Source organism: Arvicola amphibius, chromosome 1, assembly GCF_903992535.2.
Source record: "Arvicola amphibius chromosome 1, mArvAmp1.2, whole genome shotgun sequence".
In the NCBI taxonomy this organism is placed as follows: domain Eukaryota; kingdom Metazoa; phylum Chordata; class Mammalia; order Rodentia; family Cricetidae; genus Arvicola; species Arvicola amphibius.
In genome coordinates, this window is record NC_052047.1 from 180,717,509 (window position 1) to 181,294,224 (window position 576,716).

Here is a 576,716-nt window from a genome sequence, read left to right on the forward strand (position 1 = left end):
CTGTGGCCCCCTGCCCACCACAAAATGACAGTATTTAAAGCAGCAGCATAGAACAGATATCCGAAAATCATAGTTACAGGCTTTAAAAAAAATGTGACCAGCAGAGAGAGAAACGCAGATGCCGTTCATGAAAAACCCAAACAGCCACTTGCAACATGACACCTGTGCAAAATACAGACATCCGATGTAATGTCCAAGGGGAGAGAATGACAGTGGAGTGGAAGAGGGATCAATAAATAAAGCCCACAGTGGCCAGCAAGGTGATGCAGTGGTCAGCAAGCATCTTTACCAAGTTTGATCTCTGGACCTCCACGGTGGGAGAACATTGACTCTGACTTCCACACTCATGCCATGGCCTGCACACACATACCCCTTTGCCCCGTAAGCAAATTTAATGAAAAGAAGATTGCACGGCTTTAAAAAAATGCAATGTAAAGGGTTTGAACACACTTAGAACTAAGACATAGCACTCAGCCAGTGGCGGGTTCCCAGTTTCTTCCCCAGCTTATTCTGGGAGGCTGCCGACATCGAGCATGTGAAAACACAAGCCAGGTGAACTCTGTCATGAGCTCCACCTTGGGCAAAGGAACTGATCAGAGCTAGAAATTCCTTCGGCAGGAAGCTGTCACCGGGGTGGCACCCAGGAAGCTGCTCCTGGCTGCAGAGTCTGCGGCTGAGATGACATCAGAGCCCTGATGTAGGAGACACCACTTGACGGCACAGGCAGAGCCAGATCGTCTGCTGCCATGGATCCACTGCAAGCAGCCCACCTGGGTCCTCGGAAGAAGAGGCCCAGGCAGACGGGCACCTCGGTGGCCACCACATCGCACGACATCAGGTTTCAAGACTTGGTCCTCTTCATTTTGGAGAAGAGGATGGGAACGACTCGAAGAGCCTTCCTCATGGAGCTGGCCCGGAAGAAAGGGTTCAGGGTGGAGAGCGAGCTCAGGTAGGACAGCCCTGGTCACTTGACAAGCAGGTGGGGGCCTTAGGACATCTCCAAGGGACCCAAGGAGACAGCTGGCTAAGGGAGACAAGACGGGTGCAGGCTGAGTGAGATCAGATGGGAACTAATTGGCGCCAAATATAAGATTTTTAAAAATCATGACTGACTCTGAGATGAATTGCCCAAGAGTGATAAGAGGAAATTCATCAGAAAACTTCACATTGAAATTACTCAGGTCCATGTTCTACCAAACTGAGCCAGTACCACTGGGTTCAGCTGTTTAAACTGTTGCTTTGGGCTAGAGAGGATGGGCTGATGGTGTGTCTCTGACTTGACACACACCTGGCTGGGTGTGGGCCAGGCTGAGATGGCTCACCATGGACACCTAAGTAGCCTCGGTGATGGTTTTCCAAAGAGTGGTCCAGGCCAAGTAGGCTTCGGGATGGGATGTTGGTTAAGGGTGTTTGTCTAGGGGTAACAGACACCACCACAGAGTGCTGTAATAAGAGGGAAAGAGGGAGCTGAAGCCACCATCTGGACCCAGCTAGACAGAGTCACTGTCAGGAAGCAGCGGTTACCATGGTGTTTCTGAATATTCTATACATTCACCATCTTGAATCAATGAGGAGAATCAAAGTGATTCAGAAAGCCCCAGAAAAGGCCCTGGCACGCAAGGTGGCTGCAGACAGAACTGCTGGGGTTACGGTGGGGACTGTGGGTGACCCGACTGTTCAAAGGTGGGCTGAGCATAACATGTCAGGGATGCTATGACTTTTACGTGGTATTTTGAATTTTAAGTCTTTGAATTTGACAAGAAAATTGTCAAACATTTCTTGCTGGTGAAATGCGGGCTTTGAAGCAGTGCAGAAACACATTTCCAAGATCAACAACCAGGCATGCCAAATTCCACACACCAAACTGAGGGGACAATTTGTTCGTTTGCTAAAATGTCCCCAATCAAAATTTCCCGAGTTTCTGGGGTTCTCTTTTCTGAGTTCTTGCCACATGGTCTCCTGCTCTGTTTCAGGTCATTATGGTCACTCTCAATTTTGTTCCCGAACATTCTTTTCACACAAGACGAATTTCACCTAATTTTTTTTACTATAACTAATCTCTTAGACTTAAATACAGTGTTAGCATTCAAAGAGAGAGAAACTAGATAGATCAACGAGGGGAACAAAAACAAAAAAATAGAGAAATTTAAAAACAGAAATGAAAATTTTTAGCACATATGAAGCTGCTTTTCATGGTAAAGAAACTGAGCAAGGGCCAGCCAGGAAGGTGAGAGCCGTCTGCCTGGGGTGCCACTTACTTAAAAAGCGCTCTGGTAAACGGTCCAAGCTTCAGGTGGAGGCCCACTGTCTGAGTAATCAATGGAGCAGATTGGCGGGGTCAGGTGTTTAGGGTGGTCATCAGGAAGCAGGGAACTTTGCCGGCAAAGTGAATCGGAGAGGCAGAGCGGTGCCCCGGGTGCTGACTGCCAGGACTGTGCCCGCTGCTCAGGAGACAGAGGAAACGGGTGCCTGACGAGCAAGCCGCCGCTGTGCCCGTGATGGAGCAGAGTTCTCAGGCTGAGAGCACGGACACACTCAACACATGTGTGCGCGGTAGAGGAAAATAAACCACAGGAAGCAGAAGCCCCGGCGCTAACAGAATCTCTGTGCCCAGATACAATCATTAATTTCTGTAGGAAGAAACTTCTAGACCTCCTGACTCTGACCCTTCCCAGACCTGTGGTTCTGGACATTCTCCTCTTTGCTCCCTAACATTCAGATCAGTGTTCTATCTGGTGTGATGTTGAAGAAGAGAAAGGATGTCAGTATCCTTTGGCAAAGTTCACAGTGAAAAGTGCATTATTCTCTTGTTGATCAGTTAGGTCCATTAACCCGCACAGCCAAACTGAAAGAAGATTGTTTCTCCACAATATAAACTAGGTCAGATGACAGGAGCAAGCGGGAAGGCAGCCCATGAAAACACTATAAGCAGTTATCTGGTGTGGGAAGGTGTATGCTCATATTTCTGTGTCTTCTAATTTTTTTCAATAAATACATACTTGTTTATTTGTTGAGACAGGGTCTCTCTAGATATCCTGGCTGTCCTAGAACTCACTATGTAGGTCAGGCTGGCCTCAAACTCACAGAGTTCCTCCTACCTCTGTCTCTCAAGTGCTGGGATTAAAGGCATGTATCTCCACACCTGGCCTTAGACATACATTTTTTAAAACGATGATAAAACCTACAAAATTGCTTAGTGGGCGAGTGTGTTTGTTGCCCAGCCTGACAACCTGTATTTGATCCCTGGTAACCACATGGTAGAAGGAAAGAAGCAAGTCCTGTAAGTCAGCCCCTGCTTCTACACACACACACACACATACACACACACACACACACACACAAAATAAATAAATAAATGTTTAAAAAAAGTTTAATTTGTGGGTGGAGAGATAGCTCAGTGGTTAAGAGCACTGATTGCTCCTCCAAATGATCCAAGTTGGTTCCCATCACCCACAGGGCGATTCTCAACCATCTGCAGCTCCAATCCCAGGAGATCTGATGGCTCCATGTGCACCCGGCACCGCAGTGGTGCACAGACATACATGCAAGCAAAACTTCTATACATTAAAAAAAAATCAATCAGTTGATTAATTAAGCCGGGTGGTGGCAGTGCACAGCTTGAATCCCAGCACTCAGGAGGCAGAGGCAGGCGGATCTCTGTGAGTTGGAGGTCAGCCTGGTCTACAGAGCAAGTTTCAGGACAGGCTCCAAAGCTACACAAAGAAATCCTGTCTCAAAAAACCAAAAAAAAAAAAAAAGGAGAAGAAAAAACTCCATTTTTAAAAATGTAATAAAAAATTAACAATAAAAGTGAAGATAACAGAAATAGTTGCAGTTATCATCACCGTCATTATTATAAAGAAAGAATACTTGTAGCACATGCGAAGTGGCTCAGCAGATGAAGTCACCCGTGCAAACCTGACAACCTAAGTTCAACACCTGGATCCCAGGTAGAGGAGGAAGAAAACTAGCTCTACCGAGGTGGTTTCTGACCTCCATATGTGTACCATGTTATAGGTTAACACGCGGGCACATGTACAATAGTTTAATGATTAATAATAAAATTAATTAAAAGGTAAAAGGGCAAGGGTACTGATTAACGGTGATGGCTACACTTCTTTCTTGGTTTATAAAATTCAAAGCCCAAGGCGAGAAGCATCCTGCAGTGTCTGTAGTCCTTGTATACTTTTGGCCCAAGAGGGCCAGTCTCGGCCTTACCGTACCTGAGATTCTCAATGTATTGAACTCTCCGGAGTGATTCTGTTCTCTCCATCATGAATGTGTTGTTTTGAGTGGAATGCCCCACTCTTTCGATGTGCCAAAGGAAGCTGGTTCCTCAAACATGAGTGAGAAGAGGTACCAAGTCCCTTGATGTAGTTTTGAACGTCAAAAAAGAATAAAAAAGATATTGGATTTACTCTGTGACCAGCATCCTAGACTTTAGAGCACATTGCTAACTTCAGCTCACCTAATCCAGGCTCAAAAATTGGACTCAAATGTCCTGTTTTCTCTGCCCCAATTGCATCCTGAGTTCCTACAGGATGAGCTACTTGAAAGCTCCCACCTGGCATCTGCCCTTTTCTGTAAATACATTTTGCTACATTCCCCTATGTCTTGAAACAAGTCATTGCAATTGAGGCAGAGGAGCTGTGACCAAGACGGATGGAGTCCCATCTTTCTATTCATCTAGGACCTTCACACTTGCTAATGCTGCTCAAGCTGCTGCAAATGCACCAGAGAACAGCATCATTCAGCCAAGTTCTTTGCAGCTTGCCTGCAATGGAGTAATTTAATGACATTCGCGGAGGATGTTGTCTTCACTAAAAGCGAAAATCATTCTCACACCATCACAAAAGACTGCGTCTGCTCTGTGAAAACCGAACCTGGAACCTCTGCAAGAGCAGCAAGAGCTCTTAACCACTGAGCCAGCCCTCTAGCCCCTCGATTTCTTTTCTGTTGCCATGATAAAAAGCCCGGACAAAAGCAACTTGAGGAAGAAAGGGTTTAGAGCCCACACTTTACCATCCATCCAATACCGAGGAAGTCTCGGCAGCAGGCACCTGAGGGACTTGATCTCCTCACACACAGCCAGATGCAGAAAGCCATGAATGCACTATCATTGTTCTCTTCTTGAGGCTGTAGACATAATGTGACCCAAAACTAGCTTTAGCCTGCACAGCTCCATCCTTCCAGACAGGTTGTGTTGGGGGTTGGTTATTGTTAGAAATATTTCCTAACTGAGCCTCTCCGCCAGTGCAAAGAACTAATCTAACTAACCAGATTAGACCGAACAAAAATGCCCACGTTTAATGAATGCCACACTCTCGGGTGACCAGGAGCATGGTGGCGGGGGAGGGGGGAAGACGGAGGGAGAGTACATGAAAAAACCCCAAACCACATGTTCCTTCTCTGGGTGACCACCTGAATACCCTGTGGGAGTGGTCCTGTGGAAGTACTCCCCCTGTGAGGGGTCAGTGCTTGGCAGGCTGGGAGTTGGAGTCTGGACCAACACAACTCCCAGGCCAAGGGCTGGGGTGACAATCCCAATGTAATATTACATTCGAGACTCTTTGGATATAGGGGTGCTAGAGGGCTGGGGTCTCACTTTTAATCAAACAATTCTGTCTCATCTGTTCACTGTTTGGCCTTTTCAGTGTGATTCCTCTCACCCATTATTTCAGAGCTATCCATGGCAATAAAACCCCACATTTCCAGATGAAAAATTGGGGGAGTAACAATGTATAGTTAATGAGAGTATTGTGTGTATGTTTTTGTGTGTAGGATGTGTCTCTCCCAGAAGAGTTAGGAGCCACAGGAGCCGAGAAGGCAGTTCCGCTCAGCCAACACAAGTCAATAGCTGACGTTAGCTCAAACTTTGGGAGACTGACCATAAGTGGATTATACTAGGCATTTTTAAGAACAGTGTAATTTCGTGAAAACTATTCTACTGATAATTAATACAATCCCACATGCACAACAAAGTATAAAGGAGAAAAGTAAGCTAAATACAGGGCAGACATGACTTGACTCTTTGTCAAGTCCATAAAGATGGGTTCTATAGATTGCCTGGGAAAAAACAAACTTATATAGTAAGGGTCTCGGGGAGGGTCAGGTGCTGGAAAAGTCTCTGGCTGCAAAGATCAAAGTTCACCAGGCTAGGAAGCAAGTCTTCTGCAGCCTTCTGTGCAGAGAGCAAGCATTGCATTCCTTCCCCTGAAGGAACAACCCAGTGTGCTTAACTCTCCAGGTTTTCAAAGTGCTTTTCTGTGAACACAAAGACCTCCTACAGCACACTAGCACAGCTTTCCAGAGGTTAAACAATTCCTTCCCTTCCCAGGGAGGATCCCCTTTAGGATGCCTGTCCGAGAAAGTTCCTGACTGCAAGGAGGATTTACTGTTCTAGCCAAACCGGACAATGGGAAGATGTACTCCAGAGCACTCCCTTAGACATCGCTTTGAGCCGCTCCAATGACCAATCCTTTCTCTGTCACTTTGACACGCGAAACTTTTAACCACTCCGATGTTAATCTCAAACATCGAAGTCCTGACTGATAATAGCAATATTTTAACTCCTGTATGGAATGATATTTGACACATATATTTTAGTTACTGAAAAGAATTGCAAATATTTATGGGGCACAGAATAATGACTGATACACGCATGCAATGTGTAGCAATCAAATCATAGTGTTTCTGTAGCTTCTTTCTCTTCAGTGTGGAAAGATTCAAGGAGATAGCCCTCACTTCCAGTCTGTAGGAGGGGCTGTTTCACGCTGGGATACCCTGGTCTCACTGGTTCATGCTGGCCCCTCTTCCCTGTTTCCCTCATCATCACTGAACAAAGTTTGGCCTTGATGCTTAGACCAGTATCCAGCTCTGTATATCTTTAAGACTGTTCTATCACTTCAAAATTCTGCTGTAAATTCAAACTATTCAAGGCCGTTGTTGATAATCATCATCATCATCATCATCATTATCATCTGAGTGCCAGATGAAAGAGCTGGCTACACATTCTTGAAAGCCCAGTGTTGAAGGGCTGGATTGCAGGCCTCTAGCACACATCTGCTAGGTTTTCTTTGCTTTTCCTCTCACTTCTCTCCCTTGCAAGCTTTCTCCATATGCCTCTCTGCTTCTAACAACACCCACTGAGAGCCCTCTAGAGAAGAGGACTTACTCCCTAGGATGCCATGGGGTCAGTCACTATTGACTCCTTGATCTCTTCCTCGGCCAGCCACCCCATCCTGAGTGTAGGGACAGGAGTTCTCATCTGCAGAACCTAGACTGCTTTCTTTTCAAGTGATTTTTAGTTAATTTTTAATATATGTGTGTGGGCACCCACGTACCATGGCACGTGCATGAAAACCAGAGGACAGCTTTGTAGAGTCAGTTCTCTCACTGCGTGGATCCCAGGGTCTGAACACAGCTTGTCAGATTTGGTGGCAAGTGTCCTTATCTGCTAAGCATCTCAGCAACCTAGAACATAGATTTGTTTGTTTGTTTTTCTATGCAGTGCTCTTCGGGAGACATTTGCTCAGGGACTAGATGTGGGGAGCAGGGGAAAGCCTGAGCAGATGTGCATTGTCGACATGGGCACGAGCAGACCAAAGACCAATGCCACAGACCCATGGGAAACTGGCAAAGCCTTCCCGTTCTGGCAGTGTGTATAAAAACTAGCGACTCTTAGCTGGTGCCTTTCCATCAGATTGTACATAGCCCACCCGATTCCAGCTTTGCTGTTTCCATGTGTCTTTCCTTTCTTTAGTATCTGTCCCCTCTTCACTCCCTCACAACCCCAGTCAGGTCAAGGCCATAAGCCATACAGGTTGTGGTAGCTGGAGAGAGGACTCACAGTTAGGAGCATTGGCTGCTCTCCCAGAGGATCCAGGTTAGAGTCCTAGATGGTGGCTTACAACCAACTGTAACTCCAGTCCCAGGGGATCCAGTGCCCTCCTCTGGGTTTGTTGAACACTGGGAAGGCACCAATGCGGTTCTAAACTCATAAAATTTAAAAGATATTTGCTCAGACAATAATTTACCTGATGACTATAAAACCACCCAAGGACCCTGTTAGTAATTTTTTTGCAATTAAATACATTTTTCCTTCAGTCTATGGTTTCTACTTTTGTCATCAGCAACTTAATAAAAACTGTATTTTTTTATAAATTTAAGAGCAAAAATTAGAAAATTTATTCTTGTTCTGATCCAACTACTTTCTCTTTCAAATATTGTGAGCTTCAAGTTAATGAAAAATTTCATAATACCATTAAAGGTAGTTAAAGCATCAGGTGAGATCCTGGCCAGGGCTGGAGTAGAAAGCTCTCTCTATTGCTGCTGTTGTGTGTTGTTTGAAATCAACCTCAGTGGCTTTACTTTCAAGGATTCTGAAACACACTGGTTGCTAAGAGAACTGGCTGAGCTGGAGTGGGGGTGGGTTAAGCTGGCTTCTCTAAGCAGCTCAGTTTAACTATAAACACTGCTAAAGTCATTGTTTACAAAATACCCAACATGACTTCTCCCAGGCAACAGAGACAATCATGGAAGTGGTGAGGATCCAAGAGAGCTCAGAAAGTCACACTGGAAGGGGCAGGGGTAACAATGACTGTCTCCCTTCTTCATCTAAGGCTTCTCTAATAATATTGAACAAGGCAGTGCCAGCTAGGCAAGAGAAGAAAAGGATAGGCAGATCAACACATGGGAATACTCAGAGCCAAGATTTGTAAGATAATTCCATGACACAACTTTTGAACACCTGAGCCCCACCTGACAATTCTGGCAACATTTGGAATTTCTGCATAAAATTATATTTGTCACATATATTCTAGTTAACATATAATAACTGTACATATTTATACAGCTAAGAACAAGGATTCAAAATGTGTGTGCAATGAGTATGAGTAAGAATCAAATTGTAGTGCTTCATGCTTCTAGCTCTATTTCTGTGTGTCTGAAGCCACCAAGCGCCTCCTTCCTAGTTCTCCCTGACATAAAGGATGGGCTATTGTGAACCAAATGGTCCTCAGTTCATTGGCACTCGTCTGGCTCCCTTGGAGACCCAGAGCGGTTGTGGCCTCCCTGTACATCCTCCATCTTGGTGTGCAGCCATAGCAGCTATTTTCAGCTTTCCTGGGATAGCTCTAACCTCCTGTAGTCTTGTAGTTCCGACACTTGACATAAAATAGGAGAACATCAATTATACACAAGGGCTTCTGGGGGCAGATATGTGACAGAGTGTCTCCATTCATATCTGCCCCTCGGAGAAACCGTTTGCTTTCCAGCATGGCACCTATACAGATTCCTTCTCTTTCTTACTGGCGTGGCATTCATTCCGATAATCTTCTGTGAGGAGGGTGGAAGGGAACAGAGCATGGAATTCCTCTGCTTGGGAACCAAGCACCGAGTCACCCACGAGGACAAACAGACCAGGATTGAAATCCCACCCCTGCAGTTATTAGCAGGGTACGGTTTTTAATGTCTCCCAAAGTCTTTCCCCTTTGTTGTGTGGAGCTGATAATGCCTGCTTCACAGCATTATTAACAATTAAATGCATGGCGTGTGCATTTAATATATTTAACATTTAATACCAGCACCTGGCATACGGCAGCGCTTCAGTGCTCTTGGGTTTTCAATATTGAGGCACTCAGAGCAGAGACAAATCCGTATGTTCCCAAATAGATAATTGTCACAGTGCTTCAATAAGGAATTGTCAGTGGCACACATTGGAGGGGGCAAGTCACCCTGTGACACCGTCTGGTGAGGCTCAGGACTCAACATGAAGAAGTGTTCAGTCAGAGAGAATTGTCTGCAGGAGACCATGACAGCCACCAACCCAAAGAGACAATGCCAGCTTGGAGCCAGGGAGCACAAGAGGATGGGGAGCAGCACTGACTGGGCCAGGATGGACAGAGCCTCTAAAATTGAATTTCTGAAATTATTTGTGGTAAAGGACCAGTTTACAAAAAAAAAATACTCAGTGCTTTAATTTAAACATAAATAATAAAGCTCATTTGGCAATATCAAGTTAAAACCAGCTTTAAATGTTGACTTAAAATTTCTGCTTCTTACTTAGCTGACACCCAGCAGCCTGGTACTGAACTCTGCATGACTCCTCATGCATCCACACGATTGTGACCGTGACTTTCTTGCTTCTCTTGCTTGCTTTAGTGGAGGACTTCTTGCTAGCTGTTTGACACAGCTCTTATTTTAGAACACCTCATTTTGATACTTCCAATCTCAATTCTTCCTCGAAAAATGCATCAAGTTGGAAATCTGCAATATTCTTCTAGCTTGGGTTACCAATCAAGAATTTATCCCAGGGCTCTACCATCACTAGAAAGAGTTCATGTTTCCCACATCGCAGACTTTGGGCACTGCTATTGTTTCAATGTGAAATGTCCCCCATAAACTCATATATTTGAATGCTTGGTCCCCAGCTGGGGACACTGTCTGTGATGGCTGCGGAACCTCTCAGGGGTACAGTCTTACTGGTGGAAGTGGGTCACTAGAATAAGCCTTGAGGAGTTTTTTTAATAGTTTTATGTGTATATAATGAATGGCAGTGTTTTGATTCCCCACCCTCTCCCTATCCTGGTGAAAACCTTCTCTTCTCCAATGAGTCATTCTCTTACTTTCAAGTCTTTTCTTTCTGTGTAGCTGACTGCTGGGTTCTACCTCCTGTTCTCTCTCTGCTTCCAGAGTGTGACCATCTGGCCTCATGCTCTTGCCATCATTTGATGGAAGTCATCCTTTGGAACTGTAAGGCATAACAAACCTTTGCAGGGGGCTTGTTTATATATTTTGTTGTTGTTGTTGTTGTTTCTGAGCACACAATGTTGATTTTGCTTTGCTAGTTGTATGAACAGGAATTGGAAGTTTCCATCCCGGCTTTCCTTCACACAATGCAGAGCCATAGCCTACAAAGCTGCTTTGAAACCTAAGAGGGGTGTGTGGCTCCTATACACAGTGTGAACTGGGACCTGCCTAAGAGGTCCCAGGAAGTCTCAGGAAAAGAGTGGTTGGGGGCGGTAGGAAGGGAGGCAGAGGAGGAGCTTAGAGGTTGAGCATCAGGACCCCCTCAGCACATTCTTTTCTCTGAGTTCAGACAACATTCCATTACTATAAAATAAGTATTACCCCAGAGAACCTGGACAACAAAGATGATCCTAAGAGAGACATACATGGATCTAAATAGGGAGGAGAAAAAGAAAAGATCTCCTGAGTAAATTGGGAGCATGGGGGTCATGGGAGAGAATAAGTAGAAGGGACGAGGAGAGGAAGGGAGGGAAGCAGAGAAAATCATATAGGGCCATAAAAACAATAAAAGAAATGAAGGAAGAATAAGCATTAGTGTTTTTCAATATTATAACAAACAATGACATATAACAGCTATAATAATACATCTATAGATATTTATAATGAAAAACTGTTTCCCTCTGAAGAGCAGAGGTATGGATGAACTAACGCCTCCTCTATGAACTGACTAGTCCTTTTATTGTTGCCTTAAAGTTTTGATGTTAAGAACCCTTCAAGGAATTTACTACAAATAATTTTGGGGATTATAAGGACCTAATCTAGGAATATAGTTACCGGCCATGCCTTGGCCCCTACGAAATGTTGTCTGCCCTCACCTTACTTCTGCCACGCCAATGGCCTCAGTTCCAACCTCCAGCCTGTCTTGTGATACCAGCCTGAAGTATTGGTATCTTGCCTGCCAATCAGACACCTTCATTTTGATCTACTTCCTTAAGTGCAGCACACCAGAAGCAACTTCAATTCTAGTCTCCACTTCTCCACTAAAGAGATGCAGCTTCTTTCAACAGCAGGGATTTACATCACTGTGATTCCTGTGTGGATGATGTTGCCCCCCCTCTATCTTCCCCAAGGTGCTCTATGTGGGTGACATAGCTCCCCCTTCTCCAGGGTATTCTCGTTACGCACCCTTCTGCGTCTCCTCTACTTTCTCTTCAAGTGTACCAGGAATTCGTCTGTTATTCCCTACATATTCCCGCCCCAACTCTCTCCATTCCAAAGCATTGTGTGCTTTAAAAAATGACACACTAGCCGGGCGGTGGTGGCACACGCCTTTAATCCCAGCACTCGGGAGGCAGAGGCAGGTGGATCTCTGTGAGTTCGAGACCAGCCTGGTCTACAAGAGCTAGTTCCAGGACAGGCTCCAAAGCTACAGAGAAACCCTGTCTCGAAAAAACAAAACAAAAAAAAAAAACCAAACAAACAAAAATGACACACTAACACTGCTTGATTTCTGCTTGCACAAGTCTGCATTGGCTTGAACTCCCCAGATAAGAACCAAACTCCTGAACAAGGTATCTAAGACTGTTGTCACTGCTGGCTCAATCATTTCTACAACTAACATGCCCCTCCCAGTCTGTCTCGTCAATCCCATCAATCCTCGGCTGTCCCTTTCTTCCAGGACAATTCCCATGGGCCTCTCTCAGTTCACCCAAACTCTGTTCCTTCTCTAAAGCTCATCCGATCTCACCCTGACCTTTGGTTTGTTCAGAATGCACGTCATTAGCCATCTGTCTCATGTAGGCTGCGAAGATGCAGGTGCGCCATTTGTAGAGAGTGAGCCCTCCTCGACTTTGAACTTCTCAGCCCCCAGAGCATCATCTAAGGCATTTAGCTCTATGATCTCCAACTGATGCAGGCAGGCAGGCATATGCACATTTTCACCTATTTCTCCTTGAACTTTAGGTTCTCATATAAAAAATATAGTTCAGTTTGCATCAGACAAACTTGTAAACTACTGGGTCAGAGTCTTCCATGAACAGAAATGAAATAGTTACTGAAACCACCTGCACCCTGCCAGGTACTACTTTAGAGATAGCTTCATCTTCCATCTTCCCTAAATTTCTATTTTACATGATTCTTGCTAATTTTTTATATATGTATATATACACATATATATATGATCTAACACACATTATGTATGTATGCATGTATGTATGTATGTATGTATGTATGTATATGCATTCAACCTGGGATGCTGTCCACTGCTGCTTTCCTCGTGTGAAGGTCCAGGAGTCAGGTCCAGTGTCTACCTTGTCTTTAGTCAGCTGGGACACTCTGAAACCTTGAGGAGGAAGGAGAGCATCTCATTTTGGAAGCTTCCTATACTGGTAACTTTGCCTTTGTTTCTAGTGATTCTGTTACCCACATTGTGGCAGAGAACAACTCCGGGTCGGATGTCCTCGAGTGGCTCCAGCTACAGAACGTGCAAGCCAGCTCTGAGCTCGAACTCCTTGACGTCTCCTGGCTGATTGAGTGCATGGGAGCTGGGAAACCCGTGGAGATGACGGGAAAGCATCAACTTGTTGTAAGTCTCCCCTTTACTGGAGGTCCACTGACGGGGACTTCAGAGTTCACAGACTTGGGCTGATCCCAGAGTCCTTTCTTAGAGAGTCCACTTAGCTCTGTGGAGCTTCCAATTGCTCCTCTGTGTAACAATCCTGCCCACCTCTATAGATGGCGTGTGAATTGAAGTGATACATTCATAAATCATGCAGTGTTGATATGTTAAAAACACTGAATAGATGGGCACTATTTTTCTAAAAAATTATTTATTTTATTATGTAGACAGTGTTCTGCCAGCATGTATGCCAGAAGAGGGCACCAGATCTCATTACAGATGGTTGTGAGTCACCATGGGGTTACTAGAAATTGAACTCAGGACCTCTGGAAGAGCAGCCAGTGCACTTAATCACTAAGCCATCTCTCCAGCCCCATAAGAGAACTATTTTATTATTATTAATTTATTTGGGTTTTTTTTAGACAGGGTGTCTTTGTATAACAACCCTGTCTGTTCTGGAACTCTCTTTGTAGAGCAGTATGGCTTTGAACTCACAGAGATCTGCCTGCCTCTGCCTCCCAAGTATAGGGATTAAAGTTGTGCACCATTACCACCCACCTTAAAAGAACTATTATTATGAACACATTTATGCACAGATATTTCAAAATACTTCAACCCTGACATTCTGGAAGTCAGAAAAGTAAAAAGTTTCCAATTTTCTCACTCTGATAATTCATGAAAAAAAATTAAAGAATATGAGTCCTTAAATCCAAGTCCTTGACGAATAATGCTAGAACCTCTGAGAATTCACACAACAAAAGAAACGGTCATTAGTTGCTGGTTCTTTTTCTGTTTGTGATTGCAAAAATGCATATATTGATTATACATACATGAGATAAAATTCGCTATCCGGTGTAATTAATATGAATGAAAAATGAAATTTATGCCCTGGCAATGCTGAAGCATGCATGGGCAGCCCATATATGGCGGTTCTGTTGATCTTGTCCATATTGAGTCTCATGGTCTAAGTTGAAGAGGACAACTGACCAGGTCTCTTCCTCAAAAGGGCACCAGATCTCATTACAGATGGTTGTGAACCACCATGTGGTTGCTAGGAATTGAACTCAGGACCTCTGGAAGAGCAGGCACTGCCCTTAACTCTTGAGCCACCTCTCCAGCCATATATACTAATAAAAATAAAAAGAACAATCATAATGTCTATGATAGGACACTAGAGATGCATGTGACACATTTTGAGTCCTCTGTGATTTTACCTTCTTCCAGGAGCAATTGTCTTACAGTTAATGTTTTTGCATTTGAATAAATGTTTATAGTTATGTATACTTATAATTGGCATTGTTGTTCAAAACGGACACTTATGCTTTTGTGTAGGTGAGGAGAGATTCTTCCCTGAGTCATGCCCCAGACTCCCAGAACATTCCACCACCAACTGAACAAAAGATCTCCCAGTATGCCTGCCAGAGAAAGACCACATTAGACAACTGTAACCGAGTGTTCACGGTAATGAGGTCTTCTCAACACCCAGGGCAAAAGGGGGGGGGGGGGGGGGCTCGAGGCTTCTTTTCATGAGTCTAAAAGTGGAATTATGACTTTTCTGGAAATCTGAGAATGCTTCTCTGTGCCTGCCTGCCTAACATGACCTCTGGTCCTTTGTCAAGTGGGCCTCCTTTTATATGGACATGGAAAAACATATTCCGTTTATTCTATAGAGGCAGTAGACAGGCTCACAGCTGCTCTGGGGTCAGGGCTTGCCAGGCTAACTCACTCAGTACAGTATCGAGCACAGGGCTTCTCATCTCTAACCTGCAAGCACATCTGTGGGGAAGAACAGGAAACGGGTGGCAGCCCCCGAGTCACAGCTGCCTTCTCTACTAGTAAGGAAAACACGTCTCACCTTAAACAACCCTGGCTCTGGGTCGGTGTGATGAACACACCCCTCTTTCCACAAGTAGGTTTGATGTACGAACTAAGAGAACCAGATGTCTGGGGTTCATGACAGAACCCTGGCCACGGACTGGTTAGGAAGACAGCAGAGGGTTATATACACCCAGTCATGACTGCTGGGACACCAGAAGCACCAGGTCAAAGCCTGGTTGAGTTGTTTCTAAGTGTCTGATGTCACTGAGCTCAGTTTCCTCACTCTTCATTAGCCATCTGTCTTTCCAGTTCAGTGACAGTGTCCCACCGGGGAGGATGCAGAGGGACAGGAGGTTGATCTTGACGTCAAAGGTACCCCATTAGTGAAGGGGACAGGAGGAACTTGTGACTGACTCTGACAAACAGATCAGCTGATCTGGTTTTATTTTTCAGGATGCCTTTGATATCCTGGCTGAAAATTACGAGCTTAGAGAGAATGAAGGCTCTTGTGTGACATTCATGAGAGCGTCTGCTGTACTGAAATCGCTGCCATTCCCCATTATCAGCATGAAAGACACAGAGGGAATTCCCTGCCTAGGGGACAAGGTGAAGTGTATCATAGAGGTAAGGGAGAAGTGGAATGTGCTGCACCTCCAAATAGGCGAGGGGGAGACCGAAGAGGCCACATAGGTGTGGACTCGCTCCTCTTATTTGACTACAGACAGATAACATAGCACAGAAAGAGATGGGTAGAGATGTGTAGAATCCATAACCCAGCATGACCCCAATAGGACTCCATGGATCCAGGTAGCAGGGAAAAGACCCAAGCCTTAGATCTCAGAGCAGCAGAGTGCTCTGACTCCCAAGCCAGCCTAGGTGAGAGGCTCCGTCTCACTTAGGCTCTTCCTGTCCAGCACAGGATGATGCTCAGTGGGCTGATTCGGCATCTATGTGCTCTGGGGAGAGATTGGGTAGGAGATGCATGTTTAACAACATTTAAGGATTTTCCAGCAACACAAGTTTGCCATCCAGTAGCAAGTTTCTATCAAATGCAAAGTATGTTATTCTAGAAAAAAATGTCCCAGCTCAGACAACATAGGCCCTGGGCTAGACCTCGTTAGGGCTTGATAACAACTGGCTTTTTGGTGGGCCAACCACTGATCTGATGGATTGAAAAGCCCTTATCTCAGCAAGTTGAAACCATTGAGAAGAAAATTATCAGGACTATTTGGGCAATACTTGCCAGCGAATATTTCATCTTAGATTCTATGGATTCGGGTCCTCATCCTTCTGTAACCTTGTCCGAGATTATAAAGGGTCTTTAGAGTTATGGCCAGCTAAGAGTTTTCAGTGACACAGGGACATTCTTGCTTTCTTCAGATCAGCCAGGGAAGCTCCTCCAGTTTTATGGGGAACCAGCAGCTGGGGCTGTGGGTTTGCAAACAATGTGACAATTATGTAAGGACAGAATTCAAAATCTTTTGCTCATCTCTCCTTGCAGGGAATTATTGAAGATGGAGAAAGTTCTGAAGTTAACGCTGTGTTGAATGATGAACGATACAAATCCTTCAAAGTACGTGATTTTACATTTGTTTCCTGGGGAGTGGTTTTCTATTTACTTGCTGTGGATGGTTATATTAACTCAGACTGCCGTGCCGACATGCCACAGACTGAGCTGCTGAAATGGAAAGTTATTCTCTGCCTGTTCTGGAAGCAGAAAGTTTAGGTCAAGGTTCTAGGTCAAAATTCTATGGAGGGCTCTCTTTGTGGCTTGCAATGGCCTGCCACCTTCTTGCTGTGGCAGAGATAGAGGTAAGCAATTGCATGGGTCCTAGTCTGCTTGCTCTTGGCTAGCTTTCTTCACTTTGCACTATTATATTAAGCATGAACCAAGCTTAGGGAATGGCACCTCCCTCAGAGGGCTTCCTACATCAGTCAACAGCCAAGACATCCCCACAGACACGCCCACAGGTTAATGTAGTATAGGTAATTCCTCATTAAGACTCTCAGGTGATTCTAGGTTGTGTTGAGTTGATAGTTAAAATTAATTAACACACCTCCCAAAACCCCATTGCAAAGACCATCACACCAAGGATTAGGGCTTCAATGTGGGGTACACAACTCAGTCCATAACAGAGTCCTAAGAAGCAGATACATGAACAAGTAAGATGTCCCAACTTACTTTTATATAAGGAAATTAATTACCAAGAATCTTCAGTCACGGTTACAAATGTCAAAGGGACATAAGAATACAATTAGAACAAACCTGGTTCTGAATCCCAAACTCGTGTCCTTGCTGTTTCTTCATTTCTGGGACTCAGGGATGATCACTTCACAGTTTTTCTTAGCTTGGAGTTTCTGTTACTTCGGCCAGTTCCTTTAGCTCACAAGTGATACAAGGCCTAATGTATGGCCGAGCAGGAGCCCAGGCTCAAGAGCACAGTTTAAGCCTGTACTTTGTTGTTATCCACTTAAAGATGGAACATTCTGAGCCTACTTGAGCATCCTTCCATCAAAGGTGTGGTACACCCTTGTGTGTAAGAGAGGAGCATCCTGGAGGCAGCTGGAGAAACAGCTTCACACATTCACAGCACAGGAGTCTGACACCTAGGTTATGCCGAAGCCTTACACAGATGTGGGTCTGCCTCTCACCTGCTTCATTTTGTGGCACTGTGGGTGTGAAAGGATTCTCCAGAAACAAAAGCCTCTAGAAGTTACCATCTCCAGGCTCAAAAGAGAGCTCAGTGAAGGGCTGAAAACCTGAGCCTCAGAACCAATATAAAAAGTTAGGTGTGAGGCGTGCCGTTTAAATCTCAGCACTGAGGCAGAGATGGGCAGATCTCTGAGGCTCATTGGCCAACTGTCCTAGCCTGGGGTTGACTTCCATTTTCCACATGCACGGTTGCATATGCCCATGCATATGTGTTCAAGTACACACACACACGCACGCACGCACGCACGCACGCACGCACACACGCACCCTACTCTTGCTGACTTTAAGAGTAACTGAGCCAAAGTTTTGCTTGTATTTCTTGTCCATGGCCTGAAGCTTTGGAGAGCGCCACTCCGTTGTCATAGTGATGGTCTGGGGGAACTAACAGCCAGCCTTTCCGTCCCTTTCAGCTCTTCACGTCTGTGTTTGGAGTGGGGCTGAAGACAGCTGAGAAATGGTTCCAGATGGGGTTCAGAACTCTCAGTAAAATCAAGTCAGACAAAAGCCTGCGGTTTACACGAATGCAGAAAGCAGGTAAAGGGATCGGGAAAATCGCGGGTCGCTCTCGGCTTGTCAGGGGAGAGCGATATGGAGGTCACTTTTACTTGGGCTCCAGTCTGGGGAGTCAGGTGTATCTCAGCTCCAGCACTCATTCCTGTGTGATCTGGTTAAAACCTTGAGCCTTTGTTACCTCCATGATGCACTGAGATAACTGGTAAACACAGCAGCTCACACAAAGCCCTGAGCTTAGCCTAGATCAAGGCCTCTTCCTGGGCTGCTGATTGCAGATGTCAAAGCAGGGCAGGGCACCATCCTGCTTCCAACAGCCTCCTCGAGACAGTGGGGTCCTGCTGTCTCCCTGGTAAGAAACGTGCAGTGAAGAGCCGAGGGCAGGGGGATAAACTGACAAGGAGGAAGGAGAGAAAGGAGTGTTTGAACAAACCAGACTCACACTGGGTCAGTTCACACTGCGACAGTGTGCTAGGGGCTGGAAAACAGAAATGGGCGGCAATCTAGGCACAGCCTTGCTCTATCCAAACAGAGCCTGATAGCCTAGTTGTGGAGACAGAAGAATTGTTACTATCATCTGAAAGTCTCATAGGCCCCCTAGGTCCTCCATGGTGGTCAGGTCATTTCCTTCCAAGGACTGTGTTGGGACCTTATCCAGAAATAAGGAGATACAGTTAATAACCCCGTAAATGTGTAAGATTTGTTTGCTTTTAACCTGCAATAAAAATAGAGTAAAACTGTCCTTCAAGAGGGAGAGGGAGTTCCAGCCATAATTTCAAGTGCTTGGCTTCTGAAGTTGCAGAGAATTGTAAAGCTATCAAGAGGAGCTATGGAAGTAATGGAGCCTTCTAGCAGAGCATACTGGGTATGTGGGGTAGTCAAGCTTCTGCTTAAGTCATAACGACAGACAGACCAAAGACAAGGAAATCACAAGAAACAGTAGAGGAGGTGGATCCTATCTTGGGGGTCCCACCAGTGACACTACAGAAGACCCTCATTCATGCTGTGACCCTTTTAATTTTCATTTTAAAGGATTTTTGTTTTTAGTTTATGTACATGGATGTTTTGTATGCATGTTTGTGCACCACATGTGTGCAGTGTCCATGGAGGTCAGAAGAGGGCACCAGATCCCCTGGAAGTGAAGTTACAGCTGCGTGTGAGCCAACATGTGGATATCAGGAATCAAACCTAGGTCCTCTGGATGAGCAGCAAGTGCTTTTAGCCACTGAGTCATTGCTGAGATTTGTTGATTTCTGAGGAATTCCTATTAAACTTTATACAAGGCCACACAGGAAATTTAAAAAATAGTCTAAGAAAAAAGATCTAGTTTTTCTACTCTGGACCCCAGAAAGTACACATCTAAGGAGTGTGTTTTACACCAACTCTAGAAATACCTTTTAAAAGAAATGTTCGCAGTCATTAAACTTAAGTGCCAAGGAGGCGGGCTGGAATGAGAATGAGGACTGCTAACACGCACAGAGGGAGTGGGAAGCAACACTGTGCTTTACTCAGATAGCCTTGAGCTTCAGTGCTTTGCTTCCTGGGAATACAGGTGTGAGGTGCTAGCCGACAGCTGCACCTTCTTTAGGAAAATCATAACTGCATGTCCGTGGATATCGTGAGGGAACATGGGGAATTCCAGGTACCAGCTGAGCTTGAATGCCAGTGATGATGGCAGCTTCTCTATTAAAGCCTAGAGGAGTGTTGCTCTGTAGACCAAATCTCACACACACACACACACACACACACACACACACACACACACACACACACAGAGCTATGTCTTAACGTAAAGGTGACTGTTAACAATACAGCTAGATAAGGCATCAGTACTCATGTGAAGATGGTAGCTCCTCAAGCATCTGGCTTGGTCGGGATGGGTGATGGGAGTATTAGCATGAACATCTTTTCTTCATCCTGTCAACACGTTCCTGCAATTGTCCCATTTAGAGATCACAGATGGCTTTGAACCTGGGAGCTTTGTTGACAGCTTTCTCAAGCCAAATGGCCTCCTGGCCTCCTGTCGGCCTGGGGTGAGAGACAAGGAACAACAGGTTTTCTGTGTCCCATTGTGCCAATCACCAGCCTCTAGGGGACTATGTCCTGCATTTGGGTGGTCCCCTTTGGGGACCCTTAATGAAAGTTCAGTGTTTTGTATAGAAGCTTGAGTAACTGTCCCAGGCACACCCAGCTTCCCTCAGTACCTCACCCTAATCCTTGGCGTTAAGCGTCTTTCCCTGTCTGCCTCCCTCCAAATACTCTGTGGGACTAGCCAGATTCCCCCACTCCCTCACCCTCATGATGTCACTTTTGTTTTTTTGGTTTTGTTTTGTTTTTTGTTTTTCGAGACAGGGTTTCTCTGTGGCTTTGGAGCCTGTTCTGGAACTAGCTCTTGTAGACCAGGCTGGCCTCGAACTCACAGAGATCTGTCTGCCTCTGCCTCCCGAGTGCTGGGATTAAAGGTGTGCGCCACCACCGCCTGGCATGATGTCACTTTTGAACAGTCATTGGTTTCTAGTCCTCAGGCCCAGAAGAGGACATCAACCAACCTCTCCAAGGCACTTGGCTTTGCTTTGGACACAGATCATCTACTTCCTCTTGTTGCCTTTCATTTTTCTAAAGAAGCCATCAATTCTAGTCCTGAGATACCACTCCCCTCTTGGGTCAGGGGTTAAGACAAGGTTTCTCTGTGTAGCTCTGACTGTCCTGGAATTCACTATGTAGACCAGGCTCTCCTGGAACTCACAGAGATCTGCCTGCTTCTGACTCCTGAGTGCTGGGATTAACAGTGCAAGTCATCACTGCCAGCCCCCATCCCGCTTTTAAATAGTGTGATAGAGTTTGTTGGTCAAGAAGGCTGGACACGGTGCTGCACACATGTAATCTCAGCACTTGGGAGGCAAATGCAGAAGAATTGGGAGCTCAGAAACAACTGGACCTTTGCTCAAAATAGAGGAGAAAAAGGAGAAGAAAGAGGAGGAGGATGTGATTGTGCTGGTTCTTCGTTATGACATCAGATAGGAAGAGTTTACATCCCAGAAGGCTTTGAATACTTTTCCTTTAATTAGCACATTATAGACCTCTCCTTGAGAATTCAAAGCTCCATTGTAACCATGAGAAGCCCACAAAAGCAAGCAAACAAGGCAACACCATAGATTATTGTGCTGTGTGCAGAGTCTGATCCATGCCCTGTCTGAGACAGCATCCTCTCCCACTAACGCTGGGTCATCTATGTGTGGTTTCTCTCCACTGGCCGGCCAAATGGCCTCTCAGGATTCCTCTACTATGAAGACCTTGTTAGCTGTGTGAACAGGGCAGAAGCAGAGGCCACCAGCGTGCTAGTCAAGGAGGCGGTTGCAGCATTTCTCCCAGATGCCTTGGTCACCATGACTGGGGGGTTCCGCAGGTAAGCGATGTAATTGTTTCAGCACCTCTCTCCTTCCTGCCTCTGAAATGGTGCAAAAGGCTCATCCCGACCCAGTGCCAGCCTCTCTTTGTTGCTTTGACTCCTGTTCCCTGTGTTGCATTTCGGAAGCTCCAAATGGCTAGGCATCCCTTGCATACAGAGCTGTTTCTTGCTTCTGTAACTTTGGTCAGGTGAAAATTTCCCTGTACTTCTGTAAAATTGGCAACTGTCTGACTTCTTGTTCCTTAAGACTCAATTTAGATGCTGCTTCAGCAAGCCCTCCTCGACTCATTCTTGCTCTGTGCTGTATTAGGGACTTTCGTCCATGCTTCCCAGAAGCCTGCTGAACCATGTGTACGTTCCATGTGGAGCTAGGGGGGTCTAGTTCCCACTGAGACCAGACTGTGAGCCCAATCACAAAGCAGATGCTTAAGAAAGTTTGGTTGAGGGCCGGGCGGTGGTGGCGCACGCCTTTAATCCCAGCACTCGGGAAGCAGAGGCAGGCGGATCTCTGAGTTCGAGGCCAGCCTGGTCTACAAGAGCTAGTTCCAGGACAGGCTCTAGAAACTACAGGGAAACCCTGTCTCGAAAAAAAAAAAAAAAAAAAAAAAAAAAAAAAAAAAAAAAAAAAAAGTAAGTTGAGTCAGTGAACAACTAAGTGAACAAGTCTCCAGAAATGCATGCAGTCAGTTGGATACCAAATGCCTCCGTATCAGAAAGGGTCCCTCCTGCCCCTCACCCACCTCTCCTGATCACTTGGATTAAAGAGGACTACATCTAAGAGAATCCCTGGGCTGAGGTTGTCACTCGGTTGGTCAAATGCCTGCTTGTCATGAAGGAAACCCTGACTTTGATTCCCAGCATCGAATAAACCAAGTGTGGTGACACAAACCTCTAATCCCAGCACTTGTGGGGCAGGGGAGGTAGAGGCAGGAGGAAAAGAAGTCCAGGGTAATCCTCAGCTTCACAATGAGTTTAAAGTCAGTCTGGACTATAGGAGACCCTGCCTTTAAAAAAGGGGGAGAGGGGAGACAAAGAAAAAAATCCCTTAACCCACGCCATAATTCCAAGAAGGCTACCTTGTATGGTATGGCCATAGCTCTTGGTAGGCTACGCACTGTCATCCATGTGCTGGGTGTAGAAGTAATCTCTGTTACTTTCTTCCCATCTGTATGCAACACTCTACAGACCACATGTGAATTTCCTGCCTTGAATGGGTTTGTAAGAAGTAGAGTTGGACAACCAAGAACAGCTGACCTAAAATATTGCGAGCATTTTGCACCACAAACCTCACACTCGAGACACAGAAACAAAGACTTTTTTAATGAAGGGCTAAAATTATAACTGATTTCCATTCTGTGCTTTTTTGAATTAGGGGTAAGATGACTGGGCACGACGTAGACTTTCTAATTACCAGCCCAGGAGCCACAGAGGAAGAAGAGCAGCAACTCCTGCATAAAGTGACAGACTTATGGGGGCAGCAGGTGAGGAGACCAAGACAACCGCTTGCCACTCAAGGACCCCCTTAGTGGTGCTTTTCGCTTGCTTCTTTTCTATTCTCTGTGTGTATATGAGTGAGTATGTATGTATGTATGTGTATGCGTGTGTGTGTGAACGTGTAGAGTGTGTGTGTGTGTGTGTGTGTGTGTGTGTGTGGTATAAGTATGTATGTGTTTATCTGTAGTGTTGTATGTGTGGTGTGCATGTGTGGTGTGAAAGTGTATGTGAGGTATGTGTGTATGTCTAGTATTGTGGTACATGTGGTGTGTGTATGTCTAGCAATGTGTGTGAGAGTGTGAATGTATGTGTGCATGTTTTGGTGCATGTGTGAGTGCATGTTTTGCTCATGCATAAGCATACGTGTGGGGGTGCATGAAGAGCCAGAGGCTGACACTGGGGATCATCCTTTGTCACTCTTCACCTTATTCACTGAGACAGGGTCTTCCAATCAAACCCAGAGCTTGTCGATGTGGGTAGTCCTACTAGCCAGCCTGCTCTGGAGACCCCTTTCCTCTACCTTCTGAGGCTGGAATTACAGACAGTCTGTCATTGGCTACCAAGCACTCCTATGGGTTCTGGGGATTTGAAACTAGAGTCCTCAGGATTACATACCCGTGCTTTAACCACTGAACCATCTCCCCAGCCCCAAGCACTGTTAATTTTATGTTACATGATCATTGTACAGTAGATTGTCAATTGTGTGTGTAACACCTCATCATGGCACCCCACGCTGGCATGAGAATGACCAGCTTTGGGCCCCAGGCTGTAAATGGAGACTGCTCTTACATTTCCCAGCCGCCCAGACCCAAATAACCACACAGAAACTATATTAATTACAACACTGTTTGGTCAATAGCTTAGGTGCCTTTCTAGCTAGCTCTTATATCTTAAATTAATCCATTCTTTTTTATATATTTATTTATTTATTTATTATGCATACAATATTCTGTCTGTGTGTATGTCTGCAGGCCAGAAAAGGGCACCAGGCCTCATTACAGATGGTTGTGAGCCACAATGTGGTTGCCGGAACTCAGGACCTTTGGAAGAACAGGCAATGCTCTTAACCACTGAGCCATCTCTCTAGCCCAAATTAATCCATTCTTATTATTTTATATTTTACCTCAAGGCTTGTGGTTTGTTACCCCTTGCTTCTTGGGCAGCTACATGGTGTCTGCCTCCTTTAGCAGTTACATGGTGTCTCTTTGACTCTGCCTACTCTCTCTCTCTCTCTCTCTCTCCCTCCCTCCCTCCCTCCCTCTCTCTCTCTCTCTCTCTCTCTCTCTCTCTCTCTCTATATATATATATATATATATATATATATATATATATATATATATATATATATGCTCAGATTTCTTGCCTAGCTGTTCTGGCCAAAATAGCTTCTTTATTAACCAATAGTAATAAAGCAGCATATAGAGGGGAATTCCACATCACTAAGCTATACATTCCACGTATGTATCTTGTTAGAAAAAGAAAGCCAATGAGGGTAGCCTGGACCATTCAGAGGTCATAACCAATAGGTACCACCCATTGTTAATGGTTGAAGCTGAGTTAAGCTAATCCCAGAGTCAACGCCATCTGACTTCTGGCCCTCGCATCAAGCACCACTTTCTGGAGAGAAACGGAGCTCTTTCTCCCCCAGGACCCTGCAGGTCTGACTGAGTGTAGGAGGCCGGACCTGAGTTTCCTAGTGCAGCTTCCCCTTTCTGGTTAGACAGTATCTGCTGGGCATGGGCCAAGCTCACTGATGCACCAGAGAGAGGAGACCAGACAAAGTAGAAGCTAGAAATAACCAGCCCCAGAGCCATAAGCACCGGAAATGAAAACTAGATTTCAGAATCAGCTCCAAGTTCATCTGTGTGAACATGCCATGTCTCCTGTCCCCTTTCAGGAGAATGAGCACAGAATGAACACCGAGCCCCTGAGAGTAGAGAAGAGAAGACACTACTAGAAGAGTAGACACTTGCCCAGTACTCTGGGGGAGCAGCAGAGATGAAAGGTTCTCACTGGCAGGCCACAGGCTACCTCTCCGGCCAGGCGGTTGGAAATTCATTGATGTTTGTTGTTGTGCTGTTGTTCTCATGCTGAGACCATCTGTGACTGCTGGAGTAGAGAGGGGGCAGGGGAAGCCCTCTTTGCCTGGCCAGTTTGCAAGTATTCCTGCTGTGGTCCCTAGGGATCAGCATTATAGTCCCAGGCCCTGCAGTAAAACACTGAAGTCTGATCTGAGACTTCGGAAGTACAGGCAGTGGTAGTGCAACCTGGGATGGTCCCTAAAGGTTCATGGTCCATTTCCTGTCTGTGTTAGCAGGAGATTCAGTTGCGGTGGGGGGAGGAGAAGGGGATGGAGGGGGAATGGCTGTCTCTGGAGTGCCTGACAAACCAACAAATGGAGGCTGGGATGATCACTGGCAGGATTGCTTATTGATCTCTGTGTGAGAGCCAGGCACTGGGCTGCAGGGGACCCAGAAGTCAGCAGGTCAGCCCCCTTCCCCTTCCCTCATGGAGAAGGTGCCAGGTGATTTGGTGTCCCTTCCCTGGACACACGTCCAGGGCCTCAGCTGTGAAATCGACAGAGTTCGTAGAATTTGACTTCCACTTCCACGTCACCCTGCTCCTCTGCCATCCTTACACTGAACTTCACTTTACAGATAGACGCATGCACAAGGGTGTCCAGTGCACAGTGCCCACACATGTGCACTCTCTGAACATGCACAACATCCCCACAAGATGCTTAAATGTCTGAGAAGTATGTTAAACAGACCAGGGGCCTCAGTATTCTCTTCCATCAGGTGACCCTAAATGGCACCCTTGGGAGAACACCCCTTGTTCAGGGGTAGGAGAGAGGAGGCTGAAGAAGTTGGAACACTGATCTCGGGTAGGTCAGAGTTCCCCAGACATGCCTTCTGCCTGAATTCCAACTGTGGCTGCTAGCAGTTCACCACAAAGGAAGGAGAGGACATAAGTCAGGCTTGGGTTCATGAGCGGTCAGTAGGACCCAGGTACGAGGACCCTAAGTTCTTCATGATTGTCACCCCTGAAGTTCATGGAACTTCTGGGAGATTCAGAATGTTGAGAAGGGGGCATGGTGGCTCATGCTTGTCACCTCAGCAATTCAGAAGGCTAAGGCAGGAGGGTAACGTTGAGTTTCATCCCAGGCTACCGAGAACAAAAGGAGTTTAAAGTCAGCCCTCTATGACCATGACCTTGGTTCAACCAACTTTGGATAGAAAGAGATACTAGAAACAAACAAACAAAAGCAACAACAACAAAAATAAAATAAAATAAAAAAACCCACACCTATGCCGAGCATGTATAGACACCCCCCGCATCTTCAGTCTCTAACAATACAGTATGACAATAATATATTCATTTACATGGTATTAGGTATTAACCTAGAAGTGATTGAAAGTCTCCAGGGAGGTGTGTGGCTCATATGCAAACACTCTACCACTTTGTGTCTTAAGCATCTGAATTTTGCTACCAGGATGACTGCCCTCACTTTGGAAAACTGACTTCAGTTTGAATGGCAGACACTGGTTCCTCCAAGGAGATGGAAGGGACCAAAAATAAAGGGCAAGAAGGTCTGCTGGCTGCAGAACTCCTCACTGGGCCCCGTAACAGCCCTTTCTGCTTTTACACGGCTGGCTTGGTGTAGCCTGTGGCTAATTGGTCCACTAAGATGGAGAGGGTGGAGCCTCCTCTGTGTATGAAGCAAAGCTGAACTGCTCTGCTCCTCCAAGCTCCACACCCTGTGACTAGAGGGAAGACATGGTGGGAAATGCCTCCTTCCTAACTGGGACAGTCACTCCGTTTCTACTGGGAAGACAACCATGGGCACCGAAGGCCAAGCCAGAGCCCACCCTCAAAGCGGCTCCAGAGGAGAGAAATCACATTGGGAGAAGTAGGAATAGGGAAGGGAACTGCAAACGGTAGGGACACCCAGCAGAAAGCTGGCTGTGACAGCTAGGGCCACATCTGAGGTGGTGCCAGGCTCTACTATGGACAGCACTGGGCACCAGAAGGAACGTTCTAGTCAAAGCTTTGACAAGTTCAGGTTCAATTCACCCAAGAATGCTCCCATTTATTACCAGCCAAGGGCTACCGCTGTGTGGAGCAGAGGGACTCCCAGGGGCTGGTGCTTGCCTGGTACTCCTTTGAATCACATCTTCATTTTCTGAACAGAAACTTGAGATGGAACAGGCATCATGGGCCTTCTCCTACTGCCTCCAAGATAGGCAGATAGTTCTCTCAGGAGAAGCATCATTTCAGGGTCTGGGTTATATTCAGTGGTAGAATGCCTAGCCCTGGATTCAATCCCCAGCACTGCAAAAAATGACAGAAACCAACAGAAGCTGCAGGTCATTATATCCCACATCGGGCCTGGGCTTCCAGCCTCCCTTTGACCCAGTCAGGCGACCATCAGTGGGACACACAGGAAACAGTGTGGCTTTCTCTTCATTGTTGTTTGCTTTTAAAGGAGCAAGGTTGTCCCAGACAAGGAGAGGTGGGGTCTCTGAAGTTTGATCATTGAGTAGTTTGGGCTCAGTCTTTCTCATGGAAAAATTCCTTTTCTGCAGAGAGAGTCTGAGAACCGCTTCCTACTTCCTCTGCTAGCCGCTGAACGAGCAAAGATGAAAGTCCACCCACATCTGTTCAGCTCTGAAATGGCTTCCTTTAAGATGGTAAGGGTGCTCCGAGGGCCCTTTCTGAACTCGCTCCCTCTCTTTTCAGGGGTTGCTTTTGTACTGTGACCTCATAGAGTCGACATTCGAAAAGTTCAAGCTACCAAGCCGGAAGGTGGATGCCCTTGACCACTTCCAGAAATGCTTCCTGATTTTGAAGCTACACCACCAGAGAGTGGGCAGTGGCAAGAGCAGCCAGCAGGAAGGAAAGGACTGGAAGGCCATCCGTGTAGATTTGGTCATGTGCCCCTATGACCGCCGGGCCTTCGCGCTGCTCGGATGGACTGGCTCCAGGGTAAGGGCTGTCTGCTGTTAGCTGTCCTGGCCCCGGGGAGAGCGAGGAGCCCATGCTCCTAAGGCCCTAAACTGGGCTATGATATTGACATATGGTCACGTGAGTCAGATTCATTTAGACCAGTTATCCCCAAGGTGCTTCTCACCAAGCCAGCAGCAATGGCCTTCCCTGGGGACAGGTTAGATTTATAAATTCTCCACCACACTGTATGCCATTACACTGGAAACTCCAGGCAGCTAAGCCCAGACACCTATGCTTGAAAATCCCATAGGCAACTAACTAGGAGGTATCTTAGGTAAACCCAGGAAGCAGTATAGTGTGAGTGGTCCAGATGGATTCAGGCCTAGGGGTTCAGCCTGCTTCTGCCCAGCTGACCGATCTTGGACAAGCTTCCTAACCCTATAGGACTGATGTGAATGGCACCCCCCAGAGCCAACAGTGCACAGCTTGCAGCAGCCCAGGCCGCAGCCTCAAGTCTGCTGCAAACAGGGATGCAGCTGCACCATGGTTCTGTAGCTTCTACCCACTATCTATGTTTCTTGTCTGAAGCACAAGACCATGTGTGCACCTGCTGTCTCCCAGGGTTGCTCTAAGAGACTGGTGAGGTTTTTAAAAAGAAAATTTGAGATTCAGGAGGATGAACCCCGCTCTATCCCTGGCTTCACAGTTTTCAGATAAATGACACTCCCTGGGCCTTCTTCAGGCTGAGAGCACCACTAACCGCGCAGGGCTCCGCTGAGGACTCAGACAGGGACTCCTCTTAAAGCTGGAGTCCAGCTGGGCACCCCAGCTCCTCCCTTAGAGGTAACGCTAGACTCTTGGTAAACATCCGCAGTCAAGTAGCACAGCCGAGCATTCACAGAACGAGGCAGCTGGCACTGGGCCGGGCACAGGATCAGGGTTCCTTAAACGCCAGGAGGCCACTGCCTGCACCACAATAAGGCCCTCCTGAGTATCTTATTGGGCCCTAGCATGAAGCAACAGGATTCTGTTAGGACGTATGGCACTCCTTAGTTCTCCCTTTTAACTCAGGGTGGCATCCCTGGTCACTGGTAGACCGTAGACCAGGGGGGCCTGCAGGCTCTGCCACACCTGGTCTTCCTTATTGTCTGCTGCTGTAGCCACTCTGGATTCCCCCATCCCAGGCGCTGGCCAGCCCACCTGGGGCTTTTCTAGGAAGGAAGAGGGTGGGTGTGGCTTGGTTCTACCCAAGGGAGAGAAGCAGGAAAGAGCACCAGTGAGTGACAGCTGATGTGAATCTGAGGGGCTGCCTCTTGTCTGAGTCCCCAACGTCCAATCTCGTACTTCTCAAACATAATACATTGTTTCCCTGGTAGATTCAGCCCCCAGCATGCTGCCTGTGTGGCAGCGACCCACCTCCATCCCCAGCAAATCTCTGGGTCTCAGGAAAGGACTGGACTCCTCTCTTAGTTAGGATTACTATTCCTGTGATGACCAAAGAAACTTGGGGAGGAAAGGGTTTTTTTTTTTCCACATACATGTCTGTATCATAGTTCATCAACAAAGGAAGTCAGAACAGGAACTCAAACAGGGCAGGGACCCGGAGGCAGGAGCTGGTGCTGAGGCCATGGAGGGGTGCCGCTTACAGGCTTGCTCCCCATGGCTTGTTCAAACTGCTTTCTTATAGAGCCCAGGACCAGCAGCCCAGGGAATGGTACCACCCACAATGGGCTGGGCCCTCCCCCATCAATCTCTAATTAAGAAAATGCCCTACGGCTGGATCTTACAGAGGCGTTTTTTTCTCAGTTGAGGTTCCCTCCTTTCAGATGACTCTAGCTTGTATCGAGTTGACATCAAACTGTCCAGCACAACTCACTTGAGCCATTTGGTTTTTATCACTCTCTTCAAGCCCTGTTCAGTGATGCCCACCATGGCAGTCCTGCTCAGTAAGTCGGTGGCACCAGCTTCCTATCTGCCCACAGTCTGTCGCTCAGCTCCCTGAGGAACTGGCAGGAGCTGGCACTCTGCAGGCGTTTGTTTAGTGAACTGTATCTCTCTTTGCACGCACAGAAATGCTCTGAAGGCTTTGGCTGAGGAGTTCAGGAATACATTTGTCTCTCCCGAACCACACAGGGCTGGGGGCTGGGAGCTGGGAGCAACCCTTTATTGACCCCATTTAGCCTCTCCAGATGCTGGCGAACCAACGAGAGCTGTGGGCAACCGCTGCCCAGACAAAAGCTAGGATCGGGTGGCGGTGAGTTAAGTAGGACCTGGAACTTCCCTAATCTGTGCTAGCGAATCTATTCCTGGCCATTGATCCTGAAGGCTGGTTGCATCTGCACCAGCTACAAAGGGTTCCTGGTCTCACCCAGCCGCAGAAACTTTCCAGCGAAGAGGAAATCATTTCTGGCCACTAGAGGGCGCGCCTGTCCCAGGTGTTCTCGGCTAATGCCAAGGGAAAAGACAGTTTTCCAGACCTGGGTTTCTCTCTGGAAGCCAGCAGCAGTGTGTGCGATCCACTGTCCTCGTTTCTAAGGTTTGCTTGCCACCCTTCCTAGCCTTCAGATTTTCAGGGTGTGCTCATGATCGTGAGAGACGTCACCCTGGAGCACGTGGCTCTTCACAGGATCTCAGCATGGGTGGACATCAAAAAGGGAGGGGCCTTCAGGAGCACTCCCTCCACTGTGGGACAAAGCAAGGCCCACAAAGGCTGGGTAGTGTGCCAAAGGATGCAGGGATAGGCCCAAAATCTGGGCCGAGATCTTCCCATTCCTCACCTTCTTTTATAATGATAGTATTTAAAACTGAAAATGACTTAGGTGGCATTTACTCTGGACCGGGTATTTTTCCATAAACAAGGCTCACACTGTCCATTTTATCCAGGCAACAGATATCCACACGCCTCCTGCTGCCTGCTGGACACCGCCTGACAAGGCACCAAGCCAATAAGTTTCCGGTTCAAACCGAGTTTCTGTTCTAGAGCAGGGATCCAGAGCTCAGCCACCCAGGACCTCGGCCCTGGGGAAGAAAATCACACAAGAAAATAAGCCAGAAGGTGGCAGTTTCAAACACCCGAGGGTGCAGGATGGCTCTAAACACCACAGGTGGACGGTAATTTATATTAATTCACTTTGCAGCAGTTTGAGAGAGACTTGCGGCGTTACGCCAGCCATGAGCGGAAGATGATTCTGGACAACCACGCTCTGTATGACAAGACCAAGGTAGTGTTTCCTTCCTGAGGTGGGCTACTGACCCTTACCCCCAAACCCTTCCCTTGAACAGGTTTTTAAAACAATTATTTTTTACTGCATTTCTTTATTTATTTTATAGTGGGAGAAACGGGGACACATTTGCCTTGGTCTGCATGAGGAGGTGGGAGGAGCCGGTTCTATCCTACCGTGTAGGTTCTAGGTATTGAACTTGGGTTCTCAGGACTGGCAGGAAGCCCCTTTTCCTACTGGTCTCTCTTACCCTGTCCTCACTCCGACCCAAACTGATTTTAGTGTTCAGGTTTGCTTCTCTCCACTACACAAGTTCTGTTCTCTGCAGAACACAGTTGAAAGGAGTGGCACCAGATCTACTCAGAGGCAGTGCCCACCTGGCCCAGGATGCAACTCTGGGGCTTCTGTACCAACTAATGAGCTGGTGGGGCTCCAGGGCCAGCACAGAGGTGGCCAGAATTGTGTTGCCATATTCCTGATGTTTACAGCCATTTACTCCCAAGAAAATCAAGGCTCGCTACAAGTCCTAAGGGCCGCAGGAATACCAATGCAGTCACATTCTGAGTGGGTCATTAAGGAGCATCTCCTGCAGTAGAGTAACACAGGTGCCCAGAGACGGATGGGAAGCCGTCAGACCTCAGTCACTAATCATGGGGAACTCGCTTGATGGTGGTGCCTTATTCAACCATGCCTCAGAACAGTGACAAGTTACCATGCGGTTGATGAAGAATTAGCAAGTCTACTGTCAAATCCATAAGCCAAAAGGCCTACTGTTCTTATAGTAGTCAAGAGCACCAAATTAGGCTTGGAGGAAAAGAGGCTTGGGATCACTAAAAGAATCTGATCTCCGGCCAGGTACACACCTTTAATGCCAGCACTTGGGAAGCAGAGGCAAGAGGATCTCTGTGAGTTCGAGGCCAGTCTGGTCTACAGAGCAAGTTCCAAGACAGCCAGGGATACACAGAGAAACCCTGCCTTGAAAAAAAAAATCTCCTTGTCCCCTCAGTTTTATCATAGTTTAAAGGAAACTGACAATGAAAATACCTTAAGTAAAAGAAAAGGAGTTTGGGCAAATACTGCTGTCTCTGGGGCAACCCTGCCTTCAGGTACAGATGTATCCAGGTGCTCAGGTGGGCTTTCCAGAGTTGTTTTCATTGTCAGGCAAGGTTTTCCCATGAGTCCCATTTATCCAGCTATTCTATCAGAAAAGATCTTTATTTTCTAGTTTTTTGCATGGAATCTAACTGCTCATTGACCAGGCTAGGGTCATGTGCTCATCTATTAGTCCGTTGCCATGGTACCCATTGGCCAGACTTGGGTTGTGTGCTTCTCCCTAGAGATGGGAGCAGCCCCACATCTTCATGGATGAAGGGGCAAGTGAATCCTTATAGAAATTCAAGATGCTTCTCACAGAGGAGGAGGCAGTAGGTCCTGGCAGAATAGCCTCAAACACTGAGCACACAGGGGGAAACAGAGCCATAGAGTTCAGGTCAGGGAGGCTTGCAAGTGACTGTGTAATAAATAATTCAACAGTTCTGGGCCCAGGACTGTGCTGTGTATTAGAAGGGACTTGGAAGAAGAAGTGCTTGGCCTGAAAGAGACCAAGGGGAAGAAGCTGGAGGGTGGAGCCTGTGGTCCCGTGTGGGAGGCTGGAGAGGATGCAGCACGTACAGCATCCATCCTGACCAGCAGTTTGTCCCTCTGTTGCACATTAGGGTAGTCTAGAACTTCAAATAGATTGATGGCAAGACTTCTCTGGAGCTTTTGACTTCATTGGGCTTGAGTGTGACTCATGTTTCAGGCTATTTTGTTGGGGGGAAAAAGAAAAGAAAAGCTCCATCAAATGGTTCCAAAGAACTGTTATGGTTAAGAATAAGGGTCTAAAGCTACAGAAGAAACCCTATCTCGAAAAACAAAACAAAACAAAACAAAACAAACAAACAAACAAACAAACAAAAAAGAATAAGGGTCTAGGCCAGAACAATGGCTCAGTGATTAAGAGCACTGGCTGCTCTTACAGAGGATCTGGGTTTGTTTCACCTACATGGTGGTTCCAGTGCCCTTTTCTGGCCTCCTCAGGCACCAAGCATGAATGTGGTATACAGACATATGCGTGGGCAAAACACTCATATTCTCAACATTTTAAAACTAGAAGAGACCAGTAGGGCTGGAGGGATGGCCAGCACGAGGCCCTGAGTTCAGACCCTTAGCACCACGTAACAGCCAGGAGTGGTGGACATATCCGTAACTCTAGCCATTGGCAAGGCCAAGACAAGCAGATTCCTGGAGCTGGTCAGTCAATTGTAAGCTACTGGCTCAGTGAGAAACCGTGTCTTAAAAAAAAAAAAGGGAAATGTTAGAGGAAGACAATCATCTAGTGTTGACTTCTGCCCTCCACATGGAACACACGAACGCACATGCTTCTCCACACCGGCCACATATAAACATGCACTCACACACACAAAGAAGAATTAGAAAACTATCCCGGTGTCATTTGCTGACTGGCGAAGACTGTCACAATTTTGCCTTGATTCACACCTGTCATTTTCCTGGATGGGGAAGTGTTGAAAGTACAGGAAGCAGTAACTAGGGCTTTTGTTGTTTGTTTGTTTATTGTTTGTTTGGATTAAGGCCTCACTCTGCGGCCCAGGCTCCTGCCTTTGCATCCCAAGTGCTGGGGTTCCAGGTGTGGGTCACCACAGCCTGGCTTCCTCTGATCTTTCATATTCAGGAGCAGGTGGGATGCTTCAGCTGTCACTCATTCTAAGGAGGTGGTTCAGTGTGAGTGCGCTGAGATGCTGAGGGAAAGCTACTGAGTGTGTGTGTTTCTCCTTACACTTCCAGAGGGTGTTTCTTGAAGCAGACAGTGAAGAAGAGATCTTTGCCCACCTGGGATTGGATTACATTGAACCATGGGAAAGAAACGCCTAAGAATGAGCCGCCAACTTTCTTCTCTTCAGGTTAGACAAGCCGGGCTGTGTGTTAGCTTAGGAAAGTCTGAGATTCTTTAGGCCCCAGACAATGCAGACAGCAAATGGATCATATGGAAACTATGTGTAGAGAATATTCTAGAGCAGCTTTGTTGGCTTGGATAAGCTGGGATGTGGCCGTGGGTCACATTTTTAGGCCCTTTGTCCCCACTGCTATATAGAATTCGCGGTCCATTCTTTCAATAACAATGATATTGTCATTGGCGCTTCATCCAGAGAAGTGCATCAAAGCCCACCTAACCCCTGTGTGTCTGGATCTCTGTACATCGACAATAAAAACAGAAACAAAAGGCTAAAGTTTTCTTTTCTCAGTTATTATATTTGTAAACACAAATGGAACCATGGAAGTGAAAGCTTGTCGTTGATTTTGAAGGGACACACAGGGTAATAAGTGCATCTGAGGTTCCAAGGCGACTCTGGGCCCCTTCAGATGTGCCACGAGGCAGGGTGCTGACTCCTAGTTGTCTTGGCTCTGCTCTGAGCTGGATCCTTCCCTGTGCAGCACTGAACTGCACCAAGATGGGTTCTCACTGCTCTCTCTTGGTCACAAATGCATTTCCTAAACCACAGCAGAAAAGTCTTCCTTTTCCACCTGGATCTCTCAGAGACGCAGTGGGGTTTCTTCACCTCGGGGCACCCAAGGCAAGGAAGCAAGCTCTGGAACATTCCTCACCAGATCCATCCTTCCCTCCTGCTTCGTCCAGGAGGGACAGGCTAGACAGATCCTATACCCTGAAGAGCCCTAAAGGCCACCGATTGTAGCTATGTCATTGTCCTCAGCCTGCTGAGGAGCTGGAGACAAACGGATGAGCATCAGCCTGTTTCCAAGGGATGGGTGATGCCACATGAAGAAGAGAGGTCCCTGACACAGTCTCGGTGCCATGGGGGGATGGCGGGAATCTGGTGTCACAGCTTACTGTGCTTTTCCCACAGAGGGTTAATCAGTATTACCCAATGTCCATTCTCCATGGTCCTGGATGTTACCGAAGCTTTGGCCCCCACCTCCCACACCGCTGGTAATGCTAGAAAGACAAACATCAGCTTTGTCATTTCTTAAGGCCTGGTCAAAAGAACAGAACACCTTTTGGCCTTGGTTGGCAACATGGCAGTCTGATCTGTCTCAAAAGATTAGAATGTTTCATACTATTGCTCCTCCCTTAGGAGATAATCCATTTGAACCTGTCAATCATTTGGCCAAGAGACCACCCCTTGTAAGACAGTTTTAACTAAAGTCTTGCTAAGGAGACAGGAGGAATAATTGTCCCTGTGGGGAGACAGTGTATGTGTCCCTCCCAGAAACACCCCTTCTGTGGAGTTGCTTGAAGAGCCATCACCACAGGGCTTTGCTACACCTGCCTGCTCTGTGGAATTACTCAGAAAAGCCTGGCTTTTTCTTTGCAGCAGCCTAGCTAGTAAACCAGCACTAAGCCTGACTGCTACCCCTAATCTAGATCTTTTCAATGTGTCTGTTGGTGAAGGAAGAGAATGGAAAAAGAAACAAGAGCACGGTGCTGTTTAAGTTTCCAGCATGGAGGCCCCCTCACTCCCTGTTAGAGGCATCCTGTTTCAAAGCAGGGAGGGGCTACAGAGAAAGGTCGGGAGCCCCACCTACCAGAGGAAGCACACTTAGGTTCTGACCAGCCTCGGAAGGAAAGAGGCAGAAGAAAGAAACAGGGGACGTTGCACTCTTCAGGTAGGGGAAAAACAACCACGCATGCCTCATAGGTTCGTCAAATGACCGTTTATTTTTCACCAGATTACAAAATAAGTGTTTGTACCAAAAGAAATGCTGACTCTTGCAATTTTAGTGAAAACAATTTGAAATGAAGATTCTAAGCAATTGATTGTAAGTAGAATTAAAGTATCTGAAACACAGTCATACCTTACTTTATCAATTACAAAGCTCACTGATAAGTGTATTTCATTCAGGCTTCTTTGATGCTCTCTGGATCATTTTTATCAGCACAGAATTGAGGCTCTAGGTGGCCAACATTACGGGCTGGGGCTGACACCCATATATGTCAAAGCTCTAAGGCCTAGTCTGATCAGGTTCTCAGGGAGTCCAAGGTCCTTCTCCACCACGCAAGAAAAGAGAATGCTCGGCATCCTTGGGCATGGCTGCTTGAAGCTGTCCACATGAGCTTATCTAAGGAGCTGGGCCCATGAAAGATATATATTTTTTTTTATTTTAGAGGGGCTTTGAAAGGTGGTTTAAGTGGGTGGTGGTCATTGTGTTTATAGAACTATTCCCCATTCAAGAAATAGGATCATTTCTGAACATCCAGAGGCCCCATATGAGAAAAGATGGCTCCCTAAGATATCCGAGTGGCCCATGGGGATTGGCATTGCTCCCAGAGATATTCCGAGACCTCATCTCTCCCACTGTGAAGCATGGCCTGTCCAAGGCAGTGGCTATGCAACAGAAGGAGCTGTGACCAGACCACCTGGAAGCCATCTGGGGAAGTAAAGGCAAAGGTCTGGCCCAAGCTGGTAAAGTTGCCACTAGATTTCCCTTGAATGGCAGGGTGTAGATATACTAACCCATCCCTTTGTTCCTGTGTTCATCTTTGGTCCTCTTTATCTCTCTTCCTCACAAACATCTTTTCTTTATGATACTTCAAAACAAAATTCATCATTGCAAAGAAAGCCACTAAACCATGAATATCAATTTTACATTAGTTACTTCTCATTGTTAGGATTAGATGCCTGATAAAAAGTGATTTAAGGGTGGAAATATTTGTTTTGGCTCACAGTTTGAAGGTACACAGTCCGCCACAGCTGGGAAGTCAAGGTGGCAGGAGCGTGCCGCAGCTGATCACACATTTTATCTATACTCGGGAAGCAGAGGGGATGAACTTTGTGTGCTCAACTTGAAATCTCTTTTATTCAGTCCAGAAGCCCAAGCCCAGGGAATGGTGCTTCTCACATTCACACAGATCTTCTTGCTCTGTTAACTCTTTCTGGAGGTGTGTTTCCATGGCAACTCTAAGTGCCCCCAATGAAGAGTAACCATCAAAAACATCAGCATCCTGGAGATTAATGTGTAATGTGTAGCGTGGGTCTCTGTACTGGGAATTTGAGAGTTGGTTGACACACAAGGGCAAATGATGTTCAGAGTTCGGTATGCAGCCTGCTAGTGAAACTGGAGTACTTTTAGATGTACTTCCTTCTCGACTTTATGACTATGGGTGGCAAATTCTGCAGAGCGGTGGCTTGACTTGATCAGACAATGGGATGGGAAGAGGTGGGAAGAGCGGGGTGAGGAGGGGAAATGAATGTTTCTAGTGTCTACGCTTCCCTTCCTTTTGCAATTTTTCCAATGCCTAAGTAAAACACAGAATATTCTCCCCTCTTTTATAAGACTCAAAACAGGCTTGGGGAATGTAGGTGACTTCATCCAAATTCTCACAGCTGCTGGGGGGCAGGTCTGACTCAGAAGCCCATGTCCCCTTCTCTGCTGTGTGACATGATCTAGTCACATGCTTCCCTGTGTTGGGCATGTGCGGCTCCATGTGACTTTTGTCCTGAGATATTCAGAGAAAGAAATGGCTTCTTTCACATGTCTTCCATAAATTTCACGCATGTCCTAACTTGTGCCAAGCTGACCTTGGCCAATGCACCCAGAAAAATCCAACTCCCATAGCTTCATTTACTTTTTTTAAAGATAAGAGATGGAGCAGGCAGAGGTGAAGGCAGGACACTCAGAAGCAAGGTCCATTTCCCCAAAACAGACTTTTGTGGATTAAGAAACAGGATGGAGGGGACTCTTCTGATGCACAGAAAGTCACCTGGGTTGTACTGATGATTAAAACTGCAAGGCCCGAAGTTGACTGAATTTATTGCAGCATCCCCTAATGAGGAAAAGCAACCCTGGTATACCCCAGACCTATATTGAAATTTATGTGGAATGAGAGGCAGCTGGTCCTCACCTGCACAGTTCCTAAGCACAGATTCCTGAAGTTTTCAGCCCTGTTCCAGTCCCGGGTCAGCTCCCTGATGAAACTACATCATTCTAGGCTCAGTCTGGGCACAAGCCACCACAGTCCTCTCCTTCTCTCTATTTCTTCAGGACGACGGTAAGTGTCGGGCAAGGGCTCCTCACTTCCAGAGACTGTCTTCACATATATGTGGCCTTCCTGGGCACCTCGTGGGTCCATCTCATGTGTGGGTGACCGCCTAGGATTCTTGAGAACATAAACAGGTATTTTAAAGACTGTAGTAAAGACTTCAGCTTCTGGCCAAGATGGACTCAAACAACCATATTGACCCTTCCAATGGAAACATCCAAAATTCAGACCAAACATTTAAAACAATGGTTGTTAAGATATGGGAATCGGGAGAATAAAGGCATTGGCACTCGAGGGGCCCGAAATGAGTGGTGGCTACAGTCACCCGAGCTTACTGCCTTTAAGGGTTTTTGTTTTCTGCCACACAATTTTCCCTAAATATTTTTAACACAGGGTCTCAATCTTTTAACTTTTAATCAAGTCTTTATATTCATAAAGTGTGGTTCTGGAGATTTTTATAAATTGGGTATTGCTTTTCTAGTCAAACTGACTGTGCCTTGTAACTGAAGCTGTTTAGGTCATTTACATCTAATGTGATCATTGATATAGTTGGGTTCAAACCTACTATCCTGTTTTTCTTTTTCATTTTTTCTACATGCTCATTTTTTTAAAAACTATTTATTTCTTTACTATGTATAGTGTTCTGCCTGCATATATATCTGCATGCCAGAAGAGGGCACCAGATCTCATTATAGAGGCTGTGAGCTACCATGTGGTTGCTGGAAATTGAACTCAGGACCTCTGGAAGAGCAGCCAGGCTCTTAACCTCTGAGCCATCTCTCCAGTCCTACATGTTCACTTTTTAATTAGTTTTTGCATGTTTTATTCCCTATAAACTTTAGAATCTTAGTAAGTTTATTGAGAAATGTGTTTGGATTATGTGTCACAATTACGTTTATGATTTTCTGTGTGTATGAATGTTTTGCCTAAATGCACATGACGGGCATCTGAGGAAGTCAGAAGAGTGGGGATGTCCTAGAATTGGTACAGACCATTGCGAGCTTCTGTATGGGAGCTGAACCCAAGTCTTCTGAAAAAGCAGCAAGTCCTTCTAACTGCTCTCTAGCTCCATAATTGCATTGATTATACAGATACTAAACGTGCCAAGAATTTGACATCTTTATGTTGTTGAGTCTTCCTTTCCAGAACCAGAGTTTGTAGCCATCATAACTTAGCTGTTGTTGAATGTCTTTTATTGAAGTTTTTCCATAATAGGATTAGGCATTTTTATCAGATTTGATTTTAGCATTCTATGTATTTTATTGCCACTGTAAAATAGGGTTTATGAAATTCCTTTTCTAACTTGTAGCTATTGAAATTTTAAAAATGCACATTACTTTTGCGTGTGTGTGTGTGTGTGTGTGTGTGCTTTCAGTGCTCAGGGAGTGTTCTGCCTCCAACCTAAACCCTGTGTATTGTTTTACATGCAATAAACTCACTCAACTATTTTGCTAATTCCAATAACTTATCTGTAGATTACTGACTTTTTCCTATATTGACAGGCATATATAATCTGCAAAGTATGATAATTTTACTTCTTCCTTTTCAATGTTACGTTTGCTCTTCCTTATCCCATTGTATCAGTTAGGACGTGAAGTTCAGTGCTGAGTACAAGTGATGAACATTTTTGATGTATTTCTGATCTTAAAGACATATCCCCTTAGGTATCCTTGTTCAAGTTAGGTTCACATTCAATGTCACCTTTGAAAGTTCATATCAAGGGCTGGGAAGAAATGGTGCCTCCTGAGTAAGGGTAAGGATCTGGGTTTGAATCCCCAGAACCCATGTAAAACCCAGATATACATATATATGTTTGTAATCCCAGCACTCTTACAGGAAGATGTGGGGCAGAGACGAGAGAACCCCTGAAAGCTTGTGGGCTAGCATCCACAGAGAAAAATAGCAAAGTGGCCCTTCTTAACAAAAATGGTAGGTAAGGACTAACATCTGAAATGTTCTCTGACCTCCACACACATTCCATGGTACACATACAAACACACGCATGCACACACAAATACATTGTACACACACAAACACATACAAAGAGCTCTTATCACAAGTGAGTTACCTTTTTAAAAACCCTTTTCTCCTATTAACGTGCACATATATCTGTTTCTTTTGTCCATTAAATAATTATATTGAGTTGATTTTCCTTTTTGCTCTTCTTGTTTTAATTTTCAGTGCTGGGTCTAGAACCCAGTGACTTCAGGGGCTAGAGAGATGGCTCAGAGGTTAAGAGCACTGACTGCTCTTCCAGGGGTCCTAAGTTCAAATTCCCAACAACTACATGGTGGCTCACAGCCCATCTAAAATGAGATCTAGTGCCCTCTTCTGGCATGCAAACATACATGGAAGGAATGTTGTATACATAATAAATAAATAAATCTTTTTTAAAAAAAAGAACCCAGTGACTCCTACGTGCTAGGTCAGTATTTTACCACTGAGCTACAGTCCACCCCCTGATTTTCGAATGTTAAAGTCACCTTTAAATTCTCGTCTGGTCAGTCAGGACACAGTACTTACCTCCTGAAGGCGTAAGTCACAAACAATCCCACACCAGTTTGGAATTCTGATTAATAGAATGGTGATTTATTTGAAGAGGAAAAACTTAAAGATCACCATCCCAGACAACAGCTCTCTGTGCAATCAGGAAGGTAGCCTAGTCGCCTCCGGAAGAGCAGCTGGAAGCCAGAGAGCGAGTGGAGGGAAGTGGCCGGGTTTTTTTAAAGAGAGAGACCACGCCCCAATGGGCTGGTATCTCAGTGGCTATTGGCTGAAGGAGCAGAAGGAGCTCCCCCAACACCTCCCCCTTTTGTTTAAGTAAGAGAGTTCTAAACCTACTACGAAATTATATACAATAAGTACAAATATCCTATTCCAACTAGTTTAAGTCTTGTATAATAAATAACTTGGCCAAGTCATGAGAGGAAAGTAACTACATTTATATAGTCTTCAACCCTATAGAAGGTCTGAGAAGGGAAACAATGTTACCTGAGTAATTAGGAAGTGCATTCAAACAACTTCCAAAACATGCAACAAATCACAGAGACAACTAGCTACCTGGACAATCACCCAAAGTCACTTTTGCAGCGTTGAAGCAACCAACTTTGGCTAAGGCCTAATGTAACTGACAGACCATTTTCAAAGGCAAGAAACTTTTCAGAACTATCTTGCCCCGTCTTGGCAGGATATGGCAGTCCTGTTTTACCCATTTATGGATGCTCTGTATCTGTCAGTGGTTGTGCGTTCACTGCTTAGTCTCCTCCTTTCCAAGGGTCCCATCGGGCACCTTTGTGCAGTCTAAGCTTAAAATCCTTCGCTTGCTACAAGTCAGTCTGTCAGTCACACGGGGGGGGGGGGGGGATTAGAATAAAAGGTTCTTACCTCAGAGACTTTGGGATTGTCATAGAGTTCTGAAATTTCACATGGTCTCTCACTTTCCTAAAATGGTTAAAAAATAAATAAATAAATAAATAATGAAGGGCCATAGCGGTAACCATTCAGATCATTGTGTTTTAAACCACAGTGCGCATTAGAACTGCCAGGTTTTCAGACAAAGCAAACACGCAGAGAAGAGCCAGCATACCTCAATCTACATGAGCAGACTATTCAAACACAGCGCAGGGCCGGCGTTGTGAAGAACGGAGCAGGAGGAGAAACAGGAGGGCCGTGAGTGGATCACCGGGTTCTCCACAGGCTGCTTTCCACATTAACGTCTGTCTAAAGTTACAGTGACCCTCTATGCATGTGCAGTGGTTTCGGTTACTAGTAGCCAACTGGGATCTTAAGGTGTTAATGGAAATTCCAGAAGCCAAATGTTTTAAGCTTCCATTTTGAATAGGTTGACAAGACCTCAAGCCCCCCCTGCTTCGTCCCATCATCTTGCTCAGTGCATCCATGCTGTGTATGATGCCAGGCCTCTGATAGCTGACAGAGAGGTCAAGAGACTTCGTCCACAGTCATTGTTCTACTTTAAGTCATTCAATTTTGTTATTAACTGAGAATGTTAATCCTTCAGTGGGATTAACTTATTGTTAGCCTATGTTTGTACATAGTGTCTAATAGTACACATAGTGTTCAGCATACTTCATGGTATCAAGTGCCTACTACATGGTCTTTTGAAATGTATCCCTTGTGTATGATGTTCAAGGGGGACTATGTACATAATAAAAATATGGGTTGCGTTGGGAGTACAGCTCAGTGGTGGAGTCCCTGTCTAGCATATGGGAAAGGTACTGACTTGATCCCGACCATCATAAACAACCAAACAACCCCCAAATGCTTTTAGGGCAATTCAGCTGTTCTATCACCAGAAATTCTTTCATTTTTTTTGTTTGTTTTGTTTGGGTTTGGTTGTCTGCCTGCATGTATGTCTATGTACCACATACATTTTGGATCTCTTGAGACTGAAGCTGCAAGTGGTTGTACCACCATGTGGGTGCTGGAAACTGAATCCCGGTCCTCTGGAAAAGCCATCTCTTCAGTCCTAGAAATTCCTGATTTAATTAACCTAGTGATTGATATATTTTAGCCTTCTATATCATTTTTAAAGAGCACCAAAAGTTAAGAAACTATTGCCTAAGTAAATAATGCCACCATCACCCATAGTACTTCTTTCTTTTTTGAAGATTTATTTATTTATTACATATATAATATTCTGTCTGCGTATTTGCCTGCACACCAGAAGAGGGTACCAGATCTCATTACAGATGATTGTGAGCCATCATGTGGTTGCTAGGAATTGAACTCAGGACCTCTGGAAGAGCAGCCAGTGCTCTTAACCTCTGAGCCATCTATCCAGCCCCCCCCCCATAATACTTCTTGATGTATATCCAGTTAACAACTTGCCAGTCCGTCTCTACACATGTTACCGTGGTATGTACCACCTGTTATCTCATGCGTCCTTACAACTGTTCCCACCTTTTAAAATAGGCAGTGTTTACACTTATGTGCTAGGTTTTATTATTGTTATTTGTGGTGCTTGGATCTCATAACCTCGCACATACTGCACTGAATCATGAGATACACCCTAGCCTGAGAGGATAGTTTTCATGACACCTGTTACAGAGTTGAACTAAGAAAGGCATAGAGAATGTTGAGTCACCTGTCCAGGTTCACACAAATCGTACAGTTCAGAGGCAGGATTAGAACCCAGGCTTTCTATTGCTAGATTTTAATATCTACCAGTATGAAAACAACCATGATTGTTCATAAGTAGAGAGTGAAGTTAGAAACTGGAGGCTGCTTTCACGGGTATATCACGCTGTGAAACCTTGTTGGATATGGATCTAGGTGAGCATGCATGGTCCCCAGAGCAAATATGACACAGGTATGGCATGTCAGGGGTCCTTGCACATTCTCTTGTAAGTCGTGCCTGTTTAGACACAGGAACAGGCAAGTAATATGGTCTTAATGTACCCCTTCCATAGACACGCCAGCACTTTTTTGTCTCTTATTTTCCCTCACATTCTTACCATATCCGATGATGAAGCTAGTGCCCTCCCTTTCCTTCCTCGTTGTAGATAACACTCCACTGTACAGACCTATGTTTGCATGGCATCAGTCAGCTCCCTCCATTCCTATTTTCTGCCACCCCAAATGTCATCTTACCACCAGAGATTTGTTCAAGTGACCAGAGAGGTATGTGTAAATCAGCCCTGCCTGGATCTGCCTACAAAGGACATTTCAGTCCAAAAACATGTACTACCTTGTCCTCAGAAACAACATGGGTTCTGGGTTCTGACATGCTTAGCCCAGACAGAAGTTGGTTCATTGAGATACCGATTCAAGCTCCACAGTCACACCCGAAGAAGCAGTGATCACCTCAAAGGGCTCATCCACGCTTCTTCTCCGCTGAATCAAGGTAAACAGCAAAGCCACCAGCAGGACTGTGGCCAGCAGGGATGGGATTCCGGCTGCTAGTCCAATAGAGGGACCACAGTCCTGGCACAGAGACAAAAAGCAGAGTCAGGGAGGCCCAGATTCTTCGAGAGTAGAGGATGCATTTCTTGATTAAAAATAAACAAACAACAACAAAAACATGCATGGTCCCTGGATGCATTGGAGAAATGAAATATTTCAAAAGGTATTTGTAATGTATATGACTGGTGAATTGCTTTCCTAGGATCTAGTTTATATAGTTTGAATCTGTTTGGAATGGTAATCACTTACTAGAAAAATGGACAACTGATTTAAGCAGGAGTCCCAGGGAACAGATGACAAACATCCTTGCAGAAAGAAAAGCTAAGGAACAGGTCAGAGCCACAGTTAGATGCCACGTTCTCCTTCAGGCTGAGAAAGTCTCTTCTATTTTTTGTACTGTGCACAGCGGTTAATGTAGAGACTCCCAACTTGTGAAAGCACAGAGAACAAGCATCTGTGGAGTGCTCAGTTGTGAATAGAATGTCTCTAGTTGGCCTCCTTCCTTAAGGCTCAAGGACTGTTTCAGAAAATTAGGGAGGAAAGGAAACCAAGAAAGACTAGGGCAAAACTGTCCTCTGCTCATGACAGGAGCATCCCACTCGTGACTCATGGTAGCTGTGGATGTCTGCACACGACCAAGCCAGTCAACAGTCTAGCCTGGGTCAGGGAGGGGTGTGTGAGCTTCCACAACTAGCTGAGGAGATACCAACAGCTGACGGCTTTCAGCAGAGGGTGAGCCAGTTTCTTTAGAGGTTTGATCCCTGACATTGGCCATGCTCTGGTGGATGGCCCCAAAACAATATGTACAAGGGCAACACAAATTGGATTTAACAGATTATTTAAAATTAAAAAAGACTTTTCCCCCCACTTTCAAGGTAGATTTAAGGAAATATGAGGAGAGCTGGAGTTAAGATGTAAATACAATTGAAATGCATTGTGTGTGTGTGCATTCAATTCTAAAAAAAATGTATTAAAAAGAAGAACATATAAAGAAAGAAAACAAGAACTCGGTGCTGTTGGTATATCCCATGCCATCTGATATGGCTTGGAAAGCATATTTGTGTTGAATGCATTAAGCTGTTTTTTTAAATGTCCACTTTGATCTGAATGGTGACAGTTATGTTTGTAGCACCATAAGGCTTTGGGTTGCAGTTTTTTTCTGGAAATACTAAAGACAATACATAAATATGCAAAAAATATAACACGGGGTTCCATAGTAGAGGTGGTCTTATGAAAGAGTGGAAACCCATACTACAAATAGACTGAAAGCTGTTTGCAGAATGACATTTCACACGTCACTGATGTTCACATCAAGACCTAGAATGCTCCACAGCCCCCACACGTGACCATTATCCTGAAGTCTATCACTTAGATAGGTTTTATCTGGTTTTCAACATACAGATGCAAACACAGGTATGGACTCTTTTATGCCTGTCCACTCTTCTCCACGCTCTGTGAATTTGCCTGTGTATAAAATGTGTATTAATGTTTATTTATTTTATTTTATGTGTGTGTGCACCTCATGCATACAGGAGTCTGCAGAGGTCAGAAGAAGGTGTAAGATGCTCAAGAATTGGGTTACAGGCAGTTGTGGGCTGTTGTGTTGGCACTGGGAACCGAACAGAGGTCTTATGTAAGCACTCTTAACTGCTGAGCCTTCTCTCTGGCCGCAGGGCCTATGGTTTTACATTCTCTCTCTTGCTTTTGAGCAGGGGTGGTTATAGGAATAATTATGGAATCCAGTTCTGGGCTTGGTGACAGTTCACATGTCAAACTTTAATCCTCAAAAATAATGCAAGAGATGGGGAGAGCATTTGTACCCACACAGATGACAGAGCCAAGGCTTGGTCATTGAAGTGGACACTTACGTCGGCTTTGGCACTCGGGGCAACTGGAGAGGGAGTCTGTGTGAAAAGAGAGTATGTGACGTAAGAAAACCCAATCAGTAGAGCGAACGCCATGCAAAGCATCCCACCAACAGTGGAGTCACCGTTCCCTAAATGATTAACAACAGCAACTACAGAGCCTGTGTGAGTGCTTCCCGAGTAAGAAACAGAGCCAAGTTAGGCTATGAGGAATACAAACTCCAGAAGTCAAATGACATCTTCACTATCTATCTGGAGAATCTGCCATAACATAGTCTCTATCTCCTGTCCCTAGCCCCATGCTGGGGCCAGCACACTTCAGCCCTCTTTCCCCACTAGGAGAAATAACAAGCATTGCAGTAAGACTTAGCTAGGAAGCTTCCTAAGGAAGCCATGTCTGTTTTCAAACAGACAGCAGCATCTGTGGTTCATCCTCAGGTCTGGGATGACCACACTGAACCACACTTTCTGGTTCACATCTCCACTTGAGGAAGGAGGGGTGCTACACATCACCCCTGTCTGAGGTAGTTCAAGTGCATCTTGAGAACAAAGCTTTATGTAAGCAACTGTGTACACTGTGTCATGTGGTGTCATCCTGGGTCCTGGGGGCTCAGTGTGTATGGGATTCCTAGCACCACAAACAGGGATAAAATGATCGCAGGCTAGGGGCTTACACTGCCTGCAACGGGGTACCCCTTCTTCTACCCAGAAGCTGCAGGGCCTCATCTCATCTCATCATTTAAAATAAGGCAAGTAGTGGCTGGGGCAGGAGGTGGCTCAGTGGCTAAGTTTTAGGACCAGAGATCAAATCCCCAGAACCCATGTAAGTGCCTGGTGGGAGTCATGATCTTCCTGTTATTTCAGGTTTGGAAGGCAGGGATGGAATTCCTAAAGCCACAGCTGTGCCAGTGAGTTCTGGGTTTGGCTGAGAGATCCTACATCAATGGATAAGGTGGAAGAGTCACGGAGGGTGATTCCTAGCATCAACCGTGGGCCCTCATATGCACATACATGTGCATGTACACACAGACATGCAAAACATGCATGCACATGAATGCACACCACATATACATGCATGAAGGTGGAAAAAGAAAGATAAGTAAAATTGGGATGGTAGCAGCTAGTTCTGGGGGTGTTAGGGGTCACATGAGCACCACAGTCATGACCTTGTGTTCACAGCCCTGGTCAGGTCTGTTTTTATTTAACCCTCTCAGCAATCTTTTTTTTTAATAAATTTTTAAAGAAGTCTTTTTTATATTTATTTATTATGTATACAATATTCTATATATGTGTGTATGCCTGCAGGCCAGAAGAGGGTACCATACCCCATTACAGATGGTTGTGAGCCACCATGTGGTTGCTGGGAATTGAACTCAGGACCTTTGGAAGAGCAGGCAATGCTCTTAACCTCTGAGCCATCTCTCCAGCCCCCCTCTCAGCAATCTTGATGGCCACAATAGTGTCTCCAGGCTTTCTACAGTTAGCATCTCTGAGAAAGGTAAAACAGACCTCAGAGAACTTAGACAAATCAGAACCAAGTTTCCACGGATGAATCTACCCTGAGCTTGTGCATTGGAATTTCAGGACAGACCTCTTTCCTAGTGAGCTCCCATCAGGGACATTGACAGTGTTGACTGTTGTTCCTTAGAAGGCTGTTTTCACACAAACACAACCCCACACCCTTATATCACTGAGGTCCTGCAGCTGTGTAAAGTATTGTCTTTCTGAGGATGGTGGAAGAGTCGACCACTGGTTCAGCTAAGGTATTCTGTCTTCAAAGTATGTAAATTTACTCAGGCTGGTTAGGGCCAAAACTGAAAACATATCAGGTATAGTGGGTACGTGCCTTTAATCTCAGCTAGCACTTGGAAGACGGAGACAGAGGGAACTGGAGTCCAAGGCTATTCTGGACTACGGACAAGAGCTGGTTTCTAAATAATATGTTGTAAGGCAGTTAACAGCCAGGGTACAGAGGCACCTAGTGGAGCCTGGTGTGTGTGGTGTGTGTGTGTGTGTGTGTGTGAGAGAGAGAGAGAGAGAGAGAGAGAGAGAGAGAGAGAGAGAGAGAGAGAGAGAGAGAGAGAGAGAGAGAGAGAGAGAGAGAGAGAGACAGAGAGAGAGAGAGTTCTCTAGAGCCTAGAGGAAAAGGAGCTTGGGTAAGGCTTCCCTCTCCCCATTTCTCCTAGGCAGCATGGCTGTCTTCTTCCTGTTTCCCCTGATGGGATTTCTGCTCTCATGAGCTCCTGCTAATTGCACATCTAATGCTTGCAGAACATCCATTGTGTGCTAGGCTGTCCTAGCCCTTTTCCCACATTAACTGACTCATACCTCCAGCACCCAGTGAAGCAGGACCAACATGGCCTCTGTTTTACAGGTGAGAAGAACGAGGCACAGGGAAGAGAGTGACTTGTGTAAAGTAACACAGCCTTAGGTTATAGGTTGTAGCAAAGACCCCACCCACTGAGCATGCTCATTCTTGATTGCCCCAGTCACTCTCTTCCCAGACTCCACACATAGGAAGTCATCTCAAACACAGATGCAGCCAGACATAGTGGCACATGCACTAGGGAGGTGGAAGTAGGGGCATCGCAGGTTCAAGACCAATCAGAGCTACATTGGGAGCCCTTGTCTCAAAAAGGAAACATAGACAAGTCTTATCTATAATGATGTTCATCACAGAGTTGCTCCTGTCTGGAACTCATTACATAAAACAAGTCACATGAAGAAATGACGTGTGACTATTCTCAGTGGTGGTTATAAAGATTGATGGAAAATATTTAAGGTACTAAATTATATGTAGAGTAAGAACACACAGTGGGAAGAGCAATTCAGACAGCAGGGGGCGCTGCCCTGGTGTTTTCTGTTGATGGGAATTTAGGGATTTCATTTTCTTTCTCAAAATGTACATTTATAGTTTTTTTAAAAAAATATTTATTTATTTATTATGTATACAATATTCTGTCTGTGCGTGTGCCTGCAGGCCAGAAGAGGGCACCAGACCCCATTACAGATGGTTGTGAGCCACCATGTGGTTGCTGGGAATTGAACTCAGGACCTTTGGAAGAGCAGGCAGTGCTCTTAACCACTGAGCCATCTCTCCAGCCCCCTATACTTTTTTTTAAAGATAAAAACATTGTTCTCAGGGCTAGAGAGATTGCTTAGTGGGTAGAGAAATTTGCTGCAAAGTCTCATGGCCTGAGTTCAATCCCTGAGGCCACATGGTGGAAGGAGAGAACTGGCTCCCTTCAGCAAGTTGCTCCCTACACACGCTATAGGACATGTATGCCCATACTATACACGCGTGCACACGCTTGCATACACACACACACACACACACACACACACACACCCCACAGGGGGCGTTAATTTAAATTCGAACAAAAGTTGCTCTCAGGACCACTCGATACAGACTGTGCACATTACAACATTCAGGGCATGTGGGACAGAGTTCTGGAGCCCCTCCTCCCCCCCCCCCCCCCGCCCAGTCGTGAGTTCTACCTTGACCATCTCCAACTTGCCTGGAGTTAGGGATCTGATACTCTGCTTACCATATTCGCTGGCAGCGTGAAGTTCAGCGAAAAGCTCTACAAGAGAGAAAGAAACATTAAAACTCCCAGTAACAGTTAGCAACCTCCTGAACCTCTGCCTCAAAGCCTTAGCAACCCTGGCAAAGGTGAACTTAACCCAGAGATGGGCTCCTCTCAGTTCCCAGTGTCAGCCTAAGAACGTAGTCAATACAGGAGCCTGTAGTGGAGACCTGTGCCAATGGCAGTGGGCTTTTCCTTCTCCCTCTCCCGCTCCCCAGCCAGGGCTAGACTGGGAGTCTCATCAAAATGCTGGAAACTGTTTTTCCCAGAATGCCTTCCAAAGGGAGAACTGAGAATTTAGAAGTCTTAGTAATATTTTCAGCTTAAAGCCAATCTTTCCCTCAAAGGGTATGAGGCAACCCCTGACTGTTAACCACCTTCTCAGGAGAGTTAACCAGAGAGGGAGGGAGGGAGAGAGGAGGCTGCTGAGGGTTTTCACGAAGTCTGAGCTGAGGCCCTGACCATGGATTGAGCCAGTCGGGGTAGCAGGGAGCTGGACCAGGGATTCTCTCCCTGAAACTCCCTCTGCACCTGGCTTATCCCTCTGCATTGTGGGAATCAACATATAAACTTTTCACCTCATGCATACCAAATTTCCTGCACACACCTCTTATCAGGGTAAGGTCCTGCCAAGGCCTCTGGTGGCTCCTTTCTGCTCCCTCATCCCTGCCCATCATTCCCCAGTGTGGGCTGATTGGCACATCTTTCCAGGTTGCTCTACCAAGTCCTTTCCCTGTAGATGGGAGCAATCTGTGGAGCCTGCTATGGCTTAGCCAGGGGCCTTCCCTGGTCCTGTTTCTTCTCTCTACCTTCTGGACTTACATTCATCCTTATTCCTGGTTCCTGGCTGGGCCCTCCTCTAGTCCCATCTCCTGACATCCCGGTTTCTCCTGCCCCCAGCTCTTGATCTCGCCTACAGCTCTCCAAGACTAGGGTCTGTCACTCAATCAGCAACACATTTGCTAAATTTTAACATGAAATGTTTTCTGACAGTAGAAACCCTGGGGTGGGAGCAGAGGGATGGCTCAGCAGACAGAAGCACTTGCCACGCAGGCCTGATGACCTGGGTTCCATCCCTGGGGCCCACATAAACCTCCTCAAGGTTGTTCTCTGACCCATGCATACCTGCTGTGGCATGAGCACACCTTCTTCTCCAAAATAGAAATAATAATAAAAAATAAAGTTTTCCAAAGAATGGACCCTCCAGGGTCACTTTATACCCAGGACTTCATTGTCAGGGGTGGAACAGTGCATCCCAGGGACTCATGGGAAGTCATGGCATGCACCAGTCAGGACAGTTGGCGCTCCTGCCTGAAACAGGCGGCTTATCCTGGACCTGGGACCAAATTCAGGCCAAGGCTGGATCCAGACCAGAGAGTCCAAGGCGGGGTTCAGATCACACAACTCTACATGTGCAAACCCAAGAAAACCAGATCATCTGGGGGCTGGAAGTCACGTGGGCTAAATAATGGGGAGAGCCTTGGAGAAGATAAAGTGTTTTAAGAGCCTGTAACCGATACTACCCTGACTCCACCCTAAAGAGCACATCCTTTAGAGACAGCCCCTCACGCGTGACAACAGTGACATTACCCGCTGCTCTGCCACATCTCCCAAGCCTGTGAATAGGTCACCACACAGTTAAGCCAGCTATCACCAGAACCATGTCCTCTGGTGACATTTCCCTACCACCACCCCTCAGGGCTTCCCAGCAACCCCTCAGTTTCTGCAGCTGAGTCAGAACACCTCTTCTGAGCTACTAGAACCGGGGTGGCATCTGGGACTCTCAGATCAGGGTCTCCTTGCCTACGGGCTCCAAGCACTGCCTTTCGTGCTGACACTACCCGAGCCTACAGGTGCCCCAAGGGCACTCGCTGATTGCTATGGTGTGTGCAGCTGCACAGGCTTAGCTCATTGGTGATGATGTCAGGGGCCACAGACAAAGCTTCCTTTGGGAGAGATGGAAGAAGAGGGCTGCAAGCAACAAGTGGGCCTTTTGCATGCATTGTTTATCAACATTCAGATGACGAAGATTTTGGCCAATTTCAGAAAGACTTTCATATCTTGTGGAAACACAGTGCCATGCTGTCATGGAGAGGAAAGGAGGGCACGATGCCCTCTAGAGATGCAGCTGGGTGGGGCGAAGCAACCCTGGGCTCTGAGCCACATGATCTAGGTTTGGGTACAGCCTTTGCCACTTTGAAGTTGTATGGTCTTGGAGAAGACAAATTTTCTAGTCTCCATATTCACATGCCCCTTTATCCTGCCAGGCTTGGTTTTTCCATTCTGTAAATGGGATACTGTGGCTTGTCCTCCCCACTTCCCAGGAAAAGCCCAAGGGATGCATTGTCTGAGGTAGCTCCTTCCAACCTGCAGATGTTCCAGGCAGGATGGCATTGTCAGTGTTAAGCAGCCACAGCCAAAGGAACTGAACTGTGTCACAGCCATAGAATGTGTCTGAAAGCCCCTCCTGAGGCTGAGTATCCCTCATGGGTTTAATGCCATGGTGGAGGGGGAGAGAACAAGACAGTCACTGCCATTAACTCTGCTCTGATGACTTCCCATAACCCTGCAGCCCAGGTGTGGAAACCTAGACCAAGGTGGGCTTCCTTCCGGAGGTCAGTGGTGAATATTCACAGGGTTCCCTAACTCCCATGACTTCCCATCATTTCTCTTTAAATCCTAGTGAGATCTGCAATAGTTGTGCAAGACGTGCCTCCTTCAGCATAAAGTCCTCCAACCCCTCAAGGTTGAGGCAAACCTCAGGATCTCCTCCGTAAGGGCTGGACAGTAGTCATCCAGGAATATCACGTGCATACACATGTACATACACACACGTGTTGAATATCTATCATGTGCATACACGTGTACATACACACAAACACATTGAATTTCTATCATGTGCATACACAGGTACACACACACATTGAATATCTATCATGTGTGTACACAGGTACACACGCAGACACACACAGACACACACATACACACACACACATACACACACACACACACACACACACACTGAATATCTACCTAGCATAAGAGCGCCACTGTTCCCTTAGTCACTCGTCCATTGGCGGTCACCTGGGTATTTTCAGAAGAGTTCACAAGTTTTAGTGGCCCTGAACCAGAGAAGTTCCCATATACAAACCACTGCAGTACACCCTTCAACAGCTGATCTTGGTTCAGAACGACTGCAAAAGTATCGTATTAATGAAAGAGTTGATCCCTGATCTCAACTCAACCCATCTGAGACACCCTGCTGAAATTAATCTAATTTCCAGCAATGAGGTCCTAAAATAAGCACAGCTTGGCAAGAGTTTGGCTTCTATTTCTTTCTGTTTTTCCTCCTAAAACAAGTAAAATAAAATATCAATAACCAGGGATTATAAACTAATGTTTATATCCAAAGCCATCTTAACTTTTAAACTGTACATCATATTTATTATATGTTATATACTTTTACATACTTTTATGTTATATATTAAATTCAAGGCCATTTTCATATAAATATGTAATATACTTTAAGTATGCCCCTGCCACCCCACTGTCTTCCCCTTTCACTACCTCCAGACAGGTACACTTCTCCTTTCATGTCAATATGTGTGTGTGTGTCCATAACATTTATGACCATAGATTTGTTTGTATATACATGCATATATATGTGTGTGTGTATAACATTTATGATCATAAAATCACTCATATATTTGTGTGTATATACACTCATAAAAATGTGTGTGTCTATAACATTTATAATCATAAAATCACTCATACATCTGTGTGTATATACACTCATATATATATATATATATATATATTCATCTATAAAGTCTAGGACTTGCATACAGAAAAAAAAAAAAGAAACCCTAGAAGCCACCTGATTTCCTTCCTGGTTGAGCAAACTTCCCCTGGCCAAGTCACACCAAATATGTACCACACATCAGTAAGAAAGATGAGAGCTTCTCGTCCACGCTGCTGAGAAAGCAGCAGGCAGAAGACTGAACAAGTAAAGATTAGATTGATCTGAACCCAAGGCTTCCACCAGGAAACAGAGACCTCCCCTGCATCTTGGTTGTGTGGAAGGCTGAACAAGAAAACTTTCACATCAGGTAAAAGTTGAGATTAGCACCTATACGATGGCATTTTTTTCATTAGCATTTTGTACCTAGGGGAAAAAATTGAAAACCAAGCTCCTGGACTTTGTACAAAGGTACAGTTATATAGGTATTGAACCAAGAGATCAGCCTTAACGTCTTGGAATTGGCTTACAGTGAGAGAAAGAGAGGTCAAGTCGAGAAAGACGCTGGCTCCTACTCACCATCTCTACCAGGCTCCCTTGGCGAACTTCTCTGTCACTGGCACTGTGAACCAGTGTCTCCCATTTGTAGGACACCAGCTGGGAATGCTGCGGAGGCAGGGCTAGAGATAGTCCCAGGAAAGCCCTTGCCACGCCATGTATGGTCAGGGGAGTAGCCAAGCCCTCAGCTGTGGCGCTTCTGTCCCCTGCACACTGCACGTGGCTCGAGCCTCCCTTCTCTTTGTCTTTATTTTCTGTCTGTTTAACTATGCAGCAAAGAAGTCGCAAGCTGGTGTGAGAGTTCAGAGCTCTGGCAGCTGGCAGTTTATCAGAAACAGTGGGTGACAGGGCTGGAGAGACAGCGACAGGGCTGAGAGACGACTCAGTAGTTGAGATCACATACCACTCTTGCAGAGGTCTGGAGCTCAGTTCCTAGCATTCCCTTTAGACAGCTCCCAACTGCAGTACCTACGGCTCCAGGGAATCCTACATCTTCTTCTGACCTCTGTGGACACAGACACACCACACACATTTGCGCTCTCTCTCTCTCTCTCTCTCTCTCTCTCTCTCTCTCTCTCTCTCTCTCTCTCTCTCACACACACACACACACACACACACACACACACACACACAGAGTGGGGGGAGAAAGCACTGAAGGGACGGGGGAGGCAGGATGTCCCTACATCCCTGGAATGCACTGGCCAGTCAGCCTAGCTGAACTGATGAACCCCAGATTAAGTTAAGAGATTCCCCCTCAAAAACTAAGGTGCGGAGAAATAGGGGAGGCCAATACCACAGCAAGATTAACCTCTCACCTCCATACATGCACATACAAACAAGCACACACACACACACACACGAGAACATGCACTACATACATACAAGCACACAACACAGTGAGTTGCTAACAAAAAGAATTACAATAAATAATCTAATCACTTCATCAAAGCCACCAAGAGAGGACAATAGAGTCAGGTAAAGAGAAGAAAAAGCTGAAATGGTCAGGAAGGCTGGATCAGCCTTGGCAGGACCTATAGGTGTGGAACACGTGCAGACTTCAGCTTGGTGTGCACTTAGGATCTCAGGCTGGTGTGAACACAGGCACAAACTGCAGGCTTGGCATGCACACAGAGCAGTTTAATGTTACACTGGAAGGGACCTGGAATGTCTTCAATTTGGAGGGCTTTTCATCTTACCTGCATAACTCAATCCCATGCGTGCTTAGAAGGCCAAGACCCTACCAGTTGGGTCAGGGTGCATCCCAGATGCTAATGAGTAATCGGGTGGGAGGGGCCAACAGCCACTGTTGTCATGGGTCAACTGAAACATGCCAGCATTGGATCTTTCTACTGGACAAGACTTATGTGGCCTCTGTCTCTGGAGGCTTCCAGTTCCCAAGACCACAGTTGTAGTCAGACTTTCTTTGTGTTGCCAGTTCCCAAATAATGACACAGAGACTTGTTTTTAATTATGAAAGCTTGGCCTTATCTTAGGCTTGTTCCCAGTTAGCTCTTATAACTTAAGCAGTTTCTATTAATCTACATTCTGCCACGCAGCTGCTTGCCTCTTCTCCATTCTGTACGTCTGGTTCCTTCCACGTCTTGCTGGCTTAATCCTGCATACCTCAGATTCTTCCCGAGTTCCTCTCTCTCCCTGGAAGCCCCACCTCTTCTCTCCTGTCTAGCTATTGGCCATTCAGCTCTTTATTAAATGAGAAGGAGCCTTAAGCAGAGACGGATCTTCACAGTGTACAAAAAGATTATTCCACAACACACAGTGACTATCTAAACTAAATATAACGGTACTTAGAAGTCACCAAGTCAACACAGTGAGACCCGCACGTAAAGCCACCATGGCCTCTGTAAGAGCTGAGAGCGCTCACCCAGCCCCCACCTCTGTAGACTGGAAGGTTAATCAACACACCTGTCCAAGCCTCCAAGCCAGGCGCTAGATTTGCTTGTGAAACAGAATTATAGGAGGACACGCGAAGTTTACCAACAGCCTTGGTCCATACCTTGTGGCCTGGCTATGGATGCACAAGGCCACTAGGATCTTCCTGATTCTTTCCATTATATACTCACAGATCCCCAACTCTCTGTCTGATGGGCATGCCGTCTCTTTGGAGGAATGGTTGGCACCTTTGGTTAAGTGGTGCTTCCCTGTAAACACCGTGCACCGGTCATCATGGATCGAATGTAGTGGAGCATGCAGGGGAGAGAGAGCCATGGAATGGGCCCTGGGAGACAGAGGGGTTGCTCCTAAGGTTTCGAAGACAGCAATTTATGATGGTCCTCTGAGTATGTCCTTAGGAATGTGTGCTCCAAAATGTCTCTGCCCTTTTGCCAACTGATGGAGACGCTCGTTCCAGAATGGGGCTCTCTCCCAGTGCAGGTCCCTCCAATGCCCAGTGTATTGAATGTGTTTCAAGTGTACTAAATGTGTTCTACCAAGGAAAGTGGATGAGTGAGGTCAGCAGGCTCCCCTCCTCTGGGCCTACAGATGCCCCTTAATTTACAAGGGAGTTCTATGCCCAACAGTAAGCTGGAAACAGCTTAAGTCAAAAACGCATGGAACACATTCAAACTCACAGCTTAGTAACACCAGTGCAGCGCCATTTTGTTGCCACTTGCGACCTCATGGTGCCACAAAATTATCTCACCACGTATTGCTTGCTCAGTCAAAAATGAAAATTTGGAAGCATGGTTTCTACTAAATGCCTATCATTTTTATACTATTGTAAAGTCCCCCCACCCTCCGACTATTCAGTGCAACAGTTGTTAAGTTGTCCTTCGTGGGTGAGAGGTTGCGGACTCGAACTCTGACTCGGCAACCATTTATATTTTCCTTAAACTTAGACATGCCCAGTCACACTGATGATTTGCTAGGCGAGAGCTTGGTCGTCTTAAAAAGCTGTCTCTGTCAACATGCTAAGTGGCGGCCTAGGTTGAAAGAATCCCATATGCTGTGTGTCTTCTAAACAACAGGGTGCCTGTCCACGTTGCTGGTACCAGTTAAGTCCAAGATCCAGGTCCCAGCGATGTTGATGTGTGATGAGGGTTCATGTCTGGTTCACGGACAGCCTTGTTCTTGTTTGCTTTCACATGGTAACAGGGAAAGGGAGTTGTCTTTCCACAAAGGCTCACCCCCAAATATTATCACACTGGGGCCAGGTTTTGACTCACCCCCTAATACCATCACACGGGGCCCAGGGTTTGGCTCACTCATGATATAACCACACAGGGGTCAGGGTTTGGCTCACCCCCTGATATCACACTGGGGTCAGGGTTTGGCTCACCCCCTGATATCATCACACGGAGGGTCAGGTTTCACTGTATTCATGTGTAGTCCAAAAATCCTACCATAGTGGATTTGTTCTGATTTTTCCAAATGTTTTCTAAACTGTCAGTAACAGAGACTGGAGAGGTGGCTCAAGTGTTAAGAGCATTGGCTGCTCTAGACAAGGACCTGGGTTCAGTTCCCATTACCTACATGGTGGTTCATCTATCTCTGTAATTCCGGTTCCAGGGAATCATATGTCTTCTGACCTCTGAGGATATCAGGCACATACATACATAGTATACATAGATACATACATGTGGGCAAACACATAATAAAAATAAATATAATTTTTAAAAGGCCAATGTTGTCTGAACCAGTAACACAAACTCGGAACACAGAGGCAAATCCACATTTTTTAATGAAACCATCATTTTTAGACATGGATTACCATCTCCCCATGTTCTTGCCAACTGACATTTTACATGAAATGTAAAGTTACTCAAAATAAAAAATACCCTTATATGTATGGATAACACTTTTTTAAAAAAAACTTTGTAGATTTTTGGGGTTACTGATCAGAAGTTTGATGACAATCCTCAAAGCAAACTTCAAAAACATCCATGAATGCTAAAGGACCATCTCTTCCCAACTCCATGAACAATACCAAGAACTCCAAAGAGCTGCAAAGGGGCCAAACTGACGACTTGCTCTTATGTGAATTTGCTGGTTAACTGTGTTTAGAGAATTATCTAAACAGGTTGAGGAACTTATGAGTACCATGACTGTGTAGCGGGGACCTCTGAGAGAGAAACTTTAGAGAAAGTAATGACTCAATGCATAGCCTCATCTCAGCTGTTTGGAGTCTTCCACCCTAAGGTGCAGGTTCTAGCTTCTGCTAATTCAGGGTACACTGGAATTAGTGCCAGAGACCCAAGTTCCAAATACTCCCTTAGGTCATTCATTGCAGAGGCAGTTCTTGGGTCTTAGAGCTCCATGACACCCACAGGCTTGGTCCCAGATAAAAAGGGACGACAAACTAAGGGGTTATTCTCGACCCCTTTATCCATGCATACCCAGGGACGTTTTCAGCAAGGCTACTGAGCAATCAGAAGGGCCAAAGTGGAGGCACCTGGGTCCTTCTGCAGAGTGAACCATTCTTGGAAGCCGGCTTATGGTTCTTTGCAGGACCTGTGTCATGTGTAGATTCCTGTGGGTGTCAACTTCCAGAGAAGGGCCCCCAACAGCCCTTGTTGAATCAGAGACTGTCTTCTGGGACTCTGTCACTCACAGGCCTATATCAGGGCTTCCATGAGAGCCACATTGTTGTAAGTAGGCCTCTGCTGGAGCTGTGTGCTTATGAAATCACTCACACTAGAAGAATTATCAGCATGTCACCAAGGCGACAAACCCTATCTCTCCCCGACTCTCATTTTCCATGGAGTTTGTCCATCTCATTTAGACTTCTAAAGGTTAAAAATACAGAACTTTTATCTCTGTGGAATGAGGTTGGTGACAGATACCTTGTGCATCCTGATTTCTGTTCCACCCTTGATAGACAAAATGAGACAAAAATAAAACCTAAACACACACACACACACCAGAGAAGTGGGCTGATGGGTCCAGAACAATGGGATAAGCTGTCTCTTTTATAATGGGATAAAACTCTCCCTGGGTCGGTGTGCCAGCAATCAAGACATGAGGATGGAGGCCAAGTCTCAGTTCAGGGTCAAGAGGAGCTGGAAAAGCTCTCGGTTTTGAAGGGAGAGGGTAATGTGTGGGGTCAGCACCGGATTTGATGACAAGCCACAGCCAGTGCCTCGGCACCGTCATGCTGCCCTGATTAAGGCTTGGATAGCTGATCCTTACATACATAGATACATATATACAGACATATATTAATAATAATAATAATACTTTGATTTTTTTCTGGTTTAAGAACAAAACACTCCCAAGCGTTTCTTTCTCCTGCCTTTGTTTCATTCTAGTTTTTGCTCCCAGCAATCTTTCAATCGGGTATCAGATTGTAATATTGCGACCTCTTTAAAAAAAAGAGAAACCTTCAGCTTTCACAAACACCTTGTTTAAAATGGTGGCCCATCGTAAAGGGATTCGTGTGCTTGGGAGCTACACCGTCTCTAACGGAATCACTCTCCTGTGCCGCCCTGTGTACACCACCAACCCAACAGGCCTTGCGGTTATGTAAACAATAGTTTAAAAGTATTCCAACATAAATGCTCTTATAAAGCTAACATACCACAGCTCTTAGCTCATAATGCCCAGAGATGCCTTAATGAAATGCCATTCAAAACTATCTCACTATTTCAACTATACCTTGAGCTGCTAGAATTATGTAAACATCACCCTCTGTACTTCTATAGAACAAGTGCTGGAGAATCCTGTGTGCAGGTTGATGGCCGCATCCTGCTTAATTGCAGCAAGGTTGCCAGTGCACTCTTTAACCTGTCTGGTGACGTAAAGTGTGCCACAGACTTACTTGTTCCAAAACATGGCGACACTTACATAACTTGGAATTACTAGTTTTCACCTAACGAGACCTAGATTGTTCCTGAGATGACTTGGCAAGTCTTGCGGATGCTGTTTGAATTGGCTGTCCAAGGGTCGAGGCTCACTAGAACAGTACCTCCACAGTTGGGGGTGGGGGTGCTCGGGAGCCAGTGGGAACCCCAGCACAGGTGGCATCCTCTCAGCCTCTGAGCACCATCTCAGCAACCTGGGGTGCTCACCAGCGAGCGTTCTCCAGGGAGTGGCCACGGATTCTCTCTCGTGAATGGAGATTAATGATAGGAGCACCCTAGAGGAGGCAAGGACGGCCAGTGGCAGGGAAAGACTTGAGGTCTTCCAACTCCATGATGCTGGTTCCAAGGCTAAGCCTCCTCTCTCTGTACACTGGGATGCCTCTTTAACTCGTGTCCGTAGTCTCATGGTTCCTGATTGGCTTGACTCTGGAAGGGCTAAGTAAAATCTTTCAGCCACTCCTGGAACAATTCAGCCACTGCCACGCTTTTATCCTCGATGCCCAGTGCTGACAGGAGGCAGCCACGTCAGCAGAGTAGACTCATGTTGCCTGTCACCTAGGGAAGCCAGTCCAGAGTTGAGGAAGGGGTAGCCCAGGCTGGCCTTTTGCCCTAATGGGAGCAAGGGTTGGAGAACAAGTATGAAGAAGCACAGCTGGCTTGGTTGCTAACTTCAAATTTTAGCCTCCCTAGAAGCTGCAGTTCCTAACACTGCAGCCAGAACCAACAGGACACTGGTTCTCTTCCTGGAAGCCAAAGGCAGGTACTTTCACCCAGATATATAGTTTCAAGGATGTAGTTTGCGTTTTTGTTGTTGAGAAAAATACTGTACACTGGGGGCTACTCATTCACAGGTGTTTAAAGCATCCTTAGGTTCTGTCTTCCCAGGACCCGGACGCTATTTCCTCATGTGCAGGGCATCCTGGAACTTGGTGCTGGTGTACTGGGCGTGAAAGCCTTTCTTATTGATGGTGTCGTCTGTGTGGAACCGGATCATCAGAGAATCCCCTGCAGAGTAGATTTCCTCTAATGGCTGAGGACAAGGAAAAGAAAAGCTACATTTTAGGTCAGTCTGTTATCGTTGGGAAGTAGAGGAGGGTGTACTGAGATGGTGCCCAAGGGTGGCATGGCTGCCACAGAAACTCTGATGGGCATTTAAGCAGGCTCATTGTCTGTGGAGGCCCCAAAATGTGACCCTATTCCACCTTGCCTCAAGGCCAGAGAGTTTCAGCTTGCTCAAAGTTGTTGACAACAACTGTGGCTACTCACCCTGACCTAGGGTGTGGTTACTTGGTGTTTTGGACATTAAGATGGCCCATAGAGGTAGATCTTTTCCACCCAGGCCAGAGTCAGAGAATTCAAGCATATCTCTGCTTCTTCTTTTGTATTAGAAGGTTTGACCTAGGGAGTAGTTGCCTTCAGGATACTTGGTTTAGGGCAGGTTCACTGCCTAAACAAGAGAATGCTTTTCTCAAGAATTAATGGCTTGATGTCTCAAGTATTGAATCAAGCAACTGTTCTGTTGTCCTTTGTATCATGTTAAAGCAGTCTTTTGTCTTCTCCCCGGCTCCCTTCCCATTGTATTGGGGTATAAAAGTGTATAGAAAATTAAACATGGGCAGACTCAGAAGTCGGCGTGTAGCATGCACTGAGCTGTCCTCTGGAACTATCTTATGTCTCTATGTTTCTTTCTTATTTCTTATTCTTTCTGTTCCTACTACTTTTCTAACCCTCATGCCCATACCCTGGAACGTAGGGACCTGGCACAGCTAGGAGTGCAACTGTAGTTACCCCAAAAAGGTGGCTCCCAATCTAGGGCAGCCCGACAACACTTCCTTGAGCCCTGCTTTACAAAGCTGAGCCTAGACACGTAGCACATACAGCATCTGTGTGCCTTCAGGGCACAGGTGGGCCTGACACTGTGCTAACCACATCTGGATCTCGTCTAATGCCAACTTCACAAGTGTGTACTGAGGCAGGTACTGACTCCATTATACGTGTGAGGATGCTGCGTCACATAGGTCAGCAGGAGCCACACTCGGGTGTTTCTGACTGTGAAGCTTGCTCTGTGGCCTCCTGCTCTGTGATTTTTAACATTCTGTGATGTATCTGCCAGGAAACCTGGAACGGAGACCATTGCTCAGGTCTACACTCTGTCACGGCCAGCAAGTGGGTGGAGCTGCTATGCTTGTCAAGAGGCTTGTGGCAGGTCATCTGGAATGGCGTTAGAGCCAGATGCCAAGGCCACTGCCTGCCAGAACCTAGGAATGCCAAAGGGAACTTCCTGCTAATTAAGATCTCCAAGGGGCTCCTCTCCATGGACTCCTTAGTTCTAGAAATTTTATCAAAGGCAGTGCTTCAGGAGGCCTCATTCGGTTGGTCTTTCTTTTGGAGAGGACAAGGAAAGGGAGAAATATAACTGTTCAGAGACAGGAATACCAGGCTGAAGATCTGTTTTGCACCAGGAGCAGTGGTAATTCCAAGATGATTTGTGTAAGTGTTGGGAGCAGTGAGACTCCAGATCCTGAATTTCTTGTAATCTCCTGATCTGAGTGCCTACAGCTGCTCTGGGCACGAGACCTTCAGGAGTTCCCTATGGCAGTAGAGTGGTTTCTGGTGGGTTTGGCTGGGGCGTGGCTATCTCTATATAATCTGCCCCTGAACACAAAAAAGGGGGCATTCTTGGGGAATTCAAGGATGACCCATGTGGCTGTCTCTCTATCTGCGTGTGTCTGTGTATTTTAACCTCCAGCCCCTTGCCCAAAGCTCAGTAACTGGGTAAAAGCACATCGAACGCAGACACGGGGGCACGGTGCGCGGCACGTAAGCCCAGGCAAAGAAGCGTGGGCGATCGGCAGAGACAAGTGTTGAAGCCCAGGACAGACAGTGTGTCATGTGATGTCACTGGCGGATGGCTAGGACATTGTACTCACTTGTCCCTATACACCCAGTGAGCACAGACTACATGTGTACCCTACGTCGGGTGCCAGCAATATAGTGAGCCCAGTAAGTGGGTAATCAAGAGAAAAGTAATGACCTTGAATATAAACATTGCTTTTATATCAAGAATAATTTGTAATCTTCATAGACACTTGGTTTTGCTTATGATAAGGATTGCAAATATATATAAACACAATGAATTAATAAAGCCCAAGGGCCAAATAAAAATGAGGGAGAGGACTCAAAAACAGAGGCGATGTGAAAAAGGCTAGTCTTCTTTGTATGATGTCCCCTGGCTGCCTCCCCAACCGTCTCTGGGGATTCTCCTTTCCACTCTGCTACAGAAAAACGGACTTCTGGCTGTGGCTCACAGTGGCTGTGGCCCACAGTGGCTGTGGCCCACAGTGGCTGTGGCCCACAGTGGCTGTGACTCACAGTGGCTGTGACTCACAGTGGCTGTGGCCCACAGTGGCAGGATTCCAGCTAGGCATGCCATCAGAAGGTAGCCTGGGCATCCCTCACACTCACCCCTGAGCCGCAGAAGCGGCCAAGCCTGGGCGCTGAGCTGTCGTAGCCATCGTAGGCCTCCATGTAGTCATAACCACAGTCTGCCTCCTCCTCGACTTCAAAGGTCCGGAATACCAGCTCCACTCCATAGCCGTCCTCGGCCACTATTACCCAGTCACAGTGGGCCTGGCTGGGGTAGTTGTTGTCCCCAAACTGGGCATGAGAATAGAGCTCTTTGGTCTGCACCTCAGCCTTCAGCCTGCCCCCGCATTCTGCAGTAGAGACAACAAAGAGTCACTCTTTCCGTGGGCGCCCAGAGCGAGCCTGAGCGTCAGCCCACCATGTCCAATCAGCTCTCCTGAAGTCATTGCAGGACTCACAGGAGAGGATAGATCAGCAACCTCACCACCCTACTGCAGAGGCAGTGGTATAGAAGGCAAGACTTCCTGGGGCATCGAAAAGGGCCCAAGAATGCCCCTGAAAAAAAGGCTAGTTGCCCTCTCTCCACCAAGGGGGGAAAGGAGCCGAAGGGTGGCTTGCCTGACTGGTTGTAGGGTTGTGACTGATTTGACTACTCCAAGCCTTGGCGGTACTGGAAGCAGAAAGGGCTCCCACTGGCTGTAATTTGTAGTGTCTGCCAGTAGAGGGCGATAAAAGCACATCAAAACTGCAGCTGAGCCTAACAACACAAAAACCTGTTGAATGCAGGGTTGGGGACCGAGTGGCGGGGTGGGGGTGGGGGTGAAGAGGCATTTCTGGTGCAGATTGTGAACTTTTCGTTCTTAACATCCCAGCTGGAGTTGTTCACCTGGGTTGGCCCGGCCCTGTCCAACCCTGGCTATCATCTCTTCATGTCTGACCCGCCTTTCAACTCATGAGACACACAAGGAGCACAGAGAGGGCAGGGTGCCTCCTTCCCCACCTGCTGCACCACCCCCACACACCACCCCAGTGACCGGTCACTCACTCACGGGTCAGAGGGAGGTTAGGCACTTGTCTTGCAGTACCCTCCTGCCCATTTTCCCATTTGCTTTCTGGGCTGGGGTGACTCTATATCCTTGTGGTTCTCAAACCCTGCCCTGTCCCTCGAGGTGTCCCTATGTACCACAAGCCCCGCTATAAATAGTACCTTTTATTAAACTCTGCAAGTATTTCCCAAGTATGCTCCAACTTCTCACCGAGACCCTAACCCTCCCACCCCGGGCACCTATGTTCTATTTTGCTTTATTCTATGTGAAGGGATATTTTGTCTTTCTGTGTTTATCTGTACCATGTTCTTATAGTGTCTGTGAACACCAGAAGACATCAGATTCCTTGAAACCGGAGTTACAGACAGTTGTGAGCCACCATGTGGGTGCTGGGAATCGAATCCAAGTCCTCTGTAAGAGCAGCCGGTGCTCTGAACCACTGAGCCAGCTCTCTGTCCCACAAGGACAGAGGATGAAAGCACTCACCTGTGACTCTAAACCACTGTGGGGGAAGTATAGTCCCCCCGGTGTCTACAGAGGGTCTCATGAAGTGGGGGTCTCTGCCTAAGAAGGGACAGCTGGGCATAGAGCTGCCATTCTGTTTGCTCTGAGTCATGCGTTCTGGCCCTGACTTAAGGGGATGGAGGAAAAGGGGGGGACTGTTAAAAAGAATGGTAGTGTCCCTCAATCATGACCTCCTGCTCAGTACCACAGACAAAAGCCACAGGCAGGTTCTTGAGCAGCCTCTGGCTCTGCCACAATTAAATGCCAGGATCCAAGGGCCTGCGTTCCTCCACAGGGCTAAGACGGAAACGGCCAGGCAGATTCCACTTCCTTGTTGACTTTCTTAGATTTAACAGTGTAGATAAGTTGGAAGCAGACACATTTTCTTCCAAAGGACCCGGCAGAGCTACTGACATTTGGAGTGCCAGGGAGAAAAAAAGAAGGAAAAATGACAAGACAAGCAACATTTTCCAGAAGTGGCCCCTTGAGGGCGAAATGGCTGCTCTCCACCACTTAGTTCTTAGACCTTCACACTTCGCGGGCCAGCAAGATGACAAACACATTTTTAAAGGGAGAAACAGAGGGAAAGAGGAAGGGGGGACAGCACCAACAAAGTGCCACCCACATCCCATTTTGTCAACTAAAGACATCAAAAGAGAACAACCTTCAGCCAATGGCAGCTGCTGGTGTTTCTTCTAACAGGGACGTTTAAGGATGCCACCCTCCTCACCCCACCCTGGCAGACAGCCCGAGGGCGGTTCTTCACCAGTTCTGAGCCTGTGAGGTATCGGCAGCGGCCCCCACCTGTGCTGTGCACAGCCTGGAAGCCTTTTCTCTGCACTGAGGCGTCTGAGTAGAACCTGAGAAATAGGCTGCTGCCCGTAGCCACCACAGGATCTGGCTTCTTGCTGCCGCAGAAGCGGCCGAGGATGGGAGCCAGGCTGTCCGTCCCATCGTACAGTTCCAGGTGGTCATAGGAACATTCCTGGTGCTGCTCAATCTCAAACTCATTGAATGTCTGGAGATGGGAGAGCAGAAAGTGAGGTAAGAGATCTGGCATTGAGAAGGGGAGGGGAGAAGGGCACACAGGATCTGGAGCTGTCTGTCTACCAGCTTTGCAGGGGTGCCCACCATTGCCATGATGATGCAACATCCAGCCCCAGAGCCGGGCTACCAACCGCTCAGGACTTACTTCTTCCCACCTCCTCCTCTAAGACTAGAAGTCAGCTGGGACTGATCGCTCACCCATGCTGGCGGGTGTATTATGGGCTTTACAAACGTCTTTGCAACCCTGTCCCCTGCATGATCCCTGCTAGAAGATATCAGATGGCTTGTCCAGGGTCCTCACCAGTAGAGCTGGTATGTAACCTGGCATCTGTGGCTTCAGAGACACTGTTCTTAGCCTGTGCCCATGGCCATACACTTGAAATTCCAATGGCTTTGAGTAGGGCTATGCTGTTCTGCCATCAACCTCAAAGTGGCCGACATTCATTGGGTTTTTTTTTTCATGCCAATAAATTATGAGGTTTTTTTTCACTTAAATTCTAATGAAGTTACGAAGATCTAGTGTTATACCCAATGAGCAGGAAGGGAAACTGAGTCATAAGGAAACTAACTGGCTTGGTTAAACCTGTTCAGTTGGAGTGAAAGGACCCAGAGCCAGCCTTCTCCAGGTCATGCCATTAACCCCAACCAGATTCTGTGTTCTCTTTTCTTCCCGTCCCTCCACCAAAGACTCCAGTTGTTTTTCTATGGAGTTGCACAGTTTCAAGCCATATAGATGACTGGCTGGCTGGTGGCCTTCCTGTGGTGTCAAGGTGAAGCCTTGGACCAGAGGACGGAGTGGGCAGGGGGACACTAATTTTCTGTGTGTGTGTGTCACACTCCGTAGTAACAAAAGGCAGAGTTTCGGTCAACATGCCCACCAATCTTTTTCAGACTAATTCCTGTGTGCAGACACCTCAGATTAAGGCACCCCACTTTGCAGGTTTGAGGTCCCAGCCCAGGGTACACTGTTCTTCATGATCATCAGGAAAGGATGTTGTGCCTTTCTGGCAGATGACAGCCAGGGGCAAAGCTGGCCTCTCAAGATTCCACGCTGCTCTGGGGGACCCAGGCCAGAAGACAGCAGTTTCTACACAGGCAGCACACGTCACATACAGGAGGTGCCCAAGGAGCATGTCCTATGGTCTGGGGTCCCTTCTGTACCCATGATGCCTCAGGAGCCCATTAATCAATCCTTGTGCCACAGGAAACTCCCTGTCCCTGTCACCTGCTAATCACCATGTCTCTGTTCTCTTCTCCTCTCCCTGCATTAGCACTCTGTCATGCATCGGGTCCAATCTTATGAACTAAGGTTGTGCCTCTCAACAGTCTGAAGTGTGTGTGTGTGTGTGTGTGTGTGTGTGTGTGTGTGTGATTCCCTAGCTGCCAATTGCTTCACACGCCATATACTGCAGGTCAGGGGTTGGGGAGCTAAGATATGGGATTCAGAGAACAGACATTTTTTTTTGTAAATAATGAATTGTTCTGTGCAAGACTACATATCAGATATACACAGGCGAGACTCAAAATGCAAGATGATGTTGCTTTTTTAACTGAAGGAAGAATTAGCATAGTGGTCTCACCGTTAATTGAAAGAGAGGTAGATTGCAAAGGAGTATGAATAACTGTATTTATTCTATGTGAACGATTTGAGTAAGAAAAAAGGTACATGCTTTCCTACGTGTGGGAAACTTCTGGAGAGGTTCACATATTTCTAGAGAGGGGATGGGGGGACCTGAGAACTTGTGACCTTCCCCTGTCAGCCTGCTGTGCAAATTAAGTCTTTTGTTTTTGTTTTGGCTTCCAGAGTGCACTGTCCTGTAAGAGACCTGAGACAACTGAATTCCACACAGCACGGTGTTACCGGAAGCAGTGCTGTTTGTTACAGAGCTCTGAGCATGCTCCTTCATCTGCCCTGCAGCCTCTACTGCAAGAGTCCCATCTCCCCCATTTCCCAGCAGCAAAACTGAGACCTGGACATACTCCACGCTGGACATGGAGCAGGGACTTGAACCCATGTCCGCCTGAACCCAGCGTTTATGCCCTTAGCAAACTAATGAAGGCACTCACAATTTTCACCCTGTGGCCTGCAGTTGACGAAATGTTCCAGGTGCATTCCTTCCGGCTGGGGTATTTGTCAGGCCAGTTGGGGCTCATCAGGGTCCCCTCTGCACTGCTGATCTTGTATGCACAGCCAGCTGGAGGTCAGAAGGGGACACACAAAAGGGTCATTCAGCTCAACTCAGGCCAGTGTCACAGGGGAATCTCAAGGTCAATATCCAATGTACAGACAGCCAGCATGGATCTGGTGCGACCTGGCGCTGACTTTGAAGGGCTCAGGAGGAGAGGCATTTCTGTAACTACAGCCATCCACTAGGAGATTGGCACTGGGAACGTGGACAAGTTAACGCCTGGTTAGAGCACGGGTCCTGGTCAGGTGGCGTTCAATTAGAGTACCTATTTGATTAATTAGAGGGATTAAGCCCTCTCATGGCCTCAGGTGTAAACGGAAGTACCAGGCTCATATGTGTGAATTAATATCACATGTAAAAGACCTAGAGAGTGCCACCACAGTGAACGTCAACAGAGGTCCCTGGGCCACTATGCCTTTCCTCCATCAGTCTTGTCCGTGGCCTGCCTACTTTGCCCAAATCACCTATTATTAGCCAAGACTGGCACCATGGCTTGCTTGGTGACTAGTACTTTGAGTTTGTCTTCCTCTGCGGTAAGGGGTTTGCAAGCATCCTCTCACTTAATTTTCCCCCTCTCCTAATAAGAAAACAAAAAGAGGTATAGGGTCTTCACATCTTCCACCATCCTACAAATCCTTCACTGACCCAGGGCAGGGCAAGGCCTGAGCTACATTTATCACAGATATACAAACTCCATCAGCGGTAAAGCAAACGCTAAGGGGCAGGCTTCTTCCACAACGGCAGGACATGCAAAGCCATCTGGCTCTGAAGGCAGCCAGCACAATTCCTTACATTCTATTTCAATGTTAGTCCTACATGCAGCGTGCTATGGCCAAGACTTGGGGCTAGTATTTATCGACACCTATGATACACCGTGTGTGCCAGGCTGTCTCAAACACTTCCTAGGCAGGCTGTAATCCTTACAAACCCTCAGGAAGGATGCCTGTTTGCCATGTTTACCCTGCTTGCCACAGAAGAGGAACCAAAGCTCAGAGCGTTTAACTAGCTGAAGGTTCCATAGCTAGGGAAAGGTAGAGCCACAGTTTAGATCAGTTATATTGATTCTGGAGCCTATTGGCTTAACCAGGCTGCAATAGGCACTCATCTTGGGGCCTCCTGACTGGCTGTCCCTAGGACAGGTAATTGCTGCCCCATGGGAGGGTCACCAGAGTGAAGGTTTAGGTGGAGATTTCACGGCATTCTATAGATGGCAGCTCCCCATGCCAACTCCCACCCACACCCTCCCTCACCCACACACACAGCCAAAGAGGTGGGTGCAGCCCAGTGCCAATCCAGTGTCCCCAGCTCACCCTCTTTGCAGTCATGCCCGTTCTCATGTAGTCGGTACCCGTTCCCACACCTGCACAGGTAGCTCCCGAACGTGTTGACACACTCCTGCTGGCAGCCGCCATTGTCCTTGGCACACTCGTCCTTGTCTGCTGAGATCAATTGGCTCCCCTGAGAAGAGCTGACAGCTTGCCGCTGCCCCCTGTGGCTCAGAACCTGCTTCCTCCAAGGAGTCTCCACAATCATATTCCCTTACAGGGGCGACAGTCACAGAGTGGGCATCTTTGTTTGGGGTACTTGGGTATCCATTGGTCTCTTTGGGGTTCTCTGTGCTCCTAAAACACTTTCATGCATGGGACTTAGGTTCTCTGTCGGGCTTCCCACCCAAGCCAAGGAGCTCCCTGAAGGACAGGCTCACATGGACAGCAACAGCAGCAATAATAAAAATGACCAACATATACTGAACATTTACCACCGAATGGGTCCTTGGCACTTCCTATATGCTATTGTTATCTAAGTTAATTCCTACTCAAGCTTACACGGGCATATCTATACACTCCCTCCCCAGTTTACACACAAAGAAACAGTCCAAGGCCAATCATAGGCCCCATCATTCAGCAAGAAGCTTATTATGATCTGGAGGTCTGGACACATGCTGTTCCCTGTGTGGGGAGAGGTAAGTGTGTGGGCCAGGAGCCACATGGTGGGTGCTGCCCACTTCACTTCATCAGGACAGTGCTTGAGGCTGTGCCTCAGTTGTCCCTGGACTCCTCAGGTTGCTGGAGGGAAAAAACGAATGGGAATCAGGAAGCCTTCGGGAGAATGTCTTGCCCCTAGGAAGTGTTGGTTATTATAATTACGTGTGACCCTTACTGTTGGCTCTTATCCTGGGGTTCCCGAGGCTCTGGCTGGTGGGGACCTTTCCATGGCCACCTCTTCCTGTAGTAATTGGGGGTCTACCTCCACCCCACCCCACCCCCGCCTCTATCCCACTCTATACATGCCTCAGGGATTATTGGTGCCGGCCTTCCCTCTGTACTCTCTTGCTGTCATAGCTGTGGTGTTCTAGAACAGCTCACATTGTAACTTCACCCTTGGATTCATGGGGACAACCAAAACCCAATCCAGAGCTTATAGAGTGCAAGCCGCCGGCCACAGCCCAATACAGTACACTCCCCTCCCTCTCCCTTCCTCAGTACTCCTGCCAATACGCATGAGTCCTCACCCCCCCTAAGACCTAGCTCCTCTGTTTCTGGGTCCTGTGTGTAAGCATGGAACTGTACCCCTCATTCAGCCATGGCATACCCTCCCGTGAGGAGAATACTGGCCCTCTCAGCTCCGGCCTGCCTGGCCTGGTTTGATCACGTAGCGTTTGTAGGCCTCCCTGCTTAGAACCCACAGACTCTGCATCCTGTCTCACTGGATCCCACTCTTGATCCAGCACTCATGGCTCATTATGACCAAGCCTGCCTGACGTGGCCCACCTGTGGCTTCTCACATGCCCATGGCTCCTGCCAGTCCGGTCTTATCAGTCTTTGTGAACACTGAGACCCTCGAATCCAAGCCCCTGACACCCCCTCTTTTCTAGACCTTAGTCCCTTTCTTTCCAGTCACACCATCTCCCCTCAGCCCTTCAGATCTGGCCCAGATCCCAAACATCAGGCAGAGAGCCTGTGCTCACGGCCTCAGGCTCCCTGTCCTCCAAGGATCAGCCCTGGTCAGCCTGCCCTACGCTGGGACTAACTGGGTTGTTGTCTTTCTGGCCCCTCCAACCAGGGCAAGCTTATGCAATGCTGGATGCCATCCTGGCAACCTCTGAGCTCAGGTCTGTGCTGTTCCCATAACACAAAACAGAACTTTCTCAGTGAGAGACCATCTCCCCCAAAAGTCAAAGGCAGAACTCTGAGTACCTCTAAAGCCAGCAAATAACGGGCCTGCTTCAATGCTGAGCACTAAGAGAGAGATCCAAACAGTTTCACACTCCAGTGTGATGTGACCAGCAGGACCCACTACATGCTTTGTGGTGGCCTTGAATTCTGATTTGTGGCTCAAAGATCTTAAGGAGAATATTTTTTTTTTTTGTTTTAAGCCACACTTGGCATGTGGCAACTTGTTGGGGTGTCCCCAGGAGATGAACTGGGCCACCAGCATAAAAGCTACTATCACAATGGAGGATGAAGAAGTTAGAGAAGGCAGAAAGGAGGCTGCAAGAACTGAGGGTCCGGGAGCCTTCGGGCCTCTGCAGGCCCGCCCCACCTGCCTGAGAAGAAGTGGGCCCTGAAGCCTCGCTTGGAGACCGTGTTGTCGGACTTGAACTCCACACGCATGTTGTTGCTCTGAGAGGTGATGACCTCGGGTGTCTCGGAGCCACAGAACTTGCCGTGAAGATTGGCATCGGGGGACAGGCCACTGCGCACCTCTACGAAGTCATACTTACAGATCTGTGGGGAAACATGGGCCAGAGCAGCGTGCTGTCCCTCAGTTACTTCATAATTGTGCGTCTGGTACACTGATGTCATCCCTCCCTCTGTACCATTGCCACCAGAGTTGTGATGTCCCAGAAAGCTTTGGTTGCAGCCCCCCCCCCACCTTGTATTTCATGGGGACAACTATGACTCCGTCTGGAGGTATCAGAGAGCAACCTGACAGCCAGCCCAGTACAGTCCTCCCTCCCCCTCCTCCCTTCCTAAGCCCTCCTGCTGACGCTCATGGGTCCTCACCAGAGTCTCCACTCCAGAACTATGCCCTTCCCTGTGGGCACATGGGCTCCATCAGTCCTGGAGCTGAGTCTTGTGCATTGTCTCTGTGCTGGTGAGCGCCAGAGGGTGACAGGGACTCTGGCTTTCCAGCCGGGGCTCTGTGAGGCACAGCTGCCTGGCAGCAGAATATAAGATCCTTACTGGCTTATACTTATTTATATCTTGGGCTACCACAACGCATTGGCTTCAGCAATTAGGAGATGGCAAAGGAGGAGGGAGCAGTGGGGGGGAGGGTGTTTCAAACCATGGCCACAGTCCAAGTCTGTCATAGTTTCATGTGGACAAACTGATGCCCAGAAGGGGAAAGACACTTGTCAGATGTCACTCGGCTCAGCAATGGTGGAGCTGGGGCTAGAATCTACGTTACCTCATTTAGCACAGAATTTTTTTTTAAAATAGCTTAAATGTTGAATGTCTGGTCAGTTACTTTCAAATGATTGGTTTTTTTGTTTGTTTGTTTGGTTGGTTGGTTGGTTGGTTGGTTGGTTGGTTTTCTGCAAAATACCCATTTTAAGGAGGTTATCCCTGCTTGGCACCAGAGCCTTCCACACATTGGGGTTTCCTGTTTGGTTAGTTTTGTTTGATTTTTAAAGATGTGCTCTGTTTTTAGTTGTGTATGTGTGTGTGTTGATTTGTGCACGTGAGCGCGAGTGGCCATGGAGGTCAGGAGAGTTTCATGCAGTTGCGAGCCACCCAACAAAGGTGCTGGGAATGGCACTTGGGTCCTCTGTAAGCACAGGACTCACTCCTAACTGCCAAGCCATCTCTTGAGCTTCCCGCATTGTGATTTTGAACATGGAAGTCTCTCTTCGTTCCCTAAAGGATGATGGAGCCGGTAAGAGCTAGGCTGCTGCTGTTGTTAAAGCATAGCCCCAGCTGGGATGTGACAGGGGTACATGGAGAAGCACGGGTAGCCCCAGGGGCTCCTCCTATTCACAGGTACAGGCACAGGGTGTCTCTGTCACCACTCTGGCTGTGGGGTCCTGCTGAGGCCTCTTCTGACTTGATCATCCATAGCTACTTCTAAGAGATAGAGGGACAGACTGTTTATAGTATCCTTGTCTGCTGCTGGCCCTCAGGGTCTGTATTCCCCTCAGCTACACCTTAGAGTTTGGACCTGCCCCAATTCCTCTACCCCCAACTCCTGCCTCCTTCACTCTTGACCCCATTTCCCTAGACAGTGAAAAAAGACGTAGAACTAAAGAGATTCAGTGAAACACCAATCCTTCTCCACAGCCCCCGACTCTGCCTAGTCTACACCCCAGGTCTCCACCAGAAGCAGCAGTTTCGCCCAGGCCACTCTGATGCCCGAGGAGCCCGTCCTAGCTTTGAATCCCTTCTCAACACGGCCACCACCCCATGGGCAACAGGGCAGGAACCTACGTCATTGCCTTCCAGCTCAAAGGCATCAAACTGCAGGGAGATGCGGTACTGCGTGGGCGCCACCACCTGCCAGACACAGTTCTTGTTTGTGGGGTACTCCTTCGGCCACCCGGGGCTGGTGATGGTGCCGTTCAGCTTGGTGATAAATCCACCACAGGCCACTGCACGGAGGGAAACAGACTTCAGATCCATCTGTGTTGGGTTCCAAGTGACTGTGATTTCCCCCCAAGCATCAGGAAGACCTGCTGCCCCTTAATAATCAGGAAACAGATACTCTGAACTGACGCAGGTTCTTTTTCTCTAGATGAGTGGTTTCCACTGAGGCTCTGGAGGAGCAAGCTGGGCACATAGCTACTGCTTTTTTTTTTCTTCTTTTTTTCTTTTTTTGGTTTTTCAAGACAGGGTTTCTCTGCAGCTTTTTTAGAGCCTGTCCTGGAACTAGCTCTTGTAGACCAGGCTGGCCTCGAACTCCCAGAGATCCGCCTGCCTCTGCCTCCCGAGTGCTGGGATTAAAGGCGTGCGCCACCACCGCCCGGCTAGCTACTGCTTTTAAAGTAACAATGGAACACTTGACCTTTCGTACAGCAGCCCAGTCGGGGGTTCCACAGTCTCGGACCAAAGGAGAGCTAGAGATATCTGTATCCAGCTAGTCACTGTGGCTAGCTTGTGTGAGCAAGTGGATTCATGTAGGTGGGTAGGTGGGCTGAGCCCGGGCCACATGAGAAAGAGGCAGGTGAGGGGCTGTCAACTGAGTCCTGACAGAACACTCACAGCTTCTTGTGATTTTGCCATGACAACCATGCAAATTGTACGCACTCACAGTGGGCAACAGCCTCTGTCTCGTGGTTTCAAGGATGGCTGGAACCTGTAACATTCGTGACTGTCCCTGTTTGTTTCTGCCTCAGAAAAATAAGTGGCTCTCCTGAACACCACCTGCCCATTGCTGTCTCCACTTCTCCTAAAACCTGTCTCCCATCTTTGGAATTTCAGCTTGACAGGTCCAGCACCACCAACCTTCACATGCCTTCTTGTCAGCAGCCAGCTCGTAGCCAGGGTCACAGGCACATGTGTAACTGCCAAGTGTGTTCACACAGCGTTGCTCACACCCACCACGGTCTGGCCAGGAACACTCATCCACCTCTGCGGGGAGGGAAAGTGACAGGGACAGTTGACACCAGGACGCACGATACATATCCTCCCCTCCATATTCTAGGGTTCCAGGTTCATGACTATGACAAGAGCTTCTCCCAGTGGGCACCTCCTAAAATCTCCTGTGTCTACACTAGACAGTCATACGTAGCAGCTACAGTCAAAGATGGGATCCTGATCAAGGAAATGGGGGCATCTAGTTGTCAGGACCCCAGCGTTTCACTCAGTGGTGATTTTACAGAGTAACTCTGAGTATTAGGTGATTCAACAAAGACTGAAGTGAGTTGACCATTGGGCACCTAGAGATGATATAGGCAGGGAGTTGAAGTTGTCCGTGGCCATTAATAAATGTAATACTACGCATGCTGAAACAATGTTCAAGTAAGTATTTTCTCATGTGTTGAAATATACAAAGCACTTTCTTAAACATCTGCCAAAACTTTTGCAAAGATGAAAATATATAGGATAATACACAGCAATAGAAGAGCCTGGGCTTTCAGGTGAGCTGGGTTGGATTGGATCCAATCACATGGACTTGGACAATGCTTGTTCAGTTTCTCTGAACTTCCCTCTTGTTAGAAAATGACAAGAATGGCCTTGGCTTTTGTGGAGGTCAAAAATTATGCTCGTGAAGGACTTGCGCATAGTCAGTGTGCAGGTGTTCACTTCAAAGCTCTGAGGCAGTTTCTGCTAGTCCAGCAGATGGAAAGGTAACAATAGGAACAGTAGAAGGAGGAAGAGGCATGGGCCCCTCCATGCCAGGCAGAAGTAGAGCGGGCAGGAGGGGTGATGTGGGATTCCCCTCTGTATGCTGTGAATATCATTGGTCAATAAAGGAACAGAGCTAGGCAGGGAAAACTAAACAGAATGCTGTGAGAAAGGAGGTGGAGTGAGGGAGTAGCCATGTAGGCCTGACAGAGTCGGATACCGGAACTTTAGCCAGTAAGCCACAGCCATGTGGTGATACACAGATTAATAGAAATGGGTTAAATTAATATGTAAGAGTTAGCCAATAAGATGCTAGAGATAATGGGCCAAGTAGTGATTTAAATAATACACTTTCTGTGTCATTATTTCGAGGCTGAGCTAGCAGCCTTCTCCAACAGTGGAGAGGCAAAAGACAAGCGCAGGAGAAGGGAAATGTGAAATATTAGTTGAAGATGTATTATATTTGTTTGTGCTATGGAACATCTGTTTAATGATGAAGGATGTGTTGCATTCTTTTACGTTGCATTCATTTAACTATGTGAAGCTGTGTTATTTTGCCTATCTAAAGCACCTGATAGTTTAATAAAGAACTGAACAACCAATAGTCATGCAGGAGAGAGAAATAGGCGGGTCTGCCAGGCAGAGAGAATAAATAGAAGGTGAAAAAGAGAAGAGGGAGGAGCAAGAAAGGGAAGAGGAGGAGAGAGGACACCAGGGGCCAGTCACCCAGCTACACAGAAAGTCGTGGAGTAAGAAATAAGAATAGACTAGAGAAAGATAAAAGCCCAGAGGCAAAAGGTAGGCGAGATCATTTTAGTTAAGAAACACTGGCTAGAAACAAGTCAAGCTAATATGGCAGCCCTGCCTCCCAAAAGAGCAAAGAGTTTAATAAACTGGGGGAGGGGCTTGAAAGTCAAGAGATGAGCCAGTGAAGGAGGAACGTGTGGTCAGGATCAGGGCAGGAGGTTTAAGAAACTGACCAGAAGGCAGAGGAAACTTAGAAAAGATCCCATGAGAAAAGACAAAGATAAATAAAAACTCAAGGGGAGGGGAGGGGTTCTGACGCCAGGGGATGTGGTGGTTGTGGGCACAGAGGCAAGAAAGGGGATCACTATTCTTAGCATAGCTGTTGCTAGGTGGAGGGAGAGAAGCTAGTGAGATGGACTTAAAGCAACCACCTCATGCAGAGACAAAGGGGTAATATGTAAGCCAGGGAGACTGAGAAAAACTGCAAGAGCAGTGGGCTGTGTTGCGGTCAGCAGCACTGTGCCAGCATGGGTAACTGGCAAGCAAGTGGGCACAATTCTTGCCAGGGTCTGGCTGGCTACATGGCCTCCACAGTGCCGCCAGGTATCACCTGCGCCAAACCCGCTGGCTCATGCTCACTCCACACGGTGCACACCTTCAGAGGAGATCTGAGAGTGTGCGGGTAAACTGATTGGAACCAGAGCTCAGTCGATTATGCCTGGAGTTCTGGCTTCTTCCCGTCCCCTAGGTACATAAGAAAAGAAGGAGCCATTCTGTGGCTCAATAATGAGACCCAGACCAGATGTTCAAATCAATTCAGAGAGAGGTAAGGAAAGGGAAGTTCGAGCACACTCCAGGACTTTGAAGAAATACCTAGAAGAAAGCCTCCACCACAACCCTACATCCCGTATGGTCCCTCTGCACTGGAATGCCAGTGTGTAGGGATTCAAGTGGGATTTCACACTCCTTGTGTAGGGCTGTGGGACCAGCCAAGCCCTGAATGCCACCATCCTCTCTTAGGGTAAGCAGACGTGTAAGGCTCTGCCTGCTGCCTAGCCAATTGGCTCTGAGGAGCTGCCATCTGGCACCAGGAGATCAATGCTGAGGCCAGCTGGCACCCTGGCCAGTGTTATGGGCCAGCTGGGCCCCAGGCAAAGGCTGTTGCCAACTGGCATCAAGGCACGAGGTTCTCTGGCTCACCCCAGCTCTGCCACAGGCTGTGGTTATGCTTCCAGTGGCAAAGACACAAGAGTCAGACAGTGTGCTCTGGAGCATTCTACTGCGGCCTCACTGGTCAAAGGAAGCTGGGCACTAAGATTTTCACTCTGTCTCTTAATTTTCCCTGCATGTTCCGAAAGGGAAGAACAGTAACCCCGCATCTCACTGGGGACCCAACAGCTTGCGAAGCGTCTCTCCAAGGCATCATTTCGTTGGAACTTTACAACTCAACAGATTTTCTTCTCTCTGTACTATAAGGGGAAACTGAGGCCTCGGTAAGGAAATGAGGCTGCCTTATGTCTGGAAGTCAGCTCTTCTCACAGCCACCCCTTTACGGAGAACCTAGGAAATGTGTCTAAGAAGAGGCAGGGGCAGGTACAGTGGCTCACATCTGCCATCTGAGCACACGGAAGCTGAGGCAGAGGGATGACCATGAGCTACGGGCCAGCCTGGATTACAGTATAATACCCTCTCTCCAAAACTAAAATAGTAAAACAAAAATGGGGGCACAAGGAAGCAGGGGCTGAAGAGAAGGAATTGTGGTTTCTGCCTGCCACAGCCAGGAGACATAAAAGAGGGAGGAACGTGGGACACAGCCCCCCTGAAGGGGGTACGGGTGGCTGGACACCAAGTAGTACCATACAGAGGGAGCCATGAAGAAGGAGCTCCAGGGACCCTCTATCTTTCCCAAGGGCTGCTGGCATGCTCCTGGCACCCAGTCATAGTAGACCAGACCTAGAAAATACTCCTATGTCCTTCGTAAGGGTGGCATACATTCTGACTGTCCCCTCAGAGGAAACATCGAAGCTCTTTCGTGTGCTGGTCCTGCCTTTGTGGTCTGGGTCTGGGTCCATCAAGGAAATTTGTTCCCTTGCTCTCCTCCTACCCCCTCCCATGGGGACAAGCATGGAGGGTGGGATCCAATCCTTCAGGCGTGGAAGACCTGGGTTGTCTTTCTGGCCCACACCAAGGAGTGCCAGGCAAGGCTGTAGAAGGTCTAGGGTCTGAAGTCAGACAGGCTTCACGAAGTCTGTTTGACCTGGGGAAATCACTAGGTCTTGGAGGCTGTGTTCAGTAGGTAAAATGTTTGCTAGGTAAGTGTGAGGACCTGAGTTCAAATTCCCAATGCCCACATAAGCGTCAGGTGTGCATGGCAGCCTGCTTGTAATTCCACCACCAACGGCAGAAGGTCCGTGGAGCAAGCTGCCAAGTGAGGCTAGCCAACACGAGGGACCCTGCATCAAAGGAGAAGGTAGAAATTGATCTGAAGGACTCCCAATGTCAGCCTCAGGCCTCACATGCACCCCCACACACATACATGTATCTATAGGCACGTCACCATGCTATCACATACACAAACACACACATACCCTTCAAGCTCACTAGCTCTCATTTCCCCGAATAGATATCTCCTTGCAGGAGTCAAGTGAAGGCCTCTCCTCACAGGTGTGAACCCCACAAGGCCCTACTAGCAGTTCTGAGCGAGCAACCTCCTCCCTGCCAGAGCCTTAGCAAAGGCCTCATATCGATTTGGAAGTCTTACTCTCAGAGAACAGCATTTCTGCCTGTGAATGAATACAGAAGGCTAAGCCATACCCTTGAAGAAACTGGCTGCAAAGCCTGCTTTATTGATGGAACCGTCAGACACAAACTTCACCCACAGTCGGTTGGCACTGGATTTGACAGCCTCTGGCTTCTCATAGCCGCAGAAGTGGCCAATCAGGGCGCTCTCCTCTGTGGAACCATCGCGGATTTCCAGATAGTCATACGCACAGCTGTCGTGCCTTTCAATCTAAACAGAAAGACAGAGGCCACGTGGATGACACTGGCTGGCCCAGCATCAGTGCAGTTTTTGATGCAGAATCAAATCCTAACCATCTCTCTCAAGTCTAACGAAGCAGCTGGCCCTGTCGCCACCGTCAGGGTGGATCAAACTGGAGAGGGCTTGCAATGGGCTTTTAGCCTCCTATTCTTAACCAAAAGTGGAAATGTGTCTCTTTCTAGATGTGAGAGTGAGTATGTGTGTGTGTGTGAGTGTGTGTGTGTGTGTGACAGAGAGAATGTGTGAGTGAGTGTGTGTGCATGCGTGTGTGCGTGAGTGTGTGTGTGCGCGCGCGCGCGCGTGCGCGTGCATGCACGTGTGTATAGGCCACAGGTACCAGAAGCCTCCTGCTTTGTTTTTGAGACAGGGTTTCCCAGCAGCCTGTGGCACAGGAGCTAGGCAAGCCCCAGTGTTCTGCTGCATTCTGGGTAACAATGGAACATCATGCTTGGCTCTTTAAAATGGGCGTTTGGGATCCAACTCAGGGCCCCACGCCTGCAAGACAAGAAAATAGTTCACTGACTGAGCTATCTCCCCAGACCTGACCCCTAATCCTGTGTCTGTTTGTTTATTTGTTTTGGTTGAGACAAAGCCTCACTATGTAGTCCAGCCATCCCTAAAACCCACATTCCTCCTGCCTCAGCCTCCTGAGTGCCGCCATTTCAGCATCTCTGAGGAGCGATAAGAAGCCATCTTTATCGAGTAGAGCATGGAGCAGGTGTTAGCTCACGCTCTCTCAGGAAAACTTCCCAGCAGGGCTCACCTCAAAGGACTGGAAGGTAAGCCCCACATGGAAGCCGTCCGCCACTGTGATCCTCCACACACATTCCTTGGAAGGTCTGTAGTCGTCGGGGTAGTTGGGAGACTGGATTTGGCCGGCATCTTTGGTAATGTCTCCCCCACACATGGCTTTAGAAAGAACATATGAAAAAGAGAGTCAGTCACGGTCCTGTCTCATAAATACAGGTGAGTGGCTACCTGTTGCCACTAGGTGGCTCCAAGAGCCAGCGTTTTCATCTGGGTCTAACAAAGCCAGCCTTCGCAGCAGGCCGGAGAGTTGAAACTCTCGACAGCCATGCTGCACCCTCTGTGCACATCAGAGTCATGTCGCGGGGACCCATTTCAACCGTAGGAGCCTAACCACGTCCTTGCAGGCTCACGCAGGTGGGCCTGGAGAAGGAGGTGCTGCAGGGAACACATGGGCTTGCACTCACTTATGTGCACGCAGACACACATGGACACATGCAGATATGTGCACTATTCCTTTTATGAAATAAAATTTGGGTTTCTCCAAATTTTCAGTGATTCAAGGCAAAGGGGAATTTGCCACTTTTTACCTCCATTCCTTTGTGAGATGGGAAAGTTAAAACACACAGAAGCAGCCCTGGGGTGATCTTACAGCCTTTTTCTGCTTGGGCTTCCATGGGTGGTGAGAGGCTACTGCCGCCTCTACAGGACCCTGTTCCCTGCACCTTCCATACCCCATCCGGGCTGAGAAGAAAGCTCAGTGGGCTTGTGACAGAGTTAAGTGTGACAGAGGCAGTGTGCAGTCCTCAGCCCAGACCCTGTGATGAGAGCCTGACCCTCTGGCAAGTTGCCTGGCACACCTGGGAAGGAACCAGGTTGATAGAATGAAAGACTTGTCGGTGGCCATCGGCCCACCTGTTCCAGCAAGAACAAACCTTCATATACCGCAAAGAAGCCCTTGCCCAGGATGCTGCTGCTGCTACGGAATTCCACCCACAGCCGGCTGTCTGAGGAGACGAGGGGCTCGGGTACCTTATCGCCGCAAAACCTCCCTGGAAAGGGAAAGGACAGTCAGCACACCGTGGACATGGAGCTCACCTTACCACAGCCTGAAGGAAAGACAGGAAGTGAGCAACGGCCCTTGATGTGACAGCTGATTCTGCAGACGGGCCCCAAGGGGCACAGCTGTGCATCCAAGAAGGACAAGTCCGGATTCCAGGCAGTCAGAGTGCAGGGAAATGACAGGTATGTTTCCCTGCCTGAGGGCCCTGTGGTGAGTCCTGTGGTGGCTCTCAGGGGCAGGGGGTGGTGCTGAGCTATTGTTGCTGTATCTTTCTGATGATACCCACATCCTTCCCTTTAGGGCCCTGGACATTCTTCTGTCCTTGCCTTGGAAATGGGGCCAAAGACCAAGAAACAAAATACCAGAAGCCAAAGCCTCTTAGCATTGACTTGCTCAGGACCAGGTGTAACACCGAAGCTATGACCGAAGCTGTGGGGTCGAAGAAAAATGGATTACCCCAGTCTGCCGGCTTGGAGACACCCAGAGAGGGAGCCTGGGATGAAGAACTTCAGAGGGACACCATGGAGCCCCATGAGGACTGACTCCTTGTCCCCTCTCCCAAGCTAATTGATGGCTAGAATAGGATGATAAAGACCACAAGGAGATGTAAGGATCTGGGAGAACAGAAAATGGGATCCCCGGTCCCTTGACATAGCCCAGCAGGGCACTGTGACCCAAGAGCCCTTGTTCTTCCTAGGTCCAGTAAGAAATTGTATACACGCCTTGTCTAGACCTTTGCCCCAACACAGCCATGTGAAGTTCTCCATGTCAGTCCTAATGCAACACAGCATTGTGACTACAGGTTGCTGAGAGGGTGTGGCAGCCACTTTCCCACAGTTCACAGGCCTTGGGGAGCCATAGAGTGTCTCCCAGGCTTGGAGGAAGGCGTGGACTTCAGCATCACCCGAGCTGCCTCAACTTGGGGCAAAAGGGGAACTACATTTCAAGCCCACAGTTTCACTGTGCAGCCCAGGCTGGCACTGAAGTCACTAAGTAGCCCAGGCTAGCCTCAAACTTAATGGATCCTCCTGACTTGGCCTTTCAAGTGCTGGAATTGCACATGTCATCGTGACCAGTTCTCAATTTTTTTAAAAAGTAGGCACTTTAACACTTAGCATTGTGTAAAGCCCTGGACAAGGCCCTAGACACTGCAATTACGCTTTATTCGCCTGAGAAAAGTGGGAAAAGCACAAGGCTGGGGAAGAATTAGTACCACAAGTGAGCTTTTTCAGACGGTCAGCTCTGGTTTACACTCTTTGAGGAGAAACAGTGCAGAGGCTGCCAGTAGACTCTGCGCCCTCCTGGTTCTGGCTGCCACCAGCCATTAGGGTTCGGTGGTCTTCATATTCAATGCAATAAAAATTTTGCCAAGACTTTGGCAAGGAAAACACATTAGAAGGGCTGGGGAGAGGGCTCAGCTAGTGAAGCGCCTGCTGTGAGAGATGAGGATTTGAACTTGAGCCCCAGAAGCCCCATAAGGCCGTCAGGCATGGTGGTGCATGCTTGTAATTCTAACACTGGGGAGAAGGAGTCTCCTTGGCTAGCTAGGCTAAAGGTGGGTGGTATCTGAAGAATGGCACCCGGTGTAGTCTCACCTACATATGCATACATGCTCCTGAACACATGTTCACCCACGCACATACAAACATGCACATGCTCACACACACACACACACATACACACACACAAAGAAATAACATGCATAACAACACACAAAGAAATAACCGACTACAAAGGAGAGTCCTCTGCCACACCTGCTGCAGGATGTCCCGCCCCGCCTGGCCCAGGCAGGTATATTGCTCCGCCTCAGTGAATCTTCCAAACCTCTGCAATTCTTAGCTGATGCCATCCCAGGAGCTGTAATGGAAGCCCCCACCCCCTTGCCACTGACCATGCCTGTTCAGGACCCAGTCTGAAGCTCTTGACAGGAACTCTCATTTCATCCCCACTTGTGATGGTTTGAACCTTAAATGTGACCCAAAAGCTCTTGGGTTGAAGGTTTGGGCCCGAGTGATCAGATGTGAGGCTTTGGGAAGGTTAGGCATCATGCGGTCTCTGACCTTATCAATGGACTAATCACTGATAGATTCATAGATTAAGGGTTATTTAGAGGTGGGAGGAACTAGATTACTGCGGGTGTGCTCTCAATGAATATCCTCTCCTTGTCCCCACACCCCCACCCATCGCTGTGAAGTGAGCAGCGGTTTTTCCTGCCAGGTGTGTCTGGCCTTGTCACCAAATTAAAAGCACTCGGGTCACATGACTATGGACTGAACTGTGAGCTCGATAAACCTTTTCTCTTTCCAGTTGATTTCCCCCAGCAAGAGAAACCTGACACCCTGCTCTTCTCTGCATTAGGTATTGCCGTTGTCCCCATTTCACAGATGAGCAAGGTGAGGATGAGAGAGCATTTGCCTCAAAGATGGAGGCGAAAGCAAAATTTGAAGTTTGGCAGTTTGAGATCCAGTTTTCATTGTCACCACCTCCTTCATCACCCTCACCATCAAAAGGAACCTGGGTGTAATTCTGAACGTTGTTCAATGTTGGATAAGACACCAAACGTGTTTCCTGGGAATGGAAGGACCATGTTCATGTCCCGGCTCAGAACCGAAGAGGCACAAATGAAGATCAAGACCTCAGGGCACAGGGCACGTCTGTTCCAGTGCCAAGCTTGGCTGTTGGCCTCACACCCTCATTTCTGTTCATTTGGGAAACTGCCCTTGCCCAGGAGGCCTCAGTAGCGGGGCCACGCGACTTCGACGGATCAGCCTGGCCTTTCCAAACTCCCTTCCCAGTTTCCAGAAAATGGGATAAGGGGCTTTTGTGTGTGTTATGGTGACACCGAATGCGGGCAGAAGTATAATGCTTGAAGAGATTGCTCTAATGGCAACGGGCGGGGGGGGGGGGCATCCACACTGCGGGACAGTGTTTAAGATTACCAACTAGCTCCTCTGTAGGCATCACCGCTGAACCCCCACTCCCACCTCCTGTTAAAGATAAGTGACCCCTGTAATGGAAAACCCATCTGTAATCTTTAACCAGCTGTGAAAAATTCTCATCTACTTAATTTCCTTTTGATACCAGTAAGAGAGAAACTGGGTCGCACACAGCCTCCCTCCGAAGAGGCTGGGTAGGTTGTCGAGATACTGGCATGGAGAAGTGTCAGTTCCTAGCCTGAAATCTGGTTCCTGGGTTTAGAGGCATTTAATAAGGATATCAAGAAGAGGAAATGCAGATGAGGACGCTCCAAGTGGGCTCTGTGGGGAGTCATAAAGGGTCCATTCATAAAAAGTTATACACGCATTATGCCTGGATTTTCACACACTGCCCTGGGAAAAAATGTGATGCAGAGCAAGATGCCTACTTTACAATCCGCCCTAATCCGCTCTCCCTCCTGCCAAAGGGGCATTGACCTGCCTCCTCCCAGCAGATTTCATGGCAATGACCCCTCCCAGGGACCAGCTTAGCCAGCACAATGCACTTGTTCCAAACACAAAAATTCACTAACAACTGCATTTGGAAACATCAGAGCAGACCAAATAGTTGGCAAAGAAGGGAGCCTGCAGATGAAGAAAGATGGTTCTAGGCACCCGGCCATGCCTGAGCTGCAATGCTGTGTGTGAGCGAGCACGCGTGCGCGCACACACACACGCACACACACACACACGGGGGGGGGTAGGGGGGAGAGAGAGAGAGAGAGGAGCAAGTCAGGTAAAATATGAGCCTCCCAAGGAAAATCAACCTAAGCCATCACCACTAAACTGACAAACCGCACAAGTACTAAAAGTGCAGCAGAGACACCAGGATCACCACTGGGGAAATTCCCGCTTGTCCTTCAACCAAAGGGGATACCTGGAAACCAGCCTGTGTCCACTCTCTGGAACGTGCCTTGGCCCTTCCTGGGGAACTTTGGCTCTTTCCGCCCATGGCTTTAGTCTAACCCATTCCTGGGGATGTAGAGCTGCCAACCTCGGCAAGCAAAACTCCAGGAAGCCTGGTTAACTTTGACTCCCAGACAATCAACACATGGTGCATTTCCTCTGACAACTTGGGAGGGAAGAACTGCAAACATTTAGCAGTCACCTGTCCCCAGACCAGGATATTGGACTTGTGGCCTTATTCCAGTCACTAGCTGGCCCTGAGGCCTTAGGCACCCAGTGCGTGTCAGGATCTGGGCTTGGCCACGCAGTGTGGGACTCAATGACTTGAAGGTATCTTTCAGGCTGAGGGGTCTCTGGTCCTTGTACTCACAGAGCTTTTTGTAAAGCGTTATTGTAAACAATCCAAACAGTAAAGACTCAACATAAAGCTGCCCACCATGTGCTTCCTTTCTTGGCGGTAACCTCTCCATCCCTTGGTGAGCATCCTTTCTGTGTGTTTGGTAGTAGAGAGGAGTGCATGAGAGGCCAATAGGATCATTCTCTGACCCATGTGTGTGGGTTCTAGTTAAGCCATTTTCCAGGAGTCTTATCTCTGGAGTTTCCAGGAAGTGGTGGCAATGAGCAGACAGGTTAGAAAACGTTGCTCCCAGGAATCCAGTGGGAGGTAGGGGGAGCCTCAGGAGATGTATAGGCATGCGCAGAAGTGCTTGCATGCATTTGTGGATGTGAACACAATTGCATATGTGCCCGGGTACATGTGGGGCCAGAGGTCAATGTCAGGTATCCTCCTCACTCTCTCTCCACCTTGTTTGTTGAGACAGGGTCTCTTGCTGAATTCGGACCTCACTGAGTCCACTAAACTGGCTGGGGAGTGAGTCCCCTATTTCCCTTACTGCCCCTGAGTCCTGGAGTCACAGATGCACGCTACAGTGCCTGGCTGTTCATGTGAGTGCTAGGGATCCAAACTCAGGTCCTTATGCTTGTGCGAAAAGCATTTGCTCACTGAGTCATCTCCCTGCCCTGCACCATGTCATTTGGGCACACCTGACCAACACTGCTTGCAACCTATTTCTCTGACTGCTACTTCCACGCTGTTTATTTTAGGCAGGAAACAGAACCCAGTACAGGCAGGTTCTGCCCTGTCTTGGGCAGTATACTCACTTGTCCATGCCTACATTCCTATACATACTTTTGGGGTCACTTGGTTTGTTTGTCTGGACTATTAGCTACATGATGTGAGGTGGGACTCCCCTCCATATGCTGTACCATTGGTTAATAAAGAAACTGGCATGGCCTGATAGGGTAGAACAGAGCTAGGTGGGGAAAACTAAAGTGAATGCTGGGGGAAGGAAGGCAGAGTCAGAAGAGAAGCCATAGAGACACTGCCGGAGACAGACATGTGAGAATCTTGCTGGTAGGCCACGAGCCTCATGGTATAATATAAAATATAAAAATGGGTTAAGTTAAGATGTAAAAGCTAGCCAATAAGAAGTTAGAGCTAATAGGCCAAGCAGTGATTTCATTAACACAGTTTCTGTGTGGTTATTTCAGGAGTCTGGGCAGCAGGGAAACAACGAACAAGTGAACAAGTGGCCTCCTTACAACAATGATGGATTTCTCCTAATGATGACCCTGCCATGGCTCCTCTGTGGAGGACACAAATCCCCACCTGTTTGTACTCTGGGGAATTTAAACTCACCCTTCCACTAGCTACAGGTGTTTGTGTGCTAGTCCCATTGACAGTCAACGCTGACGTTTCTCATGCAGAAGGCTACAGGTTTCCTAGAGACTTCCCTGCCTGGTGTGACTGTCTCATCCTGGTCCTCCAGGATATAACACAACATCAGGGCTTTCTTTCTCATCACCATCTGCAGCCAGCCACCCTGGTGACGACTTCTCCCAGGTGCATCACTTGCAGTAAGTGTGGCTTTTCCACACAGATGAAGGACTGCCGGGACCAAGTCATCATGAAAACCTTAGACTTGACCAGGCTAGGAGGTCATCATGCAGACCATTCTAGCAACCAGGATACCCTACTCTTGTCTGCAACTCTTTCATCTGACTCTTGGTTGGTCTGTTTCTCTCCACAGCTCCCTTATAGCTGGCTTCCTCAGGCCAGGGAGTCCCAGCGTGGGATCCCAAGACCCAAGACCACTGGTCCTCCAGGAAGCAGTAATCCTCCCTGATCATCAAGAGAGAAGCTATCTTGGGAAAACTTTCTCTTTATAGTGTTTTCCCGTGACCCTTTGCTGAAAGGTCCGCGCTGCCTTTGGTGGATGGATCCATTACTCTTGTCTATGCCACAGAAGAATACCTGCCCATCAAGAAAAACCTGGGAGAGATAAGTAAGCCAAGAACAGAATAGAAACATTAAAAAAATCTCTACCGTCCTGAAATAACTACTAGGAGTCATTTACATCTCTAACTTTGCTGAGATTTATATTGTAAATCATGAAATGATTTCTTGCAGCTGGATTCAGATCCCACAATGGTTTAAATAGCTTAGTTTTGAACAATTGGGGGCAACACAGTTGGACTCCTTGTTTTATCGTATCGATCCCATTCTGTTCATCTCTGCCTGTTACATCAGCTTACTTTGCAATCCCTGCCTTATACACATCTGCATGTACGCATTTATGTTTGAAATAATTCTATTTACTCCATTCTGTAACATGCTCCCTGCAGGGTACAGGGTGCCAGAAAATCTCTCTGTATCAGTACACGCTCGCCTCCAACTTTATTGTTAATGGATGGGAATTTTCTGTTGAAAAGATGGGTCACAATTTAGTCCGCTAACCCCTACTGTTGAACATTTAAATTGCCTTTGATTCTGCCCGCTTCAGTGAACCTCCCTGCAGCTAGAGCTTTGCACACTTCCTTAATTAGTTCCCTAGGAGAAATTCCAAGAAGTGGAATTGCTGGGTCACAGGGTGCTGACAGTTTTTAAAAGCCTTTAACATGTGTGGCCAAATGGAGCGCTTGGAGTTTTACAACGACAAGAGCACTTGAGAGCTTCCTGTGCCGGCTGTCACAATGGAACCTTCCAGATAGTAAGAGCATCCCGGAGAACAGCCCATCTCTCCTCTCTTAAGGCTGTCTGAAGTCCACTCACCCAACAGGGGGGGCCTTTCTCCAGTAACCATCCCGGACCTCCACGTAATCGTACCAACACAGACGGCTCTTAAACAGATCCATGGATGTGAAATTTAGGATGATCTGCAAAGAATTACCATAAAGTAGGTTTGAACAACAAAGCCAGAAGAGTTCTGAAGGATGCATCTTACACACCCGTGTTCTCATGTTACCCCTTAGCATACGGGGCCCTCAGACCGCAGTAGGAGCGTCTTCTCAAAACACACACACAGGAAACCTCCTGACATCAAATAATAAACCTTGGGCAGGATGAGGAGTAAACAGAAGGAGATGGGTCCTTTATTCTGTCTGGGGAGTCACTTGAGCTTTTGAAGTTGCTAGGTGGTTTACAGAAAGCAAGATGCATTAAAAGATGGGCCAGGGCGAGTTGAGACTAGGGATTTTGAAGGAGGTAAGGGGTCAATGAGGTTCAGAGATACGGAAAGATCTTGTAACATCATCAATCATTTGGAGGGTCTGGGGTTAGCTCAAGTGCATGTGAGCACGGCTATGATCAACATCCCCTCAGCCATGACCTCTTCTGAAGTGTTGTGTTTTCCAAAAGCCTTCCTGAAATTAGTTCATTCATCTATCCATCCACCCACCCATCCATGTATCCACCCATCTATCCATCCATTCATCCATCCATCCATTCATCCATCCATCCATCCATCCATCCCTAGCGATTAACCACATATTGTGTGTTTCTGTGCTGTTCTTCTTCCATGTCCCTTCCTAATGGATACTGTTGCGCCGAGTCCCAGACTACCCACAACTTCAGCGTCTAGGTCAGTCTTCCATGCCTATGTCTCAGGTTTATCAAACCGCTCCCGGTTTCCACCAAGTCAGACTTCCCCAGAACCCAGTGGTTCCCTAGGAAGTGAAGAGTGGGTATCAGAGAATAAAAGACGGGGTGCATGAGTGTCATGGGCATGTCTATCAAACTCCTAGGGATTGAGGAACCCAGGCTGAGTCATATCTTAAGATCGGGGTGTTGCTGGGTTTTTCTCAAGTCTGCATCAGACTGGTGATCAGCTGATGGGGGTTCAGGAATGCTTATAAGCTGGTCCCAGAGAATTCTTTAGTCTTTGCTCCTTTACGATTACAGTGAGGAATGTTAGTGAAACTTCCTTGGAAACAAATTCATGGTTTAACTCAGAGGGATAATTATTCAGGCTAATTATTTTAAGGATGTTAGTGAACCATACAGACCGTCGGGGAAGAGGTGATGAGAGAAAGGTGTTATGGGAGCCCATTACCAATTATCAGCAGCTCTGACTGAAGCAGCAATGGGAATAAGTGCAGGAATTCCAACGATGTATATTCTGTGTCCTCGGTGAGCAGTAATCATTGAGACTTAGTGAAGGACACATGCTTCAAACATATTACATAGGCCTGCTGTGCAGCAAGTCAACCACGCGGGGATTATCAGGCCTTTCTCCTCCTCTTCCAGCCTGTTAGCACCTCTAGCAGGCAGGGTCATATCCACGCAGAAGGTCTACGTCTTGGGTTCGAGATGACAACCACACTGTGTTTGTGTGTGTAAGTGTGTGAGGGCAGACATCTGTGCATACGTACGCAGAGGGTGGAGGAAGGCGTCGTTTGTCTTCCTCTGTCATCCTTATTCCCTTGAGACAGGGCCTCTCGCGGAGCCAGAAGCTCGCCATTTTGGCTATGCTGGTTTGCTAGCCCGCTCTCAGGATCTGACTGTCTCTGTCCCCCAGTTCTGGGGTTACAGCAAGCATAGCATGCTTCTCTTTTTTGGGGGGGGTGCTAGAGATTTGTACTCAGGTCCTTAAGTTTGCACAGCGAGCTATCTTACCACTGTGCACTCTGCCAAGCCTGGGCATTGCCTTAATACTTTAATTGTGAGAATGCATGTGTAATTGTACATGTGTGTGCACTCTGTCTTCTTTGTGTGACATGGTGATAGTCCAGGCTCTTAGTCTCTCAAGGGTGTGGGTTCACTGCCCAACCCTCCATCAAATTTCAGCAAGTTCGATTTTCTGTTGTATGATAAATGGGGTATCAGTATCTAGCTCATTGGGTTGATGCGAAGATGTGATTAAATGTCCTACATGGCTTACTGAAGAAAGAATCCGGACTGTAAAAATGCTTTCAGTGGACTCTAGCCATTGTTCTCTGGCTGCCACATCATACTTAAAGTTATAAATTAGGAATGTCTGTAGACTGGCGTGGACACCTGAAAAATATCCACCCTATCCCACTCCACCCGCATACGTCCACATATCCATTCCGCAAACACTCACTGTGCTGTGGCTGGGCCATACACAGTGAGATGCTGGGAATGGTGTGGACCACCTCTGTCCTCCGTGTGCTTAAGGGCTACAGATAGGACAACACCTCTTTAGTCATGATACAGAAACATGCTGTGACGTGTGTGCTTCTAGGGGGAATCGGGAACACAGCGCCATCCCCTCACTTAGACCCAAGGGAAGGGGACTTATCTGGTCTGGGACAACTTGAAGAATATGTGGATTTGTAGAACACACAGGAAAAATGATAAAGACTGGAGAAATCGCTTAGTGGTTAGGAGTGTACTGCTCTAGCAGAGAACCCTAGTCCAGTTCCCACCACACATGCCGGGTGCCTGATAACTGCCTGTAACTCCAGTTCCAGGGCACAGGATCAAGGAGTTCTGGATCAGCTCCAGCTCTCTCTGGACTCCATGGACACCTGTACACACACACACACACACACACACACACACACGTATACACACACACCCTTTAATGCACCTATACACATAATTAAAAATAAATCTTTTGAGAAAAGATAAACTTTAGAGTCCAAAACCTAGTTCTGCATTTTACTGTGTGATTGGGCAATTTCCCTCCAGATTCCTTGTCCACCTAATGGACATAATGGTACCGGTGGTGGAGGAGAACATAGCCACCTTGGATCAAGGAGAAGATGCCCTGGCCCTGAACTCAGCGTCAGAGGACCATGGAATCTTCAGGGTCAATGGAACTTGTGAATACAGGATTTGCTAAGCCCACAACATCTTCTTCTGGGGAACTAGGGCCTTGGTATTACTTGAGCCCACTTAGAGGCTATGCCATGGCTTCCTTTTTGGAACTGAGACCAGACACATATCTAGACAGTCCAGCCTACCAGAGGCCAGCCACAGAGCAACTGCTTGCCAGGCTGAGTGAATGGTACTCAGGATGGTGGCTTGAGGCATCAACACAGGCAGAGGTAGAGGGCTGCAGAAGCGAAGCCAGCTGTGCTGGCCGCATTGCCACCTACCAAAGCACAGCTCCAAGGTTTCAAGAAGTTTTGTATTGGAAACTTGCCCTCTAGAGTACTGTAACAGTGTGCTAGTCCAGAACAAGGACAGATGTGCTTTGTCTGACTGGTAGCTTGATCCACGCCCTATGTGGACATTTAGTGCATGCCAGGTGTCCATTTGGGTAAGGCTGACTGAGAGGTCAGCAAACAATGAGTGGGGCGCGAAGTCCTGGCAGTCGGCGGGCACTCAGAGCAGTTGCTTGACTATGAATACAAAGGCTGAGTCTTCCTGCCCCACACTATTCCTGATGGGGGTCCAGCCTACGTTTTAAAAACGGTGTTCACTCTTCACGTGTGTGGGGTGCCGTGTTATAGCCCGGTGTGTGCTCAGCATGCAATGACCCAATGGTGGGAGTTAATGTCCTCACCTACCTTTTCCCCTGGGGTGACAGAGATCCTCCAGACACAGTGGGAATAGGAGGGGTAGCCATTTGGGAAACCAGGCGCCGAAAAGTTTCCTGTTGTGTCCTGTAGTGTCTCCCCACATGCTGCAGAAGCAAAACAACAATTCTGATACTGGCACACACAAGCCCCTCCCCGCCACGGGCTATCCTTGCCCAGGCCTGTGAGGTAACAGCCTTTCCCAAGCCAAGGCCCTGTGACTGACAGATAGAGAGTGGGCCAAGCAGATGACCTGGGCAAGCAAGAGTAGAGCTTGGTGCCAAGAAGTAGCACCAAGGGCTTCTACCAAAGGCTCTCAGCATGGCTTGATCTGGGTTCAGAGCTCAGTTCTCCAGCCAAGAGCTGAACCAACTCAGAAGGCCAGTGAAATTGCCTATATATCACATGGACCGGGTCCACTCAGGGTTTGGTACCCAGAGTGTTCCTGAGATTGTAGAATTGATTGACTGATTGATCGATGAGAGAGGTTGGGCCCAGAACCTTAAGCATGCTAGACAAGTGAGCTACATATTTCCCAGCCACGCTGGAGCCTTCATAATCACATCTGTAGCGGGGAGAATACAGAAGTCAGGAAAGCCAAAAGAAAACTTGATCTAGAGCCCCTTTTAAATTCTTTTCTTTTTGCTGTTCACCTCTGAGAGAGCTACCAAACAGCAAAAAGGCGGAGAAAAGGGGAAGGGTTCGGGCTGCTCTATGAGGGTGGCCTACAGTGTGCTCTTGGACCTGTTCACCTTTGAAGATTGCCCAGTAGTGAACGTGTCTAGAATATAGAACATGCATGAGAAAAAAAAATACTTCCTCTAATTGTCCTTAAAAGAAATGAAAAAAGAGGGATATCTGTAGCTTGGGAGCAAAAGACATTTGTATTTCCTAAACCCTGGGGATTGACACCCCTAAAATGCAAAGGTAGTTGCTAGCTGAGTGACCCCCACCATGGGTCTACCCACAAAGTGCAGGGAATGAGCATCCTCAAGCATTTTCTCCTATTCTTGAGTCCCTCTCTGCTTGGCTACTGCCCTAGCCCCAGTCTGCAGCGACCCCTCAGAGCATCCGCTGCTGCTCTTGCTCTCGGAGCTCCAGGAAAGGGCATGTGGAGAGCTGCCCGTCATTTGCCTCAGGAAGTCCCAGCTATGAGGGCCTCGGTGTCACATTACAGAACAACTGCCAAGCATAGTGAGGCTCACTCCCAGCAGCCAGCACCCCCGAGGGTTCCATGGAAATTATTTTAGAATAATCATCAGCATTCTGCAAGAATAGATACATTACTGTGTGCTCCGGGATATTTACCAGCTGCCGGGAAGCCTTTAGGGAAATAAACAGCATATACAGTGTAACTGAATAAATACTATGGCATTTCCCAGGGAATGATATAGGGTTTCCCTTTACATTCAGAATGTTATATGATATGTGTGTCCTGTATTTCAGCCCTAGCATGCCCTCTAGGTGGCTGAGGGCTGGATGAAAATGTTCCTCGTTCCATAAGGATGCAGCCTACCCAGCCTTTTCCAGTCCCTATGGTCCTGCACTGCAGGGCAATGTCACAGCCCAGATTTTCTCCAACAGCCCCAGTTTCAAATATTCCATCACAGATCAAAACACCTCTGGTTTGAAGGATGTGGAAAAGGCTACCAGAGCCATTGGCGATGGAACTTCCTTCTGTCCTCCACAAACCCCATCAGTGGCACAAACGTGGCCACTACCATCAATGCTTTGCACAGATCTAGAAGCGCCTTAGGGCACTGATCCTAGGATGACACGGGATGAAAAGATGCCAAAGTTGGTTAGTTTAAACAGAACACCTGCCTAGAGCGTCCTGATGAGGAATTATCTAGATCAGCTTGCCCTGTGGGCTTGTTTGTAAGAGGCTGCCTTGATTGTTATTTGATGCAGGAAGACCCCGCCCAATGAAGGTGTCACCATTGCTGAGGCAGGGGGTCAGTCCCAAGCTATACAAGACAGAAGAAAGCTACATGAGACAGCATGTAGGATCCATACATTTATTATTCTCTCTCTCTCTCTCTCTCTCTCTCTCTCTCTCTCTCTCTCTCTCTCTCTCTTCTCTCTCTCTCTCCCTCTCTCTTTGTCTCTCTCTGTTCTTGACTGTGGCCATTTGAGCTCTGGCCTTGGCCTCTCTGTAAAAACGGATTGTAACTTGAAACTATAAGCCAAATAAACTCTTCTCCCACATGGCTTTTTGTCAGTGTATTTTATCACAGTGACAGAAATGAAACCAGGATAGAGATGAAGGCAAGAGGGCCAGTCTAAGGAGAAGGGACTGCAGTCCTAGCTCAGGAGAAGCCATTGCTCCGTCCCCAAGATACTCTCTGCTCTTTAACAGCCTATGGCGGGTAACCAGCCCTGAGGCCACAGCCCAGAAACTTGCTCTGACTGTAGCTTTTGAGAACCAGACCCCTATCATTCCCCAAAGCTTTTCTCTCACTCTCTGTCTTCCTGCCAGAAACTCTTGTTTCTTCCTTTTTCATATTCACATTCTCCAGTTCCCTAGAAAGAAGAGTGGCTCTCGGAGCAACGGGTCACACTGTACTGCATTCCACTTCCCCTCTTCCATGTGCACTCGGGGCTTTGCCAGGGAACTTCAAAAGCCTCCCGTAGTCAGGCTATGGGCTCTGAGCCTGCAATGTGCCTCTCCAATTCAGCATTCTGCACTGTACTGCGCACTCCCTAACAAAGACACCAGAAACCACAGCTGCCAAGGAGTGGTCCCTTCAGTTCCCCCACGGCGCTTCCCATCAAGAGATGGGGTTGCTTGCACACAGCATGCATTGTGTAGCATGGGAGGCTAGGTGTTGCTCAGAACCCCTGTGGCTCACAGTTACCTGGGCACTTGTACAGCTTCCTGGCTTGAGCTATATCTCCCTGACTGAGCCGCACGCGTTGGCCAATGGTTGGCCTGACGCCATTGTCGTCTCGACGGGGTAGGATGGTGTCTAAGAAAACTCCTCTACAGGAAGAAAAAAAAAAAGATAGACAGAAAGAAAAGTCAAGGCTGCCAGGCTGTGTGTGAGGAGATTCCCAGTCTTCACTTAGTCCTTGGTTGCCCATCAACATTCCTGTCCCCGTCACTTGCCACCCCCCTCCCCGTGCTGGCATGACTGAGTGGTTTCTTCACTCAGGCCTTGCCGCATCCCATCAGCTGCCTACTCATTTCCCAATGGGAAGGCAACTGCCAAGTTAAAAAATATACCCTAGTCCAGTAGTCTGAAACCTGCCTGACTTATGTGTACTGAGTGCTTCCGTGAAGCCCCTGACAGGCCCTCACCCTGGGGCCATCATGCTGTACAAACCGGAGACCACCATTCAGAGATCACGGTGTGAGTGGTGCCCCCCAGAGTTGTGCACTGGGCAGTACTTTGTGTAGATAAGTCTTGGAACTGCTTCAGAAAGAGCCTGGGAACTGGTCCAGCGGCTGAATCAAGAGCAATAGAGGTCATCAAAAGATGTCAGGCTGATATTCCTACGCCGGTCCTGCCTCTGCCATGTAGGTTGACTCAAGAATCCCCTTCCTTTCTCTGAACCTTTCTGAACCTCAGTTTACTCCACTGTACAACAGAAGATTGACTGGTTGGTTGTGATGGCCCCTCCTAGCGCTAGCACCTTGTTCTGTACAGTGTGACTAAGATCTAAAATGTCAGGGGCATCTCCCAAACGCAAGAGGACACCCAGATGTCTAACTGAGCCCTGGCCTAGTCACACCTTGCTGCGTAAACCTCCTCTGGCTCTCGACCCTCTGTCTGGGCCTGTCCTACATGCTGTCCCTTCTCCAGATATCACCTGTTCCTTTCTTAAGCAACTTCCTGGAAAGCCTTTTCTCCCTTCTCACTTGATGTTTGGCTTTCATTCACTCTGTCCTCCGATCGGGACCTAACTGGACCAGCGATGATCATGCGTACCTCCAGTGGGGTCTTCTCAGGCTTCATCTGTCTCTCTGTATCTCTGAAAGCTGTCAGCACCTCTTTCCCCATCTTTCCCCACTGTCCTCTTCCAGGCCCCAGGCATTGCTGTGTGAACTGGGAGAAAGCAACCCCTTCTGCTTCCTGCATGGATGATGCCCCTGCCTCTGTTCTCTGTCCATACAACACCACCAGAGAGCTTTAATGACCCACGGAGAATGGTTTCCAGTTCAGAATCATCTAGTAGAACCCAATATCTGGTACCACTCCCTGAACTGTACCGTGGACCAAGATACTACCCTAAATTTGGCTCCCCATTGAGTTTTCCCATCCTTTGCTTGTCTCTGGAGACTAGTTAAAGGGGCTCTCAGTTCCTCCCTGTCCCTCACTCTTTTCTTACTGAAACCAGTGACCAAGTTCTGTCCAGGGTACTTTGTAGGCATCCCTTGAGCTCAGACCCTCCTCCTGGCTCCCAGTACATGTCTGAGCTCATGTGATTGGTACTTCCTGAATTTTCTTTAGAAACTTCCTAACTGGGTTCCTCTTAGTCTCCTTTGCTCTAGTCCTGTAATGCTGCAATATGGCCACTCCTTCAAGCTAGATAGGTGTGTGCTTGGTAACTTCCTGCCACTTGGGCCCTTTGCTCATGACTTCTGACTTCCTCTCCTGCCATGCCTTCTATACCCCAAACAACCCCTGTGTACCCTGTCCTCTCCCCAGGCTACCCCCGCCCGATTGTTTTGCCTACTTATAGACTCCGATCTATTCTCCAGATCCCCATCAGCAATCCTTCCCCCTTAAAAGCCTTCCAGGACCCGTTCTACCCCTCCCATCTGGTGTTGCCATATTCTCTTGACTAGTTTTCTGTCATCATTTTTTTAATGTGTTGGTGATATTTTCTCCTCTGCCAAAAGTAAGTTTCTCAAGACTAGATTTCTCCTTTCTGTCCTTACGGACTGAGGGAGGGGGAAAAGCCACAAGCCCCACCCACTCTAATTAAATTATGCAGCTGCAATCAGGAATTATTAAAAAAAACTTCACAGAAGAGTTATTTACATTCAAAAGAACCAGTTAAAATATACACAGCCTAGTTATTAGGAGTTCTCTCTCTCTCTCTCTCTCTCTCTCTCTCACTCACTCACTCTCCCCCTCTTTCTCCCTCTCTCCTTCTCTTTCCCTCCCCAGCTCTGTGTTCTCCCAAATTCTCTGCCACACTGGATAACACACATCTCCATTCCTTTCTGCCGACATCACCTTGTTATCTTTTTGGCCGTGAGATGCTTGTTTTTCTCAGTCCGACTTCTAGCGCGTGTCCTCTCCAGTGAGCACAAGAGACACCAGATCCTCCGCAGAGGTCCTCTGCGGCCTCCTTTGCCTGCGGTTAACCCTCCGCCCTGACCGTCTCTGAGTCTCATGTCCTCCTCTTCCAGAATCCCCTAAAACACTTCAGGGGCACTCTTCTCCCTTCTTCATACCGGCCTTGAAGTCCTAAATCATAACTCCTAAGACAAATAAAATTCTGAATTCTGCTACCTGCTACTTGACAGAGAGACACTTCTGCCCTAACAAAGGACATGGCACCTTGTGACAGCTTCCCTGAAGGAGAAATTTTGCAGCAAAAAAACACATATAAGCATCTTGTATATGGAGTAGCCTGGGCTTAGCTGATGACTGGCCAAGTTACCAGTAGGCCTGGCATGTTTACACAATGTTTCCTCCTCTACTATGCTTAGGGACTTTCTATATGTCAGACAGACCCTTCCTGTCATTTCATCTTCATAAGACCCTGGGAGCCAGTCCTATTGTCACCAGACTCCCTGAATGACTTGGTGTGCGGACAGAGCTACAGTGGAGAGCTAGGCAGGTCTGAAGCCTTCTGTCACACCTTCATCTTTCTGTCTAGTGTGTCCCACTGCTCGGGGAACAATAGGCTTCCATGCACAGTTAGGGGTGGACTAGTACAACAGAGGTTTGAGACAAAGGCAGTGCTGACTCACACCCAGTCTTTGGAGCAAGACATCAATGGAATCCCCGAGTTACTGACAGGCCACCAAGTTCTGGTGAATGTCCACTCTCAGAGCCACCCTGTATGTATGTATGCAGCTCCTTTACCCTTTCCGGATGGACAGTGTCCAGTACCAACTTCATGATAAACTGGGAAAGTTTGACAGATGCCTTCGGGGAGAAAATTGTCAGCTCTGGGTTTTCCAAACAAAGACGGCCCTGTAACGGAGAACTGTCTCCTCGCCTCCTGGACCCGTGCCCAGCAAAACTTCTAAGGACACCACTCCCCACCGTCTGGGTCCAACCAAGGGGAAAGGAGAAGAAAGGCAATAAAACCAGAGGGGACAGAACTGGAAGGAGACAGCTCAGGTCGTAAAGAGACTCAGAGATTGCGTTTCCCATCAGCGGGAAGGGCTTTATCCCACAGGCTTGTGTTCCGCTGCTCTTTCACAAGCTGAAAAGCGAGGTACAGTGGAGCCCCAGGGGAGAAACGACCAAGAGACATGAGCTACAGTTAGGAGGTAGAGAAGCCTCTGGGGGGAAAATGCCCAAAAAAAGCCTGCCAGTAAGAGCCCATGGTCCAAAACGGCTTTCTAAAATGTCATACAGAAAACCATCTCAAATGCCATGCAGGGATCCACCTGCAGCAAAATGTATTGAGGGGGGATATTCCAAGTTCTGGGCCAAGAGTTGATAAGAGGGCTGGGGTAGATGGTTAAATAATGTACCTCACCTCTTAATAGTGACATCCCTTTGAAAGGCAAAGTTGCTGTTTCTTCCAGTAAGAGGCAGAGTGTATTTCTTCACTTCACCTGATTCTGGCCTTCTGGGTGGCTCTGACGGATAGGATGTGAGAGAAGCGAGGTCACACAGTTCTAGAGCCTGACCCTTTCGGGGCTTGCAGCTACCCAGGCTGCCCTCCAATGGGCTGTGGCCCGCTGGCACTGAGTGGGAGATGTGTGACTGGCCATCTTAGACTCCCCAGACTCATCAAGAGGCCAAGTGACTGGTGAGGGCGAGAGCTCTGGGCACGGCCAGAGAAGAATGAGCTGGGCTGACTCAGAATGAAAACCAAAAACAAAACAAAACCCCAGTAAGGTTGCGGTTTTGAGACCCTATGTTTGGCAAGGAAATTGTGCAGCAGTAGGTATGGCAGCAGTAACAGAAGGCGGCCTTGGGGGAGTCGCTCTGCGTAGGTTGCCCATCACACCCCAGAGCTGTTGCTCCTTGCCAATCTCCCTCCTAGGCACTTTGAATGAGCTGGGATTATTTTATGGGTTTGGCTTGAAGATTTCCTCTGGTCTGTGCTGATAAGATAGCTCATGCTGACTTTGGACTTAAAAAAGGTTCCCCCCAGAGGGGCAGAAGCAATAGGATTATGAGCTAGAGATCATAGGAGGGGGAAAAGATATTTAGGAGGAAAAAGCAAGAAAGTTAGGAAAAACAGAACGAGCCTCTGCTTGGCCTCTGGTTCCAGAACGTAGTGCAGTGGGTGACACAGAGACAATGAGAGGAAGATGGCCTTGTTCCTACGGCTCTACGTGTCCTACGTAGGCGAGACCTACGGCTCTACATGTCCTACGTAGGCGAGACCTACGGCTCTACATGTCCTACGTAGGCGAGACTTACAGCTCTACATGTCTTACATAGGCGAGACTTACAGCTCTGCATGTCCATGTCCTACGTAGGCGAGACCTACGGCTCTACATGTCCTACGTAGGCGAGACCTACGGCTCTGCATGTCCATGTCCTACATAGGTAAGACCTACGGCTCTACATGTCCTACGTAGGTGAGACCTACAGCTCTGCATGCCCATGTCCTACGTAGGTGAGACCTACAGCTCTACATGTCCTACGTGAGACCTATGGCTCTACATGTCCTACATAGATGAGACCTATGGCTCTACATGCCCTACGTAGGCGAGACTTACGGTCTCCCTTCTGGAGTGGAGCAGCTGCCACATTTGTGAGTTTGTGCAAAGACTTAGACAGAATAACAGACAGGATTTTCCTCACCCCTTCCTCTGTGATGCAGCTCTCTAGGCCTTTTTCACCTCACACATTGACTTATAAACTTTACAAGAGTCTATTAGATACCTAGTATGTGTCGGGCACCCACTGGATGCTACACACCAGACGAGAATAAGACAGTGCTGTATCCAAGGATCTCAGTCTCCTGGGGGAGGGAGGAATGTGGCATATAAACAGAGATGGCTCAACTGTTAAAGGCCAGGGTGGTGATTTGAAAGAAAATGGCCTCCTAAGAGAGTGGCACTATTAGGAGGCATGGCCTTATTGGGGTAGATGTAGTCTTGTTGGAGGAAGTGTGTCACTCTGGAGGTGGGCTTTGAGGTCTCATATATGCTCAAGCCATGCCCTGTAATACAGACCACTTCCTGCTGCCTGCAAGTCAAGATGTAGGACTCTCAGCTACTTCTCCAGTACCATGTTGCCTGCATGCCACCATGTCCCACCATGATGATAATGGGCTAAACCTCTGAAAATGTAAGCCACCCCAATTAAACATTTTCTTTCAAAAGAGTTGCCATGGTCATGGTGTCTCTTAGCAAGACTCACAACCAAAAATTAGAAAGTGAAGAATTATGGAAGAGTTATGGCAGCTACCAAAATAAGACCCAAGGCACAAGCTTCTCAGTTGGGCCCCTGTGTTGCTGTGTCCTTGACAATGTGATACTATCTCTACACACCAGCCCAGAAGCCCCTGGTTGATGGGTGGCACTAGGTTGTTCCCTGCATGTTTTCTAAGCTAAGTCTCAGTCCAGTCCCAGCACCTGCATTCCCACCCTCTTATCCATGGTTAGGCTTTCCTCCTGCCCACTCCATAGGCTTCCTGGGCCTCACTCCCTCTTCCAGCTAGCTTCAATTATCAACTTGACATAGACGGAGTCATCTGAGAGAATTACCTAGATAAAATTGGTTGCTGGGCATGCCTGTAGGGACTGTGCTGGTTGTTAACTGATGCATGTAGGCACAATCTACTGTGGGTGACACTATACCCTGGGAAGGCATCATGATCCTGGGATAGTATAAGAAAACTAGCTAGGAGGCTGGGGAGATGGCTCAGTAGTTAAGAGAATTTGCTAGTATTTCAGAACACCCAGATTCAGTTCCAAGTATGTACCTGGTAGCTCACATCAGTCTATAACTCTAGTTTTAGGGAATCGAATGCCCTCTCTGGCCTCTGAGGACATCAAATATGGGTGTGATACACTTAAATACATGCATAAAAAACATGAATACATATGAAGTAAAAGTACGTAAGAGGAGAGAGAGAGAGAGAGAGAGAGAGAGAGAGAGAGAGAGAGGGAGGGAGGGAGGGAGGGGGGGAGGGAGGGAGGGAGGGAGGGAGAGCATGGGCCTATGGAATGAGCCAGAAAACAGAATTCCTCTATGGTCATTTCATCAAGCTCCTGCGCTGACTTCCCTCAATGGCGCACTATGACCTGGAAGTATAAGATGAAATATATCCATTCTTCCTAAGTTGCATTTGGTCAGAGTATTTTATCACAGCAACATAAAGGAAACTAGACCACCCCACAACCCCAGAATGGACACCTCAAGTCTAGTTGACCAGTCTAGAAGAGGTCACCCCTCACTTCAGCTTTTCTATGTGGCAATGCACAGGGTCACCTGTCAACTCCTTACCGACTCTAGACTAAGAGATTGCTCAATGCACAAAAGATGGAGCTGGAAGGGACTCGGGGGGCAGCTGTGCCTCCAGTCCCATAAGGAGAGGTCTGAACTGAGCAACACTCTCTGGTTAGGGCTTTGGGAACCCTGCTTGGGTGTAGCAGGCAGGTCAGGACTGAAGCGGATGTGTGGCCAGGTGAACAGCGTCGCTAAGGAACTTGGGATTTACCAGTCTGGTAACCTCACGGAGAGGATTCCTTGCCCAAGAACCAAAAAACTCTCAGTGATCAGTTTCTTATCCAGAGCGAACACTGCCAAGACAACAACTCGCTTTATCCCTGACACCCAGGGAGACTTTCTTCTTTGCCTGGCTACTAGGAAGCATGAACAGGATTTGCTGCCCTCACTGACAAAAGCATCAACATCCTACTGGCCTATATTCTGAGCTGAGCACTGAATTTATTTCAGGCTTCATCAGAGCTCTCTGTTTTCCTCCCAACCCTTGCTGTCGTGCGTGTGTATGTGTGTGTGTGTGTGTGTGTGTGTGGTGTGTTGAAAACCACCTTGGACGTTTCTGGAAGGAAGGATTAGAAATGAACAGAGAGTTGTAAGAAGATGAAAACATTTGCAGTGTCTCCTTTTGCTTTCAGGTGTTTCTTTTAAGGGCTGCGAAGACCTTCCAGCTGGGACTAGTGGGGTGCCCTTCTGTGCACACAACACTTACACCACCTAGAGGCAGGAGCAATATAGAAAATATTTAACGTCTCCATGCACAGCCCCATACATGGGACAGACCCCAAGTGTGACTGAGGTAAATGGCAGGTCCCTCCTTGTCTGGTGAGTAGCACCCATTTCCTGAGACCCAAAAACAGGGAATGTTCGCCCTTGTTTTCATGCTGATCTGGGCACCTGTGCTCTCTCAAGATGGCTGGAGCTTAGTTTTTTTTGTCTCTAAAATGAACCCATGATTTACAGCCGTTACATCTCTGACACAGCCTAGTTTCCAATAATCAGAGCCTCTTCTGGGACAATGGCAAGCACTTTCCAATTTATTTAAGATGTGTGTTAGAGATGCCCCTACCCAATGGGAATTTTACAAAAGGCCTCTGGGTTTTTCTCCCAGACAAGCTCTCTGTAATTTCTCTTTTCCGGTTTGCTCCTTGTGACATGAGGGCATATGACAGAACAGCAGCGTCACGACGGGACTCAATCTTATTAGCGAGAACATGATTAGATTGTATTTCACTGCGGCCCAGAGGCCACTGTATTTCAAGGATGGACAGGCCGGCCATGGAAGAAGCATGCTGAGACCTGCTCATTCTCCACAGACCCTTCAGGGCTCCTCAGACCCAAGCTTGAGGCAGCTGCAATAAAGTGGGGAGGGGGCAGCAAAGGTTCCGACCTTGAGAAGGTGTTCCGGGCATAGTGCATGATGCTGTCGAAGTCGTAGGTCTCTCCCAAGGAGCTCACCTCGCCGGCTTCCATCTTTAGGAAATTATACTCCTGACCTGTGACACAATGTCTGTTAAGGACTGTGGAAATAAGGTGGTACCCAAATGGTAGCTGTGGGGAGGCAGAGCGCCCGGGCAACTTCCTTCTTTTGTCTGAGTGGCCAGGTGAAGGACTTACAGGCTTATGGTGATTGTGTGTAATAGACTATAGGTTTGAAACGCTGGGCAAGCCCTGGGTTCTCTCTGCCCCACTGTCCAACACCTCTCCCAAAATGTCACTTGAAACGTTCAGTTCTGCTTACAGATAGGTTAGCACTCCATCTCTTATCCAAATTGTTTCATTTAAAAGAAAAATATTCTGATCTTGCAATTTGAAGAAGCAAGAAAATCAGAAGGTTAAATCCAAATGTTTGTGGTTCGGGTTCTCTGAAATAGGTTTAAAACAGTCTGGGGAGCTTAATTGATGACTTGAGCTTGATTCCCAGAACCAGTATAAAAAAGCTGGCTTGGTGGCACCTAAGTGTAACTCTAACCTTGGGGACAGAGATGGGTAGATCCCTAGGGTTTACTGGCCACCATTCTAGCCCCCTTGGCAAACTCAGGTTAATGAGAAATCTCTCAAAAAATAGTGTAGAAAGGCCCTGAGAAAAAGCAACCAAGATTGTTCTCTGGCCTCCACATGCCACAAATATGTAAACATACATGTACACATACATACCACAAAGCAGATTTAATGCAGTCATATAACTCAGCTAACTACTTTCATGTTCATCGTCAACTTTTGGGTTGTAGCTTTTTGTTTGTGTTCCCTTGTTTTGAGACTAGATCTCATCAGTTGACTGAGAAGGATTTGAACTCACTCATAAACCAGGCTGGCCTCCAACTTGTGTTCCTCCTGCCTCAATTTCCCTAGTGCATGGCTTATTAGCAAGTACTACCTCACCAGGCTCCACTACAAACACTTACATATTCAACATGAGAAGATGCATACATGTTTGATCTGCGTGTGCTGTCTGACTTGGGGCAGCATGCGTCTAGCAGGGCACTGTCTTGTACATGCGTATCTTAGCTGCATTACAGTTTCAAAGGGCTGCATTCTGTGACAAAAGTGTCTCAGGAGAACTCCTCTTTTGGTTAATCAGTCCTGACATTGCTTCGGAACTTGAGTTGGATTTCATTTTCCTTCACTACATGAAGAATCATGGCTTCTATTCCACTGTAAGCCGCACGCTGCAGCAGATAAGCTCTCGGGAAGGCCTCAGGCAGAAGGCCGCAGGCTCAAAACAAGTGCCTACAAAGTTGGGTCACTGTCCCTCCCCTCCCCTTAGCTATGAGCCTTGAACAACTCCCAGCAGGGCCTCTTCTCACTGTCCCCAAGCCTGTGACTGTCCCCTTGCTGGCTTCTAAGCTCCACTCAAGATCCCTTACCTGGCTGGATGTTTTCTCTGATGATGGTGACATGCTGGTCTCGGTCTGGCCGAGTGTGTTCATGCCAGAACCCAACCACATGGCCCAGCTCGTGAGCCACAATTCCAAACTTGTCACAGTTTTTCCCAATGGATATGGCCTGGGGGCCTCCTCCTCGGCGTCCCACATAGGAGCAACAGCTGAGAGATGGAAATATGGAGATTAGCAGGCCTGAGGACATCAAAGGAGGGGGGCAAGCTCTGTCCCACTTCATCTTACAACCCATGGTGTAAATTAAAAAAAGAAAGAAAGGAGGATGGAGGGAGAAGGAAGGAAGGAAGGAAGGAAGAAGGGGAGGGAGGGAGGGAGGGAGGGAGGGAGGGAGGGAGGGAGGGAGGGAGGGAAGGAGGGAGGGAGGGAGAAGGCATTTCAGAGGTAGAAGTGTTTTCATTGTCCAACTTCCCCCAACAAGGCCACCATTCCCCCAGAATGCACCTGGGCCTTTTCGTGATCACAGACGTCATTTAAAGCCTGAAGAAAGAAATGACCTTCCTACCCAGAATGACATGTGCCCACACCCGTCTCTCTTCTAGGTTGTGAGTTCATGGGGCTTCTTCGAGGACAAAAAGAGACAAGAAGCAGGTGGCTGAGTTCTGGAAAGGGTGCCCCTAGGTGTCACTGTTAGTGACTTTAGAGGAAGTCTATACCAGGCACAGTTTTTTTTTTCCAAAAAAATATCCATTTATTATTCCTAATACACTGGTAAGCAATGGTTTTACGAGACTTTATTATTGTTTTGTTGTTGAATGATGTGGGGGAGGGATGATGATGATGCGTATGTGTATGTGCGCATGTGCGTGTGTGTGAGATGATAGCACATTAGTGTGAGGGTATGTGAACCCTTGCATGTACATAGGTTTGTCAGAGAATCAAGTGCTGGGAATTTGAACACAGATTCTCAAGCTTCCAGGGCAAGAACTCTTACACACTGAGGTATCTCTCCAGCCCTTGAGGATTATTGTTCAACTGTATAGCCTAGGGTAGCCTAAAACTCGTTATGTAGCCCAGGCTGACCTTAAATTCTTAATATCTCAATCTCATCTTCTGAAGTGCTGGGATCCCAGGTGTATGCCTCTGCACCAAGCTTATGATGCTACTTCAATAAAGGTATAAAAATAAATCAAAGTCAGGAGATGATTCAGTGGTCAAGAGCACTTGCTGCTCTTGCAGAGGACCTGGCTTTAGTTCCCAGCACCCAGGTGGCATCTCACAACTGCCTGTGAGGTCAGCTTCCAGGAATCTGATGCCCACTTCTGGCCTCTGCAGGCCCCGGGCCTTCATGAGGGGCACATTGTACACGAAGGCAAAATACTCACACACCTAAGATAAATCTTTTTTTAAAAAAGAATTAAAACATTCAATTTCTCCATCATCCACATATTATCTATTGAGTATGTAAACATACATGTAATCATATATGTGTATGTTGCAAAAGACTGAATTCTCTCACTCCTACATCCAATTCTTATCCAAAACAACAAGTTATATTTTCCCATTATAAAAATCTATCAGATGAAGCATGCATAGAGAACATGCTCAACTTTTCAGTCACTTTGTGCTCGATCCCCTTAGTCGAGTCTCTTAGGCTTTAAATTTCTAGGTTGACTTTGTGGGTTTCCAAGCACATGGTCACGCTAACTCTCAACAACGCAACCTTGGCTTTGTTGCCGCCAGTCTCCACAGTGTTGATCTCACTCTCGGGTCTAGGCACATTTGCAATTCCAGAGCAGTGTTACATAATTGTGGAGCCCAGAAATCTCTTTAAATTGCCTCTGAGTCTATCAGAAATACTTCTAGGATCAATACATTCTTAAGCATACATAAAACGTACACATAGGAATATAAAGCTGTCTGCAGACATGAAAACATGCACCTTTAGAACTGGCAGCTGCCCCGTGAGGCCTTGGTTACTTTTTGGAAACGGAACGTGCACAGCGGTCACCCATATGACCTCAGCCTCTGCCGAGATGCGCACGGATGTGAGATAAGGGACATTTCCAAGCTTTTTAGAGAACTATCACGGAATTGCTTGCTGTCCTGAAAGCCCCCAGAATGGATGAAGAAATTAACAAGGTACAGGTGTACCTCACACCTCTAGAGAAAGATGCTCTTTCTCACTGGGATGTTTCAGTATCAAAATGGCATAGAAAGAGTTAAAAGAATTCCTCTTGAGATTCTGGGTTTGGGACTTGGAGGGCAAGCACTTCCTCCTCTGTTTATCAGTTTCTTTAAAAAGTTATTGCTCTGTCCAGCTGGGCCGCTCCTGGACAAGCAGCCCAAGGGCCCTGTACCCTACCACAGAGGCATTGCAGCCTTTGTTTATTGCTGTTGTCTGTATCCATGGCAGCGAGGAAACAGAACCAGCCTAGGGCCCAGCAACAGATCAGGGGATGATGAGAAGGTGGTATGTATACACAATGGGATGCTATTCAGATACAAAGGAAACTAAAATCAGGGTAGATCTAGAAAATATAATATTAAGTTAGGCGACCCCAACTCAGAAAGACAAAACCTGTGTGTTTTCCTTCACAGACAGATCCTAGTCTGTAATTATATAGTCTGTAATGTGGAAGTGTAAACAAGGTAAATGTGAATAAACTATAAAATCTAGCATGGTGACAGAGAGGGTATCAGGTGATGAGAAAGGATGGGGCATGGAAGGGCACATGGGACATGAAAGAGGGAAAGGCTCTCTAAAATGGCAGACGTTCAGACACTCGAACACAGTGAGCAGTGGCACTGCCACCTCATCAGCTGTGCCCACTGAGTCTCTGGCCTTGGTCTTTCTCCACGTGAGCCATCAGCCACGCTGTCCTGGTGACAGGACCATCAGCAGAGAGTCTTCCTGGAGCCACACCCCAACTCACCCGCTTCCACCGAGGACAAAGCCCTTCCAGCAAACCCTGTGCTCCCACAAATCACAGCTCAGAGGAAACGCACGGTGTGACCGGAAGTTCCAGCCCCACATATCCTCTGCCTTCCTGCTTACCCGCAGGTCCGGTAGCTGAACACAATGAAGCTCTCCTCGTCTGTCCTCTCAACGAAGGTTACGCAAGTGTGCTTCTCCCAGTGTCTCATGGCCTGTTTAAAAATGGCCCTCTGGGTGCCTGAAACAACAAGACACCGGGGGTCACGCCACTCCTGGGCTCACCACGCCCTCTTTCCACAGAAAGGCACAGTCTTAAGACAAAGTTTGCTCTTGATTTTCAAAAATCTTGCTGATATTGGTATTATCTCATTTAATTCTCTATCACCTTCCACATTTATAGACCAGGGAACTGCAGACAGAGATGTTGAGCAATTTGTGAGGTGGAGCCAGGATACAGACCAGGAAGTCATGCTACACTGTGTGACACCGTGATACCTTTGTGTCCTCTGGTTACTGTGCAGACCATGACACCCATGTGTCCTCTGGTTACCATGTGGAGCATTGCTCCTATTGCCTAGGGACTACCAGGTCTATGCTGCTAATCCAAGCTGAGGCGGGGAGCCACCATGGACAGCTCCATGCCTGTCCAGGCCCTGCTGCCTTTAAGGCTAAGCCATAAGAAACCCCCTCTCCTCCAAGTCTTCAGAACAGGGAGACCTCTGGAGACACAGCCCCAGCAGAGACCGGGTGGGCCAGGCTACACGGCTACCAAGGAACCTTAGCTGGTGGGAATGCTGTGATCCCAGCAACCGCTCATCCCCACTGAGTCCTCCTAGGAGGATTCTCTCACTGGATCCAATTAGGTCACATCTAGGGCTACTGACCAGTAAAATTCCCTCCGATAACATAAGGAATGACCCCTCCAGGCCATATCCGCTCTGTCCTTGAGGTTGTGGCTCTCCGGACCCTGGCAGAGAAGGTCTTAGCTGTGGTGTCTGAGGTCCCAAGGCCAGGCAGAAATGTGGTGTTATCCTTGCCATCTGCAAGACAGTCAACAAATCAGTTACTTTGCCCACAAAGTCTTCGAGTTATGCTTAAATTTTATTGACGGCGGATTAACACACAAGAGGTGGGAAACCCATGTTCTAAGGAAACATTTCATCCTCAAACATTTAGGAACTTGGGAGGTAATGTTCCAGACCCAGGGAAAAACATGTGTAGAGGACCCTGGGCTTCTGACCACAGAAAGTCTGATTTGTTTGGGGTCCTGAAAAAGCCGGGATGCATAGAATTGAGAGGGCCCAGATAACTCTGAACTCTCTGGGAGGTCAAAATTGTACAACAGGGGTAGCAAGCAGATTCAATCCTTTGTCTTGACCTAAGAATGTCAGTGCTGTTACACACTTTGAAATAATTTGGGGAAGTTAACCTGTTTGTTCTAGTGGCAAGGGTTGGGAAGAGAGTCTTTGCAAAACCATTACTGGTAAAACAGAGCCTTCTAAAATCTTCCCAGTCTTCGTGATGCCTGGGCCCTTAAGAGAAACATGAAGGAAACAAAGGGAGCTTGCTTCTGGGTCCAGGGCCTTTGCAAGGTGGCTCAGAGGTTATGAGCTGCTCTCCAAGGACCCAAGTCAAGTGGTGCCAAGGGAGTCAGCATCCTCTTCTGTTCTCCATGGGAACTACCTCACCCTCCCCCCCCACCCCACCTCACCCTCCCTACCCACCCTACCTCACCCTCCCCACCCACCCCATACATACACACATAATTAATTGTAATATTTAAAAAGGCTCTGAGTCCAAAAGGGGACCCCACAATAGTGGGGATTTGGGGAAGAATGGGGTTCCCTGACTGGATCCGCACCATGCTGGACCTCCATAGCAACATCCAGTGTGCTCACTTAGACCTCCTCCTTCCTCTACTCGGAGACCGTCCCCAGTTCTTACACTTCCCCCTAAGAACAGCTATTAAAACTCACTTTTTAAAAAACCTTCCTTTATCTCATTTACCTAGTTACCTCCTTCTCTTTTCATTTTATGTTTCTTTTCCTGCTTTTCGTTCCTTAAAAACAAGGAATTCAAGCATAGCGCTTGTTTTCATAGTGCACAGTTCCCTGGATGTTGGCATATTTACCACGCGTGCTGCCAAACCATTGTCCAATCGCACGGGTCTGTCATCACCGCAAAAGGAAGCCCTGTCCCCGTTAGCTTTGCCACCCCACGATATGCTGGTTTCTGTGGCTGTGGCTGTCCTGCTCACTCCATACGAGCCAGATGAGGCCACAGCCGCAGCTCTCTGACTCTGCCTTGTTAGGTTGGCGTATTTTCAAGGTTCGTCCACAGTCACAGCTTGAATGAGTTCTCCATCCTATCTTGTGGCTCAGTCACATTCCACTGCAGGGCTAGACCACGCTTAGCTTATCTGGTTTGTAATGAGGCATCTGAGTCATCTCTACTCTAGGTTACTGTGAATTATATGGCTAGGGACGCTCATGTGCACATCTGCTTTGGTGGGCACAGATTTCCACTCTGCTGAGCATGTGCTGGGTGTGCAATGCCAGGCTGCAAGGCGCTGTTTAGCCTCTTGGGGAACTACCGGGCTGAGTCCCACAGCAGCTGCGTCACATCCTGCCCTCACCGGCAGAAAAAGAGAACCATACACACAATCAGGTGAGATTTGTTTGGAGCTGCAAGGTTAACTCCACATGCTTAACCTTTGAATATATATATATATATATATATATATATATATATATGTATATATATATATATATATATATATATATATATATCAGCGTATCAGCAAGTTAAAACAGAAAAATCTTCCATGTCATTAAATTTTCTTCTATTACATTTTGTTTATTCTGTGGGTGTGCACGTGTGTAGGTGTGTAGGGACGCATACCATGACCTGTGGGTGAAGGCCAGAGGACAACTCACTGGAACTCATGGTCTCTTCCTCCCACATGGATCCTAGGAATGAAATTCTGATTTTCAGATCAACAGGCAGATCCTTCACCCACTGAGTTTTGAGGTCTATTTTTATTTGTGTATATATGTTCCTGGGAGTGCGTGCCACATGCACATGTGGGTACCAACAGAATCTAGAGAGGCCACTGGCTCTCCTGAAGCTGGATTTATGAGCAATTATGAGCCAACCTACATGGGCTCTTGGAGATGGAACTGGAAAGCCCCTGGGAGAGCAGGAAGCACTGTTGACTAGAGAGACATCTCCCCAGCCCAGAGCTATTTCCTGCTTCAGTGATGACCGCTGCACATAGGTTCAGCCGGGATTTGGTGGATCTCTTCTCAACAGCAAGCACCTAGCTCTGTGCCCAGGCTGATCCCCTCCTCTCACTGGCTTTCTCTTCCAGCTGTCTTTCAGCCTTCTCCTTGCTTTCATTTAGATTAAGAAAACACTCTATGCATACTTTTTTATTTCCCTTAACTCTTTTTTCTGTTCATTAACTTTGGTTTTTGGTTTTAATAATCATACACAACTGAACAAAGAATGAGAAATGAGTGGACCAGAAGATCCATCTGAAGAATCCAGAGTTCCAAGTTTCATTCTGAGAAATGAGGCTCTTTGTTTTTTGTTTTGTTTTTCTTTTTTCAAGACACGGTTTCTCTGCAGCTTTGGAGCCTGTCCTAGAGCTAGCTCTTGTAGACCAGGCTGGCCTTGAACTCACAGAGATCTGCCTGCCTCTGAGAAATGAGACTCTTAAAGCTACTCCAGCCGCCATGTTCTCTGGCTGCTGTTGCCATGCTTTAAAATTCCCAATTAGTCTCTATTAGCTGTGCTTTGTGTGTTTAGGAGACAGACACCTTCCAATTTACCCATTTCCTGCTCATGGGTCCCTACACCTTCTCCTGTCTGGAATCACTCCCTCTAATGAGCTTAATTGTTGTCATGAGGATACTAACAATTCTCAGTCTTCATCTATAAATACTTTATCCCTCTCTTTTTTTTTTAAAGAAATCTAAGTTGACAGCATTTTTTGCCCCATTCTAACTCATGGTGTGGGTGTTCACTGACTTTCTAGAAATCCTACTGGTTACCCATTAGACTCGATCACTCAAACCCCCATTTCTCTACACCTTTGTTGTTGGTGGTGGTGTTTTTCTGGTTTTGTTGATTGATTTTGCTTTTTTGGTGATGGTGGTGGTGGTGGTGGTGGTAGTTGTGATGGTGGTGGTGGTGGTGGTGATGGTGGTGGTGGTGGTGGTGGTGGTGGTGGTGGAGGTGGTGGTGGTGGTGGTGGTGATGGTGGTGGTGGTGATGGTGGTGGTGGTGGTTGTGATGGTGGTGGTGGTTGTGATGGTGGTGGTGGTGGTGGTGGTGGTCTTCACATTTTGTGTCTTCCTCTGAGCGCTGTGCTGCAAGGTTTTCTGGGATTGATTTCCCACTGCGCTAACCTTTGCTCAGTTGTGCTTATCACAGCGTTCATCCCGTGCCTGTTGGGATGGATGCAGCTGTCATCTACAAAGCCCTAGTCAGTGCATCTTCAAACACACCTCCTTTTCTACCCTCTGTTTTAAATTCTTCCTCTGGTTTCTTCCACACTTTGGTCATACTTATTAAAATTCCTTCTGACTGTCATGTTCTTGGAGTCAGTTCCCCAATTTGTTGTCTTCTGACTTACCCTTCTTTGATTAACTTCCTGTGTTTCTAAAGTCTTAGGATTGTTTCTAGGCTAGTCATTGTTTTTAAATTTAAAAACCTCTGAGAATTTAAGACATGAGTACTATATTTACATGGTCTCTCCACTTCCTTCTTTCCCTCCAACTCCTCCCACGTGTTCCAGACCCCTCCCAAATTCACGACTGCGTTTCCTAGAATTATTATTATTGTTTTACACACATGCGCTTTAAAAACCCTACTGAGTCCCATTTAGCATTGGCCATAAGTACACAGGTTTGGGGCCTCCTTCCAAGGGTGCTTTATGTTGTGGATGCTGGCTGTGGACTTGCTATATATTTGTTCAGCACTCTTGAGATGCTATAGATCTAGGGTGAATTTTTTACATCAATTTCTCCATTACAGGGTTCATACACAGGGATACTGAAAACGACACCTGCTTGAGGGCCAAGCTTTGTGTCTGAGACTCTCCCAGAAGATATTTCTGCTTCCGTTCGAGCCTGGGACACATGGCAAGGTTTCGTCCCTGTCCTCTGAGCCCTTTGAGGACCTCTGTTTTCTATGGGAGAGCACTCACCACTGCCTGCTACACATAACACGAGGGGCACAGCTCCTGAGCCTAGAATGGCATCGCACTGTCTTAGTTCAGCTTCTCTGGCCTGAACAGTCCCATCAGCATCCGGACCTCCTGGGGATTTACATTCCTCGTGTCTCCTCATCAGCCCACCCTCCTTCCCTTTGAACTTGGCACTGCACTTCTGGATAGAATGGTGTGCACAGACTGCACGACTGCACACGGCTTTCTAGAAATTCCCTGACCCTTTTCCCACACCTAGAAATCACTATAGAATACAGTTTAAACCTGAACCTGTTTTACTGCTCAAGTTTCTAGAACAGAAGTCACACACTTGCAATCTTGGGATCAGTCCAACCCACAGATGTGTTTTGTTTGGCCTGGACACTTTTGGCATACACCGTGTTTAAAAAAAAAAAAATCTCACTTTGGAAGCCAACTCTTGGAAACTACAAAGATTTCACATAACAATTTTTTGGGTTTTTTTTAACCTTTAAAATTTTATTTATTAATTATTTATATTTATATATTTACTTACTATTTTTTGTTTTTTCAAGACAGGATTTTTCCGTGTAGCTCTGATTGTCCTAGAACTCACTCTGTAGACCAGGCTGGCCTTGAACTAAGAGATCCATCTCCCTCTGCCTCCCTGAATGCTGTATTAAAGGTATGCACCACCACCACAAGGCAACAAGACTGCTTTCTCTATAGCCCAAGCTGGCCTTAGACGTATAGCAATCCTCCTGCCTCTGTGTCCTGAGTGGTGGGATTATAGGCATGTGTCACTGCACCTGGAATCTAATTTGTTTGTTTTAAAATGGAAAGACCTGGAGGTGGCAACAGAGAGTGGGACTGTCTACTACCTGGCTACAACCTGCTGGAGTGGGGAGTCAGACTGCTGGTTCTCCTTCTCCCACTTCATACTGTCCACCCAGACTGTTTACACAGCCCCTATGCATATTCTATTTTGCTATCCAGTCTTATAATTAATTGTTTCAAGATTTCAAGTGGCCTAGCCGACTGGAAGCCCCATGAGGGCAAGAACTGCGGCTGGCTTTTTCTTTTTTTGTGGCTCTGTTTTAAATGCCTACACAGTACCTAGAGGGTGGCAGCATTCACTATTTTTGTATTTTGCATGAATGAATTAACAAATAGACAAGCTATTCTAAAAATAAACAGCCCAAGAGTCCAAACAGCTCTGTGGCGGAAGCCTCTCCAAAGGGTTGGCAACAGTGAAGCCCTTCATGTTCACATCCTGAGACTCATCCTGTCTTAAGTAATCACAGGCAGAGATGGAGCAAGTGGAAGTTTGTTATTCGGATCCCATATGGTTTTCAACAAGTCCCTTAATTTTCCTCTGCTGCCAATTCTCCTTTGGAGAATGGGCAGAAATACTTCCCCATTCTAGGGACGAACACTGAGACATCCTGGACAAGCTGTGCTATATGGACACGTGACCTAGCATTGGAAGGGCTGATTTTATGTGGCCAAGTCAGCATGGGAAAATCTTAAGTGCACCTGGAAACAGACTAGGGTGTAATTTCCAGAGATGGCTTATTGAATGACAGCTTCCCCTTCGGTCCAGTGAGAAATTTAATTTGCCGAGGACTCAACACAGGAAGCATTTGCCGATTAAAAATATGTCTAAACAGATGTTCTGCTTAGCCTGGAAGAGGGATCTTAATGCAACTGTCATTATTGGATTTTCTTGGATTACTACTATCTGGAACCAGAGTCCAAATAGAAGGATGTAATTATCTATTATGGCCAAGAGTTCGGTATTTCAAGAGGAGCTCAGGGGCATCTGAAAGGATTTAACACACTGGGGGTGGAGTGGGGGGTGGAGTGGGGGTGGAGTAGAGGGATACAGGCCATTTAATTCCCTGGCTCTGGGAGTGACATGTCCTCTCTGAAAGAATGAAGCGGCCATTGCTACTCAATATTTCATTTCCAGCTGAAGGCACAGCCATGCCATAAACAAAGCCACGACTGACCAAACTTCTCAAGCAAAGGGCTGTCGTTTTTACATTAGACAAGGGGTAACTCACACACTAGAAGCAAACACCCTGAGTGCACAGATATGTGCAAAACTCTCGCCCTGCAGGTAACGGCCAGAGTCCCATCTTGCTGACCATTTGAAGACTCAGGAGCAGTTCCTGCTGAAAATTATCTTATGCAGTGGCTCTCAAACCTGGGTGCGCGAGAAAAGGTGTTTTAAAAATACAGTTATCTGTCCTTGTCCTGAAACTGTGACCCAACAGGCCTGGAGGCCTGGCACCTGCCGTTTTGAAACCTATTGAGGACAAAGCTCCGTGGAGTTTGGGAACCACTGATAAAGCTCAAAGGCCGAGATTAAGAGTTTTAGGGACCGTGAACGTAAGATAAACACTGCTGGTTACCTCCTGTGTGGCTCTGCACAGACATCCCCTGAGCCTGATTACTTCCTGGAGCACGGCTGTGAGATAAGCATGGGACCAGATGGAGACTGTCAATCACTGAGGTGAGGGGAACTACACAGAACTTCAGGGACTGCCTGAAGCTGACGCAAGCTCAAATGGGGGCCTGGTGTTAGTCAGCTCTGTGGTTATCTCTGGACACACGAGGCATGACACTCAGAGATTCGGGTATGGAACGGCATTTTGGGATGCTGATGTCTGTGGGATCCTTGTTTTGGGGTGTAAACAGCTCCCATTTTTCTTCACATTGGAACAAAAGTGTTACAGTCTGATCCCGAATGGGAAAGAACCATGTTCTCTTATGAATAAGGTTCTAGATACCAGACTCTACTCAGCCAACGAAAGGGGCATCCTTACAACAGTTACACACGCCCTCACTAACAGCCTCACAGACTCGAGTATGTGCTAAACTCTCAGCTTCCGAGAAGGGGCTGCTCTGATCGAAGCTTTATGGAAATGCTGAGTGAGTGGCCTAGACAGAAATCAGCCTAAAGCTGCAGGCACAAATTCCCACCTTCAGGACTGAAGGGAACCACGTAGTGCCAGGAAACCAACTTCTGCTAGAACTAAGCCAGAACTCCCCTCAGACTCTCTTTTCTGCTCAGGTAGTCTCCTCTGGATTCATGGGAAACAGGTGGGCTGCAATTAAAGAGAAATCTAGGGTTGGCATTTCGTATCTGCAATTCAAATAAAAACAAGATGTGTCCCTGGCAGGCATCCATTGGTGTCCTAGAGGGATGGGGTGGGAAGGAGAGAGGGACAGGCTTAAACAACTTCCTTTACTTCAACTTCGGGGTCTCGCTACTCCCCTGGATTAAAGACCTTGTCTGCGACTGTGGTGTAATGCAGAGAGACTGACCTAGCCTAGACATTCACTGACTTCTTCAGATAAGGTGGGGCCATTCCAGGGGCAGCCCTGTAGACCTAGCAGGCTTCAGAGGTGTACGGGAGAGAAAGCATTATCTTCATCCTGCCTAAAAACCCTCCGGCATCTGCCGCAGTGCTGGCCATGTATGCAGCCCAAGTAGACGCAGAATTTTAATGGACTGCAGGAGGCTTGTTCCTTCCTGTGCTCTGTGCAGCTGTGGAACAGCTGTGGGATCTCAGTCCAGGGTTGATGATGCACTCAGTGCTGGTATTACCATTCCTAGAGGGGAAGGTGGGAAGGAAGAAGTGGATGGAGGCTGAAGCAGCGGTATATACTGTGATCCCAGCATTTGGGGAGTCCGAGGCAGGAGCATCTTGAGGTCAAGACCAATCTAGACTACACGTTGAGACCATCTTCAAGACAAAACAAAAATGGAAATCTGAGCTTCACTTATCCTTTGGGAGTCTTGGTTATGCGCTTTATATGAATGAATATCTCTAATTCTCTCCAAGCTTCAAATGAGGAGTTAAAGCATCCAATGTCATAGCTAGGGTCAAATCCAAGTGTTTCTGACTCACCTTGCTTTTTTGATTGGGTGATTTTCATGCCCCCCAAACCAGTAAATACAAACACCCTGATGCTATCATTCACTGATAAAAACATGAGATGTAATAACAGTGTCCTACACAGACCAGCAAGCAGCCTGCCTGGTCTTTGGGAGCTCAAACCAATGTTCACATTCAGTGGAATCCACTCCTCTCTCTTTAAACTTGGACATTTGGCTTGAGTTAAATGTGAAGAAATAGTATCACTAGGGTTCTGATCCAGGCCCAAACGGATGCTTCTCTTGTGCTTTCCCCATTTTGATGAGTAGCCACCTTGGGGAGAGGGGCAACTAAGGGATCTACACCATCCATCCCAACCTTGCAGCCAGAATGCAGTCAAGAGAGTAATCCCAGTGTGAAAGAGCCACCCCACTGAGCCCAGTCTTGCCACAGAATCATGAAATGTCATTGTCTGAAGCCAAGGCCAAGGACGGTTTTTATGCAACAGTAAATCACATAAATAGGAAACGGAGAATTCAACATGGCACCTGTGCTGTTTCGGTGCTATGACAACTCCCTCCAGCTGCTTCCCCACGCTCTGTGCTCCATCTTCACCATGAGCACTGCTTGTCTATGGCCAAATGAAGGGTCCCTGAGTTTGTCTGAAACCTGAGAAGCTGGAGACACCATAAAACATGGATAAACCAAGCAGGTGCCAACCTGGAAGCTTCATCCTTAGAGGCTAGCTTTCATGGTACTGTAAGGTGCTACCAGGGGAGAAGAATAAGCTACAGTCTTTCTTAGCCAGATAAGAACTTTGTCAGCTACAATAACTGTTGTCCTGTCAAGATATGCCTACTGGTGTAACAGTGGCATGAATATTACAGGAGTAACCAACCATTTTCTGGTTGGATTTAAGGCCAGCTCTGTGAGTTGGAACCCATACTTGGCACTGCTATTGGCAACAAGTACCTGCTGTTAGATAGAAAATATTTCCTAGGGAAGAATCTACTAATGCTACTCTGCTTAAAGGCCATAGAATTAAAATAACTCCTAATGAGTCATTGCTGTACCCGTAGATTAGGGCAGCTCTGCTTCTTCTTGCAGTTAACACAAAGAGAAGAAAGACTTCTGAGTGCTCAGCCCTAAATTGACATCTATATCCCACTCCTCCCCACCCCCACCCCAAGATTCAGGGATTGCCATGAAAGAGAAAGTCTAAGAATTTTAAGGACCCAAGTAGATGTATGACTATCAGGAAACCATGTTTTCTGGATACAACAGGGCAGGGGCTTATATGAACTCACAGTGATAGTGACAGCATGCATAAGACCTGCATGATCTCAGGCCAGACAAAATCCCAGTGTGTGGGGTGGGGTCCAAAGTCCCACTCCTAGCCGAGAAGCTATTGGCATTTGATAGCTGTTGGGACGAAGTTAGTTTTCTTTAAGGGTGTGACCACGATTCAGGGCAAGCTCCACACCCAAGAATAATTGGGCAACATACTAAACTCAATAGGTTAGAGAGGGAGGGGGGAAGAGAGAGAACATGAAGTGAGTTGAGTGGAGTAGGGAGAGGTGTATCTGGGAGGAGTTAGTGGAGAGGGAAAAAGATAAAAAACTACATTGTATGAAGTTTTCAAAAAATTAATAAAGACATTGTTTTTAAATAGCAAATAAGAAAAGCAGAAAAGTACATAGTTTATTTGTTTTGATTCTTTTGAGACAAGATTTAGTTGAAGATGACCTTGAACTTCTGATCCTCCTGCCTCTACCTCCCATGTGCTGGGATTATGAGCCTGCACCAAGACAACTAGTTTATGTGGTGCTGGGAACCAAGCCTGGGGTTCATGTATGCTGTGCAAATACTCTACTAACTAACTATAGCCCCAGACCAAAAAACAAAAAACAAAAAAAGAAAGAACGAGGTCTGTCTGTTTACGGTCAGTGCCTGTACAGCTGAAAACAAATGCAGGCCCTCCAAGAAGCATGGTGGGGTAAAGCAAAGAATCTGCTTCTCTGTAAAAGAAGGTGATTTGAAGAAGAGGATCAGCAACCCAATAGGAAAATAAGCAAAGGACTCAAAGAAGTGAACTACCAATATGAACACCCAGATCACTAGACAACACAGGAAATGATGCTCTCAAAACCTTTAGCAATCAGAGAGAAACATAAATTAAGTAATCATAAGCTATTGCTTATTGAGTTAGAATGGCTGGTACTAGTGAGGCTCTGGGGAAAGGGACAACACTTGTAAGTTATTATGGAAACATGGATTGTTATTCCTGGAGACACTCAGTATTGCAACATCTATGAAAAAACATGCTAAGTGGGGCTGGAGAGATGGTCCAGTGATTAAGAATGCTGCTCTTGCAATGGACACAGGTTTGGTCCCTAGCGTCCAGGACAGGTGAGGTACTCACAACTATATTCTACATGGCCTCCCACCCACCCCAGATCTGCTGTCTGTCCTTGCCTCATGGATCATCTCCATCTCTGAGACACAGTTCCCCAAATCTTGTCATCTTTCTTCCCAGTTCCAGAGGACCCAACACTCTCTTTTGGTCTCCATGAGCACCTACCCATAGATTTATACCCCCCAGAGACATACATGAATACACATAGTTAAAAATAAAAAAAATTAAATCATGCTAAGTAGTGTGTTTGTTGCAGACACAATTCACAACAAGGGCTGGAAGGGGAGTGTATGGCAACAAAAACGGAATAACTGGATAAACTATTATCCATACTAGGAATATTTGGCAACCGTTCAAAGGAATAAATTAATCATTAATCACAAGTACTTTGGGATTTTTCATGAGATATCAATGACAAAGCATGATGAATTAAAATGTATATGAAATAGACTCTCTGCTCCTCCCTGTTGTGGGGACAGGTGCATCTTTTCGTGCAGTGCCAGTCTCGTTCCTGAGACACGATGGTGAAGGTCAGAGTGCGCGGATTTGGCCGTATTGGATGCCAGGTTGCCAGGGCTGCCTTCAATTCTGGCAAAGTGGACGTTGTTGCCATCATTGACCCTTCATTGACCTCAGCTGCATGATCTACATGTTCCAGTATGACTCTGCCCTTGGCAAGTTCAATGGCACAGTCAAGGCTGAGAATGGGAAGCTTGTCATCACCGGGAAGGCCATCACTGTCTTCCAGGAGGGAAATCCCGCCAACATCAAATGGGGTGATGCCAGTGCCGAGTATGTTGTGGGGTCAACCGGTGTCTTCACCACCATGGAGAAGGCTGGGGCCCACTTAAGAGTGGGACCAAAAGGGTCATCATCTCTGCCCCTTCTGCAGATGCCACCTTGTTTGTGATGGGTGTGGATCATGAGAAGTATGACAATTCCCTCAAGATTGTCAGCAATGTTTCCTGCACCACCAACTGCTTAGCCCCCTTGGCCAAGGTCATCTATGACAAGGTCATCTATGACAGCTTTGGCATTGTGGAAGGACTCATGACCACAGTGCATAACATCACTACCACCCAGAAGACTGTAGATGCCCCCCTGGGAAGCTGTGGTGTGATGGCCGTGGGGCTTCCCAGAACATCATCCCTGCATCCACTGGTGCTGCCAAGGCTGTGGACAAAGTCATCCCAGAGCTGAATGGGAAACTCACAGCATGACCTTCCATATTCCTACCTCCAATGTGTCTGCTGTGGATCTGACATGCTGCCTGGAAAAGGCTGCCAAGTGTGGAGACATCAAGAAGGTGGTGAAGCAGGCATCTGAGGGCGCACTAAAGGGCATCCTGGGCTACAATGAGGACCAGGCTGTCTCCTGTGACTTTAACAGTGACTCCCACTCTTCCACCTTTGATGCTGAGGCTGGTGTTGCTCTCAGTGACAACTTTGTAAAGCTCATTTCCTAGTACGACAACAGAGTGAGGGACCTCATGGCCTACATGGCCTCCAAGGAGTAAGAAGCCCGCCCTGGACCACCCATCCCAGCAAGGACACAGCTGAGCAGTCCCTTGTCCCAACTCAGCCCCTGACACTGAGCATCTCCCTCACAGTTTCCATTCCAGGCCCCCAGAGTCTAACAGGGGGGCTTAGGGAGCCATACTCTCTTGAATACCATCAATAAAGTTGACTGTACCCATAAAAATGTGTATAAAATGGAATTCTTTTAAAAAATATCAAAAACTATACATGTATATATGTTGATTGCATGCATATATATACATATATGTGTTCATCAACACAAATGTGTTGTGGAACATTTAGCTATATAAAGATGTTACATTTGTTTATACTACAGAATATTACTTTAACTGAGTAAAGATTGCTACATGCATTTATGCTGCCTTTGTTAAGCATGTAAAGATGTATTACAATTGTTTATGCTGCATTTGTTTGATGTAAAGATGTGTTGGCTGTTTCACCTTGCCTACCTAAGGCACCTGATTGGTCTAATAAAAAGCTGAACAGCCAATGGCTAAGAGGGACAGGAGGAACTGGTGGGCAGACAGAATAAGTAGGAAGAGAAATCTAGGCAAACAAGAGAAAAGAACTGAGAGAGAATGAGGAGCATGCCTGGGTCCAGAAGTCAGCCAGCTACACTGGAGAAGTAATGAAAGTAGGACAGAAAGAAAGAAGGAAAGGAAGGAAGGAAAGAAAGGAAGGAAGGAAGGAAGGAAGGAAGGAAGGAAGGAAGGAAGGAAGGAAGGTAAAAGTCCCCAAGACAAAGTATGAAAAAAGAGAAACAGATTAAAGACAGAGTTAAGCTAAGGCTGAGCATTCAAAACTATTAAGTCTCTGTGTCTTGGTTTAAGAGCTGGTTGGTGGCTCAAAAGAAAACCCAAGTGCATTCAGGAAAACATGTAGGGAGGTGAAGACAGCATCATTATCTGGGAAGAACAGAGGTTAACAGTGAGGGAAGTAGACAAAATAAGGGCAAAGGACCAAGACGTGATGATAGCAATCCATTTATGCATTTGTAGGAATGTATATGAAGTTTTAAATATTTACATATATATGAGGAAATAATATTGAGGCAAAATCATAAACTATAACAAATAATGATTTCTATTTCATCCCTACAGAGACATTTTTAAAACATAGGATTCCAGCGTTTGAAAATGATTCCTTTATGCTGCAGTTGATTCCAGCCCTGCTCTGAGCAGAAAACACTTCTCCAAAGCTGAGATAAATCCAGGCACCTTCAGAAGCTCTTAGGGCTGCCAAGATTCAGAGGCCCAAGGACCAGGCAGCCCTGGGAGTGCTTCCGGGAAGAACTTAGGCTGCCCCAGCAACCACCTTATCACCCCCCGGGCAGCCAAAGACTCCAGACCACATGGCTTGCCACCCCTACCACAGATCTGCCGTCTTTGCTTGCCTCGTGGGCCATCTGCTTCTCTGAAACACACAGTTCCCAGAGTCTTGTCATTTTCCTTCCCAGACCTTCAACTCATAAGCCAGTTACAACCTAGAAGGCAGAGCTACCCTGCCTTTCCGTACCCCACTTCCACAGCAAGACAGTTCTCCATACCCACCCCAACTCCCACCCCAGCCACAGCAAGACAGACCACCAAAGGAAACATTTCTTGTGCGTGCCCACTGCTGACTGAGAACATGCCAGATGGCACGGGAAGGTCCAAGCTTCCGAAAAGACACTGAAAGCTGAGGTCTAGGGGCATTGTGGTACCTGTAATGGGCACAGGGTCTTCTTTGGGACCAATGATAACGACCTGAACTAGACGAAGACTGCCACACTACACTGTCAATGCACCTAATACCACTAGACAGCATACTTTGAAATGGTTTAAGTTCTCAATTTAGAGTATTTATCAAAATTTGCTATAATTTGAAAGAAAAATTAAATAAAGGGCCCGAGGCCTGGTGGGGCCTCACATACATTACCCTTTTCTGTCGCCTGGATGCTGGTGGTGGAGGCTGTAACATTTGGCCACCTTGCGGATGGCTCCTCAAGCCCACCTGAAGGAGGACAGGAAAAGAGAGATAAGAACACATCAAGGGAGCAAACCTGGTCACTGGGTGACAATCAGAGCAGCAAGGATTTGGTCAACTGAGGTTTGTTGGGTCAATAAACGCTCCCTTTTTATACAACCACTCACAAATTAGTGAGACCACCATCTCGCTTGGTCAGTCAAGGATGCCCTGGGTGGAATTTGTAGAGTCCATGGGGAGTCTAGATCAGCTCGTTATCCAGCTAGAGAAGAGGGAATGAATTCACAGGGACGCACAGAGTCAGATCCACATAGGTGGAGTACAGTGTGGTCACTGAACTCCTGCTGGAGCTCATCCCCATGGCACTGCTGGCCTGGGCTTTCCCTTTGGGTCTGGTTCCCACACAGGGAGAAACTTCTTCAGAAAACTGCTGGGTTTTCTTGATAAACTGGACTCTGTTGACACCGTCCAGCAAGAGCAACGAGGATCAAAGTGTTTGTGGGCAGCTGTCTGTAGACACCCTGTCAGCAGTCACCTCCCCCGGAAAAATGTCAGTCAGTCTCCAGGTACTAATCGATCCTTCTGTGTGCCGGGTACAGCTCTGGAAACAGATTCAGTCAGGAACAAGGCAGACAGGGCTCCTGTCTCAGCACTTGTACTCTCTAGATGACAAGCTAGATATAACAGTGGAGGTGCTAACTGTAAGTTCTGAAGACCCAACTCAGCATGTGCTGACAGGAGGGGCTGGGGGTTCTGGGGGTGAAGAATGAGAAGGGCCATGGATGAGTTCTGGGTAGGGCACAAGGAGCAGATCTGTGTTCAGCAGATACAATGACCATGAAACCATATCAAACCTTCCAGAGGAAAATCTACTGGCAAACAAGAAGGCATTTTTTTTTTTGCATTGATTGAAAAACCCGAAACTGATAAACAACCTTCCCCTAGCCCCTTTGCCCCGATTAGAACATTCTGGGATACATGGAGTATAACCCCATTTTTAAGAAGTCAAGGCTGAGGTACATGTTAATGAGCCCAGGACATGGTCTCCTGGGCAAAAAGCCAACCCTTATCCTGTGCCTCCACTGCATGGTGCAGTTTGGCATCACGCTGTCCAATGGGTACCCTGTGTCCAGGTCCACACCAACGGAGGCAGAGTGTGGCCCTGGCACCAACTCCTGAGAGGCAGACTGCTTCATTCATGGCTGTGACTCAGGCAGGGCCTGCAGCTGCCCTGGCCTCCTGTAGAGAAAGGACCCCAACACCAGGCGGAGATAGGAGCCTCCCTGCATCCTGCCTGGCTGACCACTCAGAATGCGCTCACACAGCCCCTGCAGCTGCCGGAGTCTGCGCTGCCAGCTCCCGGCCCTCGGGTATTCCAGTTGCGATATCATTTCCTCTCAGGCTAAAAGGTCAGGGGAAATCCTGACGGTATGAAGTCGTTCCGCAGCACAAGAATGTGCCATCTGCAGAGAGAGGCGGGCCGCCGCCAGGCTCCAGGTCCAGCTCAGCCTCCACCCCACAGGCTGCGCAACTGCTGCCGAGAACCTGGGCGTTGTTAGCATCTTTGGTCTGTCAAATGGGCTGCTGCGGGAACCAAATGAGGTAATGGGCTCGATTAGGTTTGTGTTCATTCAGAAAATATGCATCTGACACCTGCTATGTGCCAGATTCTGTTACTACTGCTGCAGGGGCGACCTCAGGAAATCATAGCCTGGTGGAGGGGAAGGGGGGAAAAGGAACAAATAGAAGCGAAATATTTAAGTTGGCTGTGGGTGAGTGCTAGGAAGAGAAAAGGGGTGTTCCAGGGTGCCATTTCGTGTAAGAAAGAAAAGAAGTCTGAAGAGACAAAAATCTATAGATATCTGGCAAAGGGCATTCCAAACTGAGGAGACAGCAGGGGCAAAGGCCCTGAGGTAGGAACGTGCTTGGCAGGAGGGAGCCGGTGTGCCAGGAATGGAATGACAAGGACAGAGAGCTGAAGTAGCGAGACCTCAGCCATGAGCATCTGCAGGACTAGCCAGTGCAGGGCCTTGCAGGCATTCTCTGGACTTCAGCTTTTATTTCGAGTGTCCTCGAGACACTCATTCAGAAGACATACAACCACATCCGCTGTGGTTATTAACAGTGTTATTAACGGTGAACAAGAGGGAAGCATGCGAGCTGAGATTTAAAATAAGTTTCTGTATAACAGTGGGAGCCCAGCGTAGAGATCCGTCAGCTTCATCCTCTTTGGCTTCCCAGAAATGAAGGGCAAGGGGACAGGAAGAAAGATCTGTGAGTATATCTGGTCATATGCCTGGTTCAAGATAAGCTGCAGGCTGTCGTGGAGGCACTTAGGGTGGTGGTGAAGGCTGGGGCTGTGCTGGAGGGAGCCAGGCCAGGAGGGGTGGCACTTGGTTCTATAGAAGGCAGTGGGCTTCTCTGCTTCGTTTGGCTCCCTGATGCTGGGGCTGGATAGGTGAAAAGCTTTGGAGCTGGAAGAGACACAGCAGTCTGAAGATATCTGTGCTAACTAAAGTGCTAATCATGGTGTTAACTACAAGCTAAGAATGTGGCTAAACACTTTCCTCTCATGGGTTTAAGACTTCCAGCCTCATACAGACCTAAGGATCAGAAAACACACGCCAAGAGGCAAGATGCCTCAACCACCCTGAGTGTGCAGAGGTGTCAGTCACAGATGGTGCGTGTCCCCCTCAGACAACCCCCCCTAATCAGAGCAAGAACAAGTGGGGTGTCAGGGAGAGACAGGCAACTCCGAAGGGCTCAGAGCCTTGTTTGGGCATCTGTGAGAGGACACTTGACATTAGTGACAGTGTTAGTTAAGACCAACCACGATGGAGGCCTGTGTCTGTCATCTCAGGACTCGGGAGGTAGGGCCAGAGGATCAGGAGGCCAAGGCTAATCTTAACTATATAGGAAATTCAAGGCCAGCCTGGGCTGCATGAGATCCTGTTTTGTCAAAAGACAAAAACACCACAACCAAAACAAACAAAAAACCAAGAGCACAAGTCCCTGATCTTATTCTCTAGAGGTGAACATGGTATCTTTTTCCTCAGAGGGACACCAGGCCCACACTCCCAGTTGTGTCTGGGAAGTCTTCCGGTTCTGTTTGGAACCCACGGAGAGTAGAGAGTGGACAAGCTTTGCCACTTTGCTGATGAAAACCCTCCTACTGCATTTGAGGTGAATTCCCACTTTGTGGGTGGTGGGCGAGGCCTTTGGTGGCAGGGTCCTCTCAGGCTCCTCCGCCTCGCCCCTTGCCTGCACTTCCACAAGCTGAGTCACACTAAGCTGTAGGGACTGGGTTTCCTCTCTTCATTTTCCTCCTTTATTTTTGTTGAAACAGGTCCTATTATACAAACAGGGTTAGCCTTGAATTCAAAAGCCTCCTGCCTCTGCCTCTGCCTCTGCAGTGCTAGAATTACAGACATGTACCACCTCACTGGTTTCTTCTTAAGCATCTTCTTCAAGTGCACCCCTCTTGGGCCTGGCTAGATCTTGCTGGTTCCTCAAGTCTCTAACTGGACACCACTTTCTCTGGGACACAGCAGCCTGGCACCCCTACTCTTCCTGGGTGCTAAGCCCATATCCTCTGAGCTTCCTCAGCCCTTTACCATGCCCATGGCTCTCACTACACATTCCTGGCCTCTCGGAGGCTGAAGAGATGGCTCAGAAGTTAAGAGCACTGGCAGCTCTTCCAGAGGTTCTGAGTTCAATTCCCAGCGACCACATGGTGGCTCACATTCCTGGCATCTCTTTAGTGCTCGGCACAAGCCCCTTGCTAACATTTGAGATTTAGGACCTTAAAGGAGAGGGCATATCCCCGCAGCACCTGGCATGAAGCAGGTGCCAGTTCCATAGGCGATGGCTGAGCCAGGGAGCAAAAGACTGGGGCAGTTTAATGGTGTTTCAAAAGATGACATCAATCATTTCCAGCTTAGCTTAACGCTGGGGCAAAATGTGTGTTTCTCAGCTTTGCCAGGGAGAGAGAGGCAGCTATTGAACTCTCAACATTGGCTGCAATCTTAGTTACCTGGGAAGCCTTTGTAAAAAATACTGAGGCCTGCTCCCCCAACTCCTGGCCTCAGAAGCTCTGTTTTAATTGACCTGTGCCAATTAAAAAAGCTTCACAAGTGATCTGAAGGCACAATCAAGGTTGATCACTGCAGCCAGGAAAAGAGGTATATACTCAACCAGGCAGTGGTGGTGCACACCTGTAATCCTAGCACTCGGGAGGCCGAGGCAGGGGAATCTCTGAGTTCAAGGCCACCCAGGTCTACAGCGCAAGTTCCAGGACAGCCAAGGTTACACAGTAAAACCCTGTCTCCAAAAACAAAAGGCAAAAAAGCAAAAAGAAAAGAAAAAGCTAGATGTCACCCCTAGAACAACGGAAACTGTTCCTTAATAGGCGAAGCTGAGGCAGAAACTGCAGGTCTAAGAGCTATAGAAGAAGACGGACAGAAACTGGGGAGACCACTCCGTCAGCGAAGGGCTTATCTTGCAAACACCAGGACCTGAGTTTCACCCCAGAACCCGTGTGAGAAAGCGTGACAGCAAATTCACCCTTACACTGAAGGGACTGAGACAGGAGGTGCCTGGAGCTCACTGGCCAGCCAGTCTAACCTACTTGGCAAGCTTCAGGTCTGTGAGAGAGACTTTATCTCAATGAAAAGGTGGACAGTGTCTGAGGAATCACACCTGGTTTTGTCCTCTGGTCTTTACATGCACTCGCACACACGAACATGTACATGTACATACATACACACAAACACACGCAAAACAAACAAGCAAAGAGAAAACAGAAACAACCTGATGCAGAGAAAGACTGGAGACAAGTGGATGCATTCACAGAGCAGGCGTATATTCTTCCTAAGGAATGACTGCCAGATACACACACACACACACACACACACACACACACACCATGCACATATGCATGCACACATGCACATACACAGGTATGTATATACATACATACAAATATATCTTACATATTTGACCATTGTTTAATTACTTCTTTAGTGTAACAATATGCAAAGCCTTGTAAATTTCATTAGTCACAGGGGTTTATTCAAACTGTCTCCTTTGCATGAGAAACCCAGACTTACAGCTGGTCTCTGGGAAAGAAAGCCCTCCAGGCCTTGAAAAGAGAGCTTGGCCTGTCCAAACTCCCTCTGAAATACAGTGGAGGTCAACGGCCCGTGATGCATGGGGCCAGGCTGAAATGTCCCCAGTCAGCATCTGCAATTCAATCCCACACTTTGCTTTATGGAACAATTCACTGAATTCCAAGTTGTTCTTTTTTCTAATTCACCATATAATTCACCTCCCAAGTTCAATTAAGAAGCAATCTGTTAGCAACTTCGGGAGCAAGCTGCTTTTCTTTGGGAAAGTGCAATTTTCTTCCGCTCCCAACAAAAAGTGCCTTAATTACATGCATCATAATAGACACTGGTGTACACACAACACCCTTCTGCTATAATTAATGAAACATCAACGGTCCACACCCAAAGTATCCAGGCAAGGAGAGACAAGCTCCTTCAAACCAAGGGGACGGTGCCTTGTTCCATAAATCAATATTACCTATTCAAATAATAGTGACTATGAATATTCATTAACATGGAAATGCATAAACAAAACTTTAATTAATCTATCCTTCATTCTTAAACCATAACATTTCTTGATCCCTAGTTTTCTTAAACACAGTAGCTACTGTTTTTAATTGCATATTATTTTAGGGTGCCCTTATAGATAAGTATAGCAGAAATGCCTTTGATTTACTTTAAGAAAAAGAAAAGGAAGAAACGAAAAACAAAAATCAGCACAAGATCCTAAAATCCAGTTTACCAGCAGCCTGCAGCCTATTCATCCCAGAAAACCCCGCTGAGCACCTGCCCTGGGCAGCTCAGGGCAGGCTCCTGCCCACATAGCCGGCCTTCATGGTGTCTGAGCGCTAATGGATTGGCGTAAACAATGAGCTCATTCCAGGGAGGGGTCAAACACTTTGAAAAAAACTGTAACTGAATTTTACAAAATGGTAGGTGCATGTGAGCTGAGACTTAAGCTTTGAGAGGGAGACACCTGTGTTCAGAGAGTAACAAAGAAACCCAACTTCAAGTCAGTCAGTCCTGAGAAAGACAGAGGAACATGAGGCTGAAGTTGGGGCTCAATGTAAAGCTGTCAGGCCTAACACTGAGAGGGGGTTTCTGGGGATACCTTACCACCTTATCTAATGGTACATTTCACACATAGCCACTCTCCAAAGAAGTGTTAATTCTCATTTTATATAAGATAAAATCGTGGTTTGTAACATGTGCACCAGGCATTTAGTTATTGGATTTGCATTACCATTCCAAGGTTGGCCCACCAGAGTCCAGAAGTCACATTTTACTTCATGCCTTCACCCCTCACCTAGATAAGTGTACCTGAGCCATGCCTCAGACAAGGCCCAGTGGGTGCGTGCACACCTCCACCAAGAAAATTAGCAAAACACAACCTCTCCACAGAACAGTTTTAATTATTCATTAGGGGAAAACGGCAAAGCCCCTTTAAAAGGTCGATCCAAGAACAAACAAGGCGATCACTATGGTAATCAATGTGTGATCTTGAGCAATCCCGTGCCAAGTAGCTTTCAAATTCCAAATGCTACAGAAGGGAAAGGGAAAATGAGTTAAAAGATCAATGCCAGATTTTGTTAATGAAATGATTTAATCCTGGCGAGCTCTGCTACGGTTCCGGTGGAAGACAACCATAAACTGGTAGCATTTTGTCATTTTATAACATAGGTCAAAGTCTTCTAAACTGGGCATGGGTATGTCATCAAGGTGTCAGCATGAGGAAGGCATCGGCAGGAGGGCAAGGGTCATCTCAACCTTGGATAGAGATTGTAGTTCCTGTACCCACAACAGGGGCGTGCTAAGGCAAAGTATGGCCCAGTAGGACAATCTGTAACCTTTTAGACTCTTTTAGATATTTACTGAATGAGAATATATCATACGCAAGATAGAAAATATAAAATAAAATAAAAACACACAAAACAACAGGTTAAGAAAGAATGCCCAGTATAACTCAGATAGAAGGCAGCCTGGTCCACAGTCTCAGAAATTAGCCCCAAACACACGGGACAACCATGACTGGAAATGACCTCAGTGATCATTGTGGAAGTCTCTGCTTTGTGATTTTGAAGTAAGCCCTGTGTTCTTATTTGATTTTTATAACCTCCAAACGCTATTCACCATGTTGCTTTTATAATAGAGAATTTTTTTAAAAAAGAACACCATTGCAATGGATAGTTTGCCGAAGGACATGTTTTCTTCACACACATAAGTACAAGCACACACGCGCGCGCACACAGAAACAGAAGTTGCCAGGGAAACCTTCTGGTGGGGAAGAAACATAATCATGTTTCTGCAGATGGGAAAATTGAGGCCACGCCCCATCACCATTTTCTCTCTCACCACTGGAAGAAACAAGGAGTCCACACCTTGGCAGGATGGATCTCATTGGTGGGATCCAGAGAGAACTTATCAGCACCTTCTCGGGCTAGTCAAGAGTCAACCCTCTTTCTCTAAGTTCATAGGCAAAATATTTGTGTTTTGGCACAGGTTGAAGAAGCCTAGAATTTGCTCCTGTCCCCAGGCAGATCATGGGAGACTACTTTTGAGACATGACATCACTCGTAGCCCAGGCTGGTCTCAGACTGGTGGTGCTACTGATTCTCCTTCCACAGCCTCCTCCTGAGTGTTGGAAGTACAGGCTGGAGTTACCACGCCTATGCTGACGTTTTATGCTGGGAAACTATTCAATCATGCAAACAAGAATCCTTTTCCAAGGGCCACCAAGCCAGATAACTATTTTGCTTGGTATTGGGCCTCTGCTCATTTTGGATGATGTATCTGCACCTTTCTGTTCCCTGATTGGTGGGTGAGTTAGCACGGGCCCTTTCCTTAGGCATACCCTGGGAGTACCTAGTACTCACACGGCTTCACACTTCCAGCTTTCTCTAGCACTGGGCTCCTTGTTCCCTGGTCTACCCTCTCCACATCAGTCATACCCAGCATGGCCTGGCCTTTTTGGCTGTGCTCACTATTTTTTTTACTGTACAAAAAACCATCTTTCCTTTCAGGGTTGTTATGTAAGTTAAGAGAGAGATAATACACACAGTGCACAGAATGACACCTGGCACACAGGCAGCATCACTAGGGCAGCTCATACAACTTGGAATACGGTGCTGAGGATAAACCTAGCCATGTGAACACTAGGAAAATGCTGTAGGGCCAAACTACAGCCTCAGGATACAAGTATCACCAGTATCATCAACTCCCAAACTCTTCTTGAGGTTTGAAGGAGTAGAACTAGATAAAATAGCCAATCACAGACACAGGACATTTCGTACTTGAAGCATCACAAGCCAAGATAAAAGTTTACGTTCTCCTTAAAACAGTTAATGAATTCAAACTCCAATGGAGACACTCTGCTGGTACTGGTGATCAAGCGAAGGTCTCGCTGCAACTGGCTTGGTATCTCTTCAAACAGTCTCCATACAGGGTTTGTCTGTGACGGTGTGTAGGGTAGGGAGGAAGTAGAGAACAAAACAAAAATGGAAGACCTTAAGACCCCAGGCCAGGCAGCTGTGGTGCGAAGCCAGGGTGGTGGTGGTGCACGCCCTGAATCCCAGCACTCAGGGAGCAGAAGCAGGTGGATCTCTGTGAGTTTGAGGCCAGCCTGGTCTGCAGAGCAAGTTCCACGACAGACTCCAAAGTTACAGAGAAACCCTGACTTGAAGAACCAAAAAAAAAAAAAAGAAAAGAAAAGAAAAAAAGAAAAAGACACCAGAGTCATCCTGTTACCTCTGGAAGAATAGCACCAAGTGGCCAAGATTCTCCATGTCGTTCTCAAATGGTAGGCTGGCACTGTGGGTTGGTACTATAGGCTGGCACTGTAGGCTGGCACTCACAGAAGGAACTACAGGTGTCTGTTGGGAACTTTGTTAAGCACTATGCTCCCATGTGCCCATGTGCATGTGCGTGTGCGTGCGCGTGTGTGCGTGCGTGCGTGCGTGTGTGTGTGTGTGTGTGTGTGTGTGTGTGTGTGTTCTCATTTGCTTTTCCGCACAGCTGTATGAGGTAGGAACTACTGCTAGCTTTCACCTAAGTGAAAACTGAGGCTCCAAGCACCTCAACCTGACCTGCTGGCATGCAGCAGGCAAGATGCAAACCCAGGGCAGTCCTAGTCCCACCTGCTTCCCCTGGTGGCCTTTGTACTCTAGGACAAGAGATGCCAACCCTGATCATAGCCACATAGCCAATGCCCTGATGGAAGAAAGAGGAAAATCTCTGCTCCCTGAGCAAGAAGGTAATAGGTTATATTTAAAGCAAGAGCTCTTTGAATGTATCTCAGGGTGGGTTCTGGAGGCTCAGGGGAGCCTTTGGTTGGGGGAGGAAGCTTCTTTATACTGACTTCCAGAAATTGCTTCTGAGAGCAGTTTATGAAACAAAGACTGGCTGGGGTGACAGCGGTGGGGAAATCAGTCCCAAAGACCATGTGACTAACTGATAGGAAAACAGGAAGAGAGCAGCAGTGACCACAGGGCTAGGAATGCACATGGACAAAGCAGGCTGCAGTGGAGGATGTACGGGATTCCGAGGCTTCCTGAGAAGGGCTGGCTGAGCCTGAAGGGAAGGCAGAGATAAGAAAGTAGGGATTCGGACCATCCAGGTATTGCTATGGGAGCAGACTAGTCTTCGGCTTCCCCGAGTCTGAGCCCACCCACGGATCCGACTTATCTCCCCATCCTCTTGCCCACCAACCAGCTATCCACCCCCAACTGTGTGCTTCTTGGGCTGTTCAGTCTCATTGCCTGGTTTCCTCCTCCCTGAGTTTGTTTGAGCTTGCTTCTTCCCACGAGGTCCTCCCCATTGGCTCCTCAGCCTCTTTCGGGAAGCCAAGCCCCTCCCCGATGCTCCATTCACACCTCTTTCATGGCTCTGTGCTTGCTCACTTGTGCACCACCCCATTCAACTAGTTTCCATAGTACCTCATGTATGTAAGTGTGCAGCTATGTACACCTATGTATGAGTGTATGGAGGTCAGAGAAAGACATCGGTGTCTTCTTCCATCCCCCTCTGTCTTGTTGCCTTGAAACAAGGTCTCTCACTACACCAGTCCTTAACATTTTGGCTAGACTAGTTGAGCAGCAAGCTCTCAGAATCAACTGGTCTCCACATAGCAGGCTTTTTATATGGGTACTGGGGATTCAAACTCAGGTGCTCATGCGTGCAAACCAAGTGCTCCTACCCATTGGCCATCTCCTCTTCCCTGGCCAATGGCACAATTCTCTGTGAGTGAGTTTGATGGTGTACCATTCCTGCAAACCTCTCTACTCCTTAAGGACCAAGAGTATAGCCTGGATATCTCCAACCACGTGGTTGTTACAGCAAATGCTCAACAAGTGTGTCCAGGGCCTGGAAAGATGGCTCAGTGGTAAAGAGCATTTGTTGCCCCTGTAGAGGACCAGGCTTCAGTCCCAGAAAGCATGTCAAGTGTTCCCAACCACCTGCAGCTCTAGTTCCAGGGCATCCAATGTCTTGGCTTCCTTGGGCATCTGCATATACATGGTGCATATAAAGATATACAGGCACACACATAGCAAAAAATAAACCACACACGTACACGTACACACACACACACACACACACACACACACACACACACACACACGTGTCCAGCCCAAGCAGACTGAATCAGGTTAAGCACTATTTACATGTATCTCAACTCTGCACCTGAGGTAAAAAGCATTATCATTTTCTCCCCCTTTATCAGACAGAAAAGTGAGACTCAGTGAAGCCTAAATTGTGGTCTGTAGTCAGCAACTGTCGCTTGGGGAGTGGGTCTGCTTGACCTCAGCCCTTGTTTTATTGCTCCCTGGTAGCCTGGCGGGAGCAAAGGAGGACGGAGGAATGCTAGGACAACGTGTAATGTGTAGTTAGGTGCTGTTTGTCCTATGGAAGAGAGATCCAGTCAATCCTAATCACTTGCAATGCATTCTTCAAAGTGAGCCCTAAGCTATTGCATACCGAATCTAGCTCCTAGGGAAACAATACACCGTCTTGTGCACAGCATGGAACTGCCAGCATGAAGCATTTTCTAGGCCATGCTGTTCGAATCCCCAACCACTGACCAGTATAGTTCTGTGTGCGTTTCTCCCCTAAGCCCTTATTTAACATCTGTTACCTATTCATCAACTTTGACTTCCCAGCTAGTCCTGTAACTCGGGCCTCGGAGTCACTCGTGGGTTTCTCTATAGGGCCCCTTATTACCTTCTTGGGGTTAGGAGATTCAGGCAGCACTTCGATACCGCAGTCGGACACCACCCTAAAGAGCAAAATCACCAGCAAGAAGCTCAGAAACTCCAACAGCAATGCAGGGAAAACAGCAACTCACTCTATGGGAGCTGATTGTGGCAGGGGTAGGGGGCTCAGGGAACAGGAGCCAAACAGAAAATAAAAGAGAGCAAAAGCCCTAGACAGAGAAAGTCACAATCCTGAGCTCTCTTTTGGGAAATGGAGGGGCTCAGAGCTTTGTGCTGGGAACAGGGAACAGGCTAGACAGGGACCTTCTTTCCAGAAGCTGCTGGAGTGTGAGAAGCCATTGCTCAGGCTGCCCTGCACCTACATGGTGGCCTAGTATAGGGCGGCAGTAACAATGGTGACATACTGCTCATATGCCCAGGTCAGCTAGAGTGGTGAGCAAAGTGGCCACAACGGTGTGTAGCCAATGAGAAAATGTTCCCTGAAGATAGCCCCTAAAACGTCAGCCCCTGGACAGTGTCCAGTCCTGTCCTGTAATGGCTACACTGTCTTCTTTTGGGAGAAGACACATCCATAATGCATGCTTGAAAACAGAAAATGCTCCTATGTAGACAGAATTCAAACAAACACACCTCTAAACCAGCTTGTATACTGGCTGGAACTGAATCCTGAACTGAACCATGAGCTCAAACTTGGAGGAGCAGAAAGAACTGCCAACTTAGGAAGACTAGAATTTTCTCACTGCCCAACCAGAGTGCCAAGAGAAATTGCAGAGTTCTCTTCCCCCGTGTTCTATGTTCTTTGCAGAGATGCCCAATAAAGACTTACAGATTTCTCAAAGGACAAGTCCTGTATGCTAGGTCACAGAAGAATAGCAAGAGTTCAGGACTTAGAGAAAGGAGGAGCTCTCAGGCAGGAGCATCACAGGTTCAAAACCATCCTGGACTACTTAGTGCAGGTGCATAAGAGAGAGACAGAGAGAGGTTACTCTAAGCGAGGTTCTGGGTACTGGCATGTTAGTGAAATGCCATAGAGAGATACTCTACAGACTCATAGTCGCCATCACATGAATTCAGTATGACAAGAAGCACCTACTGCAATGCCAACCTGTATGCAGGGCCACAACCCTCTTTCAGGGAAAATACTGAATGTGTCCCCTCCACATTCTTCTCTGAGTCTCTGGTGGCATGCTGTATTACAAGCAGGGGCCCGAGACTGAATATTCAACAGAAAGAAGACAAAGGGTCCCAAAACAAGGACCTTCTCTCAGGAAGCCAGGTAACAGCTGTAGGAGCCCACCTTAAAAAGAGAGAAGTGACCTTGACCAGCATCGTAGGACTTACATTAGGACCCAAGATTGTACCTCTTCCCCGCTGACCCAAGGTGTAGGCTCAAGTGACTAAAGGCAGGTGACACAGGAGGGTGTCAAAGAGGATTCCGAACTGGTGGGAACCGTGGCAACTGGCAGTGGACCTGCCCCTGCTGAGCTCACCCACCGTTATGCAACCCACTGATTGTTGCCATGTGGACTCTGGACCAGTGTGGCGAGATCTTCCAGCTCTTCGAGACAAGCCAGAGTTCTGGGGTTTTATGAGAAATCTGATTTTTAAATGTTGGCAGTAAATTTTAAAAATGTAAGCACTACAAAACAAACAACACACATCTGCAGACCAGATTTGGCTGGGGGGCTGACAGCTTAGGACCTCGGGGCTGGAGGGTGGAGGGGAAAGTCATGCCTGTAGGCAATGTTAATGGCAGGCAGGAAGTGAGGCCCGGGCTGTAGTCACTAAGGCCTGGGACTGAAAGGGTGTTAGAGTGTGGAGGCAGAAAACAAGGTGTGTAGAAGTAAAAGCTGGCCCTTTCCTTAGTATTTGTAGACAAGCAAAGGCCATTAAAGGGCACCAGAGAAGCAAGATGACCAGGGCACAGTGTGATTGTCTGGCTGCTACATCGTCACTTTCTCTCTGAATCTCCTTGGAAACCACAGGAATAATGATATACCAGCCTTGGAACCCATAAGAACCACAGCTTGGTCCAGGTCATCCCGTTCATCATCCTTGAGCAAGCAGGCCACAAGCCTCATCCTAAACTCACATGGGCAGACCCGCCTGCCACCCAAACCAGCGTCCCAGCTCCTGCAGTCGCAGGGCCTTAATTCCCTTTCCTTTGTGGGAAGCCGTCTGCGCTTTCTTTGGTCTTCTGTCTGGCCCATTGAAGTCGTTTTCTAAGAAGGAACAAAGCGATCCCACAGTCACATGCTCTTGACTTGTGAGAGCACTCTGGACAGCCTTTATAAGGTGCCACATCGGATGCAATTTAAACCAACTGTTCTGAAGTTCCAGATGAAGGCAAACCAAAGATATTATTGTGACCCAGTCCACACCATGACCATCAGGGTCCAAATGGCCAGTCCTTACAGTATTCAAGGATCTTACCAAAAAACCAAAAAGACTCATTCCTGGCTCTCAGGAGGAATCCAACCAACCATTCATTTCATAGCTAAAGAAGCCCAGGGTCCCCAGATGTCCCTGAAGCCTGCTCTGTCACAGGGAACTCCAATCTGAGACACGGATTTTAGTGAAAGCCTGCTTCACCCATTATCATGCCTAGCAAGAACATGCTAGATCAGCAGGGGCATGTGCCCCAAGGGACAGTTTCTAGTGGTCATCAGGAGCAACCAACTTGAGAGAGGCAACGGGAAGGACTCAGACTCACAGGGCCACACTAAAGAGAGGCAAACGGTGCCAAGGGAGAAAGTAATAGAGAGGCTGAGCATGGTGGTATCTGTAATCCTGGCACTGAGGCAGGAGGATGGCAAGTTTGAGGTCAATCTGCTTACACAAGGTAAATCCTATATCAAAATCAAACAAAAAATTCAGGAGTAATCCTTCATTTTAATCAAGAGAATTTACCTCAGCATTCTTTTTTTAATATTTATTTATTATTACACAGTGTTCAATCTGCACGCCAGAAGAGGGAGCCAGATCAGATGGTCGTGAGCCACACCATATGGTTGCTGGGAATTGAACTCAGGACCTCTGGAAGAGCAGTCAGTGCTCTTAACCTCTGAGCCATCTCTCCAGCCCTACCTCAGCATTCTTTTAGGTCAAAGGAAATGCTTTCTTCTCCTCTAGCTAGGGCACTGATACTGGACATATTTATCAGAGGGCTACATAAATAAATTACCTTCAGCAGGGTTACTTCGTTTTATTCTGCTTTAGAAATCAACTTGTATTTAAATTAAGAACTCTACCAGTACAGCAAATGCCCCATACATGGTTAAAAGAGAAGAAAGCTTGGCTCAGATGAAGGAAAACCAGATGATGGTGCTTAAGACGCAATCTTTCTGCCGTGCAAAGCCACATGAGGCAGTCCCCGGCTCTCCTGAAGTGATGATCTCAGATTCCATGCATTAAGATGGCTGAGGAAAACTCACATTTTTCCCATGAAAAATGACACTGTACGTGACATCCCATTAGGCTGGATGATGAGGTTTGGCCAAGAAAGCAAGGTGAGCCCCAAAGGAAGTTGAGCCACTGCAGGGGATCCCCATTTCCTCCTCCAGCCCAGGTTGCTACATCAATCACTTTCCTTTTGCTCACAGACAGGGACACCGCAACCTCTTCAATATCACTTCTGTTCCTACATCTTACTTCCCATTACCATTGTCAGCTCGGGCTGACTCTTTCTGGAATTGTCTTCCTTGGCAATCTCCTCTGATCTCAGCACGTCCATAGTAATCCTACACACGTATATGCCACAGTAGGGAACACTTAAGTTGAAGGATCATGATATAGGTTTGTGTGGTGACCATATTGGAAAAAGTAAAAGAGCAAGGGACACTTTGGGGTCCCTGAAAAAGGCAATCAGCCTTATTCCTTTCTTTCTACCTCAACTCCCAGAGAAGCCAGCCCTTCTCTCTCTCTTTCTCTCTCTTCCTCTCATACCTATCTATCAGTTGTCTATCAACTGCCAATCATCTTTTATCTATGTGTTTGTATGGTGTGTGCATATAAAGTATTATATGATTATGTGTACACAAAGCACATGTGTATGTGAAGAAAGACTCTTACATGTCACAGCACACATGTAGAGGTCAGAGGACAACCTTAGCTGTAGGTCATCTCCTTTCACCTTATTTGAGACAAGTTCACTGCTGCATATTCTAGGCCAGCTTCCGGAGAGCTTTAGGGGTTCTCCTGACCCAGTCCCCACCCTCATCTCACGGTGGAAACCCTGGGATTTCAGATCCCCACACCCACTCCTGACTCCACATGGGCTCTGGGCTCCTGAACTCAGGTCCTCAAGCCTGAGCAGCAAGAGCTTCGTTCACTGAGCCCTCTCTCCAGCCCTCATATACCTATAGTCTATTACTAATCAACCTTCATTATCTTCCCAGAACAAACTCTCGCTTTAGAGCGACCTTGAGTGAATTCGGTATCTCCCACTTGGGGACATGTTGACTACAGTAGGAGTTGCTTGTCACTGTTCCTCAAGCTAACCTTTGGATTTTGATGCAAACACTCCAGATTCACAGACCTGGAGAGCACCTACTCTCTGGCTAGACTGAGAGTACCTGCCCGGCTGGCTCAGCACCCACAGTGGCTCCAGCTCCAACACAAACACACTGGTGACAGCTATCAGCTCAGAGGTGAACTCCATTTCCCCAAGGCCTGACGTTCCCAGTGAGTTCTGGCTGCTGTCCAAGGTGCAAGCCCGACTTGCCTGGGCCCCGAAGGATGAGATGACAGAATCCTTATGTCGCATTCTTTCTTCCCTCTCAGAGAACAGATGTGCATTCTACCAGACGCCTCTTTATCATCTCAAGTCATCTCACCAAATAAAACACTCCATGGGTAGAGGCCTTGCCAAGCCTTGCTGGTTCTGATGCTGGCCCCCTTGTCCCACACTGCAGAGCCTGGGCTCTGGCTCTGGGGCACCCTGACCTCAGTAGCGGCTTTAAGATCGGCTCACTCTGGCCTCTTTTGGCTCTTACCTCGTCCCCTGATTTGATTTGTGAACTTTTGACTTAGTTTTGACTCTTGTCCCCATCAAGCCAACACTTCCTTATGTTGTCCCGAATTCACACACACACACACACACACACACACACACACACACACACACACACACACGGACCAGGACCTGCTCTGCTCTTCTCTTTATTGCTACAGGAAAGGAACTAGAAAGTCTGCTAAGGGCCTCCCTGGTGCTCCTGCCTGGGTCTCTGCACTCCCAGGCTGGGAACACACTTATTCCAGCCTGGAAGGCAGTCTCTGGGGAGGGGGTGGCTGCTACATTGAAGGAACCTTCTGATGGCAGCTCCTACACCTCCAGTCCTCTGAGACCATGGCAACCATTACTCATCATCACAGCCCCCTCCACTTAATGGAGGAGAACGCGTGGATACAGCTGCATCTTGGTACTGAGCACAGAAGGCTTCCAGGTAGCATTCCTTACAGGAAAGAGGGGAGAAAAGAGGGAGGGGTGTTAATCATGAAATGACATCAGAGAGACAGCAGGGCTGTGTGATGGAGCACAAGGCAGGGTGTGGAGGACAGACAGCACATGAAGATCATGTTCCACGTTGTGGAAGTCCAAGAGACGTCTCCTGGGAGGGCAGGCTGACCACGGGAGGTCAGCTGGATGGCTGCCGTCTAGGGAAGGCTGAAGCAGTAGGCATGAACATGGGTGTCCTCTCTGTCTCAGGGATAACTTGAGGACCATGTGATCCATCTGAGGTTTAGGAAGGGACCAGTAAGATAAGTTGTTGCCGTGTAGCTAAGGACGTCACTTTCAGGCACTCCCTGCAAGGCAATATGGCTCACTCTGGGCTGAGACCCTTCTCTGAGCTTGTACTCACTCCCAGGGCTGTTAGACATCGCACAGTCAAGCAAACAAGCCTAACCTTTATGGCCTCTGGGGAAATGTTTTGGTGGGTGGGGGAGTTGAATAAGGGGTGATCCAGGAAAACCACTATGCAATTCTGTCTGAGCCCCTGCTCAGATCCAACCAGTGTATAGGATACATAGCCTACCAGCAGCATCATTTATATACCCAGCCAGATACTGGCACTGAGGAAGAAAGGCCACGAGCAAACCAAAGAAGTCACTACTGCTGAGAGTCTGACAAAGAGGACGTGTAAGCTGAACGCAAGTGGATGCTGAGTGCAAGCGAGAATGGCATGCGGGAGGAGCACGGCTCTCCCACGCACCCCCCTCCACACACACCCTCAGAACTGCTTTGCTTTGATCATCACTTTTGAGAAGGACGATGGAGGGAACGAACATCTCGCAGGCCAAGGGGACAGGTTAGAGATAATACTCAGAGCTGCTTCTAGAAGCAGGAAAGTACAGGCCTTAACGTTCAACTCATGATAACAAGAGACGCACTTACCTTATGGGCTGACACAGAGATTTCCTACATGTCAGTTAAGATCAGATTGAAGAATCTGCCCAGGCACGTTGCTACTGGCCTGGCTCTAGCATTCCCACTGGATCGTGGCAAAGCAGTGCAAGGAATTCCTGGGGACCCCAAGGTCTGGGACAGAGCTAAGGACCAGAAAGACTAGGGGACAAGGAAGCCAGCAAATGTCAACCAAGGAAGATGCTATGGGACAATGTTTCTGCTAATTATGCATCTGATTCTCCCATGTGGTAAGGGTTAGAGTACAGAGGATGACGCTGAAAGTGTCCCATCTTACAAACAGGACAAGATTTAGTCTAAATCCACAACTAATCAATACAGAACCGGGGAGGCAAACCTGAGCCTGCCTGACTCTCATGCACATCCATCCACAGCACAAATCCACAAGCTCAGAGGCCCAAGTGAACACCTTCAAGGGCATGGAAGCACCCAGATAAGGGAAGATGTTGACCTGAATCTAACAACTTAAAGATACATGGTGTTTAAACTTCTTGAAATTCCAAGTAAACATGTACGTGTGTCTGTGTTTCTGTGTGTGTCTGTGTGAGTGCATGTGTGTTTCTGCAGTGAGAATCTGTTGTGCACCAGCTATTGCGTGATCACACTGAGGTAAACAAAATGATTTATTAAGGGTCTGCAATGGAAAGGAATGAACTCACAAGTACAGAGAAAAGGCAAAAGCCATTGCTTATCCTGGGCTGTCTCTTCGCCGTCCTGGGTCTCCCCTCATGCTAAGTGAGAGCCACAGCAAGAGAGCCGGAGCAAGAGAGCATGCTTTCTCTTGCAGCTTATCAGTGAACATGTAGCACCTCAGACCATGCCCAGAGGGCCGGTCCCCCAATAGCTAATTGGTTGAATGGATTCCCACAATATATTTCTGTGTGTGCCTTTTTCCTCAAAAATCTATTCACTGATGCTTATCAGACACCCCAAAAATCAAAATGTCAAGTGCAACATACTTCGAGAATAAAAGGCACCAAGTCTGATGTTCAGGCCTCTCCTCATCCAATGGGAGGGATCCACTGGGAGGAATATGGGTAAGGGAAGCTTCTGAACCTGCTGATCCTCTCAGCTTCCCAGGTCAGAGGTGCCAGCAACACAGATCCCCAGCAACCAGGTGTCTTCAAGACGGCACTGTCCCGAGACAGATCTGAATCCTGGGCGCTGTACCAGCAAGAAGCCAGCCCAACATTCATATGCTTAGGCTAGAGATCCTCCCACAGAGCACCGCAGGAATCACCCACTTACCCACCTTCCACCTGGACACTTGTTATCCGACAGCACCCCCACTCCAACAAAGAGAGCAGTAAGATGGGGATGTCATGTCTAAACAGGCTGGAGAATGCCTCACCATCGGTGTGTCTGCTCAGAACTCACGGTCCAGCTATGGACCTTTTTAAAGTCTCCCCATCCACTAATTCCCTCAAGAACCTTGAGGCTAAAAAATGGGTTGCAGAACACATACACCCTGAGTCTGTTTCCAGATCTCCCATCCTTGGGAAAGAGAGCCCAGAGCCCCAAATTAGAGCATTTGACTCAGATAGCTCCATGCATCACAGGTACACAGCAGCCTCAGATGGCTGAAGGGGGCTCTCTCTGATGGCTAAGTCTTTGGTCACGTCTCTCCTATAGTCGGAAACATCAGAACTCAAGTTCTCTTGAAACAAACAGGACTGTGGTTTCATTAGGATGGCAACAGGGAGACTAGATGAGGATACCCTAAGCCACCTAAACTGCAGTCAGGATCAGAAGTGGTCGTCTAGAAGCTAAAGAGACTATGGGCAAAGACTTTATGATCCAAAGATGAGACCCAGAGAGAGGACACAAGCTGTTTTGTCTTAGACTCACTTCTGCTCATTTATTTACTCTGAACCCAGAAGCCAAACTGTCAGGGCTCTGCATATGCTCTGAACAGATGGCGGGAGTTAAGGAAGTAAGAATTACAGCAAGGTTGGCCTCTTCAATGGGGATGGACACAGCCCACTGGCTCAGAATGGACACGGCGGGAAACACCAGTTTCCATCAGCGCCAATAAGTAATTAAAACCGCATCGCCTTCCAGAGCTCTCTTTATAGAGATCCATTATCCCGACAGAGATAACTGCGAGATGAATGCACCTTCCTCTCAAGGCACATCTTGCCAAGATGGAACATTCAAAGTTTCCACGGCCCTTCAGGGAAGAAGGAAATGAAAAACTGCAGCACGCTGACCACACAGGCATCTGCAGCGCACTGACCCTGCAGGCTTCTGCAGCACACTGACCCTGCAGGCTTCTGCGCAGCCTGTGTTGTTGAGAGGAAAAGCGCCTCAGACTCAGAATCAACAGGGCTGTCGGGTCCTGCCAGGAGTACAGAAGAGATGCAAGAAGGCTGGAAAGTGTGTGCGCCTCTCTCTCTCTCTCTCTCTCTCTCTCTCTCTCTCTCTCTCTCTCTCTCTCTCTCTCTCTCTCTGTGTGTGTGTGTGTGTGTGTGTGTGTGTGTGTGTGTGTGTGTGTCGGTCTCCTACTAAGTACTTCCTTCACGACACAGCTAATCCGATTAGCAGCTTTAGGAAACTCCGAAGCGTTTATTCAAGAGCTCCATTCACAGAGCCCATGCCTGCTCCGGGGCTCCATTCTTCTCATGGCAAATCAAAAGCATACAGAGGGGCTCTCCCCGAAGGACAGGCTCTTGCCTCCTGGCCCCATGCACGTCCAAACGCCACCACCACATCCTCCGGTCAGTCAGCTAGCTCCCGGAACTGGGGATTGAGCCCATTCAAAAATGGAGAAGCTAGAACTCTTTCCACTACACCCCCGGGGGGAGGGGAGGGCGTTTCACTAGCGCTGTCAGCCAGGTGGCCTCCCGCAGCTGGCAGCTGTACTGAATGAGGTGTCACAGAGGCACTCCGTTGCAGGGCTGGTGATGAGTCACCAGCTGTCTCTGGTCTTCATTTCTTTGTCTGTAGAATGGGGACTTAGAGCAGAACGAGTTGCTGGAGCAGAAGGCTGGAGGGAAGGAAGCTCAGGGTGTGGACAGACACGATGTCATTGGGGTTGGACTGAGGACAGAAGGGGAAGGGAGCCTGTCTCTGTAGACTGAACTGAGAGCCAGACTAAGGAAGCAGTTAGATAAGCAATAGGAGCAGCTGAAGGGGTCTCAGGAGCAGAGTTGTGCTTGGCTTGGGGCAGCATCCTCCGGGGTCTGTGCTCCTCCATCCTTTCCTCCTCTTGAAAACACTGGGTCACTACTGGGTTTAGGGTCCACTCTAAACCAAGGAGGATCTCATCTCAAGACCCTTCAAGAACTACATCTGCAAAGTCCCTATTCTATGGGTCACTTTCTAGTAGACATGAATGGGGGAACACTATTCCATATATACAATATGGTACAGTGGCCAGGAAGGTGACCTGGCCGCAGGATGAGGACAGAGAGAGCTGAGGCAGGAAGCACATTTGAATTCAGCTCAAGCCTATGGCCCACATGTACAGTGAGAGTAGTCCCTACTGGGAGCCCCAAAGACCTCAGAGAACACCAAATATGCTCCTAAACAAGAACATGGTTCCCCATTATTCTAGACTCCTTCCCAAACCGTTCTCCACTCCTTCCAGATGGCCAGATGGCAATGGGGTGGCCAGGGAAAGATGCAACAAGCCTGGACTAGCTCCACCTAAGCTCCGGGTGGGATGCTGCCCCTAAGCGAACTCAGAACATGAGCATCTCCGGCACACCTCTAGACAAAGATGCTGGCTGCTCCACCTTAGAAGCAATTGACATCCCTGTGTTCTATAGCCTAGAGAGCAGCTCCAACCTCACAGGGTAAGCAGGGAGAGTGGCCTGTGGGCTGCTCTACAATGACAGCCATTTCCCTGTCAGCCTGTTCAGGGACTTCAGCCCTCTGCTACTGAAGCTCCCTTCTCAGCTCCCAAGAAAGAAAACTGCACTTAACGAAGTTTAGGAACTAGGTGAGCTATAACAAAGAATGCATCCTTCTCCACGTTTGAATCTAGCAAGAATGGGTAAGAGTGGCTCCTTTGAATTTCATTTTTACCCCAGAAAATGTTTGAAGATCTACATATAAATTTCTTCCCAGAAACATCATCTCTCATTTTAAAATTACATCAAAAGGGAAGCCACCTTCACATCCACATATAAGAGCTTACAAGAGGTGTGGCAAGGCCTGCGAACCACTAGCTAGTGCCCTCGCCATCATAACAGCTCTCTGGCATGGAGTGAGGGGTATCCATGACAGGATGGTACCAAACAGGTAGACTACGCCAGCACATCCCAGTAAGACCTCTGTGTTTAAAAAAGTGAAAAAGTGTGTGTGCGTGCATGTGTGTGTGCATACGTGTGTACATGCGTGTGCATGTGTGCGATGTATGTGCATATCGTGTATGTGCATGTGTGTGCATGTGTGCGCACGTACGTGTGTGCATGTGCGTGTGCGTGTGCGTGTGCGTGTGCGTGTGTGTGTGTGTGTGTGTGTGTGTGTGTGTGTATGGCTGCACACATGACCATAGCACATCAAGGTAGAAAGCAATCCAGCAAATAGACAGTATCATTGATCCCTGGGGCTGCAATAACAGGATTTCCCTTTTCCACTTAGGAGCCTTTGCACTTAAAAAAAAAATCAAACAGTATTAGTTTAATCAGCAAAATCAATAAAAAAAAATCCCAACCTGAAAATAATATAACTGCTCTAGGTAGACACAAAGTACAATTGACCCTCAGAGAAAAGCAGTTGGAACAAAAATCACCTTGCCATGAAAACACTCTGAGAATAAAGCCTGCACTAAACCGAGGAAGGAAGGCATCAGTGGAGTGTTGAGAGGCTTGGTGTCCGGGTCCCCAAGCCCTTTCACGTGTGGCGCTTCTCCCAGTCTCCACTTGGTTCCAGTCTTTCCTACATCAGTCTTCCCTTTGCAAATATTAAGGAGAATTGATATTTCTTAAACATTTATCTGGTGCCAGACACAACACATATATTCTTTTCTCAGGTGACCGCCCCTGAAGGGACACTAGCAGCTGTGTGTGGCATGGTGTCTGACCACTGCCTGGCCTCTCAGGTGCCTTTCCCCCACATCTGGTCTTCCTGAATCCCCCAGATATGCTATGGTAGGACCTGGGAACGGCAGAAAGAGAACTGATGAGCAACATTAAGGACTCCTAATGACAAACGGGCCTGTTGTGTAGGCCAGAGGGTGACAGGAGACCCGCGTAAAGGAACCCAAAAATCCAAAACCACTAACAGACTCTGCATGGGAACCACTCCTGCTTTCTAGTAAGCATGATCAACCTGGAGTATGAATTGACACAATCACTCTCGAAAATGATTTGACAGGATCAATTGGAACCCCAGACCTGGCCATTTCACACAGGGCAGCTGCCCAGATGTCTGCCAGCAGAAGACTCTTGGCTAAGCTAGGGGCCATCCAAGCAGCAGAACATTCCCAACACTGGAGGGGATGAACTGTTCCGTCAACCGTGTGTTCCTGAATGTGCAGTAGTGAGGGCTGGTACAAGATGATGGGATAGCACCCACTGCAGGCTCGAGACCACACAGGCAAAACCGGGCAAGCTTAGATTAGTGATGATGCTGGGCTGAGTGCTGACTGTGGGGGACATACAGGAGTCTTTGGGGGTCGCCATGGTGAAAAATCCATCACAGTGTGCGCACAAGATAGTCAGTGTTCCCTGGTTTTGCGGAATACTGCAAAAGAAGTTTAAGAACCACTTTAAGCACAGATTCATTAGGTCATCTTCTCCAGGCCCCTGGGAAGGACCAAGGAAGAGTGTAAACAGGTGTGAACAGATGTTGTGGTAAACCATGAAGAGATGGTTTGCTATGCTGGAGCACAGCTAAGGCTGCAGGTATGCTATTATGAAGATTCATTCAATTCTTCATTTGAAACCCTAGCCAGCTTTTCAGACCACGTAGAAGAGGCCACACAAACTCCATTGTTGCTCGTAGATTCAGACACCACTAAGGAAGTCTGACATATCTAATGGTTCCTTCCAGTCCCAGCTCCTAGCAATGGTTCCACGACCTTGTGACAACACTGTCCCTTCATCTGCCAGCCCTGTGAGAGCTTTGTAGCTATTTCAGACAGAGGTAGAGGTTAAGCACCAGTGGCTGGCTGTTTTATTTTTCTGACCTTCGGGTTGAACCCCAGTATCTATACTGGGATTTACTAATCATGCTACAATGGGCCCCAGGCTCAGTGAGAGATTTTACCCCACAAAAGGTAGAGAATGGGCGAAGAAGACACTTGACATTGACCTCTGACCTCCTCACACATGCACACACAATTGTACATGGTCCCGTATGCACAGGTGCACAAATGTGAATAAGTGCTTGTGAGAGAGAGAGAGAGAGAGAGAGAGAGAGAGAGAGAGAAGAATCAGCTAAATTTAAGGTCCCAGATCCGTGCCTCCATCAGAGGAGGTGATATGATCCCTCCAGGCCTTCCACACAGGTTCCTAGACCTACAAGTCAAAGATACCGAAGATTCCTAGAGGAGCCCTCAAGCAGCATGCTGGGTTACGAACAGATCAGGAGGTCGATACTTACCAGTATTGTGTGCCATTTCCTCTGTGGACGGCTTGGTCCAGTCTTCGGCCTTGTCGATGTGAAATAACTTCAGATCCTCCTCTTCCAGGGCAATGTCTCCCCAGAAGACAGCTAGCAAGAGAAAGCACAGTGAGCCAACTGAGCCTGCAAGTCAGAAAAAGGGATTTGCTAACCCCCCAGAGGGCACCAGATGCGAGGAGCAAATCCTAGAAAAGACAGTCCTGCCAATCAAAGTTCTCCTAGAGCCTCAATGATAGTTGCATTAAAGCCATGGTATCTGAGCCAACCACCACAGGAACCCAGAGCCTTGGTTGATAAACACCCCTCTGTCTCACCCTCGTTCCAGGCAGCTACAGGCTAAGCATCACATAGAGACAACCGTTTCTTTCCTCTTCTGTCCCTCCTTCTATAAAAGAAAAAGCACAGAGCCACTGTTTGCACACCAGTGACAGTGTCTGCTGCCCTTCTTTGTGCAGGACCCCTGCCCATTCTACATGGTCCTTCTGCAGGGACAAGCAACATTCTAGATCAGCCATTCTCAACCTGCGAGTCACGACCCTTTGGGGCTCCAATGACCCTTTTCACATGAGTTGCCTAAGACCATCAGAAAGCACAGATATTTACATTATGATTTGTAACAGTAATTAGATTACAGTTATGAAGTGGCAACGAAAATAATTTTCTGGTTGGGAGGAACCATCATATGAGAATCTGTATTAAAGGGCCGCAGCATTAGGAAGGTTGAGGACCAGCGCCTGGGTTCTTGAGCACAGGTAGGGGCTTATCGGGATGCACGTGTTATTCTGCTTTGGAGGTGTGTCCCCAAAGGCCCATTACTAAAGGTGTGGACCTAGAGTGGCCCCTGCTGGAGGTAATGAAGCTGTGAGACGGGGATCATAGGCCCAGACTCCTCCCTCCTTTCTCTAAGTTCTGGTGTTCTTCTCTGTCAGGTGCACCCCTCACGGTCCTGTTCGGTAAATCACTCAACCCATTTCGGCTTTGGCTTATTTCTAGCCATCTACTTTTTGCCTGTGGCTTTTGCCTTTCTCTATTCTATATTCCTTTTCTTTCCTTCTTATGTGTGGTTGATTGTGTAGCCAGGTGGTTGGCCCCTAGCATCCTCCTCTCCTTCTCTTCCTCTCCTCCTCCTTCTCTTTTCTGTTCCTCTCCTATTTATTCTCTCTACATGCCAGCCCCGCCTAATTCTCTCTCCTGCCTAGCTATTGGCTGCTCAGATCTTTATTAGACCAATCACGTGTTTAGACAGGCAAAGCAACACAGCTTTACAGAGTTAAACAAATTCGGCATAAAAGAATGCAACACATGTTTAACTAATATTCCACAACACCCCAACTCCTTTCACAATGTGTTTTCCAAACCATGGAGAGGGGCTTTAGTACCCTCTCTGCAACTCACTGTAGTTAATACTAGGTCTCCATGGAGAAGTTCAAGACACTAAGGAGGGAGGCTCTGATAACAGAAGCGCTGTAATCGATTAGTGATGACTACCATGGGCACAAGTGGGGAGGTGCAACCCTTCTCCCACATGACTGCTAGCTTTGCTTTCGTTGATAGAAAGGAAGATGGCCTCACACTGGTTTAGAAAAGAAAACAAGTTTGATCAGGGCAACTGCTTTCTTGGAAAATCCAAGAGATAAATTGAAATAACTGGTTCAAAGTTAAATAACTGGTTCAAAGTTAGTGTATCTACAATAACACACCAGACTGCTGAATAATAGAAACTTCTAGCACCTTTTAAAGGGGCTTCATATCTGAGCTTCAGTGGGGTACCTATTAACCGTCTGTAGTTCCTGAATACTTGGAATGTGGTTAGTATGAAAGAGAAACTGAGTTTAAATCTTATTTTGCTTGATTAATTTAAATTTAAATTGCTGCCTACAGCTAGTGACCATGCTATAAATATAAAGTTGAATGTAATAAAAACTATGACATACATATAATATATGTATAATTATTTAAAAGCACAAAAAGAATCAGATACCTTGGAATAAGTTTGGTAGGCACTGTGTTAAGAAATACAGACTCCTGGTAAACTATAAAAAGCAGTGGGCAAGATAGCACATTGGTTAAGGCACTTGCTACCAAGCCCAGTGGCCTGACTTCGATCCCCAGAACCCACACTATGGAAGACTTAGCTCCCAAAAGTTGCTCTCCGAGCCTCACATGTTTACAATGGCATGTACACACACACACACACACACACATAAATGCACAAAAATTAAAAGCTAAAGAACTGTAAAACTGGGTAACACCGAAAGAAAAATGTACTATATTCAAGAATGAGAGAGGCTATGATTAAAGATGAACTCTAAGGTGATGTATAGGTTTGTACACTTCAAAAACTACAATAACTTTTTATTTTGATTATATGACAAAATAATCTATAAGTACACCTCACAATTATGTGAGAACAGTCAAGAGAGAATTGATAAAGCACCACAACCCTGTCGTGAAAAAAAATGCTCTAGAATCGGGTTCTAGATTATGTAAGAAAACTATGAAAAATTAGGTCGTCCAAATCTGTGGGAAGTAGGAGACTTTTTGATGGGTTCTGTTAAAACAGTGGCTTAGCTAATAAAGGAAAACGCAAGTAGACTTTGACTGAATTCCATACAACAAAATTAAATCCAAACAGATAAAACATTAAATCCATGGTTGTTTCCACAAAATCTAGAGAGCTAAGTCTACAGTCAGTCCTCTGTATCAATGATTCTACACCTGGATCCAACCAACCACGATCCAAAAACTATTTGAAAAAAAATCAATGTGTCTATATTAAACATGTACAGGTTGTTTTCCTTCTCCTTGTCCCTAGGCATTACAGTATAGCAATTATTTATAAAGCATTTACAACATGTCTGGAATTATATAGGAGGAAGTGCATAGTGCTACGTGCCAAGTATGACACCAATTGACATAAGGAAGTTGAGCTTCTATGGATTTCAGTGTCTGTGGTGAACTCTGGAAGCAGTCCCCACAGATACCAAGGGACAACTGTACATCTAAAAAGCATGCCTACTGAAATATTACTGAAAGACAGAATGGGACCCATGGAAGCCATCTATGAGAAAATTCTCCAGGCATGCCTATCACCTCTTCCGCTGCCAGACTGCTTTCTGTGGACCAGGAGTGTCAACAGCATCTTGGAACTTGACATAAATACATCCAAAGCCTCAGAGGTCAGCCTGGTCTTTCTGAGAAAGAACTTACATGCTTAAAAGACCCTTGAGTAAATTATATACACATTAAATTTTGAAAATCACTAGTAATAGTGACAAGAGACTGTCTCCAACACCTGTGACTCTGGAGCTACAATCTTTCTGCCATCTGAGGTTAGAACTTGAAAATGCAGAGCCATAGAAAGAATTCCAAATGTGTTTCCATAAAAATAACGCTCTGCCCTCATGTACCATCGACCCCACTAGAGTTTCAACCTGAAATTCAGAGAGTTGCCAACAGGTGGTGGCGTTTGGTTATGGCATTCTGAGTCATAAAGTAAATGGCATTTCAGGAAGAGGTGGCGAACGAACTACAATAGGAAGAATGTTTTTCAGGAATAAAAAATAGAAAACCTTAATGGAGGCTCACACCTGTGATTCTAGTAGTTAAAAGACTGGGAGAGAAGGACTTTCATGAGTTCAAGGCCAGCTTGGTTTTACATAGTGAGTTCTAGGCCAGCCTAGACTAGGCAGAGAGACCTGTCTCCAAAAATTAAAAGAAAAGAAAGAAAGGAAGGAAGGAAGGAAGGAAGGAAGGAAGGAAGGAAGGAAGGAAAGAAAGAAGAGAAGGAATCTTCAAATAGTGGCCAAAAGAAATTTGTGTATCCATGTGTATGCAATATAAATACATGTTTGTAAGGATGTGTGCATGTAGGTGGGAGATATGCATGCACAAGTATGTGCTAATACATAGGGGTCAGAGGTTAGCATCAGGTACCTTCTTCACTCCCTTCCTTAAATACAGTTTTAAAGTTAGTATGTGTAAAATGTTGAAATACAAACAAGAGACTGATTTTAAAAGTAGAGTTTCTTTTTAAATATTTAGGTTTGTTTTACTTATTATTATTATTGAGCACGTGTTTATGATAGGAAGGCATGCGCATGCTACGGCATGCATGTGAAGGTCAGAGGCCAGTTTCATGGAATCGGTTCTCTCCTCACCTTTATGTGGGCTCTGGGAGTTGAACTCAAGTTGTCAGGATTCCCAGAAAACACTTTAATCCACTGAGCCATTTCCCCAGCCCCGAAAACAAACTTTGTAATAATGGTTAGTAAGTGGCATGCTGATGTTTAGCAATGGACTGGAGTGGACATAGCCTTGCTTAGAAGTGTTGGCTGATCCCCTGGCGAAAGCCGATTTTAGTCGCCAATGGTGGAGTTAGAGGACGTGTATAAAAGCTCTCTCACAAGCTGGTGAAGCAGCTCCAACTCACTACTGCTGCGGTGATAGGTGCATAGCTATCACAGCTCCTGATGTCTGCTCTTTCCTGGGGTAATCATGTGTGCCTGCCCCTTGTAGCTATAAAGGAGGAAGGCCCACAACCCAAATGTTGCTGGGTCAGAGTCCTGCAGGGCATCATCCTCCACCCCAGAGTGTAGCCAGCGTAGCACCTCACCCTGCCTGTTCTTCTCCATCCACAGCAGTGCTCTCTCTGTCCCCAGGCAGGCGGAGGAAGACCTCCTCCCACTCTGATGCCAGCAGCAGCCACACTTGCTAAGGTGTGGCTCCTTACTTAGCTCCCAGGCAGTTTGTCAAAGGAATGGGAAATGAGTAGAGCTGGGCAGGGGACACAGTTAAAATCACACTGGACAAAGGAATGACGGGCAAAGAGGCAACAAATGGCAAATGTCAGGGCAGGAATAGAAGTTGCCCCAGTGAAGCCAAGCTAACTGTTATTTTGGACATGGTGACACTGATTCCTGAAGATGGCGGGACATGAGGTCACAGGAAATGAGAGGTTTAACAAGAGCAGAAGGAAAAGAAGACCAGGCATAGTGAGCAGAGGTCCCTGGCTGAGAGAGAAGCCAGTGTTCAGGGGTCCTGAGGGGCCCCTCACTTTGGAATAGTACGTTGTGGTTTGCCACTCCTTCCATGTACATATTCTCTCCCCCACTGCCAGCACAGGGCCTGGCCCCGACCTCCAGAACTGTTTCATAAATGAAAGAGCGAGTGAATCTTCTGGTGGGGGGAGCGTCATGAGGATATTAGTGAGAATCAGACCCATGGCTCTGCTTCCAGATTTGCGCTCAGTTCTCTGTTCCCACACAGAGCCGGCTCCTGGAAATGGGATTCTGGGTGGGCCCAGCAGAGCGTGTTCTGTGTCAGATGAGCCCCTGGCATAGCCAAGACAGCCGGGAAGGTGCTTAGAGGGGACAGAGTACAGGAAGGTGGCCCTGGAAATCTCTCATAACACTCCCCACTGTGGTTTTCTCTGAGTCTTGGAGATGCTGGGCTTCTGCTAGCGTTGAATGAAACCAGGTGCCTGAGTCTGGGTGCCAGACCTACAGAGCTGGGGGTCTAGGAGTCCAACTAGGCAGAGGGAGACTCTCCAGAGCTGCTGTCAGCACCAGTCACTCGACAAGCTGCGCCTCACCAGCACCCAGATCCAGATAGCATAGATCAGCCAGCCCCCAGCCTTCCCAGGGTCTCTTGGCCATATGCCTTCCCCAGCGGTTCTCTCCAAACCCCAGGAAACCTGGCCTCTGCGTAAAGAAACCCTGCAACAGTGACCTCTCCTGCCCTCCCGTCTCCCAACTAGCCATTTCCGGATTCTCTCATCTACACTTAGAGCTTGGGGACTTTTCAATCCCTCCCTGCCTAACCACAAATCTCCCTCGATGGGGCTCTATCCCAGCATGTCCACATTGATGAAGAGGGCACAGCGTACACCTCCACAACTTCCGCAGGAAGCTGTTCAAGTCTTGTTCAAACCATACAAGTCATGTTTGCCTTCGCTGGCATTTCTTCATCAGCACGTGAGACAGCTGAGCAGCTCCAAGCTGATGGAGGTCTGGCCCACGATCCACTTGCCCTGAACACCAGAGGAGGATGTTGATGTACGGAACTCCAGGTCTCAACCAAAGTGATGAAATCAATACCTCCAGGGACAGGGCCCAGGAACACACATTTAAACACAGGCTCTATCACACCTCATTCTGATTCATAATCAAGTTTGGGAACCAACACAGTCATTGGTCTCTAAGGCACCCCAAATCCAACCATTGGTTTTCCGCCAATGTCTTTTAGATATACATGGAGATCTGCCTATGGTTCGTCATTTATCCAGCCCCGTGGCAAACTACTCAAGCAGCCGGGTGCCCTGCTGGCACTCTTAGAGGGCACCGGGGGCTAAGCCCAGGTTACCGCTGGAACTAAATACGGAGGGTTCAAACTATTACTATTCCTCTCAGGAAACTCTCTGAGGTGGGGCAGACGGGCCAGAGGCAGGAGAATTACAGGGAAATCCTACCCAGAGATGCTTTTAGTTCTGTGAGTTTTCAGCAGAGGGATTTAACAGGTTTGGAGCAGTTTTGTGTGAATCTTTGTCAGGGCAGTATATGTACAAACAAACAGGGAGGGTTTTTTTTTTTTGTAAAAAGTTAATCGGCTTAAAGTGTGCAACTAAATCGGCAAAGCTTACATTAAAGTGACCCACAGAGAAAAGACCCCATGGAAGGAAAATCTCTAGGGAATACAATATGGCCTCTATGTTCTTTTGTAGTCTCCAGCTATAAATATTCATGGGACAGTGTTAATGGGGTCCACGGCTCTATGCAACCACAATAGTTTTTTTGTTTATTCTCAGGACCATGAACTTTGAAACCATGACCCTAAATTTCAGCACTCCGCTTTCAGGCTCGCTCAGGAGCTAGTGGGTGGGGAGAGGTTTGGCTTTCGAGGCCAGGGAGGAAGCAGGCGAGTGTGAATCGGGCCTCCTGGATCTTTGGGTGCCGATTAAAGGGCAGGATCTGTTTGGTATGGGAAGCCTCCTGTCTGCAGAGTCCTCAGCTGCTCCTGGGGAAACGGCCTTCTTGAGGGATGGGTGGCTGAGCTATGTGAGCATATGGCAGAGAGGAGTGGAAGCAGTAAATATTTTAATTGGGCAAGACAGATTCATTGTGAGTTTTATATCGAAGTCTTAAAAAAAAAAAAAAAAAAGCAAGTTTGCATCCAGGAATTTCTAAGATGGAAAAATGTAAAAACCATCTGAGCAATTCACTAGTTCTCCACAGGAGGAAGCCAGGGCACAGGAAGGCAAACCAGGCCTCAGCTCCCCCACTGTGGTCTTCCTCACATGAGGGATGATAAGCAGGAGACACAACTAGACCTCTTCTGGCTTGCTCTCACCCAGAACAAACGCCCTTCATTGGTCTCAACCCTCCGGTCCATCGAACCTGTCCATGGCCTCTCAATCCATTTTAGCACAGAGCGCTGACTGGGAGACAAGGTCCTAGTGGAGACGTATTTGCCATCTACACATTCTATTGTACCAGAGCCCGTTACCTATTTATTCCAGGATAAATCTAGTTACCACCCCCTAAACCAAGTGTACGCATCAGAGACCCCGTAGGATCCAAGTGTCCACGGGATGCCCATGTCTGTCAGGACCTGGGAGAGCGCCCTACACAGCTGAGTCCTCGGGAACAGCTCTGGAAACTGCTGGCATCTCATGGCACATGAGCTGGTGCCTCTGCTGGTGGCCACCTTGCCCAAAGGTACATGTGGTCTTCCGCCTTAAACCTTCATCTAAATCATCGCGCAGTCACTGAGAGTGGTCAGCAGCCGTGACACAGCTTGGCTCACTGAAAGCAAAAACGCCCGTCGGCAAACTGAAACTATAAAAGGTCTGCAGCGGACTGACGTTGGCAGGCCCAGCCTAAGCCTTAAAGCTCCAGATAGATTTCATGTCATGAGCCCTCCCACTCAGCTGGTGACTTCTTAGATGCACTCTAAAGAGCTAAGCCAGCTCGCAAAGTCGGTTGCTGGCACTGGGACACTGCACACGCCCATACTTTCTCCACTCACAAATTGTGAGGAATGTGTTAACCAAATCACCGTCACGGTAAATGACTAGCTGGAGACAGACCTGGGCTTTTTGCTCAGCCCTTTGCCCAGCCGGTCTGTTCCTGCACCCGCATCTCCCAGTTCCCTTGCCCACTCTTCCGGGGGTTGCTTCAAACAAGGAAGAAACACTGGCGGACGGTGCAGGAGAAGAGAGGAATCTTTGTATTTCTCCCTGCTGAGGTGCTCCAGGCCTGGCCATGGCATCTCATGCTTCTGCCACCAACACCACCCCCTACAAACACACACTGGTTCTGACACCAGTAACATTGCTTCCTCCTTGATTCTTCACCAGAGGGAGAGCTGGCTTGTCTCTGGGAACCTCATCTCCCTAGCTTGTTCGCCTATCTGTGTTTCTAACTACTTCTTCATTAATATGAAACAGGTATTGTGATCCTGTCCCTGCAGGATGTACACACTCACATAGCTGCTGTGAGGAAAACCTCTTGGTTCTTTCCACCGCTAAGACCGAAGATGGGAGGCTAGGTAACTCTTCTGACCTCAGTCATGCTCCTCATTACCAGATCCCAGTAGGATACGCTTTCCTGCCACCTCACACCCACCGCCTCCCACAGCAGAAGCCCACACCAACTTCACTCAATAACATCAGGAAGATGCAGCCTACATCCTAAAAGCCAAGAGCATCTTGGGTTTTAATTGTACGCCGTGTGTGCTTGAGTCCTGGACCAGGCACATTCCATGAGCCCCAATCTCTCCGCTGTGGAATGATCTTTCAAAGGACCATAAATTACACGCGCAATTGCGCATGACTCATTCTGAAGCTAAAGGCCACCGGAGACCTAAGCAGTGAGCAGAGTGGGAAGATATACTAGGTGGAGAGAAGAGGAGGCCTGGGGCCCAGCTTGAGCCAAGCCACAACCCCCCCCCCCCCCCGTGACTGTCAATAAGATACAGCCCCTCCACACCACAGGGTTCTCACTGGGAAAATGAAACATCTCGAATAGACACAGTTCCTCCCAGCTCCGACATTCATCGGGCTTGATGGTACAGCTGGTTAACTTTCAGCAGAGCCCATGGCCTGTTATCGTGACTGAATCTTCTACTTAAAGGGCTAGCACGTTCAGCCGCCTGAGGCATGGGCTGTTTTGCTTACCCGTTAAGTTCCCTGCTTCTACGAGAAAAGAACCTCAGACTTGAGTTCAGGTGCTCGGGAAGATAAAGCTTACAGATTCTCAGGTTGACTGGCCACATGACAAGTTCCAGTCAACGAGACGACCCATACACAGCACATGGGAAGCCTCTCCCTGTGTTCTCTATGGAATTTTCTTCTCCCTGCCTTTCACAGCCAGACCTGTGGGCAGTGGGGTGGGCTTTGGCTGCCATCTTGGTCTATGAAGACCAGGGTCTCTCCCATGGATAGTAAGTGGGAAGATGGAAGAGCCTGGCTCCTGAAGGGTATGCAGGATGAGGCTCCCACGAGTCTGGACTCAGACTGCAGACTTTCATGTGACAAAGGAGTGCATGTCCAGCTTTGTCCAACTGTGGACATGCATTGCCAATCAAGCCCTACTCCTCCCCACTCTCTCACGTCCTGCCATTCTGGAGCTAGGAGCCATAAAACTTCTTCCTTATTGCCTGTCACAGTGTTGGGACACTGAATAAGGGAGGACGGACATTGGTTCCCAGGTCTGCTGGCCTCATCTCTCTTGCCCCTGTAGGCGTTGTTGCCAGCAACATTCAGGAGAACCTGTGGCACCAACCATCCGAGTCCTTCCGGTCTCCCCTGGACAGTTCCTTGACAACTGTACATTTTCCTACTGTACATTTGCCCACTTCCCCATGGCTTCACCCACAATCAACTGAAGTTGAAAAGAAATTAAATGGAAAGTTCCAGAAAGAGACTTTAAGTGTTTTAAAACCTTACTAGTGTAATAAAATCTGGCACCCCTATATCCTGTCCTGTGTGGCACGTGACTGTATCCAACACATGGATGTTGCACACCCTACCTTCCTGTTAATAACTTAAAGGCCATCTCGGTTACCAGATCCACAGCAACAGTGAATCAGAGCATTCTTGTTCCGGTTGTCAGTATCTTCTTGACCACAGCTGTCAGTATCTTTCTTGACCACAGCTGTCCGTATCTTTCTTGACCACAGCTGTCCATATATTTCTTGACCACAGCTGTCCGTATCTTTCATAACAACTTTCTTGTTAAGGGACAAATGGTGATGAGAAGGAAGCTCCAGGACATGAACCATGAGACAGATCAACTTTGGCACTAGGGTCTAAAAGTCAGCATAGACCAGATTCTGTACTTCTGGTGGCTTCGGTCACTTATTGGAGGTCTTGAAGCACAACCCCTGAAGATAAGGGAGCCAGGGTATCTCCATGAGCTTCAACCTCCAAAGGCCTTAGCTCCAACCTCTCTTAAGAAGTTGGGATTTTCAGCCTGAGGGACAGAATGGGGAGTCCACTCTTTTCCTAGTAGCTGTTTTATATATCCAGCATTCCTGCTTTCTTCTGGGGTCTCTCTACCTCTTTTTGTCCCCTTTTTCGGGTGTATAAACTATGTATACTAAATTTACTAGTCGCTCTTCAAATGCCTGGTGCGGTTTCAGCCTCTCACCTGTGCTCCGCTAAACATAATGGATTAACTTGGTCAGTAATAAGCCACTGAATCTTGACTGATACAGCCACGGTTGTGGGGACAGAAACAGTGGTATGGTACGAAATACCTTCTCCTGCTTTCTAAATAAATAAACAAATAAATAATAAAAAAAACTCTCCAAAAACTGCCTGTGGCAAATATGACAGAAAACAGTTGACATTTTTACTCGTTAAGAGATCCACTTAGGGGGCTGGAGAGATGGCTCAGCGGTTAAGAGCATTGCCTGCTCTTCCAAAGGTCCTGAGTTCAATTCCCAGCAACCACATGGTGGCTCACAACCATCTCTAATGGGGTCTGGTGCCCTCTTCTGGCCTGCAGGCATACACACAAACAGAATATTGTATACATAATAAATAAATATTTTAAAAAAAAAAAGAGAGATCCACTTAGAGGTAAAGGCATGTCTGAGTGTTCAAAGTTATTTGGAAAAGAAATGCAAATTTAACTATAACTGCAAGTTGAAAAAAATAGCAAAATGCTTTTCTCAAGCCAGCACTGCTCTTCAGAAGGTAGACAACATGCTGTCAGTCCTCACGGGGATGCAAGGAAGAGTAGAGAATGCGATGGTGCATTTGATTCGTTCTGCTTTGGCTCTCCTAGGGGTGGCACCAGAGCCTCGGGTGTGCTAGGCATGTGCTCGAACGCTGAGCTGCCAGCAGCCGCAAACCCCGGGAGCATCTCTCTTTCCAGCAGTTCTCTCAATAGGAATCTAGTATCAAGAATTAAAGATGTGTATAAAACTCTAGTTAGCTGGGTGGTGGAACACAGGTATAATCCTAGCTATTTGGGAAGCTGAGGCAGAAGAATCACAAGTTCAAGACCAGTTTGGGCTACATAGGGAATAAGAGGCCAGCCCAGGCAATTCAGGGAGACCTTGTGTCAAAATAACAGAATGAGATGTGAGGAGAGTGTTTCTGTAGCATGCTCAAGGCCCTGCCTGGACTCACTCCTGCAGGAAACAAATATTCAGGCACAGGGATGACTCCGGAATCATCACTTACAAAAGAAAAGGAAAATGATTGTTGGGGCGGGGGAATCTGTACATCTCACAAGGGGACTTGTAAAGAAAATGATGTATCTATGCAACCATGAACAAAACAACTTAAATTGATGCTATATAAGTCTGTTTGTTACATAAGCATCTTCACTGCCATAAAGGGAGGTTTCATGGCTCCAAGAAAATGGAGTTGAAGGTTCAGTGTGTTTGGGAAAAGGGAGCTCCGGTCAGAGGCACACACACAGGGTCTGGAAGCACATATACCGTGTTTCCAGCCGTCACCTCTAGGAAGTGGGATGGCTGGGCATTTTCAGTCCTTCCTATATTCTACCATGGTGTATAACTCAGAAAAAATGGTTTAAAATTCCCCCTCCTCCATCTCAAAGGTGTCCCAGCGTATGCTCAACATGTCTCAGTAACCTCAATCATGTTTCTGCTGTGATCTTTCGGCTCAGGACCCCTCCCATGCACAGAGTGTGATCTTGTTCCATCTCCTCTTCCTTCCCACCCCCAGGATAATAATAATCTCTCAGGGATAGATGTCCTGGTCAGGTGTTCCCTGTTTCTGCAGATCCTAAGCATTGAATATCTTCATTGGAACAATCTTCCACTCAAAAGCAATCAGTAGCTCCCCATTTCCCTAAGATTTAGTTCAAGTGCCTCAGCTTGACATTCACTTTTTTCCAAGCTTATTTCCATCTTGTTACTCTTGTCCTTCAAAATAAGTCAGAGTGAAGTCCCAGCTCCATCATGTCCCAGGCATCCTAAGGCCTCCCCTTGACTCGCTATTCTATCCAATGTTCTGCCTGCACCCCAGCTTCTCCAAATTCCACACAAGGAATAAACCTAAGCTCGGGGCTTCTCACACCCCTTTCCAGTAATTCTCCCTTAATTGTCCTACCTTTTGGATCCCTGTGGTTTTCATTTGACAAATACCTGCTGACACTCACCAGGAGCTGACACCGGGCTGGTGACAGGGAAACAGGGAGCCTGGTTTCTCCTCCTAGCAGGTGAGTGTCTGGTGTGGGCAGTTGCTGAGCAAGTCACCACACACCAGTCACTCTGACCAGTTCTAGTTAGAAAAAGTGCCATGTGGAAAAATAAAGGCAACGAGCAAGCTAAGAAAAAGGATCCACTTTGATATGGGGCTGGGCGGGTGACCTTGAGGGATTGTAGGCTGAGTCTGAGAGAAGGAACCAGCGCTGACTACGTGGAGGGCCCCGAGAGGCTACTAGGATGACGCTCCCACGGGTCAGTGGTAGATGAGGGGTAGGGGTTGCAGGGTGGGCAGTAACTAAGGTCTCAAAACTACCAACCATTCTCATCCCAAGTACCTGGGAAGCTCTGAACAGCCCTACGCTGGATCTGATTCTGCAAATGTGCTCAGATGTGAGTTTTAAAAGATTGCTCTGCCAGCAGAGTGTGGTAGTGCATGTCTTTAACCCCAGCACTCAGAAGGCGGATCTCTGTGAGTTTGGGCCAGCCTGGTCTACAGAGTGAATTCCAAGACACCCAGGGCTATTACACAGAGAAACCCTATATAAATAAATAAAATAAAATCCAAGGTAAATAAAAGATAGAGAGGGAGGGGGAGAGAGAGAGAGAGAGAGAGAGAGAGAGAGAGAGAGAGAGAGAGAGAGAGAGAGAGGCCAAAAGACCACTTTGCCTACAACATGCACAGATTTGGGGAATGTAGGAGCCCACAAAGGACAAAGGAGCTGGCAGGGGCTTAGAACAAGTGGACAGCAATTAGGATCAAAAGAGACAGACAGGATCAAAGTTAGACACAAAGCTGGCAGGGCTTGGGTTGGGCTAAACGAGGAAAGTCAAGTGGCTGGGCTTGCAACCTGGTTTTCAGCTAAAGTAGCTGAAGTAGGTGGATCTTGCACCTGTGACCACTTCCTGAGCCAATGGGGAAAGGCAAAGAACTTAGAGCTGACTTGACAGGGAGGACAAATGGCCAGGACCTGAAGGGGAGTTAAAGAGCTGGTAGCCTGACATTTCCTGTGAGGACAGGTTTCAAGGACTCACATCAGCTCCCACAGGTAACCCAAGTGGGAGGGAAATGGGGGTAAATTGAAGCATGAGGAGGGGAACTAAATGGCCCAGCTGGTGAAGCAGGCAGACCCAGGCTCAACACCAACACTTGAGAGCTTATGCAGGCGAGCCTGAGAATATTGATTGGTAATTGGCAGGAGTGGTTAGAGGATGGCGTGATCACAGATAGATCGCTAACCAATCAGCAGGAAAGCGGGGCTCCCGTTGCTAGGTTTGCATCCAGGCAGAAGTAGATTGTGAGCTGGCTGAGTGGGCAAAACCTCTTAGGCATAGCGGTAGCTGCCACCCTCTCTCACTTCAGGAAATTAACACTTGTCACTTGCTGTGGATCCCAAGAGAACTCTGCGGCCTTGACAGGGAGAGAGAAATACACACAAGAAGCTCAGACTGTCACTCATAGGGAAAGTCTTAAGGGGAAACAGTAACGGAAACTTGTAAGGATGGAGAAAGAGCTACCAAGGACAACAGCTAAACTCAAGCCAGTAACTGCCACATTGAAACTCCAAACCGTCATGATGAACTTAAATGTCATTCTCATTTTCCCAAAGGGGTAAACTGAGGCTCTGAGAGGTTAGGAAAGTTGATCCAATCACACAGGTAGTAGGATCACCCTGGACGGCAAGCCAAGAATGGTGCCTTCAATAAGATGTTTCTTTAAACTGACCCTCCAAATCAGGGCCTCCCTGGGAAGCTGGCTCAACTCCATCCTCTCCTTCTTCAGAGGAAGCATGACTAGATCCTTTCTCTCACCTGACCTTACACCCACGTTCTGCCCCGAACCTTCTCGAAGAAGGATGGGGGAATAGAGAAGAGATACGTTTCAAGATCTTGCATTTATTCACAGATTGATCCCAGTGCCTTGGAGCCAGGAATGTCTGGAGGCCAGAACGCTCTCATCCTTATCAAGATCCAGGCAAAGATAGAAAAAAAAAAGCCAGGTAAAAAGGGCTAGCCTGTGGCATCCTGACAACCTTGATGCTGAGCACAATAGAGATGCTCGTTGACTGTGGGTAAGGGGGCGGGGTCCCAGCAGGGATTTGACATCGTTGTTCCTGCACTGACAAGTTAAAGGTCTCAGCCCAGGTTTTTGCCTGGACAGCACCTAGACCATGTCCTGCAGTGCCAACAAGAGCCTAAAAACCCAAGCCATACCCCACAGCCTTCCACAGACTCTCCCAGTCTACATAGGAGGCCGGTGCATGGTGCTTTCTGAAACATAAGGCGTGGCCTGAGCTCTGAAGCGGAACCGGAACCGCTGTGGAGAGTCAGTGCGTCACTCTTCCACCTGGAAGCCATGGTGAGGGCGAGAAGCGATGCTGTAAGGGGTCGTAACTGACAGCCTCTTAGACGGTTTGACAAGGTCTCGGTGGAAGATGATGCCACCGTCAGACGGGCTGCGGACAGCAACCTCACTGGTTCCTATGCTCTCTGGAGGTTGGAGGTCATAGGAACTCGGCTTTGGAGAGGTCAGGAGGAGCCAGGTCTCATTGTTTGTCCCCAGACTTGGGGTCTGGTCTCTTAGACGGCTTGCTGGCAAGCTCTCACTCAGCTCAACCCCTTCAATGAGCTAATGAGATTCATGGCTGACTGCAGGTTTGAAGTAAAAGTCCTTAAACTACACACACCAGTATGACAAGAAGACACAAAACTCTTAAAATTGTTCGGCTATTGGGTTTTCTGCCATTCAGAAGATTTGCTGTGTTTTGGTGAACGATATTTTATACAAACAATAGTGCTACTAATATCTCCCATGTTCTAAGTATTCTCCTGAATCTATATATAATCATGCAATCTGCCCAGACACCCTATATAGTCAATATTAATACAGTGTTTTATTTGTCCTGCAAGCTACGACAGGTCTCCTTAGGGTCTTAGCTCTGAACTCAGACATTTTGCTGTACAGAAACATTTCCTGCTTCATCCCAGCTGTCTGCCTGTGATGGAAACCAAGGGATCACACGAACAGATTAAAGAGGCACACTTGGAGATGTGTCAGATAGCTAAGGAGCCACATGAGTCTACAGGTGTTCTGTAGATGGAGCAGCGGGGCTGTGTCCCGCCACCCGGCTAGCTTTACACCCGAAATAATTACACAGAAACTGTATTCATTTAAACACTGCCTGGCCCATTAGTTTCAGCCTCTTATTGGCTAATTCTCACATCTTGCTTTAACCCATATTTAGTAATCTGTGTAGCACCACGAGGTGGTCGCTTACCAGGAGAGATCTTAACCTGCGTCCGTCTTGGAGAGGAGAGGCATGGCAACTGCCTATTGCGACTGCCTGAAGCGTCTGCCTTCTCTCTCCCAGAATTCTGTTCCGTCTACTCCGCCTACCTAATTTTCTGTCCTTTTAAAGGGCCAAGGCAGTTTCTTTATTAACCAATGAAAGTAACACATAGACAGATGACTCTCCCCCATCAGTGTTCACATTCACTGAGTGCTTCTCTTTGCTCGACATACTCTCGAGGGCCTCTCAGATAACAATGGCCTGCTTACAGAGGCTTCTGTTAACCACGGGATAGGTTTGAGGAAATGGAGCTTTTAAAAGCCAAGGACTCTCTCGAAGTCTCACAGTAAGTGACAGGGCATGGGAAGTCTGAAATAGAAAGATAGGGCTAAGTGTGGTGCATGAGAAGGTGGGTCCTGAGGGAGGGGTCAGCCCAATGACTGACCACAGAAGCACTATGGAATGCTATGTACATTTGGCTTCCATCCAGAGACATCTTCCTACTGAACCAACCATGCCCAGTCTGGGTGGCAGTCTACAGTCTTAAGGTCCAATAAGGTCTTAGACCTTTAACATCAGAGACCGTCCATGGTAGGGCGCTGCCCCTAGGAAGGGACATGCAAAGCCCATCAGGGTGGACAGGAAAAGGTAAGTTCCACTCATGTACAACCTGGGAGGCAACCTCTGATGTTTCAGAGCACATTTCTGTCCACTAAACGTAGGCTGAGCCCACAGAGATGGTGTAGAAAGTTAAAGGAGCATTGATGGCAAACAGAAAGTCCACGCCTGAAACTCAGTTTCCCCCCTTACAAAGTAGCAACCCCCACAGTGCATGCTCCTCTGGGGGTGATACTGAGAGGCATAGGGTGGTGTCTCTTGCTCGGACTGGGCTCCTAGAGTAGCCCTATCTTTGAGGGGTCTGCCAGGCTCCCCATCTTCGTCTCCCCTTTCCCAGACACTGCTTATCCAACAGAAGTCTTGGCACTGTTGGGAGCCCTACGTGCCAGTTGGCATTGATGCTACCTGTACTGCATCTGCCCCGAGTGGAGCACTGAGCCAATCAGCTGACCCTCACACAGGAGCCAAGGTGGAAGTCTCCTCCCTAGACACAGTTCCTCCTCTCAGCATTTGTTTGCTTTATTGAAATATAATGAATAGAAATTCACCCTTCACTTAACGTTTTAAAATAGTTTTCATTCTTTTTAATTTAAATTAATTATTTTTGTTTTATGTATATGGGCATTTTGCCGGCATGTATGTGTGGGCACTTCTTGTAAGTCTGGCGCCCACAAAGGCCAAAAGAGGCATCAAATCCCCTGAACTGGAGTTATAGATGGTTATGAGCCACCATTCAGATCCTAGGAATCAAACATAGGTCCTCTGGAAGAGTAACTGTGCTCTTAACTGCTGAGCCAACTCTAGCCACAAACCCTTTACTTTTGAGATACTGTTTAACAACAAAGAGTCCCCGACTCTGATTATGCAATGTGAAATCACGTATTGCACACATTTCGATTACTTTACCGCATTTCCACAAGAGCACCCAGGATGTGCTCACGAGCACCTGCGTGTCCTCTGATGGCGTAAATGTCCATCACTGGGTACCCCTGGTGCCAGAAAATAGGCTCAGAAACTGATAAAAAAAAAAAAAAACTTGTATCACTTAGTCCTGTAGCAACCCTGAAAACTGCGCGAGCAGTTCTTTGCAAGTGAGGGAAGAGGATGAGGGAGGTCAAGTAACTTCCTCACACTCACATAGCCTCACAGAAAGGCAGACAGGTGGACCAGACGCTGCTCCTGCCTGGAGACTGGAAAGGCATTCAACGAACAAGGCCTTGGAGAAATGTAATTCCATTAAATCAGCCATCTGCTCATCAGCGAGGACCTTATGACAGGAGAGGCTGAAAATAAAGATGTAAATGTGCCAGCTGCTCTCACAGGGCACATGCCTCTGGAGCCCCTGCTTCAGAAAAACCAGGGCCCTTGGCCTGACATGGAGTTCTTGCACCTACTGTCCTTGTGCCTCCTCTCCTGACACTCTCTGGGAAGGGCTGCTACATGGCTCAGACTGAGGGCAAATGCACAGTTCCTTCAGCCACGAACTCAATTCACCTAAGGCCAGCATCCTTCTGCCTCCCTCCTCCAGCAGATACTGACAAACACCACAGTGAATGCTGGATGCTGCCCTGGGTACCAGGCACAGAGACTGAACCCAAGACCTCAAGGAGTTGACTATGCTGGCCTCACATCAGGACCTGGAAGGGCTGCTAACAGCAGCTGCCCAGAAGGCCTCTTGGTGAACCTTCAAAAAGACCTCTCTGGTAAGGTATCTTGAAGCAAATGACAAGGTAGAGTGAAAGCCCAAATTCCAGACAGAGGTGAGATTTAAAATTACGGGCAGGGTCTGGGGATACCCCAAACTGAGTCATGAACCATTTGCCCCATCGTAACGCTCACTCTGGCTCCTGAGCCTTAAGCCATCAGGGGCCAGCAACTCCACATATCATATCTGAATCCAGGATTTACAGCTGCTGGATGCCTTTGGCATTTGCCAAGCCATTAGCTAAAGAGTAAGCAGTCTGGCAGCCAGTTCCCTCGGCTGTCCAAGAACCTCTGCTTCACCCAAGTCCCATGCAGACAGTTTTGGTGACCCACGTCCACACTCTCCAATCAACTCTGGGAAGCTGCATGCATCCACTGTCTCTCTCCCCACTTTTCTACTTTAGAGCCATCCCTAAATCTAGAGAACCCAGTTAATACCTCAAAAGTGTGGCAGGTCATTTTTCCAAAACTGTCTCCAACAGTCTCTTTAACTCCACCTGGTGTTTTGTTTTGTTTCATATTTGAGACAGGGTTTTTCTGTGGAACAGCCCTGGCTGTCCTAGAACTTGCTTTTGTAGACTAGGCTGGCCTTGAACTCTCAGAGCTCCACCTACCTCTGCCTCCCAAGTGTTGGGACTAAAGGCTTGCCCCACCACTAGTAAAAGGGAGTCATGTTCTCTTCCCTAGAATGGGGCGGAAGCTTGTCATCGTGGTGGATGTGAGGATGTGAGGTGGTCATCAAAGACACTGAAACCTCCATCTGGTTCTCTCAGACCCACCTAGCATCCAGCGGCTGTGTTGTGAAGGAGCCTACAACCCGGCCACATGGGAAGGCAACCCGAGAATCTCTATCCACCCATCCAATGAGCAAGTCCACAGGCAGGCATGAGGGTGAGCCATCAGGTGGATTCCAGCCCCTTGTGGTCTATCTTGCAAGTCTTTTTAACACACACACACACACACACACACACACACACACACACACACACCACTCTATCTGTTCTTAATCCACCAAAGCGGGAACCTAATAGCATGGCAGTGAGGTTGTTCTACATCAAATTGGGGGTGGATTCTTCCCCAAACACAGAGCAGGGAGCAGAAGTAAAGGACAAAGGCCTTTGGATAGACTTCAGTCTTCCATTCTCCGGGTTTATGGTTCTAGGAGGTACCTGGAAGCTTATAAAAGGTCCTGGAGGGTCCCAAGGTCACCGCCCGGAGCAGCCGTCTGAATCCCACTCCCCTCTCTGAATGCCTCCTTTCCTGTCTCATGTGCCCCATTCTTTCCCTGCTGTTCCTGTCTCACTCTCCAAATGTCCACACACAGGTCCTTGTTGTGGCTCTGCTTCCTAAAGAAGCCCGCTAAGACTGGTTCCTGGTTACATTGCAAGGTAAAAGATTTGGCTTCCACCTCCGTTTTGCAGATAAGGAGGGTGACATACAGGAAGGTGACAGCATGGTTCACAGTCACACAGACAGCAGGGGCAGGGATGGGACGAGGAGCCAGGCTCCTGGCTTGACTCAGCTGAGGAAGCGTGAATGAGGGCAAGCAGACAAGAGAAGTCCTGCCAGCATGAAGATGCTGAGACTGTCTGTGGTTTCTTATGTAGTGCCTGGCTATGTGGGCAGCACCTAAGGAAAGGGCAATAACAGAGCTATGAACCAACAGACATGGTGTCTCAGAAGCCCATGGCTGCTCCCCAGCTGCATGCCAGGAGGGTTCCCACTCCCCCATCATCCGACTTAGCAACCACCCTCTCCGCAGCATCCACTGTTAGTAAATTTAGAACTGACAATTTAAAATGGCATCGAAAGCTTCAGGGATGAAGATGTTCTTTCAACACATTTCTAGAAAGTCTGTTTATAAGGTACCCAGTGATCGACATATTTATCGTTCTATGTACTTTAATCTGTCAGAAATTATCCCTATCCACAAATGAGGACATAAAGACACCCGGAGAGCAAGGACTTGCCCCCGGTCGCGTAGCTCGTACTTGGCAGAGCAGGCGGAGGCTGCTAAGGGTTAAGCGGTGGAAACAGCACATGGGACGTGACGACATGGAGAATGGTCCTGGCACTTACTAATTCACACAGCTTTGTTGGCTAGGCTGGAACAAAAGTCACAGAAACATAGAACCCTGAACAGGGAGGAGGCACGGGACTCAAGCACAAGTACCTGCATGGTGTCATGTGGGTTCAGGGTAAGACAGGTTATGTAGATCAAGTTTCTTGGATAGCAAGATGGCATAAAGGGTAAACCAAGCCCAAGCTCCTGAGTTCTATCCAGGACCACACAGGAGAAGGAGAGAACCAACTTCCAAAAGTTATCCTCTGATTGCCACACGCATGCTGTGGCATTCCAGTGCAACCCCACCCGAACACAGCATAAATGAAGAAAACTGTAATTTTTAAAAAATGTTTAAAAATGGAGAAGCTCCCCAGATCTGTCGGTTTGCAGCCTAACAAATTCAATATGTCCACTCTACAGGGAAGAAGCTGAGGCCCAGGGGGGACAGAACTTGTCCACTGATGGGTGGGGAACAGAACCAGGACTGTCTCCTCTGCATTACAGATGCACAGAGGGATGGAGACCCAGACCAGGGAAGGGACAGGTGGGGATGGAAGCAGGGCCAGGAGTGGGTAGGCCTTCTGGCCAGAGCTTCCAGGCTGGAGTTTCACCAGGACAGGGGCTGCTTCTGAAAGGAAGCTCTAAACATGCTGCCAGGAGGTGCAGTTCCCCATAGTGGGGGAAGCTGTTACTCCACTGAGATTTTGGACTGGGCCACCCCATTTTTGGCCTTCCATAGGGTGCTCTCCAGATGAGAGAACTCCCAGGAGAATGGGCGGACTGTGTTGCTTTCTTGCTGCAGGTCTCTCTTGCCATCCCTCTCCTCTGGCTGCTCTTAGCATCATGTTAATTCAGAGAGAGGCCGAGGTGGGGACCAGGGGTAGGGGTGGGGCTGGAGTAAGGGTGGGGCCCCGATGATGCATTAAAGTCAGTGAACCACAGCGAGGCTTCTCTACCTTGCCTGTCTACCCCATCCTACCTATGAACAGTCAGAGCATCCACTCATTGTTACCAAGCATTTTCTCTAAAACCACTGAACAACCCATGACAAATTTGCCTCGGGGTTGTCCTTGGAAGCTCAGACCAGGTAGGAGCTCTGGGTCCGAGCTGCACCTTTCTCTCTGGATCTGCAACATTTAGGCTAGCATCCTATGTACAGGGGGCACCCAGCCTAATCCTCAAATTAATCTCCCTGCTGGCCCTAGTCACCACCTCAGAGGCAGCTCCACTCGGGCAGGGTCCAGGAGCTGGCAAGTGAGACTGTTGGTCCTGTTCACCCCCATCTTATTTTCAAGACTAAGTGCTCCCTTTTTAGAACCAAGACACCATTCTAACAGTGCTCAGGAGATCGTCCTGGCCACGAGCATGGCCCACAAAGAGTTGGATGTCTCAGTCAGGCCATGGTGGTGTGCCTTCACTTAACCTGGAAACCATCCTTTCTGACTACTTCCCAACTGAAGCTTTATATGTAGGCAATAGGTAGATATCCTTCAGGGGTCTTCCCTGTGGTAAGACCGGGTCCCCCACACCCAGTTTGACCTTCAGCCTGCATAGGATCCTCTGGTCTCTTGAACTTCCGAGGCTCTTGCAGGAACATCGTCTTCCCCAGACGACAGGTGTGTGAAGCTACTCCAGCCTACAGACTAGAGCTACCACAGTAACAATAAAAATAAGGACAACAACCCCATTCGTTCAACAGGCAAAAAATTCCCACAAGCCTCCTATTTATCTTGCGATTTAGAGATGAGAAAACCGAGGCTGGCAGAGGTCTCCATGATGAGAGGGCATCATGGACTGGCCTAGACCTGGCCAGTCACTGTACCCACAGGAAGCACTCTGGTCCCCTGAGTATCCTCAGGGCTCCTCTTGCCTCCTATCCTTTATCTTTGCTCACTGGCAAGTGAAAGAGGTGGGGCAGTGGCCAAAGGAAAACACTACTCCCGGCTCCTGGCCACCATCCCAGAGCAGCCTCAAGGTAATCTAAATCCAGCGCCACCCGGGTCTGGGAATTGCACCATCTAGCTCCTGACTTTGGATGTGCTTGGATCCTTCCCGAAGGGACATTTAAGAGACCTTTGCTAGGGTGCTTCATCACTTCCCTCTACCCCTCACCACACATCCCCGATAACCCAAGAGGGTTGGTAGCTGGAACTGTAGAGCTGGAGCGGGTTTGGCTAACAAGGCCGGTGTGCCCGGTGCTGTTCTAGGGCGCAGCTTCCTGGTGGAATTAAGAGCACCTGCTGACTTCCATCTCATTTGGGTGCTGAGGGGACTGCGGGAAAGGATGGAGCAATTTAAGTCGTGAGCCATCTCCCTAGGCAACTCTTCCTTCTACCTCCCGTGAAGTTTTTCTGTCTGTCTTCTAATCTCTTCCCAAGAGTAACTACAGACCTTGGGAAACTTCGCGGAACACTTCCAACTGCTGTGAACTCCAATGAAACCAGCTACTCTGCCGGAGCTGGGAGCGCGATGCCTACCTAGCCAGGCTCGACTCCTGCGGTGTCCGGAGGTAGCGGGTGCGTGCCTAGTGGCTGACAGGCAACCAGAACCCACCGTTCCCCACACAGCCTTTCGCTCTGGGACCACTCCTGCAGCAGCCACCCGATATGTCCTGCTAATCGGGACCAGGGTGGACATTGTCCTCCCTCTCGCGGGAACCCCGGGCATCTCCCAGGAGCAGAGTGGTCCTCCTTTCCCACCGTTCATTTGCATTTCAAAGAAAAACTTCTGCCCGGCAGCAGTGTACCTACCGGCTTTGCAGGGGTCGTGGTAATGCAGCTGTTGCTCGGTGCCCTCCTCGCCTTCCAAAGCCCAGGAGTCCAAGGCAACATCCGAGTTGACCCCAAGCACCTCAGTACCGCAGGGGAGCAGCAGCAGCAATAGCACCAGGGTGCCAAGTGCAGTCGCCTGGGGCATAGTGGTAGGGGTCTGTGGGACCCAAGGGACTTAACGTGCACTAAAAGCTCAGATCCAGCGAAACACCATGCACAGGGTTGGATGTGGTGGTCCCTGCTTGGCTGCTAGGCACCGGTGGGGTACGGAGCAAGATCAGTAAGGCGTTCCCGACCTAGAAAGCCGCTGCTCAACACGACTTGCCCAGTGGCCGAGGCTGCGGTGGCTGCGACTGTGTTGGTGGCGGCGGTAGTAGGAACAGTGGCCGCTCCGCCCCTCTCTACCATGGCTGGACCACACGCCCTCTCCAAGGGCCCCGGACAGCCAATCACTTAGGCTCCCTAGGCGAGGCTCCTCCTCTCCCCTGCACCTCCGTAACTTCGGAGGAACCCAAGCAAAGCGAAGATGCTGATGGATAAGGCAAGTGCTGGAGCCCCTGGGACTCACCCACCTGGTCGAATGCACCCTTGTACTGACACAGTACAGTACGGCTTCTCAAGACCGAGGCTGGGTTCATGCCTTACCTTATTCTACAAATTCATTTCACAACTCCTGGATACACGCATGGCGGGACACAGGGGGACCGGCAGCCTAGTGTGAGCTGTCCAGTCCACCTCGCTGCCAACTGCGGGCTTTTGGACACTGGCTTCTCTGCAGGGCGAAGTAGAATTCTCTCTACTCTCTCAACAGCGCCGGTCCCGCCTGCACAGGTGCATGCTGCAGTACCCACCAAACCCAAAGTTGTTGCTGGTGACACAAGGAAGATAGTGTAAGAGGGCAGACTTGCCTCTGGGTGATCCTTCAGTAAAACAGTCCCAGTGCCGGGTGCTTTTGGTAGTCAAAGACCCACAGAACAGCCCTGTTCTTTAAAGTTATAGACATACCAAGCAAGCCTTGCCATTAGTCTGATAAAATAAAAATGAGCGATTCTTTAAATCTGGTTATTTTTCTGTCTGTAAAAAGCATGCGCCCAAACTATTTAGGGAGATAATCAGACGCTATTTGAAACTCACTGCTGTGATGTACCTTCAATGTAAAAATTGTCAGAACTGATCCACGTTGACATCCACTATTACTGCAAGGATTTTCAAAGATCCTTTTATGCAAGTAAATTGCCCTATTTGAGCAGCATAGCACATCAATGTGCCGTGCAGATTTGTAAGTGCATTGCATACAGATTTGTGTATGTATGATGTATGTATGTATGTATGTATGTACGTACGTACGTACGTACGTATAACTTAACTGAAAGGAGGTAGACTGAGTTTCTTTTGGGGGTTTGTTACTACGTGACTTCATAGCTGCTAAACGAAATAGCAGTTAAGAGGTCCAAATCTGGGCTTTACACCAGACTCCAAATTTCTCCCATTATGACCTGCTGTCACATTTATTAAGTAGAATAATAATTCAAGCCAGGAAAGGTAGCAGTTAGCAACCCGAAGGATGCTACATGGAGTATTTTATTTTGTCCTCGCTCTCAACAAAGAAACACAGGGTTGACACTGCCTAAAGCTGCCATCAAATGAAATCACAAAAGTTACAGCCAGGTTAAGAAAGATGTTAGGAACTGACAGGTTAGAGCGGGGGACTTGAGGGGAATAGCTGACACCAAATGGCAAGAAAGGCCAAGTGGTCACTAAAACAGATCATAGGTGTAGGAGGCTGAATGGCATTTCTGCCTGACTGCCGAAAGGAGTCAAACCCAACGCCATGGTTTGCTATATGCACCCCAGTGAAGGTCGCCACCTGTCAGCAGACAAGTCCACAAAGTCGACATCTAAAGGGCTAACAAACTTCTGTGACACTTCCAGGCTTCCAGATGGCCCTATGGAAACAGCCAGTTGGCTTCCTCATTAAGAGAGAATTCTGGAAAACAGACATTAGAGGCTGGTCTTTGGCAAGCACAGAAGTTGGAGCTTTGACTGCCTTTAATCGCCACCTGGTGGGTTAGCTGCCAGTCTCTTCATCAATAAATACCCTTTAGCCAAATATTTTGAAGACCCGTGATCCTAGATAAGCAAGCTGCACTGCTTTGTGTCACGCTTGTTTGGATGCTTCTTTGGCTACCAATAGGTTTGTCAGCATTGTAAGGTCAGATGGGAATGACTGAAGAGGAATGTTCGCCACGTTTCTCATCACTCTACAGTTCTTAATTACACACGTTAGTTTACTTCATAGTTAATTTGGAATTATTTTTTTCTTCCTTTGAGACAGGGTTTCTCTATGTAGCTCTGGCTGCCCAGACATTCACTATATAGACTAGGCTGGCCTCAAATGCACAGAGATCTTTCTGCCTCTGCCTCCCAAGTGCTGGGATTAAAGACATGCATCATCACACTCAATTTCCTCTTTTGAGACAGACTATTGCTATTTAGCCCAAGGCGGCCTCAAACTTGTAATCCTCCTGTGTCAGTTTCTAAGTGATGGACAGGCCTGTACCATCTTGTTATGCTCACATAAACTTAAAAGCATATTTAAAAATCTAAATCCAAGGCTGGAGAGATGGTTCATCAGTTAAGAGCACTGGTTGGTCTTCCAGAGGACTTTGATTTAATGCCCAGCCTATGTGGTGGCTCACTGTCATCTGTAACTCCAGTCTTTCGGCCTCTTTGGGCACCAGGCACACTCAAGTGGTGCGCAGGCATACACGCAGGCACAACACTTGTATACCCTAACAGTGTCTTGCCTCTTCCTAATTCCATGTCTCTTCTTGGAACACTTGGATGGCCACAAACAAGCACCCTTGTGCCAGCATATATTACAGTCACATCTAAGGTGCTTAAACTTTTCAGATCTTTCCTACTGAAGCTAATTTCAGTTGATCTAATGTAATTGGAGACTGCATTTTTGCTTCCTGGCCACCCAGACCTGAATAATCATACAAAAGCTATATTAATTACAACACTGGTCAATGGCTCAAGCATATACCTAGCCAGCTCTTACATCTTGTATTAACCCATTTCTATTAATCTGTATATTGTCATGAGGCTGTGACTTACTGGTAAGGTTCTGGCATATCTATTGCCAGCAGTAGCTACATGGCATCTCCCTGACTCTGCCTTCTTTCTCCTTGCATTCAGTTTAGTTTTCCCGCCTACCTATATTCTACCCTGCCATAGGCCAAAGAAGCTTCTTTATTAACCAATAGTAATAAAAAGATATTCACAGCAATACAGAGGGGAATCCCACATCACCTAACTAAACTAATCCCAACCTGACTCACCTGCATCTCTGTAGGTTCTCCTCTCTCTGAACCTCATGGTTAGCCCTGTAGTGATGACTTAGACTGAGCCATTGTAAGTTAACAAAACTAGCCAGTTAAAATGTTCCTGCTAGTCTTTTTCTTAAACTTGAAAGCCCCATTCACATTTAGCAAACTGTGAAAGTGAAAATCATTTAAAACAAATATTTAATTCGTAGACCCCATTTGACTGAATATAGGCCTGTTCGTTTTAAATTATGCTGAGTAGTTCACTTTACTCCGAGGTCAAGAAGTAGGGTATGTAACAACAGGCTTCCTTCTATGGTGCAGAATCTATACCTGGTTTTCCAACCAGACAGAGTTCAGGTAAGAAAATATCAGAAGTCAGTCAAATCTGCACTAACCAAACTATATGGCTAACAGGAATTCCCATGTATAGGTGTTGAGCAAGGGAACTGCTTAAAGAACCAAAGAGGTGGATAAGGATCTTAAAACTAGTTAAAAGTGTTGAGGAAGCCAAAAATCACAAAGAGGACTCGAGAAATTAACCAGACTTTACCACAGCATAGCCATCAGTCCCCTCTACTTATATATGCTGCTCTGCAGGCTGGAGAGGTGACATCTTCATTTTATAATGACAACAATAGACTCAGAGAGCCCCTTTAGTTGCCTCAGTGTCCTACATACTGAGGGGACTCGTGTAAATTTTCCTGGAAAAAGCAACATTCTAGACAAAGCCAGGGCCTTGTCACTCACAGGACTGACAGGCATAAGGGAGAAGGGTGCTGACAGTGGTTCAAAGCTTACCAGCCAAGAATGCAAAAAGATAAAAAACAGTTTTTAAAAGACATCTTGTTCACTATACCATTCCTTCCACTTTCCAGTACAATGTTTTGTTTTGAAAACACAAGGGGGGGCAGGTGTGGATGTTAGACCTCAACTTTCTGGCCTGCTGACTACTTCCATGTTCTCTGTCTGCACTGCTGTAGAATGCCTGTGCCTGTGCTGTCGCACAAAGTGTATGGGTCGTCAATATGACCGCAGACAACTTCTGAACTGAGTTACCTAACTGTGGAGTGAATTCTATGATTCATCTCTTGGCAGGCAGGCTGGAAACGACAAGTTATCTTATCCTTCACACTTTGGTTCACCTGTTTCAAAATGGAAAGAAAGCAAGCATCCAAGAAAAGTACATTTAATTTTTTTATTACTTTTAAAAAATCCAACTTCAGGTAAATTAACAGACTAGATTAGAACCTCAATTGTATCTGATACATTAGATACTGATTTCTATTACTAAAAAGCCAGTTGGAATATGGCCTACACAAACCCAGAATGTATACAAAATGGAAGTGACATGGGCAATCACCATGTCTTCCCACCTGCTGACTGTCGTGCTCCGTGGGGATTCGAAGGCTCAAAGTGAACACAGAGGAGAAGCCCAAAGATGCTTTTATAGAAAACTCTGCTGTCCTTCCGGCAACCCTTTTCCTCCTTACATTTAGCTCTTACAACATCCAGGCGGCCTACACTGACGAGGCGAGGACAAATACAAACTGTGCCTTGCCCGGTTCCCCAGAGCTTCACTATTTTACAGCAACCGTGAAGTAACTGTTTACTTCACACTGCACACACGGCTCCAGTAGGAACGTTCAATCAGGACACCTTCAGACATGGTCATAGGACTTTAAGTCATACACACAGGGTCTGCAGGTGTGCGGCACCCTCCTGTTCTACCCTTTCTGCAGAACTAGTCTAGTCCTAAATACTTTCAGACAATCCTCCTCCATTTCCCCTCCTCTGATCTCTTTAATGCCTTGACTGCTAAAATATCACTTAACTACAGAATTTTACATGATAGAAAACACGAACATCTGTGCTCCTGTAAGTCACTACTCCTAATGCATGTTCCAATAAATTCAATAGAATGGAGTTACTAAGGAACGCAGAAATCTGAACTTAAAGCCCAGATGGAACTGTAGTGCACAGGTTTCTACGTAAGGCTTTTGCCCCTAGGACTCCTAGAAGCCCTTCGGTACCACAGCCATTCCTGAACAAATTACACTAATACACTTTTCCCTTTTTACATTTGTAAAAATTCAGGAAATTTAAAAATAACATCTGCAAGACATTTGGCATAAAGTGATTAGTAAACATTTAGGAAACAAATGCTGTATCAAAATGGGCAATATTAGTGGATAAATCCTTAAATCAAGTGGCTTTTGGAAGAACTGGAATTTGCAGCAACCACCTTTGGAGAAAGGGCCAGCCACCACCAGTGGGAAACATCCGAGCATTCCAGCCATGAGGTCCAGATACCACAAGACAATGATTCTAAGGGCATGGGGTTTCTCTGCAAATCAATGCAGTATGGAAACCTATACAATACACTAGCACATTTGAGGTCCCTCCAACCAGGTCAGTTCCACTTTTTCAAAACCTACTCTTGTACTTGGAGACCAGTATAGTTAATTTTCAGGAATCATGCTTAAAAATACAAAGTATATTCTTAGTTTTTGATAGTATTCAAATTATCAGCTGACAAACTAAGCAAATGTTAGTAAATTAAATATACAGTATTAATGGAGTACAAAAGCCCACCTTCCAATGAACTTAGATACTGTTTGAACGAGTCTACTAACCCAGGTCTAGGGAGAACTAAGATACCTGTGACCTGTACCTTTTTCAAGGTATACATTTACATCGCCCCTCTGTGATGTTATAAACCAACCAATACAAGTCTTTTAAAAAAAGGATCTTTCAAAGTAATTTTTATTCATTTTAATGTTAATATATTTGGAAATTTATTTTTCGTTGTAGACTTCAAAGAACTCCAGAGCTCAACCTAGCAGAAAAAAAAAAACAGGTGCACCTGAAACAGCCATGTTCTCTGAAAACCTACACCTCACCTGCAAGATTATGAGAAACAAATATTTTATTAAGACAAAAATTTGCTAGTTTGTATATACTTCATTACACAGATGAAGTGTTGTTTCATTTTTAGAGACAGAATGTCAGCAGCACAAGGTAGTGCTGAACTCTGTAGCTGAAGGTAACTGCCTGCTGAATGCTATGACTGCACATAGGTCCCATCACACCCGGTTTATCCAGTGTGGGGGTCAAACCAGGGCTCTGTGTAAGTGAGGCAAGCACTCTAACTGAGCTACACCCAAACCTGTGGACTAAGTGTTCTTGTATTAAAAATACTTTACATGTTTAAGTTACATGATATAAATAAACAGTGCCTTTCAGTTTAAGGTCCTAAGAGCAGGTGAGAAAGAGAAGATGTTGACAATTAGTCCTGACATTGCACCTGAGATTCTGACTTGAAGATGACCGACCACAGCTCACTAAGGTCAAGAATCCAAATACCCTAAAGATTTCAGACGCCTCAGGTGAAGACACAAGCCCATTGATTTCTAAAAATATCTAATGTAATGTGAATGCATGAGTTTTACATTCAAGTTTAAAGCAGATGATTTGAGTCTTTCAAAAAAAACACTGATATACAGTCTAGTTTGGGGTATCTGCAGAGCAAAGTACTGAATTAGAAACTCAATGGTTCTAGGAAAGCTTTGCAATATGGGCAGATTCAGAAATATATGTACAAATTAAAGTAATTTGAGATTTCTGTAGCCTTCATCTGTTTACCCTCTGAATGAGCTAGCGTTCTTAGCTTAGCCACTTATATTCCCTTCTATTCTACATGGCGCAGCAATCCAATGAATGTTTCTATTTGTACGTCACAATTTCATATAAAGTTTTATCACTCACTTTGTAAGTATCCATAGTCAGGTTTCTGGACTTTTTTCTTTTTATTATTTATTTATTTGGAACGGTCTTACAGAGTAGCACACAACTCATAGAGTGGCTTATAACTCACTCTGTAGCCTGTTCTCAAATTCATTGCAACCTGTCTTAGCTTCCCTGGTACTGGGATTATAGATATAAACTAGCACACCTGGCTCTGTGTTTGGGGATTTTAGAGTGTGGGTCCTCTGCATGTGAGAAGTCTGCTGCGTCGTGCACTGCCTTTTGAGCATAAACCTTCAGATTATGAACACATCTACTGTCACAAAACCATTTGGTCAGGAAATTTTATTTGAACATTCTAAAGCAATAATGCTTTAGATGTTACTTAAATGTCCCAGACAGGATTAACAAAATTAAATGTTTCTAAATTACAAATTTAGCTCAAGGAGAAGTTTCATAAAAGAAGAAGACAACCCCTCCCAAAAGAAGTGTGACACACACATTTTGAAGAAACCCCAACGTTTCATGCAATGGTAGGCAAGATGTAAAAAGCCACCCAAACCCACACATTTCTACACCAATCATCATCCCAAAAGTCCTCCAGACAATCTGTACATCCAAATGCATCCAGAAACCTACACCTACACGACATTATTAATGTTATATACACTTATTGACCCACCCTTATTTTTTTAATAATTTCTTATGTAAAGCCTTCATTGAAACCCAAAAAAAAAAAAAAAAAAAAAAAAAAGATGTAAGACTAACTTGGGGGAGGGAGAGATAATCACTTTAGACATTCAGTTAAAATGTAATTTATCTAAATCTCCAGATGTTTAATAAAACAAGTATCTTCTTCATTTAACACTTTGCTTGCTAACTGTACAGTAAATTGCATTATAGAGAGTACACCTCTATTTTCATACTGTATTTTCTTTGGATGGAATTGAGATATTATAACTGGTTAATTTTAAGATAAATAAATGAGGTTGATCCAACTAAGATTAAGATGACAGAAGATAAATCCCATGCAGAATTTAATAGTTTTTAATTTTGCTTTAAAAAAAAAAGATGCAGTTGAATGGAGGGACGACCAAAAACATGTCAAAAAGAACTCAGGTTCAATATATAAAAATGTCCCACATAGATCAACAATGGCAGTAAAAATAAGAGAAAAAATAATCTTTCTGGAACATCATTTTTCAATAACATAGAAACACCAAGTGCCAAGAAGATTTCTACTCATGGAATCTTAGCATCCAAGTTTCCCTCCAGTTCTTTTGTTGAAACAAATGCTTTAAATAAACTATTTGTCCTCTTCACTGAAGAGAGCTGGTCTATTCCATCTTTAATGAGCTAGTTTAGGGAAGATTAGCCATGTACTGTAGTAATGCCTACTGCATAAAATCCAAGCATTTGCTGTGAACAGTTGGAGAAAGCAGTCAGTAAGAACCTAGGATCAATGGAAATAGATGTTACTTTAAGCCATCCATGAAAGAGACCCACAAGTACCCAGTGTTAAGCCCAAATCTCTTCTTGCGCTTATTTTTCTTTTCTGTGCAAGTTCCACCCTCATGAAAGAGAAACTGATCCGAAGCTCCAGGTTGTCTCAGGTGTCTAGTCAATTTTCACATTAGTATAGATTTTTCGAACAAAGGCACTTGTTCCCATGTAACCGATTGCTCCTGCAAAAATAATATAACATATTCTGAAACAAATACAGTGAAATCAGGGTCTGTCATTTACAAATATTAAATGTTCTCTGTTCTAGAGTTTCATTCCTTTTTTAGGGTAATGTCTTTATATTAGTATTCTCTCTGAATCTCTTAAATGCTATCATTTGCTTTGCAAAGCATCTGTTATAGCCAAACCTAACCTATTATTTAAAATCAAATCACAATTATCACAATTATTACTTGTATGGTCAGTAACTGTGGAATTAAAATATAACTCATGAAAGAAAGACCGACTTGATAATGACAAGTTCAGCCCATTAAAGCAATACTTTTTTTTTTTTTCCAGACACAGTCTTGCTATGTAGCCCAGGCTTTCCTTGAATTCTGGAATCTTCTGCCTCAGCCTCCTGGGTGCTAGTATCAGAAGTGTGAATGAACATTCATGGCAATATCCAGATGTTTCCAAAAACTTACAGAGCCATAAGACGTAATGAGGGAGGCTTTTGGGAATTCAGAGAAGCATGACCCAGTGGTGTTGCAACTCTAGAAAAAGATCCTTTCTGGTGCCTCCTTTTCCTATTTAAGTTATACAAGCTGTAAAGGTTGGCAGGAGATTGGACCAAGAGATAGGTAAGTGGGTTGGAAGTTTCAAACAATAAACCTCAAGTGGGGCTCAAAATTTCAGAAAGCAGAGCATGCTGTTAATGAAATATTAATCCTCTGTGTCTAAGAGCACCTAGCACAAGAATGTTAACCAATCACTATTTGCTGAATAAACTGAATGAATGACTAAACAAAATAGTTTTCTTAGACAAATAAGTGGGACTTTTTTAAAATAAAAAAATAAAAGAAAAAAACAAACCTTGGTGTCTTTTAGAACAGCTAGTCAATGACCATTCTTCACTGGATTTATTCCTTAAAACTTTTAAATTACATCTCCTATGAGTTAATAGTTCTCTCTCTCTCTCTCTCTCTCTCTCTCTCTCTCTCTCTCTCTCTCTCTCTCTCTCTCTCTCTCTCTCTCTCTCATCACTTTTCTAACAGTACTAGAGATTGAACCCAAAGGTTTTTACATATTAGACAAGCACTCTGAGCTACAACCCCAACCATGAACTGATTTCTCACCAAATTGGTCTATCTCAAGGTAACAAAACAGATGAGGTAAAGAAGACTCTATTTATAAACAAATCTCTGCTGATAATCAGGAGTAAGCGTTACAAGATTATAACAACCAATGAATTACTTTAAACAAGCAATAACTATCAAAGGCTTTTAACTTCACACACACATCACATATCTCCCTCTAAAAACCTACAATCACCTGTTGAAGTATTCTTGGATAAGCAATGAGTACAATAGGTTATTGTTGCTTGAACTACTATTTTACAGAAGGTATGGAGTGGAGAGGTGTGTGGCAAAACACCTCAGGGATACAATCAGCCAAATCCACTGTGAAAAACTAAACAGATATGCTGCACTCATTGCCAGTAACCTGGGCTGCCTTTGAACACGGGTATCTTCAGCAACATCACAAAAAACAGAGGCAGAAATCATTCAGGCACCACCTTGCACCTGCCGACATTATAATCCTTTCCAATGAACATGCTTTAAAATGCCAATTCTCAACTGTATGTGATACCATACACACTGGTAACCCCAGCTACTCAAGAGGTTGAGGCAGGAGGATCACTTGAGTCTAGAAGTTTAAACCAGGACTACGCTAAACAACACAGAAAGACAGTATCAAAGCAAGACAATTCCCAATGTGAACAAGAAACTAACCATAGTAATTTTGTGCTCTGTGGTATCATTAGAACAGCTACAAAAATAGAAATTAATCAAGCAATAGATCAGATTTTAAAGCAGAGTCAAAAAGACTGAAGGCAAACTTCTGGATTCATTTGGTGTTCCTGATAGAGCAGCAGAACAGAATGCCTTAACTTCTATCTGATTGTTACTGGGCAAGGCATGAACGGAGGCCAAATAACAACTGTGGTGCCAGTTCTCACCCAGCTTTCTGCGTCCAGGGCTCAGACTCAGGTTTGTCAGCCCAGAATTTCTTAATTTCTAAGTCCAGTGTTTTCCTGAGTCTGAGGTACTCAAAATTTTTCTTGTCATGTTCTAAGAATTTAAAAACTTACCACACATTATCCCCAAGGCTGTGCTAAATACCGCCATATATCCAAAGTAAAATGATGTTTGAAATAAGCCATACATCCTGCAATACAATAAAATAATATTAAACACATACATTTACTTTCAACCTGAGGCTTTACACTTCATTGTTTAAAAAGCAAGTGCAGTTTCCTAGGTGACACATGAAAGAAAACCTCCACTTACTTTGTTTTGAAAAAATAGTAGTAAAAGGAATACATGTAAACATAGATTGCAGTTGATGCGGCGGAGAGAAAACTTGTCCATTGCCTGGAAAAACAAAATGAAAAAAGATTAGGCCTTTGAAATGAATGGCACTCAAATTTTAAGGCAAATAATTTTAAAAAATCCTTTAAAATTCTAATGTACTTAAAAACAAATCCTTGTACCTGATGCTTAACTATTATTGACAAAAAGCCTGGGAACTAGAAACTCCAGCATCTGGTCATATCTGTGAGTGACTTCAGACAAACCACTTCCCCTTTCAGAGCCCACAACAAAGACGCTTCCCCATGAACTCAGCATCAAGCACTTTGCAGAAATATTTCAAATAGGACTAAAAAATTTGGACTGATACCATTTTCCTACAAAATTTTCATTATATTTACAATTCTACTATCTTTCCTATTCATTCATTTTATTGCCAAGTGCCTCCCCAGTGATAGGGTTACAAGTGTGTTCCGCCATTCCCAGCTCCTCTATTATCTTAAACAGCACAATTTCTGTTAAATCCTTTCCTTAGCTTAACAGGCTTCAAAGGTAAATTTAGGATATTGGGATTCTCTCTGGGTGTGGTGGCACATAACTTTAATCTCAGTACTTGGGAGGCAGAGGCGGGTGGATATCTGTAAGTTGAGGACAACCTAGCCTGTATAGTAAGTTCCAGAATAGCCAGAGCTACATAAGAGATCTTGTCTCAAAAGACCAAAACAAACAAAACAAAACAAAACAAAAACAGGTAGTAGGGTCCCGAGAGGTCCCCCGAAAGCACTTACCACCTATAGTCCTCTGCATTCAGCAGGAAGTACGTGCACACGATGGTCACACAGACAGTCACAATGCACAGGATGAGCAGCACCAGCATCATGAAGCCATAGACATAGTAGATCTTATAAGCCCAGAAAGAAGTGAAGATGAAGTACCTGAGAAGGGACAACGAGGGCGGCCTTGAAGCGTACTCTGTCAGTCCCCTTAACACTTGCTAGCATCCTTTCTACTATTTTCCAACAGTTTCTCTTAACTCTCATTTATTAAATTCTCAAAATATTTTTTGTGATGTTTCTAAAGAACACATTATTCTGGAGGCATTTACCTCCGAGCAAAATGACTAAATTAGAAGCCTAAACAAGTTAAAACGTCGAAAACGAGAACAGCTGCAATCTACATTCATAAAATAGTCATTTCCTTCATTCTTCTATTTTTTAAGAGGAAATATTACTTAAGTAATACTTTTCATGTTTTAGAGAACATTCTGTTAAAAAGAAAAATAAGTGATACAATTAAGAGTATACAGATTAGAGAAGACGACAAAACAGGAAGCCAAAGTCTAAAGCAGATTGACACTGTCTTCAGGACAGTGAGAGAAAGAGAAAGAGTAGGAATAGTTTTCATCATCCTTAACTCAGAACAGGGTCTTTTACTTCTTTTTAAAAATTCCATGTTTTGTAATCCATTTATTCCATCACATGCCCACATGTTTCCACAGCTATTTACAGATCCCTTGCCGCATATTATAGGGTGACATAGAGAAGTTTGGAGGGAAGACGGAAAGGAGGAAATGATGCAATTATATTAAATCTCAGTAAGTGAAGAGTAAAGACCAGCACAGTGAGGAAACCTCACTCGGCTCTAGGAGATGGCTGGCTGTAAGGCACCCTGATCCCTCAGCTGTGCACTACACCAGCAAAGGAGAGGAGCGATTCCCCTGCTACATCTGTGAGGAATTGGAAACGGAGTGAAAACAGGACAAGGACACGGGTGGGGTGGAGAGCAAGAGAAAGACTTGTGACAGAAAACATCAGGAGCAGAAGACTGGTTCTGGGTAAAGAAATCCAGTAAGTTAAACACACAAACAAAAAACTCTGTGGACCACAGAGATTGCTCAGCATTTAAAAGCACCAGCTGTTCTTGCAGAGGACCTGACTTGGATTTCCAGCACCTACATGGTCGCTCACAACCTTGTAACTCTGACACCCTCTTCTGGCCTCCAAAGGCAACAGGCATGCACATGGTAAACACATAAAAAACATAGGCAAAAATTCATACGCATAAATCTAAAAACAAAACAAAAAGCCCTCAAAATGTTCAGCATGGCTAGAACTTCAACAAAAGGGTAGGAGCTAAGAGAGTGAACAGGATCAGTTCATTCTATGAGCACCCAGCTGTTCACATCGTGAAGGCAGTAGCATATCATCGCACTGAGATTCAAAATCCTTAGCGAAAGAAAAAGTGACATAAGGAGACTGAAAGGTTAAAACTTATAAATAAAATAAACCTAGACAGGTTAAAGATGCCATGCTAGGAGGACAGGGTGTGAGAAAACCAAAACAAGCATGACCTGAAAGAGCAGAGAAGTCTAGTGGAAGAAAGGGCTAAGGGAAGCAGGGAAAAGTATGACCTCTAGAACCAGCAGTAAGCGGTCAAGTCAGAGTGAGGATTATCAGGTGTAGGTACAGATCTCCTGAACTGGCTTTATTAAACAAGTCAGGGTGACCCACTCCAGTCTCCTAATCTCCCACCAATGATTACAGTATACTCACAGCTGATAGGCAACAAAAGACAACTACCTATTTATATAGTTATATGTATGAGTTGTGCTGGTTATGCTTTCTGTCAACTTGACACAGCTAGAATAATCTGGGGAGAGGAACCTCAACTGAGAAAATACCTCCATCATATTGGCTTGCAGACAAGTCAGTGGAGCATTTTCCTGTATAGTGAATGGTTGATTTGAGAAGGCCCAGACCACTGCAGGCAGTGCCACCCCTGGGCAGGTGGTGTTTGGTTATACAGGAGAGCAGGCTGAGCAAGTCATGCAAGCAAGCCAGTAAGCAGGTTTTCTCTATGGTCTCTTGATGGAGGAGGGTCATCTGTCTATGTGTTACTCTCATTGGTTAATAAAGAAACTGCCTTGGCTTTTTGATAGGGCAGGATTTAGATAGGTGGAGTAAACAGAACAGGATGCTGGGTAGAAGGCAGTGAGGCAGATGCCATAGCTCTCCTCTCAGAGATGGACGCAGGTTAGAATCTTCCCGGTAAGCCACCACCTTGTGGTGCTACACACATTAATAGAAATGGGTTAATCAAGATGTGAGAGTTTAGCCAGTAAAAGGCTAGAGCTAATGGGCCAGGCAGTGTTTAAATGAATACAATGTGTGTGTTGTTATTTCAGGTGTAAAGCTAGCCATGTAGGAGCCACGTGGGACGAAAAGCAGGCCTGCTCGCCTCCTCACTACAGTCTGCATCAGTTCTTGCCTCCAGGTTCCTGCCTTGACTTCCCTCATAATATACTGCGATTTAGAATCTCTAACTCTGTAAGTTAAACAAAATTGTTCATTAAAAAGTTCGCAACCTCAGTACGTCATTAAAGTAGTGCAAAATTGACTCCAGAGAGACTGCTTTGTCTGCTGATTCCACACCAATATAGCATGATCTAATCCATACATTCTTGTTATAACTAAATCCTTCAAAACATGAAAACATTGCCAAAACTTACATTTCAATAAAGATTGAACCAAAAGGTAAAATTCCTCCCAGGCAAACAATAACTGCAGGCTCCATAAACCTGGAAAATATTAGAATTAATAATGTACTGTGAGTGTGGTTTCATAATATATATAAATCCCAATATAAAAAGGTGATGTTTAATACTTTAACAATCATCCCAGTGAATAAAGACAAACCAATAAAAAGAAAAACCAAAATTCGAAGAGGCATAAAAATGTGAGTGAGATTTCAAATTAGTCATCATATGTAGTCAATATTCTTTCCAGCATTAATGCCTGAGGGAAGTATTTGAGGAACACAAATTGTTGCTACTGCAGAGTAAGAAGCACATTAAGTATTTATTCTTAGTTTACCAATTTTCAGTAACTTCTGAGAACTTTGTAGTTTCTTACAGAAATTCAAAGGGGAAAGGGAGGAAAGAAAAGGAAGGTGAGATCCCTATCTGAAACGATTTTCATGACTGACCTTGACCTTTACCCACTTTCTTCTTGGCTCTCACTCTTTTCCAACAAATTCAACAATCAAGGTATTGACAGTTTTGCTTTACAATGTGGCAAAGAAAGACTAAGAAATAAAATTCAAACTTCCTCCCTTCTCCTAGCCAACATTCACTGAGTGAAAATCATTGGTCTCTATCTGAAATGCTGTGTCGTTCTCCTTCCAGCAAGCACGGGCAGTTCTCAAAGCCTTCCTTTGGATCCAGGAAGATGTGATTTTCCCCCATCCTCCCACTGACTCCTGAACATCCCTCCACCACAAGAGGGAGGGAGGAGGGAGGGAGGAGGGAGGGGGGAGGGAGGGGGGAGGGAGGGAGGGAGGGAAATCTAGCACTCAGATTTCATTCTCACATGATTAAAAAACAGTAAGAGAATGGAGCCCCACACCAGCCTACCTGCGCCTAAAAGAGACTGATCTCTGATATGCAAGGCAGGAGTTGTTCACACCTCTCCACACTAACCCTACTTCCCAAAGATCTTCTGTGCTTTCTGACTAGGCTTTTCTTTTTACCTTTCTCTCTCCAGTAAGAAGCTGAACATGAGTAATTAATGGGCCCTATAATCTAATACTGATTTAGGAGAAAAGCAGTTTAAAAAGTGGACTGAAAACTCTTCAGTCCAAAGTTTATTATAGGCACCAATCTAACAAAGAAAAGCACACAATTCCTAAAACTGGAATGTTACTCTCCCCTAAACGAAAGCTCTTAGACTGGGGGCCATGTAACTGAATGTGTGGGTTTTGAACAATTCAGCAAGAATAAAAGGTTCCTGAATATTCAATGGCCAAAAATTAAAACAAAATCAAACACATCTGAACAGTGTTTCTGACAGTGCTCGCCCATGTTACACTGCAGAACTTCACTAAAGCAAAACACTTGCCTGTGTATGCCTTGATGCCATGCAAAACTGAACAACGCTATCTGAGACACAGCTCAGATTCGAGCCTAGTGTGTTATAAATGGCAATGTTTACTATCCCTACAAAGTCTGCTGCTTATAGAAACATCATGGTTTAATTACGGAAAACAAAGACTTTTAATATTTTTCCTATTATTTCTTAGCAAATAAGTTATCAAATTAGTATATTTTTGGATTATTTTGTGTTCAAATATTTAAATACAACTGGTCTTAATTCATTTCTCAATTGATCGACTTAATATGAAAATAAATGGGTCAATATTTAGAATAAAATATCTGATAGGAAAAATATATTATCAACGAGTAGTTGGCAGATTTTTCTATAATTCAGAGGGTTTCAGATTTTGCCGGTGATATGGTCTCTGTGTAACTACTGCTCTGTCAACTCTGATGCTGGAGAGTAAAAAAAGCCCTAAGTAGTATATGAAGACCGGGTATGGCTGTGTTCCAATAAAACTTTATTTACAAAAACAGGCAGCAACAATAGTGGTAACACACAGCCTTTAATCCCAATACTTAGTCTACAGAGTGAATTCCAGGATAGCCAGGGGTACATAGAGAAACCCTGTCTAAAAAAAAACTAACCAACCAAACAAACAAACAAAAAACCCTATAACAAGAGGCAGTAGTCACATTTTACCTGCAGTGTAAGAGACTTCTGAAGCTTTACCTTCCACCCACCTCTACACACTACTGTGTTTATCAAAGTTTTGACATGTCAACGGCACCAATATTCAGAAAGCAAATAAGGGCATGGCTTACTATATTCTTTACAATGTAGACTAATGAGAAAATTAAAAAGAACAAATTCTTAAATTTAAAAGTGTTTTGCATAAACACAAGCTGTTTCTAAAGTTGTATGCCCAAAACAGCCTTAAAAACTTATGCACTATGACAAAAATCAAATGAGCTTAGCATTCTCTTTACCATTTTTTCTCCGGGATAGGACGCGGCACAGCATTGACACGACAAGGGAAGTTGGGCTGCCCTGACAGGTTTCGGCCAAGTATGGTGCCAACGAGATTCAGAGGAAGAATGACGAAAAAACAGATGCAACAAACGGCCACCTGCGAAGAGATAAAATGTGTGTGGTCGGTCACTCAGAGAGCCGAACACGGAGAAACAAGTAAGACAGACACCTGAAAATTCAAACACAGCAACCACGGAGAAAAGGTTAAGTTCTGAGGGCTAAACTGATACAAGGAATGCACTACTGGAGACAGGAAAAAATGCTCACAGCAAATCACACACAACGTGAACTCTTCCCTCTGCACCTTCAGCTCCCACTATCCCTAGCCTTTCACACTGCCCCCAGTAGAGTGCACTGTGATCCCCTTTCCTGTCAGTGGCATGCTGTTAATGTGTCTACCCTTATCTTTCATTATTATGACCAAATTACTTGGTTTTAGTTTACTGAGCATTCCAACCAACGGCTCCTTTATCCAGGTACTGCCAACTCACAGCAGACGCTCTGGGAGCGCTGTAGGCAAGCAGAGCCCTGCCAACAGAGGGTGTTATACGCAAATAAAATATCTCAAATTTATCTCAGGGTTTCAGAGACCAAACTACAGGATTTCTAAAAGACAACATACCAAGGCAAGCTCACTGCTGTTTAGTTTGGCAAAAGACTCCTTAAATAGGACAGTTATAAGGACAAACTGGAAAAGGGAAAAAAGGGATGATCTGCATTTAATCCCTGGAACCCACATGGTGACGGAGAGAACAGACTTCTTCCTACAAGCTGTCCTCTGAGTTTCACCTGCACCTTGGCACAAGCATGCCCCTCTCCCCACCATATGCACACTTCTGTACGCACGCGTGCGTGCGCACACAGCTGGGTGTGGTGGTTCACACCTTTAATCCCAGCACTCGGAAAGCAGAGGTAGGTGAATTTTTGCGAGTTCAAGGCCAGTCTAGTCTTCAGAGAGAGTTCTAGAACAGCCAGGGCTGTGTAAAGAGACTCTGTCTTGGAGGGTGGGGGAGAATAAAATAAAACAGAAGCACAAAAGATTTCAACATCCATTAAAGATGCATATACAAATAAGCAATCCTCCCCCTACAAAGCCGTCCATGTGACTGACAAGTCCACTAGAGAAATGAAAGGCAGGACCCACTGCACTCTGACCAGATGGGCTAAAGTTAGGAAGATCAACTACATCAAGTGCTGGCACAGGTACAAACAACTGGAATTCTTTCTTTTTAAATTTAATGTGTATGGGTGTTTTGCCTATATGAATGTTTATACACAACTTGGAGAAACTCATTTTGACAGAAAGGGAGAAAGAAATACAAACAACAAACCTAATGACCAAAACCCCATCCTTACCACTAACAACACAACCCAAACAGAAGAAATACTACTGGACCAGTTACTACACATTGGGAGTTTAAAGCTACGAAACATTAATTATCCCCCAATTTCTATTTAGTTCCTTTGAAAACAAACTAAGGTAATAGTTATGAAAGCACCAGGAACAACAAAACATGCTGCCCCATCACAAAGAATCTCTTAAGATCTCAAACATCCATCAGAGGAGATCCCCTCAGATAGCACGTTCAGCACTCCACAGTGGTCAGACTGACACTGTCTCTCACATCTCCTCAAGTGCAGCATGTGCTGCTGCACTATGACATCACAATGGCTCTGACCACATTTCTTATCTTGTCTAATAGGATGCCGTGTCTACTTACGCTGTTGTGTTCTTCTAGTTTTCTAAAACCTACTCAAATTGGGAAATGATGGTGTTCTAGCCATTTTGCATAAACGAATTCACACTAGTTCCTATAATTGCTTCCATCCTTTAAAAAATTAATAACCAATTCTAAAACCTTGTGCCTCAGCAATATAAATCCACCCCATTCTGTAAAGTGAAATCTACTTCCTTCCTTTTCCCCTAAGAAAGGAGATTTGGGTCCAGTTTCACAAATGTCTCTCCTGCCCATATGGTATCTCTGCTCTGTAAGAAAACATGCACATGAATGAACAAGCAGGACAGAAGGAACTGGGAACTCCCACACAATCAATTACATCATCTGGTTTAAACCTCATCCTTCTCCTCCAAGAATGCTTCCTTCACTTTTGTATGAAAGTTATTTGATGAAAAAGAATGAAACCATTCGTTGGTTCCAATTCTGATCCATGTCCTAAGGCTTTCTTTTAGAGTATTTTATAAAATGCATTTGTTTGCCGTTATTTATTCAAGTCAACTCAGTTAAAGGAGGGCTTTTTTGTTTTGCTTTGTTTTCTTTTTTTTTTTTTTTTTCTGAGACAGGATTTTTCTGTGTAACAGTCCTGGCTGTCCTGAAACTTGGTTTGTAGACCAGGCCTGCCCCTGCCACTCAAATGCTATTAGGAGATGTGGCTTTAAGTAGGTGTGGTCTTGTTGGAGGAAGTGTGTCACTGCAGGGACAGACTTTGAGGTCTCTTTTGTTCAAGCTTCGCTCAGTGTGACACTCAGTCTACTTCCTGTTGCCTGCCAATCAACACAAAGCAGCTTCTTCCCTAGCACCACATCTGCCTGCACACCGCCATGTCCCACTGTGATGGTAATGTACTGAACCTCTGAACTGTAAGCAAGCCACCCCAATTACATGTTTTCCTTTATAAGTGTTGCCATGGTCGTGGTGTCTCTTTACAACAACTAAAAAACTAAAAAACTATGTTAGAAACTCTAACTAAGACATCCATCAATACAAAAACAAACAAAAAAATTACCAAAACACTGTGTGATGAAATAAACAGAGGCAGGGCCTACTGGAAGAAGCAGGTCACTGGGATGTCCTCTGGTGCTATCTCCCTGGTTGCTCTGTTACTACTTCCTGACTGCCATAAAGCAAGCATCCCTGTTCCATGACAACCTTTCACCATGAAGCTCTGCCTCACTACAGGTCTAGAAATAGTATAGCTAGCTGACCATGGAAGGCTCTGAAGTCACCAACAAAAAGAAATTCTTCCTCCCTTCAGTTGTGTTTCTCGGGTATTGTGATTAACTATGACAGTTATTTTTAATTATCTACTTGAGACAATCTAAAATCACCTGAGAATAAAGTCTCAATGAGGGACTATCTAGATTAGGTTGGCCTGTGGGCATATCTATAGTGAACTGTCTTGACTTTTACCTCTTAAGATGAGAAGACCCACCCACCACAGGTGAAACAAATAATTCCTTAGAGAATTCTTTTTTTGTTTGTTTGTTTGATTTTTCCAGAAAGGGTTTCTCTGTGTAACAGCCCTGGCTGTCCAGGAACTCACTTTGTAGATCAGGCTGGCCTCAAACTCAGAGATCCACCTGTCACTGCCTTCCGAGTACTGGGATTAAAGCATGCCTGGTGGTAGAGAATTCTTAACTGTACTAAATGTAGGGAAAGAGGGCTAGCACTAGCATACATGCATTAATTGGCTGCTCTCTGCTTTTGACCTTGGATATAACATGATGAGCAATTTGAAGCTCCTACCTCCTTGGCTTCCCCCACAATGATGGACTGTCACCTGGAACATAAGCCACATAAACCTTTTCTCTTTGTTGCTTTTGTCAGGATACTTTATCATAGCAATGGGGGGAAAAAACCAAGACACTCATAGGACGAAAATCCCTGTGTGTTAATACTTAACTCATTACTGAACAAATTTGCCAAAGAAAAAGATTTAGCCTTCTGCAAATCAATTTAATTTCCAGTATTCTTTCCCAGTGTCTGTAGTATCACTGCTATAATACTCCAACTTTAGGGGCAGTTATTGTATCTTGATGGTCTGACTCCAAAGTTCTTAAATGGTCTCTTCCATCTTGTAAAAATTCTCTTGAAGGACACTAGACTTTACAATGTTACCATGAATTTCTACTGATGTTTATGAAACGTCTCAGGCTGCTTACTGTTCAACAAATTTAATCTAATAGGTTTTGTGGTTCTTTGTATAATTAGGTACACAAGAATAGAAGTTAGAATACAAAGACAAACTTATCCACTTTGAATTCCACCTCAAGCTAGTCCTGGTAACAGCAATATTTGGACTGAAATCCAGATCCCTGGTTAAATTCTTACTTACTTATTACTTTTAGATAAGAAAGAAGCTTGAAGTCACTAGAACTTGCCATATAATGTCATGAGTCTCCAATGTGGTACTGGGTTTAAAGGCATGAAGGGATCATGCAGAGTACCTGAAGTTTGGCATAGTGTGTCAGTGTCAGGGTATCCCTGAAGAAAGCCAAGATGAGGTCATTGGCAAAGGTGCCACTTCATTGCTATGGAAATCCCAGGACTGAAGGAGTCATGGAGAGAAGTTGAGGCTTAGCACCATGTGGCAGGGTTAAAGTCCCTACAGAGGCCAGCAAAGGCTACTAGTAAAGCTTCATTATTCAGCATACTAGAGACACTCACCAAAGAAAGTAATCAGCAAGTGTGGAATGGACCTGCTTGAACCCACAAGACAAGGTGTGTCTGTGTGTTTGTGTGAGTGTGTGGGAGTGCAAATGTGCTGTGAAGGGCAGAGCTTTCCAGCTTGGAGCTGCGTAAGCCCTTTGGAGCCCAGAAATTGTGAGTCCCAGATTCTGGACACTGAGCTACAATATTTGATTTATACTGCTAGATTAGGAGTTTTTCTTTAACCTGGTTGTTTCTATATCCTGGTTCTCCCTCTCTGGAACATATATAACATGGTTTTGATTTTATGGGAGCCTACAATTAGGAGACTGGGTTTTAAAAGAGACACTGGATTTTTGAAGTGATGAAATTTAAAAGTATACTGCATTTTATATTATAATAGTAATAAGATCTTGGGGGAAAAAGGGAGAGATTATGATTTAAAGTGATATGTTTGTCTGTCAAAGATGAGAAGAGGTATAATCTCATCATTAGCACCTGACACACTTAGGAAGAAGGAACCTCTGCTGAAGAACTATAACCATCAGAATGGCCTATAAACATACCTGTGGGGCATTTTCTTGATTGTTAGTTGATGCAGGAGTGCCCAGCCCATGGAGGCAGCTGGTCTTGGGATGTATAAGAAAGACAGCTGAGTGTGAGCCCAGAAGCAAAGCAGGAAGCAGCCCTCCTCCATGCTTAGTGCTTTAAAACGCCTACCTCAGATCCTGCTCTGGACCAAGTTGGTTTTGCTCAGTGTTTTATCACGAAAACAAAAAAGGAAATTAGAACACGTATTACCTTAATAAAACACTCATGCTTCTTGGTATTCTTTTCCTCTAAAATATATTCATTCATAGGTTCTCTCCTATCTCTAGTAAAAGCTATAAAGAAAACTTTTCAATTCACAGCATCAAAAAATTTAGGGGTCTTAGGTTTAAATTTAATCAATAGTTTCTGGAGCCTAATAAAAACTTTCCAAGACAGGGACTGGCTGAAACTTCAGAACACCTCAGTAGGAGGAGGCTTTACAGAGGCAGCAGGACTTGTAGTAGAATGGTTATAAGCATCCTGTTTTGAATTAAAAATTCAAGCAACTCACCATTGTTCCAAAAGGAATGGCTCTAGAGGCATGATAATAAATGGCTATGAAGTTGATGAAGAAGGCAGTGCCGCACACCATAGCTGGAATAAGGAATGCTCCAATAAACATCTGCTTTATCCACCTCCTCCCTGAAAGAAAAGGGAAGCTATAAAAAAATCCGAGCTACACAAACATGCATTAATGTTAAAAATGTAGTATGTAGTTCCAAATTATTTACTTAAACATTCAATAAAAGGTTACTAAATCTGATATACTAATAATTGTTTCAAATCAATTATTTAAAAAAAGATCAGTCTAGCTCTAAGTTTATAAAAGTAGCTGTACTGAAGAAGAGCAATGACCTGTCGTATAACACCGATGTCTTTGTTTTGATTCTGCCACAGAACTGCCCTGAGCTTTTGTACATCATTTGTTATGGTTTGGATACTAAGCTAATTGTTTTCTAGTTCTAATTCTGTCAGAGATTTTTCAATTTTGATGGTGGAATTACACCATCCCAAATATTAACATTCCTCCAAAGAAACTCCATTCTGAACTTTCTCTTCTAGTTCATTTCTTTTTCACAGGAAGATTCAAGAGCCCTTCCTTTCCAATGGCTAGCATTGAAATCATCAATGACAGAAGGAGTGATAACTAATTAAAGTCAAAAACCACTGTTTTCTTTTTCTTCCCAAGATAGGGTTTTTCTGTGTTCCTGGCTGTCCTGGAACTCACTCTGTAGATCAGACTAGCTTCAAACTTAGAGATCTACTAGCCTCTGCCTCCCAAACGCTAGGATTTAAGAGTATGCACCATCCATGGCCCGGACTTGATCTACTGATCTATTATCAGACAGCTCCATCCTCACATTGTCCTTTCCTGTACACTGCATTTATCTGCTCAGCTGCAGACAAATACAAATGCAACTCCTTACCTACTTCTAGTTCCCTATGTCCCGCACATACAATCAGTTGACCAGCCTTTGTGCTGTGCTTCCTACTGCTCCTCACCTCTGTGGAGACTCTGACCAGGTTATCCCCGGGTTCAGACTGGATCTAGAACACTGTAGGCTAGAGATAGTGAAAAGATCTGGAGCCCCAGTACAACGCAAACCTGAGACAAATGAAATATTCTCCATTCTCTGAGCTGACCTCTTCATTAAGCTGAATTTTTAGGGGCTTGGCCATTCAAATTGAGCTAAATTTACAAATGAATATTGCAGCTAATTTTGCTATTGGTTGTGGTTAAAGTCCACTGCTAGGTTACAGTAAAGGCTTATTGCTGTTTTTCGTGGACCCTGGAGTATACAATTTACTAATTGGCTCTTGAGATTATTCTAGTTTAATATACCAGGGTTCCTTTCACCAGTGCTGAGACCTTACTTAAAGGGCTCCAATTTGGGCAGATTTATTAAGCAGGCACAGTCTCCTAAGGAATGCTTATATGCACTGGAGCATCATCTTCATGGTTTCATGGTGCCAGAGCCAAAGGCAAACTCAGGTCAATGTTGCCACGTGGCAAGTCCTCTTAGCAATTGCCCCAGAGAATCTTTCAGCACAAATCTGGCTGAACTCGGTGTTGGGTGACTAGTGAGCCAATGACGGGAAAGGTTTTTGGGGGGCTACCCCAACCTAAGACAGGAAATGTGTTTTGACCTGAATGCTTTCCCATGACGGGTAAGGGGTATTGCCTGACGTCCAATGCCACCCAAGACAGGCCTAGTCATAATTTATATAAAAGGGAGACCTGTAGGGCCCGGGTCTGCCCTTGTTCCTGGGGCTCACCTTGAGGACGGTTTCTGGTCAGATGACTAAGCATCCTGTTTGTTCCTGTGCTCCCTCTGCCCCGCCTGGTGATTTGTTGTAGGGCATTGTTGACTCTATTGTTGGTATGGTAATTTCCCACCTGCCTAGGTGGAAGTCCTTGTGCAGCAGTTAGATATGGTAATTTCCCACTTGCCTGGGTGGAATTCCTTGGGCAGGAATGGGGTATATAAGATTTTCCCCTAGGCTAAATAAACGGCATTCGGCTGATCTCCTTTCGAATGACCCAGGTCTCTTTGTGTGTTCTTTCAATCTCCAGGCCCTTGTCCGACTCGCGTAAGGTACAGTGGCGCGCGAACTGTACCGAGGGGGTAACACAGAATCGGGTGTTACAAAAATGTGCATATTTATCAGTGTAGGAACCTTTCTGACCCTATGCTATTACAGGTAGAGTGAAAAATGTCAAGACTCAGAACGTCACCACAGAAAGAAGCACCACCATGTATCACCCTCATCGTTGGGGGTTAGTAACAGCAGAGCAAAGAGGGTATTTAAGATGAAATCCTTTCACCTGAGACAATGACACAGAATAAATCTTTATGAGGAGTCCTTTGATGAATACTGGAAGAGACACTAGTATCCTAATATCCTACCATCATCCGCCAGCTTTATTCATAGTCATTAAGTATCCAGAAAACGAACTTCAGGCTCTTGTCACTTATAAATAGTAACTTTATGACAAATAAATATAAAGGCAGGCTCACCAGAAACACATTTAGGAAGCTAAGTACCTCAAAGGAACATAACTTCAGTAACTTAATATGTACTCTTGTACATGTTCTTTGGCGCTAACTTCACAATGAAAATTATTAATTATACACAGTTTCAGGAAATAAAACACAAAGGTTCCATAAATAGAAAACATAATAGATTTGATAAATTGTGATTGTTTGATATATTGTGATTGATATGCACAATATAACAAGGGCCTTTACTATTTGCACAACCTGTATAGCCCATTTTAAATTTCAAATACTTCTCAGCAGAAGTATACCATCAGTAATTAAAGATTCAAGAGTGCTAACTCCTAAGTTACCTCCTTGTCGAGCATACAGACTTCCTCCAAAATACCCATTCACTGGAGAAGTAGCAGCATAGACAAATATGGCTGTACTGAGCATGGATCCCCTCCTGAAAAGGCATAAAAGTAAGCATGACAAATTAAAACAAAGGCATGGAGTATGTCCCCTTAGCATTACTTTAGTATCAAACATCTATTTAGTAGAAGAGAAAAACATCCTATCATGGATTGCAAAAAAAAAAAAAAAAAAAAAAACAAACCTATAAAATATTTCCAGTCAAAGGTATCTTCAATGATACCAAGTTATATCTAGTCTATAGGTGAATTTGCAATACCGTCTAAATAAACACTTCTCATTTCTTTGGTACCAATGACAAGCTGACGCTAAAGCTCTACTTATAACTCTATACAGCAATTCCATCACATGGGACAGGATATACTCTGTTAAAAAAAAAAGATATCAGAATATCCCTTTTTCTATAACTGGTTCAACACTAAGGTTTCTGTCTGCTACCAAAAATAATATTCAAATAGGATAATTTATATTAAATGCTACTATTTTAAGTGACGCAACATGCCAAGACTTACTTTATCTAGTTTCATTTTTTTCTGTAAAGGATGATTTTTAAAAAATATTTACTGGTCTACAAGGCAGCTTTATGTCAGATGGACAATCTCTAGCCTCTTCCCAATAATGATATCTAGAGAATTAAATCAACCTTCATGTTGAGTGCAACTGTAAAAAACTATTTCTAAAAAACTATTTCTAAAATGCCTGGTTGAAAAGAGATATTAAAATAAATGACAGCATAATTTGCTATAAAGTAGAAATATTTACTATTTATTAACTTCCCACAGATTACAGCCCACTGGTTTGCACTATGTAGCATCTGTTCAAACACCTGTGCTCATTTCTTTACAGTGGCTGCCAAAGCAGACGAATATGTGCAGTACCTCGTCAGTGCAAACACTGCCAGGTTCATCTCCAGCTACATCCAACTTGACCCAAGTGTAAACATCTGACAGTCTCAAAAAGATCACAGATCTCCAAACTAATCAGTTTAAAAAACAAACAAACAAACAAACAAACAAACCTGTTTTTGGTTTTGATTTTGGCCTTTTTTGACACAAGGTTTCTCTGTGTAACAGCCCTGGCTGTCCTGGAACTAGCTCTTGTAGACCAGGCTGGTCTCGAACTCAGAGATCCGCCTACCTCTGCCATCTAAGTGCTGGGATTAAAGGCGTGTGCCACCACCGCTCATGAACCCAAATATCATGCATGCTAATTTACACCTTCCACACAAAGATTAACAAGTATGATCCATTCTCTTTATAAACCTATTTGTCTACAGATATAGCTCTAACTACAAAGAAAATAGAAAGAGCTGGTTTTAGTGTAAAATGAACCTAACACTAGGCAGAAGTTCTTAGTATCAACAGAAAGAGCTCAAAAAACTGGCCCAGAGTATAAAATGACTTTCCAGGTTAAGTCTGCAGTCTCCACTTAGGATAGTTTTAGCATTCAGAGCTATCTTAAACACAAACATTTACCCCCGCACTCCGACTAAGCCACTTTCATTTACAATGAAGAGTCCACAGTGACAGCCATTCTCAAGACGGGAAGGAGGCTGAAGAGCTGCCTTACCGTCCCCACTGAGAGACAGCACAGGAAGTAGGATGAGCAGGCTCTCCAGAGCTAGCACCGCACATCAACTGGCACCACAGTGCCACCGTTCTTCCACCTACACCTTCCAAATGTTTCTCCTTTGACACTGACCACACAGGCAAAGTAGTCTTCCCCATTACATTAGCTGCTCCTCATTCTGAAGAGCATTACGTCACTGGAGTGGCTCACACCAACCTCACATGCAGATGTGCCGCTCTTCTCACCATTTCACATGGCTATGCCACCATTTTCATTGCCATAACATGCAAATTAAAAACTCTGAAATTCGATCAAAACCAGTTTATCACCCTTTAGTAGCAGTGTGTAATTTAGTCAAAGCCCTTCACCTCTCTGAGTTCTACTTTCCTATCCGTAGGACAGAAATGTAACATACAGGGTTGTTGCACACACTGAAGGTGCAAATGTGCATACAGTAAAAACACGGGACCCTGACTTCTCCATCATAACTATCGTGATAGCCTTGCCACTTTTAAATAACTACATACACATTGAGTAAACACAACACCTACTTTTCATAATAACAGGCAGAATGTTGAATGGCCTGCCCTTAACACCACCTATTAAAGAACTGAAGGGCATTAAATCAGAAGAGTCTGCATTAACAAGAGCCGCTAAATTCTAACACTATCATTTTCAAAAGAAAACCACAGCAAGAATTTGGACTAGCAAAGCAAAAACTGGGATGCTAGGAAAGTTAGTTTTTAATCACAACACTAATATAATAATAATGATGGGGTTAACATCAACTCAGGAGTGATGAGCTTGAATCAGCACTTAACATAAAGCATGACTGCCTGGCAGATTTGTGTTTGTTTTGCTTTGTTTTTTTTCTACACAGGATTTCTCTGTGTAGTTCTAGCTGTCCTGGAGCTCACTCAATAGACTAGGCTTGCCTTGAACTCACAGAGATCCAACTGCCTTTGTTTCCTTTTCTCAAGGAACTATGCAGCAGAGGAACAGAAATTTAGTATACGGTTAAATTAAAAACCATTTTTATTATTATTGTGTACACGTGATCTGTGCCTGAGTGTGGACATGCACATTACATGTGTTTGGAAGACATACAGCAATTTTCTCAAGTCAGCCCTCTCCTTCCACAGTGAGAGCAAACTAAGGCCATCAGGGGTGTTTATAGCTATTTTATGTTCACAACTAAAAAGCCATTCTTTCAGCAGCACAAATTTATTTTTGGCCATGAAATGCTACACACATATAAAAAAGAATGTACTATGAAATGAAATGTAACTGGAGTCACTCTGACTGAGGAATTCACAGGCTGCTGTCTGATGCCTGGATTATAATGAATATACCCAGACACCCCAGTGCATTTGTCTGTATATGCTGTGGTTCTCTGACAACAAGGTGACAGGACCACACTCAACAGAGGCCTGAGCTTGCTCAGCAGGTAAAGGTCAATGCAAAGGTAAATGGTAAAGGTGCTTGCTGCCAAGCCTAACAATCTAAGTTCAAGCCTGGGAACACATGGTGGGAGCAGAGAACAAACTTCTACAAGAGTCCTCTGACCTCCATATTTGTGCTGAGGCATGCACATGGCTACACATATACACATTTGAGCACACAAACACACATATACAAACAAACAAAATGATTTAAGAACTGTTGGCAAACGGCTCTGCTAATAAAAAGTATATCCAAAACCATGCCAAGACGGCATACTGACATAGGACTCTAAAAAATAAAACAATACTGTAAAGTGCTATGTTTTACTCTTGTAGACGTCTCAGTCTGAGTATAAATGTGAAGTACTAATTTGGTGATTGAAATTATAAAGATCCAGTTGAATCTAAAAAAGTGCCTGCTTCCATTTTCAAACAGCTCTGGACTGAAAGTAGCTTTGCCTCTCTAAGGACATAACCGGTATAACTTGGAATGGTCAGCAATGCTGGAAAGTTTAAGCATGTATAGGGAAACATGATTCAAAACACTTAAGAGTTAGAGGTTAAGATCTGTCTGCAATAATAGCACAGACAGTATTACTAAAATAAGCAAATATTTAATAATGATTGACTTAATAGATTACAATGACTAAAAACATTATTTACAAAAACAAAAAGTTATAAAGTACAAGCACTTACTCTGTATATAAATCCTCTATCATGGCAACAATAATAACAATGAGAGACACAGCAAATATCTGACATCCAGAACCAATGAGAGAAGAAAATATCAGAGGGTGACTTGATGGTCTAAACACATCTCCATGCACCTGCTTCCATCCATATTCATCTCCTAGGTCTCTGTCCTGTATATAAGACATATAAATATGTATAAAAAATCAACCCATTCAGAATCAAATTGAAATACAGTAGATAGGAAAGAAATACAGTTGTAAGCTCCCTTCTTCCACACTTAGATCTTTCTAAGAGTTCAAAATACTGAGGACTAATGTGTGTGCTGTGAATACATTTCATTACCATTGGTTAATAAAAAAAGCTTCTTTGGCCTATGGTAGGACAGAATACAGCCAGGAGGGAAATCCGAACAGAGCTAGAGAGAGAGAATAGGTGGAGTAAAAGAGATGCCATGTAGCTGCCGAAGGAGAAAGACACCAAAACCTTAATGGTAGGTCACAGCCTCGTGGTGATATAGAGAATAATAGAAATAGCTTATTTTAAGACACAAGAGCTAGCCAATAAGAAGCCTGAGCTAATAGGCCAAACAGTGTTGTAATTAACATAGTTTCTGTGTGATTATTCGGGCCTGGGCAGCTGGGAAACCAACACACAGTCTTCATTTACAGAAGACAGACATTTCAAAGTGAAAGTAACTCCTGTCCTAATAACTCAGAATGTTATGTTTACTGTATTGATATTCATGAAGGTAAAAGTGGGGGAGAGAAAAGACTGGGGAGCCAAATAAACAACTTGGAAGAGTTAGGGTCTCTCCTAGTACTGCTTCACTCTCAGGCCCTAGTCTTCCACTCACACAGTGACTAAGGTTCACCACCATCAGCAGCCGAGCAGACAAGAAAAGAGAAGTATACTTATACCAGTACTTGCCCTAAAAACATAGAAATGCCCTTTATCCCAAGGTGAATATTGGATATGAATATTTAGTCATCTACAGCTTTAAAAATAAAATCTTTATTTACATTCAGCCTAAATAACACCCAAAGATCCTTAAATAATTTCTGACACAAAATTTCTTAAGGAAAATAAAAGGAAATTTTTTTACCATTATAATAATATGCTTAGGATGTTAAAATTTGATATTTTAAACTGCTCTTCAAACCTATTTAATTAAGTTCACCCAGGTATTAGTATTCTATGGAACACACTACTGTCCTATAAGTTAATAAAAAAAATTAAGGATAAATCTCTTTCAAATCATTAAACTTAATGTATGTTAATCCTTCCACCCACCCCTTAATTCAACACTTAACAATATTTTTTAAAAATATATCAAAACTAACCTACATCTCCCTAAGTTATTCTGAAATCAGAAGCTATAATCTGTAAACTAAAGTTTGTTTCCTAAGTATGATATATGGCACCACACTTATTTGGTGACAAAATCTGGCTGGAGAACACAAGTTTATTGTCTCGCTTAGGGGAACATTTAAGTTCTACTGAAAGAGAAAAAAAAAACCTATTTGAATAGAGCATGACTCTAGATCTCACAGAGAACATTATTATTATTGTTTTTAAACTTTGCAATGCTAGGATTAAACCCAACACTAGGCAAGAACTATCCCACTGAGCCACAACCCCAGAAAAGTAAAACTTGGCTCAATCTCCTGGGCTCAAGCAATCCTCTTGCCTCAGTCTCCTGGATATCTGTAACTACAGACATCTGCTATTGCGCCTGGTTTTATACCTTCTTTGAAACCTAAGAATTCTGAAAACTCACCTGCCCTTACTAACTTAGATTAGAAATTGTAAACTATATACCAGCATTGAAAATACAACAGCTGGCTGGAGAGATGGCCCAGCAGGTAAAGTCTGGCCACCTAAGCTCAACCCCTGGAACCCACGTAAAGGTGGAAGGAGAGAACTGACTCCATCAAGCTGTCCTCTGGCCTCATCATACATGTTCCTAGCATGCATGCCCACAGACACCATACACACAGACGATACTAATAAATCATCTTTTAAACTTTAATAAATATAATAAACAGTCTGGAGAAATGGCTCAGCAGTTAAGAGCACACTCCTCTTCAAGAGGACCCAGGTTCAATTCCCAGTGTCCACATCAGGTGGCTTGCAAACACCTGTAACTCCAGCTCCAGGGGGAATCCAATACCTCTAACCTGTCCAAGCACCAGTATAACACACACACACCCCTAAAATAAAATAAATTTAATAATATGAAAAATAGCTCTCATTAACTATAAAATAGAATGTTTACTCACCATGTCATCCATTTCTTCTTCTTTACTGTATCGGGCATAATCTTTTCTTAAAGTTCTCATTAAAATCATTGAAACTAAACCCACTAAGAAGATCACCATCATGAAGGAATTGAAAATTGAAAACCAGTGAATCTAAAATAAAAGAAAATAAAGTGTTACCAGTGTGAAATATCAGTTAAAAATTCATGTTTCATGATGTCAATTGTATGTTAACGGTAGAAAAACTATTTTTTTATCTTTTATTTTAAAAAAACTAAACTTCAGAGACAATTGGGTAGGTTTCAGAATGACAAAGAGCTAGCCTTCCTTACAACCAACTTCCATGAAGCATGCTATCATCTTTACAGACTTTTCAAGTCAGACTTACTAAACCACTTAACTATTATTTAGCCATAAAGCATATACAAATCAGCTTTACATGGAAAGCACATGGGCAAAGAAGGTTTTAACTTAAGTCCTGCAAACTCCCATACAGCTTCAGTTTCCTCATCCTGTGCTCTGTGCCACCGGTGTCGCGATGATGGATGTAGGGGACAGCACGTGCTGGCAGAACAGCAGATGATATGTGTGCTCATCTCCTAACTGACCAAAACCCGAAAACCTTACAACGCCGCTGCCCCCACCATCACTACCATCACTATGGACACAGGCGTCCTTCCTTCCTGAAGATCTGCTTCACCTGTTTCCAGTTAGCCCCGCCCCATCACCCTCGCACTCAGCTCTCTTCCCAGTAGTCACTCCAGTGGCTTCCAGAACAGTAAGTGTTCCTTAACTCCTCAATGTTCTCAAGGCTCTTGCCTTTGACATCATTTGTACATTTGTCACAAAAACATGTCCAGAGTATGGCCTATTGTAACAAAGAACTACTTTATTGCCAAAGACATCTTAGAACTCAGTACATCTGACCTGAATGAAGTCTGTAGATCTGCACACTTACTCTGTTATTTCTACTTTACCCTCCCAAAGGTCCTTATGTGTATTTCTGAATTTTCTCTCCTCTTCAAGTTTCCAATGCCATGTTTTCTTTTGTCATCTAGCATCCAGCGTAAAACAACCTTCCAAGATGTATCCTCCTAGATGTGTGTTGCTCCCTTTTTACTGTTCCCACTGGGCAATAGATCTCATTCCCACTAAGGCGTTTCCCCGCTCGCCCCCCCACCCCAGCACCACCACTGCCTTCTTCCAGCATCAGCAATCTCCCTGTACAACGAGGACAGCTTTCACTCAGGCGAACGTACTAAGGTGAAGAACAGTCTCGGCTCTGTAACCCTCCCTGAGCTTCAGGGACAGGACAACTCTATGAAGAGCAGATGGCCAACTGCCTCTGCCTCACACAAGAACAAGCCTGCCTTCCTTCTCTCCTTCCTCCACTAACTTACCTATTGAGCGCATACTAAAATTATAAATAAATAGTGAATGCTTATTTTGGAAACTTTGCAAAAAAGGTACTATTTATCAAAAAGTACAACTGAAAATTTGTACAAAAGCAGTCTGTAATTTGTTTCCATTTCCATTCCTAGAATCACTACAAGGTTTAAACAGTATCAGGAAAGCAGAGTAATGTGCAGCACATCACAAACCGTGCTGGAACTCCTCATCTTTTACAGCGCACACCTCATTCTTTGTCCCAAACCTAACCAACACTTTCTAAACAGGACACATTTCTTCCCTCACTTCTTCACAATTTGATCCACCTCCCAAGACCTGCAATGAATTTCTGATATTTTTATGTTTATTAATTTTGTATGTATGTGTGTACGGGTCGGAGGACAACATGTGAAAGTTCTCACATTCCATGTGGGCTCCAGAGATTGAGCTGAAGTCACTTTTACCACTGAGCCAGCTCACTGGTCACTGCAATGAACTTCTAAATTGATTTAGAAGTTGGGTGATCTGCCCCCTCTCCTTATCTCTCTGCCAATTCTAACCTCTGCTGACAGTCTACCATTCCAACGCACCAACTGCTGCTTATTTTCACCTTTCCACTCTGTTCACCCTTGGCCAACTTTTCCAAAGGCTCCAGGTCTTGGCATTCAACCATGACTCTAGGCTCACAAACGTTTAACCAGCTTTCTGATGATAATGTTGGCAACACCTTCAGCCCTCAGCTGCTCCAATCTCCAGCCTTCAAACACTTTCACTAACTACCATCACTTCCACTTAAATGCCTTTGTGGGATCCCAGGTTGGGACTACCCTTAGTAAATCCATCATCTTCCCTCAACATACACCACTCATTTCTTATTCTCTAGCTTCTAGTAATGGAACTAATATTTAGCTTTGAAAATTTAGAATTATGTTTGCTCCTTCCTTCTCCTTAATCCTTCATAAGTAATAGTTATTAAACTTAAAAGATTTTAGTTTTAATTGTATATCTGTAGCACTGTATGGGTATACGCATACATATATGGGTGCCAGCAGAAGCCAGAAGAGGAATCCTCCAGAGCTGGAGTAACAGGCAGTTGTGAACTGTCAGACATGGATGCTGGAAACTGAATTCAGGTGCTCTGCAAAAGTAGTAAGTGTTCTTAATTCTGAGCCATCTCTCTAGCCCTAATTATTAAACTTCTGTTTTCCTTCAAAATGTATCCCTTCCTCTGCATTCCCATGGTATCATCTCACAATTTAACAAGACTAATTTCCGCTTAGTTAGCCTTTTGTTGCTGTTTAATCTCTCTCCTTCTTTCCAATGTATGCTGTACAAGGTTCTCAAGCAAATCTTCCTACAATGTAATGTCCATTATCACTACTGTTCTAAAACTTGCAGAGCTCAATTTCCTCATGTCCAGACTAAACCATTTCCCAGGATTCTATCCTTTCTGTACCATGGCTTTCCACATCTTCAATGCCTGCCTTCTGTAAAGTTCCATCTCCACTCAGTGACCAAGCACAGCACACTGACTTTCTCCCTACTTTCCATATACAGTCTTCTCACATGTAATTTATATTCCTTTGTAAATCCTCCCTGGTCTTCAAGGTCCAAGTCAAATGGTGTCCTCTCCACCACAGAGCCTTTCACTTGCATACTGCAGTTATTCATGGGAAGTCTGCTCAGAGCTCCATGAGTCCCAGGAAAGCTTAACACAAAGCTGTATTGGCTTACACGAGGAGGGTAGATTTTTACTCAGGCTAATATACTAAGGAAGGGCATGAATGGGAAGGGCGATTTTGATTCTGCTACTCACACTGGGACTCTGTGGCTTCCCCTCCAACAACTTACTCACTGAGCACCCATTCGAGTTATAAATGGAACAATTAATAATACTAAACCCTGAAATGTTTGTCCCCAATATGCCATGTGAAAGCATCATAAAGGCATCACCAAGGATTTCAAAAAGCAGTTTAAAATGAAATGGCAGATGTCTCCAAAGATGGGATTTTTGTTTCTACTTAAGAAATTAATAACCCAGAAAGGGTCAAGAGAAGGGGGAAAATATGTATGACACAAATCTTTAGCCAACTATCCAAGGTTGCAAAGAGAAAAATTTTATATACAGTTAGTAATAAGAAAGGTATGCCTTAAATGTTAAAATTTCCCACATGAATGGAGCTAAAAATTATTGCATAAAATAAAGCAGAGAAAGACAAGAACCACATTATCTCATTTGTATGTGGGATACACAAGTGCCCTCACTGAAGCTGACAGCAAACAACGGGTACCAAGAGACTGAAGACAACAGGAGGGAGGACAGGTTGGGTCAAAGTCACCAAGAAGGTGGGAAGGAAGCAATGTTCTGGTGTGTTATCTGCACACAAGGTGTTTTTCTCTTGTAGGTATTGTAGGTTATTTATGTGAAATTATGTACAAGTTTTCTTTTATAGGTATTTTCTTTGTAGATAGATGACAATGTACAATACATTTCCAAAGTGATTTCTGAATGTTCTTTTAAAAAAAAACTTTTATTTTATTACATTTATTTGTTTATCTGGTGTGTGGTCAATTCTCTTCTTCTACCATGTGGACCCCAGGGATTGAATGCAGATCAATAGATTTGACCTACTAAACCATCTCTTGAAACGTTTATACTGGGAAATAGTTATTAAAATAATAAAGCATCACTGATAAGCCTTTGGGCTATGATTAAGTATAAAACTAATAAAGCAAACAGATATTGACCCTACCAACTGCTGCACTCCAGTGCCCCCTAGTGCTGCTAATCCTAAGTGTCACCTTCTGTTTATTGCTAACTGGAGACAAGTCACACTACCAACAGTACTGCCTTGAACTGAGCTTGCGTTCCAGCCAAACCCCGACCTAGAGGCTTCAGCAACTGAATGTCTGGATGCAGAATGAGGACTCTGGGAAGCATTTATTCCCTTTCTTGATGTTCCATTTGGAAGAATTTCTACTGGAAGAACCTGCACTGCTCTCTCATCCCTCCTTGCCAAGAGATGCTCCTTTCTGCTGCTGCTCTCCACAGGTGCCCATGTAGGGAAGTCTGCCAATAACAGTTCACCATCAACAGGTAAGGTCTGTCTAATTCTGAGTTTCAGTACTAAGACGCCCATTTGACCACGTATGGTATGAACCACTTTTCCAATATCAACATCATTGCAATTAAAGTGCTGTATCTGGCTTCTACATACTGTGCTTTTCCCTGTGTATCTCTTAACTGGTTTAGACTATAGTATCACGCCAGCTATTTTTATTGTTCCTCTAAATTTACATCTGAAATCACCAGTAGTTATTTCTTGAAATCCATAGTCCTTGGCATAATGATCCACATAGGCAGATGCTCAATGTGGAACTGATTGCATACAAAGCTCTATCTTAAAAGTACAAACACCTACCCTATGTTGAAAAAAGGATGGATCAAGATATTTGTCGAATCGATCTTCAAATTTTACATCTGATTTTTTCCATTTTACCTGAAAAAAAAAATCCCACTTGAAAATTAAGGCCAATAAATAATTAACAATCTAATGAAAAAACTCATATAAAATTCAGAAATACTGACACACTTAGAATTAAAATGGTGAGAAAATACTGACAGTTTTCTTTTTAATTTTATTACTTTATGTGTATGGGTATGTGTCTGTGCACTACATGTGTGCAGTTGAGCAGAGGCCTGAAGAGGGTACTGGATCCTCCGGAACTAGAGTGAAGATGTTGTGAGCTGCCCTGCAGCTGCTGGGGGTTTAACCTAGGTCCTAACCCGAGTCATCTCTCCAGCCCCAGTGAGAAGTTTAAACAAGTACAATATTACGCCTTTCCTTAGAGGGATCATTTCAGCTTTCAGGGACTAACTACTGTTGACTGACATACTATCTGGTATATGTGCCAACTCATCTTACAAGTATTTAAACCAATTGAAATAAGAATAAACATTTTGTCTTTAAATTGTAGTTGTATGGCATTTATTAAATTTCTTTGTACAATTATGATGTGGGATTCCCCTCTGCATGCTGTGAATACCAATGGTTAATAAAGAAACTGCCTTGGGCCTGCGCAGGGAATAGGTAGGTGGGGAAAACTAAACTGAAGGCTGGGAAAAAGGAGGAGTTAGGGAGAAGCCATGTAGCCCCATAGGAGACAGTTAGCCAGTAAGCCACAGCCACGTGGCAATACACAGATTAATAGAAATGGGTTAAATTAATATGTAAGAGTTAGCCAATAAGAAGCTAGAACTAATGGGCCAAGAAGTGATTTAACTAATACAGTTTCTGTGTGATTATTTTGGGGCTGGGAACAAAACAAGGGGCCTCCTCCAACACAGTTATATAATAATTACTTATATTTGGTACATGTAGACAAAAAGAATTTCCAAAACTGGCTATAAGCAAAGGGATTCTTTCTAATAACCAGGAAATAACTTTCTTCCATCATTTTTAAGCTAAGAGAATGGAATTAATTTCATAGTTGCTAAAGGACTCTGAGAAGCTCTTACTGTCTTAGGAATAAGTCTTACCATCAAATAAAGCAGATCATAGCAATCTGCACCCACCCACCGACCTTCATACCATCTCTATTTGAGACAGCAAATGAACAGAGATATAACATGGGCTCCTGAAACCTAAAAACATGGCCGAGCTACAGCCTTCTGGTGCCGATGGTAGCCATGTTAGCGCATGGTTATTACACTGCCACACTGCATCCCATCCCACAAACCCGAAGCACATACCCTTCCTTTAGGAGACTTAATGCAGATACACTGAGGAACTATGCTGCATCTAATTTTCAGTTGTACTTTTATTTTCTAAAGTTTACAAACACACCGTTTCTTCCTACACACAATTATTTTAAAACTTACTGAATATGACATCTGTATTTTAGTATTTGGAACCAATTTGACCTTTCCTTCACTGGTTAGATTAACATCAACAATTCGATTTCCATTAAAGCCTATTTCAAGTTTTTTGTAGGTCCAAAGATAGTAATCTTCCCCATTTTCATCTGCTTCACCAACAATACCTACAAAAGAAAAAACACTTTATACAAGCTAATAACACCTAGTATTCAAAGCACCCAGACACTAAGAGTTCACTAAGTTTATTTTATATAAAGAGACAATACTGTCAACATCCTCATGTTAGCACAAGGCAAAAGTGCAGGCTAGACTTCTTAGCAAACACACATCATGGTCACGCTAGTACAAAATAATGAGAAGTTTAATATAAATGGTCACAGATAATGACACTCAGAACTTACTCTCTGTCACCACTAGTATCTCTGCTGCTGCAATTATCACCTTACTTGTGCACACTACCTAGTATCTCAGGTTTTCAGAAACATGCTATGTCACCACCTGTCAGAATAACCCAGCTACTTTGTGACTGTCCGCGCGCGCACACACACACAGTGTAGGACGGGGAAGGAAGAGGAGGAGAGAAAAGAGAGGGAGAAAAGTGGGAACTCATTTGCCTATCTATTCTAAAAACTAAACTTGGGGGTAAAGACACAGCTTCTCCAAAAGGCTTTTGAAAGACTCAAACTTTTGTTCAAGTAAAATCATATCAGAATCTTTATTTTTTCTTGACAAAGAAGAGGAATGCCCAGGTTCAGATATTACATATGCAAAAATATTTAAAGATGGCAGACCCTGAGATTCTAATTCTAAAAACAAATGCTTAAGGGGCTAGACAGATTGCTCAGCTGGTAAAGTCCTTGCTACACAATCACGAGAACCTGAGCTTGATCTCTACATAAAGAAACTGGGGGTGGTGCTAAGTGGTACGCTTATTCCCAGGGCTGTAGATATGAAGACACGAAGGTTCTTGCCTAATCAGTGAGTACCAGGCCAAGTGAGAGACCCCATCTCAAAAACAAAGCAAAAACAACGGTGGTTAGCACCTAAGGCATAGCACTCAAAGATGACCCCTGGCCTCTACATGCCCACAATGCATGCGCGCGCGCGCACACACACACACACACACACACACACACACTCTTACTTTATACCACTGTTGCTAAGGGGGCTCAGAACAATAATTAAGAAAACAAAAACTGAAGATGCAGATTTTAAAAAAGACTATAATGAGCCAGAGAGATTGCTCAGTGGGGAAAGGCACTGACCACTAAACCTGATAACCAGAGTTTAAACCCCAGGACCCACATGGTGGAAGAAGAAAAGAGGCTCCCACTGTGCTCTGACCTCCACACCCATGCTGTGGCACACGTGCACATCCCATTCCTCCAACACTAAATAAATGAATGTGAAGTGGGGGGAGGGAAGCAAGGCCTCTTTACATAGTCCTGGCTGTCCTAAAATTCATTATATAGATCAGGCTAGTCTCAAACACAGAGATCTGTCTGCCTCTGCCTCTGCCTCTGGGATATATAAGCCACAATGCCTGCCATATGTGATCTTTAAAAGTTCATAATAATAGGAGAACTATGAAAGGAATCTGTTTTCACTACAAATGAAGAAAAGTCTTGTTTAATGGGTTCTCCCCATTAAACTATATTCTAAACTATATTAAATTATATTCTGAACTATAGGTTCAGAAATCTTCAGCAAGTATTTAGCCTGTCTTCTACCACCCTCTGAGCTGATCACAGACATGCCTATCCTATAACACTAATATGATCATTTATACAAAATGCTTATTTTATATACCTAATTAACACAGAGCAGAGTTATAATAATGCATACAAATACCTCTTGAGACTGGCTTTTCTTTTTTTAAGACATGGTCTCACTATGTAATCTTGGGTAGCCTCAGACTTGCTATGAAGACCAGGATGACCTTAAACTCAAAGAGATCCTCCTGCCTCTTCCTCCCAAAAGATTTTCTCATAAATTTCTTTAACATACTAAATTCTGATCTAATATGCTCAGTCAGTTTTGCTGCAGATAAACATAATGATCAGCTAACAATTTTAAGATTAAAAGATAATTCTTATACATAGAGCATATATCTAGAGACAGAAAAATTTGCGATCAAACATGTTGCCTATGGTAACTGCCTATGGTATTCCTTGGATCTCAAATAATTTAATTATTTAAGTTACTTCTGGACTATGCCTAAATTTGTATTAATCATATTATGTTTCTTCCCCAACAGTATGGACAAGCAAGAGCTAAACAACAATAATTCTTCAATATTGAATGTTTTGGAAAATGACAAAGGAACCAGTAAAATAAAACACTCAAGAAATTACCATGCCCCTAAAAAGATACTACTACAGTGTCACATAAAGAGGTAATTTTTTAAAATATTTATTTGTTATGTATACAATATTCTGTCTGTGTGTATGTATGTCTGCAGGCCAGAAGAGGGCATTACAGATGGTTGTGAGCCACCATGTGGTTGCTGGGAATTGAACTCAGGACCTTTGGAAGAACAAGCAATGCTCTTAACCTCTGAGCCATCTCTCCAGCCCCCAAGAGGTAAATTTTTAAAATCCTACTCAGTCCCTCTAAATATATTTAGAGAAAATAAGCTGTGAAGAAACTAGGGGAAAAGGAAATTTCAAATGTTCCAAGAACCTCTGAATTCCTACAGTCTGAAAAGTTTCACTGTATAGACCTTTTATCTTAAGAGTTTCCTATAAGGTCTGGCAGCATCAGAATGCCTCCAGTAGGAGGAATCATTAAAGACTATTCTGGGGCAAAGAGTAGAAGAACATTTCCATCATGATCTGGAAGACAGGCACCTTAACACACTGGTTCTATGAAGTCCTAGTTTGTAACAGAGTACTTACCCCATATTGGTAAGTCATCTATGTACATCTGGTACCAATAGTGATTCTTGATAGCATACACAAATGCATCTCTCTTCTCTTTATCTAAGTCAATTTCACAGTAAGTACCTGGCATCACATCATCTGCAAAGTAAAAACTACAAATTAACCTACTGGCTTGCCAACAGTTACAGGAAATACAGCACAAAAAGAAAAGTCAGCATTTGCTTAAGCTAATGTCTATCCCCAACAGTCTGGTGAGAAGCATATGGGAGCTGAGAAAGTATTTTTTTATATCTTCTGTTACCTTAAAATGAAAGATTTTGATCATCTTTATTTTCAAAGATTGCCTTACACAAAGAAAACCCTAATGTAAAGAAAATTATACAAGAACAATAACAAAGTCACTTTAAAATAAATAAGCTGATATAAAAACAAAGAACAAAAAAGCTTAAGACACATAAGGAAATCTTATCTACAGTGTGGAAAAGCTCAAGGATATGAGCCTAAGCAGAGATGACAGTGTAGCTAAGCACACCCAGATATACATTTATTCCAACAGCACAGACCCCCAAGTCATCAGTGTCACAGAGGGCATGAGGACTCCTAATAACCCTTCACAATTATTAAGATCACAAGGCTAGCCTCTATCTGATAGGCATTTCTACTTATAAATCACTCAAAAATCCCCTAAAGATAAGTCATTTGCATCCCTGATTGCTTGCAAAAATAGTATTTTCGCAACTGTGTTCAGATGGTCTTTAATTTCTAATGTTTCAAATGTGCTTGTTTAAAAAAAAGATGTCAATCAAAAAGATTAAACTTTTGATATATTACTTAAGCAATCACAACAATATAAATCAATCTTAACAAGAACCAAAAAAGAATAAATTTTCTTACACTGTCATACTGGTAATTGAGACTCTGAAATACAATTTCCCCACAAAAAAAAATGAAAATTCTTAAATATTAATTAATGTTTCTTAAAGATTACAGATGAATGATGAATTTAATGGTTGTCTGTAACATTATTTTCTTAAGAACTAGTGATCTGAATTACAATTTTATATTCCAGAGCATGTCTTAGAAAACAGCTTCCCCTCATTAAGAGATTATTAGTCCAGAGTGGGTCCATCAAGATGACAAAGCGCACCCTGTCCCAAGGAACAGGCCCGGGAAGACCCAGCTACTCTTCCCCTCCACACAGAAGAAACCAATGCTGCCCAGGGCTTGTACATACATTTTCTTTCCACCTCATTGCCTTTTAGGCAACAAGGAATTTAGAATTTTCGTAATGGTAATATCTAATGCGGAACAATTAAGAATTAGGAAATAAATTGCTCTAAAGAGTTTCTACAGCAAAATCTAGAACTGTCAGCAGGAGGTACCCCAAAGAGACCTCTATAGTGTACAATAATGTACAAAGGGCAAGGGCAACAGCAGCTCAGAAGGGACAGATGGGACCAAAGAGTCCAGATTTGGAGGGCAATGAAGGGCAATGAATTGCTGTAGTGGCTGTGAAAGACGCGCAGTGATCCTGCAAAGCCATTGTATGTTCACTGTTTTAAAAAGGAACTGTTTAAATGGTCATTATCAATGTGGTAGTTTTAAGTAAAATGCTGTGATATTCAGTATGCATTTATTCACCTGCATAATGGATTCCCCAAAGTTTAACTCCAACATAACAGTTTCCTAATTGATATACCATCCTCTTCCCCTTCAGTCTACATGACTTAATAATCCGCAGTCCCTGCAAACATGGTATTCTCTGGCCTATAGAACTTGGGGCTCACACTAATGCTAGCAGGAAGGCCATTCTAAAACCTTTACATCCCACACTTTCTCCTCCACAGAGTAGTCCCTGATTTCTCACACCCAGACTGCCCCTTTGGCTGAGGTTCCTAGTTTTAACACCAATTTATTGTGGCACTGCAAAATGGACACTGGTAGGTCATTTTAATGAAACTCCTCTTTCATGAAGGCAAATATAAACATCACAAATAACTCAGCAGCCTGATCGTCCGACCAAAACAGCATTCTTCTCTCAGCAGGAACTACTTTGACGACAATGTGTACAAAGATGCCAAATCACCATCCACCTTCTGCATTAACTGAAAAACTAGCCTAAAAAGTCTCTCACCATGAATCACGGGTTGAAAATGACAACAGAGCACACCTCCCTTCAAATTCTAAAGATGCAACTGAGATTTTAGCAATGTAAAAATCTTGAGGGGACAAAAAGCCATAAGTTAGCAAATGTTGATACTTACTTTTCAAAGTAAGTAGATCCCAGAACTCAAGTGCCATTGTGTGCCCAATAAAAATCCAGAAGATATCACTGCAAATACTGAGTTCTCTAAGAATGTACCATGCCACCATACTTAACCTTCTTTTGATGGCATTACTAAAATGGAAAAGTAGACTCTTACCTCAAATCCACTAGCACTTAGCAAAGTTATCATGAAATCACCATATATGTACAAAGAGACATGGGTAAAGTCTTGAGTTCTGGTTTGAGTTCCACTACTCACTAGCCACCTGAACAAAAACAAATGGTTTAACCTCTGTGACCCTCACAGTCCCTCAATTGTGAAACTGAAAACAACTGTGCTGGCTCCTTTGAAGGCTGGAGTGTGAACGAATTCACAGCATTCTTGAATAAGTATTTTTGCCCTCACACTCTTGAGAACATCATGAAAGTGTTGTTTCCCCTACCACAAACCCACCCCCACCCTACCCTGCAAATGTACATTCACACAAAATTAAGTGCACAATTTCAGAGTGCCTATGAATGGATCCCTGAAGCCAGACGTCTGGTTAAACTCTGCATTCACAGCCCAACACTGTCTGGAATGTAATTACATCCTCAATAACTGCCATATATATTATTTAAAAAATAGACTGGAAATACTGGTATATGCAAAGTAATTTTAAAACTATATAAAAAGTACAGATTAATTGAGCAACCTGACTGGCAGCATAAACCATGCCATTTGTTAAATGGCTGCTTGGTAATAGGTATCACGAAATGCCAACTGGGCTTAGTGGTATTATCCTGTAATCCTAGCAATTTGGAAGTTAACACAGAAAGATTGCAAATTCAAAGTCAGCCAGGGCTACAGAGTAAGCTCAAAGGCAGGCCATGTAATTTAGTAAGGCTGAGTCTCAAAATAAAAAGTTTTTAAAACAAAGGCTAGAAATGTAGCTCAGTGCAAGAGTATTTGCTTAACATTCATGATATCCTCTTCTCAGTTCAATCCCTAACACTAAATAAAAAAGTGAAAGAAAGGGAGGAAGGAAGGGAAAAGAAAGGGAGGGACCAGATCATCTTGTAACTAGAGTGGGGGAAACTGCATATCCTAATTACAGAGTAGTATGTAGCCGCATTTGAAGAATAACAATATAAGAATAAACTCACAAGATGTTATAAGAAAAAAGGGAGAGGGCTGGAGAGATGGCTCAGAGGTTAAGAGCATTGCCTGCTCTTCCAAAGGTCCTGAGTTCAATTCCCAGCAACCACATGGTGGCTCACAACCATCTGTAATGGGGTCTGGTGCCCTCTTCTGGCCTGCAGAAGAGTATTGTATACATAATAAATAAATAAAAAGAAAAAAGGGAGAAAAAAAATAATTACATATAACTTATTGAGTTAAAAATACTCAAGACACTGACATGTAATAAGCATTATATAAGGACTGAGCATTAAAAAAATAACATAGGTATCATGAATTCAATTTTCACTTTCTTGTGACAGGATCTCACCATGGACACCAGGTTGCAGGGAAATCCCAATCCTTCCATCTCAGCCTCACAAGTGTTAGAATTACAGGACTGTACAAATACACTTCATTTAATTTTATATATTTTTAAACAACTTAGATGAATAGAAATTTCCATTTTTATATTCTTCTGTAGACCCTAAATTTTATGTATTGAAACTGTATTACAATTAGCAGAAGATACTAAAGAATCAAAGAACTGACAAGTTTCAGATTCTCATTGTTGGTCTGGTTAAAGCACTGATTGATTGAAACCAACAGAAGAAAAATCTAGCAGCAAGTTCCCATACCTCCAGTTTTCGAGGCAAGTTTAAGCATAGGTGGTTTTCTTCTCCCTCCTAAAGCCCCACAAATGCCCATATGATAGAATGTGAGTCCATCAGAAGAGAAAGCAGAAATAGTGATGGTTGTCACTTTCTGCTGCTGTGACAAAACACCGTGTCCACGGCAACATGAAAGAAGGGTTTATTTGGGCTCACAGTTCCAGAGATAGAGTCCATCACAGCAGGGAAGCATGGCAGCAAGCAAGCATGGTGGCTGGAGCAGACGCTGAGGGCTCACAGACTGAACCACAAGCTCCAAAAAGAAAGCAAACTGAAATGAAGCCCACCCCCAAGTGACATCCTTTCTCTAGGAAGGCCATAACCTGCTAAACTCATCCAAACAGCACCACCAAAAAAGGAGCAAGTATTCAAACATCTGAACTATGGGAACTTTCTCATCCACACCATTATAAATGAAAAGAAGAGTTTAAAACATTTTTGAAAAAGGAAAAACAGAATCTATTCAGTGACACATAACACAGAGCTGCGGGATGGGAGGCACCTGACGTCGCAGAACACCTAAGATAGCGCAGACCTTGAAATGCAAACAACAGATGTCAGGGCTGAACATATAGAATAATTACATGCAAATATTTATATGAAGTGTATGATGGTAGCTTACACCTTTGATCCTAGGACTTAGAAGGCAAGAGACAGAAGGACCACAAGTTTCAGGTTAACCTGGAGTACTTAACAAAATCTTATGTTAAAAAAAAAATCAAGAGCTAGGGATGTCACTCAGTTTGATTCCTAGAACTAAGAAGAAGCAGAAAATGATGACAACAAACACAATTTTAAAAAAATGGCAAAGAAGACAAGAAATTAGAAAGGCTGTGAGGCTGGATGCTCATGTTCTTTCCCTACCCACCACACAGCTAGATGAATACCCTCAACTTGTCCCCTGCTGCAGAGACAGGGACAGAACGTGCTTCCTCTGGAGAGTTTCTAAAGGCTCCGGACGCAGTAGCAGTGGAAACAGCAGAAGTTAGGGACTGAAAACAGGGTGAGGGATTGTGCAGTAAAAACTTTCCAACTGAAGAAGCAAACCTGCTACTCCAAGTTCCTTCTCCATCCTTTGGCAGTCAGGACTATTCCACCCAGGCAGATATTCGATTAGAAATGTCGCCTTTGGGAATGAGAGCAGCCAAGCTGGAGAGTCACTTAACTTTAAGTACATAAGGCTTTAAACAGCACTGACATTTCTCCATATCTGCAGAACTCTAAATTTACCAAATCACTCAAGGTAAAAAGAAGTACAAAATGTCATCTATATATTAGGTTAGGATATTTAAAGAAGAAATTTAAAAGAAAACTAATATAGCATATGGAAAGGAAGAATCCCTAAAAGTCACTATTTTTCAACTATTAATGCCCTTTATTATACCAATTCTCAAATAATGGGAAAAGATGCTGGGCAGTAACCTCTCCTAGTTAAGAATACTATCCCAGTTGGGCATGATGGCTCACTCCTGTAACCTCGGCACTTGGGAGACTAAGGCAGAGAGGATCGTAAGTTCAAAGTTAACCTCAGCAAAGGCCAGCAAGGGATATAAAATAAGCTCTAGGCTTAGGCTAGCCTGGCCCACATGGTAATACCTTTACATACAGAGAGACAGAGACAGAGACAGAGACAGAGACAGAGAGACACACATACACACAGAGAGGGGGGGGGGAGAACAAAACAAACATAAGAATTACAATCTCAGATCATCAAAAGAAACCAATTGTCATAAAACTAAGTACACACTGTCCAGGTGCTAGACAAATTATTAAGAGCTTACTCAGTCTTAGCAGCTAAGGTGTGCAAGAATGCACTAGACTAGAGGAACTGCAGGGGAGTAGAGTAGTTTGGGAATGTATAAAATTCTACAATCGGCAAACTAACTTTCATAATTGCTAATACATAAACAAGTAGAATTCAGATCTTATATATATATATATATATATATATTAGTAAGCACAGCAATTACCATTTCTCAAACATAAACTATATACCAGTACTTTTAAAAGTACATTATTTCACTTAACCTAACAATAATTCTATCAGGTTATAATATTCCCCATGCTTCCCAGACAAGAACTTTAAAAGATCAAAGAGACGGAATTATCTGCCTACAACCACACAAGTAGGCACAGGCAGAGCTGAGCTGTACCATGTCTGACTCTAAAACACAAGTTCTTTCCACTCCATAACAGCAATGTTCTAAGAGATAGTACCCATAATTAGAAAGTAATAAAATCAGGCCTGGCACAAGGATGCCTAATATAGATCTGTCTTTGTACAGTTAATGCGTTTTCTCCAAATGGTCTCAATTAGCATGTTTCTCTAGCACTAGCATATTTTAAAAAAAAGAAAGCTGTGCATAAAATTTGAAGTGAGAGGCATCCTACACAACCCAGACTCCAGACTATGGTTAGTTCCTTAACATAATCTCTCTAGTGACCTTCAACGCTACAAAATGGTACCAATCCAATTATCTTGATAATATCTTCTAGGTTAAAAAAAAAAAACAAAACTGTTTCTGCATGTATTATGCTTACATGTATGCATGTGAGTTTCTGTTTATATGCATATGTATGTGGTACATGTGTTATTTTTAAAATTTTTATTTCCTATAAATATGCCTTCAGAAGAATCATTAAAAGTCAAATGCTTGATATGAAAGACTTAAAAAAAATAGTAGCTAGATATAATGGTAATGAGTGTAATCCCAGCACTCAGGAGGTGAAAACTCAAGGCCAGCCTCAGCTCCATAACAAGTTTGCAGCCAGTCTGAGTTTCATGACTCCCTAACCAACCAAACTGTTCACACTGAGACAGTGCTGGTTCTGCTTTCTAGAGCACTATTAGTATGTGATACGTCAAGAACAGACTGCCCACATCTGGGTCTCCAAAAGTGCATTATACCTTTAAAAGTTCATAAAATTTAAGTAACAATCGGGAACGCTTTGAAAGCATGATCATCTCTATCCATGAACCAAAAAAAAAAAAAAAAAAAAAAAAAAAAAAGTACAGTAGCGGAAAAAAAATCAATTCCTAGCGGCTACTTCATCTGGACTACCCCAGTTAGTAGCTGTTCTGGCTGTACTCAGCTGAAGGTGTACAGCTGGCTAGACCACAAGAACTGCTGTCTTTCAGAGAGTAATAACTGGTAGTTCTTTCATGCCTCAAGTGTTTAGCTTAATCTGAAAAGAAAACAAACCTCACTTTCAAGCCCATGAAAATGGCCTCTGACTATTTATCTCCATCTCAGACTCAAGCAATTGGAAGGTTAAGAAGAAAGGAAGGTTAAGACTGCTGAAGAAATGTTTCTTCAGGCACAAAAAGCGTAAGGTTTTCAAATCTGATGAAATCACTGCACCAAAGCAGGACTTGTAGGTTTACTCTCTCTCTCGCTGGCTCCTCTCTATTAAGTGAGACATGTCTACCAAATATGGAAAAAGAGAAGCTGGGTGGATATAGTATTGAGGTTCTCAAAGATCACATGTTCCAGTTTAGTTTCTTCCTATTTGTGATTAAATATTTCAGTTACCTTATTAAATTAAAACATATGCCTCAGGGTATGTTTCCAATACTCATAAAATTATAGGCCACACTACCGTGGTTTAAATTTACAACTCAATTTTATAATTAAGTCCCAAGGGTAGGTATAAAATTTACACTCATCTTCAAAACATTAACAGAAAAATCTGATAAATAAGAACATAATTTAACAAACCAAAGTAACATTATCTTCATACCTCATTTCAAAGCCATCTCCCAATGCACTAAAAATATCAGAAGTCAAAATTGGAGCAAACAATTTTATTACAATTGATACAGTAAAAGAAATGAGGCTGCAAACAAAGCTCCTGAGTACAAAGCCCACGTTCTATTAAAAATCAAGACCCTTAAAGATCCTGCAGAACTCCAACTTCTCAGAGATGCTTTAGCCACAATGCCTGTGCAAGAAATCAAGGCCTGTGACATCTGTGTAAGGAGTACTCTGACAAACTCCACAGAGGAACACACTAAGAGTAAACACACAGTCTCACCGACAGCACCAATAGACTTCCCCTCAAGTTTAACAGAGTCTGACTTAAATCTTAAATATTCTTTAGGTGCTAAGAGAATAATTAATATAACAATAACAGATACATTCTGAGTATACTGTACAAGTTAAATCTGTGGTTTTACACAAACTCTTCAGAACCACATATCCCTTTGGAGATCCCACAACTCCAAAAATTACTTTCTTAGGAATTTTGTGAAGGCCTTCCCTGGCCATGCATGTATATAACTAAGGGGTTTGCTGGAAAAGTACGTTTCAGAAAAATAGAGAAACATTCTAGGAACAATTTACTTCGTTAAACATCCTATAATATACAACCCATAAAATAAAATTCCTGGCCCCAATGTCATCAAGGATTATTAATGTTAACTTACCTTTAAATTTAATATCCAGGCCACTAAATTCTAATTCAACTCCTTGAAGTGCTTCTCCCAAAGTTTCATGGTAATGACTGATACTTTTTTTTGACCCTACACAGAATGGAAGTGAAAAGTATTTATAGGTTTCTTGGCGATTGTGGTAGGGCCCAACAGTATTCATCCATAAAACAACTTCTTCTTTATCTTGATACTGTAAGAAGAAAAACAAGACATGTACTTTTAAAATGTCTAATTCAATTAAGTGTATTGTCTACATTCAAGATACTAAAACGACGAAACAGTAGAAACTTAATCTGAGTACCAATGCCCACACTTTCAAAATCAAGTTTCATGGCTCTTAAAATTGTATCCTAATTGTGGTCTCAGGATCCATTTTCTCCAAACTTTGTTTTACAAAAGAAAATATTTTTTAAAAGTCCAACAGCTTGTAACAGTAGGTTTACAACTATTAAGCAATGGTAAGCTCCAAAACAACATAATTTGACAGGGTAACCTGCACAAGGAAGGAAGGAACAAAACCAACAGCATATCGAGAACCTCATGATTCCCCCCCCCACACACACACACAAATGTCAGCACAAACAAATACAACCTTCCCTCTCTTAGTCTTTCTCGCAGATACTGATCAAAGACCTAGACAAGAGACAAATAGAGCAACACTGAAACCAACACAAGAACATGCAAAGCCAATCCCACCTGTCAAGAAAGACTCACCTTGCATGTATTTCAATAATAATTATACCTCTAACCATCAGTGAATATTACACATAGCCACATATAGGCCTGAGACAGCCAACTTCATCTTTTTATGGCCCAGCAGTCGGATATGCCAAAGATTTCTTAAAATCTCTAAAATTTAAAATTCATAGCAATATTAACTAGACACTATCAGATTTCTTTTTTAAAAATATTTATTTTTAAATTGTGTTCATGTGTTTGTGTGTATGTGTGTGTTCCTGTGTGTGAGCCCTTGGAAGCAAGAGGCATCAGATTTACCCGGAACTGGAGGTACAAGAAGTAGTGATGTGCCCTGTATGGGTGCTAGAAACTGAAGTCTGGCCCTCTACAAGATCAGCAAGTGCTCAGACACTCTCAGGTCAACTAAAAATATAAAAGTTAATCCAATGGAATAGTATTTATGAAGTACCTAGAATGTGCCAACAACCGTGTTGGCCACTGAGGATTCTGTTTTCAACAGAATATGTCCCCCACCCTACTAATCTCTTAAAGGGAATGAATCATGTAACAGGAAGATACACAACTAGCAACGCAGGAAATTCTATTCCTAGTTCTCCCACTGAAAACTGAACAATAAATACTTTCAACAAAAATGTATTATTTTTTTCTTTTTTGATACATGGTCTCTCTGTGTAGCCCTGGCTGTCCTGAAACTAGACCTAGCTGGCCTGAAACTCACAGAGATCCACCTGCCTCTGCCTTCTGAGTGCTGGGATTAGAGGTGTGTGCCACCACCACCCAAAATCTACCATGTTTACAACCAAATTCACCCTACTCAAATCTACCAGTTTCAACTGTTTTCCTAATGACACAATTCTCTAGCCATAGAGATTCAAACCCAAGGTTCTTTGTCTTCCAGAAAATCCCTAACCACTAGTTAATAGACTCTTACACCAAAAGTCTGCTTCTTCCTTTATGCTCATACCACTACCACCCTAATCATACTAAATGCCTCATTGTCCATGCAAGACATCATTCAAATCATCAAAGAAACAAAAACTATCTTACTGTCCAAAGACTCAGGTAGCACACTGCAAGTCCTAAGTTAGATATTAAGATATAGGAACAATAAAAAGATCCTTCATCATCCAGGCATGATGACACATAACTCCAGCATTGGGAGGCAGAGACAGGAGACTCTCAGTTTCAGACCAGCCTGGTCTATGTACTGCATTCCAGACCACACAGAGCTACACAGCCATATCCTGTCTCAAAAATAAAGAATATTCTTCCCTCCAAGTTCCCAATCCAGACAAAACTATACAAATGACTAACAATGGAAGAAAAGGTTCTGATTACAGAGAACTATTGTAGAAACAATAAAGGAACAATTAATACTGCTTTAGCAGAGAAAGGTCAGGGTGAAAAGGAACACAGAAAACCATAAGCTGCTTCAGGTTAAGTTTAGAAAACTGCTACAGCTAATCTCCACTTGTGACGTAAAGAATCTGGGGTCTGAGTCCTGACGTCTCTATAGACCTCCATCCATAACTACTCCTTTTATTTGGGGGCAGGACTGACGAATCTATATGTACAACATTTGTTCTCCCAAAATGCACAAACACAGAGCACTAATCAAAGTACTCCTTTCTACTTGCACATCCTCAGAATTCTCCAAACAGATCAACAACCACTCTCTGATCACAGTTCCAAGAATCAAAACCTTTTCACCAAGGCAAAGTGCTACAATGTAAAAAAGTATTTAATACCACTGGTAAACACTGAAGAAAAGGTGGCATGTTGAGTACACTGGCAATTTAGTCAGTCTGAAGCATGCACTAACTATAACAGTATTCATTCAGAGATGAAAGAGGGAGCAACACTTGCAAACGGAACATTGTACAGAAGTGCCCACTAAAGAGAACCTGGCCCTGAATTCCGCTGAGTCTGTAGAAGTATTATATGCAACTCCAGAAAGTACCTTTAAGATAAACCTCAATATACATATTCTTTAGAAATAAAAAAATCTGAACATAATTATTTCTTTAAAGTAAGACAGTCATGTACTTTATATACACTGAAACAGTTTAAGGGTTACAATGTAGATTAAACCCACATTCTGAAATGAAGTTAGTTATTCTGAACATCTGTGAAGCCTTGACAGGCTGCTAAAGTTGTGCTGCATGAGTCAAGAACTAGAACAAAAAAACCTGCACATTCTCAGGTCTAAGATGCTCTCTAGGAAGAGGCCTAAGGTAGCAGAAACACAAAGTTGCAGGTGAACTGCAAGTACTGTAACAACAGTATCTCACTGCAGTCTAAGCCTTTGGGAACAGGGCTCAGGGAGTAATCAGAAACACACTGGAGTTGCAGGTGAGCGCTAAGGCACAAACAATGCTTCACTTCTTTTCCAAGGCTCCTTTTATGCAGTCAAATACAATGAATGGAAAATGTTTATTACTTCATTCCATATTTTATTGAGCCTGAAAGTAAAGTCAGGAACTCATTCTCACTAAGCACAGTGGCACACACTAATCACACGCTCAGGAAGTTGTGGCAGGAAGGTTGTGAGTTTGAAGCTAGTCTAAGCTACATAGTAAGACTCTCTCTTAGAAAAACTGGAGTTTCATCTTCAGAGAAAAAAACATGTTTAAAAATATCTTGAAGCTCAAAGAACCAAAAGATTTTAAAGAGCCTTATTAGATGAGGAAGCTGCAGACAAATTCTCTAAGCTCCCCCAGTCTGTAAGAAGGCTTTTCTTTCATTAATCTACCTGTTAGAAACCTATGGTAAAGGCTGGTCTAGTTCCTTCCCAAAACATCCCAAGAAGTCTAAGCACACACTTAAAATCTTTGCTTAGAAAAACTACACTGGGCAACGGCACTGAGAAACAGGATATTAAAATGTACCTGGGGGAAGGACTGTCAAGGAAGCATAGCAGAAGTTGCTAGCACAGCAGTAATTCCTTCCATCTGAAGCCTCTGGGGGAAGCGACCACAAGAACGGAGAATCCAGCTTCTTCAGTCTTCACCTGGTCACTCCCAGCCTTGAGAAGACTCACTGACACTCCGTCCGCTCTGCCCACTGACACAGTCCTCCTTCCCTTTTGTACCTGACCTTTTTCCTCCCTCTCCCTGCAATCCACCACGCCCAGGTTTTTTCCAGGTAGTCAAATTCTACTTGCCCTTCAGATGCACTGAAGGCTCCTTTCTCAATTCCTCGGGTAAGGCCTTAACCAGCCATCCCCAGCACGGCATGAGCTAATCAGCTTCTGTAATAGCACCACACTAGCTGCCATTTTCTAACTGCATGTAGGAGCTAGGCATAGTTCTAAATAAAGTCTTTATATAAACATGGAATCTTCTCAAAACTCTGTGAGATGGGCCATATTACTTTGCCTATTTTACACATTCAAAACAAAAACAAGAGAGATTTTACACAATTTGTCCAAGCCAAGAGTGGTAAGATACACCAGTAAATCACATCCTTTGGAAGGCTGAGGTAGAAAAGAGGTAAATTTGATGTTGCATCAGGCTCCAAAGCAAATTCTAGGTCAGGCTTGGCTACCTAGCAAGGCTTTGTCTCATGAAGTTGTTCAAGCTTATATAATTATTAGTACCAAGTTTACAACTTAGGACTATACTTTTGCTGACTCCTAGGCAGCTTTACTAACCAAAAAGAAATAAATAAAAGAAAGTAAAACTGTACAGAGCAACAAAAGTGTACAGCATTCAATGCCAAACTTTTCATTTGAGACGTCAATCTACCCCAAAGAAAAAAACTTCAGATACTACTTACACTCTATTCTCCAAAGTCAAAACCGTCTTCTAAAGCAGTCATAGTGTTGGGTCCTGTTTATTCTGCTTATGTTTGAGATGCGAACCCCAAAACTTTCTTCCCTGACAGATGTCATCAATTCCCCCCCCCCTACAGGAGGAGCACTGAAGAAGTGTTGCTGACCTCTTTGTAAAACATGAATAAAGAAATCAGAAATTATGCTGCCCACTAAGGATCAAGAGCTCAGAATAAGGCAAATACTGCCTTTCATTTTACAGGAAAGAAACATGTTGACTTTAAAATGTTTTTACCAAAAAAAGCAAAATCCATCTCTGCTAGTACTTCAGAATTTAGTTTCAAAAGCTTTTCAGTTATTTAAAACCACACATAAGGATGCTAATACAAATAAATTGGAAATGCAGTTTTGAATCATAGGTTGAGATAACCACTTTTTCTTAAAAGAGCTCTGCACCTAAACTTTCAGTCTATCATTAAGTATGGCCCCAAGCAGGACCAAGTGCAGCATGTCCTACAAAACAAATCTGCATCAGCACACTCACAAACTCCAAGGGTAAATCTTCAAATACGGTCCTAATGTTCCTTCTGACAACGACTAAGACAAAGGCTGATTTGCCAAGCATACAGATCCTACTTCGGGGGCTAGAGAGCTGTTTCAGTGGTTAGGAGCACCTGCTGCTCTTGAAGAGGCTTCAGGTTCAGTTCTCAGCACCTAGAAGGCAGCTCACAACCTGTTCTAGAGGCTCTGATGCCCACTTCTGGCCTCCATGGGCACTGCATGCACATGGTACCTCTTATTTACATACAAGCCAAACACCCATACACAGAAAATACAAATTGAGTCTTACAAGCCAAACACCCATACACAGAAAATACAAATTGAGTCTTCCTTAAAACCTTTTTCCATATCATTCAGTGATACAATATAAAATGTTTTCAGCAGAGGAATCCTAGGCACAGGTGGGGTCCTCCCCTTATCAGAAGTACTGAAACTACAACTACAAAGAACTAGAAAGAAATGGGGTTCCAGGAAGGAGCCTAAAGATGCATGACTACGACTACAAGCTAACATGAGGAACAGTTTGGTTTTGTTCACTGTGCTTTAAGCGAGCTTCATGCTTCCAGCAGAGTATCTTTGTCCCTAGTAGGTACTTAATTATTCAAGTCATTCAGTAGACACTAGCTAAGTATTCCTAGGACTGAGCACAGTCATAGTGTGTATGTAGCAGGTGTGAAGGAACACAATGACAAGACACAACATTGTGATCATGTTGAGAAACAGAACCCATACAAATCTCCAAGTGCTTTTCACCCACTGAGTCATCTTCCTTACTCCATTCACTTACTTTAAAAGCCATTAAAGGGGGCGGTGGGGTCTCACTACGTAGCCCTGGCTAGTCTGGAACTCACAAGAGATCCAGCTGCCTGTTTCCCAGTGCTAGGATTAAAGGTATGTCTGACCACATCTGGCTTTAAGAGACCTTTTGATGACCCCTCAGTCATGTAATAAGAGGCTGTCTTTAGTGAGTGGAAGCATTCTTTGGTTTTAATTTCAAGCAGTATGTCCTATAATCTACAAGTCCAACTTTTATTTTTTTTTTATTATTTTTTTGGGGGGGTTTTCGAGACAGGGTTTCTCTGCAGCTTTTTTTTTAGAGCCTGTCCTGGAACTAGTTCTTGTAGACCAGGCTGGCCTCGAACTCACAGAGATCCGCCTGCCTCTGCCTCCCGAGTGCTGGGATTAAAGGCGTGCGCCACCACCGCCCGGCCAAGTCCAACTTTTAAAAACTCAAAGTAGCACATTCTCCAGAAGTCAACAGCACATTTCCTTCCCATTATTTTTCTAGGAATATCAGAACAACTTTGGATACATCATCACATAAAGACTACTTGGGGCGAGAATGTGGCTCAGTGGACAGAGGTACTTGTTGCTAAGCCTGATAACCTGAATGTCAGTTCCAAGTCTACATGGTAGAAATAAAGAACCATTTCCCCCAAGTTGTCTGCTGCCCTCTATATGCCCACTGTGGTACGTACATACTCATCCACCCAAACCACAGAAAAAAAAATAAACGAATGTAAAAACATTAAAAACAAAAGAATACTACATGGATAAAATGGCAAACTAAATCCTACTTAAGTAGCAGATACAGAAAAAGGGGAGAAAAGGGGAACTTTTGGGGAGAACAATAAGTAGTCATTCCTTCTTAGAACCAGCTACTAATTTGGGGGACCCATAACAAAAATTATACTATCTAGTCAGGAATAATGATGCATGCTAGTAGCCTCAGCTATTCAGAGAGCCAAGGCAGGAGAATCACTTGAAATCATGAACAGCTTGGCCAATACTGACACCCCATCCCCATAAAAGCAACAACAAAGAACTGGAGAGATGGCTCAACAGTTAAGAGAGCTAGTTAACTCTTCTATGGCTTGGTTCCCAGCACCCACACAGAGTGTAACGCACCACCATCTGTAACTCTAAATCCAAAGGATCCAACACCCTCCTATGGCCTCCAAGGGCAAACACAAACATGTAAACACACTCTGATACATACACGTGCATAAATAACAAATTTTTACAAATAAAAATAATCAAAAAGCATTAAGAAAGAAAGAGTGCTATGCAGTGGTTGCACACGCCTTTAATTCCAGCACTTGGGAGGCAGAGGCAGGTGGCTCTCTGTGAGTTCAAGGCCAGCCTGGTCTACAGAGTGAGACAGGCTCCAAAGCTACAGAAAAACCCTATCTCAAAGAAAGAAAGAAAGGAGTGGAAAGGAGAGAGGAAGAGATGGAGGAAGGGAGGGAAAAGACCCTTTGTTTAAAAGTAATTCAAGATACTTGTAAGTGGGCAATGAAAGAAGGAAGTATAGTCCTGCGTGATTGTTCACACCACCCATTGTGCCCAGGAGCTAGCCCTATCCCTTCTTAATGCTAGTACAAACATTTCTAACACAGTGTGGACCTAGGCTCATCCTCACCTCGGACCTTTCTTCATGCACCTAAATGTTCTATTCCATGTCTTACAGTACTGTTTAAAGAGAATGCACTACAGAGTACATTACCTGAGTAGACTAAAGACATTATTAACGTGGCCTAGGAAGGTGGCTCAGTTGGTCAAGTTCTCTTTCACCCACATGAGAAAACAGAGGAGGTGGTACACACCTGTAATCCCAGCACTTGGGAGGGAGGAAGGAGGGTTCCTGGGGCTTATTGGCTAGTCAGTCTAGCCTATTGAGTGAGCTGCAGGACCAGTGAGATAACCTCTCAAAAACAAAGGTGGAAAGCAACTGAGGACACAGTTAACACTAACCTCTGACCTCCACATATGCACACTCACACACATACACACACACACACCATACATATATTCAAAAACACAGACAATTTGTTTTTTTTTTTTTTTTTCAAAAGACTTATATTTACTCGTAGAAAGTGTGGAATCATATCCTGCCTCTCTCCCTACGGGGTGGAACCTCCTACACACGATCACCTCTCTAGACCTGTTTCCTTATCTATTAGAAGGGTGCATCATATGCTTCCCATGGTTATTTATTTGGGGGTTCTGTTATTTCCAACTGGGGCTTTGCACACCACAAGCAAGCTACTTCTCCAGCCTTCACAGGGTTATCAATACACACTTACTGTGAGTCAATATATAGGGATCACTTACAACAGGACCAAGCACATGCTATTCCAAGTTGTATTAGCATTACATCTGTGATGTCTTAATAGAACATGCTCTAAGGGGCAAGTTTTAGCTTCTGAAAGCTGTTGTTTAATTAATAATCTAATCCCACAAGTGTTTTTTTAAACACCCACTCAGCATTCTTCCCCTGACAATTAGCAGTTCAGAGCACTTGTTGCTCTTGCAGAGTTCCCAAGTTTGGTTCTCAGCATTCATACTGGGTGGCTTATAACCAACCACCAGGAACTCGAGTTCCTGGGGATGTGGCACCCTCTTGTAGACTCTATACGTAATACACACACATTCATGCCGGCAACACAGTCACAGAAAACAAAAATCAACTTTAAAGTGTTTTTCATGGGCATTGCCATTTACATATTAAATTTGCAAATTATGCTACTTTTTGTACACTTACAATTTATTCAATTATAAACTAGGACTTCCGTTCATAGCAGTATAAAATACAAGATTTTAAAAGTAGAATATAAATTTGTATGTCCACATGATGGAACTGTAACTTATTAAAGTTCAGGATTTTACATAGGAACTGAAGTACTAAAAATTATCAAATACTACCTAAAATATTGAAAAAAATACTTGCCAGGTATTTAAAAGAAACCAAATTACTCCAATATATACATGGTCTCTATATACTGTACAAAAATATTACCTTTCATAAAATCTAAGACAAGTTAACTGATAGAAAAGGTAGTTTTCACTTAACTGCTTAAAATATGAACAAACTTATCTTAAAGAATCACGAGTGTCGCAGAAAAACATGCTACTAGTTCAGTGTTTCTCTGAAAAAAACTTACACATACACGCAATTAGGTTCTGGCTAAAAGATGTCAGCTAATCCAGGCCATAGAGCAGCGAGAATGTCCTCATTTCGTCACCGAGCAGTTACAACCGGACATTCTCCATACACAACTTCTCAGGCAAAAATCCTATCAATAAAAACAATCATACGCCAAGTAACCTTCTAGGTTTATCAGACTTTTCTTGCTTCCCGGAGTCTACCATGGGGGGGTCGGGGGGGGGGCAGCGTTACAGCTCTAGGTGAAAGTCACTCAAAAAATCATTAAATCCAAGCTTTGATGTGAAAATACAATTAAATAAACCGCCAATCAACTTCAGACCAAATGCAAAAGTGAGTGGGGGTGTGGCCTGAGGGCTGGGTGGCTCAAGGGCCCCTAGGGTCAGAGCTGCCCCAGTTAGAGACCGACCACCCGGATGTCCTCTGGGGACTCGCGGAGTGCGGACAAAGTTACAGGAAAGGCCTGAGGACCTAGTGCATGCAGGGTGAAGACGTGTCCACGCGTAAACCGTTCACGCCTCCGGTTCACTAAAGCTGTCCCCCCACCCCCACCCCAGGATTTGAATCCGGTTCGGACGGGAGAGAGAAGGATGGGAAAAGGCCGGAGCGGGCCGTGAAGCGATGGGTATTTCCTGGTTGGCAAGCGCCTGGTGATCACGGTGCATCCCTCTTCCGCCGTGCTGTGTCCCACAGTATCCAGTTTCCCAGGGTCCAGAGCCCGCGACTGGGCGACCCCCGGGCCCCAGCCCAGAGAGGCGGAGCCGAGGAGCAAGGCCCAGGCCGCCGAGGGTGCTCGAAAATGCCTCCTCCTCCCAGCTCCCGCGGATCCGGCCCCGCCATGCCCGACCGGAAGGAGCACTCGGCCGGCCGCAGGGCTGCACCGAGCCTCCAGGCCGCACCGGGCCTGGCGGGGCTGCAAGCGGGGAAGCGGACCGGGGGCGGCCGCGCGGCTCGCTTCGCCTCACCGTGTGTTCGTGCTCGTCAGACCGAGCCCGGGGCAGCAGCAGCAGCAACAACGCGGCGGCCGCCGCCACGCCAGGAGCGCCCGGCAGCGGCCTCATCCTCCGCGCTCCCACAGGCCGGGCGCCGGCCCACCGACTCCTCCGCCGCCGCCGCCGCCGCCGATTCACATCCACCGGGCGCGGAAAGACGCACGGGGCCCGGGCCCAGCCGCTGCCTCCGCCGCCGTCACCGCCCGCTCCGTGCCACCCCCGCCCCCCGGCCTCCGAGCCTCTTCCTCTGACTCAGCCACGTCATCCGGCCACCCCGGCACACGCCGGAAGTCCTCCCGACGCGGGGCCGCAACCGCCGCCGGCGCGCGCAGGCCGTGGGCCCGAAGGGTTCCGGGGCTGGTGTGCGGTCGCTCGCCCAAGCCCCGTCTGAGCCCTCGCGCTTCCGAGCCGAAGCCGCGTGAGGCCGATGGGCTGACTTAACACGGGCTCCGGCGCCTAGCTCAACGCTAACACCCTTCTGTCTAGCCCAGAGAATGAGCTCCCCAAGCTTCTTCATGGAAGATGATCTTTAAGCTTGTACAGGGTGGGTTGGGTGTTTTAACATCACCGAGTACTGATTGGACTTCTGTTCAATCAAGAGATGTGGGCTAAGCTGACGTTCTTGTTCATTTGTTTGCCTACGTGTTGTTTTTCTCCCATCATCCTCAGTCACAAATGTGTTCTGCTCCTCTGAGCTCCAATCACTTGTTCTTATTTTCTGTATCTAAACCGGTAATAAGGAGCTACTATTTCACTCGTGTAACCTCAACATTCAGGAAGCTGGACTGATTGTTGCATATTCAATGCTTGCTTGGGTTTCAGTGTGAGACAAAACAAAATGAGAAAAGAACAACAACAACAAAATGAAATAAAGCAGGTCATGGTAATCCCTGCACTTGAGGGGCAGAGGAAGAATTGCTGAAAGATTGGACCCAACTTTGTCTACAGGCCCAGTACCAGGTCAGCCAGGCTACATAGCAAGGCCCCATCTCAAACCAAAACATAAGGACTCAGAAATATGTGTCACATGAATAGAACAGCCCTCTAAATGTGGGACTTTGGGGGAGGATTGTCTCATCCATCAGAATACGGTAGAGTCTAGTATTTGGTCTTGTAATATCTCAACAGCCAATATTCCATACCACTTGCACTGTGCAGAAGTTTGAATAAAAGCTCACTGCAATCTTCCTTCCCTGTTCATTCCCCAAGGGGGAAACTCAGATTACATTACTTTGTCCAAAACACACCTTGAGTCGTGAATAAGTAAGTCATGGAATCATCACTAAGGATTTTCTCTGCCAGGCACTGTTTGATACTCACGTAGACCCTGTGCAACAGGTACCTTCAGTGTTGTTAACGTTACAGGAAAATAACTGAAGCGCAGGTTGGGTGACTTACTGAAAGACCAGACGCGGTTTGCTTTGTTACTTTTTTTTGTTTGTTTGTTTTTAACTACTAATATAATCGTACAGCCCTTTAAAAGGTGGATCAAATGTGTGCTCATTGGCATGAAATTATATCCAAGAAGTACTTAGAAGGAGAAATAATTTGCTTCCATTTTAAATGATAACATGCTAGTTTATCTGTAGAAAATAATCTTTTGTTTGTTTTTTGTTTTTGTTTTTTTGAGACAGGGTTTCTCTGTGTGTAGCCCTGGCTATCCTCAAACTCATAGGTAGCCTCCTGCCTCTGCCTCCAAAGTGCTGGGATTAAAGGCATGCACCACCACTGCCTGGCCACATTTTATTTTTTGAGGCAATATCTCTCACTGAACCTGAAACTCAAGTATTCTGCTAGACTGCCTGGCCAGCAAGTTCTGGGACCCTTCTTCTCCATTTCCCAGATCTAACTTCCTATGTGGGTTCTTGGGATCTGAACCCAAATCCTCATACAAGCAATTTACCAACTGAGTCATATCTCCAGCCCTGGATGTTTCCTGGAATAAGTGTGCACTACATATGTAATGAGGGCTGAGTGTTGTCCTTGCTAAAGGGTACATACAATCCAGCTTCCTTAGTCTGTGACGGTCTTAGTCACAGTTCTATTGCTGTGAAGAGAGATACCATGACCAAAGCAACCTTTATGAAAGAGAGCATTTAGCTGGGGACTGAGGGCTTGCTACAGTTTCAGAGGGTCAGTTCATTATCATCATGGCAGCGAGCATGGCAGGGGGCATGGCACTGAAACAGTAACTGCATCCTGCTCTCCAGGCAGAGAGACTGAAACTGGGTCTGGCCTGGACTTTTCAAATCTCAAAGCCCACCCCCAGAGACACACTTCCTCCAGCAAGACCACACCTCCTAATCCTTGTAATCCATTCAGACAGTTCTTTTCCTCAGTGACCAAGCATTCAAATGCCTGAGCCTGAAGGGGCCATTCTTACACAAGCCGTTATAATGACTGTGCACCTGAGCAATCAGACCCATCTGAACTGTGTAAGTTAGTTTTTCGTCAACTTGACACAGACTAGAAACTCTTGAAAAGAGGAACCCTCAATAAGGAATTGCCTCCATCATTTTGGCCTGCGGATATGTCTGCGGGGCATTTTTTTTTCCTGATTTCTGATTGATGTGGGAGGACCCAGTCCATAGTAAAAGTGCTACCCCTAGGCAGGTGGTCCTGGGTTGTATAACAAGCAAGCTGAACAAGTCATGGGGAGCAAGCTAGCACTTGCCTCAAAGGTTTCTGCTTGAACTCTTGCCTTGACTCCCACCAGGAATGGACTGAGACTTGGAAATGTAAGCCAAATAAACCCTTTCCTCACCAAGCTAGTCGTGATGTTTAACACAGCAGCAGAAAGCAAACTAAAACATTTAGCAATCACTAATACCTGTGTTTTGCCTTCACTTAAATACACATCATGTTCCTTACACCTCTGTGACCTATGCAGTGCTGGGAATGGACCAGAGCCATCTATGTGCTAGACAAGCATCTTGCCCCACTGTGCAACTTCACCAACGCTAAGCCTTTGCTCTTGGTATTTCCTTTATCTAGAATGTTCTGCTTCACCACCTGTCTTTAATGGGTCCTTCCAAGGCCGGCTCAATGAGAACTTGCATCATGCTCTTGGGCAGTTGAGCATCCCTTCTTGTAACCCCTCCGGCAGGGTCAGCTATTCAGGGTCCTCTGAAGGGGCGCTAACCTGAAAGACATGAGCTGAAAAGAGGAAGGAAACCAAGCAAGTTTCTATTGTCAAGGTCTCCGTTTATTGGGGGTGAAAGTTATAGCTTATATAGCCCTTGAATGGGGTGGAGGTAGGGGTAGGCAGGAACTCTGCAGGGGTAACTGAAGGTCATCAGTCAGCACCTGGTGTAAGCCAAAACATGTGATCCATTAACATTGGAGTAAGGGGCGGGTTCTGTTAACAGATGGTTCTCAAGATAGTGGGGATGTGGGGTGGGTTCTCCGTAAACATCCTTAGGGCAATGACCTCTACTATCCTTTAGGACGACAATGGTCCCTGACAAATCTATCCTTTAGGACAATGGTCCCTGACACCTTCTTTGGGATTTCCATAGCATTTGGTGTATTATATCATACTTTCTACCTAATCCCGCTTCCTCTTCTATATTGCAATCTGACCTTCTTTAATGAAAGGAGCTACCATTTGATGATTATTTGTCTGAGCTGCCAAGATAGTGCTTCCCACGTAGATATTCAACAACCATTTGCAAAATGAAAACATTACCAAGTGAAAAGGCAAATCACACAGTGGTGTTTAAAGAATGCTTTCCAGCTAGTCTAAGAGACATCACAAGGCAGTGCATGATTAATTGCTTATGAATCTTACATCAGTAATTGCTACTGAAATCAGAGGAGGCATCTTATTCATCTTTGTATATATTCCGAAGCACCTAGCACAGAGACTGGCTTGTAGTGGAGGCTCAGCAAAGGCTCCATGAATGAATAATCACTGGCTTTGAATGGAGTGATGATGGGCAATTGAAGAGCAAGCAGCATGAGCACCACATTGAGATGGATGAGTAGTTTCTTAAACATCCATCATCACCAGCCTTTTAGCCTCCCCAGATTTGAGGCATAAGCATTTGCTGGGTTTTGTGGGGGAGCATTAAGTTGGTAAATGGTTGGAGGTAGAAAGAACACAGGAAAAATTATGAAGTAATTATTTGGGGAGGGTAAATTTAAAATTAGGAACCCTTACGATAAAGAATAGGCAGGGCATATTTTTTTTTAAAAAAAATGCACAGTGCCGGGCGGTGGTGGCGCACGCCTTTAATCCCAGCACTCGGGAGGCAGAGGCAGGCGGATCTCTGAGTTCGAGGCCAGCCTGGTCTACAAGAGCTAGTTCCAGGACAGGCTCTAGAAACTACAGGGAAACCCTGTCTCGAAAAACCAAAAAAAAAAAAAAAAATGCACAGTGCAAGCAGGGCAGTGGGGGCACACGCTTTTAATCCCTGTACTCGGGAGGCAGAGGAAGGTGGATCTCTGTGAATTTAAAGCCAGCCTGATCTACAAAGCAAGTTCCAGCCAGGCTGTTACACAGAGAAACCCTGTCTTGAAAACCAGAACAAAACATAAAACAAAACAAAATAAAAAAAGCACAATGTGATCGGCTATGTGATTATGTAAGTGCTCCCCAAGTGGTAACAGGAATGGGTAGTAAAACAAGGCCACCCCTCATCTCAGTGAAGAATTCGGGAAAATTTCGCGGACAGAAGAACATACAAGGTCATTAGTTCAGTAACTAACTCTTTCAAGCAGTTACTATGTGCCAAGATCTCTGGTACACGTCATCAGTCAGTAAAACTGTGGCAGTGAAGGGTGTAGAAGAAAGGATTAGGAGGTAAAGGAACTGACTAGAGAAAAAGAAGTGTGGCTTCCAAGTTCCTTGACATCTGATAACCTCAAGACTGAACCAGAAGAGCTCGAGGGCACCCTCAAAATTAGTTTTGGGGCTAGGATGTGGTAGAGCACTGACCTAGCATGCAGAAAGTTCTGGGCTTCATCCCCAGCACCTCAGTAAAATAAAATAATAAAGATGTTTTGCCAAACCAGGGAATGAGAATTATGAATGTCTTACTTTATCCATTTCTTCTAGAGTAACCTCATTCCCTGACACACGGAAGGCAGAAATGCAAGCAATAAAAGTCCACCTCTCGATGGCGGTCCAGCCTCCTCCTGTAACAATTTTACCAGATCCAATTTTCTTTAAAACAAGAAAGAAAAACCACAAATTCAGTCTTTTATTCTCATTCTGGACAGACTCCATCATCAAAGTCTTAGGGTACAGATGACAATGGATCTTCAGGTTCCCATCCTCAGTCACACTTCTCTGGGAAAGAAATGATCTTCTCAAGGCAGTTGGGTAGCACAGGCCCATCTACCAGCATCCAGAGATGAGCCTCCGCTAGGACCTCAGGATGAGCTCCAGCCTTGCCAGGGTTACATTATGAAATGCTATCTCAAAAGACCGATTCATTCAATCAAATATATATGCAGATATCTTTGGTGGTGTTGGAACTGAACCCAGGCATGGGCATGCAAGGTAACTACTCCATCACTGATCTACATGGCAAGTCTTTGGTGTTTAGGGGTGTTTGGTTTTTACTTCTCTGTTTTATATTACTAATACAGGGTCTTACAACATAGCTTAGACTGACCTGGAATTAACCGTGTTTCCTGCCTCAGCCTCATGGAAATCCTGGGATTGACCAGCACGTTGCCTCCTAGCTCCTTGAACAACTTCTCTCTTCTTCTTCCTTCTTCTTCTTTCTTCTTCTTCTTCTTCTTCTTCTTCTTCTTCTTCTTCTTCTTCTTCTTCTTCTTCTTCTTCTTCTTCTTCTTCTTTTCTTCCTCTTCTTCTTCCTCCTCCTCCTCCCCTTCCCCTTCCTCTTCCTCTTTTTCCTTCTCCTCTTCTTCTTCCTCCTCCTCCTCCTCCTCCTCCCCTTCCCCTTCCTCTTCCTCCTCCTCCTCCTCCTCCTCCTCCTCCTCCTCCTCCTCCTCCTCCTCCCCTTCCTCTTCCTCTTCCTCTTTTTCTTTCTCCTCCTTTTCCTCCTCCTCTGTCTTCTTCTTCGTATTTGTCTTGGCAGTCACTTCCCTCAGGAAGATGAGGAAGGAGTACTTGCCACTTTTTCTCTTCTAGCTGAACTGTTCTAGAACTTATTATTGCTTTGAATTCTTTCTTTAAGAAGCTGTCAGTCAAAACATTGAGCTGTATGGGCTGCCATGATGGCTTAGAGGGCAAAGGTACCCTCTACCCTAATGACCTGAGTTTGATTCCTGGAAACCACAAAGTGGAAGGAAGGAATCACTCCCACAAATTGTCCTCTGACTCCATGACTGTGCTGTGGTACAGACAGACCCCCCCCACACACACCCCAAAAAGCCATCACAAATGAAAAAAAAAACTTTAGTTTGGATACTGAAGAGCAATTAAGGCCATTAGTTTCCTTGTGTTGCTCATAATTCATTGTCTCTAAGTTTCATTTGGGTTTTGTTGTTGGTTTTGTTTGGTTTGAGTTATTCAAGATAAGAGTCTCAATGCAGTTCATACTAGCCTCGAGCTCACTATGTAGCCCAGGCTGGCCTCAAACGCAATCCTTCTGCCTCTGCTTCTGGGATACTGGGAATGTAGAGACTCAATATCACATTCTGCCTTCACTCAAGTTGTTGTTTAATTAATTAATGTATTAAAATGATAAAAGGTAAGAAAGAGCGGCTGTCACATAATATAAAGAAAGCTCCTGGGTCCGGGGTTGCTCACTTGTAGACCAGCACAAGGGAGGGAAAGCCCTGGGTTTGATCCCATCTCCTTGCCTTTTTCTCCCCACCGCCAACTCCCACCCCCCCCCCCCCCACACACACACACACACAAATCCTGGCTCCGTAAGTGGCGGCAACTCCTTTAGGATGCCTCCATGCTTCTTCAGAAGGGGTCCCCTACCTTGGCCTTGGTCTTTCAGACTTGAGGTGACCTGGAGCATTGTTGCATGCACAGTTCTCTGCTTCAGAGGCAATGCGACACAGAGCTGACACACCGTGACGTGAACTCCTCCAGCGGGCAGCTGACTAAAATAAAAGCCAGGCTTCCTGCCTGCCAAACGAAGATTCGCATCCTTAGACCACGCCGACTCCCATGGTGTAGAAAGATAAAGCTGTCCTCTATTCTGTGGACTAAATGAGCTTTGGCAGGCTAGCCCAGGAACCTTTCTTTTTCTGTGAGAAATGAATTCCAAGTTTGTGCCTGAAAATTGCAACTCCACCGTACACCCTCCTACTCATCTTCTCTCCACCCTGGGAAGCCTGGTGTCTGGCCAGCAGGAATGAGTGAAGACCATTTCATGTTCTTAATAACTTGCTTGGAAACCAAAAAACAATTTACATACGCACCCAAATATTTTACAGGCAGAGTCCTTCAATTTCGGATTTAATTTCTCAGAAACAAATCTGTTACTATCACTTCCTCCACCAAGGAGGTGGAACTTGCACACTATTGCCTGAAGGGGGTGCTAAGAATGCCCACTTGCTTCCCTGGTGCCTGTAGAAGAGGAATCTGAAACCTCCAGCTATTGGGGAGTAGTGGGCTGGCTAAGCTAGCCTTTGTGTTTGTTTGTTTGTTTGGGGTGTTTTGGTTGTTTTTGTTTGTTTGCTTGTTTGTTTCTTTTATTTCCTCTTTTGTGTTTTGCTTTGTTTTGTTTTTTGAGATAGGGTTTCTCTGTGTAACAGTCCTGGCTGTCCTAGAATTTGCTTTGTAGACCAGGCTGGCCTCAGACTCATTGAGGTCTACCTGCCTCTGCTTCCCGAGTGCTGGCATTAAGGGTATGTGCCACCACCACCCAGCTCCATGTCTTTATTATACATAATGTATTCCTAAACATGTGGGTAAATGTGTTGTGTATGTAAAGGATGGATAAATATAAATAAATAAAGGATGATGTAGCCAGGCGGTGGTGGCGCACACCTTTAATCCCAGCACTCGGGAGGCAGAGGCAGGCGGATCTCTGTGAGTTCGAGACCAGCCTGGTCTACAAGAGCTAGCTCCAGGACAGGCTCTAAAGCTGCAGAGAAACCCTGTCTCGAAAAAAACAAAAAAAAAAAAAAAAAAAAGGATGATGTGTGATTCTAAGTAATAAGAATTCATTTTCACTATTAGGAATGCTCTTTTATAACACCATCCAGGTGTTTCATCTGGATTCTTCCTCCTTCCTCTTTTACACACAACTACCCAGCCTGATGGCTGGTTCAGTGACAATCTCCTCAGGATTTGAGACTGACCACTCCTGACTCTGATCAGGTCCCTCCCAAGCGTGCCACAGTCATCAGAGCCAGGTTCCTCAAAGAGCACTTTCAATTTTGTTGTCTGTTTATTTTAAGGCAAGAATAAAATGCAATTATATTATCCAAACATTGCACAAACAGTGCTGTGTACACAAGACGCTAATGCCATTGGTTGGCCTTGCCATGTTATTATCAAACCTGTTCACCAGAATAGGTGCATCAACCTAAGTTTGGTATCCAAAAGGTGGCTTGGGATAAAACGATTTATATCAAAATCCTCAAGATGGAGGCGATAAACAGCAGGAGGACCACCACATCAATGTTTTCATTTTTGTTCTCTTATGTGATAGTCTCTTATTTCTCCCAAATTGACAGGAGGGTTGAGGGACCACTGAAGGCACATTTGCAGAATGGCCACCATGTTCCAGGTTCTCTGTGAGATACTTTGTGAAAATATTCTCACATGGTGGACATGATCAATGATGTGTTTTATACACAACAACTCAAGAGTCCACCAGAAGTTAAACTCAGGGAGTGTTGGATGGAATGAGGTTGAAGGAGAACCTTTAATTATGAGAAATTGACCCAATAAGTATACATTGGAACAGATAAATAATAATAATCATAATAATATCTATGTGGGATTGGACAATGATTTCATGAGAAACAACCATATTGTCTGTACTTTAAAAGAGATACTTCTCATAATTTGTCTGTATGTATAGGTGAGATTAAGGATCTGTGATTTGAAGGTAAATTTATATAACAGGATCTCAAAATTCATAGTACAGTTACAGTTCTCTATACAGATTTACAAGGCCTGATGATAACTGTATATAGTAACAGTAGTAAGTCTGGTAGAAAATATTTTAGCTTCTTTCTCCCACCACTTCAGGCTCCTCAAGAAAGGAAAAAATCAAGTCCTTCTATTTCTTTATGGCCAGAACTATAAAGGCCACAGATTATATAAATGGGCTACCTCGTACCTCAGGCTTCTGGTTCTGGCTGTTTTCAGTGGTTTCCTGGCAAAATGACTAGTTTGACAACATACTGAGGTATAAATGGCCAAACTGAAAGCAGTAGCTGGTAGTCCCCTGCCTGGGTGATATGTAAGAGGTAAACTTCTGGAAGGCCAATGGTCAGGTATGGTTATATTTTTATATTGGGGGTGGGGGTAAAAGAAAAGAGGATTGGCTCCTTAGAGACAGAAAATGCAGTGATGGGGACTAGGGAGATGGGTCAGTAGATAAAGTGCTTGGTGTTCAAGCATGAGGACCTGAGTTCAGAACCCCAACATCCACACAGATGTCAAGGGGGCACAGCAACCTGCCTGTAATTTCAGCACCAGGAGAAAAGAGACAGAGGATTCCTGGAGCAAGTTGGACTAACTATATCAGTAATCTCTAGGCTCAGTTGAGAGACTCTGCCTCTGTAAAGAGATGGAGAGTGATTGCTGAAGCCTTCCGACATTGCCCCTAGTCTCCACAGACATACACACATACACATGCACACCGCACACATACACATGTAAGGGGGTGGGGGAGTGTGATGACATAGAACCACCTGAGTTCTCTTAGTTCCATGCTTCTGTGGGACCCCAGCTGCCTCCGGTGGAAAAGGAATCTGGTTTAACCCCTTCCTGAAATCATTGGCAGCTTTTTGTATGTGACCAGCCCCAGCACACACATAGAAATGTAGAACTGCTTCAAAGATAGGCCATTTCTTCTGCTGGAAACGCTACAGCCACTTCTAGAAACTAGGCTGGACTAGCAGGTATGTATGGACAAATCCATGTTTACTACAGGACACTCGTTTGTTAAGTACATTTCCGTCAACCCTGTTTGGCTCCTGCTATAGGATACGAGAGGTAAGTATTTTGATAGAGTCTTCATCCTTTTGGCAACCAAGAATGTGACCCAATACACTCAGCGACGTTGAACAAGGTCCTTAGTCTCAGTTCCACCATGCCTTAATGTCTTTGAGGGACACCCAAAGCAGCGGGGCTGCAACATCAGCAGTGATGGTGAATCTCAAGGTCTGCAGTCATGCAGAATGAATGGTCAATGTGAAGACTTCGGCAACAGGCTGCAAACCGCAAGTCTTAAAAGTCTGTAGTAGGCTTGATTTAGGAGTGGAAATCAGCGACCTCTGGGAGGAACTGGTGGAGGAGGATGGAAAGGCTCCCGGGTTAGAGGCCTGTAATGAAAAATAAAGCAACTCTTAAAAATTAACAAAATCAAAGCATTCTTGAGTACCCACAACCTGTGGCTACTTTGAAGAGCTATCAAAAAGACACCTCCTTTAGTTAAGGAGTCAGGACACACTACAAATGTCTGAAGGCCATAGATGTCATGGTTTCTAACCCATAAACGTCAGAATCACCAGTGGAGCTAGTGACAAATGCCAGTTCCCAAGCTCCAGTCCTGTTCATCACAATTTTTTTTTACTTACTTACTTACTTATTTATTTATTATGTATACAATATTCTGTCTGTGTGTATGCCTGCAGGCCAGAAGAGGGCACCAGACATCATTACAGATGGTTGTGAGCCACCATGTGGTTGCTGGGAATTGAACTCAGAACCTTTGGAAGAGCAGGCAATGCTCTTAACCTCTGAGCCATCTCTCCAGCCCCTGTTCATCACAATTTCTTGAGCTCGCAGTGTATGTTAGTTAACTAAGCCTTTTACTTTCTGTTGCTTTGTCCCCTTTGGGTCTCGCTGACCCTGGAGGGACTGCATTTCTCTCAGATAACTAATACCCCCGTCACCTCCTTAGGACCACTATCAATGTGCCCTTATCATTCCAGGGTCAGTATGAGACAAACAGAGATAATCCCACTGTCTCAGCACCTCTTACAGTTATCCACTCTAGTGATTCCGGGTCGATTTGACCCTGTCCTACTCACTGTTTTTCGTGGGAACCACAATGAAAAGCTCATGCCCATGTCTGAAATTTGTCTCCTCTGCCTCCTGACCATGTGTGCCAGTATGAACCCCAGTGGTGTGGTGCCCTCCCCTCCCCCTGTTCCAGAGAACCATGCATCCAGCAAACTATCTTCTGGATAGCAGCTGTCTCCTGTTCTGTTGACTTTGGTGTACCTAAGTAACAATAGAGCCCAGATGGTAAAATGCCAGTAATTCCAATAGGCAGCCCGGGTAGAGACTCTATCACAGTGAAGCTGTGTCTGAAAGAGGGACAGAGAATTCCATTGCCTGGTTCTCACTTCCTCACTGGATCGCTAAATGTTGTCCCAATTGTGCATGTGCCCACCTAAAAGCCCCTCTTCATGTTCTTCTGTTTAGACTTCTGTAAAGTCCTAAGTGACACTCCAGGTAGACCAGGGTGGGTCTATTTACAGATTGGTTCAATGATTACAGATGGCATTTCTACGTGTGTGCTGTAAAACCAATATTTAATCTCCAAGAAGCAAATCAATACATGCAGAAAGAGAGCTTTGTTGGGCGCTGTAATTGAACTATGTAACCCTGAAGCTGCACAGTCCATGATTGAATGAATCTGTGAGTAAATATTTGCTTAAATGCCTCCTGAGCACTGCTTTTGATCAGGTCAAGGAAATGGCGAGAGCTGGGAATGGCGGGGCTGTCTCAGGAACAAGGGAGGGAGTCAGACAGAGCACAGACTAACCACAGATGTCTACAGGAGGTCCTGCTCTGGTCCCAGGAGTAGAGGGCTTTGTGTGTTTGCAACTGGACTTCTGGGATCTATGCAGTAAAAACATCAGAATTGTGTCTTTCTGCCTCCCAGTCTTCTGCCCTATAAATTATGGGTCAGGCCATACCTCTTAAGCAAGTTTAGGCCATTCCTTCCTTTCTACAAACATTTGCCACAATTCACACTGTGTGCAGCAAACAGCAGGTTAAAATGAGCATGGATCTGGCTATCAAGACACTGGGTATGTGTGTATGAGACAGACAATGGGCAGAATCGGGAGACTGGACTGTCTGATAGGCACAGCTCAGACCTTAAGGGACATCTAAGCATGGCTGTTTACATACACAACTCTCTCTCTCTCCCTCCATCACCCCCTCCATGTGTGTGTGCGCGTACACACACGCATGTGCATGTGTGTGCATGTGTGTGTGCTTGTGAGTGTGTGTGTGTGTGTGTGTGTGTGTGTGTGTGTGTGAAAATTTCAGCTTGGATGACCCTGTTTTCTCATCTGCCCAGTCAAGGTATGTGGGCACTTAGAGATGACATGGAAATTAGTCAGCAGCTTTATGTCTGGCCTAGAGTAGATGCTTAGAAAGCCAGAAATCTCACTGTAAGGATGAACAGTCTTAGACATTTCACGATCAATTTAGTTTCACTCTGATGGGCAGTTCCAGAAAAAGATCAGAAGCCCCAGTTCAGGATTTATGACAGCAGGTAGAACAGAGCAGAGAAGTGGAAGGATATTAAATCCAAATTGGGAGTGGTCTATGCAGACTGCTGTCTCAGACACCAAGAAGCCAAAACTGGAGACATCTGCACATTCTTACTCCAGGGTGCGTTTTCACTGGTGATGAGTTTGACTCAAGAATCCAGCAACCCTGGTGATGACAGTGTTCTCTGAAAGCCAGGCTTAGCTGGTATGTCTTTGTGTGCCCGTACATACCATCTAATGTAACTTTCAGGTCCCTAGAAGCTGTTTTTTTTTTTGTTTGGTTTGGTTTTGAAACAGCCTCTTATTATAAAGACCAGGCCAACCTCAAAATCCTGGCAATCCTCCTGCCTCAGATGCCATACCTGGCTTGATGTCTAATTGTGCAAGAACTTAAGAAGTCCAATCCAAGCAATATCAAATACCCAATATGTGTCTGTTAATATACCAGACATAGAAAAGAACAGAAAAAATATCCACTCAGAAGTAACTTCTATGTTTGGGGAGCTAGCCAACTGATGCAGCACGTGCCATGCAAATGCAAGGACCTGAGCTGAATCCCACATAAAAACCTGGGCACGGCATGGTGGAGTGCTTTGCAATCAAAGTGATGGGGAGACAGAGACAGAGGAACCACTGTGGCTTGCTGCACAGTCAGCCTAGCCTACTCTGCAGGCTCTAGGCCAAAGAGAGACCCTGTCTAAAAAATAAAAAGGAACAAGAACAAACAAGGTCCCCTGAGGTCATTCTCAGATGAGCACACACCATCTCTGCTCTCACAGGGTTCACTATCCACTTGAGGAGAGAAACATAAGCAATGTTTATGATATGGGATATAATAGACTAGAGAACCCAAACTAGAGGAGTACTCAGTGTGGGTCCATCAGCCAAGACTTCCTAGTGGAAGGATGCTTGGACTCAAGGAAGCACAGAATATAGAAGGGAATAGGAAGAGAACCTTCCAAGGAAAGTGTTTCTCCAGTACATTCCTGAGAACATCTAAGTAGTACAACATGGATGAGAACAGCAGAACAAAGTGACGAACAGCTGGACAGGGCCAGCTAAATACCCATAATCCAGTTCTGAGGTTCTTTCAGGAAATGGATCATCAGCTGCTTCCGTTCTAGAAAGTGAACCTGATTGCAGTGTGGAGAAGGGACCCCGGGGCAGGGAGGTAAGTGTGGGCCTCAAGGATGAACCAACGACTACCAGAGGGAAGGGGGAGCATGTCTGATCGCCGAAAGGGCGGCAGAATGGACGGTGCCTGGAGAGCCACTGGACGAGAGAGCTGTGAGGGAGTGGGGGGCTCCAGATAAGTCCCAGGGTTGGGACTGGGGGAAGGCGGAGACTGGTGTCTCTGCCCCAGGCTTGGGAACTCATGAGGAAGTGACTTGGAGTGGCTTGCTGAGTCTAATACTTTATAGGCTGTGTCTGAGACACCCATGGGGCATGTGAGTTCAGGTCCCCAGTCAACAGCAGGAAGGAGAAGGTAGGGATGGAGGCACCAGGCTGTCTGCTGGCAGCAGCTGAGGGCTCTGTGAACAGCAAGTGAAACCAACAGAGGAATTAGCCAAAGCTGGGGCCGTGTGGACTGAGGTAGCACCAGAGAGAGGAGAAAGTTGAGAACATGGGATTATAGGTTCCCAGAGTGGAGCTGGGGCATGTAGCCAGACTCCCTTGTGTCTCTCAGCCTGTCAACCATTCACAATGGTCAGAGAGGGCCTCACTCTGTCCACAGACTGCCCCATTTCTATCCTGAAACCTGCGCGCATACTTAGAATGCCAGCACATACTTGCAGATCCTATTCAAACCAAAAATGCGCACAAGTCTTGAGTTCTGTTAACTACAGGTCTCCACAGCGTCTGCCTAGGAAAGTATCTCCGTCCTCTGACCATCCTATCTTTACCACCACTCTTTGGCCAGCTCCCCAAACAATTCCTCTCTCGCCTCTTCTCGCAGTTAGACGTGTCCCAAATCCTATCTTTTCATTCCTGGAAGCTGTTTTCCCGACTCCTCTTCTTTTCTTGTCCATTAACAATAGTGACAGCAATGTCAACAACAGCAACAAAATCCTGCGTAAGCCGACGGCTGCAGTTTCAAGCTTGCCACGTCCTCTCTTGGAACAATTAGACAAGGGGCTTCGGGGTCTCAACCTTCAGGAATTAGAAAGTCTTGGCTCTCCTCCTGTCTGACACCTTGATTTTCCTGGCCAGGTGTCACACAATGACTAGAAAACCAACCCTGTCAGTCCCAGCCTCTCTCTATTTCCCATGTCCCTCCACCTGCAAGATGTGATAATTCCCACATTAAGTAACGCACTTAATGTGTTTGACATAAACACGGCCACAGAGAAAGCAGTCATTAAATAATAACATTTATCGCAATGATCATTCTTGCATCACTCCTGCAAAGCGTCCCCGCCCCCACACGCACACACCAAATACAGAGTAACTTTCAAACAGCGTAATACAAAGTCAGGGCACAGGTCTGGGTTGTCACATGCACTCCTTCCGGGAGTAGGAATACCCTAATGTGTATCTCTCAGGCTGCGCCGGAGAAACATGCCAATGATTGCAGCACAGCTCGGGCTGTCAGACAGTCGTGCAGCAGGTGTCACTAGAGGAATGTCACTGGGAGCAGCTGGAAAGGCAGTAAATAGCAGAGGCCAAAATGGAGCGAGAGATGGCGAGGCACAGGGCACCAGACAGAGGCCTTTACGTTGCACTTTCTCACACATCCCTTGGACGAACTTTATTTATATTTAAATAGGCAAAAATGGCCTCTTTTCTCATGCTTTGTATTTTAACCATCAAAGCCTGGGTTTCACATCCAAGCCCTCCTTTCTGGGGAGCCTGGGGAGATGGTTCATTTGTTAAAGTACTTGCAATGCAAACATTAGGACCTGAGTTTGAATCCCAAGCACCCGTATAAAAACCTAGGCATGGCCACATGCATCTGTAATCCTAGCGGGGGTGGGGGGGGGGGGGCAAACAGAAGGATCCTGAGTGCTTACTAGCCAGCCAGTATATCCAATGCGGAGCTCCAGGTTCAGTGAGAAAGACGTTCACGCACAAATATGTACATACATACACACATGTGAATAAAAAAATTCAAATTTGTTTTAGGAGCTGGAGAGATAGCTAAGCAGCTGAGAGTAGTTGCTTTTCTTCTAGAGGACCCACTTGAGTGGCTCACAACCACCTGCAACTCCAGCTCCAGGGGAACAATGTCATCTTCTGGTTTCCACGGGCACCTGTACATACGTGGTGCTTCACATAGACACACATGCATACACAGAAAATAAAAAAAATAAAATCAGAAATAGAAAAGATTTTAAAGGCTGATAGTTATATCCATGCCCTTCACATATGCTATTTAAAGTGTGAGCAACTAAGCTGGGTAGGGTGGTTCATGCCTGTAATCCTAACTTCCAGGAGGCTCAGCAGGAGGGTTGAAAGCTGGAGGCTAGCCTGTGTTACATAGTGAACTTATCTCAAAAGGAGGAGGAGGAGGAGAAGGAGAGGAAGAGGAAGAGGAGGAAGAGGAAGAGGAAGAGGAAGAGGAAGAAGAAGAAGAAGAAGAAGAAGAAGAAGAAGAAGAAGAAGAAGAAGAAGAAGAAGAAGAAGAAGAAGAAGATGATGATGATGATGATTCAGGAGCAGAGGCTGGAGAGATGGCCCAGAGGATCTGTGCTTGGTTCACAGCACCCCCATGGGGTGGTTCACAACTCTCTGTCTCCTGTTCCAGGGGATCCAGTGTCTTTGGCCTCTGCAGAGTTACACATACCTACACACGATTTAAAGCTATATAAATAAGTCCTGCTTTAAATCAAGGATAAAAGAAGCAAACAAAATGTTATGATGTATTGGTATTTGCAACAGAATAAAGTATCACTTTTTACTGAAGAGAGCATGCTGCAGTGTGTTTCCACAGCTCTGTCCTCATTCTTTGGTGGTCTTAGATGCTCCCAAATCCCCTCCTCCTCTACAGTTAGGAGAGTGAGAAGAAAATTCACATCTACTTCAACGTTACCTCTGTGATGCGGCTCGAGGAGGCACCCTGGGGGGCCTCTCAAGGGACACAACTGGTGTTCCAGTCACAACTGGTGCTCCGTCCACTTGGGTAGGACCTGGGCTGCGACTTCGAGTAATTTCAGGGACTTCATTATCCTATAGCATGCAAGAAGAGGAACAAAAGTGACTATTACACAAAACGCATAAACATACATAGCTGGGCACCATGAGATAGCCCTCACCATTGTTAGGCTGTTCCCAAACCAGGAGCCAGCCTAGTGCCAACGACAGTTTTCCGTATCCTTCTGGTATAGTCTAGGAACACGGTTTTACCCAGGTTATCACGAATTGCCTAAACTCAAAATCCTTGCTTCTCCAAATATGAGAGCTGTCTCATACTCGGTCTGCTAAAACCACCTGCAAGTTTACAGGAGTGCTCTCCCTAAGACCCATTCTCCTGAGTCTTCAGGGTGAGTGGTGACTCACATGACCACTTGGGTTCAAACCAGGTCAGGACAGACACTGACACCAATGAACCAACTTGAAATGTGGCCTCCCCCCAGAGTAGCTGAGAAGATGCCTGACTGTCTAGAGACCATGCCACCATCCATGTGAAAAGGCAGGAGAGGCTAGGGTACAGAGAGAGGGATAAGATCGGAGACAGATACCCTGGACTCTGGGAAATAAAAGACTATCCCATGGCTCCATGCAGCACGACACAGGCTTCTGATCTAGGGCCAGCACAATGCTGCCCCTGGAGCCCTCAATTCACACAACTCCTTCCTGCAGACACCCCACTTCTGGCTAAAAGTAGTCTGGGTAGACTTGTCTATCTCTGTCTATGCTACCCTTCCCCCTTTCTTCCTTTATACTGAGGCAAAATTCATATAGCCACGAGGTCAACCATTCCAGAACAAAATGGCTTTGGCACATTTGTAGCTTTATGGAGTCACCTTCTATCTAATTTCAAACCATTTTCCTCACCTGCAAAGAAAAACCCAAAGTCATCAAACAGTTCTTCCTGTGCCCCTCACCCTCCGGCTCCACCAGCCAACAACCCTCACGCCATCTTTCTGCATCTGCCCATTCTGCATTATTTCATATAAACGGCATTCATAACATGTGACCTTTCGTGTGTGGCTTCCCTCCCCATGGGTGCTTTCTCTTGTGATAAAACGACCCCTGAGACCGGATGGGTAGCGTGGAAGTCCCGACTCTCACCTCGTTGTCACCCTCCATGCCACTGCTCACGCTGAGGAGACTCCGCGTACTCGATCGGTTACTCGCGCTGCCTAAAGGGCAGAAACAGCATCAGCTGGACTGTGGATTCTCCCAGGAGAAAAGGAAAGGCGGAACTCTGGCCCTGCGTTATTTATAGCAATAGAAACAGTACATAAACCGCGGAGACAAGAGTCTTCAGAGTGTAGTCACCTTAAGCCGTTTCATTAGAGTTCAGTTTTTCTGTCAGCATCACGCAAAATGGTTTGCTTTCTGATGGCCACTTTGGGCTTAATAGCTACCATTTACCCAGGATTTACGGCACACGGAGTGCTTTCGAAAGCATGATTGCCATTTAATCCCTTTGAAAATCCTATTTGATATTAGAGCTTTGATCTGACAGGCATGGAAGCAGAGGCCCTCGGGGTCTCAGTTGCTCTAAATCTGCAAGCTGGTTTTGTTACCATGGTCTTGCTGCTTAATTAGGAATTACAGGGCAGGGGTGTGTGTAGGACACAGATGCACCTTCGAATAAGAGATTACATGCCAACACCAAACAAAAGCCATAACTGTGGATGTACAAGTTCCTGGGTCCAAACCCCAGAACTACAAAAACAGAAATACACAGTACAAATTCAAAAGTATAATGCATGCTCGTAGTAGGAATTTTGTGTGGAAACCTTTTTGGTTAGGACTTTATTACCTGTACCATTAAAATAGCACTAGTCCATAGGACTTTCTAGAAATGTGTGTTATCCAATGTGATAACTAGTGTGAAATCAGGTAGAACTAAGAAGATGAATTTTAAAATTTGTGTCTTGAGGTAGAATCTCATTACCTAGCCCATGGCTGGTCTGGAGCTTGCTATGTATGTAGACCAGGTTGGCCCTGAACTTGTGGCCATCCTCATGGTTCTGTTTCCCAAATGTTGAGCTTACAAGTGTGTGTTATTGGAGGCAGACTTTTTAAAATATTTATTTTTATTTTATGAGTGTGTTTGTCTGCTTGCATGTCTGTGTACCATGTGCATGCCTGGTGTCCAAAGAGGCCAGAAGAGGGTGTCAGATCCCCTGAAAATGAAGTTAGAGACGGTTGTGAACTGTCGCATGGGTGCTAGGAACTGAGCCTGGGTCCTCTACAGGAGTACTGAGTGCTATTAATTCAAGAACCATCTTTCCTGCCCCGGATTGAAAAACATTTTAGATTAGATTTATTCATTTTATTTTATGTGTGTTTTGTCTGCATTATATGTATATGCCACATGTGTGCCTGGTGCTCTCAAGGTCAGAAGAGGGTAGAACTGGAGTTATGGATGGCTAGGAACCACCATGCAGGTGCTGAGAATTGAACCCTGGTCCTCTGGAAGAGCATCAAGTGCTCAACATCGCTGAGTCACTTCTCTAGCCCTCAAGGAAGACTTTTAAATCTGGCAAGATATTTCTCTAACCCAGGGGATTTGGTTTGTTCACTAGGAAAACATGGCCCAGCCTCTCTCTATTCAATTTACACCCATAACCCAACTTACCCATCAAAATGTTATTCCTTCCCCTCCTTTCAGCCAGCTGCTGCCCCAAGGTTCAAACCTCCTCAGAACTCATGCTTGGAATAAACGCTACCAAAACTCTCCAGATTTCCCAACCAAAAGCAATCTCCGAGCTCCTGGGTCGCCATGCCTGTGCCTGGGTGTCCACATGTCATTGATTATGTCTCTCACAGTCTCCACAGAGAATCCCACAGTGCCCTGCACGTTCTCCATCAGCAAGAAGTAAAAGATGTCCCAGGCACTGTCTCCATGACTGCGAATTCAAACCCATCAACTCCTACTACCCTTGGCATTCCTAAACCTGAAACCACAATGTCTGGCCCTAAACCTTAGCCCCCAGGTATTATTTCCCCTCTGGGCTCATGACTGACCCATAGTTCCCTGGGCTACACAGTTCGTAGCATTCTTTGGTCTTGGCCCCATACTCTGCTCTCATGTCAGGGGGAGGGAGACCGTGCCACATCTTGGTCACCAGGGAAGAAGGCTCAGACTAGTATCTACCTAGTTTTGGGCTTTCCTCTATTACAAGTCCATAAAGATACAATCTGGTTCCTTTCATCCTTCTGTCTCCAGTGAATGCACAAGTGGGAGGGAAAAAAATGGTCATACGACCTTTGCCAGATAATCTACAAGAACACTGTTGAGTGTTCCACAATCAAGCTTTTGTTCTCTTAAATATAGCACTAATTACTGGGGCTTAATTACTTAGTTACAACCAAGTTTAACCTGTAACTATCTTTCTGTGGATCCCAAGAGATAACAGCTGTGCCATCATAAAAATAGTGATGCTCACAGGGTGTGACTCCACCGTAAAGGGCTCCGAGTCTGGCTTTCCCCACTCTCCCTCCCTGCCAACGAACTAGCTCTATTGGAAGGTGATGCTTCCCTGGGTAATAGCATAGTTAGATCTGGATATAATTTCTGGACCCTCTGCTCAGTTGCCGGAAGACTCAAGGCACATTTTCTAGCCCCTAACTGTTACCTAGAAACTACATGCTTTACTTGCTGTCTTGGATGAATGAGGTCACAGAGAGATATACATGGGGCTGGCAAAGAGCAACTGTCTGGTAGAAGTTGGTGTCCTCATCATCTTTAATTTGAAGGCAGTATACTAGTCTTTAGTGACAGCCCCATACAATGACATCGCTCCCACGAGCATTCACGCCTCTGTGTGTACTCCAGACTCAGCCATCGACTTGCTTTAGAATAAACATTAGCACATATGACAAAACCCAAAGCTCTCAAAGGCTCTGGCACAATCGTCTTGTCCTCCCTTCCCAAATTCCCTTGCCATGTAAAAGGTTCAGGCTATTCAGGTAAAGGCCATGTGGAGTAAGCTTTCGGAGAACACGAGGCCATCCTGGATGCCCCAGCTGAGTGCAGTCATCTGAGTGACCCTTGCTCATTGAACATGGGGAAGACACAAGCCACACCTTCTGAGTTGTGCCCAGGTTGTGGGATCGGGTGTAAATCAATGGTTGTATTCTGAGCAACTAGGTTTTGTCATGGTTTGTTACACAGCAGAAACTGGAGCAAGAACCAGCCCTGATCTGCAGTCACAAAGAAGAGCGTAAGGCCTTGGTCTGGCATTAGATAGCATTTCCTAGCCCCACAAGCTAGCTGTTTCTGGGCAACCACTTACTTGGTTCACCTGGTCCTCACTGTAGGCTACCCCAAAGTAAAACACACAGAGAACAACTTTCCAATCACAACACTTCACACCAACCCCCCACCCCCCCAAAAAAACCAAAAAAACCAAGAAACAAAACAAGCACTTTATATTGGTCTTTACGATGTTCCAACTATGGTTCCCTTTCCTATGGGAAGCAGAGCCCCCCCAGCTGCCCCCAGAGAAGGTTCTGGCACATCCCTCCTTTCTCATGTGTTTGAGAAAAGAGCCACTTGCCTCTAGTTTCTTCTGCATCCTGTCATCCCTGGGGAGCTCTCTCCTGCCTCTGATAGCAGAATTTTCAGAATTCTCAAGTTGCCTTTGGCAGAGGCAATCTTTGGGTATACATTACTGCCCCCATTATGTGTGGGGAAATTTTCTTCTTGTTCAGCCTACATTCCCAAGTCGTCACATGATAAGCTTTGGATGTGTTTCCGCAGGTCACGGTGTGAGGAATATTAAGGAAAGAGGACAAGCAGACTTCTACTGTCACCTGGCTGTTTAACCTTAAGCAAAAGAATTCCCTGTCCGGGAAAAATCTATATTGTAAGGAGTCTTGACCTGTGTCCTTGGTAAGCAATCGTGTGTGTGTGTGTGTGTGTGTGTGTGTGTGTGTGTGTGTGTATGTGTGTGTGCATGCATAGTAAGTATTTGTGGATATGTATGCATGTGTGTGATTTGTATGTGGAGGGGTACAGACAGATAAGTTTTTTCTGGGAAACAGATCCAGAATACACAGTAAATTCTCAAGGAGGCTGTAATGTAAAAAAGACAAGAGGTTTGGGTAGCCCATTATCCTGCATTCATCGGTGGATGCTCCACCTGGCTTCCAAGGAGACCCGAGTTGTGAAGTATACTCTTCTGCCTCTCTCATCATCTTTGCAGTTGTTTGGATACAGGGAAGCCAACATGTCAGCAAATGCTGCCCAAGATGCAGAAACAGTGTCCCCGGCCCGGCAGCCTGCACACCAGGCCTCGTCTGCCTCAATCAGACTCCCATTCACACTTCTTCACCAAAACAAAGATGTGTCCTAATTAGAACCTAAACCACCCGCGCAGAAGTTGGACTTCTCAAATTTGAGTCTATTGTTGTCCGCGGCGCTGATGAGATGCCCTTAGCTGCCCCTTAGCAGCTGGGGAGGAAGCAGGAGCTGCGGTGAAGAGTCCTGGCTTGGCTCCAGACTGAGTTCAAACCCCAGCCCTGCTCAGCTTTATTAGATACAACCTGGGACAAGGCACTAAGCCTGAACACTTCCTCCTCGGCAAGAAGAGGCCATGAATCTACATCATAGAGGTTTTGTGGTCATTAAATGATCAATGAAGACAATTTACTTTCAGTAAATGCCCAATCAATGTTAAGAATTATTATAAAGCAAGAGAGAAAAGCGGAAGATGAAGGGACGTGCGAAGCAGTGTGGGGCTGCATCTCCCCACCTGTGTGGACCATCACTAGGTTCAGCTATTTATAGAAGGAAAGCACTCTAAGAAGTATCACACCAGTGGGCAAATGCCACAGGACAACTGGTCTCCACACTCCACACCTCCCAAAACCAAATCAGATCTCCCTTGAGATCTCAGGCTCCTAAGAGTGCTTGCCAAGCCGGGCCGTGGTGGTGCACACCTTTAATCCCAGCGCTCCGGAGGCAGAGGCAGGTGAATCTCTGTGAGTTCAAGGCCAGCCTGGTCTACAGAGTGAGTTCCAGGACAGCCAGGACTACACAGAGAAATCCTGTCTTGAAAAAGCAAGACCAAGCAAACAAACAAAGTGTGTTTGCGGGCGGTACTGAGGCGCCTCTGGCATGCCGCTTACTCGCTGTGCTCGACGTGCTGTCGGTTTTCCAGTCTCCACGTCTCAGCTCCGTCCTGGGGGGAAACACACTCTTCCTGGGGCCGCTCTCATACACTCCGAACTCCACTTTTCCGGGCAGGTGCTGTGAATGCCGGATTGGGACTGTGATCTCCAGATCTGGAATCAGAAGGAAGAAAGAGCTTCAGGCAGGCTGCCGCTGCTAAATGTCTCTCATGGCCACCTGTCTCCTGGGCCTGGGCCTGGGCCTGGAGGAGGGTACGTGAGAGACCCTGGAGTCTTGACCCACGTCAGCACTGAAAAGCCACAGAATCCAGCGTGGCCCAGAAAAAGGAAAGGATGGCAGAGCGTGAGAAATAGGCAGAAGAGCTCTTCCACCTCTGAGAGTAGAAAGAGGAGACACTTGGGAAAGGCTTGGGTTCCTAGTCCCACCATTAGCTGTACACAGTCACCCTCTCTGAACAAGAGCCCTGTCTAAGGAGGGGATCACGAACTTCGCTGACGGCAGGAAGTCACCCTGTGCACCAGCTCAAAGAGTTCCCACAGACTTAGTCGACTGAATCCTCATAAAACCCAAGAACCTAGCACCACTGTTATCGTTCCCAGAAGAAATGAAGGCACAGAGGAGGGAAGCTGCACCCCCAGTACCCGGATGGAAGGCCCAAACTGGGATGTGAACCCTGACTCTGGAGTCCAGTGTCCTCTTGCTCTCTGAATTTGTTATGGATGACAGATGAGAGGGTATGGGACAGCCAACCTACTCTGACAACAGTGGCCCAAGGAGTGTGGGACCAAAGTCCTCCATGCAGAGAAAGACTGACTTCTGAGACTGACTCATGGCAAAAGCACAGTCCGTACCCAGCTGAGGGCCGACCTGACCTCTCCAAGGCTGGGCTCTGCTACTGGTTTGTCTTTAACCCTGCTGAGATTTCTACCCCAGGGTCCTGGCAGCATAAATGATTCACACCAGTGAGCAGCATGAACTGCCTGGAGTATCAACAGCTTCCACCCCAGGGCGGGTGAGGCAGGGTGGGAGGGAAGCCATGGAGCCGGGGAGAAAGAGGAACACGCTTTGGGACCTGTGCTCTCCTCCAGGTACCACCTCAGTTCACCACTGTGTTCTTCCGTGGGACAAGTGTGTCGGAAATCCAGAGGTGACTCCTCGTACCAAAGGCAGAGACCCGCCACCGAGAAAGCTAAGGAATAAGCTCGGACAGTATGAAGGGCAGTGTGAGGGAAGGGTGGACACAGTGAACAGCCTGTGAGAACATCGGAAGTGTAGACTGCTGGTCTCCACCGGCCCCAGTCTTTCTCATGCTAGAGAAACTGGATCCAGGGGTCTAGTAACAGCCAGCTCCTTCGTGGAACGGGGAGGGTTTCCAGTCCCAGCCTCCCTGGTTGCACTGCAAAGGAAGCCCTTCCCGTGCTCACTGCCCTGGGCGCCGAGCACTGCCAAGGCCTGTGTTCACGGGGTGAACCGTGAGTCTCGGAGCCCGTGTAGATATATCATCCTTTCCTTTCCTTCTCAGCTTTTATTTACAGGGGAAAAAAAATCACTTTAAGACTTCTTAAGGTTTCCAGTCTGACTAATTAACTTTAAGGTGGTAATTTTCCCACCCTCACAGTTCTATAAAGAAGGAAAGTAAAAGCACACAGGAAGAAAAAAAATCAGAGATCAAAGGTTCAAAAACTTAGGCCAGGCTAGAAGTTTCTAGAACACCTGCACTCTTTGCCTGAAGGCACAAAGTCAGGAAGAGTCTTCACGATTATTGCTGGCTTTCTGAAGCACATTCGCCTGCGTTATTACTTCCTTTGTGTATTGGGACTTTTCCGTTCAGTAGGCGATTATAATCCTGTGAGGAAACTGAGTCACACTGGGTAAAGGAATGGCCCCCACATACAGAAGTGATCAGCAATACCACAAGGAGCAGGACCCAGTTTCCGGGGCCTCAACTGGCTCTGCCTCTCAGGACACACCCAGATCACAAATATTGACTGTTTTCCTGCGGGGCCACAGCATCCGACAAGCTGCGTGTTTAGAGCCGATTTCCTGTGTCATCAACCCCATGCACTATAAAGAGCAGAGCTGCTCCCTGGGACTGAAGACTAGGTGTGCACGGTCTGTTTGCAAGGATCCTTGGTCCTTGCTGTTCCAACCCCAACTAAAGAAAAATGACAGCTATTTTCTAAAGTAACTGGAGTTTCCAAATCTGAGTTACATTCTTAGAAAATGTCTCACAGACGGAAGTGTCACTCATCTGCCTAGAACTAGTTACAGCCTGTACTGGAGTTAAGAATAATGGTGAGCTATCAGGCAGGTTCTGGAAAACACCTGGTCCCATGCAAGAACAGGAAGTGTTCTTGACCCTTGAGCCACCTCTCCAGCCCTGCTATTTATATTCTATTGCAATAAAAATTAAAAGCAAGGATACTCTTGGACAGATAGGCCATTCATCCTCCCCAGAGAGACTCCCTGCCACCCTGAGCCATTCCTCCGCATCTGTTTGAGTTGGACCTGGAATGTCCCCTAAAGGCCCTCGTGCTAAGGGACTGGTCCCACAATGGTGCTACTGTGAGGTGGTGGAAGCTTCCAAAGGCAGAGCCAGGGAGAGGTCTTTAGATTATTGGAGGCTGCCCTTGAAGGGGAAACGAGACCCCAGCCTTATCCATTTTCTCTTTCTTTTCCCAGCTGGGAGACAATTTTGTTTTGCCATGCTCTTCCTGCTGGGATGGGCAACCTCATCCCAGGCCACAACAGAACAGGACAACCAATCATAGACTCAAAACTATAGAACCGTAAGCCAAAATAAACCTGTTTTTCTTTTCTTTAAAAAAAAAATAGATTTGCTGAGCAGTGGTGGTATATGCCTTTGGGGGACAGAGGCAGGCGGATCTCTGAATGTAAGACTAGCCTGGTCTACAGAGAGAGTTCTAGGACAGCCAGGGCTACACAGAGAAAGCCTGTCTCGAAAGCCTTTTTTTTTTTTATTTATGAGGGGCAGAGGGTAGATGTGTGTGTCATGACAGTGAAGTCAAGATGACAACCCGAGAGACTTAGTTCTCTCCTCCCATTATGTGGGTCCTGAGGATCAAGCTTAGGTCACCAGATTTAGCAATAAGGGCTTTTTAGCCACTGAGTCATCTCAATGGCTCTAGGCCTTTTTTTTTTATTTATAACTTGATTATCTCAGTTATAATAAAGGAACGTTAGCTAACACAGTTTCCAAAGATAACATGGTTTAATCTTTTCGTAGTAATGGCACTAATTATAGTCACTGACAGAGAAATAGTGAACATTATTACCCCTCCCCAAGCAAAATCCCATGTCAGACGATCTGGAAAGGGGGAATCTGGCCATGCTTCTTCACACATTGATCATTCTGATTTAGACTAAAGGTAGTAGTGGGCGGAAGCCATTATTTAGAAGCCTAATTGGCCTTGGGTGAACTTTGTGGGGCCCTGGAATGTAGCCCAGGCTGGTCTAGAACTTGTTATCTTCCTGATTAAACCCTCCAAGTGCTGGGATTACAGGTATGTGTCACTGTGCTCAGATTGAACTCAGCAAAATATTTAAAAACTTATAACCTTTGGGCTGGACAAGTCCCAGCCCGGAGCACTTACTTTGGAGGGCTTTGTTCCAGAGGACACGGGTCCCTATATGCGGCCTCTGTGGACTCCCGGGCCTGTGCTAGGCACCCATACTTCTTGCCCATTGCAACACCCCTGTTAACTTCCGCGCCGCTTTCCAGGCTAACACTATGGGCTCACGGAGGAAAAATATTTTGCCCGTAGTCTCAAAGCACTATGTAGAATCCCAACTCCAAAGTTGTTCACCCCAAGGCCGTGTCATTGCCCCCTGTCCTTCTGCTCCTCAGTGAGGGTGGGTGCTGACCCGGCCTCCAATCCCCAGTGACACTAGATGGAGCCCAGGGGAAGAAAGCTATAAGGAGACCCGAAAGTCTCAGTTCTTGAGCCGATCCACTGACCCCTGAGCGCATGTGAGCCCACCGCTGTACCCTCCCGGCCTTTGGACACTGGGGCCACCGACCAATCTCAAGCCAGTGTGGCTTGTGCTTAAAAGCTTAACAAGTTTCACTTCGTCGGTGCGTCCGTCTTGGCACGCACATGCTCTACTTTTCAGAAGCACCTTTGCCGCCGAAGAGTCCTATGTTCTGAGCCCCGGCGACTGCAGATCCCGAGCCTGACTTTCCACCGTGTCAGCTCTGCTCTCCTCTGCACCAGGAGGGCAGACGTGAGCCTGGGGTGGAGGTGGGGGATACGCTGAAAATCCAGACTCTCAAACAGAAGTGCTCGGATGAGCTCCCTGACCCTTCTTTCTAACGTGGTCAAAATCGTGAATACTCATTCTCTAAGCCAACTGCTTTAGGAAAAACACTGTGCTAGGCATCATGGGAAAACCACGCCTGCATAAGTAAAAAGGCGACTAGCTCACAAACTAGCCGTTCACACACGATAGATCGTGAGTTTCCTCTCGAGCTGGGTGCTGATTCCTGGTGGCTGTGTGGAATGACTGGTGTCAGCAGATGTTTGGCTGAACCTCTCACCCCGATACAGACGTCCTGAGCTCCATCAGGACTGTGCTGCAGACTGACACACATGTTCCTGCCATCGTGGAGCTTACGGTAAGAGCGGGAGTAGATGCTGGTCCAGGACCAGAACAGAAGACTCAGGAAATCCCGGTCCATGCTAAAGGGGCAGAGGGAAAACGAGAAAGCAAGAAGCAAGGTGTAGGGGTTCACCTGAAAAAAAAATGGCAGAGGAGCCTCTTTGCTGGATGAAAGGAGGCAGCAGTCAGAGATGGGGAAGACAGCAGCAAGCATCAGGTGCAAAGGCCTAGGGAAGACCCGTGCTTGCCTGTTAGAGCAACACGAGGGGGTTATTAATGCTCAGGCCGGGGCTGGGGTGAGGGATCTGGAGCTTGTGAAGAAAGAGTACAGAGGTCACATAATATGGGGCCTTGGAGGCCACAACAGAGAGTCTACTTTTCCTCTAAGTGGGACAGGAACCCCTGGAGTGCTTAGAGCAGAGGGGGGGCACCCTCTGATATTTTATTTTTGGCATTATTACTGCTATTTTAAATTATGTGTCTTTGTGAGGGTAATGTGTACATGAGTGCAGTTCCTCGTAGCGGCCAGAAGAGGGCAACAGATCCCTTGGAGTTGGAGTTACAGGTGGTTGTGAACCGGTTTGCTAGAGACCAAACTTAGGTCTTCTAAAAAAGCAACACAAACTTAACCACTGGGCCATCCTTGGTGATTTGTTGCTTTAAAATAATAATAATTAATTAGTCTTTTGTGATAGGGTGTCATTGTATAGACAAACTGGTCTCAAACTCACAGAGATCTGTCTCCATTCCATAAAACACCAGGATTAAAGTTATTTGCCACTGCGCCCAGCCATATGATCCTCTATTTATAGAGGGCACTGGCTCTAGATGGGAGGATGAACTGTACGGGGTGAGCATGGACAAGGGTGGAGACGAGTGGAGAAGCTACGGCACCAGCTCCACCAAGAGATGGCAGTGGCTTGGCTACAGCCACGGCATAGGGAAAATTGCCAAATTTAGACTGCACCTTGGAGCCAGAATCCTAGGAATGAAGAAATAAAGTAACAGCAATTAGGACAGTAAAGAGACACGCCAGGGACAACAGGATCTCCAGATGTCCTGAGTAAGGACACAATACAAAAGCCTACAGTGGCACAGAGCCTTCTAGGAGAAGGGGCTTCTGGGAGGAGACCCCCAGTCCAGTTATGAGAACGCAGGTGCAGAGGAAGAGGCCCAGGCAAGAAAACTGTAGGGGAAATGTCCAGCCTCACGAGAGGCCAACTGACGACAACTAAACTCGCAAGTAGGGCTGATCTTGCTTAGTTCTGCTCATAAGGAGCTCCTACAGGAACCTTTTCTTCCCTGCTCCTCTTGCCAAAAGATTGGCTAGAGTAGAGCACAAAGGCCCAACCTGCAGAAGGCAGGTCCTTGCTCAGGGTGCTTGGTGTCACATGGCTGATGTCATGGAGGTTAGAAGGCGACAGAAGAGCCCATCCATAGCACACACAATAGGCACACATGCCCTATTATTGCATATTGTCCTTAGACGCTCATGGTAAAGGTTGCCCACTCTCAGGGGAGTGTGGTTTCTCTGCTCTGTTGGTTCCTATGCTTTCCTAATTGCCAAGGTTGGGGCCAAGGTAGAAATAATGACCGTCCTCTTCGGGTGGGAGGGGACTCTAGCCATCCATTCCCTCCTGGGCAAGCAGTCTGTCCACTCGGGCCACAGAAGAAGGGACAGTCAAGGACGGCAGCAACGGCCACCCCCAGTGATGCAGCGCACTGGGAAGCCACCTACCTGAATGCTTTCCCAATTTTTGCTTCTCTCTCTGTCTTCGGGTGATGCTGTCTCTTAGTCTTTTAAGATTTTCCTGGAAAATAGTTTATTTGATGTTTAAGTATCCAGCAGAGTGGTGCCTTTTGAACATTAAAATTCCATTCTTTTTTTTTTTTTTTTTTTTTTTTTTGGTTTTTCGAGACAGGGTTTCCCTGTAGTTTCTAGAGCCTGTCCTGGAACTAGCTCTCGTAGACCAGGCTGGCCTCAAACTCAGAGATCTGCCTGCCTTTGCCTCCCGAGTGCTGGGATTAAAGGCGTGCGCCACCACCTCCTGGCTTAAAATTCCATTCTTATGTTATGTCCTATGCAGGGGCTAGTACGCTACAGTCACATTTCAAGATGGTCCCCAGAGAAACTCAAGTCTTTGATAAATTGTGCCTGTAATATGCCTTTTTTCCTCCAGCAGAGTGCGCTTTCAGAGGCCCAGTCCCATTCTCAGCCTTCACCTACACCTCATAGCCAACCCCACTGACATGCTCACAGACTTGAACTCATCCCTGCCTCTGACTGTGCTCTCTCCTCAGTCCTTGAGGGGCCCTAATTTCTATAACTCTGTCCCACGCCTGGGCCAAGGCTTCCCCAGGTGGCCCCAGGCTCTAGTCCTGTCCAGATCAATCATGTGGCACTTGGGCTACACTGCCTTTCATATAACATATGCATATGTGTGCAATATGTACCCTGTCTCTTCAGGGACACTGGACTTTCCAAAGACCAGGTCTTGTAACTTTCTATAACTCAATCATTTGGGCTGCAGTAGTCGTTCAATAAATGTTTACTGGATACACAAAGGTCAAGATTTGTTTCTATCTTAAGTTGGCCCACAGCCTGGGCATTCCAACAATGCCTGGGCATTCCGGAGAAGTTAGGAATCGGAGCACACAGTAGCACCCTGGGGAAATGTCTAAACATTTTGGCTGGAGCAGCAGGTGGATGTGAGGGATCCACAGGAAGCCAGACTGGGAAGGCTGGTTGGTCTGCAACTGTGGGCTAAAGACACTGAACCTTGTCCGGGAAATATGAGGGGACAGAGGAAGTTATAAGATGACCATCACGGTAAAGTTCTGATGATCTGGACGTGGAGGCAAGGAGACCCATCTACAGACCAGGTAGCTGGCCTGAGGCAGGCAACAGGGCCACCAGTGGAACATGGCGAATGGAAAGACACAAGAGGATAAATCAGACAGAACAGCAGTGGTGAGATCTCCAGCTGCTATAGCCGAGTGGAGTACACCAGCGTCTGTCTGGGGCCTTGAGAGATAAACAGAAATAAGCTGCTTGGTTGGACAAGCCTCAGGTCTAGCACACCTTGGGAATGCATGCCAAGCTGATGGTTGCAATTAGAACCAGAGTCAAAGAAAGAGCTAGAGAGAACCTGGGCAGTGTCCCCCACTCACAAGGGACAGAGACGAAGGAGACAGAGGAACAGACAGAAGCAAAGGGAAATAAAGTTGAGTGCCCCAGGAGCAGCCAACACATCCCAAACAGAGGAGGTTACACAGATTTCCATTGGCTGGGGTTTTCTACCGCTGTGAACATGAACCCCAGCATGCACCCAGGAGTGAACACATCTGTGTGCAGGGAAGAGGCTATTCGCCTATAGATACAGGGAAAAGGCTGGCATTTACTCTTCACCAGGCATGTGACGGGCTTGCCCTGCTTACACTCTACTTTCCCTTTGCATTTCAGAGGTGGGGAAATGGAGGCACAGCAGGACCCTGTCATCCACATGCAAGTGATAGAACAGGAACATATCCTGGGCCACCATCTCCCAAGAGAGCTTGTGTCTGCTTTGACACATGGTCATAGGACTTAGAGGGAGGTAAAACAAACAAGAAAAACAAATAGAACCTGTTGGGCCAGGGTAGCCTTTGCTCAGGACGGCAGTGGTTCTAAGGTCCCTGAATGAAAGGGCCTGGAGTCCTGTGTTCAGCACTGTAGGATGCACCACCCTTCAGACCCTTTAGGGAGGAAGGCGCCTGGTAAAGAGGGTTCTCACGTTACAAACACGCAGCTGACAGAGTTAAGGGTGCATGGTAGAAGGTGTGGGGACGGGAGCACAGACTCTAGAGCCAACGTGGGAGTCTACACCTGACCAACTCTTCCCCAGTGTGAGCCCTGCTTTCCGTAAAACAGAGGCCACGCTATCTCGCTTACTCTTGCACTGTGAGGAGCCACAGAGACTGACCCAGCCAACCGGGAGCAGTGTCAGAGCTCAACCACGGCTGCCTTCTGACTCGGCCCCACTTCTCACCACCTTACCCCCCCCACAAAGGCACTGACCCTCCCAGGGTTAGATGTCTCTGCAGTCCAGGAACTGTCATGTCAGATGCAAGGAGACCAGTGACTATTTTATACCACTGGGGGGACCTTAGCATTCACTAGAGAGGTGGCCTTGAATATGTACCCTAATCCCATGGGCCTGACAGCCTCACTTTTAATATAAATATGTGAAAATAATAAAACTATATATGTGAACTTGTTTATTTTGTCATAGAAATCCTCAAACCAGCTAGGCATAGTGGTGCACGCTTGTAATCCCAGCATTTGAGAGGCAGAGGCAGGTGGAGTTCTATAAGTTTGAGACCAGCCTGGTCTACATAGGGAGTTCCAGGTCAGCCGAGACTATATAGTGAAACCTTGTCTCAAAACAACAACAATCCTCAACCCATAGAGATAAACCAAGAGTCTGCTGTGCACCCCAGTCTTCTCATATGAGCCCCCCAGAGGGTTGTCCCTGGGACTGGGTAGTTGGCATTTTACAGAGCTGTGCCTTTGTATTTACAGGGTGTCTAGAGAAATGCAGTGTGTGTGTGTGTGTGTGTGTGTGTGTGTGTGTGTGTGTGTGTGTGAGAGAGAGAGAGAGAGAGAGAGAGAGAGAGAGAGACAGACAGACAGACAGGCAGGCAGACAGACTGATTTTTAACTCAGGAGGTTTAGACTCTGAAGCTTGCGGTGTTCATTTCATCATATTTCTTGGGATCTTTCCAAGTTTCCTTCATGTCCTAAAGAGTGATGATCAACTACGAGGGAGGAAAAACAGACCCTGAAGAGCAGAGATATCAAGCAGAGGCGAAGGCCACGTGCAGACAGCAGCAATGCAGAAGCAGAATTGGGGTGTATAGGGACATTTGTTCCTGACCTCCAGCCCTGGAAAGCTTTTAGCCAGGAGTTCCAGACAAGGACTCATAAGCACAGCCCCTGACAAGGATACTTGAACAATGCTCACAGGTCCAGCCATCCAGTGATGGTGACATACGTGGCCGCTGAACTGTGTGTGTGTGTGTGTGCGCGTGCGTGTGCGTGTGTGTGTGCAACAACCCCACAGTGACAGAACTGCCTACCTGCTGGAAGCGAAAGGACTCGGATCGTTTCTTCTGGTTGAGTTGCCACTCTTTAAAGTGCAGTACAGCCTCATCCACATTGACGATGCCTAGCTTCACCTGCTCCTGCAGGGTAATGAGCTGCCGCTGGCCTGGTGTTTTCATCCCAGCAAATGGGTCGTAGATGCTCGACGGGGGCCTGTCCCTCCATGGCCTCACGGGTGGCTCTGAAAAGAACGGCAGAAGTCAGCGTGGTAACTCCCAGCTGGGAAAAGCAGACCTGAGAGGTGACAGTAATGATGGTGGGCACAGGCTCCAAAGAACAGTCTGCCACAGCCAGAAGAAACAATGACATGTGGAACCAAGATGGGGGTGGGGGGACCTGGAATGAGGAACGGGAAGTTGCTAATAATTTCAAAGCCTATTGGAGTAAAGCAGATAGAGCCATAACACGGGAGGGAGGGGCAAATCTGCCGACCACACTGAACTTTGACTGTGAAGGCGTCTAATTGAGCATTTCTCCACCCAGAGACTGCTGATATTTTGGGGTAAACAACTCTTCACTATGAGGGCCTGTTCTGTGCATTAGAGAGCAATGAGCAGCATCTCTGGCCACCACCTACTGGGTGACTTTCCTTGGATTTGGAGATGCAAAATGTCCCCAAATATTGCTAAATATTCTCTATGGATGGGAAGGCAAAATGCACTCTATTGAGAATTAGAGCTTTATATATAAATCTATTCCCAGAACAGATCAATATACAGAATGGGAACTTCTCCCAACCCTGTCCCTGAACAATGGTTGAGGACTGATGGACACAAAATGCCAATGGAACTGCCACCCAGGTTTAAATTAGGAGCTCAGTTCCAGCAGGCTGTCCTTGGGTTGTTCCGTGCCAATCTCTATTTCATTATGACTGAAGGGCAGCTGTCCACTTCTGAGGCTGGAAGCCAGCCAGCCCCTCTCTAGGCTGCGATTCCATGGTTCCTTGGGGGAATGAACTACTTGCAGAGATGATGGGGGCATTGGAACATGGGAGAACAACTTGACATCTTATGTCTCAGTTCATGTAGTGTGTTCCAGATCTCCCGTGTGACTCCTGTCTTTCGGGAACACTGCTGAGTGCTTAGACACTGCTGGGGGCCGCTCTTCTAAAGATTCTTAAGTGGGGTGATACTGAATGCCTATGCCTAGCAGAAGAGACAACTCAAGGGTTACGGGGAGTTCTCGGCTCCTTTCAAACTTCCTTGATTTGAGAAAACTGAATGTCCCAGTTGTTATCCAACAAGAAAGCAACTTTAATGAGAGTTGAGTCAAAGCACAGTGGGGCTGGTAAAGACAAGAGGACTGTGCCACACTTGGTACTGGGCCCACTGCCAAGCTCTTGGCATCAGCCTAAATTCTCCGTTCTACATGGACATTTGTGTATTAGTGCCCTCTCTGGGGTCAGTTTGTACAGTAATCTAGGGTACCCCTGTCTCTCCCCCTTCTTTGCCTCCAGTAAGAGACACTCATGCAGTATTCCTGAGCTACCAGTGAGATCTCTCGACGTGAATGCCACATTGCCACTGCCACGCACGGCCAGCCTTGTTACAGGAATATTCCTACAAATTCAGTTCCTACGTGGGACGTTCAGGACAAGCTCTGGTTTACCTTCTCTGATGTTCTCCGAAGAAACATAGAAATTCCCAAGTCGCTCCTGACTTTTTTCTGCAAACACTGAAAGAAAGAATATTCTGAGTGAAGGCAAAACATCTCTTTCTCAGGGGCTCTGTCATACATTCACAGAACTGTATGTATTTATGAAAAATAACTTTGTGCAAAAAGATCATAAACATTTAGTCATGACCACTGTACACATATTTCTGGAAGAAAATAGTGAGCGAGAGCAGAGAGTGTCAAGAAGACAGGGCAGACACACAAGTTCTCCAGAGATTAAAGATGAAGCCAGCCAGAGGGCATTAGCACTATGTCTCAGATTGTTAAAGGAAAGGGTAAGGCCTGTGGCAGTGGTGCACGCCTTTAATCCCAGGACTTGGGAGGCAGAGGCAGGCAGATCTCTGAGTTTGAAACCAGTGTGATCTACATAGTGAGTTCCAGACCAGCCAGAACTCACTCACAGAGGAACCCTGTCTCAAAACAAAAACAAAAACAAAAACAAAAAAAACAAAGAAAGAGGAGGAGGAGGAGGAGGAAGAGGAGGAAAACAATGAATAAAGAAAAGAAGAATAGGGTTATAGGGTCTGGAGAAATGCTAAAGTTAGTAGAGTGCTTGCTGTGCAAGCCTGAGGTGGGTACCTGCTGGGTATGGTATCCCACATCTACAATCCCAGCACTGGAGAGGTGGAGACAAGCAGATTCCTGGAGATTGCTGGCCAATAACTGAATTGGTGAGCTCCAAGCTCAGTGAAAGATGCTCTCTCACAAAAATATGCTGGAACAACTGAGGAGTGCTACCCAGCATCAAACTCCGGCCTCCAGCCAAAGGCGGCCACACAAACACATGCACCAGCATAAACTACGCACAAGGAAGGGAAGAAGGAAGGGGAGGGAGGGAAAGTGCTATGCGCGGGGGTTGGGGGGGTAGGATGTGTGCCAGGATCCCCAAACAGAAGCATCTGCGAACACCTGCAGCTAGAGAACAGAAGGAGGTGCCTGCCCCCGGGCAGACCCATCTACGATAAGGCAGAACTCTGTCTGGTAAGACAAGTAAAACGTGTCCTTTTAGGACTCACGAGGAACAGGCATAGGACAACAGGAGACTGGAGAGCGGACCCCTCTGTAAGTGGTGGTAGGATGACGAGGTCATCTCATAGCTCCCTGGGATCTGAAGGAGGCTTCCCCAGCTAAAATCCCTGCTCCGCCACTCGTGAGTCACGTGACCTTGGATGAGAAGCTTGACTTTCTCCACGCTTATGTTTCTTATATGTAGAATGAAGACCAGAAACAACACCTCCATTGGGTTGCCATGGGAACTGAGGGCTAACGCATAGAAAGTGCTTAAACATTGTGGGGCACACACGAGCATGCACCCTTAGCTTTAAGCACTTCCTAAAGCAGTGTTTCATCTGGACCCTCACAACCGTGTAGCAGAGGCACCGTCATTTCTCACGACCATTTCTAGGTAAGGAAACCAAAGCCAAAATGGGTAAAGTGACATATCCCGCGTCCTATGATGTGCAGCAAGAAGTTAGAGGTGAATCTACTCCAAGCCACTCCCCCTATTGTCACCTTGTGGCCTACTGTACATCTGCGGGCTCAGAAGCTGTCCCTGAGATGAAGATTTGACAGCTAGCACTCTATCTGGGAAGTATGGTTGTGACCTTTCACTGGCCACCTGGCTAGATTTAGAGTCACCATGGAAACACACCTCTAGGTGTGTCCCATGAGGGCATTTCCAGAACCCCACATCAGCAGAGGTGGGAAGATTCACCATAAACGTGGGCAGCACCATCCCACGGGCTGGTGTCCCATACTGAATAAGAAGAGAAAACAGAACCGAGCTGGTAGACCACATCTCTCTGTTCCCTGACTGCAGACTCCATATGACCAGCTACTTCCCATGCGTGCCACTGCAGCTAGCGTCGTTCTTGCTGCTCCGCCTTCCCCACCATGACGTGCTGGCACCCCTGACCTGTGAGCAAACAGCAAACCTCTTCTTGTTAGATATTTTGTCACAGCAATGAGAAGGCAACTATGATAGGAGGTAACAGACATGAGAGAGGAAGTGGGTGAACAGTAAATGGTGGGGCTGTCAAGCCAGGTACCACAGCTGGGTGGATGCACAATGTGCAGTTCAGAGTCCCTCGAGACGACAAGCACATTGGGTCATTCATGCCTTGAGCGGTGGCCATCTATAATAATTCCCCGGGGTTTTCAGCCTACCCTGAAAGACAGCAATGGAGCGCCACATGATGGAGAAAGCCTTCAGGAAAAGACACAGCAGTGCACTAAAAGGGTGTGGGGGGAGCTAGGCAGTGGGTAATACCCAGTGGATATGCTAAAGGAGATGCTGCCTAAGGACACAGCAAATCTTAGTGACACAGAATGTCCCACAGTTGTGGTGCAAGTAACTTAGGATTGCTAGACTGAGTAAAAGGGAAAGCCAAAGAAGGTAAATACTTGGGACATAGTTACGTTAAGAAATGTATTTGCAGGGATAGAGAGATGGTTCAATGGTTAAGAGCACTGACAGCTCTTCCGGAGGACCCGGGTTCAATTCCCAGCACCCATGTGGCAGTTCACAACTGTCCGTAACTCTAGTTCCAGAGGACCTGACACCTTCACACAGACACACATACATGTAGGCAAAACACTAATTTACATGAAATAAAAATAAATCAATTAAAAAATGTATTTGTTGCTTGTGTGAAATTCAGAGGGAACCGGGCATCCTGTATTTTATCTGGCAGTCCCAAGCCAAGTTACCCGAGGCTCTGGCAGGGAGCTCCCTGGCCTCTTTAAGCCCTCCCCATGTCTCATCTTCTACAATACGTGCTATTAAAAATGGATGAGAGGTCAGGAGCAAGCACAGAGCTTGCCATTTTGCTCACACCGAATGTAAAAGCATGTTAATATAATCAAGTCCCAAAGTGCAGCAGCAAAGCCTTCTCTATCTCACTGATGAACAATAATGAAGAAGCCACACTAAATTCTTTCCACCTTTTATTAACACCGGTAAGCAGTTAGCCTGAGATAGTAGCTCAGCATCCCCTGTGGAGTCAGGGTCCCTGGGGCCCAAGCCCTGGCACCGTTGAGTGGCGGCTGACCTCTTGCGCCTTCATTTCTCATCCATAAAATGGGGATCAGGGCCCTTACCTAATAGGTTCTTGTAAGGATTAAATGTAAAGAATGTCCCTGGTAGATTCCAACAAGCACCAGCCATTAAAAATGATTAATAGTAATTACAGAACAAGTTACAAGATAACAGCGAAATAGTTTGTCATGTACCTCTGTCCTTACAATTGCACACGAATGCTTCCAGGAAGGCGGCACTGAACTGCCCCTGGCCTAACTCCAGAGTTTGTGCTCTATGACCTATGACCCTGGCTGGAGACCATCCAGAAGACAATCAGTGCAGATGACCAGGGAACCAGGAAGTACCTACTGAGTACTATCCCTCGCCACACTTGGTCGGGGAACCTGGCTTCGACAAGTATACCACTTAGCAGGGTAGGGCATGGGGATTAGAAAAATAAGTAAAGAGTACAAAGACACGAGTAAAAAAAATAAAACAGAAACATAGGATAGTACCGGGAGGGAGTTCCAGTGAATACTGAAATTTTGTCCGTGTTTAATTTCCGTATACTTTTACACCCCAATACAAAAAGGAGAGGAAGACGAAAGACTGTCTTAACATGATACAGAAGACATCTAGAACAGTTACTTGCTTCAATGCGTTAGACATCAAGTCATTAATTCATAAGAAAAGCATTCTGCTGTTTCTGTAGTGAACCCACTCTAGACCAATTATCCCGAAGGCAGCCACTCCCTAGGTCAAATCTCCTAATTTAAAAGAAGGAGCAGAAGTATGTTTGAATTCTCTGACCTTCAGTCAGGGTGAAATGGATCTACCTGTATGGATCTTCTTAAGGTCCAAAACACCAAGTAACCACACCCTAGGACAGTGTATAGCCGCGCTTATTGTTAACGACTTTGACCAGCCTCAAACTCTCTGACCTTCAAACAAGGTGGAAATAGGCTCACATTTTTGGGCCTCCACACACACTTGCCTTTAGAAATGTATGGCTTGTTGTCGGGCAGCGGGTGAGGGCCAGGAGCACTGGCCTCTGGCCTGGGCACAGGGACAGGAGGCCTGTTGGCCAGGTCCACAGAAAAGGTCTCATCTTCATCCACAGTGTGATAAATATCTTCCCGGTGGGAATGGTACTGCTCTCTCACCAAACTGGCTGGTTTCACGCTGTTACCTAAAACACAGAGAGAGGTGATTCAGTACAGTGGTCCAGGAAATTGCAAGACTGCAGCTCTAAGACCAAGTGAGTGTTCTTATTACCAAAGTAACATCCTGTGGCAGAGGCCTCCCTTGAGACATCTCCTGCACCATTTGTTCAGAACCCATGAAAGCAATGAGAACACCAAGGTCTCCTCCATCTGCCACCCACTCTGTGCAGGTCAGCAGCATGGGCCCGGCTACCTCACCTTCACAACTACCATTCTGTTATTCACCTTAGTATAACTAAGGGAGAGAGAGCACCCCCGCTTCCAGGCCTGAGCACCCCCAGAACCACTTCCTGGTGTCCCGGCAACAGTGAGACAACAATGCCCTGGTTCCTCACCGCTGACCACTCCCTTGCGCTCCCCACGATTACAGAGCATGGCTCCTCCCTGCTGAGCACGGTTCTGGGTGCATTTCCTGAGTGATGACCACATCTGGTTTACAAAAAAAGCTGTGGAGTTGCCGCTACCAGTAACCACAGTTTGCATATGATTTTAAAAAAAACTGAACCTTTGAGAATTTAAATAACTTGTTCAAAGAGCCCAGGAGCCAGCCTGGTACCCAGGGATGCTATCTCTGGAGCGACCCTTCATTCCACTATCTGTTTCTCTCACAACTGCACACTGTTCCCCACTAAGCAAAACCACTGAGGTCAGATGCTTGCCTGCCCCTTCCTGCCCACCAGCACCCCACACAACCCCACGTTCTCTGTAAAGATCTGCCCTTCCTGCCCACCAGCACCCTACAATCCCATGTTCTCTATAAAGTTCTGCTTCTTTGATTGACACCACTCAATCAAAACAAATCCTCCTCAAATGCCTGCTTGAGATATAAAATATTAGAGTTTGGATCTCCTTCCTGTGGGGGTCACCATGCGGTGATTTACTGGGACTTCTGTGTTTCCATTACATCTTTGCTGAGCTTCAGAGAGGTCACCTTTGTTTCTTTGTCCTGTGTCCAGGGGACTGGTCAGGTTGGACAACTAATTAGAAAACACGAGTTCAAGAAAAAGAAAAAACATGAGGTCCTGGGCTCTGGCCTCAAGGTAAAGGTTCCCGTGCACCTGCTTATCTTAGCATTTTGCACAAGGGGAGGACAGAACTCTGGGAAGGGCTGCAGCCAAGGGAAGTATCCTGGGAGAGCTGCCAACCACCCCGCAGGGCAACAGTGGCTCTCAGAACGCTTGTCTTCCACTGACTCTAAACAGTTGGCTTTGCCTCAGTTTTTTATCCTGTTTTGGGAAGGCAGTTTCCCTTGCTCAGAATCTCCTTCATGCTACCTTATGCCAGGCCAGGCTGGCACAGTCTCAGCCACACTGTGACCTCCCAGTTTAAGCTGAACTGCTATTTATGCTCTCTGTGTTTCATTCCTTAGCTCCAGGGCCCTGCTGTGATAGGAACTTATTATATTAGTGGGTTGGGCTCCCTACCTTTCTCCCTCCCTAGTCTGTCAGCTGCAGAGGTACAGCCCCAACCCTGGCCCTCCACATTGTCCTAGGAGCAAACACCAGCTTTCCACACTGTATGTACTCAGTCACACCCTTAGAACAGAGCGACGGATGAACTCTGGGTAAAATGTGGGCCAAGCAGAGAGCCATGTCTCAGATTTGAGTATCCCTATGGTCAGTCTGCCTTCCCTTCCAGTAGACTCCTGACCTGAGCTGGGCAGACTCTGGGGAACCCCAGCGAAAGCTCAGAGCCGTTACTTTATCAGAACAAGAGGCAGTCCTGTCTCCTGCGGAAGAAGAAAGCTTCATGGCTTCAGATGGTGAGAGAGGGCAGACTTGTGCAGAGGTGGTATAAATAGAATTCCTCCCTTAGCAACATCTGTCCATAGGCAGGCATTTGTGAAGAAGGCGTTGTTGGAAAACTGTGCATTGTTAGGGTTTTGTGACCTCCTCCCCCATCTGACAGCGCCTCCAGATAAACATAACCAATCCCTTGGCTCCTGCTGCCCAAATAGATATGATTTTCAGGAAAAATTCGCTGTCCTACCCAAGCTGCCAGGTTCCCTAGAAACAAAATATACTAGAGAAGCCAAATAGAGCCAGTTGACCGGACACGTGCTACCCACAGCCAAAGGTCACCTCAGAGGACCTCGGTCTGTGCTGTTGGGTCCCTGAGAGGATGAATTCTGACCTGTATCTCAGCCTCTCCCATCATGATCCGATTGTGCCATTTAATGTAATTAACTAATAATTTAAACAGACAGCTGATATGTGCCAGATATCACTCTGTGCCAGGCTCCACATTTCACTGGGGGCAGAGAGTTAATCCTGCCTAGAACTCTATAACGTTACTGCTGACTGGCTGAAGGCCACATGAGTGGCATGAAGGACAGGCCTTCAGAGCTGGGCCTGGGCCACTTGTCTTTACCCTCACACCCACACCTCCCTCCTCTCCCTCACATGCATCAGATCTGTAGCCCGGCCCCAATTCTTCAGAGTTGCAGAAGGCCAAGAAATGTTTCCAGAATCACACCGGGTAGAAATGAGAGGCTGAGTAGAGGGACTGAGAATGATTCCAGTTTTATCTGCGGTGTAGGTTGAATATCTGTGCAATATTTTGTATGAAAACAGTATTCTGGACCCATTCATAACTCCTGGAACCTATGTGAGCTCAGACCATTGATTCACATGACACTACCAACATCGTAAGACCTACTCCCGAGACCCAGGAATTCTGTTCTGGCGCTTCACGGTATGTGCGCTCTCAAATGTGTGCAGAGATGTTACATACAACAAAGGCATTCCCTGCACTGAGGCTCACGAAAGCACAGAGCTGAACATTGGCTAACCTAAGAGGATGTCCATGTGCCTGCGGAAAAGTTAATGTTGTTCTGGTATGACATAAACTAAACATGAAAGAAGACACAGGTATCCAATATTAATATATCCAGAGAAACTCGGAGACTCTAGGGTGAAAGGGAGTGACTTTTCTCATTGCTTTAACTTTTAGGGTCAGATGTGGTGACTCACACCTGTCATCTCTGCAGGTGGGAGACAAAGGCAGGAGAACTGCCATTCACTTAAGGCTAGCCTGGATTACATTGTGAATACAAGACCAGACAGATCTACATAGTCTTGTCTCATTTGTGCACGTGTGTATATGTATGTGTGTGCATGCTTTTTGTGTCATTTGAATTTTTATTATTTTTATGTATTACTTTTACAACAATAAGTAACTACAGCACAGCAACAGGCGGACACAGCAGGGAATGAAAGGGGGTCCCACTGATATAGGTTAAAAAAAGAAAAATCAAGCCGGGCGGTGGTGGCGCATGCCTTTAATCCCAGCACTCGGGAGGCAGAGGCAGGCGGATCTCTGTGAGTTCGAGACCAGCCTGGTCTACAAGAGCTAGGTCCAGGACAGGCTCTAGAAACTACAGGGAAACCCTGTCTCGAAAAATCAAAAAAAAAAAAAAAAAAAAAAAGAAAAATCAGAAAGTGCTCTTTTGTAGCCAAGGCTCTCACAGTGACCCGATGGCCCAGCAGTAGCAGAGTCACCTAGGACTGGAAAGGAAGAGGACTCCTGAGTCCCACCGAGACCTGCTGAACCCCTAGACCCGCTGAATCCCACACTGGTGAGCCTGTGCCTTCGAAAGCATGCCAGGGGGATGTGGGGCACACTGAGAGGTGGGAACCACTGCCAAAGCAGGGAGACTGTAAGCTCAACTCCACCGGTTCCACTAAATACCTGTGTGTGTCAGCAAGCGAGAGACAATGTCCTCATCCCATTATCCCGGAGTCTTGAGCAGGTTACAGAGAGCGGCCTAACTTGAGGGTAATTTGCCCTAATCTGACAAGGACCAGTCTGCCTGTGTAGATTCTCTTGATCCCTTAAATGACACACTGCTCCCCTGCATTTCCCACAGCACCCAGCACATTTTTATTTACGCTGAACTATGCTTTTCTTCCCAAAGGAGAACTCAGGTGGGGTGTGTGTTTGTGTGTTTACCTCCTCTGCAGGGCGGGACCGAGTCTGGCCCATCCCTCGACACCAGGGATTTGCACAGACTTAAGGCTTTGATGAAGGACTGCTGGGAAATGATCATTTCAATCCAGCATCACGTGACATCGGGATGGCAGGAGGCTACCGTCAGCTCCTAACTCACGTGCTATTCCTTTCATAAGGTGACGTGCAACCAGGGGTCAAAGGAGGCACCCCAAGGCAGGCTCAGAAGCCAGGAAGGGCTTGAACTGGAGTTCTCACATTCTGCCTACTGCCTCTAGGAACTTGGAAACTCACCCTGTCTGTTCCTTTGTTACTTCTCCTGCTGAATGAAAGCAGCAGTACCTAATTTACAAGGTTGCAAGAATCATGTGATGGGTGTCATGCATCAAGCCCTTAAGCTAGGCCTGGGCACTGCTGAAGACAGCAGGGCAAGCCTGAGGCCAAATAATGAAGTCGGTCAGGAAAGCATCTCTAATCTCATCCACGGCCCTCTTGGTGCCAGGTGCTAGCTGAGGAACCTAATACCCAATGCAACCCCCCAACCCTGCCTAAGCCTATACTAGGAGCGTACAAACAGCCATGAATAACAGCAAATGAATGGGCATGGTGAATGCTGATCAAACTATTGGCAGGGATAGGCAGGTGCCCAGGCGGTGATTTGCCTACAGTGCCCAAACCATTTGACCTCTGAATCTCATGCCCTCAGCACTCTGCTTCTATAGCGACTTGACTGACAGGCCCGACATAATCATAGATGACCTGGCAGAGAGACGCAATCACTCACACAGTGTAACGCCGTACACCTCTGAAAGCGCCTATAATAACAACAGCAAGCAATGATTAGGAACCTTTGTCAACTGCTTCTTCTGTACGGGGTCTTAGGTGAACCGTATTTTCGCTGAAACTTCCTTGATTCTCACCACAACCTGCCTGTTCAGTGCACCAGGCAGAACCATCTCATTGCTGATCTGACCACAGCCATCTCATTCCACAGCTGAGGAGATAAACACCTTGCCCGGGGCCTTCCAGATAACTGGGAGGAAAGGGAACACAGATGGGGGCCATACTCTTAACCACTGCCATGCTGCCTCTGCTTGGCAAAGAGGGTGTATATACCCATCCTTTACTAGAAAGCAAGGCTTCGGTGGGATCACACTTATTTTGTTTTGGGTTCCCAGTCCCAATTATACCCAGAACAGTCCTTTCTGCACATATTAGGTGATTAATTGTTTTTTTTTTTTTTGTCAAAAAAAAACAGGCATGTAGTTTAAATGAAGTCTTCTTGGAAGTAAGTAGTTTAGTGTAATGAAAGACTCCAGTCATGAACCGCTGGCCTGTCTCTAACAGGATGATGGGGAAGATCGGGGTAGGTGTGGAGGGAGGCAGAGAGCCGTTAGCCATCATATGCCACGTTTGTGCCAACCCTTGAGACTGAAGCTTCATATGGAATCAGGCAACACTTTCTGCTTGTTTCCTTTCAGCTTTCTGCTTTCCTGCTCACAGCTACAACTTACCTTCTAGGAACTTGCGGATCATTGAGTCCTTGGTGGGCCGAGAGAAGCTTTCTCTAGAGCCTGGGTTACCTGCACTGGCCTGAAGCATTTCAACATCTGGAAGGAAAATGAGACAGAGTTGGTGTGCTGTTTGTTCTTCCACACAGGCGAGGAGACTCGGATGGATTTGGAAGGTTATCCAAGGCTTACCCTTCTCCCCTTCCCCACTTCTCCCTCCTTCTCTTAGTCCCTCCCTTCCTCCCATCCATCCATCCTTCCTAGCACATGCTGAACATTAGGGAACGTGATAAGCACAACACCCAAGCCTTTTCTTTGATAACAGGCCTCCAAAGACAGACACACTCATCTGTGTCTGAAAGACTGGGTTTAATTTCAAAAAATACACGTTGCAGTATTGCTTATTACAGTAAAAACAAAAATGGGTACCGAAACAATGGAGAACAGACAGATCATGGTTTGCTCAAATGACAGAAGATTATGTAGCAGTTAAAACAAAGAATGTCTTAAAGCCACTTCTACCAACAAAGTTATAGCTCAAAAACATAGCAGGTGATGATGTTAGATGTGGGTGATTACAGTACATATAATTGATGAGGGATTCCCTTCTGTATGCTGTGAATGTTTTATTACCATTGGTTAATAATGAAGCTGCTTTGGCCTATGGCAGGGCAGAATATAGGTAGGTGGGAAAACTAAACTGAAGACAGTGAGAAAGAAGGTAGAGCCAGGGAGATGCCATGTAGCTGCCAAAGGAGGAAGACATTAGAACCTTACTGGTAAGTTACAGTCTTGTGGCGATATACAGATGAATAGAAATGGGTTGATTTAAGAGAGAAGAGCTGGTTAGGAATACGCCTGAGCCATTGGCCAGACAGTGTAGTAATTAATATAGTTTCTGTGTGATTATTTGGGTCTGGGCAGCTGGGAAATGAAAGTGCAGTCTCTGTTTACATATAATACAGCATGACAAAGCATACATGCAGTACAGTATGACAGCTACACAGACTCTGAAGGCTTACAACACAGTGTTGCAAACTTCATATAAACTAGGAAATGTGCAGCTAACACAGAAGTGCTGGGCATGTGGTGGAATTCCTGACAGTGTCTATCTCTCATGAAGGCATGAAGATGGCCAGGCTCTGAAGACCTAACAGAGAATTGCATCCAGGATCACCACACTTAATTTTTTTAAACCTCATACATATTATTGAAGATTCTGATATACCAAAGAAAAAAATCAGAACTCTAAAAATCCCAGCAGAGCTCTGTGAGTTCAGGTTAGCCTGGTCTATGTAATAAGTTTCAGGACAACCAGAGCTACATAGAAAGACCCCGTCCCAAAACAAACAAACAAACAAAAAAGAATCTAAATCTCCAGAATGACATTTTAGATAATTTATATGCTATCTTTAAGGAGGCAACATAAAATTTTATTTTTATGTTTGCATAAATATGTATAAATTTTGTATAAACACACACACACACACACCCTGTTGTAAGGAGATATAAGCAGTTAAGACTCAGTGGTTTCCTGGGACCTGAGGATATGGAGATAATCAAGGAGAAATTATCTCACTTTAAGACCTTCTTTCACCTATTCAAAAAATAAATGAATGTTGACACTGTTTATGTTAACATATTATCACTCAAATAATAACTATTTCATAACCCCAGTCTCATCAGAAAAGACAGTGGCACGTCCAAATTGAGAGTTTACAAGTAATCAACAGGTCCTCTTCAAGAGTACTGAGATTAAGAAAACCTGAGTACCATCCCAAACTGGAAGGGATGGAGGAACAATCTGTGCTTTGCACATCATAGCTGAGTGCTCACCGCTAAGCTGAGTGCTCACCACTTAACTGGGTGCTCACTGCTAAGCTGAGTGCCTCACCACTAAGCTGAGTGCTTACTGCTAAGTTGAGTGCTCACAGCTGAGCTGAATACTCACTGCTAAACTGGGTGCTCACTGCTAAGCTGAGTGCTCACTGCTAAGCTGAGGGAGTGCTCACCAATAAGCTAGAACACCAACTCCAAAATAAAATTCTTTCTGAGGAGAGGAATGAACGAGCAGAGGAGTAACCAGCAGAAAAGCAAGAACTCATGACGCACCAGGAGGCCACTTTCTGTCCTCTCTGCCATGGAGATAAGTACCTTTGGAGGACAGGCTCATGTGGGTAGAATGACGGAGGTAGGACTAAACGAACGACCCATGAGAATCCAGTTTGCTTTCCTTTATAGTCATGTTTTCACTGATCCTGAAGAGTCTGACTTCAGAAGCAGGAAAAGCAGGCTTTGCCAAAGGTCGGCCTTCTTGGCCTCCCTGACAGAATTGAGCCGGCAGTTACATACAAGGTTGGGTATCAGATCACAATACACATCCCTGTCTTATTTCCTCTACTCCTTCCCTTGTTTTTGCTTGTATGACATCACACCTACCAGCCTGGTGCCAACAAGTCTTTTATGGTGGTTCTCATCCTGTGGGTCCTGACCCCTTTGGGGGGCTGCATATTGGATATCCTGCATATCAGATATTTACATTATAATTCAGAACAATAGCAAAATCACAGTTATAAAGCAGAAACAAAATAATTTTATGGTTGGGGGGGTCACCACAACGTGAGGAACTAACTGTATTAAAGGGTCACAGCGTTAGGAAGGTTGAGAACCTTTGGTCTAGTAGAGCATTTGCACCCACACGATAATCTTGCTAGGCCCAGGTCAGCATCACAGTGGCAAGAAACATGTCTTAACTCAGCAATCACGGCCTTAGGATGTGATAACTACAGCAGGCAAGGGTAGGAGCCACCCTGGAGAGCTACCCTATACCCCTATACTCCAGAAGTGCAGCTTCCAGAGTCCCCACAAAAGACATGCCAGAGTTATCACCCCCAGATACTCAGAACACCGGTCCCTCACTGGTATTGGCAGTTAGGTACAGCTCCTCCCACATCCAGATATGCGACCAATCAGGGGTCATTCTCATCCTAGGTAATGTTGCCTAGAAACACAGTTGACATTTGGCTCTTATCGGGTTACCAGGGTAACAAAGCTAGGAAGTCAAACAAAGGTCAAATTCTCATGCAGAAAAGGAAATGAAAAGTGTTTTTATTAACTTCGGCCATCATTATCCCGGATCCACTCATTTCAATCTATTCGGCTTCTCTTTTCTTGTTTGTAAAATGATGGTAACAGCACAGCTCTCAAAGGTTTGTGGCGAGTGTCACCCGAGAAGCCTGCCAAGAGCCTGGCACAGTGCCCAGCATGTATGAATGCTGACTACTATTTTCGTTATTAAATCCTATATCCAGGCTACAGCCCTAAGCAAAGAACAATTCAAAACAGAAGGCTCAATTTACATGTTAAGAATTTCTCAGGGCTTGGGACGTAGCTCTCTAGCAAAGAGCCTGCTGCCTAGCATGTGTAAAACTGCGGGTCTGGTGCTCAGAACCACAAAAATGATTCTCATGGCATTAAGGATTGAACTTAAGAAAAAAATTAATTGACACCATGCTTTATATATCTTTATGGTGTATATGTAATAATTTGGTTTTTTAAGACTTGTTTTTATTATATTAGTTGTAAGCCTTAGCCTTTAACAGCAGAGCCATCTCTCCAGTCTATTTCTATTTATTAAGGCTTAATTTTAAGATTTATTTTTAATTATTATCATATTACTATTATTACTACTACTATTACTACTATTGCTACGACTACTCTGTGTGTGTGTACGTGCGTGCGTGCATGCGTGCGTGCGTGCGTGCGTGCGTGCGTGCGTGTGTGTGTGTGTGTGTGTGTGTGTGTGTGTGTGTGCCATGTATGGTGGGTACCAGAGAGGCCAGAAGAGGGCATCAGATCTCCTGGAACTGGAGTTACAGGTGATTGTGAGCTGCTTGACATGGGTACTGAGAACAGAACTCAGGACCCCTGGGAGAACAACAAGAATTACTAACAGCTGAGCCACCTTGCCTCCTATTTAGTTGTTCTTGTTTTAGGGTTTCATGTAGCGTGGGCTGGCCTTGAACCTACTATATAGCAGAGTATATCTTTGAATTTCTGGTCCTCCTGCTTCCTCTCCCAAGTGCTGGAATTACACGACCCTCAGCTCACACAGTGCTAATCTGATATATACACAGTACACATTACAGTGAAAGCCAGGTTAATTAGAAATTCCATCTCTTCAAACAATTATCATTTCTTTGTCTTGAGAATCTCTGAACTTCTTTTAGTTTTTTTTAATATGTAATAGAGTTTCATAAACTGTAGGCACCTTACTGGACAGAAAAGCAGAATTTGTGTCCCCTGAAACTGCATTTTTGGTGCCCATTATCTTTTTATTGCTGTTTATTTCATTTAGTATAACGTCCTTCATTCCCAGTCATGTAGACACAAGTGACAAGATTCTATTTTATAGGTAAACATGACTTCCTTATCCACTCATGCAACAATGGGCATCTCAGTCGACTCTAGACCGTGATCATTGTCAAAAGAATTGCAATACAAATGGGGCATCTCCTTGACAGACTGGCTTCGCTTCCACGGGAGATGTCAACCCAGAAGTAGGGTGGCCGGATCACGTTTAGCTTTGCCTTCCACACTCCTTTCCAGAATGACTGTCCTAACGAATCTACGATTCTGCTTCTCAGAATCCTTGCTAAAATATTTTGTCGATGCCTTTTTTTCTTTTTTCTTTTTTTTTTCTTTCTTTCTTTTTTTTTTTTTTTGCCAATCACAGCCACTCTAGCTGGACTGAAATAGTACCTCATTGTGGTTTTAATTTGCATTTCCCTGGTGAGTCATGGTGAGTATTTTCATACATTTGCCAGAAATTTGCATATTTTTTAAAAGGAAAGTCTATATAGATAAATTTCTTACTAGTTTGGGTTTTTATTCTGCTGAGTTATTTGAATTCATCATACGTTTTGAACACTATTTTTTTTATTTTGATATAGGGTCTCTCCATGTACCCCTGGCTGTCCCAGAACTATGTAGACAACTGGGCTGACCCTGAACTCACAGAGATCCATCTGCCTCTTCCTCCCAAATGCCTAGATTAGACGTATCGGACACCACACCTAGACCTATTTTTTTTTTTTTTTGTTTTTCGAGACAGTAGTTTCTAGAGCCTGTCCAGGAAATAGCTCTTGTAGACCAGGCTGGTCTCGAACTCACAGAGATCCGCCTACCTCTGCCTCCCAAGTGCTGGGATTAAAGGCGTGTGCCACCACCGCCCAGCCTAGACCTATTCTTTTCAAAGATTTTATTTTTATTTATGTGCATGTGTGTCTTAGGGGGTGCACATGTGTGCAGATACCAGAAGAGGTGATTGAGTTCCCCCAGAGCTGGAACCACAGAAGGCTGTGAGCCACCTGTGAGTGTTAAGAACCAAATTCATGTCCCCCGTAGGAGCACAAATGTTTCTCCCGCCCCCCAGACCCTAATCTTTTATCAGAATTTCATTCCCATTCTTTAGGTTTTCTCTTTACTCTTGATTTTCTTTGCTATACAGAAATTCCTCAATTTGAAATAATTTTATCTGTTTATCCTTTCCTCCTTTTTTTCTGAGATGCTTGGAATTGAACCTAGGGCCTCCATGCCAGTCAAGCACTGTACCATTGAGTACTTCCTATTCCTATTTTTGTCTTTTTTTTTAAAGAGTAAGTTTGTTTTAATTCATGTCTTCTACCTGCAAAATGAGTTTGAGAATGCGTTTATCACAGTATTTGAATTTTCACCCATAATGTCAAACATCTCAAAACATGTTCTAAATGTCCTTGTTGAGACACACAGTATCCTCATAGTTAAGGATACTTGGATCATGAGTAAGATCTAAATACAACAAATGCCATACCTTACAATAAAATTATATGTGGAAATCTGACTTGGCTTGCCAGGCATTTTTTTTATTAAGACCCCCAAAACACCCAAATGTCGTGCTTCCTTTGCCAAAAGCCCACGACCACTTGTGTTCTCCAGAACCCGTTTCATAGTATTAGTGGGCGGAGTAATGCCCACTAGGTGGCACTCCACAGTCCATGGTTGCCCCATCCTGTGCATCCAGGACCACAGGTATGGGCATCCTTAGGTACAAAGGCTGAAGGCAGGGGATACGGGATACGAGGAAGAGTGACCAGACAACGAGATGGAGCAAGGGATTAGGAATGCGATGAAGGAAGCTTAGAGTCAGGAGAAGGCAGGAAGGCCCTGCCAAGGGCAGGAGCCAGGCAAATAGTCTCTGTACTGAGCAGACAAAGCTAGGCTGGAGAAGGGTAGCAGCTGAAAGCCAGCAAGCAACAGAGCTCAGCAGACTGGTTGCTAGGCACCAAGACAGGCTGGCATCGTGGAATGGTCTCTGGTATCCTGAAGACGTATGTTCAAACCCTGCCCCTGACTCTTACTAGGCTCCATGTACTAGGGCAGGTCACTTGTAATCTGCAGTCTCCAGTGTCCCACCTGCAAAGTGGGGACAAACCACAGGGCCGACATCATAGGATGGCTGTGTGAGGTGATAAAGACGATGTTTATGAATGCAGAGAAACGGTGCAAGACACCAGACTCACAGTGTTATCATAGTTACTCTGAGGCTGCTGAGCAAACTTCTACTAGCATGGCATTGATGCATCGTCCTACAGTTCTGGGGTTCAGAAGCCAAAGTGGACCCTGCTGACCAAAACCAAAGTTTTATGTGGGTCGCAATCCCTTATGAAAGCTCTGGAGTAGGATTAATTGCCTTTCCTTCCCCAGGGCTTAGGGGTTATCTACATGCCTTGGCATAGGCCCCCTCCCTCTATCTTCAAAACCAGCAATACCAGGCAGAAAACTTGGCTGAACCAAGCCCTTCTCAACATGTCATCCATCTTGTCTGTCCTCTGGTTCCTTCTTTTACTCTTAAGGACATCTGTAGTGTCGGAGGCTGTGGGAGTATACAGCAGGCGACAACTAGTGTTCACACGTCAACCTAGCAGAGGAAAGATACTCTGATGGAGAAGAATCACATTCAGGAAAGGCCTGCAGGACCACAGACTCTGGGAACTGTTGCTTCTGTCTGTAATTTCATACATGCAAAAGCAGCTATGGGGTCTCCCCAGTACCTGCATTGTAGTGTATAATCTCATCTCATATGATGAATATATTTAATCTCATGATTGCATCACAATCTTAAGGGCACATATATCTGTGGATGATAAGGAAGATGACTTCTCATTAATCTATATAATTTTGATATATAGAAAATAAAACTAGGATCTATTGTCCCATGGGGACTGTAAGACACTTAAAAGCCTGCTCTGTTCCTTTGACTCAGACTAACACAAGAAAACAATTTCTCTCCAGTCTAAGAAAAACTACACAAAACTAGCTCATTTTTACCTCAGAGCAAGTTCAAACTAGACTGACTGTTTCTGTAAATGGATCATAAGTCAAAAACTTTAGAGATATGCACAAGGAAAAAGTCACAGATGTCTAACCAAGGTTATTAACACAAAGCTTCATAAATTACTATGCCAGTTTCTCTAAACTTGGCTGGTAACACAGGCCAGCGGCCACTCCCTACTAAATTCCTTAGCAATTAATACTCTACACAAACTTCTAATCTTAGTTTATGATATAAAACTAAAGATTCAGCTAACTAACTGTTTATTGTTTAGGTCTCAAATAACAATCAACTACCAAGTCAAAAGAAAATTAGTAAGCCAGGCGGTGATGGCGCACGACTTTAATCCCAGCACTTGGGAGGCAGAGGTAGGCGGATCTCTGTGAGTTCGAGACCAGCCTGGTCTACAAGAGCTAGCTCCAGGACAGGCTCTAAAGCTGCAGAGAAACCCTGTCTCGAAAAACCAAAAAAAAAAAAAAAGAAAAAAAGAAAATTAGTCTTACGTCCAGTTAGCCAGGGCTGAAAAGGATGGTCTGGCTTTACAAAGTTACAAGGTTCCCTTCTTTTTTGTGTGTTCTGGGGTTACAAACAGGATAAGAGAATAAGTTTTAGGGTTGGTAAATTTTCAATGCCACTGCTTGGGAACATGCCAAGCACCATATCCCCGCCAATATGTGGCCATAGTAAATGGCTCTGCTCCTTATCGCTTACCCAAAGAATGTGCTTTGATCAGCAGGGCCTTTTTTTATTATTATTATTTTCTTGTTCCAGCCTCCTGTAAAATGTATATTTAAGCTATGTGAAAAAAGAAGCAAAAGAGAATTGAAACAGAGAATTGGAACTAAAGAGAATTAGAGCAAGGGAATTAGAATGCAGAGTAATATAGAAAATAACCTTCAGATCATTTTAAAGTTATTACAGAAATCTTTTAGTCTTCACCCCCTGAGAAGTCTTCTCTGAGTTACCCTGGGTAGTGGCTTGGGAACTGGACTTTCAGGCCTCTAAGTGTTGTTATAATAAAGTCACAGAGAGAAGCCAGGTTCTTACTTCAAGGGCAGTGGGCTAGCAAGCTTAATTCTGCCTATAACCCCAATTCCCCCTGCACAAACTCTGCAGAAGCTTTCGCCTGCTGCCCATGGTAACCAGACTTGTGCTAGGAGCTTCGCTATAGGACCCTGCTGCTGCATACAAGAGCTTTATGATAGGCACATGCTGTTTAATGCAAATTAGGTCATGTCCAAACTTTACATCTCCCTTCACTCTGGAATAAGGCTGTAACACTGAAGCAAAATCCCGGAAGGCTATTTTCGTCGTACCACAGGATAGTCAAGACCCCTCTTGCCGCTTCTGCCCATTTTGCCCTCATGTCCTGGTGGCCAACAGACCATGGGGAAGGAAAGGACCCACAGCTGGTGCCCAGCGTGGCTTCTGGACCCAGCAGAGGCTGTGAGTACCCCTAGAGTACCAGCACCCTCCTTTCTCTCCTTTTCTTTCAGTTGGCGACTTAGCAAGGGTCCAGAGAGAGGGTTCAGAGACAACTGAAGCCTCTTGGCCAGGGCAACTCTCTGGCATTGACCGAAGGTCTTTCTACCCTCTTTCCAGACCATGACAGCCTGACCAATTGTGGGCAATATGAAAATCCTGGTAGTGCAGCAACCAGTTAAAGAGGTCTAAAACAGTTGCTAAGTCTCTTAAACCTGCAGACAGGCTTGTGTTTGCTAGGGCATTTCAATCCCCCAGTGGGAAAATAACCCCGGGAGCACCGGACGTCGCTGCAGCACGATTTCTCTTTTCCTGTAATGGAAAAGTCAACATTGTCCCAGGAGGATCTCCAAAGCCGTTCTCTTAGAGCCTTAACAACGTCAAGAGGACTTAAAATCCCCCAAAAGGAAGGCTTAGAATTCTGGAAAGAGGTGCTTCCATTCACACCCTGGGCCCTGATGTTTGGACCAGGTCGCCTACCTGGCTCATGAAAAAGAAATGCAGAAAGGTTGTCCCTCTCCTTCCTCCCTGTGATAGCCACAAGCAGGCAATGTCTACAAAGAAAACCCCAAATCCAAGGATGTCCCTTTAAAAGAAAAGGACAGGGAGACAATGGGGAAGGTCCAAATGAGGATACCTCGCTGGAAAGAAAGGGATAACAGGAAAAGGGGGAAGACTCTGAGGAGGAGAACTCTGAAGATTGCCCTGTGAATGATTTAGCCACCGTAGAAAAGGCAATCAGCCTAATAAGGCAGAAATTACTCCCCAAGCCACAATATTCCTCCTCCCTTTATCCTCTTTTCCCTTACAAGCCTTCACTGGCCCCAGATGACAAAGACCCAATGCCTACATTCCCCAGAGGTTGGAAGGGTGGTTTTTGATCATTTAGTGGGTTATGAATGATTGTCATCATTTAGGGGGTTGGTTACAAATTGTTACTAGTCATGGTCAGGGAGAAAGCTAAACAAAGGAGATTAGATTCAGTAATCTCTTTCTGAAGGGAAAAGGGGATATAATACAGAAATGATGGAATGAAAGAGTGGATTGTTGAGTCTACTTTTGAACAACCAGTAGTCTCACATATTTTACATTGGTATGGATTTTTGTATATTGATAGAAATTTAAGGTTATTTTTGTTATTCTGTATATATGTTTATATTCTTGTTTAAGGTATTGTACCTATGCAGCTCATTTAAAAATGTAAAGTTCTAGCTCTTGAAAACTATTTAGAAAAATAAAGAAATACAGGTTAATAGTTAGCCATCTATAACAACCAAACTTAGAGCCATATTAGGTATGTTTTCAAGTATATGCAGAGATATATTTTAGATAGACAGGTGATCGTCAAACACTTCAAACATGTATAGAATATGGCATTTAAATTTTAAGATGCAGGTATGAGCTTTGAGAGATGTGAAGGTCAGCAAACCATCTATCAGAGGGGTTTACTTGGGGTTATTTTGATCAACAAAAAGGAAAATAAAAAAATAAAAAATAAATTAAATAAAAGGCCAGGCAGTGGTGGCGCATGCCTTTAATCCCAGCACTTGGGAGGCAGAGGCAGGTGAATCCCTGTGAGTTCAAGGCCAGCCTGATCTACAAGAGCTAGTTCCAGGACAGGCTCCAAAGCTACAGCAAAACCCTGTCTCAAAAAAACCCCAAAAAATCCATTCTTCTAACTAATAACGACAGTGAGGGTATTGCTATCCCCGCATTTGTGTAATACACAGTTTGGACCTGGGCATGACCACCGTCGTACAGGGTGACAGTGGGCAAATACTATCAAGGTGGCCTCCCTTTTCTAGATACCTGTTGCTGACATTCACATTTCTCAAAGCTCTTACCTGCATCTAAGCCTATTTTAACACACCATAACATTTTTCTACAGGACAAACAAATGGGAGGAACAAATAAGTCAGCAGTGTTCTCAAGAGTGTCCTGGAGCTGATGCATTCCATACGTGGCTGATTTCCTCCCATCCACCACACATCCAGATGCCTCTCACTGCTTCTCTGGCACCTCTAGCACCCACCCTTGCTCGCTGTAGTACCTACAAATACCTGAGTGATACCTCAGGGGAGGTGACACCTGCCCAGACCTTCATGACATTCCTCTCTTTGACCAAATGTCTGCCCTAACCCTTTGCCTCTCTCCTAAGCCCACCCCAACAGATCACTGATGCGCTGTCAGTCAAACTGTTACTGGCTTAAGCTGCACACCACTTCCCTTTACCTTAGGTGTAAGGGAAAGATAACCCCCTGCACAGACACCCCACAGCCGGGATTTTGTACCCCTGTTATAATTATTCCACAGGTCTGTCTATATGAAGAGGAGGAGACGGCACTGTCGCTAGGAACCGGACAAAGACAGGAGATATTCCTCCCTTTACTGGTAGGAACAGGACTTGCCATCTCTCTCCAATCTGCCAGGGCTGCAACAACTGCCATTGTTGTCCGGACGCATCGTCTGGTCTGAGAACTTAGAGACAAGCTCAGTCGGCCATGACATCCACGACTGGCAGCCTTGAATCCCTCCAGCAACAGATAAACTCTCTTGCTGGGGTCATGCTCCAAAACAGAAGAGCACTGGACCTAATAACTGCAGAACATGGGGGGACTTGCTTGGTATTAGGGAAAGAATGCTGCTTCTATGTAAAGGAATCAAATGTTGTCAAAACAAATGTCAATACCCTCCAAAAACTTCACAAAGACCTGCTTTGAGCACTTAACAGGCTCATTAACCCCTTGTCTTCCTGGCTCCTACCCTTTCGCTCCTCTGATTATGCTACATTGTATTTTGACCCTGGCCCCCTGCCTTATTCAGTTCTGGCAACAGATCACCACCATTGCTGAAATTGCTTTCACCCTGTTGCCCATATGGTAACCAGACATCATACTAGGAGCTTCCCAGCAGGACCCTGCTGCCATATATGGAGTCTTATGATAGGATCAGCATGCTGTTTATGTAAATTAGGTGATGCCCAGCCATGGTCCCCAGCCTTTATCTCTCTCCTCCCTCTGGAATAAAGCTGAGCTGTAACAATAAAGCAATCTCTCAGAAGGCTATTTCTGCCACACACAGGCTGCACAAGCCTCACTTGCCCCTTCTGCCCCCTTTGCCCTTATGGTTGGGTGGCTCATGGACAGAGGGGAAGGAAGGAACCCACAGTGACCAGCCAACACTAGTGTACATTGTTTATAAGACATGATTCGCTGTGCCGATATTAGCAATAAGGTCAGGCAGGCGACAGGTACTATGTTTGTAATGGTTAAAGGTACCTAGATGTTTGGCAATCACAAGTGGTAAGACACCAGGTTTAAATCTGAAAACTTTGTATCCAGAAGCGGAAGGGGGGTGGGGGTTGCAGACTGAAGTGACCAAAACACGGAAAATTCTTTGGGCAAAGGGACTCTGTTTGCAGACAAAGGGGATTTTGTAAAGCAGAAGAACAAAACAAGCCTGCATTCCTGGATGTTCAAGACTTGTAATTCAGACTCCGAGCACTTAACCTTCACCACCTGCCTGTTAAAAATAAACTGAAACGTTTGCTAAAGGAAAAGTGCAAAGTTCTTTCATCTCAGCAGAAGAAAAACAAAAGAAAGCAGCACTGGGTTGCAGTCCCTTCTGGAAAAGGGGCTGTAGGCTCACAGGACACTGGGTCACAGTGTCCTTCTGGAAGCACAGCTGTAGGCTCATAACATATACTATGGAGCCAAGCTTCAAGGACATATTTCTAGAATGTAAGCTTGCATGTAAGATGGCAAAACATCCCAGCAGTCACTTAATTGGGGGGACGAATCAACAGCAGCCACAAATTCCCAAAGAAATCTGTGTGATGCTCCCCTTAGAACAGAATTTTAGTCTAGATCACTTAGCTGCAGGGGACACTCATCCCATCCAGATTAGACGCTAATGCAAATGCAACATAAAGCCAAGAAAACACCAGCTACCAAAAGACTATTCTAGAAAGGCTCTCCAACCCTATGGGCCAACAAGATCCCACTTCTACCCCAGTAAGCATCTTTGGGGACCAAACACGGAGTCTCGGAGCAAGAAGCATATGATGAGACCTGAAGATAACCTGAAATCAAGCTGGTCCCATCTGGACCGAGCTAGGATGGAGTGGTTTGACTAGTCCTGTCCGTGGCTTTGTGCAGGGTGAACAATATAGGTGGAGTTTCCATCTGGATTACCTATCAGCTCTGTCCTGCCAGCTGCTCTCCAAACAACCACACAGAGACTTGATACTCATTACAAACGCTCAGCTGATAGCTCAGGCTTGTTTTTAGCTAGCTCTTATGACTTAAATGAACCCATTTCTATTCATCTATGTGCTGCCCCAAGGCTCATTTACCTCATGTACATACCTCCCATCCTGCTTCCTCTGTGTCTCATGATGTCTCCTGACTCTGCCCTTCTCCCCAGCATCCTCTATGTCTGGCTGTCCTGCCTATACTTCCTACCTAGCTAATGGCTAGTTATCTTTTCATTAAACCAATAAGAAGGCACCTTGGCAAAGACACATCTTCCACAGTATACAAAAAGATTATTCTACAATAGATCGAAGCAGCCCTGTCATATGGGAGCAGATCCACGGAATGTGCTTGTGGTGGGGTCTGTGGAATATAGACTCTGGAAGGCAGGGATCATGACAGTTCACTCACTGGCTGTTTGTCACCTGGCACCAGGTCACTTACACACCGGACAGATTTGATAAGGATTTGTTGAATGGGTGAGTAGGTGAAAAACGTATGAGTAAACAAGAAATAAGTACGTGATGTAGCGGAGTTTGGCCTTTGTGAATTTGTGAAGGAGTCTAGGCATTGCTCAAGCAGAGAAAAAGGTATGCAGTTTAGGCAGAAGAACTAGTATAATGTATGTCGACATGAAATACAAGGCAGCCTGAAGCTGCCAGGGAGTTATGACCCCCTGGAGGTCTCACACTCAGCAGCAACCTAATCGATATCTCACTACATCAAAACAAAAGACAAAAACAAGGGCATGGCATTAGGATGCAGACATCTAATCTACATTTGAACTGCCACAAAGTCCAGGACCACGTCTTATATTCTAGGCTCTCTACTGGCTGAACACATCAAATGCCCAGCGCTGGGCTGGGTGCTGGGGATGACACAAAGCTGTAAGTCATCCTTCCTACCAAAGCCAGGGCCTCATAGCCAGAGAGACATAATCAATGAGGGCTCGTGGTGATCGGTGTGCAGCGCCCCAGGGGAAACATAGTCTGTAAACTGTGTGGGTCTGAAGGGGAGCGAAGCTGACTGCCGGTGGGAGAGAATTTCATCTTATTAACCTTAAAACGTTTGACCCGATGCTTTCCCCCAAGCAGTAGGAGATCAAGAAGAGCAGAGAGTCCTGACCTGACCCCTAGATAGCACACATCTGACCTTGTACCCAGAACTAATGCCCCTGCAGTAGTTCCAGGGTCCACTCACCAGAATCGTCTCAAACAGGTCAGCAAGGGAAAGACAGAGCTTCTGCAGCTGCAGGAGAGTCCTGAGAGGAGACAGTGCTGATGGAGTGTGAGGCATGTCTCCAAAGCCCACCAATAACCTGGCAGTTTTGCTTAGAGCAAGACCTACAGGCCTCGGGGCAGGGTCCTTCTCAGTGCCCAGCTGTGCCCCCAGCTCAGAAGGAACCTGACTCTTAGAAGGGATGGTAAAATCAAAGTACTCATGTAAAAGAAACCACAGACTGGAGATAATTTGCCACAAGACCCCAGTTACTAGGGAGCTGTTCCAGCAAGATAGTTGGGGCCAAACCAGGGGTGCAGTGCCATATGCAAACCTCGACTAGGGCAGGTCCCAGAAAGGTCAGGAGTTAAAAAAAAAAGTTATTCTAAGGCAACAGGGGGTTCTCTAGCATTTCATCACCTCCTGTGAGTCTGTAGTTCCTAGCAGCGTAATGTACTTTACTCCATTCTCTTGTGGAAAAGATGAGCCTCTGCAATATGTAAGTAAGCAAAGCTATAAGCCAGTGGGTTTCCCTGGAAACAGACTGGATGAGGTCCTCCAGGCACTAGCTCACCAGGTCTCCAGATCAGAGACTGGGTGAAGCTGAAAATAAGAAAGACTGACTTCCATCAAAGCACCATGAGAACCACAATTCAGCCTCAAAGGCAAGGATGGAGGCACAAGAACCAAGCAAGAGAATTAGGGGGTAGTGAAAACACATAACATGGGGGTGCCTTGATTTTATTCTGTGATGCATCTCGTTTATCCTTAACAAAGGGAGTTCTTACACAGAAAAGGGTGCAAGTTAAGTTGATGGTTTAAGACTACAGTTAAAAAGAAGAAAAACTGAAGGCCCATAAACAGAGACGTGAAGTTACCACCTGGTGGCAGCATATCTAAACTGAAGACTAAGTGTGTGTGTTTGTGTGTGTGTATGTGTGTGGTGTGTGTGTGTGTGTGTGTGTGTGTGTGTGTGGTGTGTGTATGTGTGCGTGCACGCGCGTGTGTGTGCATGTGTCCGGGAAATGAGGGAGTGGAACAGAGCCACAATCTCCAGGTCAGACCCCTGGCACTTCCTCCCACCTCCCCTTGATTAAACACTGGGAGCTGCCCCGTGGTTATTTGGGATTCCCTTTGGTAAAGAGCTGCTCATTACACCTTTTCCCAAACCTAAGCAATTAAAGGGGCAGATTTGTCCCAACCACACTCATGGGCTCTCCACGGTAACTGGCCTAAAGCCTTGTACTCTGTGGTACTGTCCTGAGAACCAGTGAAATGCCTAAGTAGTGAATGAATTCCCCAAATATTTTCAGCATTTAAAATTTACCATTACAAATGACAGCGAAGGTAAGCACTGATAAACCCCGCATTTAGACATACAGAAGCAGTTCCTGAGGAAAGTCCACCCCAAAGACAGTAAATGCAACCCCAGAAGGACAGACGAGGAGGTCCCTTTGCCAGTGTGGTGGGCAGACAGACTTTGCTCTAGGAACCAGAAGACTCAGATTCCTGAACCGGTTTTCCCTGATGGACTTAAAAATGTTGTCTCAGAGCCTTTGGCTTCCTCCCTATACAGTAGAAACAATTCTGTCCATCACGGCGGAGGATGAGTGGGTAAGACAACAGAGATAAACTGCTGGTCTACACATAGGGAGGGAGAATCCATGGCTATCACCACGCTAGTGCTGCCCAAGCATCTGGGATGGATCTGCTTGCCCTCTACTCTGTTTCTTCCGGGACCGAACTGCTCTCTTACCCGGGCAGTCACTGGGAAGAAATGATTCTTCCCAGGCCTGAGTTGCTGCATCTTGTGAACCAGCAGGGAAGAGATCATTCTTGGGTTAAACCGGACAACCACAGAGAAAAACAAACCTAATCATGGCCACAGTCCAAAACCTCAGAGATTATATGATCTGGCAAATTAAAACTCTGATCAATTCATTCCCCACCCAAATAGCAGTCACATCTTACACCCTGCCTCCCTCCTGGTAGCCTCCTTGGGTCTGTGACATCCAGAACCTCCAGACCCCAAGAGACTTTACAAGCTGCCATGGCCTCGACTCATTTGTGAAGAGTCTGCAGGTGTACTTCTCCCCAAAGGTGCTAGGAGGGGACTTCACACCACCTCTGGCTCCCAGTCACCCTGGGCCTCCTACTCTAAGGACTCCTCATGGTGCCTTTTCTATAAGCTCATGCGTGGGAAAGCCAGGCTTTCTCCCCTGCAGGTCCGGGAAGGGTAGCAGTACTCAGCTTAGCCCTCCCAGAAATCCTGCCAACCATGAAGCCGATGTGTTGGTGGATATTTAACTTGTCTTTCTTGAATCTATTGAGTAGACCCGAAGGGAAAGAGCACAAAGTCCTGGGCAGCATCTCAGAGTGCTTAGCGCTCCATAGCACATGACAGTAAGGCCTCAGGAAGTCTCAGGGTGGCGGTGCAGCTGTGCCCACCACCTCCCTACCAGCCTCAGCGCTGAAATCCAATCTCATTTAGATCAGCAGCTCTGAAGGGTGGCACACCGTCCCCTAAAGGCTGCTCTGAAGAGTGTGGCTGCCTGCACAGGGAGGGCTATTTCATGTCTTTACATGCAGGCCTGCCTAAGCGTGTCTTTTCTACTCATTCCTCTTCTACAGCTCATTAGGACAGTGTAACAAGGCCAGAAAGCTTCATGTGTGAGTAGGTCATGTTATACATGAATTGAATGTCAGATAGGACAGTGGGGAGGGGCGTTGCGAAATGCCTGTTATAAAAAGGGCCAGTCCAGACTGATGGGGCCGAGAACGTCTTGATCGGAAGACCATGCTGTCAAGACCAGTGACTTCCAGGCAAGCGGTAGGAGAAGCTGGGCGAAGGGCTCTGCTGGTCATGAAACATGACTGTGGGCCTGATGCTGTTGCGACACAGGATCTTTACGGTGGTGGTTGCAGAGGTAATCAGGGGCTTTCCCCCTTCGGACTAGCGCGAAGGGAGCCATTTCTGAGCAACAGGATGAGAAGCAGAAGTAGGCTGAGCTACTTACAGAGGTCTTCTGTGGCTGCTGGGGCAAAGGCAGCCATGGACTCATACAGCTCCTCGTCGCAGCCAGGGTTGAGGGAACATTTCATGAGCAGGTCTGTGGACAGGTGGGCCATGGACTCGTACACGTCGTCAGCCTCCTCGCCGTGCATCAGCTCCTCTTTAATGTGACTCTTCAGCATGTCCACTGTCTCCTGCAAGGGAAGATGGGCTCGGTGCACACGATGTTCCCGGCTAGCCGGGAAGACTCGGGCCCCAAGTGGGCTTGAGGTGGACGAAGGGAGTAATCACGGATCAGGGTTACAATGGCTTCTGGGTATTGGCATTTCCCACCTGACAGGGAGCTCTGTAGAGCCAGGCAGCAGGCCCTCTTCTCTTCTTTGCCTAACCCTTCTTGTTCTAATCTCTATATCTTCCTCTGACACTAATCACAGAGTTAAGAACTTACATCCTGGTTCAGGAGGACATACATACGTAAACATTACTCCCTTGTGAGTACCCAGTAAGAATCAGGCTCAACAGTGGGCACACTTCTGTACCTGCTGTCCCTTGGAAGGCACACCACTCTCCCTCATTCACAGATGAAAAAACAAAGCTCAGAAAATCTGGTCTTCCCTGCAAGGTATAAGATATTACACCTTGTAACACCTGTAAGGTATTACAATCTCCACTTTGATCCTTTTGCCATATCCCAGTGAGGGCTCAGGAGGAAAGAAATGACACACAGAGCCACACAGATGTGCAGTGGTTTGGTAGGGCTAAGCTGAGATGTTCCCAGACTTGTGCAGCCAGGGGTCCCTGGGGATGTCCCCATCCCTGTCCTTCGGGAAGATTTATCCAAGTGTCTGACAACTTCTAGGGTTTCCTCCCCCAGTTTCAACATTCGAGATGTCCCCAAAGACAGCTGCCCTCACATAAAGGGCGCTGACATCAGAAAGGCTTCCCCGTCCCTCTGCCTCCAGAGGGTTTGAGGCTGACTTCCCTGCAACCTCTGAACAACTTTTCCTGGCCAGACATGGTAGTGTGTCACAATCCTTACCTCAGCCTCAAACCACAGAAACCCTCCTCATCAGCACCAACTGACAGAGGTCACTTTTGGTTGATAGTGTGTTATTTTCCTGGTGAGAACCAAATGAACTAAGAAACAGGTTCTTAGTGGTGGGGACTCTAGGGGTAGCATTTGGCAAATAAATAAACAAACAAGCAAATAAACAAATAAAACCTGACACTCCATGAGCATCATGAAGGGACAGCCTTTGGTGTCGAGGCGAAAGATGCATTGGTGGAAGGTGACTTCGCTAGGAGCCAAGATGACACGAGAAATGTGAGTCAGAGCAAGATAAGAAGCCCCGACTACAGCACTGAACTGGGTTCAAATCTTACCTCTACCTTTTCCAGTGTGACGCTCGAGGCACGTTCACCTTGGCTTTCTCCATCCTCATTTATAAGATGAAGGGAGTAGGGCGAAAGTTACATGAGACAGGGTATTTGCTGATGAAATGATCCCGGTAACTTGGTTACTATTCTGAACACAGAGTGGCCTTGCCGAAAACGATGGGCACAAAAATGGCATGCTGTGTTCAGCACATTTGAGATTCTGAAGTAAAGTCTTAAAGAAAGTTATGAGTGTCTTTATGCCCATTTATGCCAATGAGGACCCAAACAAGGGCTTAAACTATTCTGATTGCTTGAAACACCTTACAAATCCCCCCAAACCCCAGAAGCCCTTCTGTGTTCCTTGGCACCACTGCCTTTTGAATTTTCTATCACAGAGTAGAGTTAAGTTTCTGAAGTGGTGTCAGACTGATTTCTGTTTGGAGGGAGCAAGCAAGACCACATTAGTCTGGCTGCTTATGTTGGTGGTCACAGCCAGATGAGATAGTCTCAGGTGCCCCTTGTAAGTTGGAAAAGAAGGAGGAACACCCGAAGGTAGTGGAGTGAAGAACTGTTTCCTCCAAGACAATGGATGCAATCCTGAACAAAATAACACCCAAGCATGGCACAGGATTGAACTCAGAGCAGGACTCAGGAGTCAGCAACCAAGAATGAGCTGCCAAGAAAGCTTGGTATATCCAATTGCCTTAAGTTCGGATCCAAGCAGAGGCTCAGAGAGAAACTGAATGCTAGCAGGAGATGAGGTCTCAAAGTTGGCCACTTGGATGTTTCCTCAGGGTATAGCCTTATTATGGCCTTCACCAAGGAAAGAATCAATTCTAACACAGTTTATCTGGGCCCAAAGGTGGGCAAGGCAGCTAAGGGACATCCACGAAGGATCCTTGGAGACAGGTGGGGAGAGGGCTCAGCATCAGCCTTGAATAGACTCTTTTTGTTGTTGTTGTTGTTGTTGTTTTTTGTTTTTCGAGACAGGGTTTCTCTGTAGCTTATGAGCCTGTCCTGGAACTAGCTCTTGTAGACCAGGCTGGTCTCGAACTCACAGAGATCCGCCTGCCTCTGCCTCCCGAGTGCTGGGATTAAAGGCGTGCGCCACCACCGCCCGGCTTTTGAATAGACTCTTTACGTGAAAGTTCCCGTCGATATTTTGGAAATGGCTTTAGTGTTTTGCATATGCTAGTTCCTTTTAGTCTAAAACAACTCTATGAACAGACCTCTTAGGATCTTTCCTTCCGCATATGAAGAAATGGAAGGAGGAAGCTGGAAAGATGACTCAATGGTTATGAGCACTTGCAGCTCCTGCAGAGGACCTGGGTTCTATTCCCAGGACCTACATGGCAGCCACAACAAGAAACAACTCCAGTTGCAGGGCATCTCATGTGCTCTTCTGGGGACACCAGGCATGCATGCAGTATGTATATATACACACAGTAGAAACACTCATACACAAAAATAAGACTAAATTAGAGAGGAAAGAGAGAGAATTTGTGACAAACTACCAAGTAGATACAGGAATTTGAACTCAGGCCCACAAAAACTTCCCACTGCCAGAGAGGCACACAAGGACACATTAGAGACAAAGACCCATCAGTGTCTCTGATGAAAAGGCGGGCCTGGAGCCACCAGTACATGACCTGTCGCAGGGCCTTTCTCCCCCTGACCTTACCACATACTCGTCGATGAACTGGCGCAGGTCCCTGAAGCCGTGTTTCTCGGCAATGGTGTTGGGATAGTGGCCATGCCTGTTGGCCACACTATATGCCTGGAGAGCCCCTGGACAGGTGAGCAACAGGGCGGTGAGGTTCTTCAATCCGTACTTTGCAGCAAAATGCAACAGGGTGGGCAGCTCTTCATCCCTCTGATCTACAGAAAGGCATCAGGGAGACTTTAACTGAAGGGTAAGAGGGAAGAAGACATAGGACACCTTTGCTCCCAGAGGCTGCTCTTCCAGAAGACCCGGGCTTGATTCCTGGCACCCACATGGTGGCTCATAACTATCTCTAACTCCAATCCCAGACGATCCAGCACCCTATTCTGGCCTCTGAGAGCACTTCACACACATGGTGCACAGACATACATGCAGGCAAAACAACCCATACACACAAAATAAAAATAAAGGAAAAAAAAGTTCAAATACAAAGATGTCTATCCACTTGTCTCTTAATATCAATTTTGTAAATATGCCAAGAAAACAGGTAGGCTCATACTGGGGACTTAGGGGATAAAATTTATTTTTTGCTTTTCATAAAGGTTGATTTCTAGACCCTGTCACTTTTTGTGTTTATTTATTTTCTCTTCATATATGTGTGTGAGGTATGGTGCATATGTGTGTGTGTGTATTTGCAAGTATGGAAGCTTCTATAAGGACAATGCACATGTAGAGGCCGAGGATGATGTCAAGAATCTTCCACTGTCACTCTTCCACCTTATTCTTTGAGGCAGGGTCTCTCACTCAAACCCAACACAGCTAGCCTGCTTGCTCCAGGTGGTCTGTCTTGGCCTTCTCAGACTGGGATTACAAATGAAATCATCTCACATAGCAGAGACAGTGAAACCAAAACAACAACAACAACAAAACCAACAAAAACAAAAAACCAAATGAGATCGTCATGCCCACTTGGCATTTAAGGGATTCTGAAGATTTAAACTCCTGTACTCTTGCTCGTGTGGACAGTGATTGTGGACAGTGATTTAACCACTGAGCCACCTCTCCTGTCCTTTTAAAAATGATAAATCCAGTTTCCTGTTCACTGAAGGTCTGAAAATGCCCCCAGGTCCCCATGTTGTCAGGCTATGAGATACTCTCTCCTGGGCCTCATAAGAAGAGAGTAGACTCATTTATAGCAATGAGACAAGAACATTCCATAGTAGGAGAATTGAGGAGAGGCAGCAGGAAAGAGAATGGCCCCTGGAAAAGGCCTGGCAGGTAATTCTCTTTCTACTGTTACCACACTGCAGGCGAGTGGAACTCGGTCCAAAGGTAACCGGAGACTTGTGTACCACTGTGAAGTGCCACTGTGATGGGAAGGAACAGACACCCTGTGCAGCATTCCGGGTAACATCCCCAGGCATGCCGTGTGACTGTCCTGGCTCCTATTGCTACCACAGTGTACGTACACAGGGCCTGCTCCTCGCTCAAGTTACAGATGTCTGCCTAAAGACCACAAAGAGCCTGCCCCTAAGGACTGACCCCTCGCTGAGCTGCCAGCCTAGTGAAAAGACCACTACTGCAGGTAAGCTGTAGGTCAGAAGGCCCAACATGCTAGAGGAGCCTGCAGCAGGGGGTGGTATAGACCCTTGGGGGATTGGAGAAGGCCTTCCTTCCAGAGAAAATGCTTCCAGAGAGAATGAAGAGAAAGCCACCAGGAGAATGGCAACCAAGTCAGAGACAAAGAAAAGGTGTTTCTGTGAGTGGGATGGCAAGACACATATGCGAGAAGTGTATTTATCCCACATGGGAATAGAGAACCACTAAGGGGTTGCAGAGAGAGGGATGCAGAAAAAGGAATGCAGAGAGAGAGGGATGCAGAAAGAGGGTTGCATAGAGAGGGATGCAGAGAGAGGGATGGAGAGAGAGGGATGCAGCAAGGGGGATGCAGAGAGAGGGTTGCATAGAGGGGGTTGCATAGAGGGTTGCATAGAGAGGGTTGCATAGAGAGGCAAGGACAGAAGCAAGCAGCCACCCTTTGTGCTTGTTATCAGGCAAAGGAGTTTGAATGCCACCCAGAAAGTAAATGAGAACCATGCACATTTTTAGAAGGGAGTATATGATGTGTCATGACATTTCTGACACAGAAGTCTTCCCAGGTTAGAACGAAGCCGACAAGCTCCTATCCCCTATCCATGCTGCAGCTCTCACTTGCTGGTGACAGTGCTGGTGTGAGTGACCCCATTGGGCTGGCTGCCAGTCATATAAAAGTACGACACACACAATTATGCACAGCACATCATACTTGATGATGGTAATATGATTATGTCACGGGCTTCTTACTCACCATATTTTCTATCATTATTTTAGGCTATGTTGCTAATTATTGAAAAGTTGCTGTGTGAGAGTATGCCGGGCCATGCCCGCAGCACCTTCATTCACACTGCTAGACTTCATCCCCTGTCTTTTTGTATACCTTGGTTCCAGCAGGCAATAAGCTAACTGCCCCTCCCACGTCACACTGCCCAGGCGTGTAGCAGGGCACACCATCAGTGACGGAGATGGCTGTTGACCTACTTGTCATCATATCTTCTTCTTCCAGTTGGTTGATCCCAAAGAGGTGCAGTCCACTTGCAGGGATGTTGTTCTTCAGGGACTCCGTGAGCAGTTTATCAAGAGTCTCTGTGTTGTAGGGCACAATTTTAAAGGCCTGCATAAAACAGCGAAGATGGTCAGATTTCAGATTCCAGCTAGGCGCTGCCCATCAAGGTTGTAGACAGAATCCCTGTGTCCAGAAGGCTCAGGTTTCCTCCCAGCAGCCTCCTCACCTGACACATGAACTCCACAGGGTTTGCAGCACTGGACAGTAAGTTCCCAATTTCTTCCATGTCAGTATAATAGCTGATGGTGGTTTCACATACCACCAAGTCCCCAGAATAGACCTTCAGACAAACATTGCCAGAGGAGAGGTCTAAACAGAACAGAAGATACTGATAAAATGCCAGGGAGAACAGGTTCGTGGGCAGCCGTGGGACGTGTGAGTGAGAAAGCAGCTCACGGGGGCTGGAAGAAAGCGTCTGAGCTGAGCTGCAAGGGAAGTAAAGGGGGGATGAGCAGGCTAGCATGTGGGATCTTAAACAGAAGCATCCTTATCAGGTTGTCAGTTACATTTTTAAAGGGTTTTCATCTGTTTTGCATAATTATCAGTCTTGCGTGTGCACGCATGTGTGCATGCATGCATGGGTGCAAATGCCTATGTAGACCAGGGCATGGGATCCTCCTGGAGACTGAAGTATTGGCAGTTGTGAAGGGTTCAATGGGATACTTGGAACTGAACTTGGTTTCTCTGCAAGAGTTTGACATCTTAACCACCGAGCCAGTTCTCCAGCCTGTTTTACTGAATTCCTCGGGCCTTGATGAACAACAGCAACAAAAAAAAGTTAGGGTCTAAGGTGCTTTGTATGAAGGTCCATTGTCACCAAGGGCTAGCATCCTGGCGCCTAGAGGATAACTCTTTATTCCTGCCACCATGCACCAGTGGAATCAGCTGACTTGCTCTGTGGCTGTCTGTACTACGTGCTCTTCCTGGAGTAGGAGTCTATACCACCGGAAGAGGTTCTGAGGGGGAAGAAAAGAATTAAAAATACACCAACCACAAAGATTCGATTCACCGAAGAGGAAATGTGATGAGTCGTGAATGTGGAAAATTATCAAATCTCACTGACGATCCAGGACATGAAATTAAAACAACGCACATGCTGAGTTTTGAAAAGCCAGCAATGCCTAGGGCTGGAGATGGTTCAGCAGGTGAGCTTGAGAAGAGCAGTGTTTCAGAAGGCAGAGAGCACACACTCTCCTGCAGCGCGGGGCCACTCACCTGGAGCCTTCACCGAAACCGTGTACTCATTCTCCAGCGTGCCCTCCACCCGGATGGAGGGCGAGTCCTCAGGGGAAAACTCTGCCTCTGTCGACACCCTCTCATCCAGCTTGCATCTCACAATGACGTATACAGTGGTCTCTGCCTGGAGCGGGAGACAGGTTCTGGTGTCTCTCCCTGCTCTATCCCTTAGGGAGCTGGGTCAAGGGGGTCCCAGCTCCTGGACCCAGCTCACTCTCTAGTGTGGATGGTTCTGGCCAGGAGGTTTGGGCAGACCAGTGCTGGACAAGAACCACAGGCTACCAACCTAGTGAAGCAACTTACGAAAAACAGGCTAGACATTTATAAACTTTTACAGCAATTGGACAGAAACTCTGTCTATTCATTACACACAATTCTTTTAAACTTAGGATTTATAAATGCTCATTTCATTTATAACATTTTAAAATGCTTTTAAAACTTACACATCTATAAAAGCAACTTAAGGGCTGGAGAGATGGCTCAGTGGTTAAGAGCATCGCCTGCTCTTCCAAAGGTCCTGAGTTCAATTCCCAGCAACCACATGGTGGCTCACAACCATCTGTAATGAGATCTGGCTGGCGGGCATACATGGAGGCAGAACGTTGTATACATAATAAATAAATAAATCTTTAAAAAAAAAAAAAAGCAACTTAAATGGAGTTACCATACCCCATTTAAACAATGCCTCAACTAGATATCATTTGCTACCAAGTAAAAGCCCCGTACCAGAAATGGGTGACATCTTTTTGAGTTTTTGGCTGATGTGATCCCACAGATTCACCCCCTTAAAATCGTTACCAGCTATTGCCAATGCTATTAGTTACCCTCCACAACCTGACGCTAAGACCCTAGTGTGAAGATACCATGCACGTAAGTCATCAAACACTGAGCTATCTGGCTGCTGCACAGGTAGAAGCCCCACCCCCACTGACTAGCATTCACAGTGATGGAAGGAGTTCTATTTGCTACTGGAGGAGAAAAGCAATCGTCAACCAGTATCACCCAGTTACAGACCCTGCAATCAACAACAGTGGCAAGACATACTGGTGAGACAGACAGTGACATACTTGTGAAGGGAGTAGACAGTGACATACTTGTGAAGGGAGTAGACAGTGACATACTTGTGAAGGGAGTAACCAACCACTTAAAAAAAAAAACAGAGCGGGTTTTAAGGCCCACTCCATGAGATAGAATCTGTGGCTGACAATGTTAATGAGGTCAAGAACTGAAAGCTACATAGGTCATTGGTACTAGAGGAAAACTCATTATTACTCTGCTCAATGAACATAGCAACTAAATGGTCTTAATGACGTATTGCTATACCTATAGATCAGTATATGCTCAACCTTCATTACAGAAGCTTCTTGCAGTAGATGATAACTAACACAGAGACCCGCATCTGAACATGAAGAGAGTGAGCAAGGCATTGAAGCAGTGATCAAGGCATTGAAGCACTCATCCCTAAAGGGGATGACTTTATCACGCCCCTCCCCTCAAGCTTTGGGGGACTATGCAGAAGAGGAGGCAGAAAGACCGTAAGAACCAGCAGTGGACAGAGCCAAGGAAACAGTGTTTTCCAGATACAGGGCTGATGCTCATATGAACTCAGAGACCATGGCAGCATGCACAAGATCTGCAGACGTTCAAGTCAGATCTCCCAATGTGGAGAAACACAAGTGAACACAAAGTCCTACCATCAGCAAAAAGCTATTTACAACGATACCTGCCGTGGAATATTCCTTTACACTGTGTGAGTATAAGCTGCTATGATTGGTTTAATAAACAAGCTGACTGACCAATAGCTGAACAGGATCAAGTTAGGTGGGAAAGCCAAATGGAGAATGATGGGAGAAAGAGAGGCAGAGTCAGGGGTCACCAGCCAGATGCAGAGGGAGCAGGAGATGAATGTGCCATGCTAATAAAGGTCCTGCCACATGGCAGAGCGTAAATAAGAGCTAGTTAGTAATAAGCCTGAGCTATCAGCCGAGCATTTATAAGTAATGTAAGCCTCTGTGTGGTAATTTGGAAATGGCTTCTGTGAGAACTTCTACCTACAGACAGATACCTGCTTGGAAAGGGAAAATCAGTTTTCTCCAAACAAATGTAAGGGGGTATATCAACCACACTCCAGGACAGGCCTCACGCTCAGTAGCTGGTCAATACAAAATTGACTCCATAGTTTTATGTGCTTGTTTGTTTGGATGGTTTTAATGGGATATTTTTCTCTTATTTTCCTTTTCTTTTTGAGAGAAAGTATATGAAGTCTGATGGAAGAATCTGGGAGGAGCTAGGGGAGGGGAAAGACTATGAACAAAATATATTTATGAAAATTTTCAAAAAATTTAAGCAGAAAAAAATTGTTTTTACAAAATCTCTATAGATTCAAATAATTGGATTTTTATTCTTGAGACAGTGTCTCATCGTGTAGCCCTGGCTGTCCTGAACTTGCTGTGTAAGCCAGACTGGCCTTGAATTTAGGGGTACATCTTCCTCTGCCTCCCAAGTACTGGAATTAACAGCATATGCCACCATGCCTGGAAGGCTTTTGTTTATTTTTTAAGTCCTTCCCCCAGATATGAGAAACTCTTCTCTAGACAAGCTTTGCTATTGCATGTGACTAAGTTACCAACACCATTGCCACCCTTGGAGTAAGTTAGTCAGGCAAACTGTGAGGTACTTCCTGCCACTGAATCAGGGTCTATGCTTAAAACAATTTAGAAGCAGGATCTCATGTAGCTGAGGCTAGCCTCATAAGCAGGATTTCATGTAGCTAAGGCTAGCCTCATAAACAGGATCTCATGTGGCTTTGGCTAGCCTCATACTTGTTATACAGGTGGTGACCTTGAATCCTGAACTCCCCACATCCACCTCCCAATTACTAGTCTGATCAATCGGCATGTGCCATGATGCCCAGTTTTTCATGTGGTGCTGGGAATCAAACCCAGGGTTTCACGCCTGCTAGACAAGCACTCTACACCTGTGCCACATCCCCGACCCCAGAGTCTACATTTCGGCCAGTACTACACTGAGCCTCACAAAGCAGCCCTCTTCCAAACTCCCAAATCCAAATATGTTCTGACCTGACACCACAAGGGGAAAGTTCCACACTTGGTTAACACGTCAAAAACCCAAATGCAAGGGCAATAACATGTTGTCTAAAACTATTGTCAGGCTATATATAACATGTATATGAAACATGCATATGAACTTTGTTCTAAAACATATCCTGTTATACATATGCAAATAATCTAGCATCTCTATAACCCCCCAAATTCAAAATCTGAGACACTTCAGGTCCTTAGCCTTTTGAGTAAGGGATACTCAACTTGTCCCTGGACTTGGCAATGGCCACTTTAGACAAAACCAGTAGGGCTGGGCCCTCCCCCAAACCAGAAAGGTGAGAAGAGATTTCTGGTCAGAGTTAGTCCTCAATCATTCATTCCAGGACTTTGATATAGTTGTCATGGCAACCCTTTTACAAGGGCTGCAGAAGGGTATTCCAGGCTTGAGCTTTGTAACAGGGGAAGGTGTGTGGTCCAGATTGCTAACACTGCTATAACCAAACACACACTCTGTGGCTGTCAGCATTCCAGCTACACACCTGGTCCTGCACCTTGTCTCAGTAAAATGAGGAGCCTAAAAGATTGTGTGTCAGTCCTGTTGGCAGTCAGGTCCCACCTCCAGCCCTGGCACCCCTGGCCTGTAGACCTAGAGGAGGCAATGAGGCTAATCCTGAGTAAGAGGGCAGCTGAGGGGAGCAGGAAGAAGAGCGAGCAGGATGAAGCACACAGAGGCCCCACACATCCTTACCACTGCACCTGACATCTGACCACACAATGGGAAGACATAGCACTGGGAGAGTGAGCCTGAAATGTCCACAGAGCCTAGCGTGAAGAGGAAGAGTACAGTCCTCTGAGTTTAAAGAACAGGGAGTGGCCAGGCATGGTCCCAGCACTGGGGAGAATGAGAGAAGAGGACAAGAAGATCACAAGTTAAGGTCAACTTGGGCTAGGTAGAAAAACTGTCTCAAAGTCTCCCAAATAAAAATAAAAAAATGAAGATTAGAGAATTGTGGGGACCAGGCAAGAGGATGCATGTCCCATGCAATAAAAAAAAAATATGGCACCGAGCCCCACCGCCAGTTACCTCAAGCCGAAAACCAGTTTCTGACTCGCAAGAAGCTAAGGAACACCAATTTTTATGCTTATTTTTAAAGACACTGTGAAGTTCAAACCAAACATGTCTATGGGTCAAACCCAGTCTGAAAAATGTTGGCAACTCCTGCGCAGGGACCCCTTGCACGGCATCTGTGGCCTCAGCTACAGAGAAGGTCAGACCTCACACTTCTCATTGCCAAAGTTCTCGTGCCCTGTAGTCCTGGGAAGCCGCAGAGGCAAGCGTAGCAAACAGCACACATCCATGAAGAAAGCTTTGCTGCTCTAACCTATTCAAAATGCCTCGCATTTTAAATCCGGGAAGGAAAGAATTCTGAAAATGATCAAATATTATAATAGAATTTAAAGGATTATCATGAAGTCTCACATACAGCTTACTTGTGAATATATGACCACCCTAAAATGCTAGCCACATAGGACTTAGATATTTGGCCAATCTTTTTAGCAAGCAATACTGGCCAGCAAGTGTCAGCCATTAAACCTTAAAGCCCTCCCAGAGGCCAGGATAGTCACTAGCTAATAAAGAAACAGGTTGCCAGAATATGCCACTTCTTCCCAGTGCTGGGCCAGCAGGAAGAGATCAGGCCTCTAACTCTGGAGTCTCTAACAATGTTCATGCCTGCTGGTGTCCTGTCTGCCCTATGTTATACATTCATGAACCAGAATTCTTGCATTGATGATACATACACTCCCAGGTGTAATCTCTGACTTAGAGTTATTCATGCCCAAGGCCCTGGTGATGTGGGCCTCAAGGGACGGTTTTGGTTATAATAAGAAGCATCACGATATTCCCAGACGCTTTACCTCAACAAAGGCACTGACTTGCAAAGTCAGCGCTCTGATGGGGATCTATCTACCAGGCCCCCCAGGATGCCTACCCCACAGCGAATGCGGTCCGGCTGCACCACCATCAGGTTCCCAGGCGACGTCTCCAGAGGCAGGCTTGTCTGCTTTGAGAGAGGAAGAGCTCTCTCGTCCTCGGGCTCCGTGTCAGTTACTGAGTCACAGCCAGAATCTATGGAATACAGGACATAATGAATGGGAGCAGGAAAAGGAGAACTGGCAGACATGCTTCACCCCCAAGGCCCCACACATTACCATGCAGGAAGCAGAGCGGCTGTGAGTGTCACACAAATCCAAAATGAAGGGAGTGACTCACTGAGTCACAAAAGAGGACCCAATGAGGAAAATCAACCACTCTGTAGGACAGAGACCAGAATGATAGCAAGGGGACAGAGTCAGGGGCTAAAGCCAAAAAGTTTGAGGAAGGCAAGTCCAGGTTCAACCAACAGGCTTCTGGAAGCCTCACCTCAGGATTCCATGCGGGGCTCAAAGGTGGTGAGGAAAATGGAGTCAGGAAGGGACTGCGTACTTTATAAAAGAGCAAGAAACTTCAGAAAGTGACAGGAACTTGGGTCCCGCCTACCCAACATAGCTCCTCTGTGAGCAGCGGTGAGAGGGATCATTTTCAACCACTGGGTTCCAGATCAGTGCCACGGCCAAACACATGCTGGCAGGGTCAGGGATGGAGACAGGGATGCTGTTTTACTGCCAACTCGCCACTACCTAGAACCACCTGAGAAGCTAGCTTTGACTGGAATTATCCAGGCCAGCTTGGTCTGTGGACATATCTGTGTGTGGGGGGAGGCTATTTGATTGCTAATTGACATAGGAAGAACCAGCAGAGAGTCCAGACTTTTACACAGGAGAGGAGAAAGATAGATGAAGGAAAGCAGGAAGCATGAATCCAAATGGTTCTCCCTGCTCTTGACAGTGGATGCGACGTGACATGGCTAACTGCTTGAGTTCCTACCTTGACTTCCCTTTCGATGGTGGTCTATAACCTGGAATAGTAAACCAAACAATCCCTTCTTTCCTAATCTGCCTTACATCCGGGTGTTTAGTCGCAGTACCAGAAATGAAACCAGCACACAGACTCTGATGAGGCATGCAGAGGTGTGCAGATGTGAAGAGCATGGCAAAGATGGTGCGACAACAGTGAGAACATATATGACCTCTTCAGCAGCACTCCTAAGCAGCATTTAGTGATTGACAGGCCTCCTTTGAGGTTATACCCAAGACTGCATGTATGCCTACATACAGATGACAAACCCACACATGAAAAAATGAGTCACCTCCATGTTATCAGGAAATGAAGATCAAAGTGGCAATGACATACCATGACACATCTATTAGGATGGTCAAAACCTAAATATAGATGACACCAAATGTCTTCAAGGACATGCAACATCAGGCTCCCTCTACTAGTGGGAAGGCGAACACAGTGTAGCCGCTTCAGAAGGCACTTTGGCAATTTCTTACCAGATTAAATACACTTACGATCATGCTCTTTGGTATTTTCCCCAAAGCTTGAGAACCTGCACACAGACATCTATAACAGTTTTCTCCGTTGCTGCCAGAAGCTGGGAGCAACCAAGACACCCTCTAGTAGCTGAATGGATACAGGAACAATAGCACAAGCAAGCCATGATGGAGTACAGCCCTGGACAGAAATAAGCCCGTAGGAGACACAAGTCATCTGGGAGGAAGGAATCCCAACTAAGAAAATGTTTCCATCAGACGGGGTCCCTTAGCAAGTTTGTGGGGGTATCTTCTTCATTGATGATTGAAGTGGGAAGGCCCAACCCACTGTGGGTGGGGTCCTAGGTGGTGTAAGAAAGCAAACTGAACAAGCCAAGGCCAGCAAGCCAGGGAGCTTATCTTCCTTATCTCTGCTTCTTTGGTGCTTGCCTCCAGGTTTCTGCTTCTCAAATGAGCCGTAAGCCAAAATAAATTCCTCTTTGGTCACGGTGTTTATGACAGAAATAGAAAGCAAAGGAGGACACTGAGCGAAAGAAAACCACAGAGTGCGTGGCCTCTGCTATACGACATTCAGAAAAGGACAGAACTATAGGAGGGGACAGAACTATAGGAGGAAAAGGAATCCGTGGTAGCCAGGTTTTGGGAAGACAGAGGAATAACCAGTTGGACTGCACAGATTTGTTTCTTTAGGGTAGTAAATGTATTTTGCACAAAACATCATCAAACATTTGTCCAAATCCACTAACTAGACAATACCAAGGGTACACTGCACTGGACAGGGGGCTCGTGACACTGGATGTGTAAGTTCCTCTGCTGAAACCTCTGTGCCATCATGGTATTGGTTGTTAATAGTGTTGGACGCTGCATATGAGTAGAAAACCTTCAAACTTTCCACTTGATTTTTGCTGGAAACCTAGAACTATTCTCAAAAGCATTCTTCTAAAAGTAATTAAAACAGCAAAAAAAAAAAAAAGTCAATCACCACAAAATAAAGGAAATGGTTGGTAAGAAGATGAGTCAGCTGGTAGTCCTGGAAAATGATGGGGGAGGGATAGGGTACTATGAAACTCTTCCTAATTCTCTAAACTCCCAGATGAAATTAAGGTGAATTACAGATTGAAACACAAAATAAAAATAAAATGAATTTTAAAAATCAAAATATGGAAACATAGGGTTGAGAAAAGATTTGTATAACAACTGAAAAAGTTGCCATCTCAGTGAGCAAGAGATTTGACAAGATGAATTGAACATTTTAGTAAACAAACAAAGATGTGGCATATCCACAAAATGAAATCATTCAGCAATGAATGAGTCATCGATAGGTGTCACGGCAGGGATGAACCTTGAAGACGGTGTGCTAAGTGAAAGAAGTCAGGCGCGAAGGGCCACATACATCTCTTGAGTCCAAATACCTGTGTCCAGGATGGACAAATCTGTAGAGGCAGATGAAGAGTTTGGGGTGACTGCAGGGAAGTAGCCAAAGGATATAGGAGTTTTCTGAGGTGATGAAAATATTCTAAGACCATATGGAGACAATGCATAATCCATGAATGAAGCAAAGACTGTTGAGCTGAACTCTTTTATTTGTATTGATTTTTATTGAGCTTTATATTTTTCTCTGCTCCCCTCCCTGCCTTTCCCCACCCCTTCAACCCTCCCCCAAGGTCCTCATGCTCCCAATCTACTCAGGAGAGCTTGTCTTTTTCTACTTCCCATGTAGATTAGATCCATGTGTGTCTCTCTTAGAGGCCTCATTGCTGTCTATGTTCTCTGGAATTGTGGTTTGTAGGCTGGCTTTTTTTTTTTTTTTGCTTTATGTTTAAAAACCACCTATGAGTAAGTACATGTGATAATTGTCTTTCAGAGTCTGGGGTATCTCACTCAAAGTGATATTTTCTAGCTCCATCCATGTGTCTGCAAATTTCAAGATGTAGATATTTTTTTCTACTGTGTAGTACTCCATTGTGTAAATGTATCACATTTTCCTTACCATTCTTCAGTTGAAGGTCATTTAGGTTGTTTCCAGATTCTAACTATGACAAACAAAGCTTCTATGAACATAGCTGAGCACATGTCCTTGTTGCATGATTAAGCATCCTTTGGATATATACCCAAAAGTGGTATTACTGGGTCTTGAGAAAGGTTGTTTCCTAATTTTCTGAGAAATCACCACACTGGCATCCAAAGGGGTTGGACCAGCTTGCACTCCCACCAGCAATGCAGGAGTGTTCCCTTTTCCCCACAACCTCTTCAGCATAAATGGTCATTAGTGTTTTTGATCTTGGCAAAAGCAGGACTGGGCCAGCAACCTAGGCCGGAGCAGGCCTGAGGCGGTAAACTCCATGGAAGCAGATACAGGGGAGCAACCACTGAGCAAGTGGGCCAGAGCCAGAGACTGCTGCGGGTCCAGGCAGCGTGAATCTGGGACCTTCGAGGGAGTAGACCTGAGCCAGGACCCCTGCGGGTCTTGGCATGAGTCTGGGATCTCCGAGGAACTAGGCCTGAGCTGGGACCTCTGCAGGTCTGAACGTGAATCTGAGACCTCTGAGGGAGTAGGCCTGAGCCAGGACCTCTGTGGATCAGGCACAACTGGGTCTGGGACCTTCTAGGGAGTAGATCGGAGCCAGAGACCTTTGCAGGACCAACCCCAAGCCAGGGACCTTTACAGGAATGGATCCAGACCAGGGACATTACAGAAACAAGTCTGAGCCAGCAACCTAGGTCAGAGCAGGCCTGAGAGAGCAAACTCCATGGGAGTGGAGCAAATCCTAGGAGCACTGAGCGACTTCCAGGAACATGGAGTGACCAGCAGGGTAACTAGAACCATAGCACTGACTGTACCATGGAGAACAACCATCTGAGCCTTGGATTGACTGGTGAAGATTAATCAACAGAGTCACAGACAGTTCCAACCACACCAATTAGAGGAAAAGATGAGTAGACAAGGAACACATGCAACACCACAGAGAGCAACATGACATCAGTAAAACCTAAAGACCGTACAACAATAAGACTTGAACCAAATATAAATGAAACAGAAGATAATGACCTGAAAAACAACTTCAGAAGAATGTTTGAGACTCTTCAAGAGGAAATGAGAAACTCCCTCAAAGAAATGGAGGAAAAGACGAACAAAAAATTGGAGCTGACCTCTTTAAAGAGGGGGTCGTGCACCATGTGAATTAATTTCTTATAACACTGTTACCCAAAATCCTAACCAGGAAATCATAAACTATTTAAATTTCAAAGTAACTGTGACAAGAGGGTGATCTCCTGTATGAAGAGGACATAGAAATCTCCTTACAAACATTTCACACTCAATAAATGACAAAATAGAAATATAAAACTCCTCCCCGCTCAGAAAGCACAGTGTCACTCATTCTGACCAGGCAATGGGAGATGTGGAAGACCAACCTGTGTTGCTGTTTCTCTTTTCCAAACTAAGACTTACTGGGTGACAGAGTCCCTCACTCGGTGACAGGCCCAGATCAAGCAGAAGAGAAAAGCACTGGAATGCACAAACACTTGGCCACGTAATTCTGCTTCCAGGGCCTATCTTTGGGAGAAAGATAAATGTCCCGAGCATAAAAATATTGAAACAAGATGTCTTTGTATCAGAGACAAAACAAAAAACAGTCGGAACATAAAAAAGCATTATTTTGGCTGGGCACAGTGCTGTACACCTTTAATCTGAGAACGCAGGAAGCAGAGACAAGAGCATCTCTGTGAGCTCCAGACCAGTCTGGCCTATGTATTGAGCTCCAGGTAGGCCAGAGCTGTACAGAAACAGCCTGTTCTCATGACAAACAAACAAAGCCCACATTATTTTCAGAGTTTCAAGAAGCATGTCAGGGACACATACAAAATGATATATTTCACACTACAGAATTTCAATTTTACTCAATTCTCTTCAAAGGTCAGAAGAAAATCTATGTGATTTTTTTCCTTCCTTCCTCCTCTTCTCCCTCCTTCCCTCCTTGCCTGTGTTTTTATATTTTCCATAGTGAGAAAGCCCTGCTTTGATTATGAGTTCAGGTGACAAATCTCCTGGATCATTATCCTACCATTGAGGCCATGGGGACCCAATGAGATTGACCCCAAGGGTCAACCCTCAGCTCAGCTGGGCTATGTAAACACTTCCTCTCAACAGGTCCCTCGATGCCACTTTAGAGAACTGGCAGCGCCAGCAGAGTGGTTTCGGGAAGTCAGGCAGATGCCATTCAGTCTACCATGCTGCTGCTGCTGGCGACTGACAAGCCATCAAGGTTCCTGTCCCAGTACACCACAGAAGAGAAACTCTGTTTCGATGGGGCCACTTCAGCAGATTCAAAGCTTCCAGCCACGCAAAGCCAATTCCAATGCAAGCACCACCTGAAACCACCCCATCAGTGCAATGATTCCAAGCTTCTCTTCTTTTTTATTTTATTTAATTTTAGTTATGTACATTGGTGTTCTGCCTGTGTGTGTGTCTGTCTGTGTGAAGGTGTCAGATCCCCTGGAACTGGAATTACGGACAGTTGTGAACCACCATGTGGGTGCTGGGAAATGAACCCAGGTCCTCTGGAAGAGCAGCCAGTGCTCTTAATCACTGAGCCATCTCTCTACGTTCAAGCTTCCTTTCTTTAACAAGGAGATCTCTCTTCCATCCCTACCTGTTTCTGAAGACAATGCAGCCACTTCTACATGAGCCAAATGTTTAAGACCCAAGTGAAGTCACTGGAAACCCAGCACCCATGACCAGGGTAGAGTACTCTCAAGATACCAATAGACTGTTGCTGAAAATGTATCAGCATTGGCTCAGCTTTCAGGAAGTCTATAGCACATTTAGAAACTGTAGAAGACTCTGCATAGCCTATTTCCCCAAATCTCATCTGTAGGTAACACATGTGACAACTACTTATACTCAGGAAACAATTGGCCTCTTTTCTCTTATTCAACAAGGATAGCAGACAGCATGTTTCACCCTTTGCCTTACCGCCAGGTAGTTCATGGGCAAACCGACTTGATCCTTAAGCACTTCCTTACTCTTTATTGGGAAGTTTTGCTGTTTTGTTTTGTTTTCCTGGGATCTTTGTGAAGGCAGAATCTGTCTGTCTGTAGACCAAGATAGCTTCAAATTCACAATCCTCCTGTCTCAGCCTCCTGAGTGATGGCTTACAGGCATGCAGCATGCGCATGGTTTGCCTCTTTGACTCCGTTGTCCAGGTCCTTGGTCTCATCTCTTTCTTCTCCGTGTTGTGTTGAATTTTGGAGGCCACCTTGAGTACTCTTTGGTGCCAGTGTGGGAATCCCTATTCTCTGACAAAAGTTCTCAGCTCTATTCCTTGTGTGAATTTGCACTAGAGATGCTCATTCTGATGAAAAAATGCCTTTGAAATGAGACAGGAGCACACTGGGGAGCACACTCACCATGCTATAATTTGGTCCCACCATGGGATTTTGGGAGTGTTTGGGTGTGCACCTGCTCCGTGGCTAGATACTGCTATGCTGGTTAAGGCAGACACAAGAGTTCTCTGCATATGGCTTGCAGGTAGAGAAAGGAGATGGGAGATCCAGGACTTCTGGTGCTACCAATCCCCCAACAGCCTCAGCAAGAAGCTGGCTTCTGTGCCACATTCACAAGGGTCCTGCCCAACAAACCACATCATTTTTGGCCAAACGAATCTAATCGACCCAGCTTTTATGTTTTATAACGTGTCCATTTGCTTTGCTTTCAGAGCATCGACACAAGCAATCCTTCCACGTGGAAAATTCACGGCACTGTTTTCCTTCCTTCCAGAGAGAAGCTATTATAGACTTTGGGTAGGGCTATGATTTTTCAACATAATTAGCATACCATGCAGTCAGACCCACAACTAAACCACACTCAGCAGCTCACCCTAGGCGAGAAGGCTGCTGACATATTCACACGGTTACTAATCCCGGTTACAATGAAAGTGACCTTTCGCCGGGTGTCAGGTGACTACTCACTAGTCTCCAGGTATCCTTCCCACAATCCTGTGAGAGGGGAATCAGCACCACGGTCTCATTTTAAAGATAAGCATCCCATGCCTGGAAGGGATTTGAAATAGCACAGCTGAGGCAGAGCAGCACGCAGGGGCCAGGGGCTCTGTACTTCCTTCCCTGTGGGCAGTAGAAGACAGTGTTACATGCTCTTCCTGGGCTGGGTTGTAACTGCGCAGCTCATGAGACATGACTTGCACCTCCACTATCTTGGAGGCCTGGTGCTACTGTGGGTGCTGCTGTTTGCGGTGTTGTGACCTCCTGCAGGGTGAAGGGCTCATTCCACAGGAAGGGTTAACTCAAGAGGCAGTTAATACCAGCTGGACCAACTAATGACCTCCATGTGCACGTGGCCTCTGGCCCACAGCTGTGCTCTCTCTTTCTGTTATGTTTTCCTACTCTGATGGCCTAGTTCACTGAACTCCTGCGGGTTCTCAGTCTCCACAGCAGAAGGCAAAGAAGAACAGTGCCTGCTAACCTCAGAGGGTCTTTCTCAGACTAGGCAAGCTACCCCTTGGGGAAGTATAAATAAATATTGTTCTCAAATCCAACCACAAATGCCACTGTTGTGCATTTATGCTATGCCAAGGGCATACTATAAGTTATATTATAAAATATAATATAGATTATATTATAAAAATATAATGTAGATTATTTCACTTAGCCATAGCTGGGAGATTGGTGTGATTCTGTTTACAGATAAACATAAGTAAGTTGTCCACGTCACACAGTGAGTGCTATGTAGAAGTGTAACCCCTCAGCTCCCTACACTACCATCTGTCCATCTTCCAGGGCTCAGCGCACTGCAAGCCTGTACTCTGGTAGGGCAGTGTGATTCTAAAGCATACAGCTAATGCTGTGGACATTGGCCTACATATGCTAAAAGCAGGGCTGGTGGAGGTGGCTCATGAACACACTGGCGACCCGAGCCTGGTGCCTGGGACCCATCAGATGGAAGGGAGAGAACTGGGTGTCACAGATGGTCTCTGCCCTCTTCAGGCGCTGCATTCACACAGTGTGCAGACATACATTTAGGCAAAAATAAACTAATATGAACAAATAAAATCTAAAGCAAGGAAAAAGGAGAAAGCCACTTCAACGTGGCAAAAGGACCCTTTAATACGCCTCTGACATGCTTAGCTCCCTCTGTACCATGAAGGGGCCAGTCCATAAGCTCACAGCCTTCCCATGCTTCCAAATGAAGAATTGAATACTGATGTTTGGGTTTAATGCCATGTTATTTTATAGCTAACATCGCCCTACATTAAAAAAAAAAAACACTAGCTTTTCTTTCATCTACAGTAGCAAAGTTTACTTTAAGATAAACTTACTCGGATTATAAATATAAATTGTCTTAAGAAAATACTAAGTACAATGAACACATTTAGAGGTAGGTATAGTTGGGGCAATTCGCACAATCTTGTGACTGCAATTAACATCCCTGAATTTTATGCTCCAAATTGGTTTAAATGACAAATACTATGATACACATATTTCACCAAAACAATACACCCAATACACTGAATTGCATACAGTAAAGAGTTCACTGGATGTTCTGTGTATTACACCTTAATAAAATTCTTTCTTAAACAACAGGACTATGGCACAAAAATAAGCCAAAAATCCCATCATTGATTCGCAGATTACTGAGGGATCAAAGGAAGATGTAGTATGCTGGGATTCTTCCATTTTGTTAATATCTATTTATTTAGAGTTTTCCTATGCTGTGTAACCCAGGCTGGCCTCAAGTTCAATTCCTCCCGCTTCAGCTTCCCGAATGCCAGGCTTATAGACAAACTACAACTATTGAAAAGTTGAAATGAGGTAAACTCAAGGTGTAAGGGCAAGGGAAGGCCTAGAGCATGCGCACACTGAATTATTCTAAGTTCTGGATGATGGGGAAAAAGAAAGTGACCAGAGAAGGAAGCCAAATAATGACCTTCAGCAGAATTCGGGTTTTCAAGTCAACTTAGTCAAAACAGGAACAAACAGAAATGGGTCAGAGGCCAGGCTGAGCACGTGCTTCTGTGTGGTGGAAAGGGGTCGGGGCCAGGCTGAACATGTGTGTCTGTGGTGGGAAGGGGTCGAGGCCAGGCTGAACGTGTGTGTCTGTGTGGTGGGAAGAGATGGGGCCAAGCTGAACATGTGTGTCTCTGTGGTGGGAAGGGGTCGAGGCCAGGCTGAACGTGTGTGTCTGTATGGTGGGAAGAGATGGGGCCAAGCTGAACATGTGTGTCTGTGTGGTGGAAAGGGGTCGGGGCCAGGCTGAATGTGTGTATCTGTGAGCTGGATAAGGGTCAGGGGACAGGTTAAACATGTATGCCTATAGGCTGGAAAAGGCAAGAAAGGCTTATCAGTCTGTGTCTAAGACTTCAAATGTGGCTGGCAAAATGCATGAGGGAGCTAAAGATTTCTTGCAAGAATGGAGAAACCAAGCAATTCGGGGGAGAGTGGGCTGTTGGTGAACAAGACTGCCTTTCCTTCTCATTTACATGCAAGGTGCAGGACATCAGCTCATGGGGATAGTCTTGGATCCGAAATGTAGAATTGCCCTACCTCAGAGGAGCTTACAGAGGGTTTTCCACTCAGGCTAAAGCCCATCAGCTGTTCATTACTCATGCTCATCTGTCCTACCTACGTGACAATGACTAAATCATGAAACAGCTATTTCTCAAAGTCCTGAAGAAAATGTTTCAAAATCTGAGTTTGCTACCCAGTTTCCTAAGTAAGCAGCAGGTGTCCGCTGAACACGCATGGCATGTTCTAGCGCCGGCCTGGGTCCCATGGAGAATGCCAGGGGTTAGAACACCTTCGTTGTCTTAGCCCTGAAGGAGCTAAGTTAAATGGGAAGATGAGGCTCGCATGAGAAATGCTGAGCATGGTGTGATGCTGTATTATCAAGCACTGATCTGCACAGTGAGACTGCAAATATAACCAATTTAGGTGAGCTAATGTCCCAGACTGCTCAGAGATGTGTGGCCACATGACAAATACAACCAAAGTTTAAAGAAGCTTCAATAAAAAGAAGAAAGCATCAGTTAACAGAGACATGCTTGGTTAGTGTAAGTCAAAGAGTTACTTCCAGGAGACTGGGCTGATCCTTCTGAGAAAAGACAGAGCATTTCCCAATGAAGTCAATAAAATAGTTCATAACTTCTGTTTCACCGATGGATTCTCACTGCTTAAAGCCTGTGCCACATCCACCAAGACATGTAAGGGCAAGAAATGTGTGTCCTCGCTAGCACTGGACCTCCATCTACAAGGACAGGAAGGACTGTGCTGGCAGACGAGAGATGTGGCGGGAGGCAGCAAGAGATGTGCCGCTGCCCTGGGAAGCAGTGTGGGGCACCTTCCGCATGGGAGGCTGTGTGGGAAAGGAAAAGCTGAGTTCCGAGAAAGCCACGGACAAGGGTTTGTCTCTGTACTGAAGACTTATTGCCAAGAGGTATTCAAGATACAACTTTATTTTGCTAAAAAAGTTAAAAACTAAGCCGGTGGTGGTGCCACAATCCTTTAATCTCAGCACTCAAGAGACAGAGGCAGGTGAATCTCTGTGAGTTTGAGGCCAGCCTGGACTATAAGAGCTAGTTAAAAAAAAAAGTTAAGAACCTTTTTTTGCTTTATTTTTATTTTTTTAGTTTGTTTGGTTGGTTTTATTGTTTGGGTTTTCAAAGACAGGGTTCATTATGTAGCTTCAGCTGGCCTGGAACTCAAAGAGATCCTCTTGCCTCTGCCTCTTGAATGCTGTCTTCGCTTAGTTTCTAAATAACTCCAGATGCTTGCAGTCTGATCAGAACTGAGAAGGGGAGTGGCTGACCACCCCATCGCACCCTGCAAACTTTGTCTTCAAATGCATGAAACAGCACAAAGCGGTGTGGCCAACAGTGTTCCAAGCCAACATCCTGCCCTATCTGCTTCCAGGAACAAATAAAGATGCTATAATTAGCTGATGTCTGAAAAACTACACCACAAGCATGGTCTGTTACATGCTTAGAAATGATTCTTGACTGGGCTATAAACATGTCTCCTGTGGACACCACCTGCATCTCGTTTATATTTGGTAGTAGCTTAGCAATGCAGCATGAGGGCCACTGGGTCCTTGGAAAGCACCAAAGAAGACCTCGAGCCTGGCTCTGACTCCTAGTCCTAGATGTATAGACGCAAATGAAGCTGTTCACTACAGCTAGCTGGGGAAGGAGGAGACTGGCGCCAATGGTGGGACTTCAAGGTAGAGTTTCGGTCTACTCCCCACAGTTTCCTGGCAAGCACTGAGATGCCTCTCCATTCTCATCACCACCCACAGAGCTTTTTTGGCCCCCGCTCACCCACTTTGGTTAATGAATGTTGAATTTCCTATCCAACTAACCCCTTTCACTTACAGAACTCCCAAAAAGAGTAACAGTGTGCACAGCTGGCTAAGTGACCAGCTACTTCCAGTCGCCAGCGGTCACCACACTGTTGGTGAGGGCCGGTGGGCTGCCAGGTTTTTACCACTAAATACAGTTCTGGGATTAAAGCTGGGCAAGGGAAGAGGCGAGGATTGTTTATTGGTGTTAGTTAACTATGGTGACATCACTCATCGCATTCTTCATCTTCATCATCCCCCTCCCATCCTCATGATGCCAAAAAGTACAGCATGGAATCCTAAGGACACATTCTCAACTCCAACTTTAAATACACGTATAGAGCTGCTCTAGCTCCCTGGAAGCGAGGAGAAAGACGAGGAGGAGAGGAAGAGAGGAAGGGAAGGAAGGGGAGATCCGGTCTTCCTCCGGTCTCTAGGTCCGCAGTGTTACTGACTCTCGGAACCTGGCTGACTCACCTCTCGTATCCAGCCTGCTTTGCCATCTGGGTGCTGTGCACCAGCTGCAGATTCCCGAGATTGTCTGGCTGCACAACACATCTGGATTTGCAGAACTAGACAAAAAGTTTTGGGTAGGATCCAAGTCTCTTTCAGCTTACACAGGCAGGTAACCAGTTTTGTTTTGTTTTGTTTTGTTTTTCCTACACTTACCAGGTGGTCCATTTGGTCCTCTTCAAGATAGTTAGGGCTCAGAATCAGGGGATCAGACAGGTGGAGAGGGAACCTCGGGTCTCTGTGGCCTTTACACAGATGCGCCCCCAAATAATCAGTCTACATAAACTGTGCAAAGTGATAGCTTCAGGTTTTTGGTTTTGTTTCTTCAAGCGAAGAATGACAGCTCTTCTCTTCTCTACCCCGCCCTACCTGCCTTCAGCTTGAACAAAAATAGCACCACCACGGTGGCTACCATGACAACCAGAGCGTATGCTCACTCTGTCCACTGAGGATAGATCTGCCTACTACTCTCCCAGCCCTCAACCCGACGGAGTTGGGGCCAGGGTCCTCCAATCTCCCAAGTTCAGCCCTCAGGAAGCATTCCTGAGTAGTAGGGTCAAGTTGCTCCCTCCTCATCCAAGAGTTGAGGGTTACCCAGAATTCTCTCCCTACCCAGTGCCTTTTATATTTTTTATAACTTTTATATTTCTTTTCAATGTCCTTAGGTACCTGAGGCAGAGGTGACCATTTCTACTTAGCAGATGAAGCAAGGGAGGCAAGGGCATGAGGTTCTGCCTAGCCCTGGGTCACGAGTTGTTGGTATAACAGTGGGGTGGCACTCAGAAGTCAGGGCTCCAGCTTCAGGCCCTGTTAATACAAAGGCAGGAGGCAAGGCACAGACAGCTACTCAGAAAATGTAACCTCAACAGTCCAACAGACTGAGGGAGCTGATGCTAAGCCACAGGCCACTGTGCCCTGGTGTGAGTCTGGGTAGGGGGAAGGGGAGAAATTGGCTTCCCCTTCCTAAACAAACAGATTGATAAGCGCCTTTTCTGTCCCAGACTTGGCATCTCTCAGGTTGCTTTATCAGTCACAGACAACCCTAAAGAGCCAAGGAAAGCTTCCACTGCCCTGAACTAAGGTCCTTGGCAATGTCCGAAAGAGGAAGCACCCTAGTGACCAGCCCTGGGAGGAAGCCCCTCCACAGAGGCAAGGGCTGGAGGCCCTCGGGCCCCTGTTTCATTGTTCAGGAAACCCCAGTGTTGCTCACAAAGCTGAAGGCGCCACAGGCGCCCCCAACCCCCAACCCCCACCCTAGAGGCTTCCTCTTTCTTCATCTGTTTCCGACACTTATAAATGTGCTTCCTCTCTCTATGTAAATTTGGCTCAAAAGGAACAACGAAGGCTTGTAATGAGGCCATTAATAACTGGTCTTTTAACAGGCTCTTCTTGGCTTCCTGGTACAAGAATCAATTCTAATCTAAACAAACAGTGATGTCGGGATTTACTGGTGTAAGGACAGACAAATGGGCTTTGTTTGGAGCAGGCTGTGTGGTTTATTAGTTTCACCCCAGCCAAGTGAAGGCCAAGCCTTGATAATAAAATAAAGCTTAGATACTTGAGATTAAAATCCTGTTCCTTTTGCACCTCCACAACCCAATAGAGAAACTTCCGGAAAGTGGCAGGCAACATTTACTCCCCGCCTCCGCTGACCCCTAGCATTTGGCCGCTGAAGTCTGAGGACTGGTTGGCCGCTTTCACTTTCCGTTTCTAAGGAGGGCCTTTCCTTTGTCGTTCCTTCTTGTCTGAAAAGCTGGTTTCGCTTAGTAACATGGTCAAGGTGAAGTGTGATGTTTCTTGGTAACGGGATTAAAAAAAAACACAAATTGAGATGGCCTTCAAATTCTGCTTTAAGGGCTGGTGAGACACTTGGCTGATAAAGGGCCTTAGCTCTACCTGAGCGCCTGAGTTAAATCCCTAGGACCCACACAGTAGTAGAGAAATGACTTCTGGGAGACAGACTGACAGATGCACATGGTACCACATGACCCTCCACCCCCACCCCGATCTCTCTCTCTCTCTCTCTCTCTCTCTCTCTCTCTCTCTCTCTCTCTCTCCCACACACACACACACCCACACACACCCCCCCCCCCACCCACAACAACAACAACAACAACAATAACAACTAAAAATTTTCAAACTTTCAAGTTAAAAACTGCAGCTCCTTTCACCCCAGATCTGTTAGCTGTCCCCTACATAAAACCTGGGCTATTGAGACCAAGGTTCTAAGGACTTACTGTTTTCCCAAGCACACATGGTTACCAAGGGACTCGGGAAAAGCCATCCACCTATGCCACAGAAGCCTGGACTCAAGTCCTACCTGTCATTTACTAGCTGAATTTTCCTAAGCTCCAGCTTTTTCTCTTTCAGAGACTTTTTATGGCCGCCTGGCCCATCTCAAGACTTCTATGGATGAAGTGATAAACATCCAGAAGCTCTGAGAAACCTGGAAAGTGCTTGACCAAGTTAAAGCAATTAATGCTGTTTCTCTGGTGTCCAAATTGCTCTTCTTTGAGAGTAGATTCCCTGGCATTCATTCGTCTTCATGTCCCCGGAGCCGAGAATATAGTGAGAAATCAATAAATGCTTCTTGCATGAATGGATGAATCGATGGATGAGATAAGACGAGCCATCTAAATTACTAGCAGGGAAACCACCACCTCCACCTCGGGGAGGGTGACTACAGGGCCAGGAGGCCCCGAGGCTTTAAAGACAGAACATGGAGAGAAATAGGAAACTCTTCGGTCCCCTAATTTATGCCAGCAGGTTGAGCCAAGAAGCCCTGAAAACTTGGCATGGTACTGTAGGGTAGGTCAGGTCTTCTGAGAAGCAAAGGCTGCCTGCAACAGAAAAGGGGGAAGGAGGCAAGGAGAACCTTAAGGCCGAGTCCAAATGAAGGAGATGGGAAAGCAAGGCTGGTGTGGTGCGCTCGGCCACTGCACTGAAGAAAGCTCTGCAAGCCTGTCATGACAGCTCAGAGCAGCACTGGCCGCGGGAGACGCTGTATCTTCTGGGAAGGGGCCTGCTTCAGCATGTACCCTGCCATGGTCAGTCACTGGATAAAAGGGGCCAGCCTTTGGTCAAATGCCATGACGGGTGTGGAGTGAGGTTCTGGGTCCTCGGACAGTTCCACTCTGGGCAGCTGGAGGCCTACAAGGCACCATCTCAAACCCATCACTTGTGTGGCAGTACTTTAGAGCATGGGGTTTCGTTAGCAGCTGGTCACCTTGAGAAAGTTATTTAATTTCTCAGAGACTTAATTCTAAAATGGAGATTGTAATTACTAATTCTCAGGATCGTTACTGTTGATCCCTGTTCACCGTAAGCTGCGTGCTCAATCTAAAGACAGCTGCCGTCTACCTGATCATTATTTTCATCAAACACTATGAGCAAACAGCTTCTACCAGCAATTGAGACCTGAGGACTGCCCTACTGTTAGACCCCAGTATTAGAGTCTTGCAAGGCCACCACAGAGGAATGGATCACAGCCCAAAAACATCTTTGGCTTGGCAGTATTACAGCTCAAATAACCAAACCAGTTTGTCTAATAAATGAAAGGTCAAGGGGACTTTCCCAATTTGGTTATTTCCTGGAGGGGCTGCCAGGATGACTTAGACTACCAGAATCTACCTGCAGCCACAGTGTCCTCTCCCCTTCTTCTTGTCCCAGTGAGTCTGGAGAGCTTCACTCTGTCTTTACCAGTGGTAAGACCGCTGTCTGTTCTTGTAAGGACGTGCTAGCAGGAATCATCTTACTAGAAGGGATCGTTCCTGGGACATGTGAGAGACAAGGATCCTATCAGGGGCTCCTGTTGCCTAGATGCCTGTGACCCCAACTATTTTAAGTTACTGGTTTGGAATTTTTGTTTGTTTGTTTTGGTGAGGGGGTTAAAGCAAAGTCTTGCTTTGTAACCCTGGGTACTTTGAACTTGCTACATGGACCGACCTGGCCTCGAACTTAGAACAGTCCTCCTGCCTCTCCTTCCCAAATGCTGGAACTAAAGAAGTGAACAAACACACCTGGCTTGTTTTGGAGGGGGAGGGGATTATTTTAAACTTTATTTCTTGGCCTGGCTGTTGCCGTCCATTGATCCCTATATCTTATTAGAATCACGCAGTGTCCCCTCAATGGATCATGAGTGATTACAGGTTTCAAGCCCCCCCCCCCCAGCATTTCAGGCCTTCCCAGCCTTGCCAATGCTCACACCAGACAGCCAGAGGAAGGGGAAATGTCTGGGCAATTTTATAAAAGGGGCCATGGGCATATTCTGAGTTGGTGGCGGCAATGACCAAGACCTAACAAAGAACAGATCCCTAAAGTGAACACTGTGTACCTGTCTCTTCCACTACTGCAGGAAACCTTTTCATTGATCAGCCTCTAGTCTCCAAAGGGTCACCAAAACACACACCATGATTTCCTTGGGTTTGCCCTTTGCATGAATGACGTTCAGTTTTCCTGACAGATAACTCCCAAACTAAACTGAAAAAAAAAAACATTGATTTTGTTTAATAATTAACAACAATGTTAGTCAGACTGTCTCTTCCAAAATAAGTATTTCCATTGCAGGGACTTTTTCAACACTCAGTCTGCCTTGTTTCTTTCTGCCTGGGGTTAGGCAGCTCACTGCATAGCACAAAGAATTGGTTGACTGAAGCCTCCCAAGAGCCAAACTGGGCCTTCCCACCAGAGGAAAGCAAGGTCATTCTCTGAAGTTGAATGGAAGCCCTAAGGGCTGCCTACCTGGCCTATGGCCTCCAGTATAAGCACTGAGCTTGTCTCTATGCACAGGGGCCTCCTCTATACTGGTCCTTTACCTGAGAGCTAGAAAGGGGCTGGTGCAATCAGACAGCTGACATGCCCAGTGTTCAGGAGACAGTGACAATCACCAGGGAAAAACCTTACACACAACACTTATGAGGTTAGCAATTAGCCTGGTCATATCACAACAGTTTCCTGTTTGTATTATTCTCTTTCACCAATGGAAAAGGCAATTGTGTTTTGTTTCTTTGCAAATCCAAATTCTTTAAGATATCCTGGCCAGGTGATGGTGGTGTACACCTTTAATACCAGCACTGGGGAGGCAGAGGCAGGTGGATTTCTGTGAGTTTGAGGTCAGTCTGGTCTACATAGAAAGTTCCAGGACAGTCAAAGCTATATTACAGAGATAGTCTGTTTCAAAAAAAAAAAAAGAAAAAAGAAGATGTGGGAGGGGCTGGAGAGGTGGCTCAGCTATTAAGAGCACTGACTGTTCTTCCAGGTTCAATTCTCCGCACTCACATGGCAGCTCACAACTGTCTGTGACTCCAGGATCCAATACCTTCATAAAGATGTACATACAGGCAAAACACCAACAAAATTAGAAAAGAAAAGAAGACCAGGTGGACAATGAAATTTGCTTTCTCGGGTCACGTCCAGCCCCACACTCTGAGTCCACTGGCCTTGCCAACCATATCCTCAGAAAGCATGAATGTGAGGTGTTTGCCCTTCTGCAAACACTTCTTCCCAACAGCCTGGTAAGGTCATGTGTGATGCAACGCGGCAGAACACATGTTCTGGTTTCTGGTCACAATCATGAGGACAAAGTTTCAGCTGTCACTTTGTAAATAAAATCCAGGACCCGCCGGAAGCTGCTCAGCACTGAATGAGGATAAGGGAGCATCTCCCTAGTAATGGTCTCCTCAGAGAGAGGGAGGGTACCTGCAGAGGTCCTGCCACGTGGTGAGCCACAGTGAAGATGTGCGGTACCCACAGCACAGCCATCACCATGCTAGCATCTCACATCCTAAAATAAAAGGGTGTTTTCATGTGAGCTGTGGGAGGGTCTACGAGTCAAGGTGGACTTAAGCAGAAACTTGTTTCTGTGGGATTCTTGACACCCTCATCATCTGTCTGCCTGTCCCTGCGGCCTCTGGGCTCTTTTTCTGTGATACTGGTCCTTCGTGCAGCACCTTCTGCCAACCCAGCAGTCACAACGTTTATTTCCCATGTGGCTAGAGCTCAGCATCTTCCAGCAGTGAGAGCACAAGACACAGAGCCCGGAATGGGGAAGAGGAGATTGGGCCCACACAACGTTGGCCGGACTTCCCCACCTCCACACTCTGCCAATAAAAGCTTTATCTCAGTTATTATTTAAAAATAATGCAAATGCTTGGGAAATGTTCCATTTCGTTCTCTTTCAGACGTTAGTAAGAATTATTTTTGAGTCTTAGATCACCAAAGAGCCTTTCTAATCATTTAGAATCAAATTACATTCAATAAAGGATTTTAAAAAAAAATCAGAGTACGCCTCTATTTGAATATTATACCAAGACATCTATCTACTCGGCTGGCGCATTTCAGATGACCTGTGATCACACCCTTATCTACAGTTCATCCCTGTGGAATCTGTTAAGATGGCTCTGCTGCCATAAGAGAAGTCCCAATGCAAATGTCTTACATTGACGACATCCACTCCTCAGAACAGAGTCTGGCAGTCAGAAGGCCTGAGGGCTCTAAGGACTCGCACCGTCACCAATGCCTTTCCAGTTCATCATCTTCAGCATGAGCCCCATCCTCAGGCTAACAGAGGATGGCCGCTGTAGATGCAAGAAGGTCCAGAGCAAACCATCCCCGCAATCATGGGCTAAGTCTCTCCCTCACTTTGCTTCAGCTCATATGTCACACACAGTAACAGTTGCGGGAGAATCCCACGAAGCCATCAACCCCATACTCAGAGCACATAAAACCCAGAGGGAACGCCGGCCCGTGACAACTCCAGTAGGCTAGAACCTCCCCCTCAGACAGAGAACACTGCCACCGCCCTTCCCAGAAAGCAGTCCTTACTCCCTTCTTGTCCCTCTCTGGACACACTCCAGTCAGCCAGTTTCCTCTTAAAACAATGGTACCTGGAACACCAATCTTGGTACACTATAGTAAGACTACAATATTTACAGGATTTGGAAACATATTTTTATTATATCGTGTTCTTACTTCTTTGTAAATAAGTAGTTAACCTCACAGTCTGTTTTCATAGATGAGTGCCACGTGGGATTTCAATCAGACCTCACTAGTTTAACTGGTTTCGTGAATTTGAAAGCAGAGATTAGGACCAATTGAGCTAGACCAGGATCATTTAAATAATGCTCTGTTCCTTCATGTAGTTACTACCCAGTCACCTATACATCTGCACCATCTTTAAATTCATACTAGCTTTCCCAAGCTGCCATAATAGATGCCACAGTTTTGAGTGGAATAAATGACAGTCACAGAGTCTATCAAGACTCTACAGCTGCAAGTCCAAATCAAGGTATCCATGGAATCAGATCCCACCGGGTCTCTGTCCCTGGTTTGCAGGTGACGGTTGCCTTCTGTGCCCTCCAATGGTCTTTCTTCTTTGTGCTTGTGTTTGTCCTAACACCCTCTTCTTGAAAGGACACCAGTCACAAGGGCTAAGGACTTATCCTTGCAACTCTATTTTACCCCATTTGTTCTTCACACTCTGGAGTTGTGGGGGTTTTGCCTCCAGTGTGTGCATAGAGGGGAAGCAGGGTCACAGATCAGACCATAGCAATGTGGTGTCGGACCTCCAGATTTATCTTAGAGTAAAGAAAACCTGGATACAGGGTCTCAGGCCAGAGCCTCCTGTTTCCCTCGAGACTCCTTTAGAGGTGGCCATCAGCCCGGGCTATGCTGAGATCAGTGTATATTAACACTTAGGAGAGCATTGATGAGAAACAACATTTCTGGAAGCTAAGTGGCTTCAAAGGGGCTATTTAGGGCGTTTGCATATTCCCACGGTCCAAGTGTATGATTCTAGACTCTAGGTGGTCAAGTTTGGTGGCTCCTGTGCAGATGACTCATAGTAGAGAACATTAAATGAAAACATATATGTAACCTAAGGGGAGGCAAACCCACTGCTTCCAAGTTTCACTTAGGACACGACAGCAGCAACTGCTCGTGAGACACTAAACGTCACCTCAAGTCCCCAATCATGGATGGATCATAGGAGTCTTCACTGCCTTGCTCTGTGACTAACCTGATGGGCAGTGATGAGTTGCTGGCATTTTGCCCAGGAACTTGAAGGTTTCTGTTGATGTGGTCGATGGAAGCAAATGCTACAGTATACTTTCTCACTCTGTCTGAAACACACACCTACGCACATGTCTATACGCAGGTGTGCTACAGAGCAACCACGTGTAAACACGTAAGAACTCAGGAGACAGCACTGAAGGCATTTAAATGAACACCTGTTCAGATCTGAGGGGCGGTTTTGTGCCTTAGCTTTAATCTTTGACAGCACTCTCACTGGGTAATGAGAGGGGGAAGCCTATTCTCTGGGTGCATTTGGAGCTCTGACAACTGGGCTGCGGTAGCCTGGCATCACGAGCCTCTCACGGGAGTTTCCTAATCCTAGTTAAGAGAAAGGCTCTGAGGCTGAAGGCTATTAGGACCACCCTGCCCATCTCCTCCATCTGATGCTCCACGCTCCCGTCTTATGCACCAAGTCCATCCCGAGAGTCAAGGAAACCTGGCACACAAATTCATCTTTGCAAGAGCCACTTTGTTCTTCCCAAACCTCTCTGATTAATTTCCTCAGCGAAGTAATTGTGCAGGAAGGACGGAAGCACATCTTTTTTTGTTGGTCTATTTTGTTACTGCCGCATCTAATTAGTTATTCTACGCTGAGTTACACAGGTGGGCAGGGGGCTCAACGGCCCTTTGTTCTTTTTAAAAAGTTTTCTCCATTAATAGATGTTCTCTAGCTATTTCACCAACTGACACCAAGCCTTGCCTCTGGTCTCTAATCAAAACCTGAGCACCGATTTTACATACATAAACTGACATTTACATTCAATCATCACCATAGCAACCATTACACAGAATTAGATACAACTTTCCCCCTCTAATATAATCTATTTCTGAAAAGAAAAAAAACTGCATTCATTTTAATGACAAATCCAAGCTATTCAAAAGATAGCAAAAAACCTATTTAGAAAAAAACCCCACTTAAATAGATGGTAATGAGGTTTAAAAGCTATATTTGGTTTCTAAGCCCTCTGCACCAGTCACTAGTTCCTTGGACTGGAGAAGGTACACTGTGAAAGTTTAGAAGATCTGGCCTCACTGTAGAAACTGCTGAGATCAAACAAGGCCAGACTCACAAGTGTGACAACCATCCCCCCCTGAGGTGCCCCCAAGGGAGGACTCCAAAGTAGGACAGAAAATTCTGTTAATTTCAAGGAGCTACGTTTACCATGTTGAAACAAAAGCAAACAAAAGGTTCAGTTTGACCATCAGTGTGTAATAGGGAAATGCCTTGAAGTCTCTAGGATTCAACTGCTCACAGAAGAGGGGCTACTCAAGTGCTCATACAGCACAAGCCTTGGTGGGAACATGCAAGACTACCCAAGAAATCCTACTCTCTCCTCAGTGAGTAGAAGAAAGACACAGATATTTACAGGTACTAGGAACATATGCTCTAAGTAGAAGAAGATCAGCAAAGGTATCTCTCGGAAATATTCCCATGACCAATAAAAACATACTTCCACCGATACTACCACCACTAGTGAATGAATGGCCACCCACCCATCTCATCACCTAGCTCCCTACTGCTGTCCGAAAATTAAGACAATGAAACTCAGTCATTTTTCCTAAGCCAAGCAACTTGATCTTACTTACAAACTAGCATGCAGTGCTCTCTGACAGCCCAGCTATTCGTTCGTTTGGTATTTAAAGAGCTCTGGGGGCCTCTAGACCTGCGTCTAATGCAAAGAAGAGATTCCAGTGAAGACTTCTTCTAACTCATCGTATGGCAAGTGTTTTGCACTAAAATGTCACAGAAAGTTTAACACATTTTCTCTGAATAAATATTCAAGATTGTCTGTCTACATAGGAGATAATGCCAGTCACAATGCCGCGCCATTTTTATGACCTCAGCCTAGGCACCAGAACTAACCTAGAAGCTGGTAATTAACGCTTCTGCTCATCAGATGTAATAGACCTTTGCAGAAGACACTGGAGATTTCTGAAAACGCCCTTCAACTGAAACGTCGCCACTTTGGAGAAAACAACTGACGTCAGAGACTGTGAAACCCAATAGGGCAGTTATTAAAGAGTCTCACTCTCTTCGTACAAAAGCTGACTAGTTAGACAATGTGAGAAAGAAGGGCATTGTTTCCAGATGTCTGCCAAAATAACTGCTATGCCTAGACATGAGAAAGTGTGTTCATTACATACAGTGTGTGTAAGGAATGTATGCGCTTTCCTCTTAGGTGTCCATAGTAGTGGATCCCTTGCACCTGTCTGGGGTCAGAGCCAAGGCTAAGTCTCAGCTCAGTGAGAAAAGATACCTTGATTCATTAACAAAATCTGACCTGGCGCAAGCAGGCTGCCCCATACAGTGTGTCCACCATACAAGATAGTCTAGACCATGGCTGGGGCCAGGGGTAACCTATGTGCCAATGAGCTACTGAGAAGGATGCATATTAGTGATCGGAGAGAAAATGCCAGTGCTCTCAAAGACCCATGAACCTGTGTCAACAATCGTAAGGGCTCTTAGAACAGCTGGAAAAATTCAAGACAAAGCAATTGCCTTCTAAGTAACTGTGAGAGGTGAGACCCATTCCAAAACATTCCATATTGGGAAAAATGCACCAAGACACATAAAAAGGGGCGAAAATGGTCATGGTCATGTGACTGGACATACCACATAGCCAATTAAGAAGCCATTCCAAGGATGAGGCAAAAATCCTTTTGTAAGAGCCACAGCGTCTAAACAATGTACACACTGCAGCCTACACTGGAGATTTCGCCTCCACTCTTTGCTTTTCTTTTAGCAAGGCTGTAGGAAGATCACAGCCTTCTGCCGTAGCCTCCTGACAGTGATACGGATGTGTGGCTTTTGTGGTCAAAGGGAGCAAAGAATGTCATATTGAGCATCTTAGAGCTGAAGACTTACTGCTTTTGAAAAAACATAAATATATCCACAAAAGCCACAAAAGCCAGCTTGCAAGTTACTTACATCTTGCTTTTTTCTCAGAGTTTCTTAGATGACCAGGGTCAGATCTCAAACAAGCCCCACATGCTCCCTGGTTGGTCATCCCGGTGGTCATCCACTTAGAGCAACACAAACCGATCACAGGATGTGAACTGAGTAAAGAGAACGCACTCCTCAGCCCTCCCCTAATTCTGAGGGCGGGCTTGCGGTCAGGCCCACCCACGTAGAAAGGGCGGTGACCATCACATCTGTTCCTAGGGTCTGATGCCAAGTTGCCCTGGTGCCACCTCTATAGCTGAGCTGGCAGCAAATGATGGTCTTCTGCGCTGAAAATGACAGCATCTCCTTTTGTCCCCATCACAGACAGAACTGTCACACCTAGTCCACACAACACAGGGTAGCATGTGACATGTGTGCCCATTGCTGAACTAGTGCTAGAGCCCAAATGCTAACTTAGCTCTAAGAAGCCTTTTGAAAAAGTATTTATTTACTATGTTTATGTATGTATGTGTATGTGCATGTACGTGCAGGGACAATGGATCCCCAAGAACTAGAGTTATAGGTGGTTGTGTGTGAGCAGCCATGTGGGTGCTGTGATCCAAAGCCATGTCCTCTGCAAGATTATCCATCTCTCCAACTCAGCTCTGAGGATTCCTGGGGGCAACTGCTATGCTTGCTGCGGAATCTGCCATCCCCCTGCAGCACCGCACTGCACACATCTCTCCTGGGCTCTCTGAGTGGGTGTTATATAATAAATATATATTAACGAGAGGGCAGCAGGATCGCAGGAGCACATCTGAAGCTGCTTCTGATTCTTTATTTAGATTGTGAGTGTTCCCAGGGTATTTCTTTTCTCAGTAAGTCAGGGTGTCGGCTGTTGGTGTAAATGTGTGACAGATAATGACTGTAACCCTGAGGAGACAGTAATTTAATCATTCTGCTCTAAAGCAGCTTTGACTGAAAGTAACGATGAATCTGTGTGCTAACCAAACTATACTTCCTAGGAGCTCCAAGTGCTCACACTGAGCTAGGCACAACAGAGAAGCCCATGGGATAACATACCGGCCCTGCTCCTCCAGAGCGTACAGTCTAGCTGGAGAACCAAACTGGATTTCCGTGTGAGTGGATGTTCCGTGAGGATACCCACTCTTGAGGTCTACAGGAAGTCAGAAAAGGAAAACCCACAGGTAGGAGAATCTGGAGTAGGGCTAGGGAGGCGGCTTGGCAGTGGAGTGTTTGCCTAGCATGTGCAAGAGTCTGGCTTTGATCACCCAAACCACAAATACTAGCAATAGCAGTAACTTAAAAAAAAAAATCAGAAGCTTTTAGGACATAGAGTAAAGAGCAGAATGAAAACAAAAAGATACAAATTTCTCCACCCTCTTTTCTTTCCCGATTTGTTTTACATGTGTAAGTGTGTGTGTGTGTGTGTGTGTGTGTGTGTGTGTGTGTGCAGAAGAGATCATAGGATCCCCTGGTTTTGGAATTACAGGTAGTTGTGAGCCATGCCACACGTGTTCTTGGTACTGAATTCAGGTCCCCTAAAAAGCAGGAAGTACTCAAGTGTGATCAAGAGCGATCTCTCCGGCCTCTTGGCGACATGGTACCATTTGTCATCCTCTGTGAAAGAACCCACGGTTTTCATACTATTCATCTCACCACCCTCAGCACAGCTTGGCTGCCTGACCAGGGCCAAATCTAGTCCTCACATTCGTTGCTTTGCAATGCATGCATGGTCATCTAGTCAAGCTAAGGGCTATCATGCCTTTGTCAAAGGCAGGCCCGTTCTTGCCCTCTTAGCCATTCTTTCTTAATTTTTTAAAAATTTGTATTACATTTATTTATTTATTTAAAGTAAATGTGCGTGTATGTGTACACAACTCACAAGAGTAAATTCTCTCCTTCTACCACGTGGTAGGAACTCAAGTTATCAGGCTTGGCAGTCGGTGCCTTTACCAGCTGAACCATCTCTCCAACCCCATCTTCCTTTCTAAACCACACCTTGAATCTGCCCATCATCCCTTGCTTCATCCCATCAATGCTTTATGCAGAAACACGGGCCTGGAGAGAGGTGTCTTGGTAGGCAATGGTTGGGAGGCTAGTGAGAGCTGTTTGGAATAGACATTATGAGAAAACAGGAGTGGATCAGGGATAAGAATTTGCTGGAAGAAACCTTGCAGGATCACATACATTGTTTTCTCTTTGTTTACATGCCAGGAAGATATTGCTAGTTGAGGGACACACAACGCTGCCGCCTGTCCTGCAAACACTTCATGGCATTGTCACTGTGTGTCATAGGGCCAACCCTGCCTGCCAAGAGGTTTTGCTCCCTCTAACTGGCTTCTTTCTCACCCACACTGGTGACAAGGCCTCCCGTAAACACCCCTTCATGGTTCATCAACACTGATCGGAGAGGGGGTTGTGGATAACAATCAAAGGGCTAGAAGATGTCAGAGGAACTCAGCAGCTGATGTTATTGTCATAAAGCATTCATGCACCCATGGAAAATCTGTACTATCTCACCAGAAAATCTGATATGGATTCCATTTATTTTTAAATAAATAGACAAAAATTTCTTCTTGTGATCATACCCAATATGCTGTTCAGGAATATGTATGTATTGTGGAAGGATTAGATCAAGTTAGTAGCAGATGTACCACCCTAACCACCTCTCATTTAAGTAGGACGTGTAACCACTTAGTTCTCTACCTGCAGTTAATCTTGAATGAAAGGCCATGGGCTAATCCTCTAGCTGACAGTTCTTCCAAATGCCACCTTGGTCTAGACCCAGTGCTTTATTAAAATTAAAACAACAACAACAAAAACTCCACAAGTGTTCTTCCTTTACCCTCCCAGAATTCTGTCTTCAGCTCCTCCTGACTCTAACCCCTAACCTGCCCTGGGATCCAGACAACATGATGCCTGCTCCTCCATTAGCTCCTGCAGATGCTTTGGGAATTCTGTCTTCTTGAGCTCCTCTCTATGAGGACAGCAAAGTGTAGCCCGTAGAACTGAGTTCAGGGTGGAGGGCCTGGCTTCTGCCCATCTGTCTCTCCACTCCTCCTCTCCTGGGAATGGCCACTCTAGATAGATTCCAGTAGGAGTCTGTATTCTATCGACAAGGCTGGTTTTAGCATCGCCACTGTTCTGAAGAGTGACTGGAGACTTCATGCAGTATGCCACCTTGAGCTGTGGTCACCTCGGGCCTCCAGATCTTCTTCACGTAGTCCCTGGAAGCCAGCCTTTCCCCTTGTCAGACCACAGTGGTGCAGTGGGTTTGCTCAGGAGTTTTCCATGCAGTGTCAGAGGAAACCTGGGACCTCAACTATTGGCCCGGGGACACTGTTTCAACCTGTTGAGACTGTTTCTCGTTTCTCTTTATAACTCCATCACCAGTGGCAGAATTTCCCAACCGATCTCTCAAGTAGAATGAACTGCCCGTGTGTTAGGATGTTCAGCCCCTTAGTTCTTTGCTTAACGAAATGAAGTTTGGTGTTCTGAGCCATACAAGTGGCTTCCAACTCTGGCAACCTTGCTATTTCTTAAGTATCTCTATTCCAATGCCCTGTAGTCAGCATGACCTTAAGAAGCCACCTTTTTACAACATAAAATAATTGACTAGCAAAATCAACTCATTTTCAAAATTGGTCCCTACTTAAATACCTCTCATATATTAGCCCATTTTTTAAAATTTATCATTCATTTCCTTATTTGGGGAGTGGTGTACAGCACACATATTGAGGCATGCACAGAGAGGTCAGAGGACAACCTCAATGAGTCGGTTCTCTCCTTCTACCACGGGGGTTCCAGGGAAGGAACACAAGATGAAAGGTTTGATGACAAGCATCTTCACACGCTGAGCAACCCCATAAGCTCTGCTTGGTCAGTTCTGATGCATCCTTACGCGCTGAGCAACCCTAGCAGCTCTGCTTGGTCACTTCTGATGCATATACTCATGCATGTAACTATTTTAATGCTTGCTCTCTATCAGACTTAAGATTTTTTTTCCACAATAAAATATAAATGCAAAGCCACTTGATTTTACAAGAAATTCCAGATGTTGCAAAAGAAGCAGATGGAAGTATAAAGCTGATGGAAGTGATGTTTGGAAACTGCTGGATCTAACCAGAAGTGGTGGTGTATGCCTATCATCCCAATTCTACGCGGATGGAGGCAAGAGGATCAAGAGTTCAAAGTTATTCTTTCCTACTTAATGAGTTCAAGACCAGTATGGACTACACACACACAGAAGTGTCACTAAAGCACTGTCATCTGTACCTTCTGAACAAACCAAAACTGATAGGAACACATTCTAATGGTGACCAGAACTGAACACAGTGGTACATGCCTTGGACCCCCGCTGTTAGCAGGCTGAGGCAGGAGGGTTAAGAGTTCAGGACCTGCTTGGACTATTAAGCAAGGCTGCCTCAAAATAAACAAATGACAAGAATACACACAATGATAGAGATTAGGCGTTGGAAAAAACTGAGGAAGTTGAACATGCTATGAATTATATTTCATCAGTTATTCTAAAAAGTGAATTTGATCTAAGGAAAACCATATTGTTCTAGCATAAAACTGTACCAGAAAAATTCAGAAAGATATATCCAAGCTCCCTGCAAGAGGCACAGAAAACAGTTGGTTCAGTCTTGGTGTGGCTCTATACAATTAAGACCACGTTTAATTTTGACTTTTTGGTTTCCTTTTAAAAATGAAGGTCTTGATCAAATTCTTTTTAGTGGTGTGTGTGTGTGTGTGTGTGTGTAACTAATGTTTGTCATATATGTGTAGATGTCAGAGGACAACTTTCAGTGTCTGCCTTCCTCCCACCAGCAAGCACCTTTACCTCTCAGCCGTCTCACCAGCTCCAACCCAAATCAAACATCTTCAAATTTACTATTTTTTATTTGTTTATTGGTTTTTTGAAAGAGGGTCTCATTATATAGCCCAGTCTGGTCTGTAACTCACCACATAGCCCAAGCTGACCTTGGATTCTCAATCCTCCTGCTTCAGCCTTCTAGGTCCTGGGGCATCTGCAGACCTGTGCCATACCCAGGAAACACACTGGTTCTAAAGGTTAAAACAAGGGCCTTACACATATCAGAAAATATTCCTTCTATGGAGTCAAGCATTTCTCGTGAAATTTAAGTACACGCCTTTTAGCTACCCACTCTCCAGGAAAAGCTGGCTTCTGAATGAGTGCCCCCAAGCCAGTATTGCTGCCACCACTGTAGATTTAGCCACACCCCATCCTGTCTCCTGTGGAAACAAAGAAAAGGTTTTGCCCTCTGATTGTTCCAATGCAGGCCTTCAAAAATCTCAAGATGTTCTCATGTTTGAGAAACAGCGTTCACCATGACAAAGTCAAATCCGCTAACAACTTCTCGTCAGACAGAACTTGAAATTCCCCACTCATTCCATTCAGTAGTTTAACAATGTATGGGGGACTTGCAATGTGGCAAGGACTGTTTTACCTCTTGGAGTTAGTGAACTAAGCCCTGGCTCTCCTGAGATTTACTTAATGAATAGTACAAAAATTAAAAAACAAACTTTATAAGTAAATAAATAGATATAAGAATGAATAGATGGATGAATGGATGAGTGGATGGATAGATAGGTGGTTAGGTGGGTGGATGGATGGATGGATGGATGGATGGATGGATGGATGTGTGGATGGATGGATGGTGAATGAATGGATGAATGATGAATGGATTATGGGTGGATGGGTGGATGGATGGATGATGAATGGATTGTGGATGGTTAGATAGATGATGGATAAATAGATGGATTGGTGGATGTGTGGATGGATAAATGGATGGATGGATGGGTGAGTGGATGGATGCATGCATGGATAGATGAGTGGATGGATGGATGGATGGATGGATGGATGATGGATGGATGGATGATGGATGGATGGATGGATGGATGATGGATGGATGGATGATGGATGGATGGATGGGTGAGTGGATGGATGGATGGCAGGTGGGTGGTGTGGGTAGATGGATGGATGAATGGGTAGATGAGTGAATGGGTAGATGGATGAGTGAATGGATGGGTGTATGAGTAGACAGATGAGTGGGTAGATGGATGTCTATGTAGGTGGATGTCTAGGTAGGTGGATGTCTATATAGGTGGACGTCTATGTAGGTGGATGTCTAGGTAGGTGGATGTCTAGGTGACCAAATGGGTAGGTAGGTGGGTGAATGGCTGAATGGATGGACAGCTAGGTGGCAGGAAGGGTAGATGGCTGGCTGAATGACTGGGTGACTGAATGATTAGGTGGCTGGATGAATAACTATACTTAGTCTTATTCCTTTGCCTCCCACTAAAACGGAAAACAGTTTTTAGTTAAGTAAAACAGTTAAGGACAGAATAGTCTCTTCTCTGATGTGAAAATATCTGTTGTGAGCCTGCATGGGCTTGTTTTTTGAACTTTCTCCTCTGGGCTTTTGCTTAGCTTGCCTTCAACTAAAACCACCAGGCCGTACAAATACTGCTCTGGAAACAGACTCATATTTTTAATGGTTCCATCGTTTTTCTTGGATTTTTACATTGACTCTAGTTGATTTTCTTTCTCTGTGTATTAATTTTCTACTTAATCTTTGGTCCATTTTTCCAAACAGCACACATGTATATAAACTAGAGACTTTTCAAGCTGTGGGACTATGTCAGTATGCAAATAGCAGCATCCCGCAGTCTAGAAACACGCAAGATACTAGCTTAAAACGGAGTGCCTGAGGAATGCTACTCTACTGTTATACTGTTCTAATCACTATTCTGAGAAAATGATTACCTGAGAGCCATGCTTAACTCTGGGTTGCCAATAATAACCCTGAGCAGAATATCTGCAGTAAATATAAGCCAGGCCCATTCTCTTTTTTCAGGATGGATACTCAAGGCACACATCCTTCCCTTAAAAGATGATGTAAGTAACTATTCTAAAAGGATTTTCAGGAATGTTGGAACACCTCCCTGAGTTAAAGGGAGCCTTCTGGCTTCTCTTGGCAGTTGGTTAGTGTGTCAGTGGCTGTTGAATGCCCTCCTCCTGGTATGACACATGAACTCCATTAGGGTAGGATTTGAATCTCACTCTTTGAGCAAGTTTCTTTTGGATCGTATGTGATGCCTCACCCATGAGAGTCATTCCATAAAGTTCAATGATAGCTTTTGGATAGAAATAAAAACTGTCTCCTTTCTGCCCCTCATCCTAAGAGTAAAGGAATCTAAGCCATCTGCAACCTACTTTGCTCAAAGAATTGGGATAGGCGACTCCAAAGTTTTCTTCTCTGTTGTTCATATTCTGTCTTTCTACCTTGCTTGCTCTACTTCTCAGTTTTCCCACCAAAAACTCTAAAGTTTGATGGCTTCCGGAGTATGGGCAATGTCTAGTTACCCAAATAACCTTGACCACAGGGAGGAATGGAGCAATGTAACATTTAGTATTTATATAATCCATGAGGACTCAGAATTCCAAATGACTTCAAAACAAAAATAAATCTTTAGACTGCTGGATTATGGTACAATAGTTTCAGTACTGCATGTTTCCTAAAAGACATCTCACAAAAGTATAAACCACATCTGGAGACCTCTGGAAACAAACCAAGACAAATGCATCAGAACATGAAAGGAGCGTGGGTCAGAACAAGTAACAAGTTGGCTAGTCTGGGGAATATCAGGTGGAAATATCCTAGAACAGAAATGTTTTCCCACATTTTATATGACCAAAAACGCATATCAACAGCTGATCAGTGGTGGCACACGCCTTTAATCCCAGAACTTTGGAGGCAGAGGCAGGGAGATCTCTGAGTTCGAGCCCAGCCTGGTCTAGAGAGTGAGTCCAGGACAGCCAGGGCTACACAGAGAAACCCTATCTCAGAAAAAAAAATCAACATCCTATATATACATCGTTATTTTTAATGCATGTCCTATTTGACTACGGATACAGTTTCCGCCATTAGCTCTACATGTAAGTGGAAAGTTACTTTAGTCTAATTTAAAGTAGAACACTTTCATTTCATCATAGGCCTCCTTCTCTGTTTCCTGTGTTATCAGATGTTCACGAAGGAGCCCACAGGCTGCTTGTGAAACTAGCACCTTGTTGGACAAAATGTGCAGGCTCTCCCACATTATTTTATATAAGATCCTGATACAACTATAACTGTGGAAAGGTAATGGGAAGTTCACACACATTCAGATGACAAATTCCAAAAACAAAATTAAGCCGGTTCTAGAAGTTTCTTCCAAATTACAGATGCCTTCACTTTCATGATCCCTTTTTTGGAAAAAAAAAAAAAAAAAAAGGCACAATCTGATCTCGACTACTTATGGATCTGCATACATCCCAGTGGACTTCAGGTGGTTTTCCTCAGTTCTTTTATGGGATAAGCAGTTCCACATGCTTAAGTATAGGCACAAGATAAAATGAATGTACTCTACAGACCTACTTAGCTTTGGATAAACTGTTATAAACATCTGGATTGTATGTCCCAAGACAAACCACTCCACAGCAATGGTCAACAATGCAAAATCCACCAGTAATGTGGGCCCTGCGGTAGGATGAACAATGGGGAAATCTTCCTCTTCAACTGGGATGCTCAAAATGAGACCAAGTGTACCACAAACAGCCCCATACTGGTTTTTACCAACCATCGGTCCTTCTACCACTCATCAGGCACATACACGTATAAAACATCATCTGTAGGGACTATTAATTTTTATCAAGCATGAAAAGTAAAACCAGAAAGTCCCCACTTGTCTTTCTTCCTCAACACAAAAGAAGCCATTTTCCTCAATTACTGACTATATTCATTTTTCTGTGTCTTGTACGCAACGTGCCTTTTGTTCAAGTCTACATTTTGTAAACTGGTTAAAACAATAGTTTTCTGCCCAAAAGTCCATAGGGCAAGCTTAAATGTGGCTGTAGTGATTTTCTCTAAATAGGCAAGTCGAGAGTCATTCACAGTATTAAACCATCCTACTTGGGGGCTCTCAGCCATACTCTTGGTCATGTGACTGACTGGTGGAAACTAAATTGAAAAGCTGTGAAAACCGGTAATGGGGGAAATTAGCAGAACTGCTCTGTCATGCTCACTTGCCCTCATTTCCCCTGTCCCCATCATCATCCTAAGAACCCACATGTGTGTATCTTCCTGCAGAACACAGGAAAATGTTAGCTGCACAGGCCTTACCATCCCATAGGATAAAGGTGTGATGCTACCATCTAAGATTGAGCTGCTAATGTCCATAAACTGAAAGCAACCACTAAGAAATCACTTCAGGCTTTGCTTAAGCCCTGCTGTAAAGAATGACTTCTTAGCCGAAATGAATGCACTGTAAATATACTTGGTGGCGTTTTAGGAAAGTCTCACTTTGAGACACAGCAAGAGAAGAGAAAGTATGTAAAATGCTATGGAACCAAAATCATGGGATTTCATGGCTATAAGCGTCTGGGGTGCCAACTCATATCTCTATACCAGCCCCACCCTAGAATTTTAAAGAGGACAAGAAGAGGTCCAGAGTAGCCAAGTGACTTGCCAGCTGCAGCTAGTGTCCATCTATGCACTTTAGGAGTCCCCACAGAGACTGCAGCAACCTAAGAGGTCATCAGTACAAATGTAACAAGAGTCAAATCCTATTGACTCTCTTAGAAACAGCAGTTCCCTCTTCACAGGCATGGGCCACACAAGGTGAGAGACAGTGCAGACTTGGCAGCAATGGCACAAACCAACGCTACGTCACTTCCTCTTACCAGAAGACCTGTCTCGGGGTGGGGGTGGGGGGAAAGGCCAAAGGGGTTTTCACAAGGAACTCAATCTTCAGTTCAGCCTACTTGGAACAGAGGACAAAAAAACCAATACCTTCCTCTACATATACAAAATCCCCACGATCATCATTGTTTTCTCAAAGGTTCCTAACTGAAAGGAAATTATAAACATAGGAAAAATAAAACATTGGGGAAGCATCTACAGCAAAAGTTCAAAATGCCTTCCATCTACCCAGAGTACCCTTCTGGGACAGTTTCTTGTGTGTCTTCTAGAAAGAAACTAAGAGCATATCCTCATAGATGCACGTATCAGCATGGATAAGTACTCCTTTTAAATGTCTAACTAAGATTATAGAGGTACACTTTTCTGTCTCTTGTTTCTCCCCTTTAATCAGTTTTATTGGTTTCCGTATCCGCATGAAGAGAGCTGTCCGGGTCTTGGTGGAGTCTGCGGCAGTCTGCCTCACTGACAGACAATAACCTACTCGGCCAGGACCCGAAGAGCAATCAAGTGCCCCAGTGTGATTCAGTCTTCACAAAGGCTGCCAGGAGCTCCGTCTCACCACTTCAGGTGGTGACTGGTCATTAGCAAAGGCAGAATCCCTATTGTTCAGCAGACACAATTTGTGTTAACACTGAACTTCTAGACCTTGGGAACACAGCAAAGCAGGTGACAAAATACAGAAAGATTGAGCACAGAGATGGGTAGGAGTGCATAGAGCTCTTCCAAAGGACCTAAGCTCAGTCCCGGCACCCAAGTCTGTCTGCTCACAGCCGCTTCCAAGGATCCAGTGCCCTCTTCTGGCCTCCTCACACACTACACTCACATGCACATACACAGACACAGAAATAATACACATCATTTAAAATAATTTCAGAAATACAGAAAGTTTCAAAAATGGGGGGAAACTTACTGGGAAAGAACACACACAAAGAAAAGAGACCAGAGAGAGAAGAAGAGGATGAAGAAGAGAACCATACAACATGACAGCAGCTGGCAAGTACTCATCAAAAACTCCTCAGTGACTTACTGCACTGATAAATAATTGAAGGAGCTACGGTAGACATGTTTTAAAGCACATGCCATGTGACTCATCTCTCCTGCTCCCTGAGTAGCTCTTATACTTAATGTCTATTAAAATAAAAATAGACTGAACTAAATAAATCCGAAGATTAATTTTGCCTATCTTTTTAGAGCAATTTTTTTTCTAACAGCAACTACTAGAAAATTTCCCATTTCCCATGCAACATGCACTGTGTGTATCTTAGACTGTGCTGGGATGTAGACACAGGGCAGCAGGTCTCACCTGACCCCAGAGTGGGGCTCTGGGAGAAGCCTAACAAGCACCATCAGAGGAAAGATTGACCCTGTCAGCTGGATAAAGAAGTAGCTAGATGTCGGGCGGTAGTGGTGCACACCTCTAATCCCAGCACTCGAAAGGCAGAGGCAGGCGGATCTCTGTGAGTTCGAGACCAGCTTAGTCTACAGAGTGAGTTCCAGGACAGGACAGGCTCCAAAGCTGCAGAGAAACCCTGTCTCGAAAACCCAAAAGAAAAAAAGGAAAGGAAGGAAGGGAGGGAGGGAGGGAGGGAGGGAGGGAGGAAGGGACGGAGGGAGGGAGGGACGGAGGGAGGGAGGGAGGGAGGGAGGGGGGAAGGGAGAGAGAGAGAGAGAGAGAGAGAGAGAGAGAGAGAGAGAGAGAGAGAGAGAGAGAGAGAGAGAGAAAGGAGCTAGACACCAAACTGAAGATCAGACATGCCTGGCCCTGATCTTCTACGGATGAAAAGGCTGTGACCTTTGTGACCTTGAGCAAAGCATGGTGTTTCTGGGACCTTGCTTCTGTCATCTTGAAGATGAAGTTGATATCAGCATTGCCTCATAGAGAAGCCACAGGGATCAAACGAAGTGATGTCTAGAGCAGGGCATCTCAGGAATAAGAGACTGTGGATCCCTTCTGAGTTCTACTAACAATGGTCCCAGGGGAAACAAGAATCAAAAAACATACTGAAACAACACAGGAAGAAACAAGTGGGTAAAATACCTACATCTAAGCGGAGTGTGCTGGCTACAACCTTTAATCCAAGCACTTGGGATGCAAAAGCAGGCAGATCTCTGTGGACTGGAGACCAGCCCGGTCTAGATATTGAGTTGTACACCGACCAGGTCTACATAACGCAAGCAAGCAAACAAATAAACAAACAAAATCCCTGTCTGATGACAACATTCCCACCTACGTTAATTTACAAAGACAGGTAGAAGCTTGAGATTCCTGCCCCAGAGGCCTTCAGTAACGCCATACTACCTTCCCACAGCAGCCCAGCAGTCACTCTCAACTGAAGGGCACACAGAAACCCTCTCTGAAAGAGCACCGACATCTGAGTGAAGGGAGAGGTGAAGGGTGAAGTCCATTGGGCAGCGAGCTGATAGAGCAATGTGTGGGGGTGGGGGTCACCCTTACCACCCCCTGCCCCTGGAGCACACAACTTTGTGGGGAAATTCCATGGGCACTGGCCTTTCCTTGGGCATGGGTCTTTATTAACTGTTCCAGGTACGCTTGGCAGTAAGTCGCATAGCTTGGAGAGCAAACAGTGGCCCTGGTTCCACAGGACGGTCATGGGGCTTGTCAGGGGAAAGCATAATGACATTCGGACAGACTGTAGCTTTGTGGTGGCCCCAGAAAGATTTCACTCTCCCAGCTGGGGAGCCTCCTTCCCCAAAGCACAAATCGTTTCAAAGGGGAAAGTATGAAGAAAGCACCTGAGGGGGGTGGGGGGACGAGGCTATGATAAGGAGCTGGCTGCAGAGTCATCTAAACCACGACCCAGAAAGATCGAGATCGAAAGTCCGCAGCCGCACAGGACCGTGGGACAAAATGTATCCAGTCCAACAGATCTCAGGCCAGCTCCAACCCCTCTGCCTCAAGGAAGCCCAGAAGTCATCCATAACTTACCATCCACGATGCCACCACACAGAGCGAGCACAGCAACTTCCCCTTCTCTGAGAGGGTCTGACTTCTCTGAGGGCCTGTGCCAATAAGTTACAGCCAAACTCTGAGCCCCTGGGACTGCTGCCCCGTGACTTCCCGGAACAGCCCTCGGTTTGCTGCCTCTTCTGACCAGAAGAATTGAATAGTGGAACAGCAGGCCCCAGACAGAGCCCAGACCTGCCGAGTAAACTGCCCCTGAAGCATTTTAAAATTCATATTCCAGGGCTGACCCCAGAGACTTGGGTTCAGTGGCTCAGGGGTGGAGTCCTGCATACAAACACTGTCAGGGCTCTGCCTGGTCTGGGAATCTGTGGTTTCGAGAGCAGGCAGAGGCCTCAGTTTCCTCTGCTCTTTTCCCTTACTTCATTTCTAGTCTGAACAAGAAAGAGGAAGGTGGGGAAGGGAGACAGGAAAATACAAGGCAAAGAGGGGAATATTCTAAAGCACAAAAACCTTCGGTGCTGAAGTGAGCTGCCTGTTCTTCACATGGGCATTGAATCTCCTGAGCCTCAGTTTCCCCATCTGTACAGTGGCAGTAAGACCATCTGCCCACCTACACTTGTGCGGGGATAAAAGCACATAGGATGTTCGATGCATTTTACTGAGTAACTGTCGAAAACAAGAAACTCACCCAGGCTAGAGATGCTCAGTGGGTAAGAGCACTGGCTGCACAAGCATGAGGACCCAAGTTAGTATCCCAGCACCCATTCCATTAAATACCAAAAAAAAAAAAAATGTTTTTAAAGCCATGTGCAGCCGTGTGTGCCCAGAATCTTAGTGCTATGGAAAGGAGACAGAGACAGGAGCCAGAACTGGCAGCTTGCTGGCTGTCAGTTTAGCTCCAGGTTCAGTAAGATATCCTATTGCAAATGAATAAGGCAGAAGGCAATTGATCAGGATACCCAACATCCTCCTTTGGCCTCTGTGAGCAAATGCACAGGCACCAGCTCCTGCGCACGCACACACACACACACACACACACCACACACATACACATTCAAACTTGTAACTTATTACTAGCTGTTTCATATATCAAACTAAACTGGGACACAAAGGGAAACCTTTAATAGATAAAGTTCAACAACCAAACCCACCGTAAAGCCATTGGTCAAGTCCATGGGGTGCAGGGACACTCCATGCAGGTGCTCCACTCTGTCTATGGGAGCAGTAGAGGAATACAAGAGGGAAAAAATCAACAGAGATTCACAAAATTAGGCATGAAGCATGTGAATATTCTCGTCATTTATTTGTGAGAAGGGAAAATAATTTTTAAAAACATTTTTATGCATTGTGATAAGCATATGTAACTTTTGTGGAAAATATCTCTTCTTATTTGAGAAAATGCAAAAAGGAATATTCCTCAGCCACCAAACAGTAGAAAATCCTGTCATTTACACTATGAATGAGCTGAGAGAACATTATGGTAAGGGTCGTGAGCCAGATTCAGAAAGATGAATACTGCATGAGCTCCCTTACACACAGAATCTAAAGAAGTCAGACTCACAGAAGTAGATTAGCCCGTGGTGGCCAGGGTTGGGAGGGGATGGAGGCTGAGGATGGCACTCCATCCAAAGGTTCACATGGAATCTAAAGAAGTCAGACTCACAGAAGTAGAGTAGCCCGTGGTGGTCAGGGCTGGGAGGGATGGAGGTTTAGGAATGGCACTCCATCCAAAGGTTCACACTGCAGTCTGGAAATGAATAAGCTCTGGGACTCTTTTGTGCAATACTGAAGTTAGAGTTAATAATACCATAGTGTTTACTTGGAGTTTGCAAAGAGTTCTCAACACACGCACACACACACACACACACAAAACACAACACCACAGGCGAGGGAGATATGTTAACTAATTTGACCATGCTAATTATTTTTACACTATATATGTATTATAAATCCTTATTTATGTACTTAGAGTACATTTAATTATATTTGTCAAGTAGACTTCAATAAAACTGGAAAGCAAAAACGAATGGAATGCTAATATCCACAAAGAAAACCAGATATAGACATTACCCTCTCATAGTTTCCCATGGGAACCAAAGCGGAAACACATCATAATTTTGGGTACCATGAGACCTCCTGAAACATGGAAGGTGTGGTGAAGCAGGGGAAGCAAGTAGAGGATAATGCAAATGAAGAAAGCAGACAAGGGCTGGGTTCTCAGTTGGTAAGGTACTCTGTGCGCAAGCCTAAGGACCTGAGTTCAAACCCCAACATCCACCTAAAAGCTAGACATAGTGGGGCTTGTCTGTAGTCTTAGTGCTGGAGAAATGACAGTGGGGGCAGTCAGTCTAGCCAATCTGTAAGTTCCAGGTTCAGTGAGAGAACCTATCTTTAAAAACAAGGTGGACAGCAATAGAGGAAGACACCAAAGGTCAATCTCTGGCCTCTGCACACCTGAACACACAAAGAGAATCAACAAACAATTTCAAAAGCAGATACAATCACTGCTGCAATGCTAAACAAAAGCTTTCGTGCCTATCTCCACTCTCAGCATGTGAGCAAGCATGTATATGGGCATATGTGCAAACACACACACAGAAGAGCCTTTGAAGCAAACTCAGTATCACCCACCACCGAGTTCTTTCCCACATAGTCTCACAGAATCTATTTTTGTATTCCAGTGAGACTTGCAGCAAAGAATAGAGCTTCGGTAAAAAGAGGAAATAATTGCTGTGCTATACCTCGGGTTTTCTCACTTCCTTATTTGAAAACAATCACCCAGCAAGTCCAGCAAAGAATCCAGAACAACAGGACAGCCTCCCGCACCGCCGTGCATTGTTCCTGGGAACTGAACTGGGTCCACTGGAAAGTTGCAGTGACTTGCTGTCTTCTTAGCAAGTGCTTCATGATATATTACAGCCCAGGGGACTGGAAGAACCTTCCACATCATCTGGTCCAACCCCATCATTTTACAGATGAAGAACTTGGAAGATAAACTCCAACACACTGCAGACTCTAATTAAAACATATGTTCAATTTTAAGGAGATTGCCAAACTTAGAGATATTGTAAAACCTCCAAAATATTTTTTCAAGAGATAGAAATAATTATCAATTATTAAGTGAAGAAAGAATAGAGATTAAAGTAGTATAGGAGCCCAATCTGAAAGTCAGAAGCATTTATATCTAGAGAACTGAAAGATTAAAACCTGCCAGAGTGAACACACAGACTTTGTAAGTAGAAGAGAACACTGGGGCTCCATGTTGAAAACTAATGGTTTAACCATCAAACACTGGTCTAACTTTATACCTAGACCAGCCAGTATACAGGAGCTGCCCTGGTTTCCAGAGAACTGAGGCTTTGAGAAAATGGCTCAGGCACAATGGCACTGTGACCAGTGGCCTGAAGGTGGTAGACCCTGGGCCACACCAGCAACAGCATAGGGGCTTGCTAGAAATGTAGATTCTTCAACTAACCAGGGCTCACAGACACCAGGGTGACAATCAGGGACCCTCTATGGGTCTGACTTAGGTCCTCTACAGATAAATTATGATTGTGTAGCTAGGTGTTTCTGTGGGATTCCTAACAGTGGGAGTGGGGGTGTCTCGGGCTCTTTTGCCTGCTCTTGGAACCCTTTTCCTTCTACTGAGTGGCCTCATCCAGCCTTGATAGGAGGGTCTGTGCTTAGTCTTACTGTAACTTGTTAGGCCAGGTTGATATCCTTGGAACGCCTGCTCCTTTCTGAAGGGAAAGGAGGAGGAGTGGATCTGGGGAGTGGGGAGTAGGGAGTGAGGGACTGGGAAGAGTGGAGGGGGGAACCACAGTTGGGGTGTAATGTATGAGAGAAGAATAAATAAATCAAATTTTAAAAAGAGAAATGCAGGTTCCTGAGTTCCACCCAACCTTCAGTCAACACATGCTACTAATAAGGTCCGCAAGTTCTTCTTTGCACGTGAAAATTTGAGAAGCATTTATTCAAATTCAAGTCCAACTGACTGTGTGTGACCACCAGCACTCTGAGTTCCCATCCCCCACTATTTCTTAATTCTATATGTCCCTATACCCATTGATTCTGAACAGCAGATTTCCCACTAAGCAGCTTATTTTAATTGCTTATTGAAATGATCTCGTTCCAACAATAGGTTGTTTGTTCTTGGAACAAAAGGACTACTGTGAAGAAATTCACCTTTCTGAAGCACTGGGAGGTGAAGCCTCACCGCACACTGCATCGTAGTCCAGAGTAAAATAGAGCAAATTGTAAGATACCAGAGGAGATGGATGTAGGCAGATGTCTCACCACTGAATGTTCCCAAATCTTATTAAAAGTATCCCTCTGTACTTTTTTTTTTTTTTTTTTTTTTTTTTTTTTTTTTTTGGTTTTTCGAGACAGGGTTTCCCTGTAGTTTCTAGAGCCTGTCCTGGAACTAGCTCTTGTAGACCAGGCTGGCCTCGAACTCGCAGAGATCCGCCTGCCTCTGCCTCCCGAGTGCTGGGACTACAGGCGTGCGCCACCACCGCCCGGCTCCCTCTGTACTTTTTAAGATTGATTTTTCCTACTTTCAGTTATATGTGCCATGTGTGTTTGTGTGCATGTATGTGCACGTGGGTATAGATACTCTAGGAACCCACAACTCCCAGAGGAGCTGAGAGCCACCTGAAGTGGGTACTAGGAACCAAACTCAGGTTCTCTGCTAGAGCAGTACAAGTTCTTTGCCTCCAGCACCCTATCTGGGACCTAACACGTTAAGCAAGCACTTTCTCAATGAGCTTCTTCTCAAACCTTTAATTTTTTTTTTAAGACAGGGTTTCTCTGTAGCTTTGGAGCCTGTCCTGGAACTAGCTCTTGTAAATTGGGCTGGCCTCGAACTCACAGAGATCTGCCTGCCTCTGCCTCCCAAGTGCTGGGATTAAAGGCGTGCACCACCACTGCCTTAACTTTTTTTTTAGGTTGTAAAACTTTCCTTCAGTTATGTAAGTATACGTTATATATTTTTAAATCTATCATTAAGATTACCTTGAAGCATACCAAAATATTAGCTGTTACCTTTTATGTTGTAGGATTATAGCTGATATTTTTGGTTGATTTTTAAATTTTTTTTTATTTTATTTTATCATTATTTTTATTGAGCTATTTATTTTTCTCCCCTCCCAATCTCTCCCCTCCCCTTTTACCCTCTCCATGGTCTCCATGTTCCCAATTTACTCCCTTTAATGTTTTTTAAAATATCGGCACAATCCTGTTTAAGAGACTAATGATGGGTAAATATTGTGAAACGGCAATCCTTCCAGGGAGCTCTGAATGATTGATTGGCAGATGACAGTGGCCAGCAATGACGCTGCATTGGGCCACTGCAATGAAGTCACCCTCGGGGAGGAGCAACTAGTGTGTCTGGGTTCTTTGTAAGTTTGCACGGCTCACAGCTCCCAAAAAGCAAAGAAACATGATCATGCATGTCTGCATGGTGCGCTTTTCCTGTCATTTCAAAGTTAAAATGAGCAAACTCTAGAAAACTGTTAACGGGGTCCCAAGCATTTCAAGTGAGTCATCTCTTGCATTAACACCAGTTATTTGCATTAATCCCAGCACTCAGAAGGCAGAGGCAGGAGGATCTCTGCGAGTTCACAGCCAGCCTGGTCTATAAGACTAATTCCAGAACAGGCTCCAAAGCTACAGAGAAACCATGTCTCAAAAAAACACCTGTTATTTGTATTACAAAGTGAGCACGACTCTATTATGCTGAGACCTGGTCATACTCACTGGTTACGTCACCCAGGAAGTAGGAAACCTCAGCTGAAGAACTGCCATCATCAGACTGACCTGTGAGCAGGTCTTTGGAGCATTTTCTTGATGAACGATTGTCTGGGAAGGGCTTAGCTGTGGGTTGGTGGTCCTAGATTGTATAAGAATGCAAGCTGAGCAAGCCTTAGGGAGTAAGCCAGTAAGCAGCATTCATCCGCTGGGTTCCGATTTGAGCTCCTGCCTGAAGTCCCTGCTTTAGCTTCCCTTGGTGATAGACTAAAACCTGGAAGCTGGAATAAATACCTTCCTCCCCCAGATGGCCTTTGGTCCGCATGCATTATCACAGCAACAGAACGCAAACCAGGACACAGGATTGCTGTTCTTGCTTCAGTCCTGGGGATTGAACCTCCAGCCTTGCACATAGTGTTCCGGAACAGGGCAACATTCTTAGCCCTCTTTGTACCTTACCCCACCCTAAAACAGAGTCTGGCCATGAACTTACTGTGTGTAGCCCAGGCCAACTTTGAACTTTGGATCTCCTGCTACTGTCTCTCAAAGAGCTGGGATTTCAAGCCTGTAGGAACCACGAGGCCCATCTTAGAGCTGGTAAATTCTGGCTTTGGATCAGGAAATGGAAGAGGGAGGTGAATGAGCTACATTAATGTTACACCTGGAACTACTGAGGCAACGGGAACTTGGGCCGGTAAGTGTCCAGCTTTCTTGGCTGGTGCCAAGTATGTAAGATCTCAAATGGCAAGAAAACAAGGCAGACACACAGTCTGCTCACAGCTCACAACGAAGGTCAAAAAGAAAAGACAAAAGGGGAAGAAAAGCTGTGACCTGCAACCATCCCAGTGCTCCTCTTCTGCTTCTGTTAATCAGAGTGTGTGTCATATCCTGGCCCCAGGGAAGTCATTAGCCCTGCAGAAAGGACTGGAAAGTTACCAGTTTGAAAGGAGAAGCAGTGCAAAGGACAGAAGATGGGCCGATGAGAAAAAAAGAGGGTTATTGCTCCGTAAACGGGTTCTTTTTGACATTTCAACAAAGCTATCAAGGTCACTACGAAGAAGAGAGTGGAAGCGGAGGGCAAGCTGGGAGGGCTGCAGTGATAAGAGCTGGCGGTCCAGCCAGTCACACCATAATCATCAAAGTCTCTCCTTCCTGTCCCTGCTTCGTAGTAGGGAACCTGGTTTCTGTGTCGTTCGAAGCAGAGAAAATTCTAGAAAGAAGGTTCAACCTATCCCATCTTAGAAATCTGGCTACTCTAAACCAAGAACTACTCTGGAGGATTGACTCCAGGGCCTTGCACGTGGTAGGAAGTACTCTCTCCCTGAGCTAGAGCCTCGGGGGACACCGGGTCTCTGAGGAGAGTTTTCCTCATTTTCTAACACAAATGTTCAAATAAAGATACTTCGCCTGGATCTAGAATGCCGCTCTTTGATTCCTCTTGAGCGTGCCTCTCTTTGCCATGAACCCTTACCTTCAGAAATGACTTTTCTCACAGCCGCCAGGTAGATCTCCGGCTCATCATCACAGGTGAGCTCCTGCCAGTGCGCCCATTCCGGAAAGAAGGTCTCAAAGTCCTCATCCCCGGACTGCACTCCGCACAGCAGCCGCACTACACGCTGCGGAGGGTGGAAGGCGCGCTGCAGCACCGGCAGCAGTCCTGGCTGGCAGAAACATTCCACCAACCCTGCAGAGAGTAGCACCAGTATGCACCGTGCATCCCGGAACACCCACAGGTCCTGGGCAGAGAAGGAGGTATCCGGGCCCAGCCGGTATGTCCGCATTTTCTGGCTGCGGACCTGGTGGCAGGATATGAAAAGGTCCTGTAAGTACTGGCACCATTCCTCCGCATCTGGGCTGTAGAAGATGAAAATGTCGCATCCTCGGCCCCACCCTGCAAGGAGACAGGGAAACTCGTTAATGCCTGCTCCTTCTTGGAGGCAATCTGAAACCGGGGAGACACACTATCCAAGAGGGCCTGGTACCTACAACTTCCCAGGAATACCTAATCCATTTGTCTAGCCCTTTTCCCTTCTTGCAGTCCACCAATGTGCCAGACACACCACACTCGTCACCCAAACACATGCCTGTGGTAGGATTTCGATCCATTTAGCCAATGACTTTTGGGACAGCAAGCCCTAGGGCGTGGTGTTGTCTGCTTAAGACAGTAAAAGCTGAGGGAGAGGGTCACAGCTCTCTTGGGTGATCAGAGCAGGCCGCCAACAGACCCTTGCCGTTGGTGCTCAATGTTGCTGCATTGAGTTACTTAGCCAGGGCTCACAGAGGTAGCCAGTAGCTGATCTGACCCTGAAACATAGTTCTGTTTCAAATACAGTGGTCGGGAACAAAGCAGTGAGATCAGACTGTGAGGGTCAGAATTCTGGTTCTGCCAACTAGCCACACAACTCCAGGAAAATCTTCCAGGCCTTAGTTTCCTTGTCTGGAAGTAGAAACAGCATGGCAATGACCTGTGTATCTCAGGCCAAGTTCTCAGCAAAGAGCTTGGAGTAGAGAAAGAACCCTCCGGAGTTGGAGACTGGTGTCATGATCCTCTCATTGACCGTGCATCAGTGTGACAGGAAACTGGTGAGTTGATACTTTGACCTTCTCTCCCCCACCGTTGGTCTGCGACAGGAGCTTTCTTCTCCTAAGGAAGCCCAGATTGGCAGAAACAAACAGGCCAAGAGGGCAGGGATGGAGTCACCTGGTCCTTATCCTTCACTTACAGGTGAAAGAAACACATTGTCTGAGAAGATGAAGGGGCTTACTCAGATTCACAATCAGTAAGTTAACAATAGAGCCAGGACCAACACTCATGGTGGTTCCCAGTCCAATCCTTTGCCCCAGCCTCTACTTCCTCCTATCAGGAAATAGGCCAAGACTCTTATAAAGGAGTCATGTCACATCTTCCAATGATCGAAGTTCAAAAAAGGTAGGCTCCTAACCTTACTGTGACCACTGTCCCACACCGTGGCTTTGACATCCTAGTCTGGAAATAATGCAGCATGGATGAACACAAAGTTACATGCATCCTATGATGAAGCAGGCTGGGGGAAGGGCAGGGGACCCTTCCTGAAACAGCGACCTAAGTGGTAGGTTTTCACAATGAAATGTCAGACCTGGGGGTGTTGAGGTGGCTCAGGACATAAAGGAGCTTGGTCACCTGAGTGCAGTTTCCAGAAGACAAAAGGATAGAATCAATGCCATAAAGTTGTCCTCTGACCTCCACACACATGCCATGGTACACATGTACACATAGTAAGTATGCATGCATGAGAAAAATAAAGAAATGGCATCTCAGATCCATATATCACTGAGAGGTTCCTGGTAAGGTCAGAAACAGGATTAGAGTAAGTCCCTGGGACTCTAAGCTCAAAAAAGACCATAGGGAAAAAATCCTTTTTTCTGGACATCTCCCTGGGTAGCTAACTTGAACTCTAGACCCTCCTGGCTCCACCTCCCAAGGGCCAGCGTTTAGAGGTATGTGCCACCATGCCAAGCCAATGGCAGTGTTTTCAGAAAGGTTAACAAGTGGACAAAAAAGTAAAGGAGAAAAGGATGTCTTGAACATAAGAAGCATCACTAAGAAAGTAAAGCTATGGCATAAGAACAGACAGGAGGACCAATGGAACCAAATAGAAGACCCAGATATCAATCCACACATCTTCGAACACCTGATTTTTGACAAAGAAGCAAAAAAAAATATCAAATGGAAAAAAAGAAAGCATATTTAACAAGTGGTGCTGGCATAATTGGATATCAACATGTAGAAGAATGAAAATAGACCCATATCTATCACCATGCACAAAACTCGAGTCCAAATGGATCAAAGACCTCAACATAAAGCCAGCCACACTGAACCTCATAGAAGAGAAAGTGGGAAGTACACTTGGATGCATTGGCACAGGGAACCACTTTCTAAATATAACCCCAGCAGCACAGACACTGAGAGCAACAGTTAATAAATGGGACCTCCTGAAACTGAAAAGTTTCTGTAAAGTAAAGGACATGGTCAACAAGACAAAACGACAGCCTACAGAATGGAAAAAGATCTTCACTAATCCCACATCAGACAGAGGTCTGATCTCCAAAATATACAAAGAACTCAAGAAATTGGTCACCAAAAGAACACATAATCCAATATAAAAAGGGAGTACATACCTAAACAGAGAACTCTCAACAAGGAATCTAAAAAGGCTAAAAGACACTTAAGGAAATGTTTAACATCCTTAGTCATCAGAGAAATGCAAATCAAAACAATTCTGAGTTCCATATTACACCTGTAAGAATGGCCAAGATCAAAAACACTGATGACAACTTATGCTGGAGAGGTTGTGGGGAAAAGGGAACACTTCTGCATTGCTGGTGGGAATGCAAGCTGGTATAACCCCTTTGGATGTCAGTGTGGTGATTTCTCAGAAAATTAGGAAACAACCTTCCTCAAGACCCAGTAATACCACTTTTGGATATATATCCAAAGGATGCTCAACCGTGCCACAAGGACATGTGCTCAACTATGTTCATAGCAGCTTTGTTTGTCAAAGCCAGAACCTGGAAACAACCTAAATTCCCCTTGACCAAAGAATGGATAACGAAAATGTGGTACATTTACACAATGGAGTACTACACAGCAGAAAAAAATAACAATATCTTGAATTTTGCAGGAAAATGGATGGAGCTGGAAAGCATTTTTTGAGTGAGGTAACCCAGACACAAAAAGACAATTATCACGTGTACTCACTCATAAGTGGTTTTTAAACATAAAGCAAAGAAAACCAGCCTACAAATCACAGTCCCAGAGAACATAGACAACAATGTGGACACTAAGAGAGACTTACATAGATATAATCTACATGGGAAGTAGAAAAAGACAAGATCCCCTGAGTAAACTGGGAGCATGGGGACCTTGAGGGAGAGTACAAGGGGGGAGGGGAGAGGCAGGGAGGGGAGCAGAGAAAAATGTAGAGCTCAATAAAAAGGAAAAAAATAAAGTAAGGCTAGGGGCTGGAGAGATGGCTGAGTGGTTAGGAGCACTTGTTCTTCCAGAGGATGAAGGTTGAAGTCCCAGCACCTATGTCAGGCAGCTCACAACTGCCTATAGTTCAGCTTCAGTGGATCCAACGCCTTCTTTTGGCCCATGCTGACACTGGCAGACACAGACATGTACACATAAATACATGAATTTAAAATAAATACATAATTTAACTTTAATAAAATACATCATTTAAAATTTTTTAATAGATTAAGGTTACAAAAAATGAGGGAGAAGCGAGGAGTGGGCTGGAGACATAGCTTAGTGGTTAAGAACATTGGCTACTCTTCCAGAGGAGCAGCGTTCAGTTCCCAGCCCCCACATGACAGCTTACAATCATCTATAACTTCAATTCTAGAGGAAATGACACCCTCACACAGACATGTATACCAAAAAACACCCATCAATTCTCATAAAATGAAAACAAGTAAATTATTTTTTAAAAGAGGAAGGAGAAAGTGAGGCTAGCAATCCTAGTACCTGACAGGTTGAGGCAGGGGGATGAGACGTTCATGATGAGGCCGACTGGATGGCTGATCAGGCAAAGGCTCTTGTACAAGCCTGATTACCTGAGGTCAGTCCCCCAAAGCTCACATGGAAGAAGGAAGGAACCAATTCCCACAAACTGTCTCTGATTTCTACAACTTCCACCTAAACACCTTGGCCTACTCTCTCCCTCAATCTTCAAGACTAGTCCAGGAATACATGCTTACAACAGCCTCACTCGACAGACAACGCTAAAGTTCATTGTTCATGAGCTGCTGCCAAAGAGTGAAACCATGAGGGGCCATACCAGGAGTTGACTGCAGAGCCCCACACTCTGAATTTCTAAGGTGCACCCTACCTTAAAGGTCAAAGAAACACAAAATGTAACTTAGAAAATATAATTAAAACCTATTTAGTGCCGTTGGTTTGAAATGCTATTTTCTTTTTTTTTTTTTTTTTTTTTTTTTTTTTTTTGGTTTTTCGAGACAGGGTTTCCCTGTAGTTTCTAGAGCCTGTCCTGGAGCTAGCTCTTGTAGACCAGGCTGGCCTCGAACTCAGAGATCCGCCTGCCTCTGCCTCCCGAGTGCTGGGATTAAAGGCGTGCGCCACCACCGCCCGGCCTTGAAATGCTATTTTCTAATTAAAAAGATGAACCAGGAATTCCTAGGGAAATGGCTGGTTCTCCCAATGATTCTAGGAATATTTATTTCACATGGCAAGAAGTTATACAAGGAGCTCAAAGCATCTTGTATGGTAATAAATGAGGACCTGCTCCAGAGAAAATACAGTGATGAGTGCATGTGAAAGGAAGCAAGGGCCAGCTGAAGGGGCTTCCACAGCCCAAGCAGAAGCAGTGTGGGAAGGAAAATAGACGATGTTACAAGGTAGTGCAAGTCAGAGCACAAAATAAGTGACATGCCCATGAGTCCATACATAGTGACAGAATTAGGTGACTGAGCCAATGAACTAGGGAGAGGATGGGACGTAGCTCAGTGGTACAGCACAAGGTCCTTCCTCCAATCTCCAGCACCAAAATCAGTAAGACAATAGTAATTCAAAACTGAGGGAAGCTGAGCAGTCGTGGCCATACGCCTTTAATCCCAGCTTTTGGGAGGCAGAGACAGGCAGATCTCTATAAGTTTGAGGCCAGCCTGGTCTATAGAGCAAGTTCCAGGACAGGCTCCAAAGCAACAGAGAGCCCCTGTCTCGAAAAACAAAAACAAAAACAAAAAAGCCAGGCAGTGGTGGTGTATGCCTTTAATCCCAGCACTCAGGAAGCAGGAGCAGGTAGGAACTCTCTGGGAGTTCAAGGCCAGCCTAGTCTATAAAGTGAGTTCCAGGACAGTGAGGGCTATGCAGAAAAACCGTGTCTCAAAAAAACAAATCCACTCCCCCCCAAAAAAAAAAACTCTGAAGAAAAATACAAATTTCTTTTATGCATACAAATCCCAGATAATTTCTGTAGGTAACCCAACCCTCAGGGAAACACAACATGTCTCTTCCTAAATATGGGTTGTGCCTAGTGATTTCTTTCCAAAGAGTCCAATATGGAAAGACAAAGTCACTTCACAATGGACAAATTCAGCAAATACTGCCTCTACCCAATGACCAAAATCACTAACAACCAGAAGATGTGGTAATAGCCTGTGCTCTTAAAACAAAACCCCTGACTAGGGCTTCTCAAGACTTCCAAAATGAGAGGTGAGATCAGGAGGAAAAAGTAAGGGGTCCAGGACAAGCTGTGGGAGTGAGCATAAACAAAACACACTGCACACACATGAAATTCTCAAATGATCAGTAAAAATACTGCACCTCTAAAGGACTGCCAAGGGTTTTAAAATTAAACTCAGCGATTAAGAGCATTTGTTGCTCTTGCAGGGGTCTGGGATCCGGTGCCCAGCATCTACATAATGGCCCACACCTTCTGTAATTCCAGTTCCAGGAAAGCTGATGCCCTCTTCTGAGCTCCTTGGGCATCAGGTGTGTATGTGGTGCACATACATACACGTGGGCAAAACACTGGTACTCATAAAATCTGCCTTTAAAAAAGGATTGACAAGGGACATCAAAATTTAGGAAAATACAATAAAATCCCAGCTGAGAGGCACCTAAGGAGACATCACTGGGAAATGAAGTGTGCTATCTTGGATGGAAACCAGAGACACTGTGTACAAACTAAGGAGACTTGAAAAAAGCATAGGCTAAAAACTAACTGACCACCCAGAATGTGGGAAGCTGAAGCAGGGGAAGCAAGAATTATAGAGTCTAACCTGGGACAACCTGGGACATAGTGAGTTCCAAGCTAGCCTGAGCTATATGCTGATATCTTGTCTTAAAAGGCACCCTCCAAAAATAATAATTACCAATATTGGTTTAGGTATTTCAGTAAGTGTATCGCATTCATGTAAGTTGCCAATAAGAATGGGGGATTAGAATACATGGGAACTCTACAAAGTTTTTGTCATTTTCCTGGAAATCTAAATCTGTTCCAAAATAACTTTATTAAAAACACAATTGAATATGGAAAACAGCCATTTAAAGTGGCTTGTTCCTGGGACTCAAGGTTTGAACCCAATCTCCATTGAGCAAGAGTATTTAGGAAGGCCCACACTTTAATCCCAGCACTCAAGAGGCAGAGGCAGGTAGATCTCTGTGAGTTTGATGCCAGCCTGGTCTACAGAGCTAGTTCTAGGACAGCCAGGACTACACAGAAAAACCTTGTCTTGAAAATACAAAGCAAAGTAAAAACAAAACAAAAAGCCCTAGATTGTCCAGGGGCTAGCAAGATGGCTCAGTGGTTAAGAACAGTGGTGACTCTTCCAGAGGACCTGGGTTCAATTCCCAGCTCCCACATGGCAGCTCACAACTGCCTATAACTTCAGTTCAAGGGAATACAACACTCTCACCCAGATATACATGCAGGCACAATACCAATGCATAAGAACAATAATTTAATAATAAATTAAGAGAATATTTGAGTTTTTTTATTTTTCGAGACAGGGTTTCTCTGCAGCTTTTTTAGAGCCTGTCCTGGAGCTAGCTCTTGTAGACCAGGCTGGTCTCCAACTCACAGAGATCCGCCTGCCTCTGCCTCCCGAGTGCTGGGATTAAAGGCATGCGCCACCACCGCCTGGCAAGAGAATATTTGAGAAGTGGCTAGTGCCTCAGTCAAATTAATATCACAACCTCTGTGACTGTGTGTGTGTGTGTTTGTGTGTATGTGTGCGTGTGTGCACACGTGTGTGTTTGTGTGTATGTGTGTGTGTGTGTGTGTGTGTGTGTGTGTGTGTGTGTGTGTGTGTGTGTGTGTGTGTGTGTACCGCAGTTTGACTTCAACCAATATCATAAATGGAGGCAAATCTGCCCTCACTGTAAATAACTGCAATTCAATTTTGGAGGTAAATCTGCCCTCACTGTAAATAACTGCAATTCAGTTTACCATCCTCCTGACTCCTTCAGGGCAGCTGAAATCAAAAGCTGGGGAAGTTGTAAAAAAGTCCAAAGTGGAAGTTCAAGTTCCTCCCCCCCACCAAGGAGCAGCCCGGGGCTATCAGCTTTGTCAGCAACTCTCCCCGTGTGGGGGAATGCCCCTTTCTTCCACAACAGTTCCCTTCCTTCAGCCCCAAGTCATTGCTCCCCATTCTCAACCACTTCTTTTTCCTATTCAGTAAGAGAAACAATGCATGAGCCAACTAGGAGCCCACAAACCATGGCGGAAAGGGCTTTGTTCTGGTGGACTGCAAAGAACAGGTTTGGCTTCAGGCGCCGGGAATAGACTGAGTCTGGGAAGGGTGTTGGCTAACCACAGTTGGGAGAGAGTCACAGTAGTGGGGATGGGTGGGACACGGGGGCATTGGTGGGGGGGGGGGAGAACCAACACACAATGACTGACACTGATCCTGGGACCCTGTCTATTTGACCTGGAGCCATGTTCGAGCCAGAGCGCCACTATTCGTTCATTCATTCACTATCTCATTCACTTATTGTTGTATGTGTATGTGCACGCTGTGCTGTGTGTGTGTTCATGAAACCACAGCATAAATGTGGAGGTCCAGAAACAACTTGCAGGACTTGGTTCTCCCTCTCCCAGGGGTCTCCCATGTGAGTCCCAGGTGATCAAATTCAAGTCATCAGGTTTGGTGACAAGCACTCTTACTAGTTGAGCCCTGTTGCTGTGCCTGTGACCCTACAAGTCCGGGAATGGCAGGAGGATCTAAAGAGGAACCTGGGAAGAGGGGGCAGGACAAGATCTGAGCTCTTTCCTCAGATTCTTGGAGGCCACAGCCTGGAAGAGAGGACTCTGGTCTTCACCAGCTGCAGACCTTTGGGGACGCCCCAGGCTCTTTCCTCTCTCTCTCTCTCTCTCTCTCTCTCTCTCTCTCTCTCTCTCTCTCTCTCTCTCTCTCTCTCTCTCTCTCTCTCTCTCTCTCGTAAATAAGGGAAATGATTCCAGCACAAAGTGCTCACACTTCACCTCACTACTCACTGTTCTTCCGAGGCCAAGGGGCCAAGATTCTTGGCTGTTTCAAGCAAACTGAGCAAAGACATCTTTCAGGAAGGACTGACTTTCGCCCTCTGATGGCAGGGAATTTAAGCAGGCCAGAGGATTAAGCTACAGCTGAGTGGACCTTGAACACATTATGTAGCAAGAAGTCAGTCACTAAAACCACAGACTACACGATCCCATTCATTTTCCAATTCAGAGCAGGGCATTCCAGAGGTGAGGCAGACCAGTGTACTGGAAAAGAGGTGACATCTCTTTGAGGGGATGACATCCCTCTCAAAGTCACACGCTTGTGAAGACACTAGAAACCCCTCACTGTGCTCTTTCAGGTGTATCCAATTAGTAGCCCTTGAGCCAAACATATCCCAGCATAGCTATGAATGTGACTCAACTCATTTGGAGATGATATTATGCCACGATGTCAAAAGGTTAGACACAGAGCATTTGGGGTAAACATATTACAATATTATTTTAAAAATAAGAAAACCATACAGAAGGTTGGCCTGGATGACTCTCCAGCCTATGGCATGTTAGCGGGAAACAAGACTTCCTTCCACTGTGACCTGCCCTCCCGAGGACTTGTAGCTATAGACCGCAGGGAGCCCAGGGGACCCAGTCTCACTCACACCACCTGGCATGGTGTCTCACCACAGAGGCAATGACAGCAAGAGGTTTGAATAACTTTATTCACCAATCCAAAGAGTTCACCAGGTTTGGTTGCTAGGCTGGAGTCCTCATCTAAACCCTAGTCCACCTGTCGAGGCTAGCCCCTTTAGCTACACCCTTTGGATCCAGCCTTCTAGACACAAGACAGGGAAAGCAGGTTGCTTGGCCTCCTTTGCTTAAGGCTCACCAGTTTGCTGTTTGCCTGCTCCAGCCAGGAAAGGTGGCAGAAGCATAGCCAGCTTATTTTCTTCTCTTCCTAAGCCCTCCATCCACCCAACCATGATAGTTGTTCCCTGTATATTGAACACATGGCACAGACCTCCTGCTTGGAGCGCTCACCTCCCCAGGGCCCTCTATCTCCCCCACCTTTGGGTCTTGCCTAATTTCCCTTGTTCTGAGACTTCACCTAACCATTCTATTTAAAAGTCTAACTCAAGCCCCCTCACTCCCATCTGTTTTCCCATTGCCCATACCATGCCAAGTACTGTCTTATAAAATAAGTCGTTGCCTTCCCTGTCTTCACGGTTACATGGCTTTTATCTTCTGGTTTCCTGAACACCTAGTGCCATGCCTGGAAACCACAATCATGACATCAATGTCTGCCCAGTGAACGAACCCCTGTAGAACCCTTACCTCCATCACTGATTCTTCTAACCCATAGAGCCTGACTAGGGAGTGACAGGCAGAGATGAACCACTCCCACCATCTTTAGTAAAGAGCCTGTACCATCACGGTCCTTTGTACCCTGGTTCCAAAGTACCATGACCTCAGGCTGGGCCTTCGCAGATCTGGAGAGAGCTGGTTCTTCTGTCCAGAAGCTGCTCCCTTCCTTTCCAAGCAGTAACTTCCCCAGCCCACTACACTTCTTTCTTCCTGTTTTCAGGCACTGCCTCTCTAAAAACAACAGCCTTGGGCTGGGTAAACACAAGTAAACCAAACCAAAAACACAGCAACTCTCTCTTCACACCTAGCAATTCCCTATTTACTCACTGTTTTCTTTCACACCAACCACCAAAACCCTGTGGTGAACAGAGACCAGACCTGCCCTTCATCACCAAGAACATAACATGTCTAATGTCCACTGAAGTGTATAGGCAGGGGACATTAATCGTCTTTCAACATTATCATTGTGTGGTTTGTCCTGGACCTCAGCGAGCTGAGGACTTGCCAAGTGTATACACTCTTGATCCAGAAAAGAACCCAAACCAGCCAGAAGAAACGCTGGCACCCTCTGACGGGTACATTTGCCCACCAATTTCCAATTCGCCCTGGACCTTAAAGTCCCACAGAGAACACAGTAAGAGGAGCTTTAAAGTGACAGCAGTCTCAGGTTTCAGCACATTTCCAGAGGAAAAAATACAAACACGGTGGATGAAGGGGACCTCGTAAGCTGCCCCAGGACCACTTCTGATCTCCCAGGACCACCTAGGACGCCTGAGCGCCCCCTATTGGTCGGATAAGACCCTAAGCGAAGCATTTGGCCTCTTAGAGAAGCCGGCCCTCTACCTCCTTTCAAAAGTCTCAATACTCAAGAGTTACAACCGAGAAAGAAACCCTAGGGCTACTGGGACCAGAACTAGAGAGAGAAAAGGAAACTTAGAAACTGGGTTGGGGCGAAGTTCGGGCAGAAACTAGAGAGAATCGCGCACAGACCAGCTAGGCAAAACGTGAGAAAGTTGGGAGGGGAAGTTTGTGACAGGAGACCTGAGAAAACATCAGTAAGAACACAAGATCCCAGCACTAAGGACTAAAGAAGTGAGAGAAAAGCTTGTCAGGCCGTGTGGGTGGCGCCAGAGAGGCTCAGGAACCAGCGGGGGCGCGAGCCGGGACCCGGGAGCCAGGGAGCACCGTGCCTGCTACCCACCTGAGGCTGCCATGGCGTCGCGGGAGCAGCTCGCATCCCCGGCCAGCCTGGAGCACGGTACCCGGTGCCCGCAGCCGCAGTGGGCGATGTCGCTGGCACGGGGAGGGAGTGGAGCCCGGCTGCGCTCAGGACAGCGGCGACTGTGCCGCTTCCTCCCGCGGGGCATCAGGGACTCACGCGGGGGCGTGTCCATAGGTCCGCCCCGCCTGCTGGGCTCCGCTGGGCACCTGCACGCGCGGCGGTTGGGGAAGGGAAGTGAGAAGCCCACAGGACCAGCCACCAGCTCCCGGCGCTGACCCCTGCTCGTGCCACGTGTGGCCCGTGCCTCAGGAAGGCAGGCAGCAACCTCGGCGGCCGCCAAAGAACAGCCTCAGATGCGGGAACTGGGGGAGGGAAAGCAGAAGGGACAGGGCTGGCTGGTCTCGGGGACCTGAGGTGGGGATGCATAGCACAGCTGTCCGAACCACCTTGTCCCTTGGGGCTTGTCCTTGAGACGCTGCCCCCAAGAAGGAGGAGGGTCTGCAGGAAGAGGAAGGAGGAGCACCTGGCCTTGGGCTCTTGGCGTTGCCCTTGGGTGCCCTCCTGTGACCCTTCTGCATTTTCTTGGATCTGGTCCTCTGAGGGCACACGGGTGTTAACTATAATTTTTGACAGATGGACGTTATCACCGCCAAGGGCCTTCCACACACTATTGCTCCGCTTCCATTACCAGAGTCCTTTCTCTGGCTTTCTTCTATCTCCCTCCACTTTAAAAAAAATGCATTTTCATTTGTTTTATTTTTATTTATTTGTTTTGTGTGCTTGCGTGGGAGTTTGTATGCACAGGTTGCAGATCACATTGAGAGGTCAGAAGATAACTTGTGGGAGTCTGTTCTCGCCTTCCCTTATGGAATCAAACTTTGGCTTGACGCTAGGCAGCAGGCACCCTTACCCTGAGCCATCTCACTAGTCCCCCCCCCCCCCCCCTTCTATTTCTAAGGACCCCAAGTGAGTTTATTAAACTGACCGGACCATCCAGGAAAAACTGTCTAATGGTTCCCTGACGGTGGCCACCTCAATACATCTACAACTTCAGTTCTTTGTCCTATAAGGTAGCAAATTCACAGATCTAGAGATTTGGGTCCCAGAGTCTTTGGACACAGTTACTCTGCCTAACACAGGCACACACAGGAATTCCTAAAGCAGAGATGAGCATGCTGCCTGCCGTTCTCTCTGTTTAGGATATCCTTTGCCTCCGCCCCTGTTCTGACGCACAGTGATAGCCATCCCACACTATTAAAGTTCTTTCAGATTATAGAAGCATTTCTTTATTTTCAGAATGGCTTTCATTGATGCTTCTTGTATTCAACCTAAGTCCCTCAGAGATAGCCCAGTCTTTTTTGCTATGGAGTCTCTACCCTCTGGGGCCAACTTGGGCGAGAAAATATGCTTGGAAACTATTTGTGGAATGTGTGCATGAATGCCTATGACCAGGAAATCCTTACATCTGAGATCCAGGAACAGAGGACACTGAAAACTTGGGAATCATTAAGCTGAGAGGAAGGAACTATAAATTGCCAAAGTCAGGCCATATGTTATCCAAGCTATCAGAAAGCAGTGATAATTGGAGTGGGGAGGTAAGTTTACAGATACTGAGCTTGAAGTACCTGTGCAACGGCCTGGGGAGTTCTGTCGTGGCACAGGGGGGTGGTACTTAGAGCCTTGCCAAGGAAGTCATCCTTGGAGCTGAAGTAGCAGCGGTGGGTGAGGAGAGGAGATAAAGAGCCAGAAACAGAGCATGAGCAGAACCATGGAGAAGGCCCATGCCCAGGCCTCACAGACAGAGCATGGGCAAAAACATGGACAAGGCCCATGCCCAGGGACCACAGAAAGAGCATGGGCAGAACCATGGAGAAGGCCCATGCCCAGCGACCACAGACAGCGTCTCTGAAGGAAGGTTGAATAAGAACTGGAAACCAATGTTAGGAGGCCCAGGAAGGAGGGCCTTGAAGACAAGGTTGTCAGCAGTATTTGAGGATCACTGTGAGGCTCTGGGAGAAAGTCACGAGGCATAAGAATAAGCCTCTGCTGGCACTGTTATCAATAGGCAGGAAACCAGGCTGGAGCAGTGGACTATGAACAGAGAAGAGAGGTAGGTGGTAGGACCAAAGCCTGGAGCAGGGACAGGGATCTGGACCCTGAATTCTTACCCCAGTCCTCCACTTACAACTATGGATCCTCAGAAAGCTGTGACCCCGAGAACCCTCAGCTTCCCCAGTGTGGGCAGTGAGGGAATCCCAAGTCAGAAAATACTGGGTTCAGACACTAGCCTTCCACATCCTACCTTAGCCTGAAGCCTCATGAGTCACCAGACCTGACTGATCCATGCTCCCTGTTAGTCATTTTATAATTAGCCTGTCTTTGAAGTGATCGTCCTCACTTCAAAAGCAAGGTCCCTTTACTGTCTGCAGGTTCTAGGAAGCCAGGGCCCTCTCCTGCCTCCTAACCGGGATCTGGACAACTTCTAACCTAAATATTCCTGCACCATCTCTAGCTGCCAGAGGTCATCTGTCCGCTGCAGGCAAGGTCTTGGTCACTGAGTCTGCTGCCTTATTTCTCACATTGTAGAGCAGCACCGACTCCCGGAAGTTGGCTGGGGAGAGAACCCAGAGACTGATACTCCTTGGCTGAAAGGGCATTACTAACTTCAAATGCAATCAGTATGTTTCTCTGTTCAATGGGAAGGACCAGGTTAGGGGAAATAGTGTCTCCAGTTTTGCATCTCCAATATTGCAGAATGATGATTGGGAGAGGGGTGTCTCTGCCATCTAGAAGGCCTACAAGTGGATGGGAGTGGGGAGGGGAACTCAGATCTGACTGCTGTATTATAGCCATGTTTGATACTGGCAAACAGGAGGAGCCAAAAGGTGGAACAGAGAACAGAAAGGGAAAGAAAGTCCTATTTCTTACTCCAAGAAATTATTTTGAAAGTGCAGGCCTGAGGACTGGTGCTTTCTGGAACATAAGGCAGAGGTGAAGGTGCATGCTCTGTGGGCAATCTTAATCCATCCTAATTCTTTTAGCTTTCCCGGAAGAGTAGCACTGGTAGTATACTTCCTCAGATCAAGAGGTTAATAACTGCTGCCCAAGGGCGCACACCAGCAGTTGCAAAATTGTTTGAACCCAGCTCTGGCTCCAGAACCAACGCGCCTGATCAAGTAAAAATGCATGGCAGATTCTTCTATAGCCTGAAGGTCTCCTTAAGTAGCCAGAAGCCTCTGCTGGCATCACTTCCAGGACAACTGGGAATGGCAGAAGTCCTGTCTCATGTGGGCTCCCTCTGCTCTGCCTAGATTGGCCAACTCTCTCAAGAAAGGAGTTAGGGGTGGGAGATCACTTAGTAAGCCTTCCTCCCTATCCATGCTCTGAGCTTGGCAGCCCATTGGAGGCAAGCTTCCTGTTCCTTATCCTCTCCTTCAATGCCTGGCAGGGGTCTCAGCACACAGCTGTTTTTGCACCACCAAGTACAAGCCATTCGGTTTAGTTGCTAATCTGTGGGCTAAGTGATCTGCCTTGGGTCGCACCACTTCATATGGGGAGCTTGGTCTCCACCTTGTCCCAGAGTCCCAGGACACTGGAGCCTGTGTATACATACCATCAGGGTAGAGAGTGTGAAGAGCCTGTGTATACATAACATCAGGGTAGGGAGTGTGAAGAGCCTGTGTATACATACCATCAGGGTTGGAAGTGTGAAGACAGGATTAAAGGGACTGGTAGGTTGAACCATGATGGTGGGGTTGCGGCTTTGCCTAGTAAAGTTGCTGGATTGATAGAGACCATTAGAAGCAGTTTCAACCTGACCCAAAAGGGCAACCTGTGAGAAGCAGGCAAGTGGAGTCTATTGTGACACTTGAACAGCTTCGCAAAAGACAGAAGCCTTACCTTCTCGCAATAATGTGACCCTTCTGTCTATCCACCATTGTGACCCCTCTCCCTGAACGTCCTCTGCCACTGCAATGCTAATTGCAGGCCTGGAACCCACGTTCAATGACCCAAAATTCTAGGCATCTGCTCTTTGGCTCCAGCGTGGTAATTTTCTGAACTACTGCCGTTTTGAATCCTATTCGTTGCTCAAGAGTTGTTTGCCTTGCCCCAAGTTGTGATCCAGAAGCCCACCAGCTGTCCTGTGGTAGCACCACAATCTCCAACCGAAAGTGGCATTAGGAATGTGAAAAGGGAATGTCAAAGAGACTGCGGGTCGTCACCCAGTATCCATTCTTCCATTGTCTTCTTATTCCATTCAGTTGCTGTGATAAAGAAAACACTGACCAAAAGCAACTTGGGGAGTAAAGGGTTTACTTACTTTACACCAGTAGATCTCAATTAATCACAAAGGGAAGTCAGGGCAGAAACTCAAGGCGGAACCAAGGAGGAAAGCTGCTGATCATCTCATTCTCTGACTGATGCATGGCTTGCTTTCTTATACTTTGCAGACCCACCAGCCAGGAGATGGTGCTGCCCACTGTGCACTGGGCGCCCTACATCAATTAACAATCAAGGAAATCCCCATCTCCATCCTCACAGGCCAATCTAATCAAGACAGTTCTTCAGCTGAAGTTCCCTCTTCACAGGTAATTCTCGGTTGTATCAAATTGTGGCAGTAAAAACTAACCAGCGTGCCTTGGTTCTTAGTGACAGAATCTGTTCTTTGGCTCCAGTGGAGAGTAGCAATGTACCCTATTAAAAGATTGTGTTCTCTGGCATCTCCTGCAAACTAGCAGAAGCCAGAAAGATAAATAAACACCATTCAGTAGGATCTAAGAAAGTTCTCTATAAGAACTTTAATTTTTCTAGATTGTTTTTTTTTTCTTTTCTGCCATTCTTTTATCTCTTGCCTGGGATGGTTAAAAGTCAAGTAGCCTTCTTGAATTATGAGGTGACCATGTGGATACACTTAGGATGATTCAACTAGAAGATGGGCAAAGGTTTCTTACATGATGATTCATTTTAATTGTCAACTTGATACAATTTAGAATCACCCTTAGAGTAAAACCTCAATGAGGTATCATCTAGATCAAATAGCCTATTGGATGTTTGTGGAGGATCGTCTTGATTCCATAAGGTGACTCAGGGAGGTCCTGCCCACTCTAGACAGCACCTTTCTCTAAGTAAGGGATCCTAGACTGCATAGACGTGTAGAGAGAGTGCTGAACACAAGCATGCATGCATGCATTTATCTATGCCCTTCACTATGAATGTGATGAGCATCTAGCTGTTTCAAATTCCTGCCATCTTGGTTCCCCACAATGATGGACTTGAATCTAGAGTAAACTCTTCTCTTCCTTAATGTGTTTTTGGCCCTAGTATTTTATCACAGCGACAGAAATGAAGCCAGGACACCCACCAGCCACGGAGCTTCCCAACAACATCCAGGCTTCTGACCTCTGACTTTTTTCCATAATAGAGATCAGTACATCTCTGATATTTGAGTTGTGATGGTCTTGAGCGTTGGGCTGTATGTCGTCATCATGTTGACTGCCATGTGAATGGAAGTCAGTGCTCAGTGAGCGCCAGCTATAAAACATGCCCCTTCTTATGCTGGCTTGCTTGATGCTCATAGCTTTATCTGCACAGAGCAAGACACTGTGAGCTGGTGATGGGAGGCTTCCCCATGGCCATGCGGCAGGCTGCAGAACTGAAAATCCATCCTCAGGTCATTCTGAGCTGTGGGACAGTGACATAGTAGACCCCCTCCAGAGAGTTCATTGAAAAGCACTTCCTGAAGCCATAAGGCTATTCTCAGATGGGGCCCAACGGAGCCTCGGTGCTTTCAGGCATGTGCAGATGGTCACTGTACTCGGGTATGAAGTGTTTCTTCCACGCATTCTACTTCTGCCTTTAGGGGCACTGAAGCAGAAACTTTAGTCATATGTGACAAAAACTAAGGAAGCCTCAGTCTCAGAATATTCGAGTCAGACTATTCATTATTGGATGTGTGAGGAATCCATGGCCAATGCAGGCGAATAGCCGTTATCACACTATACTTCACACTGGAGACAGAACTGAGGCCAGCACTCTCCCTTGATTCCTGTCTGGTGCTTTTTTGCTATATTCAACCACCTATTTTCCATTAAACATTCTTATTTTGTTTATTTTTATGGGGGGATTATAGATAGAATTTCTCTTTGTAGCCCTGGCTGTCCTGGAACTTGCTCTGTAGACCAGGCTGGTCTCGAATTCACAGAGATACAACTGCCTCCCAAGTGCTGAGATTAAAAGGGTGTGCCACCACACCTGGCTAGAACATTCTTATTTTATACTTTGTCTCCCTGAATACATCATCACTAGCAGCCAGAGAACATATTACTCTAAATCTGTTATAAGTCTCACTTGGCCATGAAAAAAATCGTCCTTTACGAGTAGCTTGCTGACTTTTATTTTGTTAAGGATTTTTCATCTGGACTTGTGGGGGCCCAGATGTTTTGGGGTTCTGTCTTGTTGTTATAAGGTACTTGATAGAAGTAACTTAAGAACGGAAGGGTTTATTTTGCTCACAGTTTGAGACTATACTCCCTAGTGGCAGGGAGTCTTGGCCACAGGAGCCTTGGCTACTCACAGTGTGTCTGCAGTCAGGAAGCAGAGAGAAGGGAATGTTCAATTCACTTTCTCCTCTTTACAGTCCAGGATTCCAACTGCGGAGAGGTGCCACCCACAATAGGCAGGTCTTCCCATCACGATAAACCTGGGACCCCCCTCTCAGGCAAGCCTGGAGGCTTGTCTCCCACAGGATTCTAGATCCCAGCAAGCTGAGAGCCAGTCATCATAGCAGGGAGATTCTATTTTTTTTCTGATAGTCTTCTGTCAGTTTTTAAGATAATTGATAATCTGGATTCACAAAATGAGACAGGAGGCATTCATTTCCCTCCATTTTCTGATAAAAAAAAATCTTAAATGTCTTTCTCATATTTCTAATAGAGCCAAGTGGTGGTGGCGCACACCTTCAGCTCCTTGTTTAGGGGGTGGGGGCAGAGGCAGGAAGATCTCTGTGAATTCTAAGTGAGCCTGGTCTACAGAGTGAGTTCCAGGACAGCCGATGCAACACAGAGAAACCCTGTCTCAAAAAAACAATCAAAAACATCTGATTAAAATAAACTGTGAACCTATCAAAGCAGACATCTCTCTATCAACTTTTGCCAGCAATTTCCACTTCCTCAACAGATATAGGCATGTTCAGAGTTTACATTTCATCTTGGCCAGAATTGACTGGTTGGATTTTTCTATATATGTGTCTATCTCATCTAAGGCTTTTCAGGTTTATTGACATGGGGGACTCAGAAAATCCCTTGTCTTCATATCTACGGGGTTCATTTCAGATTTCAGATACTGGTAATTCTCTAATTCATTCTCTCTCTCTCTTTCTCTCTCTCACTTCCTCCCTCCCTCCCTCCCACCCTAGAGTTGCTTATCTGCTTTATTTATCTTTCAAAACCATCTTCAGGTTTTGTCAATTTTTCTTCTCTGTTCCGTCTCATTGACTTCTCCCTTTTTATCATTTCCTTCTTAGCCTTTATTTTTCTAATGCCCTTTGAGCACTCCTCTGAGCCACGGGTTATTTAAAGTAAATTAATGTCCTAATAGTCAAGATTTTTAAGAGAAAGATGATCGCTATTGGTTTCTGACTTCATTCCTTTGTGGTAAGAAAGCAGACCGTGCCTCCAACTGTTTCAAATGTAGCAATACCTACGGACAAGCTTATTATCTCATTTGTGAGTGAACATTTGAAGAGAATGCACCAACTGTGCTTGTTAGACACAGCGACAGTCATACACAATCACCTCCAGGGAACACTGGATAGCCCCCGAACATTACCAAAGCTTGAAGAGACCCAAATCTATTTAAAACATAAAAACAGTCTACTGTTTTGCCTGGACTCAACCCCAAATCATTCTTCACAATGGGAGGCAGCAGCAAAACTTTCCGCCTAGACCCATCATTCTTTTTTTCTTTTCTTTTCTTTTCTTTTCTTTTCTTTTCTTTTCTTTTCTTTTCTTTTCTTTGTCTTTTTATTGGGTGGGGGGGTGTGCTTCGAGATGGGGTTTCTCTGTGTAACAGTCCTGACAGTCCTGGAACTAACTTTGTAGACCAGGTTGGCCTCGAACTCACCAAGATCCACCTGCCTCTGTCTCCCAAGTTTGGAGATTAAAGGCATCTGCCGCCACCTTCCCTGGTTCCATAGCTTTAATGGCCTCTCTTGCAACTTATCCTGGACTTGGGGGATTTGCAAAGTGTTTATGCAGTCTTCTGCCATCCTCTTGTGCTGGACCCAAACTGAGAAGACCTCCTTTGTAGCCACTGAAGCCTTTGAATCTTCCATACAGACAGATTGTGTCAGATCCATCTAAATCTCAGATGCCCTTCAAGTCCAAGACTGGTCAGGCAGTTAACCAGAACTAAAGATATGGGTGAGTGCTAATGACAGCACCCAGGAGGCAGGAGCAGATGGATCTCTGTGAGTTCAAGGCCCTCCTGGTGAACCAAAAGCTAGCCAAGGCTGCATAGTGAGATCCTCCCTGTCTCAAAATACAAACAAACAAACAAACAAAAAACTCTACAAGAAAAACCTTTCTGGAAACCCACTACATTGTACACTAATTTTAAAATAATGTTTTAAAGGAATCTGGACCCAGGGATCATGCATGGGTGGACAATATTTCCCCAGAAAATATGGATTATTATATAAAAATTTCAGTGCCTGGCACAGGCTATAGCCCTACAAATTGATTAAGGAGGAGTCACATGTCCCCAAAACAACACAGGCTACTGTCATTGCTCTTGGTTGCCCATCATAACTACATGGTAATACCTTACTGGTAAAGAAACCACGTACTTTGTAGGCTATAAAGAAATCAAATTGGAATTGACCAAGAAAGCGCCTTCCTGCTGGCTGGCTTTCAAGGTGCTAGAAGGTGTTATGCAGGCCCCTGGAGAAGAAGAGCCGTTATTAGTGGTCAACCATGAATGCTGTGGTACTGACCTACCAGGGAAGATATGCCCACTGTTGCATAAGTGGCACAGAGGTTATGGAGTTAACTGACCACTTCTGGATTAGATTGGAGGTCTTCTTCACAGGAGGAAATTCATGTGTGCTTCTGTAAACCTGGTCAAAAGTCCGTGGCACAGGAAGCCATAGGTTCTAGGAGAGAACCTTTTCTTGTTGTCTTGCTAAATGACCATGCTGTCCAACTGCCTTCTAAAAATCCATGCTTATGCCCAGATTAGTGCTGCTCTCAGTCTTGATTAGAGAGGCTTGTCTTTACAGTGGTCACCAGTTACAGCGAGACCCATAGATGGTCCGAGTGCTGAGAGCAAGTGGCTATTGAGTGCTCAGCTCAACAGTCAGCACCTCCCACCTAGACTCAGGAGCACTGCAGATAAGGAGGCAGAGAGGATGGAGGAGCTGGAGGACAGGGAGGGGTGCTGTGACACACTGGCTTCTGGACATCGTACTCGTGAGCTTACTGTAACTATGGTTACCTACACCAGATCAAGCCAACAAGCTCAGTGAACATTCCAAAAGGCAGCTGGACTCATCAGTTACAAAAAGAGAGAGGGAGGACATAAACAGGAGAAGGGGGTATGTTTGAGGTGCCCGGAGGTTTGTGAAGGAGACATTAGGGGTAGATATAATCAAGATAAATCATTTACAACATCCTCAACGAATCGATGAAAATATTTCATTACAAATGCCAGGTGCATTATTGTTCTGGCATTTTTTTTTCTTTGAATGTCGTGATGTTGAGAAGATTACCCACGAGTCACATTTCTTTCTGGAAGTTTTGTTGACATTCTCAGCCACATTTTCACCGAATTGGCTGTCTTTTAAATTATTGATTTGCTGGTGTTGACGTCCACTAGCTGTGTTCATTGTGTATTTTTTTTTCATTTTCCTTTTGATTTTGCTCAGAATTTCAGATACTGAGAGGTATCTGAAACCAGTGTCAACAAGTTTCAGCGGCAATATGTGGTTATGGTTTTCAAATGGTGGTTCTTGGGGGTCTCCGAGCTTCATCTTCTACTTCAGGGGCTTCTTTGCCAACTTTATAAATAATTCCTCGATTTGTATCTAGTACTTTTATTTTCACGTTTAGCCTTCTAATCCATCTGGAGTTTATTTTTACGTGGGAAGTGGGATAGAGTTGTCATTGTGTTTTCTTCCAGATGGAGCTCTGGTGCAGCTAGCATCTTTTCCCCTCCAAATGAAACACCATTTTTAATTATATTAAGTTCCTGTTTGAATTTTTTTGTGGACTTTTTATTAACCCCTACTTGGCTTGTTTCTTCGTGCGCTGCACATACGTTTTATCATAATAGCTTGGTAGTGAATTTGTTGCCTATGGTCGGCATTGCATTCAACTAATAGTAGCATGGATGCAAACAGCAGAAATTTAAATGAACAATAACTTCCTTTCTTGCCCTTAAAAGGAGCCTGGTGTAATAATCCCAGGATCGGCATTGAGACGTCGTGCTCCTCAGGAACCCCGGCCTAGCCACCGTCGTGGCTTTTCCGTGGCTTTTCCTCCCTAGTATTTCTCATGCTTTGTGGTGGCTGTGGAGGCTCCAGTCATTCATCGCTTATTCCACAAAGGAATCGCAGTGATACAGAGGGAACACGCTGGCTGAATTTTTTTAAAAACTTTTCTGAAAGTTTCTCCTAACACAATGTTATACTCTTGTCTGGCAAGGGAAGCCCTTTAGTATTTGACATTGGTATTGATAGTCTCACCATATCTAGTTGGTAAGCCCTCTACCCTGTTCTTTTTGTTGTTGTTGATTGGCTAGTCTCAGAAATGGATTCGTTAAAAACCCAGGCTTTCTACACACTAAAGACATTCTACCAGTGAGTTCATAGCCCAGCCACCCCTCCTTTCCCCAACCCTTTTTTTTAAATAAATACAGTTTTTAAAAGCACTTTTAGGTTTCTGGAAATTTTGAGCAGAGAGTCCAGAGAGATGCCATGTACTCCCTGGTCCTCCTCCCTTCTTTACTCCACACTCTGCACACATCTCCCTGTTAGCATCTTGCATCGTGTACACATGTGTTGCAGTTAATAGACCAACACTGACACATTGCTATTAAGTGAAGTCTGTGGTTTCCATTAAGGTTCACACTGCATCAGATACACAGGGGCTTTCACAAACACACACAGCACACCCATATACACACGTGCATGCACACACACACACACACACACACACACACACACACACAGGGTGTGGGAGGGAAACAGTCCTTTGATTGGTGCTGTTCCGTCTTTTATTCGATCTACTGGTCATTTGTAGGCCCAGATCTGTTCCCACATGGGCTGTCCTGTGCTTGTGTTAAGAAATCTGAGCATCTCTCCTAGACAGTTGTGGACATGGCTGCCACACAGGGGTCCATCTTTGAAATAGAAGGGAGCTATAGCCTTGTGTAACCTTCCCAGCAGAGTTTTCTTCCTTTCTGATTGTCCTAATACAAGTTGATGTTGTGGGGGTACACCTGTCTTTGCTTTCATCCTACTGGGATTCCAAATGTATGGCCCCACCCAGGCCTGGGTCTTGTTGGCCGGACGGTTGGTTTACACGGACTCTGGGGATTGAACTCAGGCCCTGGAGCTGAAAGGTAAAAAATGTTATGGACCAAGCTATCTCCTCAGCCCCACAGTGAATCTCATGGTACACAAAGCTCTCTTCACCTGCGCGTTCCGCTTTTCAGTGGCCACTAAGTACACACATGACTTACCTAGTGTAGATTGTCTGTCAGTCCTTCCCACTCCCTCTTGCCCAAACCTTGCTAAGTCTGTCCTAGAACTCCCCAAACAACCCTTGTAATAGTCCTCCTCAAACCGCTAAGTGCGCAAGAAGCTGAGCAGGAAAGGGCCCTTGCTGTCCCATCTTCCTGGGGCTGGCATGTCCCCTCCCCTCTAGGCCTCTGGCCTCCCCTGAGCTGCTGCTGTGTCTAACCTCAGCTTTGCCCAGCACTGTCTCCTTCCTGGCTCTTGCAGCATCACTTCCTCTGCTTCTCCGTCCCTGTGCTCTCGCCTCCTTCTTCTCTGCCTCTCTCCGCATCCTTTTCCTTTCACTCGGTTGACTTTTCCTGCAGTCTGCTGTTTGTTTTCCAGTCTGCTGTCATTCTTCTTGCTTGACTTTTAAATATAAGATCAATACGTCCTTATCATGAGAGTCCGTAGGGCAGGCCTGGCCTATTAAGGATCTAGGGAGTTGAACTGTCTGGATGATAACTCTGTTGCCTGGGACTGGTCAAGACTCAGGAAAAGGACTTGGAAACCTCACCTTTGCCCTTTATTGTCCCCGATTCCCCAGAAAAGTGCTTCCTTGAGAGACACAAAGGAAACTCATGAAGCCAGTGCTGACGCTGATCTTATTGAGAGCCATGGAGCCATACAATCTCCCACTCATGTTAGACTATCTGAGTAGATTAAAATGTCAGAAATGTGGGTCAAGAAAGGGAATGAATACTCATGTCATAAAAATTAAAATATAGCGAAGTAGAACAACATAAAAAAGCTGCAATCTCCCGAGTCAGCAATAGCCCTCTAGCAATATAGCACCTGGCCCCTGTGGAGACACACACTCTTGTCTTCAAGTCCAGAAGGTACAAACCTCTGGAAATATAAACTTGTTGTGTTTTTGTTTCTAAGGTTCCCATATATGTATTTCTTTTTAAAAGGATTTATTTTTATTATTTCTAATTATGTATGGATATGTCTGCCTGTGGATATGTACCTGTGAATGCAGGTACCCAAGGAGCCCTGGGATGTCCAATTCCCAGGAGCTGGGGTTATAGATGATCTCAAACAGCATGAGTCCCAGAAGTCAGAATGGTGAAATGAACACGGAAGAGAAGCATCCTTATCAAACCCCTGCTTCCCCAAGACCCAGGGGACATGCTGATAGAGGAGCCCAGAGGGCGTAAGGACTGGAGGATGGGGAGGAGCGCTGGGAAACACTGTCTTTGGTACATGACATGCCAGTTGCACCTATGAGATCACAGAAGCTGTGACTATCTGCACAAGACCCAGAAAAGATCCAGCCTGTTGGTGGGGGAGAGACAAAGGAGGCCCCACCCATGGCTGAGGGGCTATTGCAGGTACTGGTTGCTGAGGGAGTCATTGTCCTTGGCTATGTAGACACTAGTAAATTGTCCTTTCTTAAGGAAATAACCTCCCTCCCGCCATGCTCCTGCAAGCAAGCAACCCTCATTAAAGGCAGTAGACCACCAAGAAAGATGTAAAAGCAGGAGGATGGTTTTTTAGAAAAAGTGGTTTGGTGGGAGGAGAAAGGGAGAAAGGAGGATAATGGGGGTGGAGCCGTGAAGGCACGTGCCTTTAATCCCAGCACTTGGGAGGCAGAGGCAGGCGGATCTCTGTGAGTTTGAGGACAGCCTGCTCTACAGAGTAAGCTCCAGGACAGTTGAAAAACAGAATAAAATGAAAAGAAGAGAAGATAACGGGGGATGGGAATGTGATCAAGTACACCATCTTCCATATGTGTGTGCACACATGGAATTGGGAGAGGCAGGCTGATGAGAGCGCTCTGTCGGCAGCGCTTGCCTAGAAGCTTGATGACCCGAGTTCTGTCCCTGGAAAGGGAGAAGGAGAGAACCAATTCTACACCATTGTCTTCTGACCTCCATGAGCATGTCCACACACACACACACACACACACACACACACACACACATCGCACATGCATGTAACAATAATGAAGAATGTATATAAAAGGAATTGTGAAATAAAAATAGAGGGACTTTCTTCAAAGGTGTTGACCATAACAAAGGTACTGCACCAAATCTAAAGGACGGTGTGACTCTCTAAGACCGTCACCAGAGAAGACTGCTCAGACATGGGTGGAAACCAACCAGAAAGTCTTTATTAGCCGCCTGGTGACCACACTGGGTGTTTCGGATCCCAGGGTAGCCCCAAACCTTTCTCAGGTGAGCTTTTAAGTACAAAAGACATGACCCAGGTGGACACACTTCAGTTAGCAAGAACAGTTAGCCAGAAACAGAACTACAGAAGCCAAAAAACAAGGCTAGTCCATTTAGAGACTCTCCCAGAACTATGGGCTTTGATGGAGTAGGCCTTTGTTTTCATTTCAGTGGGTGGTGCTGTCTACATGTTGAGTTTTACAGTCTGAATGGTACTTCCATCATAGAGTCAATTGTGATAAGTCCTGGGACCTACTAAAGTCTGAAGTCCTGTTACATGACTAACAACTTTATATTTATCTTTAAATTATGCTTGATTGTGTGTATGTGTGTGTGCGTGTGTGCTTGCGCACACACATGCACGCACGCCTGTGAGTTACAATGCCAGCATGGAGTTTAAATTCACTCGAAGTATACGCCTCAATATTTCTCACAAGTTTGTATGTTGTGTAATTCTCACCATCCTCAAGACACGGGATATGTACATTCATCCACATGTGCCTTCTTAAAGGTTTCTTTTTATCATTTTTATTTATATCTGTTTATGTACATCCGTATGAGTCTGTGCCATGTGAGTATAGGAACCCAATTGGTTTTCTAGCTTCATTTAAAGGGAACCACGTAGTATGTGCTGTGGTATCTGCCTTCCACTCAAAATGTTTGTGAGATTCATCCATAGTGTGTGTGTTTGTCATTACTTTGTGCCTTTTATTGTACATTATAATTCTAAGAGTAAACTACAATTTTTTGGATGGTGGTGGTATACACTTTTAACCTGAACACTCAGGAGGCAGAGGCAGGTGGATCTCTGTGAGTTCGAGGCCAGCCTGGTCTACAAGAGCTAGTTCCAGGACAGGCTCTAAAATAGCTGCAGAGAAACCCTGTCTCGAAAAACCAAAAAAAAAAAAAAAAAAAAAAAAAAAGTCCTGGGAAGAGGAAGTGGATAAGGAGCATGCTCTCAGGGAATGCTCAGCTGCTTTCTGTTTTCAGTGTTTGCCAGAAAGCGTTATCTTAAGGCTTAACCCCTCCTCCCTCAGCCATTCACCTTTGTTGCAGCTGAAGAGGAAGTTCTGTCAAAAGGGGAAGGAGCGGCAGCAGTGAAAACAAGCATGAAACCAGGTTTGAAGTAGCGCCAGACAGCGGACAGCGTAGCGCGCCGGACAGCGTAGCCAGCCGGTGGGCTCTGCATGGTAGGCACATGCCGGTAGGCACATGCTGCAGACACAGCCCAGAGCAGCAGCGGTCTGTGCTGTGCTGTCATCCCAATCTATTCTCTGGTGGACCCAGCATGTGCTGCCTGACCCCTTCGGAATGACTTGTCCAGCAACAGGACTCTCCCCAGACAGCCTTTCGCTCTTACCCCTCAGGACACACAGGAATGGACATCTCTTGATGGGTAGGAAGACACCACTCCCGTTCAAAGAGCAACACGTCTTTTGAGTGTGCTGTCATGTTAGACCAAAGAGGAAGTGGATGGGAAAGAAGGAGCAAAGGGAAAGACTTCACTGAAGGATCTCATTGAGAAATGCAGTCAGAGTAAAGGGTGTGTAGTTAACCTGAACCCCGCCGTCAGAGGAACCTGGTGACGTGAGAGACCGTGCCAGAGACAATCATTCATCCAACTGGACGGCACTCAGAAAACAGTCAGCCGAACTGCGTCCCATTCCTCCATCCACGGAGAATAAGAACAGCTCCTGCTTTACAAGGATGTGTGACAAGACTTAATTGATTCCCTTTCCTCTTTTGTTAAAAAAAAATTGATGTGCATACTTTAAATACATTAATTTTTTTTTGTTTTATTTTGTTTTTCGAGACAGGGTTTCTCTGCAGCTTTTTTAGAGCCTGTCCTGGAACTAGCTCTTGTAGACCAGGCTGGCCTCGAACTCAGAGATCCGCCTGCCTCTGCCTCCCGAGTGCTGGGATTAAAGGCGTGCGCCACCACCGCCCGGCTTTTAAATACATTAATTTTATGTAAACTTTCCCTAAAAGTTTATTTCAAATAGAATGTGCTTACTTTAAAAAAAAAATAAACCAAACTATCAAATAAAAATGTGAAAAGTACTTGAAGCCAGAGTTGTTTTGCTATTTTTTTTAATTTTCCAGTTATTTCAACTTAGTGCCATTTTTATTAAAACTATGTGACAAGCTGGAGAAACAGCTCAGTGGTTAAAGGCACTGACTGCTCCTCCAGAGGACCTGGATTTTATTCCTAACACCCACCTGGCAGCTCACAACACTCTCTAACTCAAGTCCTAGAGGATGTGATGCCCTATTCTGGCCCCTGTGGATACCAGGTACAAATGAGGGGTATAGATATGCATTCAGATAAAATACTCAACACACATAAAGTAGATTCATTAGTTTAATAAAATCTATGTGATAAAGCCCTAGTGTAGTGTTGCACACCTTTAATTCCAGCACATGGAGAACATCCTGGTCTACACAGGGAATTTCAGGTCAGCCAGGGCTACACAGTGAGGTCTTGCCTCAAAAAACAAAACAAACCGGGCACGGTGGCACATTCCTTTAGTCCCAAGCACTCAGGAGACAGAAGCAGGGGAATCTCTGTGAGTCTGAAGCCAGCGTGGTCTGCCCAGGACAGCCAGAGTTACACAGTGAGACCCCGCCTTTAAAAAATAAAAATAAATACAATAAATAAACAAAAGCAACTGTGATAAAGATTAGAAAGGCTATTATCATAAAGAATTCCATTAATAAGGAAGTGAACTTCAAGTTTATTTCGACGGATGTTATGAAGGGATGAATGGACATAAAGATTTACATTCTAGAAACCAAAAAGTGAATAAAACTGAAATCAACAGAGAATGTCGTGTATGATGGTAAAGTAAGCACTCCCATTCCAAGTGACTGAGACAGTTTGGTACTGTTCAGACTGGAGGACTATCCTATAGTCTTCATTGGCTCTTGATAAGCAAAGCACACACATCCAGAAGACACATGTATTTAAATAAATGTATTGGGAGAATGCAGAAGCATATTTATCAGCCATAATGCTTGGGAATATGTTTGTGACATTCACTGGTGGCAGTCTACAATGCTAGATACCTAGAGAGTTCTAGAAATCAAGGAATCATTCATATTCAATATGACTACCTAATGTCCTACTCTGCTTCATATATAGATACAACACATTTTCTCAGGGAAACATCTCAAACTATGTGAGGGTTGTAATGCCTGCACTGGCTCTGTAGAGATGGCTCAGTGGTTAAGAGCACTGGCTCTCCCGGGGGTTAATTACAGAGGTTCACTCTCCAGTATTCACGTGGCAGAACACAACTGTCTGTAACTCCGTTTCCAGGGCACCCAATGCCCTCTCCTGGCCTCTGTGGGTACCAGGCTTGCAAGTGGTGCACAGGCATACATAAAAGCAAAACATCCACACATATAAAATAAAAATAGCCGGCAGTGATGACGCACGCCTGAGACAGAGTCAGGTGGATCTCTGTGAGGTCAAGGCCAGCCTGGTCTACAGAGCTAGTTCTAGGCAGCCAGGGCTACACAGACAAACCCTGTCTCAAAAAAAGAAAGGAAGAAAGGAAGAAAGGAAGAAAGAGAGAGAGAGAGAGAGAGAGAGAAAGAGAGAGAGAGAGAAAGAGAGAATAAAGAGAAATAAAATAAAAATAAGTTTAAAAAGAAAAAAATTCATTTCAGACTAGAAGGAGTCATGGAATAGAGAGATGACTCAGTGGTTAAGGGCACTAACTGTCCTTCTAGAAGACCTGGGTTCAATCCCCAGCGCCCACATGGTGACTAACTGTAACTAGTCTTTCTCTGTCCCACCAGCCAGCTCCCAAATAAATGACATGGGGACTTATTGTTAATTATGAAACCCCAGCCAATAGTTTAGGCTTGTTTCTAACTAGCTCTTATAACTTATATTAACCCATGTTTTTATTAAGCCACATTCTACCATATAGCTTTTACCTCTATCCCATTCTGTGTGTCCAACTTGTTCTGCATCTGGCTGACTTCTTCCCCCATCTCTACCCTTCTTCCCAGTGTCCTCTCTGCTCTGAAAATCCTGCCTGGCTATTGGCCAGTCAGCTTTTTAATTAAACCAATCAGAGTGACACACAGTCACAAAAAGATTATTCTACAACAACTAAAGATCACTTGTCCCTTCAGTTCTAGGGAATCTGACACCTTCTTCTGGCCTCCATGGGCACTGGTCACACAAGTGGTATACATATATAACAAAATACTTATACACATAAACTAAAATAAATAAATATAATAAATAAAATTGTTGTTAGGTAATTTTGTTACAAATCTGGTGAAATCGAGAGTGCTTTTCCTAGAGAGACAAATGCAGTAAATGAAGAAAAACACAGGAAGGAAACCCAGAGGCTGACCGTCAGGGACTTGAGTATACGCTTAGGACTCTCAGGGGTCCGTTGAGAATTGTTAGGCTTGGTGAGACAGAACAGTAAGGGAACAGCTACAGGATAAAGGTAAGCAGATGGCTGGGACTGGTGGCTCACAGCTTTAATTCCAGCACTCAGGAAGCTGAGACAGCCGGATCTCTGTGAGTTCGAGGCCAGCCTGGTCTACAGAGAGAGTTCCAGAACAACCAGAGCTACATAGTGAGACCCTGTCTCAAGGGGGAAAAGTATCAGGTGATGACAGCCTACGCACAATGACTTTTTTCTCTGGATAAATATCTGTGGCTAGCCCTGTGCTGGCAGGAATGAGTGGGGGTGTGGCAAGGACTAAATCTACCTTCAACCTCTTCGTTTCTGTGGATGGGCTTTGCTTGGTGTGATGGTTGTCTTTAGAGGGGCAGGCAGGGGCCTCTGAGGGGAGTGAAGGGGTATGAGCTGTTCATCTTTCTCCCCTCTCTATTCCATGGGCCTCGGCCCTCAGCTGTACTGCTTCCTTATGGTCTTTCCTCTGTGGGGTTCATGCTCAGCTTTCTTTTGCAGTTTTATTAATGAATAAAGAAGGAAAAAGGAGGATCTGGAAGAGAAAAGGAGGAGAGGGAGATTTTTTTTTAAAAAAAAAAAAGAAAAGGAAAGACTAGTAAAACAGACAGAGGGGGACCTATGTGTGTGCTTAAAAAAAGGAAGAATATGCACTCAAGTATAAAGTACTGGGTTACAAGGTATGTTGGGAGACAAATTCTTTTTTTTAAGATTTATTTATTTATTATGTATACAACATTCTGCCTCCATGTATGCCCGCATGCCAGAGGAGGGCGCCAGATCTCATTACAGATGGTTGCTGGGAATTGAACTCAGGACCTCTGGAAGAGCAGCCAGTGCTCTTAACCACTGAGCTATTTCTCCAGCCCAGGAGACAAATTCTTTACAGAATTTCCTGTTTCAAAATGCAATCCAATAAGCTAATTCTACACATACATTCAAAGAAAAACCACATCCGAACAAAAACTTGCACACAAATGCTCATACCCACCTTACTTATAAGGCAAAAAGCAGGAATAACTTAAATATTTAAGAGATGAATGCATGAATAATCTGAGATACATCTATATAGTGCACCATGGGAAGAAATTATGTAGTATTATCACAATATACACAATCCTTCAAACATCGTGCTAAGTGAAAGAAGCTAGCCACAAGGACCACGGAGTGTTTGGCTCCATTTGTATGAGACCATCAAAACAGAGACAAAGTAGGTCAGATGGGAACTGAGGGAGAGAGGGCACTGAAGTCTGGGGTAGGTGGTGGGTTCGGAAAGTGTTTCTCTGGGGGGTAATGAAGTGTTCTACAGCTAATTGTGGTAATGATTGCACAGATCTGTGAACAAGAAAAAAGTCAGCAAACTGTAACACTTTAGCTGGGTCTATTCGTATCTTATTGCTAAAGGTTTCGCAAAGCACACTTTGCTTTCATACTAATAAAATTGATGATTTTATATGTTAATGAATATATCATGATATGGGTTTTCAGTCTGTTGATGCCTCTCAAATGCCAGATTATTATGATTAAGACTCTGCCCCTAGCCAGTCCTCTGACGGCTGCCCTTATCAATAGGTAAATTCTCTATCAGAAGTTGGAGGGAATACATGTGGTTCTGGCAAAAAGAAAAAGGGGGAAATAAAAGCACATATCGATGAACAAAATGGAGAATCCAGAATTCATTGTATGGTATTGTAAGCTTTTTGCAGTTCTTCAGTGAGGATGCTTTTGTTGCATGATGTTGGAATAATCAGTAATTTGGGACAGAAACAAAATTAGACCAGTATCTTCACAACATACCACAAAAGGAACCTCCAGATGGATTGAAGTGTTAAATATCCAAATCACATTAAATAAAATCAAGAAGAAGTAATAGTGGCATGTTTATCAGAGCCGTGAAGGATATGTTACTTTCTCAACTCTAAAAGCAACCTAAAAGTATTACTAAAGTCAGACACCCTTATACTTGAAAATCTCATTTCTACACCTTAAAAACAAAAATTAAGATAGACTTAGTATTTAATCACATGTATAATTAACAGAAAAGATTCATCTACTTGCCTATTTTTTAAAAAGGTGGGAGCCGGGCGGTGGTGGCGCACGCCTTTAATCCCAGCACTCGGGAGGCAGAGGCAGGCGGATCTCTGAGTTCGAGGCCAGCCTGGTCTACAAGAGCTAGTTCCAGGACAGGCTCTAGAAACTACAGGGAAACCCTGTCTCGAAAAACCAAAAAAAAAAAAAAAAAAAAAAAAAAGGTGGGGAGAGTCCAGTGAGTGATGAGCAGAGAAAATGAGCAGAGAATTTGTGTCAGGAGAATCAATCCTAAGCAGAAACGGCTCATAATTGCTGCAATCAAAGAAATGCAAGTCAAACAGCAGTGGTGTTCTACAGGGGCTCTCCTGTCCTGTGCAGACCTGCAGGGGCCCTCCTGTCCTGTGCTGACCTGCAGGGGCCCTCCTGTCCTGTGCTGACCTGCAGGGGCCCTCCTGTCCTGTGCTGACCTGCAGGGGCCCTCCTGTCCTGTGCTGACCTGCAGGGGCCCTCCTGTCCTGTGCTGACCTGCAGGGGCCCTCCTGTCCTGTGCAGACCTGCAGGGGCCCTCCTGTCCTGTGCTGAGCTGCAGGGGCCCTCCTGTCCTGTGCTGACCTGCAAGGGCTCTCCTGTGCAGACCTGCAGGGGCCCTCCTGTCCTGTGCAGACCTGCAGGGGCCCTCCTGTCCTGTGCTGACCTGCAGGGGCCCTCCTGTCCTGTGCTGACCTACAGGGGCCCTCCTGTGTTGGGCTGCAGGGGCTCTCCTGTACTGACCTGCAGGGTCCCTCCTCTCCTGTGCTGACCTGCAGGTTTGCCTTATGTCTTGAACTTGCTTCAGCAAACCAATCTGGATTCTTTCCTTCTCCCAGAACTGGATTAGTGATCAAATATAGCAAGCCCATGGTCTATGCCTAGTTCAAATGACCTGTCACTCATCCTGCCCCTCTCTCTGCAAAAAATGTTATCAACTGTGTAAAATAAACACTTCCTCTGATTCTCCTTCCTCCTATTCCACATCCTCCCTCCTCCCCTTCTTCCTCTCACCCTCACCTTCTCCGCAAACATGTATGCATGGATTTTTTTAACCCATAAGTTACCAAATGGCTCATGATTCCCTGAAACACCTTTTAACAAACCTGCTAAATGATTGAAATGAGAGCCAGCTGGTCAGCAATCCCCGACACTTGCCCCGCCCCTTCTCAACCTCACTCCACAGCCCTGCTCCCTCCTCTCTACACCCCTACAGCTTTCCTTCATTGTCAGCCTGGCTCCCTGATATTAAAGACACTTTAAGCCTCTTGTCATTCCTGCCACATACCTACCTCCCTTCACAAAGAAAGCTATTACTTGTTTGTCTTATCATGTGATGCTTTAGGATTATTATTTAAAAGTAAAAACTAAGAGTATTTGACAATAATGCGCATGTGCAATTTTACATCATTAATGGAAGTGGGGAATTATCAAGGCCCATAAAATTGTGCATTCGTTATGATTGCTTAAGTGTGTGTGTGTGTGTGTGTGTGTAAATGACACTCAAACAGTTACATCCTTGTTCTCTCTGTGTGTCTCCCTTCCCCACCTTTTATTTTAAAGACTAGCTAGAGGCAGATCATTGACTTCAGGTTTCTGACTCAGTGGGTCAGGGCCCAAGAACGTTCAGCTTGCACAAATCTTTCAGGCTAATCTTAGTAGAAGAGCATTTTTGGAGAGCCATCGCCTGCACATTGCTGGGGATACTAGGGAATGGTTTGCCCTCTGTTTGGCTTGAGTTAGTTTCTCTTTTCAACCTACAAAGCCTGCCTAGAACACAGGGGAAAGAATCTTAGGTAGCTGGGTGTGGTACATGCTATCGCCCCAATGCTGCTGAGTCAGACAGGGTTACAAGCTCGAGGTCAGCCTGAGCTACATGACAAACACCAGGTTACAATTCGAAGGAGCAAAATCATTTTTTGAAAAACAAAAAAGTACAACTGGGCATGGTGGCACACGCTTTCAGTCCCAACACTTGGGAGACAGGCAGGGAGATCTCTATGGAAACTTAACATCTCCAACTTTCTTCCACTTCTGAAACCCAGGGGCACAGGTCGGACAGGACCTTCCAGCATCTTTTGCTAAGTCCCATGCCATTTTACCATTTCTTTGATAAAAACAACAACAGAACATTCTGCATAGGGATTCAGATTCTGCTCCTGAAACCAAACAATGTATGGCCTAAACAAGATGAAAATTTACTTCTGTACCAGAGAACAGCTCCAAAGTGGGTGGCCCCATACTGGCGAGCTAGGTCCACTTTCAGGTGTCATCTGGGAAAGCAAGCAGGCATACAGGTGCCTCCCCCGCCCCCCCCCCATGATTCACACAATGTCTAGATCTCAATCAACAGTAAGGGGGGAAATTGGTTGTGGAAAAGGCATTCCTTTCTCTACAAACAGAATCTGAATGGCACACGGGTCATACATCGAAACATTTCCCTTTGATCAGAATTGTAAAGCCATACACAAGTATCTTGGAAATAGAGTCAAGTAGGTTAGTCATGTGCCTGGCTCTATTGTAAGGATCTATTACTGAGGAAAAGAAAGAGACTGGCTCTTGAGAGAGGCGTTGGGCCACCCCGACCATGCAGACTGCCTACAATGTTCCACAATCTGTTGATTACACAATGTCCCTTTGGGTCAATGAGCACAGAGCTACTTTGGTTTAATAGCTGTCTAATATTTTATTGTACAGTTCTAACACAATATCGCTCACTGGCTGACCTATAGGTTATGTCCACTTTCGGCCTTTCTTCGACAAACAAGCTTGTTCATAGAGTCTTGCTTCCTAGAATCTTTATTTTTGTAGGAAAAGCTGACTTTAAAATGAGTCAGAGGATGTGTACATTTCTATTTTTCTCAAAATTGCCAAATTGCTCCTCCCAAAGCCTCTATAGAGGAGCAAGTTACACATTCATCATTAAGAAACAAGAGTCCTGCCGGGCAATGGTGGCGCACGCCTTTAATCCCAGCACTCGGAGGCAGAGGCAGGTGGATCTCTGTGAGTTCGAGACCAGCCTGGTCTACAGTTTTGTTCTTAAAAAAATGCTATGAAGTCCCAGAACGGTGGCCGGAGTGGTGGTGGCAGCCCATGTGGTGGCAGGAAGTGGGCTCTGGGAGCGGCCAGTCCCAGGCAGAGACGGCTGCCGGTCCCCGAGCAGTGGCTGGTCCCAGGCAGGGAGACACAAGGCGGGCGGGCAGAAGACAGAGACATGGGTAGACATGATTTACAGAGTGAGGTTGAAGATTTATTCAAGGGGGTTATGAAGGGGGAAGGGAAAGGGGGAGGGGGAAGCAGAGAAGGGGACGAAGCTGCCTCTCCGAGAGAAAGGTGGAAAAGAGAGCGAGCTCAGGCCAGAAGCTGAAGATCAGCCTGCCTCAGCGGATGGGGGAGGGAGTGGGCGTGGCTTGTCTCTTAAAGGGACAGGGACCAAAACCATTACATAGAAAGCTAGTTCCAGGACAGGCTCCAAAGCCACAGAGAAACCCTGTCTCGAAAAACAAAACAAAACAAAAAACAAAAAACAAAAAAACCCCCAAAAAACAAAAAAACAAGAATCCTCATTTCTTCATAATATTGGGAATTATTTATTCTTGGCCAGGGTGAACGGGTGGAAGAGTCCACCTCCCTGCTATTTACAGGCGAACTCCAATGGGCACTTGTTGGGGATTCTGCCGTATCTTCGTTGGTGAATAGCTTTCCTTTTCTTTTTTTTTTTTTTTTTTTTTTTTTTTTTTTTTTTTTTTTTTTGGTTCCCCTTTTCTTTTTGTGTGTTATGCTAGCTCATATCTGCAAGCCGCTGGGAGCGCAACAGGAAACAGAACTCACCCCTGGATTGTTCACGAGAAAGAACTGCCATGGAAAGATTACTTACAGTGCTATGAGCAAGACTGGGTCACCCAGAGACAGAAACAGCAGGAGGCTGCTACCGCCTGTGAGGAACAATGGACGAGATGGGGGGAGGCCAGGAGGACGGGTAGTGTGGAGAAAGTTACCCCTATGGGCTGATGTGGCAGAAGCCCTCAGCCCCAGTCCGAGGCACATCTCCCCGCAGATGTACCCCCAGTTGTTCTCAGCTCTGAGTGTCCTGTCTCACTGTTGATCCAACCCAGAAGAGAAGCCAGGAGAGGACGCCAGGGTCACAGTTCAAGGCAGCCTCCCAGGCCTAGACGCAGCAAAGAGCCAAGAACAGACCCTCCCCGTTTGTCCTTCAGGTGTGTGTGCGACACTGGGATATAAAAGAAAATATGTATTTGTTCTCGTCCCCAGGAAGAGACGTAGCTCCTCTGGTGGTCTGAATGAGAGTGGTCCGTAGGCTCAGATATTTGAAGTCCTGGCCCTCCATTGGTGGAACTGTTTTGGAAAGATTAGGAGGTGCAGCCTTGTTAGAGAAAGTGTTCCACCAACTGGGGACCAAGTGTTCAAATATATGAGCTTATGTGGACCATTCTCATTCATCCAAATTGCTGCACCTGGGGTGGCTTTGGTGGCTGTTGATGGTCCAGCACCCTAACCTACTGAGGTATGTTCACTTAAAATGAAAAAGTCTCAACACACCCAAGGACCCACAACCCCAGCCCCCTTTTCAGTAATACACAGCCAAGAGATTGAGGCAACCTTCTCAAGAGAGAGACTTTTTCATGTGTGTGTATGTGTATCTTTTAAAGCTACATTGTTCAAGGGACGTTAATCTATATATAAGCTTAAAAGATTAAGAAAAACATGGGCATACTTATTTTTATGTGAGATTACAAGGTAGTTAATGAGTTTATCATTTTTACAGATAAGGAAGGAATGCTGAGAAACTAAGAGGAAATCAATAAAGGTCACACTATAACCTTGATCCCAGGCAGACAGGCCTCTCAGCAGAGATTTCCCAAGAGCTTCTTGCCCCTCTCTTCAGCCTTCAGACGATCACATTTTCACATGCAAAGTTAGAGTGTTTAACAGGTGTGTAGGAGCGTGAGGCTGACCTCCAACGAAAACATAAACTTCCTCCAAGCAACTGACAAAGGAATGAACCTGGGACCGAGGAACTGGGTATGGACCAAAATGTGTGAGGTTTAGTCTCTTAAAATAAAATGGGGAAAAAAAAAAACAAAAAAAAACCCTAATGGCTTATTTTTTTAATATTTATTTATTTATTATGTATACATTTATTCTGTATTCTGTCTGCATGTATGCCTGCGGGCCAGAAGAGGGCACCAGACCTCATTACAGATGGTTGTGAGCCACCATGTGGTTGCTGGGAATTGAACTCAGGACCTTTATTTATTTTATTTTATTTATTTATTTATTTATTTTTGGTTTTTCGAGACAGGGTTTCCCTGTAGTTTCTAGAGCCTTTCATGGAACTAGACCAGGCTGGCCTCGAACTCAGATGAACTCAGGACCTTTGGAAAAGCAGGCAATGCTCTTAACCACTGAGCCATCTCTCCAGCCCTAAAATGGGAATCTTAAAACAGAATGACGATCCCATTTTGTTTTGGTTAGACTTAAGAAAAACAAACAACAACAAAAATTGTCTCTGTAACAGAAGAGGAAACAAGGGAAGCAGCCTGGAGTCAAGTCTCACACACACACACACACACACACACACACACACACACAGTACGTGAAAGGAATGGCTAACTTGTCTCAACTAAACCTACATTTCTTCTGACCATTGAGTTATGTTTTTTTTTTAATTGTAGAACAGCCCCAACCATAGTGAGGATGAAAAACTGGGCTTTTCTTTTCTCTGCTCAGGCACAAGGAAGGAGATAACAGAGGAGAAATTATGAAGAGCTGATGAGATCCTGCGTGAACGTGTAGTATTGACGTGACCCGCATTATGTCAAGGACCACAAAGCTTCAAACCCATGGGAATGGCGACGCCTCCCCCCCCTCCCCCCCCCAGCCCAGCTGGGGGCAAGCCAGAGGAATGGCAACACTTCCCCTTAGTCCCAGTACTAAACTGAGAACTGTTGACACTTGGCTAAAACCAGAGTGTGTCGAAAGTCTCGATGTAGTCCCCTCCTTCATTATGACTGAAATCTGAGACTGCTCCCCTTTGGAGACGCCCTACCGAGATTAGCTAACCGCCTTTCTGAGTTCCAGACTGCTGTTGGGGAGTCTCCATCAGAGCGCAGTTATCCCACCCCTGCTTTTCTGTATCTGTGTTTCTGCGTTCCCCTGCCACCCCAGTCAGGCCACTCACTAATCTGTACAGGTAGTGACAAGAAACGGAAGCCCCAGGCAGGCTGGTCGCATTCTTACTTGGCTTTGCCCAGCTGTTTTTCTTTTCCTTATTAAGATTTATTTAGTTTTTGTTGTTGTTGTTGTGTATGTGCTTTCGCCTGAGTGTATGTAAGTCTGTGCACCACAGGCATGCAACGCTCACAGGGGCCAGAAGAGGGCAGTGGCTCCTCTGGAAGTCGAACTAAGGACAGTAGTGGTACAGTGTGGGTACTAGGAACCGAACTTGGGGTCTCCGGAAGAGCAAGCGCTCTCAAGTGCTAGTGCTGAGCCATCTCTCCAGCCCCCGATTCTTTTTCTAAAGACTTTCACACTCTTGCTTCCTTGCTTGCTCTTAATTAAACTCTCAACTAGATACTTTTTATTGTACTCTATCTGAAACCTTCTTTTTCAGGATTACAAGGACCAAATTGCTGCTGGGGTCGAGGCCAGAGAAAACTGGACTCCCCACTCCCCCCGCACCGCCGCCGCCACCCCCGTAACTATATGGTCCTGGTAGACTCTGATATGTTTATAGAAAGTGCTCTTTGGAGGTCTGGGGAGATACTCCTTGGCCTGTGTCTTGTAGGCGGGGCTGGACATTCACACAAGGTTCAGAGTCATCCTGTTCCCGCGTCCGTACCCAAGATGAAGCCAAATGAAGCTTACAAAATGTCCTTTCCCTGGTCAAGGTTAGCCTGCAACTAGGGACTTAGAGCAAAGCATAGCCTGATCCCAGCACGACAAAAGGATAGGACTCTTTCTCCCTTTTATTAGCCTGTTCTCTCCCAAGTTTCTTTTACTATCTATGATATCCCAATGTTGGGGCAGCTGGCCCAATCCCTGCGTTCAGGGGCGTGGCTGCTCCAGCGGGGTAGCCATGCCCCTTAAATAGGATTGGGGAGCCGGAAGGCCCCCCGTTCGTTTGCCCCGCGCTCACTCCGCTGGACCCTTGGTTCTGTAAGTTCCCTTATCTCCCTTTGTATTAAACTTGAATAATTATAAAAGGACTATTTTTGGTTATTTCCAATCTTCGCCGCATCATCTGGCGCACTACAGATTGGCGCTCCAACGTGGTCACTAAATCCACTTAAAAACCTTGCCCGCTTGGTATCGGAAAGAAAGTACTCTGAGACCATGCCAATGGCTCACTACTCCCTGCCTGCACCTGGGCAGATGGCGGAATCAGGCTTAGGCGAGCGGGACAGCGTTTGCGGATTCCTGCCGCCATAGAGAGAGAGATGTTTTCAGTCTGCGCAGTGCTCTGCGCATCTGATTTGGCTGTAACTTGGATTAAAAGAGTTTCTGTGCTGCACGCTCAGTATCAAAATTAAACTGCTGAGTGCAGCTCCAATGTGGACTGCTGTGTACTGAGGCAGTAGCGGCTTTGGCTCTCCTCCGCCATGCTGAACTGTACTGATCTCAGGCAGGATCTATCGTAATTACCACAATAACAGCGCAGTTAAGGTTTAGACTTGGCTGTAAACAGGCAGTACCGTATTACCTATAAGTGGCGCAACTTAAGTTTTTAAGAAGTGCTTAACCTTTTAAGAAATGCTCCTGGATAGTAAAAAATTACAGATTCACAATAGAAAAGATTCAGACATAGAAGGCCTTTAAATGGCTCACGTAGGCTTAAAAGAGAGAAAAAGAAAATATAGAGAATAAAGTTAATGCCTTAAAAAAAAAAAAAGGTTAAAGTCTTTAAAGAGACAGAGTACAGATAGTTATAGATTAAAAGAAGTAAAGTGATAGAGTAAAAATAAGCCACGTAAAAATGGAAAATTCACAGAGAGTCTGGATTATGTATTTTGTTGTGTTTTCTTTGATTTTTTTGACTGTAAAGGAGCTAAATACAGAGAGACATTTCATTATATGGGCTGCCAGTCTAGACCAAAATGGACATCTTAATGGTATGACTTCAGGATTTGGATCTAAGAACATGATGCTTTGGAAAAGAGTTTCTTCTTTTGTTTTCACAGAGGACGAGACTCTGTGGATTGCTTCTATCCCAATATGGTATGATAGACCACGCCCTCCTGAAAGGTTGCTATGAACATCTTCAAAAAATTACTTCACTCAACTGCCAACTGAGAGGAACCTAGCACACAGGTTACACCATGAAAGACCTAAATAACAGCGCCCCCATTCAGCAGGAAGCAGTTTGGAGAGAAAAAACTGCGCCCATTTTCCCAAATATTGCTTATAAATGTTCTTTTACATTTAAAGGGGGAGATGATATAGATATGAATTTGCATTGGTATGGATTTTGAGGTCAATTTTGTTATATGTATATGTATTTCTGATTTTGATTAAGCTATTGTGATTGTAGTTCATTTTAAAAACTGTAATGTATAATTAGGAAATATAGGTTGTTAATGGATAATCATTGATAATAGTTAAGCTTGTAGTCAAGTTATTAGATTTTCTAGATATGTAGAGATATATTTCAGTTAGATAAACATTCTTCATATCTTTCAAAGACTGCAGAATATGGCATTTAATGTTTTAATAACTTAGGGTTTTTCATGACAATGAGACACGTCTGCTCCTGGCAGCACCAATCTACTTCGAGAGGAAGATGGGCATCGAAGAGGCTACTTATGGAGTTTGTTAGCCATTTGGGCGAGAAACTGCTCTTGCCTGGACTGTTGCATAAACTGGACACAAAAAACCCGCAGAGAGAGGACTGCTGAACTTGCCTAAAGGTGAGATGGTCTTTCGGGGTTCCTGATTCATGAAAGAGTCTGCGAGACGTTCTGCAGGACACAGCAGAAAGTGACTGAACTGTCTTTGGAATTTTTCTGCTTCATGGAAATGTCTGCTGGATACTGTGGGCCTGAAGCCTGAAGATGGATGCCCCAACGGTACAGAGGAACTTTGGGTGACTGTCCAGGCAGCGAGTTGTCTCTGTCATTTCTAGAGTTTTATAAGTTACTTATTTCTTGTTTACTTAGGTAGCATTATATCCTTCTGGAGTCTTTGATGGAGTTGAAGAATAAATAGATACTTATAGCTTTCCTTAGTTATGATAAAAGATAAAATAGATTTAAATATTGTAACTGTAATACTTGCTTGATAACTGTTTTGTTATATGTAATTTTGCTATGTTAAAGTTGAAGCCTTTCTTTTTTGTTTAAACAGAAAAAGGGGAAATGATGGAGGAGAGTTATCTGTCTATGTTTCTTTCATTGGTTAATTAATAAAGAAAACTGCCTTGGCCCTTTAAGAGAAAATTAGGTAGGTGGAGTAGACAGAACAGAATTGTGGGAACAAGGAAGTAGAGTGGGGGAGACGCTTCAGGCATTCGCCATAGTGAGGCTCCATGCTGCTCCTCTCCGAGATGGACGCAGGTTAAGTCTCTCCTGGTAAGCCACACCTCATGGTGCTACCCAAATTACTAAATATGGGTTAAAACAAGATATGAGAATTAGCCAATAAGAGGCTGAAACTATGGGCCAGGCAGTATTTAAAAGAATACAGTTTCCGTGTAATTATTTCGGGTGTAAAGCTAGCCGGTGGCCGGGTGGCGGGACGCAGCCCCGCCGCTTCACACTACATCCCAACCCACAAAAGATGAGAGCATTAGGTGAAAAGCTACCTCCCACTCAGCTGGGCATACTGTCCTAAGCCTTTAATTCCTCCTCCGGAGGCAGAGGCAGGTGAATCTCTGAGTTAGAGCTTGGCCTGGTCTACATAGAAGAGCTACAAGGAAAACCCTGTCTTGAAAAACCGAGGGGCGGGGGAAGAAAAGAAAAGGATTATCCCCCTACTTCTAGTCTTGGCCAAAACCAAAAGTCTCCTCTCTACTCTATTGTATTCAGTCTCATTTTTGATTCCACAACTCCAAAGAAGAGAAAAGATGCAGTTTGGACAAAATCTGGTAACAATTCATACGCAAATACATTTTCCTAAGCCTTTTTTGATTTGTTCCAAGAAATTTAAGTACAAGAACTATCATGTGTTTTGTTTCGTTTTGTTTTGGATTTTTTTTCTAGATCAAATTAAATCTGACTGAGTCCTCATTTGCTACAAGGACTGATAGCAACTTAAGCTCCTCCGTGGGAAGGCTTTCTATGCTGGAAAAAGCCAAAGACGTTTCCCAGTTGTGCCATGGCTCCCGGTAGAGGAAGAAAACTGGTCTCTTCAAGTGAGGGCTGCTTCCGTGGCTGACATTATCACCTTTCAGCCCCCCTTGGACTGCTTAAGTTCTCACAGCCAGGAAACCACGTGGCTCTCGGATCAGTCACCTGTAGCCGCGTCACAAACAACCACCTCGGGCAGAACAAACCACCTCGGGCAGAATGTTGGCTTTTCCTCTGCAGCTCAGGGCTGGCTAACTGGACAAAGGACGCCCCTTGTGACTGCCAGTGGTGAAAAGGGCCGCTACTGAACTTGAAAACTGGCGCTTGGTCTTCACCTGCATGACAATTGTTCCATTTGTCTCACTACAGCGGCCACTTTGTTTTACCAACTTAGTGTGTAAATTTGTAAAGACAAAACACTATCCTAATACACAAGTCCTCCCCGAGAGGTGTGAGGAAGTGGAGCCTAGGGATTTCTTTAGAATTTTTTCAAGTAATTAAGAATAAGAAACTGTCCTAGAAGCCGCCATTTTGATTGTCTGAATGACCTCCCCTATCCCAAAAGTCCAAGGAATGCCCCCAGACAACCCGTGATCCAATGGTGGAGTTCACGCCAGGTGCGGGTGTCTAAAGACCCAAAACCCACGCGAGGGCTACAACTCAGACACATTCTGACCTTTCACAACCGAGGACATGATTCTGCAGGCTGTTTAATTCGATCTTGACTAGAGCGACAATAGATAGGTAGAATTTGATGGCGTTTATTAGAGAAATTACTCTCAAACCTTATCCTGCATCAGAACTAACTGAAATACAGACACCCTGAGCCCTTAGAGCAAATGGTTCTCAACCTTCCTAATGCTGCAAGCCTTCAATACAGCTCCTCATGCTGTGGTGACCCCAACCATAAAATTACTTTCATTGCTACTTCATAACTGTAATTTTGCTACTGTTACGGGTTGTAATGCAAATATTGATGGTCTTAGGTGACCCCTGTGAAAGGGTCATTTGAGAACCACTACCTTGGAGTTTCTAATTTGGTAAGCCCGAGATAAAGCCCCTTCATTGCTTTGTTTATAGGTTGGTGCTGAGTTTCCAGGAGAGCTCATATGGAGAACACTGTACTACACAGAGGGATGGAGGAATGCTAGCTATCGAGCTAAATCTAACACAGACATACTTGCTGTTTTATCCAGGGACAAAGAGGGCTCACAGTTATGCTCATTTGTTTCTCTCGGCGTAACTGTTTTACATTTGTGCTATGATGTATAGTGATAACCCATTCCCAACTGGGCATGGTGCCTAGTGCCTGCCACTCTGGTACTTTGGAGGCAGAAGTGGGAGAATCACTAGTTGATGAGCAGCCTGGGATATATATATATACCCTGTTCCAACATACGACCAATAATTGCCTTTTATTGCTGAGTAATATCCTATTTGATGGGTATGCCACATTTTCTCTATCTATCAACCTGGTTTCATGACTTGAATCTGAAATGTCCCTTACTGGCTTATGTTTTAGTTGCTTATTCTCTGATGCTGGTGCTGTGTGTATGTGTGTGTGTGTGTGTGTGTGTGTGTGTGTGTGTGTGTGTGTGTGCAGGCGCAAATGTGTTCAAGCATGAGTACACCTGCACTTGAGACAGAGTTTCACTATATATATATAATTTTAGCTGACCTAGAACTCATTATTAGACCAGGATGTCCTCAAACTCCTATGAACTCATAGAGATCTGCCCACCTCTGCTTCCCAAGTAGTGTGTGTGGGTGGAGGGGTGTTGAGTCCATATAGTCTTCCAGATTTGGGGTCTAGGAGATGGAGGACATTTGTTGTTCTTGCAGAGGACCCAGGTTTGATTCCCAACACCAACACAAACGCTCACAACTGTCCATACTGCAGTTCCAGAGGGTGCAACAGCCTCTTCTGACCTCTAAAGTCCCAAGCATGCACATGGTGCAGGAGACAGTTACACAAGCAAAACGCTCATACATAAGAAGTAAACATATGGGAGGAGGAGAAGGAAGAGAAGAAAGACAGTGTTAGCTCATCAAGATTTAACTGTTTATTTCTTTAATAACTAGTGATTTCTGTGTCTGCCATCTACTCTTGTGTTTATGTACCTTCTTAAGTATAGTTTCTTTTGTTTTTGTTTTATCAAGGCTTAAGAGTTCCTTACATATTCCAGAAACATATTCTTTATCAGATATTGATTTTGTGCAAATCTTTGGTCTATGTTGTCATTTTCTGAACTCTTTCCTATTGAGAGCTAAGCTAAGATATTCAAGTTCATCAGTTTGTTTTTTTATGGCTTGATTGTACCTGAGAAATTTTTAACTGTCCCCAAGATTATAATTTTTTGTGTTTTTTTGTTTATTTGTTTGTTTTTGTTTTTCAAGACAGGGTTTCTCTGTAGCTTTGGAGCCTGTCCTGGAACTTGCTTCTGTAGACCAGACTGGCCTCAAACTCACAGAGATCCACCTGCTTCTGTCTCCCGAGTGCTGGGATTAAAGGCATGTACCACCACCGCCTGGCTATAAATTTTTTAATGTGTTTGGTTTTAGAGGTTTAATAGCTTAATAACATTTTTTAAATTATAATTTATTTTTATTTTTTGTGTATGGGTGTTTTGCTTGCATGCATAGCTGTATACTACTATTGTGCCTTGTGCTCTAGGAAAGCAGAAAAGGACATCGGTTTCCCTGGAACAGGAATTACAGACAGTTGTGAACTGCTGGATGAGTGCTAGGAATCGAACCAGGGTCCTCTGGAAGAGCAGTCAGTGCATTTCACTGCTGAGCCATCTCTCCAGCCCTTAATCTATGATATATTTTGAGTGGTTTTGTGCATGGTGTAAAATAAAAAAATGAAGTAAATTTGCTAAAATGTAAATACCCAAGTTGGCTCAGCACCATTTCTTAAAAGAAAAAAATTTGCTTTACTACAGAGAATTATCTTTGTAGGTTTGCCAAAAATCAATTGCTTGGGGCTGAAGAGATGGCTCAGAAGTTTAGAGTACTTACTGTATAATTGTGAGGACTGTACTAAATTGAGGGATGTGGCTACCTCTTCTGGCCTCTGTGTGTACACAGGCATAAGACTACATTCAAGTATATACACACACACTTAAATAAACAAAGAAATCTGAAGGTTTTTAGATTTACTTATTTTACATGTTTAAGTGCTTTGCCTGCATGCATGTATGTGCACACATACGTGCTTGGCGCCAGAGGAGGTCAGAAGAGAATGTTAGGTCTCCTAGAACTGGGAATCAAACCCTGGTCCCCTACAAAAATGAGTGCTCTTAACCACTAAGCCAATTTTCCAGCCTCCAAATAAATCTTAAAAACAAAGGACTTTTAACAATAAGCAGTCCTTGATAGGAGGTGGTGGTGCACACCTTTAATCCCAGCAGTCGGGAGGCAGAGGTAGACGGGTCTCTTGAGTTCCAGGTCAATCTGGTCTATGAAGAAGTCCTAGGCCAGCCAAGGCTACACAGAGAAACTTTGTCTTGGAAACAAAACAAAACAAAACAAAAAAACCCACTAAGAGCAACAACAACAAAAGAACAACAGAAGGACTTTTAAAAATAATCAGTTCTCTAAACACAAGAGCCTATTTCTAGACTCTCAGTTCAGTTCATTGATCTATTATCTCTCAGGCAACCAATGCCACATTGTCTTTTTTCTTCTTTCCCCTCAACCCTTGTTTGTTTGTGTTTGTGTTTTGTTTTGTTTTGTTTTGTTTTGTTTTGTTTGAGGCAGGGTCTCTCTTTGTAGTCCTGGCTGTCCTGAAACTCACTTGTAGAGATCTGCCTGCCTCTGCCTCCCAAGTGCTGGGATTAAAGACTTGAACCACCACACAGGACTACATTGTCTTATTGTAACTTTTATAATAAGTCTTGAAATCAGATGGTATAGCTGGAATCAGACCGGATAAAGTTTAACAAGTTGTACCTAGGACAATAAAAATGTCAATCGGGGCTGGAGAAACGGTTCAGAGGTTAAGAGAACTGACAGAGAACTGGTCCTCTTCCAGAGGACCCAGGCTTAATCTGCAGCCCCACATAATGGCCTGAAACTTCAGTTCCAGGAAATCTGACTCCCTCTTCTAGCATCTTCCGGCTCCGGACACACACATGGTGCACAGACACACATGCAGGCAAAACACCCATACACATAAAATACAATTTAATTTGTGAAAAATATAGACTCCATCTCTCCTACATTCCATGTGTTTTTGGTAGTTTGTTTTCAGAACAAACTACTCAAGTAGTTTGGAAAAACAGAGACCTTGCTGGGCAGTGGTGGTGCAGGCCTTTAATCCCAGCACTAGGGAGGCAGAGGCAGGCGGATCTCTGAGTTCGAGGCCAGCCTGGTCTACAAGAGCTAGCTCCAGGACAGGCTCTAGAAACTACAGGGAAACCCTGTCTCGAAAAACCAAAAAAAAAAAAAAAAAAAAAAAAAAAAAAAAAAAAAAAGAAAAAAAAAAAACAAAGAACTTTAAATTAAAATATTTTATAATAAATTTTTATTGTTCCCTCCCACCCTGGCAATGCCATCAGTGTTCAGTGACTGAGCTGGTTGTGTCCTCTCCTTGGGAAGGAAATACACAGCTTAAAATATAAGGCTGTAGCTGGGCATGGTGGCACGCACCTCTAATCCCAGCTCTTGGAAGCAGATCTCTGAGTTTAAGGCTAGCCTAGTCTACATAGTGAGTTCCAGGCCAGCCAGGGCTATATAGTGTGGTGTGTGTGTGTGTGTGTGTGTGTGTGTGTGTTGAGAAAGCTACTTGGGAAATAACAATAATGAAGAGGAACACAAAATTAAGTGTATATTAAAGAACACAAATCGTATGTACATCAACTGCCATTATAATTACACGGGAACCATGCATATGGAGCAGGATGACAATGTTTCTCCCATAAGCTATCTTTATTTCACAAAAGTTTCAATAAACCCTCATTCACTGCTGCAATGTTACACCTAGTCCCATTCTGAGCTAATGAGAGATGCGCAACACGCTCTGACTCTCCAGAAGAAAGACAAAATTTCAATTTTCGGGAGACAGGGAAGCGGGGAGGGTGAAGGAATGGCAGAAAGCTGGTGGAGATGAAGGCTACTCAGAGCAGAGGAAGGGAGAGCTCTCTGGCGAGGGGGGTGTGAAAACAGATAACCAGCTGGGGCTGGTTAGGTGGATCACTGGGAAAAGGTGCTTGCTGCCAAAACTGATGGCTGTGTTCAATCCCTGGGCCCTACGTGGTAGGAGAATAGAACTGATTCCTGCAAATTGTCTTCTACTCTACACACACACACACACACACACACACACACACACACACACAATAAATGTAATAAAAAGTAGTTTCAGAGATGGGAAACAGACAAGAAGAAGAAATGGCCCATGAGGATGCTCTCAGAACAGTCACGAGTCAGGGGGACAGGAAGGAAGGTGGTAGGCAGGGACCCATGCGAATTACAGGTACACTGGAAACCAAAGGAAGAAATGAAAATATATTTATACCAGAGGAGTGGAAAGTAACTGAAGAAAGATTCAGTTACTTCCAGTTACTAGTTCAGTCAACTAGTTCAATATGGACACTTCTGGATGCCTCTGTCTGTGCTCTTCCTCATATCTGAAAATATCACACCTCAACCCATACTAAGGAGAGTCGTGTCCTCATTTTTTCCCTTCAAATCCATTTTAAAATGGTCAAAGAGGTCCTGGAGAGATAGATCAGCAGTTAAAAGCTGTGAACCTGGGTTTGATTCCCAGCATCTATATGGACCTGGGTTTGATTCCCAGCACCTATATGGACCTGGGTTTGATTCCCAGCATCTATATGGACATGGGTTTGATTCCCAGCACCTATATGAACCTAGGTTTGATTCCCAGTGCCTATATGACAGTTCATAACCATCTGTAACTTCAGTCCTAGGTAAACCTGATGCCCCTTTCCGGTTTCTGTGGGCACCAGACACTCAAATACGCATGCACAGACATACATGTAAGCAACATTTAAAATTAAAATTATAAAAACTTAAAACCCCACCAGGCCTGGTGGAGCAGGACTATAATCCTAGATACATAGGACACTGAGGCAAAAGAATCAAAAGTTCAAGGGCTGCTTGGGTTACAGAGTTAGGTCAAAACAAATCTAGGAATCTTTTATCAGACCATTTCAAAAATTAAAAAGCTGAGGGGGCTGGAGAGATGGCTCAGAGGTTAAGAGCATTGGCTGCTCTTCCTAAAGGTCCTGAGTTCAATTCCCAGCAACCACATGGTGGCTCACAACCATCTGTAATGAGGTCTGATGCCCTCTTCTGGACTGCAGGCATCTGCATAGACAGAATATTGTATACATAATAAATAAATATAAAAAAATTAAAAAGCTGAAAAGAGGGGTGGAAGAAGATAGCATATGTGAGGTCCTAAGCTCAACCCCCTTTGCCACAATAGAGAAATAAATAAATAGCATTCCCTATTAGTTTGTGGGTACTACATGAACAGACAATAATCATGATTTGGTCTTAGGTCATAGGTCATAAATTTAAGGCTTGCTGACCTTAAATCCCGACCATCTATATTTAATAAAGCAGCTGATATAGTTAAGGGTAAATATACTATATGCCTACTTTTTTCTTTTTTTCTTTTCAAATTAGATAAATATTTGTTATGATCCCACTTATTTTCTTTCCTTGTTTACTTTCTTTGCCTTTTTAATTTTAGTGTTTTTGGGAATTGTGCGATGTACATCTTCTGCCTATCACACACTTCACAGAGCTTAAAACCCTTGTAAACTTGCTTCCATTCGCCTTTCAGCCTTCACCATGGCAACACACTTTATTTTTATAACACTAAAGTTTCCTTACTTAAAGACAGAGATCACATGTACTTACTCACAGAATCATCATTTCTGATGCTCTCTAGTCTGTCAGTTTAAATTTTTCTTTGTAGAAGCCTGGAGAGATGGCTCAGTGGTTAAGAGCACTGGCTCTTCCAGAGAACTGAGGTGAGATTACCAGCACCATATGGAGGATCATAACCACCGTTAACCCAAGTCCAAGAAGTCCGATGATGCCCCTTCTGGCCTCTGCAGGCATCAGACAGACATGCAAGAGGTACACTGTCATACGTGTAGGCAAAACACCAACACACATTAAAGTTAAAAATGTTTATAAATGTTTAACTGTTTATAAATGTTTAAAATTTTCTTTGTATAGATTCACATTTTCTTTCTATCCAAAGGGCTTTCATTATCATATCTTGTACTATGGGTATGCAGCTTACAAATTCTTTCAGCTGGGGCTAGAGAGAGAGCTCGGTGGTTAAGAGCACTGCCTGCTCATCCAAAGGTCCTGAGTTCAATTCCCAGCAACCATGTGAAGGCTCACAACCATCAGTAATGAGATCTGGCCTGCAGGCATATATGCAGGCAGAACATTGTATACATAATAAATAAGTAAATCCTTTTAAAAAAATCTTTAAAAAAAAAACAAATTCTTTCAGCCTTTATATGTCTGAAAAAAATTTTTTGGAGGGTCAGTGACATGGTTCATCAGGTAAAAGTACTTGTCTGTCAAACTTGACAACCTGAATTTGATCCCCAGAACCCACATAATGGAATAAAAAAGCCAATTCCTGCAGGTTGTCCTCTGAACCATACACACACACACACACACACACACACACACACACAGAGAGAGAGAGAGAGAGAGAGAGAGAGAGAGAGAGAGAGAGAGAGAGAGAGAGAGAATAAATGTTTAACATCTTTTTAAAGGATTTTGTCTTAATCAGTTGTCTTTTAGTTCAGCAAAAAAATCCTGTCTCAAAAACTGGGGTGGAGAGACACTTAATGGTGACCTCTGGTCTCCAGTCACAATCAACACACACACACACACACACACACACACCCATAAGCATATACCATACAGAAAGTGAAAGAGAAGGAAAGGAGAAGAAATGAAAAGAGAAAAAGAAAGAAACGACTCGGTTATGGAAGTTGTTGGGGTCACAGCCTTGGGCCTGGCCACCCTCACAGGCCAAGCCCGACAGGACAGCGACACAAACAGGTGACTGAAAAACAAGATTCCACTGGAAAGAGGAACAAGAGGTGCAGTGAGCCACCCCTCCCTAAGTCCTCTTCCAGTCCTTACGTGAAGTTCAGGTTTAAACAGAGGGCAAAGGGTATGAATAGCTAAACAGTCCCAGTCAAAGTGTGTCTGCCCGGCATCATTATCTGAGTCCCATCTCCCTCACAAGGTTGTTTGGCAAGTTGTCAGAGCTGCGTGGCATCTCTTTCTGGAAGACAAACTCCCCTCTGGCTGGCAGAACTCCACCCCTTTCCTTTCCCTAGTGTCAGGCTTCTAGGGAAATTCCATCATCTCAAAAGCCTGAGATAAATCCAAACAAAGAGAACAAGTCTGAAAGCTACAGGGAAGGGCACAATATTCCCTAGAATATCTTCCTTCTCAGCAAGGCAGGATGGGAACACCTTCAATCTCAGCGTTTGGAGGAAGAGGGCAGGTGGGTCAGAGTGAGTTCAAGGTCAGCCAGGGCTGCACAGTGGGGTACAGCCTTAAGAAGGAGAGAGAGAAAGAGAGGAGAAAAATAGAAAGTACCTTTATTCCTGCCAGGATGGTTACAGAATCTTTTTCTGGGTTTTGCACACCTGTGCTTGCCATCAAGGGGGTTAGGAGATTATTCTTTAGAGGAAATCTCTGAGGTTAAAAAGGAAAAAATGTAGAAATATTTATTTCTAATGAGTTTTTATTGCAACATTAATACTTACTGATGGAACTAACATGGTCTAGGGACAGAACACACATGGATTTCCGATCTGTCCCATCCACAAGCCTCCTTCTAAGGACACTCCATTCATGGCTTTCTATATCAACGAAGTTTTCAGTTGTCAAACTCCTGGAATTTTAGCATTGGAAGGATGTGAAAAATTATCTAGTTCAACCTCCAGTTAAATTTAGATGTTTCTTCCATGGCACACACGACAGATGGTCACCTAGCCTCAGCTTGGTATTTCTAGCAACGGAAAAACTCAAACTCCGTGTGACAACTGATTCAATTTTTGGACACTTCTAGGGATTTGAAATTTACGACATGAGCTAAAATCAGCCTCTCTGAGATGCCCATCGGCTTATTCTACTCAGATGACAAGCACGTCTATTCCTTTTCAAAATTAGGCACCTAGCTTTCTAGTCTCCTCCAGGCTTGCTAGAGGGAAAATGTGAACGCTGGTCCTTCTTGCTCGCCTGGGCTGAACAAGTTCTCTGTTCTTCTGAAAATGAGCCAGTCAGTAGTGTAACTTCGTTGTTTTATCTTTTGTGAGACAGGCTCTTGTTAGGTAGCCCAGGCTGGCCTCTAGTAGTTCTCCTGTCTTATTTTCTGAGTAATGCCACTATGCCTGGCCTGCTGTTTCTCAGCACCAAGCTATCAGTCAAATCAATGAAATAGGATTTCTGGTAGGTTATTAAGATGGTAAAAGTATGTGTCATAAAATCAAAATGTGTGATGTTAACTCTTCCATCCTAGTTTCCCATCTTTGGAGAACTAATGGTAGCCTGTGATAGCCCTTCCCTGTCAGGGACCATTGTCCTAAAGGGTAGCAGAGGTCATTGCCCTAAGGATGTTTACAGAGAACCCACCCCACATCCCAACTATCTTGAGAACTATCTGTCAACGAGCCAGCCCCTTATTCCAATGTTAATGTATCACATGTTTCGGCTTAAGCCAGGTGCTGACTGATGACCTTCCACTACCCCGGCAAAGTTCCTGCCTACCCCTACCTGCACCCCATTCAAGGACTATATAAGCTGTAACCTTCACCCCAATAAATGAGACCTTGACAATAGAATCTTGCTTGGTCTCCTTCCTCTTTTCAGCCCATGTCTTCCAGGTAGCGCCCCTTCAGAGGACCCTGAATAGCTGACCCGCCAAGCGGGGTTACACTTCCGTGGTTGAGAGTTTTGTTGCTTTGTTTGTCTTTGACATGGGCTCTTCCTGTTTCCCAGGCTGGTCTTGTCCTCCTAGGGGCAAGCATCTTTTGCCTCCGCCTCCTTAGTAAGCTGGGATTACATGTATACATATACATCACTATACCTGGCATTTATGGTATAGTAAGACATAGGCGCACATATAATATTTTTCTATTTAACAATATATTCAGAATATTTTTTACAGAATACTTACATTTATGGTATGTAGAGAGGCACAGAATTCTTTTTAAAAATCTGCAATATTTAATAGTACAGATTTGTAAACGTATTCAAATATTCACCCATATTAACTCAAAGAACACACAAAATGATACAAGGTGTATTTTCCCATGTAAGTTGTTGCATTCTGTTGCTTTTAATTCTATAGGCATATTTATAGAAGTAGAATTACTGAATTAAAAAAATTATGTTCACATCCTTAGTAGCTATGGCCAGACACCAACTGATTGTGACAGCTGATACTGGTTCTGAACAGGGTATATGTGATAGGTGAATCTTCATCTGAAAAAAATAGGAAGTTAAAGCCCTCCCATTCACTATTCACATGTGTAAGCAATAACTAACATCAGGAAATTAAAGACACATTACAAATGCACACAGAACCACTAGAATAGCAAAAAATTGAACACACACATCCAGGTGATGATGCCCCTTTTAAAGAAATATTTTAGCCAGTTGATGGTGGCACATGCCTCTAATCCCAGCACTCAGGAGGCAGAGGCAGGTGGATCTCTGAGTTTGAGGCCATCCTGGTCTATAGAGTGAGTTCCAGGACATCCAGAGCTACACAAAGAAATTGTTTCCTAAAACCACAAAAGAGAGAGAGAAATACTTTAAACTTGGGAGCCATGAATGGCTGTATGAGTTCTACCACCAAACATTTAACACACAACACACCACAAAGTGTCCAGACAAAGAGCAGGCGGGAGGAAACATTTACACGCTATGACAAAGTATAGGTGTTGCTAGTGTATAAGCTGATGGCATGAGCACTTCATGGTATGATTAAGGGGAGGTAAATATAAGAGAGAGAACTGCCAGAGGCATCTGGAAGAGTCCAGAGCAGAGAAAACAGTAGACTGAACATGGCCTCAGAATATCTGTGAGAGAGGGGAACTAGCATGAGGTAGAACAGAGAAAACACGTTGCGAGAAGCAGGAGCAGAGGGCGAGCGAACAAATAATGGGACTGGCAGAGGAGCTAGGGCAAGCTTTGGGTAGGGGAACAGGTGAGAAAGGACTAGGGTACTAGCATGGACTTTGAAATGTGTAACAGGTACTTTCGATCCTGAGGGATCCTGGGGGCCAACATGAGCTTTGATAAGCTAGTAAGCACCACAGGGAGCCACATAGCCCTTCTGCCAGGGGTGAGGGAAGTGACTCTTTTTGGTAGATGGGAACCAGTTCCACAAGTTCCTGAGGAATGCTGGCTTTTATCTGAGCACAAGAAACCCTCCTTGCAGTTAGTCCAGGTTGAGCTCCTTGAACTGCCCTTTGGAGTTTGGGAACTGGAGTTTCCTTTGAACCCGACAGCTAGTATATAAATAATTCTTTCAAATTAATACAAAAGAAGTCTGCAAACAGGTGCAAAAGACAGGAACACAAGTTCATAGTGAAAAATAGCCAGTAAACCTCTGAAATGGCCATTGTCGGCGGTCATATAAGAAGGGCACACAGAAGCCTCATATTACACCCACCCTGCCTGTGAGATGGACTAAGTCCGCTGGTCTCAGTACTGCCGAGTGATGTGCTCAGTGATCCCTCTCGCCAAGGACCAGAAGGAGTGATCAATGGGTCCTTCGTTCATTCTGTACTTTCCTGCCGGAATGACTGCATTTCAAGGCAAATGCTACAGCATGCTGTAGCATAGCTGCAGGACCTGGGCCAGAAGTGAGTATGTAACACCATGGATGGAAACTCTGAGACCTGTAGGGGCCCACTAATGGAACAGATGCTCCTCTGTCCTTTTTCCCAAACAGCCTGTTAAAAAAGAAAAAAGAAAGCCGGGCGGTGGTGGCGCACGCTTTTAATCCCAGCACTCGGGAGGCAGAGGCAGGCGGATCTCTGTGAGTTCGAGACCAGCCTGGTCTACAAAAGCTAGCTCCAGGACAGGCTCTAAAAGCTTCAGAGAAACCCTGTCTCAAAAAAAAAAAAAAGAAAGAAAGAAAGAAAAAAGAAAAAAGAAAAAGAAAAAAGAAAAATGTTCAGCTGGTTGCCCTTACCATACAGAAAAGGAAACTGTAGGCTGACAGGCAAGAACTCCGAAGCCAGAGAGGTTGTATAAATGCGGATCAGTTGCTTCTTCATCCCTCCATGGGCCAGCTTCATTTCAGAGGGAAAAGTGGCTGCCAAGGATCACTAGGAGGCGCTGTGCACTACCAGGCTAGCGCTGGTCGACTTGCCTTCTCAAGGGCTTTGATCTGTCTAAAGTGTAACAGGTAACCCTTAGGCCTCCTAAATCTGAACTCATCTCCAAAATCCATAATCTGAGCTAAATCTAAAATCAATTTCTTTTCTTTTTTAAAAAGTAAAAGAATTTTGGTTTGTAGATTAGACGGATCTACCATTTTAAATATTTCCTGGAATTCATTCATTACTAATTTGTTGCTTTAAATTCCATCCAGTCTCCAAAGACTTTCAGGATGCCTAGAAGAAGCCAGACTCTGCACCACCCACTAAGGGGTAAGCATGTGGGATGTGGTATGCATGTATAAGCTTCAGGAGACCCGGGGGAAGGAGGTGAGTTTCCAAAGCAAGCCACAGCAAAAAGTTCACCCTTACAGGGTCTCATGAGCAAGGAGACTCCTAAGCAAGGGTCTGCCATGAAAGAATTTCCAGAGATGATCCTCAAGAAACATGTCTTTGAGACAATAAGAACTATCAGCTAAGCTATTGAGCAAAGGTCCTGTCATTCTGAGTGCCCCAGCTCTGAGCAACCGTCCGCTGCCTCAGAAGGAATGCCCTAAGCTGAGCCTTAAGTTCCAGTCACCCATCCACGTCCTTGGCTGAGTGGCATCGGTGATGCTGTTTATATCAATGGTGAGTCATGAAAATAAGTCTTTTTGTCCCATGGCAGGTAAGGAAACTGGTGGATTAGAAGCTGCCCTCTGTGGCACCTGGTAAAGAGTCAGAATAAGAAAAAAATGGAATTATTCCAAAGAAAGAGAGGCAGTACTCTGGGAATCTACAAAGGCTATAGGAGGAAGGATGAAAGGTGTGGAGGAAGAGGTGAGTAACAAGCACATCAAGCTGGACACAGCTCAAGCAGTGTGGTCCCCAGGCAGGGAGAAAGAAGCCAGAAGCCTCGTCTGAAAATCAATGCAGGTGGCCCTGATGAGGAGATGCTGGCGTCCCACCCTCAGAACAGGCCCATAGCTCTCATAAGCCTTGTGTCCAGTTGTGATTCCTCTGGCACATGAGTCCCATGGTGCCACTCTTTTCAACTCAGGGGGCAGGGCCTGGTGCCATTTTGTTTAAAATAGAGCTACCAACCTAGGCCTAGTGGCTCACACCTTCAATCCCAACACTCAGGAGGCAGAGGCAGATGAGTCACTATGAGTTGAAGGCCAGCTTGGTCTACATAGAGAGTTCTATGACAGCCAGGGCTATATACAGAGAGACCCTGTGTTAAAGGAGAAAGGAAGGAAGGAAGGAAGGAAGGAAGGAAGGAAGGAAGGAAGGAAGGAAGGAAGGAAGGAGAAAAGAATGGGGGAAGGGAGAGAGGGAGGAAAGAAGGGAGGGAGGGAGGAAGGAAGGAACTGAGCTACCTTGTGGGTCTGTTCCCACAAACAGAGCCTGAACTTACAGGCAGCCATGCAAGTAGCCAGAGAGCAAAGGGCTGATGCTGCTAAGCCTAAAGGTGCAGGCTGCAGCAGGCTTGGCTTGAGGAGGGAAGTGCTTGGAGAAGGAAGACCTGCCCCGCCCTGCCCTGCCCTCAGTAGCTAAAAGACCTCATCAGCAGAGTTACCTGGAATTTGATCACCCTGAGGGTGACAGGGAACCAACTTCTAGAGCCATCCACTACAGTAGAGCGAGAACTCTGAAACCCCAGCAACCTGGTTTCTACCCACAACTGCCACTCGCAGGGTGATTGATGCTTAAGGGGATTTGAAAGTACAAGGATGGGATCTCTATTTCCCATTCCCAATACAGTAAGAGACACGCCCCAGCTACAATTAGCCACCCCCAAGGCATTTGATCTGCGGAAACTGGGGAAGGTGACAGGACCAGCCCAGCCACAGACTGTGGCCAGCAGCAGCCATGGCCCCTAGTCTTCCAGGAACAGCTGCTAAACCGAGGACATCTTTGGTGGACATTTTTTGTTTGCTTGTTTTTGTTTTTTGAGACAGGGTTCCTCTGTAGCTATGGAGCCAGTCCCGGAACTTGCTCTGTAGACCAGGCTGGCCTCCAACTCACAGAGATCTACTGCTTGGATTAAAGGCATGCGCCACCACTGCCTGGCTATTTTTAGTGGACATTAAACACTTGTCTCTTACAGGCTCAACAGTATCTTATATCATATGAAAGGAAAGAGTCCACGAGGTTAAAGACTTCTTCATATAACCAAGAGTTTCCCAATTTTGAAGGTCCCAGAAAGAAACTGTTCAATAGTGAATTTTTAAAAGATCTGTTCTAGCCAGGTAGTGGTAGCTCACACCTTTAATCCCAGTACTGGGGAGGCAGAGGTAAGTGGATCTCTGAATTTGAGGCCAGCCTGATCTATAGGTTTTCGAGGACAACCATCACTACCCAGAGAAACCCTGTCTCAAAAAACCAAAAGGAAAATTTATTCTTCTATTAACTTTTAAGTGTGTTGGGGGGGGAGGGCACATGTACGCACCTGAATGTAGGTACGTATACATGAGTGCGGGGTTTTTCTGGTTTTTTTGTTTGTTTGTTTTTTTGTTTGTTTGTTTGTTTTTTTTTTTTTTTTTTTTTTTAGGTTTTTCGAGACAGGGTTTCCTCTGTGTAATAGCTCGGGCTGTCCTGGAACTCACTTCATAAGACCAGGCTGGCCTCAAACTCACAGAAATCTACCTGCCTCTGCTTCCCAAGTGCTGGGATTAAAGGTGTGCACCACCACCCAGCAAGTGTGGGTTTTTTTAAGGTACCATCTTGATGCTCCCAAATATAAACTGAATGGATACCTATCAAAATTTAATCTAATCCATCAGTGGATGAGAAAACCAAGTGTGATAACCAATTCAAAAGAGAATTCAAAGATTCTCATCAAATGGGATACTTAAAGGAATTTTTAAATAGATATAAAACTGATTTTATCCACTCGGGAATCTGGGGTTCATTTGTCCCACTACTCATCAGAAACACTTGCATATCTATAAACCAAAGACATGTGAATTGTCAGTAGAGATGTGCTCAGGCTTCTTAGTACGTAATTTTTTTCTTTTGTCCCACTATCATAATCTTTCACAAATTTTTGATGATTAAAATGATCACAATATAATTAATATATAGCATTGTCTCAGGAAAGGAAAATAAGAGAGCAAATATGTCCTAAATAAAGGTGTTCTTTACCACGGTGAATGATAGTCGTGAGCACACTGTCAGAAGCACAGACCAGCATATCTGGCTTCTCACAACGTCAGAGTTCACTGATTAATGGTAAAAACACAAGCTACACCTGCTTCATCCGGCAGAAATTTACCTAACAAGCTATACCAGTTTCATCCAGCAGAAATTTACCAAGTTTTCCTGATTCCTTTGATGGCTGTCTATGGGAAATCTGGGTTCCCTCTTGGGGTTCTTAGTTTTGCTAATTAAAGTGAAAAAAATGGAGCCGGGTGGTGGTGGCGCACGCCTTTAATCCCAGCACTCGGGAGGCAGAGGCAGGCGGATCTCTGTGAGTTCGAGACCAGCCTGGTCTACAAGAGCTAGTTCCAGGACAGGCTCCAAAGCCACAGAGAAACCCTGTCTCGAAAAACCAAAAAAAAAATTAAAAAAAAATGAAAAAAATGCACTCAAACAGAAGCTAGGGTGCAGTTTTATTAGCGTTTAAAAGATAACCCCCAGAGCGGCTAGCCGTGAGTCCTGGCAGATGCCCAGAAGAAAGAAGGAGAAAGCCAAAAGCCATACCATTCAAGTTAGTCTTGGAACTCAGTCACAAAGTGGACCAGCAGCCACATGGCAGGGAGGGAAGCTTTTGAGCATGAGTTCTCACCTGGGAGGGGCATTGGGGTTGGGGGGGAATCAAAGGATCTTTTCCCAGGTGTCGCCTAACACCATCAGAAAACACAGATATTTACATTACAGTTCATAACAAAAGTAAAACTACAGTTATGACGTGGCAATGAAAATAATTTCATGGCTGGGGGTCGCCACAAGAACTGTATTAAAGGGTCTCAGCATTAGGAAGGTTGAGAACCGCTGCTGTAGAGTGTGAAGCTCAAATTACTAGAGAGAGCAGGTTTAGAAGGGAAAAAAAGGGAAAGTTACAATTTTCTGAGTAATTCAGAAAAGCAGGAAGATTTTAGAAAACTCTGTGTTTACGGCTTGTAAGTAATGCACTGAAAGGATTCTGGGAAGAAGAGTGTATTATCTCAGCAAAGGGATAATTATGCCTCCTATTTCTTTATATGGCTTAAGGGGAAACAACCTTATAAACCCGGACGTTTTGGTTAGCTTGAAATGTTAGGTCTCCATCCACGTCAGAGAAATACTTTCCATAATAGGCCTTCATAAGGCCTGTTCACGGCCGTCCTAACATGAACTGCATAAGACAAACTTGGGTCCTTTTATCCCAGTCTTAATTAATATTAACTTTCTACTCATACATTGCAAAACACAAGTAAATATATCTATACTGGTAACTCCACTCTTAGACTGGGTTATAGATAGGTTATAGAATGCCTATGAAGTGTTAAAGAGGCTGCAGCAGAATTTGAGAAGTTACGAAGAGCCATGAGAGATGGAAGTAGCTGATAGCCACGCAGAGTGGGTCTCTGGAGTACATGTTGGGCCAGGAGGAGAAGGGTCTGCCCATCAATCTTGTTGTAGGTCTCTGGAAGGTGTCTCTGCAAAATCAAGCCAAGGAGGTCACTGGTTTGAGCTGAGCCTCAAGGTTTATTCCAGCTGCAGGAGTGAGGTGTGGGGCTATGGAGGCCACAGGATCAGAAACCAGGATTTGGTCCAGATGGTCAAATGGGCAGATGGAAGAACAGCAATGTGAGCAGGGCCTCAGCAGAGGAGACTGGACCAAGCTGAGGCCCCTTGGGACAGTCAGGAGATCTTTGACAATTGGTCCCTCAACACACGTGCCCGGGAATCAGGTGACAGGTTGGTGGGACACCGCCAAAGCAGTGTTAGTTTTAGGGTTTCAAACCTGGGAAGACAAAAGACTAACTGAGGTGCATATTAACATATAAAAGCGAGCTGGGCGGTGGTGGCTCACGCCTTTAATCCCAGCACCAGGGAGGCAAGAGGCAGGTGGATCTCTGTGAGTTGTAGCCTGGTCTACAAGAGGATAGGCTCCAAAGGAGAAACCTTGTCTCGGGGGGGGGGGGGGGGGGGGGGGGAAGAAAAAGAAAAAAAAAAGCAGATGCCGGTCTGCTCCTCCAGCATCATCTCTCACTGTGTCCCCTACCCTAAATCTCTCCTTCCCCAGGGCCGGTTTCTGCTTTCCTTCCCCCAGCCTGATCCCTATATAAGGCAACCACCTCTCTTTTCTCCCTCCCCCACCTCCTCTCACGGTCCAGTTTAGTCGGCCGGCCACGTTCAGTGTGGACTCTTCCCTCTGCCTGCTTTCTCCCTTGCAGCTATAGTAAAACTTATCAGCCGGGCGGTGGTGGCGCACACCTTTAATCCCAGCACTCGGGAGGCAGAGGCAGACGGATCTCTGTGAGTTCGAGGCCAGCCTGGTCTACAAGAGCTAGTTCCAGGACAAGCTCCAAAGCCACAGAGAAACGCTGTCTCGAAAAACCAAAAAAACAAAACAAAAAAAAAAAAAAAAACAAAAAAAAAAACTCATCTGCATACTTGAGCACTAATCACGTCCTCTTCCTCCTATTTCATTTATTCATGGAGTCCTCTTCTCGGAGTCCAGGTGAGAGCGTTGTACCCTTCCCTGGGTCTGCTGAAGCCTGGACATCCTGATAAGATTTCAATATGCCCATATACTCATATGGTTACATTTACTTTAATAAATGTGTATGCCGTCACCTTCACGCTTTCAGAAGCAGGTCAGCCAGCTGTGCTTACAGCCCTTGCTAGACAGGCCGTGGTGCTCTTGGTCACGACGCTTGTAAAACCAAGTGTCTCCCATGTAAGGTGACCAGGAGGACAGACAGACCAAGGGACAAATCTCAATAACAGCACAGGCATTTGCATGTGTGGAGGGCATGGGGTGGGGAGAGCTCTAGTATAAGAATCTGGAGAGATGGCTCAGGGGTTAAGAGCATTGGTTGTTGTTCCAGAGGTCCTGAGTTCAGTTCCCAGCAACCACGTGGTGGTTCACAGGCATCTGTAATGAGATCTGATGCCCTCTTCTGGCTTATAGGTGTACATAAAATAAAAACTTATTGGTGGCACACACTTTTAATCCCAGCACTCGGGAGGCAGAGGCGGGCCAATCTCTGTGAGTTCGAGGCCAGCCTGGTCTACAAGAGCTAGTTCCAAAGCTACAGAGAAACCCTGTCTCAAAAGACCAAAATAAAAAGAGTAAGAATCCACTACCTATTTTTGGCTGGCGTAGTTATGGGGAAGGGAAAGGAATGGAGGAACTGAAAAAATGACCTTTTATTAGATTAGCCCTTGGTCAGTCACTGAGAGGCTAGCTCAGGAAATACAGTGTGTAATAGATTAATGAATGTCAGGTGACCAAGAAACATCTCAGCCTTACTGGGGAGGGCAAGAACTGTTAAGACAAGCCACTGTCATTCAGGAACTGTCACTGCTTAGCCTAAATGGAGGAGCTTTACAAAGTGTGGCAATGGTTAATTCTTGGGCAAGGAACAGCCTGAAACATCACTGTTTCAACAATCTGCAGTAATTTAGAGCAGGGCACAGCCCCATCTCAACAGTGTTCTCTGAGATAGGGTCTCACTATGTAGATCTGCCTGCCTCTGCCTCCCAAGTGCTAGGAGTAACAATGAGTCACCACACCCTGGTTTTCAACAGTAAATTAAAGAGTAATTTCTTCCATCCTTATTGTCTGTTTTTCCTAAGATTTCTAGTCCTTTTGAAACGAGCATTTTAGAAACATCTTTTGCTAAACCGTACCGACTCCTACTTGGGCCCTGCTGGTGGTAAAATTGGGGTGGAGCCTGATATTTTGCCTCCCTTCCAGATCCTTTTCTTTACGTGGTCTGAAGGCACAGAAAGCAGACCTGGTGATTGACCTTTCCTTGGAATCACCTTGGATTCTGAGAACACTGGGCCGGAAGACTGTCGCAGATAAGGCAGGACCACACCCAGAAGCAGAAGTACTTATTTCCTGATAACTTGTCCCCTAAGCAATTAGGACTTTATTTTTGGACTTTACTGGATCACAGATGGGACAAGGACCAAGGAGACAGCAACCAGACAAAGTAAGTTTTCATAAAAAAAAAAAATTTTTGACTAGCTCGTTTCTCTTTACATTGTGGCCACATTGAAGAAATTTCTCTCTGCTTTTTATCATTGCTTATCTCTTTAACTGGGGTAGTGCCGGAGTCTAGCCTGTTGGGGCTTTTGACTTCAAAGCTCTCCTTGTGGGCTGGCAAGATAGCTCAGCAGGTAAAGGTGCCTGTGGTACAAACCTGATGACCTGAGTTCCATTTCTAGATTCCCAGTGAAAGAGCACAGACTTCCAAAAATTGTCCTCTGCCAGATATGGTGTTGCACGCCTTTACTCTCAACATTCCCTGTGAGTTCAAGGCCACCCTGGTCAATATAGTGAGTTCTGACTAGCCTGTACTACACAGTGAAACCCTGTTTTGCTTCAAGAAACAAATAAAAGCCAGTTGTCCTCTGACCTTGAAACATGGTACAGTGGTATACATTTGCCCATACACATCCATGTCTCTCTCTCTCTCTCTCACACACACACACACACACACACACACACACACACACACAAATTGAGAGCTAGCTATGATGGCACACATCTTTAATCCCAGCACTCATGCAGATGCAGATCTCAGAGTTCCAGGCCAGCTGGGTTACACAGCAAATTCCATGTCAGCCAGGGCTACATAGTGAGATTCTGTCTCTAAAATATTTAATTAAAACTAAGAAAACCTCTCTGGTTATAATTTTAAAGACTTCCTTTTATTACTTTTATTTATGTGTATGCGTTGTGTATCTGTATGAGGCAATGCTACACGTGCTCCAGGGCCCAAGGAGGTCAGAAGAGGGCATTAGCTGGAGCTACAGAAAATTGTGAACTGCCCGATTGGAGCGTTGGCAAGAAAAACAAGTGTTCTTAACCAGTGAGCCATCTCTAGCCCCTCTGTCTTCCCTTTATGTCTGTTCCTCTGGTCTTGCTCTAGCTCCCTGGTCCCTGAGATCTCCATTGAATAAATTCAGGCAAGAACAGAATAGAGCATAAAAGTCAGAGGTGTATTTTTTACTTAGATTTGATTATTTTAGCATGTATACCAGTGACCAGTGTTTCGCCCACATACATGTCTGTGCACCACATGCATGGCTGATGTATGCAGGTAGATGTCAATTACACCCACGTGGGTGCTGGGAACTCAACCCAGGTCCTCTACTGCAACAAATGGTCTCCAAGGCAGAGTTTTCACAGAATAGCACAAAAAACTTTTTTGTTTTTGTTGTTTTTGTTTTTCGAGACAGGGTTTCTCTGTAGCTTTTGGAGCCTGTCCTGGAACTACTCTTATAGACCAGGCTGGCCTCGAACTCACAGAGATCCTCCTGCCTCTGCCTCCCGAGTGCTGGGATTAAAGGCGTGTGTGCCACCACCGCCCAGCAACTCTTTTTTTTTTTAAATTGATATTTATTGAGCTCTACATTTTTTTCTCTCCCCTCCCTGCCTCTCCCCTTCCCCCTTAAATCCTCCCCCAAGGTCCCCATGCTCCCAATTTACTCAGATTTTGTCTTTTTATACTTTCTACTTCCTATGTAGATTAGATCTATGTAAGTCTCTCTTAGTGTCTGCATTGTTGTCTAAATTCTCTGGGATTGTGTTTTGTAGGCTGGCTTTCTTTGATTTATATTTAAAAACCACCTATGAGTGAATACATGTGATAATTGTCTTTCTGTGTCTGGGTTACCTCACTCAAAATAATGTTTTCTAGCTCCATCCATTTTCCTGCAAAATTCAAGATGTCATTATTTTTTTCTGCTGTGTAGTACTCCATTATATAAAAGTACCGCATTTTTCTTATCCATTCTTTGGTTGAGGGGCATTTAGGTTGTCTCCAGGTTCTAGCTATGACAAACAAAGCTGCTATGAACATAATTGAGCACATGTCCTTGTGGCATGATTGAGCATCCTTTGGATATATACCCAAAAGTGGTATTGCTGGGTCTTGAGGAAGGTTGTTTTCTAATTTTCTGAGAAATCGCCACACTGACATCCAAAGGGGTTGTAGCAGCTTGGATTCCCACCAGCAATGCAGAAGTGTTCCCTTTTCCCCACAACCTCTCTAGCATAAGTTGTTATTTGATCTTGGCCATTCTTACAGGTGTAAGATGGAATCTCAGAGTTGTTTTGATTTGTATCAGAAGTTCTTTTATTGTACAGGATTGTTTTGGCTATCCTGCGTTTTTTGCTTTTCCAAATGAAGTTGAGTACTGTTCTTTCAAGGTCTTTGAAGAATTTTGCTGGGAATTTTGATGGGCATTGTGTTGAATCTGTTTGGATTAACTCTTAAAGGAGGGGACAATGGTTCCTAATGTTTGGGGAAGCTGGAACTCAAGACTCCACCCAGGGTCAAAGGATGAACTCAGAGTCTAGCCTTTGACCAGTCCCTTAATAGACTTCAATAAACTGCAGATATTTCCAGAGTTTCCAATATTTTGTAAATTTAAGGAGGTGGAGTTATGACGTTCCCTTTCTAGCATCACCAAGGAAACAGGAGGTGAGTTGGGCTCTGATTCTGAGCAAGTTCTTCTACAAAGGCCTCCAAGCCAATAACTCTGTCTTTTTACCTAACACTAGAACAACAGGCTTTATGGTACAACCCTGGTGTGGAGCAGGCAATATGCTTCAGGTTTGTGTGAAATATTTTATAATTGCACAAGAATTAAATCATCTTAATGGCATATTTCTTAGCCTTTTTAAAATGTGTTTGAGTGTTTTGCCTACCTGTATGTATGTATGTATGTATGTATGTATGTATTTTCTATGAATATGCAGCACATGCGTGCCTGGTGCCTAGGAAGAAGGTATGGATTTTCCTGGAACCAGTTAATGATAGTGCTGGGAATGGAGCCCGAGGCTTCTGAAAGATCAACAACCAGTGCTCTTAACTGCTGAGCCACCTCTCCAGCCCAGTCTTGATAATCTTGGAAGATAAAGTTTCTCTGACTCCATCCCAAACTCTTGCCCAATAGAGACAGACAGACCAGGTGTTCCTCTGCCACAATAATTCTCAGAGTTAAAAAAAAAAAAAGTTTAGTTATGCGGTGTGTGTGTGTGTGTGTGTGTGTGTGTGTGTGTGTGCGCGCGCGCACGTGCAGATGAATGAAAGTGTCTTTGGGTATCAGAGGTGTGGGTGCTGGAACTGAACTTGGTTCCTATAGAAAAACACTATACTTCCCTAACTGCTGACCCTGGGTCCTCTGTAAGAGTACTCACCAAGCCCCATATGAGATGTTTGTTTCTGAGACAGGGTCTTGCTAGTGTAACCCTGACTGGCCTGACATTCTCAGAGCTGGGAGCAGAGGTGAGCATCAGCATGCTCTGACAAGTCTGAGTTCAAGGACTGTTTCATTCATATATATATACATTCATATATATATATATATATGTTTCATTCATATATATATGTATACATATATATACATATATATATATGAATGAAAAAGAATATATATTATATATATATAATTTTTTTCTTGCTCCTAACCCCTGACATTCAGAACTTTTTTTTCCATTCATAACTTGTAAAAGCTCCCCAGGTGTTCATTCTGGCGTTCTGGCAGGAAGCTCTTCACTTGCTTTCTTTCAAAGGGTAGTAAGGGAGCCAGGTGTGGTGGTGCATGACTTTAATCCCAGCACTGGGGAGGGAGAGGCAGACAGATTCCTGTGAGTATGAGGCCAGCCTGGTCTACATAGTGAGTTCCAGCTAGCCAGAGTGAGACCCTGTCTAAAAATAACTAAAAAATAAAAAAAGAGCAAGGTGTGGGGGAGGGAGGAGCTAGGTCAGTTGGTAAAGGGCTTGCTTGGCAGCAGGAGGCTTTCAGCTTGCTCCCCATTTGTTGGGACCTCAGCACTTTGAAAAGTTTCTCTATTTTGGTTAAATTATGGCAGCCCCCACCACCCACCCCCGCCCAGCCTCCCTCCAACCACTGTAATTAGCATTCCAGACTTGTTTTCCTGGATTCCTCCCCCAGTCCCCAACAGACCCCTGACAAAGGCTGACCTCAGGAGATGTTTGTGGATCACCTGGCATTCTTTCCCTCACCACTCACCATTCTTTGGTCACTCCTGGCGATGGCCAATGTCCATCTTTCAAGAAGGACACTTCTTCATCTCTCCGCGCCCCCCTTCTGCCCTATGCTTTCTCCAGCCTGTAAGCGGATGATAGATGGGTTCCCTTCTTAAACTGACCCTGACTGCAAATTTTCCCCCAAATAAATTGTCTCAAGTCATCATTTTCTTATCCAGCTCTCCTTCTTGTTGGCCTTAGAATTCCAGAGCCCATATAAAAATACCCAGGCATGGTGGTTTGTGCTTATAACCCCAGCGCTGGTGAGGTAAAGACAGCCAGGTTACCTAGGCTCCCTGGCCATCCAGCCTCAACTACCTCGTGTTCCAGAACAATGAGAGCTCTGTCTCCACAGGCAGGGTGCATGGTGCCTGAGGAAGGACGCATGCATTTGTGCATTCGGTAAGATTGGGTAAGAAGTTAGGTGCTTGGTTGTGTCTCCCCCCCCCCCCCCCCCCCCCCCAGATCCTGGCCAACCACAGCTAGCTTTTCTAGATACTATGTGACTTGGTTTCTATAAGTTATTAGACTAGTTCATTCAGAGATAGAGAGTAAAATAGAAGTTACCAAAGGCTGGGAGAAGGTAGAGCTGGAAGTCAGTGCTTAATGAACACAGAGCTTTAGTTTGGGTTGACAAAGACTTTCTGGAAATGAGTAGAAGTGACGCTTACTTAGCCATGTGGAAGTACCTGGTCAAACTGCCCTGTGTGTTTACTAAGCCAACAGACTTGGCCTGGCACAGCGGCGCATGCCTTAAATCCTAACACTCAGAAGGCAGAGGTGTGTGGATCACGGTAACTTCCAGACCATCTGGTCTATGTAGTGAGACCCTGTCTCAAAACAAACAACAAAAATGAAAATCGTTGTAAGCACGTGACTGTCATGGGCGGGGCCTCGGGTTTACTCCTAGCCCTGGTTAGTTTTATGTCAACTTAACACAGCCTATAGTCATCTGAAAGGAGGGCACCTCCTCCCTCAATTGAGAAAATGCCTCCATAAGATCTGCTTGTATGGCATTTTCTTAATTACTAATAGATGGGGGGAGGGTCCAGCTCATTGTTGCCCTGGGTTCTATAAGAAAGCAGGCTAAGCAAGTCATAATGAGGAAGCTAGTATCCAGTATGGTCTCCTGCCTCCAGGTCCCTGCCTGACTTGAGTTCCTGTCCTGACTTCCTTTGATGAACAATGATGTGGAAGTATAAGCCAAATAAACCCTTTCCTCCCAATGCTTTTGGGCCATGGTCTTTCATCGTAGCTCTGGAAAGCCTAACTAAGACATGTTGGTACCAGGATAGTGGGTGTTGCTGTGACAGACACAACATGTTGTTTTGGGGAGGACTGTGGACAGACTTTAGAACTTTGGGCTAGACAAGCAAGCACTGAGTGTTGAGAGCTCAGGGAGCTGTTCTGCAGGAGCATGGAAGACAATGATGCTGAGAGCTGTGCATGGAGGCCTGGCTTGTAAAGTTTCAGAGGGCACCTCAAAGACGCTATTTGTTATTTTGAATTAAGATGCTGTGATTCTGGTCAGCTGGGGCTGAAACCAGCAGAATTGAAGTGAAACCTTTGCTTTACTGGGACAACTGATTCTGGTTATCTGGATCTGAGAAATTAGTGATGATTAAGAGGTCAGCATAGCCACGCGGTGGTATCACATGCCTTTGATCCCAGCATTCAAGAGGCAGAGGTAGGCAGATCTCTGTAAGTTCAAGGCCAGCCTGGTTTATAGAGCTAAGACCAGGATAGCCAGGGCTATACAGAGAAACCCTATCTTGAAAAATGAGGAGAAGAAGAAGGAAGAAGAGACCAGCACACTGAGGTGAATCTGGGAAGTGTTTCCTCAGAGTTAACATATAGAAACTGTGTCCAGAGGTGCCCCAAGCTATACCTTAAGCTGGCAGCCCAACTTGGTAGTGTAAGAGTCACCCAAGTGGTACTGATTTTGAAGGCATGCAGGGGTCATGGAGAACAGCTGAGGCTTGGCACTGTGAAAAGTCAGGAGGCCAATGATGAAGGTGCAGCTTCAGTAGCAGCTGAAAGCCCAGGATTGAAGGGGTCATGCAGAGAAGTTGAGGCTTGGCACCAGGAAGAGAGCATATGAGAGTTTGTCTTAGTTAGGGTTTCCATTGCTGTGAAGAGACACATGACCACACAACTCTTATAAAGGAAAACATTGAACTGAGGTGGTGACTTACAGTTCAGAGGTTCAGTCCATTATCATCATAGCAGGGAGCATGGCAGCATGCAGGCAGACAAGGTGCTGGTTACATCTTAATTAGAAGGCAAGAAGAAATGGACTGAGACACTGGACAGTATCTTGAACATAGGAAATCTGCCCCCACAATGACACATTTTTTCCAACAAGGCCATACTTACTCCAACATGACCACACCTCCTAATAGTGCCATGCCCTATGAACTTTAGAGGCCAATTACATTCAAACTACCGCAGAGGCTATTAGTGCCCAGTTGCAGCAGAAGATCCCAGAATTTTGGAGATGCAAGTACCACGAGACGATCAGCAACAATAGCAGCAGCAGTGGAGTGGCACCAACTACAGCCTAGAAAACAATCTGTGTGTTGTAATGTTGTAGAGAGGGTGGAGCCAGAAAAGTGACCCAAGAAACCTGGAGGAGCCCAGAAGACTGAGTGAATCCCAGACATTGGATGTTAAGTTATTTACACTTTGGGAATTTGTTTTTCTTTTTCGGGGTGGGGAGGTTTCAAGACAGGATTTTTCTGTGTAGCTTTGGAGCCTGTCCTGGAATTCACTCTATAGATCAGGCTGGCCTTGAACTCACAGAGATCTGCCAGCCTCTGCTTCCCCGAGTGCTAGGCTTCAAGGAGTGCTGCCTGGCTGGAGTTTGGTTTTGCTTTGATTTGTTTGGGTCTGTGCCCTGATTCTTCCCTCTTGAAGTAAAAAGTATTTATTTTTTATTTTGTAAGAACCCATAGTTGAGAAACTTTGGGTTTTAATAGAGAATGGCTGTTTTAAAAAAAGACTGATTTTTTTTTAAGTGTTCGACTTTTTAAAGACTGTGGGACTTTTTAAAATTTGGAATGTTTATATTGTAAACTTGATATTAATGTGTAATCTTGGGGAAGAACAAGAAAGGAAAGGTTATGGCTTAATAGTGTTGTGTTTGTGTGTCAAGTTGACAAGGGATCAATTGTGCTGGCTAGTTTTACGTCAACTTGAAACAAGCTATAGCTGAGAGGAAGGAACCTCAACTGAGGAAAATGCCTCTATAAAATTGAGTTGTATGAAGGCCTGCAAGACACTTTCTTTTTCCTTCCTTCCTTCCTTCCTTCCTTCCTTCTTTTTCTTTTCTTTCTTTTTTTTTTTTTGTTTTGTTTTCATAGACAGGGTTGAAACTCATTCTATAAACCAGGCTGTTCTCAAATTTAGAGATTTGCCTGCCCCTGCCTCCCAAGTGCTAGGATTAAAGACATGAGCCAACACCATTAATTAATGGTTTATGGGGGGTGGCACAGTTCACTGGGTCGTGCCATCCCTGGTTTGGTGACCCTGAGTTCCATAAGAAAGCAAGCTGAGCAAGCCATGATGAGAACGCCTGTAAGCAGCATCCCTCCTTGGCCCCTACATCAGCTCCTGCCTCCAGTTTTCTGCCTCATGTGAGTTCCTGCCCTCACTGCCTTTGATGATGAACTATTATCTGGAACTGTGAGGGAAAGAAACCCTTTCCTTCCCAAGTTGCAGTTGGTTTGGTATTTCATCACAGCAGTGGTAAAAGACAGAGAATATGATTTTTTTTAATAAAGTTTTTTTTTTCTTCACACGGGTGTTTTGTCTGTGCATATGTTTGATATCATATGCATGCCTGGTACCCTCGGAGACCAGAAGAGGTTGTTGGATCCCCTGGAACTGACATTAGAGATGGTTGTGAGCTACCACATGGGTGCTAGGAATTGAACCCAGATCCTCTGGAAGAGCTGGCAGTGCTCTTAACCATTTGAGTCATCTCTCCATCCCCAGTGAGAATAAGCTTTAACTTAAAGGTTCTATTTTAACACTTTGATGGACAAGGCTTCTCCAGGAAGGGTGCTTGAGAAAGGAGCTTCGTAAATAATTTCCTGATTGCTCAATTCTCTATTCACCTTCTATTTTCTCTGAAGTGGAGATTTTCTTCTATCATTCCAACAGTTGTTCATCAGGGATGAGATAGATGCCCATGTCTGCATATTGAGAAGAAAGGCTACTCTCTCTTTTCTTCTCACCTGTTAGTCACAGATGTCTCGGCAGATTGCAGAGTTACAGAACCTCAGCCTCTCTCAGAATCCTTCTCTCTATCTTTCTGGCTACCGTGGAAACCCAAGACTTGATGAGAATTTGATGGTCACGGCTGGCAGCTCTGCTTTTAGATAGATGAAGAACACCTTCAAATCTTTGTTCAAGAGAAATTTTCTTTTTTTTTTATTTATTTATTTTATGTATACAATACTCTGTCTGTGTATATGTCTGCAGGCCAGAAGGCACCAGACCTCATTACAGATGGTTGTGAGCCACCATGTGGTTGCCGGGAATTGAACTCAGGACCTTTGGAAGAGCAGGCAATGCTCTTAACCACTGAGCCATCTCTCCAGCCCCAGAAATTTTCATCTCTGCTCTCAAGGAGACATTGATCCTAAACCTAACTTGGTGGAACATTGGAGGGCCTTGGAGGACTGGATGACCAGACAGAATGGACAGTGGAAAATACATCTCTCTATAAACTGAAGTTTCCTGTCCCTACCACCCAGTCCAAAATAATCCACTCAGAGGCTGAATATGAATTATAAATGTTCAGCCAAGAGCTCAGACTTATTACTAACTAGCTCTTACATTTTAAGTTAACCCATATTCCTTATTTACACTCTGCTAGTGTAATGCCTTTATTAGCATGGCACATTCATCTCTTACTATTTCTGTGTCTGGCTGGTGACTCTTGACTCTGCTCTTCTCCTTCCCATCATTCTTAGTCTGGTTGCCCCACCTGTACTTCTTGCCTAACTACGCCAATCAGCGTTTTATTAAACAATTCAAGTGACAGATCTTTACAGTTCTACTCACCCCTCTGCACACACTCACTGGCAGGGTTTCATCTGGGTTTGTTTGGTGAATGCAGTATGATTCCTCTGGAGTTTGGTTCTTCTTAGCTGAACACTAGAGGAGGTCAGGCAAAGGGATGGGAAGAGAAAGGATGAGCAGGGCTTTGGAGCTCTACCTAGGGCTCTACAGCTCCATCAACTGCTTGCAGATACAAGTTCTGACCCCAGCACTTGGGATTTGCCAAGAAGCTGCAAGTTTCCCAGAATGCCCAGTACTATCATCCCTTAACTATTTCAGGATTAAAGTTTATTCCCAGGCAGGCACCATGCTAGGTGCTTCATCTTCTTTTTATCTTAATAAAGCATGTATTTATCTGCGGGAGTGAGGGGCACTGAGCACATATAGAGGTTGGAGGACAACTTGTAGGAGTCAGTGCTCTCCTTCCGGAGATCCAGTAAATCCAGAGGCCAAACTCGGGTCACCAAACTTGGTGGCAAGTGACCTTACCCACTGAGCCATCTCATTGACTCCACCAGGAACTTTATTTTATAACACGATTTAACCCCTCCCTCAAGTTATGAAACAGAACATCTCATAATGTGAAAACCAAAAGCCAGGTGATTTAAATCCCCTGTTAAAGCCATCTGTCTAGTAAGGGGCAGAACAAGAGAATAAAATTTTGGTCTAATGTGCTTAATAAAGCAATTATTTTAACTGTACAATAGTCTTTAAGTCACCCCAGAGTTGCAAAGATGGTGCAGCAGGCTCCCTATAAACATTTGCCTGGTTTATCTTTTGTCTAAATATCAAACCAACCTCGGTGTGTTGCTATTAACCAAACTCCAGACTACCCCCACTACCTTTAACCAGAAGTAGCCAAACTTGCAGATTCTCCCTGAATTGCTCATGTCAATGATTCCACCACGGGTATCACATTACACCAAAGGGCTAATGTGCTCCTCAATCTTTTTCCCCCAAGATTTATTTATTTATTATATACAGTGTTCTGCCTGACATGTCCCCTGCATGTCAGAAGATGGCACCAGATCTCATTACAGGTGGTTGCAAGCTACCATGTGGTTTCTGGGAATTGAACTCAGGACCTCTGGACAAGCAGTCAGTGCTCTTAACCTCTGAGCCATCTCTCCAGCCCTCAATCTTTTTTCTTTAAACCTGCTCACTTTTAAAAAGACACTTTGAAGGACATTTTATATCATTACAGTGATAAAAAAATCAAGCCCATTTTCCAAAAATCAACAATTTGAAAATGAAAAACAATATTTAGTCTCAACCCCCAAATTGGTCGCACTCAAGTCCAGCAGTTAATATTTGACAGTTTGGGAAATGCTGGCTAGCCGAAGCTCATTTTCATTATAGCTGCTTACAGAACGGGGCACTGAGAACGGCTCCAGCTGGCTCATGGCTGCAGACTGGAAGATAAGAGAGCATGCCTGGGGCTACCAAAGGCAGCGTAGTAAATGAGTGGCAGTGTTTGCAGGCCTCTTGCTCTGAGATACCTGAGATATTATCATCCTGAGGAATATACACTCCTTGTATATTATCTGTGAAGAAGATAAACTTTTTCTCCCCATTTTGGACTAAGAACAGCCAGAGGTCAAACAATTTAAATAACCCCAAAGTTTCCATAATTCACACATGGACATTCACACATGGATCCAAAGTGAGGCATATAGTTAATATCAGAGCGTCTATTCTTGGTCCGTATCCACACTGCTATATATTGGAAGATGGTACGGACGGAGTCCTTCAAGGAGCCATTCTGAGGCAGGGAAAAAGACAGACAATAGAAGCGCAAAGATGGCACAGTCTTAACCACACTCTTTCCCATCGCATGCTTAGAATTTTTTTTTTTTTACTGTTTTTCTTGTTGTGGTTTTGCTTTGAGATAAGCTCTTGAAATGATGCTCATGCTGAATTAAAACTTGAAATTCTCCTTCCTCAGCTTTCAAAGCATTGTGCACTGTTACAGATGCGGGCCTCATATCTGTTAACCTTTACTAATTGTTATACACGAGGAAGCTGTGTAGCTCAATGTCTGAATTTTGTTGTCTTTCTTTTCAAAAATTTATACATTTTTTATTTTATTTGTGTGAATTTGTCTGTGGGGAGGAGACTATAGAAGCCAGAAAGTGTGTCAGCTCTCTGAAGCTGGAGGGTTACAGAAAGTTGTGATCTTCTCAGTGTGGGTGCTGAGAGCTGAACTTGGGTCCTCTGGAAGAGCTGCAAACCATAACTGCTGAGTCATCATCTCCCTAGTGTGTGTGTCTCTCTCTCTCTCTCTCTCTCTCTCTCTCTCTCTCTAAGTTTGTTGGTTTTCTGGAAAAACAAAAACCAAAAATGCTAGGTTTTTTTTTTTTCTATCAGTAAGCTAATTTAGAGCACTTTCATCTTGCCATGATTTTGACTTTTTTTTTAAAGGGGCTGATCTAAAGTTCTCTTAATTACAACAAAAACAGCCTCATCCCTCAGGTGTAGAAGTGTGGGCATCCTACCTCAGTCAGGAATAGATCAAGACCTCTTGTTGGGTAAGGTGGCTGCTCACCTATAACCCCAGCACGGGGACACAGTACCAAGAGGACTGAGAATTCAAGGTAAGCATGGCCTGCCTAGCAAAAGCCTCTCTCAAGAGATCCAAACCAAGAAATAAACACTCTAACCACAGCTCCCAACCTTCCTGACGCTGCGACCCTGTAACACAGTTCCTCACACTGTGCTGATCCCAACCATACAATTATCTCATTGCTGCTTCCCGGCTGTAATTTTGCTGCTATGAATCGTAATGTAAATATCTGTATTTTCCAATAGTCTTAGGTGACCCCTGTGTAAGGGTCATTTGTCCCTTCCCAAGGGTCATGACCCACAGGTTGAGAAACATTGCTCTAATATGTCCCAGTGACACCCCACCCAGGTATCTTGTTTGTTTGAGCTCAGGAGTAGCTGTTCTCTTCTGTATCCAGTCAAAGAGCCAGAGGCTCAGCGTATCCCTAAGACCCTTTTCTATGCAGACCTATGAGCAGACAAGGAAAACCCTGAAGAAAAATACCAGCTGAGGACTTCCCTGAGCTGACCTGACCTTAAGACCTATCATAAAGGTATAGAAATTAAGAAACTGTTCTGAGAAAGGCAAACTGATCAGTGGATCATACTCGAGACCAGAATACACACACACACACACACACACACACTCACACACACACACACACACACACACACACACAGTAGTCTGGTTGGTTGTAAAGGTGATCCTTCAGTGCAGTTGGGAAAAGATAACATTTCAGAAAACAGTGGTTATGTAACTGAGTGACAGCATGAGATGAGAGACAGTTGATCTTGACTCTCTCTCTCTTTCTCTCTCTCTCTCTCTCTCTCTCTCTCTCTCTCTCTCACACACACACACACACACACACACACACATAAATTGGAAGTGGATTACAGCTGTAATGTGTAATGAAACACATCACAACTGTAATGTGGAAAATGAAAAATGAAACAAAATTTTCACAATATCTGCTTTATTTTTAAAACACTAATGATAAAACAATAACAACAAAACTATGGATAAACTAAACTATCTTAAAATTAGGGACATCTTTTTTTTTTTTTATAAAGGAAACGGGCTGGAGAGATGGCTCAGTGGTTAAGAGCACTGACTGCATGCCGGGCCATGGTGGCAAATACCTTTAATCCCAGCTCTTGGGGAAGCAGAGGCAGGTGGATCTCTATGAGTTCGAGACCAGCCTGGGCTACAGAGCGAGTTCCAGGACAGACTCCAAAGCTACAAAGAAACCCTATCTCAAAAAAAAAAAAAAAATCTGGAGCACTGACTGCTCTTCCAGAGGATCTGGATTCAATTCCCAGGACACACATGCTGACTTGTACACATCTGTAATTCCAGTCCTAAAGGATTTAACACCTTCTTCTGGCCTTCATGGGCACCAGGTGCCCATGTGATGTACAGACCTACATGCAGGAATGACACTCCCACACATAATAATAATAATAATAATAATAATAATAATAATAATAATAAAGAAGACACCATCACAAGAATGTTTAAAGTGTCTGGTGTGTCCTGGGTGTCAATTCTTTCAGGATTAACCATGCACTAAGATGTGAGGTTGTAGACTCTGGCCAACGAAGGATAAAAATGAAGTGCACCTCCTGTCTCTGTGTTTACTCTTCTGCATGAACCCTCTTGGTCGAGTGCAAACCTTCCCTTGTCTAGACTGGCAGTCTCTTTCTCTGAGACGGTAAACCTATTTCTAACATCATCTTCTTGAGATGAGGCCTCATTACGCAATTGGGCTCAAACTGGCTATCATGTGCCGTGGCATCCTGGGATTACAGATATGCGCCACCATGGCCAACCTTCTAATGTCTTCTTGCAGAGGACATGATGAAGGTTCATCCGTATTGGTGAAGTGTCTCTCCATGATTATCTGCATACAGTCTCCAGGAGGCCAGCTGACAGACCACTTCATAAGACAGGCGCTCATGCCAGGCGGTGGTGGTGCACGCCTTTAATCCCAGCACTCGGGAGGCAGAGGCAGGCGGATCTCTGAGTTTGAGGCCAGCCTGGTCTACAAGAGCTAGTTCCAGGACAGGCTCTAGAAACTACAGGGAAACCCTGTCTCAAAAAAAAAAAAAAAAAAAAAGACAGGCGCTCATGTGCCTTTCATGCCCAGCTCTGTCAGGCTTGCTTTTGCCTTGAAGTTTCTGGAAATTTCTCAGAGCCTCTGCATGTGATCACCCACATAGACTCTTGCTAGGTTCAATGTGCAATACTGAAAGAGAAAACAGGCTATTTCAAGTTTGTTCAGTAACAAGGAGTTATCTTTTGCTTTACTTTCTTTTCTTATCTTATCTTAATCTTATCTTTCTTTCTTTTTCTTTTCTTTTTTTTTTTGTAGTCCTGGAACTCTCTACGTAGATCAGGCTGGCCTGGCCTTGAACTCACAGGGATTTTATTTGTCTCTCAAGTGCTGGGATTAAAGGTATACACTGTTAGTGCTAAAGGAAATTCCAATTCCCAAATTCCAAAAGACTGTCCAAATATCCAGAAATGAGCTCAAGCTGGACTACAGGAGGATTTCTGACATTTAGATAAAAGCCATAATTCCTCAGGGACTTGTGAAACCGGTTTCCATCTACCAAGAGGAGTCATTTCCCTCACCTCTGACAAAAGGTCATATGGCTACCTGTGGCGCCTACCTACTAGCTTATCAGAGCTCATGCTGGCCTCCAGGCTCCCTCAGCATCCCAAGTTCCTGTTCCACATCTCAAAGTCCACGCTAGCATTCTAGCCCTGTTCACCTCCTTCCTCCCCTAAACACCCTGCAGCTCTCCTATTTCCCTCCCTGTCTACTCACACCCTTAGGACCCTGCCATTTGCACTACCTTCTCTCCCTGCTGCTCCTCTCACTCTTGTCTCTGCCCCTGCTATTCTCTCCTTTGTGCAGATAGCCCTAGTCATGTCTAGTTGGCTGACCATGTGCAATCTACCCTTATTTTCATTCTGCTCTGGACTCTTCCAGATGCCTCTGGCTGTCCTCTCTCTCATATCTACAATCAAAACCTCCCCCTTAACTATACCACTGAGGAGCCATGCCATATATATATTAGGAGAATAAAGACAAAAGTTTTAAAATGTATTTTTCTTAACTAATGTTCAGTAAAGACATTTAAGTACTTTTTGTGATTTTTTTTTTTACAAACTTTTCTTATTTAAAATAAAATTGTCTTTGAGGGCTCCTTTGGTGTTAGACATTTCCATTCTGCCTAAGGCAGATGCTTTTTAGAATCTCTCAGATGTAACAATTGTAAGAGAAATTTTCCATGGAAACAGCTTTTGATTGCTTCTTAGCTATAAATAACCCTTTCCTGGTTATTCTTTTAAGAGGTGTTTTCAGTCATCTGACACAGACAATAGTTTGTTTGCCTTCCCTAAAAGCTAGAAAAAAAATACCATGTGCTCAGGCAAATAGATTAGCATAAAATACAATTCTATGGGTTTGTGAAAAACTATAATTTTATAAAGTTTATAAAAATGAGGCTCATTCCTTCAAAAAATAAAAAAGTCCTCACTTCATTATTATTATTATTTCTATTACCATTATTATTAAAAAGTTAATAACTAAAAAGTAGGAAAGTTAACACCAAAATCCAAGAAGGGGATAGAATAAGGGTTGTACAGAGGAAAATGGGATAACATTTACCAAAAATAAAGCTAAATAGAACTTAGCACTAGGACTCAATGGCCACAATACAGTGACTATAGTTTTATAAAGGACTAGAAGAGTCTGAAGGTTTCAAACACAAAGGTATAGACAGTGTATTCATTGGTTTTTCTGTTGTTACAATAGAATACTGACCAACTAGTGGCAGGAAAGGGTTTATTTGACTTGTAAGTTATAATCAGTCATGGAGGGAAGACAGGGTAGAAACTCCTGGAGGCAGGAACCTAGAGGCAGGAACTCAAGCAGAGAACATGGAGGATTGCTGTTTGCTCTGGAATAATCCTTTGTACATTGTAAAGATTTGTCACTCAAATTGGTTTAATGAAATAGTGATTGGCCAGTAGCCAGGCAGGGTGACCAAACTAAGGATGATGGCAAGGGAAAGGGTGGAGTGAAGAGTCACCAGCCAGACACAGAGGGAACATGAGATGAACATGTCATGCCAATAAAGGTACTGCCATGTGGCAGAGTGTAAATAAGGAATATGGGTTAACTTAAAGTGTAAGACTAGTTAGTTATAAGCCTAAACTACTGGCTGAGCATTTATAATTAATATAAGCCTCTGTGTGGTAATGTGGAAAGCAGCTGCTGGGTATTTGGGAACAGACCGCTGGGACAGGAAATTCCCCTTACAACTGCTTGCTAGCTTGCTTCCAGGATTACATTCAGCTACCTTTCTTATACCTCCCAGGACCATTTGCCCAAGATAGTACTGCCCATAGTGGGCTGGGCCCTCCCATAGCAATCAGCAATTAAGAAAATGCCATATAGGCATGCTTAAGGGCCATTTGATGAAGGCACATCCCTAACTGAGGTTCCCTCCACCCAGGTGATTCTATTTTGTATCAAGCTGACACAAATCTAACCAATGTATTATGGATTTATGTCATAACACTCAGAAGATTGAATCTCTTCTTGTCTCCTCAGGTACTCTAAAAGCAAAAGATGGGACAGATTTTAGGATGTATATAGTTGGGATTCACACAGAGAAACAGACCCAATAAGACATAAACAGCTAGAATGAGGTTTACCATAAGGAATTGACTCCTGTGGTCCTGGGAGGAGTCCCACCATCCAGCATCTGTAAGCTAGACTGAGGAAAAGCCAGTGGGAAGGCTGAGCATTAGAGAGCGACTGGTACAGATCCATGTTTGGATCTGTAAGACTGAGGACCAAGAACACGGGCAGGAGGAAGTCACTTTTCCAATTCTACCAGTCAGCCAATGATGTCAACCTTACTCCACATTTTCTTGTAGTCAGACCTTCAGCAGCTCCGCAGATTGCATGATGCCCACTCACGGTGGAGAAAATTAACTACTTTATTCAGGTTGCCAGTTCAACTGCTATCCACTTCTAAAACTCACTCATAGCCATAAAAATTATGTGTAACCAGGTTTCTGGGTACTCCACAGAGCAGTTAAATGGGCACATTGGACAGATAAAATCAACCATCACAGGACAAAAAGATTTTTTTTTGAAATTGGTATTGAAAAATGGACACAAAATCAACCATCACAGGACAGAATTTTTTTTTTTTTTTTTTTTAGAATTGGTACCTAAAACAGAGAAAAGGAGGATGCAGACTTGAGAAGAGAAAGTAACTGAACCGAGGCAACTTCTTCAACATTTTCCATTCAAGAACCTTTTATGCAACTTTCTGCATATAGAAAGTACATATAAACACCAAACATTTACTGATAATCATAAACTTACTCCAATATAATTAGCTAGTATACATATAACTTGACTATTTACACACTAATGAGATAAATGTACTTATTTACTTTTACGTGAAGATTTAAATCTTGACTGATTATTGAAACTGTGGGATGTAGGTCATCTCAACATTTCCATAGTTGATCATAGTTTGATTTTATAGTCATCAGCACTGAGAGTCTCACTTCACTATATATTTATACTATATATAAATATATAGTATAAAATGGCAGAAATAGGTTTAGAACTATTTTGGAAATTTTGTCTTAATCTGGAGCCAGAGCTCAATTAATGATTTTGTTTGCTTTTTGTTTTATGAGACAGGGTTTCTTTGTGTAACCTTGGCTGTACTAGTACTAGCTTTGTATATCAGGCTGGTCTCAGATTCAGATCCGCCTGCCTCTGCCTCCTAGGTGCTGGGATTAAAGGTGTGCACCACCACCACTCAATTTTAATTGGTGATTTTAAATGAAACTCATGAGCAACTCAAACAGCATATTTTTTTCGTTATTGTATTTGTTTTTTTTTTTTTTTTTTTTTTTTTTTTTTTTTTTTTTAGACAGGGTTTCTCTGTGTCTGTCTTGGAATTTACTAGACTAGGTTGGTCTCAAACTCAGATCTGCCTGCATCTGCCTTCTGAGTGTTGGAATTAAAGGCATGAACCACCATCTCCAATTTAACAGCAATTCTTAATATCTAATATTTCAACACAAAACATTTAAAGATATACTAATTTCATGCTTATATGTAAAGAAATGATGGTAGGAAAATCTAAAAGTCTTTGTTTGCTATTATTAAACGATCATGTTTGGTTTTTGTTTGTTTTGTTTTTGTTTTGAGACAAGTTTCACTATAGTCCCAACTGCCCTGGAATGAGATATGTAGACCAGGCTGACCTCAAAGTCATAGAGATTGGCCTTCTTCTGCCTCCTAAGTGCTGGGATTAAAGGCATGAGCCTCTAGGCCTGGTTCATTATGTTTTTATAAGAGCAAAAAAAAAAAAAACACTTTTCAAAATATTTAATTTCACTTACATATATGTGTTTGTCTGTGTGTCTGCCGTATGTGTGCAGGTGCTGGCTGAAGTCAAAAGATGATAGCAAATTCCTCTAGTGTTGGAGTTGCAGGATGTTGTGAGCTTCCAATGGTCTGGGTACTTGGAAAACCACTGAACCATGCATGTCTCCAGCACCAAGAGCAGAAAACCAAGTGCAGTAAAAATAATGCAATTCATGTTGAATCTGAGGCAGTGTTTGCTGACATCGTGTGATGTGATGGCATGCAGAGCAAAGTGCACAACAAAGTGCACAACAAAGTGCACATGCTGCCTGTTCAGAAGTCAGGCTTCAGTGAAGCTGAGTGATGCAACATGGGTAAACAGTGCCAGAAACGGCTCATGTTTATTACCTTTCGTTATAAACTTTGCTGCTCCCAAAGCTTTTGAGACTGCCATATTCAGTGACAGCACCCTGTGTGGGGCCCCCAAACCACAGTCTAAGAAGCTGGGGGCTAAATCACAGGTTCATCAACACAGCAAAACTTTGAACCAATAGTGACAACCATTAGTGGCCAGGCCCACACTAAGTCACCACACCCTAGTGTTTCAGGAAGGGAGTATCCTTGGACGTGACGGGCCATATTCCCTGTAGTAGATGGCATGTTCCTCCTTGAAGAGGGTCTGGGCTGCTCACCTCTGTGTCTAAAATGTGGGGGTCCCTGCAAATTGAGTTATAGTGGAAGGCGAACCACAGGAGGAGATAAGAATGAAAACCTGGTGCAGACTGACTTTATCAACCTGGATCAGACTTTGGGGCATTATAAATTATAACAGGCAGTATAATTTGGAAAAAAAGCTTCCTGGTGTAATACAATCCCTGTTGCTCAAGGAAACAAAATTACATTTAAACTCAACTCAGGGTACACGTCACTTCTTCCAAGATGGGTTCTAGAGATACAGTAGCTGTTATAGCTAAAGGGCCTAAGTCTGGCCTGGACTTGGTCTTACAGATAACAGAGAGGTTATTTGGGCTCTTAGCCACCTCTGGTCCTGGTTGTGGGAGCTTGGGGTAGCCTCTGGCTAGAAGGGTCATTTAGATTACTAGTCACCTCCAGTATTGGCTGTAAGAGCTTGATGTGGCCTGGCCCAGTAGATAATGCATATCGCCAGGCTGTTAATCACTTGAATTCTTAGCTTTCTGGATGGAAGAACAGGTTTTTCATCTTTTCCACTGAAAAGACAATCCTGTGTGCTTAACATTCTTGGTTTCTCTGGAGATCTGAGGGCGCAAGGACCTTTGTGCTAGGCTCCCAACACTAAAAGACTGTTATTTGCATCTCTATTTTTTTTCCTTCCTCAAACTGACATTTTTTCATAGTTCTTTCCCTATTGAATTCTACAAGATTTGTTGAGTTCCTGCTGGGATTTTGATTGGACTGGCATAGAATACATTATCATTCATTGTGGGAAGAACTGACAGCTACTTGACAGTGGTTTGGATAATGACCCAAAAGGCTGCGCTTCTGGGAAGGAGCTACAGGCTGTCTAAGGTTAAGAGACTGTTACACATAGGATGAACCAAGCAGATATGCATACTGAAGTAAACTTTATATGCATGCTGAGTGAACACTGACCCTGGAGATGAGTGTCTCTATGTTATCTGTAAGTCTGGCTTTTCACTTATAAGTGTGGACCAGGGAAAGCTTTGCAAGTATGCAGAACTAGATTGGATTGACTTCATCAGTGTAAACTCATGGTTATAATTATTCTTGAAGTCAGATAAAGAAACACACATATGGTACCTGTGGACATATGTATTTCAAAGTTTCAATGGCTGAGAGACTCAGAAACAATGAGAACTCAGCAGCAATGAAGACATTGATAGGGGAAATTGCTTATTCTTGAGCTAAAGCAAGAAATTCAAGGAAAATTCCTGGGTAGGACTCAGGATGAGCCAAACATCATTGAGGGAAATGTTAAATGGGGTCTGTGTTGTATATGTGTTGATCTCCTGATATAGGGGTTTGTGTGATTGTTATAAAACAGTGTCTTTGTGAATATTCACACTGGATATTTAGGGTAATGGGACATTGTTTCTGCGCTTTGTATCTGATTGCTCAAAAGAACTCAAGATAAGAACAATAAAACATATAGATATGTACAAACAGAGAGTGGGGGGAGAGAGCACATGAGACCAAGCTGTTGCAGTAAGACACAAAACATCCAGAATGTCTGAGTGACAAAGACACAGGAGTTCTTGCAACTCTGCAGTCATTCAAAATTATTTTAAATAACTAGGGAGATCTGGCGAGACAGCTCAGAGGGTAACACTTGCTATTCTTCCAAAGGACTTAGGTTCAATCCACAGTACCTACATAGTGGTTCACAACCATCTTTAACTCCAGTCCCAGGGGATCCAACACTCTCTTCTGGCCTCCATGGGCACCAGGCATGCACTTGGCCCACAGACATACATGTAGGCAAAAAACTCATATGCAGAAAAACAAAAATAGAAAATAGAAATATTTTTAAAAGGTGACAGAAAGTAGATCGGTTGCTGGTATGAAAGGGTGAGTGACTGAGAAGGGCTTTTTTGTGGGGGTCAACAAAGGAGTCTAAAATTGATGGTGTTAGTATGTAACCTTGTGACTGAAATGTATACTTTAAATGAAATTTTGACATGCTAATATATGTCAATAAACTATAGAAGATTCAGTTTCACTCACATACAACATAAAATAAAGTCATGAAGGTTTTATGCCAGTGGCACCCACACAGACAAACCGAGGAGAGAGACATTAGAAGGCTTTCACCAAGCAAAAGATCTACACGAGTAGTCCCTCAGAAACACCAAGCCCCGAGTGGCATGGCTTCCCTCCTATTTCTCACACTAGGTCTTATTTCTCCTATCAGTACCGCAGGCAAAGGAATGCAATTGTTCAAGCAGCTGCACAATTTGATTAACTCTATTGGAATCCAAATCTGCAACAGCACAGATGAGTTGGACAAATTACTTTTCTGCTGTTACAAAAACTCATTATCGATTCAGCTGTTGTAGAGAGTAAATGATATAGTACATGAAAAAAAGTTTAGAGAGTATTTGCTACTTTCTGTAAGTCATTAAATTTACCAAAACATCATACCACAGTCTCTCATCAAGATGAGAAAGTCCCCTGCCTTTTTAATTCTCCTTTTATCTATAGCCATTTCCCTACATGTCATTTCCAATTAGTGAGACACAAAGTACTAGCAGGTCTTGATGCTGCAAAACACATCCCATGGAGAGGGGAACAACTTCAAGACTCACTCTCTGCACTCCATCTTTTCCTAGCATTTCGCGGTTACAGTAAGGATGGTGACAACGGGGGAGTGCTATTTTCAAAGGCCAAGGTCACTGCAGTCACTTCCTTCTCATTCTTTCTGACTTGAACAGTCACCCCAAACCACCAACACCTTTGTCTCCTGTGGTCCTAGAGGTCTGGGAGAGCACACAGGAAGCTCTGTCCACAGACCTGACATCTCATGCTACCCAGGTGGCAGTGTGTGATACATGGGTGGCTTTATTTTACCCTCACTCAAACTCCATCTTGAAGACCACTATCATCCTCTTTTTCACTCGAGAAAGTGAGGACCAGAAAGTTCACTTGTCAAGGTCACACAGCCATAGGAGTGGAGCCAGGATTCCAGTCAAGCTCTGTCTTTGGATCCTACTCTATTAACTGTTGTATTAACTGGGGGACCCAGGATGGGAAAACATTTACAATCAGGCCCTCTTCCAAAGTAGCCCAAAGCAGTAGAGGCCAGAAATTGTCTTATTATTTGCATCTGGGAGGCAGAGGCAGCAGATTGAAGCCTAGGCTGCAGAGGATACTTGCATCATCTCAACAGAGTTAAATGAGTCCTTGGTTTGCAGAATCTGGTTTCTACCAACTCTGGTTTGGAGTCACATGTTAGTTAAGGTTCTGTTTCTGGTACATGATAGGATGAGAGCTTTGACAAGTATCGTGTTAATGTTTCCTGGGGAAGATGTGAACCAATGTCTATATAAGTCTGGTATGATTCCACCAAAGTTTATTGGGCTTACTTACAGAACATGGGTGAGGGATCACACGCAGTAGTGTGGGCAATCCCCAAACAACTGCATCACTGCTAAGTCCCAACCCACTGAAGATGATGACCTCACGGAAGCTGCATAATGGAGTCTCTCCTGTCAGCTATCCTCCACTTCCTTGAGATATAGTCCAGCACCTCTCAAGATGGAATTTCAGATTGCAGTGGAATCCTACATGAAGACCTTGTGACTTCCCCTGCCCCCCTTATTCCTCTACTAGGGAATGTCAACTGCTCTGTGACTATTTCCATAGCAGCGTCTAACATTGTATTGCTCCATTTATTACTAGCCATGGCTAGCAGGCCGGGTTAATCTCTACTCCAAAATAGCTTCATTTTATGCCAAGAGGCAAAATGTCATACAATTATGTTTAACTCCTGAGATTGGAATTCCTATATTAGTTACTTTTTTTATTGTTCTGACAGAAACAACGTGAAAGAAGAAGGGTTTATTGTGGCTCATGGTCCAGAGGATAAAGTTCACTGTGGGGGAAGGCATGACAGTGGGAGCAGCTCACAGCTGTGGCAGTAGAAGAATGAGATGAATGACTATGTCATGTTAGTAGTCAGGAAGTAGAAAGCTCCGGCCTGATCCAGGGCCAGACTGTATCCCTTAGGGCTTGTGCTCCCCCACCCCGTACTCCACCTCTGCAGGGACTAACTTTGCCCAGATAAATCCAACTTCCTAAAGAGCCCACACTCTAAAATCAGCACAACCAGCTGGGGATCAAGAGTTCAAACACATGAGCCTGTGGTGGACATTTCATGCTCAAAACTTATATTCTGTCCTTGGTCCCAGAGGCATTTTATAATCCAACATGCATTCAGTCCAACATCAAAAAATCTTATGTATCCTTACAGTTCCAACCTTTAAATGTCCAAGGTCTTTTCTAACGTAAGATTGTGAGTCTCTGTAAAGCCAAAAAGCATATTACGTACATCAAACAGGCAATGGCACAGAGTAAACATTTTGATCCCAAGAGGAAGAGACAGGAAGGTAGTGTTTTAGTTGGGTTCCTATTGCTGTGATAGACTATAACCAAATGCAGTTTGGGGAGAAAAGGGTTTATTTCAGCTTAAAGGTACAACCCATCAACAAGTCAGGGCAAGAACCTGGAGGGAGACCTGAAGCAGAGGCTACAGAGAACTGCCAAGTTGCTTCTCGTGACTATCAAACTTGCTTTTAATACCACACAGGACCACCTGCCTGCATAGGGGGTGGCATGCCCCCCAAATTGGGCCATGCCTTCCCACATCAATCATTAATCAAGAAATGCCCTAGAAACTTGCCTGCAGGGAGTCAGACGAAGGCATTTACTCAGTATTTCTCTTGCCAGATTGTATCCAGATGACAATAATTTAACCAGCACAGATCGCAAGATGGAAAGACTGGCCCAAAGAAGTCCATAAAACCTTGCAGCTTAGCCAGACATGGTGTCACGTGCCTTTAATTCCAGCATCCAGGAGGCAGAGGTAAGTGGATCTGAATTTGAGGCTAGCCTGGCCTACAGAGAAAGTTCCAGGGTAGCCAGGACTACAAAGAAAACCCGTCTCGGAAACAAACAAAAAAAATCACAAAACCCAAACCTTGCAGCTTTATGTCAGGCATCTGCAGTTTGTGGTGGCATCACCTAGACTCCGAGGAGCTTGGGCAGCCCCACCTCTTGGTCTGCTGCCTGCAGTGTATGTATGTTTGCTATTGGGCTGCCTCCACTCAATATGGCCCATTCTCCTCAGCAGAGGTCTCATGTTTCTGGCATCTTCAATATCACGGAGGCTGCACTACAACTTAGGTTTCACTCTACACACAGCCCACACTAGAGCTCCATTCGGGAAATCTGACCCTGCTACACATTGCCTGGCCCTAGCAGCTTCCTAGAGATGTGCCGCAAGCCTCCACAACCCTGTGGTTGGGACCAAAGAAGACTCTAACTCCCCATTCCCCAAACTCCAAAAGGCAGTCCAAATATCCAGAAATAGGCTCAACCTGAACCATTGGAGGAATTATGGTACTTAGATAAAAGCCAGAGTTCCTCATGAACTTATCTGGTTCCCCTCTACCAGAAGTCCTTTCCTTAACCTCTGGCAGTAGGGACAAATGGCTACCTGTAGTGCCTATTAGCATACCAAAGTATATGCGGGCCTCCAGCTCGCACAGCACAAGTACCTGTTACACATCTCAAGTCCGAGATACACTTTTCAAAGTCCACCCTAGTCCTCACTTACCTACCCCCCCCCCCCCCCCCCGTCCCAAACTCCCTCCAGCTCATGGGCTTCCTTCCACTATGCTATGCAATTTCCTTATAATTCTGCTATTTTGGCTATGCTTTTGCTCCCTCTCTCCTCTCCTCTCCTCTCCTCTCCCTCCTTCCTCTGCCCCCCCCCCCCCCCGCTTTCTCCTCCTGCTTCTTTCATGGCCATGTTCAGTCTAGTTTTTTCTCTCTCTGGATTCTTCCAGATGTGCCTTGCTGTTCTCTCTCTCATATCTGCAAAACAAAACAAAAAACCCAAAAAACAAAAAACAAAAAACAAAACAAAACAACCTTCCCTTTAATGATACCATGGAGTGCTTGGTCATGTTGTTAATTTACAGACCTGTAACTTTTGTATTCTACATGTCTGCAACATTAACACTGTGTGGACAATGCCAAGTTCTGTGACCCACTCAAGATATAATCTTAAGTGAAGCATATCTGAGTGGCCTTTGTGTGCTTGGCTGGTTGAATTTGGCAAGAAGTTTTCCTAGATGGTACTACTGGGGCAAGGCGTCCTGGAGCCATCAATAGATGGACACCCTTAAGACACCATTCCTATTGCTCCTGGACAGGCTGGTAGGTTTCTCCTTAATCTTACAATTAAAATTTAACAATTACCTCCACTTTGCAGCCACTCTATTTGTAATATTTGTTTAAAACCTCTTCCTCACCAAAATGCACACTTTCCACATCTTTCTATCTAGAATTCTCACTGTAAACCTGGCTAATGGACGTGAACAATAACTATGCCACAGACTAATTCATATGCTACCTTAAATTTTCTTTTATCAAAGAAATTAGTCTATTGCTTTAAATCTCAGACACACTCAAACTTCCAGGATATACGTAGATGCAGCCAGATTCTTTGCCAGCCTGTAACCCACATGGCCTCTGGCCCAGTTCCCAAGTTGAACCCTTGTTTCCCTCTGAAACCCCAGGAACACAGAAAGGACTGTGCCTCCACTGGCATTGTGAACTTCCCAGCTCCCACCAGAATGGTCTCTTGAGCTCTGTATACAGTACTCTAGGCTTCTCTAGTGCGCCACTACAAATTATTCCAGTCTTCCTGAAAATCAGCTCTGAAAGCCTAGGAACCACATGGTTCTTACATCTCATTGCTGTGACAAAATATGTGACCACATATCTTAAGGAGGTATTTATTTTGGCCCATGACTTGAGAGAGTACCACAGCACATCCCAGCAGGAAGGCACGGTGGTGGTGTCTCTGCGAAGGCAGAAGTCTGCAGCAGCTGCTGAGTACATGGCACCCACCACAGAGCTCAGGGGAGAAGCTGAGCCAGATTATAGCCCTCAAGACATGGCTCAGCCCTGTATCTGCTAACTAGGGTGCATGCTCAAAAGTTTCTACAATGTCCCCAAACAGCACCACTGGCTGAGGATCAAGTGTTCTAACACACAAGTCCGCGGGGAACATTTCACACTCAAAATAAAACAGTCCCTATATTGAAAAATGTAGTAAAATAATACCTACTTCACATTATTATTCTGGTGAAGCAAAATGGTCAGTACTAAATAAACCATCATCATCACCATCACCACCACCATCATTATTATAGACAGGGTTTTCCTATATTGCCCTGACTGTCCTCGAACTTTCTTTGTAGACTATACTGTCCTCAGACTTACAGAGATCCATCTGCCTCTGCCTCCTAAGTGCTAGGATTAAAGGCAGTTGCCACCACTGCCTGGCATAAACCATTATTATTACAACCCACCATATTCTCTTTCAAAAAGCACTGTGAGAAGTCAAGTATATGTTGGTTCTCAACTTAAAATAAATGAAATAGAAATATAGAGTTCACAGTGTAAACAGCATTAAGTTGGGAATGGGAACTTATTCCCTGGCTTTTGCCTGCTCCTCCCACTTACCCCCACCCCAAATCTTCTGTTGTGCTATCTGACTTGTCTGGACTTCCAACAGAAATGAAAGAATGCTTGTTTCAATGTAGGATTAGTCTTTGCAGGCCCTAGAATTGTATATGTTTGAGATTCTAAGACAGCAGTTGTTGTTGTTGTTGTTCTTCTTCTCCTCCTCTTCTTCCTCCTCCTCCTTCTTCTTCCTTCTTCGATTTTCGAGACAGAGTTTCTCTGTAGTTATTGGTGTCTGTCTTGGAACTAGCTCTTGTAGACCAGGCTGGCCTGGAACTCAGAGATCTGCCTGCCTCTGCCTCCCGAGTGCTGGGATTAAAGGCGTGTGCCACCACCGCCCGGCTCTCTCTCTTTTTTTTAAGACAGCAGTTCTTAACCTGTGAGTCCTGGCCCCTCTGGTAAACTTTTATCTCCAAAAATATTTAACCATGATTCATAAACAGTAGCAAAATTACAATTATGAAGTAGCAACAAAAATAATTTTATATATTCTTTTTAAAACATTTTTATTTATTTTTATTTTATGTGCACATTAGTCTGTGTGAAGATGTCAGATCCTCTGGAACTGGGATTATAGAAAGTTGTGAGCTGCCAAGAGGGTATTGTGAATTGAACTTGGGTCCTCTGGAAGAGCAGCCAGTACTCTTAACCACTGAGCCATCTCTCCAGCCCCCAACGAAATAATTTTATGGCTGGTGGTCACCACAGCATGAGGAACTGTATTAAAGGGTCGCAGTACTGGGAAGGTTCAGAACCTGCTGCTCTGAGAGATTATGTTGAGAAATTATTACCCTTGATTTATTTGTTTTAAAACATAGGTGGTGGTTTGAAAAATGACATTATTAACTAGATTTAGAATTACACAGTGTTCACTTTTTTGGTTTTTGAGACAGGGTTTCTCTGTAGCTTTGGAGCCTGTCCTGGATCTAGCTCTTGTAGACCAGGCTGACCTCGAACTCACAAAGATCCGGCTGACTCTGCCTCCTGAGTACTTGGATTAAAGGGATGCGCCACCACCGCCCGGCTCAGTGTTCACATATTAAAAACAACAACAAACAACCTTTATGAAACACTTCCTCCAACCACCACAGGAAGTTGCTTAAAAATCCCCAAGATTGAAACCCACCATCTAGTGGTGAGGAAGGGAGTGTCGTGCTAGCGATAGGGGGACAGCATGGTTACTCAAGGCAAGTTCTCTTCACATTCATCTTCTCCCCCTCCTAACTCAGGGCAGTATTAACCCTGGAGAAACTCGACCAATTCTGAAGAGCTTGTTTATTTGACAGCAGTCTTTGTTTTGAGACAGGGTCTCATTATGCTGTCCAGGCTTTCCTGGGATTTGCTCTCCTTTTGCCTGTCAACTTTCCAAAATGCTGGTATTACCAGGTATGCACCATCACGCATGGCTGGTGGTATAGTCTTACAGCAATCAGTATAGGCTTTTAAGAACTGTGGAAATCTAGTTGGCATTAAGACGGAATGGAGGAACAAAGGAGTCTACTACACGTACTTCTCACTCCCACCCAAGAGACCCACCCAAATAGTTCTCGGGGGCAGTCACACCACCTCCCATGCCACAAAGTGCCCTTCCTGTTCACAGACTCCGAATCTTTGAGTCGGATCACCTGAGGTCAAGTGATGATTTCATTTTACCCCCAATGATTATCTAAATTTAATATTTAGAAGGAATGCACTGTCCTTAAACCCTAAGGGTGGGAAAGAGGCCAGGGTCTTAGGGAACCAGACGTTTTGGTATAGAGTTATTTCCGGTTTTTCTTTTCCTATTTCCTCCTTCATATAAATCAAGTAATTAATATAGTGTTATGTTGAAACGGAACATGTAAGTCCCTGTACAAGATGGTTTAATTTTCCCAGAAGGCACCTGGAAAACCTAATAGAAATGTTTGAGTCCTTTCCTGAACTACGGATCTGGGGGTATTTTCTAACATAATCTTAAACTGTCGTTTGAAATCTATTTTCTAGTAGCACAATTTTTCCCAACCTCCCGACGATTGTTCAGCTAAATTGGGCTTACGAATATCGGCGAATTATTCCGATAACTTTAAACCAAATTACACCCTTCACCTTTGAACACCTCGGGGTTCAGTGCCTCCAGGGGCATCCGGGCATTTATTCCTATTTCTGCTCCTCCACGGCGCTCCCGGGAGGGGCGGTTTCGACTGAGAAGTTGATTGAAGCAGTGGTGCAGAACTTGCAACAGTTGGTGTTGGGCCATAGTCAGGTTGGGAGTGATAGATGGGACTAGTTTAAAAACCAAAAGCCCCGGGGAGGGCCGGGGCAGCCGTGGCCTTGTTGGAGAGCGAGGGCGGCGCGCCGGCGTGGGAAGGCGCCGTTCCGGGGCTGCCGGGCCGTGGGACGCTGAGCCAGTGCACGGGGACGCCGGCTGGCCCGGAGGAGGAGCGGGCCACCCCGGGGCCACCGGGAGGTGAGGGCAGCCTTGCCCCCGCGCCGCCCCCGGCGAAAGGCGCGACGCCCAGGCCATGGGTGCGTGCGCGGCCCCGGGCGACGCGGCTGGGCGTGCGCGGGGCCGCGGCGGAGGCAGGGCCGGGCGGGCGGCAGAAGATGGCGAGGGTGTGTAGGCGGCAGCAATGCTCCGTTGAGAGACGCGGCTTTCGGCAAGAACTGGACTCGTGGCGCCACAAGCTCATCCACCGCGTAGGTGAGGCTCTCCACCGGTGCCCGAGCTGCCCGGACGGCGGCCGCCAGTGCGTGGGAGGGAACAGGGCAGCGGCCGCCGCGCTCCGGCCCCGCGCGCCCTCCCGGGCTCGGCCCCCTCCCCCACCCCCCGGAGCGCGAGCGCGCGGCCGCGGCGCCCCTCCCCTTGGCTCGTGGGGCGGGCTCGGCCGCGCGGCTTTTCCTCAGTCGCCGGCGCATTGTGGACGCCGCGCCCGCCGCCGCCGCCGCCGCCGCCGCCTGCGCGCCTGGACGCGCGGGGTCGCCCCCACCTGCCCTCGTCCCGCGCCCCTCCCCCACGCCGGCGGCGCGCCCCGTGCCCGCGGGCACGCGCGGCGGCGCTCGGGCGTGTGCGAGGCGTGAGGTGGAGATGGGGGCGGAGGGAGCCGGAGCTGTCACAGGCCCCGCGTCCGCCTGAGCGAGCCAAGTGGGGTGTCATGGCCGCGGGGGGCAGTGGCTGCACTTCCTCTGCTGGCAGCGGCGGCCGGGAAGTTAGTCCTCGACGCACGGGTCGGTGTGTGCGGATTTGTGTTTGGCGTGCGCGCGGCGGGGAGGCGGGGGTGGGAGCCGGGCGGGGGTCGCCCTAGTCCCGTCTGCGGCTGCCGGCCGGCGCGCATCCCCGGGGGGCAGGGAGCGTGGACGGGGGAGCCCGGGAGGGGCCGGGCGGCGGGGCTGCACCTCTCACACTTTGTGTTTTGTCTGTTTTTCTCTCCCAAGGTCCCGTTTCCTTCAGTGCGGCGGCCGGCGGGACCATAAGGGCTTAACTCATATATTTAACCCCCCTCCAAAAAGTAAGTGGCCCATGTGGTGTCTGCTCCACCCGCCGCCCCCTAGCCCCTGTCCGTTCTTGTGTTTGACTCGAATGTCCCCAGCATTGTTATTTCCCGGTCTCTGCTTCGGTGCCGCTGCTGTGTGGGGGAAATGCCCTCTCGTCGTCCTCTGTCCCCCACGCCCAGTCCTCGGGGAGGCCCGGAATTCCAGCCCCCCGTCTCGGTGGGGCATGTTCTTGGGAATCAGATCTTCCTCAGCAGAACCTGGGAGATTCTGTCCGTCCGCTTGGGCCCCTGGTCCCCTCCTTCCCGACGGGGTTTCGTTGGAAGGAATTATGCAAATCCTGCTTTCTGGTGTCCATTCAGCGGCAATTTCATGCGGTGAGAAGTTCTCTTTGTTGTGCGAGGGGGAGAACAGACACTGATTTAATAGACATATCTGTTGGGGGGAAGGGTGGAGGGGGTGTGGAGAGGCTCAATTTGGAAGAATTACAGCACTTGGTTAGCTCAGTCTTTGTGTTTGAGCCTTCTGGCTTGACAGGAGGGTCTGCCCTTTACAATGTCCCACAAGGGATGTTTTCTATAGTAGATGAAAAAGCAAAACTAAAACTTTAAACAAGTGAAAAATACGGTAACCTTTACTTAGAGAAAATAAACACTGCCGTTTTTGCAGTATTTCATTATGAAAATGTGTAATGTGAATTTATTAAGGACTTAGACTGTAACATCAAATGTAATTAGCAGGCAACAATGTGGTATGGTAGCTGGTACCACTTAGATTGTCCAAAGGCTAAAAGTATATTTTAAAAAAAAGTATACTTGGGTAAATAATAAAGATCTGAGCAGTTTTTTTGGGAGGAAGTGATATACCTTGTGAATACAGGTTAAAATTTCCCTCTTGCCAATCCAAGCCCTGCTCTGCCCTGCAGGAAACAGGCTTTTTGGCTTCAGCTATCATTTGCTCTGTTCTACTTCTGCTTGTTTTATTTTTCACGACCTGTCACACATTTGCTACAATGTGATATGGGCTTAAGCACTTAGGAATTACGTTGTCATCGTCATGTAAAAATGTACATGGCAGGTTTTGAGAAACATCAAATTGAGGCGTTTTTGGAACTCTTGGTTAATATAAAAGATTATTTAGAAGGATTTCTAGTTTTTGTAATGTTAGTTTGACTCAGTGATTGATTGTGTTCTGAAGGTCTTTTTAGTGTTTAAAAGGCTATGGAACTGAGAAATGCAACCCTGTGTTGATAGCTTTTGTTTAAATCATTTCAATGAGTTATTCTGTGCTGTTTGATTTAAAACCCTTCTGTTCCGATTAGCTCCCCTTTCTTATCAGTCATGTATTAGTGTTTGATAACTGGATCCTTCTGTAGACTCCTCAGTTGAGTATCAAAATCCGGTCAATTCTTTGGAGAATGTTTAAATTGATCAGTTTTCTGAGAGGGTACTTGGGACTCCAGATTGCCACTTTTTAGGAGCCCAGCGGCCACGTTACAGATGGTCCTTTAAATACTAATAGTCGTCGATAGTTGCTCAGCTAAAGTCAGCTGGGCATTATATTTTCTCTTTTGTTATATGTAATTTTGTTCTCTAAGGGAAGCGTTTTAAGTGTTGTTAGGAGATTTGTATTTTAAAGGGCAGGCAGCAGCCTATATATAGTTCGGAGAAGCTGTGCTGTTTACTACTGCAATAATTCTTATTTTAGTAGTATTGGTTCTGCACAGTTAATCTTAATTTCTATCTTAATCAGATAGAAATCTGATTCTCTTGATCGATTGTCTTAGTATTTTAGGGGTGTTTGCTTTTTAAGTAAAACTTAATTTATTGCAATCTTTGGGTTAAAAATGAAGTTTCAGTCATTTCTAGAATTTAATTTTCCTTTTTATTGTTTTTGTCAAGGAGGGAGTAAGATGTCAATGGTGTCTGGAAGACAAGTGTCACCACCAAGTCAGTGATAAGTTTAGTTGAATCAGAGTTCATACAGATTGAGTATCTGTCTCTTCAAAGTGCTTGAGGTCAGAAGTGTTTGAAATTTCTGTTTTTCAGATTTTGGAATGTTTGTAAGGATTTTACTGACTGTATATCCCTAATCTGAAAATTTGAAATCCCAGCTGCTCCAAAACCCAAACCTATTTGAACACTTTGGATTGGAACAGAACCTGTACTGGGTTCAGGCAGTTCTTTCAGTCATGGGTTTTTGTTTACTTTGGTGGCTGTTGAGGGGGTCCATCTAGGTTCCAGCCCCGTCTGATCTCTTTAACTTTACTGTATTCTTAAGCTCTCCTTGGTAATAGAGGTACAATTTCAGCTAGTTCTAGTTTGGCTCAAAAAGAACAGAATAAGTAAGCCTTTGACTCCTGGAAAGGTATTTCAGGTAACTGATTTTGTCAAATGTGTTTATAGGTACAATTCTAAAAGTATGTGATAATGCCAGTTTTTAACCTTAATGAGTTGCAGTTTTCTAACAGTAAGAATTGATTATTTCGCCTGGATTTTGGCTCACACCTTTAATCCCAACACTCGGGAGGCAGAGATAAGTGGATCTCTGAATTTGAGGTCAGCTTAGTCTATAGAGCAAGCTCCAGGACAGCCAGAGCTACCCAGAGAATCCCTGTCTTGAAAAAAACCAAACAAAAGAATTGATTATTGCATTTTTTATGGGGGGGCACTTCTGAGTGAGTACCTATCCAGTCCTTAGCAACTGGAGTTTAGTGCTGTTACTAGGAATGGGAGGTACAGCTAAGTGATTAATTCACTTAAATAGTTATTAAAGCATACTGCCTTTATAAAAAAAAAACCATTGTGGACAATGATTGAGGTGACTGCTCCTAATGTCAGGAGTTTTATGTTTTTGTTTTGGGGTTTTATTGTTTTATTTTAAATTAGCTTACAAAAATTGGGTCTTATTAGAACTTTTAGTTCTTACAGAAAACAGAAAGTATATACAGCTTATTGTACAAATCAAAATGTGTAGAATAATGGTATATAAATGGTGTGTGGGTTATTCTAGAAGTGAAAGAAATCTCTTAGCAGGAGGGCTTTATGGAGGTGGCATTCTTAGCTTCAATTTGATCTTTGTGGAAATGGTATTTATTCCTGAGAAACATGAACAAAATGGAAAAGAACAAGTTGTCAATTTAAGCTGCAATCCATGATTAATGGAAGGGGACATATGTTTGTGAAGGAATTTTTAAGTGTTAAGTGGAATTTAGCTGGCTGTGCTGGTGCATGCCTTTAATCTCAGCACCTGGGAGGTAGACAAGTTGATCTCTCAGATTGAGGCCAGTCTGTCTGGTCTACGTAGTGAGACCCTGTCTTTCTTGTTTTGAGACAGGGTTTCACTATGTAAGTCTGACTGGCCTGGAACTAACTTTGTCTTACACGCTGTAGACCAAGCTGGCCTCAAACTCAGATCCACCTGCCTTTGAATCGCAGGTGCTGGTATTAAAGATGTGACTGGCCACACCCAGCCCCCAAATTCTTTTTTGTTCTGAGACAGGTTCTCATGTGACCTAGGCTGCTTTCAAACTTACTTTATTTATAGCCAAAGCTAACCTTAAATTTCCGATTCTCTTGTTTCCATTTCCAAGTGCTGTGATTGCAATTGTGTGCCACCACACCTGACTGTGTTAACTTTCAAGTTAAATACTTAACATCAATCCTTTACATACTACCTTTTAATTTGTCAATAAGTATAGCCCCCCTTTAAAAACTGTTCTGTCTACTTGCACATTGCTTTAGTCATAACTCTATGATAAACTGTTAGCTGTTTTCATTTTGTTGACTGTTGTGTACAGAAAGGTGTCCCAAGCCCAACCCTGAAATTTAAGCTAAAATAGAATTCATATGTTTTTTGAGACAGGATCTTCCATAGAACAGACTAGTTCCAAACTTGCTCTATAGCTAAGACTGGCCTCCAAGTCCTAAACTTCCTGCCTCCACCTCTAGAAATCTAGATTTACTGGTGTATACTACCATGTCTGGCAAAATTCACCTGTTTGAAATAGCAGTTTCTGCTTTCTAATTCACAAAGTTGTGCACGTGTCACCACTATTTTCAAAACATTTTCATTTCAATAAAAGAAATCCCTTTGCTCATAGGCAGTCATCCCAGCTCTTCTGTGACTTAACTCTTGGCAATTTCTAATCTGCTTCTTGATATTTGTTTGTTTGTTTATTTATTTATTTATTTATTATATATACAATATTCTGTCTGTGTGTATGTCTGCAGGCCAGAAGAGGGCACCAGACCTCATTACAGATGGTTGTGAGCCACCATGTGGTTGCTGGGAATTGAACTCAGGACCTTTGGAAGAGCAGGCAATGCTCTAAACCACTGAGCCATCTCTCCAGCCCCCTCTAATCTGCTTTTTGTTTTTGTGGCTTTATCTAGTTATATGTTTCTTACAGATGAAATCATGTACTCTGTGGCCTTTATTTAAAAAAAAAATTTTTAAATTTATTATGTATAGAGTATTCTCAGTGCTCTGCCTGCAGGCCAGAAGAGGGCACCAGATCTCATTACAGATGGTTGTGAGCCACCATGTGGTTGCTGGGAATTGAACTCAGGACCTTTGGAAGAGCAAGCAGCGCTCTTAACCACTGAGCCATCTCTCAGCCCCCTGTGGCCTTTTTTATCTGACTTTTTTCTTATAGCATAATATTTGTAAGTTTCAGGTTTGTAACATGTAACATTTTCATTCATTTGCATCTACTGTTGTATTCTTTTTATAACTAAACAATAAATAGTACATTGTATGGACAGTCCAAATTTGTGTGTACATGCATCAGTTGGTGGGCATTTAGCATGTTTCATTTCTTTTTCAGTAATGATACTATGAGAATTTGTGTATAAGTTTGTGTGTGGATATATATGCATAGAATGGAATCGATGGCTCAGGTGATGATGCTTTAACTCTACATTCCGACCGTCATTGTTTAAATGTTCCAATGCACGGCAACATTTTTTTGTTGTCTGTTTTTGCTCAGTTCTTTTTTCTCTTTGATTTTTAAAATTATGGCTATATTAGTGGGTATGAATTAGTATGTCATTAAGTTTATTTGCTTTGAGTTCATGACTGATGACATTAGGCATCCTTTATTGTGTTTATTGGCCATTTGTCTGTCTTCGGGAACATTTGCAGTTAGGTTGTAAGAGTTCTTTATTCTGAATATTAGACCCATGTCAGTATGTATGTCTTAGAAGTAATTTTTTTCCCTCAGAATTATAGGTTAGTATGTAAATAGATGTACTGTAGTGAAAGCTAAACAGCATTTCTTGTGAGGAATAATGGGTAGAAACAGTGGATAAGCAGAGATGGAAGTTTTCAATTAAGAATTGCTTAAATATTTTTTCCTATATGAATCAATAAAGCGATTAGTTATTTTAAGGCATCTGAATTTTTTGAATTTCTGCTTTTTAAAAATGATCTATTTTTATTTTATGTGCATTGGTGTTTTGTTTGCATATTTGTTTATGTGAGGTGTCAGATCCCCTAGAACCTGAGTTACAGACAGTTGAACTGCCACATGGGTTCTGGGAATGAACCCCTGTTCTCTGGAAGAGCAGCCAGTGCTTCACCACTGAGCCATCTCTCCAGCCCTAAATTCCTGCTTTTTAAAGGCTTAAAAACACCACAGATAATATTGTATCACAAATTATAATTGGTATTAATAATAAAAAAACCAGAGTCAGATATAGGGGTTAATGCTGACAATCAGAGAAGCAGAGTGGCCAGTCACTAGAGAATTATTACCTCTTGCAGTGCTCAGACCAGAGGGGCAATTCTGTTTTCACGAATCCTCTGACTGTTGTCTCTGCAAAACCTCAGACTGAATTCCCAGACTGCATCCTCAGACTGTATCTGAGTTTCTCTCTACTCCTGATTTATATTCTTGCCGCCCAGCCATATCATTCCTGTTTCTGCCTTCTAAGTATTGCTAAGTATTGGGATTAAAGGTGTGAGCCACCTGGCTCTGCTTCTCTTTGTGTAGCCCAAAGTGGCCTTGAACTCACAGAGATCCCTCTGCTTCTGCTTTCTGTGTGCTGGGATTAAAGGTGTTGCCACCACTGCCTGGCCGCTATGGCTAACTAATAACTAGCTCTGCACTCTGATCTTAAGGAAAGCTTTGTTTGTTAGATTACAAACAAAATAATCACTACATAATATGGTATGCCTGTTTACCCAGACTTCTTTTCCTTAGTTTTGGATAGTAAAGTGCTCTGTCACAGAATTTTGTCTGTTTGATTTGGCCTGGACCCCAAATCAAACAGAGATCTAACTTCTGCCTTTCCTAATATAAGGATTAAAGATTTCTGCTACTATGCCTGGTTTATGCTTTAAAATTTTAAGATTATATTCTTATTTTTATTTTACAGAGCTAGAAACTTGACAAGCTAAATAGTTTATGGGAAATTACGATTATTTTGTTGTAACTCTTAGTTTCTCTTTTTTAAAAAAGATTTATTTACTTTTATTGTATGCGTATAAGTGTTTTACCTGCATGTATGTCTGAATCCTGTGTGTACAGTGCCCACGGGAGGTAGGAGAGGGCACTATGTTGGTACTTGGAATTGAATACTTGGGAAGAGCAGTGAGTACTCTGAACTACGGAGCTCTCTTGTCAGCTCCCAGTTCGCTGATGTTTTAGTTAGGTAGGTTAGATGTGCTACAGAGTCCCAGGGGAAATGATGTTCTGGTTTTATTTTTTACGAGACAGGGTCTTGCTGTGTAACACAGCAGTTTTTGAGCTAGCAGTCTTCCTGTCTTACCCTCTGGAGTTCTTAGATTGCAATAGGAAACCCTCAGCCTCCATGTCCAGCTTGTAGTGAGGCCTTAAAGATGAAATTGAGCATTGGATGAGGCATGCAACAAAATTAGACAATCCAGAGCCTTTGCTTAATGGATTGTGAGGGGCAAGTTAGGAAAACCAGATAGTACTGATTGACAGCTTCTAATGATTTTTGTCTTGTTTTTATTTCCTTTGTTTCACATTCCATCTATTTTGTTGGAGAAAATTACTTGAGTAGCTCAATCTTTTTTTCTGAAACAGAAGCCAGCAAAATTGTAGACATAAAACTAGTATTTGAAGTGCTTCTTATGAACTTATGAATGAAATCATTGTAAAATTCTTAAATGTTAGAGTAGTAGAAGGATTCAGTTTTGTGTAATGTGTATTTTTAATCGTAGGAGATCTGTCAAAAGGGATTGTTAAAAGGAATGGATATAGCCAGAGGTGTTTAGACTGACATTTTAAATTTTGGTGCTGGGAAACTAGAATTTTATGTTAAAGAGAAAAATTTGCAGTTTTACCTTGTAAATGTACAGAAACTATCACAGAATAACTGCAGCGTAGCAGCAAAGCAGCCTGTCTTACAGTTTCTGAACCATACACAAATAACAGAAACTGATGTAAACTAGGTTGTCTCAGATTTTTGATAAGTAGAATTAAGCGGGTAAACATGTCAACTGCTTAAAATTTAACATAGAAATGAAAAAGTGTCAGAAAACCCATTGTTACTACCATTCTCTCTCTGTAGAAACAAACTTTTTTCTTGTGTTTTGCTTTTTTGAGATAGGGTCTTACTATGTAGTCCATGCTGACCTTGAACTCAGAGAAATTTACTTTGTCTCCCAAGTGCCAGGGTAAAGGTGTGTGCTAGTTCCTTGGCATTTTATATTTTTTGCAAAACTTACATCGATTTCATTGTTTTTATTTAGAAATGTTAGGAGGTAAAGGTAAATACTAAAAATTAATTTTAGCTACTTGGGAAGATGGTTCAGTGGTGTGGTTAATAGCATTTGTTCTTCTAGAGGGATCTGCTCTTGGTTCCCAGCACCCACATGGTGGTTCACAACCATTTGTAACTCTAGTTCTAGGGGATCTGATGTCCTTTTCTGACTTGCAAAGTCACCAGGTCATAAGGTAAATGCACTGTATTTTATATACATAAAAGTAAACAAACCTCTTTTTCTTAAATGGTTTTTTATGAGACTGGAAAGAGAAACTCAGGGGTTAAGAGCTCTAGCTGGCCAGTCATGGTGGTGCACATCTTTAGTCCCAGTACTCTGGAGGCAGAGACAGGCAGGTCTTTGTGATTTGGAGGCCTGGTCTGCATATTGAGCTCCAGGCTATCTAGGGCTACGTAGTGAGATCATGCCTCAAAAAACAGAAACAAAACAACTAAGTAACCAAATAAATAAGCAAACAAACAATCATAGAGCACTGGCTCTATTACATTGGACCCTGTCTTAAACAAACAAAAAGCCACACCAATTAAGTAAATGTAGAGCACTGGCTGCTTTTACAGAGGACCCAGATTCAATTTCCAGCATCCACAGTTGTCTCTAACTCCAATTCCAGTTGATTTCATGGTCTCTTCTACATACTCAGATCCTACGTGCATGTGGGGCATATAAGCTCACACAAAATCCCCCAAAATTAATTAAAAAAAAATTTAAAAGTTAGAAAACATTTAGTAATATATCTTACTTTAGAGTCAACTTTAACTTAGTTTAGCATGTATATTTGCCTTGTATCTATTTGGTTTTTGGAATAGTCACTGTATAGCATAGGCTGGCCTTATAGTTTAATGTTAGAATTATCTGAAATTAATCTAGTATCTCAGATATAAATAAAACAGAACCAAACTCTTCTTGAAGCATTTTTTTAAGTTAACTACTTCTACTTACTCTCCCCACCTGGAAACCCCACCTATACCTCCTCCTTCACTATTGGCTGTTGAGATTTTTATTACACCAAAATTACACCAATCAGATGCCTTAGGTAGGCAAGGTAAAGCAGCAACACATCTTTACATAATTAAACAAATGCAACACATCTTTACATGATTAAATAAATGCAATCTATTCTTGCATAGTTAAAAACATCGCTTACAGGCCCCACCCATTTTGTGTAGGTCTTATGCAGGTAATCACATATGCTTATGAGTTCAAGAGCACAGTGACTGTTTCATGCCTTGAATACAGTTCTACAACACTGGGCCTCTTCCGTTAATTCTTGATGTTTTTCTTTTGCTTCTTGGGTGATGTTCTCTGAACCTGGGAAGGGATGCTATAGATACCTCATTTCAATAGCTGCTACTCTGAGCACCTCAACCAGTTGTGAGTCTCTTCAGGAACCATGGATGACCTACTGCAAAAAGCAGCTTTTCAGGCCAGAGCTGACAGAAGCACTAATTTAAACTTTTCAAAAATTTATCTGTCTGTCTGTCTGTCTATCTATCTATCTATCTATCTATCTATCTATCTATCTATCTATCTACCTATCTATCTATCTATCATACAATATTCTGTCTGTGTGTATGCCTCCAGGCTAGAAGAGGGCACCAGACCCCATTACAGATGGTTGTGAGCCACCATGTGGTTGCTGGGAATTGAACTCAGGACCTTTGGAAGAGCAGGCAATGCTCTTAACCTCTGAGCCATCTCTCCAGCCCCAGAAGCACTAATTTATGGGCATAAATAAAAATAGAGAGTAATTTGATGGGCACAATATGTCCATTTAGCAAAACAGCAATAGTGGCTTTCCTATTAGATTCATGGCCTCCCCAGCCTTGGGTTTTGGCCAGGTTGACAGTACCAGACATGAATTTCCTTCTGTGGAGTGGGCCTCAAATGTTACCAGAAGGCAGTTGGTTACCTCCATAGCAGACTTGGCCTTATTGCACTAGTGGACACTTCTTAGTCATTAGTGTAGCATTCAGGGGCTACAGCTCAGTATATTATTTTTATATGTAAGAGTGTTTTACCTTAATGCATGTATGTGTACCATTGTGTGTTCCTGATGCCCGTGGAAGGCAGAAGGAGGGCATCAGAGTACCATGAACTGGAGTTTACAGAAAGTTTTGAGCTGCTGTGTAGGTGTGGGAACCAAACCCGGGCCCTCTGTAAGAGCAGCACGTGCCCCTAACCATTGAGCCAGCTCTCCAGTTCAATAATAAACATTCATGTTTCATTCCCACTGAATTATTTTGAAGCAAGTCTTAGACACCATATTGATACCCCTCCCTCCCTCTCTCTCTCTCTCCCTCTCTCTCCCCATAAAAAATATTTTTTACAGTCTGTTCTAAGATACCATCAACTTCTTATCTGCCTTCCCCTATTGATTCATAGCCAGTTTAAAAGAAATGGAGATAGGGTTTTGTGTAGCACAGATTGATCTTATACTCTCTCTGTAGGCGGGTTGAACTTATTGTCCTTCTTATGCATCTACTTCTCAAGTGCTGGGGTTGCATGGTTATACATCTTGTGAGACTGGTTGATAAACTTAAATGTATGATGCCAGGAATAGTATTTACCTGTAACCCCATTACTCCAGAGATGGAGGCAGAACGATTGAGAGCTCTAGGCCAGCCTGGTCTACATAGCAGGGTCCTATCTCAAAAAGCCAGAGAAGGAAAAAGATGGATAATCTTAAGTTTGCTAGGGCTGGGATTGGAATTTACATTTCTATGCTTTTTGTTTCTCTTTACTGATTACATATCTGTTTTTGTTACTTGAATAATTCTGGTTTCTCTTTCCATATTGCTGTAACCTATATAGGATTACTTTTTTTTTTTTAATTCTGTAGCCTGAAATAGAATACTACTTCTCTTTAGTAGCAGGAATCCTATTTGTCTTCCTTTCTCTTGATTAAATTCTTTTATTTATTTATTTATTATATATACAATATTCTGTCTGTGTGTATGTCTGCAGGCCAGAAAAGGGCACCAGACCTCATTTACAGATGGTTGTGAGCCACCATGTGGTTGCCGGGATTTGAACTCAGGACCTTTGGAAGAGCAGGAAATGCTCTTAACCACTGAGCCATCTCTCCAGCCCCTTAAATTCTTTTTTAAATGATACCCAGAGTTAACAGACTTCTGAGCTGACTGTTTCCATTGGCTTAATTTTCTTTCATGGGTTGTCATCAAACAAGATTTGAGCCTAAGAGAAAGAAAGCAAAAGAGGTCCAGGTGGTACTTGCCTTGTTTGGCAAGTGTGTGGACCAGTTGAGTTGACAGCACTATGGTCTCTAACAAAGGTGCTACAGTAACTGTGGAGGTACCTCACCTTTTCATACCCTTCCCAGATACTTGAAGGTGACAGGGGTAAGGTTGGAGGAGCAACCAAGGTAAAACCGACTGAGGACGACCCTGAGAACGGAAAGGAGAGATTTGGCAACCTTACTTTTTAGGCAGGGTCTTGATGTAAAGGGTATATGAGAAGGTTTGGGGGAAGGAAGGGGAAGGGAGAAGTGTTGTAATTAAATTATATTCTTAAAAAGAAAAAGGCAGATTTCACTGTCTAGCCTTGGCTGGCCTGGAACTCAGGTAGACCTGATGGGCCTTAAGTTCACAGAGGTCCATCTGCCTCTGCCTCCCAAGTTCTGGGACTAAAGGCATGTGCTACTGTGTCCTGAAAAATGTGGCAAATGTTTGTAAATATTACCCTGCTCTAATAATAAGACATGGATCTTGATACAGTACTGCTTCTTAGCAGGCATGGTATCGATCATGTGATGAAGGTAATAGGGAGAAATTTTCACCACAAAATAATGGGAAGTACCTTGTTTTCATTTCAAATAAAAAATGAGAGGAATGCAAATGTTCTGCCTTGTGTTGAAATGTGGGTTTCTGTGCATGATTAATTACATAAATATCAATCTTGTTTTTACTTAGATTTTCATTGAGTTGCTAAGTAAGCTGACAGTTTAACTTGTTTAAATGGGTTTGTCTGATCACAATAAAATGATTCCAGTTGTAGGTAGACTTTTAAAACTAGGTAAATCTTTGATTATAATTACTAAATAAACCTTTTAAAAGTATTCACTTTCATGTCGTGTGTCTTTAGTAGAACTTACACAAATCTTATAAAAAGGTTTTGTTGTTATTTCACGAGTGTTCAGTAGTCACTGTAATAAAATCTTACCACTTAGCTATTGGAAACTTCATGATTATCTTTAATTAAACTATTTTTACAGTACTGTATACCATTTAGATACAGATTTTCTTCTGGAAAGAGGAGAATACATAAAGGTAAAATAAAACAATTTTTGAGAGATATTAAAACTTTGGTATAACAACTAAATTCAAGTTAAGTGATAAAACGATTTTCCTTGTGAGACTTGTATACATGTTTTATGTGTATGTATATTTACTATGTATAACTTTTCCCCATATCACTTTATTAAAGATTCTGCTTAAAATAAAAAGACAGAGAGTTAGCAATCCACATATTTAGTGAAAACAGTTTCATAACAATCTATGGCTTATGATTACAAATGTACATTCTTAACTAAAAGATAACATCCTTCTGGTCCCCTTTTCCTGAGACCAGCTTCTGCCTGAACTTATATAACACACCCAAACCAGGGATTAGCATCTTTTATTAGTGAAAGCTAACTGTATCAACAGAGGAATGACAAGAAAAAACTAGAAATTTTCATATCAGGTGAGAAGACTTAAGGAAGGAGTTACTTTTCTTTTTTTTTTTTTTTTTTTTTTTTTTTTTTTTTTTTTTTTTTTTTTTTTTTTTTTTTTTTAAATATTTATTTATTTATTATGTATACAATATTCTGTCTGTGTGTATTTCTGCAGGCCAGAAGAGGGCACCAGACCCCATTACAGATGGTTGTGAGCCACCATGTGGTTGCTGGGAGTTGAACTCAGGACCTTTGGAAGAGCAGTCAATGCTCTCAACCTCTGCACCATCTCTCCAGCCCAGGAGTTACTTTTCTAAGAAGGTAGACTGGGGTTGGAGAAATGACTTAGCAGTTTAATGTACTGGCTGCTCTTGTCAAGGATCTGGGGTCAGTTCCTGGCACATGTGTGTCCTCTAGCTCCAGTTCTAGGAGATCCAGTGCTGCCTTCTGACCTCTATGGATGCTGTGCATATACAGTGCACATACATTCCTACAAACCAAACACTCATACACATAAAGTAAATCAGTGAAACCTGAATGAATGAATCTTCTTGATGAGAAATGCTTACTATGAAGAAGATTGTGTTGTAGGTTTTTATCTTCTAAAAGAAAGAGAGTGTAATTAATAGCAAAGAGCATTCTAATATGGATATATAATAAAAATTAATGTGAGATGAACTATAAGTTCCAGAATTATTGAAACCTCCCCTCTTCTTTTAACTCCCCCCCCCTTTCTGTTTCCTGCAGGTTTAAACTATTGGGTGATTGTTTTTTGAGACAGGTCTTAAAACGTAGAATACCTTGGTGTCTCAAACTCAGAGATGCCTTCTTCTGCCTTCCAAGTGCTGGGATTAAAACTGTGTGCCAAAATGGCCTAAATTATATTTTTAAAACAAAATTTATTATTGTTAAATTACTATTTTGTGTATTATCTCTTTGACATTAGCCTACAGAAATTGCTTAAAACTATAAAGATATTTAGGTTACAAATACTTTTAGTAATTATTGCATCTAACTAAGCAACCAGCAATTTTGCCAGATTCTTTTATTTAACAAATTATCCAAATAAAATGAACTCTTTGAGGGATATGTCTATATATCTAGCTATAAGTAGATGATAAAGGATAGGCAGGAGTATGCTGTTGTGCTTACTATTACTCAGGAGCAGAAGTGTAAGCAGTGGTAGATAGTTTGCTGTAGTATTTGATTGGATTTTGAAACAAGTCATATACTTCCAAATGGAATGTTGAAAGGATAGTCTCAGATGGTAGCATATTGAGGATCTTCAGGTACTTGATACAAAAATGCCAGTCTATGATTCTGCCAGGGACATTTCTTTTTATATGGCTGTATCCCCATCTTTTTATTTTATTTTGTTCTTTTGTATGTGTAGATATTGTGCCTACATTTATGCCTGTGCATCACTTGTGTGCCTGATGCCTGAAGAGGCCAGAAGAGGGTGTCTGATCCCCTGGAACTGTTACAGATGTGTATAAGCTTCCATGTGGGTGCTGGAAATTGAAACCAGGCCATCAGGAAGAGCAGCCAGCAATCTTAATCACTAAGCCATTTCTTCAGCCCCTCATTATCTTTTCTATGTATTCTCTTTTATGTATATGAAGTAAATTTTTATTTTTTGGATTTACTTTGTTAAGAAACTGACTTAGGTGACACACCCCTATAATCCAAGCATTTGGGAGGCAGAGACAGGTGGATCTCTGAGTTCAAAGCCAGCCTGGTCTACAAGTTTTGGGACAGTCAGAGCTAACAAAGAACCTTGTCTCAACCCCCGGCCTCCCCCCATCCACCCAAAGAAAAGACTCACTAAACTTTAAAGTTTTAAATGATTTTACTTAGTATGTCTGTGTGTGTGTTTATATGTGTGAATGCCACATGTTTATAGGTTCTAGCAGAAGCCAAAGAGAGTTTAATCCCCTTGGAGCTGGAATTGCAGATGGCGTTGTGAGCTTCCATGTGCTTGAACCTGGGCAAGAGTGGCCTGTGCTATTGACTTCTGAGCCATCTCTCTAGCCCCTCATTTAAAAAAAACAGTTCTATATTTTTTTTTTATGGTATTAGGTCAACAATCATGGTCTGAATAAACTGAAGAGTTCAAATAGTAAAATCTTTTTTGGGGGCAAGGGGAGATGCCAAGGGATCAAGGGTTACAAAGAAGGCTCTGTCTTCATAAAACAAATCAGCAAATTGTTCAGATAGTGTCGGAAGGCTTGGCCTCATGTTTACCTGAATACTTAATTAGGGTAGTGGCATTTATTTAATTAGTGTAGTGGAAGTTGAGTTTGTTAGGTGGTTTAAGCTTTTTAATAGTGTGTTCTGGTGAATTGGGTGCTTTCTTTGGGCATGCTTGTTTTTTCTACTCTGACTTGGACATTATTAGTTAATTCTCTTATGTCTGATACCTAGAAACTACAGGAGAAGCTCACAGTGGAAATATACACAACAGGGATTAGTAATAAATGTGCCCAGTTAAGGAAGAACCAAAGAAGAGTTAAGTGTTGGTAGAAACTAATAACACAGAGGTCAGTCCTGTATTTTAAGATCCTGGTTGATAAGGAAGTAGCTACTCGTGACTCATAGATACAAATCCAAAATGTTCTCTGACAACTAAAGGCATATTGATTTATAAGAAAAGTAAACTTTGTTTACTTTGGGGGTCATTAGTTTAGAAGATGATTTGGTTGGATTGTGTTTTAATTTAGTCATTAAGCTAAATATTCTATGAGGATTTGTACACAGGTGAATGAGGGGGCAGAGTAAACTGTTCATACTACACAGAGAAACAGCAGTATTACAAATGTTCTGAAACAAGACACTCTCTATGTGTATTACAGGGATGGGAGTTAGAAAACAAATTCAGGAGACTTTCTGAGAAAAGAAATTGTAATTTCATAGTTAAAAGAGCAGGAGGAATTGAAGAAGGGGAGGGAAAAGGTACTGGGTAGAAAAAGTCTTCTAGATAATACTTTTAGACTCTATTTTTAAAAAGTCTGTAATATAAAAATTAGACCTGATTTTCAAATATATTTTCTTTTTACTACTTATCACATTTAAACCTTCTTTAAAAAGATTAAACTTTGTAGGATTTAAACAGCTATTTATTTGAAATAGATTTTTACTGTGTAGCCCTGGTTGGCCTGAAACTCACTTTGTAGACCAAGTTGGCCTTGACTTCAGATCTTTCTGCCTCTGCTTCCCAAGTGCTTGGAATAAAGGTGTGTACCCTCGCTCCCAGCCTTTTGTTTTTATTAGGTGCATGGCTGTTTTGCCTGCATGAACATCTGTATGCTTAGTGCCCAAGGAGGCCAGAAAGGATATTGGATTTCCTGCAACTGCAGTTATACAAATGTTTTTGAGCAGCCTTCTGGATAGTAGGAATCAAACCTGGGTCCTTTGGAAGAGTAACCAGTGCTCTTAACCTGTGACCCATTTCTCCAGATCCTGTAGAAGTTTTCGGCTTTTTAAAAAACTTGTGACTCTGACACATGGGGAAATTTAGTGGGGGCCAAAGTGCTGGATGAATGAGTGTTCTGTTAAAATGGTGTAGGAAGAGAAGACAGCTATACTGAATATTTCCATAAATTCACAGATACAAGTATCTTTAGTAGACATTCTTATCATTTTACCCTTATTTTTCTAAGATCAAATAGTAATTATTTTTCCTTCATTGAGATAGAATTGAAATATACAATTAAGAGTTATCCCATGACCTTCACCCCAAACAAGAAATATAGACCATTTCCAGCCTCTTAGAAAAGAAAGTTGGCTAGTGTTCTTTTCCAACCCATACTGTGTACTTACAGTGTTAGACTCTGTGGCGCATATCTGTAATCCCAGCACTTGGGAAGTAGAGGCAGGCGGATCTCTGTGAGTTCGAGGCCAGCCTGGTCTTACAAGAGCTAGTTCCAAGACAGGCTCCAAACCTTACAGAGAAATCCTGTCTCAACAAAAACAAAAAACAAACAAAAATTAGCCTAACCCACACTCATTTATTTTCTATAATACAGATGAGACAGCATGTAATTTTTGGTGTTTGGAAGGCCTGTTTTATTGAAACATAATAGTTTTGCTTTGGTTTTGGGATATTTTCTCTGTTGTAGCCCTGGTTGTCCTAGAACTTAATTTATAGACCAGGCTGGCCTTGAACTCAGAGATGTGGGATGTCCTTCTGTATGTGTGTTGCTTTTATTGGCTAATGAATAAAGTTGTTTCAGCCAGTGGCCTAGCAGAATATAACCAGGCTAGAAGAGATATGGAGAGTAGGCAGAGACAGAGAGATGCAATGTAGCTGCCAAAGGAGGAATATGCCTGGAACCTTTCTGGTAAGCCACAACCTTGTGGCAATACACAGATTAATAGAAATGGGTTAATTTAAGATATAAGAGTTAGTTAATAAGAAGCCTGAGCTAATAAACCAAACAATGTTGCAATTAATATTAGTTTCTGTGTGGTTATTCAGAAGGTCTGGGTGACCAGAAATGAAAGAGCAGTTTCCGCCTACCTGAGTACTGAGATTAAAGGCTAAACATAATGGGTTCTTTGGTTTGGTTTGGCTTGGTTTTTGTTTTTTTCCAGACAGGGTGTCTCAGTAATAAATAATAGCCCTGTCTGTCCTGGAACTCACTTTGTAGACCAGGATGGCCTTGAACATACAGAGATCTGCCTTCCTAGTCCTGGGATTAAAGGCATGTACTCTCCGTGCTCCTCCCACCCCAGTTTAACATAGAGTTTGCATGTGTTGCATTAATTAGTAGCTCATTTACTTTTCTTGTTTGAAATATAATTCATATGACATATAATTTATCCAGTTCAGCAATTCAGTTGTGCAACTACTGCCATAGGCACATTTCCTCATCCTGTTACTACTTTCTCTTGTATCCCCTAAACAAGCCAAACCTTACTAATTTTACTTTGTGTAGATTCGCTTGTTTTGGAGGGTTTTAGGGTGTGTGTGTGTGTGTGTGTGTGTGTGTGTGTGTGTGTGTGAGAGGGGTTTTACACTGTGGGTTTCGTAGGCCTTGAATTCACTGTGAAGCTCAGATTGGTCTAAAATTCGTGTCAGTTCCTCGTGTTTTACCTTCAGAGTACTGGGATTGCAAACAAGAACCATCCCCACCTCACTTGGTTCCTCTTCTTTTTTTTTTGACTAATGTTCCATTGTATAGTATGTCAGTTTCTAGTAAATCATTGGGTTGTTTGATGGGGTTGTAAATAAGACTGCTTTAAATATTTCTGTTCAAGTCTTTTTTTATGGACTTTATTCTTAAACTTAATCTTGGGTAAATACCTAGAAATGAAAATATTTGGTCAAAGGAAAGAGATGATGTATGATGTATTTTAATTTTATGTGAAACCGCCAAACTGTTAATAGGTTATGTTACTACCTTACATTGTCACTTAGCACTCTTCTCTAATTTGAACACACTAATAATTTTCCATGACCACTGATTATTTCATGCTCCCACTCCCAAGTTTTTTAAAACTAGTTGGTTAATCTTTTTTTTTTTTTTTTTTTTAATTTAAGGTCCTTCTAAAACTAGAATCGTTAATATCGCAGCATTGTTGCTTTGTAAGATTTGTCTACAGGTAATATGTATCACATGTAAATTGAACAATCATCTTTATCACTAAAGTAGCCCACTAAAATTTTAGTAGATTGTATAATCTGTGTATTAATTTATTGAGGAGGAATTGATAGCTTTAATGCTAAATTTTCCAATATGGTATGGTATAAGGAGTGGTTACCTTAACAAAATCATTTTTATTTATTTATTTATTCCAGGGTCTCACTGTGTAACCCTGGCTGGTCTGGAATTTAGTCATGTAGACCAGGCTGGCCTCAACTCAAGAGATCCACCTATCTCTGTCTACTGAGTACTGGACTTAAATGCATAAACTACCAGTGGTCAGCCAAAAGTCATTACATTTTTAACATAATGAATTGTAGATTTAGGTAATACAGAGGCCCTTTGTATTAAATCAAATTCCCCTATAAGTATAGTTTGCATTTAACATTTTTAATAAGTTTTGTTTCATTTTGTTTTGATGGTGGAGATTGAATTTAGGGCTTGACACATTCACATTCTAATTTAGCTACACTCCAAATGTAACAGTTTTTGTTTGTATTTACAACTGTATGATTGTATATTTGAATCACATTAAGTATTTGATGGTAGGGACTTCTACTTGTTTTACATTGTTTTAGTTGAAAATAAGTCTGGCATGTAGTGAGTATTCAGTAAGTACTTGTTCCTTAGATAGTTTTTTTTTGTTTGTTTGTTTTTGTTTTGTTTTGTTTTGTTTTGTTTTTTCGAGACAGGGTTTCCCTGTAGTTTCTAGAGCCTGTCCTGGAACTAGCTCTTGTAGACCAGGCTGGCCTCGAACTCAGAGATTCGCCTGTCTCTGCCTCCCGAGTGCTGGGATTAAAGGCGTGCGCCACCACTGCCCAGCTCTTAGATAGTTTTTGAATGAATAGAAATCAGTGTCTCAATCCTTCTTCAGCAGAATTTCAGATGACATTAAACTGTAAGCTTTCTTGAAGACTGGAGACTTACCTATAAGTGTCTGTTAGTGATTGGTGGGGCTCTTAATTAAATCCAGTCAAGTTCTGACTTAGTGCCTGAATTCTTAAACATTAAGTCTTAGCTAGACTGTGGCAGCGCACACCTGGTAGGCAGAGGTAGGCAGATCCCTGTGAGCTGAAGGCTAAATTGGTCTTCATAGCAAGTTCTGAGTTTGTACCAGAAGTAGGAACTGTTAAAATAAAACATTTATATCTAATAAAATTATTCAAAGACAAAAAACACTGACATGTGCTGTAAACTCATTGCATATAAGAAATGAATTAGAACTTACAGACTATTCACATCTCAACTGTTTTCACTTAGGTGCTATTTGAAATTATTCAGTCTTCATATATTAAACCTATTCTAGTTTTTTTTCCCCTAAAGGTAAAATCTTCCACTAAAACAATACTATTTCTTTGTCTTTTTCCAAATTTTTCTGTAGTCATTTTTAATTTTTTTTTAATGTGTGAGTTTTACCTGCATGAGTGTATGTGCACCACATAAGTGCCTGGTGTATACAGAAGTCAAAGGAGGGTGCTGGTCCTCTAGAACCAGGGTTTTAGATAGTTGTGTGTCACATGAGTTCTAGAAACCAAATGTGGGTCCTCTGAGAACAGCAAGTAGTCTTAACTGATGAGCCAGCTCTCTAGCCCCCATTCTATTTAGAGCTAAGGTACCTATGACTTTTAAGAATTAGAGCATTGGAAAACCTGGCTAGAAATTCATAACAGGTTTTTATTAGTAGTAAAGATGACAGCAAAGCCCATCTCAAATTCCACACTTAGAAATAAATTCTGTTATTAACAATCTGGACAAAGCAAGAGGTGAAGGTAAAGGAAGGGATGGATGGATGGATGGATAGCACAGCACAGCAGACTACAAAGACAAAAAATTGTAATTTTACTAAAAACCTAAGGGCATTTCTATGTGCTGTTTGCATTTTTAAACAAGCCATAATTTGTTTGAATTTAAGAGCTAGGGAAATTGAAGACATTGCTACTTTTTAGGTCAACATTAATTTGCAAGGAATATTGTCATGAACTTCTAAGAATATCTTCAAAGTTTCTAAGGCAAAAAAATTCTGAAGGAAAGATTAAATCATGATTTTTTTTTAAGGGAGTTTTTTTTTTTTTTTTTTTACTTTATGTGTGCTTTGCCTGTGTTCTAGTTACAGTTCTATTGCTGTGAAGAGACACCATGACCAAGGCAACTCTTACAGAAGAAAGCATTTAATTAGGGTCATGCTTTCAGTTTTAGAGGGTTAGTCTGTAGCTGAGAGCAGGCAGAGAGAGAGAGAGAGAGAGAGAGAGACAGAGAGAGAGGAGAGAGACAGAGAGAGAGAGAGAGACAGACAGGGCCTGTCCTGGCATAAGTTTTTGAAACCTCAAAGCCCATACATACCTGGTGACACATCCTCCAACAAGGCCATATCTCCTAATCCTTCCCAACTAGTTTCACTAACTGGTGACTAAGCATTTAAATATATGAGCCTGTGGAGGCCATTCTTACTCAAACTGCCATAGCCTGCATTCATATATAGTCACCATGTGTACCTATGGAGTCAAAAGAGGACATTGCATCCCCTGGAACTGGAGTTACAGGTGGCTTTGAGCTGCTGTGTGGGTGTTGGGAATTAGCAAGTGCTCTTAACCTCTGAGACACCCCTCTCCAGCCTTAGACTTTTTCTTAACTTTTATTTTGGACACTTAGCTTGTGTAGTCTATGCTGGCTCCAAACTAGTGGGGTTTTTGCTCTATACTCCTTAATGCTGGAATTCATGGTGTGCTGTGCCATACACAACTAACCCATATGTTTTATTTTTTAAATTTTTGTTTTCTTTTTCTAATTTTTTGAGACAAGAGTTTCTCTGGGTAGCCTTAACTGTCCTGGAACCTGCTCTGTCGACCAGACTGGCCTCAAACTCACAGAAATCTGTCTGCCTCTGCCTCCCGAGTGCTGGGATTAAAGGCATGCTCCACCACCACCCTGCACTGTTCAAAATATTGTATGTATTTATTAATTTTGACATACTGGGAGTTAAGCCTCGGTCCCGGTACATACTACTAAGCCACATCACAGTCCGACTTTTGTTTTTAAACAGTGACTACTCTTATACTTGGAACATGTTAACATTCAAATATTTCTTTTCATGACTACACCCTTGACTTACTGAATTTGAAAGTGACATTAGCCTTAATTCTTATACTTTTATAAAATTGACTATTAAGTGTACTTAGTGCTAAATAAGTTTTCATGGCATTTCTGTAGTTAACAATGACTAAAACATCATTTGGGGTTAAAGGCGGGAAAAGCAAAGACTAGCACAGTGGAGCCACTAGGAAGGGTCCTCATGATTGGTGGGGGCTTTTTCAGCCTTTCTTGCTGTGGAAAAGAAGATGCTGTGGAAAAGAAGACATAAAGTGTTGCCTACCTCTTGAAGACGTTTGTTGAAATAATTACTTTACAAGATGTGAGTCTTTACCCAAATGGAAAACATGACAGTCAGACTAGGAATATTTGAAGTGGGGTGTGTTGAGACAGGGTCCCTCACTATGACTGGCATGGAACTATGTAGACCAGGGTGGCCTCAAAGACATAGAAATCTACTTAGAAGCTGGGCGGTTTTGGCACACGGCTTTAATCCCAGCACTCAGGAGGCAGAGGCAGGCAGATCTCTGAGTTTGAGACCAGCCTGGTCTACAAGAGCTAGTTCCAGGACAGGCTTCAAAGCCAGAGAAACCCTGTCTTGTGGGGGTGGGGAGGGAAGAAAAGAAATCCACTTAGACTCACAGAGACCCACTTGCCTTTGCCTCCCAAGTGCTGGGATTAAAGACATACACCGCCACACTCAGACCAGGAATATTTGCTAGGGATGTGCAGCTCATGTACTATAAGACTCCTAGAAATTTGGTGTTTTGGGGGCTGGAGAATTGGCTCAGCTTTTAAAAGTACTTGTTACTATTGCAGAGGACCCAGGTTCAGTTTCCAGTACCCACATGGCAGTTCTGTATCTTCTGATGTTTTTGGGCAGCACCAAACACACACACACACACACACACACACACACACACACACACACACAGTTTGCTATCTTTTAATCAGTATACTAAGAGATCCTGCAAGTTGTTTGCAGATCCTTATATTTAGTAAAAAGTTTTTGTCACTTTTGTGTACACTGTCGTTAAAGATTCTTGTGGTGCTGGGCGGTGGTGCACGCCTTTAATCCCAGCACTCGGGAGGCAGAGGCAGGAGGATCTCTGAGTTCGAGGCCAGCCTGGTCTACAAGAGCTAGTTCCAGGACAGGCTCTAGAAACTACAGGGAAACCCTGTCTCGAAAAAAAAAAAAAAAAAAGATTTTTTGTGGTTCTTGCCTGTTTTGTTCCATCTTGTCTTTGGCATACATGTTAGAAATTCTTCATTTGATCCCCATAATCCTCATGAATGAATAATCAAGTTTATTGCTGACTGTTTAACTTAATTTATCTGCATGTCTCAAATCAGTATAGTAGCAGCTAACATTCATATAGCATTTTACATGCTGACACTAATGCAGACAGTCTTCATAATGGCTTGTAATTCTGTAAGTAGAGCTGTGCTCTCATTTTCTACCTTTTACATTCTATAGACACAGTTCTATATAATGAATATATAATTTTTTACTGTATTATTAAGGGATTGATACTCTGTTAGAACATATGGACAAGGAAATGAATAAGCATCTTAGAATTAACAAAATTCCAATGAAGATAAATATTGTTTAATCTTTATTTTAATTGAGGAGTTTGAAACTGTAAGGTAAAATTCTTTGCTTGTTTTGCTGACAATTTGAACCATCAAAGGTGCTATCTTAAAGGTTCTCCTGCTGGTCTAAGCTGGAAATTTTCAGATATTTAAAGAAAATGATTGCAGTAGATATCAGATTAATAAAAATCCAGTGTTTATAGCAGCACTACTATTTTTAGAGATACTACTATTTTTATTTTATGTGTGAGTATATTGTCTGCATGTATGTATGATATGTAGATGATGTCTGAGGAAGCTAGAAAAGGTATTGGATTTTCTGGAACTAGAATTACAGGTAGTTGTGAGCCACCATGTGGATGCTGGGAACCAAACGTAGATCCTCTGTAAGAGCAGTAAATACACCTAACCACTGAGCCATCTCTTCAGCCCCTATTGTCTTTATTTAATATACTTTATTTAAAATTATATATGTATGTGTGGATGTGTTTTTGAGTATTTATGTGTCATGAAGACAAGAGGGCTTGAGATTTTTTGGAGCCATGAGTCATGAGTCACCTGACACAGGTGCTGGGAAGTGAACTCTTTTCTCTGCAAGAATGCCCTTAACCACTGAACCATCTCTCTACCCATCTACTTTCCTCCTCAAAAGAAAAAACACCTTTAAAAGCAGGGTCTAGGGATGATTGGCATTGAATTTGTGGTCTTGCTGTCTCATCCTCTGGATTGCCATGTGTCACCATGCCCAACTATCATGTACTTGATTTTGTGAAATAGGCCAAAGCACTGCCCTAAACTATAGTCTAATCTATAATCATTAGCCCAAATTTAATTTTAAAAAAAGTAACAGCAGGCAGACCATTGTAAAGCTGTATATAAATGCTTGAGATTAGATGTGTTTAGATTTTAGAATATTTACATAGATTGTTAGTGAATGACTTCTGTGTTCCTAATCTGAAGAGCTCCCAAATCCATGTCTTTTGAGGACCATGTTAGAGCAAAAATGTTTGGTGACTCCAGATTTTAACTTGAGGAAGTATGTAGGCTATTGTGAGGACTGAAACTTCTACGCTGAGCAAAGTTGTCAGCATTGGAAGTTGTGTTTTTTTTTTTTTTTTTATTAGTTTGAGAGTAATATGATGAGATCTGCTTGAGTTTTAGCAAACTAGCTGACATTTTGAAAAATAGGGCAAGCGTTTCAGGATTGGGATTGGGAGCCAGGTGTCCCACAGATCCATGGTGAGTTCTTCATTGTGTTTCACCTGGTTATGGGAGATGAAGGTTGCTCCATTCATGTAGTAGGAGAAAGAGGGAAGAGGTTAAGACTGTGAATGTAATGGGAAGGTTGAGGGTTTGTGGACCCACAGTTTCCCTAGAGAATAATATGGAGAATGAGAAGACTTTAAGGGTTTTGGTTTAAACAATTAGAAGTTCAAAGTTGTCATTTACCAAGAATGGGGAGACTTAATACAATTTAAAGGAGGCTAAATAGGTGTTCAATGAGTTTATTACTGTGTTTAAGAAGCAAGGGTATGAGAAAGTTGGCATGAATGAGGTATCCCTTCACTGCCAGTCTCAGAGTATTTGGAACCATGCAAGTTTTCACTCTGTCATTCAAGGTTGTTCCTGATTTTTTTTTGTGGAAAGTTTTTGTTTTAATTTTTTGCGTTTTACTAGACGTGTATATAACATTCACTCAGTGTTGATTATTATGCCTAAATGTTCAAATACAGTTTATTCAGTCCTCATAAAAACCCCATGAAATAAGTACATTGTTAGTATCATACCTGTCTCACATGAAGCATATAGTAATAAGGAACTTACCCAAGGTCCTACATTGTAGAAAAAGCAAAGCTCAGAGTCAAACCCACATTGTTTGATTTCAGAAGTAAGGTCATAAACCATATGTAGTTTACTCTCATCCAAGCACAACTCAAGCCTGACTATGCTTAACTCCTGATCAAATAAATGTATTTTCTTTTCCTTGTTTTTCATTCCCTGTGATTTCTTTGTAGTAAAAATATAGAGTGGAACTCCTGGCATGGACCCAAAGCTTATTCCAAGTCATCTACACGCAGAGGTTATGAGTAACAGGCATGTGAATAGCTTTAGAAATTGTTACTTGAGCTTAGTGTAGTGGCATACTCCTGAACTCCCAGAACCTTAGGGAGACTAAAACAGTAGGGTCATTGAGTTTGAGGATAGCTTGAGCTATTATACAAAGCCCCCACCCAAAAAAAACTCAAAGCAACAAAATTTTATTTGCATAATGTAAAAATCAGTAGTTGCAAATGCTAATAAAATATGTAGATATGGTATCTTTTTGTTTTGCTTTTATTTTATTTTGGTTTTTCAAGACAAGGTTTCTCTGTGTAGCTCTGAAACTTGCTCTGTAGACCAGACTGGCCTCCAACTCAGAGAGAACTGTCTGCCTTTGCCTCCCAGGGATTAAGGCTGTGCCACCATCATCCTTACTGTATTTGTCTTTTGTAATTTTTTGTCCTCATTTTTCATGATAGTTTCTTGCTCTTATTACTTTATTTACTTATTTGCTTGTTAATTATTGGAGAGGGAGGGCATTGAGATCAGAGGACAACCTGCAGGAGTTGGTTTTCTACTTCCATCATATGAGTCCTCCTGAGCCATCTGGCTAGTCCGGTTTGATTTTTAGATTTTTAGATTTATTTATGTATTATATATACAATGCTCTGTCTGCATGTTTGCCTACACACCAGAAAAGGGCACCAGATCTCACAACAGATGGTTGTAAGCCACCATGAGGTTGCTGGGAATTGAACTCAGAACTTCTAAAAGAACAGCCAGTGAGTGCTCTTAACCTCTGAACCACCTTCCAGCCCCTAATTTTATTGTTTTAAGTGATAAAATTTTTACATATTTATGCTGTAAAACATGATGTCTTAGTGGATGTATATATGGCAGAATAGCTTAATTTAAAGGTTAATAAATGTACAATTTGGTCTGGAGCTGTAACTCATTAGAACACTTGACTAGGTACACATAATCACTGTAAAGGAAAACAAATAGTATCTTCCTTAAAACACTTGATTATACAGCTCACTTATACAATAATATTTTGCTTATGATTGTATGTATCATAATAGTTTTAAATACAAAAAATGTTTACATACATTACAGAGCAAAAAGCTACCCTCCCCTACATAGATAGTTTGATGTCGACTTGGGATACATGACCCTATCTCAAACAAAAGAATTAAAGGAAGATCATTAGTAGGAGGTTAGATAATGAAGTATATTTGGAAAAATCCACATAGCTCACCAGGCAGATGCTTTATAAATAACCAGTGGATGATATAAAAGAGGTAACGCTAGTCAAGATTTTTTTTTAAAAACTATTAAATAGACCTGGGTAATGGTTATCTTTTAGGAAATGTTTAACTTTTAAAATTCATAGGAAATATGCAGCTCTCTTAATGTATAGTTATGGGATTTTTACTGTATATAAATAGATTCTTGTGTACCTCAGTTAAAGTATATAAAATAGTATAGAGGCCACGTCTATATTCAGTGATAGAGCACTTGTTAAGTACCCCTAGGGTCTTGTTTTTGTAGCTCAGATTGGCTTAAAACTCTTCCTCCATTTCCCATGTACTGTGAGAGGCATTCTTTTTTAGCAATGCTCGGGCAACTTCTGATCTGTTCATTTCTGTAGTTTTATCTTTTTGAGAATGTTGTGTAGATAGTATTATTCTATATGTAACAATTTGAAGTTATTACTTGGTCAATCCATATTTTATTTCCAATTCTTTGAAAATGAATGTGGAATTAATCAATTGAACCTTTTTCCAGGCTGTTGTTTTACTGCTTCCTTTGTATGATTGGGCAGCTTAGGTTACCACAACAAACAGCACAGACAGGATGGTTTCAAGGACGGGTATTTGTTTCCATACAGTTTTAAGATCAGAGTTCAGCAATGTTTGCTCCTGCTGGGGGCTATCCGTCTTTCTGTTTCCTCATTGTTATTACACATAGCCTTTTGTATGCAGAAAGAGCAAGATTGATACATGTGTGCACTTTACCTCATATCTCTTCTAATGACTTGAATTCTGTTGGCAGAGGGCCCCAACCTAATGACATAATTTTCATTGCTTCTTTAAAATTTCCATCTCTAAATGAGACTAGGGCTTTTCCATAGGGATGGGTGGAAGTGCTGCTACTTTTAGTCTTTAACAGTTACTTTTATATCTGAATAACATTTCGTTGTGAGATTATCTGATAGACACTGGAAGGTTTCTACTTTTTAACTATTATGAATATTTCTGTGAACATTCATGTATAAGTTTCTGTTGGTTTTTCTTTCTCTTGAGTGTATGCCCCGGTGTAGAATACTGAATTATATAATAATTTTCACTTTTGAAAAATATAACTATTTACATTTATTTGTGCAGGTGAAATGTGGGTAAATGGGTGTGTATGAGCCAAGTACCACTGTGGGCATGTGAAGGTCAGAATACAGACAATTTATGGAAATTGCTTGTTTCCACAATGTGGGTTCCAGAATCCAGCCCTCTTAGTGCTCCTGTTTTATATATATAATTATATACATATATGATGAAAGTATTTTCATCATATCCATATCCATCTAACACCCTTCTTCCTTCCTCTTCAATATGCTCCCCCAATTTAATGTTCTTTAAAAAAATCTATTGATTTATTTTTATTTATGTGTATATTCATGGGTCTATGTGAGTATAGGCCACATGTGTGGGTACCTACAGAAATCAAGAGGGTATTGGATTCCTTTGAACTAGAGTTACGGGTGGATTGTTGTTCACTACCCAACATTAGGTACTGGGAACCAAATTCTGGTCCTGGAATATCAAGAAGCACTCTTAACTGTGTCATCCTGTCAACCCCCATATTTTCAACTTTTTGAGATACCTCTACACTGATTTTCATAATGGTTGTACCAGTTTATGTATACTTTGACCAATGCTGAATTGAGAGTTTTCCTTTCCCAATGTGCTTCCCCAGCGTTTATTGTCATTTTTCTTTATTTTCTTTCTCTCTGTCTGTCTCTCCCACCCCCTCCGCCCCTAAAAATTTTTGTTTTTGGCTGTCCTGGAACTTACGTTGTAGGGTCAGGCTGGCCTCAAATGCACAGAGATCCACCTGCCTCTGCCTCCCAAGTGCTGGGCTTAAAGGCAGACACTGTCCATCACATTTGTTTTCTTTCTTTTTTTTTTAAATTTATTTATTATGTATACAATATTGTCTCTGCATATATGCCTGAAGGCCAGAAGAGGGCACCAGACCTCATTACAGATGGTTGTGAGCCACCATGTGGTTGCTGGGAATTGAACTCAGGACCTTTGGAAGAGCAGGCAGTGCTCTTAACCGCTGAGCCATCTCTCCAGCCCCACATTTGTTTTCTTAATGCTGGCAGTTCTGATTAAGGTGAAGTCAAATCTCAAAGTAGTTTTAATTTGTACTTCCCTAATGGCTAATGATGTCAAACATCTTAAAATATTTGTTATTAATTTGCATTTCTTCTTTTGAGAACTCTCCTGGTTCATAGCCCAATTTTTGATTGGGCTGTTTGGTTTTTTGAGATTCTTTTATAGTCTAGATACTAATCCTTTGTCAGATGTATAACTGGCAAAGTTTTTTCTTCCATTTTGATGACTACTTCTTTACTCTATTGATGATTTCCTTAGTTGTACAGAACCTTTTGAGTTTTAGAGGTTCATTTACTGGGTATTCATCTTATTTCCTGAACAGTCATATTTGGAAAGTGCTGCATCTTCTTATTGTTTTAATTTTGAGACATGGTCTCTTTCTGTGTAGCTTTAGCTGACCTGGAACTTACTATTTACAGAGACCCTCTTGCCTCTGCCTCCCCAAGTGCTGGGATTAAAGGTGTACACCACACACTTGGCTTGTCTGGATCTTCAAGTGTATTTTCTCTCCTAGCAATTTCAACTCATATGTTTTTTGGTTTTTTTTTTTTTTTTAAATTTTATTGAGCTCTGCATTTTTCTCTGCTCCCGTCCATTCCTATCCCCTCCCCTCCAATCCCCTTCAACCATGCCCCCAAGGTCCCCATGCTCCCAATTTACTCAGGAGATCTTGTCTTTTTCTACTTCCTATGTATGTCTCTCAATGTAGAGTCCTCATTGTTGTCTGGGTTCTCTGGAATTGTGATTTGTAGGCTGGTTTTCTTTGCTGTATGTTTAAAAACCACTTATGTGTGAGTACATATGATAATTGTCTTTCTGGGTCTGGGTTACCTCACTCAGAATGTTTTCTAGCTCCATCCATTTGCCTGCAAATTTCAAGATCTCATTTTTTTCTTCTGTGTAGTACTCCATTGTGTAAACGTACCACATTTTCCTTATCCGTTCTTCAGTTGAGGGGCATTTAGGTTGTTGCCAGGTTCTGCCTGTGACAAACAATTCTGCTATGAACATAGTTGAGCACATGCCCTTGTGGCACGATTAAGCAACCTTTGGCTCTATACTGAAATATTGCTGGGTCTTGAGGAAGGTTGTTTCCTAGTTTTCTGAGAAATCACCATACTGATATCTAAAGGGGCTGTACCAGCTTGGATTCCCACCAGCAATGCAGAAGTGTTCCCTTTTCCCCACAACCTCTCCAGCATAAGTTGTCATCAGTGTTTTTGATCTTGGCCATTCTTAAGGTGTAAGATGGAATCTCAGAGTTGTTTTGATTGGCATTTCCCTGATGGCTAATGTTGAGCATTTCCTTAAGTGTTTTTCAGCCATTTTAGATTCCTCTGTTGAGAGTTCTCTGTTTAGGTTTGTACTCCATTTTTTTAAATTGGGTTATGTGATCTTTTGGTGACCAATTTCTTGAGTTCTTTGTATATTTTGGAGATCAGACCTCTGTCTTAGGTGGCTGTCGTTTTGTCTTGTTGACCGTGTCCTTTGCTTTACAGAAGCTTTTCAGTTTCAGGAGGTCCCATTTATTAATTGTTTCTCTTAGTGTCTGTGCTACTGGGGTTATATATATATGGTCTCCTGTACTAATGCATTCGAGTGTACTTCCCACTTTCTCTTCTGAGGTTCAGTGTGGCTGGCTTTATGTTGAGTTCTTTGATCCATTTGAACTTGAGTTTTGTGCATGGTGATAGATATGGATCTATTTTCATCCTTCTATATGTTGATGTCCAGTTATGCCAGCACCATTTGTTAAATATGCTTTCTTTTTTTTTATTTGATATTTTTTTGCCAAAATCAGGTGTTCGAAAGTGTGTGGGTTAATATCTGCGTCTTTGATTCGATTCCATTGATCCTCCTGTCTTTTCGTGTCATTCAAGTCTTCCACTTGTTTGGTTAGAGTTACTCCAAGACATTTTATGCTGTTTGTGGCTATTATGAAGGATGATGCTTCTCTGATTTCTTTTTCAGCCCATTTATCATCTGTGTACAGGAGAGTTACTAATTTTTTTTTGAGTTAATCTTGTACCCTCCTACATTACTTCAAGTGTTTATGAGTTGTAGAAGTTCCTTGGTAGAATTTTTGGGGTCACATATGTAAACTGTCTTATCATCAGCAAATAGTGAGAGTTTGACTTCTTCAAATTTGTATCCCCTTGATCTTTTGTTTTATTGCTTTAGCTAGGACCTCAAGAACTATATCGAATAGATACCGAAAGAGTGGACAACCTTGTCTTGTTCCTGATTTCAGTGGGATCACTGTGAGTTTCTCTCCGTTTAGTTTGATATTAGCTGTTGGCTTGCTGTATATTGCCTTTATTATGTTTAGGTGTGTTCCTTGTATCCCTGCTCTCTTCAAGACCTTCATCATGAAGGGATGTTGTATTTTTGTCGAAACCTTTTTCAGCATCTAATGAGATGATCATGTGGTTTTTATTTTTCAGTTTATATGGTGGATTTTATTGACAGATTTTAGTATGTTAAACCATCCCTGTATCTCAGGAATGAAGCTGACTCGATCATGGTGAATGATGGTTCTGATGTGTTCTTGGATTTGGTTTGCCAGTATTTTATTTAGTATTTTTGCATCAATGTTCATGAGTGAGATTGGTCTGTAATTCTCTTTCTTAATGTCTTTCCGTGGTTTGGGTTTAAGGGTAATTGTAGCCTCATAAAAAGAGTCTGGCAATGTTCCCTTTGTTTCTTTTGTGTGAAACAATTTGAGGAGTATTGGTTTTAGTTCTTTGAAAATTTTGTAGAATTCTGAGCTGAAACCATCTGGTCCTGGGTTTTTTGTTTTTGTTTTTGTTTTTTTTGTTTTTTGTTTTTTTTTTGAGAGACTTTTGATGACTGTTACTATTTCTTCAGCAGTTATAGGTCTGTTTAATTTGCTTATCTGGTCTTGATTTAATTTTGGTAAGTGATATTTATTCAGAAAGTTGTCCATTTCCTTTAATTTTGTGGAGTACAGGTTTTCGAAATATGACCCGATGATTCTCTGGCTTTTCTCCGTGTCTGTTGTTATGTCCCCCCTTTCATTTCTGATTTTGTTAATTTAAATATTCTCTCTCTGTCTTTTAGTTAGTTTGGATGAAGGTTTGTCTCTTTTGTTGATTTTCTCGAAGAATCAACTCTTTGTCACAGTGATTCTTTGTATTGTTTTGTTTCTATTTTGTTGATTTCTGCTCTCAATTTGATTACTTCATGTCTCTGGTTCTCTTGGGTGAGTTTGCTTCTTAAAAGTTTTCAAATTCAGCTCTTAATGTTAAGATTCTGTACATCTGTATTTGATATTTATGAGAGTGAGAAAGATCTACCCTCAGTCTTCTACTTGTAGACACCCAGTTTCCCCAGCACCATTTGTTGAAGATTTTGTCTTTTTGTATTTTTTTCCAGTTTCCATTTTTGGGATGTTTGTAAAAAAGTAAGTAGCTTTGGGCTTAGTGGTTAAGAGTGCTTACCACACATTTACACAATGGAATATTACTCAGTTGTAAAAACAATGACATCATGAAATTTGTAGGCAAATGGATGGAGCTAGAAAAAAACATCGTGATTGAGATAACCCAGACTGAGAAAGACAAACATGGTATGTACTCACTCATAAGTGGATATTAGATGTAAAGCAAAGGATAATCTACAGCCTACTAGCTCCAGAGAAGCTAGGTAATAAGGACCCTAAGGAGGGACACATGGATCGTCCTGGGAATTGAAATTCGATGAGATCTTTTGGGTAAACTGGGAGGAAGGCGGTGGGGGAGAATGTAAGGGGAAGGAATGGGGGGATGAGAACAAGAGGGAACAGGATGTTTGAGAAGGGGGCACAGAGTGGGAAAGCAGTGAAGAGCTATCTTGATAGAGAGAGCCATTATGGGGTCAGTAAGAAACCTGGTGCTAGGGAAATTGTCAAGAATCCACAAGGATGACCCTAGGTAAGACTCTTAGCAATAGTGGAGAGGGTGCATGAACTGTTCTTCCCTGTAATTAGATTGGTGAATACCCCAACTATTGTCATAGAGCCTTCATCCGGTAATTGATGGAACTAGATGCAGAGTTAAACAACTAAATACTAGGCCAAGCTCCGGGAATCCAGACAAAGAGAGGGGGGAAGGAATATATGAGCAAGGGGAGGTCAAGATCAAGATGGAGAAGTCTACAGGCTCACAGAAACTCATGAATTCTAGACTGACAGCTATGGAGCACACATGGGACTGAACTAGGCCCTCTGTATGTGGGAGACAGTGGTAAAACTTGGACTATCTTAGGGGCCCCTGGCAGTAGGACCAGGATATATCCCTAGTGTATGAGCTAGCTTGTTGGAGCCGATTCCCTATGGTGGGATGCCCTGCTCCCACCATAGTACAGGGGGGAGGGGCTTGATCCTGCCCCATCTAAAGGTGCCAGAATTTGTTGACTCCCCATGGGAGCCCTTATCCATTGGTAGGAATGAATTAGGTGAGGAGATGAGGGAGCCAGGTGGAGGGGTGGGAGGGAGAATTGCTGTTGGAATGTAAAATGAAATTTTTAAAAAAATAAATTATTAAAGAAAAAGAGTACTTACCAATTATGTAGATGTCCTAAATGTGGTTCTCAGCACCCACATCAGAAGCCCACAGCTGCCAGTAACTCCATTTCTTTGGGATCTGATGCATTCTGGTCTCTGTGGTCTTGTACACATGTTGTGTACATATATTTACATAGTGATACATGCATATAATTATTTTTCTGAATTTTGTTGTTATAATGACTCCCTTTTCATATGTACTTTTATTAATTTGGGTCTTTCTCTTTTGGTTAGTTTGGCTAAGAGTTTGTCTACCGTGTTTATTGTTATTAAGAACCAACTTTTAGGTGGCTGGAAAGATGGCTTAGTGGGTAAGAGCACTTCAGAGGACCTGGGTTTGGCTCCCCATATGGTGACTTACAACCAAATATAACTCTACCTAGGGGAGCCAGTTCCTTCTGACCTCCAGGGCACCAGACATCCACATGGTGCATGTACATACATGAGGCAAAACATTCAAAATAAATCGTAAAATTGAAAACAAAAGAAAGAGCCAATTTCGTTTTGTCTATAGATGCAGAACTGCTTTCAGTGTATCCCATAGTTTCTGGTGTTTTGTGTTTTCATTTTTGTTTGATGCTTGAAATTGTTTTTCTTGATTTCTTCAGAATGTTTCAGTCTAGTTTATCTCTTGCTGTTGATTTGTTGTCTTATTCTGTTGTGATCAAATAGAAGATAAAGAATATAAGGAATTATTTCTATTTCTATTATTTGTTAATACCTCCTTTGTTCCGTAATATATGATCTATTTTCCATGGACTGCTAAGAATAATGTCTGTTCTGCAGTGTTTGGGTGTAACATTCTGTAGAAGTCTTAACTCCATTTGATATGTATCAGTTAATTCAGGAATTTTTTGATTTCTTTTTTTGTTGGGATGACATGAGTTGATGAGAATGAGGTTTTGAAATCATGTACTACTGTTGTGTTGAAATTAATCTGTGACTTTATATGGAATAGTATTTGACCCCTTTGATTTCTGCAACTATTAGAAGATAAACAATCAAGAGTTGTAAGGAATGATTTAATATGATGAGAAGTAGGAGGGAAGTAGAGTAGGTATGGATAAGTATTAGATCTTCAAAAATAACAGAAAATGATATGGGTAAAATAGCTAGGAAGGGAACATTGTTAGAGCTATAATCCAGGTTTTAGAGAAGGAAATACAGAGAGAAAGAAGAAAAATAATATAGGAAGTAATGGGTAAATATATGAGATGAGCCTATAGACTGTAGCAAAGAATATCTTGTAATAAAGTGGGTTTGAGAAACATAACTGCCCTAACATTAACTGAGCAGTGTAGAAACAGAAGCAAAGCCATAATAAATATAAATGCAAGAGTAGAAATTAGATAATAAAAAATAAGAAATCAAAAGAATACTTCTGGAGTGAGTTGCTGGCACAACTTTGGGAGATGAAAGATAGGGTTCGTATAACCTTCTATCTCTAGGAGGTTGTACCTGGTACTATGTTGTAGAGTGGATAGCAGAAGTCATTGGTTTCTACAACTTTTAATGTTTGTGGGATTCTGGTGTGTTGGGGATGGGAGTTTTTGATTCCTTTCCCAGTAGTCCATTAACTGCACAGCACCATGGCCTCATCTCTTTTAAGCCTGCAGGTTTAATGTATGAAGAGTGGCATTTCCGTAGCCATTTCTGCTTCCTCCTGAACAACATTATTTGGCAGGCTGACTTGATAATTGGTGAGGACTTCTAGCTCAGCTTTGATTCTCAAGTTTCTTGACTGTTTTCCTAAGTTTAACTTTTCTAGGAACCTCCAAATTATATTTTTATTTTTAAAAACAGTGTCTCTCTACATAATCCCAGCTGTTCTGGAACGCAGAGCTTGGCTTTGATTCTCAGCATTCTTGCCTGTTTCCTAAATTTAACTTTTCTAGGGATTACTGGGTTGCTTGTTTGTTTACTTATTTATTTGCTCATTCATTCGTTTGTTTGTTTAGACAAGTTCTCTACATAGCTCTGGTTCTCCTGGAATTCACTGTTTATTATAGACTGGCCTCAAACTAAACAGATTATCTGCCTGTCTCTGTTTCCCAGTGTTGGGATTAAAAGGGTGCGCTACCATACCTGGGCATCAGATTACTTTCAAGAGCATCTACCATCATTTCTGCCATCAATGTAAGAGTATCACAATTTTTTTTCTATATCCTTGCCAGTGTCTTAAAAGTAGTCATTCTATAAGGAAATTACTAGGAATCCACAAGGATGATCCCAACTAAAACACTAACCAATAGTGGAAAGGGTACCTGAACCGGCCTTCCCTTGTAATCAGATCGATGACTACTACTTTGTCATCATAGAACCTTTATCCAGCAGCTGATGCAAGTAGATGCAGAAGTCCACAGCTAAGCACTGGGTTGAGCTCCCAGAGTCCAGTTGAAGAGAGGAAGGAACAATAATATGAGTAAAGGGGTCAAGACCATGAAGGGGATGCCCACAGAAACAGCTGATCCGAGCTAGTGGGAATTCACTGATTCCAGACTGACAGCAGGGGAACTTGAATAGGACCAAACTAGGCTCTCTGAATGTGGGTGACAGTTGTGTGGCTCGAACAGTCTGTGGGGCCACTGGCAGTGGGAACAGGACTTATCTCTAGTGCTTGAATTGGCTTTTTGGAGCCCATTCTCTTTGGAGGGATACCTTGCTCAGCCAGGAGGGCCTTGGTGGTCCTGCTTCAAAGTGATGTGCCAGACATTGTTGACTCCACCTTACCACTCTCTGAGGAGTGGATGGGGGATGAAGTGGAAGGAGGGGAGGGAGTGAGAACTGGGATTGATATGTAAAATGAGAAAAGATTGTTTAAACAAACAAATACAAAAGTAGTAATTTTAGTTGGTGGCTCCCAGGACTCTGAAGGCAGGCAGATCTCTGTGAATTCAAGGCCAGCCTGGTCTACAGAGTAAGTTCCTTGACAGCCAGTGCTGTTACACAGAAAAACCCTGTCTCAAAAATCCAAAAAGAAACAAAGAAAAAAAAAAATTGAATTGGTTGTATTGCAAGGCAGGGAGGGCTGCTTGTTTGTTCTGGCTGCCCAGCTTACACCCAAAATAACCACACAGAAATTGTATCAAGGTGTATTGAGATGGTTCAGTGGTTAAACACATTGGCTGCTTTTGGAGAGGATACGGTTTCAATTTCTAGTACCTACATGTTGGTTCACAACCACCTGTAACTCCCGTTCTAGGGTATCTAGCACCATCTTTTGGGTGAAGGACACCCATACACCTACCAATAAATAAATAAACAAACAAGTAACAGAAAATGCTATATTCTGGCTTAGTTTGTGTTTTGTTTGTTGATGTTTTGTTTTTACAGTCATGTTTATCACTCCAGGGTCTTATTTGCTATGCAGCGCTTTTCCACTAAACTGCATCTTCAGCTGCTCCACTCTACTCTTTATTTTCTTTGTATTGCTTGTTTGTATTGTTGTGAGGTAACTCCTTCAGAGAATACACGGATGTTCTTTTTTTTTTTTTTTTTTTTTTTTTTTTTTTTTTTTTTGGTTTTTCAAGACAGGGTTTCTCTGTGGCTTTGGAGCCTGTCCTGGAACTAGCTCTTGTAGACCAGGCTGGCCTCGAACTCACAGAGATCCGCCTGCCTCTGCCTCCCGAGTGCTGGGATTAAAGGCGTGTGCCACCACCGCCCAGCTACACGGATGTTCTTGATGCCTAATAGAAAGTCTGTATTGCTGCCTGGCAACTGCATGGTGAGCTTGACTAAATCATACAGCCTTGAACCTCTGATGGGAAGAACAGTCTTTGCGATTTATGAATTGCCTTCATCGACAAAGATTAAACACTGGAGTTGCCTTTTTATTAGACAGTTAAATGACAACAGCATTGCTACTCTTTGCTGAATGTTTTCTTTTTCTTTAAAATATATATGTAAAGAAAATTTTCCTAACCTTTTAAGTTTTGCTTTTTTTCTGATGAATTAAGTGGTTTTATCTTTAAATCATTTCTCATTTGACTCCAAGAAGTCAGGAGGAAACTAGCTCTTTTCTTGTCTAAATATCCAGTTTCGTTACTCATATTCTTTCTTTCTGTCTTTCTTAAGCTACTGAGACATAAACACTGTTCAGTCAAGTTCTTTACTATTCTATGACAGGGTGGATATCCCTACATCATTCAATAACATTTTCCTTTGAGTCCTCATCAGAAAGGTCTTTACTCTCCAGATTCCTAGCATATTTAGTTCCTGATAGCTTAGGTATGTCTAAAGATATTTTGGCTTTTCTTAGTCCCCCACCCCTTATTTCTGTGTATATAGATATTTTGCCTGCATATATTTCTGTGTATCACTTGTGTGTAAACAGTGCTCAAGGAGGCCAAAAAGAGGGTATTGGATACTCTGGGACTGAAGTCAACAGGTGTGTGTTGCTATGCTATCGGTGCTAGGAATCAAACTCACGTTCTTTGGATCAGCCAGTGCTCTTAACTGCTGGGCCATCGCTCCAGTTCTAGCTCTCTGATTTTTTTCTTTTTTTTAATTTTTAAATTTATTTATGTTCATTAGTATTTTGCCTGCATGTATTTCTATGTGGAACTGAAGTTAAAAGACAGTTTTTAACTGCCACGTGGTGCTGGGAATTGAATTTGGGATCTCTGGAAGAGCAGCCAGTGCTCTTAACTGCTGAGCCATCTCCCCAGCCCCCTCTCTCATTCTTTTACATCTTTACCAGCATCACTCACAGCAGTTTGGTTTTAGCAGAACGTACTTTTTAAAGCAAGTATGTACCTCAAAATTCCTCTAGTCTATATCGATGATTTTAGAGTGTGGCCATAGGATCTTACTCCTAGAGCCCATTTACTTTATTAGTTTGCTAAAATACCATGGATTGTCTTAATAGCAGCAGAAATTAAATTTTCAGAGTTCTGGAGTTCAAGAAATCAAAGAAAATCTGAGAAATCTAAGAAAAAGGTAAAAGTATATTAGATGTCTTGTGGGGGCCGACTTTCTGATTCGTGGTTGGCTGCCTTTCTGCTGTGTGTTCATGTGGCAAAACAAGTACGGGATCTCTCTTGGGCCTCTTTTTATTTATGAGCCTCTGCCTTTGTGACCTATCACTTTCCGAATGCACGTTTCTGAATCCCGTGACCTTGTTGGATAGGATCTCAGCATAAAGGCTTCTTGGTGAAGTGTGGTTTCCAAAGATTCTTAGCTGCTGCTGTAAGCCATAGTCTAAAAATATCAATGTAAAGTTCTAGAAATTAAGCTTTAAATTGTGTATATTCTGAGTAGTGTCATTTAGTCTTTTACCATCCCACCTTGGTCTAGTATATCCACACTGTATAAACCACTTGCCTATTAGTTCTTGGTAGCCACTTGAGTTATCAAATGAATGGTCATGGTATTGTAGGGGTTATATTCAGTTAGCCTTTATTTTATTCAGTAATGACTCCAAAGCTCAAAATTCAACAATACTGGCAAACGGAAGCAATTAAAGTACTTTCTTTGAGTGACAATGTAGTTAAAAAAAATAAGATCCTAAGATCTGTAGTAAAAAAACAAACCGATTTATGAAATGTAAGGGGCTAGTTTTGCTCTCTGAACCTCAAACTGCAAGTTGCAGCCTTAGTATATGATACAAATGCTTGGTTGGTATTGAAAAGCATTAAATTTATTAGTAGAAGGAAATGAATTTTTTTAAAATGGGTTTCAGAAAGCATCGAGTCTTCACAAAGAATTTGGCAACTCTGAACAAGTGGCACGAAACCATTGAATGCAAGTAAAGAATACTGGCAGGGTCAGAAAGAGACTTGGACTAGAATTATTTGTGTAACTTTATATAATATTTTGCTGTAATTGTCCTGATTAGTTACTAATTTATTGCTGTGTCTACTTAATAAGCAAAGTTTAGTTATAAAGCTTGTATATAGGAAAAAGTATGACATGAGGGAGTCAGTACTGTTCATAGTTTCAAGGATCTATTGAAAATGTTGGAATGAATTCCTTGCAGAAAAAAGGACATAAGATAGAGCCAGTTCATTTCTCATTTTGGTTACTGTTTACAAAATTTTATTTAAATAACAATACTTCAACACCCGTTTTTGGCTCAAAAGCTAAGTCCCTTTAACGGATGTTATGTGATTGCATCATAGTTGTAGGTGGTGGTGCATGCCTTCAATCCCAGTGCTTAGGAGGCGGAGGCAGGTGAATCCTGTGAGTTCGAGGTCAGCCAGGGCCGCACAGAGAAACCCTGTCTCACAAAACAAACTCACCCAAATCCATTCTGCCAACATATGCCTTTTAATTGGAGAGTTTAGATGTTCCGTGACTTACCCTCTTTCTTTAGGCAAGTGCTTTACCACTGAACTATACCTCACCCTTTCTCATCTCATATCTTCTGTACATTTCTAGTTGCATTCTTAGTGTTTTCTTTGAGCACTATAATTAACTTAATTTGTAGCTATATTTTGAATTAATAACACTTTGTAAAATGCTTTAATCCTATGTAGTCTCTCACCCCAAATTATGTAATATTTATCATGCAGATGCATAATTACCATTTTATTTAGTTGTCTTTTAAATTACGGGGGACAAAGAAGGAATACAAAATGCAAACTCCCTACTTTCTTTGTCAAATACCTTCAGATTCTATCTTAAATAATTTACAAATATTTAAACTATATAATCTAATGATTTATTTTTTATTAAGTACCCTACAAATAATATGGAGCTGAGTATATGAATAGTTTTGAAATACCATAGAGTCATACTAAAATAAATGAAGCCCCTTACAGTATAAAGCTCCTACCAGTCATACTAGGACTAGAAAATGAATCTTTTTTTTAATATTGTGAAAGTTTAATTTTGTCTCTGTTTTCAATCACAAAGATTCCCATTTCCATTAAAATGAAGGAAATAATTCAGCTTGTAGTTCTGTTTTAGTAAACTCCATGACTGACTCCCCAAGGAACATGAAGACTGCTTTTTATCTTGTGCGTACCTGCTGTGTTGTAATTTATACTTTTGATATATTTAAGAAAAATTACTACACCTCTCACTCTGTCTCCCCTCCCTCCTTCTCACTCACTTGGTACGTAGAGGGAGCAGGGGAGGATGGCATTCATAGGGCTTTCTTGACCTTAAATGACTGAGATCCTCTAAGGGATTGGGACCCACAGATTGTCAGTGGGTGTAATTGACTCACCCTTAATCAGCTTCTGATTTACATTTAAATGGCTTCTTTACTGAAACATAATCACGAAGACAGATACATACAACACATATTAGAACATCTGACTCAACTGCTCTTGAAGACCTACATTTCTCTCTCCTAGCTATTGTGTATCTTCGATATTTTGGTCACTCAGTACATAGGAATCCCATTCATGGCTCTACATGTTAAATATACAAATATAATTATATAAAATGCTTTTAAATGTTCTAGCAGTCTTTTCTCTTGAATTATTAATAACACTTTTTTTAAATTGGGTTTTGTTTTTCCTACTTTGTTTTTTAGGTTTATTGTGATCACAGGATTGTATAAAATGTATAGTAATAAATTGTATAAAAAGCAGTTTTCTTGTTTTTGAGTTTTCAAAAAACCCTCTTCATTTCTGGTTTTGGTCTATAGATTTGGGAAACTAGATTGATCTGGGACAGAAAATTACCTTTCTCTAGCAGATATCAGTTGCCCTTTCTGTTCTATTAACTATTCCTTCAAATCTTCATGCCTGGAGAAGCAAAAAGACAGCATTGGATCCCTTAGACTGAAGTTACAGATGTTTGTCATGGGTGCTGGGAATCAGAACTAGGTCCTCTGGGAGAGTAGCCAGTGCTCCTAGACCCTGAGCTATCTCCCCAGCACTGTTTTTAAAACTTCTAAATTAGCATACAAAATAGGCTTCATTGTGGCATTTTTATAATAGTCTGTTTTTGTTTGTCCTCTCCCATTGTTCTTTCCTATGTATCTGTCTTAAATCTCCCCGCCTCCAGTTGTCCCCTTTCTGCTTTCATGGTGTATGTGTCCTCTTGAACTCTTTTCTTCCTCACTACCTCTTCCATTCTTTGGTCCCTTCTCTAGATTCATGACCTATACTAACACACACACACACACACACGCTAACTAGGATCTGTGTATGAGAGGAAACATATTATTTGCCTTTCTAAATCCGGGCTACCTCACTTAATTTGCAGATCCATCTGCAAGTTTCTTCGCAAGTAAATAAGTTTTCATGTGGCACTTTTTTTTATTCGTTTTTTATCAGTGAATGGATATCTACACTGATTTCATTTTCTTGTCATTGTGAATAGGACCACAGTAAACATGGACACTTGAGCACCTTTGAGTCATACAGTAGTTACATGTTTTGTTGTTTGAGAAACCTCTATAGTGATTTTCTTATCTGTTATTCTGGTTTAGTTTCCTACCGTACATTGTAGACTGTTCAGTGAATCTCCAGTAAACTTTCAAAATAATGGGAATGTTTTCCTTCCTCATTGCTTGCCTGAAATCTTAGCTTGAGTTCATCTCTTTAAACAAAAAATAAGCTCCCAAAACACCCTCAAGTTGAACTGCTAAAACTCCTATAAAGACCTTCTTTGCCAGTGGTTCTATGGTTCAAGCAATTCTAAGACCTGTGCACTTGGACACTGTGCATGGTTGCAGCAAACAGAATTTTTTTAAAAGATTTATTTATTTATTTATTTATTTATTTATTTATTTATTTATTATGTTTACAACATTCTGCCTCCATGTATGCCTGCACGCCAGAAGAGGGCACTGATCTCATTACAGATGGTTGTGAGCCACCATGTAGTTGCTGGGAATTGAACTCAGGACCTCTGGAAGAGCAGCCAGTGCTTTTAAGCACTGAGCCTTCTCTCCAGCCCTATTTTTTTTTTTTTAAAGGAATTCTGGCAAAGTTTTATTAAAGGAGAACTATCCTGGTTTACTTTTCACCAGTCTGTTCTGGCAGGCTTCTAATAATATCAGAATCACCTGCGTCAGTAGAAGCCAATGTGCATACTCTGTAGTATTTTGCACGTACTGTGCCCATTTCAGTGTTATTGCCACTGTAGTGATAGACACCAGTTTTAGCCAATATGGCATAGTATTTTATTTCAGATTTCCTCAAAGCTGGGCAATTGTTGGTGAGGATAGCCTTCAGAACCTATCGTAGCACGTACTTTCCACTTTTCCTAACAAACTGGAGCCTAGAGTTGATGGACACCAGGGACTTCTCATCATGCAGAGAAGCAGCCATTATATTCCAGCCTTAGGTGTGAGACAGACAGCTTAACACTCTCCCTCCCTCCCTCCCTCCCTCCCTCCCTCCCTCCCTCCCTTCCCCCCTCCCCCCTCCCTCCCTCCCTCCCTCTCTCTCTCTCTCTCTCTCTCTCTCTCTCTCCCCCCTCCCTTCCCCCTCCCTCCCTCCCTCCCTCCCTCCCTCTCTCTCTGTTGTTGTTTTTCAAGTCAGTGTTTCTCCATGTAGCTTGTTTTTCGAGTAGTGTTTCTCTATGTAGCTTTGGTGCCTGTCCTGGAACCAGGCTGGCCTCAAACTCATAGAGATCCACCTGCCTCTGCTTCCCAAGTGCTGGGGATTAAAGGTATGCACTACCACCACCTGGCTCAGTATTTATTCTTTATGGCACTTTGTTAATCATTCTTCATGGCTTTTCTATGAAATCTTGGTATGAATTTTTGAGTGTCTTTGTTCTTATTTGCCTTTTGTTAATGTCAAGCATAGCATGTTGGATAATTCAGTGTTGCTATGCAACTGCTAAATTCAGTATTTATTATTGGCAAAACTGAGTAGTGTTAACATTCAGTGAACAGAGGACAGCAGAATGTGGATCTATAGTATACCGTGTCTAAGTGTAAAGTTAGTGTATTGAGGCAAGTGTGAACAGAAGAGAAATGACTTGTATATGGTTATTATTTAGAACAAAATTAGTTGCGACTAAATAGTTCTTTTATGACTAAATTTGTTGTTATTGTGCTGTTGACTGCTTGCTTACTAGAAAGTAAGTGTTCTTACTCCCCTCCCCAATACAGAACTTAAATCGGTAGCCCAGGCTGGCTGTGGAGCTTAATAAGTAGAGTAGCTCTGAACTTGTGGAATTCATTCTCACTTAACCTCTTGAATGCTGGATTATAGGCATACATCATATCCAGTGAGTGCCCCCCCCCCCATCTGTATTTTTTTTTTGGTAGTGATTATGTGTTACTGATATTCTTCAGTTGACCTATTTCAGGTTCTGTTCTTTGTAAATTTTAAATTATTATCTCTCAAGCTGTTACCTCTTTTTCTACTTTGCTAGTATTTCTTGCTGTATTTACATTTTCCTTTTTAGAAATTGAGACTTAGAGCACAGCATAACATAGTGATACTTGTAACCATAACACTCTGGAAACTAAGGTAGAAGGATCAGAGTTGGATATCACCCTGGGTTGTATACATAAACCAAGTTTCAAAAATAAATAAAATTTGCTTACTCTGGAAGTTTGACATTTCTTATAATTTTATATAAAACCAGGTGAAGAATATTAGGTTATTCTTTCATGTAAGAACTACCAATAATCAATCATCTTTGTCAGCTAGATTTTTAGATATTTAATTCTAAGATACTCAAATGTTTTCACTCCTATTTATAAAAATAAAAGTTTCTTTCTGGAAAATAAGAGGTTTTAAGAGTTGGAGACTGTTTTTGAGATTTACTTAAAGGAGCAGGGATTAGCTGTTGAGAGTAGAGTATATAGTCTCCAGGAGCTATGATAGATAGTATCTAGCTTTTAATCCTCATTATTGTCCCTAACCCAAATACTTCCTTCTTTTCGAATGTTTAGAAGAGCAAGAGGATACAGTAATTAATTATATTAGAGAATTAATTAGGGAAACAAGTTTCTATTTGATTAATGAGTAATTTAATTTTGCTATTTGAATAATTTGTCAAGAAATAAAGTAGACAATTGGCTTTCTAACAAAATGAAAAAGTTACAGTTTAAAACAATCTAAAAATAAACTTTAATTACAGTGCACCTTTAGCAGCTATTGTGTTGAAAATTACAGCTTTATAGGAAGTAGGACAAAAACATTTCCTGAATTACAGTGTTTTTGTTGTTTTTTTTTTCCAGTTAAACAAGATAGTGTTGTTTTTGAAGACTATCTTTTTCCTTTTAATTTTAATTGTACATGTATTGGGGTATTGTACCTGCCTATGTGTCTGTGTACCATGTGCATACAGTGCCTTTGTAGACCAAAAAGGGTATTGGACCCCTGGGACTGGTGTTACTAAGGGACAGTTAAGAGCTGCATACAAATGCTGGGAATCAAACCCTGGTCCTCTGGAAGAGAATCTGAGCCATCTCTCCAGCCCCTTAAAGGTCAGCTGTCTTTTCTTTCCTCTTTTGCTTTCCAAATTCGTTGGTATTTCTACACATTTGAAAAATAATAATGTGTCCCAAATGTGCATTAAATTCTTTGTAAAGGTCACAGTTAAAGTGCATACAGAATCACAGATCTTTTGTAATAAGTATTTGAACTTTATAGGGAGGTCCTTGGCTTCTTTTTTTTTTTTTTGCTGGTGTTGAGGGAGCTACTGCAGATTCCACTTTCTCAGGGTTTTCTCTTCCTTTCTTAACAACCCACAACAGCAAGATATTTAAGTTAACTTTCATTAACTACAAGGTAGTATTTGATGTAGTCAGTTAGAAAACCTGGTTTTCTTCTTTCACACTGGTGGGAGGACACAATGGTTTTAAACGTTTTTTACAGCTGTGTGAATTTTCTCTTTCTCTGTTCATGTACCTTGGTTTTACATTTATAAAGGAACTGATCAAGTAGTTAATATTACATTATGAAATAATACAGCGCTTTCCTTTTAAAATATAGTGAGAGGTGGGGAAACTGTTCTTGAGAATTTTCTTTAGAAAATTACTGACCTAAGAGAAATTTATGCATCAACTGTTAATGTAGAAAAAAAAAAAAGAGGACTATTTAGATTATTCTAGAAAGTTTATGAAATTCTGAAGCATGATACTTCTTTGGAAAGGCACTTTTTAAAATGCTAATTACTGTAAAATTTTGTAGAACAATTAGAGAACTGTGAATTTCCGTCATTGATTATTTCTAGTTTCTGGGTTTTTTTTTTTTTTTTTTTTTTTTTTTTTTTTTTTTTTTTTTTTTTTTGCTCTTGAATGTACTTTGAAGTTTTGCTGTGTTAATCATTAACAAATGCAAACACCCCTTTTTAGATTTGTGTGTGACTCTTTCCTAAGAATCTCTTCAATACTAACCAGTGATTCTTGAGAAACAGAAGAAAGCAATATTTTTTCAGTGAATATTGTGATGATGGATTTTATTTTATTTTATTTTATCCTTTCAGGATTTGAAAGTATTCTTGAAGGGCTGTTTGGACCTGCATTATTAAAAGATCTCAGTTTATTTAAAGGTATTAAAAATACTTGTGGTATTTCACAATCTTTGGTTAACACCCTGGTGATTTAGGTCTCATACTCAGTTTTGTAAGAGTTAAACTGCATTTGTGTTAGCATGCTTGTTTGTTCTATACTGTTAGTATGTGTGTAGGTAGCATAATTAATGAGCCGCTAGTGAAGAATTTTTAAGACAGAAGTGGTTGAGGGGTATAGTGGAAAAAATTTCAGGGTATGGCTGGGGGTAGAGTACAAATATTTGCATGTGTGGGACCCTGAGTTTGATTAAAACACAAGAATTTATTTGGGCAGTGGTGGCACACACCTTTAATCCCAGCACTTGGAAGGCAGAGGCAGACTTTGAGGCTAGCCTAGTGCCAGGACTGGTAAACAGAGAAACCCTGTTTTGGGGGAAGCACCCAGAAGCATTTAATGAGGGTTTTCTTACACTACATCATATTTTAAAGTTAGCTATAGTTTATTTTCTGAAAAAAATTTTTATGACTATTAAAACTTGTTTTCCTTACTTTTGCAGAGTGTGAACCAGAAAGCATTTCTGATTGGGCTTTTGATGAGAATTGTTTGTTCTGTTGGTTGAGAAGAGATAAAGTAAAGGTAACCAAGAAATTTGGGAAACTGTCTAGTATGGTATCTTAGTTTCCTTTTTAAAAAAAATTAAATCATTATATCCCGACATACATTCTTATGTATATTTAGGCAGAATAATTGACTGCGTCTCAAGCTGTTTATCTTTTATAAACTTTTATAAAAGTTTATGGCAATTTAAGAAATAGAAGTCTTGTGATACAAAAAGATAGTAGTTACCAATTAATGTAGACTTAAGACTTAGTAGGTTTATATTTTTAAATGTTTCTTTGTAAATGTTTCTGACCATGTTCAACCTTTGGGTTTCTGTTTTACTGCCTTGAAAAAAAAAAAAAACACAATTTTGTGCTGGAAATATTTCAGTTACTGAAAACTCATTGGTGGGTATCCTTTTCCCAACAGTTTCTTGCGACAAAGCCTCGGAAGCATTATGATTTATTCTTTATGTCCTAACTTGACTTCATTGGCAAACTTCTGTCAGTCACTCCTGTTGATTTTGTTCTTTTTCCATCTCTATGGTCATCACTGTAGTCCACACTCCTAGCATGATTTCTGGACATTTTCTTCAATGCCTCTTCTTTGTAGCTTGAAAATCTCTTGCCATTTCACCTTTCATAGTGGTGTAATCTATGTAATTTACACCAATTACTTTTTAGTTGGTATTAGGCCTTATTTTGTTCTGCCTTTTCTGAAAGTTTTGAGTATTTGTTCCTTTATTTCCAACTGCTGAAAATGGCCATACTTACATCTTCTTTGTATCAGTTATATTGCTGTTTTACTTCTTATTGTTGAAATGTAGTGTTTGCCATCTGAATGCCATCATTTGAGCAGTTTAAGAGCTTCTTAGATATATTAGGGCATCTTTTTCTTGTTTTCCCCATGAAAAATTGTTGATGCTACTATAGATGGTAGTCTATTTTTATTAAATTAAAAACAAAGGTTGTTTTGAAATTTTCTGGATTTGAATGAGTTAGAGAATAAAGCAACATTGTTAAGAGTAGGCTATAGATGGAGTTGATGTTTGATATTTAAATTCTGCGTGTTTGCATTTATGTGTATATCTTGGATACTGGCTATTGAGCAAAGCATTTAATTAGGAATTGTGGTAGGAAAGGAGAACCAGTTGCTTTTCAGATTAGAATTGGAAGAAAGCTATTCTCGGCCAAGTAATGGGTACAGTATGTTACTGTAATATGATTGAATTTTAACTTAAAATATTTTTCTGAGCCGGGCGGTGGTGGCGCACGCCTTTAATCCCAGCACTCGGGAGGCAGAGGCAGGAGGATCTCTGAGTTCGAGGCCAGCCTGGTCTACAAGAGCTAGTTCCAGGACAGGCTCTAGAAACTACAGGTTTCAAAACCCTGTCTCGAAAAACCAAAAAAAAAAAAAAAAAAATTTCTTTGGGGAGGGGATATGTGCACATATGTGTTTAGGTTTGCTCATCTTTATGCGTACGCATATAGAGGCTAGAGGGCTGACTTTGGATATCTTCCTCTATTGCTCTTCACTTTATCATTTGAAACAAGGTCTCACTGAACCTGGATGTCACTGCTGACATTCAGACTGTATGGCTAGTGAACCCTTGGCATCCATCTGTGTCCTTTGTTCACCTAGCTCCCTGCAGCTATTCCAGATGTGCACTCATCGTGCATGACCTTTCCGTGGCTTCTGGGGATCTGGACTTACTGAGTCATCTCTCCAAATGGAGAAAGGGTGTTTCTGTTTGACAGCTCAGTTGGTTCTAAGAGTCTGTTTTCTTCATGTGACACCACACAATATCTGTGATTTATGATTTTTTTTTTCAAGAGAGCCATGCAGTACTGGAAAATAGGAAGTGAAGAAGCCTAAGTAATATAAAACTTATAATATATAATATAAAAATATAAAATTTATTAATAGCCTTTGTTATATTAAATGTATTATATGTCCCGAGACTCTTTGCAGACATTTATAACATCTTATCTGAGAAAGATTAGAATTTAGAAATAAACCTATTACTTTGTAGCTTACCTATGTAAAAATAGAAAACAATGGCAATATCAAGAAAATATGATAATATCTAACAATGTTGTGCATGTTACTGGATTCTTGAGTTTGGGGTTAATGATGAGATAATCTAGAGAGTACGTCTGGAAAAACAGAAGTAATAGCCTGTTTGAGAAAGAGGTTGATGTTATGTATTTTTATAAGATAATTGGAATTTTAGTGACTAATGAAGCTGTTAGAATGAATAACGTAAATACAACTTTAATATTTACTTGTATGTAGGTGAAAAAAATCAAAAATAGCTAGCTATCTTTGGGAAATGGAACTGATAATCACCTATTGTTTACAGTGGTCATTCTTCCTGGGAGAATGTATTTCTATGACCTAAAGTTGTTGCTAGTATTGAGTCTTGTATACATACTGCTTTTTCCTGTGTATAAAAGATTATAGCTTATAATTGGGCACAGTAGGAAGCAAACAACAATGACTAAAGTTGTAACACTCAGAATGTTTCCTGTTTAAGCTTCTGCTCATCAGTTTAGTGCCTTTTCTGTCTTAACTAAGCGCTTGGTTGTATCATGGCTATAACTTTGTCAAAACTAGCACAAATTTTGCTTTCCTTCACATTTTCACAGATTGAGCCTGTCCCTCAATTGTTTTTTTTTTTTTTAAGATTTATTTATTTCACTTTATTGCGTGTATGCCTGGTGCCTGCTAAGGTCAAAAGAGGACATTGGGTCTCCTGGAAGTGAAATTACAGATGGTTGTGAGCTGCTTATGTGGATATTGGTACTTGAAACTGGATTCTCTGCAAGAACGAGTGCTCTTAATTAACTGCTGAGCCAGCTCTTCAGCCCCTCGTATTAGTTTATTAGCAGCCTCAGCATACAAGTTTTAAAATATTTTTATTTTTTAATCATGTGTATATGTGTATGTTGGAAGCAAGGGCTTGTGCCAGTGAATACCAGAGGTGTTGGATCCTTAAGATGGAATTTTGATGTGGGTGCAAAAAATTGAATTCTGGTACTTAAGGGAAGAGTAATACATGTTTTTAATCTGAGTCATCTATTCAGCTCAGCATATGATTTTTTTAACCCTTAGAATTTAAGAACCTTTCATTCATATGAAGTATTTTATGGCATATTGGAATTTCCAGCTTCACTACATTAGTGTTTTGGGCATTATTTAGTAAGATACAGTCTTTAACTATAGACAGCACTATGATAGCGTGGCAGTTCATTTGGTGACTGACATATGACATAAGACTGTTGTGTATGGTGTGCATGTACCAGACCAGAGTGCGGCAGCTTGAGATTTCACCTCACTACCTGTAATAGCACATACTAAAACTTGTGAATTATTACTGGGATTTTGCATTTAATAATTGACATGGGTAGCTTAAACTATGGAAAGTAAAACAACTAATAAGAGAAACTACTTTAGTAAAATACCACAGAGATTAGGGAATATAATTTATAGGTAACGATAGCCATCTTTTGAGTAACCTCTCTGCCAATACTTTTTTGTATGTTTTGGTTTAATCCTCAAAATAATCCCGTGAAGTTGGCTTAAAGATATTCTAATTTTACAAATAAGAAAATGGAACGAAGGGTCAGAGCCTGTTACAGGCAAAGCCACATAGTTGAGATTTCACATTTGTTTTTGGCATTAATCCAGTTTGTTAACAAAAATAGCAATGGAAATGCTGAACATGAGAGGAAGAATTCAGCAGGACTTGGGATGAGGAAAATAAATGAGTGTAAAATAGTTAAGTGTAGTTTTTTTTTTGTTTGTTTGTTTGTTTGTTTTTGTTTTTTTTTGTTTTGGTTTTTCGAGACAGGGTTTCCCTGTAGTTTCTAGAGCCTGTCCTGGAACTAGCACTTGTAGACCAGGCTGGCCTCGAACTCAGAGATCCGCCTGCCTCTGCCTCCCGAGTGCTGGGATTAAAGGCGTGCGCCACCACCTCCCGGCTCAGTGTAGTTTGAAATGGCCGGTTTTAGCTATGCTGGGAGCCAGTGAGTCCCTGACTTCTTGACTTGCTTACATCTTTTCCTTTTTTGTTTATTGGCAAAAGTAAGTATTCTGTATATTTACTAAAAAAGAAGCAAGAGATTTCATAAATTTGAAAAATTATATTAATGTGTATTTTGGGTGTATCCATCTGCTAAGAACATATTTGTAATCCTCATTACTTACTCACCTGCTTCTTAAATTTTTGGGGAGGGGTATTGTTTTTGTTGTTGTTTTGAGATAGATTTACTTATAGACTGTGTTGGTTTTACACTGCTAATCCTCCCGTGTACCAGGTGATTTCTCTCTTGCCTGCTAGTTCCTAAATAAACACTCTGAGGCTTATAATATTATGGCTTATTATTAGCTAGCTCTTAAAACTTATATTGACCTATTTCTATTAATCTATATCTTACCATGAAGCTTGTGGCTTGTTACCTCACATCTTTCTTCCCCTTAGGCTGCTAGCATCTCCTTGACTCTCTGCCTTCTTTCTCTCTGTATTCTATTTGGCTTTGCTGCCTAGCTATAGCCTGCCCTGCCATAGGCCAAAAGCAGCTTCTTTATTAACCAATAATAATAAAACATATTCACAGCATGCAGAGGGGCATTCCACATCGCTCCTGCCTCAGTAGCCTGAGTGCCACCATGCCTGGCATTTAGCCTTTAAAAGATTTTTTTTAAGGCATAAAATGGGCATGATGGTGCCATAATATCTAGAACCCCAGGTAGGAAGCATTAAAGACAAATTCCCCAATCTCATGTAAGTATTTTTAGAGCTAAATGATCATACAAGAGAATATAAATAATAAAAACAATAGATGTTACTGGAGTTGCTTTATCTAGGAAGTAGAACCTAATTTGTACCTCAAGAAAATCTGTACTAAAGTAGTTGATGTAAGTAGTTGTTTTTTAGTGTGCAGTAGAGAGATATATTCATGATGAGAAAATCATAGGATCTAGCAGTAACCCAGATAATGAGCCTGAACTAGACATTTTTAATTTGAATACTCATAGGGATTCATTTAGGAAATCTGGTCTAAAGTATTACCGGTACTTGGTGATTATAGATGTATTATGTAAATGTTTAGTGGATTAGTAGAAGGAATCAGCTTCCAAGCTCAGGTGGCTTTTGAGGAAGGGAAGAAAGGTGAAGCAGCCAAATGAAGTTACTTGGAAAGCAGTTTATAGTGAAAATAAGCATAGAATTGAAAATGTTCAGTCCAAATAGAGTTTTGTAAATTAAATTGAAATACAGTATACAGGATGAAAACTTGGGAGAATTTTGAAGCAAATGATATTATGGGAGATAAATCTTTAAGATTTACAGAGGACCTTCATTTTAGGAAGTGAAAAAAATCAAATTGGAAAGAACAGTAGAGTAAAAGAGTTGCCTGCTTCGCATCAATATATTTCAGGTCCACACGTAACAAAATACAGGGTCTGTTGTCATCTTTATTGTACTTTCATAGACACTGGGCCGTTTGTCAGAGTAGAATGGACCTTAAATGAGGTGAATAAATGCCCCCAGAATATACTCATGAGAGAATGGCATGTCAAGATCACTGATAATGAGTCTGTAAGACTGTAAGTCTGACAGCATCAGTGAGAAACTAGGTGATTGTGTATGTTAAGCAATGAATACATAGTACTTATTTTTCAAGTAATTAAAAAGAATGATAAGGAAAACAAACAGAGAGTGAATAAACAAAGGGTTTAAGACAAGATTTTTTGGAGTAGGATGGAACCTTGAGCACTATTTATATTCTTAGAAGAAGCTGGAGAGGAAGAAATTAAAGCAGCTTAGGATGCTGGAGACATGCCTCAGTGAATAAGATTTTTATACTGCTCTTGCAGAGGAGACCCAAGTTCGCTTCTAGCTGTCCTGTCAAACTGCTCACAACTATCTGAAACTCCAGCTCCAGGGAACCCAATATTCTTTTCTGGACTCCACTAGCATAGCCCCTTCCCCATGTGCATACACCCATAGACAGAAACATATATACATATAATTAAAATTGTAAAAAAAAAAAAAAACAGAAGGAGAGTATGGCTGAATATGGCAAGATGGTAAGAAACCCAACAAGAAATTAGCTACAAACCGTGGTGGAGATTAGGACACACTTGGTGTAACTCTCGAGTCACAGTTGTTAGGGATTCAACATGGCAAGAATGCCTTTAGTTAATTAAGCATTAAGACTCTTGAACGTGGCGCACGCCTTTAATCCCAGCACTCAGGAGGCAGAGGCAGGCGGATCTCTGTGAGTTTGAGACCAGCCTGGTCTACAAGAGCTAGTTCCAGGACAGGCTCTAAAGCTGCAGAGAAACCCTGTCTCGAAAAACCAAAAAAAAAAAAAAAAAAAAAAAAAAGACTCTTGGCCTCTAACTTCTTTATAGAACTTCCTCATTTGGATTACTATTCAGAATGTCCTAGCATACCAACAACAAGAAAGGTAGTTTCGTGAGAAAAATCTTGGTAAAATGGCTTCATTCAACATTGTATTTTGAAGCAAGAAGCATTACTAAAGTCTTCATATTAAATAGAAAATTAATCTTGTTGATATTACACTTTGTTAACATAAAAAGTGAGGCAATTTCAATAGACATTAAGGTTCTAAGATTTTACTGATTTTAAAGTTCTGTGATTCTCTAAAAAAAGTTTTCTTCCTTTTCCTTGAGCCCCCCCTCACTCACACTGTCCATCTGTCCGTCTACCCACCCACCCACCCATCCATCCATCCATCCATCCATCAAATCCATCATCCATCCATCCATCAAATCCATTATCCATCCATCCATCCATCCATCCATCCATCCATCCATCCATCCATCCATCCATCCATCCATCGTCTGTCTGTCTATTGTATTCAATACAATACAGTAGTCTAGTAAGAGAATTAAGAAATAGAATATTGCTGGGCGGTGGTGGAACATGCTTTTAATCCCAGCGCTTGGGAGGCAGAGGCAGGTGGAACTTTGTGAGTTGGAGGTTATCCTGGTCTACAGAGCAAGTTCAGGACAGCTAGGGCTGTTATACAGAGAAACCTTGTCTCAAAAAAACAAAAAAGAAAAGGAAGGAAGAAGGAAAGAAATAGATAATGCACCATATAAAACTAGTGCTGTCTCATGTACAGATATAGTGCTGTATAGGAGTTCATATTGCTTAGACTTTATAATGCTATTATTCTAAATGGATGGTTTTTATGTCCTTGCACTTAAAATGATGATGGACATCTACGGACAGCCATAGTCTCAAGAGGATTGGGGATAAAAATTTCAGAAAGCCTTCTCATGTATTGGACTTTTGAATAAAAATTGGAAATAGTATCAGTTTTGGATTTCCAATAAGTAGAAATCCTTGGGCTGGAGAGATGGTTCAGAGGTTAAAAATACTGACTACTCTTCCAGAGGTTCTGAGTTCAATTCCCAGTACCCACATGGTGGCTCATAACCATTTGTAACGAGATCTGATGCCCTCCTCTGGTGTTTAGGCTTACACACAGTCAGGACATGGTATAGATAATAAATAAATAAATCTTTTTAAAAAGAAGAAATCCTTACTATTATCCTTATTATTTTGAGGATGACTTACATTTATCTTTAATACTTTTTAATTGCTTGTTCTTGTGTCATGTAAAAAAAATATCCACAGCAAATGGTTAGTTGCTGTACATTTTGAATACTACATTAAAACACAGTTTCTGTAGAGTTCCTTTAGGAAGTTCCAAAAGACAGGTGCCTAGAGGATAATTCATTTTCTTTCAGATGCCTACAGGGTGGTTGCCATTTTCTTTCACCTTACAAGGTTGCAGGTCTGCTTCATTAAATGTGTGTGGGACTGGGGGTGGGAGTGCTGGAATAGTTAACCAGTTTGATAGGGATTGTATTAAACACTTAGATTGTTTGGAGTAGTATCAACATCTTAATACTAAATAGTTGTCTGTTTTATAAAAAGGATTTACTTACTTCCAATAGTAAAATCAGCAACTGTTCATTATACTCTTTGCACAAAAGTACCAGCCAGTGGGAGATAAAGGTACTGGATGATACTAAGTCATGGATCTAGTATTCATATGAGAAACCCTTGAGCAGTGGGGCAGCTGGCTGAAGGTCTCTTATTTTAATACTAATGGCAACAGACTTGAGACTCTTTTTGGTTCCTTTCTGTCTTTTCATGACAGAGTTTCTCTATGTTAACAATCCTGGTTGTCCTGGAACTTGCTTTATAGACTAGGCTGGCCTCTAACTCACAGAGATTCACCTGCTTCTGCCTCCCATTTTTTTTTAAGTTTTTTTGTTTTGTTTGTTTGTTTTTTCCTTCGAGACAGAGCTTCCCTGTGTAACTGTATACCAAGCTGTCCTTGAACTCACTGAAATCCTCCTGCCTCTGCCTGCTGGGATTAAAGATGTGTTCCACCATCTCCTGGCTTTCTTACTACTCTTTACAAATATTCCGAGGGATTTTGTCAGATCATTGAGTTTTCAAAGTCTTATTTTTAAAAAATGTCTATGTTAATGTCTCTACCTCTTTGAAATCCTAATTCTTGTAGATTCATTAGTGTTGAACCATTACTTTCCTTGTGTTTCAGGTCTTCACATACTCACTTTTCAGACGTATTAACAGTCACTCCCAAATTAAAAATGCTTCAGTGTCTTTCAGCCTTTAAATTTAGTTGTATTCCTACTCATTAACTTGGTATTATGCTTAGCCAAACTGAAGACAGCATTTATATATAGCAAAAATTGTATTAAGCACGATTTATACTTTGTTTATATAGACAATAATTTAAGATTCTCTTATATAATTGAACTTAAAGTAAATGAACATTTAAAGTGATGGAGTCATTTTATCTAGGACTTGCTGGCATTTTAAAAAGATGAGGGAGATTGGCATTTAAATCAATGAATTGCATCTTGTCAGCTCTTTTTAACTCATTGCTTAAAATGTCAGAAAGCCATGGATAACAGGCAGGGCTGTAGCTTTAGAATCATGATTCTGGAAGGCTTTTCTAACATAATTACTAAAAAAAACTTGTGTATATACATTTGCTTTTAGTTCCTGTGTTTTTATGCCCCATGGCATGAATTCATAACAGTTACACCTAAATTTAGATAATCAAGGCACACAGTAGGTATGTATTTAGATAGGAGTAGCTTCCAAAAGTCATTCTTTGATTTTTGTATTACACGTAGGATACCCAGGCTGCTTTATTTTCCTCAAGTGAAACTTGTCATTTGATTTTTCCATCTTCTTTTCTTTCATTCCCTTAAGAGAAAATAAACAGCCATTTATTTAAGTTTTCTTTCTCCTCTCGTCTTACCTCCCCAGATGTAGGGTGACAAATGTTAGACTTAAAAAAAGAAATGGAGCTGGGCGGTGGTGGCGCACGCCTTTAATCCCAGCACTCGGGAGGCAGAGGCAGGCGGATCTCTGAGTTCGAGGCCAGCCTGGTCTACAAGAGCTAGGTCCAGGACAGGCTCTAAAAAAGCTGCAGAGAAACCCTGTCTTGAAAAACCAAAAAAAAAAAAAAAATGGTAAGAAATGTTCGGCCTTACTATTTAAAATTTAACTTTATTAACAGTTTATTGCTGTGAGGGCTGACTTTCATGCTGATATAGGTTTCTTGCTTTGTTTATTCAGTGACACCTTTGCTATTCCAGGGACCCCTGGAGCAATGGTTGTTTTAAGTCTGGGAAAAGTTTCACATTTCTGTCAGGTCAGCAAAATGTGCTCTGTCACTAAGTCTTGCCCAAAGACTGCTTTTTAAATACCTTAAAATTAAAAGAAGGGACTGTGTATGCAGCAGAACTTGCATGTGGTTTGTAAGACCTAAGTTTGTGTGACCCTTAACAGAACAATTCTTACTTTGAGTGGAACGTTTACTCTCAGTGACACATTTGGAACCTTGTATCTTTTCTACCCTGAAACTAATTTTCAGTGATCTTTCAAATTTGAAGTAATATTTTTATACAGTAAAACTAATTCAAAGAGTAGTGTTAGCTGATTTTGGTAAATGTTTTCAGATATATATATATATATATATACACACACATACATACATACATACCTTGATGTTTTCCTCATTCTGCTTCCCACAGTCATCCAGGCTTATGCAATCACTAGAGTTTTATCTTTCCTAGAATTATGTATGATCCTGCAATGTGCAGTCCTATGTTTGGCTGTTTTAGCGTAACATAAATTTTTAAGGTTCCTATTTGTTTTTATGTATGTTTTGTCCCCCCCCTTTCTCTCTCTCTGTCTGTGTGTGTGTGTCTCTCTTGTCTCTGTCTCTTTGTTTTATTTCAAGATAGGGTTTCACTGTGTAGCCCTGACTGTCCTGGAACAATAGTTATGTATAGACCATGCTGGTCTTGAACTCACAGAGATCCACCTGCGGCATGCACCACCAGTGCCTGGCCTTTTTATTTTCTTTGTAATTTCCTTAGCATAGGCACGACCGAATTTAGTTCTTCATTTTTATTAAAACATTTTATGTATAGGAGTGTCTTCCCTGCACATATATATGTATGTATACCGCATATGTGCCTAGTGCTTGCAGTGGTCAAAAGAAAGTGTCAGATACCCTGAAACTGGAGTTAAAGAATGTTGTGAGCTACCTTATGATGCTTGGAAAGCAACCTCCATCCTCTGTAAGAATAGTGAGTGCTCTCATCCTCTGGGGCATCTCTGTCCCCAGGTGTTCATTTTTTTATGCACCACCGAATTGTTGTTAGATGATGACTATTGTGACTTACTTATTTATAAGTCTCTTTGAGGGCATTGAATCTATTTTCATGCTGTGTTATTTATCATTTATCAACCATATAAGGGGAAACCAGTGTCCCATATCGTTCCAGGGTTAGTGTTCTCAGTCTTCACGTTATCCAGTGGGTATCTGTCTGATGACAGTTGTAGTTTTTATTTCTTGGATGACATTTGATGTTGAAATTTTCATTCATATTCATCTTTCCCTTTTTTTCCATTTCTTTCTCTATTCATACATAGACTGACTCTGTCTCTCTTTGTCTGTCTCTCTCTCTGTCTCTCTCTCTCTATGTGTGTGTGTGTTAAAATATTTCTTTGGCCTGTTTACCATTTAAAGAAATTTACTATGTTATAATCATTTTTATGTTTTTTTAGTTTTATAATAGATTTATTTTTAAAGGGTAAAACACTTAGACAATTTAAATACAAGTCCAAAAGAAATGCTGTCAATCAGCTATGAGGAGGAAGCTATGAAACTTTATTCATATACATCTTTCTTATCTGCAATGTAATCTACAATTTCTTGTGGATTCATTAACTTCTCTGCATCTGTATCAGGAATTTCAAATCCAAGTTCGTCTTCCATGGCCATAATAATCTCCACTTGGTCCAAACTATCTAATCCCAGATCTTTCATAAGATGAAAATTTACTGAGAGCTTTTCTGGGTCAGTCTTGTCATAGAGTTTCAAGACACTCAGTTCTTAATTCCCTCTAACATCAAAGGGAGTACGCCACTGTACTGGAGGCCCAAGTGTGTGACCCTTTCAGGCACCTGTGTGAGGGCCAGGGCGGGCCACAGAGTCCTAGACCTCCTCCGGGCTCCCTCAGGGCAAACAGTGGTGCTTAGTTTCCAGGCCAATGCCAATGTGGGAAGCAAGGCAGGCGGTGGACACAGACGGAAAGGACACAAGCCACCATGGCTGCGCCAACCCAGAATGCACTCCTTTATGTATTTTTTATAAACTTTTTGGTCAGGTGTGATGTACAGCTATTTTCTCTCAGGCTGTAGCTTGTTCTTTCCCTCCCTTTTATTAAAGATTTATTCTGGAAATCAAACTTAGGTCTCCAGGAGTATGTGGTAAGTGACTTCACCCACTAAGCCATGTCACCAGCCCACTCAGATTTTTTTTTTTTTTTTTTTACAATGGCACAAAATAGACTGAAACGCCCTCTAGATTTGAAAACATCTTTTGGAGATTTTTATTGCCCTGCTACTCCAGAAAGTAGTAAAGCACAATATTAGGTGACAAGAGGACATATTTTCAAGGATTTCTATTTATTTTTATTCTTATGTGTATGAGCATTTTGCATGCATGTATGTCTGTACACTGTGTGTGTGTAGTGCCAAGTAGGCTGGAAAAGGTCAATGGATCCCCAGTAGTTACAGACTGTTGTTAGCTACCATGTGGGTATTGGAGGTCGATCTTGGGTCCTCTGGAAGAGTAGCCAGTGCTCTTAACTGCTGAGCCATCTCTCAAACCCATGTTTAAGTTTTTAGTAAAGAACTTGATGTCTTCTTACTGGAGAAGATCTTATCCTGTTCATTATTTCTCCTTATCACTGTTGCTCCTTTAGAATTGAATGTTATTTCATCAATAACTGTATGGTTAATTACTCAGTACTGTGTGATTATGATAATCAAGTGGATTTTGGAGACAGAATCAACTGTAGGTGTAACTCCTAAAAGATAGAAATTCTCGCTTGTCAGGAGCCAGTTTTTTGTGGTGACTTATGCTGCTATCCTACCCATTGGTTCCTATGTTCCAGGGTAGAGAGGTGTGAGGATTAGAGATGTTAAGTAGGAGGAACAGAGATAAGAAACACAGAGACAGAATAGTAACAGGGAGGGCAACTCAGCGAACACTGAATGCTGAATTTGCCTGTGCTATTTTTCATACACTTTTATACCCCAATACAAAAGGGAGGAGGAAGGCAAGAGGCTGTTTTAACATGATACAAAAGACAACCAGAATAGTTACTTGTTTCAATACTTGAGACATCAAGCCATTAATTTCTGAGAAAAGTATTTGATGTCTGGGGCAGTGAAAAAACTCTAGACCTACAGGCAGCCACTCCTTAAGTCAAACCTCCTATTTCAAAAGCAGGAGTTAGAAGTATGCTTGAATTCTCTGACCTTTGTTCAGGGTGGAGCGGCTCTACCTCTATGGGCCATCTTAATGTCTAAAACACCAAGTAAGCACACCCTAGGTCAGGATATCTTGTTTTGTAACCACACCTGCTGTAAACAACTTTGAAAGAGCAAAAATAAGTTCAAACACTCTGACCTTCAGACAGGGTGGAATAGGCTCAGTTTTGGCTTTCCATACTAGTTTAGACCTTCAGCTTTACCTCCCATTTGGCTATGGCCAAAAGCTTCTTTTTTATAGTTGAAGTACCCAGTGTCCTTTAAAAAAAATATATAGAATAGTATTACATATTTCGGTTAGTTTTTGCTGTACCATATATAATGCATCTATTTAAATTGCAGATGTATAGGAGCAATGCTGGAGTATTTTGTTGTTGATTTGCCATCATCTGACTGTTGAGCTGTATGCCACATAAACTTTCTTGTTTTTATTGGTTCTTTTTATATTTTGTCTATGTATATACAGCAAGGGTCAGAACAGACAGTAAGCCATGTTTTTTATGTTTTTCTTTGATGCATCTTCCCTGTAAATTTTTTTTTCCTCCTGAGACAGGGTTTCTCTTTATAAACCAGGCTAGCCTAGAGCTCACATTGCCTCTGCCTTCTGAGTTGCTAGGATTAAAGGTTATATCTATAATCTGTCTGTCTGTCTGTCTTATAACACCTGGCTAAATTTGTAAACATGTCTAGGAGCAGTTGATAAAAAAGTATAATAAAAGCAAAGCAAAAATGTATGATTTTTGTTCTATGTTTAACCATTAGTTATCACTATGCATAAAAAGTAAGTGAAAGAGCCATTTAACTGATAAAAGTCATTTGTATGTGTAGCATGTGCCTGCATGTGTGCACACAGTTAGACTTGTGCACATGTATTCAGTCTCAATGTGGATAGAGTATATAGGTTAGTGGAGGTCTCTTTTTCAGACAGATTCTCCCCTGCATTTCTAAGGATCAAACCCAGAGTGTTCTAACATGTTAGGCAAACATTCTTAACTGAGCCACACCTCAGACCCTTAAATTAATACATTTTAAAAAGTTGAAGTATTACTGAGTAAGTTTTCCAATACGGTGGAATGAAGATTAGAAACCTGTAAAAGGAAATACAATGAATTCAAAAGCATGGAAATTGAAACACTTTTGTTGGAAGATATAAGAACAAATCCCAGAAGAAATTATAGACTACCTTGATGAACCAAAATGAAACTTGATATCTAATTATTAGTATAGATAAAAGTAATCTATGGTTTCAAATATCTATAGTAAAAAGAAAAAATATCCTAACCACACCCTCATAAACTGAAAAAAATATGAATAGACTAATCTGAAACAAACAGAAAAATAAGATCAGAACACACATAAATAAAATAGTATAGAAAATGAGAGAAAAAAATCAAGGGGCTAGAGTGGTAGCTCAGTAGTTAAGAACACTGGCTATTCTTCCAGAAGACCTTGGTTCAAGTCCTAGGACCCACATAGTGAATCAGAACTGTATTAATTCAAATTCCAGGTGATCCTGTGCTGCCTTCTGGTATCTGTGAGCACTGCACACATGTACTGCACAGACAGACATACATGGAGGCAAAACACCTATATGTATAACATAAAAATACTAAAAACAACAAAAAACTCCAGCAACACTAAAAGCCGTTTTTAAAAAAAAAAAAAAAAAACATTAGCAAGATTGATAAACTGCTGATTTAAAAAGAACAAACTTAATGAAATGGTGTAAGAGGCTCTTGTGTATATGTGTTCCTTTTATTAATGAATAAAGAAACTGTCTTGGGCCTATGCATGGCAGAATTGAGATAGGTGGAGAAAACTAAATTGAATGCTGGGAGAAAAAAAGGCAAAGTAAGGGAGACACCATGGAGCCGCCAGAGGAAAAAGACTTGAGCAGCTAGCCAGAACCTTGTTTTAAGCCTCATGGTAAAATATAAAATAATAATAGAAATGTGTTAACCAAGGATATAAGAGCTAGCTAGCAATACACTTAAGTGATTGGCTGGCCAGGCAGTTATTTACATAATATAGTTTCTGAGTGGTGATTTTGTGGTCTGGGCAGCTAGGAACAAACAAGCAGCCTCCAATAACAATGAAACATGAATGATAACGGGAGAATTACTCCAACCTTATGGCAATAAGAGAGATTGCTTGGGAAATGTTATGAATACTTTCTATGCTAAAAATTAAGTAACTTGATGGGTCAAATTTTTAGAAAAGCTGAAGTATCAAAAATAATTTTATTTAAGAAACATACTTGAACCAGGTGGTGGTGGTGCACACCTTCAATATAACCTAAGATATAAGCCTAAGCCAAAGCATAATATACTTTTCTTAGAAAGGTGTCTTAGGGTTCTATCGCTGTGAAAAGATACCATGACCATGGCAACTCTTACACAGTAAAACATTGAATTGGGGTGACTTACTTACAATTTAAGAAGTTAAATCCATCATCCTTATTGGGCAGGGAGTGTGGCGGTATGCAGGCAGACATGGTGCTGGAGTCCTACATCTTGAAGGCAGCAGGAAGTTGAGACACTGGGCAGTATCCTGAGCATAAGAAACCTCAGAGCCCACCGTCACAGTGACACAAGGTTATATCCACTCCAACAAAGCCACACCTAATACTGCCATACCCTTTGAGGTTATGGGGGCCACTTATATTCAAACCTATCACAGATGGATAATATTTTTTTTTAAAAAAGGTATTCATGACTGTATGGCGAAATTGGAACTTTATACATTTTTGTGGTACAGCTACTTACATACTTCTTCAAATGCTAAACATAGTGATCTAGAAATTACCCTTTATAGTTATGAGAGTTAAAATAGGCATCCACACAAAAACTTGAGTACTTAATACTCTCATTATTTATGTGATAGTGGAAAAGTGGAAACTGTCCAAATAGTCAACTGTTAAATGGATAATATCAGTATAGCCATAAAATGGAATGTTCATTTAGCAATAAAAGGAAATGCAAACATCTGCTATGATATAGATGAATCTTGAAATTATATTCTAGGAGAAAACGCCACTGCCTCAAAAAAAAATGCTCCATTTAGATGAAGTGGTTACAATAGGCATATCTTCAGAAGTGAAATAAAGTGTAAATGGCTGCTTAGGGGTGGCTGTAGGCAGTGGGATAGGGGTTGGGTGTTAATGAGATACAAATATTCACATTGTGATGGTAACAATTTATAGTTATGAATAAAATCCATTGGGTTTTACATCACATGGGTGAGTTGTATTATTGAATTATATCTTAATGAAATGAAAGAGTTTAAATGTGAAACAAATAGGTATGATGTTGATTATAATAGGGAAATCCTAGGAAGTAGTTGCAGATATTAGTTGGTGTTTTTTAAACGTGTAAGAAGTTTGTGGGTTATAATGTGCTTTCAGTTCTTAAGCATATTTTATTATGCAAAGTATGACCTGCTTTCTTTAGAAAGCTTTAAGTAGTTTGTGGTGAAAATTTGTAAGTGCATGAGTTTAAACGCTGCTGTGATGTGGAAGGCATGTGAACACAGGACTTAATGGATACTTAGAAGGTATACTGTGCAATTCTCTATCTTGTTTTCTGTGGTCACCATCATTGTTCTGGCCTCCTGTTTACTTGTAAGAGGCAAGACTGGAAGTAAATGCAGAGCACTATCAGCTTCCCACAGTGCTGCAGCAGCCTTGAAGCAATGTTGGCAGTCTCTGGAGTGAGTTGCTTGTAACATTTAGGGAACTTTTAATCCCTATTTTATTGCATGTATGTATGTTCAAGCACATATATTACTGAAACTAAAATACTGAAGTGCACTTGGAACAGGCGGTGTGTGATTTTAGTTCTCTGTCATAGTGCTAGTTTTGACTTATTTATCAATTGAACAATGCAGTAAGATCTGAGGACTACTATTACAATACAGTTATTTAGCAACAGAATTTAAGTTCTAAGTATTTAAATAGATTAAAAATTTCTAACTATTTTAATTGTATTATGCTAGTTTGTCTTATTGGCTAGTAACACTTGTTTTTATGAATTTGTGCTTTGAATTTTTAAATGGGGAGAGATTTTATACAAACATTTCACGCGATATTTTTGCAGGGATACTTAGTCGGTCTGGATGAGCCAGCTTCCGGAGCTGGGCAAGAAGCTTTGCTTAAACAGGAGCACGCAAAAGTCACTCGACTCCAGAGACAAGCAGAAGAGTTCCTCAATGCAGTCTTTTATAGAAAAGGTTGGTTTTGGTGGCAAACAACATAGCCTGCTTGTCTTATATTAATTTCTATAATTTCAGTGTCATTTTAAGTTATTCCTAAAACATTTCTCTGTTCCTTTATCATATTAAATTTGGAATAAGGTTAAGACACCTATTGCCCTCTTTAATACTGGAGTGGGGGTTTAGTTAAGTAGTTTAGAAATTTATTATGACTGCAATTTGTTAGACAAGTTTTAAAATATAAAATGCTACTGTTTAAATCCTTAACACTTATAAAAACTAGTTCTGTAAATTGAAAATCTGATCTGACCTGAAATTTCATTTGAAGTGAAAATGTAGTTGACTCTTATATTTGTAAGCATTTTTTTTTCTTTTGAGACACGGTTTCTGTGTGTAGCTTTAAATTCCATCCTGGAACTTGCTCTGTAGACCAGGCTGGCATGGTAAATATGTCTTAGGACATTATGAGATTTTAAAAAAAATTGCAGTTGGTATGGTGACAACATTATTTTGCAGTGCCAAAGAGATTTAGGGATGCGTAGAGACAGTATTTCTCCTATTTCTTAAAAAAATACCTTTTAAAAAAATCTATTCATTTTATTTTACATATGAATGTTTTCCCTGATTGTATGTATGTGCACTACATGTGTGTGCTTGGTGCTCTTGAAGGTTACATACCCTGGAAATGGGATTATATATAGATGATTGTGAGCTACCATGTGAGTACTGGAAATCAAATCCCAGTTTCCTGCAAAAACAAATACTCTTAACCACTGAGCCATTTCTCCAACCCTTTTCTTTGTCTTTCTTTTTATGCTGTTTCAGTTTCATCCATTTTGCCCCCCCCCCCCCCCCCCCCAACTTATCCCTACCCTGCTCCCATGCCCTACCCCCACCCCCTCACCACACTTCCTGCAGGGTCTGACTATGTAACTGGTTGTTCTGGATTCCACTCTGTAGACCGAGTTATACCCTGGAACTCACAGAATCTGCCTGCGTCTGCCTCCTAAATGCTGGAATTAAAGGCTTATATTACTGCTCCCAGCTTTAATTCTTTTCTTAATCTGTATAATCTCTTTATAATCTTGTTTGAATTAGTAAAGAGTCTATTTTCTGTCTGTCTCTTCCTTTCCTTTCTCCTCTTCTCTCTCCTCCTCCCCTCCTTTCCATAGTTGTGTGCCACTATGTCCAGTAGAGTTTTCACCTTCAATAAATTCTCTCTGAATTAATTCTGTTCCTTAATTACACATTCCTTCTGCTAAGGTAGAGGTGATTATGATAGTTTCTAAAAATGTTTCCTACGACGTAGGCATAGTAGTGTGCACGTGTAATCCAGGCAGTTGGGAAGTTGGGTGAGGGGGATGGAGTTCTTGGTATTGCTGATTATCTTGGCTACATTTAACCCTCAGCAGACCCAGAGCGTCCATCTCCTTTAGTGCACTTCTCACCTGTCCAGTGCTACTTAGACCACTCATTCCTCCAGAGATGCCCGCCTGCCTTCTCAAGGTTAACAGTGTACTACAGGAGTGAAATAGGATTCTAATATTGGTTACTGTTGGATACCAGCTGTCCTGCTTAGTATGGTCAGTGTTTTTAGAACCTTACTGAAGTGAGATGTCCTGTAAACTTAGGGTATTCCTTAACTAAGTTACTGTTTGGAGAAAAATACACGGTTTTGTATTTTCATTGCTCTGTAAGGCTCACTTTATCAGATTAAGTGCCCCACTACCAAAATTACATTTTTTTTAAAAAAGTAGTTTTATTAATTTTACTAATATTTGATTGTTTCAGTAATGGAATTCACATTGCCAAGTGTGATATCACTCCTTTAATCTTCAATCTCTTATAGTTCCAGGACAGCCTGATCTAAATTACGTGTTCTATGCCAGTCAGGGCTACATAGTGACACCTTGTCTCAAGAAAGGGTAGGAAGATTGACATTTAAGGTATAACCTAGTAACAGCTTATTATCCAAATATGTTTACAGTTGTTCTCCACCAGAGTGTAAACAGACAATGTCCTTGGTCTTTGTGCTGTTTTAGCAACTTTTTAAACTCAAGATGGGAAGCCTTCTACTTACTTCTTGGTTAGGGGGTACTGACAGCAGATTCCTTCAGTGATGTTCTACCCTACTTAGTTCCGTGTCTTTGTTCTCAAAGAATAACTTCTGTTGAAATTCTTGTAAGCTTTTGGTTCATGATGTTTACAGCAGGAATTGGTTTTAGGATTTCAAAAGTTCGAATTTTTAAGAAACGAGTTATTTGTATATTTGTTGCATACTAGTGTGAGGTGCTTAGAAAAAGGAACTGTTACTTTGGATTGGAAGTTCCTTCTCTTTGTATTATATGTTAATATTGTTACTTTATAAGTATTTTATTAATCTTCATGAAAATATCTCAGAGATAGACATTTGCATGCAGTAATGCCAAAAATGGGCAATTATCCACAGAGATGACAGTGAGTTTTTCTGAAGAGAATTATTTGTATAACTCAGGATTGGCTTTCTCTTATCCTAAATGCTGAAGAGTGTGAAGATGTTTTTAAGTTTCACGTTTTGGAATCTTTGTGTGGACTTCATCAATTTAGAGCTCTAATCGGAAAATCCAAAATTCAAACATTTTTGAGTCTTATATCAACACTTGAAAGATTGGAATTTCAGAACATTTTGCACTTTCGATTTTCATGTATGTCATGTTTAGCCTTTAATTGTGGTGCTTGGTTTTAAAAAATTACTTAGGAGTCTTTGTAAAGCTAAGTTGGGCTGTCCCTGCAGTGTCCATGCAGTAGTCTTTGTCATTGGACCTGTGCAATGGGTCCTGAGAAGAACAGGCACTGCACCTCTCAGTTGTCACAGTCATTCTCTGTCAGCCGTTCTGCTCCCTGAGTTAGAAGTTTTCATAATTCGGCCAGCTGTGGTAACCTTTAATCCCAGCATTTGGGAGGCAAAGGCAAATGGGTCTTTGTGAGTTCAAGTCCAGACTTGCCTACATAGTGAGCTCTGGGGGTGGGGGGAAAGAAGGGAGGGAGGGAACGAGGGAGATTTTGAAATATACCACTGACTGTGCTGTAACAGCATTGTGTGTGTGGTTGGTTGTTTCTTTCAGAGACAGGATCTCAGTGTAGCTCTGACTTTGCTGAAGTTCACTGTGTAGATCAGCCTAGCCTCCAGTTTGCCTCTGCCTCCAGAGTGCTGGGATAAAAGGTGTGCCACTATGTCCAGCTGTGCTGTGCTGTGCTGTAACAGTTATATGTTTATCTGTAGGTTCTCTCCTCTGCATCTGTTGATAGTTGCTTTTACTTGACTCCGTTGTGAGTGTTTCACTAGGTATGACCGTAATTACAGAATGTTCTAAGTAAATCAAAGAATGAATACATTCAGGAAACTCAGACTCTAGAGAACTTTAAATGGCAGCAATGTCAGTCATACACATTGACTATTTTATCTCATGACTGGTGTTTATTCAATAAAGGGACAGATATAATATGTTTAAACATCCAAGGTGGAACTTAATAATTCTTACCATGAAATTTTACTGACCACAAAGCTTTAATAGTTATTAATTAACACAGAAATCCCAAAAATTGCTGCATTTTGCCATCTGTTTGGTAATTTTCTTCTTTATTACATATTCTCTTGCTTTCCATGAAGCAAAAGCATACCTCATATATTCCACTAGTATATTGGAAGTTTTATGTAGTCTTCCATATAGAGATTATATTTTATGTAGGGGAAATAGGTCTTAACTGTAAAGTCAATAACTAGTAATAAGAAAATTCAGGCCAAGTGGTGGTGATGCACACTTTAAATCCCAGCACTTGGGAAGCAGAGTCAAGAGGATTATCTTGAAGTTATCTGGTCTACAGAGTGAGTTCCAGGATAGCCAGAGCTACACAGAGAAACCCTGTCTCAAACCACCTCCCCACCAAAATAAATAAATAAATGAATGAATGAATGAATGAATGAATGAATAAATAAATAAATAAATAAATAAAGTAAAAAAAAAATAGGAAAGAAAGAAATTTCAGAAGCCAAGTGTGATTCATGTGCATTTAATCCTGAATGGTAGAAGTAGTCAACTCACTGAGTTCCAGACCAGCTTGGTCTACATAGTGAGTTACAGGTCAACCGAGGGTGAATAGTGAAACTCAAGAGCACTTGCTTGCTGCTCTTGACAGAGGACATAGCCTCTCAAAACCAGTTCCAGGAGATCCGATGCCTTCTCTGACCTGTATGGACTTCAGACATAGGTAGTAATTTATGTTTATTTGTGTTAATTTATATTAATGTGCATTTAACACACACATATGCAGGTACTCACATACACATTAAATGAATTTCAAAAGGGCTAGACTCGATGGATAAGGGTGCTTTTGCTGTCAGACCTGACAATCCAGATTGTATCCCCAAAGACTCCCATGAATTCCATGATAGAGACTAGACTCATGCAAATTGCCCTTTGACTTCCATATGCACCATGACACTAGTGCCCCACACCCCCTGCACACAAAAGTTAATTTTTAAAAATATTTTTATTTCATGTGCATTGGTGTTTTACCTGTGTATATGTCTATGTGAGGGTGTTGGATTCCATGGACTTGGAGTTACAAACAATTATGAGCTGCTTTGTGGGTGCTGGGAACTGAACCCTTGTCTTCTGGAAGAGCAGCAAGTGCTATTACACCACTGAGCCATCTCTCTAGCCCCAGATAAAAATACTTTTAGAGGTACTATATGGCACATATTTTATTAAAATATGACAAAACATTGCAATTAATTGTAAAAACAATTTTATTAAATATCTTTGATAAACTGATTGCAACATTGAGTGTATTTATAGAGAAACTGGGGTTATTAAATATGGTTTAGGTGGGTAAAAACATATAGAGCAAGTCTATAGATAAAACTGTCACTTCATGAACATCTTCTGATACCAAGTATTGTTCTTTGGCATCTATTGGGAGCCTTGTTGGATTTTGGTTATTTATTCTTATTGTGGAGGTTTTATATTTTAGTAGTAACTAAAAATCAGATTTTCTTTAACTTTATGAATCAACTTCTAGAGAACCTCATTTTTCCAAATTATTATGAACACTTACTTGCTTTTTCCAGGTAAATCTTAACAAAGACCTTGGCTAGCCTTTGGGGGAGTCAAGTGTACTGGTAGTTATAGCTAGTTTTATTAGTAACGTCCTATACAAATTTACATCACATTTCTCTTGTATTAAAGGTATTATTTGGTAATTGATTTGATTGTTGTATTTATTACCCAAATAAATTGATCAGATACTTTACACCAGGCAAGATTAGGGATACAGAAATCATCAGATAGAGTCTCTAGGTGATTATAAAAGTATGAGGATAACAGGTTTACACGGATTGTTTCCCCTTTCATCTTAACCCCATTTGAACTTGAAATTCCTTTCCAGTCTGTGAATTCCTGTGATCTTTGTTTTGAATTAACATTATCTAAGTGTTGACTCCTTAAGTGTTCATTTTATTACTTTTCTAGCTATTGTTTGAATGTTGGCAGGTTATACTTAAAGAACTTGTGAAAAATATGTGACATTTTAAACTCCTAGCTAGGAGTTCGAAAACTGTTGCTCTCAACGAGCAGCAGCTGTCAGCTTGTTGGATGTCATTTCTTGAGGCCTCAAACTGCTGCATCAGAAACTCTGGGGACAGCACCCAGCAATCTGTCTTTATATGGATCTTGAAATTAAATCCTGGATCCCAAAGTTAAATATCTTTTATAGTCTTGTTTTTCTTTTAGTCATTTACAAGAAATAAATTAAGCACTCATAGATTCAGAAACCTTACTTAAAGGATATGAGGAGTTAGTTTAGGGAAAACTCGACATCTGTAGATGTTGACAGTAAATGTTTCCTAAGAGAGGCTTAGGTATTTCCATACCAGGTAAGTGATTCTTACCAGTAGATACCATTTGCTATCCCTGTATTTAATTTCATAAGCCTAGTGGTAAATTGTTTATGAAGTTTTATTTTCAATAGTCTGTGATCTAAATGTTTACCAATTAAGAATATAAACAAATGGTTGATACAGTTGTTAGGATACTAGATTAATTTAAAGAAAAACTAAAGGGAAGTTTCATGTTTTCTTGAAAGTTTTTTTTTACCTTAATGTCCCACTTTAAAAGTAAATAAATCTTTATTTACAGACAGTCCCTGGGTCTCCGACCCCAATATTCCCCTAGTGGCCCGTGAGATCATGCAGCGAATGATCCAACAATTTGCTGCTGAATATACCTCAAAAAATAGCTCTACTCAGGACCCTGGCCAGCCCAATAGCACAAAGAACCAAAGCCTGCCGAAAGCATCTCCAGTCACCACCTCTCCCACCGCTGCAACTACTCAGAACCCCGTGCTCAGCAAGCTTCTCATGGCTGACCAAGACTCACCTCTGGACCTTACTGTCAGAAAGTCTCAGTCAGAACCTAGCGAACAAGGTATGGTTTGATGTTGTGGTCTCCTGTCCAGTCAGAAGACTTTGATTTGGGGAGAAAGAAAATTACAAATAGAATGCCAACAACAAGAACAGGATAGAAAACAATGTGATTCTAGTTATCATGGGTACATGCTCCTGTGCATTCCAGCTACATGGACTGAGGCAAGAGCATCATCTGGGCAGCATAGTGAGACTTTGTCTCTTAAAAATAAGAACAATGTTTTTATTAAATTGTCCTGAGTATTCAGTGGTAGAGAAGTGAACAGCATTGTTGCAGTCTCAGCCCATTAGCAGATGGTGGTTGTGATGGGTACACCACACAGGAAAGTCAGGCAATTATTTAACATGAGCGTTTTCACTTTCTAAATTAACATATCAGATTCTGAAAATTGTAAAAAGGCAAAGTTTTCTATTTATCCTCAGTGCTCTAGTATTAGTATCTGAGAAACACCCTTTCCTTGGAAGTTACACTCTACAAATGAGATAAGTAAAAATAAGTATTGTAATTTCAAAAGAGTATCACGCCAGGTGTACTAATGTACACCTTTAAACCCAGCACTTGGGAGGCACAGATCCTCTGTGAGTTTGAAGCTAGCCTAGTGTACCAGGCCAGCAATGACTGTATAATAAAGCCTATCTTTAAAAATAAAAATAAATATTATTATGAATAAAAGACAGTAGAATATACTTTAGATTGTTAAGTGTAATATATATGCATGTACTAAATTAAGGAAATAAGTTGAAGATATTTCCAAAATAAGTATTATTGAGGATCCAAATCAGTGAAAGCATTAAGAGGTCATCAATTGTTCAGATGTTTCTTGTGCCTCTGAAGTATATTTTAAATAGATTGAAAATTCCTGCTTCTTTGTATTCTCACAGTGTGCTGTCAACAGTTTTGCAACTGAGGCACTGTTTGAATTTCTAAAATAATTATAAATTGATGTCTTAGGAAAAAATTTTATTGTCTTCAAAACTTAAGAACAGCAGAAAAGTTATTTGTGGATTTATTGGAAAGAAATATCTTGATTTTAGAAAGAATTTTTTAAAATAATCTTTTCAGAAGGACCCATTTTTTTCTTAATTTAAGTAATTTATAAAGATGTCTCCTTTAATGCACTGGTGTTAGTTACTTATTGAGGTATGTATTTGAGTAGGCTTTCTTTTGTTCTTCTTTTTCTCCCTGTCTGAGTATGATGTACAGCAAACAGAATACCTTGTTTGGAGATTGGCCTGTACAGGAACCCTTCTAGCCCTCTGTTCACACTGACCAGTGCACCTTTGCTTACTGAATTTACAAAGTTGTGGGTTTTTTTTTTTTTTTTTTTTTTTTTTTTTTTTTTTTTTTTTCCCCAAGACCAGGTTTCTCTGTATTGTCCCGGCTGTTCTGGAACTCATTCTGTAGACCGGGCTGGTCTTGAACTCTCAGAGATCCGCCTTCATGCCTCTGCTTCCCTGCCTGACATTTTTCTGTTTTATTGAGGATTGTTGTTTTTACTACAAAATGACATTTTCATTAAAAGTCTCTTGACTCTAGATACTGCATCAAAAGCTTCCGATTTAGAAAAGAGTGGCAACGTAGAGATGTATTTACGGTATTAGTAGTGGAGGGAGGCTAATTTACAGCAAGTGTCTTGGGTTAGAAATACTCTAAGCACTGCATTTAGTTTGTAGATCTCTGGATAGATATTAGATATTAAATAAGATGCTTCTTGGTTCTTTACCATAATAATTATGCTTGTAGATACTTACTGTGAATTCTAAGAACAAAACTTCTTAGAAGGTTGGGCTCTTCTAATTTTAGAGGGTTGGTTGCATATTTCTAACAACTTGAAACTGTGATTCAAGTTTTAAGGAAACTGTGATTCAAGTTTTAAGTTGATCCTATCCAGGATTTATTGTTGACATAGATATAAAGACCTTCCAGCTAGCCAGCTAGAAATCAAGATCAGAAGCTCTGACTTGTTCTTAACCCTGGATGGAATGACAACTTTGGAAGTAGTCAAGTTATGTCTATAAAGGGAAAATTAACTTTGAGGAAAAGAAAGGCTTTAATTTTATGTATTAATACACAAATCTGTGATTCATCTCATTTTTAGGTTACATTTTGAAGCTGTTATGATACTAAGATGTTTCCTTTCCTTTTTTTTCTTTTACTAAATTTGAACACCATTTTAAAATACTTTAATTTTGTAAAAGCTCTTAAACAAGATTTAATGATTGAAATTTGAATTTGTAGGTTTTTAAAAGGTTCTCAAATACACATTTTTTTTTTTTTTTGTACCAAAGAATAGTTAACTGGGAAGTAACGGTACTTAATCCCAGGTACTTTAATGTAAGTAATGGTACTTTAATCCCAAGATTTGGGAGACAGAAACAGGTGGACCTCTTGAATTCAAGGCCAGCCTGGTCTACAAAGTGAGTTCAAGGACAGCCAGGGTTACACAGAGAAACCCTGTCTCAAAAAACCAAAATAAACAATAAAAAAGAATAGTTAAAATACATATAAATTATAAGCTATTAAATGATTCATCCCTTCAGAGTGTCTTTTATATACATGAAATATAATCAAATCATTTACAGATAATTCTGATTATAAATTTTCCACATTGAAGCTCAAATGATTTTGGAGTTTAAAGTATCAATCTTGAGGAATTTTGGGATGTAGATTTGCAAAAATAAATTCATATATTTGAATAAAAGTTTAGAAAATGAAGTGTAACAATTCTAGTGCAGAACCTGTGCTGTGTTTTCAATATCTTATTATATCTTAGCATCTTCTATAATGTTTTCACTTTCTTTTGCCCTATTGATATTTAGCCCTGAGAAATACACGTTTATTACACCTATAACAGTACACCAGGTTTGCTAGATTTGGTTCCTTCTGAAGAAACTTGGTGACCTTGATTTTTGTTTTTGAATGTAATACCTCAGTATGCCAAATGTTACCTTGACTTTTTTCTAATTTTTATTATATCTGGTTCACATTTGCTTCAGCTCTTAATGTCCTCAGGTATTTCTTTGTGTCCCTACAGACGGTGTACTTGATTTATCTACTAAGAAAAGTCCATGTGCTAGCAGCACTTCCCTGAGCCATTCTTCAGGCTGCTCCAGTACTCAAGGGAACGGGTAAGGAAAAACTTTTATAGTTTTTCTGTTATATAGATAATTCATCAAAGGTGATTCAACCAGTTTCCTTGAGCATTATAAAAACTTAACCTTTCAGCTTAACAGTCTTGAAGGTGAGCCATTCATAAAATGACTCAGTCTATTAATGAAGGAAAAGTGTATCCTTGGACCTTTTGTCAGTGCTTTATAGAGTGTGGAACCTGTGCTAAGTAATTGTAAAGTGTAGAAGTGAAGAGGGTGTTAATATGTGTTCAAGTTGTTGAGTGAAAATTGGGCTCCTGTGTTTTATTTGGTATCCCTAGTGAGGTGTGTGTTAATGTGTGTTTATTTTTGTTTGTTTTGGTTTGGTTTTTGGTTTTATTGACTGTTGATTTGAACTGCAGTTTTAATTCCATGGCAGTTCAGAAAATGTAATTGTATGTGATTTTGTTTTAATAGAGTGCTATAGGTAGATGAGTAACCATCTAATGTTGCCAAATATTATTATATACTCAGTTTGATAATTCTTAACCCCTCAGTGAATTGTGACCACTTTTATTTTATACTGTAAGAATACTAATTTTCATAATGTATATCTAGTAGCCATTTTGATAAAGCAGATAATAAATATTTAGACACCATTAGAAAATTATAACATGTAGATGTGAAAAATTATGTGGTGAGTTTAAGCTAGTTAATAGTGTTTGCCTTAAACTTTAATACTGTTGATATGGGGAGGTTTTTTAGATACTAGAGGAATAACTAGACACTAAGTGGACTTTTCCACCTACTCATACTTTGAAACTGAAAGATTCTTCTACTGACTGCTATAAATTCCCCTTATTTTCTCCTAAATTCCATTGTCTTCCTCCCCTCCCACTCCATTCAGTCTAAAAATGTTAATCTGTTTTCTTATGTTTTAATATAAGCTCTTCTCAGAATTTCCTTGCATGTATACTAAATATAATCCAGCATAGTTCCAAGTTATTTGGGTTCCTTTTCAATACCAAAAACACTTGAGTTGTGTAAGAGCGTACGTATTAGAAGCCCAAGTACAGTTTCCATAAACGAATCCCTGTTTAAGATTCACCTTAAACCTGGCTGCCAGATTTGTGTTCTGTATTGTTTAAGCTGCTGTGTTTATTCCTCTTGAGTGAGAAATGTTTTGTTTCATGGAAGATCAATTCATCAGTAGTACTGCCCATCTTTCAGTAGAGCATTCAGTGTTACTGTGTTAGTAGTGGCAATGGTCTCTGTAAAATCCAGGGGAATATAGTTTATCATTTCTGTAAAATTCCACTTTTGGGTTGCACTGATATAATCATTCCTCTTAGGAATGTTTTGACAGCTATCAGTCTTAAGATCAGTATCCTTTCTCTGTTATGAAAATTAAAAACTGTATGAATTAGGAGCCAGGCAGATGGCTCAGTTACTGAAGAGCCTTCCACAGGCATGAAGACCTGAGTTTGGGTCTCTATCACTCATAGATGGCAGGGCTACCAACCCTGGGAGTGGGGCAGGGACAGAAGGATGCCTGGAGGTCATTGGTCAGCCTGCCTGCTGAATCAGTGAGCTCCAGGTTCAGTGAGAAAAAAGTCCCCTCTACTGAAAAAGAAGGGAGAAGAATGACCAAAGAAGGAAGACACATACAATACCCTAAAACAACAATAAAATCTTATGAGTTAACTTTATAAGTAATTGACTTTAAAATACATTATTTCAGCATAAACACAGTATTTTAAGAAAAAAGATTTTTCTTAAAGATTGCTACCAAGTTATACTTCTGGTTATATTGGCTTTGAGTATCACTTAACAAAATTTGGGGTAAAATGCAAAGTTACTTTGCGGAAGTGTGGTGCTTGTGTCTGCCTACAGCCACTAGGGTTGTAATGAAGAAGTGTGGTAAGTTATCAACTTCACTTGACTTCCTCCCTCACCTTGGGGCTGTGCTTGCCATATATAGGTTTTTTTTTTCAAACAGTAAAAGAAATGTCATTTGGAATTGTTTGATTTTTAATGATATACGTTAACTTGTTTGTAGCATGAGCAATTATCTCTGGGTTCCACCAGTGTGAATGCTGCCAGCTTTCTAGCTAGTTGTTATGAATGTTGAATGCATTACATTAAAATAAATAATTTGGCTTACTCTTTTATTACTGTGCTTGTTTAGTGGTAACGTCACGTTGGTAAACAATTCTGTATAGATAATGAAGACACTAATGATTCTTTGTAATTAATGGTTAAGGTGCTATTTTCAAACAGTTGCGCGAAACTTTTTCTCCGAAAATTTGTGAACCCAACCAGAGACTGCCAACAGTTTAATTTTTCTTTGCCCAAAAAATTCCTGTTTTTTTTCTTTTTTTTCCCTTTTTGTGATCAAGTTTTTAAACTAACTAACTGCTGAGACAATGTTTTTTTTTAATTTTAGAGAAAAAAAATAAATAACACAAAGTGATGTTACCCAAGCAAGGCCTTCTAATAAAGGAGTGGTCCCCTCACCCGCCCCTCCCTTCCTGTGCAAGTCCTGCTCACATCAGTTTCCTTCCATCCAATTAGGCGACCTGGGAGACCCAGCCAGTACCGCCCAGATGGACTTCGGAGTGGTGATGGGGTACCTCCAAGAAGCTTACAGGATGGAACCAGGGAAGGTTTTGGACACTCCACATCACTCAAAGTTCCACTGGCTCGATCCCTGCAGATTAGTGAAGAGCTACTGAGCAGAAACCAATTGTCCACAGCTGCCAGCCTTGGGCCGTCTGGATTACAGAATCATGGACAGCACTTAATATTATCCAGGGAAGCCTCTTGGGCAAAACCTCATTACGAATTTAACCTCAACCGCATGAAGTTCAGGGGAAATGGTGCACTCAGCAACATCAGTGACCTTCCTTTTCTTGCAGAGAACTCTGCCTTTCCAAAAATGGCACATCAAACAAAACAAGATGGAAAAAGGGACATGAGCCATTCATCTCCTGTAGATTTAAAGATACCACAAGTTCGAGGAATGGATCTTTCTTGGGAGTCTCGCACTGGTGATCAGTACAGCTATAGCTCTTTGGTAATGGGTTCACAAACGGAGAGCGCGCTTAGTAAAAAATTAAGGGCTATTCTTCCAAAACAAAATAGAAAAAGCATATTAGATGCTGGACCTGATTCTTGGGGCTCAGATGCTGAGCAGTCTACCTCTGGACAGCCATATCCCACGTCGGATCAAGAAGGAGACCCTGGCTCCAAGCAGCCTCGGAAGAAAAGAGGGCGTTACAGACAGTACAACAGTGAGATACTGGAGGAAGCAATCTCGGTGGTTATGAGTGGAAAAATGAGTGTTTCCAAAGCTCAGAGTATTTATGGGATTCCCCACAGTACACTGGAGTACAAAGTAAAGGAGAGGCTGGGCACTTTGAAAAACCCTCCAAAGAAAAAGATGAAATTAATGAGGTCGGAGGGGCCAGATGTTTCTGTAAAGATTGAATTAGATCCCCAGGGAGAGGCAGCACAAAGTGCAAATGAATCAAAAACTGAGTAGGAATACTGTAGAGTGCCAATTACTGTACAAACTGGGTGAGCACTACTGCATCATTGTTCAGCTGTCACTGCTGCACCTGGCTTCATTACTGTGACACTTGCTTCTTTGCAGGTTTTGCATTGACTTGTGCACAGAGGTGAAAGGTGCATTCTGAATGTTGCATATTTTAAATTTCCATGTGCAGTATGGCTCGGAATATTGTTTGGCCTTTTGCATGTTTCTCTACACAGAGAATTGAGTTACCTCACAGAGACCAGATACATGGAAGTGGACTCCTTGCCTGTAGAGCCTGCATGTTTTTCTTTGTTTTCTTTTTTTTCTTAAGTTATGTTTGCCTTTACTTTAAAAAAAAAAAAAAAAAGAAAAGAAGAAGGAAAAGAAGAAAAAAAGCACCCTTTTAGAAAATTACCTCTGTTATACTGGGAGCTTTATCATTACAAATTGGAAAGCCATCTTACAAAAATATTCACATTTTTCTTCTTTGATTCAACTAATTGAAGGTTTAAGCTAAAACAAATGATGAACCTTTGACGTTAAGAAATTTGATTTCTCGATAAATACTTGGGTCATTTATAATTATACTTTATTATTTTCTTTTCATTATTAAATTTACTTACTAAATTAGCAATGTCTTAGTGCTCACCCAGAGGGGAGGCGGTGGAGATGTGCACACACTACCTTCAAAAATGTTTCAGTTCATTGCTTGGAACACTACCTTTGCTGTAATTTCATTTGAGATTTTCTAAGGGTAGAATTTGCTCTCACCAACAAGTGAGATTATAGCCTTATCTCATGGAGGACGCGCTCCCTTCTTACTCAGGAGCAGTCAGGGTACATTTCATAAACAATGGAGGATGCCTCGTTTTTGCAAACTTAGGTTTCTTTATATTTTTCAGTGGTTTTATAGAAGTGGTCATGTATTAACCAACAATGGAGTATTGTTGCGGCCAGTAGTTTTAAGATATCCAAGCTGTGTTTATTGGAAATCAGAGAATAGACAAAGCAATGTCTATCAGTAATTTTGGTGAAGCTAAAATGATGCTTAGAATTTTTAGCCTTGATAATTTTTACATAGATGAAGGATCTAAGTTTTTGGTAAGAAGAAAAATCACAATTCCAAGGTGACCTAATAGGATTAGGTTGCATGTTAATTCTGTTATTAGTTTAATTGGTAGTTTAGTTTAATTGGTAGTTTAGCTTCCTGGAGTTTCTGTTCTTTAACTAATTCAGATACTGCTACAAGATTGGGAGAGGTTGGATTTTAGATTTTAGTTAATTTTGTTTAACTAATTTCTTTTTCCCCTTGTTTTTATGGCGTCCTACATAATATCCCCTTCTTGACTTTTTCTGGTTGTTTAGCACACATTTCAGGCCCTTTCTGATCATGTTTGTGTAAGCACTCCTTAAAGAACGTCTTAAGCTTTGTTTGAGATGGGCACATGAAATTGCAGTAAGTTAAATTTGGAAGATTTATTTTCAACAGATAATTGCAAGAATACCTGATAAGTAAAGTCAGTGGAATTTAATCTTTTACTATGATTAGGCTAAAATTAGTATTTTGTGCAGGGTAAAATCCACACCACTTATACCCTATATTCTAATCTGCTGAGAAAGGTGATCAGGCCCTTCTAAATGCTTAGCCAAACCCCCAAATTATTGCCGTTTCTGAGTAAAATAAAATAAGCATACAATGATGATTAGGTTAAGATTGGTTATTTCAGGAGAACACTAACAACTTGAAAAGTAGTAAGAATAAGTCCAGACAGTCACCAGGCACAAATTTCTACTTGAGAACTTTGGACCCATTAATTCAGTTAGGTAACTGATAGATTTCACTTGCAACCTGTATGTTCAAAGGTTAGGCACACCATTGCTGCTGTTAAAATTAAGACACTACTCATTTTTTGACATAGGTTGGGTGTGGATTCTTCTTTTGATTTGGTTTATTTTGTAAAGCAATGTTATCAGTGGATGACACCTGCTTCTTGGCTTTTTAGTCTCAACAGACAAAGAGTTTGGTGTAGTATTAATGTGACTGCAAGATTTCCTGGCCTAGCTGGAAGTTGCAATAAAAATACAATATGAGATGCATGATTTTCATCTGCAGTTGAAGTTGTGTGAGGTTTGCTGAAAGCAAAAGGCTAAGCTTAAGAAGGAAAACCTCCTTTGTTCCCTCTCAGTTAGCACACAATTAATTGTAGCCATGGTTCCCTTTTGCACAATGCTTGGGGTACTCAGTATTCCAAAATTGTTGCAAAAAGATTCTTCGAGAAATTAATTTGTGCTTTTATTCCCTCTCAGAAAGACATCATTAAAGGCCCATCTAAAAATCTGGCCCTAAAAGTTGAACTTTTGTACTTTTACTCTTCAGAGAGAGGTTTAATCCTTGTGGTAGTTTGTAGTGATGTATGAGTTGAGTTATGTAACCTTTGTCATTGTAGTGTAATGGAGTGATCATTTTACTAACATAAATATTTTCTATGTGTGTTTCAGTGGATGACAATCGAGCAGCAGAAGAATGGTGTGCCTACTCTTTAATGCTGCAGTTTAAATAAGAGAACTTGTATTGTGTCATTTCAGACTGTAGGCTGAGAGTTGTAAATAGTGAAAATTGAGTACTTCTATTATTTGTTTTGGTTAGAAAGTGAATTTTAAAAACAAACCAAACTCTAAACTTCTCAGATTAAAGTCCTGAGACCTGAAGATTGTAATATTCATGTCTGTGAAGCTTTTAACATTACACTTGAGATCAGTCATGACTTGATATTCAGGTAAATTTTCTTTTCCAAGAAGCTTTTGAGTAAGCATATTTTCCTCCAAAGGTTGGTTGGCTGGTTTCTCTCTCTCTCTCTCTCCTTTTTTCTTTCGCTGTTGTTTTGTTAGAGTGTAGATTGTTTTAAAGCACTAATTGCATTACATTGGTAACTGCAATATAAAATAGCCATTATTGTTTTGTGAAGCATGGTTGAAATTAGATAGTGGTCCCTTTTAAAATTCATGAGCCTCTCAAAAAAAAAAAGACTTAAAAAAAAGACAAAAGCTGCTGAATATTTCAAAAGATATATATTTTACCTTATTGTAGGTTTGTAAAGTTAGTTTGTAATATTCAGGTGCACTTTTAATGTTAAACTTTGTGTTCAGAGTTCCATTATACTGCATATTTCTTGGAGGTGGCTGCCAGTCTTCATACCACAGTGGTCCCTTAATATTTGGTTTCTCTCTTGATTTGCCACTATGTTGTATGGCACTTTCAGTGTAGATATTCTAGTTTGGAGACGTCCTCATACATGTGTGGTGGAGATTGGTCTACTTGCATGCTTAATTTCTGCTAATCAGAGTTTTGCATGTCCCAGACAACAGTTGACCATTTTTATGGTATGGGAAAGTATAGTTCACATCTACCTGTCACAAAAGCCTTTTTTCTCATATTTTCCAGTAAGGCAAATGATGACATTATTCAAATTACATAACATTATTTGAACTAATGATAGGAAATAATATATTTAAAATAAATTCTTGCTTTTTTGTGAGAGAATATTACCATTACATACTAGATAAGCTACAATACTGTGACATCAGAACCACTATACAGTTGTAGGAGAACTAGAGTTTGGATGGTATTTTATCATTAGCATTCTTAGTTCTGAGAGAGCAAAATCAGCAGGCATGACCCAGTAAAATATATTATTTTACTTTGTTCAGCAGTCTTTCAAGTGACTGAATTATTTATGATGAGCTATACACTTTTATTCTGCTCCCCAAATACCATGAAGGACAAGGTCTCTCATTCAGGAAAAAATATTTATATTTGTGTATAATACTTTTAAATATAAGTTTGTTGTTATTCTGAAGTTTAGATGTTGCTTGATAAACCTTTGCTGCAGCAGATCATGAATATGAGCAAGGCTTTGTGTAATAGTAGGGTCCTTATGTGAAGTTAATTACTGTTCAGTTCTGGTGAGCAAGCTCAGAGGTGTGAAGTGTGTATTAGCTTTATTTGGTACAGTTTTACTTTACAACATTTGAAGTGCTTTAGAACTCTGGTTATCTTATAAATCGTTACCTCAACTAATTGGCATTTCTATCCCCTGTGTTTTACCTTAACTGTAATATAAGCTGTATGGGATCAGATAGCAAAACATTAAGTGGCACAATGAGGTGTTTAGCTCCCAATTTTCTGGAGAGAACTCTAAATCAGACTAAAATGACTACTGCTATGGCCCATATCCTAACTACCGTCTGTCATGGCAGTACATGGCAACCTTTGAGCTGCTGGTGTGTTCTGTGCCTACTCCAAGCACATGTTGCCAGACCTGGTTCTAAGCTTTTGTAATCCTTTTATATTGTATTGCCCTGTGATGATGAAACTTGGACTAATTTGGTTATTTTCATAAAACAGATTGCTAGTTCAGTGTCAGAACCTGAAATTCTTTAGAGCCATCAAATTGTGTTACTTTATTTGAAAGCCGTTGCAGCCTAGTAGCTTTCATTTTGAAACAAAATTTTGATTCTGTAATTCTTACTTAATCAAATGCTTGAGATTGTTTTCATGTCTCCATATTTGCTTTTATTTGGGTTGCTGTAATTGGCGATAGAATATGACAATAGGTTGGATTGCCCCATTTAATATTTTATTAGCAGATTGAAAATTACAGGAAGATTTCACACATTTTTTTGTTCCCTTTCCATCAGAATTAAATTTTTATTAATATTCTGGTCAATCCAGTATTATTCAAAGCTTGATGGCTTTAGCCAAATAGTCCATTTAGTAGACTATTGAACTATAGGTCTTTGAGATTTTGGGGTGTTTTGGGGGGGGTGTTCTTTTTGGTTTTTTAAAATCTGACTGCTTTAAATATGTATATACACACATACATATGTATGTATGTATATATATATATATATATATATATATATATATATATATAAAATTGTGGTACAAGGAACACAGACCTCCATACTCTTTATTTTGAACTAATGTCCTTGAGACTTGAAGATTGGTGAACATGGTGGCAAGGGAAAATAGAGAAATTTCTTTTCATAGCCTCTTTATTCCAACTTCCGCATTTGCCTTTTAAAGAAGCAAGCGTTAGCCCTATGCTGTAACACAGGCTGAGTGCCGGAAATGTTATAAAGGGAGCTTGGAGCAAGGGCTGGAACACAAGGTGGACAGGTGTAAACTTTAGAGAAGACGATAAAAATCAGCTGCCCCCGCTGTTTTAGATAAACTGAGAGCGAGTCTCGAGACACTGTATATAAAATTGGATCATGTGCATTTGATAGGAAAACTTTTTACTTTGTTTGAAAATGAGAATTTAGTGTTTGTTTGGCAGACAGTAAACATGAGTTAATTTTACAACTATTTGGGAGGTAATTTTAAGATTTCCAGTTCATTTAAAGCTGTATTCATAAAAGCATGAAAAGCAAGCACTTTTAGTAAACCACAGATTTATTGGATGTAGCAAATATTCATAATATTTAACTTTTATTGTTTGAATGTGAAAATGAACTCTTTATTCCTTGAACTGTCATTGAACAGGCTCGAGATATTCTCAACACTGGAAATGACCCTACACACATACCAAATAAATAGCCTAAAGCAGAGAGACATTTGAAGATTCATACCTCTTAAACTTCTTAGATTTGTCTTGAAAAACATTTTGTGAACCTAGAACCAGTATTAGTGCAGTCTTGGGTTCCTTGTTCTGCATAATTGCACCCTTTCTCAGGTATGTCCTGAAAACATAAATTTTTAAATCTCTTTGGAGATTAGCGTCTCAGTGGATAGTGTGTAAGGGGTGGGGGTGGGGGTTGGGAATAGTTGGAAACAGGATACTGACACAGTAGAGCAGGGATTTTTAAAATTCAGTAGCCAAATAGAATTTCAGTCTAGAATATTTTTGCCCCCACAGAATGAACAAAATGATTCCTATTTGGTAAGTGACCAGTGCTACACTCCTGAAAGTCTTTCATCCGGGTGACTTTTTTCTGCTTGGTGGTTGGGTATGTAGTGAACCTCACTGTCATTAGGAAAGCACTTCCCCAAATGTTTGAAGTTGTAGAGAAGGGATAAGTCAGCACTTTTCTGTTGAAACACTAAAGTCTTAATTTATCTCCAGAGTCTTAGGTACTGTAAGTTTTAGGATGATTATTTTAAAAACCATAACTACATGATATGGGATCAAATCACATTTATATAAGTAATCCTTATTTTAACAAATGACAATAACATTTTGTACCTTTCTAGTAATTCTCAGTAATTGCCTCATTTTCCCCATTTCATTTAAGCAGTTCAGGCATAGGAATTTGGAATTGGAGAGAAAGGGGGAAATAATTCCCCAAATGAAACATGTTATCAGACCATTTTAGAAGTATAAACCACTAAGGAAATGGGTAGAGATTCTCTCCCTTTTAAGTCTTCAGGGAATGAGCAGTATTTAGAATCTTTGGCTGAAATTCAAGCCTTTTTACTGTGTAAATTTTTAATACTAATTCACTCACATGCTTTTTACATCAGAGGACTGATATGGATCTTAATGGTTTTTAAGTTGTGGAAGGGTATATTTCTAAAACCAAGGGGGGGGTTGATTAACTAGGTTAGTATTACCAGCATTAGTGAGTTTAAAGAATCTTAGTATGTAATAGCGAAGTGTTTGATTAAAAATCTAATCCTATATTGCTAGTCAAAATTAGTTACGTTCTGATCTAGGAAAGATATAGTCCTTGGATATTGATATGCTGTGCTGTCAAAAAAAAAAAAAAAAAAAAACAGACCAGAAGAAACCTTTGTCCAACCCCCATGTGTGCTTGTTGTGATGGGATGTGCACTTAACAGTGGCTTGTTGCTGCTTTGGGGGAAATGCATAGACTATACATTGGAGCGTTTGCGTATAATTCTTTATGACCTCCACTTTAAGCTGTCAGACATTGGTATTTTATCAGTCCACACTGTTAAATAAAGCTAATGTTCTTAGAAAACCAACTTGTACACACTGTTTAAAAACCCTCAGGGACAGTTTTCACACTTTTCTCACTCAATTCAGGTACTTTGATGCTATTCGTAAACCTAACAGTGACTTGTATTTTTCTGTTTTGCTTTTATTTCAACGTGCTGGTAGCACATCTTTGATGAATGTCAACTTAAAAACTCAGTTCAGGTATCCAGGTATAACTCAGCCAAACAGATTTTAAAGCTGCGTAACTTTCCAGCACACGGTGCCTCACACTCTTATAGTGGCATTCTATAGATTCAGTTATAACTACTGAGCAGATATACGGGGGTTCCTGTTAACGGTGTATTTTTTTAAACATGCATACATGTATAGCCATCACATACACACACTTAAACTATATATTTTTAAATGCCACTAATAACCAGCACAACAAAAATAAACGACATTCCTAGCTGCTTCTCTAAAACTCTAACAGATGCAGTTTCTCCTTGATGTGGCTCTTGTTTCTTCATCATAACTACTACTAAATTCAAGCACTGGTCCTTGGGTGTCTGACCTCTACATTCTATTTATGCAATGTCTTCAGAGAATCTGTGCACTGGCCACTGTGATGGAACCATTGGGCCATAAGTGCTTTGAGTTTATCAGTAGTGTTCCTGCCAAAGTTGGTATTTTAACATTAAGTATGTAAAATGTCAAAAAAAAAAAAAAAGCAGAGGTCTAGGACTGCATGCAGCAGAAAGTTTTTATCTCAGTGTATTTTACAGCCTCAAAGACCTCAGTGACAAGTTCCTTCTGGTGGTGACTTGTCTTTTAAACACTTGTTTTCCACAGTGCTGCCTGTGCTTAGCAAATAAGTCAGCCCTCTGCTTTAGTATTTGATATCTTACATCTGAAAGAAACTCTATAAAACCCATAGCCTTTGAAGACATGGAAAATGGCATTTTTTTCAGATTTCTAGAAGTTCAGTGTCATGCAACAAAACAGGAACCCCCATTACTCTATGGACCTCATTTCAATATACTGTTTACAGTTTGACGGAATTGTATAATTTAATATTTCTCTTGTACTGTAGTTTATATTTATTTACAGATTTTTGTACTGTGTGATTTGAACTTTTTGTTCTTGCTATAATCATTTGTTTATGTAGTAGAGCACTTATGATCACAAAATAAGTTTTTGGGTTTGATTGCACTACATTAAATTTTTTAATGCAGTTCTGATTTTGACTGGACTTAAAATAAGCTGTGTCTTAATGTATGTGATGAGTACTTAAATTTTAATCCATGTGGTTCCCTTTTTTTATTTTTTTTCCTACATTGTATGTCAGAAGCACTAGTTCTTTCGTGCATGTGTAAGACTTAATGGTTCCATTGTATTATTTGACCATGACATTTTGGAGAAACATTCCCGGCTGTAATGTTGTGTATGGTAGTTCTCACTGGATGCTAGACTTTAAAAACCACTATTCTTCTAATAAATTTCGTTGTGAAAACTTGTTTTTAAAGCTTGGTTTCTGGTGCTTAAGATTTTTAATGCATTTTAACAGCTTACAAAAGGGTAAAACGAGTACTACGGCTTTAACATGTCAATCAGTCATCCTTTGACTCTTTCCAGATGAAATTTTTAGGTTATTAGAAATGGCACTACAGAATTACAGTTCAGTGTTCTAATGCAGATTCTACCTTGTCCCTATGTGTGTATTGACTTGATACTATCCCTGTACTGCAGTCACTTTCTTTATTGAATTGTTTACCTAAAAACTAATGTTTTCAGCTAACCGAGATAGGTTGGGTTTCATAATACCAGCTTCTGCTTAAAAGTCAAGTTTCCGTTGGGCAGTGGTGGCACACACTTTTAATCCCAACATTTGGGAGGTGGAGGCAGGTGGATCTCTGGGAGTTCTAGGCCAGCCTGGTCTACAGAATGAGTTCAGAATAACCAGGGCTACATAGAGAAGCCCTGTCTCAAAAAACAAGAAAAGGTCAGGTTTTCATAATTAGAATAAAAATTTCTTAACTAGGATTGGTTGTCAAAACAAAGACTTGGTACCTCGTTTGCTCTTGAGGCACAAATAGTAAAGTATCATTGTCAGCTATTGTTATCGTTGTTACAGTACTGTGGTCGTTGGGAAAAAGTTGATGAGAAATCCATGGTGTTTGGAAACTTGGTGTAAAGAAGTTGTATATTATAAAGTTTCTATTGTAAAGGGATTAAAGAACTAATTATAGATCCTAAAGATTAGAAATATGTGCAAAATATTTTAGCTTTTTTTTTCAACCTCATAATGTAATATAAGCAGAAATTGCGTGTTCATAGATGGGTCTTGTGGTGCATAATTGATCTGTTAATGGCTTTATTGTCTGAGACAGATTGGCTATATAGCTATGTCTTTTTTTAGTCTGTTCCTTAAAATAAGGCTTTTGGTTGGTAATACCGATGTTTGTTGGCTTCATCTTTTTGCTTATTCATGGCGTTTGTAGAATATTCTTCTGGAAACCTAACTATCGGTAAATTTCTTGTCATTTCTTCCACTATTCACTTTAAACTTGTGGCCAGATCAATGTAATAAGACTTCATTCAAACAGCTCATGTGAACGTTTTCTACAGTGGTCTGGCCTCAAGTTTGTATTTGGCTTTTGAACTACTGTGGCCCAGCTTTTAAAAAGTGACATATTTTAAACAATTTTTCTGATTATGCTTATATTTGAGGGTTAGTGCAGGCACCCTGGTGTCTAACAGGTGTGGGAATTAGAGAAATTCTCTAATAACAGAATTAATTCCCAAATATGTAACAGAAAGGGAGTTAGATAGAGCAAAAAAAAAAAAATCTACAGCAAAGGACAGCCACTTTATTCACAAAACAATAGTGCCAAAAAGGTTTGCTTTTTGCTTGGCCTTTACCAGATCCCTTGGTTCTGGTAAGTCGCTTGTGAATAGATGACTGAGCAATTACACTGTATAATGTTGCAGCTTGTAGCAATTCCCATTTTTTTATTTAGTGAATTGGATTTTTCTCTTGAGTAACACATATAGCTGATCCTATTTTTTTTTTTTTTGATGATGGCTGGAATAAAAAATAAAAGTCTTAATGCTCCTAAAATTACTAAGTTAATAAAAAGGTTTCATGAGGAATTTCTATTAAGAAAATCTTTGAGTTAATGATGTAATTCTCTTCTGCAGGGGAATGTTGGAGTCTGGAATGGTTGATAACACTAATTTGAGAATATATACCTAGCTGGGAAATATTTTAGATACTCTTCAGGTGGGTTTGTACCATTCCAGGACATTTCTGATCCATTAAAGGACAGGGGTGTAACACAAATCTACTTACATAATCAGCATGACAACATGTTGTTAAGCTTGTCTAAAGTTGTTTGAGTTACTAAAAGAAAGGGGTGTTTAAAATGTTAGTTTTATCTGTTAGTCTTTGATTAATAGACTGTGTTTTGATGAAGCATTGTTAGGTAGAGTTTTCCTGGTTAGTGGTATGCGTAGGACCCCAAGGCTGTAGTTGAAGTAGACCTGGTAAATCAAATTAGTGATCAAGGCAATAATAAATCATTTTGGCTATGTGAGGGCAATACCAATTATCTCAAAATATACATAGTGAGGTTTTCATAGCAGAACAATTGACAGAAATACATATGGAGATTGTGGGCAGAAATCTATACAATTAGTAATGGAACATTTTTTTAGAGACAGTTCAGTCCTTGGGGCTATATAAGTTCAAAAAGGTGACATGGGGTGTAGGATTCTTTCATTATTACTTCCTGCTGATAAGGGGCGAAGTTTTAGGTCTTGGAGACTGGAAATCGGGAAGAGCAGGTAGCTTTGGAGAAGTCTGTTTCTGGAGAATGCAACTCTGGCCTTCTGGGGTAAGAGCTGAAGGCCAGCGGCCTTGGCCAGAGGAAGAGCAATCTGTAACACTATAAATCTGGTGGAATAAGTAGTGTTAATGAAAGAACATGAAGATAAGGCATTTTTGAGAGGAAAACTTTTTTTCTTAGGTGCACGCTTGGTATTTTTAAGCATGTGGTCTTGGCAGGTGAAAAAAAACGGCATTCCAGGCCAGGGAGAGATGGAAAGTTCCTCTCCCCGGAAAAATTTGGCAGGTGGGAAAAGCAAACTGTAAACAAATAATACTTAATCTGAGTTTATTTTCACCTGTGGTAATGTTGGTGCATCTAAATTGATTTCTTGAAGCTCTTAAGAACCTTAAGAGGCAAAAATGTTAGGTATCTCAGGTTGTTGTTATTTGTAGCCTGTATTGAAATCCATGTTGTAGAAAAAGAAAAGAGACTCATCTTTGAGTCATAATAGAAGTTTGGAATCCTAAAAATTATTTTTGTTAAAAGAAGTAATATCCCCTTTCTTGTTTAAAAGGCTGTATGCAACTAAATTAAAGAGATGTCTCCATCAAGATCAGGAGAATTATTAAGTTAAATTTTTAACAAATGCATGAGGGCGATTGACTCCAAGTATGCATAATTAGAATAAATTGCAGAAGCTAGGACAAGGCATAGTTTTGCTTATAAGGAGTTATTTCTATCAACAGTAATATGTTTATAGATAAACATGTATATATAAAATATATTCAAAGAGTTCAATATGCAAATAATTTTATAAGATTAGTCAATAACTTATATATTTTAAGTAATAGCTTATAAATTAAAATATTTTTAGCTTATGAATTAAATTTTTATTATTTTTTATAGTTTGTGGTTAAAATAAATTATTTTTTGAGCTTATTGTATATTTATATATAACAAATTATCAAATTAATCATTAGTCTATCTCTTAATTTTTAATAGTTTATGATTACAGTAAGATTACTGTTAATAGTTTATAAGTTAGTTGACTTATAAACTTGGAACTTTATTATCTCTGTTTCTTAGCCTAAAAAATTAATAATGGAGTTATCTTAATATGGAGACAAAAGTTCTTAACCAAAAATACAGTAGAAGATTGGTAATTATAAACCCCTTATAATGTATCATGAGATAAATTAGACATGGTAAAGAGGCCAAAACAACTCCTTTTATGGGTGAAGGAAAGGGGAAAATGTATTTTAAACTGTTAATGAAGGTGGCAGGATAACAGAGAATGCATGGGCTCAGACATTTTTAAAAACTAGTTTTAAAAGACAGACATTTTGCAGCTGTGTTTTTATCTATACCTGTAAGGTAGATGACGTTTAATAAGACAATTAATTGGGCAGCTGAAGAAATGCCCCTAGTGTTTCGATTAGAGATTTTTGTAGTTAATGAAAACTGTAGTGTTTTTCAAAAGAAGCAACAGTGTGCTTTTTGGCTGACTGGCCTAAGGAACAGGGAGGATGGACACAGGCCAAAGTGAAGGCAAAGAGTATAAGTGATCAGAGGCAGAGACACAAGAGATAATAAACATTATAAAGTAAGATTTACCCAGTTTTATTGAACGTCTTCAATTAAACTGAAAAAGACCTGTAGAATTTTTACAAATTTTCAGAGTGATCATCCTCTATTCAGGATTCATCTGAAATGGGCTAACCAGAAGTTCCTATACATGGCTGCGATTTTTAAACAAACCAGGAGGTCGGGTAGCTTCATCCATATAGAGAGGAGAAGGAAAGGAAAATTTCTAGTACAGTGATCGGAGAAACAGCCTGGAGAAATACTTTATGAATGTTGGGAAGTCATCCTTTGTTTTCAAATCAGCCTGAGTAGTTCTGTAACCTGTAGGCGCAGGTGCTGTCTGCCTGCTCTGCACTCAAATGAGGAGCAGCAGGCCACTTGAGCTCCCTGCAGCATGTAGTTTGAAGAGCAAAATTTAACTGTTAAGTTTCCAGGAGTCATAGTAAAGAAAGCCGTTTGGAATAGGCAGGAATCTGAACTGCCAGCCATAAAAGCTGGGGAGAACGTGGCAAAAACATCATTGGCCCTCCTCGCCTGCATTTTCAGGTGGTCTTGTTAAGTGGTTAGTTAGAAGTAACAAGGCACACCGCTCAGGAGTGTAGCATTTCGCTGCCTCTCTGTTAGACCCTGAGTAAAATAGCAGTGAGTTTTTATTTTTTTGGCTGAGAGTTTGACTTACAGTTATATCCTCCAAGGTAAAGTTTTCTATGCCTGACTTATCAATATCATCTCTTGAACTGTTAATTCGAACAATTGACTGTTGCATTGTAGATTTTGTTTGATCTTTAGTTAGAGAGAAAATTACATAAAGAGAACACTTGAGTAAGGGGGAAAATTCACTCATCCATAACAGAGCATTGATGTCCTTCGAACCAGGACTAGTGTTTACTGACTAATACTCTATTTAAATGTTCAACACTGTTTTATTAGATCCTTTGTGTTTTATCTGTGTAGTAAGGGTGTTTGAATGACTTTTAGGTCTTTCAACCTTGGATCTTGTACAAATAATTTTTAATTAACAAATAAATACACAAATCCGCTTGAATATTGGAAATAAGTAGCTACCCTTTATAGAATAAGGCATTAGAAACCTGGTTACATCATTGCAGTGTTTTCTCAATGGAAAAGATATTGAAATAGATTTTAATGTTATTTTCAATAGCTTGTGTTCAAAACTAGTTCACAATGTTAAACATTATGAACTATATGTTAATGAGATGGTATTTTTGCAAGAATCACCAAGCAGTCACTTTTTATTCTATTATTTTTATTGGTTTCAGTTTCTCTGTTGGGTGTAGCCTAATTCCACCTTAACTATTTAGACATAATATAGGTCTGGGAGTCATAGGTATATTTAGTTTTAGTTAAAATTAACCTTTTAAGAATATACAGAACTGGGTTCTATTCCAGAACACTGTGATAATCTATACATGTGAAACTTGAGTGTATTCTCTATTTTCAAAGTGTCTTGCAGGAGCCCAGGCCTCCTCCCCCTCTTAATTGTAGTTAAAACATTTAAGCCAGGTGTAGTAGCATAGCCCTTAACTCCAGTACTTAGGAGGCAGGAGGATCATGAGTTCAAAGCTAGTTGGGGCTACATGATGAGACTATCTCAAAGTGTGTGAAATTTGTCATTTTAGCCTTTTTTCCCCTTTTATTTATGTGTATGGGTGTTTTGTCAGCATGTGTGTCTGTACACCACTTGCCTGCTGTGGAGGCCAGAAGAGGCCATCTGAAATGAGTGAAGAGGGGGTTGTAAGCTGTTGTGTAGGTGCTGAAAAATGAGGCCTCTTACCCAGTTCCTCTCCCTCCCCCTTCCCACCCATGCATTGGTGTTTTGACTGCATGTATACCCGTGTAAGGTTGTCCGAACTGGAACTCCCTGGAACTGGAGTAACAGGCAGTTAAGAGCTGCATTGTAGGTGCTGGGAATTGAACTCAGGTCCTCTGGAAAAGCAGCCAGTGCTCTTAACTGCTCAGCCATCTCTCCAGCCTTCTCTTAGCTATTTTTCAAGTGCATAGTTAAGTACATTCTTATTGTACAATCACAAGAGACTTGGTTAGCTTGCTGACTAATGTGAAGTCTTGGTACCATTCCAATCTTTCCTGAGGTGAAAACATGAATGTTGGGGAGTTTAAGGGATTTAATTTTGTTTATACTACTGTAGCATGATTCACACAATCTAAAATGAGAATGAGGAATTTTACCATTAGATTCAGCTCAACTAATTAAATTTCAATAAGTTTGATTCTAGTAAACATGTCAAGGAAGTGAATAATATCAATTATTAAAAGCTTGGGACTTGGATGTAGAGCAAAAACCATAAATTGAAGCCTTTTAAAGTCTCAATAAGCCTGAATAGGTAGGAAAAGAGTAGGTATCCAAGTCCGGCAAACAGAATTTTAAAGTTTTAAAGCCTTAGCCTTCTATTGCTCTACAGTTTTAACAAGTTACCAAACCTGTTTTTGCCCTCTGTAAAAAGGGGCTGTATTACCTGTCATGTCCAGTTGCTGTGGAACTAAACTAGACCCTGCATGTAAACTAGCACTAAGGCGGACTCCTACTGGGCACACGCAAGTGTTGGGATTTATGAGTCCTGGCCTTCAGCTGCTTTTCCCTTCTAGCTAGAAGCTGTGCCTAGTTAGAAGATCAGAGGATCACCTGTTGACCATTAACTGCAGTGCATTTAAGTCTACATGGTGTTAATAAAGTGAGGCTTTCTGAACCAGCGTTGGGAGTTGTGTGTGTCAGTCTATCTCTGTGTCGGAGTTTTCAATCTCCAGTCCCTTGCCCTAAGCCCGCGAACTGGGTCTAGCACACCAAGCGCAGACAAGTGGGCGCGGTGCGCGGCACGCAAGTGTCCAATAAATTAAAGCAGAAGTGAATTGCTTGGAGGTGTCATAATTTACTGTGAAAGTAGGAGGAAATCAGATTGCTCTGTCTTGTGAAGGCCGCCAGAACTTTGAAAATGAGGCAGACATGTTTATGTTAGATTGAGGCATGGTCAGTCTTGTTTTCGCCCCAGTTGAGGACTATGAGTGAAAAAGTGCCTGTCTGTATTTTGTGATCCTGTTTTGGGAAAATTAAACCAGTCATTCCTTGTTTCTTAAAACAACAGCAATCTAAATCAAAATAGAGCCAGTGTCAAAGTAGAAGATAAAAGCAAGCAGACGTCATTATCTATCTATCTGTCTGTCTGTCTGTCTGTCTATCATGCAGTATTCTGCTTACATGTCTGCCCACAGGCCAGAAGAGAGCACCAGATCTCATTATGGATGGTTGTGAGCCACATTGTGTTTACTAGGAACTGAACTAAGGACCTCTGGAAGAGCAGCCAGTGCTCATAACTGCTGAGCCATCTCTCCAGCCCCAAAGATACAGTTTTAAAAGTATATGGAGACCCAGAAAGATGACTCGTCAGTTAAGAGCACTGGTTGCTCTTTCAGAGGACCAGGGTTCAATACTCAGAACCCACACAGGAGCTCAGCAGTGTTTGTACCTTTAGACTCAGGATCTAATGCCCTCTTCTGGCCCTTGCAGGCACTAAGCACAATAAATATGGTGCACATACATATTTACAAGCAAGTACACATAAACTTTTATTAAAATGTTAGGCATTTTAATAAAAGGTGGAGAGAAATTGAGAGAAGAGCTGCATTTGCTGCACACAGGGAAATGGGCCAAAGGGTGGAGTGTGAAGCAATGGGAAGTCGGCAGAAGATTCATAGATAAACCACGAGACAAGACCTGGGTTGGGCTTTGGAAAGAACAAGTGTAAATAATAGCAGCATCTAAAATAAACTGGTGGCAACGAGCTTCCAAGAAAACCAACCTATGTAACTGAACTCAGTAGTGTATTGGAAGCAAGAGAAGTGATAGGAATAGTGATAAATATTTAATAGAGCCTCGTCAGCTTTATGTCTACATGGGAGTATATACATTTAGTTACGTTTTTGTCTTTCAATGTTCCTATGTAAAACCAATATGAATCTAAGTTCACCCTTACACCATAACACCTTCCACACCTTACACCATATCTCAGCAGTGGCTTTGGGTGTTTCTAAATAAAGTCTGGTGCAGGATAATTTTAAAAGGCTAATAATGACAATACCTCAGAGAAGGAAAAGTAAATGCAAAACACTTGGGCTACGTTCAGTGTAGTCTAGCTTCTCAGACTGAGGTGGGAATGCTTGAGTTCTAGACCAACACAGGCAACATAGCAAGACCCCATCTCCTAAGAAACTAAAATGTGAGCTCGAAGCAGTGGTTTCAGTTAAGAAATGTGAGCTCGAAGCAGTGGTGGCAGTTAAGAATACTCTCCTAGAGGATCTGGGTTCAATTTCTAGCACCTACTCGACAGTTCACTACCTCCTTTAAGTTCAGTCCCAGGGGATCGAACACCCTCTTCTGGTCTCTGTGAGCACCAGGCATGCACTTGGTATACAAATGTCCATGCAGGTAAAACACCCATGCACATAAATTCTTTTAAAAAGAAACTGAAATACTTTGTTTATCCCTGTATTTCAATTTCATACACACACACATTTCTTTTGTCCCATATCTATGAAGCAGACAATTGAGAATACTAAATTGTAGGCATCTTTAGATAATTACTTAGGAATAATTTTCATTGTGTTCATTTTAAGTAATTTGCTATATGCCATCAAAGACCTCACACTTTAGGATATACCACAGATGTGTGTAGTTCTAAAATCTAAAATTTCAAGAGTGGAAACTTAAGAACCTCAAGGGAACATGAGAAAGTTAAGAGGCTGGAGGTCAGGACATTGCAGAGCTGTTTGGTCCGTATATCATCTGCAGGTTTTCCCCTTCCTCTCACCCAAAAAGATGATGTCAGAAAGTACAGCAGTTTATTTCTTGAGACAGTTGTGTTGTTGAGCTTTTCATGAAGTATGACGTCTTTTAGTTTCATTTCTGTTTTCTCCTCTCATAGCTGTTTTAGATGGATATCCCTCCGCCTGCACTGCCCTGTGTATTCGAAATGTTTTTATTTGAGATTATGATGATTATAACAAAGGAAATACATATCCATTCCTGGGAATGTGTCTAATGGTGGGTCTGTAGCACTTGGGCTGTGCCAGATCTTTCAGCAGTTATTTGTCTCTTTACCATTCTTAAAGAAACACGGAGCATTACAAAATTAGTCCTTTCTTTGGGGAAGGAACCCTTCCTGTCTATATTTTGTTTAAGGGGTAGTAGTTTTGTTCTGATGATTTAAACTGGGAATTAAAGAGCAGTTTCCCTAAGAACAACATAGATTTAATTTTCACTTGAGAAGAAGAAAGAAAAAGTAATAAATAATGTAGTCTCTGGCTTATTCTGTGCTCTCATGTGAGTGACCTTACCATCCAGACTTCCAACTCTGTAGGGCTCAGGATACATGACTTCTCAGCTCACGGCCAGAGGTCATGTCTCTGCCTGAAGTGGAAACTGGTTTATTTCTGAAGTCGACTTCAGCATTTCCTAGGAGTTCTTGTTCTGACACTTAGTTTGTAATCTACCAAATTAGTGTTCAGTTCCATCACTGAATGTTGTAACTTCAGGAACTGTTGTTTTAAGTTTATGCCATTGATTCCAAATCTCATCTTTTACATCCTTTAAATTTCCTTTTGTCTAACGAGCATCAACTGTAGTATGTTTGATCTCGACTGGGGTGACTGAGCTACAAGCAAATGTGAGTTTGGCGGGCAAGACTTACGAAGTTTGTTGGAAATGTCTACTTTCTGAGCCCATCACACTGTGGAAAGGGGTTGGCCCTTGTGCTCCGCCCCTTCTCTAGCTCACGCCTCTCACTGCTCACCATTTGCTGAGAGACCTAAAGCGTCAGTAACATTGAAACCAGGCTGTGGTGGCACAGGCCTTTAATACCAGCACTTGGGAGGCAGAGGCAAGTGGATCTGTGTGAGTTTGAGGCCAGCCTGATCTACAAAGGGAGTTCCAGGACAGCCAAAACTGTTGCACAGAGAAACCCTGTCTTGAAAAACAAACAAGCAAAAAAAAAAAAGTAACCTTAAATCTTCTATGTTGTTGTATTTTACTATAACGTAATAAGACTGACTGGTTAAAAATCAGAAAGTTTAAAAACCAAGATGAGCAGCTTTAGCTGGTGTGTGTGTGTGTGTGTGTGTGTGTGTGTGTGTTGCATGTAGCAGCCAGAACTCTGTATTGGGTATTCTCCTCTAGTGATCCTCACCTTATTTTGTCAAACTCTGTCTCATAAAACTAGAGCTCACCAATTCGAACTAGAACATTGGTTCTCAACCTTCCTAATGCTGCAGCCCTTTAGTACAGTGATTCCCCAACCATACAATTATTTCTTTGCTGCTTCATTACTGTAATGCTACTGTTATGTATCGCAATGTACGTAAGTACCTGATATGCAACCCCAAAGGGGTTGCTAGACTAGACTGTTTGGTCAGTTGGCCCCACAGATCCTCCTTGTTTTTACCTCCCCAGGCTGAGATTATAAGAACTTGCCACTAGGTGCACACTTCTTTGCCCCCATTCTTTATGTGCAAGCTAGGGAGCAAGCTCAGGTTCTTATACTGTGCATGACAAGAACTTCACTGACCGAGCTGGCTCCCCAGCTCTACTTTTTTACTTGTAGCTGGTTTACTTCTAGCCAGTTCTGGGAGGGGGGAGAGGGAGGGAGGGAGGTTGGGAGGTTGGTTTAGACATGCAAGACTTCTGGATATGAGAAGTTAAGGACAAATGTACCATCAAAGCATTCAGGTCGGTCACAGCTCAGGGGTTTCTGGGCCATTCCTGAAGTCTGTGGTATCTTCAGCAGTAAGAGCTTTCTTTGGGGACAAACCAATGGCGATTGTAATAGGCTGTATGTTTTGGAAATCTCCTGGACAGCCCTGGCCAACAACTCAAAAAAGGAACTTCTCGTGTCTGGTATTGGCTTTTGTTAGGTGATCTTGGGCTATTGGAAGAAGCACCATCAACCCAGATGAAAAAAGTTCATTAAAACCATATATGTTTAAAGATTATACAAAATTGTGTGTATTATAGTTTTTTAAAGGTAAATAGTTAAACTCTTTGTGACTTTTTTTCTGGGATCCTTATTATTTTACCCTCCTCCTTTTATATATCCTTCCCTCCTTTAAGTGTCCCTTTTCCCGTTTCTCCTATCAGATAACTTATATCTTCCCATTTCCCCTCTACTGATCCCCACCCGCAGCCTGAACCTTTCAGCAGATTCACCACACCTTGGAAAAGACTTAAGAGTGAGGACATGGGAAGCATCCTTTCAGTTTACTGCCAGTAAATACCACTTGTACACCTTGGTAGGGGACTGTGGATACATGTTTATGTTTTCTTCAGAGACGCAAGCCAGAGTTGACGCTGCTTAAAGCCTTCTTGCTCTTCATGTTCTCAGACTAACCTTTTCTGTGCCTAACATTAGCTCCTATGTATAGTTAGTGTTGGTCTTGTTCAGTGTGTATATATATATATATATATATATATATATATATATATATATATATATATATATCTTGGTGGTGATTTGCGTACCTAGCAGTCTTTAAGTGGTCAAGAGCTAGCTGCTGGGGAGAGCCTGAACCTATTACTCCAGATTCTAGATCCTTATACTTGACCCTCAGCTCCCTGCCACATTTTCACCTGTCCTTTCCTGGAAACTAGCATAGACATCGACTGTCCACCATTTATATCAACCACAGGAATGTAAGTATTGTAATATTGACTGAATAGGAGAGTTCAGCAGTGCCTAACCTCTGATCTAGAAAAACACCATTGAGTAAATCATTAAAGATAGGGTTGTGAAGCAACTCATTGCTTTTAAACTGTGCCTTTTACAGTTTTTATGAGTATTATCTTATCCTTTTACCACACCCTTCTAAATTAGCCATTGAGCTAAAGGTAGAAAGACTGTGTGATCAAGGCCATGCTGGCCATTTCTCACCACGGAGATAAACCGAGGACTAATTCTGAGAGTTGGAAGTCAGGTTCCTTGCCTTTTACAACCCCTCTCCTGTTTCCCAATCCCTGTGATTTCACTGTGCTTTGGTGGTAGTATTTAAGTATTTCTGCTTGATAAATAATTTACTTAACTATAACAGGAAGGGCTCTGTTGTGCAGAAATAACATGTGATTTCAACATTACATAAAGTCAGGCAGATGATTGCAACGTCTCTGCTATATTTTTCATATTTAGTCAGGTGTCAAGAACATAATATGATACAGATTAATCACTGAACCAAAATACTATGGTTTTTTGTTTTTTTGGGGGGGGGTGTTTGTTTGTTTGTTTGTTTGTTTTTGAGAGTTAGAGTGAGGGAATTGTCTGCAAGATAGAATCTCTCTGCTCTGGGTTCACTGCTGGTTGCCTAGGAACGTTAGTGTGAATGCTGTATTCGGGCTCTGTTAATATGCAGGACTACTTGAATAACATCCAACAAGGGTTAAAATTAGACATTTAAAACATACTGATACCATTTTTTGAAAGCCAAACATGAAAAATGCAGCAATATAATTATCAGGAAGTTAAGATTAACTCTAATAGAAAAAGATAATATCTCCCGAATAAATCGGGAGCATGGGGACCATGGGAGAGGGTTGAAGGGGAGGGGAGAGGAAGGGAGAGGAGCACAGAGAAAAATGTATAGCTCAATAAAATAAAATTTTAAAAAGATTAACTCTAAATATTAAATGGCCAAGTCATAAAAAATTAAAAATCATCTAAATTTAGATTTAGTTAAGAAACATTTTAGAGGGGAAAAGTAAGTAGTAATTTGAAGGCACAGCCAAAAGTGACTTTATGGCTATAGTTGTAAAGTTAGCTATTTAATGATACCTGGACAAAGGTTGGGGTTAATGTGCAAGTTCTTGGCTCCAAGGACACTACTGATGGGCTCCTGCCTGTGCTTCCAAATCGTTTGCAAACAGATCAGATTCAGAGCCAGAGGGACAGAAAAGAGTGTGTAGGGGAGAAGTTGTATCAAACTCTGGGGTCCATTCACATAGGCTCCCTAAAAGCTAAGCATCCAGAAGCATAAACCAACTGTGAAACTCCTTGACCATTTCTGCAGGCAATGCCTGTGACCTGTCTTGAGTCTAGTATTGGCCTCTCCCACCACCTTGACCTTGTGTCACAGAGAGCAGACAAATGCTTCACCATGTGTAGACAGCTTTCCTGCAGAGCAGCTATGTAGCTGAAATGTTCACTGCCAATGGTCTAGGGGAATCGGTGGCTAGTGTGACAATAGTGCTTCTGCTTACACCAGCCAAAGCTGGTGAGTCACCATTGATGTTTCTACTTCACATCTGCCTCCTCACTTAGGCTAGAAAGTAGAACCTGCTTGTTGTTCCACTGTCTAATATATGTATAATTGTAAAAATTCTTATTGCTGTTTGTGTCCTGTTCTGGATCACTATTAGTGATTCTCCAGCCAACTGTTCTTTCTGAGAAATCATGTTAAAGTTCTCAAAATACTTGTAAGATGATTTCTGTAATGCCATGTGTCTGAATATATTTGTCAGTGTTAATAGACTTAAATTAGTGGTTATTTTAACACGGCTGCCTTGGCCTACAGCAAAAGTACAGGTTGAATATTCCTTATCCAAAATACTTGGCACCAGACATGTTTTGAATTTGACTTACTTCAGATTTTGGAATGTTTGCATATGTTTAATGAGATATCTCAGGAGGGACTCCAACCTAATGTCAGAATTCATTTGTAGTTCAGGCTCAGTGTATGCATACAGCCTAAAAGGAATCTTACACAGTCTCTTCAGTAATCTTGCATTTAACAGTTGCATGGTTTGTGGTTTTCTGCTTGTGCCACTATGTTAGCACTCAAAAAGGTTCACATTTTGGAGCAGATTTGTGGAAAAGATTGCTCTGTGTTGACTATGTGAAGTTAAAAATGTGGCCAAACTTTATTTTCAATATATCTTCTAAAATAATTCTGGATTTTTAAGTATAAAAGTATGAAGGTTTGGAGTGTAGCTCTTCCTAGCCTGTGCCAGGCTCTCTTTGATGTTCTAGAACCAAAAAAACAAAAACGTGTGAGAGACACATATTTTTTGAGACTGTGGTGAGCCGGCTTTATATTAATTATGTTTTCCTTACTGAGCTAAAGTAAATGATGGATTTGAATATAAATGACAGTTTTAGCGAGAATGCCCTCTCTCTTTAGAATATAAATAGTGTCTGATACAATTTATATTATAGAAACAGTCCTTGGAAATGCACTTACTAATTTCTTCTTTTTCTTTGTTTGTCTAGTGAGGATTCATCAGAGTCATCAGCAGTAGATTCTGACCATCCATCGAAGCCCCCGCTGGAGAAGTTTATGGTCAAACTGTGCACGCATCATCAGAAGCAATTCATTCGTGTCCTGAGTGACCTATACACCGAATCTCAGCCAGCTTCTGAGGACCTGCAGCCTCTGGATTCCACAGCGATGGATGTCTCCACTTGCAGTGCTGATTGTGCCCAGCTGAGCAGCAGACAAAGTGAAAAGGGTGATGAGTGTCTTGATGGGAAGTCTCCTGCTTCTCTAAGTTTGTTCTTAGACTCATCCGGTTCTCCTAGCTCTCTGAGTGTGACTGAAGAAGCTGTGAAAGAGGCACCTCCTGAGACAGACGCTGCAGATGGAAGAGAGACTGCCTTGACCATTGTCCAGAAAGAGTCCCCTGAGCTTCCAGATGCTCAACCTAACTCCAGAGGATCAGCAGACAGTCCCACAGTGGGATGTCTCACTGCATTGGATTCTTCCTCTTTTAACTCCCTCCACAGTCCCAAAAGCTTAGAGGGGCAAACCACTGGGCAGGAACAAGACACCAGCTTGAAGCCCCGTGAGGATGCTGAAGACCATGCCCCAGCCTCAGTTGAAAGTCTGACTGCAGTGGAAGTAGCAACTGAGAATACTGAAGAGGGTGGTAGCTGTGTTTCTCAAAGAAACTCATTCAAAGCTTTATCAGAAGAGACGTGGGACTCGGGGTTTATGGGAAACTCATCTAGTACTGCAGACAAAGAGAATGCTTTACAGTGTTGCTCAACAACATCCTTACACCAGAATTTAGAGGGAGATGAACAAGATGCAAGGCCAAAGCAAGAGAACCATCTTCATTCACTGGGTAGAAACAAGGTGGGTTACCAGACATACCCCAGTGACATAGGCCATTTTGATCATTCCAAAGGTGATTGGCTAACTTCCAGCTCCACACCAGCTGTACACAGAGCATCCAATGGTCACTCACGAACCAAGATGATATCAGCCTCCATCAAGACTGCTCGGAAGAGTAAGAGGGCATCGGGCTTGAGGATAAATGATTATGACAACCAGTGTGATGTTGTTTATATCAGTCAACCAATAACAGAATGCCACTTTGAAAATCAAAGATCCATATTATCTTCTCGTAAAACAGCCCGAAAGAGTACCCGGGGATACTTTTTTAATGGTGATTGTTGTGAACTGCCAACTGTTCGCACACTGGCCAGAAATTTACGTTCCCAAGAAAAGGGAAGCTGCTCACCAGTAGTACCAGAGGCAGTGGTGACTCCCAAGCAGACTCCTACAATTTCCACCTCAAAGCATACAGTAGGTATACAGCTTCCCACAGTAGATGAGCAGCTTCCCACAGTAGGTGAGCAGCTTCCCACAGTAGGTGAGCAGCTTCCCACAGTAGGTGAGCAGCTTCCAACCATAGATGAGCAACTTCCCACAGTAGGTGAGCAGCTTCCCACAGTAGGTGAGCAGCTTCCCACCATAGATGAGCAACTTCCTACAGTAGATGAGCAGCTTCCCACAGTAGGTGTGCAGCTTCTGGAGGTAGATACCCCAGATGATTCTAGGAAGGAAAGAACCACTACCCTTGAAGGAGACAAAGACATGTCATCAGCTAAAGAGCATCGGGAGCCAGAGGTTTGCCTTACTGTGAATGAACAAGATCTTAGCAGCTCCCCTAGGCCAGGAGAGACCACAGCCTGTAGCCCAGCACATCTTCTGCCTGCTCCCCTGCCTGGTGAGGATATGCCTGATGTTCCAGAAGATAGCATTGTGGTCTCACCTCCCACAGCAAGTGCACTATCTTTCCTTGAGCAAGATCAGCCACCAGCTTCTCTTTTGGGTTCAGAGGAAACAGATACACTCCAGGAGTGCCACCTGGCTCCCACAGCCAGAAGCACCCCCTTCATCTCTGGAGAAGACAGTGAAGACCTGCTATATAGACCTCAGTCTTCTCCTGAAACAGTCATCAGAGAAGAGCATTCTCCGTGCTCAGAAAATGAAAGTCCTACTGTGGATTTTGATCCTCCCCTAGGTCTAGAACTGTCTGAGCATGACCAAAGCATCAGTACTGAGGCTGAAACTGAAAACATCTCTGGGGAGACACTGTTGCTAGAAGCCGCCATGCCCCTCCTGGAAAGCAGCGTTGTCAGTGACGAGAACCCAAGTGAGTCTGAGGGAGGAGCAGGACAGCTGGAGGTGCCTGACAGTGACGTAAGATACTCATCAGAAAATGATTCAAGTCAGGCAAATGTTGACTTACCTGAGAATGTGGACAAGAAGAAAAAGGGTAAAAAGCTCCCTGATGCCTCTGATAGGTGCCTAAGAAGTCAGCTTGTAGAGTCGTCCTCTGCTGACAAGTGCCCAGGAAGCCAGGGTTCGGATTCATCCACGGCTTGCCCTGAAATCAAGGTTTCTAAAAATCCTACTGTAAAGCGTTCTAAAAGAGAAGGGCACTCTGGTGGGGCAACACCTGAGGGCTCAGTGATTGACAGCATCCATAGAGAAGATCTGGAGGACACTGAAAACCCCAGTGTCAGTGAGCGTTCCTCGGATGAAGATATCAAGCAGGAGGGTGAAGGAGTGGGAGTCATCACAAGGCAGACTCTTAAAAGCCTGCTAGCAAAGGAAGTCAAAAGAGAAGAAGGGGAGACTTCCCCAAGCAGTGACCCCACCACAGTCAGCCAGCCACTGCCTGGGGAGAATCTGGAAATCGGTCTCTGGCCCAAACTAGATGAGAGAGGTGTACGTGTGCCCTCCGAAAGCATTCCTTGTAAGAGGGACCCAGAGCAGGGACAAGAGGAGCCGAGACACATTGCCACACAGGATGTGGAAGCCGCTGTGAGTGTGGTAGGTGTTGAGGACACCCCCTCTATTGATGACGCTGGCCTTGCTACATCTAACTTAGCTGGGATATCAGCTAGTCAGAATGGTGAAGCTGCTGGGCCACCAAAATTGGTAACACGGCCTAAGAGATTGCCTTCTTCAACCTACAACCTGAGACACGCTCATTGTGTGGGTGCCTTGGACACTACAAAAGTGACTTCTGAGAAGAAAGTCAACCCAGCACCAAAGGAAAATGAAGCTTCCAAGAGTGCAGAGCCCTTAGATGAGGATGATGCAGACACGGTGGTGGAGGAGCAGCCCAAGTTCATGGGATGGTGTGCAGAGGAAGAGAACCAGGAGCTGATCGCCAACTTCAACGCCCAGTACCTGAAAGTTCAGAAGGGCTGGATCCAGTTGGAGAAAGAAGCGCAGCCAACAGCAAGAGCAAGGAGCAAGTCCGACAAGCTGAAGGAGATTTGGAAGAGCAAGAAGAGGTCACGGAAGTGTAGGGGTTCATTGGAGGTGCAGAAGTTCTCTCCTGTTCAGATGCTGTTTATGACGAACTTTAAACTGTCTAATATTTGTAAGTGGTTTTTAGAGACAACAGAAACTCGGTCTCTGGTAATTGTGAAGAAATTAAATACTCGTCTTCCAGGAGACGTACCCCTTGTTAAACACCCTCTTCAGAAGTACCCTCCCTCCGCCCTGTACCCCAGTTCACTACAGGCAGAACGCTTGAAAAAACACTTAAAGAAATTTCCTGGAGCCATGCCCGCTAGGAATAATTGGAAAACGCAAAAGCTGTGGGCTACACTACGAGAAAACCCTGGCCGTGGAGAACCAGAGGCTGGCAGTGACATCAGCCTTGGCCCTAACAGTGAGGACAGTGCAGAGGAAGTCAGGGAAGGTAGAAAGAGCCATCCTCCCACCACCTTGCCTACTCCAGCCAGCACCCGGATCCTTAGAAAGTATTCCAATATTCGAGGAAAGCTCAGAGCCCAGCGCCTGGATAGCTCACTGGGTGGGGCTTCCGAAATTAAGCAGGGCCGAAAAAGCGTGTGCATCAACCCGCTGATGTCCCCCAAGCTGGCCCTCCAGGTGGGTGCAGATGGCTTTCCTGTCAACCCCAAGAGGGCTGAAGGAAGCAAGGGGAGAAGAGGGAAGCAGATGCCTGAAACCTTGATTAAAGTGGAAGGTCAGAACAAGCGCAAACGAGCAAACAGCTATGGCGCTCAGGATGATAAGGACAAGGGGCCAGCAACAAAAGCCAGCAGAGCCCTTTCTGCCAAGAAGCTAGCTGCAAAGGACAGAGTCAGCCAGCTGTCCAGGAAGATGACCTTGAAAGAGAATAAAGTAAGGATCTGTAAAAAGGCTCCCGGGAAGAGCTGCCCACCTTCCAGGAAAGAGAGAGAGGATGCAAACAAAAGGTCTAGCCATCCTGCTGCAGCCTCTGACGCGCTGACAAAGCCTGCGAAACAAAGGGGGACAGGAGAAGCCTCTTCAAAGCCCCCAAAAGCTGGAAGGAGGAGCAGGAAGCTGAGCAGTGGTAGGGGCCGAGCCAGACCCTTGACAAAAAGCCCAGAGAACCGGGCTGCCCAGAGAAAGAGAAAGCTCAAGTCCAAACTGGACTCTTCCCAGGGCAAACGGAGGCGGCTAGATGCCAAGTGATAGCTGGATGGCCACTGAGAGAGGAACTGACCTACAGAAGGAACCTTTTATTTTGCATTAACAAAATCTGCTATTATAAGCTTATCAAGCCTTTAATGTTACAGAGAACACCAGTTTGAGATGGCAGAAAATGTATCTCAGTTGGAGAAGGGAACTTCAGAGAGTCCTTCTCCATGGCTAAGGGAAGTTGTACATTATATTCTGGTTGTTCCTTGGGTTTTAAACTTGGAACCAAGCAGTTTTTGTTTTAAGAAGTACAGTGCCTTATTTATCCTTTTTGTTTAAAATTTGACAAAAGCTAAGAAGCTGATGTATGTGACTAAAGGCTTGTATTTTATACTTGACGCACAAGCACTTGCTCTGTCACTGAGGAGGCCACCGCCGCGCATGCGTGAGCGAGCGAGCGAGCGAGGAGCCGGCAGCAGCTGCCTGTGCGCCCCTGGACAGGTGCACCTTGCAGACCGCAGCACAACTCCCCTCTCTGTCTTGTTTGGGTTTTATTTGAGTGATATTTGAAAGCTGAACCAAATCATTTCTATGGTATGTGGAGAATGCAGGGGATTTATAATTATTATAAAAGATTAATATTTCTGTTTCCTTCTAAAAACTCATTGTTTATCACCCCTTCATCCTTTTTTTAAATCATTTCAGATCATGTTCTCTAATTTGTGTGCCCATGGGACAAAAGATGTGCTAGAAACGCCCCCTCCCAAACTGTGTTACTGCTAACTGTGTCACCCTCCAGTTTGGGACCATGCAAGCATGGTAGTACTGCTTACTCTATGATACAGGTTTGCGTTCCGTTTTTTTTTTTTTTTTTTGTTCAAGTTTTTTGTGTATATTTTCATCTTGTAGCTGTCATTTGACCATTAGAATGAGCTATTCTTTGTCTCATTTCTTACACAGAGTACTTCCCTATGCAGTGAAAGTCAAAATGTTCTTTTCAGCAGTAGGAAAGCTTAGCCTTGTGCATATACATCTGGGTACATCTGCTTGTAGTTGCTGTCCACAGTGTCTTCTGGTACTAGTTTCACAGTAAACTTCCCTCTTCCCCACGCAGTGTATCTGTAAGCAGAGTAATTAGCAGTGGCCAGATGGTTGGATTCATTGTCTCCATACACATCTCTAATACCACTTTCACAGCAGACTTGGAGTGCGGTAGGGTCCCGGGCAGCTGAGAGAAGCTGCCCAGACCCCCCTCCCCCCATACACAGCTGAGTGACGTCAGCTGGGACTCCCTGATGTGAATGAATAGCCTTGCCTGGAGTAGGTGTCTATTCTGATTGATAGTTCCATCCTCGTGGCTAAATGCTTGCCGCGTTGCTCCTCCCCATAGCACGTCACTCTGTCCTGTGGCTCAGAAATGAGAACTGCAATAATTGAAGGTGATGATGTTTGCCTTCCCATTGGCTTTACTCAGTGCCTCTGACGTCACTCCATTATAACCATGTGTACTTGACTTTTCCATCAGGCCAGTCAGCAAACCACCTGGTTGCTAAAGCCTCAGTCGGCTTTGACATGTTCTGTCGTCAGAGGCTTGCATGGACAGCTGCTGCCCTGTTTTATTAAAAGTTCCTACTTAGGTTGTTTCAGATCTTTTTAGATCAACCCAGATGGACTTCTTTTATATGCAAATCATGATTAAAAAAAAAAACAGGCCTTCTACCTATTTTGCTATTGTTAAAGGTTTGCTGCAGATAATGGAAACTTCTGATAATTGGGTAGGACTGGAGCTTTGATTCTTGAGAAATTGAGAATTGTGTTGAATTTTACAGATAATGAAAGTTGTGCTTTCATTTTTTTAAAATGTCACCTCTGCCCCATGAACGTTCGTGGACTTTCTCCCTCACCGCCTCCTTCACTCCCCTTCCCTTCCCCACCCCCATTATTCTTTTTATTATTATCTTTGACCTTGACCGCTCACAAGCTACCTATCGTGAGACTGCTGAGTGCGTGCTCGAAACTCTCTCTCAGCATTAAGTTGCACAGAAGCATTAATGTGTTTTGAGTAGGTTCATTTAATATTTTAAAAATGGTTTTAAGGCTTAAAAGAGCTTTTTCTATAGTTGTCACTGGATATTGTTGTAGTGACTTAAACAGCCAGGCTTACTAATGTGAGGTGTGTCAATGCCCGTACATATGAGGCGCCCTGGCCACTCCCTTGTAAGGCTTGGGTTAGGTTAGAGGGATGAGTGAGGAATAAGTCAATGGGACACTTCTAGTTTCAAGTTTGTAATTCATTCCATTACTTTCCCGGTGTGTTTTCATTTTTAAAAGCTCACTTCAAGATAGTAGGCTGCATTTGCAGGAGCCATGTGGAAGCGTCTGTTATTTACCTACGTAATAGTGCAGTAGGCATCTTTAAAATCGGCTTACACTTCTGCATTTATATAGATGCACACTTTACAAAATTAGGACATTTAAGGGTTTTTAATTATTTCACGTTTATTGAATTCATTTTTGCTGATATGGTTAATTTGTTAATAGAAGAAGAAAAAAATCAAAACTTGATGGTAGCTCTAAACCTTTCTACACCCATGCCTGAGAAATTGTCCCTTCAGCATCTCCGGGCTTGGCTCTGACTCTTTGTTCTCCTTCCTTCCTGTAGCCATTTTCAAATATGACTTCCCACCATATGTGATGCACTCTGTTGCACAGTTTGGATCCTAAGTCTGAAAGGCGTTCTGCTCCTGGTCCTACGCTCTGTAAAGTGGCTATCTAAGGCTCTAGCTGAAGTTGATGCCAGAGGACTAGTGTCCCCTCTGTTCAGGATCTGGGAGATGTCCACGAAGCTAGCTGAGAAGCTCTGTGTGGCTTTCCTAAAGTGCAGCCTGCTTTGGTGACCCATTTTCTGTCCTGTTAGGCTCCTAGGAAGGGCCTGCTGTCTCGCTGGGGTTCAGAATCTTGCCCAGGCACTTTCTATGTTCTAGTAGCTTCCAGCATAGGAATGTTACCTGAGTCTATTGACCCACAGTTGCTAGTTCCTGGGATTACTTAGGTTTGGCTGTTTTTATTTTGTTGTTGTTAGGTGGGGTTCTTTACTGAAGACTTGATCCTGTCCTATCTAAACCACAGTCAAGCTGTGGGGTTTGTGCCTCATCGTTCTGTAGTGGCTTAGAGAGAAGAGCCACTTCCATTTCCCCCATGGACCCTCTGCATCCCCTGAGCACATAAGTCATCAGCAAGAATCACCTTAAGATAGATGCTGTAAATCAGGATTTGGCCTGTTTCCAGCCTTGTGATGGCTGCTGTACTGAGGGCACAACTGTCACTCGTTTATGAGCAACATTTCTATTGATTAGCAGACCTAAGGGTCCCACAGGAAATGACACCATGCTCTGTGATGCACACTGGAGATGCTGTGGTGTTGTCATCAGCAAGTCTGTGCTTGTCATAATACTAGAAGCAGACTGAGTTACCCAGAAGCTGTCCAATGGCTGCAGAGCCATCTCCATCCCTTTGGTCTCACGTCAGCCAGTGCAGGCCTCCTCTTAGCTTACCCTTGAGCTGTCATAGACATGTAAACTGTGGGCCGGCTACTCATATGTATAAATAAAGTTGTATTAACTTAGAACCATGTCCATTTGCTTATTGGTTGTCCATGGTGCAGATTAAACATTTGGAAAAGCAGTCAGGAAGCCCACAAAACCTAGAATAGTTACTATTTGTATCTTTGAAAAAGCCTGCTGACCCCTGCTTGAGAAAATAATCCCTTTTGGGAATAAATCTTCCCCCATTCCTCTTCTGCCTCAACACCCTCTGTCTCCCACATCCTCCGTCTCAGTTGTCTTGAGCACGTTTCTGTCTGCTCCTGCTGTAGAGACACGTGTCACTGAGACAGCTTCAGAGTAACTCAACTCTTAACAAGCTGTGTGTCTACCTTTAAGTCCCTCCCTCCGGCCCCACAATGAAGCCACCACAGCCTATAGACCAGAACCCTTGAACAAGTTGCCTTTGGAGTTCTTAAGTTGTGTGGACTATCCCATGTTGCCTCCCATAGCTTCTAATCATAGAGCTTTTTTTCCCAAGGCTTCCTCCCAAATCCTTTGCAAAGAAAGACTTTTAAAAACTTAAAACCAGCAGAACTAGGAAACTAGTGTTTTGAGACAGCTTTCAAAAATGATTCACCTACAAGAGATGGATTGTAGGGCCAGCTACTTGGCAGCATCCCATTCTTCTGCACCCAAGGGACTACCTGGTGAGCAGTATGCAAAAGCTGTCCTTAGTCATGCTTTTGTCTTTGGAGTTGAGACCATTGCCTCCTCCGTGGAGTTGTGGTTTCCCAAGCTGTAGGATGGTGGCTTTCAGTGCTCTGGGCCCAGCTCTTCCTCTAGCAGACAGGCAGCTGCACAGACATGTGTTCCAAGGAAGGAGACCCTGAAGCTTCCACACCCTGTGGGCCTGTCCTGTTTGACAGGCTGTGCAGTTTGTAAGCCTCTTGAAAGCATTGACTGCCTGTCTGAAAGAGCATCCAAGTGCCTGTGGTATTAGAATACCCCAGAGGTTGGGTAAATGGGTTTACACTTTTTGAATTGGACAAGCAGAGATGATAAAACAACTAACAAACTGTATGTGGTCCACACTACCTAGAAACTTATTCCTTGACCTTTTAGGTCAGTGTACTGATTTTTGCAAAAAGTCATTATCATTGTGTGGGTGGTTAGGCACATGTTTTCTTTGTGCATATAGGCCAGCATTGCTGTAGTCCATTGGGTATCTTGCTTGTCTGTCTCAGCACACAGTTGGCTTTATGCTGCATCACTCCTGATTGTGTTTGTACGGAAGAAGGAGAGCATCTCTGTTCATTAGATACTTGCTGATGAGTTAGTTGCAGAATCACCATATCTACTAGGGTCTAGTTTAAAGTACAGTCTTGTAAACATGCATTCATCTTTGTTAGGCATCACAGTGAACTTGACTGATGGAGACATTCCACCAGCAGTGCTTGGCACATGCTGATTTCCAGTGGACTTAGAGAGCCTATGGTAGAGCCTCTCTCTGAAAGCATAGGAACTGGCAGTTTCACACCCGTAGTCCTCATTTTTCTTCTGTATATAGGATCTGTGCAGGTTTACGTTCTCAAGTTTGGTTGATATCTGTGAATACCAGTGGCTGATCTTTGCGTGTTTGGAACCTGAGTCCAGGCCACACATTTTTGACATGGCCAGTGTGCCAACGGCACCTCGTCCGTGCACCAGCAGCTTTAGGCAAGACAAGTTCAGGGCCCTCTTGGTCAGGCCTGAAACTTGGTCAATCCTGAAGCAGCTCCTCATCTGGGGAGTCATTCTTGGTACCTTGCCTTTCCTTTTCCCTCCTGCCTCTGGCCCCCTTCTGGGTGGCATCTTCTCTGGGACACCCCCCGCAAGTGCTTCTCTGAATGCATACATGCCACATGAGAAGGATTTCTCTCATTGCTAGATTTTCACAGTGTTTAGTGGGCTGTGTCTGAATGCCCTTCAGTGATCACCTTTTTCCCACTCCAGTTGGTACCATGATGTACATCTTGCATTGTGTTGTAGTTAGAGCTGTATGAAGTGTTCGGAAGCATCTATGGTAAAGATACTATACAAATAAGATTGGCATAATTTTGTATATTTATATCACAGGTAGGGATTATTGCTAGAGCCACTGTATCTTAGGGTAATTAATTTCACTAGTGGCTTCTGCATTCTTAGTTGTTCTAGGAGACTGTATTAGTGACTAATTTCAAATATATAGAGTACATATTTATACACACCATTGTGGAATTTATTTTACTATGTAAATAGTGATATTTTCCTGTTCAAATGCTTCTATACAAAGTATTTATTTTAACAAAATTAGTTAACTGTCAAAAGGGCTTTCCAAAAACTTCTTGCCATCTGTTCTCCCAACTCCCATGCTCGGCCATCAACCCCCTAAACATCACAGTAATGGCAGGAGGCTGTAACCTTAAACCCCTTCCTGTATTTGGGTAGACACAACATAGATTGGGAACCTGCTCCCACTGATGCTCCATTCCAGATCAGAGTGGGACTTGAAGGACTCTAACTTTGCTCAGCCCAGCATCGGGGCTTCCCCTAACAGCCCAACTCACACATGCACCATTAGTACATTCAGCTGTTCACTTCCATGACCCGTGCAGGAAATTGACCTTGGTTGTAGTCCCTTGGCAAGCAGCCTCATGCCTATGCAATGAGAAGAAATGACTGTGGTTGCCAGTATGAGCTTCTAGTCTGACTCTCAGAATTTGAGAGTCACCCTTTCACACATCCATAGGAGACACACATCACCTTCTGCATATTGCCAACACTTGAGAACACCTTGGCTTGCCTCCTCACCCTTTCCCATCAGGCATCTATGCAGATGTGGCCCTGTCCCACCCATCTGTAACCCATGGTTCTATCTAAAATGTATTCAGCTTTACTTCTCAGGAGTCCTGGTCTGTAGTTCAGAGCACCCTAGACGTCATGGAACCAATGCTTCATGGTTATGCATGGCCCTTTTCCCTGTGCCTCATCCATGGGCACCCTATCTGTCACCAGGCCACCGTGCCAGAATGGCTGGATTGACCTGCAGCTCCAGGACTCTAGGGTGCTTGGAGACCAGGTATGTAGGGATTACTGTCATCCATTTGAACTGTAGTTTGCGTATTTCCTATAGCCTTCCTTTGTCTTTTCTAAACAAGGAAGGCTCTTGAACAGCAATGCTGGAGAATGTTTTTCTAAGATGCTGTTTGTAAGCAAGTCTGATTTTGAGATGAAATGTGAATGGGTAGCTAGGTGCCAGGGAATTTAGCACTGAACTAGACAGTCAAAACTTTTTTAACTTTTGCAGAAAGTAGAATCTGTTCTCATCTAAATGTTCACAAGATGTAATGCTGTAAATAGTTTTCTAAGAATATTTATTACACGCGCTGTATACAGACTCATGTTCTGAGTGATGTTGGTTTGCATTGTATTGTAGAAGAATATATTTTGAGTAGTGAACTTCTTTCATAACACAGTTCACTCATGGAGAAAGAAATGAAACCAGCAGGTTGAGAGCTGTGTGGGGCATTTCATCTGTAATGGACCATCCAATCCAAGCTTTAACTGCCCCTATTCTCATCTGGTTGTGTTATATATTATATATAGATATATAGATATATATACAGATGTACAGTAAATTGGTCAGTGCCTGGGTCTGCAGAGCAGATTTCCAGGTGTTCTTTCTGATGTGTTTCCATAGCAATATGACCCCAGGTGCTGACCAGTCCTGTTGTCTCAGAGGATCGGGTTGGGGGACAGCTCTTGCAAAGCCTCTTGCCTTTCCTAAGAGGCTGCTTTACTTGAATTGTTGCTTCTGTTTCTTCTGCACGCTCCCATGTCACAAAACTATAGCAGTGTGTGGGAACTCTCCCAGCACCAGACACATCAAAAGTGGACACACCACTCAAAAGGTTAGTGATTTCCCAGGAACTTGTAGAACAGATGAGACAAAGCTCATTTGGCCATAGAATAAATGTAAGGAATTTTTACCCGAGAAACATACGTGGCCTATTATATTTCCCCCTGCTCTGTCTGACTTACCTTTAGAAACCAGCCTATGTCCTGCCTTCTGCCTCTATGCCTCAGCTCGAGATGTCCGTGGTCCCTAGAGTCTAGTTAGGCTCTTAGTGTGTCCGACTCTGTTGAGCAGCCTTTCCTTGTGACCGTCCTAAACTTACTGAAACAGATACCCACGTCCAGAAAACCACTGTTAAAAATGATGTAGCTTTTTAGGCTTTTGGAATATGCCTCTCTCTTTTTTAATTTTTTTATATTTCTGATGGTGTTTGGGATTCACTAGTGTTTTTTAAACTGAAGTGGGTGCATTAAGGTAAACTTTCTACTGCTGCACCCAAAAGCATGCAGAGGAGAGGACTTGCCCTGCATCGTGTTGTTGGGAGGTGACTACTTATGGTGGGGGGAGGGGAGGGTCTTGTAGATGATACACGAAGGTGAGATAGAAATTCTGGCCAGAGCTTTCCTAAGTCTTTGGTATTTTGTAATGAAAATCCCCACATTAGCCTCATTTAATCTCAATGTAAGCCTGCTGTTTACCCTCAGGGAACAAGTGGTTTTCAAAATTGAGCTCCTCCAAGGTCCGGGACCAGTGCCTGTGTAGGCTGGTCATCTTTGTGATCTCATGGCATTAGTTTCTCCTATGCATTACAACACAAGATGTTCAACCCCACCCTGTATGAAAAGCACAGCCCAGTGCCCTATTTTAGGCTAGTGTCCATGCCTTTGAAGGGCCTGGGGGTCCTAGGAGGCCCATGCAATTTAACTGAAGCTCAGGTGTGCATTGGATTTTGCTTCTATTAGGCCACAACCCTTCAGAATGAGTTTAGGGCAGGGGCTGCGGATCCAGCTCCATTTCAGGGAGCTGAGTCTCCACCATTCCTCAAGTTTTTACTGGTCCCTCCTGGTGTTGTTGCCGAGGTCAATCTTGTAGGTGTTTGGATGTGCTCCTTTCTGCTGTCTTGTGAGTCTTAGCCAGTGCTCCAGATGCCCAAGAGTGGGGCCTGCGGAGGGTTGAGCCCTCCCAGACCCCAGCTCCTTCCAAACCAGTGAAGTGAGAAGAGTCTGCAGGTGCCACCTGGCAGAGCAGTGCACACATCTTGGGCCTGGATTCCACTGTTAGTGAGTGTAGGAAAATACTGTGTCTTTAACAGATGAAAATTCAATGTATGCTGTGAATTTTTTGGTTTGAAACATTGAAAAATTTTCATTAGACAATGTTTACATACCTCACCTGAAGAACCTTTGAGAGTGTATATATGAAATTTAAAAATATATTAAGTTGCTTTAAAACAGTATGTATAGCTATAAAAGTTGGAGTTATTTTAACTTTGAGTATGTACCAAGTCTCTTAAATATTTGAAATCTTGTAGACTTTTTGTGCTTCTGTGTTTTGCTTTTCCTGTTGGACCACATAGATAACTGTGTTCTTGTTACTGATAAAGGGGCCCACACTGACGTTGAAGTGGAAGGATTTCCTGTGGTGGTTTTGAGAGAATGGGGTGTAGAGGTAGAGATCAGCGTGTGGGAGGGATTACTCTTAACATTGACATTTATTCTGTGAGCTTTTTCCAAGCGCTTATTTTACTGCAGCGTATTAAACTTCTTTGATATTAAAGTGTGTTTGTGTAATCACTGGAGAGAGAACAGAATACAGCACAGCCTCCTGCCCCACTGGTACATGGCTGGATGCAGACTGTAAGCCGTGGGACTGGGCATAAAGAAACACTACCCTAAACCATCAGTCATGCTGTAGTTATGCCTGACTTCAGGGGAGGAAATAGAGTGAAAACAGTGTGGGATCCCAGGTGACACGACAGGAGGGAAAAGGCCAGCTGGTGCTGTCCAGTCCTGTGACCCCAGGTGGAATATGGCAGAACACAAACTTTGCCTTTGCCAGGGTTTCTGCTGTGATCTGCTTCATTGGATCCTTTTGTCTGTGCTAGAAGTGGGTCTGTTCAAGATCACCACCGAACCAGTCCATCCCATAGCTACACTCAGTCAAGGTGTGAACCAGTCCATCCTACAGCTACATTCAGTCATGGTGTGAACCAGTCCATCCCACAGCTACCCTCAGTCAAGGTGTGAACCAGTCCATCCCACAGCTACACTCAGTCATGGTGTGAACCAGTCCATCCCACAGTTACACTCAGTCACTGTGAACCAGTCCATCCCACAGCTACCCTCAGTCAAGGTGTGAACCAGTCCATCCCACAGCTACACTCAGTCAAGGTGTGAACCAGTCCATCCCACAGCTACACTCAGTCATGGTGTGAACCAGTCCATCCCACAGCTACACTCAGTCATGGTGTGAAACAGTCCATCCCACAGCTACACTCAGTCACGGTGTGAACCAGTCCATCCCACAGCTAGCCTTGGTGGCTACATGGAGTTGACTGTCTAGCAGCCTCTGGTTTTGCTTTAACACAGAAGTTGCAAATTTTCAACCCATAGATGTGTTTAGCCCAGGATTTTTAAAAAAGGAAGTTTAAAAACATAAATTTTTCATTTCAAATATTGGTGTTTCTAGTTTTGTGGGATTTGGTTGTTTTGTTTGTTTGGGGGTGGGTGTTGTTTGCTTTGTTTTAACCTAGCAAATTTAGCCATGATAAGAACCAGCTGGTACAGGCTGGAAAAATGCTCTTCAGGGTCCACAGTCTCCGGCGGTGAGTTTCCATTTGCCCCTGTTGGTACCCGCTTTAACAGAAGTGGTCATAGAAATGGTCAGCCAAGGAGCACTGCCTGCTTGGTTTACCTTCTTCCCAGACAGGCAAGCCTTTCACCCTACTTGGTTTCACTTTCCCTTCTCTACCCTGCTCTCTATTATTCCATCTCCAAATCCCTTGCTGTTAGGACAGCACCAAAGTTATTACCTCTCTGCGCTTTCACGATGCTCATATGGGCTTTATAATGGCTACATTCTCCTTGTGAGTCAGTTCATAGTCCTGGCATCAACAGAGGACTTGCAAGGCCTTTTAGCTTGGAGGACCTGTCTGGGGGACCCAGCCTCCCAGGCGCACAGATCCTTATCTCCCCTCCCTAGTGAAGGGTTTCTGGTGTGATGTTTGTTTCCTTCTTACTCCACTGGCCTCCTAGGATGTCTGAGAATATATGCTACTTTCTAATCTGTTGCCTGGATACTCCAAGCCCCTCAGAGTCTGGTAAAATGTGTGACTCTGTAGACAAACGCTCAAAACATTAGCATCACTGTAAACACTTGGTAGGCTCCCCGGATTGTCATGCACCCCTTCCTCCACATCAGGATTAGACTGCCTGCCCATGGTGACCGGCCAGTGTGCTAGCCCAGAGCCTTGTTGCCCTGGTAGCTGCAGACTCATTTTGGCGAAGAAAGAGACCAGGCAGGCAGAAAGTCAGTGGATCAATGTCATGTTCACATGGAAGACAATGGACAATACTGACATATTCTAAAACAATACTTCTGGGGGAAGGACAGGCACAGCTCCCGCAGGGACTGTTTTAAGCCAGTTTCTAAGAGTTGACCCAAACAAGACTCCAGGAAACCCCAAACAAAAGGTCACAACCACATAGCATCTGAAAATCAAAAGACACTGGAGGTTGACTTTAACATATAAAAATACTATAACAAAATGAAATACAAATATATATTAGAATCTGTAAGTATTCTGTATAAAGAGATACTTTCATGGTTAGGCTAACAGCAGGCAAAGGGGAAACAGAGCCAGTCTTTTCCATTTCTTAACATTGTCACAGGGCCTTGAGCAGTGCTGCCCTAGTACCAAGTCCTAGAGGCCTTGCCCTGCTGGGTCTCTTCTGTGTCTTCTGTGCACGTCTAATAGAAATAGCCAGTGCTGACCACAAAGCTAACTGAAGGTCTTTGCCAAAGGGGAACACAATGTGGAGATGATTTCTCAAAGGGCTGGTCTCATAGTTGCCTTCTTTCTTACCCAACCTTCCAAGCCCAATTGTGAACAGGATGATAGACCAGGCCCTTGGCTGGCAAGGAAGTGACTGAGTCAAAGGTTAAGTTGAGCGTGGGGCTCATGGCTCGCTCACCCTTGTTACCCTCCCTTTGCCATGAGTCTTGATCCTCAGATTCAGTAGAAGACTGTTTCAGGAGGGCGGGGTGGGGGGGGGGGCTTAATGTTCCCAAGGATCTCTGGGAACCATTGTGTTAGCCTCTCATGTCCCATCCCAAGGCCTTGGGGAAAGGTGCCACCTGACTGCAGGTGTTTGACCTTCGGCAGTGTGAGCAAACCTGCCAGTCCATGCCAGCCCAGGAATTGGCTTTTCCGGTGATGGCTGGAGACGGTAACTTCACAGGGCAGAGGAAGCCAGAACGTCTCTATTTCTAGAAAGGGACGTGATGCTACATGCCTAAGCTTTTCTTCCATGTACAACCTGGGGTAGCTGCTCGTCAGGGTCCCACAGTGGCCTGAGGGCACTTGGAGTAAGAGAAAGACACTGCAGAGTTGGGTAAAGCCTCTTAGAGGCCTGGGCCTCTGCTCTCTTGGGGACTTGCCGGTCTGCATTGTGGCCTTGTTCAGGGCCTTAAGAAAATGGAGCCTGTCCTCCCCTACCCCAGCATAGGGTGTACCCAGTCATGAAGACATTGACCTGTTGGGCAGGGCAGGGCTCTTTCCATCCAGAGTCTCACTGGTCTCAGAGCTATTATGATAGGAGTTGCCAAGTCCTAAAGTCACAGGGGGTTTGTGTCCTCAATAGCACCGAAGGCTCCTCTTGGTGTCCACATGGGCCAGGACACAGGTATAAGGTCTTTCCATGTGCTTCACCTACACTTCCAGATGGAAGCAGCCAAGAGAGGGACATGCTCACACCTTCTGGCCCACGGAGATGCTTCCCTTCCTCTCTTCCCTCCCCCACCACTATCCAGGGCTACAACCTCTCAGGGAGAAGTGAGACCTCATATAACCCTTTGTCCCTTCAGCAGCCCCCTGCTAGGCTCAGACCTCATCTTTCTACAATTCACTCTGCATGAAAGAGAAGCCTTGGTGTCAGCCCACCATGTATCTGGTGACTTCACACAGCTGTCACTGTAAACCCCCAGAGTGAGGAGCTGCAGCTTGGGCCTCTCTGGGAACTCCATGGTGCTTAGGAATTAGTCCACATCAAGGCTGCCTATCCTCACCCACTCCACATTGGGTACATAAATACCTGCTAATGAAGTTAATGGAATTGAATTTTCTAACTCCTCAGGCCTCCTCCTGGGACCAGAAAGGTGGTATCTGCTTAGTTCCTGTCTACCTCCCTGCTTCACAGCCACAGGCCTAAGGCCTGGAATGGGCAGAAGTCTGCTCTGAGCCACAGGGCAGAGACTTTTAGTGTCTGGGTCATCTGATTTCCTCCTGTTGCACATGGCCTCTGTACATGGAGGCCATGTCCAGTGGAGAAGCCCCTGGCCTCACCCAGCTGCTCCTCACACCCAATCCTTCCTCTGCTAGAGGCACCAGCAGCTTTTGGCTAGGGAAACCTGGGCCCAATGCCCCTTTTGTAGCCAATGATGTCTGTTCTGCTGAACTAACTCCTTGCCCTCTTTGGTGGGATCTATCACCCCAAGCATAAGAACCCCTTCATAGAAGCTTCCATGGTCATCCTATACTTCATGATTCAGAGCCTGGTCCTACTCAAACCCAACCTTACACCTACCTCTTTCCCAAGCTGTGGAGACAATGGGCCATGTGACTCAAGGAAGAAGGGTCAGTTACTTCTGCATGACAGGAGCTCTTTTGGAGAGTGGCTTGCAGCCAGTAGATGTGGCTGCCGAGACCAGGCCAGTACCCCGGGAGGTGGTTGTCCTCAGGGGGGCCAAAGGCTACTGGGATATTATTAACTCTGTTTCAGACCAGCCAGGGTCACAGGCCAGGGGAGAAGCAAGTGGAGACCGGGTTTAGCCCCCTATTTCAGTCCCGGGTAGCAGGCAGAGGTATGCCATCATTCTGCCACTGTTCGTGGCCTGACCTCACACACACATTCATTCAACAAATATTTATTAAGCGCCTATCTGTGCAAGGCACTTTGGGAGAGGGCGCGGCAGTCCAGGCCTTGCTTGCTCCTCTGACCCAGCAGTGCAGTCTGCTGGAAAGGCAGCTCGGTGCCCCCACGCCCACCAGGACCCAGGCGCCATCCTGGTGATGCCCGCACCTCAGCCCAGCTGCTAGTGTGCCACCTGCGCATTACGCACACTGGGCACAGCCGCACTTTGTGGGCTTCTCCACCTCCTCAGCAAATGAAGTCCCGTCGCTGCACTCGAAGGTGAGCTTCCTCCGCTTCAGCCGTAGGCCCTGGCAGCAGCCCTGGCCTGGGCACACGCCCCGGCATTCCACCCACGACAGCGGGCGCGTAGTCTGGCAGATGGCATAGCCCCTCTGGACCCGGTGAAAGTCCCGGACAGGGTCCCCCCGGCACTCGGTCTCTGGATGGGACAGATACCAAGAGAGAGCCTCAGAGCACACCGTGGGAAGCAGGAGGGGCACTGGGCAGCATCCTAGGAGGGCTCCACTGGGAAAGCCCTCTCACCCCTCTGTCCTGAACATCCTCCCCGGCTCTGCATGCACCTACGCTCGACTTCCTCACAATGTGTGATGGGGGAGGAGGAAGCAGCTAGCTGCCCAGGCCCTCCAGGCCAGAGTGGCTGCCAGTTGAAATGGTTCCCACTGTGCAGGTGTGCAAGAAGAGCTGAGACCTGGAGGCAATGCGTTAGGGAAGCATTCCTCGAAGGAGAGGCTGACCCACTGACCCCACGGTGCCCAAGGCTGAATTTCTCCAGCTTCCCTCTTCCCAGCTTCTGCAGTCTGGAGTCTAGCCAAAGTATCTTGGTGAAGGGGCCCAGGGAAAGCCTGGGAAGAAATCCCCTAACCTTCAGACATCCTGCCACACCTAGGTCCAAAGCTGACAGACCGAGATGCTCAAGCCTGGCTGTTACTGGATGTGGCTGGATGGTCTCTTCATGGAGAGACCTCAGCCAAGAAGGACAGGGTCCTGGTCAAGGGAACTGCAGGGCAGGCTGAGTCCAGGAGATGGAAAAGGTGGAACTCTGACTAGAGGACAAGGGCACAGAAGCCCAGTAGTCCCCTGTGTACCAGAGGGGAGGGAAGGAGGAGGACAAGGATGGAGGGCTTGCTGGGATTTGAGGATGATAACATGAAGTTCCTACGGCAGAATGGCGGGGAGGGACCCTGCAGAGGGCAGTCAGGAGGGGGCCCCCTGACCTTGCTCACACAGCTCGCCTGAAAAGCCAGGGTTGCACACACATTGTGCCCCTTTGGTGGCTGAGGCCTGGCAGTGGCCATGCAGGCACTGCAAGCCCCCACAGGGCTCTGCCACAGCCCCGACCTGGTTGCACAGAGCCCCTGAGTACCCATCCTGGCACTGGCAGCTGTAGGCAAGAGCATCAAGGGGCACGCATTTCCCGTGGACACACCTGGAAGAGACAGGGAAGAGGACTGTGAGAACAGGCTAGACCGTGGGCCAGCCAGAGCGGGGGGGTCCCACCCCCTAGCCTTGCACTTGGTTCTGTTCCCAAGATTTAAAGGGGCGGGGTGGGGGGAATCTGATTCTATGCTTGTCCTTTTCCAGTTAATAAGAGCTTAAAGCCAAATAATAATAATAATAATAATAATAATAATAATCTTGTATCAGGACATATGCTCCAATTTAAAGATTTAAAAATACAGCTGGTGAGGCTGTGCTTGCCATAAGCAAACGGGCTTGCAGGAAAAGGACCGATGAGTAAGGTGATGACTCTCTTGGTCCTTCCCAGGCTTACTTGTGGCCATGGCAGGGGCCATCCACTGGCTGGTCACAATGCAGGCCCCCCCAGCCAGCCTCACAGTGACACACGGGCCCTGGGGTGGCATTGGGCTGGCAGATGCCATGCAGGCAGTAGAGCTTTCGGCAGGGCTCACAGCCCGGCACCACTCCCGGCTTCATCTGCGTCTTGGTGAAGTCCTGCAGCTCATTGTTGATGTACAGATTCCGAATGCAGCCGTGGAAGCTGGTGCCGTTGAGGATCTGCCAGAGGCGGAAGGCAGCTGAGTTCACATCTACAGGCATACCTGAAGTGACAGGAAGAAATGCTGGAATGTGTTGGGATTGAACCGTGCCTGTTGGACAGCTCTATGTTTCCTCGTGCCCTTGGGCTCTGTCCTATCTCTGCAGAGGCCCTTTGTCACCCCGGAGGATCAGACTCCTTTCCAGGAAGATGTGGAAAGTCTACTTCCTCTGGGACCGGAGCTAGGTCAGGCTAGGTATGGCCAGTTGGCCAGCTGGATTCCAAAATGCCTGTTCCCTAAGTCTGGCTATCTCCCCCTGGGACTCCTTCCTTCCCTCTGGGATATCTGCTTTCATTTCTGGAGATTCCAGTCGAAGCGAAGAACTCATGTGCAGGGCACTTTGCCATCTGCTTTTGTGCTAGTGGCTTCACAGCCATCCCTAGGCAGAGGCTGCCTGCCCCCGTCTGGCACACTCAGGAACTCAGCTGAAAGCCTCAACTCCCGGGCAGAGCGGGATCACATAGCGGGCCAGGCACTCCCCAGGCTGAGACAGCATGTGGATGCTTGCAGGTGGTGGACAGACCTTCCTGGACTACAGCATCCGCAGGTCTAGCTGGGGAGCCTCCAGCTGATGCAGGACTCTGTGCTGAGCCTCTTGCAGTGTTTCTGGCCTCTGAGGGTCCAAGACTAGAAATGAATCCCAGACTGGTCCAGAGCCAAGAAGGGTGCCCGTGGTATGGAAGACATCTGGGAAAGACCCAGGCCTGTTGGCCAGCCCCTTCTTGGTTAGTCTAGGTTGGCCAGAATGCAGCTAGACACCAGGCAGGACAGCACAATCCAACAGATTAACCATTCAGTAGGACCACCTCATCCTTTGGCACCTCCCCAGCCGTAGCACAAGCTCTCCTGGTCAGCCTCAGACCAGAAAGCACAGGAGGCCCCTGCTTGGGGACACCATCACCATGAGTAGGTAACAGGCTTTTTCTGTCTGAAAGGTCCTCACCTCCCACATAGAGGGGGGCTTCGCTGTTGAGTGTGTAGTGCTTGCCGAAGTTGTCCATGGTCATGGGGCTGCCGCCGTCGATGGAGAGGTTCACCATCTGGTCAAAGGTGACCAGCTCAACAGTGTGGAACTGCCCATCGTTGATTGTCTCAGCACTGGAAAGAGATGGGGAGACCCCACCCAGGGAGTGGGCCTCAGGAAGATCCAAGCTAGGCACATCCCAGAAAGGCCATCAACCCAGCCGCTGCTCCCCAAGGAGACAAATCTCTTAAGGGGACTATGTGGACTTTGGCCTGATGCCTGCTATTCCCCCTTTCTGAGGCCCAGGAGAGGCTGGGGCTTTTGGAGAGAGTTTCTTCCCCAGTGAGGGGCTGCCTCTGAGGTGAGGTAGGATGGGGAACTATGGATGCCAAGGAGCCTCAGATCCAAGTGGGCTGGACTCAGGAGACCAGATGTCCTTTCCTCTTGGTCAGCCAAGTCTGTGTAGTTCTTGGCCCAGGAGCCCCACATCCTGGCCTGCCCCCACCCCAAGGAAGGCTGACAGCCTGAGGAATTCCTACCTGTAGATAGCGGAGCTGGGGTAGCTGCCCGGGTCATAGCTAACACGTACGTGGCCCTGGTACAGCTCAACTGCGATGTGGTCATTATCCCCATTGTACAGGAGGATCCCATTGTCCTCTGCTGTAGAGACCTGAGAGGCAAAGGCACTTTCTCTCCCATGCCACCCCTCATGGAAGCAGCACAGGTGGGTAAACGAACAGAGGGGACTCAAGATTGGAAAGGTATGAAAACCGTTCTCTCCCCTCTCCTCCTCTGCCTGGCCAGACGCCTCTCCTTCAGGGAGGCTGGCCTAGGCCGGCAGTCCCAGGCTCACTTGTCATTCACTGCCAGCAAAAGGATGGCTGCGGCCTGAACAGCACTGGCCCAAGAACAGGTAAAAGACCGGTTGCCCCGTGGGAAATAGGCAGTGTGGTGTGGGGGCCCCTGGGAGCCTCAAGAAACTGGCTACAAAGGGAGGAGACACACTCTAGTTCTGGAAGGTTCTCCCTGCTAGAGCCCTTTAATATCGGAAGGAGATACTTGGAAAACAGGGTCTGTGGTTGGAGACTTGGGAGGGCGGTCCCCGTGGCTGTAGGAAGCACGATTGCTTCCTTCTGTCTAGCTCCCCCTCCCTCCATGCATTCTTCTGGTAAATGTCCCGATGCCCCTGGTCTACGGAGCGGGCACGTGGACCAAGGCTGGTTCATTTCCTTAGGCCCAGTCAAGGAATAGGTATGCAACAAAAGCCTGGCCAATCAGAGAGCTTCCGCTGAGACCGTTGGTTGTTGAATTAGAGTGCAGGCTAAGAAGAACCCCTTAGTGTGTGACAGTGAGCCCTCCCGAAGATGTTAGAAGAGCCTGCGCTATGGCTGGGGCTGGGCTGGGGACAGGGCTGGGTCTGGATTGGGTGAGTTTTGCCTTGAGTGGATAGGCTGCCTGCTATCTTGCTGAGGGCAGTGGGAGAGGACAGAGCTGAGCCTGTCTGAGGGGCTGAGGAAGAGAAAGAACAAAGGAAAGGAGAGACGATTGGGTGCTTGTGAACAAGAATGGAATTTGAGGCAGAGGGGTTCAAGAGTTTACATTGTCTACTGGGGAAAATGCAGTCAAATCTGCCTCCCTCTCTTCCTCTGGGACATATTCAGCAAAACGGCCAGATTTTTCATCATTTGTTGGAAGTAGAAGCTGGTTTTTCCCCCTCAACATGATGATGCTCAGAAATGACACTGGAGGCACCAAATGGGCATTTAGGGGACCCCAAAACTGTTGGTTAAAGGCAAGCCCAGAAATCACTCCGGGCACATGGAGCAAGCCCATGCGCTGCACTAGAGGCCAGAGCCGAGCAGAAGGTGTGATTAAGGCCTGTGGGCAAGGCCTCTGCCAAGCTTTGTCCGGATCCTGCCACAGGTGATCTTAATGATTCATCCTAACCCGAGGATAACAGCGGTCCACACAGGTTCCTTTCGGTTTCTGTGGACTGGGGTGTAGCCTGACATTCTGAGGAGCGGGGATACTCTGCTCCCTGACTCCCTTTGAGTGACCAGGTCCCCAGACACACACCTGAAGAGTGATGTTGGCCCGAGGCCAGTTCTGGAGGTCAGTGAACTGCAGGTAAGTGTCACGGTCCACAAAGTTGACACTGAGCAATTTCTCACACTCGGGGCCGCCGAAGCCTGGCAGGCACTGGCATACAGGCCTGCTGCCCTGGTCGACACAGTTGGCCCCATTCTGGCACTCAGTCCCCTCACAGGGGCTCCTGGGGGCAGGTGGGATGTCACAGAGCTGTCCGCTGAGAGGAAAAGACACGGGTCAGAGACAGTGGGGCCAAACGAAGGGGAGGGAGGGACTCTCTCCCACTGTGCTAGTCAGAAATTCACTAACCACCCCAAGAAAATGGACCCTTAAAGTCCACCTTAAAGGACACCCAGAAGATGTCCTTTGTGAGTGTTGCTTTCCAAGGGAGCTGAGTTCCAGGAGGGACACTCTGGAGCAGCACCTGCAGCATCATCTGGCCCTTCCCAGAAAAGGACCCCTCTCCCCCAGGTCACTTTCTAACAGATCTGAGGTGACTGGCATGCACGTCGAAGCTGAAGATTCACTCCCTCCCGCCATGCCAGTAACTCTGCAGGGCAGGTGTTACAACTCTGACTTAAGATACAAGCGGTGGTGATGGAGGTGGTGCTGAGGAGTCCCTGAATTACAGAAACAGAAATAAAAACGGGCACATTGCTGGCAGACTTACAGAAATAAAGCAATTACCTGGGGAGGTGGCAGGAGATAGAGTATTTGCTTAGTGGGCACAAGGCCCTGGTTTCTAATAACCCCCAACACAAGAGGCAGGGAGACTTAGAAGGGCACATATGACCAACTGTGTGCCCACTAATTGGATAGCATAGATGAAATCGGTCAATTTTTAGAAACATAAAAACTCCCCACATTGACTCAAGACTCTAAATAATCCATGCTAAAAAAACAAGTAAGGAAATTAAACTAGTGACCAGAAAATTCCCCAGGCCCAAAGGGTTTGTTTCACTGATGAATCCTATTAAAGATTTAAAAAAATAATTAATTCTCGTTTTTCCATAAATTCTTCTAAAAAGTAGATAATAAAGGAACACTTCCTGATTCTGAGACGCTGGTACCTAAGCGAGACAAAGACACTGAAAGAAACAAATACAGGCAATGTCACTAAGGGACATGGGCAAAAAGTCCTCAACAAGATATTAGCAAATCAAATGAAGCATAAACATTATTATATATCATGACCATTTAAGTTTTACCCCAGGAGCGCAAAGTTCATTTAGCATCTGAAATCAATCAGTGTTGAACATCATAGTAACACATTAAAAATCAAAGAAACGTCAACAAGTTAGAAGTAGGAGGGAAATCGAAAAACAGCCCGAAAACACACACAGCCTGCATCACACTCGATGGACAGAGGTTAATGTTGCCCTATAGAAGCAGAAAGAAGCCAAGAGCACTTGCTCTCACAAGCTTCATACAGCTGTGCACTTCAGGATATGTGCAGAGCAGCTAGGCAGAAAACACGCATCTACACTGAAAATGAGGAAGGAAATTATCTATTTGTAGATGTTATTATCCTGTAGAAGAAAATCCTAAGGAATCTACTAACGCTCTTAGAACTAATTGAATAATTCAGCCTGATTTACAAAATCAGTGCACATACAACAAATTAAGAAATCAATTCCAGGGGGCTAGAGAGATGGCTCAGCAGTTAAGAGCACTGGCTGCTCTTGCAGGGGACCTGAGTTCAATTCCCACCACCTACATGGTGGCTTACAACCACTTATACCTAAGTTCCATCAGATCCAATGCCCACTTCTGACTTCTTTGGCCAGTTCATGCACTTGGTGCACATATATACGTGCAGGCAAACACTTGTACACATAAGTAAAATAAATGACTCTTTTTAAAATCAATTCTATTTATAATATCCTTTAGAAGAATTAAAATTAGGAAATAATTCCAAAATTATGTATGAGGAGCTAGAGAGATAAGATAGCTCAATGGTTAAGAGCACTGGCTGCCCTTCTAGATAACCCAGGTTGGATTCTCAGCACCCACAAGGCAGCTCACAACCATCTGTAATTCTGTCCCAGGGGATCTGGCACCCTCATTTGGCCTCTGAAATCACCAGGCACAGACTTGGTGCATAGACATCCCTGCAGGCAAAACACCATACACATAAAATAATAATTTAAAAATGTTTCAAAATAAGTGTGAAGCATGTACTTTAAAAACGACAAAGAAAGAAAGAAGCTAAAAGTAGGCCTACATACGCCAAAAGGCAGTTCACACTCAAGAATGGAAAAATCCAATATTGTTTTATTAAAATACCACTGCTCCCTACACTGCTCCACAGGTCAATAACACCTACCAAATCCCAAACTACTTTTTTTTTTTTTTTTTTTTTTTTTTTTTTTTTTTTTTTTTTTTTTTTTTTTTTTTTTTTTGCAAAACTTGACTAGCTAACCTGGAATTTCAACAAACCCAGGATAGCCAAAACAACCTCGAAAAAAAAAAAAAAAAAAAAAAAAAAAACCAACAAAAAAAAACAGGAGGACTTACACTTTCCAATTTAAAAACTCTGCTTTAAAAACGAATTTAAAATTTAAAAATGAAGCTGCAGTAATAAAGACAGCATGCTGCTGGCATATGAACAGCAAACAGAAGCATCCCTAAACCTGCAGGCCACAGACCTTTGGCAAGAAAGCCAAGACAATTGAATGAGATGAAGAAAAAAAAAGTCTTTTCAACCAATAGTGTTGGGATAGCTGGATGCCCACATTCAGAAGCATGACGTTAAACTCCTTCTAAACTCCTTCTTTACTGTTCCCATCTTCAGCCCTTCAACAAACAGGTTTGGAAGTCTATGCCCAAGTTCTAAGTGGTTGTTTGACCCTTCCAAGTTTGCATAGTTGGGACCAGTGGAGTCACACCCAGCACTCAGCTCCCAGAATGGGACTGTTACTCTCCTGAGCCCTAGAGGGGCCCTTGCCAGTCCCACCCGAGGCAGGGGACTTGCTCACAGTGTGGCCCCAGAAGCTTACCTGTAGCCCTCGGCACAGAGGCAGGCGTAGCTGTTGACCTCATCCACACATTGAGCCCCGTTCTGACAGCGGTGATCCCTGCAGTCGTCCTGATTTTCGCTGCAGTTGTCACCCGTGTAACCTGGCACACACTCACACCTGTGGTGGACAGGGAGAGGGTCAGCCGACATTCATCGTGGCCAGGACTGTGTAGTCTGACAGAGAATCCCTGCCTCTGGCAGAGCTGTGTGGATGTGGGGGAATCTGGGCTAGAAGAGTCCAAGCAACCCCTGTCCCTGTCTGAACCCTTTTTTTTTTAAATTTATTTATTTATTATGTATACAACATTCTGCCTCGATGTATGCCCGCACGCTAGAGGAGGGTGCCAGATCTCAGTACAGATGGTTGTGAGCCACCATGTGGTTGCTGGGAATTGAACTCAGGACCTCTGGAAGAGAAGCCACTGCTCTTAACCTCTGAGCCATCTCTCCAGCCCTGTCTGAACCCTTAATAATTAATTTTTGCCCTGGCAATGCTGAAGCATGCATGGGCAACCTGTCCATATTGAGTCTCATGGTCTAAGTTGATGAGGATGACTTAAGAGGGCATCAGACCTCATTACAGATGGTTGTGAGCCACCATGCAGTTGCTGGGAATTGAACTCGGGACCTTTGGAAAAACAGGCAGTGCTCTTAACCTCTGAGCCACCTCTCCAGCTCCCTGTCTGAGCTATCAACTCCAAACCCCATGTAAGCAGACTGCATTCTTGCCTGGAGTCATTTCTCATTTCAAACCCAGTGCTTCTCAGGCTGGAAAGAATATCGTTCAGCCCGGTATACATATATATGCACATGTGCAGAACCCATCTCCTATTACAGTGTTTATCCCGACCGCATAAAATGGGACACTGCTCCCTGGTTGGCTTTGCCATCTCTGCTCCCATCCCTGTGCCTTACAAAGGAGCGCAATGTCTCTCTCATTTCACAGAGGCCTTGCTGCTGTCCACTGCGCATGTTTAGCTGGTCCCCAACAGTCCCCGGACACTACTGCCTACATAGCAGGCTTCTTCAGGTCTCTACCCCTGGCCTTAGCCCCAATTCCTGGGCTCGGGTTACTCCGCCATAGACCACAGGAAGTCCTAGCCTAACAACTTTTTGCTGACTTCATGGACAGGAGGAGGGGCATTCCAGGAATGGAACTGTGTATAAGGGAGTGACATTTTCAAAATCCCATATGATCTTTATCCAGCAGCCTCCAGGTGACAAGCCCTTCTCCATAATTGAGTTCATACAGTGACTCCTTGCTCTGGGGCTGGACAGGTTTTGGAATTCCGAGCTTTGAGGCCACACTTGGGTCATAGACTGCATATAAATGAGCATATACGGAAGTTGCCAGGGGCATCTGAGGCTGCCCAGTAAACAGCTGTCTAGACTCCAACAGAACCTACCCATAGCCACCCTCCACGGAGGAGCGGCAAGTATGAACAGCCTTCCACAAGCCTTCCTTTCAGGTAAGGCTTTGTTCTGGGAGGGCTCTTTCATTTTGTGAGCTTTGTGGCTTTTGTGATCGGGGTGAGAGGTCATGGACCTGGCATAAATGGCTGTGGTGGAGCATAGCTGTCAGGCTCAGTAAGTCCCTTCCAAAGGAGTGCCTTCTCACGTCCCTTTGCCAGCACCTCAAGAGGACTCTACTGCTGCTCCCAATTCCCAATGAAAGCAATGGGCTCAGTCCAGCCAGCATCCACTCAGGGACAAGCTGCAGCAAATCACACCCCCGGGACCGTGTGGCCAAAGCTGTGCCCATAGCCACCCCTATGATGGCTCTCAGGAACGCAGACCATATCCACCAACAAATGAGGGATAGGAATGGAGGGAGGAAGCCAAGCCTAGGCTGGGGTCACTGGCAGTGGGTGGCACTGACCTGGGCCCATCTGGGGTGCCCACACACTGGGCCTCATGCTGACACGGGTTCAGATCCGGGGAGCAGAAGTCCACCAGCTGCTCACAGGCCCTTCCTAGGGGAAGAAGAAGCAAGAGGCAGCAGATGCCGCAATCCTCTGGAGCCCCAAAGGTTGGGGGATGCCTTGACCCTGCAGTGCTTACCTGTGTACTGCAGAGGGCACCGGCAGGTGTAATTGCCCACACCGTCCACACAGACACCCCCGTTGGCACAGGCACCCTCCACACAGTCATCTCTGTTCACGCCACAGGTCGGCCCTTCGAAACCGGAGGGACAGGAGCACCTGTGGGGGGGGGGGCAGGGAAGAGGGACAGGGAAAGTCTGGCCACTGGTGTTTGGGGCTTCTACTTTAGACCAGAAGGTGAACAGATTAGAACGTAACAAGCCTGGCTCTGCCTTCAAGGAATCCTCTGGCTTGCAGTGTGATGGGGGAGACAAATAGGAGACAGTAGCTCAAGGAGACATGCTATCAGGATGGTGGAGGCTCCGAAGCCAGGCGTGGGCAGAGAGCTCCTAACCCTTCCTCAGCAGGGCATGGTCAGGCAGACTTCCTGGAAGAGGTGAGGGTCTAGCCTCGGCAAGAATTCCAACACAGGAGGTGAGGCAGTAGGTACAGAGGGACTGGCAAAGCCCGAAGTGAGAAGGCAGGACCTGCCCGTCTACTCTGCTCAAGTCTTTCAGGGTACAGACTTCAGGAAGAGAATAATGATAGAACTGGGCCGAGCAGTAGCTGGGCTGTAGAAGGTTCTAGGAGTTGGTGATTAAAAACCAGGGGACTCGGGGCTGGAGAGATGCCTCAGAGGTTAAGAGCACTGACTGCTCTTCCAAAGGTCCTGAGTTCAATTCCCAGCAACCACATGGTGGCTCACAGCTGTCTATAATGAGATTTGGTGCTCTCTTCTGGCATGCAGGCAGACATGGAAGGAATGTTGTATACATAAAAAATAAATCTTTAAAAAAAAAAAAAACCAGGGGACTCCTTAGCCTCAGGCATGTGAGGTTTCCCAAGGGATTAAAGGGCCAGAGAGTGTGGCCTGAGGAATTCACATCCAGCTCTTCAAATGTCCATAGAACGCCTTCATCTTTCCCAGGCCTCAGCGAAGGCGCCACTCTCTGCCCAAGCAGGAGGTAGGTAGGCTGTGCCTCCAGGTGTCAAGAAAAACAGCAAGTCAACCATTAAACATAACTGACAGGGGACCCATGGAACTGACAGAACTGAAATTCTGTCACCACCTGCTCACGCAGGAGATTTGGGCATATAAACCGGAAGGGTTTCCAAAAACTGCGTGGCAGGTCTATGATGAGTCCTAATCCTGACAGTGGATTTATGTGAACAGACCTTCCCAGGAAGTCTGCAATATATATTCAAACCAATCATCAGGGCAGCTGTTCTCTCTTATCATGCACGGACCATCTATGGACACATGGACCAACTGACACAGAATATAGCCATCCACCAATGAAGGCAGTCAGTCTCAGACACATTTCCTTGTGGGTAGCAATGTTAAACTTTATAATAGTTGTGTTGGTTTGTATGTTATTAGTCATCATTAACTCAGACACAGAAACTTTTTCTAATCTTATTTATTTTTATGAATAAGGGTGTTCTATCTACATGTATGTATTGCACCACCTACATGTGTGGTGGCCTTAGAGACCAGAAAAAGGCATCAGGTCCACTGAGGCTGGAGTTATAGATGGCTATGAGCCACCATGCAGAAGCTGGGACTCAAACCTGGGTCCTCTGGTAGAGCAGCCAGTGCTCTTACCCAGTGAGCCGTCTATCCACACCCCAAAGAAACTTCAATAACTTTTTTTTGAGATAGGGTCTCATTTATGTACCTCAAGCTGGCTTCAAACTCATAATCCTCCTGCCTCAGTCTCCTGCATGCTAGGATTACCTATGTGTACTGCCAGACCCAGCTGTAGGATTACCTATGTGTACCACCAGACTCAGCCATAGGATTACCTATGTAATCACCAGACCCAGCCTAGGATTACCTATGTATACCATCAGACCCAGCCTAGGATTACCTATGTATACCACCAGACCCAGCCTAGGATTACCTATGTATACCACCAGACCCAGCCTAGGATTACCTATGTATGCCATCAGACCCAGCCTAGGATTACCTATGTATACCACCAGACCCAGCCTAGGATTACCTATGTATACCATCAGACCCAGCCTAGGATTACCTATGTATACCATCAGACTCAGCCAAAAGAAACTTCTAATCAGAAGTTTATGGTGACAAGAAGAGGGGAGGGCTTTAAACTTCAGCTCTTGTGCCCTCACTGGGGGCAGTCGCCCCTGGCATACAATCATATCACAATAGAGACCAGAAGGGAGGTGGACACAATGGAAATACTAGCTGCAGCTAGAAAGGGAAAGATGGTTTTCATTGCTATGGAGAAGCTTTCTGGTGGCATTTCAGAAAGGTACCCAAAGTTACGTGGGGCACCAGAAGCTGTGATCTAGAACTCGGGGCCAAAGCAAAAGGATAGCTGAGTATTATGGAGCAGCCTTGGCTCCCCAATACACCCTGTCTAGAAAAAAAAAAAAACTTAATGAATAAATAATAAGTTAAAAATGGTACCCAATTGCTATGCACAACAAAAACCACTGGGGGGTGGGTATAGCATACTTAACCTACTTGTTTTATTTTAAAACGGCAAGAATATCTATGATATCCACGGCACTGTCTCCTTTGCATGAAGGAAACAAACTTACAATGGAAAAAATGCAGCTGTTGGTCTAAGAACATTTGTGTGGGGTGGTGTTCTACGTCTGCTCTGGAGGCTGTGCCCAGGCATCTTCTGGAGTTCGGTTTTTAGCTAGGATGACAGGACATTTGCGCAGAAAGTCTTCTGGCAAAAAATCTCAGAGCATAAGGCAGGTGGAAAGGACGTCTCCCCTCCCACCTGGTGCTATAGGCTGCCTGGCTGCAGGATGTAGGGCCAACCAGCTTGCCCCGACCCCAGAAGGGGCATCCCAGCCCTGTGCAGGAGCCAAGGACCAGAACGGGGAGGAAGCTTGACTGGAGCTGCTGCTTGCCCCCGAGGTGTGCCTGCCTAGTGTGAGGATGCGTTTCCAAGGCAACACTGGAAGAGAGGCACTTAGCACTTTATTTTTTACATCTAGTAATTTGGGTCTGCAGAGGCAGGTTTGGCCATTTCCGCCCATAAATTCTACATCATTTTCTGAAGAGCCAATTTGTTCGGCAGGCAATTTATCGCCAGCAACTAAGTACTGTGTTCCTCAGAAAAGCTCTGGGAAGGGGGGGTGGGCGGGATGGGGGGCTTCCTGGGAAAAGCAGGCAAGTGTAGGGGTGAAGATATAACATCTGCTCTGGATGGGCTCGAATATGCTAAGTGGTGAGGGCAGCTGTATCCAGAGCATGGGAAATGCCTGCCGTTCAGGGTGGGATCCCTCCCCGCAGTGGCCAGGCACTGAGAGTCACGCAAAGGTAGGACGCCAAAAGGAGTGACCAGGATGTAGCTCCACCTTTGCCACTTCAGTGAACACAGGGCTAGCCACAGCTTCTAGAGACTTGTTCAGCTTAAAATGGGGGCTCAGAGGGCCCGTGGAGATTTAAAAGAGTCTTGGGGGGCTGGAGAGATTGCTCAGCCAGCTGCTCTTCAAGAGGACCTGGGTTCAATTCCCAGCACCCACATGGCAGCTCACAGCTGTCTAACTAACTCCAGTTCCAGGGGATCTAGCACCCTCAGACAGACATGAAGGCAGGCAAAACACCAATGTATATTAAATAAAAATAAATTATATAGAAAAGTTCTTAAAAAGTCTTATATGCCCCCAACCATCCCCCAGCACTGCCATGGTATTTACCCTTGGCTATAGGTTCCCAGTGTGTGGGAAACACTCCTGGGCCCCTCCCCAGAGAGCAGTGGAAGCCAGCCCAGGCCCAGGCGCTCCCCTGTGAGCCTGTGCTGTCCAGAGCCTGCTGTCCCACGGCTGCTCTGCCCATACCTCTTCCAGGAGAGAAGGAGCTCAAAGAACACGTGACTATAGTCTGGAGCACAGGTCTGTTCTCCCTGCCCACCCTCATCTCCAGCACAGGTCGAGACTTCGATGCTGGGCCTGTCACCCCTCTCCAACCCCGCCTCACACCCTATGGGCACTCACGTGAAGCCAGCATCCTCGCCCTCGTGGGAATGGCAGGTTCCCCCATTTCCACATGGGTTGCTGGAACAGCTGTCCAGGGACACTTCACAGTCTCGGCCCTGGAGGAGAAGCCAGCAATGAGGACTCCAGGGAGAGCCAAGGGCGTTGGTTGAGCTAAGAAACAGCCCTCAGCAGCTCTGCTTGTCTACCACAGGGTTGCCTCTTCCTTCCTTCATTTACTGATTCATCAGTATGTCCATCTGCCCAAAGGTTAAGTCATTGGTAACAGGATCACTCACACGCATGTTCTAGGCTAGACCAGCCAACGACATAGCCTGTTGTGCAGGGCCTGCCTTGCAGCAGATAGAACCCTGTTCCTCCAGCTCCAGCCTCCACTCACCTTGTAGCCACTGGGACAGGTACACCTGTATACCTCAAGAGGGTCATTGTGGCAGGTGCCCTGATTCTGGCATGGGCTGGACAAGCAGGGATCACACTTGGCCTGAACTGCCAGACTGGGGGGACCTGTATTAAGAGGGAGAGCATTAGCAGGCATGTGGGAGCTTGGGGCTCTGCCCTAAAAAAATACCCTCCTCCCAGGAGACATGCCTTCACCACGAGTGTTGAGGGTCATGCTGCACCCCTCAGCTCAGTACAGCTTTCCAGCTGCAGAACCCACTTCCCACAGGGTCCTTGGCAGCCCCTGATTGACAGGTAGCTGTGAGAACTCTGCAGCTCCCAACAGGTGGAAACTGTATTCAGAATGGCTAGGGCTACTCTAAGAGTAAGAGTAGCAAAACTGTGAGGGCTGACTTCCCCTGACTCTGCTCCTCACACCCTCAGAGGCAATCACCTCGGCCTACAGCCTACTCAGCAGAGGGGGAGCCATGTGCCTGAGCTTGGCTCTGCAGGGAAGCCACATGCCTTGAGGATTTTCCTCTCCACGTCAGCAGCAGGGAGAACCTTCCCTGGTACCCCCCCCCCACCGACTACACAGGCCCCTCTCCAGACCTCCTCACTGGGAGAATAAGGAGCCTGGCAGTAAGGGTACCTGGGTACCAACCCTGAGGGACACCAAGATTTCACAAGAGAGAATAAGGAAATCTGGTCACTCAACTCAGGCTCCCTCAGGAGGTTCCTTCTGGAAGAGGTGACGTATTAGTTCTGATGAACTAATTAAAAAATTAAAAAAAGAAAAAGACCTTTCCGCAGGACAGAAGCCTGCTGGAGGGACTTCCAGACACAGACAAAGATATGTTGTTTCTTGACCTAGTATCGGTGTCTGAGTGAACTCGGTAGAAAACACACATTGGGCTCTTTTCTCATGTCGGTACTTTTCCGGATGTTGTTATATATGGCTAAAAAGAATACCTTGAAAAAAGTACTTAGCACCGCTTTGCCAGCTAGTAAATGCCAAGCATGTGTTAGCACAGATTGGCTTGGTCCTAGCAGGCGCTACATAGTGGGCGCTTTGAACTGTGACAGCTTCCTGCACACAGGGTGGCCTGGGCCTCCTCATTAACCTACAGCTGTCAGTTTCATTTCCTATGGTGGCCTCTGAGCTTGTAGAGGGCAAGAGCCATGCCCCAGGGTCCCTAGAGTCCTCCCCTAGCTCCCCCTGCACACAAAGCTGAGCCCAGGCAGCCGCTCGGCCACCTGTCTTTGCTCCGCAAAGTTCTGCAGGGCCTCAGGAGCTTGGCCGGTCCAGCCAGTCAGTCAGTCACCCCCTGAACTAGGATTTGTAGCTGCTGGAGGTAAGGACCCTCAGCACAGACCACCAGTCACAACGTGACTCTGTGTTCTGCAAATGTCAAGAAAGCATCAGCTGGTCCTCTGGGACCACCAGGGCCAGAGTAGGGTTTCAGCTAATTGTCCAGGACATCTATCTAAGGGATGTCTGAGTGCCTGAATTACAAGGAGCCTGGGAGCTTCGAAAATGCTATTTTAGTTTTTTTTTTTTACGTAACCATGGGCAAGAATCAAAGCCTTAATAGACTGGGATTTTTCTGCCTGGCCTTTTCGCTTATTGGCTATCAAGACTGAAAGGCAGCCATGCTAAGAAGCAGAACATCATTTCTATTCTTTGATTCTACCATTAGTGGGACCCAGGGACCCAGGAGTATCTGGAAGACCCTACCAGGACTCAGCAAGCCCTCTGGTCCCTGATACCCACCACCCCTTCTCTCATGCTCCTGGGCTCACCTTGGCATTCAAATTTCTTGGCAGGTGTTGTAAGCAGAAGTTTGCCTTCCATGTCTGGGGGTCCAGCACAGCGGGCAATGCCAGGTTCCTTGTAGCCAGTCTTCACCCAGCTGGAGAGCCACCGGAGGTGGCAGTCGCAGTACAGGGGGTTGGCACCAATGGCCCTGGGACAGGCAGCAGAGAAAAGCAGGCATTCCAGTTTCAGAAGCCTTGACCCATTGAGCACATAGAGATGCAGGTCACCCATAGCTCTGCTTTAAACACTCCATATACATCATCTTACTTAGATGATTTTCTGTGCACAGAGACAGACTTAGAAAAACCAATGAAGAGGGATCTGGATTTGGAACCCAGGCTGCCAGGAACAGAGGCTCTGTTCTCAGAGCCTCCACAGGCTTGAGGGAGATGGCATCCAGCATTTACCCCTGCACAGAAATGGCTGCTGCTCCTGCCTTCATGCATCCAGTGCTCTCATTAACCCCACACACAAGCTCCCTGCATCTGTAAAACGTGGAACTGGGCATTGCATGGAATAAGTAATTTCCCTGGGGCCACGCTGTAGCTAGGGCAGCCTCTGGCTCCAAACTCTGAACTGCCTGTCTGGGAAGCCCAGTCACTTTTGTGTTTCTTTTCATTTTTAATTAAGCAAAGAGCACATGCACGCATTCTTGCGAGTCTTTCTCAAATGCTGCAGAACAATGTGCTAAATGCCATGGACACACACACACACACACACACACACACACACACATACGCACGCACGCACACACAACACACACACTTTTTTGTTTTTATTTTTCCTTTTTTTTCCTTTTTTTGGGGGGTGGGGAGATGGGTCTCACTGTGTAGCCTTGGCTAGCCTGGAACTCACTATGTAGAATAGGCTGGCCATGGACTCATAAAAATCTGCCTGTCTCTGCCTCCCGAGTGCAGAGATTAAAGATGTACCACCGTGCCCAGCAACTAAACTTTTTTTTTAAAAAGAAATATTTATTTATTTTTATTTTATGTGCATTGGTGTTTTGCCTGCAGGTATGTCCGTGTGAGGGAGCTGGATCAGCTAGAATGAAGTTACAGACAGTTGTGAGCGGCCATGTGGGTACTGGGAATCAAACCCAGGTCCCTCTGGAAGAGCAGCCAGTGCTCTTAACCGCTGAGCCATCTCTCCAGCCCCAACTTAAGTTTTTTTTTTAAGGGCAATTCCAGTGTTGCTAATGGGAGTGCGGAATGGTATAACGCCAATTCCAGATGCAATTGCTTTGTGACAGTTTCTCCTACAGACACCTGTATGGCAGACTGCTGCGATGCTCCCTTCCAAAGGCATGCGGAGACTGCATTTCATTGGTCCGGTGACAGAAGATGGTTCTTTAAAACAGGTAACGGTCAGGAGGACACTGTCCTTCTCCCAGAACTGGGCAAGCTGTTATCATAGGAGTGGATCTGTCTGGCCTCGCTGCTACCCTGTCGTGTGAGTGTTCACGTATGTTTCTGACATGTCATCACTGTGCTCCTGCACTTCCAGGCTGCAGACACAGGATCAGGATAAACTTTTCACATCATCCTTTGTCCAGTCTGTAGCTGCAGAAAATGACCCAGGACCTGGAAACTGCCGCTGTTCACTGGCCGGTAACTGGTTAAATAAACCATGCTATGCTCACAGTATGCCACTGTCCTCCACAGAGGGACGCCGGTGGCACGGTTACCAAGCTCGTGGGTGTGTGGCCTTCCATCCCTTTCCCACATGGACGCATACGGTTCCTATCTGCTGTGTGTCACATCCGAACAGCGTGTTTCTTGTCACTAGCCAGCGGGTCTTGGAAACCGTCCAGGTCGGCATATAGGAATCCGCTTCATTTTGCCAAAGTGCTTTGGGAAGAATAGGTACCCTGTGGTTTAATGAGCAGTTTCCCTATTGCTGGGCTTTCTGGCAGTTAAGAAGACTGTGAACATTCTTTTGCACATGGCTTCGTGAGGTGTGAGCTTTCCTCTAGAACAGATGCCTATGATATCCAGCTGATAGAAGTGGATGTCACATGATGGAGCTGCCCCCTGCAGACTGTATCAGCTTCCGTGGACCACGCCTGTGCCCTCACATCTGCACGCACCTGAGTACCGCCAGCTGCCAGCCCTGTACCAACCCTATGGCAAGCTCCGGTCTTTCCCCACACCCAGTGAGAAGCATAAAGACAGGATGGGCATGTAACAGAGTGGAATGGCCAGAGTTCTTCCCTTCAGCACCTGAAACTCATCCGTATCAACCGATTCTAGAACCTCAAGGTTGTGTGAGGTTAACGAGAAGGGGCACATTCATCAGGTCACCGGATACCCAGCCACTTCCCACCCGTTCTGGCCTGCAGAGGAAGTGACCCCCCACACCCCAAGATAGGTACAGCCTGATAGAAGCGGCTGTGGCTCTGAACAGGAATCTCCCAGAATAGCACAGCTGACGCTGTGCGATCTTATAAAACAGGCTGAGCAAGACTTGGAATCCAGCCTACCACAGCTGCTCCCTGCCCGTGACCTTGGGCTGTTCCCTTAACATCTCTGGGGCTCACTTTATGATTCAATAAAGAGCCTGCGATCAAGAGGGGAAGAGAGACAAGCACGGATAACCTAGAATGGGCGCTGAGGGACTCACGCAGCTCAGGAAGAAGGGCAGGTGCAACCTTGATGTGTATTTAATTTTCTATCTCCATGTGCTGACAGCATCCATCCTGGCTAATGGGATGAGCAAGACACCATCCTCTTTCCCCATCAGCACCAGAGCCTCTCAGACACAGAGGAAGGTCGGAGGCAGACTCCAAAGATTACAGGAAGACAGATATTATGGTATATAAAATACTTATTTTTAAATATATTTCATATAAAATAAATATAAAAATATACTTTAAAACATTATTTTAAAATATTATTTTCAAGTTATCAAGAAGTAGCGTAATTATGGCATTTAATAACTTAGTATAGAATTTATAGCGAACTACAAGGAGTATAGGCCAGTCATGATGAGGGTGATTAGAGAAAAATCCCTCAAAGCCTCGGAGGTCATCCTGAGTGTGGGGGCCTTGACGTGACCGAGAGCTTCACACACCGCCACCCTGGCACAGATATCCACCACCATCACCAGCAACGCCGCACCTCCAATGTAAATGTCCCTTCCCTTTACTGAAAACTGCAGGGCCACAGCCTCCTAAAAGCCGCTCAAAACCATCCTGCCTTGTCCCACACGTGTGGCTACTTGTTCCTGTCCTGGGCAGACATCAGCCTGCTTGCCTACGGGCTGGATTTTCCCAGCTGAGGAGCACTGGCCCTTGTTGCCACAGCTCCCTTTCTCCTGGGGACCAGTTTGCCCAGTGGAAGCTGATGGAAATGACAACTTACACTCTCTTTTTGGTTATTTGAGACAGGATTTCTCTCTCTGTAGACCAGGCTAGCCTCAAACTCAAGAGGTCCACCTGTTTCTGCCTGAGTGCTGAGATTAAAGGTATGTGCCTCCACACCAGCACAATTTACACATTTCAATCAAAAGCTTTTTTTTTTTTTTTTAAAAAAAAAAAAAAGGTTCAGGAGACTGAGGTAGGAAGATCACGAATTTCAGGTCAGTTGGGCTATGTAGTGTGATTCTGTCTCAAAATATTAACTAGATAGTTAAAATTTTTTAAAAATAAAGGCAACTGAGGACCCGGTGGGGAATGGAGAACAGGTAGGCCTACGGAAGACTGGTGGGTAGGGCAGCAGCCAGGCGCCCCTCAATCCCAAGGGACTGTGGCTTGGGAACACACTCCACTGAGATTATAAATAGCTCCATGTTGTTGGTCTTCGGTGTAACTTGGGCACGCCGAAACCGAAGCTGTCTCCTCTGCTCATGCCAAGCTGTGCCAGCTCCTATTAATAGAGCCTAGCCTGAGACAGCCCCTCCTGGTCTGAAGCCAGAAGAATTCTCAAACTGTGAACCCTTCCACCTGAACCCCCGCCCCCTGCCCTCTCATGGGTTTATGTGTGTGCTGTCTTCATCCCCCTGGTCCCAGAAGCTGCAAAAGTGGTTCCTTGAGGACAGGAGTCACTGACTCCAGAGCTGGACCAGACGCTAGCTAACACCAAAGATGCTAGCTGCGTCAGTCAGTAGGAACGGAGTGAAGCCCGCCAAACACAAATCCCCACAAATCCTCAGTGCAGAGGAATGCAGGAAGAAAAGGATCATCCATCCTAAAATAGAATGAACTTCATCTTAGTGGATCCCCTTCCAGTCTGTCTGCTTTCCTTCCTCCTTTTCACTGAGACAAGGACCCACTAGGTAGTCCAGGCTGACCTGGAACTTGCAATCTCCCCCATGCTGGGGTTACAGGTGTACGCTACTATGCATGGCACCACCAGTCCTTATGTTCATATCTGTATCACATTCATTATTCTGCATGCCATCAAATAATAAATTACAGTGCCATAATTGTCATTAACTACTTACTTTTTGGCCACATGGGCATGGCGTGATGTGATTAATCATTTCTACCGAATTTACCCACCTACTTCCCAATGAACATTGAAATTTGGCTTTCTAGCCTATAACAGGGTAAAGGCAGCAAATTGCAGGGTTCTAACAGTGAAGGGCAACACTGAGGAACTGTAGCCATGAGCTCTGACAGGGGCATGCAACCTTCTGGCATGGGTTTGCAGGTTAGACACACCTGAGCTGATACGTGTCTGCTGATGGATAAATGGTAGATGCTATAGTTTGGATCTTAAACATCCTCTCAAAACCTATGTGTTAAACTCTTAGACTCCAGCCTTTGGCACTGCTGACAGTTAGTAGGACCTTTAAGCAGTGGGATCTGATGGAAGGCATTAGATCACCGAGGATGTGCCTTGCAAGGGAATATCAGGACCCTGGCCTCTCCTCTTCCTTTCTTCTCAACTGTTATGAAGTTGACTACTTCCTCAGTCACACGTTCCCATCATGATGTGCAACCTTACCACAGACCCCAAAGCAGCATAGTTCACCAAGCATGGACTGAAGCCTTTAAACTTGTGAGGTAAAACAAATGTTTCTTCTCTTGAAATTGATCATCTGAGTGTTGCGGAATATTTGTTTAACTAGCTAAAGATGTGTTGCATTTGTTTAACTATGTAAAGATGTGTTGCTGTTTTTACCTTGCCTGCCTAAGGCACCTGATTGGTCTAATAAAAAGCTGATGGCCAATAGCGAAGGAGGAGGTATTGGCAGGACTTCTGGGCAAGGAGAGTAAGTAGAAGGATGAATTTAGACTGGCGATGGGGAGAAAAAAAAAGGAGATGCCAGGGGCTAGCCAGGAAGCCAGACATGGAGGAAACAGGGAGGTAAGACATACAGAATGAAAGGAAGGTAAAATGTAGATTAATAGAAACAGGTTAAATTAAGTTAAAAGAGGTAGTGGGACAAGCCTAAGCTAAGACCAAGAATTCATAATTAAAAATAAGTTTTTGTGTCTTTACTTGGGAACTGGTTGGCGACCCAAAGAAAATTCTAACTACATCTGCAATATTTTGCTATGATTACAGAAAACTGACTAATATTTGTGGATGGGTAGCTAGCAGATGATCTTAACTGACTGATATCTTATGTAATGTATCTGGCTTCAGGTTTGATATCACTGTTTTCCCAAAGACAGCTATAGAATCAAACTTGGTCTTTACAGCTTTGGGTTTGTTTGTTTGTTTAGAACATATGCTGTCTGAACCTGGAAGAGAAAGTGAGGAATAGCCTTGAATTCATTGGCACAGGAAAAGATTGTCAAAACAGAATACCATTAGCCGAGACACTAAGACCAACAATTAATAAATGAGACCTAATGAAACTGAAAAGCTTCTATAAGGCAAAGGACACTGTCATTCAGACAAAGCAACAGCCTACAGAATGGGAAAAATTTGTACCAACTACACATCTAATAGAAGGCTAATATCTAAAATACATAAAGCAGAATTTTCAGGAAAGGAAACTCAGATGGCCGAGAAACACTTAAATGCTAAATATCCTTCGTCATCAGGGAAATGCAAATCAAAACAACTCTGTGATTCTGTCTTATACCTGTCAGAATGACTAAGATCAATGAAAACAAGCCACAGCTCATGCTGGCAAGGGTGTGGAGTAAGGGAAACACTCCTCCATTGCTGCTGGGAGTGTAAATTCACACAGCCACTATGGAGATCGATATGGCAGTTCCTCAAGAAGATGGGAATCAACCTACTTCAAGATCTAGCTATTCTACATACCCAAAGGATGCTTCATCCTACCACAGAGACACTTGCTCAACCATGTTCATTGATGCTCTACTCATATTAGCCAGAAACTGGAAACAACCTAGATGTCCCTCAACAGAAGAATGGATAAAAAAAAAATGTGGTACATTTACACAATGACACACTACTCAACCGTTTAAAGCACGGGATCATGAAATCTGTAGGTAAATGTATGGAACTAGAAAGAAAAAAATCATCGTGAATGAGGTAACCCAGACCCAGAAAGACAAATATGGTATGTATCCTCTTATAAGAGGATATTAGCTGTTAAGTCGATGATAATCAAGCTACAATCTATAGACCCGCCCACAGAGGTTAGTTATCAAGTATGATATGTGTGGGGGCAGGAACAGATAGATCTCCCTAGGAAATAGAAGTAGAATAGAGAGTTATGGACGGAGGAGAGAGACTGGAATGGGAGATTCAAGTCGGGGTGAGGAGGAAAAAAGGGGACAAGGGAGGGAATAGGGGGAGAGATAGTTAAAATTAAGAGCCATTTGAGGGGTCGTAAGGAAACCTAACATAGTATAAACTCCCTAAAATATACGTATGTGAATGCACTGCCTATTTTAGGATCACTCTGACTTTGCAGATTAAAATATGGGAAAGATGATTCTCAGAGCCAGGGACGTCTAAGGTGGCTGACTGAACTTCAAGAGAAACACTGCCGGCACCAAGGCTTTCTGATCTAAGGATGCCTGCCTACTTGGGCCCTGGGTGTGGGGGGGAGTCAGAGAAGAAGATCAAAGCCTTCCAGATGCAGTCCATGTGGCCACAGTCTACAGGCACGCCACAGCCAAGGGTACCCAGAAAAATGCCAGGAAGGTGTCTTTTCTACACCGTCCCAACCTCCAGGGTGAGGACAACCCTGCCTCAGCCCTGGGCTCACCTATCTCCTCATTGTCTTATATCCAATACATAAATAAACAGCTGGTCATTTGTCTCATAGTCAGTGCACAAATCAGAAATGCTGACTGTGTTCCCAGCCGTAGGCAACCATCTCCACTACCCACTTCCAAAGCATTCGCATCACCCTGAACAGAAACTCTGTGCTCTGGGATATTAAGTCCCATTTGTTAGTTAGTTAGTTAGTTAGTTAGTTAGTTAGTTAGTTAG

At 44.2% G+C, this 576,716-nt stretch overlaps 7 protein-coding genes, 1 long non-coding RNA gene and 2 pseudogenes across 19 annotated transcripts in view; 3 read left to right on the plus strand and 7 right to left on the minus strand.

The window, feature by feature from the left end:
- Positions 1-746: 746 nt before the first annotated feature.
- Positions 747-34,409, plus strand: Dntt (DNA nucleotidylexotransferase). Of its 2 annotated transcripts, none has more exons than XM_038311540.1 (11): positions 747-949; positions 13,159-13,333; positions 14,699-14,827; positions 15,638-15,808; positions 16,686-16,757; positions 18,308-18,431; positions 21,681-21,813; positions 23,189-23,297; positions 28,051-28,296; positions 31,395-31,478; positions 34,323-34,409. In XM_038311540.1, the coding sequence occupies exons 1-11, from the start codon at positions 747-749 to the stop codon at positions 34,407-34,409; spliced, it is 1,533 nt and encodes a 510-aa protein (XP_038167468.1). The 2 variants fall into 2 exon arrangements, with proteins under 2 accessions (XP_038167468.1, XP_038167475.1); XM_038311547.1 differs by having other exon boundaries at positions 31,398-31,478.
- A 4,066-nt stretch (positions 34,410-38,475) lies between these two features.
- On the minus strand, positions 38,476-50,788 carry Opalin (oligodendrocytic myelin paranodal and inner loop protein). The gene is made up of 6 exons (XM_042054473.1): positions 50,732-50,788; positions 49,871-49,906; positions 46,326-46,361; positions 44,359-44,478; positions 41,920-41,976; positions 38,476-38,652 (listed from the first exon to the last, which is right to left on the minus strand). The coding sequence occupies exons 1-6, from the start codon at positions 50,786-50,788 to the stop codon at positions 38,476-38,478; spliced, it is 483 nt and encodes a 160-aa protein (XP_041910407.1).
- Positions 50,789-60,917: 10,129 nt separating this feature from the next.
- Positions 60,918-169,719, minus strand: Tll2 (tolloid like 2). Its single transcript, XM_038347035.1, has 21 exons — positions 169,554-169,719; positions 146,422-146,532; positions 122,087-122,161; positions 108,022-108,177; positions 107,258-107,375; positions 104,230-104,408; positions 102,753-102,858; positions 94,622-94,746; positions 91,755-91,870; positions 88,058-88,154; positions 80,930-81,052; positions 80,011-80,156; positions 79,022-79,217; positions 74,618-74,743; positions 73,604-73,764; positions 71,722-71,902; positions 69,485-69,610; positions 68,053-68,180; positions 65,743-65,956; positions 63,488-63,738; positions 60,918-61,052 (listed from the first exon to the last, which is right to left on the minus strand). Exons 1-21 carry the CDS (start codon positions 169,717-169,719, stop codon positions 60,918-60,920), a joined length of 3,036 nt encoding a protein of 1,011 aa, XP_038202963.1.
- On the plus strand, positions 119,153-120,147 carry LOC119819865 (annotated as a pseudogene).
- A 7,261-nt stretch (positions 169,720-176,980) lies between the features above and the next one.
- Positions 176,981-228,809, minus strand: Tm9sf3 (transmembrane 9 superfamily member 3). Of its 2 annotated transcripts, none has more exons than XM_038327107.2 (15): positions 228,566-228,809; positions 218,617-218,812; positions 210,110-210,232; positions 207,216-207,376; positions 205,756-205,833; positions 200,966-201,097; positions 198,690-198,856; positions 194,922-195,016; positions 192,081-192,211; positions 186,548-186,687; positions 184,196-184,264; positions 181,476-181,622; positions 180,667-180,750; positions 180,468-180,544; positions 176,981-178,335 (listed from the first exon to the last, which is right to left on the minus strand). In XM_038327107.2, the coding sequence occupies exons 1-15, from the start codon at positions 228,659-228,661 to the stop codon at positions 178,268-178,270; spliced, it is 1,764 nt and encodes a 587-aa protein (XP_038183035.1). In that variant the 5' UTR covers positions 228,662-228,809; the 3' UTR covers positions 176,981-178,267. The 2 variants fall into 2 exon arrangements, with proteins under 2 accessions (XP_038183035.1, XP_038183044.1); XM_038327116.1 differs by lacking the exon at positions 228,566-228,809 and adding an exon at positions 227,605-227,696.
- Positions 228,810-237,377: 8,568 nt separating this feature from the next.
- On the minus strand, positions 237,378-356,374 carry Pik3ap1 (phosphoinositide-3-kinase adaptor protein 1). The gene is made up of 17 exons (XM_038321867.2): positions 356,209-356,374; positions 345,131-345,550; positions 301,939-302,075; positions 296,865-297,009; positions 295,816-295,958; positions 295,565-295,697; positions 293,006-293,202; positions 289,952-290,141; positions 272,613-272,708; positions 266,922-267,116; positions 262,843-262,908; positions 261,210-261,415; positions 257,830-257,902; positions 251,468-251,623; positions 246,449-246,519; positions 245,247-245,383; positions 237,378-239,026 (listed from the first exon to the last, which is right to left on the minus strand). Exons 1-17 carry the CDS (start codon positions 356,372-356,374, stop codon positions 238,969-238,971), a joined length of 2,589 nt encoding a protein of 862 aa, XP_038177795.1. The 3' UTR covers positions 237,378-238,968.
- Positions 356,375-403,021: 46,647 nt separating this feature from the next.
- Positions 403,022-435,290, minus strand: LOC119805818. Its single transcript, XR_005284003.1, has 4 exons — positions 434,960-435,290; positions 415,671-415,763; positions 414,839-414,972; positions 403,022-404,018 (listed from the first exon to the last, which is right to left on the minus strand). It is a non-coding gene; the product is annotated as an uncharacterized LOC119805818 (long non-coding RNA).
- Positions 435,291-435,421: 131 nt separating this feature from the next.
- On the plus strand, positions 435,422-548,583 carry Lcor (ligand dependent nuclear receptor corepressor). Of its 10 annotated transcripts, XM_038316799.1 has the most exons (9): positions 435,942-436,082; positions 436,286-436,359; positions 481,448-481,513; positions 482,032-482,111; positions 499,107-499,239; positions 505,398-505,685; positions 508,720-508,813; positions 534,945-536,350; positions 536,393-548,583. In XM_038316799.1, exons 1-9 carry the CDS (start codon positions 436,006-436,008, stop codon positions 539,440-539,442), a joined length of 5,268 nt encoding a protein of 1,755 aa, XP_038172727.1. In that variant the 5' UTR covers positions 435,942-436,005; the 3' UTR covers positions 539,443-548,583. The 10 variants fall into 10 exon arrangements, with proteins under 10 accessions (XP_038172743.1, XP_038172755.1, XP_038172762.1 ...); XM_038316834.1 differs by lacking the exon at positions 435,942-436,082 and adding an exon at positions 435,458-435,550 and having other exon boundaries at positions 534,945-548,583; XM_038316840.1 differs by lacking the exon at positions 435,942-436,082 and adding an exon at positions 435,505-435,554 and having other exon boundaries at positions 534,945-548,583.
- Positions 478,012-478,326, minus strand: LOC119805052 (annotated as a pseudogene).
- Positions 548,584-553,138: 4,555 nt separating the features above from the next.
- Slit1 (slit guidance ligand 1) overlaps positions 553,139-576,716 on the minus strand; it is a 143,007-nt gene continuing 119,429 nt past the window's right edge. Inside the window, exons 26-37 of the mRNA XM_038336276.1 lie at positions 569,334-569,497; positions 567,532-567,656; positions 567,153-567,250; positions 563,149-563,288; positions 562,967-563,060; positions 561,068-561,205; positions 558,057-558,285; positions 556,520-556,650; positions 555,960-556,114; positions 554,731-555,019; positions 554,174-554,385; positions 553,139-553,377 (exon numbers count right to left, since the gene is read on the minus strand). Coding sequence (XP_038192204.1) covers positions 553,139-553,377; positions 554,174-554,385; positions 554,731-555,019; positions 555,960-556,114; positions 556,520-556,650; positions 558,057-558,285; positions 561,068-561,205; positions 562,967-563,060; positions 563,149-563,288; positions 567,153-567,250; positions 567,532-567,656; positions 569,334-569,497 — 2,014 coding nt within the window. The remainder of the gene's footprint in view (positions 553,378-554,173; positions 554,386-554,730; positions 555,020-555,959; positions 556,115-556,519; positions 556,651-558,056; positions 558,286-561,067; positions 561,206-562,966; positions 563,061-563,148; positions 563,289-567,152; positions 567,251-567,531; positions 567,657-569,333; positions 569,498-576,716) is intronic.

What these genes read in the sequence shown, in the direction of transcription:
- Dntt (XM_038311540.1), top strand. Translation starts at nt 747, where the DNA reads ATGGATCCACTGCAAGCAGCCCACCTGGGTCCTCGGAAGAAGAGGCCC. An exon ending in CGGGAAAGCATCAACTTGTT is followed by an intron (nt 13,334 to 14,698) that starts GTAAGTCTCCCC and finishes GCTTTTGTGTAG; the next exon opens with GTGAGGAGAGATTCTTCCCT. An exon ending in ATGACTGGGGGGTTCCGCAG is followed by an intron (nt 21,814 to 23,188) that starts GTAAGCGATGTA and finishes TTTTTGAATTAG; the next exon opens with GGGTAAGATGACTGGGCACG.
- Opalin (XM_042054473.1), bottom strand. Translation starts at nt 50,788, where the DNA reads ATGTCAGGAGATGGGACTAGAGGAGGGCCCAGCCAGGAACCAGGAATA. An exon ending in CCCCGAGTGCCAAAGCCGAC is followed by an intron (nt 44,479 to 46,325) that starts GTAAGTGTCCAC and finishes TCTCTGTGCCAG; the next exon opens with GACTGTGGTCCCTCTATTGG. An exon ending in ACAATCCCAAAGTCTCTGAG is followed by an intron (nt 38,653 to 41,919) that starts GTAAGAACCTTT and finishes TATGTTCTCAAG; the next exon opens with AATCCTAGGCGGTCACCCAC.
- Tll2 (XM_038347035.1), bottom strand. Translation starts at nt 169,719, where the DNA reads ATGCCCCAGGCGACTGCACTTGGCACCCTGGTGCTATTGCTGCTGCTG. An exon ending in TATCGGAGGGAATTTTACTG is followed by an intron (nt 107,376 to 108,021) that starts GTCAGTAGCCCT and finishes TTGTTGTTTCAG; the next exon opens with GCACCCAGAGGGCCATTTTT. An exon ending in TTACCTTCCAGTCCTTTGAG is followed by an intron (nt 79,218 to 80,010) that starts GTGAGCCCTGCT and finishes CTTTCTGTTTAG; the next exon opens with ATTGAAAGGCACGACAGCTG.
- Tm9sf3 (XM_038327107.2), bottom strand. Translation starts at nt 228,661, where the DNA reads ATGAGGCCGCTGCCGGGCGCTCCTGGCGTGGCGGCGGCCGCCGCGTTG. An exon ending in CTGACGAGCACGAACACACG is followed by an intron (nt 218,813 to 228,565) that starts GTGAGGCGAAGC and finishes TTCTTCTTACAG; the next exon opens with TATCAAGATAAAGAAGAAGT. An exon ending in CCTGGATATTAAATTTAAAG is followed by an intron (nt 210,233 to 218,616) that starts GTAAGTTAACAT and finishes TTTACTTTGCAG; the next exon opens with ATGATGTGATGCCAGGTACT.
- Pik3ap1 (XM_038321867.2), bottom strand. Translation starts at nt 356,374, where the DNA reads ATGCCCCGCGGGAGGAAGCGGCACAGTCGCCGCTGTCCTGAGCGCAGC. An exon ending in GGTTTCGGTGAAGGCTCCAG is followed by an intron (nt 295,959 to 296,864) that starts GTGAGTGGCCCC and finishes TGTTCTGTTTAG; the next exon opens with ACCTCTCCTCTGGCAATGTT. An exon ending in CCTCGAGCCGCATCACAGAG is followed by an intron (nt 239,027 to 245,246) that starts GTAACGTTGAAG and finishes TTTTCATTACAG; the next exon opens with GCCTCTAACCCGGGAGCCTT.
- Lcor (XM_038316782.1), top strand. Translation starts at nt 436,006, where the DNA reads ATGGCCGCGGGGGGCAGTGGCTGCACTTCCTCTGCTGGCAGCGGCGGC. An exon ending in AGATCTCAGTTTATTTAAAG is followed by an intron (nt 481,514 to 482,031) that starts GTATTAAAAATA and finishes TTACTTTTGCAG; the next exon opens with AGTGTGAACCAGAAAGCATT. An exon ending in TGCAGTCTTTTATAGAAAAG is followed by an intron (nt 499,240 to 505,397) that starts GTTGGTTTTGGT and finishes CTTTATTTACAG; the next exon opens with ACAGTCCCTGGGTCTCCGAC.